The 576,716-nt window shown below is 46.7% G+C and overlaps 1 protein-coding gene across 1 annotated transcript; it reads left to right on the top strand.

Moving 5' to 3' along the window:
* Positions 1 to 195,115: 195,115 nt before the first annotated feature.
* LOC142583337 (uncharacterized) lies at positions 195,116 to 544,055 on the top strand. Its single transcript, XM_075693760.1, has 8 exons — positions 195,116 to 196,601; positions 309,195 to 309,230; positions 374,763 to 374,903; positions 439,047 to 439,181; positions 490,696 to 490,807; positions 494,650 to 494,867; positions 530,148 to 530,524; positions 542,880 to 544,055. The coding sequence occupies exons 1-8, from the start codon at positions 196,370 to 196,372 to the stop codon at positions 542,916 to 542,918; spliced, it is 1,290 nt and encodes a 429-aa protein (XP_075549875.1). The 5' UTR covers positions 195,116 to 196,369; the 3' UTR covers positions 542,919 to 544,055.
* The last annotated feature ends 32,661 nt before the right edge of the window (positions 544,056 to 576,716 follow it).

The raw sequence follows: 576,716 nt of genomic DNA, 5'->3' as shown, positions 1-576,716 counted from the left end.
GTCATGCCGGTGCTTGCCCGTTAGGGGTCTGTAGTACGTGGAGACTGCAACCATTGGCCGGTGGCCGCGTGGACATAGCTTCACTGCCACAATTTCTCTAAAATCATTACACAAATATGGTATTTGCAGTTGGGTTAATTGCGGTGCAGTCATGTCTTACTAAAAGAGCAGCTTGGCCTTCCGCTTTTTGGTTCCCTTTGCCCTGGTGTTGTATCGTAGCGTGCTCAAAGGTTCGGTAACCTAGAATAGTGCATTGTCCCCTTGTCTCCTGTAGAAGCACAACAAGGGGTTTGAATTTTTTAATTTGCTGTCTTAGTGTGGATCAATTCTGCGTAAAACTTCGACAGTTCCATTGGATGCATATAGGCCGTGCCGTCATCTTTCATCTGCTGGCTTACGCCTTTTAGGTTCGTCATGTTGCTTCTAAATATTTCTCTGAATTTCCGTTAATATCGCCTGCCTCTGAGTTTGTATTGCATTCGCTACTGTCTGAAATTCCTCCCGTAGGTTCTTTTCGAGGCTCTGGGTTTCAGTGTGTCTTTCTGCCTTAGGATGCTCAGCATCTGCGCATTCGCCGAGTCTTGGGCTGTTAGTGGTTTTGGCACTGACGGTGCCTGGTTCTGCTGGGTCTGTGCAGGTCCTGTGTGTTGCAGCTTTCTAGAGTTTGCCGTGGTTTTCCGACTAATTGATCGCCCGACCCGACTGTTAGAACGCGTGCGTTATTCTCGGTCTGCCAGCGTCTCTGATTCACGTTGCTGTGGCGTTGGCGGTGGTTGCGTATCTCGTTGCTCTGGTGGTAGTGGTGAGAGTATTTGCTGCAGCATTGCTCTCAACTGCTGATTTTCTTTTCTTAGCTCTTTTATTTGTTCCTCATAGTGAGCGGATAGCGTGGGTTGTGTGGATGTTCCCGCCAGTACTTTTTCAGACCATGTCACTGTCCTCTGACTTTCTTCTATGTTCTGCACGACTTTCTTAATGTATTTTGGTGCACGGCTAGGACATGCTGAGTTTAGCGATATGTGGCCCTGTTTCTGGCATGCGACACAGAATAGCTCGTCATCGTATTCGTTGTCTTCAGGGTGTTTTCTACCACACTGTTTACAAACTTCGTCTGAAGGGCGATAACTGGCAATGTGTCCCAAACCGTGACAATTGTAGCAAGCTGTAACCTTCGGTCTGTACTCATGCACCCTTCTTATTTCATAATTGAACACGAGCCTGTTTGGGGGATATACCGTGTTAAATGTTAGCAGCAGCATGTTTGTCTTCCCGAGCAGACGTGCCTCTAGGATAGTTGCCGTCTCGCATCTCAAGTGATCCTTGATATATTTATTGGTTTGGCCGTGACGCACTTTGATGACCCCCCGACTGTTCCCCACCTTCTGCGTTGGCGTTTTTTCAATTATCACTTCATACGTACGAACGCGACCGCTCATTTCATCAGCCAATCGTGTCAGCGCCGCAAGCCTCCTCGCGTGTTCTTCATCCCTGACAGTAACCTTTATGCAGTTCGCTGCAGGGTCGTAGCGGAAAATTGATAATTCTGCAAGTTCCCAACTTCTTGCCGTCATCTCTAGTGCGGCTGTTACAGCCTGCTTAGGTATGTCATGCACGTGTACCTTGTTAAGTGGCCTGATCGAGAGCGCAAAATGAGGTCGACTTACCCGCTCGAGGCGAAGCTGTTGGGGCTTGACTTTTCTGTTTGGTTTCCGCTTGCTGAAAAAAGACCATCCGTTGTTTTCGTCGCTGCTCTCATCGTTGTCGTCCTCGCTATCATCGTGAATATCCATTTGGTCGTTCACTTGCGACTCCCTCCTTCAGGCCTCTTCCATCGAGGGACGCGCCACGGCGTCTTCGGCTGCAGCTCGGCGTTCACTCGGCGTTTCGACGCTCTCAGCGCGCTTCGCTCGTCGCGTTGTCTGCATTCTGGAGGGGCTATTCTTCAACTTTACGGCGTCCCTAAGCTGAGGTGAGCATGGACTTCCCGCGCTGGGTCCACTTGAGTGCGAATGTTGCTGTGGTGGCGACATGATGCCGTGCTCACGTGGCCGGCATCGCCGAGGCCGTACTTGGGCTAGGCCCACACGTGGTTAGGCTTAGGTCAGCGGGTCGCCGTCGAAACTGTCCTCGCAGTCAGAAAAAACGTCAACTGGAGCCGTGAAAGAGCACACAACACTCACAGAAAGTACTCACAGTGTCGTTGCTCAGTGTTTTACCACGTTGAATGATAGTTCCACACAAGCTTAAAAGAAAACATCGAAGAGCCAAAGTGGGACACGTCTTCACAATCCGGCGATCGCAGCGCCCCCCATTATTAATAAATAATTTAGAATGCTGTGTATTTAGAGAAATAGGAGAATGCGTGTATTTATTCGGTCTCATATATGAGTGGGCGTCCTCAGCACTTTAATACGCAAATAAAATAAATAAACTATCAATTAAAACAGGGGTGCCACAACGGAGCATTAAAGGCCTGTATTATTTTTATACGACATCAATGACATAATCAACAGCGATGGAGATTGTAAATTCGAAATCTATGCTGATGACTGCACATAATTTTTACTGGGAAAAATTTAGGTACTATTGAGGCGCTAGCAGTTAACACGTGTATTAAGCTGCACTATTGGTGCACTAAAGCAATTTAAAGCTAAATGAAACAAAAACAAAATATGTCCTTTTTCGCGCCTTTGGCACACACCCCTACAGTTACCTAAGCAATATTGCCCTAGGCCCACACAAAATTGCAGTAACCAAATCAGTTAGGACCTTTGCAGTAATATTTAATGAACATGCATCCTGGAATCAGCATATAGATTAGATTAGCTTAATGCTGAGACGAGTGGTTGGTGCTTTGAATCCTTGTCGACGCCTTCTGCCTCAGACTATAAAGCGACTTATTTATCAAGCTCTGTTACATGCCCACTTGAATCACTGTGCTTTAATACGGGAAACACTACATTAATCAATTTGAAGATGCTAAAAACATTTCGGAAAACAGCGATTAGGGCAACAGAGGGCATGCGATACGTTGAACACACCAGACGACTCTTTGTTAAGCATCAAATTTTATGGCGAAGGACATGTAGGAATGCAGGTTGCTGCAATCCTACATTCGTGCAAATCGCGGGAAGCTTGACATATTTCTGACAGTTGAAAACCCTGAATATGCCTACAGTATTTACTTCCATCGATGTAAACTACGCTGCAAAACTTTATTATCACTCCCTATTTACGGAATGCAAAGGCTTAGCCACTCTTTGCTAAGCACTGTTAACGCAGATGAACCGCAAGACATAGGAATCGAGAGATTCAACAGCACCATTGTAATTAGATCGTTTTTGTAACTGCGCATTAAAAGAAATTCTAATGCTTTATACTGTCACCTTTTCATTAAGCACGGAACTATGATGCCATGTGTCTTCTCTTGCCATATTATGTAAGAAGGCAATGCTAACGTACTACTGTAATTTTTAATAAAAGTGTCCAATAGTCAATTGTTTTCGCTTGTGTGTTTAATCTGTAAATTTATTTATTCGCTTGTTTTCGTTCTATAATTATTCGCTTGCGCTTCTATATGTACCCTGTCATGGCTGCTACAGGGTGAACAGTGTTTATTCAAGCTGCAGTATCCGCTGCTTTTTAGCCGTCTCCCTTTTATCACCGATGTTTTTGTTTGGCGAAAATAAACACCGACCTACCCAACAACCGACCCAACTACTGACATACCGACCGACTGACCAACCGACCAACTCATGGCGCTTTTAATGACGAGGTCGTTATGTCACCGTCAACTACTGAATTTAGACAGCTGGGCTATGCTTGAGTTGTTTGTAACACCGCATGAGACCCAACTATAGCTTTGATCATGTGAACGGACTGCGGTTTCACGTCTAAAATGGTCCTGCACTTGCAGCACACTTGCAGCACACTTTAAGCTACCCGCATAAAATGCCATGCCATAATTATTTGTGGTGCTGAAGGAATTCAGATACGAAGTCATAATTGTGGGGCTGCCAACGACCAGAAAAAGCCCGAGAGCGGGACACAAAATTCTTGCGCGAGTACTCCCTTAGTGGATTTCTCCAAGTTGCATCGACTGATTTTAGGAGAGAGCTATAATCTTGATACAAAGTCTGTTTTGAACCACCGATGTCTTGTGTTATCGTGTGCAGAACATTAGAAACCACTGAGCATGATAATCCCTTTGTAAGCAGCAGCATGTTTCCCTTGAGTGGCACGAAGTTTCGTTCGCGAGTTCTCATCGACAATCTTTCAGCATGGAAGCCCCGCTTATCGATAGAAGATTCCAACAATATATTCTTGAAAATCAAGGCTTTTCGGTTTGCAGAAATGGTGGGCTTCATAATGAAAATATTCCTCGATGCTGACGTCAAGCTCGCTGTGGTAGGCCAGCCACGCTTCAATTATAATACCAATTTGGAGCTTTTGAAAGCAGCACAAATCATTTTTTTTGTGTATGCATGTGCTGTTAGATTAGCATAATTTTTACAGCCATGATTAAGACAAAATAAGTGTTTTAAAACAATGGATAGTGGGCTGATTTATTCGAGAATGAACTGTGAATGCACATTTGCTGCCTTTGAAGCTTACTATGCTGTCCAAATGTAAGCCTGTCCCTTCTCTGCGCTGTTCGCTTAATTTGAAAATCGAGTAGAGTATATGTAATGATGTTCACAAGAAAACCTAATTGGTCCCTCTACACGTTTTAAAAACGTTTTAAATAGCCATTTCAACAAAGCCAATTTTAATATTTTGCAGCATTGATCATTACGATATATTATTTGTCTGTAAAGAAGTTGCATTTACGAATGACCTACTGTATAAGTCATATTCGTGTCCATCGTACTCAATCTCATTTGTGTTTATGAAATAAACTGCATCTTGTGCTGCTCCCTTAAGCGCCTATGAGCCATCATGGACGCTTGCGGCTGTGTAGAGACAAACGCAAGCCGGGACGTTACCCCTTTACCCCCTTTTCTTATCCTACACCCCTATCCCTCCCTTCTTTTCAACAATATTTGCCTCTTAAAGCGATCGTCGTCGGGACTTTTTGGCCCCGTGCCGGGGTCTGTCTAAGGCCGAGCAGCGAACCCATGAGTGCAGCTTGCAGACCAGCACCCTGTTGTATGCTGCTGTGGATCGGCATTTTCCGCTTATTACAAGTGGACACTGTCGCAATAGTGGGGTCCTCGTCGATACCTACCATATGGTTGCTTCTTATCCCTCTTTCTTTTTACTCTCTCCGAGCTTATTTCGTTAACACACGAGATGCCTCGGAGGAAACCCTGTTCAGCTGCTGGACCTTGCGCGCCCGGCGCGAACTGCTTGCGCATGCCCGAGCGGCGGCCATCTCCGATGGAGTGCCATACTAGCGAGACTATTTAGAAGTCCCCCCACCCCTTCGGGAGTTAACTCTTGTATTTTCCAGAATGAATGTTTTCACCACTACCCGCTGACGGAGTAGAGCGGTCGACACGGAACGCCAGCTGCCGCAGTAGCGCGTGAGGAGCAGCATGAGGGGAGAATGCATCGCCGCGACCCCATGTCGCCTTCGCTGTCGCTCTCGCAATCCTGTGTGATGAGCGCGTACCCTGCCCACGCAATCTCTCACCTGCGTTCCGACTGTGCGTCGGATTGCTGGATGGATGGATGTTATGAGCGTCCCCTTTAGAACGGGGCGGTGGGTTGCGCCGCCAAGCTCTCGCTACTATACTGCCTAAGGTAGTACCTAGGTTAAACAATAAAAAAAAGAAAAATGGACTATGAATTCCCACAACCAAGTTTTCTGACCCCCTATTGCGAAACTTTGCATTGGTACGGCTCCGTTGTTGTTGTTTCCCTACTTTTCTTCCACCAATCCTCTAATCGTCTCTTACTAATGCATATTGCGGACATGTTTACTGTTCCACTGCTCCCACTGAACCCAAGGGCTTCAAGGAGGCCAGTGGTGCCTTAATCGACCGCTGGGAAATGTCTTCACATTCTAATAAGACATGCTCCATAGTTTCCCTAGCTTTACCGCAGCAAGCACATGCTTCTTCTTCCTTCTTATATCTCACTTTATAGGTGCGTGTTCTAAGGCATCCCGATCTCTCTTAGAAAGGTAATGAGCTTCTTTTTGAGTTATCATAAATTGTTTCTTTCCTGATTTCATTTTTTCCTCTTAAGTAGTTATTCATGGCAGGTTTCTTTTCCATTGCCGCCACCCATGAGATTATTTCAGCCTCTCTGACTTTCCGCTTGACCTTATTTGTTGCTGTGTTGCCTACCCTACAGGCCGCATACTTGCTGGTTAACTTGCTAGTTCTTTCTCTCCACTGTGAATCAATGTCTTTCCTGTTCATATATGTGAACACTCTCCCAGCCCATTTACTTTCTTCCATATTCCTCAGCCGTTCTTTATATATATACTCAATTTTACTGCAAGCTTCCCTCACTTCAAAGCTAGTCCAGCCCATATCACCCTGCACAGCTTCATTTGTAGTCTTCCCGGGAGCGCCCAATGCGAGGCAACCCACCGACCTTTGGTTCCCATCGAGTCCGGATTGTACCCCTAATTTAAAGCAAACAACCGCATATCCAAAAGTAAGTCCTGGAACCATTACACCTTTCCACATACCTCGGAGGACCTCGTACCTATTCTATCCCCATAGCGCTCTGTGCTTCATTATGGCTGCATTACTCTTCCCCTTCACTGTTATTGTTTTTCCTACGTTTCTATATATCTATTGCCTTCGTTTATCCACATACCAAAGTATTTATATTCTCTTGCACAAGGTATTTTCTGGCCCTGTATTGCCACTGTCTGTTCACTGTTTTTATTGACTACCATACCACCTGATTTGCGAACACTAAATTTCAAACCTAACTTCTTAAACAAGAAAGGGGCTGACAGATGGAAGAGCACACTGTGGTATAAAGTTTGTAAACAGGGATGAGGTGCCTCAGACAGGCTGGCCAACGTTTCGATAGGAGGACCTATCTTCGAAGATAGGTCCTCCTATCGAAACGTTGGCCAGCCTGTCTGAGGCACCTCATCCCTGTTTACAAACTTTAAACCTAACTTCTTGCCTTCCTGTGCACAGATATTAACAAGACGTTGCAAATCGCTTTGCTTGTTAGCTAGCAACACAATGTCGTCCGCATAAAATAAACATGGAAGCTGCTGCTCTACTACTGTATCCGCCTGTTTGTATGAGAGACTAAACCTGGTGTTACTTCCTTCTAGCGCCCTCTCGATCCTCACCATGTACATCATAAACAGCAGTGGTAAAAAAAGGGCACACCTGCCTGAGTTCCTTGTTCATATCAACTTTCTCCTTGCTCCTCATTCCTTCCCATTTAACGGAAACAGTATTTTCTAAGTAAATCTCTCTCAAAACCTCTAGACAATCGTCACATAAGCCTTCTCCTTCCTGAATATCCCACAAAATGTTGCGGTCTACGTTGTCATATGCTCCTGCAATGTCTACAAAGGCCACATATAATGGTCTCCTTTCTACTCTTGATATTTCAATACACTGAGTAGGAACAAACAATTATCATCCAAACGCCTACCTATTCTGAAGCCATTCTGAAGGTCGCCCAAAATGCCATTATCCTCTGCCCATGCTTGCAGCTTTAATTTGATTTCCTGCATTGCTAGCCTGTATATTGCCGATGTAATGACCAACGGTCTATATGAGTGAATTCTATCTTTCTCCCCCTTACCTTTATAAATGAAATTCATTCTACTTTGCCGCCAAATGTCTGGTATTCGTCTATCTTTTAAAGTTTTTCCCACTGCTTTCACATGAGCTTCCTTAATTTTTGGTCCTTGTTCGTTAATCAGCCTAACGGGAATCTCGTCTAGCCCTGTGGCGGTGGGCTCAGGAATTTTCTCGTTGGCTTTCTTCCAGTTGAAATTTGTCAGCACAAGCTACTTCTCCACCTGGTTCTCTTTCGTACTTTTTTTTATTCTAATACAAGCACGTGATTGCGTTGGAAGGATCCAGATGTTATTTTTCGGATGTAATTTATTGCCGCGTCCCCTTCCAGTCTGTTTTCATCTACGTCTAGGATATGTTGTCGTATTGTTGTTGATTTCCTGCCTAATAATTTTATGTGGCTCCAAAATATTATAGTGCGGCCTTCTTTTTCAGAGGTATTTCTGACAACCAACGTTCATTTTCACCTTTTAATTTTGCTTGCACAAGTATTCGAGCCACATACGTTTTCTCCCGGTATATTTCCCATTTACTGGCTACTTAATCCTGCGGCAACTGCGCTTCTTTTGCCTGCCTGTGCTCTCGGGATGCTTTCTGTCGTTCGGCAATCGCTTCTCGTATCTCCCTGTTCGACCAGCTTTTCGGTTTCTTTTTCCTTTCCAACGAACATGTTCTTTCTCTTTCCATATTTCTATCGTTATTAGACTTAGAAGCTCACTATATTCCCATTCTTTGCTTGGCCATTTGCCAAGTTCTTTCTCGCCTCTAGTGACTATATTTGTTATCTGTTCCGCGTTCAAATTTGGACTGGCCATTTTGCGCTCCTTGCTCTTTTTTCCCGACTACATTAGCCCTTCTCAAAATGATGCGTTTATGGTCACTCTGTATGCTGCTACACCCTTCCTCATCAATGACCATTTCTCTCAACCTATCATGAATTGCTTCTGTCATCAGACAGCAATGAATGGTTGATTGCCCGTTTTCCACACCCCACGTGTTCTGCCCTTCACACTTAGGCCCTGTATTCACGATAACGAGGTTATGTTGCTCACAAAGGTCTAGCATCGACTTCCCGTTGTTGTCGGTATAGCCATCTAAATCCTGTATGTGGGCATTCATGTAACCTGTTAGGTTAATTTCAGCATCATCCCCGAAACCCTTAATATCAGCACTTATGCATTGCACTAACTCTTTATTTTTCTCTCTGCAATTATTTCCGGTCCACAAATACGTAATGCACAGCCAAGTTTTTTTCCCACTCATTGTATCTGCTAACGAACGATGCTCTTGACATCTTGAATTTACTGTTTTCCATATGGCTCTTTCCGACTTCCGAGCATTCCGACTCACCCCCCCCCCTCCCTTTCGGTGAGGCCCAACGAAGCGCGCCAAGCGTCTCTGCGCGGTTGCTTGCTCGCGCGGTGTTCATAACTCGAAATACGCTGAGCAGCGTTGTATTGGACATCGGGCCACCCAATATATCAAGCTGATGCACCCACAAATTTCAGTAGGGCCACCCCCCAAATTCAAGTTGGCCCAACCACAAATCTCACTTATGCCAACCTAAAATATCAAGTAGGCCAACACCGAAGTTAAAGTTGCCCCACCTCAAATATAAGTTAGACCACATTTAAATTTCAATTGGGTCATCACCCACTCCCAAACATCAAGCTGACCAACCCCTAAATTTGAGTTGGCCCACATGGGAACTTCAAGTTGGCCCACCTCAAAATTTCACAGAAAAACTGCATTTCAAGACAGGACACACTCCGTTGTGTCCCGTCTTGAATCGCTGTTCTTTCAGTGATATTAAACCAACTAGCCCCTTAGTTCATTCCAAATATCAGTTCACCCACCCATAACTTAAATTTGGCACACCCCAAATTTAAGCTGGCGGCTCGTAACATTAGGTTGGCCCATCCTCTAATTTCAGTGTGCCCATCCCACATTTCAAGCTGGCCAGCTCACAAATTCCAAGTTGGTTGGCATCCAAATTTCACTTGGCCCATTTCCAACTCCAAATTTCAAGTATACCCAACATCAAACTTCAGTTGCCCCAACCTTACTTAGCTTCCCCGTGTATTTTCTTGGGAGCCCTATATAGATATCTCTATGGGTACTCTCCTGTTAGTTTATTCCTTGTTTTAATTCGTTCTTTATATCCCTAACGCAATCAATGTTCTACATTTACTCTATCATAACGACAAAATGCTTTAACTTTGATAATGACGCGTTTTTTGCAGGTACAGTTCATTACACTTCGCGCGTGACAAGGTTGGGGAGTTCGCCAAAGAATGCTTACGCATTAATAGCACACTAAAAAGCACAGTAGGTGCATAAAATATAATACATTTGACATAAAAATAAATATATTATTATACAGTACTAACAAACAAACAGAACTGTGGGCGAAAGCCCTTGACCCTACCTGCCGACTATTAAGATGTCTAACATTGAAGCAATTCAGCGATCCACCCTGCTGCCTCCGCCGGAGCGCGTTATATATGAGGCGTGTATGGGCATCCAACCTCCTCTCTTATGCTTCCCACTGGACAGGTTGCGCGATCTCGTGACAGCTCAGGATAGTGTTCGTGCCGCGTGCACTTTGTAAGTTTGGCACTTGTTCGATAGCGATCAGCACCGCAAAAATTTCAAGGTAACTTTTTTTGCCATTGAAGAGCTCCGCATACCTACTGGCACATACTTGTTCATCCAAGTACTCATGATCGAGTTTCATTATGCAGTGGTACACACCAGGTGTCACCACCAAGTCGGTAAGACGGTTGCTTTTTTCATTTGGTTCCATCAGCGTAGCCTCCCGCTGCTCCAGCCGTTATCGCTTGGACTAATCAGTGACCGACGATGGTGTGTACAATGTTAAAGACATCTAGCAAAGTATACCACAAAGTGGGTACAGCTACCTAAGCATATTAATCGCAGTAAATCAATTAGGCGTAAGAATATGCAACATATGCGTATGCTTTACGCTACTCTCAGCTTATGTCCTCTACCTCAGCTTACATTCAAATAGTTCGATATTGGTGCTTTTAATATGATTGTAGCTTGGTCATTAAGTTTTTTATTATTATCAAAAAGCAAGAGAAAGCATAAGTTATCGCGCATCTGTGGAACCTGAAAACTACCGCTTTTGCTTTTTCGTAGCATTCCTTCTTGTATTTCTGTTAAACACTGCGTTCTATTTATGTTAAAGTTGTTCTTATAGAGAAAGAGCAAAAGCTTTTACATAGCTATGTGAATTTGTTCACAGAGCTCTGGCGAAGTCAGCAAATATAGCACTCCGTAGAGAATCTCTAGGAAGATATCTCATTAGAATAAATCTGGCTTATCTACCTTTTACTCTCTCCAGTTTTCAATTAACTCGCATTCATAAGGGCCCCAAATGATGGTAACATATTCTAGGGTGGCATGCGGAGTAGTTTACGCGGGAGGGGTAAGCTTTCCTTCTGCTGTTGGATAACGGGAAAGACAAAGAAGGTCGAAAAATACGCATGAGCGAGGTTATGGCGTTGACAGCGCTGGTAACAGAAGGTTTATTGCCGTACCATGCAGATTTTCCGTCCCTCCATCGCTGCGGTGCGCAAGCTACGGACATACACAATGAGGAGGTTGCCCTTCGAACGGCTTATGATGTTTTGTGTTTGTGTGTGTGTATTATGGAGGTGGGATGACTCTAGTAATAGTCTTTTCCGGAGCTTTTTCTCTTTCGGTTGAATTCGGGCTTTCTGAAACAAAATTTTGTGCTCGTGATCTTCTGAATTCTGCGCGATGGTCCCTGCGGGCTCTAGATAAGGTTGCGACGTCGTCATTTTGTTGCCTAATCTTTTCGTTGTCATTTTCTTTTTCGTTTCCCCCAAGTGCGTTGTCACAAAGTCGGTGCAGATTATCTTTTAAACGGTGCCTTGATGACTCTCTCTTGCTAGAATGTCTCTTGCTATCGGAAAAAGGCCACTGAAAGTATTCGCCAGCTCATGGCCGGTGTTGATGGCCGATTAATTCAATAGTTGGCTGATGGCTTCGCTGGCGCAAATACCGTATTGGAAGGATTCTCGTTTTAGGGAGCGGTGGCAGGTTAAGGCTCGAAGCTCTTGATGTTCGGCATTTCGATTGTTTGCTGGTGGGTGTTTATCGGAGAAAGTCATTTGGGTCACCATTCTTTAGGCTTTCGTTGAGAACCATCCTTCTTTGTTTCTTGCTGTCGGATTCCAATGTGCCACAAGTTTCAGCTCTTTTTACTGAAGCATGTACAACGGGCGCTTAGTGAGTGGCTTTCCGGATGATTTGAAATGAAGTGTTTGTAGAGGCTTGTTTGGGTTGGTTTAGGTTAGATTGACAATGTTGGAGAGCCTCCTGTTGGGAGAGACCTGAGAGTATGGGAGAGGATTTTGCCCTGCAGTGGGCGTAACCAGGCTGATGATGATGACGATAATGTTCTGTTTAGTCGCGAATCGAGAAATGAAGAAGAAGAAGAATAAACTTAACTAAAGACAAAAAAGAAATGAGAGAAAATTATTTTCTCGCTATCAAACGTCATCTGTATGTCACATTACATAGAGTTTAAGTGGTTGAGGTTTTCTGCTCTAGAAGTTCTTAGAACACAAAAGCAGTCGTCCACATACCTTAGGAAACCGTTTGCATTAATATCAGATTTGCTGACAAGTGTTTCTTCAGTATTTTCCATAGTAATGTTTGCCGTGGCCAAAGAAATGAAGGCTCCTATCGGTGTGCTTTTTATTTCCCTGTAATAGTCGCCGCTAAAGAAAATATAAATTCTTCATATGCAGAACTCGAGGAGGCGACATGTCTCAGAGGTGTTCTTTCACTGAGTGTGTCACTGAACGCCCCTCTCCGCCTCCCTACGTTTCAAGGCGCACAATAAACAATGATAGGCAAAAAATGGGGAACGTATCCCTTCAGCAATGCTACAAACATGACATTATCCGAGGCAAAATATAGCACAAGACGCGGCGCACATCCTTGCGGGACAGCTGACGTAATGTTCAACGGTTGTGTTTCAATGCGCTAATCTTCTACTTATTGAATTCCGTCCTGGAAATGCGCGGTTGTTGATTTTACTACTCTTTTGGGTAATACCCTTATCAGTCAGCTTTGATCACTTCGATGCGCAGTCTTCTCCGAGGGCCTTCAAAATTACAATACAAAGCATGTGCCTCGATTTGTTATTGTATAATAAGCTCAAGAACATATAATTGCGCAAGAATTCTTGTTGCTTGAAAACAAAAACAAGTTTGTATTTCGAGGCAAGCGCAAATAGACTTAGCTATTACTAAATCTATTAGCTTACAGCGAATGCGCGTATACGATATTGGACTAAAATTTTCAACTTTCTCTCTCTGAAAATTTGTGCACTGGTACGATTTCGCCAGGAGCCAGCAAACAGCGACTGGGCTTTCAGCGAGTGGTGCGTCAGATGTAACAGTTAAGGTAACCGACAACTGCCCTTAACGCCTTTGTATATGTTTGTGGAAATGAAAATGTCATGATTTTTGATATAGAATACAGAGTTACGTTCGTGATTCCAGTAAGACTTACAACTTTAACTTGTCATCGAAAGTCGCAAAAAACAGCACGTAGCGTGCATTGGCAGAGAAACTTTCGCGCTTGACACGCGTGCAATCAGGTTACTGTACGCGATCGGCTATCCTTACGCGCACCAAGCATGTTGTTTTAGATCACTGTCGTCCCACTACAGCGTAGTATGCACTTTATTCTACGCGTAATTACAAGCTAAACACAGTTCATGATAACAAGTGGCATTACCTTCCCGGGAATGACTAGAATGCGGAGCCGTGGTGTCCTTCATTGCATCGCGGAGCATGGTTTTGCACGCATGCGAGTTCGTAAGTGAGTACCCAGAGTTCTGTTGCCTCCAAATGCCGCCCACTAGTGATGCTCTAAATGGTTGCTTAGAATGCCCGAATAGCACTACTAGCACATCCTACCGTTTCCCACGAATAATGGTATGCATTCGCTAACGCTCTGATCTACCTATGTATCCAAAATATTCGAAGCGCATGATTTGGGTTCACGATGCCGACTGCAGAACTGAAATGTCTTACTATAGATTGCCCTCTGCGTTTTCCTCATTACTACTGTGCGACTATGCAGTTGGTCCAGTAAGCTTTGAATCGAGCTACAAAAGCGGGTATCACCAAAATTTGCGGCAGCGTGCAAGCCCTTCCGCATGTTGGCGGATTGTGTTAGGGACATACCGAGGCTAATATGCTGCAACAGAACTGTTTGATGGCCTAGTTGATGCTTGCTAAAAGGCATGTCTTTGGCCGCAAGTTAGAACACATACAAAAGGAAGACACAGGAAGCCGCCCGTGTTGTCTTTATGTGTCTTCCTTTTGTGTGTGTTTTAACTCGCGGCAAAAAACATCTCTTTTCGATGCTCATAAATATGTTATCGGGGCGAAATATTTTTTGTTGGCGTTAAACGTTTTTAAAATCGGTCAGTGGGGTTGACGTCTGATACCGTATCTAATGAAAACACCTGATAGCACAAAAGTTTTTATTTCTTCAACCGTTTTACCCATGCGCTTTGCTTCCGTAGTGCTGTTGTGTGAGACGAAAATACTACTTGTCGATCATGCAGGCGTTGCATGCAGAGGTGGCACCATTGTTGCGCCACGAATAACGCTATCAGAGCTGAATTTAGCCACTTGCTCACAGTTGAGAGAGGCGTAATCTGACAGTACATATGCCCGTCCGACCAGCTCTTGTCGCGATTGAAAGAGCTCATTGAACCATGGTTGGTATAGGTCACCAAACTCAAATCTGGGATAGTTGCCACTTACAAGGCATCCAAGGGTGCATATTTCACGGCTGCTCGGCTATTGTGCCCCCGTGTTCCACACGCAGGGACAAGAAATCGCGTGAAAAGACTCGCACAGAAGCACACAGCCACCAACCACCTTCAGCATCCAACGATCTTCACTACGTGTACTGCTTACTGCTTCATAAGACGTTACTTTTGTCTTGTTAAGTAACCCTGCACTTTTTTTTTGCTTTTTTCGGACTATGGGACTCTAAGACTCCAGCGCTAACAATAAATAAATTCTGAAATTCTCAGCTAAAGGGTAGTGCCTCGCAGCCAGCAACCTGTACCGAAAAGATCTGGTTGATATTTAATATTCATTTCATACCAAACGTTTCTTGTCCTGGGCTGCCGCCTAGTGTTTAAACTCAATTTATACCTTTATTATTTTCGCGACGGTACCCTCGCGCGACTATCCCTTCCGTTGGGTGGCGTATTGAATCTGCAATAATGAAAGAATGGAAAGTAACACATTAACAGTTGCCCTAAACATCTTGGCTAAAGATACTGCAGTGTTACGTAGCTTCAGACGATTTACTCACTTGTTTACAAACATCTATACTGGGAAACTTCGTCGTCAGCCGCACTTAGGCTCGCGCTAGTTCTTTCATAAGGAGGGTCTCCAAAGTTTACAAGCCACTGACTAGGTGTATCATATTTTCTAACTTTTAAGAAAGAGAAATTGTCAGCGCGGCAGCAAAATAATAAATTTTCCTATTGGAGAGATGGCAGAAAGGTTTTTGTCATGCAAATATTTATTATTCTCTTTCTTTCCTTTTTTTATTTTAATGCTAATCGCGCCCCATCGCTCGCGCATAAGAAACATTGTATTCCTTTTTCCCGCAGAAATTTCGATGCCTTCCGATATCAATACGTAGTTCCTTGACGTCTGCACGTAAATACTTTAAACATCAGATGACATATTTTACTTTGTTTCTTTCCTTGAATATATGGGCGTTTTATGCCCGCAGCAAGGCACTGCTCTCTCAAAGAGCCATGCAGGATTTCTAAAACAGCCCGAAAAAAAGTTATCACGAGTGTTCATGCGAGGATCAGAAATATTAGCATTTAGACGCACTTTTTGCAGCACAGGAATACCGTTGGTTGCTGTAAGCTTCAATTTTTATTGGAGATGAAAATGAAGACGTGTTTCTGTAGTTAGGTTTCTGAATAGGGCACGTTTTTTGATGTATCATTTTTGTGATAGGTGATGCCTATAGAGAGAGTTTGGTTTTTACTTACAACTCGGTAACCCAAGTTGCTCCAATGACGTGACCTTTCCTGCGTGCTTACGGATACTGTATTTCCTAATCCGAAAAACACAATGAGTACACTTGTAAATATTCACGCTTTGGATTAGTATGCGGGCGCAGTTTCACTGTTGTTCACTGCAGTTTCGTCAACTCCTCAGCAGGTATACGAGCGAAAAGATCAGAAACACAACATTTTTCAAGATGATTTGCACAAGTATTCTGGAAATTGCCATTGAATGAAATTAAGGAACCCGTAACACAAGTTTTCAACTTGATTTGTTCTATCTTAAGCTCGTTTTCAACCATGTACTTACATTTAAGAGATAAAGGACATATTTGCTGATGTCGAGTTATGATGAGCAGGCAAGATCACTAATAACAAAAGGAAAATGTTCCCGCAATATGTCTTGCGTATTTTAAGTTGTTCTTGACGAACACCGGTACACTGAAGTAATTGCGAGTGCCCTAGTGCATCTATTGCAGAGTGGCGTCAGTATGTTTTCGTAGGAGGCCCTTCGGCTTGAGAAAACCGAGAAAGCTAAGAGTAGCATCCCCTCGGGAGCATGATTATGAGGTATGCAGTCATAACTTGTTAACATCAGGTTGCCGTACTGACTAAAAAGAGATGTTTAGAATGAATGCATGGCACAAGTACTCACGCACGTGGCGGACAATTGGAGATAACAAGCTTCAGAAAGCTAAGAAACGCGCAAAGAATACAATCAGTGTAATGTTAAGAGAATAAAACAAAGCACCATGAATTAGACAGCAAACTGGTACAGTAGAAATGGTACAGTAGAAATTAACTTGCATCAGCCAAGAAAGAAACAAGCAACTGATTGTCCGCTAGAGAAAAGAAATTGATAGCAGGAGGTTAACACGGTCTAGTATGTACATCGTAGGACTAAATGGCCGAACGAACTAAGGAAACTCGAAGCAAGAGAATGGTGTGATCTGGCGCGAGGCAGGGCTGATTGGAGATCGATGCAACAAGCCTTCGTGCTTCTGTTGACGTGAATTCTCTGATTCCAATGTTATCTCGGTACATTTTGAAGATCAGAGACGTTGAGTCAGGCTCTCGGTAAATGCTATACTGAAATCCACGATGTGGAAACAAGCGATTGCAATAAAACGACGGTAATTTTTACCATAACCCTTATTAAAAATGTGGACTTCGGGAACACACGTTAGAGTGACGGTTGGAACCGCCGTTTCGGCTGTGCTTAAAGGTGCCATAATATTTGTCGAGTTTGTAAAGACAAAACATCCTTGTTGTCATATCAGTTTTGAATGAGTTCGTTGAAGCGTCAGCCCATTCGTAACGATATCGGTGCACGGCATCGCTGTTACGTGGAAAATAAGATGTAAAACTAGGCTGAGTTAGTAAAGAGCTCACGGCGGCAAAAATCAACTCAAGCGTTATGGTACCTGGAGCAGAATAACATTGACGGCATTGAAACAACGAAATTTTGCACTTTAAGCTGTTCTGCTTGTTCGATAAAATAAATGCATGAGTGCATCCGTTGTGAATGATGAAAACGTGCTGAAATATCGAGCAAATAATAAATTACTTTGCCTAAATAGAGAAAACGAGTTTGTATACGCTCTGTAAATGTGAGGCATTTTATCAATTGACTGAAAATTATTGAACAAGAGTTATCGCTCCCTGTGTTCGCTGGAGAAGTCATGCTCCGCGCAACAACTACGCATCTCTTGCAGCTGCATTACGCTGAAAGGTCTTGTGTTGCCTCCTTGTAGCCTCTAACTGAAGCTTTGTTATGGATTATATTCTAGCAGAATCAATTATTCCACAATCTTCAATAGTGAATTTTCAGATGCGAATCTAATAACGTTGCATATGTCTTATGTATAAGAAAATTTCATATATTCGCAGAACCATATTACTAATGTATATAGATATACGTACAACTCAGGGCAAACGAACTCAGCCCAAAGCAGTGGCCTACGTGGTATACATTGAAACTGCAATTGCGTGTGATTGGTGCCCTGTTCTGTGCTTTGTTTGTGGTTGTTACTCTTTTCTGTGCATGGCTTTTCGATTTACGAAGCCTGTCTCATCAGCTGGAAGGGTTACGATCTAGTTACGAACTACCGGTGTGTGGAGAAAGCGCGAGCGGTAATTCAAAAGTATATGGGCTCTCCTTGGCACCATTATAATAAAATCGAGCACTCCGTAGGAAGTCGTATCAATTTATATTGTCTTCTTTTTCTCGTCACTGAATTGAAAGCTCGACCTGACCAACGTAAATACAGGGTGCGTTATTATTTTTACCTATTTCTTTTCTACACCAAACATTTAAATATTACTTGTGGGAGACTACTGTGGTATAAAGGTTATGAACAGGGATAACCTACATAAGAAAGGCTGGCCAACGTTTCGATAGGAGGATAATCTAACTTTGTAAAACGTGGCCTCGTCATCCTCGACATGTTAGTTTTAAAGAGTTAGTAAAGTGACGTCACGTGCGCTTGTTGTCGGTGGCAGATTGTTTCAAGGGGAGATGCGTTAAAGAGAATGAGCGCTGTCGCCTGACGTCTGTGAGCGTGGTTCCTAAGACAAGAGTGCAAGAGCAGGAGAGTGGGAAGGTGGGGAGAAAGAAAGAAAGAGCAAGACGATAAAAAAGAAAAAAAAAGAAGGGTATAGGAAAGGTGTTGGGGGACCGAGAGTTTAGGATCCATCAGGGATGTCGTTGGCGTCGCGCTTTTGTGGCGTTAGAGGAGCCGGTCAGCCGGTCAGTGCGGGAAGTAACAAAAAAGACCAAGAAAGACATCAGTTGAAAGGATGAATTGAGTAGCGTAAAAGCAATGCGTCGAGTAATTTTCAAGGAGATAAAATGGCGGCACGGAGTCTGGGGGACAATGGATGGGGTAGCTGGAAGGCAGCGGCATGGTCTTTCAAAGGACGTTAGCCACAGTAGCGCTACGTAGGTGTCATCACGGTGGTATAGAGAAGTGGCGATACCCTGCGTGGCTGAGGGGCCCAAAAAGGTATCCTGGTGTCTGGGACTTTGGGATGTGTTGGTGACGATGTTTAAAAAAATAAAAAAGAGAAAAAAAGGGGGGGCATAGAAATCGGAATAAGAAATAGGAGGGTGACATGAGTAAAAGTGGGTTGGGGCAGGTGTATTGGGGAAAAGGGTCGTACAGCAGATATAAGCATAAAAACGTGGAAGAGGATATTAAGTTGAGTGGTAGAGGAGAGGCAGAGAAAAATTGGAAATGGGGGAAGTTCAGATTTAAGGTTAGCTGGTTGCATATCTTTTTGTGTGCCTTGGTTGATGATATGAGAATTTCAGTATTAAGCTGCAGCTTTTCGCGATTCTAAGTTGCCACGTGCCAAATTAATTCACGTCGGGTGTAGGCATTTAAACTTGTGTATGAGATATAATTTCTTATATTTTCTCTTAGGAGGTGAACAGAAATTTGTAGTATTAGAGCCTGGCTTTTTCGGATATACTGCGCTATGCTTACGCGTCAAATAAATTACTCCTTTATGGTCAATATTTCTACTAGAAATAAAAATGTTTAATTCAAGAAATAATATATATCTACTAAATAGTTATTAATAATTTATTTACGATACATACTTCAATTTATGAACTATAGCTGGTCCGTTCACAAGCTGTATTCAATCAGAAAGACTAATCAGTACAGCGTCGATATTTATTTTCTACGCGTCCGACGCAATGCATTGACGTTCCATTTGCTTTAGTGCTTTGATGCATTGAACAGCATTTTATGGAAGATTAAGAGGAACAAGTGAATTTTTAGCGCAGCTTCGGGTGCGCAAATTTCGAAACCGGTACCATTCTCAAGACTTGCTCTAAATAGATATACCTTGCATAACAACTACCTACAATTAGTACGTTAAAATATGTGCCGTAAATTATTTATTTAAAATGTTACTCAGCGTAATTATGGTCATTATTCAGTGACGCATTTTTATTTCTCGTAGAAGTAATGGCCGCCTCACAGAAGATTTGAGATCAAGCGTTAGAATTGTGCTGTTTCTCACAAGCAATCTTAAAATATTTGGTACACCTAGAAAACACCCTGTAAATGTGACTGAAAATACCTGGTGGTGATTGGCGTAAGAAATGCATGAAACCTATTCCAGTAATTAGAGGCAACTTGATTGATGTGAGCTACTGCTTTGCAAACATGTGTGAAGGATATAAACGATGTCTGAGTGTAGAGGGCGCAGATTCATTATTGCGATAGCAGTTATATGCACAATACAGACGCATTTCTGCCGTCGCCCTGAGGTTCCGTGTAAAGTCCAAGGGCGATAAAATTTTCGCCACGCGCCGTAGGCTGTATGTGCGAGTGAAAAGTTTCGAGGGTGAGCCGGCGAACGCGGCTCCATTCCGCATGTGTGAGCGAGTATAGAGAGTTGGATGGATGGATGCTATGAGTGTCCCCTTTGGAACGGTGGATGAATTGCGCCACCAAGCTGCTGTTATTATATTGCATAATGTTCCACCTATATTAAAAAAAGAAAAGAAATGCACGATAAATTTCCATAACCAAACTTTCCGAACACGTATTATGAACTTTATTTTTGTACCCTTCCATTGTTTGTCATTTCCCTACTTGTCTTGCACCAATTTTCCAATCACCCCTTACTATATAGTCTCTATTGCGGACATGTTTACTTTCGCCTCTGCTCTCGCTAAACCCAAGGACTTGAAGGAAGCTAGAGGTGCCGAATCGACCGCTGGGCAGATATCTTCACGTTTTAATAACACACGCTCCATTGTTCTCCTAGATTTGCAGCCGCAAGCCCGTGCTTCTTCTTCCTTGTATCTCACTTTATAAAATGTTCTAAGGCATCCTGATCTTGCCTCGAAAAGTCAAGAGCTTCCCTTTGAGTTATCGTCAATTGTTTCTTTGCTGATTTCGTTTTTTTCCCTCTTAATTTAGAAGGCGGGCCGGAAGCGCCCCCTTCACCGCCGCTTGCGAGGCACGGGGTGGAGGCGATGCAGCCGGCGCCTTGTTCTCCGGCGCCTGCTGTTTATGGTGTGGCGGTGCGGGCGCCGTAACTTGCAAGCGATCTTAGACGTGGCCAAAGTGCCCGCCCACGTGGGCTTGGAGTTTGCGCCTAATACTGGTAGCTTCCCATATGCCCTCTGCTTCCGACGTTTCATTCGCAATAAAGCGACAGAAGCGCGAAGGTCGAATTGATCGCGGCTGCTGCCGCGATTCCTTACTTCAGTTTTTTTACAGCGAGCTACCGCGCTCATCCAGCGAGATGTGTTCATGTTTAACCATGCGCACGTGACACCATGCTTTTTAATTTAGTTAGAACTCTTTGGCAGGCTAGATGGTTGGAATCCATGGTAGAATGTGCAAGCGCGACCGAATGAGGACGTAGAAAGAAACAGACACACAGAGACGGCTCTGTCTCTGTGTGTCTATTTCTTTCACCGTACTCATTCAGTCGCCCTTACAGATCATATCATGGTTAGTAAACGAACGTTTACGAGTTCATACGGCAGATAAAAGTATTCTTACTCCGTAGAGATATCTACTAGGTTTATATCGCAAACGGTGCTTCGCCTTTCGGGCGAAACTGCGATTTTTTTTTTGCAGCCTATTGCCTACTACAAGAGACATGTTGTGCCCGTATTCCTTAAAGATTTGAAACATTTAAAGCTGAGATATGACATGCAGAAAGTTTTTAATTTTAGTAAAACTTTTACAAGCTTGCTAATGACGCAAAGATCTGACGTCGCACTTTAGAACAAAGGATGATAACCAGAAAAAAACGCTGAAGAAAGCCATCTTTATTGCATTTCCTGAAGTTAGGGCTGTTTGAGTTTCCATGGTAGTGTGTATAAGTGCGACTGGACGAGGACGAAGAAAGAAACAGATACACAGACACAGCGCTTCACTTTCAACTATAGATTTTATTTTTTCACGCATCGATAAATGTATACCGTGCGAGCGGAAACAAACGTAACAGCAAAAAAGAACATTGAGGGGTGCATTTCGTTGAACCGAACACGTGTGCAAGGCAAGGGAAGAAAGCATGTACTACAATGGTCACAAAGATAAATCAAGGAATCGTATCTCCTTTTCTGATAGTGACACTGAAGGCTTGCTTATGCACTTTTGCTCTAATTTTGCTATCTCGTAGGCCTCTACAATCTCCCTCGTCATCCTACTATGAGCCTCATACAAAATGGAAGTACGTCCAAACATGGGCTTGCAGGAACAATCTCGGCAGTGAATACCCAAATGACCCGAGATTACCTTCGAGACGTTATATTGATGTATAATTCAAAGGCCCGTGAAGCCATTTCGTCAACTTTCAGGGTCCACAAGGACATAATAATTAAGAAAGTCCAAAATGAAGCAAAGAAGGTATGCAAAAATTTCAAACTAGATGGTTTATCCCGGTCTATTGAAAAAAGCACAAGAGGTGACCTTGAATTGTTTTTCTCTGCAAAAACGCACAAGCCGGAATGTCCCCTCAGAGTGATAGTGTCAGAGAATGCTACTTGGCAGAAACATGTAGCGACGTACTTACAAAAGCACTTAAAGCTCTTGCCAATGGACGACCCATTTTTGGTAACGAAGTCAGAACAAGTGGTTCAACTCTTTAAAGACTGTCAAGACAGGGATCTTGTCGCTTTTTCCATTGACTTAAAAAAGACCTGTACTATTCTTTCCCACAAAATGATGTGATGAAATGTGTATCTGACTGCATGGACAAGGTTGGAGCGGTTCGTTTTCAAAACGCTTGTGGTTTGACTAGCGACAGATTTTTAGAACTTCTTCGTTTTTATGTTAATTCGACTTACGCGACTTCGGAAGGAAATGTTGTCAAACAAAAAGATGGCATATGCATTGGGTCATGTATTGCTCCCTGCTTAAGTGACTTGTGTCTAGCTAACCGCGACCAGGTTCTTGATGAACGCCTGAAAAATGACACCGATGTCGCGAAAGTGTTCAGATTCGTTGATGATTTTCTAATAATTTTAAGTAACAAATCAGACAATTTTGACTCGCTGGTCTCAAAAACCGTAACCTCATTCACTAAAGTGTTGTCCCCTTTGTCTTTGACACATGAAGTCCCCATAGGCAATTTCATAAGGTGACTTGGGATTGTACTTTTATCCACAAATAACATGCTGGAGTAATCAGCCGAGAGGCAATAAGCCAGTCCTACCATTTCATTCCGCTCATTCAAAACTTGTAAACGCGCAGTAGTGACATCGTGTTTCAACAATTCTCTGACGAAGTCGTGTGACCACACAATGGAAGCCAGTTTCAAAGAGCAGGCCAAGCGCCTGGCAGATTCTGGTTACCCGATACGTATACTAACTTCTGTCGCGGAGGGCTTACGCAAGAAGTGCAAAAACGCGTCGAATGCAAGCAGTACCAATGCTAGAGCAAAGAAAGTTGCTGTGGTACAATACATTCATTGCATTTCACATAATCTCAGAAGAATAGTGGCGAAATCGGGAGTAGACGTGGTTTTCTGTGCCCCTGAGCGTCCACAGAAGCTATGTAAACAGGTTAACACAGAGAATAACAAAAGGCACTCATGTTCTACCCAGCATCGCAAACAATTTGTAACCTGTACTCATAACGTTGTCTATGCCATCCCACTTTCATGCGGAAGAACGTATATTGGTCAAACCGGCAGATGCATCAACAAGAGAATAAAAGAGCATCTATATAACGTCACTAAGGTAATCTCGGGTTATTTGGGTATTCACTGCCGAGATTGTTCCTGCAAGCCCATGTTTGAACGTACTTCCATCTTGTATAAGGCTCATAGCAGGATGACGAGGGAGATTGTAGAGGCCTACGAGATAGCAAAATTAGAGCAAAAGTGCGTAAGCAAGCCTTCGGCTTCACTATCAAAAAAGGAGATACGAATCCTTGGTTTATCTTTGTGACCATTGTAGTACATGTTTTTTTCCATTGATTTGCACACGTGTTCGGTTGAACGAAACGCACCCCTCAATGTTCTTTTTTGCTGTTACGTTTGTTTCCGCTCGCACGGTATATATTTATGGATACGTGCGAAAATAAAATCTATAGTTGAAAGTGAAGCGCTGTGTCTGTGTATCTGTTTCTTTCTTCGTCCTCGTCCAGTCGCGCTTATACGCACTACCATGGATCCTAACCAACTAGCCCGCCAACGTGTTCTAACCATGTCTGAGTTTGTTTGTTTTTCTTTCTTCTTTAAGATGTCTGAGTGTTTTTTCGGTGTCTCATGTAGCAATATTAACAGTTGGTGCGATGAGTCAGTATAGAGATTATTCCACAGGCTTCCCTCAATGAAGTATAGGCATTCATTATCCAGGTTTATTTTGGTATCAGCAGTACTGCAACAGTTACTCCATTCAAGGCAGTTTCTTCATTTGTGTGTGTGTCCAAATATGCTGGTGACATGGCATTCAAGATTATACTTGGAGAAACGCCGTACCATACTTCACTGCTCAAAGTTAGTTTCGTAGAAAGCACAATCCAGGAAGGAAGGAAGAAAAACTGGCTCTTCTGTAATCGTGAGTAGATGTAAGCACGAAATGGCAACCGCCTGAGCAGATTGGTTGGAGATGATACTAGCCACACTCTTAAAATGGGTGTAATGCATATTCGCAATTCGGCACTCCACACTGCATCACGCCATACTGTGCACTGGTCCGTAAGGACGCTGCCAAGCTACAAGAAGAAACCAGCTGAAGGCGGCAAGACAAGCAGCGAAGGATGCTAGGGAGACAGAGCGCACTGCCCAGCTATTAGAAGGGCCTGAAGGAGGCGCGACTAAACGTCACAGTAACAAATCTCGCTTCTTGCTTCCTGATGTAGACGCAAGAGGTCACGTGTTGTGCCGCCACTGAGCAAACGGCTGGCTTCACGGAGCGGTCACTTGCCAAGGCGGGCGGTGTGACGTAATGCTCTTTCGCAACTTTTTCCTTCCTCCGTGAAAGCAAAACCGCGCATCAGACGCTTCCGGCACTACGCCATACCGCAACTCGGCGAGCGTCGAACATAGAAGGCAGAACAGCGCTTCCAGATCCAACCGGCGCCACGTCACACAGCAGCTTGGCGAGCGCAGTAGATGCCCAGAAAATTCAATTTCCCAGAATTGAAGTGTACGGTTCCCTGTGTCTGCCTTTAGAAGGTCGCTATTGGAAATTGCAGATAAAACTTCAGTGTACTAGAAGTTACAGCTTGAGTGATATTGTGAACAAACGTTAGGAAGAACTCGTAAGCAAAATTATTTGAAAATTGTTTGGGAGTAACTAACGCATGTAATACGAGCCTGTACGAAGGGTGCGGGCTTCTCGCTCTGTTGTCGCATCTTGCCCGGATGTTCTCGTTTATGAGTCCGGATAACGGCTCCGGCTTTGGCTCAAGGTCACTTGAAGGTCGCCGACAACAGGAGCTTAAAGTATTTCGTGTTTCAAATCACCGATTTTGGATGTAACGCTTCATCATTCTTTCGCAGTTCTTGTTTCTCATGTCCGATATACATTTCTAGTAGATTACATGAAGTAATTTGAAGTCGTAGTTCGATAATGCTGCTACATTCCTGTAAAATCACTCAAAAGCACGGCAGTGAAGCTTATGCACAAGCCCGATAACCAACTGCTGTTACGCACTCAGCTTCTATTGTGAAGGGCCTTCGCATATATCATACAGGTTATTTTTATTCCAGCAATCGAGGCTCCACATGAGAGCAAGAATATATCAAGCCATATTGTGGCCTTTCACGGGCCGAATAGCCGCGGTAGTTATGCGGGATGGTTAGGTTCCAGGCTAATATTTGACCACATTTAGAGCGTAGGAATGCAGTTGCCCCAGCCTGGAATTGACCATACCACCTCGTGCTAGGAAATACTTCTGAAGGCAAGAGAAAAACATTTTGTTAAGTAAATCATTTTTTTTCGTGGGAAAGTCGCTCATCTTAGTGATAACTCCGTTGCGCAGAGCTTACGAAAATGTTCATTGCCTGGCGTTTGCACCGAACCCTTAGTATACACGGGTTTCACGCCAAATGTGTTAAGGGGACCTCCACGGCATTTTCTTTTCGTTTTTTGTCCGATGGCGGTGAAGGACGGCGACTAGCGGTGGCCGGTTGACTATCAAATGTGAATCAAAGAGACAACAACACATTCTCCTTTTTCATCTAAACGTAAAATGAAGAGTTGTATAGTAAAAGTTAACTTGCGTATATATTACTCGATGAGGCAACTAATTTGCTTATTTGTTTAGCCATGCAATACTTCAAAAGCTTTGTTTCTCCCATCGCATTCTTTTCGGGGTGCGCTTGGACATCTGCAGAAAAGGGCCTAAGCAGACAATTATTTTGCCGGTATTAGGTAGGGGCCTTTAGGCTAAGATTTATATTAGCTTAGGTGGCATACATGGTGCCTCAGCATTCGTTTTCCTGCGTCACCATCGTCGCGTCAGTGTCATATTAGTAGAGACAGGAATTTTATGCCGAATTTTTATTTGTTCCTGACGTCCGTATCTTGCCTATTTAACATACAAGCACGAACCACGCGTGTAGGAACAACATTTCGGCGCTTTTAGTGTGCCTCTAAATACCTACTTCGATTTTGTTACCTATATTGTATGTTCTCGGCCAAACAATGCGAAGCTTCGCACTGTATCCACTCCTAATTTATTTATTATACCATCAGCGCCTACTAGACATCTCGACTAAAGGAAGCGTATTATTGGCACAAACGCTTTGTCGGTGCCAAGTTTGTTATTACTAACGTCTCAGCAAACGAGATCATCGCCTGTGAGAAGGTCTCAAACAGCGTATTACGGGACGATGTACGTAAAGGTGACTTAAAGCCTACTTGTGCGGCCACTTCAGTTTCTTTAACCGGCGTAATGGAGAAGCTTGAATGCTCGTGCGCAACTCTGGCACGGCTCGTTGAGGACATTCAGGAAAGGTTGACAATCAATCCGGATGCTCCTGTTGCGATAGAGTGATATCGAAACTTCAATCTTTCTCGGATAATAATTCCTGGATTTCGGCACTAAAAGACCTGTGGAAGCGTCTCACAGGCGAAAATTGTGCAATTCCAAACGGTCGCAACTATAAATATGCGCCGCCAACTTGGATTGACGTTGAGCGTTGTTCTACAGCATACAAACCACTACTCAGTAAAAACGGACGCAATAGGGAACCATAGGTCTTGTCTGTCACTTGTTTGGAAACTTTCTGGTGGTATCTTGTCATACTGCGGTTACGAAAAATCTTGAAATCTACGCAACTTGCTTATTGCGGCGTTTTATTGAGAAAATGAACTAAATATTACAATGCAGGGGCTTAGTAAGCTGTGTTTCTAGAAAATCATTATTTCCTTCAGGTGCACATCGGAAGTTCTTCATAATTGAGCCTATATATGAGCGCATATTTCCCCCCTCATCTTTTAAGAGATTCAATACATACAAGCATTTGTCTCGCAAACCAGATTTATTTCAAGGGAATTTTTCACGTCTCAATTATTTCTCTCGTCGTATTCGAGTGCTGATTGCCGTGTTATAGTTTGTTAACGAAGCTTCCCCTCAAGTGTATATATTGTAAGGCAGTTTGTCGTGTGCGTATCATGGCCACGCATGCTTATATCGCCTTTCCGTTTCTCTACCACGGTTGCGCCTTAAAACCACGGCGCTGCAAGTTTGCTTTCTTTTCCTTCCCTCTTCTCCGCCCTTAAACTGGCTCTCTTAACTAATACACGCAGAGGCAAGAAACAGCGCGCGCTTTAGATCCTATAGATGAGATGAATATTTACAATTATTATTAGGGTTATAATTATATTCGAGTGCTGATTGCCGTGTTATAGTTTGTTAACGAAACTACCCCTCAAGTCTAAATATTGTAAGGCAGTTTGTCGTGTGCGTATCATGGCCACGCATGCTTATATCGCCTTTCCGTTTCTCTACCACGGTTGCGCTTTAAAACCACGGCGCTGCAAGTTTGCTTTCCTTTCCGTCCCTCTTCTGCGCCCTTAAACTGGCTCTCTTAACTACTACACGCAGAGACAAAGAAACAGCACGCGCATGCGATCGCATAGATGAGATGAATACATATATATAGAAAAGCATCAGTCATAGCTCTCGAAGTATAATATAATATAATATAGAATAGCTCTCGAAGATAGCTATTCCGGCGGCTAGCTTCCCACGCTATGCGTGCCGTCCTCGCACCTGTTAAAGCTTTTCCTAGACGCTAGAACTATACTATTCCTGCGCAACCTTGAGCGATCGGAAAGCGCGTTTTCCACGCCTGGCCGGCGGAGAGGGGAGGCTTCGTTCCGGCCGCGAAGCTCTCCACATCCCCGTAAGGAGCCTGGTGGTGGTCTCGTGCTGACGATGCCCTCTCGGTGAGCGCATATTTCCTCCCTCATCTTTTAAGAGATTCAATACATACAAGCATTTGTCTCGCAAACCAGATTTATTTCAAGGGAATTTTTCACGTCTCAATTATTTCTCTCGTCGTATTCGAGTGCTGATTGCCGTGTTATAGTTTGTTAACGAAGCTTCCCCTCAAGTGTAAATATTGTAAGGCAGTTTGTCGTGTGCGTATCATGGCCACGCATGCTTATATCGCCTTTCCGTTTCTCTACCACGGTTGCGCCTTAAAACCACGGCGCTGCAAGTTTGCTTTCTTTTCCTTCCCTCTTCTCCGCCCTTAAACTGGCTCTCTTAACTACTACACGCAGAGGCAAGAAACAGCGCGCGCTTTAGATCCTATAGATGAGATGAATATTTACAATTATTATTAGGGTTATAATTATATTCGAGTGCTGATTGCCGTGTTATAGTTTGTTAACGAAGCTTCCCCTCAAGTCTAAATATTTTAAGGCAGTTTTCCTAGTCTCTAAAGCCGCTCGAGTTCACGCTGCTCCTCTGGCGGCCATTTTTCCAAGAAATTATGCCTTCCAACCGCTTCCAAATTATGTCTTCCAATCGACTGTCACGGACAACACCAGCCCCTTTCCACATAAGTATGAGGCTCGGAGCAGGAGCTATGGCGCTTGAAAGTAACCGCTGGCTTGACGAACCAACCGACTGAGCTACCTTTCCGGGCAACATTGAAGGATCACGAGTTCAAATCACAAGTTATGTTCCTTTTTTTTCTTTTTTTAATGACTTTTCCTTCATTTTATCACTGTACGGAAACCCTCCTAAAAGAAAAAATTATATATCCTCACTTATGTGTGGCCACACATGTGCAGGTCATAAATACCAGGTTCTCTAGCCGAGTGCCATCCATGCGGTATAACCGAGCTCAGATTGGCCCACCTTGACTGATCAAATTGGGCACCACTGTAGGTTAAATGAGGCGTACAACTCCTGCGGGACCCGCCGTGGTTGCTCAGTGGTCATGGTGTTAGACTGCTGAGCACGAGGTCGCGGGATCGGACCCCGGCCACGGCGGCCGCATTTCGATGGGGGCGAAATGCGAAAACACCCGTGTACTTAGAATTTGGTGCACGTTAAAGAACCCCAGGTGGTCGAAATTTTCGGAGTCCTCCACTAAGGCGTGCATAATCAGAAAGTGGTTTTGTCACGCAAAACCCCATTCTCCAATTTTTAATTTAACTCCTGCGGGGACGGTAGAGTATCCGTCTCCAGTGCAAAAGGACCGTGATTCAAATCCCGGTGCAGCGCAATTCTCCACCGGAAAATACAAAAAAAACGTGTGTTGAGAAAATTGCACAAACAGGCCTGGACTGCGGCCTGATCCCGGTGACCAGAACCGGTAACGCACTCTCTCACCAGAGCAGGATTGGCCACCCTGGTGCAGTACTGGGCCACAACCTCCTATATGAATACAACAATCAAACCCCGGCCCTCAGTCCCCAGCAGCCGCGAAGCAACTGACCACGGCGGCGGTCAGATCTGTGGCGCTGCAGAGGGTGCTAAGAATACCTGGCTCCGGACAGGCCGCCATTGGAATCTGAACCTGGCAACGTTTAACGTTAGAACGCTATCTAGCGACGCGAGTCTAGCAGTGTTATTGGAGGAATTAGAGAGTAGTAAATGGGATATAATAGGGCTCAGTGAGGTTAGGAGGACAAAAGAAGCATATACAGTGCTAAAAAGCGGGCATGTACTGTGTTACCGGGGCTTAGCAGAGAGACGAGAACTAGGAGTCGGATTCCTGATTAATAAGGAAATAGCTGGTAACATACAGGAATTCTATAGCATTAACGAGAGGGTGGCAGGTCTTGTTGTGAAGCTTAATAAGAGGTACAAATTGAAGGTGGTACAAGTCTATGCCCCTACATGCAGTCATGATGACCAGGAAGTCGAAAGCTTTTATGAAGACGTGGAATCGGCGATGGGTAAAGTCAAAACAAAATACACTATACTGATGGGCGACTTCAATGCCAGGGTAGGCAAGAAGCAGGCTGGAGACAAGTCAGTGGGGGAATTTGGCATAGGCTCTAGGAATAGCAGAGGAGAATTATTAGTAGAGTTTGCAGAACAGAATAATATGCGGATAATGAACACCTTTTTCCGAAAGCGGGTTAGTCGAAAGTGGACGTGGAGGAGCCCGAATGGTGAGACTAGAAATGAAATCGACTTCATACTCTGTCGAACCCTGGCATCATACAAGATGTAGACGTGCTCGGCAAGGTACGCTGCAGTGACCATAGAATGGTAAGAACTCGAATTAGCCTAGACTTGAGGAGGGAACGGAAGAAACTGGTACACAAGAAGCCAATCAATGAGTTAGCGGTAAGAGGGAAACTAGAGGAATTCCGGATCAAGCTACAGAACAGGTACTCGGCTTTAACTCAGGAAGAGGACCTTAGTGTTGCAGCAATGCACGACAATCTCATGGGCATCATTAAGGAGTGCGCAATAGAAGTCGGTGGTAACGCCGTTATACAGGAAACCAGTAAGCTATCGCAGGAGACGAAAGATCTGATCAAGAAACACCAATGTATGAAAGCCTCTAACCCTACAGCTAGAATAGAACTGGCAGAACTTTCTAAGTTAATCAACAAGCGTAAGACAGCGGACATCAGAAACTATAATATGGATAGAATTGAACAGGCTCTCAGGAACGGAGGAAGCCTAAAAACAGTGAAGAAGAAACTAGGAATAGGCAAGAATCAGACGTGTGCGTTAAGAGACAAAGCCGGCAATATCGTTACCAATATGGATGAGATAGTTCAAGTGGCTGAGGAGTTCTATAGAGATTTATAGAGTACCAGTGGTACCCACGACGATAGTGGAAGAGAGAATAGCCTAGAGGAATTCGGAATCCCACAGGTAACGCCAGAAGAAGTAAAGAAAGCCTTAGGAGCTATGCAAAGGGGGAAGGCAGCTGGGGAGGATCAGGTAACAGCAGATTTGTTGAAGGATGGTGGTCAGATTGTTCTAGAGAAACTGGCCACCCTGTATACGCAATGCCTCATAACCTCGAGCGTACCGGAATCTTGGAAGAACGCTAACATAATCCTAATCCATAAGAAAGGGGATGCCAAAGACTTGAAAAATTATAGACCGATCAGCTTACTGTCCGTTGCCTACAAAGTATTTACTAAGGTAATCGCAAATAGAATCAGGAACACCTTAGACTTCTGTCAACCAAAGGACCAGGCAGGATTTCGTAAAGGCTACTCAACAATAGACCATATTCACACTGTCAATCAAGTGATAGAGAAATGTGCAGAATATAACCAACCCTTATATATAGCTTTCATTGATTACGAGAAAGCGTTTGATTCAGTCGAAACCTCAGCAGTCATGGAGGCATTACGGAATCAGGGTGTAGATGAGCCATATGTAAAAATACTGGAAGATATCTATAGCGGCTCCACAGCCACCGTAGTCCTCCACAAAGAAAGCAACAAAATTCCTATAAAGAAAGGCGTCAGACAGGGAGATACGATATCTCCAATACTATTCACAGCATGTTTACAGGAGGTATTCAGAGGCCTGGAGTGGGAAGAATTGGGGATAAAAGTTGATGGAGAATACCTTAGCAACTTGCGATTCGCTGATGATATTGCCTTGCTTAGTAACTCAGGAGACCAATTGCAATGCATGCTCACTGACCTGGAGAGGCAAAGCAGAAGGGTGGGTCTGAAAATTAATTTGCAGAAAACTAAAGTATTGTTTAACAGTTCCGGAAGAGAACAGCAGTTTACGATAGGTAGCGAAGCACTGGAAGTGGTAAGGGAATACATCTACTTAGGGCAGGTAGTGACCATGGATCCGGATCATGAGACTGAAATAACCAGAAGAATAAGAATGGGCTGGGGTGCGTTTGGCAGGCATTCTCAAATCATGAACAGCAGGTTGCCACTATCCCTCAAAAGGAAAGTGTATAACAGCTGTGTGTTACCAGTACTCACATATGGGGCAGAAACCTGGAGGCTTACGAAAAGGGTTCTGCTGAAATTGAGGACGACGCAACGAGCTATGGAAAGAAGAATGATGGGTGTAACGCTAAGGGATAAGAAAAGAGCAGATTGGGTGAGGCAACAAACGCGGGTAAACGACATCTGAGTTGAAATCAAGAAAAAGAAATGGGCATGGGCAGGACATGTAATGAGGAGGGAAGATAACCGATGGTCATTAAGGGTTACGGACTGGATTCCAAGGGAAGGGAAGCGTAGCAGGGGGCGGCAGAAAGTTAGGTGGGCGGATGAAATTAAGATGTTTGCAGGGACAACATGGCCACAATTAGTACATGACCGGGGTAGTTGGAGAAGTATGGGAGAGGCCTTTGCCCTGCAGTGGGCGTAACTAGGCTGATGATGATGATGATGATGCTTAAAGGGCAGTATTTGGCGCCTATATATGACGTAACTGGCAGTTTTTGTGCCTATTATAGTCGTCGAAAACAGTTTGTTTTACAGACTAACATTCAGGTTTCTACACTGATCGGCCTCTCGCCGGCGTATTCTTTGGGACCCATGCACCTGCCGGAGATTCCGCTTGCTGCTGATCTAGGGGAACCAGCTTACCTCGCAGAAAACCTACGAGGATGCTCTTTGCCCCGACTCCACCCGAAAAACACTGTTTTCAATTCGAAAAGTGTGCGAACTCTCTTATACAGCTCTGGTTTTCTTGTCGAACGAGTTTCCCGGATTGGCATGCAGCAGAAAGCAAAGAGATCTCTTTCTCTCATTTGGCCATTTTCGTGGGTTGTGGGCGCTAAGGCGGTTCCCGAACTTGGGGGCGATAAAACGAGGAAACGCGCCGATGCATAGGGTACGTGCTCACGGGCAACCGAGTTGAAAAGAGGCCGGGAGCAGCAGTTGGGGGAGAGACATCGCGCGCGAGCTCTAGCGCAACTGAGTAACCGTGCTAAGCGGAGAAAAAAGAGGGGGGGGTGCATTGCTGGCTTGTTAGCTAGCTCGCAAGGTCGCCGTGGAAAGGCAAGGGGAAGGGAATGTGCTCTCGGGAATGCGAGTGGCGCGGAGAGGGCGCAGAGAGGACGAGGAGAAGATGTCACTCGCTCTCTTTGTCTCACCTCTCGCTGGCCACTCAGCGGTGGAAAGCCCATCGTGTACAAAGCGACGGACTACAATCCCTTGCGGACTCTCGTACGCAGCCAGGCGTCCCATCGGAACCTGATATCGTTGACGCTGACGTGCCAGGGAGAGCAAGAAGTGAACATGGCCACTCTACACGCCTGCAACGAAGCAACTGCAGGAAAGCAAGGGGAAATACCGAGGATAAAGAGCACATGCGCTCGAGCAATCGCGCTGGATATCACGCGCGGGAAAGAGGGAGGGTTTGTCACTTGCTCGTTCGTTCATCCGTTCGGCCCATTCGTTTACACTGACAAGCTCCGTCGATTGCTACAGCACATTTTTTTGCTTTCTTTTACATTCCTTGTGCACATATACGCCATTGTCGTAGCTCCAACTCGAATCAACGTGAGGACGTCATCGTCCCTGAACTACTGTGGTGGGTGCAATCAAGGAGGCTTAACAATAATTTTTAAACCTCCTCGGGTACAACAGAACGATGCCCAGAAATGCAGCGTTAGGCGATGACACGATTTTAACGTTAGCACGCATTTCCGCTTTCCGTAGCATTATTCTCTTACAACATTAAGTAAAACATGTTATCGATCACATGCACAATAGAAAAAGAAAGCTAGGCGAGAAACGCTCAACTTTCCAATAGAGATCTCGCTTGGCCCGCGCGCGCGCATTGATCGAAACATCGCATTAGGTAGATGGAGGCAAAAGAGTGCCCGCTAATCTGCGGAAGCGTTTCCTGTCTTCTCGGTACCGGCGCGGAAAACAGATGGGCGTAGAGTTGGGTGGAGGCGACTCGTTTGCAGCAGGGCTGCATGTATGTGTGCGCACGCTGCTGATTCTCTTGGCGTCATTAGGCAAGGCGCATGCAGCGGAAACTGGCAGCAAACGCGCACTGCCACACAGCCCATAATGCTCGATCAAGCCGTCTCTTGGCGACTTCAGCTGTTAGCACCACGCTTTGTTAAACAGGTGGCGCAACTTCTTGTTCCTTTAGATTTACCGCTAAGTTTGAGGACCCCCGATAATAAAAATTAAAGAAAATGCCGGCTCTCCAATTATCGAGAGTAGATGTAAGCATGAGATAGCTACCGGGAAAGGAGATTAGTTACAGATGATATTGGCCACAATCTTAAAATGGAAGTAGTGCATGTTCGCAACGGCGCACCCCACCACTCCACGCCAAACCACGCTAAACTGTGCACTGGTCCAGCTGGACAAAATCGTTTCCTGTCACACACAGGACCTCATTGCAAATCCCGTCTCGGCCAAACATCCATCCGCTATGCACCTGACCCTACAGGTTTGGACGCTGCCGGACGCTACCGGCGCTGCCAGTGCGCCGGACCCACGGCGGACCTCGCGGACCGCTGGCGTTGAAAAGAACAGAGGCAACTCTGTCTCAGTGCCAAAAGATGACAATAAAGTGTAATGGGCCTTTTATCTCTTTTTGAACGCCGCTATTGTAAATGACAATTAAAACTTCAGCATACTCAATGTTACAACTTGAGTGATATTGTGAAGAAAGATTTGGAAGAACTCGGACGCAATATTTTTTGTGACTCTTTGGGGAATAACTAGCCCATGTAATGCGGTCCTGTGCAAAGGGCTTGGGGCCAGCGACCTTATTTTCAGAAGTTTCAGTGGTCGCAATGTTGCCCGTATGTTCTCATTTGAGTGTCCCGATAATGGCTCTGGATTTTGGCTAAAGAAGGTCGCCGGCAACGGGAGCAAAAAGCACTTCAAGCTTACAAATTCAGTGGGGATCTAGCGGCAAATGCGGTAGAAATTCGTTAGCGTTACGTTCCATGTCTGTGTGATCCGGATGCATGATTCATACCTCGTTCACCACACTGTAAGGTGTTCTTCAGGAGACACACATCTTGCCTCTTCAAGCTCCAAAGTGTAACTCACAGTAGTCTGAAGCAGACCACCGTCAGTTGGACTATATATACAGGGTGCCCCAACTATCACGCACCAAGATTTTAAAGTATGCAAATGCCGCCTAACTGGACAGAGCCGAAGTAATTTTGTTTGCCATTGCCTGGAAATGTTCTGATTATTTTTGTATTCCGCCTAATTACGTAATTCGTCCTAATTAATGTATCAACTTCTCAAATATCTTAATTAGAATAAATGTGTCCATGAGAAAATCGCAGTGGAACATGGAAAACTCCTGATACAGCTTTTTCTTGCTGAATACGTGCTGCATGATATGGTCTATCTGAGCGTCAAATGAGCCCGTGAACACACGCAAACTTGTCTCGCTACTGGTCGCTCGAGGCATTTTGCGTGTATTTGCAGGCTTCTTTTTAAAGGTATACAAATGCCACGTAGAAGAAGCAAGGTAATGGTATTGGCCATCGCTTGGAACTCAGATTATTTTTTGCATTCCACCTCATTACATAACTGGTCCTAATTAATTTATCAACCTCTGTAATTATATGAAAAGCGCTGGTACAAAATTGTAGAGCTAACACGAGAAACTACCGATACAGCTTTCTGCTCCTCTATAGGTGCTACAATAAAGTGTTTTTTTTTTGAGCGGGAAAGAAGACGACGAATACACCCAAAATTGCCGTGCGACTGGCCGCTCGAGGTATTTTGCATATATTCACGGGCTACTTTCAGGCTCGGAAATACACTTTTATGTATCACGTATTCAGCAACAGAACGCTGTATCGGAAGTTTTTCGTGTTGCTCTGCAATTTTCTTGTTGACAGCTTATTCTAATATTTGAGCAGCTGATTAATAAATTAAGACTTGCTATAGAATTAGGCGGAATTCAAAAAATTGTGTGAGTATCTCCAAGCTACTGCAAAGAACAGTAGCTTGGTGCTGTCCAGCTACGTGGCATTCTCATATTTTTTTTTAGTTTGACTCAGGGTACGTGGGACAATCAGTATATACATACACGCTCTTCTAAGATCTCCCATCCGTTCTCTGTCTCTGCCATTCACCTGCTTCCTGCGCTCCACACACATACACATTTTGAACTTCCAGACTCTTGTGTCAGCAGCAGCAGAATCAAATCAGAATTACGCAGACGCTCGCATCTACAGGAGGCAGATGCCACTGGCACTTGCCGGCAAGGGTTAGCGTTCGAAGATATTGAACAATTTTGGGGAAGCATCGCACAAGTGGCGCGAAGGCTGGGCAAACAGCGAAGCTGGCAGCCACACCTAGGCTATCCTTCGTTCGGCTAAGTTTATGCGTGGTTATGCTTGGAGACACGGCAAAGTTTTCTTCGTGCTTATGCTTCAAGACTCGGTCAATTATTCTGCGTGGTGTCTTCCTTAGCCCCCCAAAGAGCAATGAAGACTCGGTCATTAAAGTATGTACAATAAGTGTATTTGTTTTTTTTTTCTGTACCAGTAATTTCTTTCCTTGTCGTCGCCCGATCGCGCAACTACACAGGGCAAATCCTCGTCCAGCGCGTCTTCACCCGGGTAAACTTCGACATCCTCTTCATCTGTTTCGAGTGAAACATGTGCGTTGTCAAGGAGTACCTCGGTTGACTTGTGCTCTACCCTGTCTACAAACGTATCACACGAGTCGATCGCACACTCCGTCTTCTTTTTCCAGCTAGGGCTCTTTCCTACCTGAATCAAGACCGCCTTGTAATGGCTGTGGTAGACTGTAAGTGGCACGTCGATCATGTGATCGCTAGCCGAATGGAGCTTACCAAAGAACAAGTCTACACACGCCTGGTAGCACACGCAAGCTTTTGCTTGGTAGCGCGAGCTCATAACTCCGGATCTTCTGCAACTCACTGATGTTTCGCCGCCGCTTCAGCGGCACGATATCCGGGATTGGACCGAAGTCTTCGCATCCATTCTCGAGTAGAATCGCGACGGCTTTCGCGGCGCGCTACTTTTCCTTCGAGGTTGACGATCTTCTTCTGCCGCCCAATCCCTCCAATCGTCGGAGACCAAGTTCTGTTGGCGCGGCGGCAGAGCGGCGCTGCTTTTATACACCCTTGGTAACGTCATGGCTTAGATCCGCATCTGCGCAAGCGCGGCCTCCGTACGGCACGGCAAACCAAAGCTACGGTGATATGGTGCCGGCGTGCGCGATGACGTCATCATCATCAGCCTGGTTGCGCCCACTGCAGGGCAAAGGCCTCTCCCATGCTTCTCCAACAACCCCGGTCATGTACTAATTGTGGCCATGCCGTCCCTGCAAACTTCTTAATCTCATCCACCCACCTAACTTTCTGCCGCCCCCTGCAACGCTTCCCTTCCCTTGGGATCCATTCCGTAACCCTTCGTGACCATAGGTTATCTTCCCTCCTCATTACATGTCCTGCCCATGCCCATTTCTTTTTCTTGATTTCAACTAAGATGTCATTAACTCGCGTTTGTTCCCTCACCCAATCTGCTCTTTTCTTATCCCTTAACGTTACACCTATCATTCTTCTTTCCATAGCTCGTTGTGTCGTCCTCGATTTGAGTAGAACCCTTTTCGTAAGCCTCCAGGTTTCTGCCCCGTAGGTGAGTACTGGTAAGACACAGCTATTCTATACTTTTCTCTTGAGGGATAATGGCAACCTGCTGTTCATGATTTGGGAATGCCTGCCAAACGCACCCCAGCCCATTCTTATTCTTCTGATTATTTCCGTCTCATGATCCGGATCCGCCGTCACTACCTGCCCTAAGTAGATGTATTCCCTTACGACTTCCAGTGCCTCGCTGCCTATTGTAAGTTGCTGTTCTCTCCCGACACTGTTAAGCATTACTTTAGTTTTCTGCAGATTAATTTTTAGACCCACTCTTCTGCTTTGCCTCTCCAGGTCAGTGAGCATGCATTGCAATTGGTCCCCTGAGTTACTAAGCAAGGCAATATCATCAGCGAATCGCAAGTTACTAAGGTATTCTCCATTAACTTTGATCCCCAATTCTTCCCAATCCAGGTCTCTGAATACCTCTTGTAAACACGCTGTGAATAGCATTGGAGATATCGTATCTCCCTGCCTGACGCCTTTCTTTATTGGGATTTTGTTGCTTGCTTTATGGGGGACTACGGTGGCGGTGGAGCCGCTATAGATATCTTCCAGTATTTTTACATATGGCTCATCTACACCCTGATTCCGTAATGCCTCCATGACTGCTGAGGTTTCGACTGAATCAAACGCTTTCTCGTGATCAATGAAAGCTATATATGAGGGTTGGTTATATTCTGCGCATTTCTCTATCACTTGATTGATAGTGTGAATATGGTCTATTGTTGAGTAGCCTTTACGGAATCCTGCCTGGTCCTTTGCTTGACAGAAGTCTAAGGAGTTCCTGATTCTATTTGCAATTACCTTAGTAAATACTTTGTAGGCAACGGACAGTAAGCTGATCGGTCTATAATTTTTCAAGTCTTTGGCGTCCCCTTTCTTATGTATTAGGATTATGTTAGTGTTCTTCCAAGATTCCGGTACGCTCGAGGTCATGAGGCATTGCGTATACAGGGTGGCCAGTTTCTCTAGAACAATCTGTCCAGCATCCTTCAACAAATCTGCTGTTACCTGATCCTCCCCAGCTGCCTTCCCCCTTTGCATATCTCCTAAGGCTTTCTTTACTTCTTCCAGCGTTACCTTCGGGATTTCGAATTCCTCTAGACTATTTTCTCTTCCATTATCGTCGAGGGTGCCACTGGTACTGTATAAATCTCTATAGAACTCCTCAGCCACTTGAACTATCTCATCCATATTAGTAATGATATTGCGGGCTTTGTCTCTTAACGCATACATCTGATTCTTGCCAATTCCTAGTTTCTTCTTCACTGTTTTTAGGCTTCCTCCGTTCCTGAGAGAATGTTCAATTCTATCCATATTATACTTCCTTATGTCAGCTGTCTTACGCTTGTTGATTAACTTCGAAAGTTCTGCAAGTTCTATTCTAGCTGTAGGGTTAGATGCTTTCATACATTGGCGTTTCTTGATCAGATCTTTCGTCTCCTGCGATAGTTTGCTGGTATCCTGCCTAACGGAGTTACCACCGACTTCCACTGCACACTCCTTAATGATGCCCACAAGATTGTCGTTTATTGCTTCAACACTAAGGTCCTCTTCCTGAGTTAAAGCTGAATACCTGTTCTGTAGCTTGATCTGGAATTCCTCTATTTTCCCTCTTACCGCTAACTCATTGATCGGCTTCTTATGTACCAGTTTCATCCGTTCCCTCCTCAGGTCTAGGCTAATTCGAGTTCTTACCATCCTGTGGTCACTGCAGCGCACCTTGCCGAGCACGTCCACATCTTGTATGATGCCACGGTTAGCGCAGAGTAAGAAGTCTATTTCATTTCTAGTCTCGCCGTTCGGGCTCCTCCACGTCCACTTTCGGCTATCCCGCTTGCGGAAGAAGGTATTCATTATCCTCATACTATTCTGTTCCGCAAACTCTACTAATAACTCTCCCCTGCTATTCCTAGTGCCCATGCCATATTGCCCCACTGCCTTGTCTCCAGCCTGCTTCTTGCCTACCTTGGCATTAAAGTCGCCCATTAGTATAGTGTATTTAGTTTTCACTCTACCCATCGCCGAATCCACGTCTTCATAGAAGCTTTCGACTTCCTGGTCATCAGGACTGGATGTAGGGGCGTAGACCTGTACAATCTTCATTTTGTACCTCTTATTAAGTTTCACAACAAGACCTGCCACCCTCTCGTTAATGCTATAGAATTCCTGTATGTTACCAGCTATATTCTTATTAACCAGGAATCCGACTCCTAGTTCTCTTCTCTCCGCTAAGCCCCGGTAGCACAGGACGTGCCCGCTATTTAGCACTGTATATGCTTCTTTTGGCCTCCTAACTTCACTGAGCCCTATTATATCCCATTTACTACCCTCTAATTCCTCCAATCGCCCTGCTAGTCTCGCCTCACTAGATAACGTTCTAGCGTTAAACGTTGCCAGGTTCATATTCCAATGGCGGCCTGTCCGTCATCGCACGGCAAGATTTTGCTGCGCACGTTGGTCGCCCTGACCACAAGCTTAAACAGCATCGCTGTTGAAAACCTACGCCACGAAATTTGTCGCGTCCGTTTGCTCTCTCTCGGAAGGCCGAGACTCCATCGGTCTACGCGGTCGCTCGTCGCCACAGTGTGGTGATCTTGGACGTGATGCTGCCATACGCTCCTGTGGTAGAGACGACCATGAACCAGACTAGCGCTACAGGTATTCTGAGCCAGAACCCTTCCGAGAAACGCGGTGAGCCCTCCTGTTCGCGCCCCCGCCCCCTCCCCATTGCCGTCCGCCTCCCACAGTACTGGAACCAGTATCACTCGCCGGGGTTTGTTCTGGCCGAATCGCAATTGCAAGTGGCTGGAATACGCTCTCAAGACAGAAAGTTTCATTACACCATCGCAGTGCTCTCACGCACATCCGTTGACAAAATCGTAGATTTGTTTAACGCCCCACTGCACACCGTCTCCTATGATCTCAAGGTAGCCCTGCTACATAGCACACCTGCCGGAGAATTCTCTCAGACAAAGAAAGTGGCTATGGGAAACAGGCTACCCTATGCAGGTACTTTTATCAGTGACAGAAAATGCGCTGAAAAAGCTAGCTGAACCGGGTGGTAAGCTCGAGGGCAGCCATGAAAGGAGAAAGAAGGTGGTTGTACCGTATATGCATGGGATATGGCATGGTTTAAAGAAGGCTACTCAAAAAGTGGAAATGGCGTCGTATTTTCAGCTTGGACATGTCTCCATGCATTGGGATGGTTGCAGGTGTAAACCACTGTTTAATGATTGTATAGTCGCGCTTAGAAATTCAGATAAACATACGAGGGAGATTGCAGAAGCAAGCTTGATTGCAAAAGAAAAGGTAAAATGCGTCAGCGCTTTGTCGATTTTTCTGAGCAGAAAGAAATGCCCTATCTGGAAAATGCTGGGTTGCGCGTGCGATGACTTTCACTCGTTTTAGCCGGCATAAATACCGTGCTTTTCTGAAATAAAATTCAGTTGAATATTGGCGCACGCCCTGTGGTCTTTCTTGTCGGTGTCAATCCAGCACAATGACTTCAATGGATGCAACTACCCAATTAGCCCGAAATTCTGAGCTCAAGTGAACTTCGCTGATTGAGGCAGCCGCTCGGTGACAACGTGAGCTGCATCGACGATAGGCTGTTGCATGAATTGTTCTTGCAGTGACTCCCAGCTATTGTGCAGATGGTCATGGCGGCAGCTTCTGCCATGAATCTTACTGGACTTCCAGCGTTTGCCGTGAAAGTCATGGGAGTAGCCTCTTCAACTGTCGCATCCACATCGTCTCCGGGTGACAATACAGCTACTTTGCACACCATTCCCTGATCTTCAGCAGTGCAATATCCGCTCGATTCCTTGTGGGAGCGCCTGGAACGCATCATCTGTGCCGAGGAACATTGCGGCACGTCATCTCGTCATCCACACAGCTGTAGTTCCAACAAATCAAAGGTCACAGGCACCCGTCATGGGACATCCCCTACAACGCCTCGCGTTTGCTGCTACTACCGCCGTTTTGGAAACAGCGCTCGTCACTGGCGGCACCCCTGCGATTGGCAGGAAGACAGGCCGGCCGACCTCTAAAGGCGACGGTAGTCCGGCCCAACATACAAGTTGCCTGTTCTACGCGGCGGAAAGAGCTGCGGGAGCATGGTTCTTAGTCGAAAAATGAGCTCACGTGTTCATTATTCCCGCCCAACGCTCCGACCGAGAAGCGACACCTGTGCCGTTTTTGCAAGCCGTCAACGGCGTCATGATTGCATTTTTTTCTAAACCTGGACCTTTGACGAGCGTTCCGCAAGACTGTCTTGGTTGCAGACGTCCGTCTTGCACTCATCGTAGCAGACCTCTTGCACAACTATGGACTCCTTGTTGAAGTTGAATGACGCCGACACATCGACTCGGTTGCGCAGCTCTCTGTCCCCGGTGTCCCTCCAAGAAGCACTTCACCGTTTGCGTCTATTCCTGCCATGTTGGACGAACGGTTCACCGAGCTCCTGCGCGAGTTTCTCACTTTGACACACCTGCTGGACTGGATGCCACCGGTCGAGCGGGACTTGTGCCATCACATCGTCGCCTCCGACCTACCAGTCTATTTTAGACCCCGGCGTTTGTCCCCGGAGCAACTCAAGATAGCTCGTGCGAACTTCAAATACATGCTGCAACTTGACATCATCCACCCGTCGTCCAGTCATTCGGCATCACCACTTCACATGGTGCCTAAGAAGGCTGGAGACGGGCGCCCATGCGTGGATTACTGGGCGCTAAACAGCAATACAGTGCCTGATCAATACACTCTCCCGAACATTCAGGACTTCACGGTAGCTTTGCACGGTGCCACGATTATTTTTAAGATCGATCTCGTTCGTATCTGTCATCAACTACCGGTCGCTGCAGAAGTCATTCCGAAGACAGCTATCACCACACCGTTCGGTCTTTGTGAATTTCTCCGCTTGCCCTTCGCCCTACAGAACGCTGATCAATGTTTTCAGCATTTCATCGATTCCATCACTAGAGGCCTGCCCTTCGTTTTTCCGTACACTGACGACTTTCTCGTCGCAAGCTCTTCCGCAAAAGAACATCTTCAGCATTTGTGGTTGTTGTTTTCACGGCTTGCCAGTAAAGAAATTGTCCTCGAGGTCGGCAGGACCTCATTCGGCCGAAGAAAGCTCGACTTCCTCGAGCATATCGTCGATGCTAATGGTATTCGACCACGGCCGTCGAAGATTCGTGTCATGGAAGACGGTGCGTGACCGACCCCCCCTACCAAACTTCGCCCAATTTTCGGCTTCGCCAATTTGTATTGCCGCTTAATTCCCGATTGCGCACGACTTGTGGCTCCGCTAGACGCTCTGCTGGGAAAGAAGCGTAGCAAGTGCTTCAATTGACTGAAGAGGCCACCGACGCTTTCACAAGAGCGAAGGCTACCCTCGCCGACGCTCCACTGCTTAGAAACTCAAAGCCAGCCACTGCCATCATGGCAAACGCTTCCTACGCCGCTGTTGGCACCGTTCTGTAGCAATTCAACAACACTGCATGGAAACCACTGAAGGCTGAGTAAGCCCGCTAGAGTGTGTTCGGTTGTCAATTATTCGCCGTTTGCCTGGCTATCAGATATTTTGGTCAGTTCCTCGAAGTCCATGTATTTACTGTCTTGGCAGATCACAAGGCCCTTGTGCACGTAATCGACGTTACAGCCGACGTTCTTAGTCTTAGAACCTTTCATCATCGATGTCGACTTACTTGCCAGTCAACAGCGTGACGACAGCATATTTCGTTCCCTCCGCAATTCGTCCACTTCCCTGAAATTGGAGGACATCGTTTTGGATCCAGATGGTCCATCCATCGTCTGCGACACTTCTACATGCACAACTCGACCATACATTCCGGTATGCCTTCGAAGATGACTGTTCGAAACAGCGCACAACTTGTGCCATCCTGGAGTACGCGCGACACTAAAGCTTTCCTACCGTTCTTTTGGCATCAGCTAAACGCGCAAGTTTGGGAGTGGGTTCGCTGATGTTTGTCCTGTCAACGCTCTAAGATCCAGCGTCAGGCCATTCCACCTGCCAAGTCTTTTTTTTTTCCAATGGATTCCTGTTTTGACACCGTCTACCTTGACCTAGTCGGTCCTCTCGCATCTTCGAAAGGTTACTCCTACGTACTAACATGCATCAACCGTTATACACGGCGGCCAGAAGTTACACCCATACCTTACATCTCAGCGCCCACTGTTGCATCAGCTTTCGAGTCTACAGGCATTGCGAGGTTTGGCTGCCCATCCACAACAGTCACCGATCGCACTCTGCAGTTCGAGTCGGCCCCTTTCAACGTTTTCGCACGACTGGTTACCAGACGCAGTGAAATGACTTGAACGGCTTCACCGGCATCTCAAGTCTTCTCTTATCGCGCATGAATCGCCGGAGAAGTGTATCCTACATTTGCCTTCCTACTTGGCATCAGTGCTGCACTCAAGAGCGACCTAGGTTTCTCCTGTGCTGCGCTACTCTACGGAAGTCATCTACGCCTTCCAAGCAATTCCTTGCCACCGCCACCAAAACACCTATGCCTTCACCTGTTCACAACGTTGCCGAACTGCAAGCTTTCTTCAGCCAGGTACGCCCCGTGCCTGCACGTTCCCAAGAAGCAAGGTCGCCGTGCGTTTCTCCCGCGCTCGTCTCTGCTACCTAGGTTTTCGTGCGTACCTGTGCCGTACGGAAGTCTTTGCAGCCATACAATTCCGCACCATGTTCTTTTCTCGAGCGCCGTGCGACGACTTTTGTTGTGAACTTCAATGGCCGACCAGACACAATTGTGCTAGAACGTCCGAAGCCCGCCTACATTGAAGCACACTCGCCGTAAATAGCAACAGTGCGCGACGCAACACTGCTGCCTCTCTAGACGCCGACTCCGCACGCGACCCCCAAGGCATGCCGCGTCACGTAGACTTTCCAGCGTTCGTCAAACCTTCCTTGTCTCTAGGGGAGTGGGGGGGGAGGTGGGGGGTGGAGGCAGCCCTCTGTAGCAGCAGCAGCATGGGCGTCGCATCAGAATCACGCAAACGTTCACATCTACACAAGGCAGGTGCCGCTGGCAGGTGCCGGCACGGGCTAGCGTTCGAAGATATTTAAAAAAATGCTACGCAAACAGATCGATCGTGTCGGTTTGTTCTCTCTCTCTCTCTCTCCCTCTCTCAGAAGGCCGAGGCACCACCAGTGTAGGCCCGTCGTTCGTCGGCACATTCTATTTTCACGTGTTAAAACGCCTCAGTTCAATGTTTCTCTTCACGCAGTGACTAGTGACCTAATTGGTTGGTTGCACTTGTAGTGCGGCTGCCATGAGTTGCCCTGGAGGACCTATCAGATAATTCACGGGCTCGACGCACGAGTTCACCTTTCTATTAGCGTGAGCTCAAGCTACGGTAACGAGGGTTTTCTGCATCCCAATGCTTGCTCCTCGCGAGGCATTGTGCATATAGCTTGAGCCGTCATACTTGCTCTCGAGGCCATAGGTTCATTTTTGAGATAACTGCAATCAGCAAGCTGGAGTTCTGCCTTGAGACGGCATTTGCGGCGTGTTATTTTTTCGTTATTATTAACATATTTGTAGTAAAACAAGAGGGATCACAGGAAGGCCGGCGCTTGCTTCAAGAAACGATTGGCTGAAAAGGAAAGCGTGAGCTCAGAGTCGTGTGACGTATTGACATTTGGGATTTCTTCAATGATTGGCAATAGTGTCAAATATTAGAAAGTACTAACCAGCCGAACAAATTAAAGTAATCAATAAGAACAACTAGCCACGAAATGTTTGTTCAATTGATGGCTGCGCTTGGCTGCGACAAGGACCACGCGGAAAGGATGCCCCTTCTGCGTTGTCCTTGTCGTGAGCAATAATGTTTAGAGCACCGCGTGCTTTTGCAAATTACGAAAAGAGTAGGGCGGCAGTGGCAAGCTTCTTCCGACTTTACTTGGACGGATGGATGGATGGATAGATGGATGGATGGACGGATGGACGGACGGACAGGCGGACGGATCGATGGATCGATGGATCGATGGTTCGATGGATGGACGGACGGACGGACGGACGGATGGAAGGATGGATGGACGGACGGATGGACGGACGGACGGACGGACGGACGGATCGATGGATCGATGGATGGACGGACGGACGGACGGACGGACGGACGGACGGATGGAAGGATGGATGGACGGACGGATGGACGGACGGACGGACGGATGAACGGACGGACGGACGCACGGATGGAAGGATGGACGGATGGATCAAAAACCACATTCTCTGATACCCTATTGCGAATTTTGCTTTTGTACGTCTTTGTTTTTTGTCGTTTCCCTACTTTTCTTCCACCAATCTTCCAATCGCCTCTTACTAATCTCTATTGCGCACATATTTACTTTTCGACTGATCTCGCTGAACCGAAGGGCTTTAAGGAGGCCAGTGATGCCTAAATGGACCGCTGGGCAGACGTGTTCGCATTCTAATAAATCATGCTCCATCGTTAACCTAGCTTTACGGCAGCAAGCACATGCTTCTTCTTCCATCATATATCTCGCTTTATAAGTGCGTGTTCTAAGGCATCCCGATCTCGCTACGATAAGTAATGAGCTTCCCGTTTAGTTGTCATGAATTGTTTCTTTACTAATTTAGTTTTTTCCTATTAAGTGGTTACTAATGGTAGGTTTCTGTTGCATTGCCACCACCCATGAAATTATTTCAGTTTCTCTGATTTTCCGCTTGACGTTCTTTGTTGCCGTGTTGCCCACCCTACAGGCCGCATACTTGCTGGTAAGCTTCCTAGTTATTTTCCTCCACTGTGCATCAATGTTTTTCCTGTACAGATACCTCAACACTCTCCCAGCCCATCTACTTTCTTCCGTATTCCTAAGCCGTTCTTAATAATCAATTTTACTGCGAGCTTCCCTCACTTCAAAACTAGTGCAGCCCATATCACCCTGCACAGCTTCATTTGTAGTCTTCCTGTGAGTCCTCATTGTACCCCTGACTTAAAGCGGACAACCGCTTTTCCAAACCTAAGTCCTTGAACCATTACACATTTGCACATGCCCAGGAGCACCTAGTACCTATAGTATCCCCATAGCGCTCTGTGCTTTATTATGGCTGCATTTCTTTTCCCCTTCACTGTTACAGTTTTTCTTGTGATTCCATAGATATATATTGCCTTCGTTTATCCATAAACCAAGGCATTTATATTGACACGCATACTTAAATTTATCGGGCGACCACGTTTCGCCGCATAACAAATGTTATCGCAGTGCGCAGGTCGCGCCTGCATGTAAAAGAAGTTTCTGGAATGTTATCGATGTCCGGTGTCTTTCACCGCAACTTGTGTAATCTCATTGCATCTATGCGCGACGGGAATAGTGTAGAACTTTGTGGAAGACACACGGGTCCCAGCAGTTAATCTAAAACATTCGACGACCGATCTATAAAAGCCGACGCGCTTGACCCACTGATCAGATTTTCGGCGATCGCCGACCGTGTTCGCCGCTATCGTTGTGCTATATGTGTAGCCTGTTTTGTCGGCACAAGTTCGCCCAAGAAAAGTTAGTTTTGTCGTTCACAGTATTGCTACTGTGTTCTTCAACGTCACCACCACGTGACATCTGGTGGAGGTGCTTTACGTTCATGTACCGGACGTGCCAGACAAGCCGTAATCCAAGCCCGGACCGCAAAGACGACACCAACGTCGTCGAAGAACACCTTGCAAGCCGCCGGCTACAGCAGCTGCCTCCGGAACACGGTCTTCTAGCAGATACGATCAATAAGGCAGTTCAAGAAGATCGTCCAGAAACGACCAAGAAGACATCGCCAATGGCAGCCACCGCGGCCCCAATAATTCTTCAGCAGCCCAGTGAACTACCGACATTCCGCGGTTCCACATTTGAGGACTCAGAAAGCTGGCTGGAAATGTATGAGAGGGTGGGTACGTTTAACAAGCAACGACAAGCTGCGACTTGTCTATTTTGCATTGGAGGACGCCGCCAGGACGTGGTTCGAGAACCGAGAAGCCACCTTAACGACCTGGGACCTGTTCCAAAGCGCCTTCCTGCAGACATTCGCAAGCGTCATACACCAAGAACGAGCCCAAGCGCTATTAGAAAATCGGGTGCAGCTACCTAATGAGATAACCGCGATCTTCACGGAGGTAATGAGCTCTCTATTCCGCCGCGCCGACCCTGAAATGCCCGAGAAGAAGAAAGTCCGCCTACTCGTGCGTGGTGTGAAGGAGGAACTTTTTGCCGGAACGGTACGAAGCCCACCGAAGACCGTCGACGAATTTCTTCGTGAGGCCACCGGCATCAAGAAATCACTCGAGATGCCGAACCAACTCTACAAACTATGCCACCATTCAATCACTGGCCTCCGTCGACCTGCGCGAGGCTATCAGGGCAGTCGTACGAGAGGAACTTCAGAAGATCTTCCCTTCGTCGCAGCCTCAAGTGGCCTCGATCGCTGACATCGTCAAAGATGAGGTTCAGCGGTCGCTTGGAGTTCCGGAGGTGCAACCTCAATTACCGCAACCCCAGCCAGAAGCGATGACCTACGCCGCCGTCGCACGCCGTCAAGGTACTCCTCCGCGACCGCGCAGGGGCCCTGTAACGCCGTAATTCATTCGATCACCACCGCCGCCGCCGCCAGCAGGCCCACTCGTCGCCCAGCGCAGCTACCCAAGGAAGACAGACGTTTGGCGAGCCCCTGACCACCGGCCGCTCTGCTACCACTGCGGAGAAGCGGGTCACGTCTACCGACGATGTTCATACCACGAGATGGGACTGCGAGGACTGCGCCCGCAGCAAGGTGAACCCCCTCGCGATATCACTGACTACCTCGCCGCTACTCAGTGGAGCTCTCGACGACCGTCGCGTTCGCCATCACCAGGCCACTACCTGTCACTGCAGCGCCGACCATACACTGGCCCAGCCCGGGGCAGGTCAGCGAGCCCATATCCGGAAAGCTAACGTCAGTTCTTCGTCAGTTCGACGAACTGACGAAGATCCTCCGCCGCGGTTGAAGACGACGAAGACGCCGAAGAAACTACCTCGACAACTTAACGAGAAGCCGCCGTCCCGACGAAGTCTGGAAGCAAAGAATCCGACGACGAAAGACGACCTGACGACGTCACATACCAGCAACAGGTCAACGCGACGCAGTCGTGATCCGACGCCAAGACCGAACTGTAATGCAAGACAAAGAGCCATCGACCTCGACGTGCTTCTCGACGGCCACGCAGTCACCGCCTTAGTCGACACAGGGGCTGATTATTCCGTCATTAGTGGACACATCGCCGCCCAATTGAAGAAAGTTAAGACTACGTGGGAAGGCCCTGAAATTCGGACCGCTGGAGGACACCTCATAACGCCGACTGGAATGTGCACGGCAATAATTACCATTCACGAGCGGACTTACCCTGTCACCTTCGTTATCCTGCAACAGTGTTCACGAGACCTCATTCTCGGCATAGACTTCCTCAACCAAAACGGCGCAGTCATCGACCTGAAGTCGAAGTCAATAACGCTGTCGGAAGATCATGCGATACCGCCGAAGAGCCTTCCTAGTCACCGCGCCTTGAGTGTGTTCGAAGATCAAGTGAGCATCCCGCCTCGCTCGAGCATTGTTATTTCGGTCGGCACCCAAACACCCGCTGACGCAGAAGGCGTCATCGAAGGCGACCAACGTCTACTGCTCTACCGTGAAATTTGCGTCGCAAGAGGGTTCGCTCGACTGCACGGTGGAAACACAAAAGTGTTGCTGACAAACTTCAGCCAGGAGTTCAAGCACATCAACAAGGGTACGACGATCGCATACATCGAGGAAATTCTGGAAAACAGCAATGCGTTTGTCCCCTGGGATTCTGCCGCATCTACCCCGACGACCGTGGTGCCCGAGCCAAACTTCGACATAAATCCAAGTCTCCCCATCATTAAGCAACAACAGCTCAGAAGTCTACTTCGACGATTCAAAGAGGCTTTTCGACATCATCAAACATTCAACGAACCCCAGTCGCAAAGCATCGCATAATAACCGAAGAGAGCCCTAGACCTCTCCGCCAGAGCCCATACCGAGTCTCGACGCGAGAACGTGAAGCTATAAGGCACCAAGTCGACGAAATTCTGCGCGAAGATATCATCCAGCAGTCGAAAAGCTCGTGGGAATCTCCTGTTGTACTGGTGAAAAAAAAGGACAGAACCCTACGTTTCTGCGTCTATTATCGTCGTCTGAACAAGATCACGAAGAAGTACGTATACCCCCTCCCACGGATAGACGACGCATTGGATCGGCTCTGCAACGCTAAATACTTCTCGTAAATGGACCTCAAGTCTGGCTATTGGCAAATAGAAGTCGTCGAAAGAGATCGCGAAAAGACGGCCTTCATCACCCCAGACGGCCTCTACGAGTTCAAGGTTATGCCATTCGGACTGTGCTCGGCGCCTGCAAGGTTACAGCGCGTGATGGACACGGTTTTAGCAAGATTGAAGTGGCAGACTTGTCTCGTTTACTTGAATGACGTCGTCCCTTTGCCGAAAATTTCGACGATCACCTCAAGCGGCTTGCGACAGTACTAGAGGCCATCAAGTCGTCAGCGCTTACTCTGAAGCCGGAAAAATGCCGCTCCGCTTACGATGAGCTTCGGTTCCTAGGCCACGTAATCAGCCAGTCTGGTGCCCGCCCAGACCCGCAAAAGACAGCTGCCATCGCACAGTTCCCGCAACCCATCGACAAGAAGGCAGTGCGTAAATTCCTTGGCAGGTGCGCCTACTACAGGCGCTTTGTCAAGGACTTTTCACGCATCGCTGAGCCGTTGACACGTCTAACTAAATGTGATGTTGAGTTGAAGTGGGAAACGCCGCAGGCCGACGCATTTAAGAACTGAAACGACGCATGCAGTCGCCACCGGTACTTGGGCACTTTGACGAGTACGCCGATACAGAAATCCTTACTGACGCCAGTAGCCTAAGCCTCGGTGCCGTTCTAGTCCAGAGGAGAAACGGAGTCGAACACGTGATAGCTTATGCCAGCCGGTCGCTGTCAAAAGCGGAAGGCAACTATTCTACGACCGAAAAGGAATGCCTAGCCATCGTCTCGGCTACAGCTAAATTTCGCCCTTATCTATATGGCCGGCCATTCAAAGTCGTCAGTGACCATCACGCGTTGTGTTGGGTAGCGAATACAAAGGATCCTTCAGGACGACTGGCGCGGTCGAGCCTCAGACTACAAGAATACGACATCACTGTAACCTACAAGTCCGGACGAAAACACTCCGATGCCGATTGCCCATCACGCGCCCCCATTGACCCGCCGCCGCTAAATGACGAGAATGACGACGCATTCCTTGGAATGATAAGCGCGGAAAACTTCTCTGAACAGCAACCGGCAGACCCGGAGCTAAAAGGCCTCGTCGAATATTTGGAAGGGCACATTGACGTTGTCCTCAGGGCATTTAAGCGCGGATTATCTTCCTTCAAGCTTGAAAACAATCTACTTGTAAAGAACTTCTCACCAGTCCGCGCCAACTACCTTCTTGGTTTCCGTCAGCGCTGCGTCCAGAAGTACTGCGCGCCCTACATGACGATCCGACCGCCGGGCACGTCTGATTCTCCCGGACGCTATCGAGGATACAAGAAAGGTATTACTGGCCGCGCCTAACAGCCGACATCGCCCGTTGTGTCAAGACATGCTGAGACAGTCAGCGAAGCAAGACACCACCGACAAGGCCAGCGGGTCTACTACAACCGATCAAGCCTCCTTACCGACCTTTTCAGCAGATCGAGATGAACTTGTTGGGACCGTTTTCGACATCAACTTCCGGAAATAAGTGGATCATCGTGGCGACGGACTATCTCACCCGCTTCGCTGAAACTAAAGCTCTACCGAAAGGCAGCGCAGCCGAAGTGGCGAAATTTTTCGTCGAGAACATCCTGCTTCGACATGGTGCTCCAGAAGTCCTCACCACTGACACAGGAACGGCTTTTACAGCAGAGCTCATGCAAGCCATTCTGCAATACAGCCAGACAAGTCACAGGAGGACAACTGCCTAACATCCAAAGACAAATTGTCTCACGGAGCGCCTGAACAAGACCCTCGCCGCATGCTTGCAATGTACGTCGATGTCTAGCACAAGACGTGGGATGCGGTCCTGCCGTACGTAACATTCGCTTACAACACGGCGATGCAAGAAACAACATAGATCACGCCATTCAAGCTGGTTTACGGCAGGAACCTGACGACGACGCGCGACGCCATGCTGCCGCACGTCACTGACGAGGAAAATATTGACGTCGCTACCTATCTCCAGCGCGGAAGAAGCCCGACAGCTCGCCCGCCTGCGCATCAAGAACCAGCAGAAGACCGACAGCCGACACTACAACCTCCGACAACGCTTCGTTGAGTACCAGCCCGGCGACCGTGTTTGGCTATGGAGCCCTATACGCCGACGAGGACTCAGTGAGAAACTACTCCGACGCTATTTCGGACCCTACAAGGTCGTCCGACGTATTGGCGCTCTGGACTATATATGAAGTCGTGCCAGACGGCATTTCGCATTCACAGCGGTGCTGCGCACGATCTGAAGTTGTCCACGTGGTCCGCCTTAAACCCTTTTACAGACGCTGACGAACTTCCTTATTTTTGTTGTTTTCTTTGCTACGAGTGCTTTTGTTTATTACTTTCCTTTTCTTGCAGCATCGGGTCAATGCTTTTTAACAGGGGGGTAATGACACCTGTACTTAACTTTATCGGGCGACCACGTTTCGCCGCCTAACAAATGTTATCGCGCAGCGCAGGTCGCGCCTGCATGTAAAAGTAGTTTCTGGAATGTTATCGATGGTTCCGTCCGCTGTCTTTCACAGCAACTTGTGTAATATGATTGCATCTATGCGGGACGCGAATTGCGTAGAACTTTGTGGAAGACACGCGGGTTCCAGCAGTTAATCTGAAACATTCGACGACCGATCTATAAAAGCCGACGCGCTTGATCCGCTGATCAGATTTTCGACGATCGCCGACCGCGTTCGCCGCTATCGTTGTGCTATATGTGTAGCCTGTTTTGTGGGCACAGGTTCGCCAAGTAAAAGTTAGTTTTGTCGTTCGCAGTATTGCTACTGTGTTCTTGAACGTCGCCACCACGTGACAATTTTTTCTTACCCAAGGTATTTTCTGGCCCTGTATTGCCACTCTCTGTTCACTGTTTTCATTGAATACCATAACACGTTATTTTCTAACACTAAGTGTTATACATAAATTGTTGCCTTCCTGTCCACAGATATTAGCCAGACGTTGCAAATCACTTTGCTTGCTAGATAGCAACACAATGTCGTCCGCATAAGATAAACCTGTAAGCTGCTGCTCTACTACTGTACCCGCTCATCTCTATAAGAGATTAAACCCGATATTGCTTCCTTCTAGCACCCTCTCCATCTTCTCCATGTACTTCATAAACATAAATGGGGATAAAGGGCACCCCTGCCTCAGTCCCTTGTTAATATGAACTTTCTCCTCGCTTCTCATCTCTTCCTATTCAAAGCAAACTAGATTTTCTAGGTAAATCTCTCGCGAAAGCTGTAGACAATCGTCACCTAAACCTTCCCCTTCCAGGATATGCCACGAAATGTGGCGGTGTACGTTGTCATAGGCTCCTGTAATGTCTAAGAGGCCACATATAGTGATCTGCTTTCTACTTTTGAAATTTCAGTACACTGAATAAGAGCAAATAAGTTATCATCCCGACGTCTACCTATTCTGAAGCCATTCTGAAGTTCTCCGCGTAGGGCAGAGATGCCGCCTATCAACTAAAACTGTTAAGCTTCGACGCTTAATATATAACATGCAGGTGTTGGCTTGAGCGCCATCCCGTTCTTTTAAAAACAGCGCATATGAAACACTTTTTTCTAACTGAACGAACATCATTAACATCAACATGGTCACTGCCTTTATTGGAGCTCTGAGTTACTGCAATTGCCAACCTTATTCCAATCTCGACTGAGAGTGATGAAACGTCTTTGTTAAAAACGTAAATTAAAAAATGAAAGTAAATATATAAACGTAGGCTGGAAAGATATGGGCTATTTCTGACGCCCTTCACTAAGTTATTATTTCGTATACATTGAGATGGGTAATCTCTCTCTCAATGTATACGAAATAAAAACTGGGTAAAACTATACGAAATAATAACTGGGATGGGTAAAAAAATTGCAGCGGTGGCGTAGAGGTAGAACACCCGCCTCGCGTGCAAGAGGTCCGTGGTTCGAATCCCGGTGCCGGCAATTTTCCACCGGATTACAAAAAAAAAAAAATCCGCGTGTTGATAAAATTGCACAAACAGGCCTGGAGTGTGGCCTGATCCCGGTGACCAGAACCGGTAACGCACTCCCTCACCAGAGCAGGATTGGCCACCCTGGTGCAGTACTTGGCCACAACCTCCTATGAACACAACAATCAAACCCCGGCCCTCAGTCCCCAGCAGCTGCGAAGCAACTGACCACGGCGGCGGTCAGACCTGCGACGCAGCAGAAGGTGCTAAGAATCACTGGCTCCGGACAGGCCGCCATTGGAATATGAACCTGGCAACGTTTAACGTTAGAACGTTATCTAGTGAGGCGAGTCTAGCAGTGCTATTGGAGGAATTAGAGGGCAGTAAATGGGATATAATAGGGCTCAGTGAAGTTAGGAGGCCAAAAGAAGCATATACAGTGCTAAATAGCGGGCACGTCCTGTGCTACCGGGGCTTAGCGGAGAGAAGAGAACTAGGAGTCGGATTCCTGGTTAATAAGAATATAGCTGGTAATATACAGGAATTCTATAGCATTAACGAGAGGGTGGCAGGTCTTGTTGTGAAACTTAATAAGAGGTACAAAATGAAGATTGTACAGGTCTACGCCCCTACATCCAGTCATGATGACCAGGAAGTCGAAAGCTTCTATGAAGACGTGGAATCGGCGATGGGCAGAGTGAAAACTAAATACACTATACTAATGGGCGACTTTAATGCCAAGGTAGGCAAGAAGCAGGCTGGAGACAAGGCAGTGGGTGAATATGGCATAGGCACTAGGAATAGCAGGGGGGACTTATTAGTAGAGTTTGCGGAACAGAATAATATGAGGATAATGAATACCTTCTTCCGCAAGCGGGATAGTCGAAAGTGGACGTGGAGGAGCCCGAACGGCGAGACTAGAAATGAAATAGACTTCATACTCTGCGCTAACCCTGGCATCATACAAGATGTGGACGTGCTCGGCAAGGTGCGCTGCAGTGACCACAGGATGGTAAGAACTCGAATTAGCCTAGACCTGAGGAGGGAACGGATGAAACTGGTACATAAGAAGCCGATCAATGAGTTAGCGGTAAGAGGGAAAATAGAGGAATTCCAGATCAAGCTACAGAACAGGTATTCAGCTTTAACTCAGGAAGAGGACCTTAGTGTTGAAGCAATAAACGACAATCTTGTGGGCATCATTAAGGAGTGTGCAGTGGAAGTCGGTGGTAACTCCGTTAGGCAGGATACCAGCAAACTATCGCAGGAGACGAAAGATCTGATCAAGAAACGCCAATGTATGAAAGCATCTAACCCTACAGCTAGAATAGAACTTGCAGAACTTTCGAAGTTAATCAACAAGCGTAAGACAGCTGACATAAGGAAGTATAATATGGATAGGATTGAACATGCTCTCAGGAACGGAGGAAGCCTAAAAACAGTGAAGAAGAAACTAGGAATTGGCAAGAATCAGATGTATGCGTTAAGAGACAAAGCCGGCAATATCATTACTAATATGGATGAGATAGTTCAAGTGGCTGAGGAGTTCTATAGAGATTTATACAGTACCAGTGGCACCCTCGACGATAATGGAAGAGAAAATAGTCTAGAGGAATTCGAAATCCCGAAGGTAACGCTGGAAGAAGTAAAGAAAGCCTTAGGAGATATGCAAAGGGGGAAGGCAGCTGGGGAGGATCAGGTAACAGCAGATTTGTTGAAGGATGCTGGACAGATTGTTCTAGAGAAACTGGCCACCCTGTATACGCAATGCCTCATGACCTCGAGCGTACCGGAATCTTGGAAGAACGCTAACATAATCCTAATACATAAGAAAGGGGACGCCAAAGACTTGAAAAATTATAGACCGATCAGCTTACTGTCCGTTGCCTACAAAGTATTTACTAAGGTAATTGCAAATAGAATCAGGAACACCTTAGACTTCTGTCAACCAAAGGACCAGGCAGGATTCCGTAAAGGCTACTCAACAATAGACCATATTCACACTATCAATCAAGTGATAGAGAAATGTGCAGAATATAACCAACCCTTATATATAGCTTTCATTGATTACGAGAAAGCGTTTGATTCAGTCGAAACCTCAGCTGTCATGGAGGCATTACGGAATCAGGGTGTAGATGAGCCATATGTAAAAATACTGGAAGATATCTATAGCGGCTCCACAGCCACCGTAGTCCTCCATAAAGCAAGCAACAAAATCCCAATAAAGAAAGGCGTCAGGCAGGGAGATACGATATCTCCAATGCTATTCACAGCGTGTTTACGGGAGGTATTCAGAGACCTGGATTGGGAAGAATTGGGGATAAAAGTTAATGGAGAATACCTTAGTAACTTGCGATTCGCTGATGATATTGCCTTGCTTAGTAACTCAGGGGACCAATTGCAATGCTTGCTCACTGACCTGGAGAGGCAAAGCAGAAGAGTGGGTCTAAAAATTAATCTGCAGAAAACTAAAGTAATGCTTAACAGTCTCGGGAGAGAACAGCAATTTACAATAGGCAGCGAGGCACTGGAAGTCGTAAGGGAATACATCTACTTAGGGCAGGTAGTGACGGCGGATCCGGATCATGAGACGGAAATAATCCGAAGAATAAGAATGGGCTGGGGTGCGTTTGGCAGGCATTCCCAAATCATGAACAGCAGGTTGCCATTATCCCTCAAGAGAAAAGTATATAATAGCTGTGTCTTACCAGTACTCACCTACGGGGCAGAAACCTGGAGGCTTACTAAAAGGGTTCTACTCAAATTGAGGACGACACAATGAGCTATGGAAAGAAGAATGATAGGTGTAACGTTAAGGGATAAGAAAAGAGCAGATTGGGTGAGGGAACAAACGCGAGTTAATGACATCTTAGTTGAAATCAAGAAAAAGAAATGGGCATGGGCAGGACATGTAATGAGGAGGGAAGATAACCGATGGTCATTAAGGGTTACGGACTGGATCCCAAGGGAAGGGAAGCGTAGCAGGGGGCGGCAGAAAGTTAGGTGGGCGGATGAGATTAAGAAGTTTGCAGGGACGACATGGCCACAATTAGTACATGACCGGGGTTGTTGGAGAAGTATGGGAGAGGCCTTTGCCCTGCAGTGGGCGTAACCAGGCTGATGATGATGATGATGATGATGATGATGATGATGATGATGATGATGATGATGATGAGATGGGTAAAGGATCCAGCGGACAGATACGTTTGTTCTGACTACTCCTAAAACGCAAGTATTCATCTTTAATATCCCTGTTATCTCTTCCATCGCTCTCCTGGCACCGTAGAACTGCTCAACATTCTTGATTTCACACGTTCTTTTCTCAAGTATCCTGAGATATCCTAACTATTATGCCAGCGCATCGTTTCTTTAGCGTAGATCAGCCTGTTGCTAAGTATCACCTACCTGTCCAATACACTTGAATTCAACCATCTCTTATTGTCATAGCAATTGTACGGGTGTATTTTTAGATCATTCATATTACTTTTAAAGAAAAGTTATGAGTGCAGTGAACGTTGTGTTTTCGCCGACGAGTGTTTAGTCGAGGCGTTCATAAGTTGCCGCTAATGATGTAAGCTTCCGCGGAGTAATTAGAAAAGCATTAACATTTCTATTGATGCATTGGGGGTAGTTATCTCAAAGGCAGATTTGGAGGCAGTCCCATTTCGATGCACAATTATTATTAAAAAATCTTGGAAGCTTCAAATAATTGGAGATATTCATTACGACATTCCAACGCTCAGTTGAGGCAAATATCCATAATGAGCGCATCACGCTGCGCGTCAGACGGCAACGCCACGCAAATAAGGCGGGGTTGAATATGCACAGCCGCCCATGCTGCCATGGCTGGTGTAGACTTTCAGGGCTTTATAACGTAAAACTATTCCAATATGTTTTTATTTCAATGTCCTGACATCAAATTTGCGTAACCACCGACGCAAGCATCAGGCCGTCACCCACAGGGTGACCAACAGACCAATCGAACGCTCTCGTCGTTCATAAGAGGCCACTTTTGTTTGCTTGAAAAACGAATATCATTACCTACACTGAGCGGCTTGTCTTATCCAATTGGCTAATAAGAGGCGAGCACCACGCTCAAGTGGAGAGGGATTCGACGGGGCCCAGCGACTGCACTGAATACCTGGATGAAGAGGGCGGTGCCGACGTCTGTGATTGGTCCAATTTCCCTTACTTAGCATGCGGTGACTTCGACAATCCCGGCGGCATGCAACGGAAGCTCAAACATGACGCGAGAACGGATCACCAGGAAAGAAGAGTTGGCAGTACAAGGTCGTAAACGTGCCGAAAGTGCTCGAAAACGTTACACGGCCACGCAAAAAGTTTTATTACACGCAAATAAACCCATGCTATCCAGCAGGTGCGAGCAGCCAGTGCCTGAGCGATCGGCGGGAGCCGTCTTTTATTCTTTTCGTAACGGGGCAGCCTGCGGCTATTCAGAAGAAAATTCAGTTTTGTTCGCCATATTAATGCATCTTTAACCCGTACTCGTCACTTTGACGCGGTGAATTTTGGCGGTTTTTTGACGTCGCGTGACAGGCAGGTGAAGTGGGTGCAGCCCCAAAACTTTTGACCAATAGCTGAGGCCTAATGAGGAATAGGCGTCGAATCAGAAATAACTGTTCTTCTTTCGTTCGGCTGAATCATGCGTAATCAGTGTGCACACATCATATCAGATGGGGAGCCAGTGCGGTTTTTGTGACGTCGCGTGACACACAGGTGAAGGCGGGGGGGGGGGGGGAGGCGGGTCCAAAATATTTTTCACCAACCGCGGAGGGCTGATTGCAGAATTGGAATAGAAAAGTTTGGAATATTTTTACGTTGTAACGCCCTCAGTTTCAAACTTCCTCGCCTTTGTCGTCCCGGGGCGTTTCGGTCTGATAAAATAGCGGGGCCGCCTTTCCTGCGCTTGCGTCGCCCTCGGTTTTGTTAGTGCGTGGATTTATCGTTGAAAGCGCATTCTAAATAACTCCAATTAGGTGCGATTTTCACGATTGAACAAAAATTAAGGTGCTTTAGAATATGACTGTCTTACAACTGGCCATTTAAACGATTCCACTTAAGGCACTAATGAGGAAAGCTAACTAATATATTGTTCTTATTAGCCTCCAGTGGCTCGCGTTAGCGGCAAAGTATTTCCACCTGGCCTAGGAACTCCTCTACGAAAGCACCCCGTTGTTGCGCTTATAGCTTTCTGTAAGAAAAAGAAAATCTGTATCGTCGACATGAACAGCTTCTATAGATGCTCCAGGCGCATGCTCATCGTCGTCGTCGGCATCGCATGGCATTCGCCCTCGCCGTGATGTTCGTTATCAAGGCCATGTGCGTTACCACCGCGCCCGTGCGCCGTATGCTGTGGGTATACTAGGGCTCACAGTGTACCCAGAGCTAAAATTGTATGTGTACACATTCGACATAACACACACACACACACATATATATATATATATATATATATATATATATATATATATATATATATATATATATATATATATATATATATATATATATATATATGCGGACTACGAGAAAGTCGGAAATCATTTCAATTTAACCTACCAAAAAGAGCCATCATAAACCAGACACTGCTGCGGCAAATACAATTAGCGATGCTTAGTCAGGCTGTAACCGTGGCGAACGACATGCCATTGGTGATCAGCGAGTACCTGAATTCACCCTTGAAAAACAGAACGCTTTCATATAAATCACTTTTATTCCCAACAATATTCAATAATGTTATACCCTGGTGGCTAAACTATAATCCGAAGTTCCCAATAAGGCGTGATTCATAATGAAATTGTAGTTTTGGCACGTAAAACGCAAAAATATATTCATATAACTTTGTCACCTGATATCCTTGTCGCCCATTGTTCGTTGGTGTAATCGCAGGTCTTCGCTTACGCTGATGGACCGGCTACGCGGTGGAACTGCGAACGGACCTGTGAGAGAGGGTATTTTGTAAAGCCACTGTTACAACTTCTAATATTAAATCTTTTCTGCCCTTAGCACCTTGCCTTTTGAAGAGTATGGCTGTTCTCTTGGACCCCGTGAATTTTCGTGTTGATTTCAAAATAAACACAACCTTTTTTTAAGGAATAACTAGCTGTCCATAGAAGATTGACATTCTTGTTCTTCATGCAAGGGTTGCGCAGCTATTTCTAGAATAAAAAAATAAGTAATATAAAGTTTCTGTTAGCCATGCAGGTATTACTTTGTATATCTTACATATTCTACATGCAAATTGAGACAGACCAGCTGACAGCTTACTAGCCGGTGCTTGCAAGAAAAAAAATGTCTGCTCTAAACCATAAATTTAACAATTTCCACTCACCGACTACTTGCAATAATCACCTATAGCCACAAAATTTGAAATTTTGTGGTAATAGCTTAGCGATTTTTGCTGCCGACTGGTTGAAATATGGCAAATTTAATCTTGTTTGTGTTGAAGCTTTAAATTATGGCGTTTTACGCCCGAAAATCATGGTCTAATTATGAGACGCTGTAATGGGCGACTCCTGAAATATGGACCACTTGGGGTTCTTTGACGCGGATCTAAGTCTAAGTTACGGGTCTTTTCGCATTTCGCCTCCATCAAAATACGTCCGCCGTGGCACGAATTCAATCCCGCGACCTCTTGTTTGCAGCCGAACGCCCTCCCAACCACGGCAGGTTGTATTCAAGCTTAAGCCGTTTATATGCAATTATTTCGACAGTTTTTGGAAGTAAGCGTAAGCGCTATCCTCTAAGCACTTGCTTTTCAGTCTGCTAAAAAAAAATATTCGTGCCATGTACGCACATCCCCATATCAGGAGTAGAAGAATTTTCTTCTATAGGAAGTTATTTTAGCTACACCAGATTTTTAAGAATTGCTGTGGAAAATCGCCCAATTCTAACCCGTAAGTTGAGCTAATCAATAAAGCGATCATAAGTTGTGTAAGAAATCGAAACGCTTAAGTGCGGAATTAACATAATTTGGCTAATTATCTTTTTATTTAGTCACTCTGCCGCATATATTTCAAACTATGAACTGCAGCAAGTGAGCTTGCAAGCCATATCCACTTAGACCCAATTCTGCTGATGGTTCCGAGAAATGCACTGTCAAACTTGCGGTAAAAATGCACGGTTGTTCCACTTACTTTGTTACGAAAGCACTATTTTATGCACTTAAGCACGAAAGTATTTGGAACGCAAATACATTTCGTGGGAAACTGAAAATTAATTTCTCGTAACTGTTCCAGTTCTCACAATTCATTCAAACTGAATACGCCTTGCTAACTTGCCAGCTACAATTCGTGGATCAAAATATGTGCCGTACGATAATAATAAAAATAATGAGCGTTAGTGTAAATATGTCATTTATTTAAATAAACAGTTTTATTTCTCGTAGGCGCAATGGCCTAAGTGGTTTAAACTAAAGTAATTTACCTTGAGTCTAAAAATTGGGGTATTCGCCACGGGCAATTTTTTTGAATTTGATGCATCTATCAGAACACCTGGTATCAATTATGTGTTAGGAACAGCCTGGAAGGGATCATAATGGAGCTTTGAGGTATTCTTTGCTTTATCAACATTTTATCCCAGACCAAAAATTATTAACACATACTCATAGAGATATGATATATAGGTGCTGAACAGTTATGAGCAGCTACTTGTACACCGTAGATTTATTGCTTCTTGAGTGAAAAATCCCCTACGGGATACTATAGAATTCCTTTTTAAAGTCTAATTGCAAACCAAGCGTCAGTAATTTGCTACAATTTACCTAACTATTTTATGTTTAATGCTGATAAGTGCTAATTCTACGGATCTGTTTCTCCGAAATCCGTACTGCGCTTCTCTTATCGCTTGCCGAGTTTTAAAGATAGATTCCATCCGGCTAATAATAACAACCGAAAATTTAACAAAAAGGCAATGAACTAAAATTGGCCTGCAAAATTGCTCACAAAGATTTTATCACGAGCATTTTAAGCTGGATTAACATTGACCATCATCTGTTCATCCATAAATGCACCAATTTCAAGCATTTTAATATCTCCATCATTAAGGCACTGATGGTGCCACAAGTGTGCGTAATAGGGAGAGCTTTGATCTTAACATATCCAGCGGAGCCATTTTGCTTGATGATGTGAGCATCTGCGAAACCTCAAAACGCGTACTCTGAACGAGCATTATTAGACTCCGGCAGACAATTTCTGTTCACGCGATTGCTTGTGTAAAGTATTTCCCCTTTGTCTGCATCTACATTTACAAAAGTGGCGATTAATTTAGTTAGTCGTGTCCTTACCGCTGGCCGAAACATTCAATTCAATTTATTTCCAGAATTACAATTGTTCTGGTGGATACCAAGGGCTAAAAGCTGTTGGAAATCAGCTTGACTAGGTCGATGGTCCTTTACAAGGCATACATGGTGGTTGCATCAAAATCGTAACATTGTTATACACTCAGAATAAATTAATTACATTAATGCACGATAACAAGACCGAAAATAATATAGAGACTAAGAGAAAAAACATATTTGATACATCAGAAAAATGGAAGTATGTGTGTGAGGGTTACTAACAAAGCTAATGCAATTCGCTCTGATACATAGACTGGATAATACAGACTAGAAAAATGAAGAAAGATTCGATATACCAGAAGATAGAAATACATGTGTTTGGGTTACAACATCATTAACCAGTACAGTTATCTCTGAAGAACGATAAACCATCACTAATCACATGTTTACAAAATGCATTCGCAATTCCTTGGATGAAGAAGTATATGTAGCTATATGATATTTAAAATATGTGGTATATTATGTTTCAATGACTGTAGGCTATATTTATTACGAAACCACGGAACATAGCACGTATCACTATTTCTTGTATTGGAAGAATTGAATTTTGGTGCCAAATATGCACTAGAGACTAGGAAATTTTTGACGGCAGTATTTGAGAAATAAAATGAATTTAGAAGGCGAAAAATGTAGAAATATTCGATTTTTATAATTTTATGCTTTAAAAACGCTGGCTGCGTTGTCCCCAGATAACCCATGTTGTCAATGTGCCGAATAATTTTCTTTTGCAAAGAAAGGATTGTCATAATATTTGTCTTTCCTGTAGTCGCCCACACTAAGCTACTGTAATATAAATGAAAAAATAAGGCATAATAAATGTTCAGTTTTTCTGTGGTTGAAAGAAGGCGCTGACATCGAGACAGAACGCCTGTGATAGCAGACATTTTTGGGCAGATATTTTCAACATGTTTATCCCAAGTAAGGTACGAAGAAAAAGTGACGCCTAATATTTTATGTTCATCCACAATTTGCAGTTCTTTACCAGCACACACTAAAGTTTGATTACTAGTAAGAGCTTTACTTTTTGCGCCAAATAACATTAGTCTTCATAGGGTTTATTTTTAGGCAATTAGCGACTGACTATTCAGATTGATTAGTGAGTAGATAGTTATATTTTTCTAATAATTATTGTCAATTTGGACCAGAAATGAGAAGATTAGTGTCATCGGCATACACGATAAATTTACAGTTGTATCACTATTAGTAATGCCATTAGTGTAGAGGTTAAAAAGCATAGGACCTAGTACGCTCCCTTGTGGCACACCATTTAGTAAAGGAAGAAAACTTGACTTCTCGTGTTTTATGCATACTGATTGTTTTCGATTAGTAAGGTAGGACTCAAATAATGATAACGGAATACCTCTAAGGCCCTTCTGTGATAATTTCCATACTAAAAATTTATGATTTATGCAATCGAATGCCTTACTGAAATCAATGAATAGTGCCAATGTGAATAGATTTCTTTCTATGTTTTTTAGTACAAGTTCCTTGAGTGTGAGCAAAGCAGTTTCTGTTGACCTGCCTTTACGAAAGCCGAACAGAGCACTAGATAGAATGTTTTGTCTGTCAAAAAAGTTTGATAAGCGAGAAAAAATAATCTTTTCTAATTCTTTGGAAAATACTGGAATAATTGAGATGGGTCTGTAATTTGAGACGTCGTTTATGTTGCCTCCTTTAAAAAGCACAGTTACACTACTCATTTTCATCTTTTCTGGGAACACCGCCGACTGCAAAGCTATAGATTAAAAATATGCGTTAAAGCGGGAGTGATGTATTCTAAAGCATACTTTATAGGTTTTATTTGGATATCATCAATGTCAAGAGCTTTACTATTTTTAAGGTTCATGATACTGCTAAATAGCTCAAATTCACTAGTAGGATTGAAAAATAAGCTGTTAAAAACGGAAAGAAGCGATGACGTGTAAGGCCGAGTTTGCTGTGGCACGGTTATACTTGCAAAGTACTTATTGAAATGGTTTGCGCCTGCTAAACCTGAAATTTCATTGTTATTATAGATTATCTTGTCTGGTGAGGTAGAATGGTTTTCACGCCCAAGAACCTTATTGATAATGCTCCACAAGGTTTAAGGGTGCTACCAGTGGCGTTTACAAACAGATGCTCATGATAAGCATTCTTATCGCGTCTAAGTTCCGTATTTAGTTTGTTTCTCTGCTTTTTAAACAGTGTCATCGTTTCAGGCGAACATGTTGTAAGAAATCTATGGTAAAGTTTATCTTTGCGTTTTATCAATTTAGAAAGTTCCTCTGTAATCCAAGGTTTTCTTATTTTTTTGGATTGCTTAATCTTATTGAAAGGAAAATGTGTGCTGTAGATTTGTACAAACGCTGAAATAAACTTGGAATACGCGACATTTACATCACTTATTTCCTATAGGAAAGACCAGTCATAATTGCAAACTGTGCGTTTAAAAATATCCACATTTCTATCAGTTATATCCTATATAGTAAACAGATTTTACTCTGAACAACTTTTTCTCACATTTACACGGTATGTCATAAACACAGGACAATGATCACTGACGTCCGACGTTACTGTTCCAGTATGCTCTACAACAGTGTCAGTAGTCGTGATAAGAATGTCAAGACATCTAGACGAAGGCAATGTAACACGAGTTGGTGTGCTAATTAGGTTTACAATTCCCACACAGCTAAGTCTATTAGTAAAATCCCGTGCAGCCAGCAGTATTTAAAAAAAATTATTTTATTTTCTCCCCCACAAACAAGTCGAAATTCGCTAGCAGATACATATTACAGTAAATTATCAAATAAGTTTAGAAAGCCAAAGCTATTTACATTTGGTGGGCGATATACGACCGAAATTATGTCGGAGTAATGTTTAATATTTAAAATTTCATAGCCGTTAGTTGTTATAAAAAATTGTGGTACTTCTTCACAGTTCCATCGCGACGAGACATAGATTGCTACACCCTCACCTCGCCTATCAGTTCGATTTAGAACGCAATCAGCATAGCCATCAAGGTACAGCCGACCCGGTTAGCATAATGATATCGAATTTGAAAGAAAACATATTTAAAAAATTACTAATAATTTCTTGTTTGTTGAGTGCAGATCGAGCATTCAAGTGTAGAACGGAAATGCTAGTGTTACATTGCAATTGTAAGTGATGCGGTATGATGAAATCATGATATTCCATGGCAACTTTTAGTGAGCGTTCCCAGTCACGTCAGAAACAGCACACGTAATCCTGCCAAGATCACGTTCTTCCAGTATTTGCACAGCATCAGAGGTATCACTTTCACTTGCATAGATTTTCGCGTTGCTGGTCATTACAGATTTCCCCATTTACGCTCATATTTCCTTTTCACTGCCATTTCAAGCAGCCTCCTTGGCGCTGGGCACAAATATTCGCTCACGTAAACGGGGCATGTAGATTCCAATCGTAGGTCTCTGTTCGTAATTCTTGTCTTCTTTGCTTTTTTCAAGGTGGCGTCACATTTAGCTCTAGATATAAACTGAACTACAATGTTTGTTTTATCCGGGTTGCGGGTTGGAACGCGGTGATAACACTCAACGTCAGATGAACTGATTGGCTCATGAATTGCAGTGCCTATATCACACAAAATAGCAGCAAGGTCCTCATTTTCTTTCTTTACAACGCCCTGTATTCCCAGATTAGCGTCTTGTGAGTACTGCTCCGAACGCGTGAGTAGCCTTTCAAGTTCACCTGCTTTTTTTTCCAGAGCAGCACATTTAGCGCGCAGTTCGTCATTTCCCTTTGCCTGACTTGCATTCTTTGACAGCTCAGAATCAACCTAACTTGTAGTAAGAACAAGCAGTAACCTTTAGCAGAGCGCCAAGCAGTGTGGTCACCACTGCCAAGTGAAAGCACAGGTGGCTGGTAGTGTGCTTTTATAGCAAAGGCGGTATCGCATCATGCCGAGATATTCCCTGGAGTTGATGATAGGCACCCCGCCTCCTGGGGGCAGCCAGTCCAATAGCTACGTCTTCCGGGCTTTCACTGACCGCGGCGCTGCACGTGACGAAGAGCGCTTCTTTTCAAAACGTCGGAATGCAGCTCCAGCAGATACAGCGATCCGTAGTAAGAACAAGCAGCAACCTTTAGGTGAGCGTCAAGCAGCGTGGTCACCACTGCCAAATGAAAGGACAGGTGGCTGGTAGTCTGCTTTTATACCAAAGGCGGTATCGCAACATGCCGACATATTCTCTGGAGTTGATGATAGGCACCACGCCTCCTGGTGGCAGCCAGTCCAAAAGCTACGTCTTCCGGGCTTTCGCTGACCGCGGCGCTGCACGTGACGGAGACCGCTTCTTTTCAAAACGTCGGAATGCAGCTGCAGCAGATACGGTGGTCTGTAGTAAGAACAAGCAGCAACCTTTAGGTGAGCGCCAAGCAGCGTGGTCACCACTGCCAAGTGAAAGGACAGGTGGCTGGTAGTCTGCTTTTATACCAAAGGCGGTATCGCAACATGCCGAGATATTTCCTGGAGTTGATGATAGGCACCACGCCTCCTGGTGGCAGCCAGTCCAATAGCTACGTCTTCCGGGCTTTCGCTGACCGCGGCGCTGCACGTGACAGGGACCGCTTCTTTTCAACACGTCGGAATGCAGCTCCAGCAGATACGGTGGTCTGTAGTAAGAACAAGCAGTAACCTTTAGGTGAGCGCCAAGCAGCGTGGTCACCACTGCCAAATGAAAGGACAGGTGGCTGGTAGTCTGCTTTTATACCAAAGGCGGTATCGCAACATGCCGAGATATTCTCTGGAGTTGATGATAGGCACCACGCCTCCTGGTGGCAGCCAGTCCAAAAGCTACGTCTTCCGGGCTTTCGCTGACCGCGGCGCTGCACGTGACGGAGACCGCTTCTTTTCAAAACGTCGGAATGCAGCTCCAGCAGATACGGTGGTCTGTAGTAAGAACAAGCAGTAACCTTCAGGTGAGCGCCAAGCAGCGTGGTCACCACTGCCAAGTGAAAGGACGAGTGGATGGTAGTCTGATTTTACAGCAAAGGCCGCATCGCAACATGCCGAGATATTTCCTGGAGTTGATGATAGGCACCACGCCTCCTGGTGGCAGCCAGTCCAATAGCTACGTCTTCCGGGCTTTCGCTGACCGCGGCGCTGCACGTGACGGAGACCGCTTCTTTTCAAAACGTCGGAATGCAGCTCCAGCAGATACGGTGGTCTGTAATAAGAACAAGCAGTAACCTTTAGGTGAGCGCCAAGCAGCGTGGTCACCACTGCCAAATGAAAGGACAGGTGGCTGGTAGTCTGCTTTTATACCAAAGGCGGTATCGCAGCATGCCGAGATATTCTCTGGAGTTGATGATAGGCACCACGCCTCCTGGTGGCAGCCATTCGAAAAGCTACGTCTTCCGGGCTTTCGCTGACCGCGGCGCTGCACGTGACGGAGACCGCTTCTTTTCAAAACGTCGGAATGCAGCTCCAGCAGATACGGTGGTCTGTAGTAAGAACAAGCAGTAACCTTTAGGTGAGCGCCAAGCAGCGTGGTCACCACTGCCAAATGAAAGGACAGGTGGCTGGTAGTCAGCTTTTATACCAAAGGCGGTATCGCAACATGCCGAGATATTCTCTGGAGTTGATGATAGGCACCACGCCTCCTGGTGGCAGCCAGTCCAAAAGCTACGTCTTCCGGGCTTTCGCTGACCGCGGCGCTGCACGTGACGGAGACCGCTTCTTTTCAAAACGTCCGAATCCAGCTCCAGCAGATACGGTGGTCTGTAGTAAGAACAAGCAGTAACATTTAGGTGAGCGCCAAGCAGCGTGGTCACCACTGCCAAGTGAAAGGACGAGTGGATGGTAGTCTGCTTTTACAGCAAAGGCCGCATCGCAACATGCCGAGATATTTCCTGGAGTTGATGATAGGCACCCCGCCTCCTGGGGGCAGCCAGTCCAATAGCTACGTCTTCCGGGCTTTCACTGACCGCGGCGTTGCACGTGACGAAGACCGCTTCTTTTCAAAACGTCGGAATGCAGCTCCAGCAGATACGGCGATCCGTAGTAAGAACAAGCAGCAACATTTAGGTGAGCGCCAAGCAGCGTGGTCACCACTGCCAAATGAAAGGACAGGTGGCTGGTAGTCTGCTTTTATACCAAAGGCGGTATCGCAACATGCCGAGATATTCTCTGGAGTTGATGATAGGCACCACGCCTCCTGGTGGCAGCCAGTACAAAAGCTACGTCTTCCGGGCTTTCGCTGACCGCGGCGCTGCACGTGACGGAGACCGCTTCTTTTCAAAACGTCGGAATGCAGCTGCAGCAGATACGGTGGTCTGTAGTAAGAAAAAGCAGCAACCTTTAGGTGAGCGCCAAGCAGCGTGGTCACCACTGCCAAGTGAAAGGACAGGTGGCTGGTAGTCTGCTTTTATACCAAAGACGGTATCGCAACATGCCGAGATATTTCCTGGAGTTCATGATAGGCACCACGCCTCCTGGTGGCAGCCAGTCCAATAGCTACGTCTTCCGGGCTTTCGCTGACCGCGGCGCTGCACGTGACAGAGACCGCTTCTTTTCAACACGTCGGAATGCAGCTCCAGCAGATACGGTGGTCTGTAGTAAGAACAAGCAGTAACCTTTAGGTGAGCGCCAAGCAGCGTGGTCACCACTGCCAAATGAAAGGACAGGTGGCTGGTAGTCTGCTTTTATACCAAAGGCGGTATCGCAACATGCCGAGATATTCTCTGGAGTTGATGATAGGCACCACGCCTCCTGGTGGCAGCCAGTCCAAAAGCTACGTCTTCCGGGCTTTCGCTGACCGCGACGCTGCACGTGACGGAGACCGCTTCTTTTCAAAACGTCGGAATGCCGCTCCAGCAGATACGGTGGTCTGTAGTAAGAACAAGCAGTAACCTTTAGGTGAGCGCCAAGCAGCGTGGTCACCACTGCCAAGTGAAAGGACGAGTGGATGGTAGTCTGCTTTTACAGCAAAGGCCGCATCGCAACATGCCGAGATATTTCCTGGAGTTGATGATAGGCACCACGCCTCCTGGTGGCAGCCAGTCCAATAGCTACGTCTTCCGGGATTTCGCTGACCGCGGCGCTGCACGTGACGGAGACCGCTTCTTTTCAAAACGTCGGAATGCAGCTCCAGCAGATACGGTGGTCTGTAGTAAGAACAAGCAGTAACCTTTAGGTGAGCGCCAAGCAGCGTGGTCACCACTGCCAAATGAAAGGACAGGTGGCTGGTAGTCTGCTTTTATACCAAAGGCGGTATCGCAGCATGCCGAGATATTCTCTGGAGTTGATGATAGGCACCACGCCTCCTGGTGGCAGCCAGCCCAAAATCTACGTCTTCCGGGCTTTCGCTGACCGCGGCGCTGCACGTGACGGAGACCGCTTCTTTTCAAAACGTCGGAATGCAGCTCCAGCAGATACGGTGGTCTCTAGTAAGAACAAGCAGTAACCTTTAGGTGAGCGCCAAGCAGCGTGGCCACCACTGCCAACTGAAAGGACAGGTGGCTGGTAGTCTGCTTTTATACCAAAGGCGGTATCGCAACATGCCGAGATATTCTCTGGAGTTGATGATAGGCACCACGCCTCCTGGTGGCAGCCAGTCCAAAAGCTACGTCTTCCGGGCTTTCGCTGACCGCGGCGCTGCACGTGACGGAGACCGCTTCTTTTCAAAACGTCGGAATGCAGCTGCAGCAGATACGGTGGTCTGTAGTAAGAACAAGCAGCAACCTTTAGGTGAGCGCCAAGCAGCGTGGTCACCACTGCCAAGTGAAAGGACAGGTGGCTGGTAGTCTGCTTTTACAGCAAAGGCCGCATCGCAACATGCCGAGATATTTCCTGGAGTTGATGATAGGCACCAAACCTCCTGGTGGCAGCCAGTCCAATAGCTACGTCTTCCGGGCTTTCGCTGACCGCGGCGCCGCACGTGATGGAGACCGCTTCTTTTCAAAACGTCGGAATGCAGCTCCAGCAGATACGGTGGTCTGTAGTAAGAACAAGCAGTAACCTTTAGGTGAGCGCCAAGCAGCCTGGTCACCACTGCCAAGTGAAAGGACGAGTGGATAGTAGTCTGCTTTTACAGCAAAGGCCGCATCGCAACATGCCGAGATATTTCCTGGAGTTGATGATAGGCACCACGCCTCCTGGTGGCAGCCAGTCCAATAGCTACGTCTTCTGGGCTTTCGCTGACCGCGGCGCTGCACGTGACGGAGACCGCTTCTTTTCAAAACGTCGGAATGCAGCTCCAGCAGATACGGTGGTCTGCAGTAAGAACAAGCAGTAACCTTTAGGTGAGCGCCAAGCAGCGTGGTCACCACTGCCAAATGAAATGACAGGTGGCTGGTAGTCTGCTTTTATACCAAAGGCGGTATCGCAACATGCCGAGATATTCTCTGGAGTTGATGATAGGCACCACGCCTCCTGGTGGCAGCCAGTCCAAAAGCTACGTCTTCCGGGCTTTCGCTGACCGCGGCGCTGCATGTGACGGAGACCGCTTCTTTTCAAAACGTTGGAATGCAGCTCCAGCAGATACGGTGGTCTGTAGTAAGAACAAGCAGTAACCTTTAGGTGAGCGCCAAGCAGCGTGGTCACCACTGCCAAGTGAAAGGACAGGTGGCTGGTAGTCTGCTTTTATACCAAAGGCGGTATCGCAACATGCCGAGATATTCTCTGGAGTTGATGATAGGCACCACGCCTCCTGGTGGCAGCCAGTCCAATAGCTACGTCTTCCGGGCTTTCACTGACCGCGGCGCTGCACGCGACGGAGACCGCTTCTTTTCAAAACGTCGGAATGCAGCTGCAGCAGATACGGTGGTCTGTAGTAAGAAAAAGCAGCAACCTTTAGGTGAGCGCCAAGCAGCGTGGTCACCACTGCCAAGTGAAAGGACAGCTGGCTGGTAGTCTGCTTTTATACCAAAGGCGGTATCGCAACATGCCGAGATATTTCCTGGAGTTCATGATAGGCACCACGCCTGCTGGTGGCAGCCAGTCCAATAGCTACGTCTTCCGGGCTTTCGCTGACCGCGGCGCTGCACGTGACAGAGACCGCTTCTTTTCAACACGTCGGAATGCAGCTCCAGCAGATACGGTGGTCTGTAGTAAGAACAAGCAGTAACCTTTAGGTGAGCGCCTAGCAGCGTGGTCACCACTGCCAAATGAAAGGACAGGTGGTTGGTAGTCTGCTTTTATACCAAAGGCGGTATCGCAACATGCCGAGATATTCTCTGGAGTTGATGATAGGAACCACGCCTCCTGGTGGCAGCCAGTCCAAAAGCTACGTCTTCCGGGCTTTCACTGACCGCGGCGCTGCACGTAACGAAGACCGCTTCTTTTCAAAACGTCGGAATGCAGCTCCAGCAGATACGGTGATCTGTAGTAAGAACAAGCAGTAACATTTAGCAGAGCGCCAAGCAGTGTGGTCACCACTGCCAAGTGAAAGCACAGGTGGCTGGTAGTGTGCTTTTATAGCAAAGGCGGTATCGCATCATGCCGAGATATTCCCTGGAGTTGATGATAGGCACCCCGCCTCCTGGGGGCAGCCAGTCCAATAGCTACGTCTTCCGGGCTTTCACTGACCGCGGCGCTGCACGTGACGAAGAGCGCTTCTTTTCAAAACGTCGGAATGCAGCTCCAGCAGATACAGCGATCTGTAGTAAGAACAAGCAGCAACCTTTAGGTGAGCGCCAAGCAGCGTGGTCACCACTGCCAAGTGAAAGGACAGGTGGCTGGTAGTCTGCTTTTATACCAAAGGCGGTATCGCAACATGCCGAGATATTTCCTGGAGTTGATGATAGGCACCACGCCTCCTGGTGGCAGCCAGTCCAATAGCTACGTCTTCCGGGCTTTCGCTGACCGCGGCGCTGCACGTGGCAGAGACCGCTTCTTTTCAACACGTCGGAATGCAGCTCCAGCAGATACGGTGGTCTGTAGTAAGAACAAGCAGTAACCTTTAGGTGAGCGCCAAGCAGCGTGGTCACCACTGCCAAATGAAAGGACAGGTGGCTGGTAGTCTGCTTTTATACCAAAGGCGCTGCACGTGGCAGAGACCGCTTCTTTTACACGTCGGAATGCAGCTCCAGCAGATACGGTGGTCTGTAGTAAGAACAAGCAGTAACCTTTAGGTGAGCGCCAAGCAGCGTGGTCACCACTGCCAAATGAAAGGACAGGTGGCTGGTAGTCTGCTTTTATACCAAAGGCGGTATCGCAACATGCCGAGATATTCTCTGGAGTTGATGATAGGCACCACGCCTCCTGGTGGCAGCCAGTCCAATAGCTACGTCTTCCGGGCTTTCGCTGACCGCGGCGCTGCACGTGACGGAGACCGCTTCTTTTCAAAACGTCGGAATGCAGCTCCAGCAGATACGGTGGTCTGTAATAAGAACAAGCAGTAACCTTTAGGTGAGCGCCAAGCAGCGTGGTCACCACTGCCAAATGAAAGGACAGGTGGCTGGTAGTCTGCTTTTATACCAAAGGCGGTATCGCAGCATGCCGAGATATTCTCTGGAGTTGATGATAGGCACCACGCCTCCTGGTGGCAGCCATTCGAAAAGCTACGTCTTCCGGGCTTTCGCTGACCGCGGCGCTGCACGTGACGGAGACCGCTTCTTTTCAAAACGTCGGAATGCAGCTCCAGCAGATACGGTGATCTGTAGGAAGAACAAGCAGTAACATTTAGCAGAGCGCCAAGCAGTATGGTCACCACTGCCAAGTGAAAGCACAGGTGGCTGGTAGTGTGCTTTTATAGCAAAGACGGTATCGCATCATGCCGAGATATTCCCTGGAGTTGATGATAGGCACCCCGCCTCCTGGGGGCAGCCAGTCCAATAGCTACGTCTTCCGGGCTTTCACTGACCGCGGCGCTGCACGTGACGAAGAGCGCTTCTTTTCAAAACGTCGGAATGCAGCTCCAGCAGATACAGCGATCTGTAGTAAGAACAAGCAGCAACCTTTAGGTGAGCGCCAAGCAGCGTGGTCACCACTGCCAAGTGAAAGGACAGGTGGCTGGTAGTCTGCTTTTATACCAAAGGCGGTATCGCAACATGCCGAGATATTTCCTGGAGTTGATGATAGGCACCACGCCTCCTGGTGGCAGCCAGTCCAATAGCTACGTCTTCCGGGCTTTCGCTGACCGCGGCGCTGCACGTGACAGAGACCGCTTCTTTTCAACACGTCGGAATGCAGCTCCAGCAGATACGGTGGTCTGTAGTAAGAACAAGCAGTAACCTTTAGGTGAGCGCCAAGCAGCGTGGTCACCACTGCGAAGTGAAAGGACGAGTGGATGGTAGTCTGCTTTTACAGCAAAGGCCGCATCGCGACATGCCGAGATATTTCCTGGAGTTGATGATAGGCACCACGCCTCCTGGTGGCAGCCAGTCCAATAGCTACGTCTTCCGGGCTTTCGCTGACCGCGGCGCTGCACGTGACGGAGACCGCTTCTTTTCAAAACGTCGGAATGCAGCTCCAGCAGATACGGTGGTCTGTAATAAGAACAAGCAGTAACCTTTAGGTGAGCGCCAAGCAGCGTGGTCACCACTGCCAAATGAAAGGACAGGTGGCTGGTAGTCTGCTTTTATACCAAAGGCGGTATCGCAGCATGCCGAGATATTCTCTGGAGTTGATGATAGGCACCACGCCTCCTGGTGGCAGCCATTCGAAAAGCTACGTCTTCCGGGCTTTCGCTGACCGCGGCGCTGCACGTGACGGAGACTGCTTCTTTTCAAAACGTCGGAATGCAGCTCCAGCAGATACGGTGGTCTGTAGTAAGAACAAGCAGTAACCTTTAGGTGAGCGCCAAGCAGCGTGGTCACCACTGCCAAATGAAAGGACAGGTGGCTGGTAGTCTGCTTTTATACCAAAGGCGGTATCGCAACATGCCGAGATATTCTCTGGAGTTGATGATAGGCACCACGCCTCCTGGTGGCAGCCAGTCCAAAAGCTACGTCTTCCGGGCTTTCGCTGACCGCGGCGCTGCACGTGACGGAGACCGCTTCTTTTAAAAACGTCGGAATCCAGCTCCAGCAGATACGGTGGTCTGTAGTAAGAACAAGCAGTAACATTTAGGTGAGCGCCAAGCAGCGTGGTCACCACTGCCAAGTGAAAGGACGAGTGGATCGTAGTCTGCTTTTACAGCAAAGGCCGCATCGTAACATGCCGAGATATTTCCTGGAGTTGATGATAGGCACCCCGCCTCCTGGGGGCAGCCAGTCCAAAAGCTACGTCTTCCGGGCTTTCACTCACCGCGGCGTTGCACGTGACGAAGACCGCTTCTTTTCAAAACGTCGGAATGCAGCTCCAGCAGATACGGCGATCCGTAGTAAGAACAAGCAGCAACATTTAGCAGAGCGCCAAGCAGTGTGGTCACCACTGCCAAGTGAAAGCACAGGTGGCTGGTAGTGTGCTTTTATAGCAAAGGCGGTATCGCATCATGCCGAGATATTCCCTGGAGTTGATGATAGGCACCCCGCCTCCTGGGGGCAGCCAGTCCAATAGCTACGTCTTCCGGGCTTTCACTGACCGCGGCGCTGCACGTGACGAAGAGCGCTTCTTTTCAAAACGTCGGAATGCAGCTCCAGCAGATACAGCGATCTGTAGTAAGAACAAGCAGCAACCTTTAGGTGAGCGCCAAGCAGCGTGGTCACCACTGCCAAGTGAAAGGACAGGTGGCTGGTAGTCTGCTTTTATACCAAAGGCGGTATCGCAACATGCCGAGATATTTCCTGGAGTTGATGATAGGCACCACGCCTCCTGGTGGCAGCCAGTCCAATAGCTACGTCTTCCGGGCTTTCGCTGACCGCGGCGCTGCACGTGGCAGAGACCGCTTCTTTTCAACACGTCGGAATGCAGCTCCAGCAGATACGGTGGTCTGTAGTAAGAACAAGCAGTAACCTTTAGGTGAGCGCCAAGCAGCGTGGTCACCACTGCCAAATGAAAGGACAGGTGGCTGGTAGTCTGCTTTTATACCAAAGGCGGTATCGCAACATGCCGAGATATTCTCTGGAGTTGATGATAGGCACCACGCCTCCTGGTGGCAGCCAGTCCAATAGCTACGTCTTCCGGGCTTTCGCTGACCGCGGCGCTGCACGTGACGGAGACCGCTTCTTTTCAAAACGTCGGAATGCAGCTCCAGCAGATACGGTGGTCTGTAATAAGAACAAGCAGTAACCTTTAGGTGAGCGCCAAGCAGCGTGGTCACCACTGCCAAATGAAAGGACAGGTGGCTGGTAGTCTGCTTTTATACCAAAGGCGGTATCGCAGCATGCCGAGATATTCTCTGGAGTTGATGATAGGCACCACGCCTCCTGGTGGCAGCCATTCGAAAAGCTACGTCTTCCGGGCTTTGGCTGACCGCGGCGCTGCACGTGACGGAGACCGCTTCTTTTCAAAACGTCGGAATGCAGCTCCAGCAGATACGGTGATCTGTAGGAAGAACAAGCAGTAACATTTAGCAGAGCGCCAAGCAGTATGGTCACCACTGCCAAGTGAAAGCACAGGTGGCTGGTAGTGTGCTTTTATAGCAAAGACGGTATCGCATCATGCCGAGATATTCCCTGGAGTTGATGATAGGCACCCCGCCTCCTGGGGGCAGCCAGTCCAATAGCTACGTCTTCCGGGCTTTCACTGACCGCGGCGCTGCACGTGACGAAGAGCGCTTCTTTTCAAAACGTCGGAATGCAGCTCCAGCAGATACAGCGATCTGTAGTAAGAACAAGCAGCAACCTTTAGGTGAGCGCCAAGCAGCGTGGTCACCACTGCCAAGTGAAAGGACAGGTGGCTGGTAGTCTGCTTTTATACCAAAGGCGGTATCGCAACATGCCGAGATATTTCCTGGAGTTGATAGGCACCACGCCTCCTGGTGGCAGCCAGTCCAATAGCTACGTCTTCCGGGCTTTCGCTGACCGCGGCGCTGCACGTGACAGAGACCGCTTCTTTTCAACACGTCGGAATGCAGCTCCAGCAGATACGGTGGTCTGTAGTAAGAACAAGCAGTAACCTTTAGGTGAGCGCCAAGCAGCGTGGTCACCACTGCCAAGTGAAAGGACGAGTGGATGGTAGTCTGCTTTTACAGCAAAGGCCGCATCGCGACATGCCGAGATATTTCCTGGAGTTGATGATAGGCACCACGCCTCCTGGTGGCAGCCAGTCCAATAGCTACGTCTTCCGGGCTTTCGCTGACCGCGGCGCTGCACGTGACGGAGACCGCTTCTTTTCAAAACGTCGGAATGCAGCTCCAGCAGATACGGTGGTCTGTAATAAGAACAAGCAGTAACCTTTAGGTGAGCGCCAAGCAGCGTGGTCACCACTGCCAAATGAAAGGACAGGTGGCTGGTAGTCTGCTTTTATACCAAAGGCGGTATCGCAGCATGCCGAGATATTCTCTGGAGTTGATGATAGGCACCACGCCTCCTGGTGGCAGCCATTCGAAAAGCTACGTCTTCCGGGCTTTCGCTGACCGCGGCGCTGCACGTGACGGAGACCGCTTCTTTTCAAAACGTCGGAATGCAGCTCCAGCAGATACGGTGGTCTGTAGTAAGAACAAGCAGTAACCTTTAGGTGAGCGCCAAGCAGCGTGGTCACCACTGCCAAATGAAAGGACAGGTGGCTGGTAGTCTGCTTTTATACCAAAGGCGGTATCGCAACATGCCGAGATATTCTCTGGAGTTGATGATAGGCACCACGCCTCCTGGTGGCAGCCAGTCCAAAAGCTACGTCTTCCGGGCTTTCGCTGACCGCGGCGCTGCACGTGACGGAGACCGCTTCTTTTCAAAACGTCGGAATCCAGCTCCAGCAGATACGGTGGTCTGTAGTAAGAACAAGCAGTAACATTTAGGTGAGCGCCAAGCAGCGTGGTCACCACTGCCAAGTGAAAGGACGAGTGGATGGTAGTCTGCTTTTACAGCAAAGGCCGCATCGTAACATGCCGAGATATTTCCTGGAGTTGATGATAGGCACCCCGCCTCCTGGGGGCAGCCAGTCCAATAGCTACGTCTTCCGGGCTTTCACTCACCGCGGCGTTGCACGTGACGAAGACCGCTTCTTTTCAAAACGTCGGAATGCAGCTCCAGCAGATACGGCGATCCGTAGTAAGAACAAGCAGCAACATTTAGGTGAGCGCCAAGCAGCGTGGTCACCACTGCCAAATGAAAGGACAGGTGGCTGGTAGTCTGCTTTTATACCAAAGGCGGTATCGCAACATGCCGAGATATTCTCTGGAGTTGATGATAGGCACCACGCCTCCTGGTGGCAGCCAGTCCAAAAGCTACGTCTTCCGGGCTTTCGCTGACCGCGACGCTGCACGTGACGGAGACCGCTTCTTTTCAAAACGTCGGAATGCCGCTCCAGCAGATACGGTGGTCTGTAGTAAGAACAAGCAGTAACCTTTCGGTGAGCGCCAAGCAGCGTGGTCACCACTGCCAAGTGAAAGGACGAGTGGATGGTAGTCTGCTTTTACAGCAAAGGCCGCATCGCAACATGCCGAGATATTTCCTGGAGTTGATAATAGGCACCACGCCTCCTGGTGGCAGCCAGTCCAATAGCTACGTCTTCCGGGATTTCGCTGACCGCGGCGCTGCACGTGACGGAGACCGCTTCTTTTCAAAACGTCGGAATGCAGCTCCAGCAGATACGGTGGTCTGTAGTAAGAACAAGCAGTAACCTTTAGGTGAGCGCCAAGCAGCGTGGTCACCACTGCCAAATGAAAGGACAGGTGGCTGGTAGTCTGCTTTTATACCAAAGGCGGTATCGCAGCATGCCGAGATATTCTCTGGAGTTGATGATAGGCACCACGCCTCCTGGTGGCAGCCAGTCCAAAATCTACGTCTTCCGGGCTTTCGCTGACCGCGGCGCTGCACGTGACGGAGACCGCTTCTTTTCAAAACGTCGGAATGCAGCTCCAGCAGATACGGTGGTCTCTAGTAAGAACAAGCAGTAACCTTTAGGTGAGCGCCAAGCAGCGTGGCCACCACTGCCAAACGAAAGGACAGGTGGCTGGTAGTCTGCTTTTATACCAAAGGCGGTATCGCAACATGCCGAGATATTCTCTGGAGTTGATGATAGGCACCACGCCTCCTGGTGGCAGCCAGTCCAAAAGCTACGTCTTCCGGGCTTTCGCTGACCGCGGCGCTGCACGTGACGGAGACCGCTTCTTTTCAAAACGTCGGAATGCAGCTGCAGCAGATACGGTGGTCTGTAGTAAGAACAAGCAGCAACCTTTAGGTGAGCGCCAAGCAGCGTGGTCACCACTGCCAAGTGAAAGGACAGGTGGCTGGTAGTCTGCTTTTACAGCAAAGGCCGCATCGCAACATGCCGAGATATTTCCTGGAGTTGATGATAGGCACCACGCCTCCTGGTGGCAGCCAGTCCAATAGCTACGTCTTCCGGGCTTTCGCTGACCGCGGCGCTGCACGTGACGGAGACCGCTTCTTTTCAAAACGTCGGAATGCAGCTCCAGCAGATACGGTGGTCTGTAGTAAGAACAAGCAGTAACCTTTAGGTGAGCGCCAAGCAGCGTGGTCACCACTGCCAAGTGAAAGGACGAGTGGATAGTAGTCTGCTTTAACAGCAAAGGCCGCATCGCAACATGCCGAGATATTTCCTGGAGTTGATGATAGGCACCACGCCTCCTGGTGGCAGCCAGTCCAATAGCTACGTCTTCTGGGCTTTCGCTGACCGCGGCGCTGCACGTGACGGAGACCGCTTCTTTTCAAAACGTCGGAATGCAGCTCCAGCAGATACGGTGGTCTGTAGTAAGAACAAGCAGTAACCTTTAGGTGAGCGCCAAGCAGCGTGGTCACCACTGCCAAATGAAAGGACAGGTGGCTGGTAGTCTGCTTTTATACCAAAGGCGGTATCGCAGCATGCCGAGATATTCTCTGGAGTTGATGATAGGCACCACGCCTCCTGGTGGCAGCCAGTCCAAAAGCTACGTCTTCCGGGCTTTCGCTGACCGCGGCGCTGCACGTGATGGAGACCGCTTCTTTTCAAAACGTCGGAATGCAGCTCCAGCAGATACGGTGGTCTGCAGTAAGAACAAGCAGTAACCTTTAGGTGAGCGCCAAGCAGCGTGGTCACCACTGCCAAATGAAAGGACAGGTGGCTGGTAGTCTGCTTTTATACCAAAGGCGGTATCGCAACATGCCGAGATATTCTCTGGAGTTGATGATAGGCACCACGCCTCCTGGTGGCAGCCAGTCCAAAAGCTACGTCTTCCGGGCTCTCGCTGACCGCGGCGCTGCATGTGACGGAGACCGCTTCTTTTCAAAACGTTGGAATGCAGCTCCAGCAGATACGGTGGTCTGTAGTAAGAACAAGCAGTAACATTTAGGTGAGCGCCAAGCAGCGTGGTCACCACTGCCAAGTGAAAGGACAGGTGGCTGGTAGTCTGCTTTTATACCAAAGGCGGTATCGCAACATGCCGAGATATTCTCTGGAGTTGATGATAGGCACCACGCCTCCTGGTGGCAGCCAGTCCAAAAGCTACGTCTTCCGGGCTTTCGCTGACCGCGGCGCTGCACGTGACGGAGACCGCTTCTTTTCAAAACGTCGGATTGCAGCTCCAGCAGATACGGTGGTCTGTAGTAAGAACAAGCAGTAACATTTAGGTGAGCGCCAAGCAGCGTGGTCACCACTGCCAAGTGAAAGGACGAGTGGATGGTAGTCTGCTTTTACAGCAAAGGCCGCATCGCAACATGCCGAGACATTTCCTGGAGTTGATGATAGGCACCCCGCCTCCTGGGGGCAGCCAGTCCAATAGCTACGTCTTCCGGGCTTTCACTGACCGCGGCGTTGCACGTGACGAAGACCGCTTCTTTTCAAAACGTCGGAATGCAGCTCCAGCAGATACGGCGATCCGTAGTAAGAACAAGCAGCAACCTTTAGGTGAGCGCCAAGCAGCGTGGTCACCACTGCCAAATGAAAGGAGAGTTGGCTGGTAGTCTGCTTTTATACCAAAGGCGGTATCGCAACATGCCGAGATATTCTCTGGAGTTGATGATAGGCACCACGCCTCCTGGTGGCAGCCAGTACAAAAGCTACGTCTTCCGGGCTTTCGCTGACCGCGGCGCTGCACGCGACGGAGACCGCTTCTTTTCAAAACGTCGGAATGCAGCTGCAGCAGATACGGTGGTCTGTAGTAAGAAAAAGCAGCAACCTTTAGGTGAGCGCCAAGCAGCGTGGTCACCACTGCCAAGTGAAAGGACAGGTGGCTGGTAGTCTGCTTTTATACCAAAGGCGGTATCGCAACATGCCGAGATATTTCCTGGAGTTCATGATAGGCACCACGCCTGCTGGTGGCAGCCAGTCCAATAGCTACGTCTTCCGGGCTTTCGCTGACCGCGGCGCTGCACGTGACAGAGACCGCTTCTTTTCAACACGTCGGAATGCAGCTCCAGCAGATACGGTGGTCTGTAGTAAGAACAAGCAGTAACCTTTAGGTGAGCGCCAAGCAGCGTGGTCACCACTGCCAAATGAAAGGACAGGTGGTTGGTAGTCTGCTTTTATACCAAAGGCGGTATCGCAACATGCCGAGATATTCTCTGGAGTTGATGATAGGAACCACGCCTCCTGGTGGCAGCCAGTCCAAAAGCTACGTCTTCCGGGCTTTCGCTGACCGCGGCGCTGCACGTGACGGAGACCGCTTCTTTTCAAAACGTTGGAATGCAGCTCCAGCAGATACGGTGGTCTGTAGTAAGAACAAGCAGTAACCTTTAGGTGAGCGCCAAGCAGCGTGGTCACCACTGCCAAGTGAAAGGACAGGTGGCTGGTAGTCTGCTTTTATACCAAAAGCGGTATCGCAACATGCCGAGATATTCTCTGGAGTTGATGATAGGCACCACGCCTCCTGGTGGCAGCCAGTCCAAAAGCTACGTCTTCCGGGCTTTCGCTGACCGCGGCGCTGCACGTGACGGAGACCGCTTCTTTTCAAAACGTCGGAATGCAGCTCCAGCAGATACGGTGGTCTGTAGTAAGAACAAGCTGTAACATTTAGGTGAGCGCCAAGCAGCGTGGTCACCACTGCCAAGTGAAAGGACGAGTGGATGGTAGTCTGCTTTTACAGCAAAGGCCGCATCGCAACATGCCGAGCTATTTCCTGGAGTTGATGATAGGCACCACGCCTCCTGGTGGCAGCCAGTCCAATAGCTACGTCTTCCGGGCTTTCGCTGACCGCGGCGCTGCACGTGACGGAGACCGCTTCTTTTCAAAACGTCGGAATGCAGCTCCAGCAGATACGGTGGTCTGTAGTAAGAACAAGCAGTAACCTTTAGGTGAGCGCCAAGCAGCGTGGTCACCACTGCCAAATGAAAGGACAGGTGGCTGGTAGTCTGCTTTTATACCAAAGGCGGTATCGCAGCATGCCGAGATATTCTCTGTAGTTGATGATAGGCACCACGCCTCCTGGTGGCAGCCAGTCCAAAGGCTACGTCTTCCGGGCTTTCGCTGACCGCGGCGCTGCACGTGACGGAGACCACTTCTTTTAAAAACGTCGGAATGCAGCTCCAGCAGATACGGTGGTCTGTAGTAAGAACAAGCAGTAACCTTTAGGTGAGCGCCAAGCAGCGTGGCCACCACTGCCAAACGAAAGGACAGGTGGCTGGTAGTCTGCTTTTATACCAAAGGCGGTATCGCAACATGCCGAGATATTCTCTGGAGTTGATGATAGGCACCACGCCTCCTGGTGGCAGCCAGTCCAAAAGCTACGTCTTCCGGGCTTTCGCTGACCGCGGCGCTGCACGTGACGGAGACCGCTTCTTTTCAAAACGTCGGAATGCAGCTGCAGCAGATACGGTGGTCTGTAGTAAGAACAAGCAGCAACCTTTAGGTGAGCGCCAAGCAGCGTGGTCACCACTGCCAAGTGAAAGGACAGGTGGCTGGTAGTCTGCTTTTACAGCAAAAGCCGCATCGCAACATGCCGAGATATTTCCTGGAGTTGATGATAGGCACCACGCCTCCTGGTGGCAGCCAGTCCAATAGCTACGTCTTCCGGGCTTTCGCTGACCGCGGCGCTGCACGTGACGGAGACCGCTTCTTTTCAAAACGTCGGAATGCAGCTCCAGCAGATACGGTGGTCTGTAGTAAGAACAAGCAGTAACCTTTAGGTGAGCGCCAAGCAGCGTGGTCACCACTGCCAAGTGAAAGGACGAGTGGATAGTAGCCTGCTTTTACAGCAAAGGCCGCATCGCAACATGCCGAAATATTTCCTGGAGTTGATGATAGGCACCACGCCTCCTGGTGGCAGCCAGTCCAATAGCTACGTCTTCTGGGCTTTCGCTGACCGCGGCGCTGCACGTGACGGAGACCGCTTCTTTTCAAAACGTCGGAATGCAGCTCCAGCAGATACGGTGGTCTGTAGTAAGAACAAGCAGTAACCTTTAGGTGAGCGCCAAGCAGCGTGGTCACCACTGCCAAATGAAAGGACAGGTGGCTGGTAGTCTGCTTTTATACCAAAGGCGGTATCGCAGCATGCCGAGATATTCTCTGGAGTTGATGATAGGCACCACGCCTCCTGGTGGCAGCCAGTCCAAAAGCTACGTCTTCCGGGCTTTCGCTGACCGCGGCGCTGCACGTGATGGAGACCGCTTCTTTTCAAAACGTCGGAATGCAGCTCCAGCAGATACGGTGGTCTGCAGTAAGAACAAGCAGTAACCTTTAGGTGAGCGCCAAGCAGCGTGGTCACCACTGCCAAATGAAAGGACAGGTGGCTGGTAGTCTGCTTTTATACCAAAGGCGGTATCGCAACATGCCGAGATATTCTCTGGAGTTGATGATAGGCACCACGCCTCCTGGTGGCAGCCAGTCCAAAAGCTACGTCTTCCGGGCTCTCGCTGACCGCGGCGCTGCATGTGACGGAGACCGCTTCTTTTCAAAACGTTGGAATGCAGCTCCAGCAGATACGGTGGTCTGTAGTAAGAACAAGCAGTAACATTTAGGTGAGCGCCAAGCAGCGTGGTCACCACTGCCAAGTGAAAGGACAGGTGGCTGGTAGTCTGCTTTTATACCAAAGGCGGTATCGCAACATGCCGAGATATTCTCTGGAGTTGATGATAGGCACCACGCCTCCTGGTGGCAGCCAGTCCAAAAGCTACGTCTTCCGGGCTTTCGCTGACCGCGGCGCTGCACGTGACGGAGACCGCTTCTTTTCAAAACGTCGGATTGCAGCTCCAGCAGATACGGTGGTCTGTTGTAAGAACAAGCAGTAACATTTAGGTGAGCGCCAAGCAGCGTGGTCACCACTGCCAAGTGAAAGGACGAGTGGATGGTAGTCTGCTTTTACAGCAAAGGCCGCATCGCAACATGCCGAGACATTTCCTGGAGTTGATGATAGGCACCCCGCCTCCTGGGGGCAGCCAGTCCAATAGCTACGTCTTCCGGGCTTTCACTGACCGCGGCGTTGCACGTGACGAAGACCGCTTCTTTTCAAAACGTCGGAATGCAGCTCCAGCAGATACGGCGATCCGTAGTAAGAACAAGCAGCAACCTTTAGGTGAGCGCCAAGCAGCGTGGTCACCACTGCCAAATGAAAGGAGAGTTGGCTGGTAGTCTGCTTTTATACCAAAGGCGGTATCGCAACATGCCGAGATATTCTCTGGAGTTGATGATAGGCACCACGCCTCCTGGTGGCAGCCAGTACAAAAGCTACGTCTTCCGGGCTTTCGCTGACCGCGGCGCTGCACGCGACGGAGACCGCTTCTTTTCAAAACGTCGGAATGCAGCTGCAGCAGATACGGTGGTCTGTAGTAAGAAAAAGCAGCAACCTTTAGGTGAGCGCCAAGCAGCGTGGTCACCACTGCCAAGTGAAAGGACAGGTGGCTGGTAGTCTGCTTTTATACCAAAGGCGGTATCGCAACATGCCGAGATATTTCCTGGAGTTCATGATAGGCACCACGCCTGCTGGTGGCAGCCAGTCCAATAGCTACGTCTTCCGGGCTTTCGCTGACCGCGGCGCTGCACGTGACAGAGACCGCTTCTTTTCAACACGTCGGAATGCAGCTCCAGCAGATACGGTGGTCTGTAGTAAGAACAAGCAGTAACCTTTAGGTGAGCGCCAAGCAGCGTGGTCACCACTGCCAAATGAAAGGACAGGTGGTTGGTAGTCTGCTTTTATACCAAAGGCGGTATCGCAACATGCCGAGATATTCTCTGGAGTTGATGATAGGAACCACGCCTCCTGGTGGCAGCCAGTCCAAAAGCTACGTCTTCCGGGCTTTCGCTGACCGCGGCGCTGCACGTGACGGAGACCGCTTCTTTTCAAAACGTTGGAATGCAGCTCCAGCAGATACGGTGGTCTGTAGTAAGAACAAGCAGTAACCTTTAGGTGAGCGCCAAGCAGCGTGGTCACCACTGCCAAGTGAAAGGACAGGTGGCTGGTAGTCTGCTTTTATACCAAAAGCGGTATCGCAACATGCCGAGATATTCTCTGGAGTTGATGATAGGCACCACGCCTCCTGGTGGCAGCCAGTCCAAAAGCTACGTCTTCCGGGCTTTCGCTGACCGCGGCGCTGCACGTGACGGAGACCGCTTCTTTTCAAAACGTCGGAATGCAGCTCCAGCAGATACGGTGGTCTGTAGTAAGAACAAGCTGTAACATTTAGGTGAGCGCCAAGCAGCGTGGTCACCACTGCCAAGTGAAAGGACGAGTGGATGGTAGTCTGCTTTTACAGCAAAGGCCGCATCGCAACATGCCGAGCTATTTCCTGGAGTTGATGATAGGCACCACGCCTCCTGGTGGCAGCCAGTCCAATAGCTACGTCTTCCGGGCTTTCGCTGACCGCGGCGCTGCACGTGACGGAGACCGCTTCTTTTCAAAACGTCGGAATGCAGCTCCAGCAGATACGGTGGTCTGTAGTAAGAACAAGCAGTAACCTTTAGGTGAGCGCCAAGCAGCGTGGTCACCACTGCCAAATGAAAGGACAGGTGGCTGGTAGTCTGCTTTTATACCAAAGGCGGTATCGCAGCATGCCGAGATATTCTCTGTAGTTGATGATAGGCACCACGCCTCCTGGTGGCAGCCAGTCCAAAGGCTACGTCTTCCGGGCTTTCGCTGACCGCGGCGCTGCACGTGACGGAGACCACTTCTTTTAAAAACGTCGGAATGCAGCTCCAGCAGATACGGTGGTCTGTAGTAAGAACAAGCAGTAACCTTTAGGTGAGCGCCAAGCAGCGTGGCCACCACTGCCAAACGAAAGGACAGGTGGCTGGTAGTCTGCTTTTATACCAAAGGCGGTATCGCAACATGCCGAGATATTCTCTGGAGTTGATGATAGGCACCACGCCTCCTGGTGGCAGCCAGTCCAAAAGCTACGTCTTCCGGGCTTTCGCTGACCGCGGCGCTGCACGTGACGGAGACCGCTTCTTTTCAAAACGTCGGAATGCAGCTGCAGCAGATACGGTGGTCTGTAGTAAGAACAAGCAGCAACCTTTAGGTGAGCGCCAAGCAGCGTGGTCACCACTGCCAAGTGAAAGGACAGGTGGCTGGTAGTCTGCTTTTACAGCAAAAGCCGCATCGCAACATGCCGAGATATTTCCTGGAGTTGATGATAGGCACCACGCCTCCTGGTGGCAGCCAGTCCAATAGCTACGTCTTCCGGGCTTTCGCTGACCGCGGCGCTGCACGTGACGGAGACCGCTTCTTTTCAAAACGTCGGAATGCAGCTCCAGCAGATACGGTGGTCTGTAGTAAGAACAAGCAGTAACCTTTAGGTGAGCGCCAAGCAGCGTGGTCACCACTGCCAAGTGAAAGGACGAGTGGATAGTAGCCTGCTTTTACAGCAAAGGCCGCATCGCAACATGCCGAAATATTTCCTGGAGTTGATGATAGGCACCACGCCTCCTGGTGGCAGCCAGTCCAATAGCTACGTCTTCTGGGCTTTCGCTGACCGCGGCGCTGCACGTGACGGAGACCGCTTCTTTTCAAAACGTCGGAATGCAGCTCCAGCAGATACGGTGGTCTGTAGTAAGAACAAGCAGTAACCTTTAGGTGAGCGCCAAGCAGCGTGGTCACCACTGCCAAATGAAAGGACAGGTGGCTGGTAGTCTGCTTTTATACCAAAGGCGGTATCGCAGCATGCCGAGATATTCTCTGGAGTTGATGATAGGCACCACGCCTCCTGGTGGCAGCCAGTCCAAAAGCTACGTCTTCCGGGCTTTCGCTGACCGCGGCGCTGCACGTGATGGAGACCGCTTCTTTTCAAAACGTCGGAATGCAGCTCCAGCAGATACGGTGGTCTGTAGTAAGAACAAGCAGCAACATTTAGGTGAGCGCCAAGCAGCGTGGTCACCACTGCCAAATGAAAGGACAGGTGGCTGGTAGTCTGCTTTTATACCAAAGGCCGCATCGCAACATGCCGAGATATTTCCTGGAGTTGATGATAGGCACCACGCCTCCTGGTGGCAGCCAGTCCAATAGCTACGTCTTCCGGGCTTTCGCTGACCGCGGCGCTGCACGTGACGGAGACCGCTTCTTTTCAAAACGTCGGAATGCAGCTCCAGCAGATACGGTGGTCTGTAGTAAGAACAAGCAGTAACCTTTAGGTGAGCGCCAAGCAGCGTGGTCACCACTGCCAAGTGAAAGGACGAGTGGATAGTAGCCTGCTTTTACAGCAAAGGCCGCATCGCAACATGCCGAGATATTTCCTGGAGTTGATGATAGGCACCACGCCTCCTGGTGGCAGCCAGTCCAATAGCTACGTCTTCTGGGCTTTCGCTGACCGCGGCGCTGCACGTGACGGAGACCGCTTCTTTTCAAAACGTCGGAATGCAGCTCCAGCAGATACGGTGGTCTGTAGTAAGAACAAGCAGTAACCTTTAGGTGAGCGCCAAGCAGCGTGGTCACCACTGCCAAGTGAAAGGACGAGTGGATGGTAGTCTGCTTTTATACCAAACGCCGTATCGCAACATGCCGAGATATTTCCTGGAGTTGATGATAGGCACCCCGCCTCCTGGGGGCAGCCAGTCCAATAGCTACGTCTTCCGGGCTTTCACTCACCGCGGCGTTGCACGTGACGAAGACCGCTTCTTTTCAAAACGTCGGAATGCAGCTCCAGCAGATACGGCGATCCGTAGTAAGAACAAGCAGCAACATTTAGGTGAGCGCCAAGCAGCGTGGTCACCACTGCCAAATGAAAGGACAGGTGGCTGGTAGTCTGCTTTTATACCAAAGGCGGTATCGCAACATGCCGAGATATTCTCTGGAGTTGATGATAGGCACCACGCCTCCTGGTGGCAGCCAGTACAAAAGCTACGTCTTCCGGGCTTTCGCTGACCGCGGCGCTGCACGTGACGGAGACCGCTTCTTTTCAAAACGTCGGAATGCAGCTGCAGCAGATACGGTGGTCTGTAGTAAGAAAAAGCAGCAACCTTTAGGTGAGGGCCAAGCAGCGTGGTCACCACTGCCAAGTGAAAGGACAGGTGGCTGGTAGTCTGCTTTTATACCAAAGACGGTATCGCAACATGCCGAGATATTTCCTGGAGTTCATGATAGGCACCACGCCTCCTGGTGGCAGCCAGTCCAATAGCTACGTCTTCCGGGCTTTCGCTGACCGCGGCGCTGCACGTGACAGAGACCGCTTCTTTTCAACACGTCGGAATGCAGCTCCAGCAGATACGGTGGTCTGTAGTAAGAACAAGCAGTAACCTTTAGGTGAGCGCCAAGCAGCGTGGTCACCACTGCCAAATGAAAGGACAGGTGGCTGGTAGTCTGCTTTTATACCAAAGGCGGTATCGCAACATGCCGAGATATTCTCTGGAGTTGATCATAGGCACCACGCCTCCTGGTGGCAGCCAGTCCAAAAGCTACGTCTTCCGGGCTTTCGCTGACCGCGACGCTGCACGTGACGGAGACCGCTTCTTTTCAAAACGTCGGAATGCCGCTCCAGCAGATACGGTGGTCTGTAGTAAGAACAAGCAGTAACCTTTCGGTGAGCGCCAAGCAGCGTGGTCACCACTGCCAAGTGAAAGGACGAGTGGATGGTAGTCTGCTTTTACAGCAAAGGCCGCATCGCAACATGCCGAGATATTTCCTGGAGTTGATAATAGGCACCACGCCTCCTGGTGGCAGCCAGTCCAATAGCTACGTCTTCCGGGATTTCGCTGACCGCGGCGCTGCACGTGACGGAGACCGCTTCTTTTCAAAACGTCGGAATGCAGCTCCAGCAGATACGGTGGTCTGTAGTAAGAACAAGCAGTAACCTTTAGGTGAGCGCCAAGCAGCGTGGTCACCACTGCCAAATGAAAGGACAGGTGGCTGGTAGTCTGCTTTTATACCAAAGGCGGTATCGCAGCATGCCGAGATATTCTCTGGAGTTGATGATAGGCACCACGCCTCCTGGTGGCAGCCAGTCCAAAATCTACGTCTTCCGGGCTTTCGCTGACCGCGGCGCTGCACGTGACGGAGACCGCTTCTTTTCAAAACGTCGGAATGCAGCTCCAGCAGATACGGTGGTCTCTAGTAAGAACAAGCAGTAACCTTTAGGTGAGCGCCAAGCAGCGTGGCCACCACTGCCAAACGAAAGGACAGGTGGCTGGTAGTCTGCTTTTATACCAAAGGCGGTATCGCAACATGCCGAGATATTCTCTGGAGTTGATGATAGGCACCACGCCTCCTGGTGGCAGCCAGTCCAAAAGCTACGTCTTCCGGGCTTTCGCTGACCGCGGCGCTGCACGTGACGGAGACCGCTTCTTTTCAAAACGTCGGAATGCAGCTGCAGCAGATACGGTGGTCTGTAGTAAGAACAAGCAGCAACCTTTAGGTGAGCGCCAAGCAGCGTGGTCACCACTGCCAAGTGAAAGGACAGGTGGCTGGTAGTCTGCTTTTACAGCAAAGGCCGCATCGCAACATGCCGAGATATTTCCTGGAGTTGATGATAGGCACCACGCCTCCTGGTGGCAGCCAGTCCAATAGCTACGTCTTCCGGGCTTTCGCTGACCGCGGCGCTGCACGTGACGGAGACCGCTTCTTTTCAAAACGTCGGAATGCAGCTCCAGCAGATACGGTGGTCTGTAGTAAGAACAAGCAGTAACCTTTAGGTGAGCGCCAAGCAGCGTGGTCACCACTGCCAAGTGAAAGGACGAGTGGATAGTAGTCTGCTTTTACAGCAAAGGCCGCATCGCAACATGCCGAGATATTTCCTGGAGTTGATGATAGGCACCACGCCTCCTGGTGGCAGCCAGTCCAATAGCTACGTCTTCTGGGCTTTCGCTGACCGCGGCGCTGCACGTGACGGAGACCGCTTCTTTTCAAAACGTCGGAATGCAGCTCCAGCAGATACGGTGGTCTGTAGTAAGAACAAGCAGTAACCTTTAGGTGAGCGCCAAGCAGCGTGGTCACCACTGCCAAATGAAAGGACAGGTGGCTGGTAGTCTGCTTTTATACCAAAGGCGGTGTCGCAGCATGCCGAGATATTCTCTGGAGTTGATGATAGGCACCACGCCTCCTGGTGGCAGCCAGTCCAAAAGCTACGTCTTCCGGGCTTTCGCTGACCGCGGCGCTGCACGTGATGGAGACCGCTTCTTTTCAAAACGTCGGAATGCAGCTCCAGCAGATACGGTGGTCTGCAGTAAGAACAAGCAGTAACCTTTAGGTGAGCGCCAAGCAGCGTGGTCACCACTGCCAAATGAAAGGACAGGTGGCTGGTAGTCTGCTTTTATACCAAAGGCGGTATCGCAACATGCCGAGATATTCTCTGGAGTTGATGATAGGCACCACGCCTCCTGGTGGCAGCCAGTCCAAAAGCTACGTCTTCCGGGCTCTCGCTGACCGCGGCGCTGCATGTGACGGAGACCGCTTCTTTTCAAAACGTTGGAATGCAGCTCCAGCAGATACGGTGGTCTGTAGTAAGAACAAGCAGTAACATTTAGGTGAGCGCCAAGCAGCGTGGTCACCACTGCCAAGTGAAAGGACAGGTGGCTGGTAGTCTGCTTTTATACCAAAGGCGGTATCGCAACATGCCGAGATATTCTCTGGAGTTGATGATAGGCACCACGCCTCCTGGTGGCAGCCAGTCCAAAAGCTACGTCTTCCGGGCTTTCGCTGACCGCGGCGCTGCACGTGACGGAGACCGCTTCTTTTCAAAACGTCGGATTGCAGCTCCAGCAGATACGGTGGTCTGTAGTAAGAACAAGCAGTAACATTTAGGTGAGCGCCAAGCAGCGTGGTCACCACTGCCAAGTGAAAGGACGAGTGGATGGTAGTCTGCTTTTACAGCAAAGGCCGCATCGCAACATGCCGAGATATTTCCTGGAGTTGATGATAGGCACCCCGCCTCCTGGGGGCAGCCAGTCCAATAGCTACGTCTTCCGGGCTTTCACTGACCGCGGCGTTGCACGTGACGAAGACCGCTTCTTTTCAAAACGTCGGAATGCAGCTCCAGCAGATACGGCGATCCGTAGTAAGAACAAGCAGCAACCTTTAGGTGAGCGCCAAGCAGCGTGGTCACCACTGCCAAATAAAAGGAGAGGTGGCTGGTAGTCTGCTTTTATACCAAAGGCGGTATCGCAACATGCCGAGATATTCTCTGGAGTTGATGATAGGCACCACGCCTCCTGGTGGCAGCCAGTACAAAAGCTACGTCTTCCGGGCTTTCGCTGACCGCGGCGCTGCACGCGACGGAGACCGCTTCTTTTCAAAACGTCGGAATGCAGCTGCAGCAGATACGGTGGTCTGTAGTAAGAAAAAGCAGCAACCTTTAGGTGAGCGCCAAGCAGCGTGGTCACCACTGCCAAGTGAAAGGACAGGTGGCTGGTAGTCTGCTTTTATACCAAAGGCGGTATCGCAACATGCCGAGATATTTCCTGGAGTTCATGATAGGCACCACGCCTGCTGGTGGCAGCCAGTCCAATAGCTACGTCTTCCGGGCTTTCGCTGACCGCGGCGCTGCACGTGACAGAGACCGCTTCTTTTCAACACGTCGGAATGCAGCTCCAGCAGATACGGTGGTCTGTAGTAAGAACAAGCAGTAACCTTTAGGTGAGCGCCAAGCAGCGTGGTCACCACTGCCAAATGAAAGGACAGGTGGTCGGTAGTCTGCTTTTATACCAAAGGCGGTATCGCAACATGCCGAGATATTCTCTGGAGTTGATGATAGGAACCACGCCTCCTGGTGGCAGCCAGTCCAAAAGCTACGTCTTCCGGGCTTTCGCTGACCGCGGCGCTGCACGTGACGGAGACCGCTTCTTTTCAAAACGTTGGAATGCAGCTCCAGCAGATACGGTGGTCTGTAGTAAGAACAAGCAGTAACCTTTAGGTGAGCGCCAAGCAGCGTGGTCACCACTGCCAAGTGAAAGGACAGGTGGCTGGTAGTCTGCTTTTATACCAAAAGCGGTATCGCAACATGCCGAGATATTCTCTGGAGTTGATGATAGGCACCACGCCTCCTGGTGGCAGCCAGTCCAAAAGCTACGTCTTCCGGGCTTTCGCTGACCGCGGCGCTGCACGTGACGGAGACCGCTTCTTTTCAAAACGTCGGAATGCAGCTCCAGCAGATACGGTGGTCTGTAGTAAGAACAAGCAGTAACATTTAGGTGAGCGCCAAGCAGCGTGGTCACCACTGCCAAATGAAAGGAGAGGTGGCTGGTAGTCTGCTTTTATACCAAAGGCGGTATCGCAACATGCCGAGATATTCTCTGGAGTTGATGATAGGCACCACGCCTCCTGGTGGCAGCCAGTCCAAAAGCTACGTCTTCCGGGCTTTCGCTGACCGCGGCGCTGCACGTGACGGAGACCACTTCTTTTAAAAACGTCGGAATGCAGCTCCAGCAGATACGGTGGTCTGTAGTAAGAACAAGCAGTAACCTTTAGGTGAGCGCCAAGCAGCGTGGCCACCACTGCCAAACGAAAGGACAGGTGGCTGGTAGTCTGCTTTTATACCAAAGGCGGTATCGCAGCATGCCGAGATATTCTCTGTAGTTGATGATAGGCACCACGCCTCCTGGTGGCAGCCAGTCCAAAAGCTACGTCTTCCGGGCTTTCGCTGACCGCGGCGCTGCACGTGACGGAGACCACTTCTTTTAAAAACGTCGGAATGCAGCTCCAGCAGATACGGTGGTCTGTAGTAAGAACAAGCAGTAACCTTTAGGTGAGCGCCAAGCAGCGTGGCCACCACTGCCAAACGAAAGGACAGGTGGCTGGTAGTCTGCTTTTATACCAAAGGCGGTATCGCAACATGCCGAGATATTCTCTGGAGTTGATGATAGGCACCACGCCTCCTGGTGGCAGCCAGTACAAAAGCTACGTCTTCCGGGCTTTCGCTGACCGCGGCGCTGCACGTGACGGAGACCACTTCTTTTAAAAACGTCGGAATGCAGCTCCAGCAGATACGGTGGTCTGTAGTAAGAACAAGCAGTAACATTTAGGTGAGCGCCAAGCAGCGTGGTCACCACTGCCAAATGAAAGGACAGGTGGCTGGTAGTCTGCTTTTATACCAAAGGCGGTATCGCAGCATGCCGAGATATTCTCTGTAGTTGATGATAGGCACCACGCCTCCTGGTGGCAGCCAGTCCAAAAGCTACGTCTTCCGGGCTTTCGCTGACCGCGGCGCTGCACGTGACGGAGACCACTTCTTTTAAAAACGTCGGAATGCAGCTCCAGCAGATACGGTGGTCTGTAGTAAGAACAAGCAGTAACCTTTAGGTGAGCGCCAAGCAGCGTGGCCACCACTGCCAAACGAAAGGACAGGTGGCTGGTAGTCTGCTTTTATACCAAAGGCGGTATCGCAACATGCCGAGATATTCTCTGGAGTTGATGATAGGCACCACGCCTCCTGGTGGCAGCCAGTCCAAAAGCTACGTCTTCCGGGCTTTCGCTGACCGCGGCGCTGCACGTGACGGAGACCGCTTCTTTTCAAAACGTCGGAATGCAGCTGCAGCAGATACGGTGGTCTGTAGTAAGAACAAGCAGCAACCTTTAGGTGAGCGCCAAGCAGCGTGGTCACCACTGCCAAGTGAAAGGACAGGTGGCTGGTAGTCTGCTTTTACAGCAAAGGCCGCATCGCAACATGCCGAGATATTTCCTGTAGTTGATGATAGGCACCACGCCTCCTGGTGGCAGCCAGTCCAAAAGCTACGTCTTCCGGGCTTTCGCTGACCGCGGCGCTGCACGTGACGGAGACCACTTCTTTTAAAAACGTCGGAATGCAGCTCCAGCAGATACGGTGGTCTGTAGTAAGAACAAGCAGCAACCTTTAGGTGAGCGCCAAGCAGCGTGGTCACCACTGCCAAATGAAAGGAGAGGTGGCTGGTAGTCTGCTTTTATACCAAAGGCGGTATCGCAACATGCCGAGATATTCTCTGGAGTTGATGATAGGCACCACGCCTCCTGGTGGCAGCCAGTACAAAAGCTACGTCTTCCGGGCTTTCGCTGACCGCGGCGCTGCACGCGACGGAGACCGCTTCTTTTCAAAACGTCGGAATGCAGCTGCAGCAGATACGGTGGTCTGTAGTAAGAAAAAGCAGCAACCTTTAGGTGAGCGCCAAGCAGCGTGGTCACCACTGCCAAGTGAAAGGACAGGTGGCTGGTAGTCTGCTTTTATACCAAAGGCGGTATCGCAACATGCCGAGATATTTCCTGGAGTTCATGATAGGCACCACGCCTGCTGGTGGCAGCCAGTCCAATAGCTACGTCTTCCGGGCTTTCGCTGACCGCGGCGCTGCACGTGACAGAGACCGCTTCTTTTCAACACGTCGGAATGCAGCTCCAGCAGATACGGTGGTCTGTAGTAAGAACAAGCAGTAACCTTTAGGTGAGCGCCAAGCAGCGTGGTCACCACTGCCAAATGAAAGGACAGGTGGTTGGTAGTCTGCTTTTATACCAAAGGCGGTATCGCAACATGCCGAGATATTCTCTGGAGTTGATGATAGGAACCACGCCTCCTGGTGGCAGCCAGTCCAAAAGCTACGTCTTCCGGGCTTTCGCTGACCGCGGCGCTGCACGTGACGGAGACCGCTTCTTTTCAAAACGTTGGAATGCAGCTCCAGCAGATACGGTGGTCTGTAGTAAGAACAAGCAGTAACCTTTAGGTGAGCGCCAAGCAGCGTGGTCACCACTGCCAAGTGAAAGGACAGGTGGCTGGTAGTCTGCTTTTATACCAAAAGCGGTATCGCAACATGCCGAGATATTCTCTGGAGTTGATGATAGGCACCACGCCTCCTGGTGGCAGCCAGTCCAAAAGCTACGTCTTCCGGGCTTTCGCTGACCGCGGCGCTGCACGTGACGGAGACCGCTTCTTTTCAAAACGTCGGAATGCAGCTCCAGCAGATACGGTGGTCTGTAGTAAGAACAAGCAGTAACATTTAGGTGAGCGCCAAGCAGCGTGGTCACCACTGCCAAGTGAAAGGACGAGTGGATGGTAGTCTGCTTTTACAGCAAAGGCCGCATCGCAACATGCCGAGCTATTTCCTGGAGTTGATGATAGGCACCACGCCTCCTGGTGGCAGCCAGTCCAATAGCTACGTCTTCCGGGCTTTCGCTGACCGCGGCGCTGCACGTGACGGAGACCGCTTCTTTTCAAAACGTCGGAATGCAGCTCCAGCAGATACGGTGGTCTGTAGTAAGAACAAGCAGTAACCTTTAGGTGAGCGCCAAGCAGCGTGGTCACCACTGCCAAATGAAAGGACAGGTGGCTGGTAGTCTGCTTTTATACCAAAGGCGGTATCGCAGCATGCCGAGATATTCTCTGTAGTTGATGATAGGCACCACGCCTCCTGGTGGCAGCCAGTCCAAAAGCTACGTCTTCCGGGCTTTCGCTGACCGCGGCGCTGCACGTGACGGAGACCACTTCTTTTAAAAACGTCGGAATGCAGCTCCAGCAGATACGGTGGTCTGTAGTAAGAACAAGCAGTAACCTTTAGGTGAGCGCCAAGCAGCGTGGCCACCACTGCCAAACGAAAGGACAGGTGGCTGGTAGTCTGCTTTTATACCAAAGGCGGTATCGCAACATGCCGAGATATTCTCTGGAGTTGATGATAGGCACCACGCCTCCTGGTGGCAGCCAGTCCAAAAGCTACGTCTTCCGGGCTTTCGCTGACCGCGGCGCTGCACGTGACGGAGACCGCTTCTTTTCAAAACGTCGGAATGCAGCTGCAGCAGATACGGTGGTCTGTAGTAAGAACAAGCAGCAACCTTTAGGTGAGCGCCAAGCAGCGTGGTCACCACTGCCAAGTGAAAGGACAGGTGGCTGGTAGTCTGCTTTTACAGCAAAGGCCGCATCGCAACATGCCGAGATATTTCCTGGAGTTGATGATAGGCACCACGCCTCCTGGTGGCAGCCAGTCCAATAGCTACGTCTTCCGGGCTTTCGCTGACCGCGGCGCTGCACGTGACGGAGACCACTTCTTTTAAAAACGTCGGAATGCAGCTCCAGCAGATACGGTGGTCTGTAGTAAGAACAAGCAGTAACATTTAGGTGAGCGCCAAGCAGCGTGGTCACCACTGCCAAGTGAAAGGACGAGTGGATGGTAGTCTGCTTTTACAGCAAAGGCCGCATCGCAACATGCCGAGCTATTTCCTGGAGTTGATGATAGGCACCACGCCTCCTGGTGGCAGCCAGTCCAATAGCTACGTCTTCCGGGCTTTCGCTGACCGCGGCGCTGCACGTGACGGAGACCGCTTCTTTTCAAAACGTCGGAATGCAGCTCCAGCAGATACGGTGGTCTGTAGTAAGAACAAGCAGTAACCTTTAGGTGAGCGCCAAGCAGCGTGGTCACCACTGCCAAATGAAAGGACAGGTGGCTGGTAGTCTGCTTTTATACCAAAGGCGGTATCGCAGCATGCCGAGATATTCTCTGTAGTTGATGATAGGCACCACGCCTCCTGGTGGCAGCCAGTCCAAAAGCTACGTCTTCCGGGCTTTCGCTGACCGCGGCGCTGCACGTGACGGAGACCACTTCTTTTAAAAACGTCGGAATGCAGCTCCAGCAGATACGGTGGTCTGTAGTAAGAACAAGCAGTAACCTTTAGGTGAGCGCCAAGCAGCGTGGCCACCACTGCCAAACGAAAGGACAGGTGGCTGGTAGTCTGCTTTTATACCAAAGGCGGTATCGCAACATGCCGAGATATTCTCTGGAGTTGATGATAGGCACCACGCCTCCTGGTGGCAGCCAGTCCAAAAGCTACGTCTTCCGGGCTTTCGCTGACCGCGGCGCTGCACGTGACGGAGACCGCTTCTTTTCAAAACGTCGGAATGCAGCTGCAGCAGATACGGTGGTCTGTAGTAAGAACAAGCAGCAACCTTTAGGTGAGCGCCAAGCAGCGTGGTCACCACTGCCAAGTGAAAGGACAGGTGGCTGGTAGTCTGCTTTTACAGCAAAGGCCGCATCGCAACATGCCGAGATATTTCCTGGAGTTGATGATAGGCACCACGCCTCCTGGTGGCAGCCAGTCCAATAGCTACGTCTTCCGGGCTTTCGCTGACCGCGGCGCTGCACGTGACGGAGACCGCTTCTTTTCAAAACGTCGGAATGCAGCTCCAGCAGATACGGTGGTCTGTAGTAAGAACAAGCAGTAACCTTTAGGTGAGCGCCAAGCAGCGTGGTCACCACTGCCAAGTGAAAGGACGAGTGGATAGTAGCCTGCTTTTACAGCAAAGGCCGCATCGCAACATGCCGAGATATTTCCTGGAGTTGATGATAGGCACCACGCCTCCTGGTGGCAGCCAGTCCAATAGCTACGTCTTCTGGGCTTTCGCTGACCGCGGCGCTGCACGTGACGGAGACCGCTTCTTTTCAAAACGTCGGAATGCAGCTCCAGCAGATACGGTGGTCTGTAGTAAGAACAAGCAGTAACCTTTAGGTGAGCGCCAAGCAGCGTGGTCACCACTGCCAAATGAAAGGACAGGTGGCTGGTAGTCTGCTTTTATACCAAAGGCGGTATCGCAGCATGCCGAGATATTCTCTGGAGTTGATGATAGGCACCACGCCTCCTGGTGGCAGCCAGTCCAAAAGCTACGTCTTCCGGACTTTCGCTGACCGCGGCGCTGCACGTGATGGAGACCGCTTCTTTTCAAAACGTCGGAATGCAGCTCCAGCAGATACGGTGGTCTGTAGTAAGAACAAGCAGTAACCTTTAGGTGAGCGCCAAGCAGCGTGGTCACCACTGCCAAATGAAAGGACAGGTGGCTGGTAGTCTGCTTTTATACCAAAGGCGGTATCGCAGCATGCCGAGATATTCTCTGGAGTTGATGATAGGCACCACGCCTCCTGGTGGCAGCCAGTCCAAAAGCTACGTCTTCCGGGCTTTCGCTGACCGCGGCGCTGCACGTGATGGAGACCGCTTCTTTTCAAAACGTCGGAATGCAGCTCCAGCAGATACGGTGGTCTGCAGTAAGAACAAGCAGTAACCTTTAGGTGAGCGCCAAGCAGCGTGGTCACCACTGCCAAATGAAAGGACAGGTGGCTGGTAGTCTGCTTTTATACCAAAGGCGGTATCGCAACATGCCGAGATATTCTCTGGAGTTGATGATAGGCACCACGCCTCCTGGTGGCAGCCAGTCCAAAAGCTACGTCTTCCGGGCTTTCGCTGACCGCGGCGCTGCATGTGACGGAGACCGCTTCTTTTCAAAACGTTGGAATGCAGCTCCAGCAGATACGGTGGTCTGTAGTAAGAACAAGCAGTAACCTTTAGGTGAGCGCCAAGCAGCGTGGTCACCACTGCCAAGTGAAAGGACAGGTGGCTGGTAGTCTGCTTTTATACCAAAGGCGGTATCGCAACATGCCGAGATATTCTCTGGAGTTGATGATAGGCACCACGCCTCCTGGTGGCAGCCAGTCCAAAAGCTACGTCTTCCGGGCTTTCGCTGACCGCGGCGCTGCACGTGACGGAGACCGCTTCTTTTCAAAACGTCGGATTGCAGCTCCAGCAGATACGGTGGTCTGTAGTAAGAACAAGCAGTAACATTTAGGTGAGCGCCAAGCAGCGTGGTCACCACTGCCAAGTGAAAGGACGAGTGGATGGTAGTCTGCTTTTACAGCAAAGGCCGCATCGCAACATGCCGAGATATTTCCTGGAGTTGATGATAGGCACCCCGCCTCCTGGGGGCAGCCAGTCCAATAGCTACGTCTTCCGGGCTTTCACTGACCGCGGCGTTGCACGTGACGAAGACCGCTTCTTTTCAAAACGTCGGAATGCAGCTCCAGCAGATACGGCGATCCGTAGTAAGAACAAGCAGCAACCTTTAGGTGAGCGCCAAGCAGCGTGGTCACCACTGCCAAATGAAAGGACAGGTGGCTGGTAGTCTGCTTTTATACCAAAGGCGGTATCGCAACATGCCGAGATATTCTCTGGAGTTGATGATAGGCACCACGCCTCCTGGTGGCAGCCAGTACAAAAGCTACGTCTTCCGGGCTTTCGCTGACCGCGGCGCTGCACGCGACGGAGACCGCTTCTTTTCAAAACGTCGGAATGCAGCTGCAGCAGATACGGTGGTCTGTAGTAAGAAAAAGCAGCAACCTTTAGGTGAGCGCCAAGCAGCGTGGTCACCACTGCCAAGTGAAAGGACAGGTGGCTGGTAGTCTGCTTTTATACCAAAGGCGGTATCGCAACATGCCGAGATATTTCCTGGAGTTCATGATAGGCACCACGCCTGCTGGTGGCAGCCAGTCCAATAGCTACGTCTTCCGGGCTTTCGCTGACCGCGGCGCTGCACGTGACAGAGACCGCTTCTTTTCAACACGTCGGAATGCAGCTCCAGCAGATACGGTGGTCTGTAGTAAGAACAAGCAGTAACCTTTAGGTGAGCGCCAAGCAGCGTGGTCACCACTGCCAAATGAAAGGACAGGTGGTTGGTAGTCTGCTTTTATACCAAAGGCGGTATCGCAACATGCCGAGATATTCTCTGGAGTTGATGATAGGAACCACGCCTCCTGGTGGCAGCCAGTCCAAAAGCTACGTCTTCCGGGCTTTCGCTGACCGCGGCGCTGCACGTGACGGAGACCGCTTCTTTTCAAAACGTTGGAATGCAGCTCCAGCAGATACGGTGGTCTGTAGTAAGAACAAGCAGTAACCTTTAGGTGAGCGCCAAGCAGCGTGGTCACCACTGCCAAGTGAAAGGACAGGTGGCTGGTAGTCTGCTTTTATACCAAGAGCGGTATCGCAACATGCCGAGATATTCTCTGGAGTTGATGATAGGCACCACGCCTCCTGGTGGCAGCCAGTCCAAAAGCTACGTCTTCCGGGCTTTCGCTGACCGCGGCGCTGCACGTGACGGAGACCGCTTCTTTTCAAAACGTCGGAATGCAGCTCCAGCAGATACGGTGGTCTGTAGTAAGAACAAGCAGTAACATTTAGGTGAGCGCCAAGCAGCGTGGTCACCACTGCCAAGTGAAAGGACGAGTGGATGGTAGTCTGCTTTTACAGCAAAGGCCGCATCGCAACATGCCGAGCTATTTCCTGGAGTTGATGATAGGCACCACGCCTCCTGGTGGCAGCCAGTCCAATAGCTACGTCTTCCGGGCTTGCGCTGACCGCGGCGCTGCACGTTACGGAGACCGCTTCTTTTCAAAACGTCGGAATGCAGCTCCAGCAGATACGGTGGTCTGTAGTAAGAACAAGCAGTAACCTTTAGGTGAGCGCCAAGCAGCGTGGTCACCACTGCCAAATGAAAGGACAGGTGGCTGGTAGTCTGCTTTTATACCAAAGGCGGTATCGCAGCATGCCGAGATATTCTCTGTAGTTGATGATAGGCACCACGCCTCCTGGTGGCAGCCAGTCCAAAAGCTACGTCTTCCGGGCTTTCGCTGACCGCGGCGCTGCACGTGACGGAGACCACTTCTTTTAAAAACGTCGGAATGCAGCTCCAGCAGATACGGTGGTCTGTAGTAAGAACAAGCAGTAACCTTTAGGTGAGCGCCAAGCAGCGTGGCCACCACTGCCAAACGAAAGGACAGGTGGCTGGTAGTCTGCTTTTATACCAAAGGCGGTATCGCAACATGCCGAGATATTCTCTGGAGTTGATGATAGGCACCACGCCTCCTGGTGGCAGCCAGTCCAAAAGCTACGTCTTCCGGGCTTTCGCTGACCGCGGCGCTGCACGTGACGGAGACCGCTTCTTTTCAAAACGTCGGAATGCAGCTGCAGCAGATACGGTGGTCTGTAGTAAGAACAAGCAGCAACCTTTAGGTGAGCGCCAAGCAGCGTGGTCACCACTGCCAAGTGAAAGGACAGGTGGCTGGTAGTCTGCTTTTACAGCAAAGGCCGCATCGCAACATGCCGAGATATTTCCTGGAGTTGATGATAGGCACCACGCCTCCTGGTGGCAGCCAGTCCAATAGCTACGTCTTCCGGGCTTTCGCTGACCGCGGCGCTGCACGTGACGGAGACCGCTTCTTTTCAAAACGTCGGAATGCAGCTCCAGCAGATACGGTGGTCTGTAGTAAGAACAAGCAGTAACCTTTAGGTGAGCGCCAAGCAGCGTGGTCACCACTGCCAAGTGAAAGGACGAGTGGATAGTAGCCTGCTTTTACAGCAAAGGCCGCATCGCAACATGCCGAGATATTTCCTGGAGTTGATGATAGGCACCACGCCTCCTGGTGGCAGCCAGTCCAATAGCTACGTCTTCTGGGCTTTCGCTGACCGCGGCGCTGCACGTGACGGAGACCGCTTCTTTTCAAAACGTCGGAATGCAGCTCCAGCAGATACGGTGGTCTGTAGTAAGAACAAGCAGTAACCTTTAGGTGAGCGCCAAGCAGCGTGGTCACCACTGCCAAATGAAAGGACAAGTGGCTGGTAGTCTGCTTTTATACCAAAGGCGGTATCGCAGCATGCCGAGATATTCTCTGGAGTTGATGATAGGCACCACGCCTCCTGGTGGCAGCCAGTCCAAAAGCTACGTCTTCCGGGCTTTCGCTGACCGCGGCGCTGCACGTGATGGAGACCGCTTCTTTTCAAAACGTCGGAATGCAGCTCCAGCAGATACGGTGGTCTGCAGTAAGAACAAGCAGTAACCTTTAGGTGAGCGCCAAGCAGCGTGGTCACCACTGCCAAATGAAAGGACAGGTGGCTGGTAGTCTGCTTTTATACCAAAGGCGGTATCGCAACATGCCGAGATATTCTCTGAAGTTGATGATAGGCACCACGCCTCCTGGTGGCAGCCAGTCCATAAGCTACGTCTTCCGGGCTTTCGCTGACCGCGGCGCTGCATGTGACGGAGACCGCTTCTTTTCAAAACGTTGGAATGCAGCTCCAGCAGATACGGTGGTCTGTAGTAAGAACAAGCAGTAACCTTTAGGTGAGCGCCAAGCAGCGTGGTCACCACTGCCAAGTGAAAGGACAGGTGGCTGGTAGTCTGCTTTTAAACCAAAGGCGGTATCGCAACATGCCGAGATATTCTCTGGAGTTGATGATAGGCACCACGCCTCCTGATGGCAGCCAGTCCAAAAGCTACGTCTTCCGGGCTTTCGCTGACCGCGGCGCTGCACGTGACGGAGACCGCTTCTTTTCAAAACGTCGGAATGCAGCTCCAGCAGATACGGTGGTCTGTAGTAAGAACAAGCAGTAACATTTAGGTGAGCGCCAAGCAGCGTGGTCACCACTGCCAAGTGAAAGGACGAGTGGATGGTAGTCTGCTTTTACAGCAAAGGCCGCATCGCAACATGCCGAGATATTTCCTGGAGTTGATGATAGGCACCCCGCCTCCTGGGGGCAGCCAGTCCAATTGCTACGTCTTCCGGGCTTTCACTGACCGCGGCGTTGCACGTGACGAAGACCGCTTCTTTTCAAAACGTCGGAATGCAGCTCCAGCAGATACGGCGATCCGTAGTAAGAACAAGCAGCAACCTTTAGGTGAGCGCCAAGCAGCGTGGTCACCACTGCCAAATGAAAGGACAGGTGGCTGGTAGTCTGCTTTTATACCAAAGGCGGTATCGCAACATGCCGAGATATTCTCTGGAGTTGATGATAGGCACCACGCCTCCTGGTGGCAGCCAGTACAAAAGCTACGTCTTCCGGGCTTTCGCTGACCGCGGCGCTGCACGCGACGGAGACCGCTTCTTTTCAAAACGTCGGAATGCAGCTGCAGCAGATACGGTGGTCTGTAGTAAGAAAAAGCAGCAACCTTTAGGTGAGCGCCAAGCAGCGTGGTCACCACTGCCAAGTGAAAGGACAGGTGGCTAGTAGTCTGCTTTTATACCAAAGGCGGTATCGCAACATGCCGAGATATTTCCTGGAGTTCATGATAGGCACCACGCCTGCTGGTGGCAGCCAGTCCAATAGCTACGTCTTCCGGGCTTTCGCTGACCGCGGCGCTGCACGTGACAGAGACCGCTTCTTTTCAACACGTCGGAATGCAGCTCCAGCAGATACGGTGGTCTGTAGTAAGAACAAGCAGTAACCTTTAGGTGAGCGCCAAGCAGCGTGGTCACCACTGCCAAATGAAAGGACAGGTGGTTGGTAGTCTGCTTTTATACCAAAGGCGGTATCGCAACATGCCAAGATATTCTCTGGAGTTGATTATAGGAACCACGCCTCCTGGTGGCAGCCAGTCCAAAAGCTACGTCTTCCGGGCTTTCGCTGACCGCGGCGCTGCACGTGACGGAGACCGCTTCTTTTCAAAACGTCGGAATGCAGCTCCAGCAGATACGGTGGTCAGCAGTAAGAACAAGCAGTAACCTTTAGGTGAGCGCCAAGCAGCGTGGTCACCACTGCCAAATGAAAGGACAGGTGGCTGGTAGTCTGCTTTTATACCAAAGGCGGTATCGCAGCATGCCGAGATATTCTCTGTAGTTGATGATAGGCACCACGCCTCCTGGTGGCAGCCAGTCCAAAAGCTACGTCTTCCGGGCTTTCGCTGACCGCGGCGCTGCACGTGACGGAGACCACTTCTTTTAAAAACGTCGGAATGCAGCTCCAGCAGATACGGTGGTCTGTAGTAAGAACAAGCAGTAACCTTTAGGTGAGCGCCAAGCAGCGTGGTCACCACTGCCAAGTGAAAGGACAGGTGGCTGGTAGTCTGCTTTTATACCAAAGGCGGTATCGCAACATGCCGAGATATTCTCTGGAGTTGATGATAGGCACCACGCCTCCTGGTGGCAGCCAGTCCAAAAGCTACGTCTTCCGGGCTTTCGCTGACCGCGGCGCTGCGCGTGACGGAGACCGCTTCTTTTCAAAACGTCGTAATGCAGCTCCAGCAGATACGGTGGTCTGCAGTAAGAACAAGCAGTAACCTTTAGGTGAGCGCCAAGCAGCGTGGTCACCACTGCCAAATGAAAGGACAGGTGGCTGGTAGTCTGCTTCTATACCAAAGGCGGTATCGCAACATGCCGAGATATTCTCTGGAGTTGATGATAGGCACCACGCCTCCTGGTGGCAGCCAGTCCAAAAGCTACGTCTTCCGGGCTTTCGCTGACCGCGGTGCTGCACGTGACGGAGACCGCTTCTTTTCAAAACGTCGGAATGCAGCTCCAGCAGATACGGTGGTCTGTAGTAAGAACAAGCAGTAACCTTTAGGTGAGCGCCAAGCAGCGTGGTCACCACTGCCAAGTGAAAGGACGAGTGGATGGTAGTCTGCTTTTACAGCAAAGGCCGCATCGCAACATGCCGAGATATTTCCTGGAGTTGATGATAGGCACCACGCCTCCTGGTGGCAGCCAGTCCAATAGCTACGTCTTCCGGGCTTTCGCTGACCGCGGCGCTGCACGTGACGGAGACCGCTTCTTTTGAAAACGTCGGAATGCAGGTCCAGCAGATACGGCGATCTGTAGTAAGAACAAGCAGCAACCTTTAGGTGAGCGCCAAGCAGCGTGGTCACCACTGCCAAATGAAAGGACAGGTGGCCGGTAGTCTGCTTTTATACCAAAGGCCGTATCGCAACATGCCGAGATATTTCCTGGAGTTGATGATAGGCACCCGGCCTCCTGGGGGCAGCCAGTCCAATAGCTACGTCTTCCGGGCTTTCGCTGACCGCGGCGCTGCACGTGACGGAGACCGCTTCTTTTCAAAACGTCGGAATGCAGCTCCAGCAGATACGGCGATCCGTAGTAAGAACAAGCAGCAACCTTTAGGTGAGCGCCAAGCAGCGTAGTCACCACTGCCAAATGAAAGGACAGGTGGCTGGTAGTCTGCTTTTATACGAAAGGCGGTATCGCAACATGCCGAGATATTCTCTGTAGTTGATGATAGGCACCACGCCTCCTGGTGGCAGCCAGTACAAAAGCTACGTCTTCCGGGCTTTCGCTGACCGCGGCGCTGCACGTGACGGAGACCGCTTCTTTTCAAAACGTCGGAATGCAGCTGCAGCAGATCCGGTGGTCTGTAGTAAGAAAAAGCAGCAACCTTTAGGTGAGCGCCAAGCAGCGTGGTCACTACTGCCAAGTGAAAGGACAGGTGGCTGGTAGTCTGCTTTTATACCAAAGGCGGTATCGCAACATGCCGAGATATTACCTGGAGTTCATGATAAGCACCACGCCTCCTGGTGGCAGCCAGTCCAATAGCTACGTCTTCCGGGCTTTCGCTGACCGCGGCGCTGCACGTGACAGAGACCGCTTCTTTTCAACACGTCGGAATGCAGCTCCAGCAGATACAGTGGTCTGTAGTAAGAACAAGCAGTAACCTTTAGGTGAGCGCCAAGCAGCGTGGTCACCACTGCCAAGTGAAAGGACAGGTGGCTGGTAGTCTGCTTTTATACCAAAGGCGGTATCGCAACATGCCGAGATATTCTCCGGAGTTGATGATAGGCACCACGCCTCCTGGTGGCAGCCAGTCCAAAAGCTACGTCTTCCGGGCTTTCGCTGACCGCGGCGCTGCACGTGACGGAGACCGCTTCTTTTCAAAACGTCGGAATGCAGCTCCAGCAGATACGGTGGTCTGTAGTAAGAACAAGCAGTAACCTTTAGGTGAGCGCCAAGCAGCGTGGTCACCACTGCCAAGTGAAAGGACAGGTGGCTGGTAGTCTGCTTTTATACCAAAGGCGGTATCGCAACATGCCGAGATATTCTCTGGAGTTGATGATAGGCACCACGCCTCCTGGTGGCAGCCAGTCCAAAAGCTACGTCTTCCGGGCTTTCGCTGACCGCGACGCTGCACGTGACGGAGACCGCTTCTTTTCAAAACGTCGGAATGCAGCTCCAGCAGATACGGTGGTCTGTAGTAAGAACAAGCAGTAACCTTTAGGTGAGCGCCAAGCAGCGTGGTCACCACTGCCAAGTGAAAGGACGAGTGGATGGTAGTCTGCTTTTACAGCAAAGGCCGCATCGCAACATGCCGAGATATTTCCTGGAGTTGATGATAGGCACCACGCCTCCTGGTGGCAGCCAGTCCAATAGCTACGTCTTCCGGGCTTTCGCTGACCGCGGCGCTGCACGTGACGGAGACGGCTTCTTTTCAAAACGTCGGAATGCAGCTCCAGCAGATACGGTGGTCTGTAGTAAGAACAAGCAGTAACCTTTAGGTGAGCGCCAAGCAGCGTGGTCACCACTGCCAAATGAAAGGACAGGTGGCTGGTAGTCTGCTTTTATACCAAAGGCGGTATCGCAGCATGCCGAGATATTCTCTGGAGTTGATGATAGGCACCACGCCTCCTGGTGGCAGCCAGTCCAAAAGCTACGTCTTCCGGGCTTTCGCTGACCGCGGCGCTGCACGTGACGGAGACCACTTCTTTTAAAAACGTCGGAATGCAGCTCCAGCAGATACGGTGGTCTGTAGTAAGAACAAGCAGTAACCTTTAGGTGAGCGCCAAGCAGCGTGGTCACCACTGCCAAGTGAAAGGACAGGTGGCTGGTAGTCTGCTTTTATACCAAAGGCGGTATCGCAACATGCCGAGATATTCTCTGGAGTTGATGATAGGCACCACGCCTCCTGGTGGCAGCCAGTCCAAAAGCTACGTCTTCCGGGCTTTCGCTGACCGCGGCGCTGCACGTGACGGAGACCGCTTCTTTTCAAAACGTCGGAATGCAGCTCCAGCAGATACGGTGGTCTGTACTAAGAACAAGCAGTAACCTTTAGGTGAGCGCCAAGCAGCGCGGTCACCACTGCCAAGTGAAAGGACAGGTGGCTGGTAGTCTGCTTTTATACCAAAGGCGGTATCGCAACATGCCGAGATATTTCCTGGAGTTGATGATAGGCACCACGCCTCCTGGTGGCAGCCAGTCCAATAGCTACGTCTTCCGGGCTTTCGCTTACCGCGGCGCTGCACGTGACGGAGACCGCTTCTTTTCAAAACGTCGGAATGCAGCTCCAGCAGATACGGTGGTCTGTAGTAAGAACAAGCAGTAACCTTTAGGTGAGCGCCAAGCAGCGTGGTCACCACTGCCAAGTGAAAGGACGAGTGGATGGTAGTCTGCTTTTACAGCAAAGGCCGCATCGCAACATGCCGAGATATTTCCTGGAGTTGATGATAGGCACCACGCCTCCTGGTGGCAGCCAGTCCAATAGCTACGTCTTCCGGGCTTTCGTTGACCGCGGCGCTGCACGTGACGGAGACCGCTTCTTTTCAAAACGTCGGAATGCAGCTCCAGCAGATACGGTGATCTGTAGTAAGAACAAGCAGCAACCTTTAGGTGAGCGCCAAGCAGCGTGGTCACCACTGCCAAATGAAAGGACAGGTGGCCGGAAGTCTGCTTTTATACCAAAGGCCGTATCGCAACATGCCGAGATATTTCCTGGAGTTGATGATAGGCACCACGCCTCCTGGTGGCAGCCAGTCCAATAGCTACGTCTTCCGGGCTTTCGCTGACCGCGGCGCTGCACGTGACTGAGACCGCTTCTTTTCAAAACGTTCGAATGCAGCTCCAGCAGATACGGTGGTCTGTAGTAAGAACAAGCAGTAACCTTTAGGTGAGCGCCAAGCAGCGTGGTCACCACTGCCAAGTGAAAGGACAGGTGGCTGGTAGTCTGCTTTTATACCAAAGGCGGTATCGCAACATGCCGAGATATTCTCTGGAGTTGACGATAGGCACCACGCCTCCTGGTGGCAGCCAGTCCAATAGCTACGTCTTCCGGGCTTTCGCTGACCGCGGCGCTGCACGTGACGGAGACCGCTTCTTTTCAAAACGTCGGAATGCAGCTGCAGCAGATACTGTGGTCTGTAGTAAGAACAAGCAGCAACCTTTAGGTGAGCGCCAAGCAGCGTGGTCACCACTGCCAAGTGAAAGGACAGGTGGCTGGTAGTCTGCTTTTACAGCAAAGGCCGCATCGCAACATGCCGAGATATTTCCTGAAGTTGATGATAGGCACCACGCCTCCTGGTGGCAGCCAGTCCAATAGCTACGTCTTCCGGGCTTTCGCTGACCGCGGCGCTGCACGTGACGGAGACCGCTTCTTTTCAAAACGTCGGAATGCAGCTCCAGCAGATACGGCGATCTGTAGTAACAAGAAGCAGCAACCTTTAGGTGAGCCCCAAGCAGCGTGGTCACCACTGCCAAATGAAAGGACAGGTGGCCGGTAGTCTGCTTTTATACCAAAGGCCGTATCGCAACATGCCGAGATATTTCCTGGAGTTCATGATAGGCACCACGCCTGCTGGTGGCAGCCAGTCCAATAGCTACGTCTTCCGGGCTTTCGCTGACCGCGGCGCTGCACGTGACACAGACCGCTTCTTTTCAACACGTCGGAATGCAGCTCCAGCAGATACGGTGGTCTGTAGTAAGAACAAGCAGTAACCTTTAGGTGAGCGCCAAGCAGCGTGGTCACCACTGCCAAATGAAAGGACAGGTGGCTGGTAGTCTGCTTTTATACCAAAGGCCGCATCGCAACATGCCGAGACATTTCCTGGAGTTGATGATAGGCACCACGCCTCCTGGTGGCAGCCAGTCCAATAGCTACGTCTTCCGGGCTTTCGCTGACCGCGGCGCTGCACGTGACGGAGACGGCTTCTTTTCAAAACGTCGGAATGCAGCTCCAGCAGATACGGTGGTCTGTAGTAAGAACAAGCAGTAACCTTTAGGTGAGCGCCAAGCAGCGTGGTCACCACTGCCAAGTGAAAGGACGAGTGGATGGTAGTCTGCTTTTACAGCAAAGGCCGCATCGCAACATGCCGAGATATTTCCTGGAGTTGATGATAGGCACCACGCCTCCTGGTGGCAGCCAGTCCAATAGCTACGTCTTCCGGGCTTTCGCTGACCGCGGCGCTGCACGTGACGGAGACGGCTTCTTTTCAAAACGTCGGAATGCAGCTCCAGCAGATACGGTGGTCTGTAGTAAGAACAAGCAGTAACCTTTAGGTGAGCGCCAAGCAGCGTGGTCACCACTGCCAAATGAAAGGACAGGTGGCTGGTAGTCTGCTTTTATACCAAAGGCGGTATCGCAGCATGCCGAGATATTCTCTGGAGTTGATGATAGGCACCACGCCTCCTGGTGGCAGCCAGTCCAAAAGCTACGTCTTCCGGGCTTTCGCTGACCGCGGCGCTGCACGTGACGGAGACCACTTCTTTTAAAAACGTCGGAATGCAGCTCCAGCAGATACGGTGGTCTGTAGTAAGAACAAGCAGTAACCTTTAGGTGAGCGCCAAGCAGCGTGGTCACCACTGCCAAGTGAAAGGACAGGTGGCTGGTAGTCTGCTTTTATACCAAAGGCGGTATCGCAACATGCCGAGATATTCTCTGGAGTTGATGATAGGCACCACGCCTCCTGGTGGCAGCCAGTCCAAAAGCTACGTCTTCCGGGCTTTCGCTGACCGCGGCGCTGCACGTGACGGAGACCGCTTCTTTTCAAAACGTCGGAATGCAGCTCCAGCAGATACGGTGGTCTGTACTAAGAACAAGCAGTAACCTTTAGGTGAGCGCCAAGCAGCGTGGTCACCACTGCCAAGTGAAAGGACAGGTGGCTGGTAGTCTGCTTTTATACCAAAGGCGGTATCGCAACATGCCGAGATATTTCCTGGAGTTGATGATAGGCACCACGCCTCCTGGTGGCAGCCAGTCCAATAGCTACGTCATCCGGGCTTTCGCTTACCGCGGCGCTGCACGTGACGGAGACCGCTTCTTTTCAAAACGTCGGAATGCAGCTCCAGCAGATACGGTGGTCTGTAGTAAGAACAAGCAGTAACCTTTAGGTGAGCGCCAAGCAGCGTGGTCACCACTGCCAAGTGAAAGGACGAGTGGATGGTAGTCTGCTTTTACAGCAAAGGCCGCATCGCAACATGCCGAGATATTTCCTGGAGTTGATGATAGGCACCACGCCTCCTGGTGGCAGCCAGTCCAATAGCTACGTCTTCCGGGCTTTCGTTGACCGCGGCGCTGCACGTGACGGAGACCGCTTCTTTTCAAAACGTCGGAATGCAGCTCCAGCAGATACGGTGATCTGTAGTAAGAACAAGCAGCAACCTTTAGGTGAGCGCCAAGCAGCGTGGTCACCACTGCCAAATGAAAGGACAGGTGGCCGGAAGTCTGCTTTTATACCAAAGGCCGTATCGCAACATGCCGAGATATTTCCTGGAGTTGATGATAGGCACCACGCCTCCTGGTGGCAGCCAGTCCAATAGCTACGTCTTCCGGGCTTTCGCTGACCGCGGCGCTGCACGTGACTGAGACCGCTTCTTTTCAAAACGTTGGAATGCAGCTCCAGCAGATACGGTGGTCTGTAGTAAGAACAAGCAGTAACCTTTAGGTGAGCGCCAAGCAGCGTGGTCACCACTGCCAAGTGAAAGGACAGGTGGCTGGTAGTCTGCTTTTATACCAAAGGCGGTATCGCAACATGCCGAGATATTCTCTGGAGTTGATGATAGGCACCACGCCTCCTGGTGGCAGCCAGTCCAATAGCTACGTCTTCCGGGCTTTCGCTGACCGCGGCGCTGCACGTGACGGAGACCGCTTCTTTTCAAAACGTCGGAATGCAGCTGCAGCAGATACGGTGGTCTGTAGTAAGAACAAGCAGCAACCTTTAGGTGAGCGCCAAGCAGCGTGGTCACCACTGCCAAGTGAAAGGACAGGTGGCTGGTAGTCTGCTTTCACAGCAAAGGCCGCATCGCAACATGCCGAGATATTTCCTGGAGTTGATGATAGGCACCACGCCTCCTGGTGGCAGCCAGTCCAATAGCTACGTCTTCCGGGCTTTCGCTGACCGCGGCGCTGCACGTGACGGAGACCGCTTCTTTTCAAAACGTCGGAATGCAGCTCCAGCAGATACGGCGATCTGTAGTAACAAGAAGCAGCAACCTTTAGGTGAGCCCCAAGCAGCGTGGTCACCACTGCCAAATGAAAGGACAGGTGGCCGGTAGTCTGCTTTTATACCAAAGGCCGTATCGCAACATGCCGAGACATTTCCTGGAGTTGATGATAGGCACCACGCCTCCTGGTGGCAGCCAGTCCAATAGCTACGTCTTCCGGGCTTTCGCTGACCGCGGCGCTGCACGTGACGGAGACCGCTTCTTTTCAAAACGTCGGAATGCAGCTCCAGCAGATACGGTGGTCTGTAGTAAGAACAAGCAGTAACCTTTAGGTGAGCGCCAAGCAGCGTGGTCACCACTGCCAAGTGAAAGGACGAGTGGATGGTAGTCTGCTTTTATACCAAACGCCGTATCGCAACATGCCGAGATATTTCCTGGAGTTGATGATAGGCACCACGCCTCCTGGTGGCAGCCAGTCCAATAGCTACGTCTCACGGGCTTTCGCTGACCGCGGCGCTGCACGTGACGGAGACCGCTTCTTTTCAAAACATCGGAATGCAGCTCCAGCAGATACAGTGGTCTGTACTAAGAACAAGCAGTAACCTTTAGGTGAGCGCCAAGCAGCGTGGTCACCACTGCCAAGTGAAAGGACAGGTGGCTGGTAGTCTGCTTTTATACCAAAGGCGGTATCGCAACATGCCGAGATATTTCCTGGAGTTGATGATAGGCACCACGCCACCTGGTGGCAGCCAGTCCAATAGCTACGTCTTCCGGGCTTTCGCTGACCGCGGCGCTGCAAGTGACGGAGACCGCTTCTTTTCAAAACGTCGGAATGCAGCTCCAGCAGATACGGTGGTCTGTACTAAGAACAAGCAGTAACCTTTAGGTGAGCGCCAAGCAGCGTGGTCACCACTGCCAAGTGAAAGGACAGGTGGCTGGTAGTCTGCTTTTATACCAAAGGCGGTATCACAACATGCCGAGATATTTCCTGGAGTTGATGATAGGCACCACGCCTCCTGGTGGCAGCCAGTCCAATAGCTACATCTTCCGGGCTTTCGCTGACCGCGGCGCTGCACGTGACGGCGACCGCTTCTTTTCAAAACGTCGGAATGCAGCTCCAGCAGATACGGTGGTCTGTAGTAAGAACAAGCAGTAACCTTTAGGTGAGCGCCAAGCAGCGTCGTCACCACTGCCAAATGAAAGGACGAGTGGATGGTAGTCTGCTTTTACAGCAAAGGCCGCATCGCAACATGCCGAGATATTTCCTGGAGTTGATGATAGGCACCACGCCTCCTGGTGGCAGCCAGTCCAATAGCTACGTCTTCCGGGCTTTCCCTGACCGCGGCGCTGCACGTGACGGAGACCGCTTCTTTTCAAAACGTCGGAATGCAGCTCCAGCAGATACGGCGATCTGTAGTAAGAACAAGCAGCAACCTTTAGGTGAGCGCCAAGCAGCGTGGTCACCACTGCCAAATGAAAGGACAGGTGGCCGGTAGTCTGCTTTTATACCAAAGGCCGTATCGCAACATGCCGAGATATTTCCTGGAGTTGATGACAGGCACCACGCCTCCTGGTGGCAGCCAGTCTAATAGCTACGTCTTCCGGGCTTTCACTGACCGCGGCGCTGCACGTGACGGAGACCGCTTCTTTTCAAAACGTCGGAATGCAGCTCCAGCAGATACGGTGGTCTGTACTAAGAACAAGCAGTAACCTTTAGGTGAGCGCCAAGCAGCGTGGTCACCACTGCCAAGTGAAAGGACAGGTGGCTGGTAGTCTGCTTTTATACCAAAGGCGGTATCGCAACATGCCGAGATATTTCCTGGAGTTGATGATAGGCACCACGCCTCCTGGTGGCAGCCAGTCCAATAGCTACGTCTTCCGGGCTTTCGCTGACCGCGGCGCTGCACGTGACGGAGACCGCTTCTTTTCAAAACGTTGGAATGCAGCTCCAGCAGATACGGTGGTCTGTAGTAAGAACAAGCAGTAACCTTTAGGTGAGCGCCAAGCAGCGTGGTCACCACTGCCAAGTGAAAGGACAGGTGGCTGGTAGTCTGCTTTTATACCAAAGGCGGTATCGCAACATGCCGAGATATTCTCTGGAGTTGATGATAGGCACCACGCCTCCTGGTGGCAGCCAGTCCAATAGCTACGTCTTCCGGGCTTTCGCTGACCGCGGCGCTGCACGTGACGGAGACCGCTTCTTTTCAAAACGTCGGAATGCAGCTCCAGCAGATACGGTGGTCTGTACTAAGAACAAGCAGTAACCTTTAGGTGAGCGCCAAGCAGCGTGGTCACCACTGCCAAGTGAAAGGACGAGTGGATGGTAGTCTGCTTTTACAGCAAAGGCCGCATCGCAACATGCCGAGATATTTCCTGGAGTTGATGATAGGCACCACGCCTCCTGGTGGCAGCCAGTCCAATAGCTACATCTTCCGGGCTTTCGCTGACCGCGGCGCTGCACGTGACGGCGACCGCTTCTTTTCAAAACGTCGGAATGCAGCTCCAGCAGATACGGTGGTCTGTAGTAAGAACAAGCAGTAACCTTTAGGTGAGCGCCAAGCAGCGTGGTCACCACTGCCACGTGAAAGGACGAGTGGATGGTAGTCTGCTTTTACAGCAAAGGCCGCATCGCAACATGCCGAGATATTTCCTGGAGTTGATGATAGGCACCACGCCTCCTGGTGGCAGCCAGTCCAATAGCTACGTCTTCCGGGCTTTCGCTGACCGCGGCGCTGCACGTGACGGAGACCGCTTCTTTTCAAAACGTCGGAATGCAGCTCCAGCAGATACGGCGATCTGTAGTAAGAACAAGCAGCAACCTTTAGGTGAGCGCCAAGCAGCGTGGTCACCACTGCCAAATGAAAGGACAGGTGGCCGGTAGTCTGCTTTTATACCAAAGACCGTATCGCAACATGCCGAGATATTTCCTGGAGTTGATGATAGGCACCACGCCTCCTGGTGGCAGCCAGTCCAATAGCTACGTCTCCGGGCTTTCGCTGACCGCGGCGCTGCACGTGACGGAGACCGCTTCTTTTCAAAACGTCGGAATGCAGCTCCAGCAGATACGGTGGTCTGTACTAAGAACAAGCAGTAACCTTTAGGTGAGCGCCAAGCAGCGTGGTCACCACTGCCAAGTGAAAGGACAGGTGGCTGGTAGTCTGCTTTTATACCAAAGGCGGTATCGCAACATGCCGATATATTTCCTGGAGTTGATGATAGGCACCACGCCTCCTGGTGGCAGCCAGTCCAATAGCTACGTCTTCCGGGCTTTCGCTGACCGCGGCGCTGCACGTGACGGAGACGGCTTCTTTTCAAAACGTCGGAATGCAGCTACAGCAGATACGGTGGTCTGTAGTAAGAACAAGCAGTAACCTTTAGGTGAGCGCCAAGCAGCGTGGTCACCACTGCCAAATGAAAGGACAGGTGGCTGGTAGTCTGCTTTTATACCAAAGGCGGTATCGCAGCATGCCGAGATATTCTCTGGAGTTGATGATAGGCACCGCGCCTCCTGGTGGCAGCCAGTCCAAAAGCTACGTCTTCCCGGCTTTCGCTGACCGCGGCGCTGCACGTGACGGAGACCGCTTCTTTTCAAAACGTCGGAATGCAGCTCCAGCAGATACGGTGGTCTGTAGTAAGAACAAGCAGTAACCTTTAGGTGAGCGCCAAGCAGCGTGGTCACCACTGCCAAGTGAAAGGACAGGTGGCTGGTAGTCTGCTTTTATACCAAAGGCGGTATCGCAACATGCCGAGATATTCTCTGGAGTTGATGATAGGCACCACGCCTCCTGGTGGCAGCCAGTCCAAAAGCTACGTCTTCCGGGCTTTCGCTGACCGCGGCGCTGCACGTGACGGAGACCGCTTCTTTTCAAAACGTCGGAATGCAGCTCCAGCAGATACGGTGGTCTGTAGTAAGAACAAGCAGTAACCTTTAGGTGAGCGCCAAGCAGCGTGGTCACCACTGCCAAATGAAAGGACAGGTGGCTGGTAGTCTGCTTTTATACCAAAGGCGGTATCGCAACATGCCGAGATATTCTCTGGAGTTGATGATAGGCACCACGCCTCCTGGTGGCAGCCAGTCCAAAAGCTACGTCTTCCGGGCTTTCGCTGACCGCGGTGCTGCACGTGACGGAGACCGCTACTTTTCAAAACGTCGGAATGCAGCTCCAGCAGATACGGTGGTCTGTACTAAGAACAAGCAGTAACCTTTAGGTGAGCGCCAAGCAGCGTGGTCACCACTGCCAAGTGAAAGGACAGGTGGCTGGTAGTCTGCTTTTATACCAAAGGCGGTATCGCAACATGCCGAGATATTTCCTGGAGTTGATGATAGGCACTACGCCTCCTGGTGGCAGCCAGTCCAATACCTACGTCTTCCGGGCTTTCGCTGACCGCGGCGCTGCACGTGACGGAGACCGCTTCTTTTCAAAACGTCGGAATGCAGCTCCAGCAGATACGGTGGTCTGTAGTAAGAACAAGCAGTAACCTTTAGGTGATCGCCAAGCAGCGTGGTCACCACTGCCAAGTGAAAGGACAGGTGGCTGGTAGTCTGCTTTTATACCAAAGGCGGTATCGCAACATGCCGAGATATTTCCTGGAGTTAATGATAGGCACCACGCCTCCTGGTGGCAGCCAGTCCAATAGCTACGTCTTCCGGGCTTTCACTGACCGCGGCGCTGCACGTGACGGAGACCGCTTCTTTTCAAAACGTCGGAATGCAGCTACAGCAGATACGGTGGTCTGTAGTAAGAACAAGCAGTAACCTTTAGGTGAGCGCCAAGCAGCGTGGTCACCACTGCCAAGTGAAAGGACAGGTGGCTGGTAGTCTGCTTTTATACCAAAGGCGGTATCGCAACATGCCGAGATATTCTCTGGAGTTGATGATAGGCACCACGCCTCCTGGTGGCAGCCAGTCCAAAAGCTACGTCTTCCGGGCTTTCGCTGACCGCGGCGCTGCACGTGACGGAGACCGCTTCTTTTCAAAACGTCGGAATGCAGCTCCAGCAGATACGGCGATCTGTAGTAAGAACAAGCAGCAACCTTTAGGTGAGCGCCAAGCAGCGTGGTCACCACTGACAAGTCTAATATAGTATAATTGCAGCATAAATACAATACAATTTAATTACAGACAATATAATATATTGTGTAGTATAACTTCTTTGGAATTACGGAGCACACTCTATGATCAAGGGTAACAAGAACGTCCCGCATCTTCACGTGGTTATTTTGTATACGTATAAATTTATTTTATTAGTAGTCCAACTCGGCTTTTCTGAAGTCAGCGCTTCATATCGTTCTCAGTTTCTTGAATTTCGTGAAAAGGTATAGATATAACAAACTTCAATAAACTTCTGAAACATATAACTCTTTTCTCTTAATCTCCTGCTGCAGATCTTCAGTTATCCACGGTTATTTTGTTGCTGCTGTTACTCAAAGATGGTCTGCATTCACGCAAACCATCTGAGTTTTGGTTAAGGTTATTTTTTGTGCTGATGTCGGGCTATTGTCATTGAGCACCTCATCCCGGTTTCCTTCATATTTAAAGCACCGACAGTTCTGTCATGTACGATCTTTTCTTGTTCTGCGCAAGATCTTTTATTTGTGTCCTTTCTTTTCTTTTGTGTACACCTCGTACGTTGTTACTACTCCCAGAACCTTTGAGGCACTACGAAAAAATCACCAGCAAATAACGCTCCCTGGACCATGCTGTTACAGGCAAGCGCATCACTAATTCCGCATAGTGGGTATTATAGACGTTTAACACCCTAAGGCTGCACAACTGCTTTTTTGTGAAGTGCGTTGCACTCTACATTAGCAATACTGTCGTGAACTACCCCGTCACGCACAGGATAGATGGAACTTACAATCGTCCGCGTTAGCGCAACTGCTTCAAGCGCCCATGCCGGCGTTACGCTAACAAGGGCGGACTTCACCTACAAGACCTCTAGGCGGGCTCTTCTCCATTGGAATTTCCCACAACGCAGAAATACACGCAAATAGGCTCGCATTGCATTCGCGAACACCTAAGGTGCATGCTGTGAGTCACCACTGGTGGCGGCAGGAGACCGTTAACTTCTTTCCTAGACGTGAAAACTCCAAGAAGCGCTAGCTTCGTCGGCAGGTAAACCAAAAGATGCGCCTACTCCTGGTAAACAAATATTCACCGCGCGTTGTGCACTTATCGACAGGTAACAGCCTCCTTAGTGTACATTCTTTATCATTTCTTGTCCTGGTTCTTACGTACTCGTAATCCACGGACCCTCTATTCAGATGTCCATGCGTCTCCTAGGCATCTCACAGCAGATATATATTTAAATACTCGTCTTTTGTAAATGTCTCAGTTATAAAGTTACCGTCAAGGGAACATGACTCGAATTTCGTTGAATCTGTGGCAGTTCTCTCGCGTCATACTATCCAACGATTTCTACGATGAAGTCTTGATTATTGTTTTAAACTTCTTCATAATAGACTACCCGTGGCGTTATAGAAACTCCAATGCCTCTTCGAGGCCCGCACATGGTAGGGCCAGTTTGGGTTAGAGCGAATAATATTTATTGAAATATCTTTCTCCGTCTACCTGTTTGCCTGCGGCTGTAGACGCCAAATACCGCCTACGTTGTGGAACTTCTGGCTCTACTCAATTTAGTCATCAACTACTTAGCTTAATTCTAAATTGCAGTGCTCCAACGGGTTCAAATAAAATGCAGTGTAAGGTTCAGTGGCGGCGTTACATGGTATCGCGCATCAAAAGAGCACGCCGTGTCAGCTGTCTCTAAGGCAATTACAAGTATGATAAAGCACAGCAGAGAAGTGACAAGCCACATGTTGGTACACACACCGTGGCAGTCGCGTTTCTGCAGTGTATGCAACAAGCATGGTGGCACCAGTGCATCCCCTCTGCAGAAAGAAAATTTGTTGGGCAAGACATTTCGAGAACCTTGAGACAGACCTACAGCAGATGCACAAATAAATCCGTTAGTGCAATTAGGCATTAGGAATTCCCATTCATTTCCGCATTTTCTCCCAATAATTTGATGTGCAACATTACTGGCATTTGTAATCATACATATATATATATATATATATATATATATATATATATATATATATAATATATATAATATTAAGTGTTTGTCGATAAAATGTCTGTGGCTTCATTGCAAGATATACATATCTTATCATTGCCATTAATAGCATTTCAGTACACTTTCCCCAATATTTTTTTATTACCTTTCTTAAGGATTTTGTTTTGCTGTTGCTGGTTGGTCAAGTACACTTATGGCATATCTGCTAGCCCCATTTTAAGTCTTTAAGTTTATTTCTTTGTTTTACTATTTATCTTGCTCGACCTTTATCGCACACGATTGAATTTACGTCTGCCAAGCTCTCGTAGGTAAGCCCAATGTGGAGTTGGCAAGCCTGTATATTGCATCCTGCATCTTCGAGCAATATGTTATAAAAACGGCACAGCGATTTACCCACCCGCTAATGAATGCCAGCAACTAGACAGGATTCAGAGTGGAATATTAGTGAAATCTGCTGACATGGTACTGACTTTTGCTCTAGACTTGTCCATGTTCAAAACGGTTCCGTAGGTTTTTCTCGCATTCCCCATGCGAAAAAAAGTTAGTCTTGCATGGCGAAAATAAATAGTTTTCAGCATAGCGGCAAGTGCATACTATTACAAAAAGGAAGAACAGGTTCACCTACGGCCATATTTTATACGATTATAGTTTCCCCTTTATAATTTAGCGGTAACTTTTGTTTGTGCCAAGAGGTTCTTGTGCTTTATTTACAGTGCGCAATGAACAACGCCCGAGCTCAATCGAAGGTACCTCCTACCTTCCCACGAAATCTCCAAAATCAAAGGAGCGTTAAAACTGCTTTTGCAAAGTCATCACGACACTAAAACTCTGTAGTTATGCCGAATCAGGCCAATTGGCTGATAATTTAAGGTATTTCACGAGAAGCGAAAAATGCCTGCCCCTCTCTTTGGGCCTACAAGCGCGTCGTGTGAAGCGCTAAGTAGCCGAGTTAATACGCATCTCCGGAAAAGTGCGGCAAATTAAGCACTTCCAAAGATCGTGCAGCTGATAGCCAGTCTAGCCGACGTTGGTCTTCAACTGAAGGAAATAGGGCAGAAAATCATAACACCGTGTTCATTTGTGCTGGTTGATGTATCACGTAAAACACCAGTTTTGAGCAGCTAAATACAGGGAAACTAAAGAGGCAGCTAAAAGAGTTTTTTCTCCCTTCTTTTTCTTCTTGTCCTGTGTTGCGCAGTCCAAGATTCTGCTGTTTGTGTAGATAGATTAAGCGCCTAACAAAGTCTGCAGCAACACTATAGAGTTGTGGAGGATTCCTGATTTGAATCGTTTGCGAAGGGTCACGCCTTTTAGTTGTCGGCGCTGCAGTCCACGCAATTTCGACATAATAGTGGTATAAAGCAATGTCGGATAGCGCCGTTACGAAAAATGCCCCTAATCTGCTCCGAGCACATTGCTTTCGCAAGCGACGTCGCGTAAACTGAAAGCAGAAATAAAAGTAAAGAAACCAGAAGACAACAGACGCTGCAAATTTCGCAGCTTTGTACCCGCCAAGTAAACGCTGCGAAAAGCCGACCGTGCGCACCATAATCGGCCCTATACTAAAAAAATAAATAAAAACAAACAACAACGATAAAGAATAATTTTCCGTTTGTGCAAGAAGCAAGAGCAGGAGAGAGGCGTCACACTTATGACTCGAGCTCGATAATGAGAACAAAGCCTTCTTGCCTTCACCCTTCGTGACCCTCTTTGATGAAAGTGCAGCGCGCGCAAGTGAGTGCGCTCTGCAAAAAAGGTAAAACAAGAACGTTGAACAAGATAACAAAAACGAACGCGTAGTACTAGAAAGAAACACACTACTGAGACAGTGGCGCACCGGCCATCATTGCCTCGCAAAGGCAGTAAACGCAAAATGCCCCGCGCATTTGAGAATTTTTTGCATTTTTTCACTCTCTTTGTTCTGGTGAACTTCTCGCGTCCTTGCCCGGTCGGACAAGAATGTGCTTGTTCTGCCTCTTTCCATTTACCAGCCTACTACGAGCTTAAGGGAGGAACCGAAAAGAGCCACATAATTGGCAGGGGGAAAAAAGAGCGCTTTGTGCTCATCGTGCAACCGCTGTTAACTCGTTTCTCTCCGGCTGCTTTAAGCCCGTCCTCGCACGTTATGGCGGTGCCAGAAGAACGTGACATTAAAGCAAATGAGCTTCCAGCGGGGGTCTCGCGTAGCTGCGGCAATTCGGCTGAGACCGTGCCCTGTCGACTTGCCGTGCAAGCATAACTGCCCAAAACGCGGTCAATATTTCGCAGGCAACGTCTCGAAACATGGGCGAAGATCAACTCGCTAGCAGCGTAAAAGCTTTTGGGTGCGCTGGCTGGTTTATTCATATTTGATTGGTTGATTGATTGATAGCTGCGTCTTAATCGAACGCCAATTATACTTATTTACACAGTTATTTATTTGTCACAGATAGAGGTAGAGAGAGAGAGAGAAGGGAGAAAGGAAAGGCAAGGAGGCTAACCAGACTGAGTCCAGTTCACCATCTTACACGCGGGGAGTGGGATGGAGGAATGGAAGGGAGAGACAGAAAACATATCTATATCGCACTTTCAGTGCACTGGGTTAGGTACAGGATGTCTACAGTCGGGCACTCAAGTCTGTTGCCTTCAGATAGTGAAGAAGCACTCGAATTGCTTTCTGGGCTAATGAACTTTGAGGCCAGGCTGTCAATATCTCCTTCTCGCAGTTTGCACAGCTCCTGTGGGGCATAGACACGCACTAGGGTATTGTCAGCAATAACAAAAGAAGCAGGTAAAGAACAAAACAATAAGTACAAATAATACAATGAACGAATAACCATGAAAAGTTATAAACTGTCAGCCCTTCCACTGGGGTCGAAATGGAAGACGAGCGAAGCTGTACTATGGTGGGAATTAAGCGTTTTATTCATAACGATTAAGGGGACATGGTGCACTTTGTTATTTGAAAGATCAAAGAATTACACATTTATATGACCCAGTTGTTCTCATTTATTTAGTGAAGCAGTGACCATGAACTTTTTATCGCAGTGGCCCACCGCTCTAAGGTATACTGCAACGGCGGCCACGTTTTCTTCAAGACGATATTTATGCATGTCCGATGCCTGGTCGTGGGTAACGTAGCGTCGTTCACACACGTCAGCCCGAAGCGCTCGTGAACCACTTTCGCTCCTGGCGTGCAATTTCAACGTTAAACTCACCCGTCCCTACGATAGACATCTCGTGGGCGCGTATTACCCATCCAAAGACGTCTATTATGAATGATTCAACGTCTCTTTTGGGCGTTGCAAGGAGAACGTACACGATGGCAAGCACCGGGCCGTAGCGCACCTTGACGGCGTCGGCGCAAGCGGAGACGATGGTGTCGTTCGCCACCAGCATCTCGTATCGCCGGACACCACCAAGGAAATAATTTCGTGCGTAGATAGCAACGCCACCGGCGCGGGAGTCGACGGTCTTGTTGCCGGAAAGGCCGGTATTGCCATCCACTCGCAGGAGCACATCCTACCATGTCACCGACAAGCATAGGAATTGAATCCTTCTCAGCAGTGTATCGTGAGTAACGTCGTTGAGGTGCTTGCTCAGGGACTGCACGTTCATCACGGCCAGTGCAAAGTCATGCGTTCTGTTCAACTCGCCCACGCAGTCCGTTTCCCCCGTCTGAAGGTGGTGCGCGTCGAGCCTTCTGTATTCGTCCAACAAATCCCGATCGGCATTCTCCTTGCCATGATGGAACGCAATGTCCTCCTTGAGGTTGGTTAGATACAATCTCTGCAGCTCCGTGCACCTGCTCAAAGCAACGTAGACCAGCTTTCGAGGGTGCTTCTTGTCGTACTTGTATACGACGGAGCAGTACGTCGCACCCTGGAACTTGTGCACGGTGACCGCGCTTGTCTGCACGACGGAGGACTGCTTAAGCCGACACGTCAGCCTGGTCTTGCAGTCCAGTGTCACCATGCACGTTCGGTATTCAATGGGTACCCAATCCGACATGATGCATTCTCCGCACCTACAAACCGGCGCCGATCGCATCGCCGTCGCTGTTCTCATTCCCGTCGTATTTGGTCAAGGGTGGAACGGGTGCTGCTGGCTGCACGTTCCACGGCGTAAGCTCTTTTTCGGGCATTTGGGCGCCAATTCGCGCTTCTGCTCACGCAGTCGCTCTTTGCGTTCGCCATCCGATAAAACGGCAAGCAGCCAGCCCATCGTGAGTCCAGAAGGCAACTGATAAGAGCGCTGGCGCAATTTCGACGTCACGGCACACAAGACACACACGATTGGTAGCTGAGACGATGTTGTTTCCGATGACGGGCCAACCCGATAGTGCACTATTGTCTAGATCGGCCCACCTATGGGGAGTGCTTAACGCCTGCGTCACCTCCGCTGCGAGTTGGCCCAGCATTACACTATTCTGTCTATTTTTTTCTACGCGCGCGCACGCTGGTGGGGAAAGTAGCCCTGACTAGCTTCGCTGAAAAAAAATATTTTATTTAGCGCAATAACAATACATTGTGACCAACAATTTTAATCACGAATCCTTATTTCCAGTAAAAGACCTTGTTTAAATTTTCATCGGATAGGTTTTGGACGTCATGCTTACTGAAGTACCACGACTGGGCTTGTACTTTTTTTATTTGCCACAATAAAAACAATACCTTGTGACAAATGATTTCAGTCATGGATCCCTATGACTGCAGCGAAGGACCTCGTTTAAATTTTCATCGCATGCGTTTTGGACTCCCTGCTTACTTAACTACCTTGATGACCCTGTGATCAACGATTTCAGCCATGGATCCCTACGGCTGTAGCGCAAGACCTCGCTTAAATTTTCATCGCGTGGTATTGGACTCAATGCTTACTGAACTGTCACGATGGGGCTTGGTACTTTATTTATTTGGCACAATAACAACAGTTCCCTGTGACGAAAGATTGCAGTCATGGATCGCTTAGGCTGTAGCGAAAGACCTCGTTTAAATTTTCATCCCATAGGTTTTTGACACCATGCTTACTTTACTACTCCGATGGGGTTTGGTATTTGTGTTATTTGACGCAATAGCAACAATACCTTGTGATGAAAAATTTCAGTCATGGACCCCTACGGCTATAGCGAAAGACCTCGTTTAAGTTTTCACCGCAGGCATGGTAGTGGACTCCATGTTTACTTCATTAGCTCGATGGCACTTGGTATTTGTTTTATTTGACGCAATAACAACAATAACTTGTGGCCAACGATTCGAATCACGGATTCCTATGGCTGTAGTGAAAGACCTTGTTTAAATTTCCATCGCAAGGGTTCTGGACGCCAGGCTTACTGAGCTGTCACGATGGGGCTTGGTACTTTTATACTTAATTTATAATGGCACAATAACAACAATGTCCAGTGACGAAAGATTTCAGTCATGGATCCCTATAGCTGTAGCGCAAGGCCTCATTTAAATTTTCATTGCATGGGTTTGGACGCCGTGCTTTCTGAACTACAACGATGAGGCTTGGTATTTATAGTCAACCCGCCATGTTGGCCCAGGGACGATAATGACCTGTGACTAATAATGAGGTAGCGTCTTCAATACCGGCCAGCAGGATGGGAAGAGCGCATTTCTATGGAAGGGAGATGCAAAAAAGAAGTTATACACATCAGTAGGCTCCAGGAAGGAACTCCAGATGAATAAAAATAATGATCCTGGTTAATATGTGCTAAATCGAGCCTTGTTTCTCTTCTGGATATCAACATCAATCCATCCATCAAATAGTGTTAAAGAGAGTAAGTGACGTGTGCATTCACATACTGATAAGCCAGCGACGGTCGTTTGTGTTGTTTGTCCTGCTGAGTGTTTTATACTTTACCTGACTACTTGACTTGTGAGGGAGTCCTGAGATTGTCGGTGAAGATGAGCAGACTTTCGTGAAACGCGCATAATTATTTCTTGTGCTTTGGCAGTGACTGTATATATATATATATATATATATATATATATGTGTGTGTGTGTGTGTGTGTGTGTGTGTGTGTGTGTGTGTTTTCTGACAACTGGCACTTCAATATGTCCCTGCAATACATTTATTTCCTCGTTTCAGCCGGGGACTTCCTTTATCAAGAATTGATAAGACCCGCAGGCCCCGGCCAAAGCGTCTAAATAAATTTGTTGTGCACATACTGCTGGGATGCACCAAACTGTAATGCTATATGCGGTCAGTATTAAAAATACGTACACCCGTTGGCGCGCAGAAAAGGCCGTCCCGCTATGCAGTGTGCTGTGGCGAAAATTGCAACAATGTTTGAAACTGAGCGTGGTTGCCACCCGCGGCAGAAACTCCTCCAGCGCGTTTGACTTCCAAGCAACTCCCGTGATGTGCCGCATCAGTATTTGTGACCACATCTAACACATTTTTCCATTTCAAACACTTCGTCATGGGGCCTTGCGGGCTGATGTACTAGCGGAACACGCTCCGTTGCAATATTCACTGCATCGGGCAATGAAATCGATTATAAATATCTGAAATTTAAAATGATATTCCGAATTTCAAAATAAGAGGAGAGCGCAGCGTGCATTAAATACTGGTACTTCCAAATTTGCCGTGCGAACAACTGATGGTAAGGCTTGAACATAAATGTTATTACGCAATTTTTTGTGATTATTTTTTCGTACTGGGCAGGAAGGTATCACCGCCTCGCCTAAGAACATCTCTGCAAGTACTCCACGTTCACTACGCTCATCACTTTTTAGAGCGCAGCTCTTTGGCATCCGTTCCTGGGTTTCGCGTCGTCGTCGGCGTTGTCGTCGGCCTCGTAACCAGCTCCGCCCCCCTTTCATCCCCCCAGCGCTAGCAGCGACCGACTGATACCGCTGGATGCCGCTGACGCCGCTAGAGAGTCAAGATAACGTGACTGCATAGAACACCGTCGCCGCCATGCAGAAAGAGGAGGAAGGGGTCCCCCCCCCCCCCCTGTTCTTGTGTGGCGGATAGGGTGCTCTTCAGTTGCCGACGCGCCGGTTATTTCACGTAGGCCCCGGCACGTCGACGAATACGTGACCACCTTCCCACGGCTAGACCTGGTTCTTAGCGCTGCGGAAGCGAGGGTATCATATTGTTTGTGTCGGCATCGGCGGCGTTGTCCCTGAAACCAACTCCGCAGCTGGGGTTGACTCACTATCGGCGTCAGCGGCATCAGTCAGTCGCTGCTATCTCTTCCCTCCTCCCTTTATCGTGTTGTCCGCTTGCTGTGCGCGCTTCTGCCCCCATCGTTTGCCGCTGGGTGTACACGCCGCCCCCCTCCCCCCTCTTCCTGCGAGTCTCCGGTTGTCAAAGCGCCGGCTCGAACTTAATTCCTTTCTTCGCTCCTCCTCCAATGCAACCCCTGTGCGGTGGCAATCAGAGAGCCAGATCGGTGGCGGCGGATCTGTATATGTGCACCGCCCGAGCCGAAATTGCCGCTGCCGTTCGCCCTGTGCGGTGGCAATCAGAGAGCCAGATCGGTGGCGGCTTGACATAAAGACAAACAGCAATTTCCTAACACTTATGCGGGAGAACATCCCGTTCCTCTCGCTCGTAACGCGTCCCACGGCTGTGACAACCTCGCGAGGCACTTGTATAGATCTCGTCTTTGAGAATCAAGCATTGGTGTACCAAGTTGAACATATATCAGTCTATTTCTCCGACCACAAAGCTTCCTTCATGACTGTCAAGAACTGTTAGTGGAGTCTTTGTTAAAGGAATACGTGTGAAAAATAAAAAAAAAATTATGTGATAGCGCATACATGTGTTGCTCGATTTCTTTGCCTCAATCTATCGAAAAGGTGAAACAGCTTAGTTGCTACGCTCAAATTTCGCATTAGGAAGTAACGTAATCGTCGGTAATTTTTTATAACCATATTGTACAGTATAACAAATAACGCCCTGTAATATATCAGCGGGCGAGTTTAGCCTTTATTCGGTGGTGTCTATGAGTGCCTGTGCTAGGCGTTGTCAAATCGCCGCATCGAAACACCGAAGCCCTTAGATTTACGTAATGGTCTTGTTATTATCACGCCGATCACCATCATGAGTTGCAAGCACCCAAATTATAAACAATAAGGAAATGGTCGTTACATTTACAACTTATATTAATAATGTTTTGTTGAATCATGTCATTTCTTACAAATAAATGTCATTCCTGTACTGCAATCGTTGTAGGAAAATATTGATTTTATCTATATATCGTTTTCTGTAGCTCTTCCAATTACGTATAAATATAATTCGTGTGAATAAATTTTGGTATCAGGAAAGTCTATCACAGTATCTGCCTACCATCAATCTAAACATCCCTGTATCAAATGTGAAATGTGCCTGCATGCCGAACGTTGGCAGGAGGAGGAGCCTGCGTCAGGTCACATTGGCTACTGCTCGTGCTCCTCTTTCTTGCTAGGAAAGAATTAAACTGAATTGACATGAACTGCCAAAAAAAAGTAAAAATTAACTTTAGTACCTAGTTGTCGCCTGCTCTGGGGCGTGAACAGTCCACCGAAATTTCGGGAAGAAAATTGGTTGACCACGGCCTACCAGAAAGCGAACTGAAGCAAACGACAGTTGGCCATGCATTCTTTAAGTTCATGCACTGATGGAAAAACACGTAAATATATTGTTACGGTTAATGTTAAACCGGCTTTATTCAAGGGACGAGATGGATGGTAAAGTCAAGATGGCGTCCTGAGGCTGCACCAGCTCACTTCTTCCTCCTCTTCTTCTCGCCCGGCTCATGCCGTAGCAATCCCCGGTTGCCAGACGAAGCCCGCTGGGCAAGTCCAAATCACTCGGAAAGCGTAGGGTGAAACCGCTTGAGACGGGCAACATGTACTAACTGGGTCCGGCTAGACCGACGACCAGTCGACGTCAAGCGTGCCACTACGTACGTCAAGTCACTCAAGCGATCTACGATGACGAATGGGCCCGTGTACTGAGGTAAAAACTTTTCGCATAAGCCACGTTTACGTTGAGGAGTCCACAACCACACAAAGTCTCCTTTGGCGTACGAGACAGACTGGTGTCGGCTGTCATAGCGCTCTTTCGATCGGTCTTGCGATGCCACAGTACGAAGACGAGCGATACGCCGGGCTTCTTCGGCAAGACAAAGCGTCTTGGCAACAGAGTACTCGCTGTGAAAGTCAAACGGTAGTATAGTGTCAATGCAGCTTAGCGGTGAACGTGCGTAAAGGAGATAAAAAGGACTGTAATCGGTCGTCTCATGCTTTGCAGTATTATACGCATAGGTGATGAAGGGGAGTACGTCATCCCAGTCCTTGTGATCGGAAGATACGTACATGGCCAGCATGTTAGTTAGAGTTCTGTTCGTACGTTCTACAAGCCCATTTGTCTGAGGGTGATAAGGCGTTGAATGACGGAATTGCGAACTGCAGAGACGAAGCAGTTCTTCTACGGCATCCGCAACGAACTGACGACCGCGATCGCTAATGATCACACGGGGGGGACCATGTCGAAGAATAATGAATCGAAGCAAAAACGTTGCAACGGACGCAGCTGTTGAAGATGGCACGGCCGCCGTTTCCGCGTAACGGGTCAGATGGTCGACACATACGATCACCCATCGGTTGTCGTTAGATGATCGGGGAAATGGGCCCAGAAGATCGATACCCACTTGTTCAAATGGCAGGCGAGGCGGCGGCAGAGGTTGGAGAAGACCTGGCGGAGCGGTCGTAGGGCGCTTGTAGCGTTGACATTGTTCGCAACTGGCGACGTAGTGCTTGACCGTGTCCCGCATTCTGGGCCAGTAAAAACGCTCCTGTGTCCGGTTCAAAGTTCTTATGAATCCTAGATGGCCAGAGGTCACATCGTTGTGCATGGCTCTCAGTATGTCCGTTCGCAGACTCTGCGGCACCACCAGAAGGAAGCGTGCGCCTTTAACCGAATAATTGGTCTTGTAAAGCAGGCCGTCACGGACACAAAATCGATCGGTGGCTCCAGGACGCGATGCGGCCACAAATAGAGGTTCCAAACCAATATCATTTTCCTGCTCTGCTTTGAAAGTCATCGAGTCTGGGAATGTAGAAGAAATGGGAGCAAAACAGTCATCAAAATTGTCTTCGTCACACTCCGTCGTCGTCAGAGGAAGGCGGGAGAGACAGTCCGCATCTGCGTGGCGACGCCCGGACTTGTAGGAAATAACGAAGTCGTACTCCTGCAGTCGAAGAGCCCAACGTGCCAGTCGTCCACTCGGGTCACGGAGATTCACCAACCAGCACAACGCGTGGTGGTCAGTAATGATAGTGAACGGGCGTCCGTAGATATAAGGTCGAAATTTGTGGACAGCGAAAACAGCTGCCAAGCATTCTTGCTCGGTCACAGTGTAATTGCGTTCCGCCTTAGTCAAAGAGCGACTAGCATAAGCCACAACGTGTTCAGCTCCTTGATGACGTTGCACAAGTACGGCGCCGATGCCGATGCCACTGGCATCAGCGTGCACTTCCGTAGGTGCGCATGCATCGAAGTGACGCAATATGGGCCCTGATGTTAGTAGAAATTTTAGCTGACGGAACGCGTCGTCGCAAGCCGATGTCCAGTTGAAAGGGACGGCTTTTTGGAGAAGACATGTTAGGGGGTACACCACGTCGGCGAATCTTGGGACGAAGCGCCGAAAATACGAGCACAGGCCCAAGAAACTCCTCAACTCCCGCACTGACTTCGGTGCTTCGAAGGAGCTGACTGCCTCAATCTTCCGTGGATCTGGCCTCACACCGTTTTTGTCGACCAGATGCCCAAGTACTAACGTCTCGGTTTCTCCAAAACGACATTTCTTGGAATTTAGGATCAAGCCGGCTTGTTTGACACAATCCAGAACAAGATTGAGACGGCTGTTATGTTCACTCAATGTGCTGCCAAAAATAACCACATCATCGAGGTAGCACAAACAAATTTCCCATTTAAGTCCTCGGAGGATAGTATCCATGAATCGTTCGAATGTTGCTGGCGCGTTACAAAGGCCGAACGGCATAACGTTAAATTCATAAAGACCGTCTGGTGTCACGAAGGCCGTTTTCTCCTTATCGTCTGGGTGCATGGGTATCTGCCAATACCCCGATCGCAAATCCAGTGATGAAAAGTAGGCAGCGGAATGTAGACAGTCGATGACATCATCAATTCTAGGAAGCGGATACACATCCTTTTTGGTGACCGCATTCAGTTTCCTGTAATCAACGCAAAACCGCCACGATCCATCCTTCTTCTTTACTAAGATTACTGGTGCTGCCCACGGACTAGAAGACTCTTGGACAACACTTTTACGCAGCATGTCTTTCACCTGTTCAGCAATAACTGTCCTCTCTGCTGAAGAAACGCGGTAAGGCTTTTGCCGAATGGGGTGCGCAGATCCGGTGTCAATTCTGTGGCGAGCACGAGAACGCGGGAGTGAAGCCTGCTTGTCGCCTTGTGTGAAATCGAACACAGAAAGATGTGCCCACAAAACTTGTGCGAGAGCGCGGCGCTCATGTGAGGGCAGTGCCTTGTTGATCATTCGTAGGATCTGCTCTTCAGAAATGCTTCTTTGGGGATCGCTAGTATGAGACTGCTCCTCCTCGCTTAGAACTGTAATGGAGCTGTAAGTAATCTCGTCAAATTCAGCAAGCTTCATATCACGCGGGAGAACGGCAGGGACGCAAGAACAATTGAAAGCCCATAAATTGGAGGCGCCATTCACTACTCTCACGACAGAGCGTGGTACAAGTACATCTTTCTTTGCGCAGCTCGACGTAAGTGGCTGGACTTGCGCGTCAAACGATGAAAGGTCGGCAGCAGCGAAATTGACAGGGATACGTGACAGCGACCAAGGCGGTAGCAGCAAATCGTTCGAAACAACACAATAGTTTTTCACTGGTAAGGATGTGTCGGCAAGGGTGGCGAGAAGCGCGCTATTCAAAGTAATTTCGCCTGTGCCACAGTTAACGGATGCACCACAATCCTGAAGAAAGTCAATCCCGAGAATCACATCATGAGTGCATCGCGGTAGTACGAGAAATTCTGTTTTAAGATCTTCTCCTCCGAATAAAACACTTGCAACACAAATACCAAGGGGAACTAGGCACTCTCCGCTGACACCACGAAACGTCACACCATCATTCCACGGGAACATAACTTTCCTACCCAGCCTCTCTTTGAAAGTCACACTCATGACGGAAACGGTAGCACCAGTATCCACTAATGCTGTTGCAGGTATACTATCAATTAACACACGCACTTTGTTCTTCACCATCATAATAGGCAGAGGAGTATTTCGCAGATACACAGACTGTCCGGCGACCTTACCTCCATCGGCCGCGCCGGCTAGTTTCCCGACGGCGGTGGAGACGTAGCACGTCGCCGTGGTGACGGTGAACGGCGTTGGCGACTGGTTGGGGGCGTCAGGCTGCGGTCAGAAGCTGGCGAGCCACTCCTTCTACTATACTGACGGAAGGTATTCCGAGGTGGCGCGCCTGTGGTGTTTGCAGGGTCTATCGGCCAACGGTCGTCATAACTATCACGTCCAAAATTAGGCCAAGTTGGTGGTGGGCCATATGTTGTTGTCTGTCGGCGCCGGCGACAAAAACGAGCAATGTGTCCTGAGGCGCCACAGCTGTAACATACAGGAGATGCGCGACCGACGTTGTATGCCTCGGAGTCAACCCTGGGACGCTGCGAATAATAAACGCGATCTTCCGAATTCCGATTCGTGGTGGTAGCTCGACGAGTTCGTTGATCGTGCGTCATGTCGTCGGGAAAGGTACGTCGGTGCTGTCGCAGCTGATCACCTCGACAGTCTGCAACGCCTGGCATGACAGACAGTGCTGACACAGCAGATGCATGTTCTTGAGGTTGGTTGGAAGCGCAACCAAGCTGTTCGACATCCGCCCCTTTGTTGTGTCGTTCAAGTTCTTCGCGGACAATTTGCCTTATAGTTGCCGCAAGGTCAAATTGAAAGCTGTAGTTGTCGTTTTCGTCAACGCTTGCCACCGTTGTGACATTTGCTAGCCTGCCAAACTTTGGCGTGATACGGCGCAGCTTCAAGGCCTCAAATGTGCGGCAATGCTTGATGAGGTCGGCGACCGAGGCGAGACTCTCCTTTCCGATTAAATAATTGTAAACATCCTCGGCTATGCCTTTGAGAAGGTGTCCAACCTTGTCCTCTTCGGACATTCGAGGATTGACAGTCTTGCAAAGCTTCAGGATCGCCTCTATGTACGTAGTACAGGTCTCACCTGGGACTTGAGCGCGCTGAAGCAATGTCTGCTCCGCCCGCTTCCGTTTCGTGGTGGAATCGCCAAAGCACTCTGTGAGGTGAGTAACGAAGCTGTCCCACGTTGTGAACGTATCTTCATGGTTCTCGAACCACACTAGCGCCGTGTCTGTGAGGAACAGAACCACATTGTCGAGCTGAGTCGTGGAGTTCCAGCCGTTGTACTTGCTCACACGCTTGTAGTGGGTGAGCCATTCCTCCACGTCTTCGCCGAATTTTCCAGAGAAAGGGCGGGGCTCCATCTGATGCATCCAGGCGCCGGTTGTTCGCACTGGAGCTGCCAGAGAAGGCTGTTCGTCGCTGCTGTGGGACATCGGGATCTCAAGCGGTGTTGGAGGTAGTCGAGCGAGGCGTCGGCTCCGGCGTGGCACTTGCTGCAGCAGCTCCGTCGTCTTGGTCGAAGTACCCCGCACCTCCACCACAAAACTGTTACGGTTAATGTTAAACCGGCTTTATTCAAGGGACGAGATGGATGGTAAAGTCAAGATGGCGTCCTGAGGCTGCACCAGCTCACTTCTTCCTCCTCTTCTTCTCGCCCGGCTCATGCCGTAGCAATATGTTCAAAATACTATTAACTGAAGCTGAGACCAGGTTACGGAGCCGCCTTGTAGCCAGTGTATGCAAAGTCAGCCCATCCACAACTAAACAGAGCATTTCAGTGTTTTGCCTGTTTTAGAAAATAGGATAGAGAAGTTCCACTGTGCCTAAAGCTACGGGATAGTTTCCGTAGCATTGCTGCTGTCAAGCAGTTTTCCGCCAGTTTTGATATCAAGCGGATGAGTTATGTTTGTGCGTAATTAATTTTTTACGAATATTTTCACTTCTAGTAAAGTATTCTGCTACTTCCTGTGCTTGCGTAACAGTTCCCTTCCCTTCATTTATTATTGTTTCCTTTCTGTCGTTTTCCGGTCGAATGTAGCCAACCGTGTTCTGCCTATTTTCAATCCCTTCTCTCCCTCCTATAGATTATGATTGATCTGAGTTTAGGAGTTTAATAATGTATACGTTCACTGCGGCGACTCACTCAGCATTCTCGGTTTGATCTAATCTGGTGGCAATCCGATGAACGTGTAATACGTGCCAAAAACAACAATTACACTAGTACCGCCAGTTCATGGAGCTGCGCCCACACACTTGCAGTACAAGGAGCATTCGTCACAAACACTTCATTCGCAACTTCCATCAATAATATCCGCTCAGTAATGATAGTAGCCACAAAAGCGAGATCGTACGCTCCACGGTTCCATATTTCCCAAAATGCTGAACAGCGATGAAAAGAGCAAGCCCCGGGCTCACGTCCGCTTCTCATCGGGGTTATCATATCCGGCCTATATATACGACAAAGTGCTGTTCGCGCAAAACACGAAACCTCAGAGACGGGGGACTCGCTGTTGCGGCCGCTAAGCCCTCTCTTTGTACGCCCCTCGGATGTCTGTAGGAAGGACAGCGGCGGCAGGGGGCGGGGGGGTGGGGGCAGGCAGAAATCCGCGATGACACGGAAGTCCCACTGGTTGGTTCTACGTGTCCTACTTGACTCTGCTCTGGAAAGGTGCCTGCCCTGCAGTGCTAGGCAGAATGTGCGCTCTAGGCTTTGCTCCTGCTTCCGCCTTCGCTTGTTTGTCGATCAATGCACCGAACGGGCTTACACTGGGACAAGCGAATTGGTAGCTCGGCGGCGTGTCCTGGAATACTTGTTTGCGCCGCACTATTGGTGATCAGCCCAGACAAAGCCCGCGTGCCTCTATCGCCCTGCCGAGCGGTTCTAGTCTTCACCTACCAGGGTCTGTTAACGCAAACGTTTTATCTGCGCTTTTCTTTGCTCACCTATTGAAAGCCAATAATTTTTCGTTGTTATTGTGCCTTCCTTTTAATGAAAGCTCAACAGATATGAGAAATTCTCCGGCTGATGCTCTTGAAGACAGCAACGAATATATTGGGCCAGCACGGCAATTACGAATCAGCCAGTATTTAGCTGCATTCCTGGAAAGCAAGAAGTTCCACGCAGAAAAAAATAGCGGCAATAATCCAAGTGATTTCTCGCGCTACGTAATGCAAAGAGCCAAGATACGATATGCATTTAAACTAATTTTAGAGCTCGCAGTTGAATTCGAAAAGCAAGTAACGATTCATAAAACACGAGCGCTCTCGTAGGCAACAAAATGCCTATTTAAATGTTAAGCAGGGTAGAGTGCTGTCTCTGGCTCAAAGCAACAGCAGCATACTCTTTATCTCACACCGATGAAAACTATCTTGTTTTTTGGTTGCCTGCTTGTTGTGCCAACTATTGCGTGTACACATCTACAGGCGTAGAATCAAATAGCCAGTGGTTATGTGGTTTCATTTTTTTGGCTCGAGTGGAAGGGGGCGGTTGAATAGTAGTACAATAATTTACGAATTGTTAGAAGCAAAGTGTTCAAATACTATAAAATTTTATTTGCCATTTATGTGGCATAATATAAAAAGAACAATTGTGTATAGAAAATTAGTTGCCACTACCTTCTTCGTGAGATACTCAACTTTTTTATGTATGGGGCAGCAATGTATTTTTTTAAATTGAATATTCATGCTTGAAATTTAGCACTACGTGTTTCCGTGCAGCTGAATCATCATAATCATAATTATCTTCAGCAAATACTTTCTGCAGGTCAATTGAAACACAAGGCAATCGTCGGCTGCCTATGTCTTACGCCAGATGACCACATCCAAAGATTGTAAATTCCCTAAATTTATTCGACCACATAGTCCTCGGTTGTCGTTCACTGCGCTTCCGTACTTTCGGCACCTTTTCTGTAATTGAATAGACCTCCAGTGATCTGCCCTAGGCGCGCTCTACTCTTATCACAGTAACGCTTAAGTTGACCTTTAGTTGCAAGTAACCTGTAACGTCAAGGCTACTAGGTTACTAAAACAACTTGATATTTGTGTTTTTTTTAATCTCCGCCGCAGCTATAGGTTGCATGTGTCGAAGCAGCTATTTTAAAAGTTACTGAAACGCCAAATGTTTCGTAACCTGTACATTGTAACTTATCAAAAAGTAATTCGTGACTCAGGGGACCGATTTATAGGATTGGAAGTTTGTTGATTATTGTGTCGTTTTACTATCCTGCTATTGTTTTCAGCCAGGACTACCACGTAAGATATGGTACGCGACCGCGGGACGGAGGCAGCTTGGACTAAATTAAAAATTTATTGATGACTATCGGAATGTTAGGTTTCGGAATGTAACAAAAACGTACAGATATTGCACGAGCGCATGCTCAAGTCAACGAACAGCAAGTGTGTAGTTAATGATCTATACTGTATACATAACATTATAAGGTAAAAGCAAGCCACAGAAGCAATGAGCATACATAGGAAAATATTGTGGCGAATACTAAACAAGGATCTATAAAAATAAAAATAAAATAAACAATAAAAAAAAACGCGGATCTACATCTACAACCTCCAGGAAGGAGATGCGATCGTCTCAACGATATCGGAGCTATTCAACCTTGTCTAACACGTACTGATGCTTTTCGTTTCTCCTTTTTTCCTGACATGATTGAAATGTGGAACAGATTGCTTAATGCAGTTGTGAGCAACGAGGGCTCTGCCGAATTTTAAAACGGGTTAGATACTTTCTTTTGCGAGGATGCATACTAAATTTTTGCTACGAGCATTTTTGTTGACTTTTCTTTGTATAACTACTGTTCTTTGCTCCTTTTTTTTCTCGGTGTTGCTGTTGACTACCAAGAGCGACAGTGAATTTGTATGTGACAGAGAATGGAAATTATGTATCATGTATTCTTGACACGTCACCCTCACTGTAATGACCCCAAGCACGGGGTTTAGAATATCGAATAAATAAATAAATAAAATTTTGTACATGGTTCCTCCGTCCATCCATAAAACTTCCCTGCAGTGCACTGACGTAACTCCTTGAGCGACGCTCTCAAAAAATGGTATATCGAAAGATCAGCCGAAGTGCAAGAGCTTTCCTTGAGCTACCGTTGAAAGCATACTTTTTTCTGATAACATATGCTTCTACGACACTTAGTTGTAGTTGCCAGTATGTACATTAAATGCATACATATTTAGGAGAGTATCCTACTGACTATGGTAAGTGAAAGTTGTTGAAATGTGGCCTACCTTTCGAAATAGAATTTTTATAAAGTGCTGCTCCGTGAGTTAGGCTAGTGCACTGCGGTGAAGTTTAACGGATGGCCGAAGACTTAGTTGTCATATATTCTTGGGCATGCGCAGATGGACGCGCGGGTAAGGAGTTGTAATACTGTATGTTTATACGATAGGCTGCAATGCAAAAAGACTACGTGCACCTATACAAAAGGTTACTATATACCTTTGAATCTATAGGTGCACGAAATTGTGAGAAGATACCCCTAAAGGTGCGCAAATATTCCCCTTTATTAAAGGTTTCTTCAGGAATGGTTACCATGTAACTTTTATGTATAAGTGTAGAAATTTGTGAGAATATGTTTCCTTATTAAACGTTGCAGTACTAAGAGCGTAGTGTCACCTACAATACAATTTATGCTCGCTTGCTCACTAGTGCAGGTCTATCTTGCTCACAGTGCAGGTCACTAGTGCACGTCTATCTGTTTCCTTAAGCTTAACTGCGCCTATGATTTTTTTTATTCCATTGCTTGTTGTGCCCTAGTGCTTAAGTGCAATAATATCTTAATTGATTAGTTGTATTCAGTTCAGCATATGGGCTTAAAGATTCCTGGTTCAAAGCTGTTTGGCCAGAGGCTTATGGATTGGGCACGGCGAGTGGGCACGGCGAAAGCGCTGCGGGCAAGGTGCTCAAAATGCTACGTCTTTTCCTGGTGCAGGTCCTGCTGCTGTCAAGTACGGATGCATCTTCGCAGACTATCGCCGAGCTTCATCAAGTTTCAATAGAAGAAGTCGTCACCAAAGATAGCACATCTGGCAGCGCCGTCACTGTGGGGACGCCACAGGTACATGGACATCGGACGTCATCGACCGTGACGTCATCAGCCCTTGACCCTATAAATTCGGCACCACACCCGTCCGTCTTCAGTGGGCACGGCGAAAGCGCTGCGGGCAAGGCAAGGTCGATTCAAATAGGTCGCGAAGCTTCGGGCGAAAAGCGGTTCAGTACAGATTGTCACCGACATCAGCATGGGGGGTTATGGGAGCAGCGATTGAAGCGCGACTATGTTTGGAGGGAACAAACATTGGGAAAGAAAAACGCGTTTTTTAATTCAAAAGAGACACAGTTCGATTCATTCAACGAAAATAAAATTCCTAGTCATTTTTATATATTCGTGACGAGTTAAGAAAATACAAGTTTAATTTTATTATTATTAATAAATGCATTTCTTTTCAGCCCCCATCGCTACAGGGGGCGTTGACGCCACTATCACTCGCAATGCAATGCACGTCTTGAAATGGGCAGAAAGGCGCACTCGTAAAGTTCACCTGTTGAAATACGCCCCCCTCACAGTTTGTGCTTTCTTGCTTGTCGAAGTTTGTCTGAATTTGGTGACGCGGGTAGCTTCATCGCTTCTTAATCTGTTCAGTTAAAAGGAGTGGGTTACGACCGCCAGATAATTGTGTAGTTGTTTTCGTGAGACTGCGCTGGCCGACGGGCTTGGCGTCCGACAATAGGATCAGCACTCTACACCTAAAGCTTTCGTCCAAAGAAAGTATGTTCTGTGCAGGGATGTGATTTCGACAACCGTACGGCTGGCCTCTTCCTGCATCGCTTTCCATGCTGAAAGCTCGAAACGCCCATCAAGCCGAATGGCGGGGCATTTGAATATATAGCTCCAAAGGAAGGACAACAAAACAAATTTCGCGCCTTCGAAAACAAAATGACGTCAGTTCTGCTTTTAACGGACATGGCGTCACATTATTTTTTCTTCCGCCGGAAGTGTTCCCACCACATACAGATGGCGCTAAGCCCCATGAACCGCCGATGGACCGCCATGTCTTGAACGTATGGGCTCCTATGGAAGCTTCGCTACCAGGTATATTTACCTTGGGCAAGGTGCTCAAAGTGCTACGTCTTTTCCTGGTACAGGTTAGTTATGTGTGCACCATACGATCTGACGGTAGGTTTCTTGTTCTCCTGCCATGCCCACGCACATGTCTAGGCTGTTCCTATAGCTGTTATTGCTCACGTATGCTGCTTGTTTGTGGAGATATAGAAATGAATCCAAGCCCAACAGTTGATGAAATGTTTCAGACACTCATTGAGGGACCGAAAGACATTAGGTCTCGTTTAGAGGCAACAGAAAGGGCGCTGGGGAACTTTGGTGATCGCTTGAATAACATAGAGGCAAACATAAAAGATCTGCAGATGAAAACAGATGGGATTGACAACATAAGCATATCTTTGAATGGTGTGCAGGATGCACTTACACGGCATCAGGCCAGACTCGAAGATTTAGAAGATAGAAGTCGGAGGTCAATAATTGTTTTTGGCGTAAAGGAAGATCCTATTGAATCAAAGTCCGACTTGCGCAGAAAAGTTATCGATGATCTCTTTTCTGCTAAATTGAGAGTGCAGTGTTCATCTGTAGCTGGAGTCCATAGACTGGGTAAAAGTTCGTCTAATCGCCCTGTCATAATCTACTTTCAGGACTGCAGGGAAAAGGAAGCAGTCTGGAGCAATGTATCTAAACTAAAGAGAAAAAAACATTAGAATCGATAATGACTACTGCGCGGAAACGTAGTGCAAACGAAAGCATATTTGGCAAAGTGCAAAACTTGAAACAAAGGCTGGAAGTAAGGTTTCCTTGGTTTATCGAAGTTGAAGATCGATGGGCTGTACTATAAATGGCATGCCGCTCTAAACTCTAGAACATTGATAGAGCGCAACACCAGATCCTTATCTGAAAGCTAATGGCCAGATACGTCCGATGTGCGGTTAGTTTCCTTCAATGCAAGGAGCATTGTGAACAAAAAGGATAAATTGGAAGATTGTTTGCTCTCTTTGGATCCACACGTGTGTGTCATAACTGAAACCTGGCTACACGACCAAGTCACTGACGATGACATAGCCCCACCAGGTTATCAGTTATATCGGCGGGAACGAGGATCTAGAGGGGGTGGTGTTGCTGTGGTTGTTAAATCCTTTGTCTATGGTGACGTAGAAAGCCAGATTGCTGAGCATGAAAGCCTTTTTTTGAAAATCAAAGTGAAGGAAACGGCGTTTCATTTATGTGCAGTTTATCGTGCTCCAGACGCTGATGAAGTTTTTTGAGTAAATTGTATGATCGCTTGTTGTTGTTGTTACGAAATAAGAATGTGATTGTAACGGGTGACTTTAATTTACCTTTAATAAATTGGAACACTCTGCCTTTTGGATTATTGCATACGAGCGATAGAATTCTTGATGTTATGCTTGCTCTTGGTCTTGACCAAATAGTTACTGAACGTACTCGCGGAACATCAATTCTTGACCTGCTATTCATTAGTGAAGGATTTAGAGAAGCAACTGTTACAACTATTTGCATAACAATTAACTTATGGTCATAGCATATCTGACCATAAGTTAATTTCTTTTTCCTGGAAGGTTAATAAATAAAGAAGAAAACAGATGCGCTTGATGTCGCTACAGTTAAGGAATTTAGTAGAGCTGACGATGTGGCGATTACTGACTATATTGAAGAAAATGTTGGGATTACATGCGATGATGTGGAAAGTTCTGGGTAATTGTTCGCTAATGTGCTTAGGCATTGCATTAAAAAATACGTTCCAAACAGAAAAATACTTAAAAAGCGGGAACATCCATGGATTACTCGTGAAATTATACACATTAGGCGTAGACTTAAGAGATATCGTAACAAGCAGGAGACGTCAACGCCACTGTTTGTAGAAATCAAACGTGACCTATTATCAAAAGTGAGCTGCGCAGGTACTAAATATTTCACACACACATTAGCAGAGTTTCTAAAGACTGATCCGCAGAAATTTTGGCAGCACTTGAGTAAACCCAAAGATGCACTTACTAGAATAAAAGTTAGGGACACGATTATCACTGATGCTGCCGAAATAGCTGAGAATTTTAATCAGTATTTCTACGAGGTGTTTTCAGAATTAGATGAATATGAAATAAAAGCAGTGGCTGCACCAGAGGATGGCATCGAAGTAACTCGTGAGGGTGTCCTGGCGATGCTCTTGAAACTGGACACTAAAAAATCCGCTGGACCCGATGGTCTTCCGAATGTATTTTTGAGGCGTTACGCAGAACAAATATCAGGTTGCCTCGCAGACATCTTTAAACTCTCATTAGCAAATGGAAAAATTCCTTCAGATTGGAAAATAGCACGTGTGGTTCCAGTATACAAAAAAGGTGATCGATGGTCAGTTTCAAATTATCGGCCTGTTTCCATAACATGCAGTTGCTGTAAGATGTTGGAGCATATTGTAGCCGGTTACGTGCGAAAGTTCCTGAGCGATCAGAATCTTTTGCCTGATAATCAGCATGGGTTTAAGCAGGGGTTATCCACAGTTACTCAGACTGTTTTTGTCTGTACATGAATTCGCGTGGGTGCTTGATATGTCCGGGCAAACGGACGTGCTTTTCTTTGATTTTAGCAAGGCCTTCGATAAGGTGCCACACGCAAACTTCTCTATAAGATGGAATGTATGGGTATACCATTTTGATCAATCGATGGATTCAAGCCTACCTTACAGACAGACGGCAATATGCGGAAATTATTAACACCGCTTCTAGTGTTGTTAATGTTCATTCAGGAGTTCCTCAGGGAAGTGTGCTGGGACCAATGTTGTTTTTAATATATGTAAATGATTTAGTTAGGGTTGTTCCTGAAGATGCCTCTGTTAAGTTATTCGCAGACGACTGTGTTGTGTTTAAACAAATCTCATCAGAACATGACCACAGCTCTGTACAAAAAGCAGTTTTTGGCATTGAAGAATGGTGTCTGAAATGGGCTATGGAACTTAATAGTGAGAAAACTGTTCTCTTACGTATAACTAGAAAAAAGTCTCCCAGTTTGCTTCCTTACTTTCTTCGCGGCAACAAGACTTTGGAAGTTGAGAAATATAAATATTTAGGTATAATACTTGACAATTAGTTAAAATGATCGGCTCACATTACTAATATTTCTACAGGTGCATTTCGAAAGCTATGGGTTTTACGAAGAAAGCTAAAAACTGCCCCTACACACATAAAAAAATTGGCTTACGAAACTTGTGTGCGGTCTTTACTTGAATATGCTTCAGTAGTGTGGGACCCATACACGAAAAAACATATAATAATCCTTGAAAAAGTCAATAGGAAAGCGGTTAGGTTTATATACGGAAAATACAAAAGGGAGGACTCTCCCTCGCAGTTATAGATCTCAAATAACATTCATACACTAGAAACCCGCAGTAAGATTAATAGATTGATATTCTTGTTCAATAATTTAACAGAAAAAAATAAGCTCCAGCTTCCAGAGTGCATTAAGGGTCCTCTAGTGAGAAGGACTCGGAGCGTTCATGAGCATTCACTTGCTCCCATCTTCGCCAAAACTAACAGCTTTAAATACAGTTTTTATTCCTAGAACACTTCAAGATTGGAATTCGTTGCCGGCGTCTGTTTTTCCCTCGCAAAATTTTTCTGATGCGTTACATCGCCTACTTACCTGATAATATCTGTGTTTTGTATCTCGTGCTGCTAATATTGTATAAATTTTATTATTTTGGTTTATTCTTTTCGTATCCCCGTGCTGCTAATATTGTACAATATTATTTTTTGTTTGGGCTTTTGATATACGTGTGCTGCTAATATTGTATAAATTTTCTTGGTTATGTAACAATGAAAATTCATCCCTGCTTGGGCCAAGCTATGGCCTGCAGTATTCTGAAATAAATAAATAAATAAATAAGAACTTTTTTTGGAGGAAGCAGAGAGGCTTACGAAATTTTTTGTCGAGGAAGCACGATGTTTTCTTTATTTAAATACTATTTATTTATACAATTTCGTAGAGTTGTGTCTATTTTAAAATTAGACTAGAGCGTCTTACATGTAAAAATCCCAATCTGATCGTGAGGTACACTGTAGTGGAGGACTCCGGAAATTTGGACTACCTGGGGCTCATTAACGTGCTTCTTAATCAATGTACGCGACTGTTTTCACCTTTCTCCCCCATCGAAATGCGGCCGCCATGGCGGGGATTCGATCCCGCAACGTCGTGCTCAGCAGCTGCCCTTATTTTTCTTTCCTTTCTGTGTAGTCTCGGTGACGTCTATTTTAAGTCTGTGCAATAAGCTTCTTGATGTGTTTGTGTTCGATGTTTGATGTTATTTAATGTTTTCATCACTCAGCTGGATGTCGTGCACACAGCTACAGGCCTGACTTAGGGGCAGCGTGAACTTGAAACAACCTTGAAAATAAAGTTTCCTTAAATTATTTTTGAAGCGCAGTTTTACAGTAAGTGAGTGCTTTACTTGCTCGTAATGTAGTCGATTTTAGTCACGGAATCATGGATATCTGAGACTTCATTAGTGATATTGAAGGTGCCGGTCCTAGCTGGGCTCTGTTTAACTAGAAAGCCAAAACGTTTCCACAGGTGACGTCATGAGCAAAATGATACTGTGCTATCTACGAGATATGAGCGGAATGGCTTTACTCTGTACACTTGCATTGCCTATATATGTGGAACTTTGCCGACGTTCATGGTTTAAGTTACTCTACAAAAAGCTTTGCTGCTTTGTGGCAGTGACGTCATTGTCAGAGACGCGTTCAATGTTTATGACGTTGTTTCCCACCAACCTACTTATTCTTGGCGCATCCTCCATTTGAGGACGTGGCCTATGCTTCACGCTCACTTTCATCGTTATTAGGTGCACCTATATTGTGCTGTCGGTGTCGCTTCCATGAGCATGACGACTGTTACGTTTCGCCTCCGACGTGCCGTATAGCCGGCGCGGATGCAACGGACGCCGGGGCTTCGTTCACAGCGGCGGACATTTTGGCCAGTTCAGTGCTGCCCCAACGCTTCCTGCCAAGCGCGTCGAGGCATCTTTCAATGCCACATGTCTTCGTGTGTGTGCGTGTGTGTGCGTGTGTGTGTGTGCGTGTGCGTGTGTGTGTGTGTGTGTGTGCGTGCGTGCGTGCGTGCGTGTGTGTGTGTGTGCGTGTGTGTGTGTGTGCGTGTGTGTGTGTGTGTGTGTGTGTGTGTGTGTGTGTGTGTGTGTGTGTGTGTGTGTGTGTGTGTGTGTGTGTGTGTGTGTGTGTGTGTGTGTGTGTGTGTGTGTGTGTGTGTACACGCTTGTCAAAGCGCGGCAGCCGGGGAGAGGAGCTCCCCAACTGTGAAGCGAGGAGGTCTGACCGGCTCCGGCCCGGCGGATACGTCACTTCTTGTCACAACGTGTCCGGGCGCTGCCGTCACGGGCGCCTCTCGCGAGCCGTTCCTTCTTGCCCTCGCCTTCGAGAGTATAAAAGCAGCTGCCCCCGGACGCCAAGAGAGAGGCTTCGATTTCTTCCGTCGAGTAACGTGGTCTCCCGTTTCTCCACTTCGGTCGACTTGACTGGCCGCTCTTATGCGATGCTAGAATAAACAATTTGTTCTGTAAGCAGTCGACTCATCCTTTTCCAGGACCTTCGAATGCTTCCAGCTGTGCCCCAGGCCGCCAGGCCAACGCTACCCTTGGGGCTTGCGACCCAGATGCAACAACTGGTTGCCAGCGGTGAGATCGCACAACGGAGGCCAGCAGCGAAGATATGCGGTTGACTGTATGCTGAGCAGCACAACGACCATCCGGGAGCAGTGCAACGAGCCCTGTGTTATGACTGGTTGCCTGCAGCGGAACGACTGCGCTGAATTCCTGGCTGCGAGGTTGGGTGAGTGCGGGACTTTCTTCTTGTGAGTTTTGCCAGGCTTTTGTTAGTGTTAGAAACAGAGCTGGTAATTGTGGTTGTCGTTGCTGCCGGGTTAGCTTGCGGCAAGACAATAGTAGGCAGTAGAGAAAGCAGCATTAAGAACAGCCATGGATTGAAAGTTGTTGCGCAAACCGAAATTGCTGGAGCTTGCAAGAGAGTTAGGTCTGGATGTCTCAGACATACTCAGAAAACCAGAACTGCTAATGGCTATTCTTGAGTTAGAAGCTGAGGATGACGAGCTGTCGGAAGGCCTTGAGACCATTGAGGAGAGGGAGACGGCAAAAAGACAGGAGCGCGAACGTAACGAGCAAGAAGAGAAAGACGAGCGCGAATGTAAAGAGCAAAAAGCGAAAGACGAGCGCAAACGTAAAGAGCAAAAAGAGAAAGAAAAAGAGGAGCGCGACCGCCAACACGCTTTGGGAATGAAGCGTCTCGAGGTAGAGATGGAACGCGCTCGTAATGGAAGTCAGGCACACGGTGCAGGAGAACGAGTATTCTTCAAAATGACTGACCTCATGCGGCCGTTTGAGCTTGGAGAGGACATTGGTTTGTTCCTGGTTAACTTTGAGCGAACGTGCCAGAAGCAGGGGTTCTCTCGGGAAACGTGGCCACAGCGCTTGCTCACTTTGTTACCCGGCGAGGCGGCCGACGTAGTCGCTCGCTTGAAGAGAGAGGAGGCAGAGGATTTCGACCAAGCGAAATCGAGTCTGCTAAAAAGTACAGGCTGTCAGCGGAGGCGTTCCGTTGGAAGTTTCGGAAAAATGAGAAAGGCAGAAGTGAGTCATATACAGAGTTTGCCTACAGGTTTATGTCAAACATGCAGGAGTGGCTCAAAGAAGAGAAAGCGTTTGGTGACCACGAGAAAATTCTGCAGTGTTTCGGGCTAGAACAGTTTTATAGTCGGTTACCTGAGAACGTGCGGTACTAGGTATTGGATAGGCCATACGTTAGTACGGTGGCTAAAGCCGCCGAGCTAGCCGAGGAGTTTGTGACGCGTCGGGCTCGCGGAGCTAAGGACGGTCAAAAGGGTGAATTTGGCTCCAAGTTTGAGAGGCCGAAGTTCATGCCCATGAGAGCAAGGGGGACACACGTAGTGCGGATGCGAGTGAAAGCAGTCTGACCGAACGTAAGGAGACGGCGGCAGCCGAAGCCGAACGCCGAAAGCCGTTCGAGAATAGGCAAGCGCGCGTGTGTTATACGTTCCAGAAGCCGGGTCACTTTTCGGCGCAGTGTCCAGAAACAAAAACAAAAGTCGTGTTTTTGTCATTATGTAGCACTGACGAGAACATGAAGCTTCTCAAACCTTACATGCGAGACCTCCTCTTGAACGGGAAAGAGTGCCGAGTGCTTCGTGATTCCGCAGCTACAATGGATGTAGTTCACCCCTCTTACGTAGAACGCGATATGTTCACGGGCGAGTGCGCATGGATCAAGCAAGCCGTGGAAGCTCATAGGGTGTGTCTGCCCGTAGCAAAAGTGCTTATTGAAGGACTTTTCGGAGCACTTGAGACGGAGGCCACAGTGTCATCTATGCTGCCGCCCCAGTACCCGTACCTATTTTCGAACAGGTCCGATCACCTACTGCGCGAGAAGGGGCTTTTGTTTGGTGAGGTTAGCGTTCAGGCCTTGACCAGATCGAGAGTTCGGGAGCTCGCTGCAAAGGTGGTAGTTGCTGGGCCGACGTTGTTGAACAATGAGAAAGGTTCGGAGGCGCAGCAAGCTGATATTCAGAGCACGCCCGAGCTGAATAAAATTAAGCCTGTGGCGTGGAAGGCACCAGATACTGGAGAGGAAATGCCCGACACGGGAAAGTTAGAAAAGCTATCTGCAGATTTGCTCATCGTGCCTACGTCAGATGGACTTAATAGGTTGCTAAAAGTCAGCCGATCAGCTTTGATAGCCGAGCAGAAAAGGGATGGCAGCCTAGAAAACATGCGCTGCAATGTCAAGGAAGGTATCGCCAAGAAAAATGCTCGTTTTGCGGAAAGAAGTAGGGTCCTGTACCGGAAATATCTAGACCGCAGGGGAGTAGAGTTCAATCAGCTGATCGTGCCTCAGTGCTACCGTCAGGTTGTGTTGCGCTTGTCGCATGGAGGTTCGTGGTCCGGACGCCTAGGAGTTAAGAAGACTAACGACCGTCTTTTGCAAGAGTACTATTCCCCAGGGTGTTTTCCTGACGCAGAACACTTTGTGAGGACATGTGACACCTGTCAGCGGGTGGGAAAACCAGGGGACAAATCGAGGGCGCCGTTGAAGATGGTACCTATCATTACGGAGCCTTTTAGACGGCTCGTTATTGATACACTAGGACCTCTGCCGGTAACATCCACGGGGTACAGACACATTTTGATTGTGACCTGCCCAGCGACAAAGTTCCCTGAAGCAGTGCCGCTTAAAGAACTCAGCTCGGTTGAGATAGTCAATGCACTACTGTCCATATTTGCGCGAGTTGGTTTTCCTGCGGAAATCCAGTCAGATCAGGGCACAGTGTTTACTAGCGCTTTGACGACAGCCTTTCTCGAAAGGTGCGGGGTAAAGCTGTTACACAGCTCAGTGTACCACCCACAGTCGAATTCTGTTGAGAAGCTCCACTACGTCATGAAGCGCGTGTTGAGAGCATTGTGTTTTGAACAACAAACTGACTGAGAGCTGTGTCTGCCTGGGGTGATGTTTGCATTAAGGACCGCGCCGCATGCGGCTACAGGGTATTCGCCAGCTGAGCTGGTGTACGGTCGCTCACTGCGGTCTCCGCTTCGCATGCTTCGAGACGGATCACTGCCCTCTCCAATGGCTGCAGACCATCTCTTCCAAAAATGGCCGCCTCTTGCGCTGGAGCCTCGCTTTGCAACAATATTCCTTTGAGGTGCGTTACAAAAAGGGAAGTCTCAACGGTAACGCCGATGGCTTAAGTCGAGGCCCCTAACGTAGGAATCAGCCTCAAAGTTGTTTGTTACTGATGTTTTTCTTCCTGAGGCAAGATTTTTAACATATTGCTTTTGTTTAGTGTTTCAAAGTCAGGACGGGCTTTCTAGTGCAATTTTCCAATTTGTGGACGCGTTCTGAGTGCTGCTAGACTACTGTAAGGAACTAGGCAGTAGTATAAAAGGGAAAAGAGCCTAGCATGGCTTAGTGAGGGTTGTGTCGTGTTTGCTGACTGAGCGGTTGAGTTTCGGCGTAGTTCTAACGCTTGCTGGGAACGAGAAAAAATATGGCAACTCTCCCGAAGTCACTTTGCAGTGTCCTGTGTGAACCTGAACTTGAGAACGAGGCCTTGTCCGTGCGCTGCGCTCAAGAAACGCCGAGGGACGACCGAATTAGGTTACGAGCATCATCGAGCCACATCCCTTCGGACAGCGGATGCAGTCGCCTGACCATCGGGATCTCCTTCTCCTGGCGGGGCGGTCTGTTACGTTTCGCCTCCGACGTGCGGTATAGCCAGCGCGGATGCAGCGGACGCCGGGGCTTCGTTCACAGCGGCGGACATTTTGGCCAGTTCAGCGCTGCCGCAACGCTTCCTGCTAAGCGCGTCCAGGCATGTTTCAATGCCACGTGTCTTCGTGTGTGTGTATGTGGGCGTGTGTGTGTGTGTGTGTGTGTGTGTGCGCGCGCGTGTGTGCGTGTGTGTGCGTGTGTGTGCGCGTGTGTGCGTGTGTGTGCGCGTGTGTGTGTGTGCGTGTGTGTTTGCGTGTGCGTTTGTGTGTGCGTGTGTGTGTGCGTGTGTGTGTGCGTGTGTGTGCGCGTGTGTGTGTGCGTGTGTGTGTGCGCGTGTGCGTGTACGTGCGTGTGCGTGTGCGTGTGTACGTGCGCGTGTGTGTGCGTGTGCGTGTACGTGCGTGCGCGTGTGCGTGTACGTGTACGTGCGTGTGCGCGTGCGTGTGCGTGTGCGTGTACGTGTGCGTGTACGTGTACGTGTGCGTGTGCGTGTGCGTGTACGTGTACGTGCGTGTGCGTGCGCGTGTGCGTGTGCGTGCGTGTGGGCATGTTGGTGCCCACGCTTGTCAAAGCGCGGCAGCCGGGGAGAGGAGCTCCCCAACTGTGCAGCCAGGAGGTCTGACCGGCGCCGGCCCGGCGGATACGTCACTTCTTGTCACAACGTGTCCGGGCGCCGCCATCACGGGCGCCTTTCGCGAGCCGTTCCTTCTTGCCCTCGCCTCCGAGAGTATAAAAGCAGCTGCCCCCGGACGCCAAGAGAGGCTTCGATTTCTTCCGTGAAGTAACGTGGTCTCCCTTCTCTCCACTTCGGTCGACCTGAGCGAGCGCTCTTTTGCGATGCTAGAACAAACAAGTTGTTCTGTTAGCAGTCAACTCATCCTTTGCCAGGACCTTCGAATGCTTCCAGCTGTGCCCCAGGCCGCCAGGCCAACGCTACCCTTGGGTCTGGCGACCCAGATGCAACACGACCTAGAACACATTTTATTTCATTTATGGTACCCTCAGGGCTGAATAGTTACATAGGGGAGTGGTTTCTTCAATGAACACATAAGACAAGATGAATACATTACAACAGGTATGAAATAATGGAAAAATCTGGAAAAAGCTTAAGCTTCACCTTTAATAGTGGGACGCGATAGCTTTCACAGATCCCTGACTGCTTCACACGCTTCCCGGCAACGGCAGCTTATGTAACAGTAATGTTTACCAGGAAACACTGGCGGCGAACTCTGTGCACAAAGGCGAGCTTTCTGATAGAAACGCCGCCTCGGGTTTGGGACGCGATGCACCGGAGGCGAGCACCATCTGGATGTGTTGAAAGGAACTGAGAGAGAGAGAGAGAGAGAAAGAAAGAACTTTATTGAGCCGAGCTCGGCATCTTCTTAGGCGCCGTCGATGGAAGTGGTTCCCTCTTCACGGGACCCATATGCTTCCCTAACCGCCTGGCCCCTGGAGATCAGGACGAGATGGTCTTCCAGGGCGGTGCTTGTTGGCTAGGTCTCCCGTCGCTCGGTAACAGTGGATGAGGGATGGGGTAGGGTAGTGGGGCCGGTAAGAGTTGGGGGGATTGCCGTGATGAAATCGCATACTCCAATGACGTGTTGGAGCGTTCCTAACTGAGTTTTGCAGAAATTACAATCCTTATCGTACCTTTCCGGGTACATCTTGTTTTGAAGATAAAAGTGCGGGAAGGATCCTGCCTGTATGTGCCTGTAGTTCGCTTGCTCTTCTCTGCTAAGCGATTTGTGAGGATCGGGGTAACTGCTCCTCCGTCTTATAATGGTTCGTAATGTCTCTATAACTAATTATTGACTGTGGCTCACCTTCCTATACCCGGTGTTTCATCTCTCGGGTGAACTGGTGGGCAAGTTCGTTGCCCTCCAGCCCAGAGTGAGCCGGTGTCCATGTCAACTCAACTTTCCTTTCAGGTACGTCGCGTTGACTTTTCAGAATATCTAGTGCTGTAAGAGTTGTTATACGCCTTTTGTGAGTCAGTGACAATTCTTCCCACCATGGGCTGCGTGAGTGCTAGCGCTATCGCGGCCTCTTCTCTCACCTCCGGAAAAGACGTCTTGATGGAAGCACAGGTTACGAGCACATCCCGCGTCGTAACTGCCAGCCTGGCTTTCGATGAAAACTTGGGTAACGAAGCGTCTGTGAAGAGAGTGACCCTCTCTTCCTCTTCTACTATTTGGCCCAAAGTCTCCGTCAAGGCCGCTATACGAGCCACACCGCAGCCGTCGTTACGATCCGACCTTATATTTCTAGGCAGTGGCTTACTGCGGATTTTATGCGCCCACAACCTGGGTAATGGCCCCGTTTCCTTTTGCTCTGCCTTATAGCAGCCCAACTTGGCAAGAACGTGACGTCCCGCCGACGTTTGACTGAGTCGAACTATTTGACTATACAGATGAGCTTCTATTAACTCTTCGACAACGTTGTGCTTGGCCATGCCGAGAAACTTGTCGGTCGAAGAATGCTTCGGACTGCCCAGCGCCATCTTGGTTGCCTTGCGTATAATGACGTTCGACTGGTCCCTGTCTTTCTTTAGTAACTTGATGTACGGCGCCATGTAAACGATGCGCGACGTCACGAAAGCCTGGACGAGCGTCAGTGCATCGTGCTCCTTCAATCCCCTTTGTCTGTTTGTGACTCTTTCAATCATGTTCGAAATTTGTGCCCTTGAAACCTTGATTTTGTCGATCGACGCCCCCGCCTTGCCATTGTTGTGGAAGATGACACCCAGGATACGTGCTGGCGTGGTTGGCGTTATGGTCGTCCCGTCGATGGTGATGAGGACGTTCTCTTGGTCTCGTTTCTTTCTTCTTGGCTTGATAACGAGTAACTCTGACTTCTGTGGCGAGCAACTGAGGCCGCACGATTTAGCGAACTCGTGCGCGGTCTTTGCCATTCTCTGAAGGGTCTTCTCCATCCAACTCTCTGACCCTGCCCTCGACGTCCACACAGTGATATCGTTTTCATAGAGAGCGTGATCTAAGCCTTCTATGTCTTGAAGCAAAGCCGGGAGAGGGAGGAGTGCCAGGTTGAAGAGAAGCGGCGAAAGACCCGATCCTTGCGGGGTTCCTCTGTCTCCCAGGGTTATCGGTTTCGACTTCTCCTCTCCAATTTTGATCGTTGCCGTTCTAGTGCTTAAGAAATCCTGCACATATTTGAATGTTCGCTTTCCGCATCCCGTTTGGCGCAGGTTACGGAGAATACTTTCGTGTGTGACGTTATCGAAGGCCACTTCGAAATTGAGCGCCAGGATAGGTATTCGCGTTGGGGTCTTCGCTTGCTTGATAACCAGCTCGTGTAGTTGCACCAAAACGTCTTGCATGCTCAGGTGCCTCCGCAATACGTACACAGTCGGTGGCATCTGATCAGGGACGTCCAAATGTCTCTGTTGTCTCTTGAACACCATAAGCTCGACCACCTTCCCTACACACGACGTAAGGGAGATGGGGCGTAGATTGTCGACGTGGGGTGGTGTCCCCGGCTTGAGAATGAAATGCACCTCCGCTTCTTTCCATTCCTTTGGTAACGAACCCTACTCCCAGGACGCGCTGGCGATGTTTAGCAGTTCAGCTCGGCTTTTGTCGTTCATATTTTTTAGCATCTTGTATGTAACGCCGTCAATTCCCGGTGCGCTGCCTTGATTACTTTCATCAATAGCCGCAACCAGCTCCAGTTCGGTGAAGGCTTCGTCCATCTCGACGTTGCTATCTACTTCATAATAGGGAGTCGGGTTACCGCCCTTCCCGGTCTTGAGGTATTTACTTGTGAGTTCACGAATAAGCTTCTCCACGTCCCCGTCGTAACTGTTGATCGTTCTAGTGAGGTCTCGAGCGCATGCGCTCTTGCTTTTTAACGGATCTATGAGGCGCCGCAACAGCTTCCAAGTCTTCTTCGTAGACAGTGTGCCTTGCAGGTTGTCCCACATCTTCATCCAGTTTTCCCTGCATAGTTGTTCCGCATACTTGGTCACTTGCTTGTTGAGCGCGTGTATACGTCTGCGAAGCTTCTTGTTATGTCTTTGCCTCTTCCACCTTCGAGTAAGACCGTGCCTGGCCGCCCACATGTGACTAAGCCTGCTGTCTACGAAGCGAATTTGCGTGGTCGTAGTAATCTTCTGCCTAAATTTCTTTACAAATTCGCGTTGCTTTTCGGCCCACGACTCATACGTCTTGGTGTCTTGGTCCTCGTCCTCGCGTTCACTCTGGGCTTCAACGTAACCGGACCCAGTGTGTATTGTTGGCTTGACCCAGTTTCACCTTGAAGTCGGTCCCCTGAGGGTTACCCAAATTATATTGTGATCCGAGCCAAGATTTTCCCCCATGTTACGCCAAGTTACGTCGAAGTTTCCCCGAACTCACGTCAGATCAGGAGTGGTGTCTCTGACCGTGCTAGTGCCTGTCCTGGTCGGTACGCCCGGTACGTTAACGACCTCCAAGTCGTGATCCTCTATAGCTTTAACCAATTGGTTTCCTCTTTTGGACGAATATTTGTAATCCCACATCGTGTGGGTGGCGTTGAAATCTAGCATTAAAATCGGTCTTGTTCTTGCTTCTTTAATGCAGTCCAATATGGTGCCCTAAAAGTCAATGACCCTGCTGGATGGTCGGCAATAAGCATTCAGGACGAAAATGTTCTTGTCCCCGCCCCCCCCCCTCACTCTTCTGCTGTGAATTTCGATGAGCGTATGTTCGCAGCCTCGCTGAGCGGTCACGTGCTGTGTGGCCGCCACGTTGCTGCGTACCAAGATCGCAGTACCCTTTTCGCTAGGGTCCGTATACTTAATATATCCCGCGAGCTTGGCGCGGCCGTTGGTCTCTTGCAACGCTATGATATCCGGTTTCTGGTCCAATTTTTCAACGTATAGTTGTAACTCCCGTATCTTGTTTCTAATACTCCTACAGTTCCATTGAAATAACGTCGCAGTCTCTTTCTGCTTTCCTTTAGTATTCGTCATTTTCTACTTTTAGAGCGGTAGATTTGCGCACGGAACCAACTTTTCGCGGCCTGACCCGTAGATTAAGTCGCGATGATTTCATCTTGGCAACGCTAAGATGCTCATTTTTCGCATTCAACGTCATGACTCTAACAGAGAGTTCGCTGCATTTGGCCTCCACATTATCCATTCTTACTTTTAGACTATTCACTTGCGCAGGTATTTGAGAAACTTGGCTGGAGATTTGCGTAAGCATGCTCATGACCGACTCCATTGTCGGAGGAATGGGGGCCTCGGCCTTCTCTTCCTCCATGGCAGCAACTGTCGTTTCTGTCTGTGGAGTTTGCGTCACAGACTGCGTCAACGCCGGTGGCGTGATCAGCGCCGGTGGCATGATCAGCTTCACTGCCGGTGGAGCAGCGCTGGTGGTGTCTCTCTTAGGTACTTTCCTTTTAACTGCACTGACGTCATTATCACTGTTCTTTGTTCTACTGAGCGTCTCGATACGCTCCATAATTGCTTTTATCTGATTGCTTTGGCTCTTGATTCGATTCTTCTGCCTCTCTATCATCTACTTGAGTTCCAAACAGTGTCTACACTCGTTGTCTTTGGAAAGGCGGGAGGAGGGGAGGGAAATTGCTATTGTCAAGAGCGACGGGAGACCCCGCTGCCCAGCCCACCTGTTTCTCGGCGCCGTTGATCCGCCGGGTCTTCGACTTGGACCTCGAACGAGATTCTCGCCTGCGAGCGCCAGCTGCCGATGGTGACCTGATATCGCTCGTGCTTCTCTCTCGCCTTGTCTGGGAGCGGCTGCGACGCCCGCCCGGCGCCTGCCACGCTGTCTGCTGCCACGCTGGCCCCTTCGGCTGCTGCCGCTGCTGCTGCATCTGTTCTCGTTGCTGACGTTCCCAACGCCGTTTACGAATGACGTATTGCGTCTTGAATGTCGCTGTACACTCCTTGTACGCGCTGAAGTGGTTGCCCCCGCAGAGGCTACACGAGGGGTTACTGCAAACGTGGCTTTCTTTGGAATTCTTCATGCCTTAACCACCGCACATCTTGTCTTCGGGGTTAGGACAAACGTCCATCCGGTGGCCGAGGCGACCACGCCGGTAGCACAAATCGATCTGCTTGCGATACAGCGAACGCTCGACCAGCGGGTTGCCGTATCTGATGTAGTTCGGGACTTTGTCGCCATCGAATGCGATGACCACTGTCGTCGTCTTGCCGATGCGGTTGGCTTGCATAGCAGTGGGATTATACTCTCGAACGATGTAGTCGTTGATTTCTTTAATAGTGTCCGTCATCGGGACACCCCTGATGACGGACACTATTAACGGTGCCATTGGGGGCGGTCTCGTAGGCGCTGACTTCGTGTGCCGTGCCGTTGATAGTGAGGCTTCTGACTGCCGAGTAGCGGTCTGCGTTCTCTCGTTTAGGCGTACTGATAATGACAATGTTGTGCTGCTTGTTCGGGCAGACCATATCTTGCGTCACCTCCTCGACACTCACGTTCGCAGCCTCGACGATGGCTCGGCTGATCTCGAATCTAGATACTTCCCCAAGGTTCAGACCTCCCCTGGCACGCATAAGGATCTTGATATTGTTACGTAGAAAGACACCGACGAAAAGCTATTTACACGTATATTTACAAGGCGATACGCCGCAGTTGACCAAGCGGCAACAGCCCGTGCTAGCTTCAATCGTCGACTTCGTCTTCTTCCTGCTCGGCTCTTCGTCATTGGAAATACTACCCCGTAGCACTACCCCCGGCGGCAAAAGCGCCGTTCCGGAGCGACTAAAGGCCGGACGCTGAAGCAGTGTAGTAGCTCTTGAGCCTACTGACGTGCACGACATCACTAGACGCCAGAGTAGATGACGAGGTTGAGCTCACAGGAGCAATTTCGTACGTCACAGGCGTCACCTGGCGCAGCACGCGGTAGAGCCCTGTGTATCGCGAAAGGAGCTTTTCGGAAAGTCCGACGTGACGAGAGGGGGACCACAGGAGCACGAGTGCACCAGGTGAAAACTGTACGTCACGGTGGCGGGCGTTGTACTGATGCTGCTGCGTGGTTTGCGAGTCCGTCAGTCGAGCACGGGCAAGCTGGCGTACATGGTCGGCGAGGGCGATGGCGTCGCGCGCACACTCGGTTGTTGAGGTCGCAGCAGGAGGAAGTACCGTGTCAAGGGGCAAGGTCGGTTCGCGACCGTAGAGTAGATAAAATGGAGAAAATCTGGCGGTGTCGTGCCGGGAAGAATTGTAAGCAAAGGTGACGTAAGGAAGGGCAGCGTCCCAGTCGTGGTGGTCCTTCGAAACGTACTTGGACAGCATGTCGGTCAGAGTACGGTTTAACCGCTCTGTCAGGCCATTGGTTTGAGGATGGTATGAGGTAGTCCGCTTGTGTTGAATAGAGCAGGAACGCACAATGTCGGCGATAACTTTCGAGAGGAAGTTACGACCACGGTCAGTAAGCAGCTGTCGCGGGGCGCCATGCACTAAGATAATTTCACGCAAGAGAAAGTGCGCGACGTCAGTGGCGGAACTGGTAGGTAGAGCGCGCGTGATAGCGTATCGGGTGGCGTAATCAGTTGCGACGGCTACCCATTTGTTCCCAGAGGATGACGTGGCAAAGGGACCAAGGAGGTCTAATCCAACACGAAAAAACGGTTCCACAGGGACGGTGATCGGCTGCAGATGACCGGAAGGTAGCACCTGAGGCGTTTTCCGACGCTGGCAGGGATCACAGGCAGCAATATAGCGTCGGACGGAGCGAGCGAGACCAGGCCAATAGAAGCGGCGGCGGACGCGGTCGTACGTGCGGGTTACCCCAAGATGTCCTGCAGTGGGTGCGTCATGCATCTCAAAGAGCACAGTCTGTCGTAGATGTTTTGGCACGACAAGAAGAAGATCAGGGCCATCAGGGAGGAAGTTCCTTCGGTACAGAATGCCGCCCTGGAGGACATATCGGCGAACGGATGCGTCGGTAGGTGTAGAGCGCAGACGCTCGATGAGGACTCGCAGCGACAGGTCTCGGTACTGCTCATCGGCGATGTTAGCGAAGGCAGACACAGAGAAAATACCGTCGGCGGTACTACTGTCGGCGTCGTCAGGCTCGTCTACCGGGTAGCGAGACAGGCAGTCAGCGTCCTTGTGGAGTCGGCCAGATTTGTAGGTGACAGAGAACGAATATTCTTGGAGGCGTAAGGCCCAGCGACCAAGTCTTCCTGAAGGGTCTTTCAATGAGCATAACCAACAAAGCGCGTGATGGTCTTTGATAACGGAAAAGGGTCGGCCATATAAGTATGGGCGGAACTTCGCAACCGCCCAAACTAGGGCCAGACACTCACGCTCAGTGATGGAATAGTTGCGCTCCGCGGGCGAGAGGAGCCTGCTGGCGTAAGCCATAACACGGTCGTGGCCACGCTGGCGTTGTGCCAGTACTGCGCCAATTCTGTGACCGCTGGCATCAGTACGGACTTCGATAGGCGCAGAAGGATCGAAATGGGCCAGAAGGGGAGGCGTTGTGAGAAGATCGATGAGAAGCGAGAATGCAGAGGCCTCGTTATCGCCCCACTGGAAAGGGGCGTCTTTTTTCAAAAGCTCGGTTAGTGGTCGTGCTATGGCCGCGAAATTTTTGACGAAACGGGGGAAGTACGAGCAAAGGCCGATGAAGCTGCGCACATCCTTGACACACTTCGGAACAGGGAAGTGCGTAACAGCATGAATCTTGCCTGGGTCCGGTTGCACTCCGTTCGCGTCAACGAGATGTCCAAGGACGGTAATCTGGCGACGGCCGAATTGGCACTTCGATGCGTTGAGTTGCATACCGGCTCGCCGAAAAACGTCCAGGACTGCTGAGAGGCGCGCGAGGGGCGTAGCGAATGCTGGGGAGAATACTATAACGTCGTCCAAGTAGCACAGACACGTGGACCATTTGAAACCGTGAAGAAGGGAGTTCATCATGCGTTCAAAAGTGGCAGGAGCGTTACATAGGCCGAACGGCATCACCTTGAATTGATAAAGACCGTAGGGTGTTACAAAGGCAGTCTTCTCGTGGTCGACATCGTCCACGGCAATCTGCCAATAGCCGGAGCGAAGGTCAATAGAGGAGAAATAGCGAGCACCGTGGAGGCAGTCAAGGGCGTCATCAATCCGAGGTAGGGGATACACGTCCTTTTTGGTAACCCTGTTAAGGTGCCGATAATCCACGCAAAAGCGCCATGAGCCATCCTGCTTTTTTACCAGCACAACCGGTGACGCCCATGGACTACATGACGGTTCAATAATGTTCTTGGCAAGCATTTTGCGTACTTCGGTGTGAATAACTTGACGCTCAGCCGGTGATACTCGATACGGGCGGCGATGAATAGGAGGGGCATCTCCGGTATTAATGCGATGTTTAACAGCTGTCGTTTGGGCCAAAGGACGATCGTTAAAGTCAAAAATATCTTGGTAGGAAAGCAGAACGCGGTAGAGCGCACGAGCGTGCTCGGACGGCAGGTCGGGTGCAATCATTTTCTGTAAGTCGGCGATAGTACAAGTTGCCGACTGCGATGGTAGAGGAGGATCGGGAGAAGTGTCGTCTACTGAAATCGATGCTACAGAGTGATCCTCGAATGAGCAAAGTTGGGCCAGAGACATCCCGCGTGGCAGCACTTGTGTCGTCAAGCCAAAATTGACCACTGGCAGGCAGACGCAATTCGCCGTAATAGATAAAACTGTATGAGGTAGCGTGATCCCGTGTGTAAGGAGGACGTCTTGCATAGGAGCCGCGATGTAGTGACCGTCGGGCACTGGTGGGGATGACACGAAGTCAACGCAAGTCAGCGCCGAAGGTGGCAAGCGAACGAAGTCAACCGAACTGAGGCGAGTAAGGTGTTGTTCAGCGGGATCCAGAAAAGGCAGGTCGAGGCGGAGAGTACTGGCGGAGCAATCGATGAGAGCAGAATGTGCGGAGAGGAAGTCGAGGCCGAGGATGATGTCGTGGGGACAGTGGGCGATGACTGTGAATAGCACGGTAGTGGAGCGATCGGCGAAGGAGACGCGGGCGGCAAACATACCAATTACAGGGGCTGTTCCGCCATCGGCGACACGGACAACAGGCGTCGTGGCGGTGGCGGGCGTGATTATTTTCATCAGCCGGTTATGAAAGTCCGCGCTCGTTACCGACAAATGCGCCCCAGTGTCTATGAGAGCTGATACAGGAACACCGTCGACTTGCACGTCAAGAAGGTTCAGATGAGTGGGCAAGGTCAGGAGAGGATTTGGCGGCGTAGGGAGCAATGCAGCGTCACCTCGAGGCGCTGCATCGTCTAGTTTTCCGGCTGGGAACGCCGTCCGAAGGGAGTCAGCGAATAGGAACGACGGGGCTGGGGAGAGCGAGATTGACGTCGTTGGGGCGAAGGCGAACGAGAATAGGGGCGGGTCGGCGCAGGAGAATCGGTGGCGGCATTATCTGATCGGACAGCATAGGGACGAGAAAGGCCACCTGGGGGGCGAGAGTAGGCAGTATATGTAGACTGGTTCAGGGAACTCCAGCGACTGCGACAGTGCCGAGAAATGTGCCCAATTCGATGGCAGTGAAAACAAATGGGCTTGTCGTCTGCAGTGCGCCATTCAGAGGGGTTGCGGAAACGTGGTGGGTAAGAAGGTGCGGGACGGGGAGGAATCGAAGAAGCCGGGTGGCATCAGGGCGATGGGCCGAGCAGATGGTGTGAATACCCATGTTGGCGAACTCCTGGCGGACAACAGCCTGGATCAGGGAAACAGTGACTGCAGGTGCATTGGAGGGGCTGGAGTCGAACGCAGCCGGATAGGCGGCCTCGATCTCACGCCGGACAATCCTGGTAACATCGCCAGTGTTGTTGGGACGAGGAGCGTCGGCACAAGAAGATGTCGCTGGGGTGTTGGGCAGACAGGCGAACTGTTGGTCGATACGTCGGCTTTTAGCGAATTCCAGGCGGCGGCACTCTTTTATAACTGCATCCACCGTCGCGATGTTGTTAAATACGAGCAAGTTGAAGGCGTCATCGGCAATGCCTTTGAGGATGTGGGAGACCTTGTCGGACTCAGTCATGTGTGCGTCAACTTTGCGGCATAGAGCCAAGACGTCCTGAATGTACGTGACGTAGGGCTCCGTTGACGTCTGCACACGTCCGGAAAGCGCCTTCTGCGCGACAAGTTGGTGAACGTAGGGGTTGCCGAACAAGCCTCGAAGCTTTTGCTTAAGCGAATCCCAACTGGTCAGCTCATCTTCGTGCGTCCGATACCAAACTCGAGGTGTGCCACCGAGGTAAAAACGACGTTGGCGAGCATGATAGTAGGGTCCCACCGGTTATTGCGGCTGACGTGTTCGTACAGGCTGATCCAGTCCTCGACGTCTTCCCCATCTTTTGCCGAGAATACGCCAGGATCACGGGGAGCGGAGAGGGTGATGTAGGTCGTCGAAGTGGCAGCAGGTGTCGGAGCCGGCGGAGTCGGGTGGTCGTCGCCGGGAGCCATGAAGGAAGGCTCGACGTACCGTCCACTGCGAAGCTCCGTGACGAGGTACAGGGAACGTCCACCTCCACCAAATATGTTACGTAGGAAGACACCGACGAAAAGCTATTTACACGTATATTTACAAGGCGATACGCCGCAGTTGGCCAAGCGGCAACAGCCCGCGCTAGCTTCCAATCGTCGTCTTCGTCTTCTTCCTGCTCGGCTCTTCGTCATTGGAAATACTACCCCGTAGCAATATCTTGCCTCGGCAACACAGGCATCCTCACTGCATTGAGTAGCTTGCTCTTGAAATTTTTCCGCTGCGGGCGACGATGCTCGGCAGCCGCCGGCCCCCCGTTGGCCGGCGTTGTTAGACTTAGCTTGCTCTCTTGCTCCTGGGTCTTCTCCCCGGCGACGCGCCAGCCAAACTTCTCGGAAACTTCCTCCGGCATTATTTCTTCACGCTCCACTTCTGCACGATTAGGGGACGCCATTTTCTTGAAGCACTTCGCCTCTAGGTCCCCGGCAAGGTCTCTGGCCCCGCCGGAGCACGCGTAAGCATGGCCGCTAGGCCCTGCTTTCTTCAGGCTTAGCTCGCAGCCACACTGTGCTCGTGTCGAAGAAAAATGGTTTCCCACCTCAAATTTTGGCATCCACACGGTCCTTGTAACTTCACGGATGCCGTTGTGTGAGAACTTGCATGAGGTGGGGTGAATTAGCGGGCCTTTTGCCGAAAAATCGAGGAGCACATGGGAGACACATCAGCACATGCCATGGCTCATACCCCTATACAAAGGAACTGGGCGCGCCGTTAGTTTCCGCGTAGCAGAATTGTGTGTTGTGGTTCATTCAAATTAAATCTGACGCGATGATGTCTTCCGATTGCGTGTGTGTTGTGCTTTACGGTTTTTCTGATCCATCTTACTTTGAGAAATGCAATGAGTTCAGTAACTTCTTTGAGGTACCCGGAGTGCCTGCGGGGTTGAATATGCGTGGTCGGAATGATTTTTCCCACAATTATGGTCTACGCTGGGCGACGACACCAGATTTTACGCGAAACGCGGATCTTAACGCTATCGCGTTGAAAGCACCACCACTACGACAATAATATAGATTCAAAAAAGAATACCATACGTGAAAACAAATAAAAGATAGAATAAGAGAGAATTACCGAAGTAAAAATTGCTATAGACAAACTGGGGAGGAGAAAGCAATTCGTAGTGCAGTTAACGATGTTAAAATATGCGATGAAAAAAGCTGAAACCAAAAGTCTAACCGTGAGATGCGAGCGATGGTAGTTGAAGGCTTGATTTCACATCATGCACATTTGCAGCTCGATCAAAGTTAGACATAATGGAACCTGCTGAGGTATTCTGGACTATTTCGAGTGAGTGTATTAGATTGTCGTTAGCAGGACGGACGTGGCATGTTTCTGCTTCCAAGGGATAAGCGCTTTACAAAAGAATATTTTAAGAGTCTCAGGAGTACGCGAAATGTTCCTACGAAGATATCCAAGCATTTTGTTGGCGCTTCCGATTATTGCATGCCCGCACAATTTATTGCTCATTTATCATAATGCCCACAGCGCCATTGTCCGGAATCGCAATGGAAGAGGGGGGTTGGAAATGGAAAGGTACACAAAATACTACCGCCTGCTGATAGCGAGAAAACGAAATAACATGGTGATATCAAAAAACAGAACATTTTTACGCATGAAAACGTCACAGCAAGGAAGAACATGAATCATTTGCTGTTATGGACCTCAGGCAATTTGTTCCAGTTTGGTCAGTCCAGCACTTGTATTCTTTAACTTTAAAGGAATGGTCTCTTCGCACGGACAAGCAATCAGTACTAAATATATGTAGGCCTCGGTCAATTCCAGTTCTTCAACGAAATATGTTATGAATTAATTTTAACTGGAGAACTTCCCTAGGATTTTGAAGTGCGTTCCAGCGCAAAGTGCTTTTCGCACTCGATACACTGAAATGCATGCCACAGTTAATAAAAGCAAGACGAACAGCGACATTTTGAACTCCTAACCTTTGAATGTCAAACACAGATTTTGGGTCCCAGACTGAGCAAGCATGCTCAAGTATGCTTTTAACATTTCATATATAAAACCGTTCTTTGGTCTTTATAGGAGAATATTTGGCGTTACGATGCAGGACGCCCAGAACGTGCCATGCTTTGGCAGCGACAAAATCGATATGGCGGTGCCAGGACATTACAGTCGTTAATATACGCAAAAATATTGAAATTCCAATATTGACAGCAGTTCGTACGGTTAATGTTATACATGAAATCATGAGGAGTCTTTTTCTTTACTGAAGCACATGTGCACCGACTTCCGTGGTTTAATATGCATTTCACTCACACCACTGCGCTAATCTACGCAAGTCCTGTTGTAATACTTCGCAGCCACCTTGATCGTTCACAATTCTAGAGAATACGCAAAAAAGCCGTGGACAGTCGCATGCATGAGGAAATACCCGTGAAAATGCGATTCATTTAAATTTTGAACTCTAAAACATCCAGGGTGGATCCCTGAGGCCCGAATATTCCTACATCCATCTAATAACGCTCTCATTTATGTTGTACCAAGATAATTTTTCTGTTGCTAACGAATGTGATACAACGTCAAATGCTTTTCGAAGGTCATAAAATATGCAGTCAACAGGATGTCCTTTTTCCTGAGCACTTGTAAGCTATGAATTAATTCGGTAAGCTAAATGACACGCGAGTAACCGACGCGACAACTTTGCTGAGGGGTATTTAATAATGAGTATACAAAAAGATGACTCATAATATTAGTATAAAGCACGTGCTCTAAACTTTTGCATATCACACTGGTCAAAGACATTGGTCGATAATTTTAAACAATATTTCGAAGTCTGTATTTATATAGAGGCACAACGTATGGAAGTATATATATTCTTCAGGTAATGATCCGTTGTGTAATGACTTGGGGAAAAGAATCTGCAGGTACTTTGACAGAGAAAAATCGCAAGACGAGACAGGGTCGCGAGCATTCCGTCCAGTCCAGTGGCACTGTTTTGTTTCAAGCGTTCGAAGAGAGACACTGTTCCTTCCTGTTCAAATACAACGTCCGCCACGCGTTCGTCACTGATAAAGTAAGGGTGAAATTCGGCAGGGCTAATGTTATTTCCTGCAGCAGAAAGCAGCGAACTGAAAAACGCGTTAAAGAACTTAGCTTTCACAATATTATTGTGAACGAGCATTCCGTCACGATCGAGTGGTGGAAAGGACAACTCATCCTTTGTCTTTCATTTAATATCCTGCGAAATATATTTACGGCGATTATGGAAGCGCAAGTCGAAGGACTGTACGCAGGCAAATTTGAATTTTTTTTACCGAAACTTTCATATGGTTTGTAACATTTTTTAACTGATTCGTGCTTTCCTGCGGTGGATTTATTTTCAAGCGTGCGTATAGGTGTTGTCTGTTTTTCACCACTGTGTGCACCTCTTTTGCCAAGCATGGCTTGATTTTGCTGCGCCGTTTCGTCATCACCCATGAAGGCGCGCATCGTTCACGCATGTCAAAAAGTTTATCTTTCAGTGTGCTACTCCGTTCATCTACGCTGAGTGATTCAGGCATTGCTTAGCACACATCCATATGGGACTCTAATACACGCGTTATCTCGTGGATACGTGCCTTTCAATGACTGTAAATGCGCCTAATTCCACAATCCTCGAGTTCGACATAGTGAAAGTTCATTTTCGCCAAAACACAACTGTTATCGCCGATACCAGGAAATATAAGGGTAGACTGAACCGCCTAAGGTTGATCAGTCAATAATAAATCATAATAATAATCCCAATTAGCGTCACGCGTTGGCTGCAGCACTAATTAGGATAAGCAGAACGAATATATAAGTTTCACTGCCTAACACAGTAGCGGTTCGAGATTAAATGCTCTCTGAGCACCAGTTTATTTCAGAAATGTGAAAAACGCTTTAATAATAAAGCAGTCAGTTTTAACAGTTTCAATCATTTCAGTTAGATCGTGGAAAACATGAAGCCGTCTTTCAGGTGGACGGTTACGATGGACCATTCTATGTCTAATGTGAGCCCATAAAGCCTCACTTATTACAGCAATTTCGAACTTACGAGAGCTAACCAAGAGGCCTACAAGAATAACGACACCTCTCCCATGACTCTCGCGATAATTTCGATAACTGACGTAGTCTCTGGGAAAAAGTTTCCTATTCATGACGTCACCATCAAACGATGATTCACTTTCGATCACAAGCGACGGTTCCGTTTTGTCGATTACACCGGGCAGCTCCTCTACTTTATTGTTAAGCCTCCAGCAATTTAGAAGCAGAGATGATGAAAGAGAACGTTCCGGTTTCGTCTGGAAGCCTGAACTACCTGGCCCCGAGATTCGTCATATATGTACTTGGCCCTATTCAAACAAAGCAAATCGTTTTTCAGATGTGCTATACCATTGGTGCCCTTGTGAATTTTAGCACAATCCCACTGTACTTTCCCTCTTTTTTCTTACTGGTTCAAAGAAATTGCCCTAAGTGTAAATAGAACTTTCTTTTACCTTTCTCGCATATGACAGAACATCCTCTTTGTCTTTGAACAAACTACATTAGCAATTATTGGCCGAGATCTTTCTGAACTCAGCCATCCGAGATGACGGATCCTTTCGATTTCAGCGTCAATTCTCAGAGTAGACGGACACAATTCTAGTGGAGGCGATCCTGTAATTGAAGATTGCAATACAATGCACGCAATTACATTTTGGTCACTACAGTATTGCCGCGTTGGTGGCTCAAGAATAACCGCACAATCCGAGAGTGTGTCCTTGTCAAAGCTTCCCTCTAATTGGCAACGGCTGTTAGTGCTCGTTTGCCCAAAATTATCGTTTCCGGCTTTCAACAGCGGAATTTTACAGTTACAAGTATCAATCTCAGTAGAGGCTGTTTTGGACATAGTTCATCTTCGAATTATGGCTAATGTAGAGCTGACAAAGCACGACCAAGCTGATGATGACAATATAATAGCGGCGATGACGGCAACAGCGGTCGTCAGCCTAAGTGAATGAGTGGGCAAAGAAAACCTACTGTCGAACATTTCACTGCTGTGGCAGAAACAACAAAAGTGCATGAAAATCCTGCTCTTCTCACGTCACTTACCGACTACTTATTTGTCAAAAGGTACAACCAATCTGACAGAGCTGCGAACTAAGAAGAACTACATTGCTATGCCAACTATATATAGTACCTTCGGTAAATACGGAAAACTGAAGTACAAAAACTGTTAGCGGCAACGACAGTGGTTTTCACGGCACGTTTTCAGTTCGCATTTCGTTAACTCATTGCTTGGCGAAAAGTTTCTAAACACAAGGTTGTGATTCGACGGTAAAACAAATAAGACGAGGTTCCTTACAGCCGGCGTGACCATGTGTGTGTCGTTCACTGTTCAGAAGTGTGTTATCACATGTCCGCCAGTTCAGTGTTGCGTGGATACAGGATTAGAAGTTGCCCTCCTGCATGCGGAAATCCTTTCGTTTGAAGCATGTAGGCAGAGTTTTGTTTTTAACACAAGACACCAAAATAGATCCCCAAATAAGCACTCTCCAACCACCACTCTCTCGGTGTTATCTGCCTAACTGAAAAGAAGATAGCCCAGTGTTGAACGCCGGCACAGATGTATAGGCCGGCCAATGTGCTTATCCATATGCGTATCGTAGGGTGCCTTAAAGTCGGTAAAACCTTTCTGATTTATCCCCTGCACAGGGTCTCATAGCTGAAAATAAAGCCCCCCGAAAATGGAAGGGAATTATGTACTTTGGAAACAATTAGCTGGTTGGTGCTCTGATGGCTTGTGCCCTTTACACCGCTTTTTATTTGCTCAACTGTACCAAATTCTTCATGACAACGAACACCAGTCATGTATTGCACAAGCAGTTGTCTTGCCTTTCTGCTTCTGCAATCAGACGTTATACTGGCTTTGTTTATTGCGCATTATCTGCCTTTATTATCCTAAATTTCCGAGTGAGCTTTACTTTTCCAATGGCAATACTGAAAGCTGTTGATTAAATTGCGATCCGATACGCTTTGCTTTTTAAATATTTGAACACAGCCAGCGATTTTCGACAGAATTCGTGTAGTGTTTCAACTCGTGGGTGCTGTTGAAGCGTGAATCTCGAGCCAGCCTGCGCGAAGGCGATCAGCGCGGGTCAGGTTTTTAGCCTACATAGCGCAGATACAGCATCTACGCTCTTCGTCATTGTCGATGAGAGCAGGTACTTAAATCAGCCGGCTCATTCGAGCGCAAGAGAAAGGATTCTAATGCAGCAGGGCAGGCGTCTTCAACTTCCACTGTAGCCCATCCGAGCACACTTGAAGTTGGCCTTGATAAGCTTTCTCTACGTGTCCGAGCACCAAGTAGCGGGCCTCCCAAGAGGGTACGAATTGCTTCGAGTGTAAACAATGGGTGCCCAAATCAGAAATAAGGCCTTCTAGCAACTAAGGCGGACCAGGGCGAACGCAGGGCTTCGAACAGTGGCTGCCTATAATTCTGAAGCTTCAAGATTCTCTCTGAAATTATGAATTAAGGAGTTCACCAGGCAAATACTGTATATTGCGACGTGCTATTCGAAGAAGACGATGTGGACGTTTTGGATGTTGACTCTAGGCCCTCAGCGGCCTCTGGGCTATCAGAGGACGACGACGTGCCTTGCTTGATCTTCGCTGGCTTCCATGTTGGCCAGTGCTTGGAACCCTTTGTAAGTACACCTTGTGAATAATTTTCCTGCGGTGCTTCCATGTAACACTTCTTTGGTGGAAGTGCTGGGTACTTTGTATGACGGCAGAACTGCGCAGCGGACGCCTCCTCGCATCTCCTGTCATGCCACCAAGTGATGACGCGCTGCCAACAGCCATGCTTGCGACCACTACCCAGCTTATCGCCTTCTCACAGCCCCGCGAACACGGACACTATTCCCACGCAAGCAGCAGTGACGTGGATGAGTGACTCAGCGTGTACAAACGTGTCAGCAAACAGGATGGCTGAGATCCGACTTTAATGCTCGCCTTCACAGACTACGTCACATGCATTGCCCGCCGAGAAGTACAGGCCGCGAATCTGGCCTCTTTTAAACCCAGCTAGATTCCATGTGGGCAAGTGCTTGCAATCCCTTGTAGATACAACTTGTAAACACTTTCCCTGTGGTTTCACGTTTCCTAGGTGACACGGGCCTGGACTCACGCCTGTGATACCAAGTGTGTAACGTGTCCTTCACCTCGTTCCTCCCATTATCATCACCCATTGTAACCTTTTTTCTTCCCGTGTTCCCCTTCCCTTACGTAGAGTAGCAGGCCAGATGCTCCATTATCCGGCCGACATCTCTACACTTTCCAATCATTAAAATACTTCTTCTTGTTCTTCCCTGTGGTGCATCCGTGGAACAATATTATGCAGATTGACTGATATTGAGCAAATTTTGGTGTCGGCAGCTGCTACGAAGCTTCGTCAACCAAGAAAGATTTCATATCGAGTGGCCTATTTTTTTTTTCAGTATTCAGACTCGGCCAATTCAGAAACATTGCTTATAATTTGCTTCAAGTATGCAGTCTCACAATCTCGCCAAAATGTCAGCTATTACAGGTTTATAAGGGTGTTTGGTGCTTACTGGTGTCAAGTTTGAAGGAAATGCGCGATATTTCGAGTTTTCATCTGTCGGGTTATCAAAGAAGAAGCTATTTTGTCCGATTTTAAGTAAGTAGTGAGGACATGTCTGTAAGAACGGCGCACTTCGTGTTGTATCATGCACATATACTCCTTGCAGTATTTCTAAGAAAAATTTTTTCAGTGAACACGTGTGTGCGTCGTCTTCCCAGATCCGGGCGATTCAATTGGCGCTAATACTCTTTTGTCATCTACCCGCGCGCAAAATATGCGCTCCTCAATTCCTGGTTAACCCTTATGGTGCATCGTGCAGCTCACAACTCTGGCCTAGACAAGAGTTTGACAAACCTTCAACTTACACGACCGCTATGCGAGCTTCGACATTCTTCCTTCTTAAACAAGATACCTTTCATACGTTTGCGTTTCTCGCTAAATCTTTCGAACGTGTTTTCAAAACATGCAAAACAACACAAAAAGACACGTTTCATACATCAATTTACCAGACTTCTTGTGACGTTTTGTGATTTGGGAGAAGGCAGACGTCACCCTGACCGAACATAACGCTTGTGGCGTGTCTCCTGAATGGGCTATGGTGTCGAAAACGCTACGTTGAAAGCTTCTCACTTAAGATATGTACCACGTGGATGATACAAAAGCCGAAATATTGAAAAAACCACGACTGCGCTCTGCAATTTCGTTCCTTTATGTTAGAGTGGTTTCAGTATTCTGCTGGTGTGCCGACACTCGACAGCCATGCACAGAGAGATTCCGTGCGGTGACGGCGCTGGGAGTGCTCCGAAATCCCAAGCGCCGTGCACAAAGTGGAGAACGGTGTTTTTATTTTCTCGCACGCGGAAAGTGCATTATGTCGCGAAAAGCTTTCCGAGATGTTACAAGTCTTTCTAATTCAACAGAAAGAAAACGTACACTTTCGCCATCAAGAAAACCGCGCCAGACATGAGTTTACTTCATGCTAGCGTCACAACGGTAAGCAGGAACAGATCAGCGTCGCGAGAACCTGTCCTTTCAAAGGAGACGATCTCATGTTGTTAAGAACTGGATAGTGCTCCAAGCCAGTGCCATTGCAGTATATATACATTTTCTTGCAACACGACGACCGCGCTACTTGAAGTACACATAGGAAAACTTTGTTTTGAGATAGCAAGATCTCCTGAGGAGAAATTTAGCAGGACCATGCACCAATGCGGAACCAGTAAGCGATAAAGCAAAAATGTGTCCCGGTGGCAAGCTCATACATAGTAATACCAATCCTTGATAGGTAACGCTCTGGCTTTGTAATTCTATATTGTGGATATTAAAACCTTATTGTGTGTTAGTACGGAAACTCCCAGCAAAGCCAAGGCTGACCTGTTTCTCCTAATTTACGGGAATTGTTCATCCATAACACTGAACAATTAGAACCGTCACATGCTTCCTCAATGAAAGCGTCCTCACCCGTGTAAGCTCTAGCGTCCGTGCCTTTAACTCCGACAAATAACGGCCGTACACTATTAAGAAATCATAAAAGCTATCACCACCACCTTAAGAAATGCTCGTAAGCACAAATAGCAAAACACACTCAACAGAATAAAATATACGGACAAGCGCCTGTCCGTGTATATCATTCTGTTGTGTGTCTTGGCGTTTGCGCCTAAAACCATTCCTGAAAGTCATGTAGCAACTAGCCAGACAGCGGAAGTTATCACTACCACCAGTCTCTTCAAATATCACAAGATTAATGCTGAGAATCAATGCGTGTCTCGGGTACAAACCTGGTGCTTCTTAAAAAAAAGCTTCGACAGGTTCCTTCAAAAAATAAAGCTCTAGCCTTTGGCGACGTTTCACAGACAATCTACGAATGATTGCAGGAGAGCGCGCTCTGCACATGAGGCGTGTTGTCAGTGCCGCAAACCAGTTTGACCTTCACTGAATATATGGTCTCCTCTACCTGACACTCATAATCTTATCTCACCGCCTGAAAACCGCAGCTGTGAGTCGCCGATTATATGATACTTTTTGAGACTGCTGCGTAATCTCGCTAAAAAGCTGGCGTTATCTCTCTCGCGAAGTTCTGCAGCACTTATTCGCTGCGCTTTGTGAAAATTTCGAAACTATACCGTCACCTGAAGAACACTTAAAACTTGCGAGCGCAGAACGCTTTGGAAAGTAAGTACAGCGCGAGAAGACGGATACCGAGGGAGAAACGAGACAAGACCGCCTACCTTCGTTCTTTGCTGTGTCTCTGTGTTCGGGCGATGAACACACTTACAATGTCAAACAAGCTAGCCCAAAGAAATGTGATAGCAGGAGGCTCCGCCGCAATATGGTTCAACAGACAGCTGTTACCGCGCCGGTGAAGCAGTTCTCAGAACATAAGCTCCCGCAACAGCTAGACAACGCATCTTCTAGAGCGCAGGTGAACACTCTACCCTCACCCTCACGCTTTTCTCTCTCATAAAATTATATCAGAGACAATCCGTCGCTCTGAAATCACTTTGGCGTGCATACCAATTTAAAAATGCGAAGTGCTCCCCCATCGTCCGCTCCCCGCCCACTCACCCTTCCCTCGTTTAACGGTGCGGCTCCACGCAACTTCCCAGTTTCAATAGTAGTGACACCTGGCCATTCACGTCGAGGCAGTACTTCGACGACTCACAGGTCACGAAGCCATGAACTCAGTAGGTCCGTCTTGCGTCAAGCGAGTGATTTACTCTAATCCCTTTTGGACATGTTGGCAACAGTTTTGTGTCCGGATTCTCCATAAACAGTAGATTGTCCGTTACCCACCGTGTTTGTTTAGTGGTTGTAGTATAAGGCTGCTGAGCACGAGGTCGCGGGATCGAAACCCGGCCGCGGCGGCCGCATTTCGATGGGGGCGAAGACACCCATGTACTTAGATTTAGGTGCACGTTAAAGAACCCCAGGTGGAAGAAATTTCCGGCGTCCTCCACTATGGCGTGGCTAATAATCAGAAAGTGGTTTTGGCACGTAAACCCCCATAATTTAATTTTTTTAGACTGTCCATTGAGCATAGGACGATAGCATAAGGTGGTAGGATAAAACAAAAAATCTTGCAATATAACGAATCCCTGAATAGGCTTAAAGAACAGCAGTCTGTATATAAAGAAAAGCGCGCACAAATCATTGTATAACCCGCCTCGATTGCAGTGACAAACCATTAACACACAATGTCATATGAAGTTGTATTAGATAAATATCACTTCCAATAAAAAAAAACTATAATGCATGTGTATTCTTAAACTCCTCTTTCCAATGAGTCGTAACAGCAAAACTCTAAGTGTCTGCCTCTAAACTTTACCGACACCTCTCCGAGTACAAAAATAATGAAATATGATTGATGAGCGATGTGTGTGTGATTCAGGGATGAAGGGCTTGAATTTTAGTCTGGCTACATTATAAAGCAAAAGCAGGCCCCTTGAGGGTGCCCATGAAGCAACTCTGGCACTCAAATTTCCGTTTCCAGACGTTCTGAGTGAATTATTTTTTTATTTAGCTTTGGCTGCATAAATTATCTCGACTTAACCTAGCTTGGAATGCACTTGAGAGAATATAGGACCTCCTATTGGCCCAAAACACCTCCAGTCCTTCATATTCTGCTTTTAGGTTACCAAAGTTAAATGCGGGTCATCACCAAATTTCTTCCTCGCGTAAATTGTGTATGAATGACGTATCGTCATACTTCCTCTAATCCAAAAAATGTTTGATGCCGTTGACTTCTCTCAAATTTTAAATTGAAAAAATATATTGCTCTAAGCCTCTTGGCACGCGAAAAAGTCAGCCAATGTCTTATTGATTGGGCTGTCACAGTGAATCTCAAAGCGCAGAGTTTCACCTTTGTTCAACTGACAGAGTGCATGACATGTGCTGTGTGCGCCCCCCCCCCCTTTGGTCCCCGTGTCAAGCTATTGCGATAAATAGTAGCGAACCTTATGATGGACGTGCAATGCCGTAAAAGAAAGACAAATACCAGCATTGCAAAAGCCGTAATCAAAGCAGTAACAACACGTAAGCAGTTAATAATATCTGCGAAATCCAAAGTTTCTTCTAGAGAAGTCGATTTGATTTATTCACTCTGTTTCTTTTATTCTAAACAAATATTAGCAGCAAAAACATGCAATTTACTTCGACTAGCTCCGCCACGCTGACAGTACGAACATTATTGTATAGCATAGCGATATTTGCGGTGAATAGCGGCTAGTACAAACTAGAACACAAGTATTAACGGGCATAAAAACGTGTAAGGGTGCAGCTGTAACAAACATTTCAAATTTTGATACTTCCACACATCTAGGAGTCTCTGTTATTGCGAAGTATTTGCTCACATAGAGAATTTCCATAAGTATTATTGGATGTTTAATACGGAAGTGTCATGTGGGATCTCGTTTATGGCTAGGTTTATGTACTTGGAGTAAGAAGTACAGTCACTAATTTAACGTCGAAGCACTACAGACTGTGGGCAGTGCCGTATGCATCCTGAAGTAGGACAAGTGCCTGCGGATCTCGAAATCTTGAAGGCCCTTCTGAACGCCCAATAGACAACACATCGCGCAGTGGTATTGTGTCCGAAATTTTGACGTCAAGTACTATTGCCTCTTTTATGAACGCAGGATGCTATGTTGTTACGTCTGCTGGATGTTATTATTGAATCATAACATCCAGCAGACTATACGAAGTCGTCAATAGATGCCAACAATGCTTTGCTTCACTAGGATGCAAAAGTGGGCCGGAATGAGACCGTTGGATATATGGAACAGCCTGCGAATTTTTGTACAGAATATACCCCAGGGAACTGATGATCGATTTCAGAGACGGTGCCGCTATGGCACTGTGTTGCTTAGCAATGCCCCCTTTGGCATGGTGAAAGTACTTAGAGTTACAAGTCAATTTTATTGCGATTGCAATTATGGGGACACTCGAAGCGCATTCTCGGCGTAGGCGCCACTGTCAGGTTCCGTATAAAGTCCAAGGGCGATAACGCCATCGCCACGCGCTCTGCACTGTACGTGTGAGTGAAGGCGTGCAAGGGGATTACAACGAAGGCGCCAAATAAAACAACGGACGAAGGAAGGTGGCACGGTACGACCACGTAGGCACATGCTCAGTGCAAAGGCAGCCAGTAATCGCGGCTCAATCACACCCGCGCAAAAGAGATGAAAGCGGGGCAGAAGCGCGCTGTCTTCCATCCTGTTGCGAGGCACCTAACGTTGCGAAGCACCGGGGTAGGGGTAGGAGGGGGGCGTGGCATTCTACAGCTGCTGCAACTGCGTATGCGGCAGCTGCGTGGTGGTCGTGCTGCCGTAGCTTAAGGGCCCGTACATGGTCAGTCCGCCCGTCCGTTCCGCCCTCGTCCGCCCGCGTGCGGACGCCCAAAATGCGGAAGGTGTCGCAAATTCGATGCACGCTCAATCCGCACGAGCGGAACGCACGCGCACTCCTATTGCGCGACGCGGCCTGTTGACAGCTGGCAACCGTTCGGTGGAGCAAAGGTGTTCAAGGTTGGCAACGACCTTTGACAGCAGACGACACTGGCATAGTTTTGCAGATGTGATTTCAAGTTTTCGCGTTCCGGTGAAAATGCGACTCTAGGCTGCCACATTCTGTTCTGCAGCCATATGTGTTGCATTGGCACCGTCATCCTTCTTCGAAACATTGCACAGTCGTCTGATCTGCGCCACCGTTTACAGATGTATTGCAATCGCGTCACGTCGCAGCACGCGACGTATTCTCAGATGATTACTTTCAGTGCGCGCTGCCTTGGCTGGTTGAACAAAACCTCTCTAATTATCCAACGTGCTGCGTTCTGCGTCACGCGAAACTGATAGTGTCGCCGGATGCGCTGTGGCGCGGTTTCTGTATTGCTAGTGACAGCTTGCAAGAATACGGAACACACGCACATCTGTCGCGGAATGCATTTGCGTAGGTCGCCAAGACGCACCTTTTTACCACTGAGCACGCGTGTGAAGCTCCGAGTACAGCTTGCTGATACGCTTGCTCGTGCTTTTCTTTTCACTCTGCCAAGTTTAAGAGAGTGCTTAAAGCACTTGGATGCATGGAATGCCTTTTACTTAAATGATGTGCTCAGCGATGACAAATTCTCACCGTGTGCAAAAAAAGTTGTGCATAAGTGGTTAACTTCATGCAGCAAGGAATTGAAGGTTAAGCAGTGAGTGTACAATTCATTATGACTGGCTTGAAGCAATATGTATGTATAGCGGTGACCTTATGCAGATATATGCATGCTCATGAGATATGTTTCCAAGGGGAGTACTTATTTGAAAGCATATAATTTACATTGCTGATAAGAAAACTTATTTTGAGTGAAATCAAACAATTGCATTCTTTCATGCCAGCCTGGGTGGCCAATATGTTGCCACCTTACTACTTAACATACCTAATTTAACATTTCAAAAATGTACAAACATTACCAAAGCGCACAAAATTAAGCAGTACCTTGACAGGCATGCTCCCTCTCTCACCCATAGCACCAAACAAGGATGTTCGACTTGAGACTGTTTGATACTGTCGGCATCATACGTGCGTGTTCAATTTTGATGCTCTACATATAAAAATAAGCTCTACTCAGGTTATATGAGTTAGTTGGGCATGGGCTGCATGTTGTTTATGTATTGGTGTAGTAACAACCTTGCTAGCTCATGCACAGCCATATTTTAGGAAAATGAAAAATGCATAGCATAACATAAACAGCTGGCCAGTGCCTGTATTTATTTGAAAGCAAACCGATATTATCAAGTGTAGCTTAGCAGTGAGTTCAGTGACCTCTTGTGGTATGAAAAGGTTGATGTAGTTAGTAGTTTTGTGTTTGTCTTTCTTACTTAGTTGCTGTTTTAACATGCACATCACAGTGAAATGAAGGCACGTAGGGCAGAAGACAAGGCCACATCAAAAGCGAGGAAACATTCATTGCCATTTTTTTTATTTCCATAACAAACCAGCGAATACTTCTTTAGGTTCAGTTTTGTGAATAATGCACAAGGTGTTCTGCGTAAAATTGAATGATTGTAGTGCTCTATTACCTATTCACTATTCGGGTAGCCAAATGAACGATACTCCCATTAGCACTGTGAGAGCACAGAAATTTGCAGTCAAGAGGCAGTAGTGGTTCAGCCTCTGTGCCAAATGTAAAATTGTTCCAAAAGAAAACATGCATACTGGTGAATTGGGTATGCATTCACATCTACTATTCAAATCCACACATCACAAGTAATCTTTCATTCCTTGGCACATTTCTCACCATTGTACCGACTTTGTTTCAGCGCTGTGTGTGTGCAGTAATATAACTTGGTAAATCAAAGCTGTGGTTATTCAGTACACTGAAAGCAACTCTGCATGTGGGTTAGATAATATAATGCTCCTACATAAGGGTCAGCTTAGTATTATCAGCCGCTTTGTTTACTAGTTCACTGTTACGCCTGAACTACACGGTGCCACTGGACAATGCTGTATCCCTGCAGGCACGCTAGAACAGCTTGGTTACGCACAAACAGCCCTTTACATCGCATTTAAATTAGGGTGGTGTAGATTTGCTGTCACAATGTGCTTGTAAGCATAACTGCCGAGCATTCAAAAAAGTGTTTGAAATGTAAGGGTGGATGCTCAGGTTTGCAGGTGTGACATTTTACATTTATTGTGCAAGGACACACCGATGAACAGGAAGGATACCACACAAATCCTCGTGTTGTGACCTCGCAGTCACAATGCAAGTAGTTTTCTGTGGTTTTTAGCTATAAACATGTGAAGCAATCTGTAACTTCAAAACTGTATTAAGTAAACTGAGACACCATGAAAAGCAACATAACACTAAGGTGTACACATTTTTTGTGACATCAGCTCTTTGTGGTGCAGGTCAAATATGTATACACGCTATTTGTAGGAAGTAGGAATCCTATCCAATATAAACAAGAAACTTGCAGGCAAGGTAATCACGACAAACCAGCTGAGACGGTGGTACTATTCTACTTGTTTTCGTTTGTGATAGCACAAGTGTTCCCACTTGTGCTGCTAGATGGTTGTGACTGATATACTCGCGAAGGTTTGGGTCATTCACATTTCAAGGGATGAGTAACTGTTACATACGTGAATCTTCTTCCTCTGCCTATAACAATGACTTAACTGTATGTGGCCGGTTTAGCTGTGTAATTATTGGTGTAGCTGAAGTGATGTATCACACATAGTTTCCGTGCACTACCCAATTGGCGAAAAGCGTGCAGGAATTGGTCTTTGAGCTATTGGTTCAGTGGTGGCTTACCACTAAACTGACTGTTGAAGAGGCAGATTTCACTTCATCGAAAGGCCCATGTGAAAATTAGCCTAGAACTCATGACGCCAAATACTGTCACCATGTGTGACTGAAGAACAACACGTTACAGAACAATGAGCAGTGGAATTAATCTCACTAGTATACAAAGAATTGCAGCTGCATTCAGTATTTCACTGCTGGTATACTAAACACAAACCTTTATATGAGTTGTTTGGATAGCATAATCAACAAGGTCCCTCTAATGAGCTGTGGCAAAAGCTAATTAAAAAGCTGCTACCCCAGGTACTGCATTGGCCTGAAATATGGATTCTCGCATGCAGTGAATACAGTTCTTAAATTGGTTTACATACAGGTATGAAATGTAACTGCACCATGTGATAAAATTTCAATAAGATCATCTGAATACCAGATAGAACATCTTTAATGGGTATAGTTGGTGCAACGTGCCTTGATATTAGAAGTTGTGCTGTTCTATTCACACACAGATGCACATAAATGCAAGGTACACATACATTTGCGTTGTCGCGTTACTGTGTGCATCAAATGAACAGCACCACTTATACTACAAGCCATAAAGATAAATAATTTTTTCATACCAGTCTAATTCCTATTAGCTACACAGTGATTTTTTTCTCACATGCAGCAACTCAACTCCGTGCATAAGTTAAGCCATTGGTGTCATGCCCAGAATATATTAAAATAAAGAAGTGACCATGTGTGCGGGCCTAAAGTTGCTGGTTTGGCAATACCTTGTCTGGCTGGGCAGTGAATTTCTGTCAAAAAAGAACAATTCAGCACACTGACAAAGCAGTGTGGCTAACATAATATAGGGAGCAGACACTCTGCCTGCAGAGTCACTTGAAAATTCTGCCAGCAGTTCGTCTTCGGTCACACAACTAATGCTTACATAACTGTGAAAATTGGTGTTCAGGATAAACTCATAGCAGCCAATAGGCACGTTTTATATTGTGATAGCAGCTGACTTCTCAGGGACAACGCACTGTGGCCATGAACATGCTAAAGAATGACAAGAGGCGAGGTGCCCCTTTCTATAGTCTGGCAGCGCAGCTGAAAACGGTTCAGTTAATGAGTGGAACCGTGGCCTATTCAAAATAAAGATCAGTCAGATAGCTACTTATAGCGTCCATCCCACACCCATGAATGATAGGTAGCAGTAAACTTACTGGCAGATAAAAGTGCACTAGAAAAACATTTAATGGACATACTTTACAGGCCCAAGTCAGTTTAATGCGCATTATTTGCTAATGACTGTTGGCAGAATGAACACGAGAAAAGAAAATAAAGCACTTATCAGGCATATAATGCTGGTACTTGTGCTATTGTTCGCTTTAAACTGAAGGCTCGTGACAAAACAGGCGACACAAACCAGATAATCAAATAGGGTGGATAAACAAAGTAACCACGAGCTTTCGCTTACCCAATTCTGCCTGCATTAGTAACGTTACCATGGCTGGCCAGTGAGGAAGAAAGCACTCTGGGCAAAATTTTTTTCACGCAGTTCTGCTGGCTGCTAGCAGAATATTATATAACACCATACCTGTGACACTTACTTACTTGTTACTACTCGCCCTACGTGTTCATTTTTACGTTCATATTGCTTTTTGTCAGCAAACGTAAAATTTTTAGTTAATAAGAAGGTAGTATCCAGTTTTTACCTATAACATATTCATCTACCATGCCACTTGTGTCTTCACAAAGAGACTCTGTGCTTAGTCACTAGTCAAAAACAAGCAGCTCAGATTTTTGGCCATGTAAGCCGCTTGCATCACAAAATATAAAGCAATTTACTTCATGAAATCTAGAAATTCTTGATCTTCACACTAGTGTCCACATTGTGAAAATCAAGACTGCCAGAAATTTGCATTCATGACATTAGTGCTCCCAGGCGCGTCCACATTTCACGACAGCGCTGAACGTATTGACGTATGCAATTATTATGATGTTCCCTAATTTCCCCCCACCGATACAAGCATCTTTAACCTTGCAGTAACAACTTTTGAAAGAAATGATAGATGTACGAAGCAGAAAAGGCCGGTGTGATAGGGTTTATCTGTAAGGGTACTGAATATGAAAACGTGATCGGCAACACTTCTGCACAGTTCACTTCTGAGCAAACGCACATCGCGTAGAACGAGCACTTCTACACCCAGCAACGCTGCCACACATCGCACATACATATCACGGTTTGTAGCTCGCGAACACACTTCATGACAGCAAGAACACAGCTCGAACGTCGCGGTCACCTCGGTGCGTCGCAGCCGGCAAAACGGCTCACGCGCAGTGCAGCACACGCAGTATGGCAGCGACAACGAGGCGATAAAAACTTATCGCTACTGATAATATCATTACTTCTGAAAGGTTAGAAGGGCTGGCGTTCACCACTTCGCGGCAACGATCCGAATACACAGAAGAGAAACCAATCGCGTTCGCTGGGTGCGCTAATCGGACGCTACTTATTTCGCCACGCACTGTACATGTGTCCTGCTGCTCAGAATGCACGTGTATGTGTTGGACTTCTCGCTTGCGACACGCACGCGAAGCATGGAACAAAAAATCACGAAGTCGACGGCTTCAAATATTTCTTCAGACGCTATCGTAAACACAACACACTTCCTGCGCTCCGTCTGTTTCTTTCGGCGATCGCACGCACTGACGATGCCTGGAAGGGTGCACCGGCTTGCTGCCTTCGGTGACTATCTCCGTGGGTGCCAGATAACTCTAGTAAAAATCATAAGAAGGAGAAAAATAGACTGTTTCTCACGCGGCTGTAGCTTACGCCTCGCGTACCCCGCTTCGCTTCGCTTCGAGCAAGCGCCATGTTTGCTGTGACGACACCCGACACCGTCCGCCCGCCTCGGAGCCTCGGACCAGCCATGCTCCATCCGCACGAGCGGATTGCAGGCGCACTCGTATTAGACGACGCGGTCTGTCGACAGCTGGCAACCATTCGGCGGAGCAAACGTCTTCAAGGTTGGCAACCAATTTTGACAGCGGATGACACTGGCATATTTTGGTGGATGCAAGTTCACGTTTGACGTAATAGTTTGTGTAATTTCCCCCCTTTATTAAGTTCAAGTTCAATATATAATTAATTTCTCTATGCATCTATTTATGTATTTAGTCAACGAAATACGAATAGCCGTGGCTGACACATCAATGCGTGTCTTCTGCTACGAATCCGAACATACACTGCCTAGCTGTACCGAGCATTTGCGCTACAATCCAATGGGACGCGCAACTATGAGGCATAACAGAATCCTGATTTAATCGTGCATAATTAACATCGACCACAAAGCTTTTCCAAGCATGTGTATTTAGGAACGAAATAGCTTTTTTCGAAAGAGTAACAAAACTTCTCCGCAGTCAAGGAACGCCACAGCCCCAAATCGAAAGGTGCTGTCACTATTTCTCCATACGGCTGCTGCATTAATCACTTGCATAGCGCTGCTTGGTTCTTCGCATATTGCGGGCTCCGAAAAATTTTTCGGTCTGCTGTAGGCAGGCTTTGAGCCTGCCGAGCAAATTACGAATTACGTACACTTGCGTAAGTAGCGAAGTTTCTGAAAGGCACCGATTACGAATACCAAATATTTTCTTATTTCGAAGCACATAAATACAAAGTTAAAATCATATGTTTTGGTGTTAAGAAGCCAGTAATTATTTGCAGATAATAAATACCCGTGCTTGCAATGCCAATCACAACTGAAAAGCATTAGAATAAGAAATCAGAGCGTTTTGCATTTAGACATTTCTATTTATTTATTTATTTCCTGAAAGGTCCCTTGTTGAGACATTACATGAGGTAGTGGGTGTTTACTGGCAAACAAAAATAATACAAGTTACGATGGGATGTTTTAGAGGAGCCGCTTGAACTCACCTTATGTTCCCTGTAAATGACAGTAGAATGAAACAAGGTACAGCATGTCACAACATACAATTAGGAGGAGCCAATAATTGTAGTATTGCACCACTAAAATATTGCTTTGATTGTGATGCAGACAGAGTGATCACTCGTAAAATAACTTTCTTTGCTAATTGTGACAACACACTTGCACAACACAACCAAACCCAGGATATTGAGAACCACCACCGCTACTGTGCATGACTTGTGTTTAGGTGGGCCTTATAGTGCATATAAGAGCTCTGTTCTTCTCTGTATGCTAATAAAACATCCCAAGTCCTTTGGACATCAGGCCTTTCTAGATTTTGCATTGCAGGAGGTTTGGAATTACATTATTGAGCTCGCCTAATGCACGTGACATGCTTACCTTTGCAGTGGTAGCACATGTGAACTTTACTTTATTCAGTACGCTACAAAGAACAGCTATTGCACGATTACTTCAAAATGCAGTGTTAAGGCACATTTATAAATTGCTTTCTTGTGGTATGGGCGCAGTAAACTGACATGTTTATGAAACAAAAAGAAAATGCAGACTAAACCACCAATGTACCAATATACTTCCTTCCTGTCAGACACTATAATTTCTTTCTCACAAATAATGAGTGCTCCAAGAAAAAGATTAAATTATGGGGTTTTATGTGCGAAAACCAGGATGCGAATATGAGGTACACCATAGTGGGGGACAGAAAATTGGGGCCACCTGGGGTTTAACATGCCCCCAAATGTAAGTACGCGGGTGTTTTCGCGTTTCGCCCCCATCAAAATGCAGCCGCTGTGGCTGGCAGTCGATCCCGTAGCCTCATGCTTAGCAGCCCAACACCACAACCACTAAGCAATCACAGCGGGTAACTGCTCCTCAGGTTGTGCAATCTGTGTGGTTGTATCGAAGCACCGATGTAACGCATGTTTCAGTGGGGTCTAACTACCGCACAGAAGTGGTGGTGCAGCACTTCCTAATGGCAACATGTGTTGCAGCTGGGATACAAAGAGTTGAGCCTTTGCATCCGATGAGCATGTGGTAAGTGGAAACTTTGTTTCCACATGTAAAAATTTTGGAGTATGTTCTAAATGACATGAGCCAATGTTGTAATGCTATTTTAATTTTTAAAATAGCTGTACACGTTTCTGTACATCAAGTACACCATGAAATAACAGTCATCGGGGTATGCTTGAAAGGCACCTTTAGCATCTGCACTTCAAACCGCAGCCATGTCGTAGCCATTGTAGTTGAAACAGCAGTAGTCAACGCGAAACTGACCGCGTCTTTAGCAGTTTGCATGCAAACACACATTCTTGTGGTGGCATTGTTTATTTTGGTTACCTGGCCCAGGCAGGTAATGGGAATAGGAGAACAATTATCAAACATCATTAGCTTAGTTAGGTCCAAAATACTCAGTCGGGTAACTATTAATAGCAGTAGTCGAGGGCACGCTTGAAAGGCACCATTAGCAGTCTGCACGTCAAAGCGCAGTCAAGTCGTCGCCACTGTTGGTGAAATGGCAGCAGTCAACGCGAAAATGACAGTCACTGTTGGCAGCTTACATGTAAACACACATTCATGTGGTGGCATTGTTTATTTTGGTTACCTGGCCGAGGCAAGTAATGTGAATAAGAGAACAATTATCAAACAACATTAGCTTAGTTAGGTCCAAAATACTCAGTCGGGTAACTATTAATAGCAGTAGTCGAGGGCACGCTTGAAAGGCACCATTAGCAGTCTGCACGTCAAAGCGCAGTCAAGTCGTCGCCACTGTTGGTGAAATGGCAGCAGTCAACGCGAAAATGACAGTCACTGTTGGCAGCTTACATGTAAACACACATTCATGTGGTGGCATTGTTTATTTTGGTTACCTGGCCGAGGCAAGTAATGTGAATAAGAGAACAATTATCAAACAACATTAGCTTAGTGAGGCCCAAAATACTCAGTCGGGTAACTATTAATAGCAGTAGTCGAGGGCACGCTTGAAAGGCTCCATTAGCAGTCTGCAAGTCAAAGCGGAGTCAAGTCGTCGCCACTGTTGGTGAAACGGCAGCAGTCAACGCGAAAATGACAGCCAGTGTTGGCAGCTTGCATGCAAACACACATTCATGTGGTGGCATTGTTTATTTTGGTTACCTGGCCCAGGCAGGTAATGGGAATAGGAGAACAATTATCAAACATCATTAGCTTAGTTAGGTCCAAAATACTCAGTCGGGTAACTATTAATAGCAGTAGTCGAGGGCACGCTTGAAAGGCACCATTAGCAGTCTGCAAGTCAAAGCGCAGTCAAGTCGTCGCCACTGTTGGTGAAATGGCAGCAGTCAACGCGAAAATGACAGTCACTGTTGGCAGCTTGCATGCAAACGCACATTCATGTGGTGGCATTGTTTATTTTGGTTACCTGGCCGAGGCAAGTAATGTGAATAAGAGAACAATTATCAAACAACATTAGCTTAGTGAGGCCCAAAATACTCAGTCGGGTAACTATTAATAGCAGTAGTCGAGGGCACGCTTGAAAGGCACCATTAGCAGTCTGCACGTCAAAGCGCAGTCAAGTCGTCGCCACTGTTGGTGAAACGGCAGCAGTCAACGCGAAAATGACAGCCAGTGTTGGCAGCTTGCATGCAAACACACATTCATGTGGTGGCATTGTTTATTTTGGTTACCTGGCCCAGGCAGGTAATGGGAATAGGAGAACAATTATCAAACATCATTAGCTTAGTTAGGTCCAAAATACTCAGTCGGGTAACTATTAATAGCAGTAGTCGAGGGCACGCTTGAAAGGCTCCATTAGCAGTCTGCAAGTCAAAGCGGAGTCAAGTCGTCGCCACTGTTGGTGAAACGGCAGCAGTCAACGCGAAAATGACAGCCAGTGTTGGCAGCTTGCATGCAAACACACATTCATGTGGTGGCATTGTTTATTTTGGTTACCTGGCCGAGGCAAGTAATGTGAATAAGAGAACAATTATCAAACAACATTAGCTTAGTGAGGCCCAAAATACTCAGTCGGGTAACTATTAATAGCAGTAGTCGAGGGCACGCTTGAAAGGCACCATTAGCAGTCTGCACGTCAAAGCGCAGTCAAGTCGTCGCCACTGTTGGTGAAATGGCAGCAGTCAACGCGAAAATGACAGTCACTGTTGGCAGCTTACATGTAAACACACATTCATGTGGTGGCATTGTTTATTTTGGTTACCTGGCCGAGGCAAGTAATGTGAATAAGAGAACAATTATCAAACAACATTAGCTTAGTGAGGCCCAAAATACTCAGTCGGGTAACTATTAATAGCAGTAGTCGAGGGCACGCTTGAAAGGCACCATTAGCAGTCTGCAAGTCAAAGCGCAGTCAAGTCGTCGCCACTGTTGGTGAAACGGCAGCAGTCAACGCGAAAATGACAGCCACTGTTGGCAGCTTGCATGCAAACGCACATTCATGTGGTGGCATTGTTTATTTTGGTTACCTGGCCGAGGCAAGTAATGTGAATAAGAGAACAATTATCAAACAACATTAGCTTAGTGAGGCCCAAAATACTCAGTCGGGTAACTATTAATAGCAGTAGTCGAGGGCACGCTTGAAAGGCTCCATTAGCAGTCTGCAAGTCAAAGCGGAGTCGAGTCGTCGCCACTGTTGGTGAAACGGCAGCAGTCAACGCGAAAATGACAGCCAGTGTTGGCAGCTTGCATGCAAACACACATTCATATGGTGGCATTGTTTATTTTGGTTACCTGGCCCAGGCAGGTAATGGGAATAGGAGAACAATTATCAAACATCATTAGCTTAGTTAGGTCCAAAATACTCAGTCGGGTAACTATTAATAGCAGTAGTCGAGGGCACGCTTGAAAGGCTCCATTAGCAGTCTGCAAGTCAAAGCGGAGTCAAGTCGTCGCCACTGTTGGTGAAACGGCAGCAGTCAACGCGAAAATGACAGCCAGTGTTGGCAGCTTGCATGCAAACACACATTCATGTGGTGGCATTGTTTATTTTGGTTACCTGGCCGAGGCAAGTAATGTGAATAAGAGAACAATTATCAAACAACATTAGCTTAGTGAGGCCCAAAATACTCAGTCGGGTAACTATTAATAGCAGTAGTCGAGGGCACGCTTGAAAGGCACCATTAGCAGTCTGCACGTCAAAGCGCAGTCAAGTCGTCGCCACTGTTGGTGAAATGGCAGCAGTCAACGCGAAAATGACAGTCACTGTTGGCAGCTTACATGTAAACACACATTCATGTGGTGGCATTGTTTATTTTGGTTACCTGGCCGAGGCAAGTAATGTGAATAAGAGAACAATTATCAAACAACATTAGCTTAGTGAGGCCCAAAATACTCAGTCGGGTAACTATTAATAGCAGTAGTCGAGGGCACGCTTGAAAGGCACCATTAGCAGTCTGCAAGTCAAAGCGCAGTCAAGTCGTCGCCACTGTTGGTGAAACGGCAGCAGTCAACGCGAAAATGACAGCCACTGTTGGCAGCTTGCATGCAAACGCACATTCATGTGGTGGCATTGTTTATTTTGGTTACCTGGCCCAAGCAAGTAATGCGAATAGGAGAACAATTATCAAACGTCATTAGCTTAGTTAGGCCCAAAATACTCAGTCGGGTAACTATTAATAGCAGTAGTCGAGGGCACGCTTGAAAGGCACCATTAGCAGTCTGCACGTCAAAGCGCAGTCAAGTCGTCGCCACTGTTGGTGAAATGGCAGCAGTCAACGCGAAAATGACAGTCACTGTTGGCAGCTTACAAGTAAACACACATTCATGTGGTGGCATTGTTTATTTTGGTTACCTGGCCGAGGCAAGTAATGTGAATAAGAGAACAATTATCAAACAACATTAGCTTAGTGAGGCCCAAAATACTCAGCCGGGTAACTATTAATAGCAGTAGTCGAGGGCACGCTTGAAAGGCACCATTAGCAGTCTGCAAGTCAAAGCGCAGTCAAGTCGTCGCCACTGTTGGTGAAACGGCAGCAGTCAACGCGAAAATGACAGCCACTGTTGGCAGCTTGCATGCAAACGCACATTCATGTGGTGGCATTGTTTATTTTGGTTACCTGGCCCAAGCAAGTAATGCGAATAGGAGAACAATTATCAAACGTCATTAGCTTAGTTAGGCCCAAAATACTCAGTCGGGTGAAAAATACTCAGTCGGGTGAATGCCATTTGTGAAGTAATAAATGGTGAAAGTTGAAAAAGCTATCAGTGCACTGCTTTGCTGGGCTCCATTCACTGAAAAATGTCTTTGCAATGACGAAAGCATCAGACAGGAAATGACACCCCACTGCACAATGTTATTAGTGTTGAAATTTCTTGCCATCATATGTGATCGCCAGCGAAATCATCCGTTTACTAAGACTGATTGCATGAAAAATGCAACAGCATAGGAAGGTGTAGTTTCACAATATGGCACCCTTTCATGTGCACTTCTGGCGAGCGGCCACATGCACTGATGCATAAACATAAACAGAGGTAAGAAGCAAAGTTGCTTTGCGACCCCCCCCTCCCCCCCCCCATGACGCTTTTAAGAAAATCTATCTCTACACCTTTCTGTTTTCATAGGCAATCAAAATCTGTTTTTAGCAAGTTGGTTAATCACATTGCAGCAACAACACAAGAAGCAAGGTCAGAAAACACAGCGAGTAGGCAGATTGAGAAGACGAGGTAGACCAGGGAGAAAGGTTTTAATGAGCTGGAAGAGGCCAGCCCTGCCGTGTACATGAGTTAGTGCTTTGAATGAGATTGGTTAATGAAAATGTGTAATGACTTTGCTCAAAGAAAACTAGCAAAAGCAAATGCTTATATAATATAAAAGGACAGAAATAAGGGTAAGCGCAAACACTCATGGAAGCAGGCACGTATTCACACACAAACGCGAAAACTAAGAAAAACTGCAATATAAAGAAATGTGGGAAAGAAAAAAAATGACAAACGCAAGAAAACATACATTTACAAACAGACGCGGGTAGAGGTATTATAGGAGCGGGTTCACAAGCTGCTGTGCCTACCTTCTCATATGTTTTCTTTCTTAACCGTTCTCTTAACACTGTCTTGGGAATTTTTAATTGCATTCATGACATTAGTGCTCTCAGGCGCGTCCACATTTCACGACAGCGCTGAACGTCTTGACGTATGCAATTAGAATGTTGTTCCCTAATTTCCCCCCACCGATAGAAGCATCTTTAACCGTGCAGTAACAACTTTTTAAACAAACGACAGATGTACGAAGCAGAAAAGGGCGGTGTGATAGGGCTTCTCTATCGCGCTACTACATAAGAAAACGCAATGGGCAACACTTATGCTCAGTTCCCGTCTGAGCACACGAACATTGCGTAGTACGACCACTTCTACACCCAGTAACTCTGCCACACATCGCACATATATATCACGATTTGTAGCTTGCAAACGCACTTCATAACAGCAAGAGCACAGCTCGAACGTCGCGGTCACCACGGCGCATCGCAGCCGGCAAAACGGCTCACACGCAGTATAGCACACGCAGAATGGCAGCGATAACGAGGCGATAAAAACTTATCGCTACTGATCGTATCATTACTTCTGAAAGTTGCAAAGGGCTGGCGTTCACCACTCCGCGGCAACGATCCGCATACAAAGAGCAGAAACCAAACGTGTACGCTGGGTGCGCCAATCGGACGCTACTTATTTCGCCACGCCTTGAACGTGTGTGCTGCTCAGAATGCACGTGTATGTGATGGAGTTCTCGTCTGCGACGCACACGCGAAGCATGGCACAAGAAAATCACGAAGTCGACGGCTTCAAATATTTATTCCGACGCTCTCGTAAACAGAACACACACTTCCGGCGCTCCGTCTGTTTCTGTTGGCGATCGGACGCACTGATGAGGTCTAGAAGGGTACACCGGCTTGCTGCTTTCGATGACTATCTCCGTGGGTGCCAGATAACTCTAGTAAAAATTACAAAAATGAGAAAAAATAGACTGTTTCTGACGCGGCTGTAGCCTTACGTCCCCGCTTCGCTTCGCTTGGAGCACGCGCCATGTTTGCTGTGACGACAGCCGAACCATCCGCCTCGGACCAGCCAATGAGAGACGAGGCGGCGGCGGGCGGGAAAGTTGCGACCGCGCCTCGCTCACCACTAGAGAGCCATCAGCACGCGGGCGGACGAGGGCGGAACGGACGGGCGGACTGACCATGTACGGGCCCTAAGAGGGGTCTTGCGTGGGGGGCAGAGTCTATGTGCGTCGGCGGCTCGTAGCTTTGTGTATGCTGCGTGTTCTCGGCATTCACTTTGCGTTGAGGCGATGGACAGCACGAATATCACTTCGCTCACGGCTCCTGCCGCGTTTCCTCACACCAGCGTTTCGACAGCGAGGGTCCGTGGTAATCGAGTTTGATATGTTCATGCTTGCAGTGCGCGCTCACACCATGCTTGCTAATATAGTTAGTGCACCTACGTTTAAAAGTTCATATGGCCGTTAAAACTAATATACTTACTTTATATAGCTGCCCACTGCTTTGCTAACGCAATCAATCCTTCGCCTTTAGGGCGAAAGTGCCACTTTCTTTTTCACTACCAAAAAGTCAGGTTTATCACCTGGTTACACACCGCGTTTTTGCTCAGGGGCGAGAGTCAAGCGTTTAAACTATAACAACTTTGGAAGCATCTATTACTCTGATTTACGACGCCGCCATCGTTCGAAGCCCAAGTGGCCGTATCTAATTAGTAACGGTTTTCTGGTGGCGCCCGGTTTCAGAAAGAAAATGTAATAACGGTGTTGAGGGAACCGGTTATATCAGCATGGTTCTGCAGGCTGTAAAATTAGAGTACGATGAAAACAAAAACACGTAGAATGTTTATTTATTTAATTGTGGTACCCTGCAGGCCCAAAGGCATTAGATACGGAAGCGGGAAAACGGGTATAATAGGAGTGAAATACGAGAAATAAAGAATGTGGCATATTAGTAATTCCTTATTATACAATACTATGTAATATCTCGCATAATGTTTGTAAGTACGACAGATATTGTAAACAACATAGCATCTTCATAATTCCTGTTAGTTCAATGTTAACCGGTGTCGTCCTTAGTCGTTTGCGAGTACAATAAGTGAACGAACTAACATGTTAAAAATTCCTAATTATGAATGTTAGCTAATGCCTAGCGAAAGAGTTTGTTGTCCACAATAGAGACAATTTCGCAGGGAAGTTGGTTCCACTGCCGTGATGAACTGGGAAAAGAAAATTGAGTGAAAGTGTTAGCGTTATGTGTTTGAAGTCCGACCTTACGGCGATGATCAATGCGGCTCGGCTGTGAAGAGAGGAATGGCAATAACATTTGCGAAACAGTGCGAAACGCGCTATTGTTCCACGAGATGAAAGTGATGGAAGAGATAGATTGTCCTTCATTGATGTTAGGCTAGCTTTACGCTTATAATTTGAAAATATGAATCGGACTCAATAATTTAGGACAAGCTCGAGTGAAGAAATAAAGTTTTCATGGTACAGGTCCCACACATGTGCAGCGTATTCTAATTTAGGACGCACTAACGACTGCTAAAGTAATAATTTTAAGGATGGTAGTGCTTTGGAAAACCGGTGGCGTAAGTAACCGAGCATGCTATTAGCTTTACTTATTTTGTACTCAGTGTCAAGGATCCAGATTAGTTTTGCTGTTATATGAACTCCTAAGTATTTGTACGAGTTAACGGGTTCCAGAGGAACTTTAGGTAGTAAGTAGGGGAAATAGTACTGGAGTTCCTCTGCACGCGCATAACTTTACATTCGCTAACATTAAGTTCCATTAGCCAAGTGTTACACCAACCAACCACATAGTACAAGTCAGACTCAAGAGCATTACTGTCGTCGTTAGTAATTGTTTCGCGATATATCATGCAATCGTCAGCAAAGAAGTGAATGTGTGATGTCAATGAAAACTGTAGGTTATTATTATAAATCAGGAAAATTAGGGGCTCCGGTACTGATCCCTGAGGCACACCAGAAGGAACCTCCGTCAATGATGAATCATAATTATTCGCAGTAACAAATTGATAACGCTTAGTAAGAAAACACTCAATCAATTTCAGCCGGTTACTGTCAAGGTGTCAAAGACTCAACTTGAATAGCAGCGGTTTGATCCAAACTTTGTCGAACGCTTTGCTAATGTCTAAAGATACACACTCGGCACAGGATGCACGATCTAAAATGCAGTGTAATCTATGTGTGAAATATATTAGTCTGGTTTCACATGAGGTTTTCCAAAAACCATGATGAGATGAGGTGAAAAATGAGTTCGGGTCAAGAAAGTTTATGAGAGTAGTAAATATGCCATGTTCATGAAGTTTGCAACAGGTGCTGGTAAGCGAAATCGGGCGGTAATTCAGGGGTGAGCTTTTGTTACCAGACTTATGCAATGGAACCACTTTCCCTATTTTCCATTAAGCAGGGAGAGTACAAGTGTTTATTGATTGTTGGAAAATTTTACAAGTATTACAGAACTGAATGTCGTAGTGCTTTTTAAAAATTTGCCATTAATAGTATCATAACCGGGAGCTGAGTTTAAAGGCAAATCATCAAACAACTTAGCAATACCAAAGAAATCAAGAACTATGGGTTGCGTATTGAGATAGTTGTAGTGCTCTGTGCATGCAGGATGAATGTTTAATGAAGTGTAAACATTATTTGCAAAGGATTTAATGAGAATAATTGCGCAAGCGACCGTTGGAATTACGTCACCTAATTCGTCTTTCGAGGTGGTAGAGATATCAGCAGACGGGTTAATGACGCGCCAAAACTTTCGGACATCTGTAGGAAGCATTTTAGGTATTGTATGGGATGAGTAATAGTTTTTAGCACCTTTAGTGCAGTTTAATACAGTTGATTGCCAGCTTGGTTTCCTAAGTTGTTTTACTTGCAGATGACTTAGCTAAGCAATAGAGACGTTTTTTGTGTGTTGGATAGGCGCTTTAAGTAAGAGTTGCACCAATAGCATTGTGGATTCGAAGTGATGACACGATTAGGAATAAACTTTTCAGTTAATAAGCGTACCTGGTCTACAAATATATCCCAATTTGATGAACAGAACGGTTATCAAAAATCAAAAAAGAAAGTTTGAATAAATTACGATAGTTCATTGTTAATGGCTTCGAAGTTGGCTTTCTTGTAATCACTAATAGCTTTTTTATCTTTTGTCCTTTTGGGATAGCAAACTTTTATACCAAATGTTAGTGAGGAATGGTAACTAATACCAAGTAAGTATGTTATAGAGGAAGGAAGTTCTGCTCGATTCGTTAGGATTAAATCAAGCGTGTTTGCGGTGTTGATTGATGATCTGGTAGGCAGAGTCACAAGTTGGGAAAATGAAAACAGGGAACACAGTTCACAGAAATATTTAGCCTGAACGGAAAAAGGCTTTATGGTGGGTGGATGCGTATTCCATATTAAATCTGGAAGATTAAAATCGCCGAGTAAGAATAACGGTGTTGTGGGAAAACGCGAAAAATTAGACCAATGGTATTGTGTAACTCATAAATGAAAGTGGCAGATGACGAGGGTGAGCTGTAGAAAACGCCAAGGATTTTCTTTGTGTGACTAAGAGTTAGGCAAGCCCACATGGTTTCAAGTTCAGTGTAAATATCTATATGAAATGAGGGAATATCTTGAGAAATTGCGAGAAGAACGCCTCCTCTTCGACCTGGAGATCGGTCACAGGAATAGATTGCGAAATTGCCGGCGCCACAGAAAGTATCATAATCGCGCAGATGTGCAGGAAGCCAAGTTTCCGCCAATGCAATATTTTTTCCATCGCACGTGTGGGTTGCCGAAGATAAAGAATAAAATTTATTTACAAGACTTAATTTATTTGTAAAAAGAATAGGCAAGATAATTAAAGCTTGTTGTGATGTTAGGCCGCTACCCCTTACGCGTCCCTATTTTAACGCACGTAGTGGAGCCGAATGGTTGTGTAATGTGCCAGATGCGCTCTTTCAGGGACGTTGTCGGTAGACGCGTCGCAAATATAGCATTTATTGATCATGAACAATCTATTGCCGCGGAGTTTCAAGCTGGGGAACCGAGGTGACTGGCACCTAACTGAACTTTTTGCGAGCAACGTGGATGGGAACCGAGAAGTCTTCACTAATTGTAAAGTTATTTCGTTTGAATTCATGTGTTATTGAATGTGAAAACTTACAACTAAGGGGCGGCACAAGTTAGGTTCGAAAGAGCCCAGGAAATGCGCGCGATGAAATGTGTCATCTGGAAATGCATCGCAGAATGTTTTAATTGTTGATATTAACTTGATCTTGGTTTCTTGCCATGATTCTTTGGCGTCAGGGATACCGCTAAACATTAGGTTATCACGGCGCGATCTGTCTTCAAAGTGAACGAGGCGTAAGTCAAACGCTTCCAAACGACAAGTCGTATTGTTTACCTTGACATATACGTCTGACGTTTCTTTGATTATGTGGTCGACCTTTTTAAATTTTTCTTCGAGTAAATATTGACACGTGTACTTGTCTTTATCGGGTGACACGTTTCACCGCCCAACAAATGTTATTGCACAACGCAAGATGCGCCTGCATGTATAGGAAGTTTCTGGAATGTTACTGATGGTTCTATCCGCTGTCTGTGACCGAACCTTGTGTTATCTGATTGCATGTGTGCGCGATGTGAATAATGCAGAACTTCGTGGAAGACACGCGGGTCCAATCGATTACTCTGGAACATTCGACGACTGATGTATAAAAGCCGACGCGCTTGACCCGCTCATCAGATTTTCGACGATCGCCGACAGTGTTCGCCGCTATAGTTGTGCTATAAGTGCAGCTTGTCTTTGTGGGCATAGGTTCGCGCAATAAAAGTTAGTTTTGTCTTTCACAGTAATGCTACTGTGTTCTTCAACGTCGCCACCGCATGACAATATAAGCGATTTTGGAAACCAGTAATTTTCGTTTCAATATTTTTCTGGCCATTTTTTATTGACTTTACGTCAGCAGCTAATTGGCATTGTGTTTTAAAATTTTGAAGCATTCGAGCATGAAGATCCTTAAGCAATTTGAACAAAACGTGGATTTGTCCTGAAGGATCAGAAGGAAGCAATTAAATATCAAGCGGAGATTAGGAACATGTGTTAGATCTAGGGTTATTGTCGACATTCCCCGAACGTAAGTAGGATGACAGAAAAACAGTCGTACACTGTGTCAAGTAACACCTGTGGACACAGGAACAGTACCAGGTAGCGATTATGAAATTTTTTAGCATGAAGAGTGGCAATTATGCGCACTTGCATAGTGAAATCAAGACGATTAGGAGTGGTGCCGCAAGCACTGTTCCCGTGTACACTGTTCCCGTATCCGTGTCAACAGCTTAAATCAGCCTCTCCTGGCCATGGCTGTGTGGATGTGGCTGGGAGGCCGAAGGAAACGTCCAACGAAAAGGCCGGTATGATGACTGACGTATCGCTGACATAGGTTTCGTTCATGCTTGAGACTGACACAAATGATTTGAACGGTGCAGGTTCACAAGATAAGCAGGACGACCATCCGAAGCAGATAATAAGCAAGACCTGCATAGTGAACACAAGACGATTAGGAGTGGAGCCTCAAGCATTGTTCCCGTGTCCACTCATTCTTCCCGTGTCCACTCATTGTCGCAATGCTAAAGCCTTGAATATTTCAAAATTAGCTCACAGCCGCATAATTACATAATAACGATGAAAACCTTAATAGTCATGACATTATCGTCGTCATCATCATCAGCCCATTTTTATGCCCACGGCTGGACGAAGGCCTCTCCAAGGGATCTCCAGTTACTCCCTATTGCGCAGGCTGATTCCAATTTGAGCTTGCAAATTTCTTAATTTGATCACTCCAACTAAGCTTCTTCCATCCTAGACTGCGCGCCCCTTCCCTTGGCAACCACCCGTTATCTACCCTACAAACTGCTTGACCTGCACACTTCCATTTCTTGTTCTTTTAGTGTCAGCTAGAACATCGGCTTGCCCCGCCTGCTCTCTGAACCACATCCACATCCACAACGTTAGGCCTCACAATTTTCGTTTCATCTGTCTTTGCGCGTTCCTCGTTCTCGAGCTTCTTTGTTAACCCCCAAGTTCCGGCCCTATATGTTAGCCCGGTAGGAATGCGATGAGTGTACACTTTTCTTTTTCCCAGTTTTCAAGGACAATGGTAGCCCACGAGTCATAATTTGGTAATGCATGCAGTTGTTGTGCTGAAGGCCCAGCTTGCGTGTGCAAGGATTTTCTTGGTTTTCTCTTTCGTGGAATGAAACTTGCAGTCAATCTTTGTTGGCCTGTCAATCACTGTTAGGCGCAGCTTGCTTTAATTTTACCAACTGGTGCTTCCTGAAGTCTCAACGCTCTCAATAGAAAGGGTAGAATGGGACATTTCTTTCTTCACATGAAATTTTTTCTTTCCTTTCGTTTTGTATAGGATATAGAACTGAGCAATAATAATTGCTGTAGACATTGCTGCACCAAATACATACCAAGATATGGTATGTGAAACCTCGTGCACTGTGTTGAATAAAAGGAGTAGTGACAATTTCTCAGTGTACCTTACTGTCCTCTAGTATTAACAGTCAGAACACCTCTTCTTTCACCGGTATTATTGGTGAGTAGTGAGCTGCGTAGAATTGGCCTGACCAGTTTTTTTTTTCTTCAAGCCTGCATTCCAATGCCTCTTCTGAAGGCATGGTGGTAGGAAGAGGAATAAACTTGGTTTATAAAAATTATCCGACGGTTAACCGGTCAAATGTGAGTGGCGTCCCTAGTCCCGCATGCCGTGGTCCTGAGACGACAGCTTGGCCCTGCTCTCTAAACGACGCTGTTTGGCCGCCAGGCCACACATTGACTCCGTGTAGCAAACGGCGATATCGCTAAGAGTATACATTTGTGGATACCTACTTTTGGATCTCCCTGCCTGATCGCCCTGCCTGACGTCAGGCAGGGCGATACGATCTCTCCAATGCTATTCACAGCGTGTTTACAGGAGGTATTCAGAGACCTGAATTGGGAAGAACTGGGGATAAAAGTTAATGGAGAATACCTTAGTAACTTGCGATTCGCTGATGATATTGCTTTGCTTAGTAACTCAGGGGACCAATTGCAATGCATGCTCACTGACCTGGAGAGGCAAAGCAAAAGAGGGGGTCTGAAAATTAATCTGCAGAAAACTAATAATAATATTTGGGGTTTTACGTGCCAAAACCACTTTCTGATTATGAGGCACGCCGTAGTGGAGGACTCCGGAAATTTTGACCACCTGGGGTTCTTTAACGTGCACCTAAATCTAAGTACACGGGTGTTTTCGCATTTCGCCCCCATCGAAATGCGGCCGCCGTGGCCGGGATTCGATCCCGCGACCTCGTGCTCAGCAGCCGAACACCATAGCCACTGAGCAACCACGGCAGGTGAAAAAGAAAACTAAAGTAATGTTTAACAGTCTCGGAAAAGAACAGCAATTTACAATAGGCAGCGAGGCACTGGAAGTCGTAAGGGAATACATCTACTTAGGGCAGGTAGTGCCGGCGGATCCGGATCATGAGACGGAAATAATCAGAAGAATAAGAATGGACTGGGGTGCGTTTGGCAGGCATTCTCAGATCATGAACAGCAGGTTGCCATTATCCCTCAAGAGAAAAGTGTATAATAGCTGTGTCTTACCAGTACTCACCTACGGGGCAGAAACCTGGAGGCTTACGAAGAGGGTTCTACTCAAATTGAGGACGACGCAACGAGCTATGGAAAGAAGAATGATAGGTGTAACGTTAAGGGATAAGAGAAGAGCAGATTGGGTGAGGGAACAAACGCGAGTTAATGACATCTTAGTTGAAATCAAGAAAAAGAAATAGGCATGGACAGGACATGTAATGAGGAGGGAAGATAACCGATGGTCATTAAGGGTTACGTACTGGATCCCAAGAGAAGGGAAGCGTAGCAGGGGGCGGCAGAAAGTTAGGCGGGCGGATTAGATTAAGAAGTTTGCAGGGACGGCATGACCACAATTAGTACATGACCGGGGTTGTTGGAGAAGTATGGGAGAGGCCTTTGCCCTGCAGTGGGCGTAACCAGGCTGATGATTACACACACACACACACACACACACACACACACACATATATATATATATATATATATATATATATATATATATATATATATATATATATATAAACGAGAAGAAAGTGGGTTTACCGAGAGCGCCGATATTTATTAGTCATAGCATGAGAAGCCAACAAACAGCGACACCAAGGACAACATAGGGGAAATTAATTGTGCCTAATAAATGAAATGAATAAACGATAAATTAATGGAAATTAAAGTGGATGAAAAAACAATTTGCCGCAGGTAGGAACCGAACCCACAACCTCCTCATTTCGCGTGCGATGCTCTATCAATTGAGCTACCGCGGCGCTGTTTCCCCATCCACGCCAAGGTCTGTGAGTGGTGGCGCTGGCTAACACTCCCAGGGTTTACTAGTACACATAAATACCCAAGAAAGTGGATGGGGAAACTGCGCCGCGGTAGCTCAATTGGTAGAGCATCGCACGCGAAATGCGGAGGTTGTGGGTTCGGTTCCCACCTGCGCAAGTTGTTTTTTCCTCCACTTTTTTCCATTAATTTATCTTTTCTTCATTTCATTAATTAGGCACAATTATTTTCCCCTATGTTGTCCTTGGTGTCAGTGTTTGTTGGCTTCTCATGATATATATATATATATATATATATATATATATATATATATATATATATATATATATATATATATATATATATTACGGGGCTTCACGTACCAAAACCACGATCCGAATATGAGTCGTGGCTGTCACTGCCGAATAATCGGCTTAGCTTCGTGGGTTCCCTGAAATCGGCATCGAACGAGACAACCTATCAGCTATGAAGTTGACTCAGCTACATATTTTCAAAACCTATAACCAGTTCATTGGGTTTGCCTAAGATATTAGAAAAATGCAGCAAGCTTCAATGGCATCGTATTACTATTTTTGTTTAATATGGAAACATGCAATGCCACTACCTATACCTAATGCGAGGCAAACACATAGAACACTACAAACCAGACGCGACAAGCAACGGTAGCATCCTTGTTCCCTAGCGACGAACCAACTGGCCCTCAAGCACCAATTTTAAGAGGCCCCCGTAAGCGAGCGAAGTCTCCTCGCAGCCTCTTGGGAAGCTATGTCCCCAGCCCCACACACAAAATCAAGAATTCCCTAGTGCGTCCGCGGTTGAACATATAGGTCAGAGCGATTCGTGCTGGCAAAGAACGCTATCCGCTTTGAAAGAAAAAATGATCCTGTTCGTAACGCTAAGTGCATGGCAAACAATCTCACTGTGGTGAAAAAATTAGTTCCTAGCCTTTCTTCGTCCTCCTCTCCCTACCATGTAGTCACTCTCAAGGCCAAAATATACATTTCACAATTCAGTGATCCTATGCGAATTTCGAATTTTCAGCCTTGATGCAATGTTGCAAACATCACTTGGAAACGGCTACAGTAGTGAACGAATTTTCACCTCTCTCTTTCTCCTGAAAAAAAATTAAACAAAGAACATAACAAGGAATAAGAAATAACTTGTGCAGTGTGAGTGCCGCCGTGCCCCATTGTCAGATGACCTTCCAGCAGCGATGCACAGCCTTGAAACAGACTGGGGTGCGCCTGTGAAAACATAAGCAAATACTTTTCCCCTCCCTCAACATATTTCGCCTCCGAGCTCTATATTTAAGTTTCACTTCCTTCTTATTAAAATTACGGCTAAATATATATATCATGATAGCTATTGCAAGCGTCGCATATCTCCAAGTTGTTCGAACGTTTATCAACCCTTTCGAAGCTCCAATTGTGCATCGTACGAAAAAGAAAAATGTTCCACGGTAACCATCAAACCTAGCGAGAACCAACACAAACGTCGTCTTAGTTTTTCTTCCTATTTCTTTATGGGTCCAACATTTTTTATCGTCCTTTTTATTAACGTGAAAGTGGCAACAACCCAACCTTAGAGCTGCTTTGTTTTGCTTCACCTGCCTCTGAACCCAGCAAGTTTCCCCTCAAGAAATGAAATACTAAAGAGAAGGGAAAGCTTTGCCAGGAAAATAATCTTAGGGAGGGTCTTAACTTTTCAACTAGCGTCAGCGAATATGCGAACATACGCAAATCGTATATCAAAACGAACAACACCCCACAACAACGAAGACTACATCACCAAATGAAGCGCAAAAGTTCCGTCATCCCAGTTATCTCTCTCACCGTGTTCTGACTCCCCCTGCACCATTGGACATGTCCGTTCGTTTCCAACTGGTTCGTTCTCCTCAAAGTTAAATGAAATGGAGAAAGTAAAAGAAAACGAGACGTGCTAAAGAAGATGAAACAAAAAATAATGAACAAGCGCCAAATGGAACTCGGAGCAGCTACCGCATACTGCGAGCGGTGAAGTTCTCGCAGCTGCTATCAGATGGCGAAGCGAGCGGTGAGAAAAGCATGCAGGGTGCCCCTCGAGGTGGAGTAGAGATGGGAGCCGGTCCCCTCAGTGCGCATGCTCCGTTTCTCCCTTCGCTATCGCTTCCCTTCACTCATTCTCTCCCCCAGGACCTGGGGTAGGGGAAGATCCCGAAACGCTGCTAGGATGGTGACTCGTCGCAGGCTCGCGGAGGATCGGCCCCTCCCTTCTCTCGCATGACGAGAGCGCTGGCTCCCGGTGCAACATCCTCCCTCATCCGTTTCTGGCTGGAGGAAGAAGAAAGGCGCACGGGAGTCCGGGCGAACAAGACGCGCGGCACGTCGCTCGTTAGCCGGCGCAGTCGCGAGCCACCGTCCACGCGCGCTGCGCTAGCCGGAGGTAGGACGTTCGCTTTCCACTTGGCGCCGAGTGCATCGTTCGACGCACGTCAACGTTTCCGAATCGTTTCGTGCGAGCTGGGCTGCTGCTAAGAGTGCGTGTGCGCGTACGCACAGTGACGGTGCGTCTTCTTAGTTTGACTGTTAGCAGTGCCTTCGCGTTTTGTGCGTACGCGTGCCTTCGGGAAGGCAAACACAATTCAAATCAGTGGGTATGCCTGCGGCGACGCTTCTTCCAACTGAGCCGTCGGTTGCCGTGTTGCTTGCGCAAAAGTTCTAGTGACCAGCCGCTAAGCATCAGTTTGGCCCCTGTTATACTTCCCCCAAACCTGCATTTCTTCTTAGCACGTGGGTCGCATGTATTATCAATATTTTTGTAGATATCTCGTGTGACTTCGCCCCCTGCTCACGTTTTTGTTCGCGTATGTTGAAATGATTCAAGTCGAAACGTATTGTAATTGGCCATATTGTTTCTAAAGTAATGTGAAACGTAGCAATTTATTAATGGAAAGAAACGTATTGGGTAGAGCGGTGAAAGCTTAATGCGTCCACCTGTGGAGCTAGCTACGTAGTCAGTGCCAGTAAGGCGGAACCGGTGTCAAGTTGGACCTGAGCCACTGCATTCCATGTCCGCTGTCCTGCGCTTTGTTCAGACGCTCGCTTTGAAACTCTGTCTGCTGATCCTTGATTTCGATACTGAAAACCGACGTTGGCGTTACACACACTGTAGCCGGACAGCTACATATTCTGCTTGCTATGCAGTCACTACAAATTACGAACGCGTGGTTTATGAATCCTAAGAAATTGCTTTCACTATAGAGGTGCACAGTTCATTCAAGCATCGGCAACAAGGGACTACAACAAGTTACGAGAACGCGTTGTGCGTTGTGATGCGCCGCCTGCGTAGGAACTTCCCTGTGGACAGCGCAGAGAACGACAAAACGACAAGTACCGACCACCCCGTTTATGCCTGAACGGTGGCATCCCTCGACGAAGCATTCTCCGTAGTGTACCTAGTTTCATCCACCGACGCCGACGGGGCGGCGACGTTTCAGCTCCGCTTTTCGTTCTCCTCGGAGAGATGGCACTCGCGTCGGTGGAAGCGCCGGAGAAACCGGGCCACGTGGAGCACGCACCCGTGGCACGCGACGGCTGATGCCGCCGACGGAGTCGTCACGGCAAAGCTGGACGGCGGTCTGTTGCCGAACTCAGGAATACAGGTGTTCGCCGGCACTGCGCAGGACACGACAGTGGTGGGCGCTGGTGGTCGCGACGGCGTCGATGCTGCTGCTGGCACCTTTGCCGCAGCAGCCGGCCACCGCCGCTGGACTGCCGCTGCCCACTGAGCCTCTGTCCACGAGTTGGCTTGCCAGGACCCGTAGGGACGGTGAGTCCGCCTTTCACCAACACTTGCATGGCCAGAGAAAAGTACTGCGGTGATGCGCATCCTTGTTTAGGAGCACAGTAGCCTAGGCGAATTTGCAGCAGTAGCAGCAACGGACCTTTACACATTGCGTGACGCGCGTTGGGGCACGGCCCTCTGTGACAGCTTTGTTATATATGCGCAGCGAGAGCAGCTGACACGGTAAAAGACACAATTCTTACTGGAACAATGCACTAATCTTGAATTAATAATTTACTTGCAGACACCAATTTTTTGTATCAATAGTCCTTCCTATAGAAATAATTATTTCAGAGTTGGCGTCCGATTTACGTCATACTTGTGTCTTTTACCACCGTAGTGTCCCTCGTGCCATATATGGACCGCAGAAAAGCAAAAACCTAAAGCATGATCTCATGCCCTACACGAATTCCAAGTTCGCAAACGTGTGCTATGTATTACATCCAGCGAACAAGCACGAGTATTACTTGGCCACTTCTTATAGAAATAATCATGCCGAGTGCGGGAGGTAAACCATTGATATTCTCCTCTACTTGGGCATCTCTCCACTAAAATATTTTCTTCTGTTGGCTTCCCTGTACATTTTATGCGATTGTTTGTGTGATTACGGAATTTTTTATATGTCCTTACGGTCCCGCTGGCAGATTCTTTATACATGAAGGCAGCCCCTGCTTGGCTTACACAACAAAGGTGCATAAAAGGACGCAAATTAACGCAGAGTAGTGTCACAAATTTTGATTCAGGCTATGCGCATCCGGCGGCAATCATTATGAAAGAGATGTATCACTGATACAATCGTTTCTTGGAGCTCACTGCATGGGCACAATTTCGGGCACAATTCTACCCTAATATTTAGCTGTCCTGCCGGCGAACAGGAATGAGCGAAATTAGAGACCCCTCTATGGTAGGCCCCGATATTTGGCGAGCGTCGAAGTTAGCGTCTGCAGCATTCTACTGTTCGTTCGTTGAATAGCCTATTTATTGCTCACATTTGGAAGCTGAGGCATGCTCTTTATCTTGTAACTTATACATCCGGGATGAGCACATGAAGATCAAAACAATAAAAACGGAAGAAGCGCCCAGTCTTCTTGCTGTTGAGATGTCACGTCGAGAAACATTTACGTTTCTTGATCATATAAACACATTTCTTTAGAACGCGCAAGGCATTTTGTTGTTCGCGAATAAAAGGGATGACACTTCTGAGGTAACTCACAATTTAATGTTATGTACTGCCGCGCCTGCGGCTCTCTTTTATGAGAGGCACTCTGCGACCTGCCGTGGAATCCCGGTGAAAATGCCGCTGAGTTCAACGTCGCGGGTCCAACCCCTGCCGCGGCTGCTGCGTTCATTCATTAAGGACGCAATGCAAAAAAGGCGGTATTTTACAAGCATTGGTGTACATGGTATAGAACTCATGGTAGTCAAGCTTAATCCAGAATGCCCCCTTATTACCTGCTTCGTATTCAGATCGCGGTTTTGGCATGCAAGTGTAAGAACGTATCATATTTGGTTAGTGTAGGTTCATTTTACCCTTTATTCTGATTTTATTATGCGATGGCATTGTACGGATGTGCATGCGGTCGCGCTTTATTTGGACTTGTATGGTATGAAGAACTTTATTGAGGTCCTGAGGGATCAGTCTGGGACTGATGCGGGCCGCTCCCACGTCGGTACAGAGAGGCCGAGCCCCTCTGCCATCACACGGGCCCTCTGGACAGCCCTGAGTTGGTCCGCTAGCACTTCACTGTGCAGCATTCGCTGCCACCACTGTTCACCTCGAGAACCATCACCGGCCAACGCCAAGCAGCGCCACAGCATGTGTTGTAAATCGAGCAAACCCCCACACTTACTACAATAGACTGAAACCCCGCAGTCCGGATTAATTTTATTCATGATGACCGGGTTAGGGTACGTCCGTGTCTGCAGAAGCCTTAATGTAACCGCCTGCGGGCTACTTAATTTAGGATGTGGCAACGGGAATGCCCTGCGCCCTAAGTAATAGTGCTTGGTGATTTCGTTGTAGGTTAACAGTTGGTCCCTGTACTCAGGAGCGGGAGATCCAGCCCCTTCAGGGAGTACACGGCACACTAATCCTCGTGCCTCCCTGTGCGCCACCTCGTTGAGGTTACGCGGGGCTCCCTCCACTGTCCCCATGTGCGCCGGGAACCAAGTAACGGTATGCGAAGTGATATCCCTACCCTGCAGCAGTCTGTTAGCCGGTTCCGCAACAAGTCCTCTCGAGAAGGCTGTAATCGCAGATCGCGAGTCGCTAAACACCAAAACTCTTCTAGAATCAAGTAGTGCTAGAGCAATAGCCACCTGTTCAGCAACCCCCGGGTCTTTGGTATAAATGGAAGCAGCATTTCTAACGCTCCCTTTGCCATCTACTAGCACCACCGAATAAGCATTTTTACCATTAATCCATGCGGCGTCAACAAACGCAGACTCCTCCTCCTGATCCTTTGCCTCTCGCAACAAAGCCCTAGCTCTCGCGACCCGCCTCCCTACATTGTGCACGGGGTGCACATTCCGCGGAAATGGACGAACCATGATATTTGCCCTAAGGTTCACGTTCAACTCGTGTAGAGGCGCCCTATCGTGCGACACAGCCACCGATTCTTCAATTGACTGCAATATATACCTACCCGCTGGTGTACCTAGCAACCGCTCCCTCTGTGCGGTACGTTGAGCCTCAGCAATTTCATCTAAAGTATTATGCAAACCCAGTCGTAACAACATATCGTTTGACGTAGTCATAGGCAGACCAAGCGCAGCCTTGATGGCTTTTCTGATTAATGCTTCCAATTTATTTTTCTCCCCCCTATTCCAATTTAGCATAGCTGCCACATACGAGAAATGACACATAATAAATGCGTGAACTAAGCGCATCGCACCTTCTTCTCCTAAACCCCTATGCCTATTAGAGATCCGTCTTATAAGTCTTATGGCCTCCTCCGTTTTCTTGGTAATACGCTGAATGGTTCTAATGTTCGATCCGTTCGCTTCAAGTACAAAACCCAGGACCCTGATTGCTTCAACTTTGGGTATCACCGACCCTTCCCTAGTATGAATTCTAATGCAAGGCTCAACTTCCGGTACCCAACCCCTCGGCCTACGACCTAGCTTCTTAGATTTGAAGATCAACAACTCCGACTTTTTAGTGGAGCACTTGAGCCCCATGAGACCCAGGTACTCCTCCGTAAGCGTTACCACCTGCTGCAGCCTAGCCTCAAGCTCTCCATCACTACCACCGACACTCCATATAGTAATGTCATCCGCGTAGATAGAATAGCCAATATCCTGGACAGTGTCCAGTCTATTAGCCAACTTCGACATCGCCAGATTGAATAACATAGGCGAGAGTACGGATCCCTGCGGAGTACCACAGCAACCCAATTTAACGACTTCCGATTTTATCTCCCCAAACCTGAGACATGTCTTTCTATCCGTAAGGAAAGCCTTGACAAAATTGAAAAGCCGCTGCCCCATATTCAAGTCCGATAGCACCCGTAGAATGAAAGAATGTCGGATTTTATCGAAAGCTTTTTCCACATCAAGTCCAATTAGTGCCTTAGTATCCCTTGTTCGCCGGTCAAGGATCTGATGCTTAATCCTGATCATAGCATCCTGAGTCGAGAGGCCGGGCCGAAATCCTATCATCGAATGCGGAAAGACCCCATTGCCCTCAACATAACGCGTTAGCCTATTTAAAATGGCATGCTCAGCGACTTTTCCCAAACACGACGTCAGTGAAATAGGTCTGAGATTTTCAAGCCCTATGGCCTTGCCCGGTTTGGGTATCAGAACAGTAGTTGCCAGTTTCCACTCTTCCGGGAAAGAGCCTTCCTTCCATAGGCAATTGATCTGCCGCGTAAGGAACTCAATTGACCCATCGTCTAAATTCCGTAGCATTTTATTCGTAATGCCATCCGGCCCTGATGCCGATCGACCATTAAGATTCTGCAGCGCCATCCTGATATCACTTTCAGTAAATTCCGCGTCCATAGCTGCATTTTCGTCTCCACTATATTCCAAAACCCCATCAGGTGTATCGTGCCAGGTCTCCAAAGGAAGGTATCTCTGAGCCAAATCCTTTAGCAACTCCTGCTCCGTGGAGTCCCGACACGCCTGATGGACCAGCTTACCTATCACAGTCCTCTGATTAGACTTAGTGTTTGTCTCATCTAGTAAATGTCTGAGCAAACTCCATGCGCCTCCCCTCTTAATGCGACCATCAATAGAATTGCACACTTCATCCCATTGCTGCTTGCACAGTACCCGACAATGGTCTTCAATTTCCTGATTAACCACTGCTATACGCTTTCTAAGCCTTCTATTTAATCTCTGACCCTTCCATCTCGCTAACATCGACTGCTTTGCTTCCAACAAATGTGCCAGGCGACTATCCATGTGTTCCGTGTCAATATCGGTCTGAACCTCTTTAGTGGACGCCTCAACGTCACTTTTAAGCTGACTAGTCCACTGTTCCAAGGTCAACTCATTTCCTTCATCATCGATTCTCTGCGCTCTTCTTTTCCTAAATGCATCCCAGTCAACCATCCTGAATGTGCGCTCCTTTTTATTAGCCACTGCCAAAGTAATCATAAGTATGTAATGATCGCTACCAAAATCTTTATTAGAATTTGACCAGGACGAATCCACCACCCCTCGAACAAAAGTGAGATCAGGTGTCGAATCTCTACATGTCGACGTGCCACATCTGGTGGGATACGAGGGGTCTGTAATCAGAGTTAAATTCAAGTCTAGTGCCTGCTGCCATAGTCTCTCCCCCTTAATAGTGCTATAAACATACTTCCACACATGACATGGTGCATTGAAGTCCCCTCCAATAAGCAACGGTGCATCCTTAGCCAGATTGGTTGCCTTGGTCAAGAGAGATTTGAAACTCTGCTTCGTGTCCCGGGGGCTACTGTACAGGTTAAGCAGGTAAACGCTCCTCTGACATGACCTTTGCCGACCTAAGATTACTTCCACCATAATATATTCAATCTTGCAATCTGCCATGTGAAGATCATGTCTAATGTATGCCAACCTCCTATTAATGAGAGTAGCGAGTCCTCTGCCCTGTTCATTATCCTTAACTTCCGCTTTGAAATTCGTTAAGGTCACGTTAGACGTCAGTGTTTCCTGTAACATGATAACTTGAGGCTTGACACCATGCGTTCTAACAAACTGCTGCAGAGACGCCTTCTTATGATTGAACCCCCTACAATTCCACTGCCAAATACTAAATGAACTATTTAATAGAGCCATCTTGACCACGGAAATTTGGTGAACTATTTTTGAGCTCAAGTCCACTGTCTCGTTTAGATATATTTCAATTTTGCCTAATCTCTGATCCGTGATATTTTCCCGTTCTTCTATCCGCTCCAGTCTACTAATGATCTGATTTACACTTTCTTGCAATGTCGCCATCATTGCCTTAAGCTCGGAACCGACTTTACCCTGAATCCGGACGGTCGAGGATAAGGCCCTCTTTTTCGGAGCAGGCGTCTCTTCGTCCGCCATGTTCTGTTCTGCGACCTCCACAGACCTTGGTACCTCAACCGAGTCATCATGTTTCCCAGTCTGTCTTAAGCTATCGTTGTTACCGGAAGGTAAGCCGTTCCTAAGTACAGCCATCTCCTTGATAAGCCCGTCAATGGCTGCTTTTAAACTACGATTCTCTCTCTCCAATTGCGCAATCCTATCCCTATCCTTATTACCATCCACATGCTCCTGGCGCTGCTCGGGCGCTCGGCCGGCGTTGATGCCACCCTTGACCTTGTCAGCCCAGGTGGTCTGGCTCCCAGCTGCGCCGCCGTCGCCACCAGCTGCAGGAAAGCGCACCCGCGCCTCCATAGAAACGGATCGGCTCCTGGTCGTACGAGTCCCAGAAGATGGCCGCTGCCTCGACCTGGAGCGGCTCCTAGAGCGCGAGCGTCCCTTAGAACGTTGGCGGGCGCACACCAGCTGCACCATCTCGGCTGCCTCTTGTTCCGCCGTTAGCTCCGCCCTGGCTCTCTCCTGTCGTCGTACACGCACGACGTAGGGAAGCTGGTATCGTTGTCTGCATTGTTTATCCGCTGTCAGGTGTCGTCCGCCACAAAGCTTGCAACAAGGCACACAGTTGTGATCCTCTTCAGGGTTCCGAGCCCCGCATCCTCGGCATTCAAAACAATCGGGGGCTGGGCAGACGTCCGCCCGATGTCCAAGCTTGCCACACACATAACATACATCCAACTGCTTTCGATACAGGAAGCACCGTACCAGAGTTGGCCCATATCTGACGAAATTGGGCACCTTTAACCCATCGAAAACAATGATGACTGATCCTGTGTTTTTGATGCGTTTGGCCGCCATAGCCAGCGGATTGCGATCATTAACAATGTTCCGCTCAAGTGTCGCGGGGCCATCCATAATGTCTACATTGCGAATGACCCCCTTACACGTAGTGTGTGGGGCCGTCTCGTACGCACTGACCTCAAAATCCTTGTCTGCCACTCTGATTGACCTGAGTCTCACATAACGTTCAGCGTTGCTCCTTTCTGGCGTACTAGCCACCAAGATATTTTGCATAAAGTTCGGGCAAATAACATCTTCCCGAATATGTTCAATACCGAGGCCTGCCGCCTCTACGATTGCCTTGCCCACCGCTGTAGAGCTAACTTTCTCCAAATTCAGTCCACCCCGTGGGCGAATGACTATTTTGATGTGTTCTTGTGGCATCGGTGGCATGCGCGACGGCTTCACAATGCGATTCTTGATTGCCGAGCCTCCGCGCCGTTCACCTGCGCCCCGTCGTTCAGGCATCTCACTTGGCGAACCGCCATCACCTAATGCATGCCTCGTCGTAGTTCTAGATTTTCGGTTGGACACTGTCCGCCATCCCAGGTCTTCAGTAAAGTCCTCCGCCGGGAGCACTTCCCCTTCAACGTGCATTGCTGCCATGCCGCGCTAGGTCTACCAGACGCTAGCTCTCGGCCAGCGTGGCGTGAGCACAAAAGTTCCAATGAAGTCCAAAAAAGGGGTGGCCCACCTCAAAATCAGGTATCCGCTGAATCTTCTCTTCTTCACGGATCCGATGATAACAAATTTACACCACTAGGTGACCAAAAAAGGCTCGGAAGCTTCGAAAAAGACGGACCCATAAAAGCCCACAAGCCTCCTTCGAACTTCGTCGTCGTCTTCTCCATTTGGACTTGTGTTTCTGTTTCAACCTCGGCGTTTCAGTGTCCCAAAACTTCATCCATCATTTCATTCTTTTTGTTTTAATTTGGCATGCTAATCGGTGTTCTTTAGGCTATGTTCATCACTAATGCAGCCATTGGCTTCATATGAATGAATTTCAGTAGCGCAAGCTCCGTTTACAGTCTCTCCACCTGACACCGTAGCTACATTTACGCGTGCTTAGCCACTGAGACCTCTATTCCGTTTAGTGTTTCGATGTGGTTTGTCATGAAAGTTCATTGCTATTTCTTTGTCTGTTAGTCATACCCCCAATTTTATGTAGCATACCGTCTTAAGCCAAGCAAAAGCTATAAACAATGTTTTGTTATGTTCAGCGTGCTAAAGGAAAATAAATTAAAATATGGTGTTTTACTTGCCACAACCACTTTCTCATTATTAGGCACGCCGTAGTGAAGGACTCCGGCAATTTCTACCACCTGGGGTGCACCTAAATCTAAGCACACGGGTGTTTTCACATTTCGCCCCCATCGAAATGCGGAGGTCGTGGCCGGGATTCGATCCCGGGACCTCGTGCTCAGCAGCCCAACACCACAGAAACTGAGCAACCACGGCGGATTCGTTCAACATGCTCCCTGTAACGTTTTGTTTTTGTGCCTTAGTATTATTGAGGCGGCAGAAAGTGTTTCTCACCACGTTAGGGGATGAGAACAATTTATTCGCGTCTCACCACGCTGCTATATTTAGGAAATAATTTGTGAAAACAGGAGTTGTTGGATATTTAAAGCAAATTCATATAAATATACATAAATTCATATAAATTCGCGATGACTCCTGGCTGTATTTCACTACCTGAACCACAGCTTCTGCTAAAGTGCCCAAGCGCTACTATGGTAGCACCATTTACTTATGCCAGTGGGTAAGTGGCGCTTGAAATGTTCTTGTTATCGTAGGCAAAAAGTTGATACGCAAAGTAGAGCGGAGGCAGAGACGACAAAGCATGCAGTAAACTTGAGCGATGGTACGGCAGTTCCACGTGCACGCCCTTTCGTCATTCTGCCCCGTGTGTTGAGTTAGCGCTGTACACATTCCATGCGCCGGACCAACTGGGACTCCAGTCATCGGTTGCATATTTTACTAGCTTTGTAAATTAATGTGTGTGCACCACCACTCGAAAGTCAGTCAGTGGTCGCCACCTCACGTTTTGAAAAGCAGCCTACAGCAAAGTAATCATAATTCCGTGACAACGGCCACACAGTACAAGGAGCGAAAGCGCACAAGCGATTTGAGCGTATTCCTTCGCGCCTCCAACCGGTCCGTTCAGGTGCAATTTTATTAGCGAATTCAAGGAACCGCGCGAAGCTATTTTCCGGCAACGCGGACACTACCCAGTTTCTAGCCAGCTTCTTTCTGAACACTCCGAACACTTTTTCTTAGCTGTGCGCTTATCTAGGCTAGGCAGAGCATAAAGAAATTATTATCATTCGTAAACTCATAAAGACTATCCTCACTGCTCAAGTATGCAGTGTTCCGCTGCAGTTGAATAAAAATTGGACGGAAGACAAGATCTGCATTAGGTTTGAGGAGACCGTCCACGAACTAATTTGGGAATGCATCTACGTTTTGTTTGTGATGTTTCTGCAAGCTTTCATTTCATTATGTAGGCAAACGCTACGTGGAACTTCTTTCGTTGCTGATTTTGGGAGAGCGCGCAGTGGTGATATCTTCAGCATGTCTGGGCGAAGTAGGTATTTTTTTAACACTGACAGACCTCGGCTCCGAAATCGCAACAGTGTGCTAATTCTGCGTCTTATAACATTAATTAGTAATATTGCGCCAAATATCTTATGTAATGCGTATGTAGCCTACTTTACTGCGCCCACTGGTGCCATGAAGGTAGATTACAAGATACTGCTGCGTTATCTCAATTGCCCAATTACGTCTAAACACCAATGTTAGAGCAGCAGTCTGGCGTTTATGCTCGAACATCGGCTGCAGTGAAAGAACCATTGCCAGATGTTATTATTTCAGTGGGTGACCATCCAAGGTGTGCATTTCGCTTTGGCGTAAGAGCGAAGCATCACTTCCACATAAACACTGGCAGCATTCGCGTTGAGAGTTAACCTAGAAAGTTCCCCTGAGAATGTAGAATGGGGTTTTTATAGTAATATACTATTTGAGGTGTGAGAGTAAGCTTAATTTATTGTAATCAAACTTGCACCGTCGTTTGATTAAAGGACGTGCTAACTGCTGGGCTGAAACTGGCATGATAAGACAAAATGAACAGTGGCCGAGCAAAAAATGTCTTAGAAGCCAGCGTTTGCACAAGAGGCGACTTGTCCTCCTCACGGCACCTTTCTGTGAACAACTGTCTTGTTATAATGATGATGATAATGTGACCATTCCCTTCAAAACCGGGTGTTTTCAGGCTCGTTCTTTCACACTTTCTGGTATATTTAAATCTCTGAATGGTTTTATGCGCAGAGCTTCAGTTTTCACACTAGGAAGTTCATTTTATTACTTGCTCCCATCATCCACCCAGCCTTCTTTTACTTGTCCTCACCATTGATTAATTCTTCAAATAACCCTTCAAGCTTAGCGTCTCGCATAGTTACTTCCACATTAAACGTGAGATGGAAACACAGGGATACATCCAGAATCTGCCTAACTGTTTCTACAGCATCTCCACGTGCTACAATTTGCCACATGAGATGCACGTGATAAAACTGACCACTTTCAGAAATGAAACCACTGTTTATCTTCCAATCTACGCCCAGACGCTCGACAAATGCAACATTCGTCGGTGCCGCCTATGGCTGTCTTAAAGTATTACAATTTGTCTTGCAAACTGTCTTACAGTATAATGGGTCTCTAGAACAATAAGCGACAGAAATTGTGTCAGGCTTAACTTCATGTAGGTATAAGCTCCAGACATATTTCCGCAACTACTGAAAATCACACATGACATTATAACGTCAAACCATTCACGTCTTGACGTCAACTTTAGCTAATCAACGACCCAAGCGTCCAGCGGTAACTCACAGCGGTCTTTATAAAGCCCAATCAAACGCACATTCCGTTTATAAGAGATCACTTTTTTGCTTTCAAAACAAATAACATTGCCTCACTGAGCAGTTTTCTTGACTACTTGACTGACAAGAGGTGAGGAGTATGCTCAAGCAGAGAGGGTTTCGATGGGGCATAGTTAGCACAGTGTAAGTAAATAACCTGATGAGGAGGGGTGTGCCGGCGTCTGCGGTTGACTCGCTTGCCCTTACTTAGCTTTCGATGGCCATTCGAAAATCGCGGTGGCGTACAATGGAAGCTTTAAAAAAGCCGCCAGAATGGATCCTAAGCAGAGTTGGCAAAGCAATCTCATACGTGCTGAAATGGTTCGATAGTGTTTTACTGCAACGGAAAATTATTTATTATACGCAAATAAATCAATGCTCTCCGGCATGTCCCTGGTGTGATTGGTGGGCGGCAATCTTCTATTCCTTTGGGAACGGGCCAGTCTCCAGATATTAAGAAAGGAATTTAGTTTTCTTAGGCATGTTAATGCATCCTTAAAGGGACACTAAAGGTTACTATTAAGTCAACGTGGACTGTTGAAATACCATCCCAGAAACCTCGAAACGCTTGTTTGGTGCCAAGGAGAGACTTATTTTAAGAGAAAATGCGTTCTGAAGCGTCCGCGTGCCTCTAGCGCAGTTCAAATCGCCCGCTCTCCGATCGAGGAGTACTGACATCATGGTCTCATAGTGACGTTGCGCCGTCGCTGAGTAAAACGGCGTCCGAAGACGGCGCTACGGCTTTTCTGCTCAAAACGCAAACGCGCGGCCAGAAACAGAGCCAAGACAGAGCCGACAGCAGAGCGAAAGCGCGAGTATGGTGGCTAGCGGAAGGAGAAACGCGCGACCATAAGCTGGTACTCTATTCTATGACGCAAACTTCGACGCTCGTTGCAATGGACCCTGACAACGACAGATTGGCTGGCGATGCTGGGCTCAACTTCAGCGGTTTGAGCACTGACGAGCGCGACCTGCTGCTGAGGGCTCGCGCTGCCGGCGTTGTTGCGTACTACGACGGCGGCCTCGGCACCGGCTCTCCGGAGCGGGAAAGCAAAGAGGGCTTCCCACGACATCACATGGACGTGGAATTCTCGCTGCTTGTTCCAAATGAAAGTTTCGCGAGCCAGCAGAACCCGCACAGCACGACGCGATAACGAAACTACTGAAACTCCAAAGCGTGCGCGGCGCAGAGTCGAGCGAAAACGAAACCTTTCGACCACCCATACTACTGAACGGTAACGTCAAAATGTTATTTTTTCTTAGAATCGAATAGGCGTAGTCAAGTAGCATTTTCTTCCGTCTTATAATCGAATGAAATAATATTTTTAATTCGAGTAGTTGAGTATTAGTAACACAAATGATGAGGAGTGCTTTCGTCATCGGGCTAGTACCGGAATGTTGCTGGGGGGTCTCAAATAGTGTCATGCATTTACCTCAATTTCTCGGTTACTAAAGCTCTGTTCGCGATTATATTGACGCCTTAGACGTTATAGAACATTGCTCTACTACTTTAACTTGACTTTCTGGTAACCTTTAGTGTCCCTTTAACGCGGTCAGGTCACTTTGATGTGGCGAGTTCTCGCGGTTTTGTGACGTCGCGTGACAGACACGTGAAGTGGGCGCAGCCCCAAAACATTTGACCAATAGCAGACGGCTAACGTCGAGAAAGGCATCAGATCAAAAAATCAACGCCCGAGCACTCCGCCCAAATCGTTACCCAGCGAACCTCAAAGGTGCTGCCCCGGCGTTTATCAGTGGGTTAATCATGACGATTCATTAAAGGACGGCACGGAGTTTCTGCTTGCGCTCGTCTGCACGAGCCGGTCCTTGTGCTCGGACCGCAGCATCGCACGGAGTAGACGAGCTCATTTCCGGTGTTGATAGCAGCGTTGCTGACCGAGAGCTGCTTGCTCTTCAAGAGTTTGTATGACGCGTGGCGTACCCATTTCGGAGCCGGAGAGAAACTACTGCGAGCGCGCTCGGCGGAGAGACACAACGTCACAACTTGGGCAGCCAGTTGCAAGCCTCTCTTTCGTTTTGTTTTTCGTGCATGGGCATGGGGTTGCACCAGAGGTGTCCTCGGCGCATAGGCGACAGACAGATCAGCTAGCCATATACAGCTTCGCTGTAATAATTTTTTTCGTTGTGTCTAATCACGCATAATCAATGTGCCCGTTTTGACACGTGTAGTTGTGTATCGTTCTCGGCTGACCGCTTTTCACTGTCTAACAAATGTTATCGCTCAGCGCCGGACGTCCCCCATGTATCGGAAGTTTCTCGAACGTTATCGAAGGTTATACCTTTATCGTGTGATGCCGCAGGCGAGACATGACCAGAGGCTCCAAGCAAGGGGAGCGGAAAACGTCCCTGTTTGTTCAACAGCCGTGTATATATATATATATATATATATATATATATATATATATATATATACCCTATGTGGGCGAGGGTGCGTTCTCACACCACCATGTGTCATGTGCGATACAAATATTGGTCACATCACAGGTGCCGTAGATGCGAATCCAGCGTTGCGCCAGATACGACGCATCCCCTTTTCTTTCAAAGACGAGAAACAAAAAAACAAAGAAAATAACATTAGTACAAACGAACATTTAGAACGCGATTTAGGGAACCTGCACAAAGCTTCGATTATAGGCAAGCCTCTGTTGGGGGCCTTCGTTCTCGCGTTGACCTACTGAGCGCAGGTTCTCGGTCCTATTACAACCCTGCAAGAGCGTTGGATGAGGCAGGAATGCTGCCAGTTGTGGCTGGGGACTCTGCGGCATTGCTGCGGCTGTATGCTGAACATCTTTCGTCAGGTCCTTGGTGCAGGTCCTCCTCGTACTTACAAAGGCTTCTTTATCGAAGAGCTTCTCTTGTAGGCAGCATATGTTGCCGATTGCGTCGCAGGAATGTGCTTTCATCAGTGATTATGTTACACGACCGGGGATATATGTCGTAGCTTGAACTACGTTACCTTTGATGGCGAACACCCTTTTTTGATGCCTACCTTGTCTAGAGGGTAGAACGGTGGTAGTTGTCGGCCGGAGTGGTCGGCCTGACGATGCTTCTGTACGTTGCGACCTGGACATGGCCGCACGTCGGGCAACGTTGTCCGTAGTCGTCTTCCTTTAAGTACTTCGCCAGGTGATGGGCAAGATTACATTGGAGTAGACCTGCAGGCAAGAAGACCAAGCCAAAACTCTTGATTCATTTGACTGCTTTCCTCTAAAATCCTCGTGACTACTTGTGCGCCTTTTTCCGTCAGACCGTTGGAGTGGTGGTACCTAGGGCTAGAAGTGGTGTGGTAGAAGTGGTTCCTTCGCGCAAATGCAGCACAAGCGTGGCTAGAAAACTGTGGATCATTATCCGAACAAACTTCAACTGGTATGCCATCTCTAGCAAAAATCGCACTTGCTGCTTCAATGACTGTCTTCGTGGTAGTATCCTTTAGCAGCTCTACTTCAGGAAAGTTTGATAATGCGTCGTAGGCGCGCAGGTATGGCCGTCCACTATGCTCAAAAATATCGATGCCGACATGATGCCATGGTTTATCAGCTACTGGGCGTAACTTTAACGGCTCGTGTGGCTGTCTGTACGCGTACCTTTCGCATGCAGGACATGCCTGTGCGAAAGCTGTTATTTCACGGTTGATTCCTGGCCAGAAGGCCAGATGCCTGGCCCGTGGCTTGGATTTATTGATTCCAAGATGGCCTCGATGAATGCGTTCCAAACTACCATCGTCATGGTAGCCGGAATTACAACTTTACGCCCTTTTAAGAGGACTCCTTTCACGGGAGAAAGCTCGCCTTGAAAACACTTTCAATGGCCTTGGAGTGCTTTTTCTGGCGCCAGATCCCAAAGATCTTGCTTTAATTCTTCCTCCCGACTAGTTTCCGTAGGCAACCTCTTCCAGGTGTTATCAGTGACAAGTGAGGAGACAACACTTACTGCGTGCACTTCAGTGTCGTCGTTGATGACGTCGTTTTCCGTGATGGGTCGGGTTGTTATACGGGACGGCATGTCAGCGAGAAGCAGTTGCTTCCCTTGTGTGAACTGAAGCTTTAAGTCATAGCGAAGATGGCGGAGGAAAAACCCCTGCAACCTCCGGGGCCTTCTGCGAGACGGCGATCAAGGGGTGGTGATCAGTTTCAAGAATAAACGACCGACCATAGACGAAATGGTTAAACTTTTCGCAGCCATATGCGACCGCCATCGCCTCCTTTTCAATTTGCGAGTAACACTGTTCGCACTGTGTAAGTTCCCGCGAGGCATACGCGACTGGCTTACATGTGGCCTGGTGGCACTGCAAGTGCGCTGCGCCGGTTCCATTTCCCGATGCAGCACATGTCACTTTTGCTGCTTTTGTTTAATCGAACGCAGCTGCTAAAGACTGTCTACTTAAACTTCCCCAAGGCTGCCTCTACTCTTCAGCGTGATTAGGCGTCCAGTCAAGCGCAGTATTCTTCTGTAAGAGATTTCTGAGGAGCGTCATCTTTTGGGCCAGTGACGGCATAAACTTGCTGAAAATATTCACGGTTCCTAGTACCCTCTATACTCCGAGCTTGTCGGTTGGCGGTAGAATTTGTACCATTCATTGTCACCAAGAAACTCGATTTTGCCGACACCAATGAAACACTTGTTCGTAATGAATGTCTGTCCACCGCGTTCTGCTGCTTGCAGTACCGACTACAGGCGCCTGTCATGCGCCTGCCTCGACGACCCCCACACTAGTACAACGTCAACGTATACTCTGACCCCAGGAATACCTTCAACAATTTCATTTAGAGTTGTCTGAAATACCTCAGGCGCCGATGATTTACCAAACGGTAAGCACAGAAATCTGCAGTGTCCGAACGGCGTTGCAAAGGTGCAAATTTGTGAGGTCTTGTTGTCCGACAGAATTTGGTGAAAACCAGAGGTCGCGTCAAGACGGGTGAAAACTGTAGCGCCCCCTAACTCTTACTCTATGTCTTCCCTTCGCGGCATTGTGTAATGTTCTCTTGATGCATTGGTTAAACCTCGTGGGGTCGATACATACTCAAATTTTCCCGTATTTCTTTCTAACAATGACCAATGGGCTTACCCAGTCTGTGGGCTCGGTTACTTTGGTTATGATTCCTGCGCGCTTCACGCGTCCTAGTTCTCGCCAGGATTCCTGTAGAGCCAGCGGTACTCGTCGGGCTTCTTGGACGACTGGTTTGGCGTGGTCACGTAGAACCATTTGATAGACTCTTTCCACGCGACCGGTCTCTGTGAACAAGTGGCGAAAGTTCGTTTCGACTTCATCAGAACTGTTTTAAGATACTGCGTGTATGCGTGACACAAGTCCAAGATTTTCGCTGGCCTGTAAGCCCAGGGTGGCCTCATGCCCCTTGGACACCACGAAGAAGTGGAGGACAGCGCGACGGTGACCTAGTGCTAATTGTGTGCGAATGGCACCATCATGCTTGATAACCCATCCGCCATACGAACGTAGCCTCACGCTGCTTGGTTTCAAGGGCGGCTTGCGGCGAATTTTACGGCAGCATCCGAAAGGTAGTAGGTTTGCTTGCGCTCCTGTATCGACCTTGAATTCAAGTGGTACAATCTCGATTTGGGCGAAATGTTCAGTCGTGTTAGCTTGCTGCGCAGCTTGACACACCAAAATGTCAAAGTTATCTTACCCGCCCTCAAATTCGCCAATATCGACAAATCGTCTGCAGCAGATCCAAAATTGTTAGGGCGTTGCATTTGCGATATGTTTTCCCGAATGCAGGATACCTTGTGGCGGGTGCAGACGTGCGCACTCAGGACACTTGTAATGTCTGAGCAAGACACTTTGTTTACTTGGGGGTTCCTTACCCATCGGGTCAATGTGGCTTTTTACCCGCGCCCGAATATTTGGTTGCGCTGCTGCCGCTACAGCTGTTTTATGAACCTGCTCATCCTTCACTAAAATTCAGCGTAGTGTCGCGCATCAACCATTCCCGAAGTTTCTCGTTGAACCCTTATCATTGCGTCCATTTGGGAGCCACAGTTGCATTATCTTGTCTGGTTCTGTAAGTCTCGCAACAGAGGTTCGAAAAGCTCAGCAGAGGCCTGAACTCGCGTGCGCAAAACGTAGCGCTCATGGGCTTCGTTCCGCTGCACCGCACAGTATGCATCGAATTTCGCAATGGCAGTGGCGTAGTCATTTCTGCTCTCATCTTCACCAAAGCTGAACGTGTTGAAGATCTCGATGGCTTCCTCGCCAGCAACGCTCAGCAGAAGTGCTGTCTTGCATGATTCCGTTCGAGGCATGCTGGTTGGCTGTTCTGTCGCGGCCGGCAAAAATTCAAACCTTTGCTTGAATGCCTGCCAGTTTTCGGCAATTTCGCCAGTCTGGCTCAGTGGGGCTGGTGGCTTCAGGAAGTCCATGGGGCTGGTCTTGTAGTAAAGTCTTCGGTTCACCAAGAGTGCACGTCGGCGTTAATCCCACTTCTGACACAATGTAACGTGTGGTGCCGCAGGCGATACATGACCAGAGGCTCCAAGCCAAGGGAACAGAAAACGTCCCCGTTGATTCAACAGCCGTGTATATATACAATGATTGCGAGAGGGTGTGTTCCCTCACAGCCATGTGTCATGTGCGATACAGGTATCGGTCACGTCATACGTGCCGTAGATGCGAAGCCAGCGCTGCTCCAGATACGATGCATAGATACAATACAATACACGCGGCTTCTTGCCGCCGAACCTTGTCTAAACTGGTTCTATGCGCAACGCGTATTGTGTAGTACCTCCTGGGGGACACTCGCGCGGCAGCGATTACTCTGGAACATTCTATGACTCATGTATGAAAGCCGACGCACTTGACCCGCTGATCACATTTTCGATCATGGGCGAGAAGGTTCACCGCTTTCGTTGTGCTTTCATTGTCACTTGGTTTGAGGGCCCAGGTTCTGCGAAGAAAACGCCAGTTTCGTCATTCACAGTTTTGTTACTTCCTTCGTCGTCACTGCTACATGACGTAGTATATGCCACGTGACAGACAGGCAAATTCGTGGGGGTGGCCCGAAAATTTTGACCTAATGGCTGATTGCAGAATTAGAATAGGAAAGCTTGGAATAGCTTTACGTTACAGCGCCCATGGTTAGCTTTCGGTGACTTTTCTCCCATAACATGCAGTGTGATCTACAACGTGTGGCTTGGCTCTGCCGGAAATCCTAAATGTACAGTCCCCTACAGGAGGGCTTCAGGGTGGAAGAACCACCGCTTGCAGCAATGCAGCTGCACCCAATGCGCGCATAGTTTCCTTCACTTGTAGTTGTGTTATCGAAGAAATTTTCATGGTCGTGCTACCGCGATTTTGACAGCAGAAAATTGTGATGTCTATTGCTCGTTGACTGCGAAGAATGAAATTATCGCACATGAGTTTTTGAACAATAAAAAATAGGTGGGACTGATGTCCGATAGTTAAGTTGCCACAAAAAAAATTAAATTATAGGGCTTTACGTGCCAAAACCACCTTCTGATAATGAGGCACGCCGTAGTGGAGGACTCCGGAAATTCTGACCACCTGGGGTTCTTTAACGTGCACCTAAATCTAAGTGCACGGGTGTTTTCGCCCCCATCGAAATGCGGCCGCCGTAGTCGGGATTCGATCCCGTGACCTCGTGCTCCGCAGCCCAACACCATAGCCACTGAGCAACCACGGCGGGTAAGTTGCCACAAACGCGTGATGTTATGTAGAGGAATAGAAAAAAAACACGTCATATACAATCACCAAAGCGTGCATAATTCTTAAGAATACAAAAAAGAAACCTTATACAAATTCTATAAAATATCACAAAGACTGACGTACCTACAACCACAACAGTCTTGCTACAGCGAAGCGGCGAAACGTGGTTCCACAGCTCCCACAACAAAAATTAGCAATCTTTCATTGCCTTCGTACGTTCAGTTGGTGCAGCGTGATTTTATTACGTGATTACGTATTTAATTACGTCATAACGTGATTTAATTATGATTTGCACAGAGCAAACGTCTTGTCGTCGGGCTGATTTCTTCTTTACGATCCATATGCCGACAGCGAAGTTCGAGATAGCAGTGGAGGGAGTGGGTGAGATGTTTCTTGCGGGATCGTAGCTAACATTCTCTATTCTGTGTTCCCTATGGGTTAATCCGGTGCTCTAATTTGAAATGTTTACCAAATGCCTTGCCATGGGACGCTTGATATTTGTACTCTTAAAATGTCAGTGCAGCTGCTAGCAAACCCGCTAGCACCATATGACGGCAGACAAACGTTCAATACGAGACTCACCGCTTCGTACTACGAGATAAACAATGCATATTTATGCGTCAGAGAGCGTGGCGCGTATCGAACCAAAGTAAAACTAGAGCAGCGTTTATACTGAAGCTAAAACAAAGCGTTAAGAGGCGAAAAGCGCGGTGCAACAAACAAAAACATGAATTTTACTAGTGTGAAATGTCTCAGGACGCACTTTTTCAGACTGAGATTAGGCTTCCTTAATTTGACGCAATACTGAAAGCGTATAGGCCAACAGCTCGACCCTAAAGCTTACGTCAGTGAATTCTTTTTTCTCTATTTGCATAATTCGGATTCTCATTTTATATTGTGCCCCGATACTTGCGCGATGGATAAACGATTATGGTGTAAGTAGACAGGAAGACAAATTATACAAAAGAGCACCACGATGTACAAATTTTTTAACTGCGTTATGGAGATAGAAAAGCTTTAATCTTTAAATACTGCCACCGTCTTGTCATATCGGTTTAGCGTTGCTTAGTGCCTTTCCCAGACGAAGCTGCTAAACGAGAAAGTTGTCATGCTTGCCGGCTGGTGGCGGCACCTAAAACTATTGGAATTGTTTTAGATCGCAGCTTCATAAAAGCATTGTAGAAGCATGAATGCCACGATACTGCCACAAATGTTCGTGGGCACCGTGTTCATTCAGTAGCATCTGTTTCTGCTTCAATTTGCAAATACTCTATTGGGAACTAAGAAGATTTTTGAAAAAGGCACAAAAAATCATACGTATAATTTATTTTTTAAGAGTATCTAATGGTATTTACTAGAACTCTAATCTAGCAAATGTTAGTTTCTTGCAATATCATACTTTCAAGCCAACTTGCAGCAATAAATGTATCATTTCATTAATGCGTAGCGTTATTAATACAAATTTCGCCTCTGTTGCCGACTCTGCCACCGCATGAACTGCCTAAGGGCCGATACAGCTACCTCGCATTCATAAATCCGCTTCAAATCGGTTATGTTTACGCCCTCCATCGTCACTGAATAACGCCCCTCTTGACCAGTATGCAAGAACCCAGACTTCATGGCTTCCCCGCCGAGGCTTTGCTTTAGGACCATCTCTCATCTCTATCGCCAGATCCTGACTGGAAGCTTATCACTACCAATTAAAAGAAAGCTGTACAATCAATGCTTCGTACTGGTGCTAACATGTGCGGCACAAACATGGAGGTTGACAAAGAAGCTCGAGAACAAATTAAAGGCCGCGCAAGAAACGGCGGAACGAAGAATGTTAGGCCTAACATTAAGAAACAGGAAGAAAGTGGTGTGGATCAGAGATCAACCTGCACTAGCGTATAGTCTAGTTGACTAGAAGAGATGTCGCGCAGGAGACTATGTAATGCGTAGGACTGATAACCGGTGGACTATTAGAGTTATAGAATGGGCACCAAGACAAGAGAAGCGCAGTCGATGATGGCAGTGTGGCGACGAGCGACCACGGAGACCGGTAAAGTCTCGGGCTCTCGCAGGAGAGGAAGAGCCGACACTCGATCGCTTAGCGTAGCAATCTTTTTAATAATGTCCTTCGGAATGCTAGCCCGTGCCGGAGCGTGCCAGCCGCTCGTGCTTCGTGTAGACGCGAGCGTCTACGTCATCTCTAGTGCGACGCTGATGCTGCTGCCGCTACATAGGGCTCCCCCCCTAGAGAGGAGGAAAGTTCGACGAACGATGGAAAGTCCACGTGACGCGGCTTGTCTTGGCGTTGGTCTTGGGTGTCACGTTCGCAGGCGGCGGCGAAGGATGCAGCAGGGTCGCGTCGCATACTGGTGGAGCTGATGGCGCGGGTGCTTCGATGTAGGTGGGTTTCAGACGTTCCAGGGCAATCGTGTCTAATCGGCCGTTGACATTCACAAGAAACGTCATCGGACGACGCTCTAGAACACAATATGGCCCGGAGTAGTGTGGTTGCAAGGGCTTCCGCACTGCACTGTTACGCACGAAAACGTGGGTAGCAGAGGTGAGTGCGGGAGAAACGTACGGGGACCTTGCTTCTTGTGAACGTGTAGGCACGGGGCGTATGTGGCGGAAGAAAGCTTGCAGTTCGGCAACGTAGTCGGCAGGTGATGGCATAGGCGTTTTGGGGGTGGCGACAAAGAAATCGCACGGAAGGCGTAGGTGAGTGCCGTAAACTAGCTGAGCACAGGAGCAACCTAGGTCGCTCTTGAGTGCGGCTCTGATGCCAAGTAAGACGAGGGGCGAATGCAGGACCCGCTTCTCCGGCGATTCATGTGCCATAAGAGAGGCCTTGAGATGCCGGTGAAAACGTTCAACTAGTCCATTGGACTGCGGGTGGTAAGCAGTTGTGCGAAAACGTGTCGTTCCGAGTAGTTTGAGTAGCTCAGTGAAGAGTGCTGAGTCAAACTGCCGACCGCGGTCTGTGATTATTGTGGATGGGCAGCCGAACCTTGCGATCCACGTAGACACGAAAGCTGCTGCAACAGTGGGCGCTGAGATGTCAGATATAGGTGTAGCTTCTGGCCACCGTGTATAAAGGTCGATGCACGTCAGTATGTAGCAGTAACCTTTCGAAGGTGGGAGAGGGCCGACGAGGTCCAGGTGCACGGTGTCAAAACGAGCATCAGGTGGAGGAAAAGACTTGGCAGGTGGAATGGGGTGACGCTGGATCTTCGAACGTTGACACGGCAAACAGCAGCGAACCCAATCGCGAACTTGCGCGTTTAGCCGAGGGCAAACGAAACGACTGGAAAGAAGCTTCTGTGTCGCGCGTATGCCAGGGTGCGACAGGTTGTGCACGATTTCGAATAGACGTCTGCGAAGGGATGCCGGAATGTATGGTCTATGTGTGTCGTTAGAAGTGTCGCAGACGGCGGACGTACCATCTGGGGTCACAACGACGTCGTCCAATTTCAGGGATGTTGACGAATTCCGGAGTGTACGAAGTTCAGTGTCGTCACGCTGTTGACTGGCGAGTTAGTCGGCCTCGACGATGAAAGGTTGCGATGTCAACGTGGAAACGACATTGACACGACTCAGAACGTCGGCTGGAACGTTGTCAGTGCCTTTGATGTGGCGAAACGTTGTTGTAAACTCGGAGATGTAGGAAAGGTGTCGAATCTCGCGTGGCGAGTAATAGGACACCGAGCGATTCGTTCCGTGCACAAGGGGCTTGTGGTCAGTGAAGACAGTGAATGCACAGCCTTCGAGGAAATGGCAAAAATGCTTGATAGCCAGGTAAACAGCGAGTAATTCACGGCCGAACACGTTGTAGCGGGACTGCGCAAGCTTCAGTTTCTTGGAGAAAAAATGGCTGTGGCTTAGCTAAGGTTAAGCCCAGGATGCGAAGCATACTAGCCTTTATTTTAGTTGTTGAACCACTGTTTAGCCTGGTGAACTGCTGTTGCTTGGCTATATTTGGTTCGGCTAGACGAAGAAACAACTCATGCGTTAATCTGCTTCGCCTTCAAGACTGGAACGCGACAGCGTTCCCATCGACCCGCCAAGGGGTGTAAGACAATGGGCTACGGCGCAGCGACTACGCGCCCCGCAGTGGACGCGGTGAGCGTCGAGCAACGCAGCGTTCGGCGCGGCAACGAAATGTGCGCCTGAGCAAGCGACGCACGCCTGAGCCTTAGAAACAGCTCGTTTCTAAGGCAACACCGCATTCACTAGAGGCGCTTTTGTACCGCTTTGAAGCATCGTACTCGTGGCTCAGTGGTAGCGTCTCCGTCTCACACTCCGGAGACCCTGGTTCGATTCCCACCCAGCCCATCTTGCAAGAGTTGAGCCAAAGCCACCTAGAAACAAGCGCAGCTGCTTATATACCGCCGCGTCGCCGCGAGCGACGGCGCGAGTTGGAGCCCCGTTTCTCCTCTGTCGTGACGTCACGGTGTCACGTGGTCAGCCTTGAAGGCGACGCCGCGAGCGACGGCGCGAGTTGGAGCCCCGTTTCTCCTCTGTCGTGACGTCACGGTGTCACGTGGTATGGCATGAGGTCATTGAAGGCGACACCGCCGCGCCTGAGGAGCTGGGTTGAGCTCTAGTAATATGCTTCGCATAAAAAGCGAGTGGATGCCATGTACTGTCGATGAATTGCTGCAGAACGGCACCAACGGCGATGTTTGAAGCGTCGGTCATGATGGCAGTGGGTGCGTCTGGCTTCGGGTGTCTAAGCAGCGTGGCGTCGGCGAGGGCAGACTTGACTCTTGTGATAGCGTCGGTGGCCTCTTCAGTCCACTGAAGCACTTCCTTGCGTTTGTTTACCAGGAGAGCGTCTAGCGGAGCCATAAGTCGTGCGCACTCAGGAATGAATCGGCGGTAGAAATTGACGAATCCGAGAAATTGGCGAAGCTTGGTGAGTGTGGTCGGTCGGGGAAGATTTTCGATGACGCGAATCTTGGACGGCAGAGGGCGAATGCCGTTAGCGTCGACGATATGACCGAGGAACTCGAGTTCGGATTGACCGAATTCACTCTTGGCGGCATTGATGACAATTTATTTACTGGCAAGGCGTGAAAACAACAACCGCAAGTGGTGAAGATGTTCTTCTGCCGAAGAGCTTGGGACGAGAAGGTCGTCAATGTATGTAAAAACGAAAGGCCAACCTCGGGTGACGGAATCGATGAAACGCTGAAAGGATTGGCCCGCGTTCCGTAAACCGAAAGGCATGCGGAGAAATTCGAAAAGACCGAAGGGTGTGGAGATGGCGGTCTTGGAAATGTCTTCTTCAGCGACCGGTAGTTGATGGTAGGCGCGAACAAGATCGATCTTAGAAAAGTGACGAGCGTCGTTTCTAAAATGGCAGTGGTAGTAGCAGGCGCCAGGCGTTGCAGTTGAGGTTTCATTTTGGGTGCCCGTGCGTCTTGATCTGCTGGAACTACGGCTGCGTGGGCGACGAGACGCGCGGCGATGTTCCGTTCCACACATGATGCGTTCCAGGTGCTCACACAAGGAGTCGAACGGAGATTTCACTGCGGAAGAGCAGGGAAGAGTTTGCAGAGCGGTTTTATTGTCACCTGGAGACGGTGCCGTGGCTGCGATGGTTGGGGTGGCTACTTCCATGACTTTGTCGGCCAAAGCGGCAAGTCTGGTAAGGTCCATGGTAGAGGTTGTCGCCAGGACCATCTGTACGTTAGCCGGGAGTCGTTGCAAAAACAATTCGACAGCGTGTCGTCGATGGATCTCGCGTTGTTTCCGAGCAGCTGGCTCATTCGGCGAAGAAGTTGACTAGGGCGTCGGTCGCCGAGTTATTCAGCGGACAGAAGCTGCTGGATGCGAGAACGTTGTTAAGCTGCTGTGCGCTGTAGCAGTGCTGCCTTGTGATCGTCATAGGCGGCGGCAGACAATGGGGAGTTCAGCAAATCTGCTACCTCGTCAATGGCGGCGGGTGAGAGCGCTGCGACGGCGTAATGGAACTTCGAGGCTTGAGACCGGATACCAGCGACTTGAAATTGCGCTTCGGCCTGAAGAAACCACGCCGAAGGATGCAGTACTGTGGGAGGCGGACAGCGATGGTGGAACAGGAGGGCTCACCGCGTTCCTCGGAAGGGTTCTGGCCTTGAACTCTCGTAGCGTCGGTCTGGTCCATGGTCGTCTCTACCACAGGAGCGTATGGCAGTATCACGTCTGGAGTCACCAAACTGTGGCGACGAGCGACCACGTAGACCGGTAAAGTCTCGGGCTCTCGCAGGAGAGGAAGAACCGACACTCGATCGCTTTGCGTAGCATTCTTTTTAATAATGTCCTTCGGAACGCTAGCCCGTGCCGGAGCGTGCCAGCCGCTCGTGCCTCGTGTAGACGCGAGCGTCTACGTCATCTCTAGTGCGACGCCGATGCTGCTGCCGCTACAGCAGAAAACTAGTTGGGGTGATGAAAGGAAATTTGCAGTCGCAAGCTGGAATCGCTTGGCCTCTCCCAGAAGATCGCTGGGAGAGGCCTGCGTCCTGCAGTGGCCATAAAATAGGCTGATGATGACATTGCGGTGCTTTGAAGCAGACGATGAAACCGTCAGACTCAAAACATTGTTTTCAGGAATCGTATTGGTGCTTTACCTATGTGCAGTGAGCCCTTAAACCAAGAGGTAGCAATTGGCGGAATTAAGGGCCAACTTCTTCGATCGTTTAGGCACAGTTATCTATACTACGGCCAGTCCTCTTGGGGATTGTGCCAGGAACCTCTGGATTAAGTGCTTAAGCCACTGTAAACAATCATCGACGGATAATTGTCGACACAGCTTATGCGCGAAAGGCACACGATCGAAACAATGGTATTACCATAAATTTGCGCACAGGCGTATAAATTTTGCCGGACGACCGAAACCTCTATGTAAGGGCGAAACTCTTTACATTTTCTTCTTCATGATGGGGCAACCCTCCCTACCCCAATCCCCTCACTCGTGAATTTTCTTGGAGCCTTAATAGCCTATACTGTCTGCTTTAAAAGGCGTCACGGGTGGTGCTAGATGTGATGGGCAAACTCACCTATACTAAAACATGTATAGACAGGACATGTGTCACTACAAGATGTCCTTCAAAATTCGATTAAAAATTATATACGGTAGCTTGAAGTCATCAGCAAAACCGCAATATAGTAGGTAGAACCAGAGAAAACAAGTAGATAAAAGGGGATTAGCTTTTAACACACAAGCTCTCAAAAGGAGCCTTCCGAGCGGTACAAGGAAAAGTACATGTGAATGATGTACCTGTCGCCGTTTTTCTTTATGTACTTGCTTTCAAAAAGCTTTCCCTGCTAACGTGCTCTTACCTTCTGATATAATTTATATGTCCCACAAGCGCGGATCCCATCGGCAGAAGTCAGAATGCGTAGGAGTCAAGTGCCCGTCATTTTTAGAATAACCTGTCAAGGCTTGTTCCCACCCATTCTATGCACATACCTCAACAAGAACTGTTCTATCGTCTCTTGTGATGATGTCACTTCCGGATGGCTAGTTTTGGAGGTCTACGCCGCCATTCCAGTGAGTATACGTGTTAGGGAGCGCGAAGTTCTCATTAACGTCTCTAGAATGATTTCAAATGCTGAGGTTGCTAAAAACAACTGGGAATAAAAACACAAACGCCGCCGTCCTGCTCCTACTAAAGATGCTCGCATTAATCTTATCTCGCTCTTCGCTCAACCTAAACCATGTGATCCTTCGTTTCAAAGAAATTTATTGCTGAATTGAGAATGGGAATAGGAGAAAGGCCCCCGACGCATGAGCTCCGAGAAGAATGCCGATGCACACATAGAGAAGGCGTATCACTCCTGCGATTCTCCGCGCAATGACAGTCACCACCGACACGGAAAGGGCGGAAATCTAAGTGCATCTTTTCTGCTAGCATCCTCAACAACCATCGCAGTCACTGAAATCGGTGGGCTGTACAGTGTCTGGGTGGATTAAATTTAAGAGAACCCGAAGGACTACGACGAGGATAGATGCAGGAATGGTATAAAGAGAACATATATATGCTATACCTCTTCTATAACGTTTTCACGTATTTCCAGTGTTTGCTTGTTTCTCTTTCTTGCCTTTCTTGCTAAGGCGTTCATTCTGACCGCAAGGTTGAAAAGCCGGTGCAAGCAGAACTTCTGTTCTATACTTACGGAAGTGTGTACGATACAAGAGGGGGCTACATTTAGTGCCTTGACATTACAGAAAGTCTCCGTTGGCTGAATGCGCAGTTAAATGAAGCTTACTTCTTACGACGTTTCCTTTGTTAAAGAATGACAGACAGGAGCTAAGTACTACAAAGCCTGCCAGCAGATATTACTTCCTGTGTAATGGAGCCTACATCGCGCATTTCTGTGCATATCACACCACCATTCTCAACATAGATGCAATATAGTAATAATTTATAGATCAGGTACAAAATAACACACGCAAAACAATAAATGATTATTTTATGCAGTGAAAAATGCACATAGTTCCTTAAATACCATATCACCTAAATACAGAAAATTGAAATATGTGCGACCTACATTTATATACATTCAAATACTCATTATTTACGAGGCGTCAGTACAGTTCAGCGGAGCGCTAGTTTACTTAGGCAACATAATTCTGGGAATAATATGACTATATAACGTTAGAGCACTCACTGGCTATTATTACGTAAGACCCATGAATCGTATATATATATATATATATATATATATACAGGGTGTGTCAGCGAACACTTTCAAAGATGTTTACAAGTTGCCTCTGGCAGACATCACTATTCTAGTTCATGAGGTGGTCTACTCGAAGCGGCAGACGATACTCGCACAAAAAATTGAGATGCAAAGTCAACTAATTCATGAAAATTCACTAATTAAGTTTTTAACTAACTAAATTTTGGCTCATAGTGCAATGTACAAATTCTAGCCGTGGGGTTCGCAAGACGGATCGACTTGTAACGAATTTTCAAGATGAGACCAGTTTCGACATATAAATCCTAAATCTTGCGGAGAAATGCGTTGGCGTTCCAGTTAATTTGTTAAAAAGAACGCCGTTTCATGCACTGAAACACACAAATAACTGGAACGCCAATTCATTTCTCCGCAAAGTTCAGAAATTTATGTATCGAAAGTGGTGTCGTCCTCAGAATCCGTTCCAAGTGGATCCGCCTTGCGAAGTTCATTGCTAGAAATTGAAAATGGCAATACGGGTCATGAGATAATTAGCTACAAACTTAATTAGTGATTTCTTCTTAATTAATCAATTGTACATTTCAGTTGTTTGTGCAAGTAGTGTCCGCCGCTTCAAGCAGACCGGCTCATACACTGGAATTGAGTTTTCTGCCATAGGCAATCTTTAAAAATATTTGGAAGTGTTCGCTGAAACAACCTGCATACTATAAGACTGAGAGCAACCAAGCTGCCAAGCGTGCTTTATTCCAAAGAGGAAACGTGCCAGGGGCGCTATAACGTAAAGATATTTCAAATTTTCCTATTCCAATTCTGTAGTCAGCCCTCCAGGATTGGTCAAAAAATTTTCGGGCCACCTCCACGTCCCCAGTCGGTCACGCGCCGTTTCGAAAATGGCGAAAACGCCCCATTTGATATTATATGTTCACACTGATTATGCGTGGTTATACCAAACGAAATAAACACAATTATTTCTGATTCGACTTCTTTTTCGCCATTAGCCTTCTGCTATTGGCCAATAATTTTTTGGGCTGCGCTCGCTTCGCTTGCCTGTGACGCGACGTGATAAAAACGCGAGAACTCACCGGGTCCAAGTGAGTCAAAGGCACATCAATACGCCAAAGAAAACTGATTTTTTTTTTCTCAGTAGCCGGGCAGTGCCCCGTTCCAAAAGGAATTGAAGATGGCTGCCCACCGATTGCTCTGGCCCGGTGAGCCGGAACTGCCGAGGAACATCGCTCTTTATTTCGCATAATAAAGATTTTTGCAGGGCAGTGGAACGCTATCGATACCTATCGGTACGCATACGACATCGCTCTGCCAACTCTACTTTGCCGAGGATCTGTTTTAGTGGCATTTTTAACCTTCATTTGCTCGCCGCTGCGATTTTTGACCAACCACCGCTCGCTAAGTAAGCAGAAACAAACCAATCGCAGACACCTGTACCACCCTTCTCATCCGGTTATCTGCTTCCATGTGCTGGTTCGGCCCAATAGAAACGCTCTGCACTTGAGCGGGCTTCTCGCCTCGTGTCGACTAATTAGATGAGAAAAACTGCTGACTGTAGACAATGTCATTCGCTTTGAAAGCAAAATAAGTGTCCTCCTTTAAACGATGACCGCGTTTAAGTGGCCTTTTCAAACAGTGCGCCTGGTGACCTCTGGTTGCTTGCGTCATCGGTTAACTAAATTTGACGTCAAAAGATTGGAATGAAAACAGATTGGAAAAGTCGTATGTGGTACGGCCCCGGTTCACGCGTGAAGAAATAGAAGGTCAGGGATGATGATGGCTCTGCACATATAATGCTTACACACCTGATGGCTCTGCACACCTTAATAGTGCTTACAATAAAGTTGGCCCGCCATGGAAGCGGCCAGCCTGGCCGCTGCTTAGAGAACACTTAAATAAGGAGTGGAGCGCTTCATCGCCGAGACGCCAACAATTCCTGCATTCCGGCGGCGGTGGTCTGTGACTGAGTGTACTGGGACGACGAGATAGTTGACTGTAGATGTTTGTTGCACAATGGTGTATGGGTCAATGTAGCGTTCAAGTAACTTCTCCCAGAGGCCTGGAGTTCGTACTGGAGTCCAAACTAGGGCTTCGACTCCAGGGTGACAACTGAGGTCATGGCGTCTGTTATCGTAGCTATGTTTCCTTTAGGCCGGGGAAGGAACGGTTTAGGCGAAGAAGGTAATACAAAATGTTCTGTGGAATACGGAGGAAGGACATCGTCCATACACAAGAAAAAAAAACAATGCGGCAGCCAGTATTCCGGTGAATAGCAGTAATATATGCTAATGTCACAAATAAAAATAATTTTGTCCCAATCAGTGTGGTCAGGACGGACGTACGTGGACATCGTGTCAGATAGCGTACGGTGGAAGCGCTCGTAAGGCTGTTAGTTTGCCGATTTTAGGTAGAAGTAGATTTGTGTAGGGTATCACTGGCTGAAGAACTTCGTCGAATATGTAGGAATTAGGTGCTTTGCCATGGTCACTCAGTTAAACGTGAGGAGCCCCTGGCGTAAGACGATAGATTACAAGAAAAGGTCAGCGACGTCAGAAGTGGTACCGGATCGAAGAGGCGCAGTCGTGGCATATTGTGTTAAATGGTCGACCAAAGCGACAGACCGGCAGTGACCGGAGGGTGTTAAAGGCAAGGAACCATATAAATCATTACCTCCAACTTCAAAAGGTGTGTCTGGGAATGGGGGAGGTTGTAGTAAACCGGCAGGAGCAGATGTCGATTGTCGGTGGTGCCGACTTGACCCACAAGAGGCAACGTATTTGGCCACCGTTGTCGATAGGCCAGGCCAGAATCAGTAGGTCTTGGCTAGCTAATACATCGTAGGAAGTGCCTCTAATATTCGAAGGCATTCTTCAGTGAGGTAAGACCGGGGCGCACCGGTTACCTGTAGGGCGGTAAACGTAGCGGTGTAGAACACCATCTGGGAGGCGTAATTGTCAAAGCTGGCGTCGCAAGCGGGTGTTAGGTGTTTCGGCGAACCCACTAATGTGATTCGTTACAGTTTGGCAGTAAGCTTATGCCCGCCGAAGCAAGACGAAATCTGAAAGAATTGAAAGCGCAACCTGTCCAGGGGCGTTAGCAAGAGCTGGTGGATGGCAGGCGTTGTTCTTTTTGCTGTTGTTGTTGCCTATCACCTGTCTGGCTTCTATCCACGATGGGGGATTGGCCAAGAAATGGGTGGATTATTCCAAATTAATATGGAACATAAGCTTCCGAATATCTATGGATTTAGCATTGAATAGCGTAGAAGTATATGTTAAAGTCAGTAAATTCATATCGAAAGAGTAATAATTAATTTAAAAGTAAAAAAAATGCTTGGACAGCGAAGCAAGCATCCCTGTGGCTGAACCCGTAGTGTCGGGACAGCATGGTGAGGAAGACGAAGGCGCATTACCGAGAGAGAGAGAGAGTGCAGCGAGATAATGAGCTGCCTCGTGATGACTTTTGCCAGACTTATGCGTTATTTTAAAGTCACATTCCTGCAAGCGGGGGATCGAGCGTCTTAAGTGTATTGAAAGGTTTTCCGTAGATGACAGCCAACGTAAAGAATGATAGTCGGTGACGATGCTGAAGTGGCGGCCGTAATGGTATGGGTGAAATTTCTTATTCGACCAAATAATGGCCAGACACTCTTAATCTCCAATGGTGTAGTTCCACTCTGCTGGCGAAAGTGTTTGGCTGACGTATATGCTATACCTCGCTCTTTAAAGGCCGCATTCCGTTGCAGAAGGATTGCTCTAATACCTTGTGCGCTTGCGTCAGTATGGCTTTTGGTGGGACCTCTGTCGTCGAAGTGGCGAAGCACTGGTGCGGAAGTAAGGTGTTGCTTAAGTGCTTGAAAATCTGGCTCGTAGTCATCAGTCCATATTAAAGAGGCACCGGTAACCAGCAGCTTGCGTAGCAGGGACCCTGTTGCAGCGATGTTGCGTATAAGGTGGAGAAAAATAGGACGCCAAGCCTGTGAGACAACGTATCTTTTCTGCTACTGTGCACGAGGAAACTGGAGAGCAGCACTAGTTTTTGCGGGATCTGGCTTGATGTCATTCTTATATCATCCAGATAACAGAAACATGTGTTCCATTTTGGTTCACGAAGAACATAGTCTATCATGCGCTCAAATGTGATTGAAGCGTCAAAAGGCTAAAAGGCGCAACGTTAAATTCATAAAGTAAGTCAGGTAATGCGAATGCGGTCTTCTTTTGTTGTTGGTCTGGTTCATCGGAATTTGCCGATATCCTGAGTGAAGGTCAAGGCTTCAGAAATACTCCAGCCCCTGTAGCGCGTCGAAAGCGTCGTCAATTCGAGGTATGGGATATAAGTCATTGCGTGTGATCTTAATTAGTGCTCGATAATCAACGCAAAGGCGAACAAAGCCATCTTTTCTCTTTACCAAAACTACACGAGAAGCCAAAAAGCTGGACGAAGGCTGTATTATCTTTCGCTCAAGCATGTAAGCTACCTGTTGTTCAGTGACCTTCCGTAAGGATGGCTAAACACGATAGGGGCGTCTTTGTATAATAGCAGAACCATTGGTTTCGATTTGGTACGTGGAAAAAGAATTGTAGCTGAACACAGCGGAACAGCTATCTAAATAGGCTCTCTGCTTAGCCAAGGCAGCCAGTAAGGTTTCGGACTAAGCGGCTGTTAGGTCGGAACCGATGACGGCTGGGACCGAGAAAGGAATCATACGAACCTCAGGTTTGTGCTGGCGATGAAGAATGGCAAAGCGACATAAAAGAGACAGGTTTAGGTCAGCGAGAGCTGCTACAGTCATCCCTTTCTGTGACATGAGTGGACCAGGGATATTGTTGCTGGCAGACAGAAGAGCGCGGCCAAGTGAAAATCGGACGGCACAAACGCCGACGAAAATTCCGCGAGAAATTTTGCAGGAAGAAAAAGCGACTATAGTGCCTCCGTCGGCGATCTGACTGCATGTTACGGCTACAACGTCTTCGTGACCAGGACGTAGGGCGTAGCCTACAGTGACAGCCAATTCCAAGCTTGAAGGTGAAGAGTACGTAATGGTGCAAGCGCTGTATCCGTGATATGCAAATCTTTCTCTGTACATGAAATGACAGCCGACGCCGAATGTAGGAGCTCTGAGCCCGCTATAAGCTTGCGTATACACGTGCCAAAGACAATTAACTCAATGTGGTAGGTAACGCAGTCTTTGAAAACGGGATCTGTACACTGTCCCTCGGAGTGAATGAATACAATATTAGCACCGCGCAAAATAGGCCCATGGTAAGGCGTTCTTATTTTCCGGAGCAGGGAGCACAGATCGCTACGAAGAAAAGAAATGGCGGCAAGGGTATCGATGAGAGCTGACATGGTAACACCTTCAATAGTTACATAATGTTGGGCGGGCCAACAGGAGGAAATTGTGATGACCGAGAGGGAGCAGTTTCTCTCCAAAAATTGCACATGTTAATTTTCCATGTGCTCTCAGAACGATGTGGCGTGGGCAAAAGCGGTTTTGTAAAGCGCCGGTATAGGGCGAAGAACGACGTCAGACAGTACGGGTACTAAGACGTGGATTGAAGGCAGCTGGAGGAGACGGAGAACGTTGTTGAGGGGGCGAGTACTGTCCGGGAGAGTCGGCGGGTACGGTCTCTCTCACACTCAGCATATCCTCGTCTCTCATCCTGCTGGCAACGACGGCAGAAACAAGATATATGGCTCCGTATACAACAATACAAACGAACCGGGCGAGCCAGACACCAGTGTGGGTAGGATGGCGCACCAAGCGTCCTGGTGCCCATGGAACCCAAATTGTCATATCTAACCTCAGTAGGCACATAGATAACGGCAGGAGCTGGTAGCGAAGCAACATCCGTGTACGTGGGTGTTGGAGGCGCTACCCGAATAACAGTTGCCGTGGGTGTAGTCATTGCTGTGAACTCTTGCTTTACAGCCTCGCCCCTGTAGAAGGTTGGGATGGAGACGCATGCAACAGGACAATGCATCAGTTCTTGTAGTTTAACCTCTTTGCCGATAATGGTGCGGATGAGAGCACGAAGATCAGAATAAAGGGAAATCTAAGGATCGATGTCGTCCGTTTGAAGACGAAGAGAGTACAGGTCGTCTAGACGCTAACACGTGGAAGTGATGTCTTGGACAGAAACAGGATATTGCACGACTAAAGTATCGAACGTGGCATAGCCAACGCCTTTATTATGTGTTTAAAGCACTCGGCTTCCGTCATGCTGCGGTGGCCCAGTGCCAAGACATCCTCTATGTATGAGGTGTACGACTCTTGCAGAAGTCGGAGGCGACTGTCCAGCTTCTGCTTCGCGACTATGCACGGCCAGAGGAGGAAGCGAAGATGTGCCGCACAGCTAGATGGTAAATGTTCATCAATCTGCAATGTCGGATTCGTGAGTGACGTAGCACAGCTTTGCGACACCGTTCAAATAAAATGCGACGTGCGTCTTATGGGTATCGGTCCAGTGATTGCACAAACTCACGCGGTCGTAGATGTCGAGCCATTCGTCGATGTCATCATGGCGGAGTTCTACAAAAACAGGGAGATGGTGCCGAGGGCTTGTCACAGTCCAAAGGGGCATCGCAGGTGAAGTCCTCGCTGTTGGAGGCATAGAGGCGGCGGAAAAGCCGCGGTTGGAAGTATCCATCATTGTAGAGGTAGCCTCGCGCGTGCAGCGACCGCAACGTAGCTCTAGGGTGGACGGGCCATTCTCGTGCCAAGAGTTAACAATTTCACAGGGAACAGCTGCTGCTACTGTTGTGTTAAGTGTGAGTACACTTGTATTCGCTATATATACATATATATTGTCATATGGCAAGAGAATGTATATGACGAGTTCCCGCAGTCAGGCAACTGACACGTAGACACGTACACGCAATATCTATTCCGCGGGCGCAGCGTTAGCGGATGGAATGTATATGTAGAAGGCTAAGACTAGGTGGTCAACAGCACGCCGGTTGCTGTTGACCGTACGGCGACGAAGTTCGTATTTGCCGGCGCAAACGAGGCGCAGCGATGTCGTGCCGTTGTCAGTCCTTGTCCAAACAAGCGTGCTCCTTCCCATCAGGGTATCCGAATGCTCGGCAGGCAATGTTTTCAGTCGCAGGCCGAAGCAATTACCCCGGGACCAAATCTGAGGCCTCGTTTACGAGGTCACGGTGGTGGCGTGGCACATCCCATTAACGTCGTTAGCGTTCTCAGCGCCGAAGCCCCGGCGCTTGCTCGCTGTAGACTGAATGGAAGCTCGGCACGTGACGTGCTTGCGACTGCTTCAAATCCCGTGCAATTGCTTTCGCACAGCACTACAGCATTATCTCGTCCCTCTCTCTTTCCAACGTGAACCGGTGAACAGTGAGAGTGACGGTATTCGCTTTGGTGTTGCTGCGAAAGAAGTTTTCGAAAACTCGTTCATTGACGAATGCAAAGTTAGCGCTCTTTTACTGCAACACGCAAGGCGGAATACTGTTGTGTTCGTCTGGTCTCGGTTGCTTATCTACTGATCTGACATTTTCTGATACGGGAATCTGAGGACATTAGTTGCTGTTTTTTGTTCGAATTCAGCGAATTTTTATGTGACATAGCAGGATAGCTTCGCACATCAAAATCAGGCTCATATTTTTTCCGTGCATACCTGTATTTTAGCAGGAAAATATTTTAACTGGCACCAGGTGGAAAATGCGGTTTACACAATGACACGGTGTTACGATTTACCGGGTGTTCAAAAATTGCTAACATTTTCTGTGCCTGCATGCTCTTCATACCTACTTTTCACAACATAATCACCGGAAATAAAATAAATTTAATTGTCTGCGCACGCGCACTACAGAAGCAAAAATTTACAACTATGACTCTTGGTCAGAACAAACGCTAAGTGATGGTGCTTCTTTGGCAATTATTTTATATGTCTGTTTAATTCTATGTTTCTTCGACAATCTTACTAAGTATAAATATCTACACGTGAAAGGCACAGAAATGTCGATTTCTTCTTGCTTACATATGGTATTTGATTTAGGCGAAAAAAAATTAAAAAAAAATGGAACAAACACATCAACACTGTATGCAATTCCGCCAATCAAAGGCTTTTCTTTCTCCGGAGGGCCTTGAGACTGACAACACCTGAAGTTGGCCTTCTTGCATTTAACGCAATTGTGCTGCCACTTTTAGATTACGGATCCATAATATGGTATCCTTTCACTAAAAAGATATTAATAAAGTAGAAGGTATTCAAAAGCGGGCCGTTCGTTATATATATAACAGCTTTGGGCGCACGTCGATGACAGCCTTGCTAAGTAGAGCCAATCTGCCAACTCTAACCCAAAGGAATCGTGTTCTCAGATTAAAATTTTTGTTTCAGCTCATTAAAAGATACTACAGCATAGATATTTCTGAGATTATTTCCTTTTCAACAGGTTATGCTACAAGGCAACGGCATGCTCTAACAATTACCCCCTTCACTAGCCGCAAAAATTGCTTTAAATACTCATTTTTTCCTAGGGTCGTAACTGAATGGAATCAGCTGTCCAACGATGTGGTGTTGGAGCCATCCCTGAATTTGTTTATGTCCCATATTGTGTAATTTTCTTATTTTCGCTCTGTTACATTTGCACTTGCAGTAGATGCATTGATTCAGTTGTACTCGAAGCGTATCTTTTATTTCATGATATCTGTATTGTCTTTTTACTAGTCCATGTAATTTTTCTTTTGTTTGCCCTGATAATCATGTCCTAATGATGTATCCCCATCCTACGAAAATCCCGTAACGGGATTGCAGTATTTGTAAATAAATAAATAAAACTTCGCGAAACCGCGAATATTTCACAGTTTTCACCTCTGTTAATAAAGAATATGCATATATATATATATATATATATATATATATATATATACATATATATATATATATATATATGTATATATATATATATATATATATATATATATATATATATATAAAGCCCTTTATCCTGAACTTATTCCGACATGATCTACTGGGATTTGTTATCTGCAATATGCAAAAGCCAATGCATAGTGCAATGCATATATGCAAAACCAATTGCCAGCGGTGTTGGGCATGCCATGGCCTGTCTTCTTAACGCCGAGCTTCGCAAGGTTCAGGTTCAGCGGTGGCTTCAGTTTGTGCCACAAACTCATCAACCTAAATTGGTACAGAGGTAGCGCATGTGCTTGTTATAAGAAATACAAATGCTTAACTAGCTATGAAACGGTCGCTCGGCGGACATGTGGCGTTCGCCTTCCGAACACGATGTCACAGGTTCGACTTCCTGCCGTGGTGACCGTGTTTCAATGTAAACGAGTGCAAGGACAGCCCAGTCTTAGATATGGGTAATCGTAAAGTAGGAAGGGGTTATAGTATATTTTACACGGCCTTTTGCTGTAGCGTTCCACATATTCGCGCTGTTGCTTTGAGGCAATGAAAACGTTATATCTGCGAAACCGTCAACCATACATAACAAAAAAAAATTACAGCTGGGCGTATGTATCTTTCTTTTCTGAATACGAGGCGAGTACCAATAATAAACATAGAATATCGTATCGCACGTTGAATAGCCTGTCGTAGATGCAGACATTTACAGCAAGAATACTGATTTCAAAATAATTAAGTGCCATGCCTCTATTGACTATTGCTAAAGAGAGGGCTAACTATAAGAAACGAAATATCGCTTTTAAGAACAAGATCACCACTTCTCATAAAAAAACTGCATGCAGCCCCTGAACAACATTAGAGCTTGGTTGCAAACAAGCCATGAAAAAAAATGACTCGTGAATCACTAGCATTTAAAAATATTACATAAATGTTTGCCCAAAAAGGGATGATAAAATTGCGGAAAACGCAAAAAAAGGACTTTTGAAGGAATTTTCTAGCGCACACACATGTAATAAGGGCCGTTGTAAAAAAAAGATCACTGCTTTTTGCGTAAAGAATAAAACTTGCACACAGCTAGGCTAACCAAAAACACTGACTAACTGAATGCATGCAAAAATTACAGGCGGCCATGTAGGCTTCTACCGCGAAACTGAGAACAAAACTTGGGTGACCCATGTGATTTCTGCATTTGTACAAAAACTTTTGTCATGGTCACACTTCTCATCATATGCGATCCCTGGTGCGGCGAACGGAGAACAGTAATTACGCCTAAATAGTGTGTTGTCGCGAAATATTTGGTTTATTTTGAGTGTTCGAATATACCAAATATTTTTTTTCGAAAACGAGACGAATATTACGGACCTACTATTTGTATTCCTCTTCGAAACTTCAATTATTCGCCCACCCCTAAGAGAAATCATTTGATTTTTAATATTATGCCGCAATTATAACTGCCTCTTCTATACGTTAGCATGATACAAATGAAATGAAGCATTGAAATCTTGCAAAGAAGCTCGAAGCATAAAAATCAGTCGCCGCAGGGCTGGGGAGGTCGTGAAAGCGCAACAAACGTCTTTGCGTCTCCTGTAGGGTTTCGTGGTATGTGAGCATCTGTGTTTAGATGCCTGCTCCTCAAGGCGTTCGCAAAAAAGTAACTTTCGACGGTGAAACAAAGGCGGAAAACTATTTGGGAATACTTAAATATAGGTATGTGGCTAATATTCGCAAAGCTCTACCTAAGATGTCTAAAAAACGCGTTGGCTGGAGGTGCCTGGAAACCGTGTTGGAACTATTTGGTGGCAGCGACTCATTTTTTCTCATTCCTGCAGCTTATATGGGGTGGCAAATTGCCTAGGACGAAGACGTTTGCACTTACGCATAGGCCAACCTACTTCATTTTGCTGGTAAACACTTTCACAATTACCACGACCTCCCTGAGAACTCTAAAGTATATGAAGGAGCATTTCCTTTCTTGGAGTAACCTAAACTGAAAGCACCACTTTGTTATATATTCCAAATAGTAACATTGTAAAAAGAATATGTTTTTGATGTGACTTCGACATAGGGGTAAATACCGAAGCTTAATGTAGCCTAATGTATGGTATCTAACCAAGCCCTGAAGAACGTATCTTTATCTAATCTTACATTGAAGGACACCACCACAAAAAAGTTGGATAGACCGAAAACTGCCTTATGCAATAGGCAATGAGAGCTATTTGCATTTTTCAGCATTCTAACAGCCTTTTCGACATTACCTTCCACTTGCTGCTTGACCTCTCTTCCAAGCCCTTTCAAATCTTCCACTGCTTCCTCTTTTAGAAACCGACGTTCACCTGCTCACAAGCACTTCACCAAAGCTTAGTCTTACAAAATACAAAGTACTCTCTTCTCTCCTTAAACATTCAAATGAAATTCTCCTAAAGCTGCGGTACACATCGTAGGTCGAACGAATGAAGCCACGACTGCCTTCAGTATAATGCAAGCCGCATTCATTGACGGCTCCCTAAAGCGCATGGTAATGAATATTATTTTACTTTTTTATTTGGCGTAATAATAATTTCTTCTTTACGTTCTGCGTGAATCGTTTATTCATACATGCATCCTTTTTCGGTTGCTAGTCGCTTAATCAATGTGCATGTTACACGTTGAAAATGTGCGCATCCTGAATGTCGGCAAGGGCTCACCAATAAAGGCACATCGATTGCTGCAGTCGCCGAAACCCACTAGCACTACCCTTCATCTGGCAACGCTGGCACCGAGCCAAAGGATCACATTGCCCTGTGGGGAAGCACCCTGCCTAGCGAGAAAAGTGACCTTTCCGATCAGCAAGTCGTGATACGGATCGTCTTTCATTTCTGTTTCGCGGCAGGAGCTGCGTGGAACTTACCCTGGGTCTGGCTACACTGTTTCGCTAAGGTTGTGGAGTATATCCATGAGTGTTGCTGCATGCAACGCTATTCCACTTTCCACTTAAACACACCCACGCAAACGCAAAAACAAGCTTGTCGATCCCATGATGTTATATTTTGTACCAGGCTCCTGTAAATGTGCCTGCCAGGCACAATATGCACGAAACTGCAAACAGTTTTATGTAGTTGGTCATGTATTAGGTGACACTAAACATCGCCTCCATAACGCGCAACAGTGTTGCTAAACAACACAAGGACTCAGTTCACCGCAGGCGACTTAGTGCTAGAATAGTGCTGTCCGTATAAGGATACAAAGTCTACGCAAGCGCAGTGGCATCTTCTAGTAGGTTTCATTTCCGTGAGTGAGAAGGCATGCGGAGTCTGTGCCACTACAATACTTTCCTATTTTATTTCTACTGGATCCCGCTCCCTTTTAAAATTGCAGGATTGGAATGCGGGGGGCAAGTGCGCGTGCGACGTAACACTTTCGTTGTTTTCTATCCACCACTTAAAAAAATCAAAACGGAGCATTGAGCGCTAAGTGTTTTGTAATATATAGACTTCCATCTATCATAGCAATTGATTTGAAGAAAGTATTCAGGAAAATAATACAATTCCTTCAACTATCAGAAAAGCTAAAGTCATAGTGCACCATAACAGAAATGCTTTACGGTGGTGATCCCGCAGCAAAATGGACCGCATGCTTGTTCTGGTGGTTTTCTTTAACAGATGGAGTGTGCACTGAGAGTCCGCTCGGGCCGTGTCTTTATTAGCTTAGCACATAGATAAGGGCTACGCAATGTAGGCCCGCATGCCGCTTGTGGCCCGTGAATAGTTTATGGCCAGCGGTCCTAGGCATCTGGGTCCGCAGAACACTATGATGTCTGTGGTGACAACAGGATGCGTGACATCGCGATGCACTGGCAGCTGAATATTGGAACATTTCATGATGATGTTATCTGTGGCACCGTTCTAGTGGTTCATGCCATAAGCATGAGAATTCCTCGCGTAGACATCCTAGTCATCGTGTCGAAGAGGCGACGAGGGTGGAGGTCAACACTAAGGCTTCGTTCACACTTGCGAAGCGCCAAAGCGAGGGGAAAGCCAAAGCGGGCGGAAAACCTTTTCCACGCGTGTAGAAGATGTTCACATCCGTTTCGCCCCTGCAGTGGAAACCACTGCCGCTTTCGCCCACATCCGTCTAGTTTGCCTAAGTTCGTCCGCGTGGTGGCGCTGTTCAGCACACTATTTCAAGACATACGTTCGTTCATTCATTGACCCATCAGTTATAGAATGCTATCATTTCACGCAACTGCGCGTGTCGTTTTGGGCTTTCATCTACGATGGAAGATAAGGAAGACATAGTTTCGATAGCTTTAGCTAGTTGCTTTTCCTAAATATAGGCAATGAACAACGGAAAATGTTAAATTTTGGGACACAGTGTTTACATGCTAGTGCAGACTCCGGAGAAGCGGAACCGCTTTCCGCTTCGCTTGGCGAAAAATCGGTCCAAGAACGATCGGGCTCGCCGACTGGTTTTCCACCCATTTTTTCGACTAGGCGGGTGGATTTTGTCAGTTTTTTCAGCTTCTGCCTGCTCCGAGACCAAGTGCGAACTTAGCAAGGGGGAATTCGGTCAGAAAATTTGTATCGATCGAATACAGTCATGCGTATATCTGCAACAATGAACACCCAACGCAAAATGCGTCGGAGACCAAAGTCCATAGTAAGCGAACGCTTGCCATATGTGAGGATAAAAAAGCTGTTGGCTGCTTGAAGGGGCATAGGCTTTTTTTTTTTTGACGTGTAGTAAGCTGTGTAAGCTGACGGTGTAGTCGCTCGGCAGGAAGTACGCTGACCTCTGCATCTCAGTCCACGATAAATTGTATGGGAATCCTGTCAGTGACGTAGAACAGGCTGCTTGTGCCGCAAGAGTCACTGTCCGCCCTCAGTGACTATGTGGCATGTTTGCCTGCCAGTTGCAAGGGGAACGGCACTGACGTGCGCTGTCGCTGAATTTGTTGTGATACCAGCAAGACGCGCCGCAATGGAGGTCAGAGCGGGAGCTACCCCGAGAAGGGAATTCTAAAGGACAGTCACGGTTGCACTGACGACGTCGGAGCGATAACCGCAGTCCAGCAATGGTCTCAGCAAATTCGGCAACCAACAAGACGAGACTGCGCATCTTCGAGGTGCGAAAGCGGAACGGTCGCTGTTGCCACAGTTCCTCTTTTGACCACGAGATACTGCGGCAGGCGCTGATGGAACAGTTCTTGCAGCGGTGGGCTGTTTGCGTCCAGCCTACAATCACTGAGGAGCCGCCGCATGAGACGTAGATGCTCTGATGTTCGACGGTCGGTGAGCTCCTCTTCCTTGAGACGCTGCTGGAGGCGCCTGTGCCAAGGCACGGACTTTCGTTGCAGCACCGTCATTTTGAAGTGGTCATAGGGGGTGCACTCGTGGGGTGCGCCCATAATGTCTTGAAACTCCTCGAAGGGAGTGCCAAGACATCGTGGAGGAATCTCGCGCGGTACGATGTAATGCGCGGAAGGTCGAAGATGGCCTCCACCTGAGTTAATCTGGATGAATATTCTTGTGGCCGAAAGCACGGTAGGCGAATCGGCACCGTGGAAAGGCCCTCTGCGCTGGTCGTCAGTTCGTGGGCTGGTCCATGATGGCCGTACAACCATTTCCGGGTCACCACGTTGCGGGTACCGAGGGTAGGTCCACTACAACAATGATTAAGTCGGCGAGCGAAAGACCTGAAAACCGTTCGGACCGACAGCAGGAGCAGAAGATGCTCTCGTTTATTCTTCTTCCCTTTTCTTTCTAATCTCGCATCTCGCAGCACGAGACACGCATGGGAGTGCGCCATATATAGAAGACGGCCGAGGAAGATCACTATAGCTGCTTGATATGGTTTGGCGGCCATCTCCATCCCTGAGCTCAGGCTTTCAACAATTCACCAGCTTCCAGATCATAATGCTTATTACCTGAATATATATTGCTAAACAGCAGCAGGCTCCAAACGGGTCCGAAAGTGCATACAGTCGACCCAGTTGCACAATTAAAGTTCGTGTACACATCGTGCCGATGCCTTTCATATTCATGAAGCTTGGAGTCACAACGCTTGCCTAATCTTTTGTCTTGGGCAGCTAAAGAGAAAGAAAAGTCATAACGAATCTATATTTGCGGTTTTCTTTTGTGTTCAGCATTATGCTGACTACTTCTAGCGTGAGTGGCGTTTCTGTTGAGGACGAACGGTGGTGCATTGCATGATGTAATACTTTTATTTGGCTATTTCAAGTCTGTAACGTGACGTTGATCCTTTCTGTATTAGATTTGTGTGATCGCTGCTATTGTTTTAGCCGTAAAGGTAGCCAATGATCATTCGTCGCTAATGAAAATGTAAACGTGGATGGATCGTAGTAAGGCAGCGTTAGTTTTCTTTGAGTCTCTTCATCGGAGCCAGTATATTCATAAATACATTTAAGTAACTATAACTGAAAGAAAATTGAATTTGGTAACCATTAGTGCATCCGCATTGACATTGCAAAACATGGCAAGCTCGTGCAAACCTAGCCATCCGTGCTGCATTGACTGGAGCATGTGAACCACTAGCTAAGAAAAGCTAACAAAATCCCTAGCTAAAAAGGGCAACGTAGTTCTTTGTATCTGCGATACTTTTCACGCCAGCCCAATGGAATATTTAGTTGAAGTCTGTCCTACTTTGCCCGTTCTGTCTCTGTCTTTAACTTGAGTTCGTGATGTTCATATTCCAACAAAGTTCCTTCTTCGGTAGCACTCCAAGAAATGTACGCAACACAAAGAAGTGAGCCTAACGCGTTAAACACTTCCCTCATCGTTGCCGGACCTGTGCATTCAGTAAACACTGTCCTTCATGTAAGCAAGCATCTTGGCTGCCCTATAGCAATTTACATTTTCTGCTTTACTTCGTTCTGCTAAAAGATTGACCCCGTCGTTCATACACCAGACAATTCAGCGAACCGGCAGCGACGACGACAGCGGCGATGACAACAAAAACAATGACAACGAAAAGAAACAACGACGATGACAACAGTGACCACGATGACAATTACAGCTGCCATTGTGGCGTCCACAATGGCATCAAAAAACGTCAATGACGAGAACAGTGTCGACGATGACGATAACAATAAGTCCACAACAATGACGATGAAGACAACAAAAATGACGACAACAAACACTATCATGACGGCAATAACTTGAGCACTTTTGGATTAATCAGCATTCACAAAGAGTGACGCACATCCTTAAATACGGCAGGATGACAGCTCAGTTGTAGCGCTTCTGTCTTGGAACTGCGTCCTTTACGTAAAGAGCTGCCTGAGAAGAAAACTAGGCGCTAAAGCAAGCTTTGAGCCGGGCTTCATTAGTGTTATATTATGCCGAAAGCCAGCAGTAGGATTGTCAGCACAGAGTACGGAGTATTTTAGCCCGGTTGTCTGCTCTAAATGACCTCAGGAAAGATTAATGCCCTAGGAAAAGAGTGGGTGCTGTGCGGCCTAAGCCGCGGCTGCTTTTACGGTGTAATGAATTCTCTAAATGACTCTAGATAAATCTTTTCCCCGGAGTAAAACCTTCCTGTTTAGAAGAGTCCTCGAGCATTTCCGTGATTCAAAAAATGGCCGTTTTAGCTGGATGAAAAGTCAAAACAAGCAGAGGATCGAGGCATGGGGAAGGAAATGTGCCTAACTGCACAAGTGCGGTGAAAGCAAGGTGGTGGGGAAAACTAGCGAAGGCGCGCTGTCTCATTTTCTCATGCAGATTAACATAGCCTATGTTGCTCTTGGTTCCTCACACCATCTTACACAGCTGAAGAACATGGTTTATATAATCAGTGCGAAACGAAAACAAATGCATTATAAATTATCAAGGCATTATAAGTAAGCCCATTTGTTCAGATTGAAAACACTCACTTGAGAGCGGGCATGGCCGAGTGAAGGATGCTATGGCTGAGTGATATTACTTTTTTTTCTAACTACAATTGTGAAATCATAGGAGAAGGAAAATTAAATAAGGAGCGGTAGATCTATATGCGCCTCGCACGTAAGTAGAAAAGAAAATCTGAGGACACCTAAGCGTTTAGTATGAGTTGTGAACGCGACAACGTCTTTGTCCAGTTGAACTCCGCTGAGCGGTCCTTCGCGTTACGAACTCGTCGCGGGTAAGTGAGCGTGTTGGGACGCTTGGCCTACGCCTCCTAGACAGCGCAAGGCTGGTGCAGTTCGATCCGTGACGCCAAGCTGCCTTGCCCGACTGCCATAGAATATAGTGGGGATGCTCCAGAGTAAGCCAATGTGATTTTAAAGTCGCCGCTTTCCTCACGCCGGGCTTCACGATGAAAATTTTAGCCCAAAGAGCTCGACGCCAAAAAGCAGAGTGCACATGCCTGTGGAGTGGGTACGACGCTCGGCTTCTGAGCTTGGAGCCGTGCATTCAAAATTCGCTACCACTAATCATTTCCCTTCGGAACATACTTGCTTTTTTATACATAATTTTTGTAGCGACTGCCGAAGCGCAGTTATGACGCAGGCGACAATTTGCGCGGATAAAGAACAGGCGGATAAGGCAGGTTCCGGGAGCGCGAGCGAAGTTGACGTGGCATCGCGGTTGTGCCCCTTCCCCTCATGCAACACTTGGCCCACTTGGGGGGCGGCAGGTGTCCCCCTTTGCCCACTTTTCTCAGTCGAGACACGCTTGCGACGTCTCTTCGGAGCCAACGGGAATTTAGCCGCCGTTTTACAGCGAAACTGTATAAGAGTCGTATACCGGGATTTCTTCGTCTCCGTCGGCAGAACAGTTGGCAGAAAACCATTCCACAAATCGGAGCGAGAAGCACCTGCCTCCTATGGAACGCACGCAGGACACACCCCAGTATTTTTTTCATGAAATGAAAGCACGAAACAAGTCCACTTGTCGAAACGTTGCCTTTTTCCTTCTTCTCAATTTACCCATTGTCTTGAATTTCCCTCTTCCGCCTTCCCCATATTTTCCCACGATAGATAAGGCGCATTAGAAAAATGCGAAGTACGTAGCGTTCGCCGCATGGGTTTCCCAGGTAAATATTATGGTTCCATAAGCTGAAGTTGCCGAGAAGCGGCAACTGCAGCATACCAAGCAGGGAATGACGTCACTACACCTTCATATCTAAAAGAACCCGCCTGCCTAGCCAGGCATAGTCAGGGCTTCGTAAGAGCAGCGGGAACACGATGAGTGGCGACGGGAACAGCAATGCCAACATCCACAACGGCGTCGTGCTCAAGCAATGCAGGGCGTTACGGCTCTTGCCCAGTGCAAGCCACGCACAATTAGGACACCTGAAGAGCAGCGCGAATACCATCAGCGACGCAGGGAACAGCAAGGTCAGTATGTACAATAGCGTTGTTCTCAGGCTCGACAGGACCGAGTGGCTCATGTCCAAGGGCTCAGCGAAGGCGCCAAGCATGGCCCGACTGTGCAGAATTTCGTGAAGCGGTAAACACCGGCAATAGGTACAAGTACTATGAAAACAAGGTTGAAAACTTTAACGGGGCAAATGCTGAATGTGAGACAATTTCTCGATCAAGAATTTTGATTTTTTGTTATGCGTGTGATCGCGTAAGGTTTGAAAATGAGCTGACGAATCCATGTCAGCCAACCACCGTGAACAGGTCGTTTATAGATGTAACTTTAGCTAAGTATCTCATCGAAGTAGTAACAAAAAACCAGTGTGTACCGCAGCGATCACAAAGCAGTTATCAGTGTCGTTTCAAAGAAATAAAGTTTTCGTACAGTGCGTTTAATTTCTTCCTGTAAAGTATTTCATGTAGTCCGTTGCCCAATCGTTCAAGGCTAGGTCACATTGGTCTATTGGATCACGTGATACCTCAGCTTCGCCGGTCAACCACCTTCACAGCGTTGACTGGAACCCAATTGGTTTAGCTTGTCTAGGCGACAGAAGCCAGCGTTTTCGCTCAATGGGCCATTCAATACTCACGCATCAAAGTGTGGCAGCTTCGCGCCAAAGGCGAAGCGTTTAAAGCGATAGGAAGGTTTACCGTTGCGCCAGGGCGCTTTCGTTTGGGGCCTCTACTCCGCGTTCAGTATAAGAATGTTTACCCGCGCTATAGGAATATATTATGGAGTCTATCTGCATTGGCTGTCGAATTTAAGTCGGTTCCTTTTTTGTGCTTTTTAATCAATAGAGATTGATTCTTCGTAGAATTATTGCTTATATTTTAGATCGTAATTCCGCCTTCCAACAGCACTTACCCCATAGCAGTTCTTAAAGGGGTGGAGACATGAAAACTTTCCTTCATGCGTTCTTCGATTCAAGCGCTGCGTACTGCTTCAGCAAGCACGATACACACCGCGGTATTCATATATACCCGATAAATAATTTATAATAGCATTACTATACAGGCCAATTTCGGTTTCGGTTTCTGGGCTCCGGGTGATGCTATGACGTCTAGGAGAGGAAACGCAACACGGCTTGGTCACGTAAGTCACAAAAATAGTGACGTAAAACGATGCTGCGTCGTCTGCTCGCGCATACGCGTGCTCTGCCAGCAGAGGTAAACAATTCGCAAATCGAAGTGCATGTCGCGATTATTATAATTATTGCGAAGAGCGGCAACAACGGTACGAAAATATTGCGGCTTGTGAGAGTCGGTGATTCATTCCGAAGAGCCGTAACCTTTAGCTTTGAAGTGAACCGGAAAATGCCTAGCGACGATATCGGCGCCGCCAAACGATCAGCGGCGGTGAGGCTGCCGTCGGTGCCGGAGTGACCACTCCTCGGTCGCTGATTGGCCGCTTCGCTGTACGGCTGCCGAAGAAATGGGTCCCGTTCCCATCCTCTCTACGACAAGGAAATCTCGCCGTTCGCTAGCAAAACCGTCGTCGCCCGGCGGCCCGCAAACGGCAAACGGTGTGCGGCGAGTTTCCGTGCCGGTAACGTGGACAAGCCTTTACACTTTGAGAAACGCCAAGCGAACGAGAGACCGCTCCGAGTTGCCGAACCATGCGACTGGCAGATGCTACGTCAACTGCTCTCCGCGACAGCGCTGTGCATGTCTCGCTTAGCCAGGGGCCAAGGCTAGCTCGGTTACAGTGTTCTAGAAGCCTGTAGCATAGAGAAAGGATTATTAGAATGACAGGAAGCTGAGCTAGTTGTTTAGGATTCATAATGCAAGGGAGGGGCAAGGCGTTCAGACACGGACGCAGGAGGAGAGAAGTGGACAACACGAACGCCGCATATCCTGGTCCCTTTTGGAGCCGACCGGCTAGTGTTACACTCAACGTGTGATGGCCCGTCCACGTTTGCCGTTCGCGGGCCGCTGTGCGGTGTTCGTGTTGTCCACTTCTATCCTCTTGTGTCCGTGTCTGCACGCCTTACCCCTTCTTTGCATTAAGAAATGATTTCTATATGCCTGTAGCTCGTTCATAGTGGAGGCTATGCTCGGTCGCTCGGCTCAGCAGGCTCCGTAATCGGCATTTCATCGCTACTTGTCATACGTCACGTTTTTGTGCTATTCTGCTATGATGTCAATGTTTTCGTTCCTCCGCTGTGATGTCATAGCTGCCGCGCTAGCAATGGAGCTTGACCACGAGAGGGAGCTTTTAATTAATTTTTGTAGCTGAATTAAAATTATTTTGAAATGTTTGCATCGTGAATACCTCGTTGTGGGCTTGCTCGAATACGGAAGCAGCCTAGAACATACTTTTTATAGCCTCAAAATTTGGTGTCTCAACCCCTGTAAAGCGTATTTGTGGGTAAACTTGAAACAATCCGCACCTTTCTTACGTGGCCAATAACAGGGCGCATCCTCTAGTCAGTATGAGCCACGAGTTGGACAGGCAACAACGAAAATCGCAACACAGACTCCTCGAACGCTGTTCAAACTATACGAATGTGTGATCTATTGTCGCGAAGCAGCATGCAAGGCAACTCCTGCTGGGTAGTAGGAAAAACGACTTGGTAGCTAGAAACGTATCTTGCAGGATACTAAGTTTTTAAGATCTTCTATTCCCCCTACTGATACAAGTGCCTGTCGCCAAATGGTTAAAATATCCAGCTTTTGTGCTTAGAGTTGCTTTGTTCGAATCCGACCATCGGATGATTTTATTTTCATTAATTTAGTCAAATTTATGCATATATATATACCCAAGACCATGGTGGTGGCAACTCCGAAGCCGAAAATTTTTCTTAGGTGTCCATATAATTCCTTGCACAATAAAAAAAGTGCTTCAAAAAGTCATCGTCGTTCTGAAGTTGAGATGCCTGTGCCAAAGATGACGGGATACTAGGCTCTTTAGATTGACGCTTGGTCGGTGTTTATTTCCCATCGGTATAATGTGTGCTTTTTATCGACCTGTCTCATTCATTCTATCAATTAAATCAAATGTGAACTCAACGACTGATTGAGATTACGCTATAATAAAAAAAATTCACGCAGAAACTCCGGCGGGAGTTGTCGAAGTTTGCCTAAGCATTGGGCCACTTGCTCATCTGCACGCAGCCTGGGGAGGTAAGAGTCGACCTAGTGGACACGTCCATTTTATCTGCTGTTGAACTTTTGATTGGCTGGGCTGGTCTGCGCGTCCGTAGCAGTGAGGTGCCACAACCAATCAGCACTTCAGCAACAGATGAAATGAACATGTCCACTAGGTGGACTCTTACAGAATAGCTCCCCTGGTGTCATTATAACTGTTATGAAGCTTGAGCGCGCCAGTACAAATGAAAGCGCTGCGGCGACTGGAACTTGTGCGAACACCGGCCCAAGGTGCATTGATAACGTAAGCAAAGTAGTGAAAGTGGCGGCGCCAGGTGCGCTGATGCCGTTTTTTTACGCGCTGTTATCGCTCTTTAGCTTCTTACCTATCGGCGTCGAGCGCTTTTGAGCCGTGATCAAACGCACACCGGCGGCGGCTGCGTATATGGCTCGGACGCGCGCATCGTATATTGAAATCGATCTGCTGTGCGGACAGAGAGGGCCGACTGCTGATAGCTCCGCTCGCTGTGTTTTCGCCGCTTCGCCTTCAAGAAAGACGTGAGGGCCCTTATCTTGAAAGCTATCTGCGAAAGGGAGGAGGCGGGGCAGGGGTGCGGCATGTGCTGAGAGCATTGTGACCGTCGTCTTCTTGCCGCTTCATTCGTGTGGAAGCTACAGGCACCACGAAGGTAAAGTCGCTCGCTGCTGCAGGCCCTATCTTTAAAGCTACCGGCTTATGAGACGACGGACGGATGAACAGGTGGGTGCCTTTCTCCTTTGGGCAACATAAATATGTTTACGCATTTAAAAAGAAATATTCAAAATGGTACAAGCGCGTCTACCATGCACCGTGGTGTCTGTAACGACACTCGAGACTTGGCGATGCTATTCCTCGCTTCCAAAATTTTGGAGGTCTTCTAGCAATCGATTTCTTATTAACATGTTGACCGCGAATCCACGGTCGTTTTGCGGGCTATTGCCATTAAATCACGTTCAATGCTCTCTTCTGCACATTATGAGCATCCACAACCAAGGTGTCAAATTGCGTGGCGAACATATCAGAGCGGCAAATTCCGTGCAGGTAGTCTTGTGCGAAGGTCGTACCAAGCTGCAAACAGTAGCGTAGCTTTTTAATACATCCCCCAAAATTTAATATACGCGGAATATTGAATTATAAGAGTGCCTACGACGTATGGTTATTTCTGAACGCCTAGTTTTATTGCGTGTGCTGGGGTTTTGTTCATGCTCCTTTTTTCCACTTTGGCTTTCCAGTCGCTGCTGCCGCTCCTGGCTGTTGCCTTGCCGAATAGCTCACACACTAGACGACGCTGCTATCTTTCTTCCCCTTACTGTCATCTATCCTCTGTTGTCATGTCGTCATTGGTTCCACTGTCGTCATACCATTGTCCCCATACGAGCGGCTAGAATTTTGAAAGGCGTTTAAAATTCCGCTGAGTGGGCTGAATCGGCACTAAGTGGTCGTCATACCACCTTTGTCATGCCGCCGTGAATTTACAGCCTTCGTCACTGTAGCATCGCCATGCCCATATCGTCATGAGGTTGTCTTCACGCTGTCGTCATCATATCATTACCATTCATGGTGGCTGCTGGTTATAGTGCTGCACAATCGGCTGGTACCAGTGCATAGTGTAAAATAAACACCGGAGTGCTTGCTGCGGCAGGTGATGCACGTAAGCACGATCGCGAGCTCGAGCATAAGCAAGTTGTCGCTTTCGCGGCGACGAAGTCATTTGCACTGCGTTCATGTCATCGCGAACTTTCCTTTGTTGTCATGTCATCGCCATACCTCCGCTACCTTAACTCTGTCACTGCCGCCGCTTTGCCCTCGTGCCGCCGTCTTTCTGCCATCGTCGTCAAACAGTAGTTGATATTATGTCGCCAGCTATAGGCTGTCGTCATGGACGTCATTTTGTCGTAATGACGCGACTGTCGTCATGCAATTGTCGTCATGCCTTCGTCGTGAAGCCGGCGTATAAGGTCACTGACATACTTTTTTATCGGAGCCTCCGCAGGGAGAGAGTGGCGCCAAAAGAGAGTGGTTGTCCTTCCCAAGCGCTACGCCGCACCTATTTCCTGGCAACGTGCGCGTCTCAAAGAGTGATATTATTTGGTCTCCTGCGACCAACGCACCCCGCAACTCTGTCGCGTCAGGGCCCATGGCCTTTGCATCAGCACCTTTATACTGGCGGGGTTTTCCCGACAACCACCGACAACCAGCCACCAAAACAGACCACAGAAGCGAGTTAAACAGTCGAATACTTGAATACGATTTGCTCGTTGGTAAGTTATTCATACTTGATCTGAGGAACTTCAGCGCAATGAAGAAAGCAAAGCTACTGGGAACAAGTAGAAGCAGACAGCGGACAGTGCGAGCGCTAGCAACTGTAGACAGACGACCCCGCACTCGCATTCTCCACTCTCTTCTGTTCTTCTTCCTTCTCAGTCCTCTCTTTCTTATCGCACTAAATGCACTAAAAAGTCAAAGACTGCTTGCTTTAGGACGTCCTGACATGGACGTTCTTTACTCTTTAGTGTGTTTCTTTGAAATGAATACGTTCCGAGTCGCCAAACTCGCTGTAATCGGTATCATGTAAACAGTTCGGAATGGCGCGTGGAGTGCAGCTGCACTTGATTCGAATCGATTTCCACTATCTGTGAATGAAGGGGCCGTCCTTGTGTGGACCTTTCACAGTTTTCGTCGGAATTGTCGTCGTGCTTTTCGTTGTCGTCGCGCTAACCAACGCTTTACGGGGCGACACTCAGGGCTTTGCCTTGAGCGGTCCTCTAGAACATTTTTCAAGTGCATTAATGGCCGCTGCGGTAAAATGTTAAGCAAGAACAACGACAGTCTTCAGTTTTCGCAATTCTGTCACATACCACTACTTTTATTTTTTTTTTCCATGCGCATTGCTAGTTTCCTTGGGATATACAACACTGGACACGATATATCAAAGCATAACAATTTTCCTATTGCCTTTATATCTCGGCTGAGTCATAGTAGCCGCCTCACCGCTGCGTTCTTTCCTCCTGATTACCGCCGCCGCAATACTCCTTGAGCAGCTCACTGTTGGTCTGTTCTCTTTAATGCATGCCATAGTGAAAGCAGTCGCAGCTGGGGCAGCCACGCCTGAGGTCATGTGCTCCGGTATGCGCGCAACGAGACCACTAATGCGAGCTGCTTCGTTTGGACGAAGACGAAGCGCTCCACCGTCGATGCCTGCGGGGCTGGCGTCATCAAGAGCGCACCGCCACCAGGGCCCCGTATTTCGTCCATTATGGTAATGAAGAGGAGGCTTCCATGGAGTAGGCGCGTACGGGCCATGGATGTGCGTGAAAGCAGGCATTCACCTCGTGGCCATGGGTGAAATGAAGTGCAGTAAGCATCATATTCCCGAGTCAGGGTTCATGCATTAGCTTGGAGCACTGGCACGGCTTTCACTCTGCAATCAGTGGCTTGGGACAGCTGTTGAATACTTACTGGCTTTGTAAGTGTGACAGTTGCTCACGCTCTCACTTGAGAAACTCTTCAATAGGATCATTACCTCAAATACACGGCACCTTCTTAGATGGGCTGCGACACCATCGCAGTGGTTAAGAAGCCTATTCATTACATCCATCACATGTTATCATTACATATCATGCCATCGACTGTTTTTAGTTGTCACCTGCGCTTATACATGACGAAGTTTGCTGAATTGGAACCCTGCAGTGCCGACTACTTGTTGGTGGGCCATTTCCTGTATGCCTGTTCACTTGCAAAAGCAAGTGAACAAAGAAGCTGACCGGTAAGAGACCGGATGCTTCTCCCTGCCTGCTCATCCCTTCGAATGAGTTTGCACCTTTCTGGCATGATTCAGTACAGAATGTGAGAAATACTCAGAAATAATTTTTCGCGCATTTTCACGAAAGTATGCTGACAATGTGTGTTCTTACTAGAGACGGAGTGAAATGAATGGGAGGGGTGACAGCAAATGACTTTGCGGCAGTGTACACCAGTGTGCCGCAGACCACAGACTTGTGGTTTTTCCTCTACGCTGCAAAAGTGGCGGTAGGTCATAAATCAGATATGTCGTTATATCTATATCTGGCATGTCATACATCTTTATAAATATCAGAAAAAAATAAAATCGAATAGAAAGCGGTTTATGCAGTATGATGAGATGTTTCTTTTCACCTTTCTCTGGCATGTAATACAAGTGCAGAAACATGAGAAACAATAATATAGAAGGAAGTCATCATTTTGCATGATTCTGCCTGGAAGTTAGTGCAAAAGCTAAAGTGGAGAACTGTCATGAACGGGCATTTCTGAAGATGCGACTGCGAGAGAAATAATAATCTGTTTTCGCATTCAGTCTTGATGGTGCAACCGTGATCTGCGTCCTAATCCCGTCGTTTAAGTGTAAATAAGGCGCCCTAATGAACTACCAGCAAGCGCTAAACGAGGAGCAAGGGCTTCGCAAGTAATTAATTTTTTTTCTGCGCTCTTTTTCTTCTTATATGTCATGCAATATAGTTTTCATCGGCGATATCGATTTCTAATAAATAATGTTAAAGTGTTTGACGGTTTTAATCGTGGAGGTATTAACAAAAAAAAGCAATTACAGGGGACATATGAAGTCGCTCTAGCATAGGAAGTTATAGTGAACGTTCTACACCGTGAGATGTCTTAGGTGCAGTTGACTAATGATGTTATTGCGTTTCTGCACCAGTACTTTGTCAATATTCATAATCTAGGACGTGTACATTATACTAAATACATGGTGTACAACATTGGACAGCTTGTCAAACTCATGTCAATAACTAGATGAAAAACCTCCGAAGCTCAATCAGCCTCTCTATATTACCTTCGTGCGTTTCTAAAAAGGCGTTGTACTTAATTGAGATCTTGGAGAAACTGCCTACTCGAGGGGAAGAGGAAGTTTAAGCTAATATCTTAGGCAGTATCTGGGAAGCTACCCTCAGGGAGTAGCTTCGGCGGTAGCGCAGTGGCCACGGGAACGCGCTGCTCAAACGAGGTCGTGAGTTCGATAGCAACCGTAGTGGCCGCATTTCAATAGCGGCCAAATGCAGAGAGGCTCATGTACTCAAATTAGGTACACATATAGAACCCTAAATGGTTGAAATAACCCTGTGTTCCCGCATAAGGCGTGCCGCGCAGTGAGATCGCAGTTTTGGCAAACTGTACCATTTAATTGCTTTCTTTCTCAGCCATTATAATAATCAAAATGGAAAACGAAAACATATTGGACAAAACACGTAGTCTGCTTTTTCCTATTGATTGTATATTTGTTAGGATTATGTATCACAGCAAATATCACGTCCGTCAGCGACTTATAGATGGATATATATTGTTTAGAAAGTTTGTAGAATACTCGCAATTAATGATCGATAAGAGAAGCGGAGAAGTAACAGCAAGCGATACGATAACTGCGCAGCAAACTAATGTTTGTGAAGCTGTCTAAGGAAAAGATCGTACGATCCGTTCTCCATCTTTCGGAAACGCGAAAGATTGCGTCGAACTAGGGCAGCTAACCATTGCTGATTTGGGCAACAAGAAGGGAATTCGCAAACGAATGAAAATAGGCAAAATAACATTGCACGCCATAACAAATGTACCCATATATACATATATATATATATATATATATATATATATATATATATATATATATATATATATATATATATAGCATATTCTAATTATACCCTAATTTATTATCGTCATACAGCATTCCCTGTTTCAACTGTTTACCACCAAGGAAAGCGACATACGATTATGTTGGATAATGGCTTGGCCAACATGATTAAATTTATTATGATAAACGTTATAATCATCAACGCTCTTTTCGACATCGTTCAAAAGAAAAGTGCATGGTGCATGTATTCTCGCTGTATCAGCACCCTGGCCCAATTTTAAAATAGATGATTCGTTCCTCGTTCTCCACCTAGAGGGCTCAGTAATGACAACGGTCCTGACAGGCCGTAGCAGTTGCTCTTTCCTTCAACTTTTTTATTTTCACTGTTATAGCATTTCTTCCCAGAATATCAGAAACCGCATACTCCTTGAGGTGGATTCGGCATATCAGACAACTTGTTCTTCAAACATTGGAATCAAGCAGCGTTTCTCGTTATTGACATTGTAGCAACAATGACGCACCTAGTCTCGCTAATGAAGCAAGTAAATACCAGCAGACGGTTTTTCAGGTGTCGGCGAGAACACAATCACAATTTCTGTTTAGGAACTGGTATATTGCCCATTTTGTCACCGTCATTCTTCCTGATAGAGCGCTAAACGACTAGCTGCGTCCAGGTTTCCTGTTTTACACGTTTTGGGGATTATTCTAAAGGCAATAAATGCAACAAATATTTTGTGGTTTAAAAGAAACTCTTTACACACGAGGCGTGTTAAGCCAACAGATGAGTAAATAGTCATTATAGCATTTTCTTAGGCCTCACAAGCCAAATTCACAATCTCGCTGCTGGCGACGTTGTAGCAGGTGATTCCTATTCATTATGATTGCATGCGTTCTTTGACGTTTCAAGAAACCTATGCATAGGCAGAAACTTTTGTATGGTGTCCGCATTAAGCGACGGTAGCCACTGCCGGAACAGGAACCTGTAATGTCGTGCTCTGCAGAGCTTGGTAGCCTTTTAGTCCCCGCTTAGGGGGTATATAATTAAGTGTATATGTAAGTGTATGCTCATATCCAGAAGTTAAGTCCGTTTGTAGCAAAGTACCAAAACAAAAGAAAGTTATGCTTAGCAGCCTGTCTATCTCGTTTATTTTTATTTTTCGCCTCACCTTTGTTTCCACAATTGCCCTCCTCATCTATCAGCCGCTTTGGGCCTCAGATGTATAAGTGTGCGCGCCTCTCACGCCTCACCTCTTTCTCGACAGTCACCAATGAAAAGAGAGTGCTTTCTCTTTGATTGACTACGTACGAGTGCACCAGCTCGAATGTCGCGATCGTGCTTGCAAGTGCGGCTCTACATTGACGGCGCAAGGGGACTGCGCAAAGGAAGTCGGCTTTCTGTATCCTTGGGAGCTGGCGTATAATGAAACGACAGTCTCCGTATCTGCCGTTTAATCAGGCCGCCTCCTGGGAACGGCATCTCGTTACTTTCTCTTTGCCGTTGATCCGTTGCCAGGACGTAAACCAATCGAAGGAGCTGGCTTCAGACAGCATTATGTGCTACGTGCCGACCCAATAGCCGTAATGAATTCATTCGGTAGAATGTGTGACATCATTGTGCGCAGCCAGTCGGATAGAAGAAAGGGCTGGCACATTCGGGCAATAGCCGGACCTCACTGCGAAGATTGATTAGGCACATGCCACCAGCCGCCCTTTCGGATTCGCTAGGGCATGCGGCCTCATAAGATGGCATCGCGTAATCTTGATTGCAAGGTTGCGTGCCCTGCTTGCGTACTCTTTTCTATGACACACTCGAGCAGCAACGCTATGAATATTGCTCTACTGCACCTAAGTTACCACTGCCTGAGTTTCAAGGTATCTGTAGTGGCAGCAGAGCGACACGTTTCTTTCTCAGTTTTCGTCGTGTCTGCTTACGTTAAGAGCTTATCCTTAGATGACAAAAGACTGAAAGTAATAAATACACTTGTCGCTAGCATAAACCCGAAAGAGCCAGCGCGAAAATATCTCCATTGCAAAGAAGACCGAATTCTTGCGATGGACGTGCGCCATGCACCTTTGGCCCCACGGGCAATCGTGGCTTATTCCTCGCTCTGTTAACTCCTCCCCTTCACATCGACGATGCCTGCGCCATTGGACAGCCTGGCAAAATGCGTGGAGGTTCTGTGGAGGCCCAGGCAACGTCGCCCATTTCCTGCACGATAGAAGCACCGGCGTGGTCGTCCTAATCAATTTGGCGCCAGGTCTAGACGCCGTTGCTGTGGACACAGTGCCCCGTGGCTCTCCTTATTTATTGCGCACAGTTCCCCTTTCCTTTCAGGACGCCGAGTCGCTGAGCTGACGGGATGACCGAATGGCTTCTCCTTCACCGTTTTCCTTTTTTAGTTTTGCTCCCACCCATGGCTGCAGTCAATGGGCACGAAGGCTCGAGCTGGGGCAGCACAACGGAAAAGGAGCTCGCCTCAGCTTCAATGCCATCTCACTCTCGGCACAAAGGGCCGTTTTCTTGCACTGCACTTTCTGATCTCCCTTTTCTTCCTCCTCCTCCTCCTCCTACGAAAACTTTCTTTCTCACCCGCCTTTACTTCAGTGACATAAAGTCCGTTGCTTGAACCGAACAGCTGCAGGAAAGTGGTTGTGTACATTTATGGGAACGTATGATTGCCATAAAGTAAGGAGTTTACGAGAACAGAAGGCTGGAGTGACGACTTGGTTCACAATAGCGAGCATTATCTAAAGCTGCCTGCGTCGAGCACGTTAGAGGGTCAAGCTGTTCTCTTTTGACATTCTTTCGAGCCATCAGCGTCTGAGTCAAGGAAACCAAGTTGTTTGTTGCGCATTCTAACAGATCGCACCGCGAGTGTGTTTAAAAGCATTATTTGTGGCAATAGAGGTAACTAAATTCTACCTTCTACGAGCTGGAAAGGTTAATCAGGGCCTTCAGGCATTACACGCGCTCTGTCGACGAAAACAATAGATAAGAAGACCTGCGGATGCACTTATAGCAAATGCAGAATTGTTATTCACTGATCTGCTAAATAAGAACACCAGAACTGTATTTGTAGTGTAGAAAGCTAAGAAAAGACCACAGTCACTACGCGCGTCAAGAACGTCTCTCAACTGAAGGCACATATCACGGCGCTGTGCCATCGCAGACACCAATGGTGACTGTGGAGCGATTCAAATCCCAGCACATCAGTACGCTGATGATCACTTCTTTTTCTTTGAAGTTCCCATACTGTTAACGAGAAATACAGAATAACGCGTCCTCTTACTCGATCCTAGGCATCACACACTAGACAATTACTTTATTTCAGGAACTAAAATGTCTTGCTGCAAACAGTGAAAATACGGCAAGAATTCAGAGGTACACAATTGGCTTGAACAGGAGAAAATCAGGAGTTAAGTCCTAAACTTCACGGCATGTGCTGTGTATTGCGCCAGTTATGTTGTATGCACTGGGACGTGACAAAAACCGTTGTCCGGAATGTTTGAAGCTTGTGTCTCTAGCCACAGTGCAGCATCCTAATAAGAGGTTGGGGAATAGGACACTTTTCGCATATGAATTGATACGTATAGTAAGCATCGAATAGTGAAACGCAGATGCATATATTTGTGGCAGGAATACTTATTTATGTGTAATTATGTACCAAGCTTGTATCGACTAATGAATGAAAAACACCGAGCCGATAGTTAGGATAGGTTTTAAACGCTAAATCAGTATTTCACTTCACGAATAGCTTCTCAACATCTATAGAGCCTGGCTTCGAACAAGATTCCTGAGAAAGAATTGCTGCTGTATGACTACCTTTCTAAAAAAGCTAAATAAAGGGTTGTCGAAGAAAGGTCAGAAATTGGTGGGAAAAGAAAAGCTCCTGAATGAATTCTGTGCTTCTGTGCTTGAGACCCGTGAAACTAGCCTGTTCAAAGTAAAACATCGCCTGCTTCAGAGAAAAAGATCAAAACTGCTACATGACGAGACTGCAAGACACATGAAATTAGAGGCTAACAATGGAAGGACATGGTTAACAAGTACACTTCTGACACGAAGCCTAAAACACTGCTTACAAAAGCAATTTTGTTTCTGCATTCCTTCGAAATCGAAAACTTCTGTCTTTGTTTGACTTCTGACAAATAGCAATGCTTTGCTATGCTTAGAGACCGCAGTAACTCGGTTGTTGCGAAATGTTTGGTTAGTTTCGATACTTGAATACACCGAATAGTTCGTTTTTGAATACGAATGCCAACAATTATTGTCTAATATTCGATTTGTATTCGAAACTTCGAACATATGGTCATCCCTAATCACAATGTAACGAATGCAGGATATATAAAATATCAGTTCCGATATATTTCATTGTTTTTAGCGTTTAGTGTTTCCGCCAAATTGCGTGAGTTTTCCGAACAAGGGAAGCAGATAGAAACAACCCCTTTTACTTTAGTCATTACCTGCTCCATTAAACTTCTCTCCTTATCGTGCCCGACTGTATTATGTGTTCCATTAAACGACATGTTGCTCTTTCTCGCTTAGCATTCTCAACTGCATTGTATAACTCAAGATAACGAAAAGTGCCCTGCTTTTCCGCTTTCAACTGGTAAACTTGTTTGTCATGCAGTTCAGTTAGGTTGTAAAATAACCCAATAGTTTCGCATAAAATTTGGTGCATTGGCTTATAGTCGACGGAGTAACTTTGGCCGCAGCAACTAAGTTTGGAGCGACAGGAGTGCTTGCGGAGTCGTCGGAACATCGCAGACTGTAATCGGCGGCTAACCAACGAAGCATTCATTAAATGCTGTGTTAACAAGTTAACGGAAGCAGCTAGTTATATAATGAGTAGAACGCGTTCTTGGGCACGTCGGTGTACCACGTTCATAAATATAGGTTGAAATTTGGGTAGAAAGGGACGAAAACAGAGACCATGGAGTGTTTCCGGCGTTGGTTGCGTGGCTCCCCCCTCGCTTGTGTCCTAATCCATTTACGCTGCTTTATGAATTTCGAGCGGTGGCATGTCGCATACAATGTGCACCCTGAGGTTTTATTTCTTAGTCTATTTTAACCTCGTAACCAATTTTTAATAACTATGTTACTCAAATAATTTTCTAGCACAGTGGCAACGCCGGCAAGCTTGTTTCATTTAGCTAAAGCTGTTAACACGACTCGATATAATGATTTCTAAAACCACTAAAAGAAGTGAAGGACTGAGAAGAGAAACGCAAGAAATGTTATAATAAAAGCAAAGTGAAAACTGATGCAGTTCTTGAAGAATTCCAAAGCTCTTGCTTGCGCTCGATTCGGAAGCGCGCGGTATAAGTCCTCGCCATTGACAAAGCGACGGGCACTTTAGACAGGGTGCCGCATTTAGCCGTTGCGCAGCACCCGGGGCATGGACGGCCACCAATTACTTATCATGGAAAAAATTCGATATGCATGCCGCGTTGAAGAAAAATTAGTTTTCAAATGTCTGGACCGCGAGCCTGAGCGCACGATTCTGGATGGGTAATAGATCGTGTTTTCTATCACAGCTTTTGACTGATCGGATAATTCTCCGTTGGGCCTTCTCCAGGCCAGAGGCCACAACTTTTAGAAATGTTTGATTGTTCTTCTTTTTAGTTATTGCTACGCTGTCTATCTCGATCAGGAAACTCTGTAATCACGGGCTTCTCTTGCATCCGAAGGATAGAAATGGATTGATCGTTTTTTCGTCCCGAAGCAACGCGCGAGCTATGGAAGACGCTTTAATAGAGGCTGGGGATTATTTTGAATAATTGCGATCCTTTAACCTCGGCAACAACCTGAAACGACAATATTACATGAGCTCTACGTCGAAGAACGTCATTGTCACATTTACTTGTTAATTTAAGATATATGTACGGTCATTACAACTTCTTCACCATCGGTCTACTTATTATGCCCACTGCAGGACGAAGGCATATCCCAGTGATCTCCACATTTCTCTCGAGCTGGCTGATTCCGACTTGCGGCTGCAAATTTTCTTATGTCGTCACCTCCACTCATTTTGTGCCGTCCTCGACTATGTTTCCCTTGCCTTGGCACCCATTCGGTATCTCTAATGCTACATCGTCTATCTTCCTTACGCGTTACACGACATACCCAGCTCAATTTTTTCTCCTAATGTGCACTAGAATATCGGCTGTTCCCGTTTGTTCTCTGATCCACACCGCTATTTTCCTGTCACCTATCATTTTTCGTTCTATCCCTATTTGCACGGTCCTCTACTTGTTCTCGAGGTCTCTTGTTAACCGCCAAGTTTCAGCCCTGTATGCTAGCACCGGTAGAATGAATGATAGTACACTTTTATTTTCAACGACAGCGGTACAATTTGGTAATCCCTGCCTCCTGCACTTCAGCCCTTTCTTTTTATTGTGTAAATTTTCTTGTCATGATCAAGGTTCTCGGAGTAATTGAGCTGGGCAAACATATTCCGGCACAGATTCTAGAGGCTTACTGGTGATCAAGAACTCTTGTTTCCTTGCCAGACTATTGAACAATAGCTTTATGTTCGGCATAACGATCTTCAACCCAATCTTACACTATATAGGTTAAGGTCCACAACCATTTGTTGCAATTAATCCCTAGTTTCGCTTAACAGGAAAATTTCATCTGCAAACTGAGCGTTCTTGAGATATTAGCTGTTGATTCTCACACCTAAGCCTTCCCTATGTAATAGCTTGCATGCGTCTTTTAAGCATGCGGTGAATAGCATTGGTGAGACTGTGTCTGCTTCCCTAACCCTTTTCTTGATATATAATTATGTACTTTTCTTATGGAGAAGCAAGATAGCTATGGAATCTTTGTACATATTTACCGCGGCATTAATGTATTCCTCCAGTACTCCATAATTACGCGATACCTCCATGACTTCTGTTATCTATACTGAATCAAACGTCTTTTCATATTCTATGAAATCCATGTAGAGAGCCTAATTGTGCTCCGCAGACTTCTCATTAATCTGATAGATGATATGGACGTCCTCCATTGTAGAATATATCTTTCTAAAGTCAGCCTGTTCTCTCGATTGGGTGAAGTCGTGTTACATTGGTTCAATTGAAAATTATCTTGATGAATATTTTAAACAATACTGAAAGCGAGCTACTGGTTATATAATTATTCAATTATATAACGCCTCAATTGTTATAGACTAGTTTAAGGTTGGCATTCTTCCAGTCTTCGGGTATGCTTCCAGTTGTGAGACAGTGCGTCTAAAGGGCTGCATCATTTCCCGGCACAATATCCACAGCGTCTTTTAAAAACTCGTATGGTATTTCATCTTATTCTGCCAGTTTATCAGGGGAGATATCTTACAAGGCTTTCCTAACTTCATCGCTATTTATTGAATGAGCGTCTTTATCCTGTTCATCACTATTTCCAATGACGGTAGCGTGAGAACAGCCTCAACATGCTGTCACCTAGAACTTGGTCCGCTTCACCATTCGCTAGATTTCACTCTTGGGCGTAAGGTGTTTGCAACCAAAAAACAAACTTATTGCTTGAAAACATGCAAACACACAATACAAAGACAGTGACCGAAGCGAAGGTCATTACACATAGCAAATCATTTACAATCTCCGTGCGTTAAAAGTGCTCGCAGAATATGTCTTCTGACAAGAAGCTCCAAACCTACATGCATAAGAAACGTGCTGTCTCAAACACGATTGACTCTCGAGTTGACTAAGCGTAACATATACACAAGAGTAAAGTCCGCGATTTCCATCGTGGAACGTTCACTCACGCGGCCCGTTACGTACTGGCACTCGGTTCTTGTCTGACCTGGACGAGGTCAGACGGCAATCTGAGCACGGGTCCCTGGTTCTCGCCCGCAGTGCGTCACCGAGCCATGACCTCAGGTGGGGCAACTCGGATGATGTCAGGCACTGAGGAGGTGCCCAGTGCAGCACGCCAATGGCTTGTAGATATTGCTGCGATGCAGCGCAAACGCGTCCGATCCTCATCACCTCTAAACTCCGCCTTTCGAACCGGCAGGAGAAGATAAAATACCATTCGAGTTAATAAAAGACGAAGGATATATTACTCCTGAAAACGATGCAGCCCTTTAAACGCACTCTCTCACCACTGCAAGTATACCAGAAGACTGGAAGAATGCCAACGTTAACCATTCTTCCTGTCTTTTTTTCAAGTGTGCATCATTTAGGCGCCATGATTTTCATCTTCGATTTTGGAGGGATCACATCTGCGGTGTGCTATTTTCAATCTTGACAACACCTACATGCACACCGCAACTAATATCTTTAGCCAATCCAATCGGTACCTCGAGTAGCATTCAGCAACAAAAATCCTAGCAATTTGGAGATGTTCAAGAGTGTTGCGAATTATTAAAAGTATTGATAGTTCCAAAAGTGCTGCTACTGATGGGATTTTTTCTAAGCCGAGATGGCGTCGGTACTGCTGGGCTGCAAGTTCGCAATTGCAACATGAATTTCAAGGACACTAAAAGAAGAGAAATAGTGATCTATTGGTTAGCTTACAAAACATAGCAGTTTTTGTGCAGATATTTACAGCCTGTTCCAGAAATCAACCAGAAAAGTTGGAAGAGCTTTATCGATCACGCCAGGAGATTGCATAAGTCTGTTTCGATATGTATAAAGAGGTACATGTGCCGCAAGGTTATATTTTCACCAATGTTTACATATTTTTTGTACCAGAAAGTTTCATGAGAATCCCATGATCAGTTCTGCCTTATCACATTAGTGCTTTTCTTAACGACTGCGTTTCGACTGCGACTGGAAACTCACCATACGCATGCACCCAGTGACCGAGTGGCTGATTAGCGTTTCTTTGTTGCGTTAATATGGCTACATGTCGTGAAAAATACGTTACACAATATTGTGAAGTCCTCTTTCCTGCACAAAGTCCGAAAAATAGCAGCAATGTCGTGTATGTGTCCAGTTGAGCAAGTGTGCTGGCCAGCTGATATGAAGGCGCACATAGCGCAGATGAACTTGACAAGCCTTTTATGCCTAAGGTACATATCCGTGAAAGGTAGTGCGAGCCTGCCTAACGCAATATCCCAAGACAGAACGGACACCTTGAACAAGTCTGCGCAAATGGATATTGTGACTAGAGTTATGTTGGTGTGAAGAGTTCCACCATAGCAGCGTGCTTCAGAAAAATTTAGACAACCGTGGTACTTTAAGCTGAAGCAAAATCTCATTGCATGGTCCCTTTGCAATACTGATCCATTGGAATGCTTGAGTTCTGCATCTATGTTTACTTCATGGCTAACAGAGCTGCAAATAGTAAACTCTAGGCGGCCGGTCGTATCTTTAAGCAGTTAGTAGTAACCATATGGCGCAAATTGAGCCCTGCAGACCTGCCTCTGATGTAGAAAGTTCACATCACGAAATTTCACGCTACCCCATGTACAAAGTCTAACGGGTGACCAAACCAAGAGCTTTTTTATTTATATATACTACGGTCTCAGAGCGAGGCATTGCAAGGGTGGGTATACAGAAGTTGTTTACATAGGTAAAATCAAACATGACGTAACACACATTACCATGCATACAAAACACAAAACTGCATGAGATTGCAAGCAACAGAAGAGCATGTTCTATATGCGCATAGGCAAGGACAAAACAATATCGCGCCTAAGGGTACGTATTCAAGTGTACAAAAATAATAAAGTGTACAGAAGTAGGTCTTAGAACTAATGAGACATGTGATGATGAATTGCTTTCGCGAATTGTGTGGGAGGTAACTGCCGAGGCAAGTCGTCAAGACCATTCTAGAGTACAACTGTTGTCGGGAAAAATGAAAATTTACAAGTTTTCAAGTTTCATTGGAATGGAACAAGATTAAGTAAGTGAGTCCTTCAAGTTGGACGGGCAGGGACTTCATAAATGAAACCGATGCCGCAATAACCCATTACCCGTGTATGATCTTATGCAGAGTGATAAGGTGCTCACATGCACGTGCGTCTGTGTGCTAGTGTGTCGAGCCATGGCCATGTGTTGAACGTGAAAATCCGCCGTCATATCTGTTTTACATAAATGTTATTGCTCCATTTTGCGGACATTGAAAATTGTCAGCGACACAAGAAGAATAGGGAGAGCAGACAACGGATGCATACTCCGAAATTGGCCTGATTATGCTCTTGTATGCAGCTAGTTTTCAATCCTTAGTAGCGTCCTTTAATTTTCGCTTTAAATACGCTAGTTTGCGAAGTGGATTGAAGTGTATCCACTCAAGGTTTTTCGGCCATTTCATGTTATGAGCAAAAGATATCCCGAGGTATTTGAACTCGTCTACATGTACGATGTTAGACTCGCTGAAACCATGACAAAAACGCGAAGGTGAAGTGTTACTTGTGAAGGTTATCGAGAATGTCTTCGTTAGATTAGGTAGTTGCAGAGAAGCACTCCATGCGCAGAACATAGAAAAACACCATTTAATGATACCTGGTCACTTGCATTCGAGACTTCGGAACACAATGCACAATCGGCTGCTTATAATCGCCGTTTAAATGGCACGTTTAAGTGACCTTCACGACGTCATTATAACAAATTACAAATAAAAGACGACCTAACACAGATCCTTTGGCCACACCGAATATAACTTCGATGGTGTTGGACTTCATTTTTTTTTAAAGCAAACATACTGACTTCTATGATGCAATCAGCAATCCAAATACTTAGTGTATAATTTTTAACTACCTCATGAAGCTTCAGACGAAGTTCTCTATGATAGCATCGAATGCTTTGGCATAGTCTATTATAGCATCTGCTTGGTCTCGACTATTCAGAACCATAGCAATATCATGCAAAAACTCGTTTAGTTGTGTTCCTTTCGCGAAGCCGGACCAAAAAATATGCTGCCACGATGAAATGACGTCATTCTTCGTTAGGTAATTAGTTATGTGTTTGTGAATGTGTTCAAGTAACTTACAAATAGTACATAACAAGGAAATTGGCCTGTAGTCAGAAATTATTTGCCTTTTAACAAATATAAAGACGGGGAACATCTTAGCTGTTTTCCAAATTCGTGGCATGGTAGATGTCTCAAGTGGCTCCCTAAAGATAATTGGTAGGTAACGTGCGTTACATCCAGAGTATCGCTTAAAAAGTGTTAGGAATATCTTCCGGACCACAGCTGAGTAAAATATTAGGAACACGCTCCTTGGTTGTGGTAATATCGTGAAGCGCTGGAACGGCAAGAGGGAGAAAAAGTAAATTAAGGCCATCGTCAGTGACAAAAACGGATTTAAAGAAATTATTGAAAGCCTCTGAAATGCTGAAGGCTCACTAGAGGAGATACCGTCGATAATAACTCAGAAGAAATAAGACTCATTAAGACTCTTAGTTTTCCAAAACCATGAAACATTTTTTTATTTTGAACAGCTGCTAGGGTTACGTTGTAGTAAAAGTGTTTTTCCGCATACATTTTAGCTTTTAGTGTAGTCTTCAACGAACATAGTAGACTGACAGAAGTATTGTCTTGTAATGACGTTTACGAACTCGTTTGACTCGGCGCAACACGTGGATATTTCGTGATTGTACCATGGATGAAGCGGATTGTGCTTTATATTATAGGAACATGACTAGGGATACAGCTGCAAAACATGCTCACTAAAGAGTCAACGTCGAACTGGGCACTACCAAAAAAATTGTCGCACGCAGGAGCAAGCGTATTTACAATGGACGCATCGTCGACTTTGACAAAGTTTGGTACTATTTATACACTGGCTTTTTGGCTTCTTACTTAACGTTCACACTAGCGATCACTGCCTCACGGCCAGATAAGCCTTCAACAGTGTAGCAATGGTGCCCATTCTGTATGAGCTCGTGGTTTACAAAAACAAGGTCTAAAATGTAATTCGTGAGTTTTACAATTAACTAGGTCAAGTCAAATGCAAGGACATGTTGATAACTGATTCACAAAGCAGTTTATCGTGACCACTTGACTTCAACGACTGCCAGTCGGTATGTGTGAGATTTCGAATCGTCTGTGACAACCAATTTCCCATTGTGTAACCTATGCTGTGCAATGTAGTGTTTGAAAAGACCAAAAATATCGCCAGTGGCATCAAAAGTACGGTAAATTGCGCCCAATGCAAAAACCAAGGCTCCAGCCCTGACCTTACACCAGGATGACTCGGTACCAGGAAGGTCAGGCAAGAGGAAGAAATCGCTGCCTTTCTTAACAAATACGCTACGGCTCCTCCTCGGCCATCAACTCTCTCCTTTCTTAGAGCAGCATAACAGGTGGTGATGGGAGGAGGCGTAAATTCTCTGTCCAGTATTCCATCGTGCAGTCAATGTTCCGTAATGCATATTAAAGTCGGATTTTGCGATTCAACGGGGCAGTTAAAATCTGCAGCCTTGTTGACGACGCTTCGCGAATTTGCATTCAAGACTATCAGCTGCTTTTCAGGATGCAGTCAGTCAGCGCACCAAGAGGCTCGTGCTTTTAGAATACAATGTTTCAATTGGTCCTACTCGTAGCGAACGTTATTGATATTCAGGGTATCGAAACGCGGCTGAACTGGTTTCGCACTGTTTTTTAAACCAGACGAGTTGTGACATAGATTTCTGCGCAGCAAGCGGACACGGGTCGGAAAGGCCTCGTTGATAAATATATTAGTGTCCTGAGGTTTTCGTGAATCTTTCAGTATTGCAAGTTCAATCATCTAATCAAGCAGTTTTATCATAACAGGGTGCGTTGCCTGCGAGTAACGATTCTGTGGCTGCACTCTACAACATCGCAGTGAACACCGAGCTTGATTGACAGAGGGTCGGCGACTGAGGCTGCAAGATTTTCCGGGGTCTCACGCGACACCTCTGGCAAGTCATGGATTACTAAGTTATTTCTTCGCGATCTCTTTTCTAAGTCGTCCTCCTTCATGTCTAATTTCGTATTGTGATCTTTAAACTAGTTACGGGCTGCTCGAGATCTTGCCGGTGCTGGACAGCGTCGTTATTACTGGAAGCCATAGACTCGAGTTTGTTCAAAGGATTATCGAATGAGAATACCTTAGCAGTTAGTGCAGCTATCTCTGCCGGTTTATATGTCTTAACCTCATTCCGCTCGCCTCTTTCTGCCAATTCTTTCCCACCAAGTGAATGGTCCAAAACATCCCCCGTCGTTCGTGTAAGCCGTACATTTGCAGGGAGCGCATGCGTTAGAAGGGTAGAAAATCAGCCCTCTGTATTTGCAGGAGAATTGTCCAAGCTCTCTCGCAATCTTCCTTGGGCACGAGCGGTTGACGTTGTTGGCATGGCGTCGAGGACCCAGTGTACGCCTAGGATACCAGCGCGAACGGACGCCTTTATTAAGGACCGAGAGAACCATATGTCAGCCTGAGTAATCGCCGGTCAGTATACGAAAATAGAAGTTTCCTGGCAGGACGAACTATAAGCACCGCGAGCTCTAACGCGAGAGGCGCCCAAGACTGAAGGAGATTAGCAGCACTTGATCAAACTGACTTTCTCATATACGCGCTTTCCAACGTGCGCCAAAAACATGGCACCAATGTGAGGAAATAACCATGAAACTCAGATATGCGCAAGATATAAACGATAAGTGCTAGTCGCCTGAGATCAAATTAGGGGTTGGAACTCCTCTTTGCCAAACTCACAGGCTACCAACGCTTGCTCTATCTATGTGTAGTGGGGCTCAGTTCATGCAATGATACGATTTTCTGCGCAAATTTCTTTGTCCTCAGTGATCCAGCAACTGTTTGAAAGAGTACTTGAATTTTTTTCTGATTACTATCATCTACGTAAATGAAACATCGTTTTCCTGTTGTTCTGTTCTAGTATTGTCAGCACCCTGCCTTATAACTTCCTTTGGATGTGAATAAGCAGGTTAGACGCAGTTAGTGTAGGTATACGTTTGAAGCTATTGTCAACAGCATTGTTTTCTCTGGTTACAAGACAGCCGAGCTCCAAAAATTCTTCCTTTTGTTACGGTGATGATAATTTGCGCTTTAAGTCACTCATCTGTAGTATCTGTACCCATCAAACAGGAAATACTACCGCTCGAGAAAGCCTCCAAGCGTTCTAAATTTTCTAATGCAAAGTTTCGAACAGGTCCACCCGTCTAGTCATAGATTCTTTTTCTTTTTAGCATTCGGGCCCTCACTGCCGTAAATATGTTCTGTAGCAAATACAATCATGGCCAAGAAAATCTTCCAAAACTTGCAATGATTCAGATCGCATTTATTCTCGGTACTTGAGTGCTTAGCTTCCATACTTCCAAATAATTCTCATTTCAGACTTCAAAAAGGTCAACATGCTTCTGTTTCGTAGTCTATATATATCTTTTTTTGAACCCGCCCGTGACGGAGCAGTATTGAGACGATGGGGTAGCAACGACCTAGTTGGGCAGTTTTTCCCTTTTGGTCTATCTGTCGGTTGCTTCCTACTGCCCCTGTGGGAACAACTCTCATGGCCTACTACAGGGATCTTACTTGATCCGCGCACTAGCGGGTAACGGCGTGCTTCCGAGAAGTTGTAAAAGTTGCAATTCACAGGGCGGGCACGACACTTAACGGATTGACTGCCGTTGCTGTAACGGGCGACAAGTCAAAGTGCCTCTTTAAAGTAAAAAAAAAAGCACCGTGTATTCAGATGTGCAGGACAGGCTAAAAGACCGTCTTGGTTCTCTGAAAAAATAAAAGCAAACTTGACTGGAAATCTGCCGACTTTCTCATTTGAAATCTCATGTACGGTTTGTGCCCCCCCGTGCCTGTGATTGGGTATGTGGGAAGCAGTTCTCTGAAATGCCCCACGGTCATGATAGCGGGAACACACAGTCAGATATTAAATGTTTCAGATGACTGGCGTTCGCGGCACATCGCGTCGCACGTGTTTGCGAGAGCACATTTACGCGGAAGCACGTGCACGTAAAAGCACATGCACCAGCCGGCTTCCAATTGGCCAATTGGCCGCGTACGCTGAAACGAAACTGACGAATGGTTAACACGACCACTTCCTTTGTCCTTTTACGTCTCTCGATGTGCAACTTTCTTCGCCATTTAAATGTGATAGCAATTACATGGACATTCTGGGCACATTTTGGCCAGTTACGTCACGGCGTCACGGTGGCCGTGATGTTCCGTACAAAGTCCAAGGGTGATAACATCGTCGCCGCGCGTCGTATGCTGTACGTGCGAGTGAAAGTGCCCGAGGGGAGCCGGAGATCGGCGGCCAGATCTGGTGCAGCCAGGGGAGGAAAGCTGAGAGGAAACGCGCAGTCTTCCGACGCGCGAAAGGCCGTCGGGAATGGGAGGCAGGTAGGCAGGGAGGGAGCGGTGGCGGCGTCGTTCCCCGGCAGCAACTGCGTATTGCGCTGCCGCGTGCTAGCGAAACTAACGATCGCGGCTGTATATCTTGCGCGCAAAGAAACAAAGCGGGGAGGAAGCAAGGTAGCGAGGGAGGGGGGGTGCTTTACTCCGCCAGCAAATGCGTATAATTGCGCAGTCGTGCGCGGTGACGCGCGCCCTACCTTGGAAGTGATTTGCATTCGCCCCATACCTTTGTGCGTGCTGTGTTCTCGCTGCTCGGTTTGCGTTGACGCGATAGACTGGAGCAAGGTCACTTCGCTCCCTGCTGCTGCCGCGCTTACTTGCGACGGCGTTTTGACAGCGAGTGTCTCCAGTTATTTTGTGTGATTTGTTCACCTTTGCCTGCGGGCGCTTACACTATGCGGATTTCATATAGCTTTCTACTAATTTACTGCTAAATACTATGTTACAATATATATATATATATATATATATATATATATATATATATATATATATATATATATATATATATGAAGGCTGCAAGAAGTGCAGGCGTCAGTAGAAAAGCAAAGGCTCCATTTATATTCTACGTTTTGGCCGGCCGGAGTTCGGCCTTCTTCAAGAGTGCGATTGCACGTACCCGGAACTTAAATATTTGGGGCCCTATAACGTCAAACTATTTCAATATGTGACCTCCTATGAATAGTGACCTCCTATGAACGAGGAGATCGTGTGATTCGTCTGTTCAGACAACCCTGCGGATGACCACCCGATGCTTGCGTCAGCGGTTAAGCAAATTTGACGTCAGGAGATTGGAATAAAAACATATTGGAATGGTTTCATGTTACCGGGCTCCATGTTCTCAACCGCACACCCCACGGCACCACATGGTACCACGCCATACTGCGCACTGGATCATATAGAAATAGTTTCCTGTCACAGGCGGAACCTCAATGCAAGTCCCTTCTCCGCCGAACTGTCATCCTCGGCGCGCCGGATGCGTCGCGGAACTCAACGTTGCCTGTGCCCTTGTTTCAGTGCCAAAAGATGACAACCGAGCCCATAGTGCCCTTAATCTGTCTTCTGAACGTCATCCTTAGAAATGAAAACTAAAACTTCAGTGTACTAGGAATATACAGCTTGAGTGGTATTGCGAACAAACATTAGTGAGGACTCGAAAGCAATGTATCTTCTAACTTGTTTAGCAGTAACTAGCGTATGCGCTGCGGTCCTGTACAAAGGGTTGGGGGTAAAAGGCCGCATTTTCTGTTTGTACTGGTTAGCCGGATAATCTCGTTTTGTTCTCGCAACGTTGCCCTTTGTCACCCATATTGTTTGTGCTTGCGATTGACCCGTTGTTAAGGCGGTTTAGCGAGAGCCCGCTCGTAAGAGGTCTTCCTTCCTATGCCGGGAACCGGGTGCAGAAAAGTATCAGCGTATGCGGATGACATCACTTTGTTTTTACGGGATGGGGACAGTCTTGTAGAGGTATTTCGTATTTATAATCAATATGCTTCAATGTCAGGGGGCAAAATAAATATGAGAAAATGTGAAGCATTAAATTTAGGTCGCGGCGAAATAACGCTACCAGGGGACATTAAACAGACCGAGCATATACAAATACTAGGTATCAAATTTTGTACAAGTGGTGTTTGACCTCACACGTGGCGAGACATTGTCAGCTCCATTAAAGAGCAGTCGGAAGCAGTGACTGCGTCGCCACTGCCGCTGGCAGAAAGAGCTTTCTTCATTAAGAACGTATTGTGCAGTAAACTGTGGTTTGCTGCAAGGGTAGCTCTCCCGCCGTCACCAAGAGTACGAGTAGTAAACTCACTTATTTTCTCATGGTTCTGGCTAAACAAGTCGCAATACGTAGCGCAGCAATTTTTGCGTCTGCCAAAATCCAGCGGAGGATGGAGCTTGCCGTGCATAGTTACATTCGGTAGCATGTTGTGCACTAAGAGTACATTTGACCTACTTGATGGTGATCAGTACCATGGTAGGCCACTGCTCCTTTATTGGCTGGGTCATTACCGTCGAACGCTTATGCCGCAGAGTACAGGCAACTTGCTTCCGACGGCGGTAACGCCAGCACCGCAGTATGCGGCGGCTGCGCGCTTGCAAAGCCAGCTTGTACAACTAAGAATTACAAAGTGGCGTGCGACACCAGTTTCCTGGCTTTGTAAAATGTTGTGTGAGACAGCTGTACCTCCACGGACAGCTACTACACAAACATGGACAGCCGTGCTTTCACCTGATTTGCCCTCTCAAGTGAAGGATTTTCATTGGCAACATCAGTGGGGCATTCTACCTACAAGAGACAGGCTTGAACGCTGGCATATGGTAGCGAACGATAAATGCATATATTGCGCACAAACAGAGACCAACGCGCATGTAGTAAAGGACTGCGTTGTAGCGCGCACCTTCTGGAAGCTAGTTGCAAGAATGTTCGGAATATCCATCGCACGGCCACCACAGCGCCGAGATCGGTTTGCGAGTCACGTCTACTACAGCGCTAGCTACGTTTTGTGGTGCTTCCGCAACATCGCAGAACGATCTCGGCAGTCAAATAGAGCAATGTACCCCAGAATGCGGAAACTACGGGTGATAGTATGGGGTCATCTTGAAGAACAGTTGTTCAAACTCGGTGAAGCCGAGTTTCTTCGCCGCTGGTCTACGCGGTACATAACCGTCTCCCGAGGCAAAGTCCTTCTACAGCCAGAATAATGGTCAATTCTGTTACCTGAGTTCAGACTGTATCTGTATGTGCCCCGGGTACCTTTCATAAATTCGAGCCTGACAATAATGCTTGTGCGTGGATGCGGTAATGAGTTTTGTTGTTGTTGTTGTTGTGTGTGGCAAAGCCAGTGTCAAGAAGGCACCATTTATTATTTAATTTGTTAATCTGTTTTGTTTACATCAAGTATGATGTATTACATGTGATGTGCCTTACAGTGTACTTTTCGTTCATATCACAGTTGTAAGCGTGCCTACGGGTGAATAAATTTCCTTGTCAGCAACGATGCCCGGATCTTCTCGGTCTATTCCCGTTTCGAGTGCCCGGATAATGGTTCAGGGTTTTGGCTCAAGATCTCTTGAAGGTCGCCGACAATGGGTGCTACAAGCATTTCATGCTTAAAAGGATGCTTTTATGATACCAACGCGAGTGCATTCAATCAAGCCATAAAAAATTAAGTTTTCCATGAATTATAACACGCGTACTCTGGCGTCTAGACTCTACGCACAGCATTAATTAGACGCTTATCACGAGAGAACCCCCCTCTCCCAATAAACAGCGCCCATCTAGAAGTCAACGCAGCTTTGACGCCTACGGTTGACGGGTCAACAAAAGACCCCTCTATCGGAAAACTTCCACGTGCTTGCTGTCCCTCTCTGCTCTTTTCTGTTTACTTGTGCCCTGGAACGATGTTTCATAGTGTTATTCACAGCCAACTCGCCCATCTTTCCACGCTTACCGCAACCTGATAACTTGAGCTAATGAAGAAAAGAGTCAACATCAAAATATACCGTGCGAAAGGCTTCGACCATGGATTCCCAGATTGCCAAATATGCGGGGGCGAAGGTGCAAAATCAGAGGCGGAGTTCGGCGGTACGGTGCGATATCATGGGTGTGTAAGGAAGAAGAAGTGCGCCGTGCCGAGCTCCGCAGCCGGATCGCCAGCGCTACGGAAGTGGGGCTCGGGCTAGACGCTGTTCCTGGTGTGACTGGCTAAGCCTACGCTGTTGCGTCTTCTTGTCCGCGTCCTTCGTGTCGTCCACAGCCGTGTCGGACTTCTTTGCCATAATTAGTGGAGGTTTGCTGGGTCTCCTGCAATCCTGGAATTGCGCAGCCGGACTCTCCCTGCCATCATGACCACCGAAAGCGCCACGAGCTTACCACCATCTGCTCCCCAGCCTACCGTATGCCCCGGCACGTTCCGCCAGCGGGACCCGCCTATTTTCAGCGGCACTCACGACCACGACGTTGATGACTGGCTCTCATCATACGAACGCGTCAGTCGGAACAACAAATGGGATGACATCATGAAATTGACCACCGTCCCTTTCTACCTCACCGGAATTGCCCACTTGTGGTTTCGGAACCACGAAAGCGAAGTCCCAAGCTGGACGGTGTTCAAGACAAAGTTCAGCGAGGTCTTCGGCCGCGCTGCTGTTCAAAAGCTTCGTGCCGAACAGCGTCTGCAGTCGCGCTCTCGGCAGCCTGGTGAGAACTTTACCAGCTACGTCGAAGATGTCATCGATCTCTGTAAACGCGTCGATGCATCCATGACTGAGGGCAATAAAATCAAGCATATCATGAAAGGTATCGAGGAGGACGCGTTTCAGATGCTCATTTCGAAGAGCCCCTCTACTGTTGCCCAAGTTATTGAACTGTGCCAAAGCTATGACGAGCTCCGCCGTCGTGTTCACCATCCGCAATCGTTGTCCGGCTTGACCTCTCCTTTTCCAGATGCCACCCTCCTCTCGCAAATCAAGGCTTTCGTCCGGGAAGAAGTTGCTCGCCAGCTCTCCCTCATCTCCAACCCATCGGAGTCAAGTTCGTCCCTTAGTCCGACCCTACGACACGTTATAGAAGAACAAGTGTCCGAGGTCCTTCCTCTGGAACGGGCGCCTCAACTCACCGCCCCATTGACTTACGCCGACGCCGTCGCACGACCACGACCACAGACCTTCCGGGCTCCGCCTCCGATGCCTAGCCCTGTTTTTACCCCCACGCCGCCACGACCTCCAGTTCATCGAGTAATTAATCCATGGCGTACAATGGACAATCGTCCCATCTGCTATTCGTGTGATATTCCCGGTCACGTTGCACGCATGTGCCGCCGCTGTCCACTTCATCCACGTGACGACGCACGCACTGCCGCGTACGACCATCCGTTGCCTTACGCTCCTGACCGCGATTTACCCCTTCCCCGCCCAAGCCTTCGTCAAGTTTCTGACCGCCGTTCTCCTTCTCCTTGTCGTCGCTAGCCCTCCCCGATGCGTCGACGTCCCTATCCTGCTGACACGGAAAACTAGGTGGCGCAGTTCCTGAGGCAAGAACTCCGTCATCACCGCAACGCTCAAGCCCTCTTCTTTCGCCGACCAACGTTATTGATGTCGCTGTTGAAGGTGTCTCTGTGCTTGCCCTCATTGACACAGGTGCCGCCATATCTGTAATTTCCGAAAAACTTTGCCGCTCAATACGAAAAGTCACGACGCCTTTCTTCGGTCCTTTACTCCGCATGGCCACAACACAGCACGTCCAGCCGGTGGCTGCGTGCACCGCCAGACTTGAAATTCAAGGAGTGCTCTACGCAGTCGAGTTCGTCGTTCTTCCCCACTGTTCCCACGATATTATTTTAGGTTGGGATTTTCTCTCCCGTCAGCAAGCTGTCATTGATTGCTCCCGTGCAGAAGTCGCCTTCTCTTCGCTTGGCAATGCCATATCTGATGACGTTTCGCTTTCCTGCACCAAGTTGTCCCTCACTGACGACATCCAAATACCTCCACACGCATCCGTTCTGGCACCTGCATCCTGTTCCGTTGCCTCCGACGCTACCGTACTCTTCACACCTTCGACTGCTTTCGTTCATCGCCACCTCTCACCACTCCCAACTGCGCTGCTTGGCCTTCAAGCTGGCGCGACTCACCTTCCTGTATACAATTACTTCCCATCCCCGATTACATTGCTTCGCGGTGAATCTCTCGGCACTGTGGAGCCTTACGACGCCATTACCACGTTGCAACTTCCTACTGGATCGTCAGAGGTCAACACACTCTACTGTTGTCCCGTGACGTCCACATCGCCTGAAGACGTTTTCAACCATGTCATCGACAATGCCTTAAACCCCAAGCAACGCCATGACCTTCTTCGTCTCCTTGAGAAAATTCGCCCTGCTTTTGACAGCCATACCACTTCTCTGGGCCGAACGACGACTGTATGTCACCCTATTGACACCGGTTCTCACTCACCGCTACGGCAGCGACCATTCCGCGTATCGTCGACCGAACGGCGCGTCATTGATGAGCAAGTAGGTGACATGCTAAAGCGTGGTGTCATTGAACCATCTGACAGCCCATGGGCATCGCCAGTAGTTTTAGTTAAAAAGAAAGATAGCTCGATCCGCTTTTGTGTGGATTACCGTCGCCTAAACAAAATAACCCGAAAGGATGTTTATCCATTGCCGCGGATCGACGACGCCCTATACTGCTTACAAGGCGCAGAGTTCTTTTCCTCCCTCGATCTGCGCTCTGGTTATTGGCAGGTGCCTATGGCTGCAGATGATAAGCCTAAAACTGCTTTCATCACACCAGATGGCCTATACGAATTTCGTGTGATGCCATTCGGACTTTGCAACGCGCCCGCGACTTTTGAGCGAATGATGGACACTATTCTCCGAGGCCTCAAATGGAATGCGTGCTTGTGTTATTTGGATGATGTAGTAATGTTTGCACCAGATTTTCCTACTCACCTTCATCGCTTGGAGCAGGTTTCACGCTGTCTCAGTGACGCTGGCCTCCAACTAAACCTGAAAAAATGTCACTTTGGCGCACGCAAGCTGACAATTCTCGGACATGTCGTGTCGAAGGACGGCGTTCTCCTTGATGCCGCTAAGCTCCGTGCTGTGACAGAATTCCCGAGGCCAACATCACTAAAAGACTTGCGCAGTTTCATTGGCCTCAGCTCGTACTTCCGCCGAAGTTGTAAGGAAGAAGAAGTGCGCCGTGCCGAGCTCCGCAGCCGGATCGCCAGCGGTACGGAAGTGGGGCTCGGGCTAGACGCAGTTCCTGGTGTGACTGGCTAAGCCTACGCTGTTGCGTGTTCATGTCCGCGTCCTTCGTGTCGTCCACAGCCGTGTCGGACCTCTTTGCCATAGGTGGTATATTGCGACCGATTGGATGGTTGCGATTGGCCGCAATAAAGCCATCAAATTCCCTAGTCTACTCCCCCAGGGAGGACGACAGTATTAAAAGCAGCGACCTGTGGTGCTGTGGGGCTGAAGTGTCGTGATGTGAATTCAGGCGTTCAATATGCTCCTGTAAGCAGTGGGCTTTAGTATCTGTAGCCAGTGTAAATAATGTAAAACAAACCCTTTTTCCTTTATTTCTACTACCGGACGCAGTCGTCGATGGGTTTGGTCGATTCCTGGCCCGAACGTCCACTTCGAGCCACAAGAATATATTCAGTGGCGTCCACAAGGAAGGCGCGCGAAAATATAAGATTGAATGACGCAGCCAGTAGAATGCAGGGGAGAGGACTCACATGTTAGCATAGATCATGCCAAAAAAGTGTATCTTCTTTCTTTGATTGAGGTCACTGCAACTTTCCTCCGACCACGAAGACAGTAAGTACACCCCAACTTGGTTGTATTACACCCATACTCTGACCTCCAGTAACCTGTTAGTTCCGCGAATTGCTTTCCACTACGTTCGTTTCACCGGGTGATATCTTTTTTTTGATTGCTGATAACGCATTCTTTGCAAAACATAGAATGTGAAACATAAAACAAATTTATTATTTTCTTACTTATCATATACACAGAGATTTGTATGAGTGTTAAGAGTTATAAGCGCAGAAATGAAGCAGTTCATTTACAAAGTCGTATGAATCTGGCCACCACGGACGCTTAACATCACGTGAACCGCTCAGTTCGCCATCAGGTGAGGAATTTCGACTGTGGTCGCGGAGGCAAAGGCTACACGTAGGTAGTTAGCCATGAGTCATGTATTTGGTGCGGTAGCCTCTTTTGAGGAGCGGGGAGAGTTAATCAGCCGAAGCATACTCCGACTAGCACGAAGAAGAAGCTGGCAGAGGTCGACCAGCTGCGTCTGAGGTAGATAGTGTGTACCTCTTACACTGGCCACAATCGGCCACATATAGCTGAGTCGTCGTTTGCAACTGAGAACAGTTAAATTGCCCTTGCAGCAATCGCAGAAACCCTGTTGTCATGCTCAATATAATTAGCGGCTATTATTTACCTACGTTAACCACAGAAGCCGTGTTCATGGCACCCAAGGACATTCGACAGGTGAACGCCATCTATAATGCCGGTGAAGGTTTATTTCGTCCTGCACGAATATGGTTCGTCCCATAAGATACTCGCCAACGACGCTGGGCAGTTTGGTGTCATTGATTGCGTCGGCAAGTTCAATAAAAGATAGCACGCCTCACTGCATGTGGCTCACAGTAATCCAAGACCGAGGTTTTATATTGCCCGCCTAATTTTTTTCCCTGCAGCAGCCCCAGTGCCTTGCCCGTTGCAATCTCACCGCGGTCGTAGAGAAAGAACACTCTTGTAAGCTCAACTGTGCGAGAAATCAGGATGTTTCCGTAGTGGCTACGGTTTTCCTACTTAGTCTACAGTTGCCCCATTAAAGTGTGAATGTCTCGGATGTTCGTAAAAACGAAAACGAAAACCGAAAAAAAGCAGCCGGGCTAATTGAAAAATGGATATACTCGGCGAGCCACACTTGTTTATCTCATTGATATTTCAGCTCACTTATCTCTCGCTAACAAAACGCCGGTTGGAGAGCTGATAAAAGACGTCTCTCCTAATGACACCAAGTGTTGGTATAATATTTCTCATGCTGGCTTTGTGTTTCAAAGGAGCATTTGGCATTCTTCGGAACGGGACGCATTGATCGTACTGGAGTGATTTCGCGGATGCGGTAGAGGCTGGCAAGATAATTTGCCAGAGAACTTTTCACGGAAGCCGAGTAAATTTTTAGCTGTCTCGGACTTGTAGCAGCTCTTTGTATATCATATTTACACTTAGGTTTGCATTCTGTTGCGTGTTCACTTTTGCATCGACGTATAACGTTTTTTTTTCTTCCTATGCATAAGCGCGCTCAACCGCACCGTCAGAAAACTTCATTCTGCGGCCCTGTGCCGAATAAGCTGATCTTTAGATTCTTGCAATATGTATTTTAGCGTATAATGTCGTGTTATCGACTTTTATTTGTTAGTGCAAACATTTTTGGGAAATGATATCTCCGAAGCGAAGGGATACCAGTCAGTTCAAAATATTTGGCCTCTCTGCGGGCCCGATTGGTATTATTACGATATGATCGACCGATGCTGAAGGGACGAGCCGCCGCGAGAACGACGACGAAGTGGGTCTGTGCCCTTGTCGCGGGCGAGTGTCGGCCTGTTGGTCTGGCTCCAGTGTAAATACCCTGTATATAGCCTCTTTTATCTGTGTTTTTCCACACGTAACGTTCTGGTGGAAGTCAGCGATCCCCGTCCTCACCACGGAACTCCGGAGTGGTCGGTACATCGTGCTTGTCACTATGCCTCCCGGTGACGAGACAGCCTCTGTAACGGCTTCGGCTTGTCCGACTGCTTCAATCATCACGGTTGCCCAACATCGCGACCCTGTTGTGTTCTCTGGCCTGGAGGGAGAGGACGTTGACGCATGGATCAAGCTCTATGAACACGCCAGTGCTAATAACAGGTGGGATCAAACGATCATGCTCGCCAATGTCATCGTTTATCCCGGCGGCACCCCACGCATGTGGCACCGATTGCATAACGACGAGATAAACAGTTGGGACAGTTTCAAAGAAAAGTTCAGGGAACTGTTCGGCGACCCCATTGGGCGCAAGGCTGCCGCGAGAAAGGCTCTTGCGTCTCGTGTCCAGATATAAACAGAGCCGTACGTTTCATACATCCTCGACGTCTTGGCTCTCTGCCTGCAAAGCTGACGATACGATGTCGGAAGCAGATAAAGTGTCGCATGTGCTAAAAGGCATCGCCGACGATGCTTTCAATTTGCTGGTTTTTGGTCACGTCTCGACCATTGACGCCATCATCAAAGAATGCCGTCGCCTTGAACAAGCTAAGAGCCGCCGTATCACACATAACATCACGTGGCTACCCAACACTGCTGCTACGTCGACATGTGAGGGTCGACCACGTCAGACCACCCCCTGTGACGATGTAACCAGTATTGTTCGCCGCGAGCTCGAGGCCGCCTGTTTGCCAGCTTTCTCCGCGACGCCTCCCGATCCACCAGCAACCACGATTGCGCTGATTCAAGCCGTCGTCAGACAGGAATTTGAGAACATGGGTCTCAACTCCGTGTGCTCATCGTCTTCACCCATGGTTACCCAGTCTCTAGCAGCCCTACCCGTCCGCGGCAGTCCTTTTCTGCCACATCTCGCCGCAACCCATCCGAATGGCGTATCCTGATGCCAGGCCGATCTGCTTCTACTGCTGTCGCATCGGCCACGTCGCTCGTCACTGCCGCAACCGATGGCCACCACCTCCTCGGATATTCACCGCCGCTCATTCCCGCCCCTTTGCACATTCTGTTCCTTATGCCACCCGCCATGAACGCATTGCCGCGGGCGCTCCTGCCCCGAACCTTCGCTACAGCCGCTCTCCCTCACCCCGATGCCATCAGACTCATTCGCCCCAACCCCGTCGCTTCTCTCCATCGCCTACTGCCTCCCTGATCCACCCTGAAAACTAGGCACTGCAGCTTCTGGAGGTGAAGCTGCGTTGTCCACCCTGCCCTCAAATCCTCTGCCCACGTTAAACACGAACCAAAACCTTCTTGACGTTGACGTTGATGGCTATCCTGTCACGGCGATTATCGATACAGGTACGCGTCTTTCGATTAAGAGTGCTGCCATCCGACGACGACTCAACAAGCTCCTCACCCCAGCGTCAGCACGCATCGTCGGCGTTGCGGATGGCGGTACTGTGCCTATCATCGGCATGTGTACGGCACGTGTCAGCATCGCCGGCCGCCACACTCCTGTCCTCTTCACCGTGATTGCACATTGCCCCCACGACCTCATTCACGGCCTCGATTTTCTCTCCGCGCATTCTGCTCTTATTGACTGCTCTTCCAGTACCCTTCGCCTTGAGTTGCCGATTCTCGCAGAACCTTCTGACACACCCCAGTGCCGCCTACGCCCTACCGGCTTTATTGGCCTGCCGCCAAAATCAAAATCCGATATTGAACTCTTGTCTTCCCCACCAGTCCCTGATGGCAAGTACCTCGTCACTCCTCTACCCGACATTCCACTACAGTATGGCGTTACCGTGCCTCACAGTATACTAACTGTTACTGCGAACCGCACTTTCATGCCTATCTTTAACTTTGGATTCGCAAAGCAAATCTAGGGCAAGGTATTTGCCTTGCCAACGTTGATTGTCTCGGCGACCATCACGTGGCAACTTTGTCGACCGATGTTTCTTGCGAGCTTAGCAGGCCCATCGTGCCAGCCTCGGCCACTGATCCCAAGATACAGAAAATGGTTGCGACGGACCTGTCTTTTGCGCAGGCTGAAGACCTTTACCAAGTATTATCGTCCTACAGAGATATTTTCGACTTCGACGATCGCCCTTTAGGCCAGACGCTCGCGATCAAGCAGCGGATTCTTACTGGCGATGCTACTCCTATTCACCGACGACCGTGTCGAGTTTCTGCGTCGGAACGCCGAGTTTTTCAAAGCGAAGTCAACAAAATGCTAGACAAAAACATCATTGAGCCTTCTTCGAGTCCCGGGGCGTCACCGGTAGTGTTGGTTAAGAAGAAGGATGGCACGTGGCGCTTCTGTGTAGACTACAGCCATGTAAACAACATTACTAAGGACATCTACCCGCTCCCACGTATAGACGACGCCCTTGACTGCCTCCACGGTTCCTGCTATTTCTCTTCTATTGATCTTCGTTCTTGATAATGGCAGATTGCTGTTGACGATATGGACAGAGAAAAAACTACGTTCATCACACCTGATGGCCTGTACCAATTTAAAGTAATGCCGTATGGATTATGTAACACCCTTGCCACCTTTAAGCGTATGATGGACTCCTTGCTCCGTGGTTTCAAATGGTCCACATGTCTCTGCTACCTCGACGACGTCATCGTCTTCTCACCCATGTTCGACACTCACCTTGAGCGTCTAACAGCTATACTCGATGTATTTCGAAAGGCGAAGCTGCAACTTAACTCGTCGAAATGTCGTTTCGGCCGCCGCATAATTACTGTTCTGGGCCACCTCGTTGACGCTTCCGGAGTACACACTGATCGCGACAAAACTCGCGCTGTCCGAGACTTTCCTGTTCCGAAAACAGCCGCAGACGTTCGAAGTTTTGTCGGGCTGTGCTCGTACTTTCGTCGTTTTGTTCCAAGATCTTGCGGAAATTGCTAGACCCCTCACTAATCTTTTGAAGAAAGGCGTACAATTCTCGTGGGGTACTGCAGAAGCCGCCGCCTTCTCTCGTCTCGTGACTCCTCTCTCCTCACCACCCATTCTCGCCCACTTCGACCCTGAGGCCCCTACATAATTGAGTACAGATGTCACCGGTCATGGCGTAGGTGCCGTCTTAGCCCAGCGTCAGCGTGGCCAGGATCGCGTTATTGCTTATGCGAGCCGCCTCCTCACACCTTCGGAACGCAGCTGTTCCATTACGGAACGAGAATGCCTTGCTGTAGTCTGGGCGGTTGCGAAGTTCTGTCCTTACCTCTACGGTCGCCCTTTTTCCGTAGCCACTGACCATCATGCTCTCTGCTGGCTCTCATCCCTAAAAGATCCTACAGGCCGGCTTGGTCGATGGGCTTTGAGACTACAAGAATGTTCGTATTCCGTGGTCTACAAGTCTTGCCGCCTGCAGCAAGCCGCTCACAGCTTGTCGCGTTACCCTGTTGACGACCCTGACTCCTCCAATATTACCAGTGCTGCGTGTGTATTCTCTGTGTCGCAGCTGCTTCATTTCGCCGACGAACAACGTCGTGACGCCTACATCAGAGCACTCATCAACCGTTTTGAACACTCTGCGGCCGACGCCACTCTACGCCTCTTCGTCCTCCGCGACGGTACTATGTACCGTCGTAACCTTCGTCCGGGCGGCTCTGAGTTCCTACTAGTCATACCTAAACACCTCCGCACAACCGTTCTGGAAGAGCTTCACGACGAACCAACGGCAAGACACCTCTCCGTATCTGGAACCTATGACCGTGTACGTCGCCGTTTTTTCTGGCCGGGCCTTGCCCCGTTCCGTACGACGTTACGCCGCCACTTGTGAACTTTGCCAACGACACAAGAAGCCTTCCCAGCTCCCCGCTGGTTACCTGCAGCCGCTCGACATCCCTGCCGAGCCCTTCCATCGTGTCGGCTTCGACCTTCTCGGCCCATTTCCGGAATCTACATCAGGAAACAAGTGGGTTGCCGTCACGGCGGACTACGCGACCCGCTACGCCATAACCCGCGCTCTTCCGACCAGTTGCGCTACTGATCTTGCGGACTTCCTCCTGCATGATATTATATTGATTCATGGTGCTCCGCGTCGATTGCTAACAAACCGTGGCCATTCGTTCTTAGCCAAATTCATTTACGACATCATGCGTGCCTGCTCAATACAGCGAAAGTTTAGCACCTCCTACCACCCTCAAACGAACGGCCACACTGAGCGTTTGAACCGCACCCTAACAGACATGCTATCTAAATAAGTTTCAGATGACCACCGTGACTGGGACCAGGCTCTACCTTACATTACATTTGCGTATAACTCTTCCCGTCTCGAAAGTGCTGGATTTTCGCCTTTTTACCTCTCGTATGGCCGTGAACCGACGCTACCACTGGACACTGTGCTTCCGTCCACCACAGCTTCAACTAGCGCCTATGCCCGTGATGCTATCGCCAATGCTGACCATGCTCGCCAACTTGCACGCACTTGTCTACAAGTCTCTCAAGGCAAACGAAAGCAACGCTACGACCTCCGTCACCGTGATGTCCATTTTGTGCCCGGCACCCTCGTGTTGCTTTGGTCACCATCGCGTAAAGTTGGCCTTTGTGAAAAACTGCTTTCCTGCTACACAGGCCCATATCGCGTGCTCCGCCAAGTTACCGATGTCACCTACGAAACCGCTCTAGCCACGCCCACTACGTCCTCCGCTGTGATAACCAGAAACATTGTCTACCGTCGCCCGTCTCAAACCCTACAACTCTCCACACGCCTTGGATATTTAATAGAACCGTGACGGCACTTTTGCCGCGGGGGGGGGGGGGGGGGGGGGTAGTATTACGATATCATCGAGCGATGCTCAAGGGACGAGCAACCGCGAGAACGACGACGAAGTGGGTCTATGCCCTTGGTGCGGGCGAGTGTCGGCCGGGTGATCTGGCTCCAGTGTAAATACCCTGTATATAGCCTCTTTCATCTGTGTCTTTCCACACGTAACAGTATGAACAAAATACCCGATTCCTGAGTGCGAAGCCAATGCCAGTGGATTAGCCACCACGGAGCAGCGCTGTTCTTTAAATACAGGCCCTTGATAAGCTTGTCACTTCTACGTATAATACCTGTGAAACAAGTGAAGTCATGGAAGTAAACTTCTCCCCATTACAAGTATATTACGAAGAAGGCCGCTTTACCGGCATTTTGCGGCTGCATGGAATACGACCGAAACCGTCGCCAAGTCTCTTAGTTATCCAAGCACTCGTTCATAACTAAGAGGCGTACAAATAAACAAAAGAAAAACCACCCCTAATGTATAAATTGCATTCAATATTGTAACTGATCATGGGACAGCTGCTGCAGTTAGCACCGCCGTGTACAAGAGAGTGTGTTGAACCAGCAATAAAGTGGCGAACAGAGCGGAGTGGAAAACGAAATGTAAAGTGCAGAATAAATGCAATGAAGTGTTGGCTCCCGGTAGAATGCCTGTGAAACTTCGTGATAGCCTCCCTGGACGTTTAAATGTTGGTGTAAACACTAATATGGCATCGCGTCAACGTCCTCCACAGTGGTGGTATGGTATGGTTTGGCTGTATGGAAAAGATTTTGGAAGCTGCGCCACGGCAAGTTGCGCAGATTGGATTGGACAAACTTTAATAAAGGTGCTGCAGGACGCACGTCAGTGCGCACTGGGCGTCTCCAACGCAGAGACTGAGAGGAAGTACCTGGCGGCCGCTGCGCGGGCCAGCTGGACGGCCCATCGCTGGTCTTGAAGGAGCGGGCTTCGTAGGGTCTTCTCCCACTTGTCGGAGGTAGAGTCGGGCGGAGCGTTCTACACTCCCAGAGGACGCGTGCGAGTGTCGCCGTGACCCCGCCCGAGGGGCACGCATCGCCGAGGTAGACGTCCGGTAGATGATGTGTAACGTGACGGCGTTGCGATAGGTATGTGTTTGTAACAAGCGTAGCGTTAGCGCCTGTGGCCTGTTTAGTTTGGGGTGCGAGGGTGGAAAGAGACGTCGTGCCAAGCAAAAGTAGCGGAAAGCTTGGAATTCTTGCTGTTAAACACGCAGTTATGTGCATAAAGCATGATTCTGTGTTACCGCGCACACACGTATTATTTAAAAGCTTCAGGTATCGCGAGCAAGGACAATATCCTACCTTACGTGCTCGAATAGGGTTATCTTTCACTACTTTCTGCTTTAAAGTAAGAAACGCAGCTATATGGGGAACGAACAGAAAACTTCTTTTACAGGAATAAATACAGGCAACAGAGATTCAAATATGAACTAACGGGGTTTATCAAGAAATCAGGCGAATTTTTCGAACACCGTCGGCGCTCTCTGGTAGATAGCAGCGCTTTGTGTAACTTGTTCGTTCATAAAGTGTTTCTTTATCGTGCTTCGTTTTCACACGTTTCTTGTTATAAAATGCTAGGGCTGCATTCACATATTTTTGGATGGGCGGGGGTGCTGGTAACGCTCGATGTGCACTCCTTCCTTTGATTACCTAATGTGTCGTCAACCGTTCTAGTGAGCGCTATTTATCGATTCCTGTTTCTCCTGCTGTAGTGCGCTACTAAGTGCATGGCTCTCTCATGCCAACGTCTGTGTCGGGTTTTCGACCACGTTCATTGTATTATTAATGAAGGCTAATAGGAGGGTTAAATTTGGAACCCTAAAAATAACGCGAAAATCCACCTTGTACCATTGGCGACGATGCATGACTAATGAGATCTGAAGAGGAAAAGCCAACTGTTGCAGGGGATTGTCCTACTAAAAATGACAATTTATATCCTAATAAAAATGATAAAGAAGACTTAACAAAAAATCGAGCAAACATTAACAGAAGTAAGAAATTGTACAACCCCAGATCTGATTCTAGAGCAACACAGGGGCTCTTTATTCCTGGTACAGTCGCCTATCTTGGTCTACCGTCAAAAAAAAGGACATAGAAACTCAATGTGATTGAAACTGGCCGAAACGACAAAACCAAATTGTTTGCTCTCTTTCTCCCAACAAACAATTGCACAGCGCGTGTTCTCTGTCCTCTCGTATTGCGGACGCAGTAACGAACTCAAGTGTCCGACGTGTCGTAATAATTGTATTGTCTTGTTTTGGACGAGAAAATTATACTGAAGGGAAAAATTCAGTGCTCTTCCACTCTGTGAAGAAGGATGACCAGTGAAGCTGTGTATATGGACCCCTTAATTGCGAACTGCGCCTCCACCACGGGTCGGCCTGGCATTGCACTATCCCGGGGATCGGCCCAGGTGTGGGGACTGCTTAACGCCTGCTTCACCTTCGCCGCGGGTTGGTTCGGCTTTACACTATCTTCATCTATTTTCTACACGCGGACACGATATTGCGGAAAATGGCACTTAACAGCTTCCCTGTAAAATATATTTTCCAATGTGCTCTCGGAATCAAGGTAGTAACAAACCTATGATTCCAATGAAAAGCAGTACAAATATTAAGGTTTGTTCCCAGTGTCGTGTATGCAAAAAACACACCTTGACCCATGACGTCGACGTTCAGCACTGGCTGGCGATCGTACAACTTCACTAATGAAATCGACATCTTCATTTTAACACAACCTTAACTTTTTCTTCTCTAGTTAGGCGAGTTGTCGTGCTTCTCATTCAGTTCTTTCGCAATTTTACCCGCTTCGTTGGTTAAGTAGTCTTAGAGCAGTGATTCCGAGCATGAGGGATTGGGCTGGATTCACGGCTGTAGGCGGTAGGATTATAATGGTGGGAAATTGCAATAAACTCCTGCCCACAGGAAAGTCCTACGCCACAGTCTTCACCTATACTTGAAGATGGGCAAAACAATCCACGTAGTATGGGGGCCTAGCCGTAAGTACCACTTAGGTTGCTTATGATATTAATGCGAAGATCATACTTAGGACACTTCACGCATTTTCCATGGCTAGGCTGTCTATGTGTCTATCTATGCCTTTAATGGTACCACCCCCCCAACCTGGGTCGCTGGATTGTCGATGGTCGAAAACGTGGCCCCTAGGGCTGGGGTACTGAGCGAACAGGGTCCGAAATCCACCGTCGGACCAACTTGGGCCACCGGTTATGTGGCAAGGTGTATCAATGTGCCGCGCTGTAACGTAACTCCCACGGGAATTCCAAGCGGCACTGGGCATGTGGCACTAGTCATCCACCGACCCTTCTTTAATGAGCCTGTTTGACTCTGACTTGGAGCACCGCTCGCATAGAATCCACCATGTATCATCGCTCATGATTTATTTATTTATTTATTTATTTATTTATAAATACTGCAGACCTTATAACGTGGTCCTAGCACGACGGGCACTTCTTTAACAAATCACATACCCATACATTGTGTATGTGTATGTGTGTGTGTATGTGAGTGAACGTACGTTGTGTTTTACATCCAGAGAAAAAGAAATAGCAAAAATGAACACAAGGGTAAATGTACACAGTGCTACACGATGGCAAGACTATCACGCTCTGGAATAGAATTCCATTGAGACTCTGTGTGCGGGAAAATGGAAAATTGATAAGCATGTCTTTGCGAAATATGGCGTTAAAAATCTTGGTTGCTGATGTCGTGTATTTCTTCTGGATAGGGGGATAATTACAATGAAGGGTCAATAGCGAATTTCTGGTTAAGGAGAGAATTCAGGAAGCCCAAGCGAAATCCCCTTTTTCTGTACAATAGTTGGGGTATGTTATTGGCTGTCATTAGTTCCGACGGAGAGTTCACACGATGAAATTTAGAAAAGATAAATCGGAATTTCGATAAGTCAAAATCTTTGAATTCTTTCGAGTTTATCAATGTTACGTTTTTTGTAAGGGTCCCATACTATGCTTGCATATTCTAGTTTTGGTCTGATGTATTATTGATAGCATAGAAGTTTTACATTTGCTGGTGAATTACGAAGCTTGTGTCTTAAAAAACACAACTTTTTGAAAGCAGAAGAACAAATGTTGTCAACGTGTGAATTCCAGGAGAGGTTAGCAATGAACGTTACACCTAAATATTTGTAGCTATCGACATGACTAACTGTAGATGAACCTAGGGAGTAAGCATACTGAAAAGGGGTTTTTTTTTAGCTATAGAAATAGAAACGGTTTTTGTGCATTTACGACCGTGCTCCACTTGTTGCACCATTGGTATACGTAATCTATCATTTTTGTTTAATCCCTGTTGATCATGTATGCTGCAAACTTCAAGGAATAAAATACAATCTTCTGCGAACAATCGAATCTGAACTGTTGGATCAATTATATCTACGCTATTATTTATATAGCACAAAAATAGCAAAGTACACTGCCTTGGGGCACACGCGACGTGACTGATAAAAGGCGCGAATTTTGATCCTCGACTGTGACAAAATGCACCCGATTTCACAAATATTCAGCCACCCAAGTGACCAACACCATCAGAAGACCAATTTCGTTTAGTTTATAGATTAGTTTGTCATGAGGAACTTTATCAAAGGCCTTACAGAAATCTAAAAAAAAATTATCTCTATCTGAATATTATTATCAAGTCCTTTGGCAAACTCATGCGTACCAGTGACGAGTTGCGTCACAGTTGAATACTTCTTTCTAAAATTGTGCTGAAAACTTGCTAATATGGAGTGTTAGTCCAGGAATTCTGTAATCTGAGTGGCTACAATATGTTCTAGAAGTTTACAACATGAGGAAGTTAAAGATATCGGTCTGTAATTAGGTTGTAATAATCTTTCGCCTTTCTTGAAGGTAGGGATTACTCGGGCCGTCTTCAAGTCACGCGGCAAGGTTGCTGTTTACAAGGAACTATGAAAATAATAAAAAAGGAACTTGGCAACACATTCAGCATATCGTCGAAGAAACATATTGGGAATATCGTCAGGACTGTAACATTTTTTTGTGTTTAAGTTTAAAAGCATAGAAACCAAACCAGGATATGAAATGAAATTGACTTCGCATGGTTGAAATGACGTACATGGTCCGGATACTGAAAACACGCCGTGAAAATAGGCGTTAAAATGATTTGCTATATCCTCATAATTTGTAATCATGCTGCCGTCAACTGATATCTTCGCAACTGGTTTCTCGCTTTTGCTCAGATAATTCCAGAACTTGGAAGGATCATTCTTTACAAAATTGGTCATTGCAGCTTTAAAGTAGTAATGCTTTGCGTTATGCATCGCTTGTGCATGGATTCGCTTATAACTTTGCACTTTACATGCTGCTTTCTTAGCCGTTTAATTTTTCTTTTCAATTTAATCATTTCTCGAGTCATTCAGGTTGTATGCCTGCGCGTTTGTTTGCGTTTGCTGGGTATGAAATTGTTCATACAGTAATCACACGTCGCAACAAATTTGTAACAAAGAGCGCACGTGTTTGGGCCACCGTCCTCAAAGTCTCCAAGTACGGTTTCCATGTATTCAAGCAGACGAGCACCGTCAGCTCGGGAATAGTTCTTAAAATACCGAATGGGATATTTTTGGTACCTACTGCATTTAAGACGAGGAATTGACACGCTTACAAGTTCATGATCGGAGAGTCTGTGTTCCACTAGAATGGTATGCTCTGAAAAAGCCCTATTTACAAACACCAAATCTAGAACCGAGCTTGCATGTCTTTGTACGTGTGTGGGTTGTTTGATTACTTGAGTTAGGTCGTCAGCGAGTATGATATCAAAAATAATGTTAGCTTTTTTACTGGCCTTGGAACAGGCCAGTCTCTCCCAGTCCACACTTGGCAAATTAAGGACTCCTTAATTTTCTTATTATGATACAGTGACATATGTTCTTTGAGCACAGTTAAGTACTCCGGGCACGCGTCCGAAGGCCTGTAACATGCGTATAAGATGAAACTATGTCCCTAACAGGACAACTGTACGCACAAGCATCCAAGAATGCCAACATCAGTTGTAATCGTAGCTTTTACTTCGGGCTTAACAAGCAAGGCTACTCCCCCGCCTCTGGTAGTTCTGGCTTTTCGATACATGTTGTAACATCGGGGAAATACTCCATCGTCACTAATTTCCTTTCTCAGCCACGTCTCTGTTATCACCGCGATGTGAGAATCACCCGGCATAAGTGTGGTTTCTAACTCATCTATTTTATTAGTGACACTTCGCACGTCTTTGCTACGTAGCCTCAGCTCTTTCCGGTTGGTTACGTCTCCTCCGGCATTTTTGCAGTACCTAGCGATTTTTACATTGGATATGGTTTCTAGACGAGGGATCTGGTCACATTCCTCAGTCGTGTCTGTGGCGGAGGCGCTTGGCTTCGAGTGGTTGGCCGTCGGGTTTCGCTTGCCGCGGAAGCAGTTTTGGTTCCATTTTTTGAACAGGTATTTTATCATTTTTGTTTTCATCCCAAACGTATGCCTTTCTATTGATATATAGCTTATCGTATACCAGAGAGGCTTTCTCGCCGTTTTCTCGATTCATTTTGAAGCTCTGCCATAGTTTTCTTCTGATTTCCCGCCCTCTTACCGAAGAATCCTCGCCAATAGAGTAATTCGTTCCTTTCAGTTTGCTTCCCTGCTTTAGAATAGTAATTTTGTCTCTTGAATCTAGGAGCTTAAGAATAACAGGCCTGACCTCGCCAGGCGATGGCCGCCCCAACCTATGAATAGGTTCTATAGCCACTGGTTGTAGCTCAAGAATACCTTTTATCTCATTGTTCACAGCACTCTCTAGTGATTCAGCCATTACACACCAATCGTAAGAAAGAGTGGTGGTCGCATTACAATCACCCCAAAAGAATATTCCACCGACAAGTTTTCATATTATGAAATGTCGCTTTGTCTCCCTTTATCTCTGGTTGCACGTTACAGACCTCCAGGTTGTCAAAATCAATACGGACCCCTCCACCATGTTGTCGCGCATAACCTACTCTCCAACTACCGGATGTAACAGCCAACAATTTCTTGAAATATTTGCCTGTTTGCAACACGTTGGGAAGGATAAGAAAACAGGCTAATTTAATCGCCGCATTGTGCGTCTACTGTTCATCATTGTCCAACTGCTTTCAACGTAGCATAGTGGTGTGACGAGTGGATTTTTAGATGAGCGTAATGTACCCGTTGCAATAGCTAGGCGTATGAACGAAGCAATTTGCATACAGAACATCTTTCAGTCGATGTGAACTCAATACATGTGGCTGAAACCTTCTTGCACCAAAACATAAGCATAATCTAAAAAGCGATTTGGTACATGCCTCTTTCATTAAAGAGAGCATAAATAAAATACTGTTCTCGCATAAAACGAAAATACGGTGCAGGCATGTTAAATCTCGGGGCTAAAAAGAAGAGTGGTGCGGGAAATTTAGCACATATAAAGTGAATCGCACCTCAGCTTTTTGTAAGAGTAAAATTTCGCGACAACCAAGGAAATATAAAAATTTGCAGTCGGGAACAAGGATTCCCCTCCCAAAGAGCTTGTCTTTCCTTCATATACATGAAAGACGACGCAGTTGAGAGGAACCTTGCCGTAAGGAAGCCCCAGCCACTTGGTTTATATAGAATGTGCGCAGAAGAGCGCCACGAGGAAGCCAAAACACTTGACTGTGATTTTTTCGAGGGAATGCTGCGCAGAACACTCTTTCTTCAATATCCTAGATTGCTAGCACTCGGAAGCTTTTTTTGTTTACTTTCACAGCACAACACTCGTTAGCTTACGTGCTCCAACGACCGCCGTCTCTCTCGTCGACTTTTCTAGAAAATGCCGTGAATAATGCCGCTGTCCTGCGACGTCTTACGTATAGAATCTCAGTGAAGGCGCTTTTGAAAGCGGCTGTGAGAAAATTACATACATAGAAACCTTAACTCCAGCGGTCTCTGAAAAGCCCACTATTGTCTCATAGCACAGGTTTCCCTAAACTTAAGGACTGGGGACTTGTTAAAAAACAGAGTAGCTCGACAGTGTCTGCAAAGAAAGAAGGTGAAAGAGAGGGAAGCGGCGAGAAGCCAAACACAGCATTTTTGCAAATAAGGCAGTGAAGTGATGCACAGTTTTTATCTCGGCAATTATCTTTTTGTTTCATTTTGTTTTTGTTGCGCGCCCCCTCTGTCGGATCACACAATATGTTCTGGCTTCAATGTCATTAGCAGCAGTAGACGAACAACGGATAATGGAACAACGCGTTAGCAATTAAAATGTAGCTGCTTATAGTGCGCATGTTGTGGAAACATTGCTACTCAACAACTTTGAAAGAATCGTAACATACGGAACTGCTGTCGTCTTGATGGGCCGGGTCATGTTTATCTCGCACAAGAACTGTTCACGTTCTATTTTTTTTTAATTTTGGCCGCTCGTAGTCTACGAAATGTTCACATCGAGTGGGTGAGGAGTAAATCCGCACCAATGTTACCTGAAACACAGCATTATTTCGCCATTACAACCTGTGGGCTGCCGCAAACCATGATTTGCTCGCTGGGACCGAGGCAGTAAATAAAGAGAATAGCTTTGTAAAAGGCATTGTCTTCCGCAAAATGCTACCAAACTTCACCAGTGGTCTCCGCCGTTGGTAGCACCTAGTTGTATGCAGATGGCTTCTCTCGATATGCGTTTGAAGTTCCTTTCCAATGGGAAAGAATACAAGTTTATAGACCTCCTTTTCCGTTACTCCTACCACAGAAATGTACATTTGGAAATGAGTCGGTGTATTATGGTCCCGATGGAAGAATGGAAGCCAGCCTTTCGAAGAGCTAATAACATTTCCGGAATTGCAAAGCTCTGACGCTGCAAATATTATAGAGCCTATTGAGTTTCGGCCAATTCCACACAGAAAAGAGATATGAGTCACATCCCTTCTTGCGCCTCCAAGGTGGTCGAGCATCAAGGAGACGCCTTTTTGAAGCCGTGGTCTCACTCGCGTTTCATGTTTTCCCGACGGTGAGACACAAGCATTTGCGTCACCCATGCACGCCTACTTCACTGCTTTTCTGTGTGTTATTGGCCGGAATTCATGACGCTGCAAATTTCAGCAACATCGATTTTACTACTCCTGAAAATATTATGATCTCCTAGGATGACGCGTTTCAGGTCTTCCACTGAGAAATGTCTCGTGGCTTGCTTGGTTAAAAAGTTAACAAGTGTAATTTGCATAGTTGGCGAATTACTACGCCGAGTAATTTACAACTGTGTGCCTCTGTGGTAGAAGCAATCCAAAAGGAATCATTTAAAAACCTCCTTTTTTCCTGGTCAATTTTGTTTTCAATGTCAAACGCGTTTAGGAAAATACCCGGTATATCGGCTTCAGTAAGGAAACAGTTGCCGACGAGCGATTCGACGTTAATTTATACCCGGATGTAAATCTACGCAAAAAGGTTGATTCACTTAAAGAAAGCCTACATTGGCCATGCATTATCACCTCTAAAAAGCATTTCTAGCAATCCGTCTTGTGCGCTTTTCGCTGTGGTGCATTGATTTTTTCGCGCTAGGTAATCAAGCCTGAAGTCTGAAATGAGCAGCAAATATTCCAACTCTCTTCTCTAACAGTGCCATTTCCATAGCATTTCTTACTACGAACAGTGACATCCATGGTATTAGAGACCATAGCCTGTGCCGTCACTTTTTGCATTGTCCAGACGACGAATAAGTAGGCCGCGTAATACTGTAACGTTTGCAATGCTTTGACAATATGGTGCAAAGGCAAAAGGTTTTTTTGTTTATAAGAGCAGAATGCCTGCGTATTGCTTCGTCGCATGCTCATAACAAGTCCTGACTAAGGATCACTCTTCCGTTTGTTTTCCTTCGGTTTTATTCTACGTGTTATGAAAGAGATAGAGAGAGAAGTGATAAGATAATATTTAGTGGCAGTTGCCAGGTTGAGCAAGCTTGGCGACCCTGCGCTGACAAATGGGGCAGTGTATTAAAGGATAAAATGGAGAAAACTTCACACTTTAGAAGCACACACACAGCACGAAAGCCCTGATCGTTCAGTTTGCCCTAAAATGTCAGTAGGCTGGCGGATCTCACAAGACGGAGCAATACTTTTGAGTTTGTATGTCTTGTTTGTCGTGTCTTGTATGTCGTGTAAGAGTTTTGATCTTTCTAATTAGAACAGGAGGTCCCCCTACAGCCTTGAGCTTTGGGACCTTCTTCTGTATATCTTGTTACTGTGATTTTATTTTGTGAGTGAATAAATAAATTCTTCTTCTTGTTCTTCTTCTTCTTCTTCCTTAAGGCGTCTTTAGCGGCTCGTCTGACTTTGTGACTTCACCCTTCGGACAGCTTTAGGGCAAATAAATTACGGGCCCCCATTAAGCAAAAGAAAATCTAGGGTTCGTGTCCTCGTGTGTCTGCAATGCACTACATGCTATGGCTTTGCATTTTGCCAAAGAGTTGCAAGCCGATCGCTGTGCATTGGGTTCAAACTATATCTGTAGCTTTAGTATACTGAAAAGCGTCTGCAATAATTTTGCAGTGCTCAGCCGCCGGAGGCGAAGCAAGAATTGTGCGATCCGGGCCTCCTATATTTCAGGGGCCGAACTCACAAAGCTTCCCGTTCGTAAGTGATGTTTTTCATGGGCTGATCACCTTCACTAATGTTATATCCTACATCACTATTGGCTGGCTCGAAGGCTCTTTAGTGTAAGAACATTTTGTGAATACGGGCCGCGACGTTTGTCGTGAGGCCCTTCAACACGCTAATGTTTCGTAGTGGGAAACAATAGGTGGTGCTATATACATCGCGAAGCTCCGGAGCGGCCCTAATTATTGCTTCTCTGATTACAAGCTGGTGGTACCTTTTGTTTTGTATGAGCCCGCTTCGGGGACGGAGCATTAGCGACGACTTAGTACCATGCCTTGCACATCGATTGGCAGCCAAACTGTAGAAGTTTCGATGCACGCACGTTATGATGGGCACGAGATTTTTTTCCGGCGTTCTTGCTCTTATTATCTGCGCATTCACTGTGATGTTCAAGCACTTTGCATTCAAATGTCGCAAGTATAAGAAGATCAATCGGCGTTCGATCGGCACAGCTCTTGCTTGCTCTACGTGCATATAACACATTTAGGCTACGAGTGATTCTGCTCTTTCAACGGCAGGTCTGTTGTGGCGCCCTGAAAGACGCCAAAATAGAGCGCTCGGAAGAAATTATGGCTCTCTTGTGCTATATGAGGTCATGTAAATCACGGGCACTTTTTGCGCGATCTTAATAACGCGATTACGCTAAGCGCCCCATGTGGCAAGAAAAAAAAAGCCGTTGTCGGCGTCGGACGTCGTTCCGCGAAAATTTATTCCGAACCATAGCCACGCAGTCCCCCCAGGTGGCGCAGAGGCTTTACGGAACTGAATTCCTCAACGTAACACGCGTCAGAAAAATCGTAAAGTACCACATAAACACAACCTACATACATGATGGCCTCAGAGTTTAATTTGAATATACCATAAAACATGATTATATTACGCGGAAACGCACATACATGCCCTTTTTCCAGCGCTTCTACGATTCACAGAGCTGTTGCGGACCGCTCGGCTCCTTGCAGCACCACCATCGCGCTCGCCTCCGCGCTTCTGCAAGAAAGCTGCGTTTCCCGGAAAGCGTGACAGGGAGGAGTCGGGGATCTTTGAGCGCTATCGCGTTCCACTCTTCAAGGCGAAGCTTAATCCTCCTCCAAATTTTTGAAATCCAGCCTGTGTATAAATAGGCCACCGACGACAATGTCTGAGCCACTAAGACAATGCGATAAGTTGCCATGACCTCGTGCTATATGCATAAACATCAATCGCTCTTGAACATTGATGTATCAAATACTGAACACTTCGATCGCATGACACAATTTTATGTCAGGGAAAATTTTTGTCGAACCGACTCGCTCATGCAGTCGCGTTTATAGAACAATAGCCGTTGTCTTCATCATCGTCCTCACAATCATCATCATCGCCGGCGTTTTTGTTGCCATTGTCACCGCCATCGTGATTCTGCACCGTAGTGAGGTGGTCCCTCCAAGCAGCATCTTAATACTTCAGTTTTACGTTGCCAGGCTTTCTAGCCCGAATGGAATGTGTCAAAAGAGGAATTAACTGCTTTGTATTCACAAATACGAATGAAGAACGCGCACTATATACATTGGGCCCTCTGATGTTTCTTAAAGCTATTGCGCTGTGATGAATTCGATATAGCGTACTGTTACGCTCGTTTATCCTATATGTTAGTCTCATTTGTCATTGGTACAACAAAAAGCTCGTGCACTTCAATAATGAAGACACTATAATAAAAGACCTTCGTTGGGCAGGTCTTTCGCTTCGTATTAATCCCTTGTTATTCTTCTTTCCTTATCAGCTGTCTTGCCGAGTGACTGTTCACGACGAAAACGACAAATGCGCGGGCTGAAAGCATATGAACAATAAAGAAGATAAAAGTTAGGAAGAAGAGCCCTTGGTGAGAGCACAAATCTGCGATAAAAATGGTCGCGTTATTTGCATGCGTTAATAAACACTTTGAAAGTCTCGTGTAACGAAGGCGTCGAAAAGCAGCTGTGAGAATGATCTCTTAGTGGGCACCATAGAATTGAAGACACCGGCAAGCATGTCGATTTCTACCGTAAATTAAACATAAACAAAAATCGTGTATGACGGTCGTGCAAAACAACAATGAAGCATTCCGCCTAATTAAATTTCGAGCAGCAAGTTCCATATAATGAGAGATACAGAGTTATTAGGCTCACTCTACATATACATAATACCCCTTCATCCAGTAATACTATTGTGAGATGAGTATCTAGCTCTGCTGTGATAGATCTTTAATTTTATTCAAGAAATAGGTGAAAGAAGTGGTAACGGAAAGACATGTTGGTTAACCAGGCTCAGCCCTGTTGGCTAACCTGCAATGTGAAAGGCACAAAGGGCACTGAAAGATGAAAAGGAGCAGACAAGTTCACGTAATGCACAGACACACACACACACACACAAACACACGTGCACACGTGCACACGCACCCATACGCACGCACACGCACGCACGCTCGCAGGCACACACACACACACACGCACACTCACACACACACACACACACACACACACACAGTGTGAAGAGTTCGCTGTTCCGTTCATAGCAAATGCACACATAAACCGGCTCGTGCATTATATGACACTCAGCAGCAAATTCGTGACTCTGCATATAGTGTACGCACGAAGTAACTGGCTTCAGGGCCTTCTCTTCTGTAAAATGCCTGTCACCTAGTTGCCCTAAAACAGACCGAAAGCCAAGCCTCTCATCTTCGTATGATGAGCAGACGCACAGGGTGTCCTACGCTTTCTTCTATGCAACATGTGTCAGAATTTGCGCTGTCCGCCATCAATATAATAATTAAGAAGGCGTTGGCAACACAGACAACAATTAGTAACACTTCTCTCCTCCGAGTAAAAGCGGGTAAAAGTTGTCAATTCATATGTGGTTCCATGGCGTGTAATCAACTCGGTTTGTGTGAGCTCCAGTGTATTCCATTTCCCTAATCGGATGGTACACGCAAGGCCACTGAGGTGCGGCGCCGCGTTCGTTCTCGACGGTACGAACTTTCTATAAAACACTGCATCCTACAGTGCCGTTGGCAAATTTCGAAACTGGTAGCCAGCACTGGAAACCCACCTATAGAAGAGTCTAAATGTACCGGCTTGTAGAGCTTTGTAAGTGAAACAGCATTTTCTGTACAAAAACTAATAGTATTCCTATAAATATTTATTGTCAAAACAATGCCATGAAACTTGTACGAGCCGTTCTGTTAAGTGTAGTACTTCGAACTTTCAAAAAAAGGCTCCAGCTTGTTCGACTGTCCAAAGCGCGCCTTCGTAACTTGAAGCCGACCTTCCCTACGGTGCAGACACTGCTAGGAGTCTAGATAAGGAAAACCTGAAACCGAAATGCATTTTGTCGCGATGGGATGAGCCAAAGTTAGATAAATGACATGTGCGGTGGCAATGTGGATCCTTTTTGGGCTGTCACTGGGCAATTTCTTACCAAGCGATAATGATTATAGATGAGAACTACGCTGCCGGTGTCAATAACCACACATAGCATGCACTGCTAGAACAATGCAGCGCGCTATATTTTTTCGCGATGACGAAAATATAGGGCAATGAAGGGAGTACTGGAAACGACGTTAATAAGGCGAAATCCGAGGCGCGGGTTGGGAATCGCCGAACGGATTACACCTAACGGCAACATAGAGCTCTCGTTAGCGCTAAAGGATAGTCGGATGGATACCGCAATCTGAAGAAACAGGCACGCACGAGGTAGCAGAAAGACAAACAATAAATAGGATTATTTCGGTGAGTGACAACTTGACGTAAACAAAGAATTAGTTTTCTCATATATGGTTAAAGTTCAAATATTTCTCTGGTTTTCGTTTTGCATGCATTTAGAGTTACAGGTTTTTTGTATAAGCTGAATCATGCTGCTCTTCCGAAACGAAGACCCCGTATGGAAGCGAATCTCCTCCAATTATCGTGAACGAAGTACGGTTAGTGTTATCCTGGAAAACAAACAAGTACTGAAATAATTAAACAAATATATCAATTTCTTAAAAATTATATGAACAACAATCTCAATGGCATTGCTAAAATTGCAAGTTCCGTATGTTCGGACACGTACTCCATAATTCTAGAACGTTCCTCCATTCAGAATTGCACATCTACTCAAGGAAGTTGACGACTGCACCCCCTCGTCACAACGGTAACAACCGTCCTACGACCTGGTATTTGGCTTTCTTCAGAGTTGATAAGCTTGGGAGAGCAACCTGCGCCTTGAAAGCCCGTCGAACGCCTTGTGAGCACAACCTGATTGTTCAATGAGTCGGGGGTCTGGGCTACTCCCATAGTGGCAATTTCCCACGTGACGTCCCAATGCACCTGTTAGGTGGAGACGCCCTCGCGTTCGGTAGATACGCCAATTTCCAAGCGCTGAGGTCCAATAATGGCCAAGCACCTGGCGAAGAGCGTCCGTGTGCCTTTTTTACCGGTTGGTGCCCGGTGGAAGTTCTAATCTGCATCTCACAGCCGTAGGAATGCTCTTCAACAAAGCCGCCTGTGATTCAAAAATGGAAGCCCAGACGCCACGCCTACACTCTAAGGGACCCCTTTCGAGATGCGAACTCTCAAAAGTAGCAGAACAGCGGGCCAGGGGGAGAGGGCATCGCTACGAATAAAGGAACCGGTCCATTTCCGCTGCCACAAGAATTCGAACCCAGCGCCTACCGCATACGAGGCGGGCGCTAAATTTTAAGGCCACGGCTGCGCCGAAACCGAACGCTGGCGGGTCCCATATCGGCTATTTCACAAAACTTGGGTGTCCTTCCTGCCCATGAAATACAAATCGCCAGGCCCAGGGAGCGCGCTTGTAGCATATTTATGCTATAGGCACCCGGCGGGGTCTGCAATGCAGAACATCTCCCCTCACCCAACGAATTCTCTTCTCAAGCCTGTACGTCGTTGGACCCATAATTGGGTGGGGCTTCGCATGTGTTCGTGGTCTATCGGAAGGGAGCGCCGCTTGTACCTATTTTGCTGGTAGCTACCTGGTCTGCGACCCACCATCTCCCACTCGCCACAGCGACGGATGCTTGACTATTTCAGTATTGTTGTGGTCGGACAAAGGGCACTCAGGGACCTTTCACATCTTTACACTGAATGTCCCAACTCTCTGCGCAAATGCCACGTAGCTGGACAGAACCAATGTAGTTTTGTTTGCTGTCGCTTGGAGATCCTCAGATCGTTTTCTCATGCCGCCTACTCACATAATCAGTCTTACATAATTAATCAACTTCTCAAATAATTTATTTAGATGAAAAGTGACAATGAGAAAATTGTAGAGCGGCGTGAAAAATTCCTGATACAGATTTCTCTTCCTAAATACGTGCTGCCTAAAAAGTGTTTTTGCGAACGTGAAAGAAGGCCGCGAATACCCGCAAAATTTCAGTGTGACTGGGCGCTCGAAGCACTTTGCGAGTATTTGTGGGCTTATTTCCCGCTCGGAAATCACTTTTATGTAGCACGTATTGAGCAACAGAAAGCTCTTGTGTCGAGCTGGGGACTTGCCAGGGACGTGGTCAATGTGGAGGCGGCGGAGTAGGCAAATAGAGAGAGTATGTCAATAGTTGGTACGAGTCTAGAGGGTGACTGCAGAGTTAGTGGCAAGGTAAAAACAGGGAAGGCAGAGGAGGCGGAGGAGGCTGCTTTAGCACTGGCACTAGCCTCCGCGGAGGCTAACATCGTAGCAATAGACACCATGAAAGCCGTCAAGAACTATGCAAAAGGAAGAATCACGCCGGAAGCCCTGAAAATTTTAACCAACTTTCGTGAAGATCGAGACGTTCAAATTATATGGGCACCCGTACAATCTCCCTTCCCGGGAACAAACCAGCGCACCACAAGGCTCGAGAACTGCCGAGCCGAGCACGTGACACACAATACTGGGAACGGAGACAGATCGGATGACCAGCTTTAACGAGATCACCAAAAATTAAAAATGGGGAACGTCCCATTTCCCCCCGGCGCACTCCTTCCAACGTAGACGGCAATGGACGGCATGGAGCCTCTAACAAACAGATAGATATTCGAACCCGATGGCCGACCACTCCTACTACCCGGACCTTTGCAGGATAGATGTAGATTCTGTCTAGAAAGGGTGGACGTACGACATATGGTTTCGGCTTGTCCTCAGACACCCACACAGAATAAAATAAACAAGACCAGAGAGCAGTGGGAGACCACGTTGCTCAGCTGCGCACCGGAAGGCCAACTCAAGGCAATACATAGACGCCCATGTCTCCAATCTGCTGTCCACAAATAAACTTCATTCCTCCTCTCCTTAGAACCCCATAGTTGGGACACCCTGCATATATATCCCTTTTCAGATCAGAGCACCTTATGAAAAGGCTGAGCGACAGGCTGAACAACGTCTCATTAAATACCTTTAGAAAAGTGGTGGGTTTCCGCTGGCACTGAGATTTGACCTCCGTACTTCCCGCATGCGAGGCGGACGCCATCACCATTGTTTATCACCAACTTAATAAATGCTGATTAAACAGCGAAGAGGTTAGAAACATATTGTTAAAGAGAACAGTTCTAATCCTTGCCTATGCCTCCGCCCCATTGTCAGACTTTTAGGGACTGACAAGCATATATATATATATATATATATATATATATATATATATATATATATATATATATATATATATATATATATATATATATATATATATATATATCGCGATAACAGAGGGGCATTACGACACGCAACAAGACGACTTTATTGGTTTATATTTCGAGAATTTGTCAAAGCTATGTAAAGAACACAGACAACCTGTGTGAAATGCGCCAAGTGGGATTTCTACATGGGATTTTAGTGTTAACTTCGTCCACAAAACCGAAACTACTTTTCTTGTCTTCCCACTTTGAATATTTTATTTCATTTTTGCAATTGTACATCCATCTCTCGCGGACGAATGTAAAATGAATTCGAATCCATCTAAAAAAAGAAAAAAGAAAAGCAGTCATAATGATGCAAATTTAGGCGCCCGTTTCCTATCCAAAACAAGGCCTGACTTACAGCCAATAAGGAAGCAAAGTTAAACTGCTGCAGCAAATTGTCGGAGGAATCGGTGGCTAAATAAAAGAAAATGCCTAAAAAATAGCACAGGCTGTTCCACAAAGATTGTTACATCTGCAGAAAGAATCGAGCGTGACCGCAAGAACCATGGCGGCCTCCAATGTTTCTTGCCAGACGTTGTTGAAATTCAATTATCGACTGCTTCAAAGGAAGATTGGATGGCAGAGGAAAGAGTTGCGGGGTCGTTAGAGAAAAAAAAATATGCTTTATTTAGTTTCTTTCGCGGTGTTGCCTTTTGAATCGACGATGATACTTTGCTCGTTCTTGATAATATAAACTGGGCTTTTGACATTATGCCTTTGGACCAAATGAGGGACGTATCGCGTTCATGCTTTCATTGTAGATGGTGTAAACGTGGAATGCTTCGCCTATAGCTTGAATAAAGTTTGAGAATGGCATTACTATTTGCAGACGAGAGCATAACGGCGCATCATTGGTGAGCGTTGTTGCGCAGAAAAGAATGACTTTAGAATGCACATAGGTTGTGGAAATTTTTGGTCTAACATTAGAGGCTTTAATAACTCATATCCGAGCAGAAACTGTTTTTAGATAGTAGCCGTGAGTATGGGTTCAACAGCAGAGGCCTAATTCACAAACATTTTTTTCTTACGTGTTCCTTACCATAGGCAAGTCAATTTGGCAAATAGCCTGCCCGACATTACAATTCCATGGAATAGGCTGTGCGAACACTTGCAGCGTAAGCGCCTCTTTTGTTTTTACTATAGACCAAGGTGCTAAATTCCTAAAGCTTTTCATTCACAATTACACTTTGCCCGGCCCCCCATCGCAAAAAGTATGATGAGCACTAGGATCGGCTAGCATTTATTCTTATACGAAGTCAGTCCCGAAAGTGTGTGCAGTAAAGTAAAAAAAATATTAATTTCAGAAACTTGCGGATGTGCTCACCAGTGTGGTCACCTTCAAATACACCGCATTGGACAAAATACGCTCGTCCCACATCTTCTTTTACATCTACGATCCGCCTTGCAGGCACTTTTCTGTTGAGCCCGTCGGCAGTGATTTTGTTTCCTTTGTTAATGGTCGTAAGATCTCCGCAACAATGCCCCCGGAGCACAAGTTTGGATTTGGAAGCCAGAATGCTACCATGGCTCTGGCAGAGCCGATTCACCGGAGTGTCTAAGTGCTTCGCTTTGTCGTTCTTGCAGTAAAACCCACTGTACGCCTCTGGAGCACTGTAACCTTTACCACGCGCGCTACGCATACAATGTCGAGTCCGACGCCGTCGTGCATTGCCGTCGCTTCGGCGGCGGCAGTAGCATGATCGGTCCTCGAGCGTTCTTGTAGCAACTATTGCAATAATATGACATAAGGCGCACAATTAGTACCAAGCTCTCGTCGTAGTTTATTTTTATTGTGTTTCATTACGTGGTACTAAACTGATATTAGCATTGGTGGCAATATTTACCTGTACAAAGAACTACATGTGGCACGTTAAAGGTACAAATGATGAAAGAACCAGCATGCCATTTGTATTGATAAAAATACCGGCATGCCATTTGTGTATACTGCTCATACATGTACAATATTCTAAAAAACTATCTATAAAAAAAGTACCCGATTTCCTAAAGTATTTACATGCAGCACTAAATACTGTAAAAAGAGCATCTGGTTACTCAAAATCCTCAAATGTCTTTCCAACATATAGGGAATTTTACAGACGTTCTGAATCTTTGAAGCGAATTATTTTTCCAAACAAAAGGAAGGGCCGATTTACGAAAAACTTTAGCTCGCCATTGAAAAAGCTGCGTTTCAAAGTTTTTGTTCAATTGCCTGCACCTCTGCTTTTTAAAGATGCGGTGGCCTACGCTCAAAAGCGGCTCTTCGGCACAGCAGCGTTGCCCTAGAGAAAACGCCTTGGAAGGGAGAGGCACTTCAACAGGAATGTCGGATCTTGTTACCCCGTCTGACTCCTGGCAGGTGCTCGGTTGTTCTGCAGATGCACTTTAAGTGCTGCCTTGTTCGCATAATATTGTTACGGGGATGTTGCGAGTACATAAATACTATATTTACAACATATATACAGGATGAGTCAGAACAGCTAAGATGGCTAACTACCAACAACACACAGCAGCCAGTGTCTCCGATCTTCTTCCTCTCTCTTCTGTCAGCCTTCCGTAACAGGACCCCCGGGTGGCGACACGCCGTCTCAGCGCATGGCAGGCGCAGAATTGCGAGCGAAGTTTGGCTTCAGCCGTAAAACGTGCACGACGTCGACAAGCGTCTGACTTGAAAATGCATCAAAGTGTAGCGGCGAAATCTCGTAATTGACGTCGTTAATTTGGCGTATGGCTTTATAAGGCCCTGCATAGCAAGAGACAAGCTTCTGGGAAAGTATAAACCGATGATATGGTCACCAGAGGAGCACCCAAGTATCCGGCGCGAACTTAACATCGCGATGGCAGCGGTGGCAACGTTCTTTCTGTATATGCTGTGAGGTTCTTAAACGAGATTGGGCGACTTGAGGTGCCATGCGAGCGCGATCGATGACTTCACGACCGTACTCGGTTGCAACACATGGAACAGAGTCAAACCGCAGTGTAGGGTCGCGACCATACGAGACAAAAGGGTGAATATCTTGCGGTGTCATGTCGAGACGAGTTATACGCGAATCTCACGTAAGCCAGCGTGGCCTCCCAGTCGCGGTGATCGTTGGAGACGTACATCGACATCATCTCTGTGATTGTTCGGTTGAGACGTTCCGTAAGACCGTTCGTTTGTGGGTGGTAGGCGGCGGACAGCTTGTGCTCAGTGGCACAAGAGCGGAGGAGGTCATTTACAACTCGAGACAAGAACGAGTGGCCGTGGTCTGTAGGTAACTGTCGAGGTGCACCGTACTGCAGAATGACGTTGTGAAGGAGAAAATCGGTGACGTTAGTTGAGCAACTAGTCGGCAACGCCTTTGTTATCGCGTGGCGTCTCGCGTAATCAGTAGCGACGGCGATCCACTGGTTCCCTCTATTCGTCGGAACAGGGCCAAGCAGGTCTTCATCTTCCTGCGCTGACAGAATTCGCAAATTGCGAAATAACCCAAAAGCGTTACATTTTGGGCGAGTTGGTTGTACATGGCTCTTATTAAGCTTTTGGGCGCACAAAGACAAGACGTCGAAAGCAGAAGGGACACACAACATGCGCATGTTGTGTGTCCCTTCTTCGTTCGACGTCTTGTCTTTGTGCGCGCAAAAGTTTAATGAGAACCATGCGACAGAACGACGCACAGAGTGGTAAAGACCCGGCGAGAAGAACCGGCGTCGTACATGGTCGTATGTACGCGAAATTACAAGGTGTCCCGCCGTCGGTGCATCATCGGGTCGCTGATGACGAGGAAGGACAAGCATCAACTCAGGGCCGTTAGGGTTGATATTGCGGCGGTAGAGGATGCCACCATGCAGCACGAACATGCGGCACGTATCGCCGTTGCTGCTAGAACGCACTCCGGCAATGATGGACTGTACGGATGCGTCGCGTTGTTGTTCAGCACGCATGTCGGTCATGTCATCAAAGCCGTCATGCAGGTCACCGGATCATGCACAACAGGATCGGGAGGATCCACGGGGTGACGCGAGAGGCAGTCAGCGTCATCGTGGAGGCGTTCAGTCTTGTAATGGACATTAAATAAAAATTCCTTGAGCCGCATTGCCCCGCGAACAAGCCGTCCAGTCGGGTACCGGAGAGAAGACAGCCAGCAGAGTGCGTGGTGGTCTGTGACGACCGAAACGTGCGGCCGTACAAATATGGTTGGAACTTGACGACAGCCCAAACTAAAGCTAATCACTACCGCTCGGTTATGGAGTAATTTCTATCGGCAGGTGACAGCAGGTGGCTGGCGTAAATTATAACGCACTCGGTACCGTTCAGGTGTTGGGCGAGAACAGCGCCGATGCCATAGCCGCTTGCGTCAGTGTGGACTTTGGTCGGAGCATACGGATGAAAGTGGGCACGTATGGGAGAAGCGGTCAGAAACCCGATGAGAGCGGCAAACGCGTGAACCTGTTCTGCGCCCCATGAGAATGCTGTATTCTCCGTCAGAATATGTCAAAGACCGAACAACGTCAACGAAGTTTTTGACAAAGCGGCGAAAGTAGGAACACAGGTCGACGAAGCAGTGCACGTCAGAGGCTGAACGTGGCACAGGGAAACTGCGTACGGTGCGAACTTTATTCGGATCTGGTGGGACGCCGGATGCGTCATCGAGGTCTCCCAACTTGGTGATCTGATGGCGCCCGAATCGACAATTTGTGGAGTTCAGTTGAAGGCCGGCTTTTCGGAAGCCCGCAAGAATTGCAACGAGTCGGGTAAGGTGGCTTGCGAACGAGGAAGAAAAAACAATAACGTCGTCAAGATAACAAAGACACGTGGTCCATTTGTAGCCCCGTAGAAGAGAGTCCATCATACACTCAAATGTCGCATGAGCATTGCACAGGCCAAAGGGCATGACGTTGAACTGATGTAAGCCATCCGGTGTGATGAAGGCCGTCTTCTCGCGGTTCATTTCACCACCTGAAATCTGCCAGTAGCCGGATCGAAGATCGATGGACGAGAAATATTTAACTTAGTGCAAGCAGTCTAAAGCGTCGTCGATGCGTGGTAGTGGGTAGACGTCTTTTCGCGTGATCTTGTTTAAGTGGCGGAAATCGACACAAAAATGCAAGGCACCATCTTTCTATTTCACGGCCATGACAGACGAAGCCCGAAGGCTGGCTGATGGCTTCATGACCCCTTTGTGGAGCACTTTGTCCACTTCTAATTGGATGACTCGACGTTCAGCATGCGATACACAATAGGGACGCCGAATAATAGGATTAGTATGTCCAGTGTTTATACGGTGGTGAACAACAAATGTTTGGCCTAATGGCCTGTCGCCGAAATCAAAGATGTCACTGTACGATTCAAGCAGGAGTAGTACGTCCGTGGCCTGTGCAGAGGTGAGGTCAGGCGCAATCATTTTCGCAAAGTCATCCGTTAAGGAACCAGAGATGACCGCTACAATTGGCGCTAATAAGACACTCTCGGCATTCAGACTCTCAATGTTAAATTCGCAACCACTAGAAACGCTGGCCAAGAGCATGCCAGCCGGAAGCACTTGGCACAGGCTGAAATTAAAAATTGGTAGAACGACGTCATTATTAGTAACTGTGACCAACGTATGCGGAACAGCAACGTTCCGGTTAAAAAGCACGTTGATGATGGGGTGAAGCACATATTCACCGTCAGGAACCTGTGGCTGGGCGCTCTTAGTGATGTAAGTAACTGCCTCGGTTGACAGACGCACATCTTGAAGCGAGCACAAGCGCGGTGGGGCGCAACTCGGAGCATCGGCGAGTTAAGGCAGTTGTAACTGAAGAACGCCGGACGCGCAGTACATGAGAGCAGAATGAGTGGATAAAAAGTCCAATCCAAGGATAACATCGTGAGGGCAGTTGTCGATCACAGCAACGAGAACAGAAGTAGGGCGGCCGGTCATAATTAAACGCGCAGTACACATGCCAAGAACAGCCAGCACGCCGCCGTCGGCCACATGAAGCACTCGGGTAGCTGCTGGGGTGAGGACTTTAATCGTCTACGTAGGCTAGCACTCATCACAGACATGTGGGCTCCAGTGTCGACAAGTGCTTGGACAGGAACGCCGTCTATTTTGACGTCAATTACACTTCTCCTTCTGGGCGCAGACAGAATTTGCTGAAGTAGTCGGCAATGGAGCACCACCTCCAAGGGCTGCATTTCCTAGTTTTCCAAAAGGGTCCGGCCTAAGGCGACAGGGGACGGAAGGCGACGTGTTTGCGGTGAACGAGACTGGTGTCCGCGCGACGATGGCGAGCGGCTGTACCACGTGTTCCGAGCAGAGTTGGCGGGGCTGTTAGACTCGGTGGTGGGCGAAATATTGCGGGTATTTCCGTCAACACGGCTCAGATTGGTCGGCGGGCGAAGTGTTGAGGGCCACGAGTTCCGACAATATCGGGCGACATGACCACTACGGTGACAGGTGAAAGGGCTGATCTATGTGATTGCTTCGTATTACTTGTATGACCATTCTATGTGTGTTTTTGGATTGATGCTCTTCACGACTTTTTTCAGTAATCTATATGATGTGATATAATATGTATGTACGGTATACATGTGTATATTTTGAATGAATGAAAGAATGTGATGGTTCCTCCGCCCAAATGAGGAATGGTGGACTTGTCAAGTCGCCCAGCCCCCATATGTACCTTACAAGATCTGTACCTTACAAGATGGAAAATAAACTTTCATTTCATATCGGCTGGTGGCCCACAGTTCTCCACTCCCTTGGGTTGCGATAACGCGGAGAGAAGCGTCGGGGTGGAGAAAAAATAGAGGGGCGTTCGTTAGCTCGAGGATTGGCGACACCACACACAGACTGTAAACCGATGTTTTCAAGTTCCTGGCGAACGATGGCTTGTACGCTTGTACGAGGGGAACTGAAAATGTGGTGACATCAGGGTGACGCGAACAGAAAGCTGTGGGCGCCATCACATCCAGTTCACGTCTTACGATACGCACCACGTCCTCTGATGGTGACGCAGGCTGCTGTGCGGGTTGATCTTCACACGTCGACGTTGCGGCAGTATTGGCAAATCTAGCGAATGGTTGAAAGACGGGTCGCCTTTTGGATTACATAAACTAATTTAGAGGAATTTATATCTCACAAGTAATGTCGGAAGAAGTAAATCAAGTCTTGGGAGCTAAGAAAAGGGGGAAGGCAGCTGGGGAGGATCAGGTGACAGCAGATTTGTTGAAGGATGGTGGGCAGATTGTTCTAGAAAAACTGGCCACCCTGTATGCGCAATGCCTTCATGACCTAGAGCGTACCGGAATCTTGGAAGAACGCTAACATAATCCTAATACATAAGAAAGGGGACGCCAAAGACTTGAAAAATTATAGACCGATCAGCTTACTGTCCGTTGCCTACAAAGTATTTACTAAGGTAATTGCAAATAGAATCAGGAACACCTTAGACTTCTGTCAAGCAAAGGACCAGGCAGGATTCCGTAAAGGGTACTCAACAATAGATCATATTCACACTATCAATCAGGTGATAGAGAAATGTGCGGAATATTAACAGAACTTGTGCGGAATATTAACAGAACAGACATTAACAGAACTAAAATTAAAGGGAATAAAGCACTAAATATCGTGATAGATCGTGAAGCACTATGATATTGCCTTGCTTAGTAACTCAGGGGACGAATTGCCATGCATGCTCACTGATTTGGAGAGGCAAAGCAGAAGGGTGGGTCTAAAAATTATTCTGCAGAAAACTAAAGTAATGTTTAACAGTGTCGTTAGAGAACAGCAGCTTACAATTGGTAGCGAGGCACTGGAAGTGGTAAGAGAATACATCTACTTAGGGCAGGTAGTGACCGCGGATCCGGATCATGAGACTGATATTATCAGAAGAATAAGAATGGGCTAGGGTGCGTTTGGTAGGCATTTTCAGATCATGAACAGCAGGTTGCCGTTATCCCTCTAGAGAAAAAGAGAAAAGTGTATAACGAGCTGTGTCTTACCAGTACTCACGTACGGGGCAGAAACCTGGAGATTTACGAAAAGAGTTCTACTTAACTTGAGGACGACGCAACGAGCTATGGAAAGAAGAATGATGGGTATAACGTTAAGGAATAAGAGAAGAGCTGATTGGGTGAGTGAACAAACGCGAGTTAATGACATCTTTGTCGAAATCAAGAAAAAGAAATGGACATGGGCAGGACATGTATTGAGGAGGGAAGATAACGTATGGTCATTAAGGGTTACGGACTGGATTCCAAGGGAAGGGAAGCGTAGCAGGGGGCGGCAGAAAGTTAGGTGGGCGGATGAGATTAGGAAGTTTGCAGGGACAAGATGGCAACTATTGGTACATGACCGAGGTTGTTGGAGAAGTATGGGAGACGCCTTTGCCCTGCAGTGGGCGTAACGAGGATGATGATGATGATGATGATGATGATGATGATGATGATGATGATGATGATGAAACTGTAGAGCAGCACTTGCATGTGAGCAAATTAAACGCGTCATCACCAATGCCCTTAAACACGTGCCCGACCTTCCCAGCTTCTGTCATGCAGTGATCGGCTTGAGGACGAAGTGCCAGTACGTTTTGTATGTGCTAGACTTAGGACTCTGTGCGGGCTTAGGCACTGGAGGACAGTTCCAGCTTTGCGGCAATCTTACGGCCGGCTGGTTTGCCAAACGATTCTGTCAATTTCTCTTTGCATTGGTCCCAGTCGGTTAGCTCCTCTTCGTGGTTCTCGTACCACACCTTTGCCGTGCCTCTTAGGTAGAACAACAGGTTAGCTAGCATAAGCGTAGGGTCCCATCTGTTGATTCCACTCACGCGTTCGTACATGGCCACCCACTCTTCAAGGTCGGCGCCATCGGCCCGCAGAAAGTTCCAGGAACCTTGGGTTGCACAACGACAACCGAAGGTGACCGCGACGTAGCTGGCAATGGTGACGCTGGAGGCGGGAACGACGGTGATCCTTCGTGCTCACCGTCATTCATTGTGCGGACTGTGATGTGACGTCTACTTCGGAGCTCCGTTTCCAGCCGTGGTAACCCGCACCTCTCGCCAATATGTTACGGGGATGTTGCGAGTATATCATCATCATCATCCTCAGCCTGGTTGCGCCCACTGCAGGGCAAAGGCCTCTCCCATGCTTCTCCAACAACCCCGGTCAGCGAGTAAATAAAAACTATATTTACAATATATATACAAGATGAGTAGGAACAGTTAAGATGGATAACTACCAACAACACGCAGCAGCCAGCGTCTCCGATCTTCTTCTTCCTCTCTCTTCTCTCATCCTTCCGATTAGGCATACACGGACTCGCCAAACGAAAAGTGGACGAAGTATACTAAGAAAGCTAATCGCAATATAAGGAGAAAGCGGCCTCTTAAACAAAGAACTGCCTCCACGCTGATTTACTTAATATTTTATTCACTTAGGGAGACGGCCCACCTATACTTGTGTGCAGCAAATTATGCGCGGTAAACACGAACTAAGCTAAGGAAATAGCCAAATGTTGTGAAGTCTGAGGAGGAATTTTCAAAGTTTCATATTTTTTTTTTCTTTCTTGGCAAGCACTTCCATTGAATGGCAGTCCTCACTAATATTATGTCCAAAGTTGCTATTGCCTGGCGCCTTAAATACAAAGACATTTGGCGTAAAAATCACTTTGTGAATACCGGCTTGTTCTTTAGTTTTAGAGAACTGCAAACATTTATGCAGTCACTGCCTCACGTTTTGCGTAATATATATGTTCCAATTATTAAGAGAAAGGCGGTTACTGGCAAGTGTGACGCTCCTGATCATATCTGCAAGAACGCAGTTCCAGGTAAATGGCTGTACGAATCATCGCGAGCATACCACAGTGAAGCACGCGGACTGATCTCACGCAGGATGTCTATTTGCGCACGCATTTTTGGATCTTCAATTTCTAATTCCCCCGTCTTATATCTCTTCCTATGTGTACGCGTATCGTCTTTTTTCACTACGGATTGCTGAAATGCAGTTCTGGTGTTCAGAGTTCTTGTTGTACTCTTTCCGTATGCGCTGTGGGGAAAAGAAAACCGCGATCTCAACCTGATAATTGAAGCAGACAAGCCTGTCTGTTTTAGAGATTGCAATTCTGAGGTTTCACTTGCCAAAACCACAATCCCATTATGATGCATGCAGTAGTGGCGTAATTCTGATTCATTTTGACCAAATGGGATTATTTACCGTGTAACCAATGCACAGTTCACGGGTGTTTTCGCATTGCACCTCGTTCGGGATGCGGACGCCGCAGAAAGGGTCCACCCAAGGACTTAGTGTTCAGCAGCGAAATATCATAGCCACTGAGCTAGCGGGCGGGTTATATCTATGTTTCAATTTTACGAAGTTCCACCACTGCCGCACATTCATGCGCATGACACGACACCAGCACAGATACATACATACATACATACATACATACATACATACATACATACATACATACATACATACATACATACATACATACATACATACATACATACTCACACACATTTCTAATATAGCTTACGCTATCTTATGACACGGTTTTGAAACATTCCAGAAGAAGCGGAGAAACTGAAGAAAATTTATGCGCAACAGCGCGTTGTAGCGCATATGGCTAAGTGATGTGACAAAGCCCAAGAACATTTCATATGTCACAACGGAAGAGCAGAATACGGGATGAACATTTTAGAGTTTTCCGCAATTTTGAAAAATCGCGTGATGCTAAAAGCATACTTCTTGTTCTTGAGTTGAAGCATTTGAAAAGGTGAACAATACTAACACAATGGATCGAAACACATCTTCAATTAATGGACAAGATTCACTAATTAACTTTTGATTATTTACATCATTGCGCATATTGCAATTTACGAATTGTTGCAGGTGAGTTCGCAAGAGCTATCCACGTGAAATGTATTTCCAGGATAACAGAATTTTAGAGATATTAGTTCCTAAAGTGTTGAATGAAATACACGGATGTTCCAGTTAATTTTGCGTTTCACTGCATAAGAGAGCGTTTTGTAAAAAAATGAGTTAAACTGTGCACCTTTCGCGTTTTTATTGGAACATATCTCAAAACTGCTGTCATTTTGGAAATTCCTTCCAAGTGGATAGCGCTTGAAAGTTAACAGGATACAATTCGTTAATTACTATGTGCCACCATCAGGAAGGTAAATAATAATCAGTTTTGAGTTAATACAATATGTGTATCAATTTTTTGTGCGAGTAATATCTGCCTCTCTGGATAACCTAGCTGAAGGAATAAAATTAAGTTGTCTACAAGAGGATTTTTTTTTTATTCCGGAAAGCTTGAAAACAATTACCACGCGTAATTCACGGCCCGGCTACATTACACCAACCGCACATGCGTCTGCATGGCCTCTCGTTTCCTTTCCTCCCCTGTTCTTTCACTCTCTCGCTGCTCGAAAAAAGCTAGGGCGGGTGGGCGCACGCGCCGAATATTTCATTGTTTTTAGACAAATGGAAGCCTCATTCAGCTTTTAGCGATGAACAGCGTACCACACGCACTGTCTTCGGTTCAGGATCGGAAACCTAAGTTGGTGCGTATATGTCTTGGCCCGTATTCACAAAACGTTCCTACCCTGAAAGCGTTCGTGCCAGCCAATGGTGATGTTGGGGCATATTATTGAGGAAGGCGATCAGCGAATGGAAAACAGCACTTACGAACAAAAGCTTTGCGAATTGGGCCCCTTTTCATTTGTGCAGCGCAGCGCAAAAATAAATAAATAAATAAAATAAGTGGGGAAAGGGGAGGTACAGCGCGGAAGGAACTGTTTATTTGCTGCAATCTCTTTTTTCATGTGCCTCTTTTGTTTAAGTGCTGCGCAAATCACAAGTATCTTCGCTGTTGCGACAGTGTCACTACTACCGTGTGCTTGGCAAGCGTGATTGGGAATGCAATACAAGCTGGAACGTCTGGGTTAGCTGTGGGTATCAGACGACATTATGCTATGAGTCACGCTTCATTAAATTCCTGGGTTTATTCTTGCGAAAACTTACATTTGGTCATGAGGTGGGCTGTTTTTGGGCACTCCGGAATAAATATTGCTGCGAGCAGCTGGGGTTCGTTAACGAGAACTTAAAGTACACGAGGGCTTTCGCATTTCACATCTCCGCGAAGTGAGCCCGCCGCCGCCAGTACGGAACCCGGAAGCTCGAACTGTGTAGTACGACCCAATATCCACTACATTACTGCGGCAGACGTTAGTCATGGTAACGCGCCTTCTTTTTTCAGTGTGCAAGCTTGTGTCAGTTTACAAACTTGTTCTGTCAAAGATGTTGTAGTAAAGGGCCACTTCTGATCTGTTCCTTTCTTTTGCAGAGAACGAGGGAATCGAGAACAGACATCGCACCGCGAGTGAGTATTCTTTTTTGCTTTTAATCGAGCATCCTGACCGCTAATATATCATGCGAAAATTTGAAAATATGATATGCATAAGGGGGGGGGGACGGGTTCATTCCGCCACATTTATGTGAAATGCAGATGCGTGTCTCCCTCTCGTGATGACCAGCATGAAAATTCTCAATTTTAGAGACAATATTTGCCCTAGCGAGTTACCCCCGATTTTTCGTATCCTATCTGTGGGTTCCTAGCCTCATTCGTGGGCCGATCCCGAAGGCAGCGCTGCGTTAAAACGACCGGAGACTTACGCCATTCCTTCGACTTTTAAATCATTTACTGCGACAGCAGCATTCTCACCGAGTAAAGACGCGCATCTTATTTGTTTGTTTTATTTTGATCGTGTCCTATCAAGTATTTGTGATTACCCCTACTATACGAAAGTAGGCAGGGACCAAACAGTTAAAATGTCGTTTGTTAAGAGCCAAGGTTGCGCTCGCATAAAAAACTTATAACTTCAAGTAATAAATAAAATTATGCTTATTTTGTTATTTCGGAGTTCTTTAATTGTTTGATAGTACTGAAAGAATAGTGTGAACTACATGAGTCCCTTTGTGATGTTTGCAACTCCCTTTCAGTACGACATAGTCGGGCATATTGTGGAAATGAAACTGCGGATATGAACAGGCTTGAGAACTCTGAAACTCTGTTTGACGAAGCAATGAATTTTATTCATTTAGAACAGGTAGCTTTCTTTAACCTTTAATTCGTGGTTCTTTGGCCTAAGGCTAGGGCTACTCTTCCGTTTCCTTCGCGGTGGTTCAACATTTTATTCTTTCAATACGTAGGATTCAGATTATCTTGGTTAGTCTGCTTGATTTTTTATGTTTGCAAAAAGACACATTTCTTTCGTGGCATCTCTGGGTGTGGTGACGTTCGAGCACATAGCTGCCCTTGTTGTGTCTCTGGTTTCCTGTTGTCGTAGAATAAACTAAACAAGTGTGGGGAAACCAGTTCCTATTGGTATGCAATAGTCGGTTTAAAGCCAATCGAAATAATGAATGAGGGGTTTTTAAAAGTAATCGAAAGCGCTTATTTTTAAGATACGGACGGACGGAAAAAACTTTAATGGAAAAAGGACCTGCGAGGTTGCCAGCCCGGGCTCAGGCCACCCGGGAATTGTGTGCGGTGAGGCATAGCCTTTCCACCGCTGCCCGGGCCCACTGGATAGCCGATAATTGGTCGTGTAGTTCTGAGCTAGTCAGAGCGCTTAGCCATCGCTCCTCGAGAAGGTCCGGTTCTATCTTGTCCTCTACGTATACTGAACTGATCTGTGTGCACTTCCACAAGATGTGTGCCATGTCTGCGTGTTCGTGTTTGCAGAGCTTGCAGCTTGCGTCTGGATATTGTGTTGAATTTATTCTGTTTAAGTGTACTGGATTTCGGAACGTTCTGGTTTGCAATCTTCTCCAATCTGTTTCTTGAGACCTGTTGAGTTGTTTGTGGGGTTGTGGGTATGCTTCTCTTTCTTTCGTGTAGTGTGTCAGTATGCCGTGGTACGTGACCAGTCTGTCCCTGTCATCTTTTATCGCTTCTTCGTCGTCTTTGTCGCCTCCTCCGTCTTCTCCATCGCCTCCGCCGCAGTCCTTCCCCCTTCCCCGGTGGTTGCGGGCTGTTGGGCCGTCACTGTCCGTGCCGCGGTGGGTTAGTTTTCGCGCGACTCGGTGGGCCTTCTCGTTGAGGTTGGGAGGGGCATTCAGGGTAACTTCTCAAATATGTGCCGGGATCCATTTGAGGTATTTGGGCGTAATTGTGCCGTTCTTAAAGTCTTCTGCTCTGTGGTTCAGGATTTTGGCCGCCTCGGTGGAGACCCAGCCCTTTGTGAAATTCCTAATAGCCGTCTTGGAGTCGCTGATTATTGTTCTGTATTGTTGCCGACCGCTGATTATAGCCAATGCGATTGCCGTTTCTTCCGCTGCCTCCGATGATCTAGTCCTTACGGAGCCCGCAGTCACGGTATTTCCTTTCGTGCATACGACCGCCATCGCGAAGAGGGAGTTACATTTGTCAGCGCCGACACCACCATTGTCGTCCCTGTTTCGGGGGTACCGTGCGGCGTCTACGAAGAGCACCCCCTCCCGCGCGCCGGATCCGCGCGCCGTCCCCCTCGAGGTGGATATGGACCCACTCCCGGTCCTGTCCCTGTTCCTGGACATGGACCTCGAGATCGGTCGTCCCCGCGCTCCCAGCCTGGACATGGATCTGGATCTGGACCTGGAGCTGGACTTGGATCTGGGTGCAGGAGATGGTTGTGTGTGGTTGCTTTCCCCGCCGTCAGGGTCTTGTGAGCCGGCTACTCGCAAGAGTTCTTCCTCGTTTGTTCTCGCTGTCCATCTTCTTAGTTTTACCATGTGTTTTACCATGTGTTTTACTCTTGTGTTTAGCCCTGCAAGTCCGGTCCGCCGTGGGGTGAGCTTCTCCGCAGAGCTTGCATTTAGGTGTGCATTCGTGGTCTTTGGCCGGGTTTTTGCTACGTCGCGCCGTGCACAGCTTGTCGTCCGGTCTGGGGCACACATCGGCTCTGTGCCCGAGCCTGCCACACTCTTTGCAAAAGTCTATTTGTTTCCGATAGAGGGATACTCTCATCATCATGCTGTTGAAGTGTGCCCACGCGGAGACCCTGTTGCCCTCGTACAGTAGTATCACGGTGGTCGTGCTGCCCAGTCTCTTGGCCTACGCCAGGGAAGGGATGCTCACGTTCACCAGTGCGTGCACGACCTGGTCTTGTGTGTAACTGAGGGGAATGTTGCGGATTATCCCCTTGGCCATCTCTTCTGGTGCCGAGACGTACGCGTTGGTCGTGTGTTTCCTCCCGTTGATTGATAATTCCTTGATTTTGGCGACTTTAGTCGCCGTTGTCTCGTCAGGCGTGCTTACCACCAAGATGTTTTGCGTGTGGTTAGGGCAGATCGTGATGATTTCGTCGCTGCTCACTCCTGCTTCATTGCTTATCGCCTCGTCTAGGCTGGCGCTGCACGTGTTTCTGATGTGCAGCCCGTCTCTCGGTCTTACGATTATCTTGATGTCGTCTCTAGGTAGCCTGGGCATCTTGCCTGCTCGTAGAATCTTGTTCACTATGCTCTTCCCGCCTTTGCGCGTCGGGCTTCTGCAGCGGGTGCCTTGCTTGTCTGCCTCTTGGGTAGCTTTCGCGCGGCCCTTTCTTTTGTGCGTAACTTCGATCCATCCATCCGCGTCGCCGTCCTCGGCTCGGCTGGCGGGATCATTTCTTTCTTCTCTCGACTTGGTATTTAGGGTTTTCCCTACTTCTGCCTCGTCTACCTCCATTTCGGGAGTGCTTCCGAACCTCTGGCTTACACTGCGACACAGTTTTCCGCCCTACCGGGGGCCGGTAGGCTTCCGCTATAGGCCTAGTCGGCATTAAGCTTAGCTGGGCTTCTCACTTCGAAAAATCTTCGAATATGGTCGCTCACCCCGGGTCTCGGTGTCCCTGGGTTCGTGTCAATTTGCCCTATCCGATGGTGGTCGGTTTTCAGGTATTTGACTCGATAACTCAGCGGAAAACATTCATTAAGGCAGAGCCGTCGCGAACCAATCGGAAAAATAAGAGGTGGGCGTCGTAGGTGCTAGTGTCCTAAGGTTGGTTCAGTGAGGGCAGGAGGTCCTCCTGTAGAGCGTTTATTGACGACGAATTCCAGATATGTGTGTAAAAAGTACAGCGATGTATCAGGATCCGAGTGCCCCAGTTATGGAGGTGGTAGTGGTGCAGTCCTTGGATCCAAGTCGTCCCGCGTTCCAATGGTGCCATGTCCAACAAAGATGTCAGAAACCATCTTCAGCCATGAATCAGATAACATGCGACAATGGCCTCCAGATTGGAATTCCGGTACAAATCGGACGACCGTTGCCTAAATAGAGGGAAGGGCTTCCCAGATTGAATCAGAGCAATTTGGCGTATGCTAAAAGATGACAAATAGAATAAAGCAGACCCACATAGGCAAAGATGGAGGGGGATTGGTACTCGTAGCACCAAAAGATAAAAAAATATATCACAGGTTCAGTTGATTGTGAGCCTGCCCGACATGACCGCAGCGCGGCGTTTCAGTTTGAAGCCTCCAAACATCTTTTTTGCAGCGAAGCTGCATATCACTGAGCTCCGGGGCTTTGTGGCGTCTGCCAGTAGAAATTATCAGCAGCAGCAATGGCGCAAGCGTTCTTGGTCGTCTTCTTTCACTGCTGGTTCCATTGTACATAACACTATCGTTTCGTGTGCAGCTGACGTCACGGCTCGTAGGTGAACGACGCAATTGATCTCAGTTTCGTCCCGCCACTGTAATGGGTGGGCCGCGCGTTGTCGCGACTGCAGAAGAACAGCGCGCGCCTGAAGAACGACGAAGGGAGCACCGATGGAAGAGTGCGGGCGTCGATGGCATGCGGACGCTAATGGGCCGGCCGACGAGCGTGTCTGCGAGACGGCACGTAAGCGACTAGCGAGAACCAATGAATCCGAGAATGACACAAAACGCCTTCGGCGTCAAGGACTCAATGTGGATGAGATTAACGTTGCGAGCGCGAGGTTGCAAAGAGCTTTCCTTGATCGTCCTTTCGGCTCTACATGCAACGTCTGTGAGAGAATGCGGTTCGATAACGAGCCTAGTCGTAATGGGGAGGACGCGTTTACGGGGGTATGAGCCACTCATTATCTCACGTGACGGACACATTTAATTATAGAGGCAATACGCGAATGTTTCTGCTAACCTATATCGTCATGAGGACCACAGATAAGGACAAAAAGTATGCTCGCCCCTTTGCTTAAAATTCTGTCTCACCTTCTCGCAGCGCACTGAAGAGCTTCGTTGGTCATCCACTGTCACAGAGTGTAATGGCTCGTGATCTTTTTCTAAATTAAGTTTTTGTGCCAATAAATATTTAGGCCGCAGGTGAGGAGGTAGTTGCTGGTGTTAAAGCTTTCATGGTTTTAGGACTCTACCACTCATTGTGAATGTCGCTCCTACAAAGAAACTATGAGACCAAAACTTCAACTACAACTGATGACACGAGGCAAATGCCACAGCGTCACCTAAGAGGTTTAAGCGATATCGCTTTCTGTGGGTCATTTAAGTACTAGTATACGTGCAAGGCACTACGAACGCTCGGGGCTACTCTGTAAACTACGTGTCATGCGCCAAATAAAATTTAAGCAGTCCGGCGCTCCTCCTACTTCGCTCACGCGAGAACTGATGCGATAGAGTGCCGCGCGCAATGACTTCGACCCAATCTAACTCTCTACTCGCTCTGGAAAACATCGTCTTTGGTCGCATTCCACTGGAGGTTGAATCACTATCCAAGTTGTTTTTTTCATGCTCACGTTTGTCTCCTTGTTCTGTTTTTCACTTTTTTTTAATTTTCTATCATCTCAGCGCTCGCTCTTATTCCTTTCTGACTATTATTTTATACTCTCTCCTATACTTTATTCAGGTTTCTATGTCCCAACCACCAGAACCTTCTGGTGGTCGTTGGCTTTCGACTGGCCATTCAACATGTGCTTATTGAGAAATTGATGTGGCTGGGTGGTACAATGGTGCATCGTATTTAGGAACTCACTGAACCAGACAAGAAAAGAGAAACTCTTGCTTGACCCATTCCTTGCGCAGTTTCCGTACTCAACAAACAGTGCTTGTGCCTGCAGAGATAGATAGATAGATAGATAGATAGATAGATAGATAGATAGATAGATAGATAGATTGATTGATTGATTGATTGATTGATTGATTGATTGATTGATTGATTGATTGATTGATTGATTGTTGGAGCACCTACGACCAAACTTCATGTTTTGGTACTGGCCTTAGTGAACACAGCAATATATACACAGCTTGCATAGGCGAATAGAGCGAGTACTAACTTCTTGGAGTCTCCGTCACCCAACAATGCCTTCAGCCGTTCAAGGTCACTGCGAGCGCTTGGTGATGAACAGGAACCCCCGTAGCGCGCGCACCTTAATTCAATGCATCTCGACTAGCTGTAGTGTTAACTTAAAAACGCGCATGCGCTATAAGTTATAAAAATTGTCTAGTAAGCATCTCGCGCGGACAGGCGAATACTTTCGTTGCATGTCTAGGGCGAGTGAATGGACCACCGTCGTATGCCGCCTTCATTTCATCGGACGGACGTTTCGAAAACGAACCTTCGTGGTGGACAGGTGGCTATGGCATTGCACTGCTGACCTCGAGATCTCGCGTTCGATCCCGGATGCAACGGGCGCGTTCTTATGTCGGTGATATGAAAAAAGCACTTAGATTTAGGGGCCCGTCAAAAAAGCCCTGTTGGTCGAAATTACTCCCGATATCTCCACTAGGGCCTGCTTCAGAAACAGATCGTTGTCTTGACACGTACAACCTGAGAATTACATTTTTTTTTCAGTGACAAACCATTAAATGACTTTCCAGGTGAGCAGAAGGTTATTCCACGTAATTACTCCTCCTCTCTGCGTTGTTAAGTGCGTGTATCTAGCGACGACGACCTTAAGTTCACGTCACCGCGGGAACAACTGGTTTAGTAGTACGGGCATAAATAAAATAAGGGAAACCGCAGCCTTGCTTTCGAGACTATTCGGCAAGTTTTAGCCGTGAAAAGCAAAAAAAAATTTATTATTTGAACTGAACTTTCTAGGACACGGAAAAAAGAGTAGAATAACCACTTGAGACTCATATGGGTGCGTAGCGTTATGCTAGCGTAGCTTCGTACTTAAGAGTAAACTGCACAAATATGCACGCATTCTAGTAAAATGCAAGAAATACATTTTTTTTCATGTAGACACGGCACACCGTGTACGTTCGTACGATGTATTTAATTTCAGCATAGCAACTGCAATAATTATTCGGGAAGTAAAACCCCACTGCATAATAAACCTTCAGTATAAGAAAATAGATGTTTACCTGAACTAGAAAGCGATTGGATTCGCTGTGAAACTGAGAAAAAAAGCATTCGTGTACATTCTACCAAAGCTAGTTGTTAGTCATTTCTCGTGTATATAATGGTGCGAGTGAAATAATAACCTTATTTCCATCTTCGCTTGCTGAATTCTTAAAACGTGAAGGATTGCTTGAAGTAAATATTTGTTGTTCATGCAGTATTTTACGGGTCTTCTACGTTCACGGCTCCTTAACCAATGCAAGAAAATTATTTAGTAATTCGGAGCAAACGTAAACGAAAATTTCAGCTCAATATTAAAAAGTCTGCTCGCTTCAGTATGCACACAACTTTCGGTTCTTTTCAGGCATCGTATGCATGGCCCAACGAATCTATGCAACGTGATCTATAGCTGGCTGAAAAAGAGCAATATAGTCAGCAGATTAACGGCTGGTGGCATTTGAGTATTTATAGGTAGCCCAAAATAAGTAGAGATGTATTTCCTAATTATATTGGCCATCTAATTGGACAGAAAAAAATATGTTAGACTACTCAGCATTACAATTCGCTTTTCTTAAACATTAAGTCCATGCAGGAATGAATGGGTTATATAATGTGTCCGTTTATCTGCACCAAATTTTTAAAACAAGTCCTGTGACAGATAGCCGAATTATAACCCTAGATCTAGATTACTCGATGTGGCGGTCACTAGATCTACGAGAAATCGAAATGCCTCGCTGCGTATTTAACATAATTATGCTAATTACTTTTTTCATTATTCACTACGCGCATATTTCAGTCTACAAATTATAGCCCCTAAGTTCGCAAAGCTTATCCACTTGGAGCGAATTCTCGGGAATGCACCGCTTTCGACATAATTTTCAAAGTGTCGGATGTAGTGGATTCGCGCTCCAGATACCTTTTTATAGAAAACGCAGTTTTTTGCATTGAAGTACAAAAGTACCTGGAACACCAATGCATTTCGTTGGACACTTTGACAATTAATATCTCGAAATTGGTGCAGTCCTGAGCTGAGAATTCGCTCCAAGTTGATACACCATGAGAACTCACTAGCTACAATGCCTAGATTAAAAACGTACCGTGAAATAATCATTTTAAAAACATAAGTAGCGTAATTGTGTTTATTATTAAAATAATCATTTTTATTTTATGCAGAAGTAATGACCGCCTCGTCTAGCAATTTAAATATATGGTTAGAAACGTCAGGCAATATTTAAAAAAAAGTGGTGCAGCTAAAAAAACCTGTATGATACCTCAGCAATAAGAGCACAAAGGTTATTCTTACAGCACTAGTATGCCCTTTGCGTTACGTTGAGCAGGCCACCTTCACCATCGTCTTAGGGTTAAAAAGAAAATCGAATAAATTCTGGGGTTTTCTGTGACTAAAGCTGCAACCTGATCATGAGACACGCTTTAGTGCGGGACTTGAGGAAAGTTTCCACAACCTGGGGTTCTTCAACGTGCACCTAAATCTAGTTATACTGGCGCTTCCGTAATTCGCCACCTTCGAACTGTGGTCGCCGCGAATGGGATCGAACCCATGACCTCTACCTCAGCAGCGCAACGCAACAGCCACAACAACATTGGGCTGTCGCGGCGAATCAAGAACATAACCAACCGCATTCAAACTCATGTCTTTGCGACGAGTTTATAACGCATAATTTTGTGCTTTATGACTTCCTTTTTCACAATGAAGTTGAAAGTGAAAGCTAGCTTTCGTTCGTTAATTAACCGTTCTTCATCACTATCATAATGCAACTTTCGTGTATTTTTAGTTCCTTGAGTGCCCTTTTGTGGGTATGTGAGCCAATACGCAATCATATGTTGTTAGCTTACAATAGCATATCATGAACGGACTTACTACTAGGCATTCCATATGACGTATACAGGCACTTGCATTGCATGTGAGAATAAATCAAAATTAAATATTGTACGATTGCGGGGGGGGGGGGGCAACGGTAGCGCTAATATCTTCGCTCTCGCAGAACTTTGGGTCATGGTAATTTCATTTTTTTTGGCGTTGCGTGCCACGCAGGCTCTGGTGGGTTTAGGAAAGCCACAGGCAGTACTCTCATTGACAAAGTTCTGTACAACGCAAACTTGCTGTAGATAGGAGTTGAAATGAATGCTGTGGTTTCGCGCGAGAAAACCACGATTTCATTATGAGAAAAGCTGTAGTCGCGAACTCCGGATTAATTCTGACAACCAGGGTTGGCAGTGCCTGCTGTGATGGCCTGCAGCTGTCCCAATGTGTAAATGTGAGAGCCGAAGGAGTCGCTGAAGACGGCTGTCTTTCTTCGTTGGGATAGCGATCATATGGGCACTCTAGACGAATTTCTGCCGTCGTTATCGGTGTCGCCGTCGCCGTGAGGTTCCATGTAAATTCCATGGACGATGAGGACGCGGCCACGCGCCGTATACTGTAGGTGCGAGAGAAAAGACGCGAGGGTGGGCCTAGAAGAATCATGGCTTGGTGGAGCCGCGTATTCTCGCGCGCTGAAGAGTGGTAGCAGGGAGATCTGCACGCACTAGGAGCGGTTGGGGAGGGGGCAGGGTAGCGCGCGTCTCCTCTTCTAATCCGGCCGTGGCTGGGCACCTGGTTCAGTGCAGCCGGGCACGTTCTATCTTGCACGTAATCTGTGGTGGGTTCGAAGGCGAGCCAACCCGAGATAGCTGACGGATTCGTGGGCACTGTGTTCTCGCACGCCTAGTTTGTGTAGATTCAAGAGGCAGCACGACGGTGATATCGCTCGCCGCTTCTCACAGTCTTCATCACGCCAGCAATATGACAACATGTACCCGTGATCTTCGAGTGAGATGTGTTCATGTTCGCCTGTGCGTGGGTGACACGTGTGCTTGTAAATTTAGTTGACGACAGTTTACGGAAGTTTGTAGAGCTGATAAAACTGCTAACCTTACTGCATGTAGCTGCGAAACAATATGTTATCGCAATCAATGCCTTTCTGACGAAACTGCGACTTTTTTCTTTAAATAGCCAATAAGTGCATTAGCATGCACGAGAATAATTAAGATATGCAACACTTATAAAAGGACAGCCACGTATAACGGTAATAAATAATTAGGTCTCACGATCACCTCTGTGGTTCTCGCAGTTACGGCAGCAGAAACTCTGACCTTGCATTCAGAAATATTTCTGAGGCTAATTTCTTTCTCAAAGAAATTTCTCGACACTCCTGATGCTGTACATATTACTAGAAAATGTACCCATAGAATGGCAAAGAGCACCCATGGACGAAAAAGTTCGTGAATTCGGCGCCAGAGTTGTTGCGGTGCTGCAGCAGGAAAGTATCTGTTAGCCTCACTGCAAATGGCCGCGTAAAAGCAAATAAATTCTGAGCGCTGGCGCAGTTTCAATATTCACCGCAAACGACTAAACAGTTACATATAGAGGACAGCGGCCATCTCAAGTCCTTTCTTCGAATTCAGACGGAGCTGCAAGACATACGCCTTCGGAAACACAACATCGAAGACAAAACAATGCAAGTTACTTACTTACTGTAAAGAAAATGGCTGCTTACTAAAGTGTTTCGAAACGTGGCGCGAAGGATGTACTGCCTCACAAAAAAAAGTCTTCCAGTTTTGAGGCCCTAAACGTAGTTTGTGTTTTTCACTAGAAAGCGTAACTGTTTAGTAGTACACAGCGACAAGATATGCTTTTTCTGGATTCCTTGAGTTGACACGAGCTGGCTTCACGACACAGAAATGTCAGACAGAAAATTATGCATATCCCAACCACATTTTGAATCCAAGACGTGAAGATTCCACGAAGCAAGCAAATAAATACCTTGCCACTGGTTATTTTCTTCAAAGAGTTTTGCACCAAAGCCGTTATGTGCCGGCCGGCGAAGACTGACAGAAGCGGATAGGCCTGCCACGTGACCCACGTAACCACTTGCACTCTCTCCGAGATCTGCCTCCTTGGCCGTGACACTGTGTTCCAGGTCCGCTCGCTGTCTAAAGCGGGTCCACCCTTCATATTGCCCAACTCTAAACTATACCCGGCGAAACACGGACCAAGCAGATCCGCCAATGTCCGAATCCCAGGAAAGTAGTCATGGAAAGGTTTGCTTTATTAAATAAATCTTGCTCTTCGTGATGACTGACTGTTGCAATCAGAATATATTCGTACTATTTGTTTTATCGCTCAGTGATTCCGCTGAGAACAAGGCAGCAGCTACTACACCTGTAAAGTAGTAAAGATGGTAATGCTGTCCTGCGAATAAGCTATTCGACAAGACTGCAGCACCCAACCGCGGTCAGGAAAATACGGAAGGGTTCGCAGCGAAAGCTTCGCGTTAATGTAACCACACGAAGTATTTGCAGCAGGACGAGGCACTTTTCTCTTCTGCAGCAATATAGCCCCGAAACAGCTCAGCACAACGTAACGCAATGCTAAGTTATCGACCCAGCTAAACCCGTAGAGAAGTAGCGCCATCCAGTAGCGCTGGTACACAAAGTGGATAGAAACATTAGGTGTGCCAGCTGTCGAGTTAAGCGAAAGATGTTTATAGTATAGGCGAAACAGCAATGTAACTAAGGAGTTGGTACAACTCTAGTCATTACGTGCATACGTAACTAATAAAAGAGAGATAGGCAAATTGCTAGTCTACTATGTATGTATATAATACTTATTTTTTATTAACGATAACTTTATTTAGACTAACGCACTAGATTGTTAGTTCCTAGGGGTGGGCAGCGCACACAGGAACACGTTAATCACCAAGTCGCCCAGCTTGCCGTGGTAATTTAGATTGTTAGGCAATAGCGTATGGATCCTTAGCCAGAGGCTTGTTAGGATTTACGCATTTATATAAAGAGATATGAACGGTTCAGAGGCAGGCATAATGTTCTAATAACTCAAGCGAGCTAGCTGGTTATTTGTCGCCGTTCCATTTCACAAGGGATGCCAATAAAGGATATCGTCATCATCGTCACCTCACAAATACTTTCCATTAGCTGAGCTCGATGCTCTCTTTTTATTAATAAATATAAACCGTCTTCAGTGTTCGCCAGAAATGCAATGCGCCCGCGCAGCCCAGCGTATGAGCAAAGAAACCATGTAGTGCAGCCCGAACAGCCTTGAATCGGGGCCGCTCGATTTCTGATATCGATCCACTGGAAGTGATGGCTGCAGTAGCAGCTTCGGCGCCGCTTTGTGTGGTAGCTCGTGCACCTTACGCGAGGATCAATCTGGAAACCGTCAATCCACTGCATCTCTTCGTTGCCAGGGGTGCCAGTCGGAACAATCAGACTGCCAATTTGTATCGTATAGCAAGTGACAATGTGCCCAGGCAGTGCAGCCGGCTCCTTCATCTGGCCTCGTCGTTTCGACCACGTCTGACTTTCTCGGTCATGCGTGTTGTAACTATTGTTGTTGTTTTTTTTGCCCTAATAAGTGTCTGACCAGTACGCCTACATTTCAAGCACTTAAAAAGTGTGGTGACTGAGAGGCGGGGTCTCGATTTAGCGGAACGAGTCCAAGAGCTACCAGATACGGTTAAAGCCGGCAGGCTCATATCCATCGTTCTAATTTAAGCGCCCCGCCATCTAGTGGCAAAATGAAAGAAAAACACAGGCTAGTTATGTGGCCCTGCACCACATAAGAAGCATGCGTTTAGGCATAAAAATGTTTTTAAAATTTCAATACAGTAAATGTTTTCGATACTATCATGCGTTAAACATTACAGAGAAACAAGCTTGCGTTGAACATGGAATATCTAGTATGTATGTATGTATGTATGTATGTATGTATGTATGTATGTATGTATGTATGTATGTATGTATGTATGTATGTATGTATGTATGTATGTATGTATGTATGTATGTATTATAAGGCGAATTATTTACTAAGTGACAACGATATACAGGCAGGTCTTTTGGTCGAGTCAGCCACCGAGCGCGCCAGCTTAACCCCGAGAGAGGCGTTGAAGTTACGCCCGAAGCACACAGCTATGTTCTTCGCTGCATCTTCGGCCGGAGATGCCAGTGCCTTCATGGCGGCTCTAAAGAGGGAGAGGACGACCGTACCATAGCAAGGTTTTAGTAGCTGCGCATGCACCCTCTAGCGGCCACGGCACCTAAAAACTGCTGAAGGCGTGAGCGACTAGACGAGATAATTGACAGAGGACGACTGTTGAACGACACAGTAGTGACCGTGCTACATGGCGTTGAGTTTGGAGGAAAGACAGCAGGCTAAATAGTCCGGATGATACCCACAGGTAGGTTGGTCGTCACCACAACAACATTTTTAATAGAGCGCGCGAGCTGGGGGTATTTCTTGGTGTATCTGGCAGATTGCTCCTTTCCTGCCCTTCGTAATCGTGTTATATATTTTTCCGCCATTTTTAGGCTCTTCATCTGGGTGCTGCTAACGAGCATGTACTTAGGTGGACCAGGTAAATAAGGAAGATATGCGTTGAGCATGCCGAAAGGTTCACAGCTGTAAACGAGCAAGAATTCGGAAAAGCCCACCATGACCTCTGAGGTGGTGTTGCAGGCGTACAGAGAGAGAGAGAGAGAGAGAGAGAAAGAGGAAAGGAATGGAGGTAAATCAGTTGTAGGTGTAGGTCTCGTGTGGTAAAACTAGGTTCCAATTCATTTGGTTGGACGCAATGCACACAGAAATCAGGTCACCCAGAATTCGATTGAATCGCCCAGTCAAGCCGCCCAGTCAAGCCGTTAGCTAAATGTGTGATGGAGAGTAGCACATGCAAATGAAGACACGTCCTCTGACAGCCAGTAGTTCTCGCGGCGCACTGAGCCGAAATAAGAAGTGTTACAAAAAGGAGAACGCAACATCGCGGGCTGTGGCATTTGGCAAGTCAGCTGTTCCAACATAACGCGCAAAGTGTTTCAGATAGACAATACATCGATTCCAAGCAGGCGTGGAGGGAAGCAACCCATGGATGTTGATACCAACGCAATCAAATGGTCGAAAGGGCCAGGGAATGGGATGCAAAGGACAACAAGAACGGCGAGCAGGAGGCTTGCGGCGTTGGCACGCTGAAAATGAGCCGATGTATTTGTTCGTAAAGTTCTACATCCCACGCCAATAAAAGCGCAAGCGAGGTCTGGCCTTACATATGAACAGGCCAGCCTGGGCCCTTTGTGAGTCTGCATGGAACGCGTACCCGACATCTGCGCGAAGGGAGCCAGGAGCGTCTAACAACCACTTGCGTCGTTGGAAACGTAGTTTCCACAATAGAGCACTCCAACTTGCACCGCGAAACGATAAGCTTCAGAGCGGAGAGCACGTGAAGGATGAACGACTGGGTAGTAAAATGAGCAGTACAAAGAAACCGCAACCACCGAATCTTTGCGCTGATCCACAGCCGTATTGATGAGCGCTGGTGAGGAAAACAAAGACTGAATCGCGGAGAGGCCAGTCGTGTCAGTCGATGTGGCCGAGCGAAAGAGAACATCCGTGTCGGTGTGTGTACGATCACACCGTTAGACAATGTGCATGTCAGAGTCCTGCAACCGGAAGACCCAGTGAGCTAGGTGGCCTGGGGCACTATAACGTAAAGCTATTCCAAACCTTTCTATTACAATTCTCCAATCAGCCCTCCGCGATGGCTCGAAAACTGTTTTGTACCACCCCCACTTCTCCTGTCATTCATAAGATGTCACGAAAATCGCAATAGCTCCCCATCTGTTATGACGTGTACACACTTATTATGAATGATTGGGCCGGACAAAACAAATTGTTATTTCTGATTCGACGCCTTTTATTCATTAGACCTCGGCTATTGGTCAAATGTTTTCGGGCTGCACCTACTTCACCTGATTGTCACGCGGTGACACAAAACCACGAAAACTCATCGCGTCAATGTGACGCGTACGTGTTAAAGGTGCCTTATTATGCCGAACAAAACTGAACTTTTTTCTGATTAGCTGCAGGCTGCCCCGTTACGAAAGGAATAAAATATGGCTGCCGCCGATAGCTCAGGCACTGGCTACTCGCCCCTGCCCGAGAGAATATATTTATTTGCGTACGATAAACCTTCTTGCGCGGCCGTGTAACGTTTTCGAGCACTTCCGGCACGTTTACGACCTCGCTCTGCCAACTCTTCTTTGCTGAGGATTCATTTTAGCCGCATTCTTGACCTTCCGTTACATGCCGTCGCGATTTTCTACCAGCCACCTCAACCTAAGTAAGGGAAAGCGGACCAATCGCAGACGCTTGCACCACCCCCTTCAACCAGTTATTGAGTTTCAGTCCACCGGCTCCGCCCCATCGAATACCTCTCCACTTGAGCTTGCTCCCGGCCTCTGGTCAGCAAATTAGATAAGACAAGCAGCTCAGTGTAGGCAATGTTATTTGTTTCTGAAGAAAACAAAAGGGACCGCCTATAAATGAACAGAGTGTTTGATTGATCTCTTCAGACAACCCTGCGGGTCACCGCCTGATGCTTGCGTCGGCGGTTGCGCAAATTTCACGTCAGGAGATTGGAATAAAAACATATTGAAATAGTCTTACGTTATAGGGCCCTTGCTGTGTCTTCCAACGTCGCCACTCAACGTATTGCGTGATGGTCGGTAACGATATTCATTGTCGGCCGTACAGGCGTGGTCTAAATTTTTCAAGAGCCGTAATGATAGCCATGCGCCCCATTTCTGTGGAGGAAATCCCAAATTAGGAAGAGGACCACTAGGTGGAGTAGACGCTAGGTATAAAAGCTACAAACAGAGATAAGGTGACTCACAAACAATGGCCTGCGTTTCTATAGGCCTTTGTAAGGCACCTTGTCCCTGTTACCATTCTGCGGCGGAGTGATTATATTGAACCATGGTTAGCGTCTGGCTCACTTAGGCTACTATGCCTTCGCCCGTGCCCACTTTTTGATTGAGCAACAAGTCCTACTCAACTGACGTCCTTCTGGACTCCCGTACGAACCGTAGAGTGGAAAAGGCGCCGTACGGGCGATGAGTGAGCAAACGGCTCCATGGGCGCTAAACGTAAAACTATTCCAAACTTTTCTATTCCAATTCCGCTATCAGCCCACCGCGATTGGTCAAATACTTTTTGGACCACTCCCACTTCACCTGTCTGTCACGCGACGTAACGAAAACCGCCATACCTCCCCATGTGATATGATGTCTACAGGCTGATTGTGCATGATTTGACCGAAGAAAGAAAAACAGTTATAGCTTATTCGACTACTTTTCGCCGTTAGCCCCCGGGTATTGGTCAAAAGTTTTCGGGCTGCACCCACGTCACCTGCCTGTGACGCGATGTCACAAAACTTCGATAACTCACCGCGTCAACGTGACGTGCACGCATTAAAGATGCATGACTTTGCCGAAGAAAACTGAATTTTCTTCGGAATAGCCGCAGGGTGCCCCGTTCCAAAAGGAATAAAAGACGGCTGCTGCCGATCGCTGACGCGCTGGCTACTCGCACCTGCCGGACAGCATGGGTTTATTTGCGTGTAGAGAGAGACAGAGAGAGAGAATGGAATAAGGAAAGGCAGGAAGGTTAACCAGACTGAGTCCAGTTTGCTACCCTACACGTGGGGAGGGGAATGGGGAGTGAAAGAGAGAGAGAAAACTTAGGTGTAAGATGTCTATAGTCCGGCGCTCAAGTCTGTTGCCTTCAGGTAGTGAAAAAGCGCTCGAACTGCTTTATGGGCTAGCGAACTGTGAGGCCAGGCTCCCAAAATCTTCGCTTCCGTAAATGGTCTGTCAACCAGTCTATTCAAGGCACACTGGAGAGTCTCACGTAGATTATCGAAGCCCGAACACAATATGACTGATGGGCTCTTCACATTTGCACTTAGCGCACATTGGTAAATCCGCCATTCCAATACGATAGCTGTAATAAAACTTCCTGCGTGCCCATGTAACGTTTCCGAGCACTTTCGGCACGTTTACGACCTCATTCTGCCAACTCTTTGCTGAGGATGCGTTTTAGCGTCATTCTTAAGCTTCTCTTGCATGCCGCCGCGATTTTCCACCAGCCACCGCAAGCTAAGTGAAAGCGGACCAATCGCAGACGCCGGCACCACACTCTTCATCCGGTTATCGATTTTCAGTGCACTGGTTCTGCCCCCTCGAATACCTCTCCACTTCAGCGTTGTCCTCGCCTCTTGTCAGCCATATAGATACGACAAGCCGCTCAGTGTAGGCAATGTAGGCAGTGTAGGCAGCGACGTTTCTTCAGGTTGTGAAAGAGTCCTGCCTTCATTAGACGGTACAAATCCTCCTCGACAAGGCGCAGGTGAGTGGAGAGGTCAGTAGAAAAGACAGCTGCGTCATCAAGGTAACAGGCATTTCTTGGATTTTATCCCGCAGAGAAGACTGTCCATCTTCCGTTCAATATTATCAGGGCCATCGCAAAGGCCAAACGGCATAACGCTAAGTTCTCACAGGTCGTTTGGTCTTAGGAAATGTGTTTTGGGGTAATTAGCCAGGCATTTGTTATTATTCCCAGCGTAAGTATAGTGAGCAAAAGGACGCGGTGCCTTGTAAAGAATTGAAAGCTTGGTGGATGCTTGGCAAAGCATGCACGTCTGTACGTGTTACTCAGTTAAGATGGCGGTAGTCCATGCGTGACTGGATGCAGTCATCTTTTCTTTCTTTACAAGCGCTACAGGAGGTACCCAGAGACTGTTAGACGGTTGTACAACTCCGCGGTGAAAGACCTCGGTCTTTAATAACAAAATGATCCATAGCTGATACGCGATAAAGTCACCGTCGCAGCAGAGAGTGGGTGCCAGTATGGATCTCGTAATACAGCGTCGATATGCGGCCAAAATGTGCTTTTTGAGAATCGAATTTAGAGGAGCACTTGAGAATAAATTAGACTTGCCGAGAACGTTGTGTGGGGCTCAGGAGAGAATCCATGGAGTTCTCGCAGATGTACGGCGTAGACAGCAAGCAAGCAGGGCAACAAACCAATGTGCTGATCTCGGAACAGGTGCCAACAAGAGATGCGTCAAACATGGACGCCGAGTAGATAGGCTCAAGTAATCTAATGCAGTCACCATGACACTAAGTAAAGGGCGCTGTATAACCGTTGGAGACGCGCATATAAGTGAAGCCAATATAAATAGCGGTGACAGCGAAGAAAACAGAAATCGTCGACGAGTGAAAATATGCGACCGTGTAAAAAACGGCACTTGCATCTGCAACACAATGGAAGCAGGCAGTCGCCCTCACAGAGAGAATGGAGTTTATCGTAGTGTCTTTAGAAGAGAGCAGTTTGTCCTCGAATGGTTATCATAATCTAATTGGAAGTTGGGAAGCGGCAGAAATTTGACTTAGGCGCGAGTACACTCAGCAACGGCCTCGTCATCGGAAAGGATGTCCCACCCCATGAGAGTTCAGGGAGGCTTACAATCGAATATTTCTGGTTGCCTACCCTGTACCTGGAGAAGGGGAAAGGGATGCGATAGATGAGAGAAAGATAATACGAAAGAAAAAAAAACACATAAGCGGGCGTACAATACAGAACTGTTTCTTTGGTCGCTGTGGCACCTTCTTCGAACGCGGTACATAGTGTTACACAATGTCAAAGTCCCACTAATACATTCTACGTCACACAGTACAGTCACAACTTCTCACACGTATCGGTTTCCTTAAAATAGGAAAGCAGTGCCTTCATAGTGGCTCGCGCTGACGTTTGTGTAGGCCAGTTTCCAAGAAACTGTTTTCTGTGAGTGGGCGCCTGTGCAGTTGGCCTGGCGTGGCTGAGAGGGCTGCTCTTTGCGGGTTGAAACGAGGGCACTCGCAAAGAAGGCGCACGACCGTTTCACTGCACCGATGGATGTCACAAAATGGGCTAATGGTCATTCTGAGTAGAAAGGAGTACGTATTTGGAAATGCTACTCTTAGCCATATACGGACTGGAAACGCGCAGTCATGTTGTGGAAGGTTGGACGGAATACGGAGCTGTAAAATGGAGCCCAAGGTATGAAAGTGTGCACTTGTGAAATGGGGTGAATTCAACTGAACCAATTTTAGGCTAAACGCAAGCACGGAAAGTTCTTTTCGCTGCGTCGGCTCTCGACAGAGGAATGACAACGCAGTTGATTACCAGATCGGGCAGCTGCGTCCGCTTGACTGTGTCCCTGTATGTCACAGGGACAGGCCTTTGCCCTGCATTGGGCGTAGCCAGGCTGATGATGATCATGATGATGATGATTATTATTATTATTATTATTATTATTATTATTATTATTATTATTATTATTATTATTATTATGTCAGAGGGAGTAGCGAATTACTGATACATTATATCGTGTCCTTCGTGAACTACTCGATGGTGGACTTGTCTGATCTCTGGGACGAGCTGGTCAAGTGTTCCATGACGCAGTGCTCAGAGTAAACTCACACGAAAGCAAACCTAACATCATTTCGCATGGGCAAGAAGAACGACCAACCAACACGTATGTGTATGCGAGTTCTTGAATAGTGCTATGAGCAGTACAAGCAGCAGCATGGATAATGAGCTGTACGCGTGCTGTACGAAGTGACAGTGCAGAAAGAGTGGGACATTGTAGGGTTATTTATTTATTTATTTATTTATTTATTTTTACTGTTAGCCTTAAAGTTGATACAGGAAGGGACAACACAAAGAGCATGATTTATATTGGCAAAGGCGTAATAAACATATTGTTTAGATAAGGCAAATATAAGACCGCAGGAATATTTTGCTTCGTGTCTTCAATTTTTCGGAATTTCTCAAAACGAATCTGTTTCAGCTCGCCAATTTTCAGCTTTCCCAGAAATAATTTTAGCTGTGTGAAAGTTCGGTTTAAGCCTTGGTATCCGAGTTAATATACCCCATATTAGGGCAAAATATTTCGCGATAGTGTCGCAAAGTTAGGTTTATTATACAGTTTTCAAAAAAGACAACGTAGCCCTAACGCAGATAAGTCCCCTTGGTGAAAGGTTGCCTCTAGTGATATCCCTTTTTCGACCACTACTTTATCTCGAGGGCGCGAGGCACCAAAATGAAATGCAATGAAGTAGCCTGCCTATCCTGCGCCTTTGTACCTGCGCCCATTGAATACCAAGCAGCGACACGCTTGGTTTTTGCACTGTAAAGCTAAAAGCAAGAGGAGCGAAGATGTACGACCAACCTTGATCTGTCAAGGACAGGGCATTGTTGCACGAGAAGCACGCATTTCGCTGTTAGAATTTGAACGAATCTAGAGAGTACACGTACCCAATCCTTTTTGGCTCGTCGCACAGAATCGCACTTTTTTTTTTTTTTGAGGATGAAAAGCGAGCAGAATGGAAGTCCTGCTATTGTGCTTGTCGACAAAGATTCAGCGGTAGCTGGCTTTCAGAAGTGCGGTCCTGTCTTCTTTCTTCTTGAAGATTTGTGTTGGCCTGCTCCAAATAAAGTTACTCCGTTTTTCATTGAGTGCGAGCGCGCGCGGCAAGTAAGCGAATAGAAAGTTCGTGTCTTGCTATCGTGCGAGGCCAAAGTAAGCACTGCGGTAGCTAACTGGCTATGGCGTCATGCAGTTGAACTCGAAGTCGCATGTTTGGCCCCATCTGTAGCGGTCGACAACCCCATCGACCATATACATTACATTACATGGTCATGTACATTACATGTAATGTACATTACATTACATGTAATATAATGTAACATTACATTACATGTAATTCCGATGGGGTCGCAATTACAAAAACGCTAGTGTACTTATATTTAGGCTTAAGTTCAAGAACCTCCGGTGATCAAAATAATCAGGAGATGCCTACTACGGCGTTCTTCATAATCATACTGTGCTATCAGCAATTAACACATCAGAATTTAGTGTTAAAGTTCTTCTTTGACCACTGTTGATAACTCCAAGCCTCCCTTCCTGCGAACCTCCTTGTTTAAAAATGTAAATGTCAAATAAAATATAGAATCACATGAACCAATTGACATTTTACTTAAACGCGAACTGCAATTTGGTTCGTGTGAATCAATTTTCTTGAAAATTTTCGGAGAGAGCATACATCCCCACAGAAACAGAACACGTATACAGCCTTGCTTATGACAACTGAGAAGAGAAGAAAAAGAAATATGTAAGACTAATAATCACCGTATGATCCGTCATAGTACTTATAAGCTCTACAGAAATTTAACATGAATAGAGAGACAGTAAAATAAGCCCAACGCGCAAAAACTTGCTCCAGCGTCCACGTGTGGGACTTTACGTAGGCGGTAGAGCATTATGCTTATGTATTTTGTCATTTCTGACCGTAAACTTCTCACCAAAAATGAGTTTCGCTGGTCTGTTGGCCAAGCACAAGGACTCGTCATATAAATATAGGACAATAAGAATTAGCTTGCTTGTAGATTTTTCTCATTATCTACAAGCAAGCTATCGGACTCTCCATCACCACCAGCAACGATAGACTGCTGCAGCTAGGCCTCCACAATACACGGGATGAGCTAATTGAGGCACAGCAAATAGCACTGTACGAACGCCTGTCCAAAACTAAAGTAGGTAGGGAAATATTGGATCGCCTAGGTATAAGGTATCGTACGCAACAAAGTAGATATGTCCAGCCACATCAAAGACTTGATAACCATCTCTCGAATACCCAAGAATATGCATCCTACCCACCATCAAGGTAGACGGGAAAGGAGAGCGCGCAATATACAGAAGAAATTCTGTAAAAGCAGGGACACCACATTTATAAACGCAGCTAGATACCGACACAAGCGTGCCTACACAGCAGTTGTGATAAATTACGAGGGAAAATGCACGACGAGCTCTACAATCACTACGCTACCCACACAAACCGCAGAGGAAATAGCTATTGCGCCAGCCATAGCAGAAACAGAAGCGGGCATAATCATCAGTGATTCCCCGATGGCCATACGAAACTTGGTCAACGGTCGAATCTCCCCAGAGGCACTACAGCTCCTAAAATTTGCTAATAACCGCGACAGAAGTGTAGATCTCATCTGGACACCCGTTCACGCACTACCAGACAGTAGCAATGCGGCGGCGCACCGCATGGCTCGAGAGCTTACGGGTCGAGCCTAGGTTAGCCCCGCCTCACCGACCACCGATGAGTGGGAGTGGGAACATCGAATGACCAGTTTTCACGAAATTACACAACACCATAAATTGCAGAGGCGTACATTCCCGCCGCAAGACATTAAGTTAAGCTAAAACCAGTCTGTCGAATGGCGGCAGTTAAAGACCAAATCCTATCCGAGCGAGTCCAGCTGTTAGGCACCTAATACACCCAGATTTACACACGACGGACAAGTACACACATTGCGACTCCAAAGCCACCCTGGAACATACCCTATGGGACTGTCCGGCAGTAATACAGGATAACGGTGATGCAGCCTCAAACAGAGACAGCCTCCACGCGCGCTGGGAGTCTGCATTGCTCAGCTCGGACCTGCAGCACCAACTCTGGGCCGTCCAGCGAGCCGAGGAAGGCGCCTAGGGCCAACAACCCTTGCCCCAAACCTGGTCGGAGTCCAGGCCCACCCCACCAAATCGCAGGGCACTGAATAAAATTATTTGAATGAATGAATAACAATTAGCAACTGAATAAATATTTTATACATTCTTGGTGCTATTATTGCTTTATTTTTTCCAGGAGGATATTTGCCCGTGTTGGCTATAATTAGTTCAATAAATCAGTTAATACATTCCTCAACATGGGTAGGATTCTTGAAACACTGAATAATTACCGTCATAATAAAGAAGGCCTGTGAGAAATTTTTCGGATACCCTTCCCTACATGCTTCAGAGTCAAATTCTGCTTAACTAATCGTTCCCTATGATTCATGACGTCCCACGAATTCCATTTGTCATGTGGAATCTTTTGTTCTTTCATCCCTAATCACGAGCGATGAAGTTATAAGGTTGTTGTAAGAAATGACCCAGGGAAAAGCCCCTTGGGAAGATGGTATAACAGCGAATTTAATCAAAAATGGTGGAGATATCATGCTTGAAAAGCTTCGGCCCTTTATAGGCAACGTCTCACGACTTGCATTGTACCAGAGAGCTGGAACAATGCCAACATTATAGTAGCTAATCCATCAGAAGCGAGACGTTAAAGAATTGAAGAATTATAGACTCGGTAGCTTCGTTACAGTTTTGTATAAAATATTCATCAATGAAATTTCCAATAGAATCAGAGCAACACTTCAATATAGGTACCAGCAGTTATGGAGACACTGCGTAATAAAGAAATACAGTAGGTATGCGTGAATATTTCGGGAAATATCTGCCAAGATCCCGCAGGTATCTTGGTTCTCCACAAAACGTAGTAAATTACCTATCAAGAAAGGGGTCAGGCAAGAAGACACAATCTGTCGAATGTTATTATTTGCATGCTTAGATGGCGTATTCAAGTTATTAGACTCGGAAGACTTATCAGTAAGGATCAACAGCGAACAACCTTCAGAGAACAGATGACATTGTCGAGTTCATTTGCACGGGAGAGGGATTACAGCGGATGATTGAGGACCTTATCCGAGAAAGGGTAAGAGTGGGGTTGAAGATTAATATGCACAAGACAAATATAATATTCAGTAGACTGGCAAGGCTACAAGAATTCATGGTCACCAATCACCCTCCAGTAGAGTGTTTACAGGACTACGTTTATTAGGTCTATTACCCACAGGAGACCCTGATCATGAGAAATAAATTTACATAAGAATATGTATACGGCATACCTTGCCAAATCCTTACTGCGAGCTTACTGTTAAATTTGAAGGGAAAGGTCCACAATCAGTTAATTCTAATGGTGCTGACTTCTGGGGCCGAAACATACAGAGTGACAGAGAAGCACAAGAACACGTACCGCCCAAAGAGGGATGGAATGAAAAATATTAGGCGTAAGGATAAGAGAAGAATATAGCGGTGTGGATAAGAAAGCAAACGGGGGTAGTCAATATTCTAGTTGACATTAAGAGAAAGAAATGCAGTTAAGCAGCTCATGTAATGCACAGGGTAGATAATTGGGACAGCATACATCATCTTCATCGGCCTAACTTTATGTCCACTGCAGGACGAAGGCCTCTCCCTGCGATATCTAATTACCCCTATCCTGCGCCAACCGATTCCAACTAGCACCCGTGAATTTCTCAACTTCATTGCCCAACAATCTTTTGCTATCCTCGACTGCGCTTCCCTTCTCTCGGTACTCATTCTGTACCCTTAACGGTCCAACGCTTATCTAACCTGCGCGTTACATGACCTGCCCAGCTCCATTTTTTTCTTTTAATGTAATTTAGAAAGTCGTCTATACCCGTTTGCTCGCTGATCGAATCCGCTATCTTTCTGTCTCTTAACGTCATGCATTCTTCGTTCCATTGCTCTTTGTGGGGTCCTTAACTTGTTCTCAAGCTTCTTTGTCGGTTTCCAAGCTTCTGCCCTATATGTCAGCACAGGCAAAATGCACTAATTGCACACCCTCCTTTTCAATGATAATGGTAAGCTTCTAGTCAGGAGCTGACAATATCTGCCGTATGCACTCCAACCTATTTTTATTCTTCTGTGAATTTCGTTTTCAAGGTCAGGGTTCCCTGTGAGTAATTGACCTAGGTAAACCTACTCCTTCACAAACTCTAGAGGCTGACTAGTGATCCTCAACTCTTGTTCTTTTGCCCGGCTATTCATCATTGTCTTTGTCTTCTGCATATTAGTCTTCAACCCCGCTCTTATACTCTCTGTGTTAACGCCCTCAATCATTTGTTGTAACTCGTCCCCAGTGTTGCTGAACAGGACAATGTCATCTGCAAAACGAAGGTTGCTGAGACATTAGCCGTGTATCCTTATTTCAAAGCCTTCGCAGTTTAATAGCTTCAATACTTCTTCCAAGCACGCAGTGAATAGCATTGGAGAGATTGTCTCCTTGTCTGACGCCTTTCTTTATAGGTGTCTCCCTATTTCCTTGTGTAGAATTAAGGTTGGTATGGAATCTCTTTCAATTTTTTCCGATATATTTGCGTAAGCGGCCTGTACTCCTTGATTACCTAATGCATCTATGACTGCTGGTATTTCTACTGAATCAAATGGCTTTTCGTAATCTATGAAAAGCATATCGAGAGGCTTATTGTACTCTGCGGATTTCTCGATAACCTGATTAACGACATGGATGTGATCGATTGTAGAGTATTCCTACCTGAGGCCAGCCTGTTCCCTTGGTTGACTAAATTCCAGTTTTGCCTTTATTGTATTGGAGATTATTTTGGTAAATATTTTGTATAATACTGGGAGTACGCTAATGGGCCTATAATTTTTCAATTATTTACGGTCTCCCTTTTTGTGGATAAGCATTATGTTTGCATTCTTCCAGGTTTCTGGGAGCCTTGCAGTCGATAGACATTTCGTATAAAGAGCTGCAAATTTTCCAAGCATTGTCTCTTCCAGCTTTGATTAAATTTGACTGTTATTCCATCTCCTCCTGCCAGTATTCCTCGTTTCATGCTATGCAAGGTCCTTCTGACCCCATCGCGGGTTATAGGAGGAGTTTCTGTATCATGTTCCTTACTGTTTCTAATGGAGGTATCCTGACTCCTCTGGGTACTCTACAGGTCTGCATAAAATTCTCCTGCTTCTTTTACTTACCTTCGAGGTTGCTGATATTATCCTGCTTATCTTTCAGTGCATACATCTTGGTTTGTCCTATACCAGGTTTGCTTCTCACTGATTTCAGGTTGCGTCCATTTTTTACGGCTTCCTCACTCGTTATCACGTTATAATTTCGAATACACCTTATTTTCGCCTTGTAGAACAGTTTTCACAGTTCCATGAATTCTTATCTCGTTTGAGTTGGACACTTTGAATCTTGGCCGCTTCTTTATTAGTCCTTTGTTACTTGGCAGGCGTGCCTACTGGTTGGCTTGGTGCCTTGCCTCCCACTTCAGTCGCTGCCTCTAAAGCTAGCCTAGTTACGGTGTCATTCATTAACGCTATATCATCTTCATCTCTCTGTTTTAAGGCTGCATATTTGTTGGCAGCTACCAGCCTTAATTTGTCTGCTTGTACACTTACTGCATCTAGATTGGCCTTTTATTCACGACCAATCTTACTCTTTCTCTTTTCAAATTGACGTGAATACTAACCCTCACTAACCTACGACCACTGCACATTACCCTACCTAACACTCCTCCATCCTGCATTATGCTGGGATCGGCAGAAAGTATGAAATCTATTTCGTTTCTTGTTGCACCATTTGGGCTTTACCAGGTCCACTTTCAGTTGCTACGGTTCCTGTAGGTGTTCATTATTGGCAGTTTATTCTTCTTTGCAAATTCTACCAGCATCTGTCCTATAACGTCGTAGTTGCCAATTGCCTGTTCACCAGCCTGCTATTTTCCTACTTTTGCATTGAAATCGCCCATTACTACAGTATACTGGGTTCGCAATTTTCTCATCGCTAATTCAACATCTTCATAAAACCGATATGCTTCATGATCATGACTGGAGGTTGGAGCGTACGCTTGTACTACCTTTAATCTACACATCTTATTAGGTTTGTTACTACTACTGCTGCTCTCTCAATAATGCTGTAGAATTTGTCAATGTTGGCCTCTATGTCTTTATGGAGTAGCAATCCTACCCCGTATTCCTTATTAACGGGGAGACCTCTATAGCACAGGACATGGTGGTTAGTCAGCACTGCATAAGCCTCTTTATTACTTGTAATCTAACTAAGGCCGATTATATACCAACAATTGTGTGATAGTTGCTCAAAGAGCCCTGCTCAGCTAGCCTCATTCGACAGAGTTTGGGTGGTGAAGGTTGAAAGGGTCAGTTTCCATTGGCAGCCTGTGCGGTCCCAGAGATTCTCAGCACCCTCTGCTGCGTTACAGGTCTGACCGCCGCCTTGGTCAGGGGCTTCGCAGAGGCTGATGACTGAGGGCCATGGGTTAATTGTAGGAATCATGAGGGAGGTAGTGGCTGAATACTGCACCTGGGAGACTTATTCCTGTTCTGGTGTGGGAGTGCCTTCGTTGAAGTTTAGTCATCATCATGATCATCAGCCTGGTTACGCCCACTGCAGGGCAAAGGCCTCCCCCATACTTATCCTACTACCATGGTCATGTACTAATCGTGGCCAAGTTGTCTCTGCAAACATCTTAATCTCGTCCGCCCACCTAACTTTCTGCCGCCGCCTGCTACGCTTACCTTCGCTTGGAATCCAGTTCGTAACCCTTAATGACCATCGGTTATCTTCCCTCCTCATTACATGTCCTGCCCATGCCCATTTCTTTTTCTCCATTTAGACTAAGATGTCATTAACTCGCGTTTGTTCCCTCACCCAATCAGCTCTTTTCTTATTCCTTAACGTTATACCCATCATTCTTCTTTCGATAGCTCGTTGCGCCGTCCTCAATTTAAGTAGAACTCTTTTCGTAAGTCTCCAGGTTTCTGCCCCGTACGTGAGTACTGGTGAGACACAGCTGTTATACACTTTTCTCTTTTACTATTTAGGGATAATGGCAAGCTGCTGTTCATGATCTGAGAAAGCCTGCCAAACGCACCCATTCTTCTGATTATTTCATTCTTATGATCCAGATCCGTGGTTACTACCTGCCCTAAGTTGGTGTATTCTCTAACCACTTCCAGTGCCTCGCTACCTATCGGAAACTGCTGTTCTCTTCCGACACTGTTAAACATTACTTTAGTTTTCTGTAGATTAATTTTTAGACCCACCCTTCGGCTTTGCCTCTGCAGAAAAGTCAGCATGCATTGCAATTGGTCACCTGAGTTACTAAGCAAGGCAATATCACCAGCCAATCACAAGTTACGAGGGTATTCTCCATTAACTCTTATCCCCAATTCTTCGCAACCCAGGTGTCTTAATACCTCGTGTAAACACACCTTGAATAGCACTGGAGAGATCGTATCTCCCTTCCGGACGCTTTTCTTTATTGGGATTTTGCTGCTTTCTTTATTGAGGACTACGGTGGCTGTGGAGCCGCTAAAGATATCTTTCAGTATTTTTACATACGGCTCATCTACACCCTGATTCCGTAATGCCTGTATGGCTGCTGACATTTCGACTGAATAAACGCTTTCTCGAAATCAATGAGAGCTATATATAATGGTTGGTTATATTCCGCACATTTCTCTATCACCTGATTGACAGTGTGAACAAATCATATTGTTGAGTAGCCTTTACGGAATCCTGCCTGGTCCTTTGGTTGACAGAAGTCTAAGGTATTCCTGATTCTATTTGCGATTACCTTAGTGAATACTTTGTAGGCAACGGAGAGTAAGCTGATCGGCCTATAATTTTTTAAGTCTTTGGCGTCCCCTTTCTTATGGATTAGGAATATGTTAGCGTTCTTCCAAGATTCCGGTACGCTCGAAATTATGAGGCATTGCGTATACAGTGTGGCCAGTTCTTCTAGAACAATCTACCCACAATCCTTCAACAAATCTGCTGTTACCTAATCCTCCCCAGCTGCCTTCCCCCTTTGCTTGCTCTCAAGGCTTTGTTTACTTCTTTTGGCGTTACTTGTGGGATTTCAAGTTCCTCTAGTGTATTCTCTCTTCCATTATCGTCGTGGATTCCACTGGCACCGTATAAATCTCTATAGAACTCCTCAGCCACTTCATCTATCTCATCCATATAAGTAATTATATTGCTGGCTTTGTCTCTTAACGCATACATCTGATTCTTGCCCATTCCGGCTTTCTTCACTGCTTTTAGGCTTCCTGCGTTCCTGAGAGCATCTTGAATTCTATCCATATTATACTTCCTTATGTCAGCTGTCTTACGCTTGTTGAATAACTTGGAAAGTTCGGCTATTTCTATTCTAGCTGTAGGGTTAGAGGCTTTTATACATTGGCGTTTCTTGCTCAGATCTTTCGGCTCCTGCGATAGCTTACTGGCATCCTGCCTAACGGAGCTACCGCCGACTTGTATTGCACACTGCTTAATGATGCCCATAAGTTTGTCATTGATGTCTTCAACACTAAGGTCCTCTTCCTGACTTAAAGCCGAATACCTGTTCTGTAGCTTAATCCGGAATTCCTCTATTTTCCCATTTTGTTGTAGCTGGATTGGTGTAGTCCTACTCGGTATCGGCATCTTTTACCGTTGTCAGGCATCAATCCAAATCTGAAAATATAGTGCACTGGAGGTAGTGAAAGCAGAGCTCGCCATCCGAGAAGCCCCGACCACTGGAGGACCATTGGAGTTACAAAATGGGTACCAAAGGAAGGGAAGCTCAGTTGAGGACGGCAGAATACTAGGTGGGATAATGAAATTAGGAAATTGGCAAGAAAAAATTGGAATCAGCAAGGGCCAGATATGGGTTATTGGAGATTGCAGGTAGGGACCTGCGTTTGGCAGTGGATATAAAATTCAGCTGTTGAAGACGATCTACTTATCACCCAGACGATATGGGCAATATTTTTAGGCAGTTTGGCCTTCGTTGATCAGTTTCAGATTTTGTGAATTATTAATATTTGAAGCCAACTCCTTGCTTTATACTCTTATTTCACTTCTTTCACTTTCCAGGGTCACTTGCACCACTTCTTGCTGTGACTCTTAGATATATAATGCGAATCGCATTCTTTGCCTACTTTAGCCGTTTTGAATCTATCTATCTATCTATCTATCTATCTATCTATCTATCTATCTATCTATCTATCTATCTATCTATCTATCTATCTATCTATCTATCTATCCTCTTAGGCCGACCCAGCTGCCAAAGTTGACTACCTGCTCGGGCCACTAGGTATGTGTTGCTGGTTCAGATGCCGTCGTGGTCATTGCATTGTCTGCATTCCATGTAGTTGATGTTACTCTCATCGTACCATCGTCATCGAACCTTCAATCCCGACCCAGTGGACTGAGTCATCTAAAAGGCTGGGCCACTAGTTAGTAGCTCGTGGGTTCTGATGGCGTCATGGTCGCTCCACCACCGTCATTCTAGCTTTGTCTTTCCGCGCAGGTCAAGCGGTTGCCGTCACCCCATAGTCTTCATACAGTCATGCATTGGTTGTCACATCGCCATAGCAACGACATCGTGCCCCGTTCAGTCGTCGTCATCCTGCTTGGTGATCCGAAGCTCGTCATGCTGTCCTCGTCACGTCTTCACTTTCGACGTAATGGCCCAAGTTGTCTAATAGCTTTGCCCTCCAGATATGTACTGCGGGACGTAATGCCATGGTGGTCGTCTCCGTGTCGTCATTCTAGCTTTGTCATCACGCTCTCTTCCTGCCGTCTTCATGATGCCATCGTCGTCACACAGTTTATGGCCTTCCGTCGTCATCATGTTGTCGTTTTATCACTGTCATCACTTCAGTAACGTCATTCCATTGTTCGGCCGCCGTCGTAGTCATACCCACTTCGTCGTTCAATCGACTCAATCTTTATTCATGATTGCGTTGTACTCATACTGTCGTCATTCAATCGGGATAATGCAGTCCTTGTCATGCTGTCACTCTCAGATAGTCGCTATCATGCCTCGATTGGCAGACCGTCGTCGTAATGGCCTGATGCTCGCGCATTCATTGTCGATCCAGCTTCGTGATCCCACTCCCGCCGTGCCGTCGTCGTCACACCATCGTCATCATATAGCTTTCGTCACGGTCATTGCCACGCCTTTGTCTTCATGTATTCGTCGCCCTCCCATTGTCCTCATGTTGTTGTCATACCATAGTCGTCATTTCAACGCCATTAGTCATTCGTTTGCATACCGTCGTCGGGATGCAAACGCCCTCATTCCATCGTAATCTTTTCAATTGCAACATCCGGCTCTCGTCATGCTATCGTCGTCACGCTCTCATTTCACCATTGTCATCTTATTGACGTCATGCCATCGTCGTGACGCAAGCTTCGTCGATCTATCGATGTAATTCCTTCTCCTCAATCGATCGTAATCATGATGCCGTCATTCACTAGTGATTATGCCGCCGTTGGGGTGTCATCGTTGTCACTGCATCGTTTTCACGCCCACTCTATTATGCAACCGCTTTTATGCCATCAATATCATGCCATCGTCAACATCCCCGCTTCTTTTTCCGGTTGTTTTCATAAAATCATCGTCGTCATGATGTCTCCATCATACCATCGTCATATTTTAAGAGGCGACATGTGATTGTCTTGATGCCGTCTTCGTAATTCGCATTCGTCACTTCTTCGATATCGTTCCTGCTTCGCCATTCCATCATGACTTAGCATCGTGCAATCGTGGCCATGCATCCATGACTTTGCGCGACCGTGGCAAACGAGTGTCATAGCTAAGTGGGGCAATGTCGGAGTACGTGGCATATACCCGAACCAATCAAAGCCTTAGGACTATGGATATGCGTCTTGAATAAACACCACTTGAGGAACATGATCTGTCGCTACATTTCTCGAGTACTATTGGCATTAACATCTGGATTCCTCGCGAGAGAATTTCTGCCGTAATTTTTTGATAGCCTTCTACGTTGCAGCCCTGAATATGACTAACTGAACAAAAATTACAGGAATTTTGTTTCCTAATGGCAGTCTGTGCACCTTCTTTTCAAACATAAGCACTTAGGGAGTATTATGATGTGGGTTATGCCGATACACGTCATGATAGTGAATTGTTCTGAAAGATACCGATGCCTGTTCTTGCAGTCTCAACTGCGATTCCGCGCCAAGGAAACTGGCTTTTCTTGCGATCTTCACAGGTAAAGCTGCATATGAGAACGAGATGGCGCTTATGTCTATAAAATACCTAATGTCACTTCCCTTAAAGCCTACCACAAATGCCAGAGATGCGAAACGAGGTTAGCAAGCAAAAAATCTGTAGAAAATATAAATTTAGAGATTGGGCTACCTGCACGGCGTACTAATGATCAGAGCATAAAATTTTAACGTCTTTATGCAGCTGTCTCGTTAAAGAACAGGCTGTAGGCGTTAAACTAAAGAAATTGAGGCCAGTCGAACGTGCAGGCGTAGCGAGCGTCCAGCGAGGGGTGGACTTTTATTGAAGAAAAGGAGTTTCTAGTAACACAGTTGCATCGAAGGTTAATAAGTAAATTCCATGTATTGCCCGCCACAATTACTTACAATACGAATATGAGGCACGCCATAGTGGAGGACTCCGAATTTTGGCCGCTTGGGTTTTTTTAACGTTTATCCAATGCAAGGTACACAGCTGTTTTCACATTTGGCCCCACATCTAAATGCGGCCGGTGTGGTCGAGATTCAATACCGCGTCCTCGTGCTTAGCAGCGCAGTCACCGCGGCGGGCGATTCAATGTTACTACGAAAGCGAAAGACGAAGTTCGATATCTTTTGGATGTAGCGTGTGTTTAGAACAGCAAGTGTGTTACCGCAAAACAAGGGATCAGTACATTGGTGTCTTAGGGCTACAAAAAAAAAAACGTTAGGCCAGCCTCTTATCACATGTGGCTCTGCACTAGTGAACGAATCACCGCTACTATTGCACATGGAGCTGCATACAGTAATACCGTTGCTGTTGTAAGCGTGAGTCACCTTAATATGCTTCCTTTTTAGAAGCAATATATAATCGATCTTGCAAGGATTGTATTTGAACGACTTTATTGTCCTACATTCTCAAAAAAAAAAGAAAACATTGCTGATCCTGGATAAAAGCTTTTTTCTATTCTGCATGTAAAGTGAACTACGGAAGAATATTGTGTTTCCTATATATTTTTAATTTAAATAAGCTGTAAACAAAACACAAACAAACCTTTCTTTATTGCATTCATCTTTTTTCTTTCGAACCCGAAATATGCCCCGGCACATTTCTCTATTGTGTGTTCTCGCTGATGACTTCAGAATATTCTTTTCACTAACTTCACTGCTTTCATTATTGTAGGATGTTTAGTATTTTAAAGCATTTCTTGGGTCCAGAATTGTGAACCCACGCCGTGCCAGCCATGCACTGCTTTGCGTGTAATGACGTATAGCACTTGTGCGTGTGTCGGCTCTTACTTTGTACAGACGTCGAGCAAAACCAAGTAAACTGCAAAGATCCCATCAACTTTAAGACAAACTCTATAATAAAAGAAAACGAACTCTTACACGAGAGAATCGTGGACTCCTTATTTGCGGCCCGGCAACTTCGCTGTATCACAGAGCTCGCTTAACCTTCCAGGTTGCTGTAATTTGGATTTTCAGGGACCTGCCCAGCCTTCGTCATAAAGATGTCGAGAAAAAAACTGATCAAACCGGAAAATAAAGCCTCTCTCCTTTGTCGACTGCGACCATTGTAATCCTCGAATGATTTTCTGGATTACAGAAGTTTCCATCAAATGGAACCTCGGTCTGTGCTCCGTTGCTTCGACTGCGACTAAATGTTTGGGTACCATTTCGCCTTTCTTTTCCCTCTGTCTACCACGCTTTACAAGCACCTAAATTGCAATGCCTCCAACAACTATACGTGTACGGAAAGGGCTGGCTCAGTGTTCTTTTTCTGTTAAATCTACCCGTAGTTGTCACTATAATCTGAAACAGATATTTCAGACTGCCCACGCACACCATGCCAGCGTTTGTGTCCACTTTCTCCCGATTTCGGCTTTCGATTTTCGTATGAGGCTAATCCAACATGTGATGTCGCGATTAGAGCGAACCGCGAAGAAGGCTAAACTTTCGAACGCGTCTAAAATCATTTGCGGTTTTCTTAGAAATGGTGAGAACTTAATCGTGTCTTGCACGATGAGAATAAGGTCAAAGTGTTTGATGAAATAATGTAAGAGATCGAGAGAGAATAAAATAAATCGTGGACCTTATTTTGCTGCACGTTTCACTATTTTCGCCCTTAATTATAGGCTGACAAACTTGCATGCCGCCTCCGTAGGCTCAAACAAAGTGCAGCCCCAGCTACTGGCGGGATTGTACAGCAGGAACAAAAAAAAAAAGGTTTTTAACATGTGATGAAGAATACATCAAAGGAATTTGAGAAAATTCTGCTCCAGCGCTAAGAAAAAAAGAAGCCGTATCTAGTAAGACGCTTTCATGCTTTATCATGCAAATTTTCCGGCGTCTTGACCGCAGTATGAGTGTAGAGTTTGAGGATTTGACAAAAGAATCTTCGGCGAATGCCGCGACTAGGGAGGCATGAAAGGATCTTCGACAACAGCGGTTCGGAGGGGTGCCAGAAGGCGCTACAAAAGAAACGTTCACTCTGTGCAGCCAGTGTCCGCTGTTCTTCGTTTGGACTAGGAAAACTGCAGCTTTGAGATTTATACGGCCGGAAGGGCATTAGTGAAAATCGCCATATTGAATTGCCACTAGGAAAAGAAAATACAGGGAAACAAATTCACGCAGAACCTCCTCTGGTAGTCGTCTAAGCGTGCGTAAGCATTGTACCAGCTGCTCATCTTTACGCAACTGAGTGTCATTATCAATGTTATGGAACGTAATCCTGCCAGCATAAACCCTTATAAACCCTCATCGGTTGTTCGCTTATAATGTTCGGTTTTATTAAGATAGAGTTCATTACAGCACTCTAACCCACGACCGTTGAAGTTATTTAAGCCCAAGGTAATTAGTCAGAGTCAATTAAGATATAGTTAATTCAGGCATTGGAACCCTCAAACTTTGGTACGAGTTGAACCAACTACCTTTGTTGCTAATTAAGGCAAATTGGGGTTAATTTACGCAGTTGTTGCAAAAACACGACTACATTTGCTGAGGGGGTATGCAATGGTTTATTTAGAGTTCAGATTCTTGTTTTGCGCTTGTTCTTGATCGAAACCTACGTTGTTCTGAGTGCTGTTTGGAGGATTTCAGCGAATGTATGCACTAGTCGATTCAGTTTGCTGGAAAATGTTTTTCTCTGCCGTACCTGTGTATGAAACATTGCATTTTAAGCTTGCGTAAGGGGATATGAGGCATTCCTTAAAGGGGTGTGAGCCTCGACCCATCACTGATATTGAAATTACCTGCAAATATTTCACGAGGTGACGCAATACTGCAGTTTCGGCTGTGGGTAGCAGTAGCATTGACCAACTCCTACACATCTCATATTGAAATGGTGGCCTCACCGATGTACGCTAAGTGCGCAGAGACCATCAACAATCTTTTGTGCCACTGTTCTCGCCTCGATAATCAACGTAAGGCTCTCCTGTTTGTCTGGAATAGAATGGACGATGGGCCATTTGCAGAATCAAAGGTCTTCGGAGCGTGGCCTCACATTTCATCCCCTCACAAGGTCATTCGAGCACTTCTTCAGTAACGGAAGGCAACTGACTTGAGTGCCCGACTTTAGCAAGGCTGCACCTAGCTTAGTGCGCGTGAAAGTGCGATTTAGACTCCTGTCTTTTCTCTCTTTTTTTTCGCTCCCCCTCCCCCTTCGCCACGGGTAGGGTAGCGAACTGAACTCATTCTGGTTAACATTCCTGCCTTTCATTCTTCCTTTCTCGCTCTCTCTCTCTTATTGGGTAGGCACAGGAATGCTTACGTATTTAAAATTATTCACAGGACACCCTGCCGCTTGCATTTTTAGGGGGTGCTCTGTTCTAAGATATCATGAAAGATGGCTTTTCGAAGCGTGCGTTACAGGCTCTGGCTGAGACTGCGATGTTCCCTTTAAAGAAAGAACAACGTTTTCAACTATGTTATGGGTTACCGACAAAGATGTCGCGAAGTTTAGAAGTCTCATGCGAACGACATCAGCATAGCGGACAAGTGCGCTCATACCAGCAACAAAAGGATAAAGACTAAGTTTTCCACCATATTTCCGCTTACCGTCTCGGTTCAACTTGCTGCAAGTAATAGGGAACTGCTACCGGCACTTCCATACAAGAGCGCAAAATGGAAGTTTTCGCATTCCGCTCGCACGCTCCAACTGCAAAAGATAATAAATAACTAATAAATAAGAAAACATAGATAAGAAATTCTCGTGAAAGCTATAGCCAATTTGTTTGTTTTTTCGAGAGTGTACATCATTACATTCCGTCATTATTTCTATAATTCTTTCACTAAAACATGAGCCATGTCCTTGAATATTGTTGTTCTTTTTTTAAAGGGACCACGAAAGAGGCTTGAAACCCGAGTAGCGCACTGACATGAGTGCGATGCGTTTTAAGGAGAACATTCGAAAGCGGTCTAAGGTGTACGGAGCTGTAAAGATGTGAATGTTTTGTTACCCTATTCCCTCCTTGACTCCTCACAGCCAAGCCGATGCATACAGCAATGCATTGACTGTTGCGTCTTGTACTTGCTACTTTCCGCAGTGCGCCTGTAACAACCTTTCCAAGTTTGCGTCTCGAGAATGTGCCCGAGAGAGTCAAACGTGACGCGAGGGGATGGACGGCTGAAGTTACGAGATGCCCTTCTCAATTATTCAGTATCTTTTGAAGGGTTTCACACGGCTGCGCGAGCTTACCGCATGAATTACTCGTGATCGATGCTTTCCCAGCGCATTAGACACGTCAACCATAAAAGGCACAAGTTCGCCGGGAGAACATCGATTATGCAGCGCCAATTATTGTCCATCGCTCCATGTTGGGGAAATTCAATATCGAAAACAATGGCAAAATGGCTGACGCCTATAAACTATCGTGCGCGCTTTGAAGGTCATAGCCGATGCTTGGAAGGCCGGGAAATTGAGGTGCGTTATAAGTAGCAGGAAGCACCAATAGATCTAATAGGAAATTTAGTAGGATCCCTGCCGCGTGAAGTAGAACAATAGAATGACGGTGAAGGATTAATGTTGAGAATGAGTTTGAAACCAGACTGACAGTTGAACGGCAACTAAATTAGGTGAACAGAGCTGAACGATGCTTTGTGCCGTATAACATATAAATAATGGAAGGATACGTTATGGGTCTCACATCCAATATGAATATACAAATCGTATTGTCTACACGTTTACAGCGTTTTCTTAGCACGATCAATACATGTTATAGTGTCCTTAAGTACAAAGTCTCTGCGATTCACTGAGGTACTTCCGCCACATAGTCAATTTTATTCACGGGAAGTTCTGCTCGGCGAGCATTGTTATATGAGAAAATTTGGTGCTCGTTCTTCTTTCTTAATTCATTACTTAGAAGAGCGGTTTGTGGAGATATGTAAATTGGAGAATGGGAAATTTCTAAATTATTAATTGAAAATTCTGGCAGTCAGTTATGAGCTGGTAAAGCATTTACAAGGAGTATTCACAATCGCAGTAAGAAATGGAAGAATTTTAACTTTTATTAACAGTCTTGTACATACTGTTGTCTCCATTCAACCCTGTGCAACCAAATTCTTCAGGCCTTCAACTGTGCTAGATAATGATAACAATAGTAGCGCACTCTAAATAACCGGGCAAAGCAATATTTTACTGAAGTGAATAAAACACATGGTTACAATGTCGCTACCCGCCACCTAAACAAGTCGAATATTGACACTGCTAATTTTCATTAAAATGAGAACGTCGAATAATAGGTCAGCTTATACAGTCGTCTATATAAAAAATTTGAGCCAAAGGCGGCATTCGCATAAATCATTTGGTTCATTATACCAGAAAATAACAGCAACCAAAGCTAGGCCTTTTTCGTTAGAAGAACTTCAGAACTATAGATCCCACAAGGCATTCTTGATGGACGCAAAAGCAACCAAGTGATATATACTGCATGCCTTGAAGTGTTCCGAACAATCAGCTGTATTAAGTAATGAAAGAACACGAAAATTATAAATACCGCACCAAACTGCAGTTTACTGAGGTCTAACAACGTGGATTAAGAAATAAAATTAAGCTAAAAGAAGTACAGCGTACTGCAAGGCTGGCAGATCAACACACGCACGGACAAAAAAAAAGAGCTCGGCTAGGTATTCTGCTAGAACAGCAACTTGGGATTGTTGGTTTTCCATCGTGGTGTTAACAGCGCAATTACACGGGGGCACGAGACGAGGAAACGGCACCACGAACGCTGACTTTCAACAGCCTTGTTGCTGTTGAAAGTCGGCGCTCGTGATGTCGTCTTCTGTTCTCGTGCCTGTCTAATTGGGCTGTTAAGAGCAAATTAAACATTACGCGACAACGCGAAGAGTACATGCGGTACGTAGAATAAGTAATCAAGAATAAGCTATGTACAAGCTGATGCCTCTATATAAATTCAGATTGTAATAGAACAACCACACCGTGGTTAGCCATCAAACTAGTCCAAGAACCTTGGGGCGCGATGAGAAGGCAATTGAAAAATGCTGCGACCCTAATTACTAGAACGTAACTACGAGAACAAGACAAATACTGGTGGACAAACGCACACACAACTAACACACCTGGCAATAAGTCAGTGAAGTATGTATGTATGTATGTATGTATGTATGTATGTATGTATGTATGTATGTATGTATGTATGTATGTATGTATGTATGTATGTATGTATGTATGTGTGCATGTATGCATGTATGCATGCAGCAGTGCAGCGGTGGCGTAGAGGTAGAGCATCCGCCTCGCATGCAAGAGGACCGTGGTTCGAATTCGGGTGCCGCGTAATTTTACACTGGATTAAAGAAATCCGCGTTTCGATAAAATTGCATAAACAAGCCTGGAGTGCGGCCTGATCCCGTTGACCAGAACCGGTAATGCACTCACTCACCATAGCAGTATTGGCCACCCTAGTGAAACCTGGTGCAACCCTGGTGCAACCACCCTCGTGCAACTTGGCTGCAACCTTCCTATATGAATTCCACAATGAAACCCCGGCCCTCCGTCCACAGCACCTGCGAAGCAGCTGACCACGGCGGCGGTCAGACCTGCGACGCAGCAGAGGGTGCTAAGAATCTCTGGGTCCGGACAGGCCGCCATTGGAATCTGAACATGGCAACGTTTAACGCTAGAACGTCATCTAGTGGGGCGAGTCTAGCAGTGCTATTTGAGGAATTTGAGGGCAGTAAATGGGATATAATACGGCTCAGTGAAGTTAGGAGGCTGAAAGAAGCCTATACAGTGCTAAGAAGCGGGAACGTCCTGTGCTACCGGGGCTTAGCGGAGAGAAGAGAACTTGGAGTCGGATTCCTGATTATTAAGAATATAGCTGGTAACATACAGGAATTGTACAGCGTTAACGACAGGGTGGCAGGTCTTGTTGTGAAACTTAATAAGAGGTACAAAACGAAGATTGTACAGGTCTACGCCCCTACATCCAGTCATGATGACCAGGAAGTCGAAATCTTCTATGAAGACGTGGAATCGGCGATGGGTGGAGTGCAAACTAAATACACTATACTAATGGTCGACTTTAATGCCAAGGTAGGCAGGAAGCAGGCTGGAGACAAGGCAGTGGGGGAATATGGCATAGGCACTAGGAATAGCAGGGCAGAGTTATTAGTAGAGTTTGCGGAACAGTATAGTATGATGATAATGAATACCTTCTTCTGCAAGCAGGACAGCCGAAGGTGGACCTGGAGAAGCCCGAACAGCGAGACTAGAAATGAAATAGACTTCATACTCTGCGCTAACCCTGGCATCATACAAGATGTGGACGTGCTCGGCAAAGTGCGCTGCAGTGACCACAGGATGGTAAGAACTCGAATTAGCCTAGACCTGAGGAGGGAACGGAAGAAACTGGTACATAAGAAGCCGATTAATGAGTTAGCGGTAAGAGGGAAAATAGAGTAATTCCAGATCAAGCTACAGAACAGGTATTCGGCTTTAACTCCGGAAGAGGACCTTAGTGTTGGAGCAATGAACGACAATCTTGTGGGCAACATTAAGTAGTGTGCAATGGAAGTCGGTGGCAACTCCGTTAGGCAGGATACCAGCAAACTATCGCAGGAGACTAAAGATCTGATCAAGAAACGCCAATGTATGAAAGCATCTAACCCTGCAGCTAGAATAGAAATGGCAGAGCTTTCGAAGTTAATCAACAAGCGTAAGACAGCTGACATAAGGAAGTATAATATGGATAGAATTGAACATGCTCTCAGGAACGGAGGAAGCCTAAAAACAGTAAAGAAGAAACTAGGAATTGGCATGAATCAGATGTATGCGTTAAGAGACAAAGCCGGCATATCATTACTAATATGGATGAGATAGTTGAAGTGGCTGAGGATTTCTATAGAGATTTATACAGTACCAGTGGCACCCTCGGCGATAATGGAAGAGAAATTAGTCCAGAGGAATTCGAAATCCTAAAGGTAACGCCGGAAGAAGTAAAGAAAGCCTTGGGAGATATGCAAAGAGGGAAGGCAGCTGGGGAGGATCAGGTAACAACAAATTTGTTGAAGGATGCTGGACAGATTGCTCTAGAGAAACTGGCTACCCTGTATACGCAATGCCTCATGACCTCGAGCGTACCGGAATCTTGGAAGAACGCTAACATAATCCTAATCCATAAGAAAGGGGACGCCAAAGACTTGAAAAATTATAGACCGATCAGCTTACTATTCGTTGCCTACAAACTATTTACTAAGGTAATCGCAAATAGAATCAGGAACACCTTAGACTTCTGTCAAGCAAAGGACCAGGCAGGATTCCGTAAAGGCTACTCAACAGTAGATCATATTCACACTATCAATCAGGTGATAGAGAAATGTGCGGAATATAACCAACCCTTATATATAGCTTTCATTGAATACGAGAAAGCGTTTTGATTCTGTCGAAACCTCAGCAGTCATAGACGCATTAAGGAATCAGGGTGTAGACGAGCCGTATGTAAAAATACTGAAAGACATCTATAGCGGCTTCACAGCCACCGTAGTCCTCCATAAAGCAAGCAACAAAATCCCAATAAAGAAAGGCGTCAGGCAGGGAGATACGATATCTCCAATGCTATTCACAGCGTGTTTACAGGAGGTATTCAGAGACCTGGATTGGGAAGAATTGGGGATAAAAGTTAATGGAGAATACCTTAGTAACTTGCGATTCGGTGATGATATTGCCTTGCTTAGTAACTCAGGGGACCAATTGCAATACATGCTCACTGACCTGGAAAGGCAAAGCAGAAGTGTGGGTCTAAAAATTAACCTGCAGAAAACTAAAGTAATGCTTAACAGTCTCGGAAGAGAACAGCAATTTACAATAGGCAGCGAGGCACTGGAAGTCGTAAGGGAATACATCTACTAGGGCAGGTAGTGACGGCGGATCCGGATCATGAGACGGAAATAATCAGAAGAATAAGAATGGGCTGGGGTGCGTTTGGCAGGCATTCTCAGATCATGAACAGCGGGTTGCCATTATCCCTCAAGAGAAAAGTATATAATAGCTGTGTCTTGCCAGTACTCACCTACGGGGCAGAAACCTGGAGGCTTACGAAAAGGGTTTTACTCAAATTGAGGACGGCGCAACGAGCTATGGAAAGATGAATGATAGGTGTAATGTTAAGGGATAAGAAAAGAGCAGATTGGGTGAGGGAGCAAACGCGAGTTAATGACATCTTAGTTGAAATCAAGAAAAAGAAATGGGCATGGGCAGGACATGTAATGAGGAGGGAAGATAACCGAAGGTCATTAAAGGTTACGGACTAGATCCCAAGGGGAGGGAAGCGTACCAGGGGGCGGCAGAAAGTTAGGTGGGCGGATGAGATTAAGAAGTTTGCAGGCATGGCATGGCCACAATTAGTACATGACCGGGGTTGTTGGAGAAGTATGGGAGAGGCCCTTGCCCTGCAGTGGGCGTAACCAGGCTGCTGATGATATATATATATATATATATATATATATATATATATATATATACATATTGGTCAGGTACAAAAGTGTCAGGAAACATGTACAATTTCCGAACACAAAGAGGCAGCTCCCTTCCATCAGTTTTGTTTATAGTAAGCAGCGAATTCTAGATAATTATCGCATTTCTTTTAAATCGAATCAATTTATGATCACAGAGTAAATAAGGTCCTGTTGAACCTGCGTTCCGCGGACTCCGTATGTGATATTTTTTCTCCTTTCAGTGCTACGCTGTCGTGTGTCGTTTAATTCAGACGCTTCGAATGTAATAGCGCACATTCAGAGTGTTGTAAATGGCTGCACAGGCAGCTCGCATATAGGGCTTGCGCGCTCAAGACACCGGAATAAGAAACCTTACGAGTCAGCATTGTCGAGCTCTTTTCTAACAACGTTCGTTTTTTCGCGTAGAGCGCATAGCTTCAAATTACGGCATGCATACGCGGCTGCCTTCACCATAAAATAACAAAAACATTTACAATGTCGCGAAATGTGCCAAACGGAACACGTACGCTCACTGCCTGGGCTTCTCGTGTTTCAGATGGGCTCCTTCTAGGCCGGGTGTTTCTACGTCTACCTTGCTGAGTGTCTTTGTGACATTCTAAAAAGGGACACCTCGTTGGCCGGCATTCATCATTTTGCCGGCGAGTTAGGAGCATGACCATTCTCCCCATCGTATGCGGTTCGTGTGGGGGTCGCTCTTGCAGTTAATGATAAATATGGTGCCTACTTCTCGCATGACTGGCTTTTATAATATATACTGAGTTCTTTCTTTCCTATTTTGAACGGTGCGTGGCAAAGGCGTGGCACATATATTCTAACGATTATTTGATAAAAGCACCTCCTGTGAAATCGCTGTACAGAATTTGGCTTTCTTGCCATCTTAACTTCTTTCTGTCATTCGGTACCTTTTTCCTTCATGATTTTCTTTATTCTTTTCTTTTCTGCTCTTCCTGCCTCCTTTCGAGTATTTCATTCGTTATTAATATTTATTTATATTTTTTGTTTCTTTCGTTCTTGTCTTCCATGACCTTACTTCTTCGGTTTTTTTTTCTCCTTTGAGCTTACTCTATCTGTTTAATTCCCTTTGTTCTTTCTTTCCTTCCTCACGTTTGTTTTCGCACTGTGTATTTAGAAAGCGGACGCGTTCATTCCAAACTTGCTGCAAGGCATTCTCGCTTTACCCGAGACAGGCTCATGTAACTCAGAATTCAGACCAGTTGCTCTTGCGAAGTAAAATTAAACATGGAAGGAAGGTGAATCGCTGCCCATGCTTTATTTTTGATGGTTTTGCTATGTGAAGATCCTCTCTGCTTTTTTACGAAATACATCATAAAACATTTCAGTGCAGTGGTGAAACGCAAGCAGAAAATGTTACCTCGCCTTTAGATTACCCTCTAGTATATTTTTTGCTTCGAGACTTCACTGCAGCAAGCTAGCGACGAGAATTTAGCCTGGTTTCACATTTCCTGAACGTAGCGTGAACGTAATGAGTGAACTAAGGGTTAAGAACTTCCCACCATTCGAGGGAAGCGGGCTAACTCAGGAAACGTTGGCGGCCTCTCATTACTTACCGTCAATGCAAGACCAGCACTTCAAAGCGATTAGCATTCTTATTCTGTTTTCTTAAAGCCTTTCCTCGGCAAGACCGTAACGTTACATATTTTTTTTTTGTACGAGAAAATCAGTTCTCCGGAATCCCGCAAAGCGCAGGAATGTTCGAAAAAGGAAAAATTGTCACCTACCAGAATGTAGAACGAAGCCAAAAAGCAAGCCCATACAGGTTTCTCAGTTTGAGTTTTTCGTTTCAACTTTTGTACACTTTGTCTATGCCGCTGCGGCGCCAGCAGTAAGACCATCTTGCGTAAGATTTGTGTTTAAATTGTCTTTTTCTTCTTCATGTGCCTGTTCGCGGTTTGGAGAAACCTAAACCACGTTATACTTTATGTTTCGAGAAGGATCCTTTTGCTGCGTTCTGAATAAATCAGTCGTGGTCGTGGATAACGACGAGTTGAGGTCCGCATTTGAGCAACCACGTCTCTCGAAATAGCGTTATTCAAGTGGTGACCTCAAGGAGGTCACCACTTGACAGACCTTCGAATTGAATACCGATGCTTCTCACTATGAACGGGAGCAGTGTTATGTCAGAGAGACTCATCACGATCACCAAACCAACAGCTTCGTGTAGTTGGATACCATATCTACTCATGTAACAAAATTGAATTGAACTATTCTACGACCGAAAAAGAAGCTTTCGCCGTTTTAAACGCCGTCCGCTACTTCTGTTCATATTTGGAAGCTGCAAAGTTCAAGCTATACACAGACGATGAAGCACTGTCGTACATATTGCAGATGGCCGAACTGAAAGGAAAGATAGCCCGTTGCGTGGGTTTACTGCAGCAATTTGATTTTGAAGTAGCTCATCGCCCGGGAGCTTCTGTGAAGGACGCGAAAGTAATGTCGCGATTAGCCATTATGCTTCCAGACAATCTTGGAGAGGCAAATTTTGCAACAATATGAGAAGGAACCGAGTTTTTGCAACGTACTAAGTATGGTCGAGTTGCCGTTCCTACTTCCTTGGTTTCAAAAACATTGGTACTGTATCATGATAGCCCCGAATCAGGAGGCCGTGATGGCTTTCGGAGGCTTTCAATCTACATGAAATCGACAAAAAGGTTCTCATGGCGTCGTATGAAGCAAGAAACAAAAGACTATGTTTTCTCATGTCATAAATTCCATATTAACTAAGTAAAACTTAAACAACCGAAGCTAAAAATGCTTATACTACAATATTCTAACACGCCATTTAAGGTTATTCATCTAGACTTCCTGGAACTACGAAAAAAGTTTGAAGGAGTTCAGAATACGCAAGCCGTCCTCTTGTGCATTGATGAGTGTACCAGGATGATTGCTGCAAGACTTGGTAAAGAAGATGCTAACAGCGTAATTTCATTTTTGAGCAGGAAAATGTTTGACAACGTAAAAGTAATTGTCTCGGACATCGGACCTGCTATCCGAGGTCGTCGGCTACAGGAATGGCCTGAAACGCGTAAAATCAAGTTACGGTTCACTGCGCCCTATCATCTCGCAGCAAATAGGCTAGCTGAAAGGGCTATCCGGGCCATCAAACAATACGTTAGCATGTATCTAGCATTCCCAGGTGGTTGGAAATGTTGTCTAGAAGCGGCAGTAGCCCACCACAACCGCTCGTATACAACTGGTCTGGGATGCACTCCTCTATTTGCTTCAACTGGGAGACCGCCTTATCCGTCTGCGTAATAAGCCTCGGCATTGACAAGAACATAAAGCTCACAGAAGCAGCAAGAACTGAAGATACTAGATCAAAGTATTGTGAAAGAATGAAGAGAAATTTAGGCTAGAGGCAGAATACAACGTTACCAACACTCGACGTCGAAGACTTCGTACTGGTAAAAAGAGGTCTAAGCCAGAACGCGGCCTATAACGCACCATTTCGTGTGATCGAGACGGCAAGTCAACAAGGACAGTTAAAAGCCACATGGTACATTAGTCCCAATGACAACATGGAATCCGCTGCTATTGAGAATATATTCAAATATCTTCCCAAGAGGGATGGAAACAATGCTGGAGGGAATGAAGCAATCCTCTGGCCGCCTGGAAATAGAAGAAGTGGAAACAAGTCAAGGGGCAGGGGCGAGAAGAAAATAAAGAAAAAGTGCGAAAGAACTAATTGTAGTCTGTGTTGTTAGGCTGCTAAGTACAGTTTTATTCCATTCCACATCTATCACTTTTAGTTTTATCTGCGTTAGAAAAGGCACACGAACTAGACAACTAGCAGGGCGCTGAAAAAATAACATCAACACCGAATTTCCCGGCCGCGTTCTTGGTCCCGTGCGAAACATTATGGACTTATGGCATTACCTCAAACTTTAGCCTCACTCTCTTTTCTCATAACTCAACCCCAGTGTCGGTGATATGGTGGCATATGGACTTCAACAGCGAGTCAGCTCCGACCTGGAGTAGGGCCTGCGGAAAACCTGCATTACGGAGACGTTTCACCTGGGAGGCAAAACTAGCGCGGAACGTAAGGTTACATGACTTGGCGAGAGATGACTTCAAGGATGACACCACAATGCCCCTCTTGACCAGCTTAGAGTGACATGAATCGAACGGCAGAAGTGCCTTATTTGAACGAGGCGAGTACCTACAACATAGGTGATGCTTATCATAAAAGAACAGCCTTATGTCTGAAAACTGCAAAGAAGGATTCTCGATCAATTCAAAGGCTAAACTCAACGTGGTGGCTATAGATTCGAAAGACTGAAGCATGTATTTTGCTACCTCTTCAAGGTCGTTGTGAGCGTTATTATCTAACAGGATTAAGAAGTCGACGTATCTCAAGACATGAACTATACGGTCGTCAGTAAGTACCCGCGACAACAAGCAAATTCGGCTAAATATATTGTCACACGCGTGTGACATTTGATTGTTTGAATGAGGCACGTGGGCGCCATAACTCGAGAAAAGAGAAGGAAGAACGAACTGGGCTCGCACGGTGAATCTAACCGGTCAGCGCTGCAACCGCTTTTGTAAATGTAACCTATAAATAGTTGCTCGTCTTACTGACTCGTCCTTCGCGTAACATTGTGGTGGAGGTGCGTGGAGTGCGTACCGGTGCAACACTTGATCCGATACATATACCTCGTCTTTGTACATGAAAGGCATCGTGAAACCTCAGGATAGTTGAGGGAAGGTACACTTCCAACAACTCTATGAATCCCCTACGGGTACACAACACGAATTCTGGAACGCTGCCCCTCCCGAACTTTCAGTGCAATCACAACCCGCCTGAAACACGTCCTCGTGGAGCACCGAGTAGAATAGCCCTTCCATGTCAACCGAGAAGCCCGATTTCTGGCCTGGCAGATCAGCATTGAGTAGTTCCACTAGTTGGTCTGAGTTAGAAATCTTGTATGGTACCTGACGTGCCAGCAACTTCAGCTGTATTTGCAGATACCGACTGATAGTAGCCTGCCATGTTCCGCGCTCCGTAACAATGGCACTGAAGGAATATTCCACCTTGTGGCTCTTTACGCCGAAGAACACAGTGAGTGTCTGAACCTTGTTGTTCTTCACTTCCCTCTTAATGCAGTCGATCTTCAAATCTTCCAGCAAGGCTACATCCTTGCTCTTTACTCTCGTTGGTTTTCAATTCTTGATCCTAAAATTCTTAATAACAGCGGCCTTGGCCTTGTCAATAAGAAGCATTTGGGTCATGACTACATAGCCTCCGCCCTTATCAGCCAACATTCGTGCATACCCGGAGTCTCTTGTGTATCCTGCTACTCTCCGTATTACGCGGGCGCCGTCCTTATTCTTGTAGTTGTTCCGCACAGTGTCGACACTTTCGAGATGGCAACGTTCCTTCTCAGTTTCCTCTTTTTGTTCAATCCTATGCGCTGTGGCCAGAAATTCATAATTACTGACTGGAGCTTCAACCCTCTACTTGGGTTCCCTGCTCAAAACTTGTTCAGGGTCTGGGGGTAAAAGTGTGGCAGCTAGATATGAATTGCCATGTTCGTCTTGCTTGCACATCAGGCACTCATGACGTTCATCGTTTCTGCAGGGCACACCAGCCACGACATATGCGGCCACCTACTTTGGCTGTGAAATCAAATAGCTCTAATTTGCATTGATAGGTATCTAACGAGAAAAAAAAACACCGGCTTCTGTTGTAGTCCCTTTTTAAAAAGCATTGCTGAGCCAGTCAGTTTTCTTTACAACGCACAAAGAAATAAACCCATAAAGCAAAAGAGAGAGAGAAGCGTAGACATAGAACAGAGAATCTAGTACGGAAATTCCCGAGTGAGAGGCACCACTTCGATATCGCTGTTATAAACGATTTGTTACCTTCAGCTTTTCGTTTTATCTTCTTTCTTTATGGCCTGAAGATTGCGAGAGGTTGGCTTGCTGGTTTCCTTTCCCTTCCAAGGAAATTCGCCTAGCTCGGCAAACTGCGCAGTCGCTCCTTTAAATGCTACGTGCAGCGGACCCCGTTGGTACCTTTACATTTTTTTCTTTATATTGACCTTCATAGCGTTATACTTTTCGTTATGACTGCGTTTAAAAAATTGCTTCTGATATTCGACTTTCGTTTGCGGCGAGTCCTTGCGCAATAGGTATTGCAAAACCAAGAGCTGGCTTCGATAAACATTTATTTATATTCTGCTCTTGATATTGTATATGAACTTTTTTTCTATTCTAGCTTACATTGACTATGTGGTAAGTGGTCGGAAATGCTAGAGGTCGACTGCAGTCAATCGCTATCCTGCCAAAAGCTGGGACACTTTGTCACCCTAACGTTGTGCTGCTCTGAAGCATCGCAAAACAGTTAGGTTGCCATCTTGTACTTTGTTTTCTTACGTGCATCGATGCGCAAATGGTTGTTTGAACTCGAGTAGGCAACACGTCTCTCGCATACACGCGGATAGGCATCTTAAAAGGAGTGTAGAGGAAGGGGGACTTGCTTCTGGGTCAACGTTGTTTTTCTCACCGAGTTTGGGAAATCGTTCCGTAATGCATTTTTGATGCACCCCAAACTTTTCCATCAACGCAGGTCGCGCCTCACTGGTGCGGCGGGTTTTTTCAGAATCTGATTATTTCATCATTCGTCCTCGAGGTTGTACCTTCAGGGTTGTAGGTGTAGTCTCTCGGCGAAAAATTATGGTGTGGGCAGCGCTTCAGGGAATGTTTTCTGTACGAACACGGTATTGAATTCGCATATATCTTGAGATGAAGACAGCCTGCTTTTGCGGTTTCTGAGAAGCCGAATCTCGTAGGCCCGAATGTAGCCTGGGGAGCCACATTGTAACGACTTGTTTGTGGAGTCGTCACGCCTAATATTTATTTGCGAGCCATGTGCGTGAAAGAAATGATAACGTTTATGCTTTATTACTTTTATCTTGAGTCCACATATTCTACATATATCGCTCTTTAGATTGCATCAACAGGAGTGTTCTTAGATAACTTTTTGCGATGCTTGAGGACGCGATGCAATCTACAATACAATCTTACGGCAACTACCGCAGCTAGCTGGGCGATTTGGTGATTGAACATATTTCTAGGGGTAGGATGCTCAACATGGACGAAAAACAAAATAAGCATAGGACGCGAGTGAAGCCGAACACCTCGTTTAGTTTTTCAAACAAGTTGTTAAATATACGGAGAATGGGATCATGTGATGAAGTGACATGCGCAAGTGGTGAAAAGGTGTCATTCGAAAACTTTGTTTCTTTATCATGCTGAGAGATAGAAGTCTGCCTGACGCATGTGCCTGAGTTGGCATGTATAACGTAAGCTTAAACACAATGTCGGGGCTGATTTGATTTACATTTTTATAGAATATTTCAGTTTTTTCAAACAAAGGTATTCATTAGCAATTTCTACAATGCGAGGCCAGATTCGCGCCTGTTGAATTCCTGAGAGCACCTTGGTGCTCCCTGAGGCGGGTGTTAAGGCAGCGACCGGCCTGCCCAAAGTACTTTTTGCCGCACAAAAGCGGATGGAACGACCTACACAGTTCCAACTGAGCATGCCACACGCTGACCCGTTTGCTTGTGGCGGCAAATGATCTTGGACGCTTGCGCAGGTCTATTGACATGATTGCATATCTTGTTTAACGAGTATTTAGCAGAAAAGACGACTTGAGCAACATATTTCATGGCTGCTTTTTATAAACCATGCCCTACCTGATTTACTTAAAGGATTATTGTAAAAGGACTTCTTGTTGGGCGAGTTGGTAACTGTTCATTATAAAATATAAGGACGCCAAATAAACGAACACACAAAACGGCTCCTTGTCCCGTTCTCTTCTCTTGTATGTGTCAGTTTATTTGGCGTCTTTATATTTTATAATGTACTTAAAGGATAACTGTATAGTTTTTCCGTTAGGGTGATTCTGGGGTGATTCGCCTTATTTATTTTCTTCACTAGCCCTTTACATATTGATACAAGAACGGAATTTGGAAAACTTGCCTTCTCTAGACGACTAAGCTGTTGCGAAAGCTGAGATTGGTCAAGTAGGGGCATGGCTTTCTATGTGCGCATCCTAAGCAAGTCATACCAAGGCCTCTTTTCACTAGTTGTAAGTGTGCCGATGCGTAGTATAAAACTGCTTTATTTCTGCCTGGGGTATACTGTCAACAAATGTGTTGTGCTGTTAATATTACCTGTAAATCCGGAAATTGCATTTCATTATTAGTTATTAGTAGGCAGATCATGAGTAAATCGGATACCCATAGCTTTGTTGTCAAAGGCAGCTAGATAAGCCAATGTCTTTAGAACTTGTTTGGGAGCGGACAATTATGGAGTAGCCATCAATAAACCCAAAACACTCGGTCAAAATTCCCGTCAAGACCCTCTCGAGCGTCGGGTCAACACTGCCGAGAAAAATCTCGCTGAGAATTGGTTCGACCTGAGAGCCAGTGCAGACCTCCTGCTTTCGAGTCATAAGATCATTGTCCCAGATAATCAACGTAGAGTTTAACTAAACAACCAAGATCTTGAGAAATGACTGAACCGGGATGTCGCTCAAATATGTTCAAGTCGTCTTTTCAGCTGAAAACTCCTTAAACAATATATGTACTCGTGTGAACAGACCTATGCAGGCGTCCATGCCCATATGCCGCATCAAGCACACGGGGAAGCTCGTGGCGTGCTCAGTGGAGTTTGTGGAGGTAATTTCACTTTTGTGCGGCAAAACGCACTTTGGGCAGACCAGAGGCTGCCTTAACATCCGCCTGAGGGAGCACCAAGCTGTTATCAGAAATTCAACAGGCTCGAATTTGGCCACGCGTGGTAGAACTTGTCCATGCAAACCTTTGTTTTAAAAAAAGTGAAATATTGTACAAAAATGGAAAAATAATCATGCGTGATATTGTAGAAGCTTATTTGATGCATGTAAACCCAGGCGCATGCGTCAGCCATACTTCTATCTCTCTACATGATAAGCTAAGTTTTAATGACAAGAAATGGTGACACCCTTTCACCGCTTGCACGCATCACTTTATCATATGATCCCATACTGTGTATATTTATTCACTTGTTTGAAAAAATAAACCAGTTGCTATCAGCACTCGTGTCACCTACAAACTTTTGTCCTTCGTCCTGGTTAAGCTGCCCGCCCCTAGAAATATGGCATTGTTATGATAGAATGTTCAAAGCTTTTGTTTTCTCATCATTCAATAAATTAAAGAAGCCAGTAGGAGAGAAGCTATCATCATTAGTAAAAATGCAACAACTTGCTTAAATACTTTCTTTTTATTTTAGCTCATAAATAAGTTATTTTCATTGTTTTGTTCACATTATCGATAAATATGAAGTCAATCACAATTAACCGCACCTTAACGGCGTGGTAAAGAAACATAACAGGCGTACAACAAAGATCGTACGGGCAGTATGTTTGTCGTATTTTCACGAACAGAAGTAATTCCTCTGTACGTGTTTAACGCCTATGTAGTGTTGTCGCTGATTACACGAGTGATTACCTAGGAAAGTAGTTGGTTGTGTAATCGTTATTACGCTGTCGCAACGAGTGTTCATAATATTCGACACTACTTATTTATTTGTGTAAACAGTTTTGTTTCACGACGTAGCACACTTTGACGAATATTTCAAATATTTTTAAGAAAAAGGCAGAGGGGTCCGCTTGATGTCAATTCCTGTAGTCTGCTGCTCTGCCCCCGTAGAAAGAGAAGGGTACTAAAGATTTAGGGCTGAGAGCAAAGACAGCTAGCCGGATTCACTACGCCAAACGAAATAAAAGGCACTGATTGTATAAGTGCGAGCTGGTCACGTGAGTAGCCAAAGCCCAGAGCTGCTTCTTCTTCTCTATTGCAATTTTAATGTATTACATACAGAAGCCCTCACGCCTGTTTAAATAAAGGAGCAAGAAATGAAAGGAAATGATACCCTGAGCTAAATTTATGAAAATGCTAAAAATAGTTGCAGAAGAACAGGATACACGTACGTTTCAATAACATTCCCGCATGCCGCTTTTATGTCCATTGCAGGACAAAATATATACAAGTGACCTCCACTTACATTCTACTTCATTCAGTTCACCTTATCGTTTTGCATGCAATATCCCCGAGTTCATCACACCACACCTAGTTCTCTGTCATCCGCGACTGCGCTGGCCTTCCCTCGGCAGCCATACTGGAATTCGATTACACCTCTAGTTATTTGCTTTATGTACTACATAGCCTGCCCAACTCGATTTCACGCTCTTAGCGTCAACGAAAATATCGGCTACCCCAGCGTAGTCTCTAACTCACACCGCTGTCTTCCACTCAGAGTTACGCCAGCCGCTTTCCATTTCGCCACTCGTTGCATGGTCCTCAATTTACGAACCTTCTTTCACATCCTTGAACTTTCTTCCCCATAAGTTACCACTATAAACTGAAATGATCTTGCACTTTTTTTCTCAAAGATAGCGGCAAGCTGCTGGTCACAACTTGGAAATGCCCAGCTGTCACATTTGCGCCAAACAACCTTTTCTCTTCTGTAAATTTCATTCTAGTAATACACGCCGTGGTTGCGTAGTGGCAATGTTGTCGGGCTGCTAAGCACGACGTCGCGGGATCACATCCCGGCCATACAGGCCGCATTTAGATGGGCGCAAAATGCGAAAACACCCGTGTACTTCGATTTAGTTTGAAGTTAAAGAACCACAGGTGATATAAATTATTCCAGAGTCCCCCACTATGGCATGCCTCATAATGATATTGTATTTTTGGCACGTAAAACCCATAAAAGTTTTCTTTGCGCTGATGCAGTGATACAGTTCTCCGTGACTAATTGGCTTAGACATATTCATCCACATATACCAGAGGTTGACCACCAATCACGAATTTTGGTTTTCTTGCTATGCTATTGAACGTTATCTCAGTATTCCGCATGTTATTCTACAGTGATATTCTCACACTGTCTCGGCTACGGTCCTCTATGGTTGGTTGCGAATCATCTCCACTGATGCTGAACAAGACCAAGTCGCATGCATAACAAAGACTTTCGAGATGTCGCCATTGAGTTTCACGCCTAATTCTCAGCACTGTGACAGCTTGAGTGCAATGTAATGCACGTTGTGCATAACATTGGAGAGTTGGTATCTCCTTGTCGCATCCTTTTGCTGTTGGGTGCATATCCAATTTTTCTATGAAGATTTATAAGGTAGCTGCGGAATGTTTAGACATATTTAGGTGTTGAGATAATGCTTGTAATTGAGTATTCAGGCAAGCTTTCTGCTCTTCTTCACTACGCAATGCCTCCATTATTGCAAGTATCTTTACAAATCATCAAATGCAGTTTTTTATCTGAGAGTTATCATAAGATGTTTGTTATACTACACAAATTTCTTAATTACCCAATTCATCACACGAACATATTTCATTGTCGCATATTCTCTTTTTGAATGGTTCTACTTTGTAAAGTCAAGCGTCTGGCATATTTATTGAAAATTACCTTCGGAAATATCTTGTGCATGTTCCGAAACTTGGCCAACGGACCCACATTTCCTCCATCCTTTACCTTCTCCGGTATTATGCGTTCATATGATGTAGGCACGTTTTGCAGCCTTCTGTGGAGCTAAATAATTAGGCATTGCGAGTAAAGGGTACAAATCCTTTCGAGCACAATATACCATTTCTGTTAGCAAATCGACTATTACACTCTCTTTTCCTGACAGTTTTCCTCTGACTGTATCTTGCAAATTAAGTGACATGGTGATGTGGTAGGTGATGCAATAATGGATTGCTGCAGTTGGAGGTGTACGAACAGATGTAATGACTAACGCTTGCTTTTCATTACTACATTCAGATACCCGCCATGGTTGCTCATTGGCTATGGTTATGGGCTGCTAAGCACGAGGTCGCGGGATCGAACCCTTGCCACGGCGGCCGCATTTCGATGAGGGCGAAATGCGAAAATACCCGTGTACATAGATTTAGGTGCACGTTAAAGAACCCCAGGTGGTCAAAATTTCCGGTGTCCTCCACTACGGCGCGCCTCATAATCAGAAAGTGGTGTTGGCACGTAAAACCACATAATTTATTTACTAAATTCACATGTAGTTACGTTGCCGTTCGCTGGCTCTGTGCAATTCGATGTAGACTTTCCCTGAGGCGTTACTATATCGACAAAATTGCTAATGATGTCGCCCACCTTTTGTTGCCTTCGCCTTCATTTCAATTCAAAGCTTGCTTAACTCACTCATTTTAGGCTGTCCCTGTCTTTCACGGCATCTTGAACCTTTCAGATGTTATAAATTTGAATATCAACTATTTTATTTTTGCTTCTGTAGTTGGACAATTAAGCCACTACAATACGATCTCTGGATTGAGTTAGACACTTTCACGGTTTGTTGTGTCCTTGATACGTTGCTTGCTACTTGAGAGCGGTTACCTATTTGTTGTCCTAGCGACTTACCTCCAACACCGATTGCACCGCGAGAGAGTATTTTACTTTGCTCATTACATAGTTTTATGCCACTTCTTACCCTCCTGTTCCAAAGATTTATATTTGTTCGTGAGCACCAGCTTGAATTTCGTCCGTTGTTACTATGGCTGTCGCTAGATTTGCTGCTGTCCTTTTGACTAATTTTGGCCTGTGCATCTTCAAATTATTAGCAAGCCTAAGCCTGGCTAACCTATGAATAATGCCATTTACTCTGCCTGATACTTTTATGTTTTGCGTTGCGCTGCCGTTGCACAGAGTAGGAATTGTATTTAATTTCATGGGTCTCCGTTAGAAATTTTCCAAGTCAACTTCCTGGTATCGCTCTTCTGGAAGTAGGTATTCATTATTCATATTCAATTCCTTTTCGCGAACTATACTAGCCTATATTCGCTGTTATTCTAGAGTCGATATTAAAGTTGCCAATTGCTTGTTCCCTAGCCTGCATTTTTTTATCACTGTCGCACTGAAGCCGCCCATGACAACAACATGCTGGCTTTTTATCTTTTTTCAATATTACTTAACGTTTCTCCAAACTCATGCGCGCCATTATTGACTGGTGGTGAGAGTGTGCGTTTTTAATACTTTATTTATGCCTTCATTTAGGTGTATTACGATGACTGCTACTATTTATAGTGCTGTAGAGTCCATTGGGAATTTCCGCTATGAGGTCATGACTTAGAAAACTTACCCCGTATACTCTCTTAGCTGGAAACTTATGTAGCATACGACCTGGCTATTAATTCGCCGTGTGTATGCCTCGCCACTTCTAGCTTAACTAAGCCACATGGAATCTCAACCAGTGCCTCTTAGTTCTTCGAAGAGCCCTTTTAAGGTAGCTTCACTCGCGAGGATTAAATCGTTAAACGTTGCCAGGTTCAGTTTCCATGGCAGCCTCCGCTGATCTGACGATTCTCAGCTCCCTCTACTGCGCCACAGGTTTTATTGCCGTCTAAGTCATGTGCTTCGCGGCCGCTGGAGACTTTCGGGCGAAGCGTTACATGGAAGAGCCACGAGGGAAATATTGACAAAATACTGCGCCAGGTAGGCCAACTATTCTTCTGGCAGCTGAATGGCATTTGTAAGCTCAGTGGATATTTCTCATTTGGCTGCAGCTCGACTAGTACTGCGCCACTGGCTCTCAACAGTGGTGTGGAGCAAAGTGAGAGGGTCGGGTATCTATTCGCGAGGTATCAAAATTCAATCCTCGTCAAGGGCACTGTGTCTTATGCAGGCTTGCAGGGGCACCTAAGTCAGTCAAAAACCGAGAAATAACGCTGCAGTATTGACATTGATTTTAATTGCACACTTTTAAAAGCGACCTCAGGCGTTTAGCGAATCAATGAAGAAGCCTTAGAAAAGTCATTTCGACTTGGTCATGCAAAGTGATATAAACGTTTTTCTGCTTACACGTGCTTTGAGTTACTATTCTATTATTTAGAGGAAGTTTTGCTTTCTCATTTATATCAAGACCTCATACGTAGAAAAGTACTTGCGCTTTTCTTCGTTCTCTTTGTTTTTCACCGAGTGCATTACGCTTCACGTGTCTTGCAACCCTACGTGCTATACGCAGAGCATCGCGGAGAATAATCAGAGAAATAAGATGCAGCATTTTCTAAAAGCTGGCACATCGGCATATACAAGGTGTATCAGTGCGCTGACCCCTCGCTTTAAGGCTTACTGGCTCCGCACTTCCAGGATTGCCTGTGCTTTTCCGTTCTAACCTGCATAACTCTAACCAAATTGTACTTTATCTTGACTGACCAAGGTGCGGTCGCTTAGGAGATTTTCAAAGGACACCATGTGATGAATATTTATCAGGAGGGCCCGTCACGACGTCAGTCAAAGCCCAGCTTTTATGTTGTGGGCATGAAAGTTCCCGTCTCACCCGCTCGCTGAATAAATTGTCAATCAATGGATAAATGAATTAATTCCCACAGAACTCATCGCATAATTAATTTGGACATAAGGCCGTTAGTGTTGAATCAATGGTGTGACACAGCGCATTGCCACCTCATAAACTCCTCTCCCATGAGGCGAGTATGCAGCTGGACACCTCTCTCGCGCTTCCCACAGGACACGCTGTGCCATCTCGCGGCGCCACCGTGAAGTACACGCATGGCTTGTGCGTTAATACATATTCAGACAAGGCAGTTTGAGTATATGTAATGCGGATTTGATTCAGCCAAGATAAATTTTAAATACGTTTTTGCCATTGAAAATGGTACTTGCGCAGAGATACATACCCAGCGAAAGAAATTGCTGATAAAACGCTTAGATATACTGATAAATAACCGTAGGAAACTGCGGAAGCATCCGAAGATAGCTAACCGTAATATTAATCAATAGGATTGTAAAATCCGGCAGAGACACTTAATATTGCTTGCGTGTGGTGGGAGTGCGAAAGCATTGTAGCAGCTTTGGTGCAATGTTATCGCGTAGGACGAGAAGTTCTTCACCTGTTTTTACTCTTTGCGCAGTCGGCCATTTTTGGCACCTTGTTTTCTTCACACCACCTCGAATTTTCGCATAATGCGGCATAAATCGATTTGCCATTAACAACATTTAGGCGGAGGGCTTTGGTTTTATTATGCATTTCATAGTGGCGTTTGTGTTTTCCCGTGACATCTGCGTTGCGGCTGTTTCATACTCCTTGGTTGATGAATTGACTGGTTAACTTGATAGGACATTCCAAATATGTGTGGTACACTTAGAACGCATATGTTCAATTGGTTGCTAGGTTAAATAGGGTGAAATAAGATGGAAGATCCCGAGTTCGCATTTGTATGTATGTGAGCACTGTAGAGCTCCGTGGGCTTACGACGCAAGCACATGCCACACGCCAAGGTGGGCCTTTTTTGTCATATAGTTCGTTCCTTTCTACCAATACCACTACAATGCAGGAAATGTACAATGTTTAGGCACGTGAGCTAGGTGCACACAAACGTGACGGCCTGGCCCCGCTTCTTCGAGTGTCCCAGCCTTGACAGCTGTAATGTAATCGCTCTGAAGTGCCCTAGAAGTGCCGGACCCCGTAATGCCTCTTCCACAGCATGTCCCCTAATTTAGGAAGAAATGGCTGTATATTGGAACAGATAATGAGATACCACTCCTATCATAGACAAGCTGCTGACCCTGTCAGAAAACAATCTCGGCACTCACCAAGGAGATTCGCAGCTTTTTTACGAGCATTCCACGTCTATCATCACCATCTCCTTTGTCACCCAGGCCAAGCACTGTGGACTCAAAGGAGAAGTATAGTAAAGGCAATGATACCATGGAAAAGGAAGCTACGGAACGTGCGGATGCTGATTCATTGCCTACACTTCCCGAGCAACATCCAATATTCTACTTGAAAGGCACAGCGACAGCATGAAACGTACCATCAGCTCCAGAGAAGTTACATGCACCGTCATCTCGTAGCGTCCTACAAGTACTTGACCATCTGAATCCAGGGCTCGTGTGCCTTCAGCATGCTTCATGGCTCTTCCGAGACGAGTATCCTCGGACCATAGCTCTATGCACCAGTGTCACAGAAAGCAACGAAAACACCATTGCAGTATCAAGCCAACATGTCTCTGTTACCATTAATAGACTGTCAGCGCATTTTCACGTGTGCGCGAAATTATGGCTTTGTCTTTTTTTTCGACAATTTATCTCTTTTGACCATTTCAAAGCATAGCAAACCAGACGTGGGTCTGGTTAATATCCGTGCCTTTTCTTCTCCTATCTCTTTGCGCTTAGCAATAAAAAAGTTGTACTAGTTGGTTCCTCCTTATGCTGAACATTGTGGTAATGGAAAGAATGTGCGTCTTGCCATCTCTATTTCTCTAGTTCCTGTCTTGTCGTGATAGCACGAACTTCAATCATCTGTGTTTGCCAACTATTCAAGTTCATGCTTAACCATTTTGGTTCCCATGCGGTCAAAAATAAAGAATTCAAGGTGCCGCCACACGCAGTCCATATGCACCAAATTTTCTGTGGTAGTTTGAGAACCAGAGTACAAAAGAAATGCAACTTGCAACACGTATCTCAGCCAACTTTGCATATAACTTAAAACAAGCGTTCGAATGTTTTCTTTTTGTGGCCGTATGCATACGTACTTCACTGTCTTGTCGCTTTTGCGTTATGCCTCCTGCAAATACCATGTCGATTTGCCGCAGCCTCAACATTAGCATACAAGATGGTTTACTGGCATGCGTACCTTTGGTTAGGCAAACATTACCTTTGCCCAAACAGAAAAAGAACGGATGTGTTAGGGCCAGTGATACCAAAAAGATATGACTTGTTGAAGTCGCTACGACAGCTGAGACGAAAATATTACCTCGGGGAAGTTCTCCTTTATAAAGACAGCACTGCAGAAACACATAGGAAAGGCGATGAAAACAGAAAGCCAAATGACTGTGTATTTCCGGTTGTGTGTTTTGTGTTGCCTGAGCTGCGCTTGCAGCACGAATTTCAAGGAACTTGCAAACCAACCATATCGCTACACAAGGACGTGTCAGTAAATGCAAAGACCTAGTCATTATGAGAAAAGAGAAGTTCCGCATTCATTGTGGTTTTTTAAAGGAAAGGGGACACTGCTTTAACGTATCATCTAATAACGTGTGGCGATGAGGTGGTTTCATTGCTTGAAATGGTGACAATTAAATTCAGACAAAGAAGTCAACATTCAAATAAAATCACTTTGCTTTGCAGCGCTATCCTCCATAATATTGTCACGTGGTAGTAACGGTGAAGAAAGCAGCCAAACTTGGAAAAGAGCAAACTAGCGTTTTATTGGGCGAACTTGTGCCCTCAAAAACAGGCTACACTCAAAGAACGGCTACACCGGCGAAGACACTCGGCGATCGTCTAAAATCTGATCAGCGGATCAAGCGTGTCGGCTTTTGTACATCAGTCGTCGAATGTTCCAGAGTAATCGCTGGGAACCGCGCGTCTTCCACTTTCGATACATGAACGCGCGTCCCGCATTGTGCGATAACATTTGTTTGGCGGTAAAACGTAGTCGCCCGATAAAGACAAACAACTACACGTGTCAATATTGTTGCAGTAAGAAAGTAGGCCCACGAGTGGAAAATAATGTATATTTACAACTGAAGTATATGGCGGTCAGGCAACTGCCAGACTTTGTCTTCTTCTAGTCTAATTCAACGTCTTCCTTCTCTTCACCGTAACATCACCCTCCCGGCGGAGTAGCTCCGTCCCGGTGCAAGTTATAGAGCCTCACTTAATGGGGGGACATAAGGCTTGAGCCTGACGACGTGAAGAACATCGCTGGTGACGTTGGGAGGCACTGAAGGCTGACCAACTGGGGCGATCTCGTATGTCACGTCGGACAGTTGGCGTAAGATCTGGTGCGGACCAGAATAACGGGAAAGTAGTTTTTCCGACAAGCCGACGCGACGTGAAAGCGTCTAGAGAAGGACAAGGGAACCAGGTGAGCAATTGGAGTCTCGGTGCCGAAGGTCGTAGCGTCGCTTTTGAGAAGCTTGCGAGAGTGTGAGGCGATGACGGGCGACTTCTCGGGCCTGGGCGGCTAAGTCAATACCATCGCGAGCGTAACGGGTGGTGGGTGATTGCACTGCGGAAAATAGCAACGTGTCAAAGGGCAAGGTGGGTTCGCGGCCATACAACAGGTAAAATAGTGAAAATCCGGCAGTGTCGTGATGGGACGAGTTGTATGCGAAAGTGGTGTATGGTAAAGCGACGTCCCAGTCGCGGTGATCGTCGGGAACTACACGGCCAGCATTTCAGTTAGCGTGCGGTTGAGTCGCTCGTTGAGGCCGTTCGTTTCAGGGTAGTACGCGGTAGCAATCTGGTGTTTTGTAGAACAGAAGCAGATCATCGACGACCTTCGGTAGAAAGTAGCGGCCGCGATCCGTCAGAAACTGGCGAGGGGTGCCGTGGTGCAGGATGACGTCGTATAGTAAGAAGTCGGTGACATCTGGTAGCGCAGCTGGTTGGTAGCGCTCGTGCGATGGCATATCTCATGGCATAATCTGTTGCTAGGGCAATCCATTTTTTTCCTTTGATGGAAATTGGAAAGGGAACAAAGAGGTCTAGGGCCACACAGAAGAAGGGCTCTGTAGGGATATCAACTGGTTGCAGCAAACCAGCGGGAGGCATAGCAGGCGTCTTCCGGCGCTGATACAGTCAAAAGAAAAGACATGGAGGCACACAGAGCGATAAATGCCAGGTCAGAAGAAGCGGCGCAGCAGGCGGTCGTATGTACGAGTGATACCCAGATAGCCGGCAGTAGGAGCGTCGTAAAGTTGCTGGAGCACGGCATGTCGAAGGTGCTTGGGAACGACTAGGAGGAGCTCCGGGCCGTCAGGACGAACGCTACGGCGGTATAAAGTTCCATCACACAAGGTGAGCATCCGGAGGGACGGGTCATTGGGACAGGAGCTTAGGCGTTTCATAAGTGTTCGAAGAACAGGACCTTTGTGCTGCTCGTCGCCAATATGGAGGAAGCCGGAGAGGCATAGAACACTGATGTCCGAGTCTGCATCGGTATCGTCCGGTTGATCCACGGGATTGCGCGACAGACAGTCAGCGTCTTTATGCAGGCGCCCAAACTTATACATAATAGAAAATGTATATTCTTGGACACGCGATGCCCAACGTGCAAGTCGTCCAGCTGGGTCCTTCAAAGAGGAGAGCTAGCAGAGGGCGTGATCATCAGTTACGACGCAGAAGCTCCGACCGAAAAGGTACGGCCGAAATTTTGCGACCGCCCATACGGGCGCGAGACATTCTCTCTCAGTAATGTAGTAATTTCGCGCGGGCGTGGAAAGAAGGCGGCTAGCGTAAGCTATGGCATGGTCTTGACCCTGTTGATGCTGAGCTAGGAGAGCGCCGATGCCATGACCACTCGCCTCAGTTCGTACTTCAGCGAGCGGAGAAGGGTCAATGTGTGACAGAATTGGGGAAGTTGTAAGCCGCTCAATCAGGGTAGAGAAGGCTTTTTTCCTGCAGTCGTCCCCAAGAGAAAGAGGCGTCTTTCTTAAGAAGGTCAGTTAGAGAGTGAGCGATGTCGGCAAATTTTTTCACAAATCGCCGGAAATAGGAGCATAAGCCCAGAAAACTACGGATATCGTTTGTTGAACAAGGTACAGGAAAATTTCGCACGGCGTCAACTTTCTGTGGGTCAGGTTGGATTCCCGCGGCGTTTACGAGATGGCCGAGCATGTTAATTTCACGGCGACCGAAATGGCACTTGGAGGAGTTTAGCTGAAGGCCAGCCCTGCGAAACACTGAGAGTATGGTGGTGAGGCGCTGCAGGTGGCTCTTAAAGTTTGGCGAAAACACAATGACATCGACGAGGTAACAGAGGCATGTAGACCACTCCAAGCCGCGCAAGAGTGAGTCCATCATGCGCTCGAAGGTAGCTGACGAATTGCATAATCCAAAGGGCATGACTTTAAAATGGTACAGACCGTCCGGTTTGACGAAGGCGGTTTACTCGCGGTCCATCTCATCGACGCTAATCTGCCAATAGCCGGAGCGGAGGTCAATTGATGACAAGTATTGGGATCCGTGAAGGCAGTCAAGAGCGTCATGAATGCGAGGCAGGGGATAAACATCCTTCATTGTTATCCTGTTGAGGTGACCGTAGTCAACGCAGAAGCGCCAAGAGTTGTCTTTTTTCTTTAGTAAGACAACCGGTGATGCCCACGGGCTACTGGAAGTTTCAATGATGTTCTTGTCCATCATCCTGTCTACCTCTTTCTGTATGATGGCCTTTTCTGTTGCGGAGACACGATATGGCCGCCTATGAATGGGGCTGGCGCCACCGGTGTTGGTGCGATGCGTGACAACAGATGTCTGGCCAAGTGGACGGTCGTCCAAATCGAAGATGTCCCGTTAAGATGATAGGAGGGGACGAAGAGCTGCTGTTTGCTCGGAAGGAAGGTCAGGGGCGATCGTCTTAGAAACATGTACGGAGGAGTAGGTGACAAAGGTCCGTTGGTACTGAGGAAGGATTCAGAGGTCAAAGAAACCTCAAATTCTTCCAAAGGGGTGATATGCGCTATGGCGATAACGTGTGGCAGCACATGTGATGAAAATCCAAAATTGAGGATAGGCACGCGATTGTAGTTTAAGCGGATCCGGATTAAGGTGCTCGGCAGGGCAATCTTGCGCGACAAAACCACGTCAGTAAGCGGCAACACGACGTACTCGCCATTAGGTACGGGAGGACAGGGCGTCAGGAGGACATTTGTAGCCGCTTGTGGAAACAGCCTTGCAAACTCAGCAGAGCATAAGCGGTGTGAAGCACAAGTTGTTGCGTCGGCAGGAAGCGGCAGATCCAACTGTAAGACACCTGCGGAGCAGTCAATTTGGGCAGAGTGTTTCGAAAGGAAGTCGGAGGCCGAGAATTAGGTCATGCGGACAATGTTCAAGGACGATAAAGAGAACAACGGTATAATGGCCCCCAATGGTCACACGTGCCGTGCACATTCCAAGGACAGGTGAAGTACTCCCATCGGCGACTTGCACAGTGCCCGGTATGGCGGGTGTCAGAACCTTTTTGAGCCTTCGGCGGAGAGCAGCGCTCATAACTGAAAGATGCACTCCTGTATCAACAAGAGAGCTAATAGGAACGCCGTCAACTTCAATGTCCAGTAGGTTTCCACATGTAAGCAGGGTCAACAGATGATTTGTGGGCCGGGTCGGAGTTGCAGCTTCACCTCCGGGACTGCACCACCTAGTTTCCCGAAGCGAAGCGACCAGTTGCAGAAGGGGACGAAGAGCGGTGAACCAGAGGCGAACGGGACCTACTACCTTGCGGTGACGGGAAACGGCTGGATCTTGGTGGAGCACTGTCGGCGTTGATGTTCTTAGTCGGCGTATAGGGCGGGAAAGTACGATTGTCTAGTACTTGGCGGTACTTGGCGGTCGTCGCCTCCTCGGTGACTCGGAGACGACCACCGAGAAGGCGACGACCAGTGGTTGCGGCAATGACGGGCGATGTGTTCAATACCGGAGCAACTAAAACAGATGGGTTTATCATCCGCTGTTTGCCAGTCAGCTGGGTTGGGACAGAGTAGCGGAAAGCTTTGCGTCTGGGAGCGAGCGGCAGGAGAAATCTGGTAGGTGCTTGTATGGCGGACCGAGCAGGGAGACGGAATGCCCAAACTTGCTATTTCCTCCCGAACGACAGCTTGTACAAGGGAGATAGCGGGCACGCTTTCCCGACAGTCAGAACGAACTGGAGCCGGAGTCATGGCCTCAAGCTCACGGCGAACGATGGCCTGATATCTTCCGGGCCTGTGGGCTCAACGAACCGCGGCGGGTCTTCGCAAGAAGAAGTCGCGACGGTATTGGGCAATAGGTCGAAAGTTTGAGCTACGCGGAGGCCCTTCGCTTGTTCGAAGCGCCGGCACTCCTTTACAATTGCATCCACAGTGGCACAATCGTTACACATCAGTAGATTGAAGGCATCGTCCGCAATACCTTTCAGTATGTGACCAATCTTGTCTGCCTCGGTCATGTTGTTATCAGCCTTGTGACAGAGGGCCAGCACATCCTGTATGTACATGACATAGGATTCTGTGGACGTCTGAGCGCGGCACGCACGTTCTTCTTTTGCTGCCAGCTAAAGAGCGACAGGTCTGCCAAACAGGCCTCGCATTTTTTCTTTGCAGACATCCCAGCACGTTAGGACAGCTTCGTGTTTGTCGTACCATTGCTTCGCAGTTCCTCTTAGATAAAATATCACGTTTCCTAGCATAATTGTTGGATCCCACCTGTTGTTGTCGCACACTCGCTCGTACATCGTAAGCGAGTCCTCGACGTCGGCGTTGTCCGTGCCACAAAATGTCCCTGGGTCCCGCGGATGAGTGAGAATGACCGTCGGCACGGGCTGCTGAGGCGTTGTCGCTTGTGTCGGTTGATTTGCCCTTGTGGCGGCACGTAGATGACGTGCGCTGGGAAGTTCCGTGATTGTACCCCGCACCGTCCACCAAAATTTTGCAGGAAGAAAGCAGGCCCACGAGTGTAAAATAATGTATATTTGCAACTGAGGTATGGCAGTCCGGCAACTGCCAGACTTCGTCTTCCTCTAGTCTAATTCAACTTCTTCCTTCTCTTCACTGTAACAATATACACAGACAAACACCACACACTCAACGTTCACATTACTCTACATTGTCATCAAGAGAGGCGGGGTGCATTAGGTAAAGTAACGCCTGAATTTAGGGCAAATGTCCGCCTGCAAACCCATTTGCCTTCAGGCAACAAGTGGCATCTCGGGCCCTTTAGAGCTGATAGCCTTGAACTCAAGTATACAGATATATAACAGACACCTCTACTAAATGAAGCACTTTTGTATTTATTATCCTATATTAAACCAGCCCTAGCTGCCTATTAACACGAAAGTGTTTTATGCCAGCGTCCACCATCAACTTCTCTTACCGGATATGAAGTCAGCGCGAACACGTAGAGTATGCTATCTCTTGACAGGGACGGCGGCGCCATCTAGGAGCGGTGAAGAACTGCGACATGACAGTAACGAGCGCCGGCAGCGAGCGCGTTTCGGCCGTCTCGACGCAGTGAAGTCTCCAACGCGGTGTAGCCTGGTGTAGGGTGTGTAGGCCTTCTCCTGAGGTGGCGATGCAGTTTGCGGGCATGGTTTGTCTTTCGCGTCCGAATAGCCTGCGACGCCTCGTCGCCTACAGAGTACAGCTTCAACATGCGTCAGCAGTGCTTACACGCCGCCTACTGCTTCGCTTGCGATGACACTAACTAAGAAAACTGCTGCGCTAAGTGGCACAGAAAGTCAACGAGGTCCATGGGAGAATCTCGCTTTGGTCCGACAATACAGGGGCTAGCTTGAAGCAGAACACCTTCACGCGTTCGCGGCGTTCGCGGCGCACGCTGGAAACTCTGCCAGTCCTGAAGCTGAGCGCGTCTTAACAGGCTGCCCAAGACACTGTGACGTCGAACCAAAATATTCGTACCGTCGCCGAAGCGACTCGGCAGCTCCAACTCCACACAAATTTAAAACAGGGTCGCCGGCCCGCAAATCGCGTGCTTTTTCCTGCAGCAAACGTGAGCTCGCGAAGCAAATAAGCAACAGCTTCTGTGAAGAAACGTTTCACTTTCGTGTTCTACCAATTCCTAAGAAAGAGGGATCAACCGTGTAATTTTTACTTAATTAATAACATCAATCAATCAATTAATCAATCAATCAAAAACTTCATCATGTCCTTAAGAAGGTTATCGTAGTGCATTCACACATAAAGTAGTGTCGCCGAGGGCACTGACACCTGGACCGTAAGCGCAATTTCCGGTAAGGTGTTCTAGTAAAAGAAATTTTATTACATTGACCGTTTTATTTACGTCACAGAAACAACACGATTTCTTAGTTTCAGTTGGTTTGCAGTTTCCGTTCACTAAACGAAAAAAAGATGCACCATTTTGCCACTAGTTTGCCAATTTCACTACGGTTGCTCTGCGATAACAGTTTTTCGTGCATCTTTGTGGAACATTTATGATAACCTGGAGCTTCTTCTGTTCTTTTTCTTTCATCATTTGCAGATGTGGGCTTCTACATTGGCGACCCGTGCAACCAGACATGCAGCCGCGTTCTGTACCACGTGTTCTGCAACGTCACCTCCCGACGCTGCGAGTGCAGGCCGGAGTATCCTGTCAACATCGACAACAGACAGTGTGTCAAAGGTACGTTTAACCCGTGCAAACGCTTAACGCCACTGATTGCGTTCTTCGATGTACGGAGTAACGGTGGAGAAGTTACGGTTTGTATAAATGCTGTTCTACAGAAATTGCGAGAATACTGAAATGTGTTCCGTGTAGGATGAACAGCAATTCATTTATTCAGTACTTGTTTTATCCCTACAGGCGTTACAGCGGCGGATTCCCATATTATAAGACTAATCATCCCCAAAGTCAACAGAAAATACTTGCTAAAATTTATCGCTCGACACTATTGATACTATTTCCGGTAGAAGAAAATGCCGCTAAGCGCAAGTTGGCGAAAAGTCCTTAATTGCTTGAATGCCTACAAAGGACACAACTTTCTTACGAGGATTGTAGTAAAGCGTCATTTGAAGAGGTCAGAGTGCGAATGATATCAGCACTTTGCTGAAGAAAGGACGCATGTGGATAGCTGCCAGTTAGGTGGCTTGCAGCTGCATGTCTAGGCTTCGAGCAGAGGGCGAAGATCGTCATCATCATCACGTCATGGTTATGAGATACGATAAAAATATAAGACATCGAAGCAAAATAACAGCCCATATCTTACCTGCACTTCACAAAGGCTTTGTGTCGTCATCTTAAAAATTTGTTTTCGTTATAATCGTCAAAACAATTCACTGTGACTACTACTGGAGCTTAAACCAATGAGTTTGCTTTACCTAACCACGCAAGAATAGCCCCTCTCTTTAACGCGACCACTGAAAGTAGCATTGATCCACTGTACAGATGTTTCGAACCGCTTCACAGTGAGGCGATACTTTAATATGCAACAGTCCCACCTTAAACCAGCGGTGGCGCAATTGAAGGAAATTGTTGAAGAACCAGTGTAGGCTCGAAAGAAAAATTGCAGTGAAGCGTTTCTCCGACAAAGAGCGTCTCTACAATGTCGCGTCAGAACCCTTCTGTATCAATGTAATCACCAATGTGTCAACGTGTCATATAGCTTGATCTGTAAATAGCTTCGGTGAGCGCGCTGATTGCCCTCCCGCCTTCCACATCCGCGTGTGCTCAAGAGGAAATACAAAGTCGATAACAAGAAAAATACCCTGTATTGCCTAAATTCCGGGAAATATTTTAAGGAAACGGCGCTGCACGATAGTCCGTGCATGAGACTTTCAGATTGTGACCCGAAAGAGGAGGTGGAGTGTAGCTTGCGGAAAGCGTACCTAGCCTTATAATACCTTTTGTTGTTCTTTTGCCCGGATGCCACGCAACTAGGATTTACCAACAGGAGCGTTTGTGACGCATTGTTCAATTTTATGCGGAAGAGTAAACAAAACGCACGCGAGAATATTCCTCTTATTGACTTTACTTTTGTAGGCCAAATTTATTTACTGCAATATTCATTTACTTTAGACCTACATAACCTAACTCTTCATTTCAGAATTACCAGTAATCAGTTCTGTCTGAACTTGTTGATTGGTGTTCACCTATTCGTCATCCGGCGTTACAAGGGTTGCGGAAGTAAGCAATCTCGGTGTGCTTTTTGATAGCGCGTTAAGAGGAAGCTTTAGCTCGGGCCCAACTCCGACGCGGCCTATTTAAATACATGTAAAAACGCAAAAAAGTTTTTCTGAGATAACCCCTGGACCGATTTTATTGAAGTTTGTTGCATTTGAGAGGGAATGTCAAATTCTAGTGACTGTTGGTCGCGGAATTTCTATTTAGGTCCTGAATTTTGTTAAAAAGATTTTCAAAAAATCGAAAGTTTGAAAAAAATAGAAGCATGAAGTTTACAAATTCATAACTCTGCATCAAGAGCAGATATCGCGGTTCCGTAGACGAGATCCATCACATCATTGAAAGCGGACAAATTCGATACGTAATTTTATATCTTACGTGAATTTGTTACGTTGTTCACAAGGGTTCTGCAAAACCTATATTTCCATTTTACGATATTTTTTGACATTCATGTGTAACCTATCAATTTTGTCCACTTTAGATATACTATTAGATGCAGTTCACGGAATTGTATTATCAATTTTTGTTGCTGAGTTACAGAGTTGTAAACTTGATAGCTTCGTTTTTCGAAAATTTTCAATTTTTGCCAATTTTTAATAAAAAATGGACGACCTAAATCAAAAATCTGAAACAAACAGTCACTAGATCTTAAGTTTTTCTTTTAAATCTACAAACCTCGTCAAATTTGGCGCAGTGGTTGCCGAGAAAAACGAATTCTGCTTTTACATGTATTTAGATAGGAGCACCCGAGCTAAAGCTTCCCCTTAAGCTTCTCCGCTAACTCTGAGAGCGTATCAACACGAGGCCAGTGCGTGCTCGGTTTCGTCTACAGTAATTTCTGTACTCCTATTATCTTCCCGAGATCGTTCACGTCCACACGTCTTCCATTTTTTTAATCCACCTCACTGCCTCGAAATGGAGCAATAAATTCAAATAGCATCTTCCTGTAGCGTGTGCATAAAGTCAAGCGCACATAGGCATCCCTACGTGGATGAATGCGAAGATACTGCAACGATTTCCCAATGAGGACTCGTTTTACGAAGCGTAATGGTGCTGTTTTCACGTTGTCTTGTAGAATTTCTCACGTGACATGCCTCGGCCTCATTGCCCTACTTGCATGTACGTCCAAAGGAGCCGGGCGCAACCACTTACTTGCAAGTCGAAGCCGAAGGTTCGTCCATCGGAGCTCCGCACGACAGAACTCGCCGAAATCACCGCACCGGCTCTCAGTGCCACGACGCGCTGCGCTATATATAGACCGGCCACCGACGCGGCCTGTCTCTGTGACCAGGTGACTTTTTGTACCGTCGCCGCCCACGCCGCTGAATTTTCCGCTTCATGAGCGGTATATTGCTTTCACATTGAAGAAGTTTACGATTACGTATAAACTTTGTTTTCTGACCTGCCGCACCAACAGCTTTTGAAGTTTGGGTAATGGTTGCAGAATAATGTTGCTTAGCTGCAGACCAGAATATTCTTATTATACAAATTCATTCATGGAATTATTCAATGCAAGTATCTGCTATAACCAACGACAACTTTCTGTGTAAGCGCAGCCAAAGCTATGTGGGCGGAGCTTCAGCACCGGTTTTACTATGCCATAGTGCTGCTGCCGTTTGGGTTTCAGTTTGACCAGCGCGTTCAACACATGTTCGTTTTCTTTTTTAAGTATTTTCATGTGGGTGGAGTCGATGTATCGATACTATCCGGGAGAGAGGGCCAAAATCAATGGGACGTACTTATTGTTTATAATAACCTCACACAAATATTAATTTAATTATTGAATGGCGTATGAAGCACAATATAGTCGAGCTATTGTCCAAAACTCTTGTGAGGTCGCCTCTGATGTTAATCTAAACCACGCACAACTGAACCGGATGTGGAAACACAGGGAACAGGTAAACTTAAATAATGTATACGGAAAGCGGTGCAATACACTGTATTGCGAAGGAGCTTGGGAAACATTTTTATTGAAGTAAACCATTTGACCGCAAAAAACACTGAGCAAGCATAAACAATTAGTTTCATAAATCGCACGCCATGCTGCCTCAACGGCCTCAAATATTAATTTCAGAGGAGCGAGATTTCGTGTGGCGGCCAGCGGATGCGTCAGCGTCTATGCACAGTAGCGCTGCACGCACAGGCTAAACACGCTTACTTTCGCGCAGTAGGAAGAGTGCTGTCATTCCGATAATAGACAGACGCTCATTTGTCGCCATATGCGAAACTTTGCGAGGGTTTTTGTATTCACTAAGTTAATGGTACCATCGCATAATGCCAGGAACCCTCTCGCCGGTAGACGTTGGCGCGCCCGATGCTACACGTAAGGAAACGAGAATGCTGAACCCTGAACCCTGAGAACCCTGTATACCATCGAATTATTAAGATGGTCCGTACCTTTTACTCACGGCTTCTAATTTCGCAGCTGTGCTTTCACACCTGGTAGGCTCGCCGTGCATGGCCAAGCTGGCGGTGTCGAAGCGGCTATCACCTACGTCTACGACCAGCGATGACACACTAGCGCTGGTGGTGTCAGTTTCGCACAATACAGATGCTTTCTTCGTTATTGTTATGCGGGGAACCAGTCCTCCCGCAACAAAACACTCTCTTTACTTCTGACAGGTCAATTCAGATTGCCTGACAAATAGCTAGTCGTAAAATTAAAATTAGCAAGCCATTCTGTGGGTCACTGTTGTCATAGATCTATGGAGTGGACATGCATGCTTATATTTAGTTTTATACTGAAGTTAGGTCACGTGGTTACCCAAACTGGAACAAAAAATGAATTATATTCGCGTATAAACCGAGCGCCGTAATCTTTATTAACAGGACTAGGGAAAGCACAGATGGACCCCGGAAGTCCAGAGTACGAGAAACAGAAAGAAACAGAAAGTATTTTACTGAGCGACTTTTTTATGCTAAAAAATATTAAACAAAAAAATCAAATAATTGATGCGTTTTGTTTTGTACTACATAGCCTGCAGACGTTCACGATCGCCGAATGCATCAATGGACGTAGTCACGAAATGTGCGGTCTTTCTCCACAGATTTGGCTGCGCTGCTAAAGAAATTTGTAGCCCGAGTATATTTCTGTTTCTCGGCGGGTTCCGCAGAACACAACAAGGCAACAAACACCATTCCACGTTCCTGCTTCTATCAGCAGACATTTGCATTCTCAGAATGCGAAGTCTTTACATTTGTTATTTTGTGAATCTTGATATCTTTCAAAATGTGCTTTCTTTTTTCTGTTTCCAGCTTTACCCTTTCTCGTGAGTCTTCTTTCTTGGCGCCCTCCTCTCCTGTGTTGTAATCTTTACTCTCTCCTTTCGTATTTACTCTCTGTCTCGTAGAATACTGCTCATAACGTAGTTGTTTATTCATGTGTGCTCCACTTTTTTTCTCTTTTTCATTGTATTTTCTTTATCCCATACCTTTTGATCTCAGTCTTTATTCCTTTTTTTCATTTCTCTGTGCATCACTATTGCTCACTTGTAGTTATTTTCGGGCCCACGAAGTAAAGAATAGCTCACTAATAAAGTTATTGAATAATAAATAAACGAATATTACAAAACATGTAATATATATTAAATAATTGTCTTCTTATTTCTCAAACTCTTGCACCGACGTCTCCTAGCGGATTTTCCCACAGCTGGTTGCACCATTTGACGGAGGGGCAGCCAACCAAAGATCTTGCAACAGCTGCCTGCAATTTTTCATCCGGAAGCATCTCATCAATGAATTATATACCGCAGAGGGAACGACCACATGAAAGTAGGACACGACACAGAGGCAGCAAACCTAGCGCTTCGTGTGTCGTCCTGTCTTTCTTTTTCTGTTCGCTCCCTCTGCGCTATACAACCCGTTGATAATGACACCAAAATTTGGACCAATCAAGCGCAGAAACGTCTGAAGCGTGGCACATTCAATTTGCGAAAGCAACTCACCTTGATAGCACCATGGGGACATCCTTGACCATATAAAGCCAACATACAATGAATCCGAGGAAAGCATAGGAGAAATCAGCTGTGGTGAAACTTTAAGTGTAGAGAATAATACAATAAATGAAATGAAAGTGCACGAAAAGATGACTTGTCGCTGGTGGGAGCCCAACCCGCAACCTCAGCATTACGCAAGCGCTACCTTAAGAAGTGTGCTACAGCTATCGATCTAGTCACTATTTTAGGTATATATGTTTCCTAGACCTACCCCTTGGAGCTTTAGCTACCGCCGCTCGAGGCTATGATGGGTAGGTACGGAACATCCTTCGTTGCTCGATGGCGTCACGTATCACGTGAACGTAGGAGCGAACGGCACCCGGCTACTGAAGCGAAGACTAAAGGCATGTCAGTAGTTAGACCGGCCCGAAGCGCACTGCGCGCCATTCGGCCTTGCACTCCGCCCTGCTATCCCACAGACAGAAACATGCTCTACCATTCCCACTCCATCTCAGTATCACGGAATAACTTGATGAGGAGCCGTCTCGTCCGGTGTCCTCGCGGTCCCAAAATGTCACTTGTGTGTGTTGAAACTTCTTGCGCTTGATTTAATTTATTAACTTCGTGGACACCAAAGTAGAAGGCAAGTATGCGCCGCGTGAAAAGAGGAAATGCCCTTTGGGATGTTTTTTCGTTCTTGCTTTTTTTATTTCGACAAAACAACAAAAACAGTAAAGAAAGGCAGATACAGTGAGGTTTCTAGTAGAGGAATGTAAAGCATAGTGAGCTTATGATTTTTGTTGTAATATCGGAATTAATTTTTAATGGTGAGACAATGCCAATAGGAAATGTTTATTTTTTATCTAATTGTATATATTGCAATATATTGCAATATATATTGCAGAAACGTCTCTACGAATATGGACGCAACATCGGGCAGAACAGTGGAGGCGACCTTCACACCAAGGGACCTATGGCTTCGTTTAGATACTGTCACGTGGTGGTGACGTTCAAGAACACAGTAGCAATACTGTGAACGGCAAAACTCAAAACTAACTTTTATTTGCGCGAACGTGTGCCCACAAAACAGGATACACTTATGGCACAACGATAGCGGCGAACACGGTCGGCGATCGTCGAAAATCTGATCAGCGGGTCAAGCGCGTCGGCTTTTATACAGCAGTCGTCGAATGTTCCAGACAAATCGATGGGACCCGCGTGCGTTCCACAAAGTTCTACACCATTCGCGGCAGGCGATGAAATCAGATAACATAAGGTTCGGTGATAACATAAAGCGAATAGAAGCATCGATAACTTTCCAGAAACTTCCGATACATGCAGATGCGTCCCGCGCTGTGCGATAACACTTGTTAGGCGGCGAAACGTGGTCGCCCGATAAAGATAAGTACACGTGTCATTACTGAAGGTAGAGTTCTTGTCATATATGAACGAGAGCCGCACATTGCATTTGCTCCATATTACCTACGTGACATCACTGCAGCAGGAGGACTTGCTTTTTATGTTGTTACCTCTTACATCGGCCGGCCTGCTCTGAGCGTGATTTCATAAAAAAAGTGACCAAGTTTCTCTATCCCTTTCCAATGCAACTGCTCTAATAAAACAATTGAAGCTCACTGCTCGTCATGCAGTACTCGAGAAAAAAAATTAAGGCGAAAGCCTTAATTAGAGCGCTATGTTTCAACGTTGCGTTCCGTAGTACAGAAATTTACGGAGGCATAGGGGGGTACGAGCCATTCATTGACTTACGCGACCCACAAATTTTGCGTTCGCTAGCCATATAAATGCTTAGGCATTTAATAACAGACGTGATACGACGGAGGAGGAGGAAAATGTCAGCGGCGGCGCCCGTAGAACGCTCTGGAAATGGCAGCAGCACACTCGCGCGCCTCTTACACATCGCCTCGTAGGCTCAGAGCTTCATTCCACATCAATAGGGGTGACGACGCACCAGGTTCTAGTCGTGGGCGGGGGAAGGCCGAGAAAGTACGCGACGGCGGAATAGGCCGGAGCAGCTCGAAATGCCTCTCGTCGTAACTGCGTCGGGAGGAAGCGGCAATGGATGAAGCTGTGGCAGCGGCCCGACGAGAGCAACATGCTGTCCTAATGCGACTCGGGCATTCTGGGAATGTAGAATTTAGAATGCATAGAGAAAGTTTAACAGAACGTTTAGCAGCAAGTCAACAGAATGTCCAACTACGCTTTCACTTTCACATCTCGTGAACACAATTAAGACACATACGCAGGTTTTCTGAATGAATTTTTAAGCATTAAAGGCTTTGAGCTCACGTTATCAGCCACCTTCAAGTGACAGCAAAAAGCCAAAGCCCTTATCCATGAATTTTTGAAAGAAGTTGATTTCAGTAAAAGACAATACGAACACATATACAAAGTACAAAACATTGTATGCATGCCATGTTTTGAAAGAACTGTCCCAGTCCTCACTCAGTACCATATAACCATACCGAGCCACGGAAGCGCAGTTACACATAAACTAATTGTCACATTGCACAATATGATTTTCAATGTATACAGTGTACACAATCGTTATGCACATTGATGATGTAACTTTACATAGTTTAGTAGCGGTGCTATTTGATGTGCTTAGAAAAAGCTTATTTCAACAAGAGGCGATAAGAACACTCAATCACAATCATGGCACTATTCCACCAGGACGATAACACATACAAAAAACAAAGCATTTCACACCTGGCACGTTTCCAAAGATGTGTCCGAGTCCTCACTCACTAACACACAACCACATAGACCCACGGAAAGGCACAGTTACACATAAATTAATTGTCACGAGTATAAAATGATATTCAATATGTACTGTGCACACAATGGTTATATACAATAATGACGCGACACTGACAATTTAACTAATTTTCTTGTGAGGGTATAAGATGCCTAAATACGAAAATGATCGTGTGTACGAGAGTACGCACACAAAGAAATTCCAGGCACATCATCATCAGCCTGGTTACGCCCACTGTAGCGCAAAGGCCTATCCCATACTTCTCCAACTACCCCGGTCTTGTACTAATTGTGGTCATGTTGTCCCTGAAAACTCCTTAATCTCATCCGCCCACCTAACTTTCTGCCGCCTCCTGCTACGCTTCCCTTCCCTTGGAATCCTTTCCGTAACCCTTAATGAGAATCGGTTATCTTCCCTGCACATTACATGTCCTGCCCATGCCCATTTCTTTCCCTTGATTTCAACTAAGATGTCATTAACTCGCGTTTCTTCCCTCACCCAATCTGCTTTTATCTTATCCCTTAACGTTACACCCATCATTCTTCTTTCCATAGCTCGTTGCGTCGTCCTCAACTCAAGTAGAACCGTTTTCGTAAGCCTCTAGGTTTGGGCCCCGTAGGTGAGTACTGGTAAGACACAGCTTTTATACACTTTTCTCTTGAGTGATAACCGCGACCTTCTGTTCATTATCTGAGAATGCTTGCCAAACACACCCCAGCCCATTCTTATTCTTCTGATTATTTCCTTCTCATGATCCGGATCCGCCGTCACTACGTGCCCTAAGTAGATGTATTCCCTTACGACTTCCAGTGCCTCGCTACCTATTGTAAATTGCTGTTCTCTTCCAAGACTGTTAAACATTACTTTAGTTTCCTGCTGATTAATTTTTAGACCCACTCTTCAGCTTTGCTTCTCCAGGTCAGTGAGCATGCATTGCAGTTGGTCTCCTGAGTTACTAAGCAAGGCAATATCATCAGCGAATCGCAAGTTACTAAGGTATTCTCCATTAACTTTTATCTCCAATTCTTCCCAATCCAGGTCTCTGAATAATTCCTGTAAACACGCTGTGAATAGCATTGGAGAGATCGTATCTCCCTGCCTGACGCCTTTCTTTATTGGGATTTTGTTGCTTTGTTTATGGAGGACTACAGTGGCAGTGGAGCCGCTATAGATATCTTTCAGTATATTTACATACGGCTCGTCTACATCCTGATTTCGTAATGCCTCCATGACTGCTGAGGTTTCGACAGAGTCAAACGCTTTCTCGTAATCAATGAAAGCTATATATAAAGGTTGGTTATATTCCGCACATTTCTGTACCAACGGATTGATAGTGTGAATATGGCCTATTGTTGAGTAACCTTTACGGAATCCTGCCTGGTCCTTTGGTTGACAGAAGCCTAAGGTGTTCTTGATTCTATATGCGATTACCTTAGTAAAGAGTTTGTAGGCAACTGACAGTAAGCTGATCGGTCTATAATTTTTCAAGACTTTGGCTGCCCCTTTCTCATGGATTAGGATTATGTTACCGTTCTTCCAAGATTCGGGTACGCTCGAGGTCATGAGGCCTTGCGTATACAGGGTGGCCAGTTTCTCTAGAACAATCTGCCCACCATCCTTCAGCAAATTTGCTGTTACCTGATCGTCCCCAGCTGCTTTCCCCCTTTGCATAGCTCCCAAGGCTTTCTTCACTTCTTCCGGAGTTACCTGTGGGATTTCAAATTCCTCTAGACTATTCTCTGTTCCATTATCGTCGTGGGTGTCACTGGTACTGTATAAATCTCTATAGAACTCCTCAGCCACTTGAACTATCTGATCCATATTAGTAATGATATTGCGGGCTTTGTCTCTTAACGCATACATCTGATTCTTGCCAATTTCTAGTTTCTTCTTCACTGTTTTTAGGCTTCCTCCATTCCTGAGAGCATGTTCAATTCTATCCATATTATACTTCTTTATGTCAGCTGTCTTACACTTGTTGATTAGCTTCCAAAGTTCTGCCAGTTCTGTTCTAGCTGTAGGGTTAGAGGCTTTCATACATTGGCGTTTCTTGATCAGATCTTTCGTCTCCGGCGATAGCTCACTGGTATCCTGTCTAACGGAGTTACCACCGACTTCTATTGCACACTCCTTAATGATGCTCACAAGATTGTCGTTGACTGCTTCAACACTAAGGTCCTCTTCCTGAGTTTCCGCGGAATACCTGTTCTGCAGCTTGATCCGGAATTCCTCTATTTTCCCTGTTACCGCTAACTCATTGATCGGCTTCTTATGTACCTGTTTCTTCTGTTCCCTCCTCAAGCCTAGGCACCTACATGCATGTATATTCAGTGAATAGTTTTGATGGCCTGGCTACAAGAAGCAGGCTGGTCGAAAATAAGTCATACGCGTCCATGAGTCACTGACGGAAAACGGCATGACCACTCTCGAAGGAACTCCTCTGCCCCCAGGAAGAACAACTGCCCTGAGAGGGACGACAGTAGCTAGCAGTAGAGCCTCCCCCGAAATTAGAAACAGAGCGCGACGACGATGACCCGTCGCAACTTCCTCGCACCGGTTACGCCATGGACAAAAGGCCCCTGCAGCAATTAAATCCCACGAAGCGGCCATGTGGGCGGTGACCAGATGTAATAAAGCGGTTAACTCCAAGGCAACCGAAACCAGTTTGCACGGCCCTCCAAAACACCGTGGCAACGAAGAAATGCAGCAGCACATGTTTATTGTATTTTTGACGGGGGCAATCGGAACACAGCGAAGATGGGACTATGCCCCACCGCCTTAGCCTTTGACGCATTGGAAACACTCGCCATCCTAGACACCACATGAAGTCGTCTAGGTGGCCAGTCAGAAATGACGCCGTCATCGCATCCCATGATACATTATTGCACCGGGCGCGGCGCGCAGGCAAAACTATAGGAAGCACTAAGACCGACATAGCAACCACAACACTGTTTTGAGGACGTCTACAGGACATAGCTGTTGCATGCGGCGCTAAAATGCCACGGCCGTAGACTGAAATGCAGGTGTGTTTAACACTTGTATTGCGCGATTTAAGTGCACGCCCGGTATCTTGTCACGAATTTTTGTTCATGGGAAATAGCAGGCGAGGTCACGCGCAGGACAGTGATCACGCTGTAATATTCGGGGTAGAGAGCAAGGAGCCAGCAGCGTACAAGGATAGACACGGATGGGAGCGCGAACCCACCGTGAGATCGCCGAATCCAAAGCGCCACGCTCTCTAGCTAGTTACTGCTCACACAAGTTACAAGAAATATTAATTCCGAGTTCTTCCTAATATTAGTTCGCATTAGCGCTCGGTCTGTTACTGCTAGTACAGTAAAGTTTTATTAATTTCCAATAGCGACGTACAAGAGGCAGATGCAGGGCACCGTACGCTTCAGTGCCATCTCCTCGCCCTGAGCACTCGTCTTGCGTCGCCTCGAGAGATGGCGCCATGCCACGCTGTCGTGCTTACGCTGTTGCGTTGCAAAGCACAAGGTCGTGGGATCGAATCCCGGCCGCGGCAGCCGCCATGCCTTACATAATTTGGTGCGCCGGGCCAGCGTGTCTCAGTTTCAAATCGTGGCTGTGGACGTAAAACCCCATAATGCAATTTATTCTTCTTCTGCTGGGCAGTGCGCTCTGTTTCCCTGGCGCCTTTCGCTGCGTGGCCTGTGGCATACAGCCAATTGTTTTTTTCTTCTACTTTGGCAGCGTCATTATGGATGGACCAGGGCCGGTATTTTGTAGCGATGCCTTTTCCGATTCTGTGCTTTTTCAGGCTTTTCGCGCTTGGCCAGTGGTCACAGCGACGGTCTGCCCACATTATAAACGGGATCAGGCGGCCGTGTGCGGTGGATGATAAGAATAGCATAGAATAAGGCGTAAGGCATCGCTACAAAATAGCGGCCCGGTACACAGAATTGCCTGGTGCGGTGTGGTGCAGTGGGGTGTGGGCCATTGCTAAGGGGCACTACACACATTTTAAGATAGTGGCGAGTATCATATCCAACCACTCTGCTTGGCCGGTTGGCATTTCATGCTTACATCTACTTTCAATTACGGGATAGCCAGCGTCTATTTTATTCAGAAAATGGCCAAGCAATACAGCTACTCAGCAAGAAAAAAAAATCAGGGGTGTTGTCCGTTGACAACACTTCATCAACCAGACAGGGTCAATATTGCCGGAGGCTGAGGTTATTGTAAGATAGGCGAGGAACTATATGCGGCTTGTATTTCAAATACCATGCTCTGGATGTACGAAAGAAATGCTCAGGTGATCAAAAATATTTGGTACTTCATTAGCACAGTATCTTCGATAGCCAAAGGGTTTTAATCTGCATAATTTGATTTCTACTTTATATGCCTTATGTCTAGTTTATTATTCCGCGTTTTAACGTTTGTAAGCATGCGACGAACAATCAACAGAATTCAAGCGCATTTCAATAAAGCGACCTGTCTTATGCATTATTTAGTGATAGTTGCTACTTAATATGTGTTCCTATTCTATGGGGCATGTTTTGATAAAAATTCCATGGTGGCTCCATATCGACATAAGACTAAAAACAAAAAGCTAACATCAGCTGTCGAATTAGAAAGAGACAAGCAAACACGATTACCGCTATTTCTTTCTTTCATCCCTGTTTTCAATTTTACTAGCACAAGTCATTTAATGGAGCATTTTGAAACTGCCGTCACATCCTCAGTAACTTTCGTAGCATAATAGAATATTTGTTTATCGTGAATTAGGCCTACGGGCGTTTTGAAAGCACTGTCTTTTTCTCTCCAACTCAAGTCCGTGTGGTGTTCTTGGTCCCAGAATTATTAATATGCTACCCTGTGCTAAAGAAATGTAAGCAATAGTGTAGAAGAATAAAGTGGGGGGGGGGGGGGGGGGTAGGCAACGCGCTGTCCTCTGAGTCGAAAAGGAGCCGAGGCTTCTATTTGGTGGAGTGTTTCTAATGGCCCGCAATCTTGGCCCGTCAAAAAAAAAAGAGAAGCAGACATATATGTATATAAGTTGTAAGAACTAAACACACAAAGGTTCACAAGTGCGCGTATTTTGCTTTTCGCTTCGCACTTGCTTCATAGTGTTTCAACGCATGCTTCTGGAGACTACAGTCATATCAAAGAACAGATTGCTACCGTAGAATGAACCAAGTACCGCTACGCAGAAACGCGTTTTGAACGTCAAGGGTGAGGAAGAAAGGCTCTTACCGCTGACAAAGCGACAGTGCGTGCCTCCAGGCGTAGTTTTCTTTTCCCGCGTCGGAATGCAGCCTGGGAGCACCCGTCACTGTGTACTTTAGGGAACAACAGCTACGTGCGTGCCTCGAAGGAAAACCTGCAAGACACGCGAACTGGTCCCGCTGAAATTAAACCAGAAGCATGGCAAAGAATCCCGAGAATTTGAAGAAGCGGGGGCGGAGAGGACGATGGGGGCATTCAGTGCAGGCGACGAGGATGCCTGGCACCTCTGAACCATGTGTGGTTCGCCCGAAGTGTGCGCCTCAGAATTGTTTCACTCCTAGTTTTAAACTGTCCTTGAACATAAGTAAACTCACACATCAAAGAAATAAGCGCGTTCCCAACCAGGCTATAACAGGGCTGCATGAAATTTAATACAATCGAAGAGGTAGCGAAACAAGTGGAAGCAGTAAGAAAGAAAGAAGAAGGTTAAGGGGAGGAAAGGCGTGCAAATTAGCCAGGTTGCTCACAGTTCTCTACCAGTAATAATATTATAGTAATAATGTCACGTACGAGTTTGTGCCGCTGTGGGCAAAAGGACGTTAAGAGGTGAAGAGAAGGTTGAAATGTCTCGACGATCAGTAGATGCTGTTACCCTGACTACTGAGCTACAACCTTGTAAGTGTATATATTGTACATACATATATTTTCTCCCCGTAAAAATATTAATGTTAGTATTAGTATTATGACGACATTTTTAACCAGTACCTTTCTAAATTTGCCTGTATCAAGTCTGCCGAAGTCCAATAGGGCTTGTATTACAGCACCTGACAGGCAGCAGGAGCCATGCTAGGTAAATAAAGGCATGTTGCTTCGATTCAAGCAGCAAAACAAACACGATTTTATTAGCCCTGTCCGAAAGTAGAGAAAACAGTACCACGAAGCACGTAAATAATGCAATCAACGTGAAGCAGAGAGTTAAAATATAGAAATAATCAGTGTAAAATCATAAAATATGCTGTAAGATTCATCTATATCTGTAACATTACCAAACGTTGTAATGCTTCGCGACGAGCAATTACGCAATATCGCCGTGCTACAGCAGTCCTGGATAGCGGCGTAGGCATGAGAAGCTTACGTTTACGCTAAAATACAGGCATAGATAAAAAATGCGCTAACCTCCAGCACGCTGTCAAAAAGGCATAAATACGAACAAAAATCTTTGGAGAACACAAATGTGAAAGTTATGACCTAACGCGAAAGTAGCGCCAAGCCCTCTTAGAAGAAAGGCTACGTATTAAATAGCAAGAGAGAGCGAATAAAATATAAATGAAAGGCAGGAAGGCTAACCGGGACTGCACCTGCTGGCTGCCCTACAGTGGGCGTAGGAAAATGGGGAGGGAAAGATGGGGGGAAGAAGAGAAGTCCACTGTGCATTTCGCCGACGTGGTAACAACTTTCTGCTGTATATCCACTGACGGTCACTCAGTAAGCTTTCAAATATGGCAGCAGCGCTTTTGCAGCCTTTTGTAGCTGCGATATCCGAGGTCATGGTCCCACGGTCTTGCTCACGGTGAATGGTTTTAATTGATGCGAGCTGTGCAGAGGTCCTGTATTTCATTTACAATAGATGGGCAGTAGCACAATAGAATTTCAAATTTTGATAGTCTCCTCGACATCGCCGGCATTGCACTCGCCGCTATGAGCTATTCCAATCAAACACGTATATGCATTGGTGAATGCGACGCCCCAGCGTTAGCGCCACAGCAGTGTTACCTCCTTTTGCGGAAGCCCAGGTAACAGCTGCAGTTGCACAGATGGGGCGAAGGAATGCGATAGATGATGGGCGAATTCAGATGTGTGCCACTTCTCTATTGCCATAAGTTGCACTAGCTTGCTTAAGTTTCGGGCTGCGTCAGTCCTCAATAGACGTACAGAAACAAGGTTTGAATAAAGGGAAAACCAGACATCCACCCGTTCGTAGCAGTTGCTTCAAAGTAAACTCATACGGGTTTCTCGAAAGGAAAGCCTCAAACTTGAAGAAAAATTCGTTCTTGTCCGGGACTCGAGCCCGAGACCACCGCCTTCCCGGGGCAGCCGCTCTACCATCTGAATTAACCAGGCGCCTAACAGATGGCAGGGCGAACTCGAATTTGTCAACAACTCGAAGCAAAGGCAAGGGTGCGAAGTAACAGTTTTGCAGAAGCCCGAAAAGTGGAGAGAACTAAGTAAAGGAAAATTAGACATCCACATAAACGTAGCAATTGCTACAAAGGCATTTTTTCTTCAACTGCGAAGCTTTTCTTTCAAGGAAACCGCGTCGGCTTTCTTTGTAGTAATTGTTACGAATGGGTGGATGTCTGACTTTCCCTTTATTCATTACTTCTCTCTACCTTGCGGATTTCCGCATAACTATTACGTCAGAAACAAGGTTTGCTCCTTCGTGGGCTTTCCTAGCAGCCTCGTCGGCGAAGTCCTTGCCGGACATACCACAATAAATCGGTAGGCCCTGAAACACGACGTCGTGTCCTTTCACGATAATATAAAGGTGCGTTTCTCGTACCTTCTACAGGACTTGTTCACAGGACCCGCGACGAGGAGCTCATAAAAGACATTGCAGGGCCGTCTTCAAGTCGCCGAAAATTGCTCTCGCGTTAGCCGGTTGGTTATTAATAAAATCAACTGCACCGCGGAGGGCAATAAGCTCCTAACTGGTCGATTTTGAGATGTGAGAAATCTATCTGATGCTTATTGATCGTGTTGGTATAAACACTGCGCCGGTGGAGCAGGTCTGAGTGGCAGAGCCATCCGTATACTTGTGGACTCGGTCAAATTAGAAATTGTGCAAACATTCAGAGCTGCTTGCTTCAAGGACAAGTTAGGCAGATCCGCCTTATTTCTTATCCCGCGAACGAAAAGGCGCACATGAGGTTGTTTTAAACATCAGAAAGCTGAGCGTGAAGTTACGGAAAGTCGGAAGCCCGATGTTACGATGGTACGGTGCATATTCGACAACGTTCACATCAAGCCATCCTAGACACACTTTTTACAATAGAACTAGGAAGACAAGTATTTCTGTTAATCGGAAACTACCTGACAAAAAGGTCCTTGTTTGTACCTACGCATGATGGTCCAACTACCGACAGACGTGCAGAGGTTTCCCCAATGTGGTTTTCTAAACCCTATCTTTTTCCACCTCACGCTTCTTGGGCTGGTCCAATCCCTACCTGAAAGAGTGAGTGTCTCAATCTACGCCGACGGCATCTGCATCTGGGCGCCAGCGATCACTCGCCTGCAGGTTCGTGCAAGGCTACAGAAAGCAGCAGCACAGGCATCCTATCTATCTTTGCACACAAAGCTTAACCATCTCGACAGAAAAATTTGCGTTAGTCGCTTTAACTCGAAAAGCGATGTCTGGTTAACCAGTATGCATCATTCGGCAGCCTATTTACTACGAAAGCAATAATAGATTTTTGGGTGTCATTGTTGACTGCGACCTCTCTTGGAGCCCTTAGGTTGCCCACTTGAAGAAGTTGATATCTATTATTCGTGTCTAAAAATTCGCCGTCAGCAAAACAAGGTGACTGTCAGTGGCTCCAAGCTACATTTGTACCAATCACTTTTTTATTAGATTTCTACGCTATAGTTCTCCCGTGCTTGCTAAAACATGCCAGTTAAATCTTCTAGAAGTTCAGAACGTGCAAGCAAACACACTAGGCGTTTGCCTCGGTCTTCCGCGGAGCGCCTCAGCAGCAGGAAGAGTTATAATGTCTCAAGACCATCCGATACGCTTAGTGGCCATATTCCTCACGTTTCACGGATGCAATCAAGGTCTCTTGCCTACCTGCCAGGGCGAGAAAAACAGGCGCCTCTCTCCAACGTGGTAAGCCTCCATCGTGCCTCCCTACGCATTGAATGAACATCCGTCTTTGTTTACGGATGCACAGCGGCAGCACGGCCTTTCCAGTGCTCTTGTTCAAACAACTCAGTTAACCAGGGCCAGTGGAGTATGTTGTCGCCGCAGAATTTTCATATTTTTGCAAAAAATTTTATTTGTGCTTGAGAAAATGAAGGCGACAGTTACGCTTATTGAATGTTACATCTGAACACTAGCGTGGATGATATGAGTATAACGTCACAAATATCTCTACATTTTACATATCTTGCCGTTTCCTTAGAGCAAATTTGACAAGAAAACAGACTAATCAATCACACCGTTTTAAACGAGGTTTCATCCTTCTTTATTTTAAATACCAGAGAACAGGCAATGAACATCGATGACGTTACCGCAGCGATATGCAGGACGTTTGAAGTTGTGCCGCCACACGCATGTAATAATTCCACCTTTGTTTTCTCTTAGGACGTCTTTGCTAGCGTAGCAAAGCGTAGTACGTGCTTTGCTAGAAAGCAAGATAGAAAGGATAAAGGAATGAAGGGAAGTTTAAGCCCATTCGGTTACCCTGCACTACGGAAGGGGAAGAGCAGGCTTAAAGGTGAGTAGAAGGCATCTTGGCAAAGTCATTGTCGGCAGATTTGCTGCATATTTATGAGGGGCGAAATGGCACGGAATCAACAGACACGAGGGAAGCCACAGACAGGTGCTTCCCTACAATTAGTGGCAACCGTGCCTAAAACTCTGCGACTGTATGTTGTCCTTTCTTGTACGTCTTAATTTTGTGCCTGTTCCGAATCTTTCTTTCTTTCTTTCTTTTTTTCTTTATTGATTTATTTAAGACAATGAACAGATTGTCTTAGGGGACACGGCTAAAGGCAAACATTTGCCTGACTAGGCCGTGCCACCCGTACATTGGCAGCAACATGGCAGTGGCAGGCTTTCAGGAGGTCACACATGAAATTATAGTACACATTTTCAACACTTGAGTACACAATTCGCGTAAGAAGAAAGAAAAAATGTTAAAGTTTATACAGTTTTCTAAAAAATTGAAGCACAACAACAACAGGAAAAAAAGAAGCATGTACGAAATTTTCATACCTGTAGCTGGAAGGTTAAAGTTTACACAGTTTTCTAAAAACAACAACAAGAAGCATGTACAAAATTTTCTATACCTGAAGTTGAACATTTCTATTAGTCTTCGGATAGTAACAATTCTTTTACCATTTTCTTAAAGTTTTGCTTTGAAATTCCAGAATTTAGCAGGTCCAATACGAAGGGGTAGTCGTTTAGAAGGTTAGGAAGTTGAACTGCTAGTTTTTGTTCTCCGTATTGTGTTCTGCAACGTGGTTTTCCTATCAGAGTTTTTCTGAGGTTATAGCTTGTCGTTTTGCCATAGTATTTACTTTGGAAGGAACATTTCTCTTCCCAGAATGGCCGTGAAATTTCGAGGAATAATTTGTAAGTGTTAAGTTTTGATACTGTTAATATTTTATATTTGTTATAGTATGGTTTAGTGGTATCAGTACGTTCTAAGTTACCTATCGCGCGCAGTGCGCGGTTTTGGAGTGTTTGAATTGATTTTAGGTTAGTTTGTGTAGTGGTTGACCAAACTAGAAAACAATAAGTTAATCGAGAATGTATAAGCGCGTTGTAAACATTACGCTTCACATTTATCGGTAGCAAATATCGCAACCTATTTAGCACACCGACAGCACGAGCAATATTTTTTCTAAGAACATCTACGTGCGGTGACCAGGACATGTTTTCATGGAATGTAATTCCTAAAAATCTGGCTGTTGGTGCCTGTTCGAGGTTGACCTTCTGAAATTGGAGTGTTAGGTGAGGGTGGATTATTGTTCCTTTTGATTTAAACACTAGATACTTAGTTTTAGTTATGTTTAATTGGAGTTTATTCGCATTTAGCCACAAGCTTAGTTGCTGTAACCAGATGTTAGCTTGCTCAAAAAGATTTCCTATTTCCCTTCCTGAGAAAAACACGTTAGTATCATCCGCGTATAATATAATATTGGAACAGCCTTGAATATTGACAATATCATTAATGTAGAGTAAAAATAATACAGGCCCCAAGACGGATCTTTGCGGCACGCCGTACTTAATGTACTGAATTTCGGAACTAACTCCATTTATTGTTGTGTACTGTGTTCTAGAGGTGAGATAGCTTTTTATTAAGGATAATGCGACATCACGAATTCCATAAAGAGGTAGCTTTTTCAAAAGGACATCATGTTGCACGCAATCGAAGGCCTTCCTAAAATCTAGAAAGATACCTAGAGTTAACATTCGGTTTTCTATGTTGTCAAGGATTTGTTCCTTTATTTCAAGTAAAGCGGTTTCTGAAGATTTAGCCTCACAGAAACCATATTGCTCCTGAGATATTATTTTATACGTGTTTAGAAACTCACAAAGTCTTCTATTAATTACATGTTCAGCAATTTTCGCGAAGACAGAAAGAACGGATATTGGCCTGTAGTTATTCATGTCGTTAACTGGGCCACTTTTATGAATGACAGTCACTCTGGCTAGCTTCATCTTATCTGGAAACACACCGTTAGAAAGAATTAAGTTACAGATATGTGCAAGAGGCGTGCTTACAATTTCACTGACGGCTTTCAACGGCTTCACTTTTATATCATCTTCACCTGAAGCACAACTGTCTTTCAACGATAAGATTATGGTCTGTATCTCGTGCTGCTCAGTAGGCGCCAAGAACACCGTAGAAGAACATCGATTTAATATATATTCCGTGCAAGAGACCGGTGTATCATTTTGTGAGAGCGCACCAGCATCAATAAAATGAGAATTAAAAGTATTTGCAACCTCAATATCTGACAATGCACTATGCTGAAATGCAACTTTTCTTGCGATAGCGCCTTTGTTAATTACTTCATTGATCGCTTTCCACATGAGATTTGAATTTCCCATGATAGCAAAAAACTTGTTCGCGTAATATTCTTGTTTAGAGCGTTTAATATCAGAATTTAATTTGTTACGCTCAGACTTGAAAGACCGAAAGTCATCTTCGCTTATGCTACTCAAAAAAATTTGGAAGAGCTTGTTACGGCATTTTATCCTGTTATAGAGGACACGAGTTATCCAAGGCTTTCTAGCTTTGTTGTGTTTTTTAAACTTCTTAAGTGGAAAACATCTGTTGTATAAGAACGCGAAGGTAGATATAAAAACATCGTAAGCCTTGTTTACATCAGTTTCCGCGGTCACTTCGTCCCACCGATAACCAGAGACTAGTTCAACAAATTTCTGAACACTTTGTTCTGAATAAATTCTTTTTAAGCTTTCAGGGCATATATTGGGTGGCTGTCTATGAGGTAGCAGACAGTATATAGGCAAGTGATCACTAAGATCGCACATCAGGACTCCTGCTCTTACATATTCAGGAGAAAAACTCGTCACACAGAGGTCAAGTGTTGTCTGGCTTGTAGGTGTGATGCGAGTAGGCACGTTGATGACATTTGAACACCCGTATTATTCAAAAGTTTCCTGAAAACGCGTATATTCTAGGTTGTCTTGGCAAGCATCTATATTAAAATCGCCCATTACTATTGTTTCGAGTTTAAGTTCGATGCTGAGTTCTAATAATTTTTCAGTAAATTCTAAAAACTTACACATGGATCCAGATGGCGGGCGGTACACTAGCGAAATCAAAGTGTTCATGCCCTGAAGACCAATGCATTCATAGCATTCGTTAACAATCTTGAGCTCGGGGATTATACTGTACGATAAACCAGAACGGACATAAATAGCAATTCCTCCTCCTCGTTTTTTCGTTCGATAAATAGAGGTACAGTCATATCCAGAAATAGAAGCGCATTCATCCTCTGATGTAAACCACGTTTCACTAAAGCAAAGCAAGTCGAAGCAGTGTTGCAGCTCAGACAGATACAGACTGACTTCATCAAACTTATTTCTCAAACTTCACACATTAAAATGAAATATTGAAAGCGGACATTGGTTCTTTAACGATGCCAGATCCCCAGTAAATTGGAATTTCAGGGTCGCCATTGTGGTTTAGTAAACATAACGCATTTTTTGCTATCACGTGTGCCGCCCTCACTTCGAGGCTGTAAGACTGGCCAGATCCTCCTCGCCGCGTATGACAACAGCTCGGTCGCCGCTCCTTTTTCGCACCAAAACTTTACCGTTTGAGTGCCAGACGTATGCGTATCCTGAGGTCTGGGCCCATTCCTTCGTCTTTGATAAAAGAGCACGTGATAGCCGTGTCATATTTTCACAGAGAAACACGTGCCCATGGTCCTTTAGTTGCTTTTTGTTAGCAAGCCAGGAATCGCGAAGTTCCTGGTGAACAAAACGAATAATGATCGCCCGTGTTTTGCCTGGTTTAGCGGGAAGTCTGTGTATAGCCATAACATCACTCTTGTTCAATAGTGGAAGCTTAATTTGGGTCGCTACTTCGTTTACCTTCATCATTAGGTCTTCGTTCTCGCTTTCAGTAATACCGTGTATTTCAATATTTAACCTGCGGCTACGGCATTCAAGGTTATCCAGATCCCGTTTAATTTGGGACAATTCACTGCTCGAATTCGCATGTTCAAGTTGTTCAACTCTGTTTGATAGTTGCGTGGTAACCTTTCCTGAGCCTGCAGCCTCGTCTGAAATTCATCGAATTTATCAGAAATATGTTGCACTGACGATTCCAGTTCCACCAGTTTGATTGGCAGAACCAAAAGGGTATCTAGCTTGGTTTCGATTGCTAGAAGTCGAACTGCTATGTCTCTCTGCGGCGTTTGCCGCTCAATTTCAGCATCTGCCCCTTGTCCCACCCCCCGACATGTCTAATAATATAATAATGATTAGAAGTAGAAGAGGTCACAGTATTCTTCGTTTAATCTGTCACAAGAAGTTGTGGTGGGCTGGTAGATCGGAAGAAACGCCGTACACCTTTCGTGCCTTTGAACCTCTCAGACGGCCCAGGCTACGTTAAAAGAGCCTTCTCTTGTATAAACCTTCTGTCATCAAAGTTCCATAAAGGTGTTGAAAGAGCAAGCCTCTGGTCTTATAAGAAACAACACTCCCATAACGGCTTTACTTCCCTACTACAGGGTGAACAAACAACAATGCAGACAACAGACATGAAAACTGACAATACGAGTGACGACTAACAGCTCATCACCTCAGGGAAGTGCATCCGTACTAGCTATAGCCCCATTAACATCCTCCCAAGCTCTAACGGGTGATTTACAGTTTCTTCTGATCCGCATCTGCTACAATTAGCACAGTATTCTGTTCTAACATTTATTAAATGGACATTCATAAAAGCAACACCTGTTCGCTTTGAAATAAGAAGGCATCGTCGCCACAGGGTATCTTAAAGCACGATCGGCCAAGCCATTTTAATAAAACCCTTAGTGCCCCTTCAAACGAAGGCTGCAAGGACGAGCAGCTTCTTAGCTCCAACTGGCGTAAGCACCGGTTGTGGATCAGGAGCAATATGGCACACACCCGAGAGAAAGACAAAAACGGAACCCTCCGTAGAAAGCGCGTCGACTCGCAGGGCGTGCTAAGGTGAGCGCCACGACCAATGCGGGTTTTACGGTGATAGCTCACGTCCGGAGTTTAGAGTCGTTTCGGAAGGGGTTAATCACCGCCGCGAGGCCGGTGAAGCGGTGCACGGAGACGGGTGCACTTCACGGTATAATGCCCTTAGAGATCAGGAAAGCGCAGGCTGTGAGTCAAAAAGTGCACAAAGACTGGTGCGAGGGCATGAAAATAATTCAAACAACATGGAAAGAAAGCAAGGAAACAATGGCAGGAAGAAAAGAAAACAATTTACGGCTGAAATGGAGGAGTCGTCGTCAGCGTTTCTGCAAGAGGACCAAACCGTGGCGCCTTCAGCCTTCTGAAGGGTGCTTGTCAAGGTCGATCATTCTAGCTTCTCAGGAAGCATCGTCATTTCCTGCGGCTTGGTGAGTTGGGCGGAACTACTCTCGTCGCTCGCAATGAGACCTGTACGGGTGGCTTCTTCGCATTGGTGCGCTTGTTAGGAGCTTTCCTTGTGTGCCTACGTGGAAGCGGTACAGGCTGATGTGGCTTCGGCTCTAACCTGCTACTTGTTCGCTCTTTATACTTCTTTCAGGCGCGTTTATTAAAAAAATATTTCTCTATTTCATTCAGGACAACTTTGCCTTGGCCTTTGTGTTCAGAAGCAATAACAACAGGGCGAGATGGTGTCCTTATATGAAACTGCGCGAAAGACAGTAACAGCAATTGACAAAACAAAGAGCTGCTTCTTAGCCAAAGTTTATAGACGAAAAGAAACACATATATAAATGTAGCCGCACTGACGAACCTGTTCTTCAGGTAAAGCGACCTTAGTTGAAAGAGAAAAACTATATACAGCAAACTGCTCTCGGAAAATTAGCTCATTCCTTCGTTCTCTGACGTCCATATTGCTGTCAGAGTAATCCTTGGAAAGTATTGTTAAACGTAAGTGACTAAGGCTCTTCAACCTGCTACAACAAGGGCAAGGACCTTAGTCAGCTAGGCCACCTATGCTTAGTAATACTTTCTTGTACAATATTGACAGAACATTAGAGATAGAGTTGTGGTGTTCAGCGAGCAATATTCTTTTATTTCTGAAGATAATCAGTGGTCCTATACAAGGCTCTGAATTAGGTCATTATAGCAACTGAGATTTTATCTCAGAAAAAAATATGCATCGAGAAAGAAACAACGAGGAGACGAGTACACAGAACTGGCTTCTCGTACTAATTTTTGCACTGTTGTTTTTCATCTCAGTTCTGGACGAACGCGCCGAAGGAAAAACTTTCATGGTGCCATGAAACTTAATTTTTTCCTCAATGAAGGCGTTAGGCTGCAGTCTGGGACAGAAAATATTTTCGAACAGAAGCCAGCTTATGTTTCGTAATGCTGTTTCAATTTCATATCGATCCACGCGATGTGCGTTGGCGCTACCAGGCACAATCTTTTAGTCCTTTCCTATCGTTTTCAGGCAAACAATCGTCGTTTCTTGCCGGCATTCTGTTTTTACAGGGCCATGTGTGCGCGCAGTATGAGAATCAGCTTTCAGGTGCAATTATCCAAGCTCTCTACTGCGGGCTACTCGAGCCACTCTAGGCACGAGTAGCCACATTTGAGGCGGGAGAAACAGCAGCCAGAAAGTGCCAGAATGTCGCATTTGAAACATGCCTATTGTAAATTATCACAAATCTTGGAAAAATTTGTATTGTCGCACAATTTCAAGAATATCTGAAGCCGATGCAGCACCGTTACAGTATTTTCTTCGCCAGTTAAGCTCTATTGAAGTGCAATCCGTTAGAAGTAAGCTAAGCGTCTTTAATTGTGGAATGGGCAAGTCTAGCGTTAAGCATGCACACCTACTGATTCCGTGGGAAGTAGCTTTTCTCTACCAGCTACCACTCTCGTGTGGCAAAATGTATGGCAGTCGTGGTGGCATGTGTGGCCTTGTGAAATTAATAGGAATACAACTATGTTTAGACAAGTTCGCCGTGCTCCAACTTGTCACAGCATCGCCGAGAATGTAGCTGTAATAGCCGTTTCTCTAATGCTATCATGATCCCGCTATTGAAATCAACTGAATCTGGAGAAAACTAAATCGTTTGACATTTTGGCCTTGTAATTTTATGGTTTTGGGCATCCATGCGTTGCACTGCATATAACTGATATTCTTACGATACTCAATGTTGGCATGCGACAATCTGAATAAAAGCATACTTCGAACTCTATGTGAATATCTTACGTTGCTTGCGTTTTCCTGGCTTGTTTTTTTTTTCTCGTCATTTTCCCAACTACCACGAGACATGAATGAAGGACAGAGGTTAGGAAAGTTGGATGCTGGAAATCTCTTGTCTCTTTAAAAACATCCATATACTAAGACATTGGGCAAAATAAGAACAAGGCCGTGGGGGCGAAACTCACAGCGCAATTTCACAGCACCGTTCACTGCATCCATCCATCCATCCATCCATCCATCCATCCATCCATCCGTCCGTCCGTCCATCCATCCATCCATTTACCTTGTCTTGAAATATACGTAATCATTGGTTTCGATATAGGAATAGTCAATGTGAATAAAAGTAAGTGGGCGGCGTAAGGGCAGAAATATATGTCCCTCAAAAGCGTAGACAAAGATTGGGGAAAGAGGACAAGGAAGTTTGCAGCCAGGTACAGCGTAATTGAAAACGTAAATAGACAGGCCGGAGTCTTTAAAATGCAATTGATTGAGAGAAACAGAGAAGGTAAATTTGCAGCAAATGGTAGGAACAAAAATTATGCAGATCCCACGCACTCTGGGAATCAATGTAAGCGAAGCTTTCTGTGCTGGTTGCCTTGACGATAAGTAGCGCTGATGTTGACAGCGAAAGCTTAATTTCTTCAACGTTAAAGTCTAACACGAGACTGGTGAGTTGATGTTAAACGTTGCCTTGCGTGCACCACTGCTCTTTGTCTGCATAGTACACAGAACACACATGGAGAGGTGTTTGCGTGAGGCATTGTTGTGCGCCATATTTCATAATCTCTGAGAGTGTTGAGCATTGTCATTGCCTCACATAGCATATCGCATCGTAGTAGAGGTACATCATTTTAAATGTATGATGGGGCTGTGCGTGCCAAACAACATCCCGATTATGAGGCACGCTGTTGTGGTGGAAATCGGAATCATTTTGGCACAGTGATGTTCTTTAACGCCATGGAAAAATCTAAGTGCACGTTCGTTTTCTATTTCGCCCCCTTCGAAATGCAGCGGCCAAGGTCGGGGTCAAATGCGCGACCTCTAGCGATGCCATAGCCTCAGAACTGCCGTGGTGGGCACAGAAGTGTTAACTTGACGGTAGACCGCTTCCGTAGTGTCGCCTGAGCACTGCGGTGCGTTTTAATTAATGCTGCTCTGCTTCTGCACGTCCTGCGTAATTTGACCACTTGACATATTTGCATTGCGTTTATTTTTCAGAAATACCAGAAACGTACTGTACCGTACCTTGAACTTAACCTTATCCAGTTTCCCCGCAGCCGCTGTCGTATAGTAGTAGGCTTTTCTTTCCTTCTCAAGTCACCTCACCCCCTCCCTCTTGTAAGGCCATTGCCTATTTTGTTACTTCCGTTCTACAGTTCTCGCTACGTCCCCTTTGGGCTCGCACGTTGGTAGAGAGGGGTGCGCTGCAGGTTCTGCAATGCTTTGGAGAGGGATCCCGAATAAGTACAGCTGTCAAGAGGCTAATATGGCTAAGCCCAGGGAGTTCCAGAAGGCATCGTGCACATTCGACGTGGCGTGGTCTGAACAAATTTCTCGCGTCGCTTTTCGTCCATGACTCGCTCCTGTCATGTATACACACGCTCTGAACCACCCCCTACGTGGGGCGCCAGAGAACAGCAGCCAAAGCAGCAGCAGGAGCTGCAGCAGCAGTGAGAAAGTCGAAGAAAGAGGCCATGAAAGCTTCACTTTAATAAAGGCAATGGAGATTTACAAAAATAACGAGAGAAATCAGGAGAGAAAATTTTTGTGGTAACCAGATTTTTCCATATTTTAACAAATTTTAGCGATTACAATTAAATTTGGTCCTTCAAAAAATGTCTTTAATTACAGTTACCAATTACTGCTCTAAGAAACAAGTGAGCAATTTTTAAATAAGTAATCGCATTTAAAAATAACCTTGCTTTCTTCTCTACATTTATTAACATTGCACAAATACTGTACAACGAACAAGCTGCCCTGGCTCCCATTGAATGCATCATCTTCCGCTTTTCACACGTTGTCTACTTTCGCCATGCATTGCTTTTAAAGCTTTTATTCCGTAATCTTCCTTTTGCAGTTGGGAAGTCATCGGCAGTTACTCTGTAAAATCGCTCGATGTGCGAAATGGAGGAAAAGGCTTTGTCCTAGCGTTTTCCCGATATCGTGCATGGTTCTGCAGTGCCAAGGCGCTCGGCTCTGGGTCCATTGTGAAGTGCAGCTTATACCTGGCCTATAAGGCCAGGTAAAAACAGAAAGTTCGTTGATAGGTGATTCCCTGTCATCAATTTCCGGAGCGATCATCGCTATCGGGTCAGAGGAGCGCTGTTACAATTTGTCGGCCTACTTCTGATGAAACTCTATCCAGCGCCCTTCTAGCGTTTGTCATTTGGAGTTAAACGGTTAAACGGACGCCAGCGAACGTTCAGGTTCCTTGAAAGGGTGGCTAAATCTGTTACGTAATCTAACATAACGCCCAAATAACAGTGTTTCTGTATTGCAATCGCAAAAGATCGGTGTAGATGAGTTACGTAAAATATAGCAAACAAAAAGAAACACGTACGGTTAACCGCCGCAAACGTCTGCCTATATATTGAAATTCATATACTGCACGAAGCAATGAAGAATTAGGCCCCATCTCTTAAAGCCTGCAAAGGCCGCCTCAAAGCACTTCCAAAAGATCGAGCGACAGAAAATTATCATAAGCCAGAAGCCGGGAGGTTGGGCTTCCGAGAGAGCCGTACAAATCTGCAAGCCTGCCACGTTCGGGCGATCGATTCGCATCGGGTGTATGCCGACTGTGGAAATAGGCTGGCCCACGAGTAGGTTTTGGTCTGTTTGCAAATTGTAGTTCACGCCAAATTTATGCTCTCAAAGCTGCTTCGACTGTTCTAGCTTGTCTCGTCTTAAATGTAACTGGTTGCATGTATTTATTCGCTGCGAAATGGAATGGAATTACAGCGAGCGCTACCTGAGCTGTCAAAGTAATCGTTAAATTGCGAAATTACAAAAACGTAATCGAATACAAGTAATTCGTTTGGTGTAATTCGTTACGTACATTTCTGATGATAACGGAAATGGCGCTGACTTGATTCTTGAGGCCCCGAGGTGGCTGCATGAGGAAAATAATACCCCACCACAACTACTCGCACGATGATGAGGCATGTACCTTCTGCAGCACAAATCTGGGGACACCTCAGCGCGTCCTAATGGAATGCGATAGGATTCACCCAGTGAAACCCCTAGGTATCGTACATCTTCCAGAAGCACTTGTATTTAAAGTAGATGGAAGCATCAACCGGAAAGCAATTGAGAGAAACAAGAGACGTTTAGCTTATTGGGGGGGAAAAGAAGGAAAGGGATGAATACGACCGGATACGTTACTGGCATTCTTACCAGTGTCTGCTAGATATGTAAGTTTTGGGGAAGCGAAGAAAGTTAAAACAGCTGCAGACAAAATGCTATACTGAAAGGCATGTATACCATACCTCGTTAACTAATGCAGCCTAGCTCAGTAATTTTCCTTGCCCTATATCAAAGAGGTACCAAAGAAACCATCATCATCATCCGTATGTGTTTATTTTTTCAATAAACTTTATTTCAACGCGCTCGGTCTTCTCGCTTGCTTCTCTTTGTCTTTCACGTTCTTTCATCATGCTTTTATGTTTTTCTCTGTTTCGTTGTCAGCTGAACTTAAGTGGTTAACTGTAAGGAAAATTGGTTCTCACTTTCGCCTGTTCCTCTCGAAGTAGAAAAATTATGCACTTGCAGTAGTTGCAAAATGTACTCCATACTTGTGAATAAAAGACACATGGAACAGCATCCTACTGGTAGGTAACGAATTACATTAACTAATTACATGAAACCTAAAACATTTTTAGTAAATTCTTTTAGTACAAGTACATCTAGTGGAATGAGCGCGATAGTACATGGCGATTTCGCCTGTGTTTGATTTACAAACCACGGTTTCCTAACTTCAAATGTTACTGAGCGCGCTGAAACACAATCACCCACATAAAATGAATGCAACGCACCCCGGTGTTTTTATACGGGCGCTTTCACTTTAGACGCTTTATGCAACTGTGCAACTCGTAGATTTAGCTTTAGGAATGATAGCTGAGTAGCTTACGTTAAAGGATATAGTTAAGTGGGCGTTATTCTTGTGAAAATAAGGGGCGTTGTATTCTGTGCAAGGAAAATTTATCGATTCTGTGCTTACTGGACTTGGTGCAGGTTTACTGGATATAACGTTAGTCACGCCATCTCGTGGTGGCAGTTGATGCGCGTAAGAGCTAACATAAGCTCCAACACAAACACGCCGTCGTTGCATTGGTATCGTCCTGATTTTATCATCTTGATGCCATTGTCACCATTCTTCGTTGTCATGACAAGTCGCCTTTCCGCCATTTTAACTTTATCACTGTCACTGCGTTTTCATATTGTTGCCATCACTCAACCCTCCTCTACCCATCGTCGCTATACAGTAAGCGTCCTTCAATGTTTATTATTTCGTCGTCGTTATTTTATCGCCTTTATATCTCTTCGTCTTCATTACGTGGTTCTCACAGTCATCGTCAAGCCGTCGAGGTTGGTCCATCATCGTCATTTTTTCATGCTGATTCCAGTCATCACCCCATTGTCGGGATGCCTTTGTCGTCTCGCTATCGTCTTCCCTGCGTCATCATCATTTCACCTCCGTAGTATAATTGTCGTCATTCCATGGTCACTCGATCACCGCCATTTTGCCGTCATCTTTTAGAAGTTATTCTAGGGCTGTCATGCCATCGCCATGTCGTCGTTGTCATTCCATCATCGTGGTTTCTTCATACTCATACAGTTGTCTTCATGCCATCGTGACTATTCCATTGTCCTCCTTCCATTGTCGTCATGCGTAGCATGTGCATGATTGAGCACAACTAGTTTATGCGGAGCTAGGTGCTTCTCAGCGAAAATGTATCCCATTGTGTCCTGCAGTTTCTACTTGTAAAGGGTTATCGAGCGTGAAAAATATTCATCTCACTACAAACTACAATGAAAGCTTCGTTAATGCAGCTCCCACAGCGTGCGCGATCCACATATATTTTCGTTGTTCTTTTCAAGTGTTATTCAATTAAGTATTATCAATACATTGCTGCTTCTGCGGAATGAAAGCACCGTGCTCAGCATACCCTGAGTGTTCATTCTCCACTTGGTCACAGCCGCTGATAGAGTGGGTTTTGGAAAATGTAGGACACTATCATAAGAAAAGAAAGATGTCATTTTTCCTCAACGTGCCATTCGTGGCAACAGAAAGACAAAGAGATGTCTAAAGTTAGAAGCCCTGCAGCACTCTTCCCTGCCTTGTTTATCGGAGTGAGAGCACCCCAAGACACAGACGCAGGCAGATACTATTCTCTGCTGTGACAGCATGGCCGCTGTCCTTCGAAATCGGTTTTTGGTGTTATCGCTTGGCCTCGCATACTTTCGGGCCGGCGCTAGTATACGTGACTGCCACGAACTTCGGGCAGCTGACCGCCAGCAGGGAATCTTAAACTAGCTCACGGATGCTTTGATCCCTGTCAGCGTGCCGAAAATCCCCCGTCAAGACAGAGCCCGTGAACCCCCAAGAGTGAGCATTGCGCCTTTGTTTCCCTTTTTTTCCGATACTCGGCGATTTTCAGGCTTTTGCGATTTCTTCCCTGTACACCCTACTGTTCCCTTTATACATTCTTGCGCGTGATGTCAAACTTAGTTTTTTGGAATTGTTGCATGCGGCGAGAAAAACACCGTCATGAAGACGTGGGATCAAAGAAACAGTCCTGAGTGGCAAGATGAATCCAGGCAAAGATATGGATGACCCGCTACACGTGAGTCCAAAATAGCGCACCGAAGTATTCGTAAGTATACTGGAAAGCAATGTCACAATAACTAAACCCCTTATCCTAAAGCTAAAGAAAGGCCCTTCTTTTGTCTGCGTGAAATGAAGACGCTGATTAAAATATAGACTATCTCGGAAAAAAAATATGATGAAACAGGACAAAGACACTGGCTCCGGTCAGAGCTGTTGCATAAAACTTTGCACTTCCGCCCCAACGCTAGATCCCCTTTCGAACAAATCGCCCACACAACTTTCCTCTTTCTTTGCATATACAAGGTTTTACATATACAGAGTGTTTCAGCGAAAACTTCCGAAAATCTTTAAAAGTTGCCTGTTGCAGATATCAGCATTCTAGTTCATGATCTGGTCTACTCGAAGTGCTGGACAATACTTGCACAAAAGTTAGACCCAAAATCGACAAATTAATATAAAATCACTAATTCAGTTTTTAGCTAATTACAATTGGCCCATATTGGAATTTACAAATTCTAGCAGGGGAGTTCACAAGGCAGCTCCACTAGGAACGTATGTTCAAGATGACACCAGTTACGAGATATGAATTCCCGAACTTTGCGGAGAAATATATTGGCATTCCAGTTAATTTTAAACAAAACGTCGTTTCGTGGACTGAAACGCCCAAGTAACAAGAACGCCAATGCATTTCTCTGCAAAGTTCGGGAAATCATACCTCAAAACTGGTGTCGTTGGGAAAATTCGCTCCAAGTCGATCCGCCTTGTTAAGCCCACTGCTATAATTTGTAAATTGCATTATGGGTCAATAGATAATTAGGTAAAAGTTAATTAGTGAATTCTTGTTAATTCATCGTTATTGCATTTACATTTCTTGTCCAAGTAGTGTGCTCCGTTTCAGTAGGCCGGCTCATAAACTGGAATTGAACTATCTGCCAGAGACAACCTTTAAAAATTTTTGAATATGTTCGCTGAAACACCTTGTATGTATATGTATTCGTTGTACAAGAAATGCGAAAGAGCTTTCATGGGTATGCATTTCGCCGCTGGAATCCTTGCCTAACCGCACTTGTACGTTTTTTTACGTGTTTTCTTTCATGTGAAAGCTTCCAGCGAGATATACAGAAAGAAGGGCTGGGAGAGGGGTTGAATGGACTAAAGACCTGGACGCATAAAACCAGATGTAGCAACACTTCGTTTGTGCGAGTTGCTTCATCTTGACTGTAACTTGAAGCAGCACGAAGGGACAACTCGCGGCGGGTGTTTTGTTGTTCCTGTCCTCGCCCCTTCACGCAGCTTGAATGCATAAAATCCGGTTAAGGCTAGGTAGTACTCCACGCCTTTATGGCGTTTTAGAAAGGAACCGTAAACAGGACATACAGAGGCAAATGTAAATCTAGAACATGCCTGATCTTATAGCCATACCTTTCATCGTAAGGTAAAAGCAGGTAAATGCCGCATTCCGTTTTCTTTTTAACTGTTTATTGGTGCGGCTGCTATCGTTGAATACCTGTTCAGAAACAGGGAAGTGGGCGAAGGGTTGGTGCGTAATAACAAAGAAATGCAGTGGTCCTCTCTTCGCTGTTCCACTGCATCTTTTATTCATATATTTTAAAATTTATTTACTTGTTAATTTACTTATTTATTTATTTATTTATTTTCCTACACCTGTACGTAGCCGATGAGCATTACAGTAAGCGCTAATAAAAATCTTAGACGCAGCAACTCGGCATAAATATGTAATGTTGCCTGACGGTCCCACCCATCATAACGAAATAACCATGCACTTGTTGCCGAAAAGCTAAGTACTAAGCACACTCCAGATGGTCTTCGCGGTAATGTGCGCAAGTAACTAGCTTCCAACTCTTGCATTCAGTGTGTGTCCTTAGCTTTTTCTTATATTCTTGCAGAATAATATTGGGGGCGGTTTCTAATTGAAGGCCTTGCTGGCATTGAAAATTTGTGTTCAATTCTATAGTTAAGGAAGTGACCCTTTCGCGAAGTGTCGCGTGGCAAAAAAAGTGGAGTTTTACATCAGCGCTGGCTGTACTTGGAACGCTCGAATGTCGTGGCTTCGTGTCGGTTCAATTCGAAATTTCTTTCGCAACCACATAATAATGATGCATTAATTTTCTGCAAATTTCACGCAGTTTAATTTCTTGAAGGGGACGGGATTCTTATAACAGGTGTAATACAGTTGTGGTAAAAACAAATCCCCACCTATTTCAATGGCACTGCCAGCACCGCCCTTAAACGTACGTGCATGCTCCAGACAGGTGAGGTTGGAAAGACTGGCATGTTCACGAGGGTAAACGTTGCTTCTCGTCGTTTTGAACGCCCTTCCTATGTTCAGCTCTCCACCCTCACCTGCCAAAACATTACGGATAGAGAGCGTGTCAATACGACAGTCTTTCTTTTCTTTTTCCTTTGGGTTTGTGTCAGTGAAACCTGCTCAAATAATAAAGTTTATTCTCTCTATTTCAGCAACAAGATTCAGATATGCTTTTACCATTGCGTCAGTTCCAAATATACAGGCTTGTTCTTTCTTTTATTCCTGGAGCTTCTATGAAAGCTGTGGGGACTATTCTTTTGGTCTTTCATGTGGGCGCACTTCTGGCGCCTACTTTCATGTTTGTCAGTCGTTAAGAACTCACTCAGCTTTCTGTCGTTTCCGATGCCCCATTTTCATTTAATCAAGCCATATTTCTATTCGCAAGGTAATTGGAGACCTCATTCGGTGCTAGCCTCAATAAACTGCAATGATTGCAATATAAAGCAGTTACATTTCGCATATAGCCATTTTCCAAGTACCTTAACTAGTTGTCACCCATATAGCTAATTTTGCGACAGAGCTGCTTTCAAAACGAATTCTGCAACTAGAAACTCCAGCGAGATATTCCTTTCTTTTTCCCCTCGACCTTTAATATAAAGGGGTCGCTATTAGAACAGAACTTCAGGTCGCGGGATCAAATCCCCGCCATGGCAACCGCATTGCGATGGGAGGGGGGGGGGCGTATTCGAAAACACCCGTGTACTTAGATTTAGGTGCACGTTACAGAACCTCAGGTGGTCAAAATTTCCAGAATTCACAACTACAGCGTGCCTCATAGTCACACCGGGTTTCGGCACATAAAACCCCATAATTTCAAATTTTACAAGAGCACTTCCCACCCAACACGGGCATTGAAGTTTGTCCGCTTCTTTCTACGTCGTGTATCTTTCAATCACGGCGCTTCTTGTGAAATATCCTCTCATTGCTTCTTAACTTTTATACAAAAAAATGGCCGCAACGGTGAGGCTTCGATTAAGACTAGATGTATACCACTCAGAGATCGTGCAATGACAGGGCTTCGTGTATACAAGCGCGCGAAGAAAGCACGAGTACCGAGATCAGGGGCCCTATAATGTAAAACTATTCCAATATGTTTCTATTCCAATTTCCTGACGTCAAATTTGCGTAACCACCGACGCAAGCACCGGCGGTCACCCGCAGGGTTGTCTGAACAGACCAATCAAACGCTCTCCTCGTTCATAGGAGGTAACTTTTGCTCTAATTGGCTGACAAGAGGTGAGGAGAACGCTCAAGTGGAGAGGGATCCGCTGGGGCAGAGCCAGTGCACTGAAAATCGATAACCGGATGAAGAGGGTGGTGCCGACGTCTGCGATTGGTCGGCTTTCCCTTACTTAGCTTGTGGTGGCTGGTAGAAAATCGCGGCGGCATCCAACGGAAGCTTAAGAATGACGCTAAAACTGACCCTCAGCAAAGAAGAGTTGGCAGAATGAGGTAGTAAACGTGCCGAAAGTGCTTGAAAACGTTACACGGTCACGCAAGATGTTTTATTATACGCAAATACACCCATGCTGTCCGGCAGGTGCGAGTAGCCAGCGTCTCAGCGATCGGCGGCAGCCATCTTTTATTCCTTTCGGAACAGGGCAGCCTGCGGCTATTCCGAAAAAAAATTCAGCGTTGTTCGGCATATTAATGCATCTTTATCGCGTACACGTCACTTTGACGCGGTGAGTTTGTGTGGTTTTGTGACGTCGTGTGACAGGCAGGTGAAGTGGGTGCAGCCCGAAAACTTTTTACCAATAGCCGAGGGCTAATGGCGAAAACGGGTCGAATCAGAAATAACTGTTCTGATTTTTTTCTGTCGAATCATGCATAATCAGTGTGTACTCATCATATCAGATGGGGAGGCATTGCGGTTTTCGCGACGTCGCGTGACAGACAGGTGAAGTGGGGGGTGATCGAAAAAAGTTTTTGACCAATCGCGGAGGACTCATAGCAGAATTGGAATAGAAAAGTTTGGAATAGTTTTGCGTTATAGCCCCCCAGCATAGGCATAGGAAGCACCTGTTCATTTTTGCCTTCTTAGAAGGCTGCCCTCTGTAGTGAGATTTAGCTGACGAACTTATGCACTCGTGCCAGACTGCATTAGGTTAAGATAGTGTGCTACTTTCGAATCCGCGGACTTGCTGAACGCAAATAGCATGCCAAGAACTACAGCTTTCTACACACTCCTTTTTTTAATTAGCAGAATTCTTAGATATTAACTGTTGAATGTAGCACTAAAGAACTGCTTGATCTGGTTTACATAAAGAGGCTGATATTACGTGCAGCAGAGATCAAATCCGTGATTGACTAAATGGCCAATTTTACTAACCATATTTTCTAATAGTTAGGGCGCGTATTGAAATTTAAGAATTGACGCCAGTAACTCTTTGGGATGCATCCACTTTGAACGAGTTTCTAAACTAGCGCCAACATTAAGGTGAGCGCATTAAAACCTGCGGTGAAAACGCTCTGCTGTAGCTTGCGCTAGTTTAACAAACCACATTTCTCTGCATGAAAGCGCAAAATTCACTGGATTGTCATTGTATTTCGCCAATCGCGCAGAGCAAAACTGTCTCAACAAACAGAACGAATAATTTATTTTAGAGACAACTCTAGGCCTTTTGGGGGAAGTGGGTAAATCGAGCTGAGTGTGGTTCGCTGTAGAAGCTTATCACGTGAAACTCCATAGTATGTATAGTGTCTGGAAACTGGTGTTCCTCTAAGATTTTCTGCTAAGGAGATAAGGCTTGCGAAGTGACCAGCTATAGTTCCTAAATTGCCATATGTGCCTTAAAACATTTAGTGTTTAGGACAATTAGCAAAGTATTTGATAAACATTCAAATATTCATTTTGATTTGCCATGCGAATAATACCCGCCTTTTCCAGTAATTGAGCACAAGAAGTAGGACTGTGCTACACACGACGGGAGGCTTATCTTGTAGATCCTGTTAATACTCAAAACTCTGCGCATTCCGAACGCTGTGGGAATCGACGTTATGCGAAACATATTGCACGTCACTAGCAATCCAGCATTGTTTGAGGTTCTTCAAAGTGTTACCACAGGTTACAACGTGTTTGTGTAAAGAAAGCAATTGAGTCTGTGATGCGAGCATGTGTGTTACGTCATAAGCAAAACAGCGGCGATTGTAGGACGGCAACGTCATGAAGACAGCTTTTGTTCTACTGCGGTGAAGAAATGTTGCAACTAGAGCTGCAAATGTGGGGCCTAGTTGGTTATACATTTCCTTGGAAAGACTCACTGTCATGCACAGATGTAGAACTAGAGCACACATCACACAGACCGCTCTTCGTGTTGTATGTACCGTCCAGTTCTTTCCCTGCGCCATTCCAATCGTTTCTTTCCAAGAAAATGCCACAGCCTCTTCTTTTACGACCTGGTCCGATCCAATAGACGGTACAGTGTCGCACCAACGTCGATCGAAATAGGTCGCGAAGCTTCGGGCGCAAAGTTTTCAGAACAAATTGTCACCTACCTCAGCAAGGGTGGTTATAGGAGCAGCGATTGAAGCGCGAATAGGTTTAGGGGGATCAGACATTGGTGAGAAAACGGCGTTTCTTTTAATTAAAACGAGACACAGTTAGAGTCATTCAACGAAAATAATATTCCTAATCAATTTTATATATGCGTAAGAAGTAAAGAAAGCGAGAACTTTGTTTTGTTTTAATATTATCAAGATATACTTTTTTTCAGTGGCCATCGTAAGAACGAACATTGACGTCGTTATCACTTGCAATGCAATGCAGCTCTTGAAGTGTGCAGAAGGACGCGTTCGTAAAGTTCACCTGTTATATGACGCTTCCAGCCCCTCCTCCTTAGACATTGCGCTGCTTGGTTGTGGACGTTTGTCTGAATTTGTTCATCGTTTCTTTACCTGTTCAGTCAAGAGTAGTGACATACGACCGCTAGATAATTGTTTAGTTCTTTTCGTGCGACTACACTGGCTGATGGCCTTGGCGTCCGACGAAAGGAGCATCACCCTACACCTAAAGCATTCGTAGGCCTCCAAAAAAAGAATATTCTGTGCAGGAGTGCAATTTCGACACCCGTAGGGCTAGCCTTTCCCGGCGTCGATTTCCGCACTGAAACCGAAACGCCCACCAAGTCGAATCGCGGGGCATTTGAATATACAGCTATAATGGCAAGCCACCAAAAGAAAGTTTGCGCCTGCGAGAACAAGATGACGTCACTACTGCTTTTAACAGATATGGCGTCGCATTATTTTTTGTTCTACCGGAAGTATTAACTCGTCACACAGATGGCGCTAAGCCCCATGAACCGCCGATGAACTTTCATGTTTAGAACGCATAGGTTTCTATTAAGCTTCACTACCAGGTACATTTACCTTGCTAGCACGTCTTCTGCCTACCGTTATCTGCTAGCAGAAACAAAGTCGGAGTTGTAGACCAATCTCTAAAGCGGGTGCAGTCTAACGCAGCGTTGTCAAAACTTCAGCGGGCACAAGACATGAATGGAAAAAAACTGGCACACGAGCTCTCGCGCACGTGACCCTCGCTCCTGCTATCTCACGTAATGCACCGGCCAGTCGTCTCAATGAGCTGGTTGGAGTTGGCGCGAAAGAAACGCGCCTGTGATCGTGGCCTAATAAAACGAAAGAGATGATCGTGGCCTCACAATTAAAGTATCGGGATGCTGGGCTGAGAGTGTCTTAGACAGAGCATCAGACATTTGAATATTCATTTTATTTAGTACGTCCTAAGCGTGCCGAGACAGGTACATTCCTAACTATTTTGGGGAAAGTGGCTGTGATTAGATAAAGAATGCTTCAGAAACTTATCTATGCTTTGAACGACCGATGTGTCTGGAATGCTACTAGAAACGTATTTGATACTGTCTTTAAACACATTTCATGTTTCGAATGCGAACTCAGTGACCCCACGCTCCTGATGCCGCACTCCAAGGTTTCAAGCTACAAGGTTACCTTCCGCTTTCCTGCACCGCAGGCTCTAACACAGCCCCTATGCACCTATCGTAACGGACAGGCTACTTTCCTCCGGATATTCTCGTATTTCTCTGGCTCCCGTCTTAAAGAGTTGCAAGGTGCCCGTAGTTCCTCTATCTTTGCTGCAGCGCTTATCTAGTCCCCCTTAAACATCAATAGCTCGCAACGTTGCCATTCTATGCGATAGCGCTGTGCGGCCTCCAGCCTCCTTGCTGGTAAAAAACCTCGCGGAATATTAATATAGGTAGATCCTTTGAATTACTTCCCTTCGGACTTTTCATCATGCAGATGACACTTTGAAATTAAATTCGGTTTGTAGCGCCCTACACCAAACCTGAAGCTAAAGAAGAATTCATATTGGAGGGATCGGATTGGAAAAACTTTACAAATTGAAGTGGTCCACATTGGAGGTTGACGGCTAGGACCGGGAATTGAACCCGTGACCTTGTGCTCTATAGAGGAAGAGGTGAAGGACTGTTGGGCCTCATGGTGCAAGCAGTTCGTTTCTGTACTGGGATTAGAAGTAGATAAGCTGAAAGCACGCTTGGTGAGCAACCTTCTCGCTCGGAACGGCACTGCAAATAGTTTGGGTTGAGAAATATATTCATGCGGTGGAATGGAAACGAGCCTAGCATAAGTAGACTCTTACATGAGAATCACAAAAAGCCTATTTTTCTTAGCTTGTATATCAAGTCTCTCAATGAACGAAAGGCAACGCATAGGAATGTTGTTTGCATAACATAACAGTCTGAGAGATGGAAAAGTGGAGGAGTCACGGGTGTCGAGGAAGAGTGAGCAATTTGATCCACAAGGTCATTGTTGTGGCCATGACCATGTGCCTGCGCCCAGTGGACCGTAACGTTAACACGTGTAAAACAGTTAAGTTTTTGTATCTGCTCACAAATACTCAATCTTTTCATTACTTGTTTGAGAGGCTTAACTGTGCCGAGGCTGCCAATATCGATGTGGGCTTTGTTTATGTTAGCCAAGTTTACAAGGGTTTCTATAGCATCTTGTATAGGCAGCAGCTAAAATAATAATGGGCCCAAAAATTCCGTTGCGAAGCTACGAGTAGCTTGGATCTCAGGGTGTGTTGCACTTGAGGAGGCTGTTTGTCCTCCCTTTCAGGCACCCGCCGCGTCCATGTAAATGAAGCGCGTCCAGTAGGCACGGCGCCCTCAGTTGCAATCGGTTGAACAAGTCAGCGGAGCTTTGTCGTCTTGTTATTGGTTAGGGATGTTAGGGTTACAGGGTTAGGGTTCGGATTAGCGGGGAGAATGCCCAAGTTCGTAGTGACGGCCCAATTGTCCTATAAATAGGAACGGAGCGACGCAGCTGTTGGTATATGGCATCTTTTCAGCTTTCTTGCTTGTTATCGCTGCTCAAGGATCTTCAGAATTGATGTTATCCCGTGCGTGTACTGGTAGTGTTGGTATGAGTGGTAGACGAGGGAGGCGCCATAGTTGCTCTCATTGCGCTTCTGCTTAAAACATCAAGCTTATTCCACTGTTGAGCAGTCAGTCATTGCATCTGCGCTTGGTATATAAAGCGAGGCTGCTGGACGGAGCGCACGAGGCAACGGGCCGCGAGCTCGACCACTCCGTGGCTCTAATTCTGTGCATCAGTGAACTGTTTCCGCTAATGAGTTGCTGCTCTTCTTAATCCATATTACGCTAGACACCGGCTAGTGAACTTCAAGGCCAAGAACCCGCTGCTCTTAACTCCCAAGGATCAGCGATGAGCTAATCTTGTGATGGAAGTCACCATCGCAAACTGACTTTCTGCCCAATTTGTTGGCAACGTATACGAAGCTAGATTTCAATGTCGATATGTGAAGCACAGCGGACTGCACGTACTCATGTAGCACATCAAGACCTTTCTGCAATTGTTTACATTCTATCTTCAGGTCTTTGTGAGTGGGCCACAATGTGATGTCGTCGGCATGGATAAGAAGTTTTATGTTACCTACGTTCTGTAACTTATACGCAAGGGGCATGAAGGCAATACTAAATAATAACGGTTCCAGAACTGACCATTGTGGTACCCCACGGTTTGATATAAAAGAACCAAATTCCTCCCCTTCTGCACGTATAGAAAATCTTCGGCGGGTTTAGAACAAGTACACCAATTTCTTCACCTGAAGCTGGAAGCCGAGTGTGTCCATGTTGCGCGCTAACATAGCACTGGCATTTTACGGTCAGGGGCGGAGGCCCAACCAACCTAACGAACCCCTCCCTCTCCTTCCGGGATATATATATATATATATATATATATATATATATATATTACGTGCGAGAAAACACAGACGAAAGAGGCTACGTACATCGGAGCCAGATAGCCAGGCCGACCCTCGCTCGCGCTAAGGGCAGCGACCAACTTATCATCGTTCTTGCGGCGGCGCGTCTCTTGAGCGTCGCTCGATAATATCGTAATACTAACCCCCCCCCTCCCCACCTTAGGCAGAAGCGCCGTCAGGGTGCTGTTAAATATCCAAGGCGCGTGGAGAGTTGTAGGGCTTGAGTCGGGCGACGTGGACAATGTCACTTGCTGACACAGCGGAGGACGCAGTGGGCGTGGCTAGAGTGATTTCATAGCTGACATCGGTCACTTGGCGGAGCACGCGATAGGGGCCTGTGTAACAGGAAAGCAGTTTTTCACAAAGGCCAACTTTACGCGGTGGTGACCAAAGCAACGCGAGGTTGCGGGGCACAAAATGGACGTCATGGTGGCGGAGGTCGTAGCGTTGCTTTTGTTTGCCTTGAGACACTTGAAGACGAGCGCGCGCAAGTTGGCGAGCATGGTCAGCATGGGCGATTGCATCACGGTCATAATCGCTAATTGAAGCAGTGGCGGACGGAAGCACAGTGTCCAGTGGTAGCGTCGGTTCTCTGCCAAAGAAGAAGCAAAACGGGGAAAAGCCAGCAGTTTCATGAAGGGAAGAGTTGTACGCAAAGGCAATGTAAGGTAAAGCGAGCTCCCAGTCACGGTGGTCGTCGCAAACGTATTTGGATAACATGTCTATAAGGGTGTGGTTGAAATGCTAAGAGAGGCTGTTCGTTTGGGGGTGGTAGGAGGTGGTATATTTATGCTGTATTGAGCAGGCACGCATGATGTCGTCAATGACTTTGACTAAAAACGTACGGCCACGGTCTGTTAGCAATTGACGCGGAGCACCATGCACCAAAATTATATCATGTAGCAGAAAGTCCGCAACATCAGTTGCGCAACTGGTCGGAAGACCGTGGGTTACGGCGTAGCAGGTCGCGTAGTGCGCGGCGACTGCAACCCCCTTGTTTCCTGATGTAGATTCCGGAAATGGGCCGAGAAGGTCTAAGCCGACAGACGGAAGGGGTCATCAGGGATGTTGAGCGGCTGCAGGTAACCAGCAATACGGCTTCTTGCGTCGTTGCCAAAGTTCACAAGCGGCGACGTAACGTTGTACGGAACGGGCAGGGCCCGGCCAGAAAAAACGGCGACGTACACGGTCATAGGTTCAAGATACGCCGAGGTGTCATGCCGTTGGTTCGTCGTGAAGCTCTTCTAGAACGGTGGAGTGGAAGTGTTTAGGTTTAGGAACTGAGCGCCGTATGGGATGAAGGTTACGACGGTACAGGGTACCGTCGTGGAGGACGAAGAGGCGTAGAGCAGCATCAGCCGAAGAGTGTTCAAAACTGTCGATGAGTGCTCTAATGTAGGCGTCACGACGTTGCTCGTCGACGAAATGAAGCAGCTGTGGTAGAGAGAATACGCAAGAAACACTGGCAATATTGCAGGAGTCAGAGTCGTCAACAGGGTACCGCGACAAGCTGCCAGCGTCTTGGTGCAGGCGGCCAGTCTTGTACACCACGGAATATGAAAATTCTTGTAGCCTCAAAGCCCATCGACCAAGCCGGTCTGCAGAGTCTTTTAGTGATGAGAGCAAACAGAGAGCATGATGATCGGTGAATACGGAAAAAGGGTGACCGTAAAGGTAAGGACAGAACTTCGTAACCGCGCAGACAACAGCAAGGCATTCTCGCTCCGTATTGCAATAGTTGCGCTCCGATGGTGCCAGGAGGCAGCTCGCATAAGCAATAACGCGATCCTGCCCACGCTGACGCTTGGCTAAGACGGCACCTACGGCATGACCGCTGGCATCTGTACAGAATTCTGTAGGGGCATCAGGATCGAAGTGAGCGAGAATGGGTGGTGAGGTTAGAAGAGGTACGAGACGAGAGAAGGTGGCGGCTTCTGCAGTACCCGACGAGGTCTGTACGCCTTTCTTCAAAAGATTAGTGAGGGGTCTAGCAATTACTGCAAAATCTTGAAAAAAATGAAGAAAGTACGAGCATAGCCCTACAAAAGTTCGAACGTCTGCGGCTGTCTTCGGAACCGTAAAGTCTCAGACAGCACGAGTTTTGTCGGGTTCAGGCTGTACTCCGGAAGCGTCAACGAGGTGGCTGAGAAAAGTAATTTGGCGGTGGCCAAAACGTCATTTCGATGAGTTAAGTTGTAGCTTCGCCTTTCGAAATATATCAATTATAGCTGTTAGACGCTCAAGGTGAGTGTCGAACGTTGGCGAGAAGACGATGACGTTAACGAGGTAGCAGAGGCATGTGGACCATTTGAAACCTTGGAGCAAGCAGTCCATCATACGCTCAAAGGCGGCAGGGGCGTTGCATTATCCCAACGGCATTATTTTAAGTTGGTATAGGCCATGTGGTGTGGTGAACGCGGTCTTCTCTGTGTCCATATCGTCAACATCAACCTGCCAGGATCCAGAACAAAGATCAATAGGAGAGAAATAGCTGGAACCGTGCAGGCAGTCATGGGCGTCGTCTATACTTGGGATTGGGTAGACGTCCTTCTTAGTAATGCTGTTCAGATGACGGCAGTCTACACAGAAGCGGCACGTGCCGGCCTTCTTAACCAACACCACAGGTGACGCCCAGGGACTCGAACAACGCTCAATGGCGCCGATTGTCGAGGTGTTACCGAAAACATGCAAATTGAAAGTGTCGTCGGCGATGCCTTTTAGCACATGTGACACTTTATGTGGTTTGGATATATTTTCGTCAGCTTTGCGGCATTGAGCCAAGACGTCGAGGATGAAATGTACGGCTCTGTAGATGACTGAACACGAGACGCAAGTGACTTTCTCGCGGCAACCTTGCGCCCAAAGGGTTCGCTGAACAGTTCCAGTAGCTTTTCTTTGAAACTGTCCCAACTGGCTATCTCGTCTTCATGCGTTTGTTGCCACACGCGTGGGGTGCCGCCGAGATAAAACATGACATTGTCGAGCATAATCGTTGGGTCCCACCTGTTATTAGCACTGGCGTGTTCATGCAGCCTTATCCATTCGTCAATGTCCTGTCCCTCCAGGCCAAAGAACACATCAGGGTCGCGATGTGGGGCAACCATGATTATTGGAGGAGTGGGACAAGCCGAAGCCGTTGCAGAGGCGGGCTCGTCACCTGGAGGCATGATGACAAGCTAGATGTGACGACCAATTCGCAGTTCCGTGTGGAGGACGGAGATCGCTAACCTCCAACAGAATGGTACATGTGAAAAGAAACCGACGAAAGAGGCTGTTTACACTGGAGCCAGACAGCAAGGCTGACCCTCGCTAGCGCTAAGGGCTGCAACTTCATCGTTGTTCGCGCGGCGGGCCGTCTCTTGAGTATCGCTCGAAAATAGCGTAATAATATATATATATATATATATATATATATATATATATATATATATATATATATAGTCTTATTAACAGTTGCACTTGAAGAAAATTCTTGTCACCTCGAAAAATTGCTCACTGAAGGGACAGCCTGGTATCAGTAATTTACGAGACCTCATAGTAGGAGATACTGAAATTTCACACCTTTAGTGCTCTAGCGCTACGAATAATCTGGCATTTATAGGTGTTGTAATCTGCCTTCCTGTAACTGGCGTATGTTTTACTATCATTAATACTGCTTCGCCTTTCGGGTGATACTGTAACCTCTGTTTTATTGCTGTATTTTTGTTTTACTGAGAGTCCGAGTATAAGCACTGATGCTCATGACTGCTATGTATTCTGATTTGGAGGGAATCTGACTTGGCCTCATTTCAGTCACTGAGTGAATTATCTATATTTATGACTTCTGCATGCTATGGCGTTATTTCCATCCCAAATAAGTGTCGTAAATTATTAGTTTTATTTCATGAGTCGTTAGCATCGCTTATTGCAAAGATAATCAATGCTGAGACACATATAATTCACGTGCATATCACATGCCGTTCATAACAGAGTCTTCTGAAGGGGTCCCTGAAGTCCACAGGTTTTTTTTTCCGGCTCAATAAACCAGTGAAGGCAATTTGAAGCGAAGTGAACATATACCAACGTATTGATTCTCTAAGCAAAGCTTATGCATATCAATACAAATAATTGTTAGTTGGCTGTCCCCTTCTCTTTAAAAGATATCTAAACTTTGTCCTGCGTATATATTTAAACAAATTGTGTGTGTGCAAAGTTTTTACAATGGAAAATAATAATGTGGAAGTGAGAAACTAGTGATGGAATAGCCGCTTGTGCTTTTGATGCACTTGTCCTCCTATATTGACAGGATTTTCAGGAAATGAAGCGAAAATATTAATTAAAGAACGTGCACATCGGCGGCCCCAATCATGCAATAAGGCTTTGAGCCAGAAGAAAGTTTTAAGTGAAAAGGCGGAAGCAACTCAAAAGAAACCTCAAATCATATGGGTCACAGAACTCTGGTAATCGCAGTGTAAGGTGGCGGCTTCGGCATTGCCTGGGGGGGGGGTCCTGCTCCCCCTCCCGGGACATCATGAAGGGGGCTCCCCCCCCTCCCGTAGTCGGCGCCAATGTTCCGTAGAATGGTCTCGTGGTACGCTTTGGCTATGTCAGTAGTGTCCACAGTGCGCAGCAAAGGACTGTAAGGGGAGATGTGCTGGAGTGCAGGAGTGCAGGACTTCATCTCCCAGTATAGCTAGACCATCTTCTGTACAAGTCCGACCTGAATCTGATCTGAGCTTTATATTTATGGTTTTGTTGCAGCCACTACTAAAGCTGAGTAGCCAGTTTGGGTTCAATTTCGAGATGATTGGTGCCAAATAAGTATGCCAAGGAACGTCAAAGTTTGTTGGTGGCTTTCGTGGTTTAGGTACGGGCACTACTATGGAATCTTTCTACTTAGATAGGAGAGAGTCATCGATCCATAGGCTATTCATAGCCTGAAGTGTCAATAGCCTCAGTTTCCAAGTTCCTAAAAAGCTCATATGGGAGGCGCTGATATGCAAGAGTTGCTTGTGTCTTCAGCTGCAGCGAGCGCCTCGCTTTTGTGAAAGGCGTCGTAATGTGCAAAGTGTCATCAGCATAAAAAAGAGCATTTGCCGGTTGTTGCGGGTTATTAGAAAAACAAATCTTTCAACTGCTAGCTTGGCAAAATCTTCCGGCGTAAGTTTCAGAGCCAGTCGTATTCCTGACGAAGGCTCTGCTTAATAGCCACCGTGCTTCATGACCCGTAAAGTGCGGTATAATTTCGTTTTCTGCTCAGGAGCCTAGGCGCTGACGCCAATTCCGCCAGCAGTTTCGTAACAGTTGCTCTTCGAAGCACCGAGCACGCGCAGTGATGCGGCTATAGCCAAAACGGGGACTGCGTTTTGCAAAGGATTACGATTAGCCACGTGTACCGCCTTGCGGCGCTGCTCCCATAGGTTGAAAAGGTTTCGGAGAGGGGTCGGTTCCTCGTTGTGTACAGTCGCAGATATCGTTCAGTCACGTCAGATTGTTTGCACGTTAGGGATGTCCTTGCTCTGTCATCGTCGCGGTGCTGGTCCCAATCGATTACTCGTATTTTGCGACAAAGTTTCTTCATGTGTTTAGTTTGTGTGCAAATCAATATGGGTGAGTGGTAACTTCCCCATACGTCGGGCTCAGCCGCCCAATAAGAGATGCAAGACCAACCCACCAACTGAGGTCCGGGGCTTCAGATCAAGTCGCCGGGATGGCAGGTACGACTGTATGATTCAGAAGATGGAAGTTTGAATTCGTAGACCAGCTTGCCTCGCAAAAAAATTCTGAAATTTTTGATGCGTGCGTCACGTGCGAGTTCCTCGCCTCTTTTCCTTATGACAGCTCGCCCTTGAAGACTGCATGGTCTCCGAGGATAGCCTGCATTGCCCATTGCTTCCTTCGTAGCAGCCAATGATAGAAATGGTGGAACGCTAGAGCGCGGGAACCGACCGACACATAGGAGGCACACAAAGTACACAGACACTGTGCTGTCTCTCTTTTGTCGCCGTCGGTTACCGCGTGGTAGCCTTCCACTATGTTTAACCAACAGGCCCAGTTAGTTACTCCGCTAGAAATGGGCGACGCTGTACCACCTTCATGATCGGGCGGGGTGGAACATTACGTTGTGGGGTTTTACATGCCAAAACTACAATCTCATTATGAGACACGCCATAGCGAGGGACGATGGAATAGTTTCGACCACCCGACGTTCTTTAACGTGCGCCTAAACTTAAGTACGCGAGTGTTTTCGCATTTCGCCGCCATCGAAATGCAGCCGACGTGGTCGGGATCTGATTCCGCGACCTCGTGCTTCGCAGCCCAACCCCATATACAATAAACAACCTCGCTGGATGGCCGGGTGGAACGTATCTTAAGATTTAATTATCCAGGAGCAAATGGCATGGTCATCTTAACAATAACTACGTGACATAGCTATAAACACGTATGACTGTGTAACACCTAGTCAGTAAGGACATCACAACACGTGCGTTCTCGATGGCACTCGTCCAACACCTACGTAGAACCCAACAATCGGCATGTCGTAAGCTCGCATTGAACGGCTGCAGTAGAAATCATGCCATCGTCATTACACGACCGCCATCGCTGTCGTCTTGCAGCTGTTGTAACACGCACGCTCACATTAGACACAGTTGTTTGTCTTACATAAACGTTTTGGTCCACTTCGTAACGCTCTGCGCAATTCCAAACCATACTGGCTAGCCAGCTACCAGCAAAAGCCTTCGCATAACATTGATTCACACAGTGTGCTCGATCTGGTTCAATTTTAATTCGAACAGCATTATTTACATACTTGACCTGTTTTGAGCCTATCTATCTATCTATCTATCTATCTATCTATCTATCTATCTATCTATCTATCTATCTATCTATCTATCTATCTATCTATCTATCTATCTATCTATCTATCTATCTATCTGTCTGTCTGTCTGTCTGTCTGTCTGTCTGTCTGTCTGTCTATCTATCTATCTATCTATCTATCTATCTATCTATCTATCTATCTATCTATCTATCTATCTATGCTGCCGCACTGGAAAAAGTTGTCTACCTTCTTGGTCCACTAGGTACGTGTTGTTGGTCGTGATGCTGTCGTGGTCGTTCCATTGTCTTCATTCCAGCATACTGCCACCTTTATTTCGTATTTCTCTCGTTTTCACGCCTTCTATCCCGACTCAGTAGCCAAATTTGTTTAACAGCTTGGGCTGCTAGGTATATATATGCTCGTGGTCGTGATAATATTTGGGGTTTTACGTGCCAAAACCACTTTCTGATTATGAGGCACGCCGTAGTGGGGGACTCCGGAAATTTTTGACCACCTGGGGTTTCTTAACGTGCACCTAAATCTAAGCACACGGGTGTTTTCGCATTTCGCCCCCATCGAAATGCGGCCGCCATGACCGGGATTTGATCCCGCGACCTCGTGCTCAGCAGCCCTACACCATAGCCACTGAGCAACCACGGCGGGTATCGTGGTCGTGATGTCATCGTGGTCGTTGCGTCCCCTTTATTAGAGCTTTATCATTCGAAACTCATCAACCCTTCATCGTAACACCATCGCCGTTATACAGCGGTCGTGCATTCGTTGTCAGAACGCCATAGTAATGCCATGATGGCCGCTAAATTGTCATTCCAGCTTCGTGATCAGGCTCTCGTCATGCTGTCGTCATCACGCCTTCTACTCCGACCCAGCAGTCCAATTAGCTTGGCTCACTAGGTATGTGTTCGAAGTGTTGATGCCGTCGTAGTCGTTGCATGGCTGTCATTCCAAATTTGTCATTCGACTCTCATCATGGCGTCGTCACACAATCGTCGCTATGTCATCGTGGTGGCACTGCCATTTTCATCATCATCATCATAATCATCATCATCATCAGCCTGGTTACGCCCACTGCAGGGCAAAGGCCTCTCCCATACTTCAACCCCGGTCATGTAGTAATTGTAGCCATGTCACGCCTGCAAACTTCTTAATCTCATCCGCCCACCTAACTTTCTGCCGCCCTCTGCTATGCTTCCCTTCCCTTGGAATCCAGTTCGTAACCCTTAATGACCATCGGTTATCTTCCCTCCTCATTACATGTCCTGCCCATGCTCATTTCTTTTTCTCCATTTAGACTAAGATGTCATTAACTCGCGTTTGTTCCCTCACCCAATCAGCTCTTTTCTTATTCCTTAACGTTATACCCATCATTCTTCTTTCCATAGCTCGTTGCGTCGTCCTCAATTTGAGTAGAATCCTTTCCGTAAGCCTCCAGGTTTCTGCCCCGTAGGTGAGTACTGGTAAGACACAGCTGTTATATACTTTTCTCTTGAGGGATAATGGCAACCTGCTGTTCATGATCTGAGAATGCCTGCCAAACGCACCCCAGCCCATTTTTATTCTTCTGATTATTTCCGTCTCATGATCCGGATCCGCCGTCACTACCTGCCCTTAGTAGATGTATTACCTTACCACTTCCAGTGCCTCGCTACCTATTGTAAATTGCTGTTCTCTTCCGAGGCTGTTAAACATGACTTTAGTTTTCTGCAGATTAATTTTTAGACCCACTCTTCTGCTTTGCCTCTCCAGGTCAGTGAGCATGCATTGCAATTGGTTCCCTGAGCTACTAAGCACGGCAATATCATCAGCGAATCGCAAGTTACTAAAGTATTCTCCATTAACTTTATCCCCAATTCTTCCCAATTCCCTGAATACATCCTGTAAACACGCTGTTAATAGCATTGGAGACATCGTATCTCCCTGCCTGACGCCTTTCTTTATTGGGATTTTGTTGCTTTCTTTATGGAGGACTACGGTGGCTGTGGAGCCGCTATAGATATCTTTCAGTATTTTTACATATCCGTCTACACCCTGGTTCCGTAATGCCTCCATGACTGCTGAGGTTTCGACAGAATCAATCGCTTTCTCGTAATCAATGAAAGCTATATATAAGGGTTGGTTATATTCCGCACATTTCTCTATCACCTGATTCATAGTGTGAATGTGGTCTATTGTTGAGTAGCCTTTACGGAATCCTGCCTGGTTCTTTGGTTGACAGAAGTCTATGGTGTTCCCGATTCTATTTGCGATTACCTCAGTAAATACTTTGTAGGCAACGGACAGTAAGCTGATCGGTCTATAATTTTTCAAGTCTTTGGCGTCATTTTATCAGTGTCATAACTTCAACAACGTCATGCCATTACGTCATGCCGTCGTCGTGATCCCTTTTTCGTTGTTCCGCCGACCTCAATCTTTCTACATCAGTGTATTGAAGTCATACAATCGTCATTCAATAGCGACTTTTACCGCCGTTATCATGCCGTAATTAGCATACAGTAACTATAAGAGGGAGAGGGAGAGGGAGACTCCTTATTAGAAAATCAGAACATTTTGCGGGCGTGTTTATAACCGCTGGCATGCTACTCTGTATAGGGATGGGGAATGGGATTAAAAGAGATTAAAAATATATATGAAATGTCCAAATGGACCTGATACTAATATTTACAGGCGACATGGCGGGTAAATTTATGCGTTTGTATATGAAGTGTGCAATATTTAAAGCTTTCTTATTAGACCAATTACTGACAGGTATTTGAACAATAAATCGAAACCCGCCCCTGTTTTGAAGGGCTGGGCATTGGACCTACAAGAAGGGGCCCAGACGCTGTTCTCACGGGTCCTGGAAGCCAGCAACAGAGAGCCACATTACGTCATTCACCAGTAAGTGCTTCCAGTACCGCAGGTAGACACTATAAGGGTCCTATGAATGTTTATCTTGTCGAACGGGACCATTGGAGCCGCCCTCAAACGCATTTGTTCCAAATCCGAAAGCGCCCTCGGCATCATCCGAAGAATCGCCAACGGGTACCGCGGAATCAGGGAGGACAATCTTATCCGGATTTTCCACGCCTTCGTTCTATGCCACCTCTTTTATTCAGGGGCTATGCACAACTGGCTCATGTCGGAGCGCAACAAGATCGATGCCCTAATCAGAAGAGTCTTCAAGCTTGCCCTCGGACTTCGCATCCAAACGCACACAAAAGACCTCCTCAATTTGGGAATTCACAACACGTTCGAAGAAATCTTTGTAGGCCAAGAATTTTCCCAGTTTGTCAGACTCTCCGGTATCCCGGCGGGCCAAGCCATACTTGGCAAGCTGCGACGTAACCCCACGGTCGTTAGTCCCGACGCTGCGAAGCTGCCCAAAGGTGTAAGATCCAAAATTTACATACACCGAATGCCACGCAATATGTATCCAACCTACAACGAAGGACAAAGACGAGCCATGGGTTAAGCTCTGCTCACCAGTCCCCACTTGAACAAGGACCGAACAGGCTTCGTAGACGCTGCTTCGTAAGAAGAAGCCTTCTCATCCGTGGTCATCGATTGTGATTCTAAAGTCCTTAGCTGCGCTACCATCCACGCTTATAGTTCGAGCATTGAATAGCAGGTTGCTATTGCTCCTGCATTGATTGCATTGCACTGCATTCTTCCGAGGCTGCTGTCAGGGCCTTTCAGATGGGAATGATGGCTCCCCAAGCCCTACGTATCATCCAAAGTGCTAAAGACATCAAACACAAGTCCTTGGCCTGGTTCCTTGCGTAATATGTGCTCCATTGTCTCAAAGTTGCCACAGTTATCGGAGCACGGGTAAGCCCTATGTGGTACAGATATTTGTTCATGCATGCCGCGTTCAGTTGAACACGATGGTACAATGTCTCTAAGTGTCGAGGAAGTGGTCGTGGAATTTTTGGTCTCATTTCTGGGTGAATGTAAGCAGGATGTTATCTTGGTGAAGCGGCAGATTCCAGATGCGGTCTTTTTTTTTGATAGGCATATTTTGTTGCCAGGTTTGAAGCGTCGGCTTTTGTAAAAAATGTTCTCTTGAAATTTCTGTATTGGAGTCCGTTTCTGGCAGCTTCATCCGCTCTTTCATTTCCCGAATTGCCGGCATGGCCAGGTATCCACTGGATCTTGATGCAATGCCCAGCAGTCTTAGCCTCGTGGTGAAGATAATCAATGTCGAATGCTGCAGGTTGATTATTGCAACGCTTGTGCATGTTCCACGTATTTTGTAGGGCTGTTTTTGAATCCGTGAAAATCACCCATGTCTTTGGCGGCCGCTGTCGAAGTACATACACAGGGGCCTCCTTAATGCCATATAGCTCTGTTGAAGTAGATGATGTCGCTCGCTCAAGACGAAACGAGAATCGCCCTGTAGGGGGAACAAAAAGTCCCACGGTGAGTGATGTGGAGTTGTAGAGCCATCTATGAAAACGTGTGTTGCGGCTGCGTATTCTTTGTGCATATATTCCAAAGCTATCTGATAAGTCGCTGCTTGAGGCATTTTCTTTTTCCCACTGATTCCAGGAATATATGGCACAATTTCCAGTGGGGACAGTGTCCATGGCGAAATGTTTCGCGGCATAATTTGTGGCGCCTGAGCAGCAGGAATCGAAATAGATATGCTTCCGAAGGCCTGCCCAAAGCTATACGTAGCACAGGTTCTAGAAATATCCTTTAAAAAGTGAGTCTTCGTATGAATGACGTGGCGGAGGTGAATCCGAAGTGTCTCCTGCAAAGATATCACTTCAAGAGGCAGGCATCCAGCTTATGCTACAGTTCCTGAGACGGACGACCCCTTCGGAAGGCCAAGACATGCGCGAAGGCAGTTGTTCCGTGCTGCCTCAATTTTTCTCTTACTTGTGGGAGACATTTTGTGCAGGATCGGAAGGTAATATTGTGGTGTTCCGTCAACGTATGCCTTATGGAGGAGCACCATTGATCGACAGTTGTTGCCCCACAGTGATCCGGCTAAAGATTGGGATGGTGAATGGCAACGCCGAGGAAATCCTCACGCTCAATTATTTTTTCACTTGAGGCGACTATGTGAGGTTCCTAGTGATCGTCACTCCAAGAAACGTTTACGTCTTGACGTATGGAAAGGTACGACCACCCAACACTATTGGGTATTTTCCACACATCTTTGCGTGAAAGCCATGGCAACGCTTTGTCGGGGGACAATATCAGACCCCTTGGCTTTAGGTAGGCCGATATATTTGCTAGCGCTCTCTGGAGACATTGTTGGTTGCTACTGCAGGAACGAGCCGCGCTCCAAATGCAGATGTCGTCCGCATACAGTGGGATTTTTACACCACGGGGCAAGTTTTTTCTCAGATGGATAACGACTAAATTAAGTAATGCGCGGCTTAACACACTTCCTTGTGGCTCCCTTCTCAACGGCATAAAATGCCTTGGGGCCATCTGGGCTACACATGACACTATCAGACATTCGTTGTCTGACCGTCGCCATAGAGCTGTCCTAGGCGTGTCAACATCGTCATCCGACTCTCTTAATGCCGTCGACATTACGTCATCTTCGTCATGCAGGTATCGTCATATTGCCATCGTCACGCCATTGTCATCATACCCTTGTTGTCATCCCATTGTCCTCACGCCATTGTCGTCACTGCATCGCCCTCATGCAGTCGTCGTCATGCATTCGTCGTCATACCATTGCTGTCGTTTCACCATCCTAATCACTTCAGCATCGTCATCCCATTGTGTTCATACCATGGTCCTCGCACCATTTTCGCCAATACATCGAAATCATTCCTTGTCCATAATTCTATGATATTCATGATGTAGTCATTCAATGTTTATTACGCCATCGTTGTCATGCCATCGTCGTCATTGCGTCGTCACACAGACGCTATCATGCATACGTTGTCCTACCGTGGTTGTCATGCCGTCTTGGTCCTGCGATCATCGTCATTCTCGATTCATCCGATTGTCCTCATACCGTTTTCACCATGCCATCATTGTCATACAGTCGCCGTCATCTCACTGTCATCATGTTGTCGTCGTTCTACCATCGTCATAATTTAAGAATGAACATCTGATTATCATCACGCCGTTATCGTTATACACCTTTGTCGTTCGGCCGACATTATTCCCTCTTTGTCATTTCATCGTTACTACGTCAGCGTCATACAGTCGTCGTCATACCTCCATGCTCATGGGCGGCATTGGCAAGCGCGTAGCATATGAATGTGGGATGACATTCCAGTATATGGCATGCCTGCATAGCCGAAGCAGCGAATGTCTCAGAACCACCCCTAGACCTCTCAAATAAATGTGACTTCAGGAATGTGGTGTATCGCCAAATTGCTGGATTTCTGTTCTCATTGCCATCAACAGTTAGCACAACATCCTGAGCCGTCAATTTTTCCCTTGCTTTGGCGAACCGAAGACTTCTTCAAAGTATTTGACGAAAAACATTCATAGTATCTGTGCGTTTTTCTTACTTTATTTTATTTTTGCCTTTGGTGGCGCAATACAATGTTGCAAGGCCTACAATACACACTAAAGGAGGAGTAAAAAAATATTATTTTGCACTTAGAGCTCTCCTCTTTGAGGAGACGTGTAGCGCAACGCCTTTAGCACTCCTTGAGAGCCAATAAAAACTCAATAAAACAATACATAAAACAAAGAAACACGGCGCATGAATTTCATACATCGTACACACTAAGTACAGTTCAAAGCCGGGACCTTAAACTGAAGACTATGAGAACATTTGTTTCAGCGTGCGGGTAGAATCACGGACACATTTCTCGTCGAGTCGACTTTAATAGCTGAATCACCATAGGAGCTGAAGCATAATATGAGATTCAAATCCATAAACAAAAAGAGGATGACGTAAAAGCACGTTTAATGCATGAAGTTCGAACACCAGCAGCCACAAGTCGTTAGAAGTTTTGGAGCCATGTTCATAAAGAGAGCATTTAGTTATAGAACACACATCTGGACACGGGTGCAGATGGCACTCACAGGTGACGAGCATTTAATAAGACGTTATTAAATCTGCATTTGTCATGGGCAAAACCTAGAATCCTTTTTCTTCTTCGCCGCCTTGGCCTCTTGACGCATTGTTCTTGAGACCAAACTTTTTTTTTGTGCACAAAACTTAAAAACACAAAAGGAATAAGGCAGAAGCACAGGCGCTACCCTATAGCGTAGAGCCAGTGCTTTGTCGTTATCTTTTTTTTTTCGTCATGAAACGCCGAGTAACTCGACCGCTCACATGGTTCTTACGAGATCTCAGGTCGATGGCGAAAAGAAATAAAAATTCCGAAAGTAAGAGAAATAATAATGGAAAGCACTATAAAATCTAGAAATCTGGGCTCTTCTGCGGCCCCAGCCCTGCCAGTACGAGTAAAGTGTGTGCCGCCAATAATGCATAAATGAAAAGAGCAGTGTTCCAAGTCGTTTCTGAGACTAACATGAGAGAGAAGAGAAACAGCGAATATGGCATTGGGAGCACCACAAAGGTCTGGCGCAATTTCACACTGATGTTTCCGAAGCATGCGACCAGCGCTGTATTCTGGTTTTGCATGTCATCGTTCAATGGCGAAGGACGACACTAACAGACCACGGGTCCTTTCTGAAACTCTATCACATAGGCACCGTGTGACGAGGCTAGAAACCTTGGCACATTGTTGCATTGGTATACCTAGCAGCTTTCACTTATTTTACAATTCATCACTGCGTGATATTTTAGTGAATGTTTAAAATCATAGCTGCTCTGGATTTGGTCAAAAACACATATGCGCCACCAACATACGTGCGCATAACCTTCGTTGACTTCCTCTGACCTAAGCTTTGTCCATCAGGGCCTGGCTTGCTTATTTCATATCTCGTATTCTCGCCCATACATTGCTTTGAGTTTGCATGCGATTATCACTTTTCACCAACCCCAGGCGCTTTGAGCGTACTATCTATCTATCTATCTATCTATCTATCTATCTATCTATCTATCTATCTATCTATCTATCTATCTATCTATCTATCTATCTATCTATCTATCTATCTATCTATCTATCTATCTATCTATCTATCTATCTATCTATCTATCTATCTATCTATCTATTACAACGACCCAGTGGCCCAAGTTGTCCACCAGCTTGGGCCATTCCAGCGTGGTCATTTCACTGTCATCATTTCAGCTCCGTCACCTGAATTTCGTCATGGCGTCGTCGTAACACCGAGTTGTCTAATAGTTTGGGCCACGATGTTTGCCGTGGTGATGTGGTCGTGGTCGTTACGGTGTGGTTATTCCAGATTCTGTAATGGCACCTCCTCATGCCGCCGTCATTGTCCATTAAGCGTGTTCATTCCATTGTCGTCAGAGTTTTTATGATACAGTCGTCCTTACGGCGTGGCCGTCATACACTAATCCTCCTCTGGTTGTCTTCATATCGTTGTCATGTCATCGTCCTAATTGTATAAAGGTCATACAGCTATCATTATAACTTTGTCATCCGACTCTCTTTATGCCGCCATCACCACGCCATCGTCGTCAGACAGTCGTAGTCACGCTGTAAATTTACTGTGGTCATCACTTCAATCTAGTTGTAGCGTTCCTAGTTGAAGGACACAATAGACGGAAAGTATTGCTATGGAACAGGCGTCCAACTTGTCTACCATTTCATTCTAACTTCCTTTTTCTCTTCTCCAGAACCCAGGGTCCTCCGCTTCTTCATCTTCTATTCGAAGGCTCATACCACTTCACCCTTCCAGGTTTCTTTTGCTAACATCTCCAGCGGTAGTACTTGAAAACGTTTCCAATCGAACCACATTCAACTGAGCCACGTTCGCCAATGTACCACACAGTCTTCAACATTCATTTTTGAGTGGCTGTCTTTGTCACAGAGTGAGGACCATAAAATTTGGCACCGGATTCTCTTACTCCTTTCCTAACTAGAATGAGGTCGGTGACTTGAATGTCTGGGATATCTGAGCAATGTCTCTTGTCAAATTTTTTTTTCATTCGTTTACGGTAACTCTCCTCCTGCGATTTCTGTTTCCTCTTCTGGACAATCTTGAGATTTTCTAGCAGCCTCAGTTCTCGGTCCGCCTGAAGAATAGGGGTTTCTCCTGAAGAAGCGAACTGCGGGCTGCATCCCAAGCCACTGGTGTAGGAGCGATTGTCATGTCTAACAGCTGCTTCTAAAGAGCATTTCCATCCGCCAGGGAAATTATCGTACATCCTGATGTATTGTTTCACATCTGGTATAGCACACTCTGCAAGTCCATTTGCGGCGGGATGGTATAGCGCACAGAATTTGATTGATATCTTGTGGTCTCGAGCCCATCTTGCTAGTTTTTCACTCTTGAACGCTGGACCGTTGTCACATACAATTGTCCTGGTTTTCCTAAACATATCCTGTTCGAGAAGGGCAATGACACTATTCGCATCTTCTTTTCCTGCCCGTGCCGCGACCATCCTGGTGCATTCAACTATGGCCAGAAGAAAAGCTTGCGTTTTTCGGACTCCTCGTTTCTTATTTAGCTCGGCGAAGTCCAGCTGTATAACTCAAAAAGCACGTTCGAGTGGAAAGGTATTATCATGGCGTGCGTAGGCTGCTTATATTTCACTTTGTTGACTTGACAAATGTGGCATGAATGAACGTATCGATTGACGGCTTCTTTCATGTGAGGCCACGTAAATCTCTTGACTAGCTTGTCGTGGGTGCGCCAAAATCCGTCGTGTCCTCCAGATTCTGGGTTATCGTGGCACAAATAAAGCACCCTGGAAACCAGCGTTGGCGGGACTTGATAGCGACCTTCCATAAAAAACAATTGTTCAGTGCCTTCCCACAATTTTACTTCATTGATTTCTTCCGATTGTTCTTTGTTGGTCTGTATCATCAGTCTAGACAATCCATCTGCATCAGTCAATAGGGGTCCAGGTCTGTGGGAGATGGTGAAATCAAACTGGTGCAAGTAGTTCACCCATCTGGCGATACGTCCCTTAGGTTGGGTCATATTCAAGAGATGAGTGAATGCCTGGTGATCCGTGAACAATGTAAACTTCGCACCTTCTAGGTACGTACGGAAGTACTGAATTGCGTTAAGGACTGCAAGAGCTTCCTTTTCAGTAGTGGTGTAGTTGACTTCAGGTGGCTTGAAGGTGTAGCTGTAGTAACCTACTACGTGTCGCTTTTCTCGGCCGAATGCTTCTGGACATTTCTGGTACAAGACTGCACCTGTCCCATAGTGTGAGGCATCGCTATTCAGTTCAAAGGGTAAATTGAAATGTGGCATGCGTAGAATAGGGTCAGCCGAGATTCGGTGCACCAGATCACAGTAGACTCTCTCACATTCCTCATCCTACTCAAGTGGAACTTCTTTCTACGTTAGGCATCATGTTTTTATGGCAAAGTCTTTTATGAAAGGTCTGAAATGTCCTACTAATCCCAAAAACACACGCAACGAGTAGATGTCATATGGTTTTCCCAGTTGGGATATCCTCTAGACGGACTCTTGCTTCGTGCTTTTGGTAGTCTCATCAAAGACTCTTCCAAGAAACACAACTGTTCTTTGAAAGAACACACTTTTTCTTAAAATTAACTTTGAGGTGTGCCAAGCTCAAGGCATTTAATGCCTGGGACAGGTGTTCCTGATGCTCCGCCTCTGTTTTGGAGAAGACAATAATATCGTCTATGTACACGTAACCAAAGACACCTAGGAAAGGCTTCAGGACTTCGTTCATAATCTTCTGGAAGCATGCTGGCGAGTTTTTCCAGCCGAAAGGAAGCCGGATACTCGTACAGGTCGAAGGGCATGATAAAAGCAGTGTACATTTTTGTTTCTTTTGTTAGCGGGATCTGCCCGAAACTTAGGCACAAGTCAATACGTGAAAAACTTCGGCAACCCCCTGTCTCATCTATAATCGTGTCTATCTTCGGCATGGGAAATGGTAAAGTTTTGTATGTCGATTGAGAACCCTGTAACCATTGCGCAGTCTGAAATTTCCATCTTCTTTCGGCGCAATAGTTATGGGAGAGGCGAAGGGTGACACCGAAGGCTGGATTATATCGGCATCTAGCATCTCCTGCAATTCCTTCTTCAACCATATTTTGCGCTCTCTTGACATGTTATAAAGTGATTTTCGGATGACGGTCTTGTCAGTTAGTTCGAAAGGCACCTTGTGTGACGTCATCGCTTGTGCATAGCTTCCTATGCATACCAGTTCAGGATAGGTCGTCGCAATATCCTCCGCGCACTTGACAACTCGCAGGTTATCTTTTCTATCCGGCTGTGCCTCTTGCCTTGATAGTCCTTCCACTAAAACCGCATCGTCCCAGTATACGTTGATATTTAGTTTCTTTATATCTGGTCTGGATAGCACAAAGTCGTACAGTCGCGATCAATTTGAAGGTGATCGCTCGAGCAGCGACCAAAACTAGGAGCAGTGCCTAGTTACGCCATCAACGTAGGTCGAGAGCGAAACATCAGATAGCTCCCCTCTCTCTCTTTTGGTGTTCCCTGAAAAGCTGTCACTCCCGTCACCGCTCACGGCATAACCTGCGAATTCATTTCGATTGCGTTATGAGGTTTTGCACAGCGGCGTCATTGTCAGCCAAGATATGCATGAGGAAGTGACGCACGCAGATGATTGCCATGAAGGAAACAAACATAAAAATGTGGCGAGTAGGTCTTGGGGGTGACGGTTAGAGCCTGAAAGAGCATAATAGGGGAAGAAGGCAGTGCAATTTTTATCTGCGCAGTTCCGAAATCGGCCGCTATGCTGCTTCGAAGGCCCGCCGGTCGATGCTCGCGCGATCACCTTCAAATTGATCGCGACTGTACGTCATCCCTCTATCACCAGTACTTCCCTCTCTATTTCATGACCTTGGAACGCGATGTTTACTGAGGCCCACTGATTATGCATTGTCACTTTTCCATCGTAACCTTGCACACGTAGTACTCTTCCACTATGCAGGTGACTTGATCGACCAGCTTGGCATTTATTATAGACACAGAAGCACTGCTGTCAACCAAAGCCACCATAAGTCTGTTTCCCACTTTGACAGGAATGTGAAGTAGGCTAGAGCAAGTTAAATAAACAGTCTCAGTTGTGGTCATCGGGTCGGACTGATCACCCTTGTTTATCAGTTTTTTGCCGCCGGAGACTCTTCAGGGTCCGAAAGTAGGGGACAGGGTCGCTGTCGACGTTATTCACCCGACCTCTGGGAACGCGCCAACCCAAGTTCTCTCTGCCGCCTGCAAGGCGGCGCGGTTCTCGCTGATTACGGCTTGACCAATCCGCGCCGGACCGTGTGAAGTGACTGCTTGAGCTAGCGCTTATATTTTCTTCTGGAGTAGATGGTATGTCGTGAAGGCACTCCAGGAGCCCATCCATAGTTTTAGGGGATCGTATTTGCACTTGCTTCAGGACTTGCGCGTGCAGTCCGTGCATTATTAGTGCTACTACGGCAGCAGGAGGAAACATAGGCTCGGTGAGCTTTAGAAGGCGGCGTTTGTCAAAGAAATACTCGACGAGGGAGCCCTGCTTGAATTTGAAATTAAGCCCGGTGTCCCATCTTTGCACTGGCTTGCTTCGGAATGTCGTGAAGAAGTTTTCTTTCCACTGATTCCAAGAGGTGCCAGCCTCATCAATAATGTGCAAATCATACCACTTCCGTGCAACACCGCTTAAGTAACTACGCATGTTAGTAATCTTATCCTCATTAGAGTGCCAGTTGTTCTTCCCAGCAGCATATTCATAGAATTCAAGCCAACCTTCTGGACTTGAAGGCATGCCGTCGAACGCATCGGGTTCTACAAGTTTAGTCACCGGCATCTCAGCGTTTAAAGAGCTTACAAGCGATGTCACAAGTTGGTTTTGTTGCGAAATCTGTTCTTGGTGTAGCCGAAGAGCTTTCATAACGAGGCTCACCTCTTCCGTCGACGACTGTGATCCAGAGTCCTTTCGACGCATCGGTTGAAGAACTAATTCGTCGAAGATCACCAGGCGCAAGTTCACTTTCACAGCACCCTTCCGACGTAGTTCAGCAGTGTCCATGGAAGCCTTCTCTAAAACCAGGTTCACGAGTTCTGCCGAGTTGAGTTCGCGACGTAGTTCCACCGCTGGTTCATCTTCAGCTTGGCATCTCGAAAAGATTATCTTCTCTGCGGAGGCCTCCTCAAGGAAAAATGTCACCCACATGTTGCAGTCCGTTGTCGAGTGCGCCAAAATAATGTAGCGTTCCTAGTTAAAGGACACAATATATGGAAAGTACTGCTATGGAACTGGCGTCAATCTTTTCTACCATTTCATTCTAACTTCATTTTTCTCTTCTCCTGAACCCAGGTTCCTCGGCTTCTTCATCTTCTATTCGAAGGCTCGTACCGCTTCAGTAGTATCCCATTATTCTCATTCCGCTTTCAACGTTCTACCGTCCTGAATCCTTCTTTGTCATTCTATCCTAATATGCTTTCTTCATTCAATCGTGATTACGCTGCCGTGGTGAGCCGTCGTCTTCATTGGTTTGTTAACAGACAGTCGACATCATGCAGCTATTGTCACACCATCGTCATCATGTGGTCGGGGTCGTGCAATGTTCGTCACTCCAGCCTAATTATCGGGCTATTGTTATGCCGTCGTCGTCACGCCAGTGTATTCAGTCATGCAGTTGTTCTCATTCATAGTCCTAATGTTGTTGTCGTGCCTTCGTCGTGGTCCTCATGTCGGCGTAGCTCGGCTGTCGTCACTTTACCTTCAGTATTATTTAATAATGGTCCTCTAAATGTCACCATGAGGTTGATGGCATTCAGCTTTTGCCGCTGCATTGACATCTTTACTTCTTCGCAATACCACAGTCGCCAGTGTGTCGGCATCATACAGTCGTCATCATGCGCCATGCTCATGGGCAACATTGCAAGCGGTATCCTCCCATGAAAACATGGGAGGGTGCCAGATTATGCCACATATAGCCCAAGCAACTGAAGATCGATTATGCCACATATAGCCGAAGCATTAAGATCGACAACTTACAGCTGTCGATCTTAATGAAACTTGACTTCAGAAAAACGGCGGGTCGCTACACTGCGCTAGATTGCTAATTGCATTAGCATCGACAATCGTAGTGAGATGAGTTCTGCCGTGATTATTTTTCCAGTGGTCGCTAATTTGTTCATTCTGTTGTTAGTGTTATACGGTTATCGTCGCGACAATGATTCTCCCGTTACGCGATGGTCAATAAAAGACGACACGTTTACAAATCCTAAAAGCTTTTTGCAAACGAGTCCCAATTTATGGCCGGTATGTTAGTATATACATAGAGGAGGTTGTGGCTAAGTACTGCACCAGGGTGGCCAATCCTGCTCTGGTGAGGGAGTGCGTTACCGGTTCTGGTCACCGGGATCAGGCCACACTCCAGGCCTGTTTATGCAATTTTATAAAGACGCGGATGTTTAAAAAAAACCGGTAGAAAATTGCGCGGCACCGAGATTCGAACCACGGACCCCTTGCACGCGAGGCGGGTGTTCTACCTCCACGCCACCGCTGCACCAGGGATAAGGAAAGGGCAGATTGTGTGAGGAAACAAACACGAGTTAATGATATCTTAGTTTAAATCAAGAAAAAGAAATGGGGGTGGGGCATGGGCAAGACACGTAATGCTGAGGGAAGATAACCGATGGTCATTAATAGTTACGGAATAGATTCCAAGGGAAAGGAAGCGTAGCAGAGGGCGGCAGAAAGTTAGGTAGGCGGATGAGATTAAGAAGTTTGCGGGGACAACATGGCCACAATTAGTACATGACCGGGGTAGTTGGAGAAGTATGGGAGAGGCCTTTGCCCTGCTGTGGGCGTAACAAGGCTGCTGCTGCTGATGATGAGGATGTTAGTATATACAGGGTCGTTCACCCTTAGATGATGACCATGATTATGCGATGGCATTGATGCAATCAGCCGACATATGCTGTTTGGTTATTAGAGAAAACGTTTATTAGTGGTCGAGCCGTAGTGTCTACATCATGTTTTCTTATATATAATGCGTGCGCTATATGACGCGGAATTCATAAACTTAAAGGACGAGGCTTTAACTCGGGGTCAACTCTAATTTCTGCATACACATACCTGCAAAACGCAGATAATATGCCCTCCCTAAAGAGTCGCTTAACCGATATGCAATAAATTTGTTGCACATAAGAGAGGAAGGAGAACGCTATCGATTTTAGCAAGCAATATTTTGATTTACTGTGTCAACTTCTTTACAGATATTTCCGGAAATGCATAAGCTCAAGGAAACATGAAATACAAAGCTTAAGATTCCCCAACTCCAGTCCGAAACTAGGTGTTTCAGTTACGAAAACTGCGTCTCTTAAAGCGTCCGAAGCGGACAAATTAGATGAGCATGTTTATAAGGTACGTAAATGAGCAAGTTTATAAGATACGTAAAACTGTTCAAATGCTTACAAGAGTTTAGCAAAGGTTCTGGTAAGAAAATAGGAGTGTAATTCCGAGAAATACATCAATTTTGTTGCTCTATACATATCAATTTGTGCAGCTTAAGCAAAAAGTAATAATGTATTTTATTGCCGAGTTTAACGTATTCCAGAACTTCTGAAAAAAAGTTGGTGGCCCAAGTAAAAACTTGCATTGTTAAAGGGATAAATTTGAACTTTTTCGTTTAAACGCACGAAACTTCCACAAAATAATTCACGCAATACAATCACTCTTTCCCAAACCCTCTAAGAAGTGCTGAGGTAACGCGTCCTCTTAAAGCAAGGTTGGTCTACACGATTTCATATCTAAAGTGAACCTTGAATACAAGCACATGATTACTAATTTACGTGGTTCCCATAACTGTGCACCACCCTGTGCGGTTGCATGCAGCACATCTAGAGGGAAATTATTCCTCTAACGCACATTTTTTGTGTATAATGCGGCCTTAATTATAGGTTTGTGACTGGTGCATGTAGTCTGTACTTGTGCACTTGTTGAGGACTCTGCACATGTGCAACACCGGAATACGCACGGTTATATCACTGCACTTTGTCATTAATTTATTCCTTGTTTTTGAATTGCTTTCCTAGCCAATCACTTGCACATTTAACCCGCTGTGTACAAAATTGGCGGTAGGCACCTTTTGACGGCAAACTGCATATGCCGTTCCTCTGGATAAACCTTCTTTTTTACCCGCCGTGGTTGCTCAGTGGCTATGGTGTTGGGCTGCTGAGCACGAGGTCGCGGGATCGAATCCCGGCCACGGCGGCCTCATTTCGATGGGGGCGAAATGCGAAAACACCCGTGTGCTTAGATTTAGGTGCATGTTAAAGAACCCCAGGTGGTCAAAATTTCCGGAGTCCTCCACTACGGCGTGCCTCATAATCAGAAAGTGGTTTTGGCACGTAAAACCCCAAATATTATTATTAAACCTTCTTTTACTCGTTCAAAAAATGATAAATACTGAAGAAGAAACACAGCACGTGTCGTGAGCTCACACTTATACACTCATGACTAAATTGAGAGCGCGAACTACTCGGACACAAGCTAAGGCGCGTAAAAAGACAGGACACGGCGCTTTCCTTGTGCGTTACCTTGTGTCCCGGTAATTCAGGATCTGAATTTAGCCATGCTTCCATACCAACTTGCCCATTCTCACTTTTGATCAACTATGCACTGCTCGTAAATTTTGACAAATGCATACATGGGATCTGTCCCATTTTCATCATACTGCTTTTTTGCAGTGTTTCCCAGTTTTAATACGAAATGCTGAGCCAAAGAGTCGCTTCGCGAGGCTGTTTTTATTTCATGCCGCGTTGTAAGTGAAGCCTCAAATCTCAATATAGTGACGTCTACTTTCTTTATTTGTCGCGCAGCTTCGTCGCTGGGCGGCCACTGCGACCACGACGAGGCGTGTGCCTTCTCGGTGACTCACTCGTCCTGCCAGAGCAACGAGTGCCGCTGCCTCGACGGACACGAGCCCGACGCACACGCCACAAAGTGCACGCCCAGTGAGTATACATAGTGTGCCATAGCCAGAACACGCGCTATACTTTTACGCGTCAGCGTATATGTCCTCACTTTGAAGATTCACGATGCGGTGGTATGAAGCTCGGCGATAAAATTTGGCATAGCGCCAAGAATGGGGTCAGCTGCTCAGCTGTAACGACACATGATGGATGACCTAGATGAGAATGGGCGAGGGGCGTTGTGGATGAGGTCGTCGGCGCAGCTGGCGCTGTGCAAACTCGCACAGGCATTAGCCCCGCGAACGAACTACAGAAACGCTGCGAGCGCCGCTCGCGTGACGTCAGGGCACGGACTCGCGCCTGTCGTCTGCTACAGTTCGGGCGGTGTCCGGGCGCTTTCTGCGGTGTTTTCGTTTGTTCGCCATCGTTCTCTCTGCTTTTATAATTATGGCGGTCGTCTCAAACATATTTTTACCACGTCTTCATTCGCGAAAATTCATTTAAAAGCTCATTTCTTAGACGACAATGCAGCTCTCAAATGCAATGCTACAGTGCCAGCCGAAGGAGCGCAGACCAGCTCATTGCGGGTTTTTTCATGCGTGTATCGACAACCGCAAAAACGTAGCATATAAGAATTCAGTTATGATAGCATACCTGCTCCGGTGCAACAAGTATGTCAGAAACGCTGCCTACATATGACTTCTACAACAGTTACCTTGATTTTATTCCTCTAAAACAGGTTTTCTCACGACGAGTGCTTCATGGTATAATATCAAATTTTTCAATTTCTTCAGAGAAGCGCTCAGCAGTAACACGAGGACTTGACTAACACTGCAGTTTAGATTCTACAAGCAGCACTTGCTTCTTTATCTGCTTCTCAAAATTAGGCGTTTCTTCACATGTTTATTTTAAGTGGCGGTAATTTGAAGTAAGGTTAATGAAGGCTTACAGATATTTGCAGAATACGAAAAGGAATGTACGATTGTATATTCGCTTTTACGCGCAACACGTTCAACTCGATCACTTGAGAAATTTACTGGGCTTGTTGCTTGAGGAATATACATGACGAATCTGTTTGGCAAACTGGCACAGTCTGCGCAGCCCAAATTTTTTTAGTGACATATGCCCTTTGGACCGTATGGTTGCAGAAAGAAAGAAGTCGAAGCGTCAATAATGTGTAGTATGGGAGATATTGAAAATTTGATTCCCCGGTGGAGGCTCAAAATTCAAGTGAAATATGTAAGGCTTGTGGTGTTTTCTTTATGAAGGTTTGCGAGGTTTTCTTTTAGGTACCAACGAAGCGAATAGTTCTCCGTTTGCATAATTAAAGAACGCTGGACCGAAACATGGTAAGGCAGAAGGTGCTTGAATTTTCATTTTCTAGGCACTCTAAGTTGCGCTGTAGTACCTCGAGAATACTTTAGGCATTCCAATTGGCGCTGTAACTGCTTTATGATTTCAATTTGAAGTTGTAGTCAACTGATGGCTTTCGCGAACAACGAGTGCCTCGCCATACCGACAATTGGGTACTACCGTTGCGTGAGGGGTGTGCCATACTGTCGAGAAAGGCTACTGAAGGCCACCGTGAAGCATTTCGTCGCTTGCAATTGTTTGGTTCTCGATCTTAACCACGAAACTTTTCTCTCAAGTGATAGCTACTATGGTATTTGTGAAATAACTATGTAAATACTCTACATTACGCGCCGTCGTGTGAGCAGCCATGAGCAATTCGTTTTTTGGAGGCCTGTTTCAGAGAGGGTTCGTGAAAGTAGCAGCAAACTATTTCATAAGAAATAGTCAAGTATGGTCATTTATTAATGCGTAAAAGAAAGAGTTAGGCGCGTTAATGCGCGCCTAACTTACTTCTACGCATTTAGTAAATGGCCATACTTGACTAGAACGACTCACCAGAGCAATAAGAATCATAATGACAGCTTCGCTGGGCAGTGTCTTTATAACACGGATAACATGTTGACGCCAATTACGAAGTTTTTTTTTTCCATGTAAAATGCAATGTCTCTCATAGCTAAATACTAAGGGAGTGTTAAGCGTTTAGCGAAGCATCATGCACAACTTCGCGTGTTGAATTTGCAGATATTCTTTTTGCTCAAAATTTACGAACATGCACGGCGCATATATGCATTGTAAAACCAGTGGACCCCTTCAACGCTACGTAGCGTGCCATATCCAAGCCGTAACTTTTCTCGACTCACGCGCTTTTAAGAAGAAACTGCGGTTCATACTTGGCAGCAGAAAGAATACCCTTCACTAAGCACGGCTCGAGCCACCCATACCCCAGGCATACACGGAGGGAACGAGCGCGCGCGGCAGCCGAGCCAGACGGAGCGAGCGGCGTCCTGGCCGTGACGTCACTCGCGAGGGGGCGCCACTCCAAATTCTCACCGCTAATAGCAGCATAGCGCAGTGCACTGCGGATGGCATCATCATGACCCGAAGTAGGTCGGCACTCGGGGAGGCTTACATTCAGGTCTGCATCGGCGCTCGGAATCCACAGTCAGCGCTTCGTCGCCTTAAAGTAGCGTGAACGGAGCCGATCCTTCTATTTATCTTGCAAAAAAACATTACCAAAAACAATTAGACAAATAATAACTGAATAATAAGATAAACAATGACGGCAGAAATGAGAGAAAGTATGCTCATGCAAAATACGGGTTCGTATTATATATAACACGATGTGGAAGCTGCAGAAAGGCAATTCCCGTCTTCCGAAGTTCACTGTATAAATGAGCAGTGGCATGTCTCTGCACGGCGTGTGCTAATACAGAATTTATTGTTATGATCTATGCGTGGAGTAGTATGACATAGATGGAAATTTACATGAAGCGTAACTGTGGAATATGGTGACAGACTTTTCAAAAAATTTTGCAAGGTTTGCGGCAAGACGCAAGCCAGTGAGGACAGTTCAAGGGCAGTTATCATAGATGTTACACCAGTTTTGTGGTTATAGCTGTTAGTAATAAATGTGGGGCCGGTATTAAGGCCATGATCAATTGTAGGAACGAGTTCCTTGCGCTTTGTTACAATTTGTTCAAATAACAAACAAGGGTAATATAAAAAATTTCGAAACGTGATTCCTACACGCTGATGTTGTATTATAGAATTCACGCTTGAGGAATCGCTATGAAAGGAAAATTAAGTATATAAATGACGCTCTAGTCAGTACTTTGCCTCGCCTTTGCATCAGTTATTATAGCGTAAATGGATAATGTGACTTAGCTGTACCACAGGCTTCGCATACAGCTGGTGTGCTTGCCTTTTACCTATACGAGAGCGATATGCATTCCTAAGGATTGCAATTCCTTGAAGCATGTTACGGGGACAAGCTTGCCGTGAGCCACAATTTGCTCCTCCTCGCAACTGCTGTGACATTGCAGGCCACCGCGAACCAGGGTTCTGTGGGTTTTAATTAGCGAGGGTGCTGCAGTGATGGGTAGCTGCCGTTGCAATGCCCCGAGCGGCTCGTTTTATGGTATGCATACCGCGAAGCCCATGAATAGCCTCCATGGCCCGCTGCTTTCAGGCCACAAGGGGGCTAAGCACGTTAAAAAGAGCTACACAACCAAAATGTCCCTGCAAGTTAATGTGTTCTTTTCTATCGTACGCTAAAACATTACATTGATGTTGTGGTTATAAGGTGAGGAATTGAAATTTATGCTAATTAAGCAATACTAATAAATGTATTATTAGAAACACACCGACAAAAACGAAAAAAGAAAGCTGGATGCTTTTAGACGAGGTTGCAGCTGCATACAATTCGTCTCGTTCTCATATACATATTTACTTTATTATTAGTAGTTTTGTAAACCGGCTTCAAAGACATGGACACCCTTTTCACAGTATTTTGCTGATCTTTACCTAAAAGAAATGCCGAATACTGAACGTATGTCACAAATTTCATCGCTAATATTACGCGAGTCATCAATGTATGCTGCGTGAAGACGAAATAAACATTGGACCGACAGGCAACAGCGGAGAGAAGGCGTAGGGGCAGGGTTATAAAGGCGATTTTTAAGAGGAAAGCAATAGCCACGCAACGTAATGCCACAAGAAATTGCAGCTTAACATTACAACACAAAAAGGCAGCAGCACGGAGAGTAGGGATGATATTTAACAGTGTTAAAATTCCACCGACATGATTAATATACGTTGAGATGAGCGGGCAGTGTACTGCGTAGAAAAGACAACTGGTGGCCTACTGGTGCGGAAAAATTATTCATGGAGTCACAGGTGGTTACTTAGGATGCCTACATTCGGGAGTCTGAATGCGTACGATAGGTTAAACTGATGCAGTGCTCAGTTCTTGTATGAAAGATCTCAGCGAAAGGAGTACGAAGATGATTATTTATTTATTTATATATTTATTTATTTATTTATTTATTTATTTATTTATTTATTTATTTATATTCGGAAGGTTGACGACTTCTGTAAGCAGCCCCTTCTGAACGCTTCATTAGCGAAGCAATAGACAAAATTGGTGGCAGTTTCCCGATGCAAGTATTGAGTACGTTAGCAAGTTTTCACTTGGCGCTTGGACTTCCTCGGGCAGTGCTCTAACTACACGAAGGCCCGGCTAAAGTTCCTAGAGATTTCTGACAAATTTTTGTGTCTCAAAAAAAACAACAACAGGAAACTCTCAAGTGACTTTGTGTCCGACTAACGCCGGCGCAACATACGCCGGTGCGCCATAATTTCAGGCACCGTTAAGCGCTTTAACCCGCTGTGTAGGGTGCCACCACAATCGCCGCCTGTGTAGAACCGTTGCTGAAAAATCACTCTGTTTTCAGTCTTCTGTCACTAGTTTTTTTGTGCACTTCAGTATTCCATAATGTGAGAAAATTTGAGCGAAAGGCAGTATGGTGTGAATGTCATGTTTCATGAAATTTGTTTGCAGGTTGCCATTCTCGAAAATTTGGGTAATAATTTATTCGGGCACGTAAGACCTGATTTCTACAGTACAGCATTCACACACAACATAACGGCATTCGTATTGTATTGCACGGCATTCATATACATTAGCACACATCTACCTAAATATATGCGAAGCTCCACAGCAATGGCAAGAACAACGGCGAAAATTTGCCTGGAGTTGTCATACAATTACTATCGCAATAATATCGCAACAGTATTGCAATAATATAGGCAGGAACATAAAAGAACATGCACGCACGCACGCTCACACACGATGACGAGCATTTAACGTGTACACCCGTGTGCTTAGATTTAGGTGCGCGTTAAAGATCCCCAGGTGGTCGAAATTTCCGGAGAGCTCTACTACGGCGTGCCTCATGATCAAAAAGTGGATTTGGCGCGCATAACCCCATAATTTAATTTGATTTAATTTAGCGTGTACGCGCTTGTTACCGGTCACCAATGTGGTGACAAGAAAGGACATTTAGTAAAATAGTCGCATAAGTGCATAGAAGCCACGGAACTATGAAAAAAAAAAGAAATGTTGATGTGCGCGAAAAGAATCAGTCCGGGACACAAGCATATTTTTGGTGTAGGCATTGGACACGCAGTAGATTCAATTCATAAGCAGAGAGTGGTTTGTGAGAACCTATTGTTTTCATTAAAGTATTAATGAAGAAAAACTTCAAGTGTGAGAATTTATCCTTTCAAAGCACTATTTTCGTTAGTTTCGCAATATTTTGTTGACTATTAGGAGAACCGAAGATCAAATTCTCTGTTCCTTTTTTTCTTCAACTCCGCTCCGAAACTGAAGCGTCGGTACGTTAGTGTGACGCCTGGGATTTCAAATATTTTGTCGTATTTTGGCCGTTGTCGCAGAGTAAGGTATCCTGAAACTTGCCAAATTCCCTCTTGAGTTTCTTCAAAAAAGGATGTTGTCCATCTTTAGCGATAAGCCTAAGCGCGAGTGGACGCCGTTCCACTGCATCTCACCACGGCAAGCCGATGTGGGAACACCAAGATGGCGCTGCATCTTTTCTTTAGTTACTGCCTTTTTTCTAGCCTAGCAGCCCTCTTCTGGCGGTAAGAGTGTTTTTTTTTTTCGGTAGTGCAGAATGAAAATGAACGAGAACAGCAGAAAATATTTTTTTCGTTATTGCCCCTGTAATAAATCATACATGAATTCACAGTCTTAATCACGCTCTGCAGGCGGCTACTTCCAATCTGCTTCGAGGAAAATTTTCTTCCTATAATTTATCTTCTATCGAGTCTGCTTCTTTCTTGTTTTTATTTGATCCCGCTAATTAGCGCAGTTCTCGCGCCAATTGTAAGGCCAATTTTTCGAAGCACAGTGTACTTCCAAAAAGCCAAAGTGCATATTATGAATAAACTGCACATGTGTGCATGTGCGCCTCAGGCGGAAGTAGCGATCAAATACGGATGAACAAATAGCCTAACCACTACAAAAAGAAAAGGGGGTGCGGAGCTACCAAGAAGTTGGCGTTCGCAAGCGATTAGCTCCGTGTGCAAATAGGCCAATCTTCGGGAAAGTGCTCAAAAAGAAGCTTGATTAAACAGAACATGGTGAAGGAGACAAACAACAGCGAATCCCCCTGGACGAAATGACTTGTCGAAGGTGTACACCGGTCTACCGAGATAACAAGTAAAGAAAGAAACACTAATCGCGGTAGGCGAACCATGATTGAATCTCAGACTCTATGCGACAGAAAACTAATTAGCGATTTCCATTCACAAAGTGCGAGACATTCAGTCGCAAGTTAAACAAAAAAGAAAGTCTACCGGGTTCTGGCTTTACTTATTTTGCCAGATCCCCGGGGTTGCGCTACTGTGCCGCTGTCTTTCCCGTTTGGCCTTAAATAACCCGTAGCTGCATACTTATTCACCTTCAATTTCCACTGCGGGTTGCGCGCTCTGCAATCAAGTAAAGTGGGGTCTTCTGGAACGCCAAATTGCAGTAGACGAGCGCATACAAGCCGTCTTTTGTGGGTACTGCATACTCGGTGTCTCTATATTCGTGCGGTTGTATGAATCCCATTATATTATCATCTGTGCGATGTTGCTTGGCTGTGGAGGCTAAGACCAAGCTTTACATACATCTACGTAAATACGTGTAAATGGGAAATTCGTTTTTCTTAGCAACCACTGCACCAAATTTCAAGAAGTTTGTTGCGCTTAAAAAAAAACTCGCAGATCTAGTGACTGTTGGCTTCGAATTTTTGAATCAGGTTGTCAATTTTTTATTAAAAATTCGCCAAATTCGCTCATTTTCTGAAAATGAAACTATCACGTTTACAACTCCGTAACTCAGCAGTGAAAACGAATATCACAACTCTGTGCATTGCATCCAATAGCACATCTAAAGCGGACAAAATTGATATGTTAGACGTAATGCTCAAGAATTTTACTATTGTTGAAATACAGCTTATGCAGAATCCTTGTACACAAAGTAATAAATTCAAATAAGATATAAAATGACACATCCAATTTGTGAACTTTGAATGATCTAATGGCTACCGTTTAAAGAACCGCGATATCTATTCTTGATACAGAGCAATTGATGTGTAAACTTCGTGCTTCTACATTTTTACGAACTTTCGAATTTTTAAAACTTGTTCGACAAAATTCTGGCCATAAATCGAAATTCGCTTCCATCGGTCATTAGCATTTACCTTCTCTCCAAAATGTAACAATTTTCATTAAGATCGGTCCCGCGGTTACCTCAGAAAAAACTTTTTCTTTGCGTTTTATACGTATTTCAATAGTCTGGGTTGGAGTTGGGCCCGAGCTAAAGCTTGCTCTCAATGCAGGTACTGGAACGTTCCGTGATATCTTTTATTTTGTTGCTGCATTATTTGGCCTTTTTTACTGCGTGAAAACAGTTTATGCGTACAGAAGCGTCTTACGTGAGCACGTGCTAGTTTTTTACGTATAGAAATTGGAATCTAGAGCCTAAATATGCATAGTGAAACATCAGTCGCCACTTGCGCCTAAGGAAAATTTAGTAAGAGTGATAATCCTGCGAATAACGTTCCCTGGGAAGAATTAGGCAAGGTGTGCGTGGCATTATGGCACACATAAAGTTCCTAACTCATTCCTACTTAGCGAAGTCACCGAACCAAGAAAAAAGACTTCACTGAAAATAAAGCTATTTTTTCAGTATAAAGAGGTGGTACATTGTGAATCGCAGGAGGCGAAAGATCTCATTAGGAAACGCCAATGTATGAAAGCCTCTAACCCTACAGCTAGAATAGAACTGGCAGAACTTTCGAAGTTAATCAACAAGCGTAAGACAGCTGACATACGGAAGTATAATATGGATAGAATTGAACATGCTCTCAGGAACGGAGGAAGCCTAGAAGCAGTGAAGCAGAAACTAGGAATTGGCAAGAATCAGATGTATGCGTTAAGAGACAAAGCCGGCAATAGCATTACTAATATGCATGAGGTAGTTCAAGTGGCTGAGGAGTTCTATAGAGATTTATACAGTACCAATGGCACACAGGACGATAATGGAAGAGAGAATAGTCTAGAGGAATTCAAAATCCCACAGGTAACGCCGGAAGAAGTAAAGAAAGCCTTGGGAGCTATGCAAAGGCGGAAGGCAGCTGGGGAGGATCCGGTAACAGCAGATTTGCTGAAGGATGGTGGGCAGATTGTTCTAGAAAAACTGGCCACCCTGTATACGCAATGCCTCATGATTTCGAGCGTACCGGAATCTTGGAACAACGCTAGCATAATCCTAATCCATAAGAAAGGAAACGCCAAGGACTTGAAAAATTATAGACCGATCAGCTTACTGTCAGTTGCCTACAAACTATTTACTAAGGTAATCGCAAATAGAATCAGGAACACCTTAGACTTCTGTCAAGCAAAGGACTAGGCAGGATTCCGTAAAGGCTACTCAACAATAGACCATATTCATACTATCAATCAGGTGATAGAGAAATGTGTGGAATATAACCAACCCTTATATATAGCTTTCATTGAATACGAGAAAGCGCTTGATTCAGTCGAAACATCTGCAGTCATGGAGGCATTACGGAATCAGGGTGTAGTGGAGCCGTATGCAAAGATGCTGAAAGATATCTATAGCGGCTTCACAGCCAATGTAGTCCTACATAAAAGAAGCAACAAAATCCCAAAAAAGAAAGGCGTCACGCTGGGAGATACGATCTCTCCAATGCTATTCACAGCGTGTTTACGGGAGGCATTTAGAGACCTGGATTGGGAACAATTGGGGATAAGCGTTAATGGAGAATACCTTAGTAACTTGCGATTCGCTGATGATATTGCCTTGCTTAGTAACTCAGGGCGCCAATTGAAAAGCATGCTCACTGACCTGGAGAGGCAAAGCAGCAGGGTGGGTCTAAAAATTAATCTGCAGCAAACTGAAGTAGTTTTTAACAGTCTCGGAAGAGAGCAGCAGTTTACGATAAGTAGCGAGGCACTGGAAGTGGTAAGGGAATACATCTACTTTGGTCAGGTAGTAACCGCAGATCCCGATCATGAGACTGAAATAATCAGAAGAATAAGAATGGGCTGGGGTGCTTTTGGCAGGCATTCTCACATCATGAACAGCAGTTTGCCATTATCCCTCAAGAGAAAAGTGTATAACAGCTGGGTCTTAACAGTACTCACGTACGGGGCAGAAACATGGAGGCTTACGAAAAGGATTCTACTTAACTTGAGGACGACGCAACGAGTTATGGAAAGAAGAATGATGGGTGTAACGTTAAAGGGGGATAAGAAGAGAGCAGATTGTGTGAGGGAACAAACGCGAGCTAATGACATCTTGGTTGAAATGAAAAAAAAGAAATGGGCATGGGCAGGACATGAAATGAGGAGGGAAGATAACCGATGGTCAATAAGGGCTACGGACTGGATTCCAAGGGAAGGGAAGCGTAGCACGGGACGGCAGAAAGTTAGGTGGGCGGATGAGATTAAGAAGTTTGCAGGGACAACATGGCCACAATTACTACTTGACCGTGGTACTTGGAGAAGTATGGGAGAGGCCTTTGCTCTGGAGTGGGCGTAACCTGGCTGATGAGCATGATATTGGTAAAACTGAGCTAGAGCAGCCAGGGATGCCTGCTGAATCCATCAACGCGGTGGTATCTCGCACAACACGACAGTGTTGATGTGGCACCACTTTACTTTGTAATTAGGAAATCTTAAAAAATTTCTATTTGCTCCAGCTGCCGGAAGTTTGTTTTCCCTTCTTTGTGCACTTTATCAGAGCCAACTTGGGGTCAGTGTGATGAAATTTATACTGAAGCAAAGTAAGAAGGGTGCGCGTCAGCGAGATGATGGGTAGGTCCAATGTCCCACCATGGGTATGCGCCACAAGCATTCGGGAGAACGACAACAAAAACAAGATCTGCTGAGGTGCTCTGTCTGCCAAGATATGCTCTTCATCTTCGCCGCTCAAGGGCACGTTGATGCGAACTATATTCAGGGCAGCAGAAGCAAACAGCAGCACCCGCGCGTACAGCACCCGCTTTGGGACCGAAAGCGTTTTGCGAAGTTTTATCTAATGTGAAGATGAAAGTCACAATAAGAAAGATACATTCATAGCCGAAGGAAAAAATGCGTATCACTCGAAACCACCTTCTGGGACTTTGACAACAACATTATGTAGCAGAACTGCGAGTCGGCCTAGTTGGAACAGATTCATCTTAAAACTGTTTGTGCGCAATCAAACAGGGACAAAGAATAGAAGAAACACAAGGACGAGCGCTTTCTAACAGCTGGTTTTATTTTTGAACTATGCCTCAAACCATTCCAGGCTTGTGAAGAATGGCATAGTCATTCCGTGTTTCCGGTCAGCGTGGTTGAATTCATGTCACCACACTGTAAAGATTGCATTTTTTGAGCAAGTTGATAGGTTGAGAAAGGCTGTGGACCCGCTTCGCTGTGATGCTGGCGTCGTGTGCTAGACTAATGAAAAAACTTAAGCAGGATAAAGGACAATGCAAAAAGAATCAAAGGCAGAAGGATGTAGCTTCCAAGATTTCATAGATTCCGTATGTGCACGGCGTTTCACACAGACTTAAAAAGGTGGCGGGTAGTAACACAGTTGAAGTGGTATTTTGGGGAAAAAACGAAATAGGTAGCGTGTGCTCTAAGGTTAAAAATAAGTTCGAAAGAAAGGATGACGTGAAGAAAGAATGTAGTGTGAAACATCCGCGCAAGAACCAATTTGTTGATTGCGCGAAGAACGTTGTTTATGAGATCCCTATGACGTGCGGTCATGTGTACGTAGGGCAGACTGCGAGATGCATTAACACGAGGTTAATGGAACACTTGTCCAGTCTGAAAGGTCGCCCCAGTACGCATTTGCCAATGCATTGTCAAGAACATGATTGCTCACCTTGTCCTAGTAGCACCGACATTTTGTCTAGGCATACGAATCAAACTGCGAGGAAAATTGTGAAAGCACACTGGATTGAAAAACAAAAAGAAAAATGCGTCAGCCATCCTTCTGTTTCATTGTTGGATAAAGAAAATTTGATTCTATTGTCACATCTTTAACGCATTTTATCGTAAGTGGTTGTTTCATGCACCTTGCGGTTTTTATGTTGACCGGATGGCTTTGGTCCCCGTCTTTTTATCACAAGTGTTATATGTACTATAGACGTGCTCTCTTGACTTGATCGCACAGATCTGTGTGTATTATATGAGCTATAGGCGTGCTCTGTTGACTAGATCGCGCTGATCTGTGGGTATTTAAGCAGTTGGTTCCTCAAAAATAAAACCAGTTGCTAGAAAGCGCTCGTCCTTGTGTTGCTTCTATTCTTTATCCCTGCTTGATTGCGCACAAAAAGTTTTAAGATGAACATTGTGTACACACTTGTACAGGACGCCACATCTTGCGTACTTCATCTGCCTAGTCTGAGCCACAAGGGCGTCAGGATGCAACATGAGCGCAACAGTTACCTTTCCTCCCCGAATAAACCTGCCGCCCATAAACGGCTGCCTGAGCGTATGTTTAGCATCACACGATGCAGCTGCAGTTCGGTAAAGCTGCCGCCAGATGGTGGAGCGGACTTCGCAGCGCTCTTTTGTCACTCCAGGTTGATGCGTAGTAAAGTAAATGTAACTATTAAAGCGCTATGCATTGTAACCTGCATGTTCGTTTAACAGCTCACTGCATCGTGTACATTAGAGAACCCTTGAGCTGAATACAGCGGGAAAGGGAGTAGCTCAAGCTGTCCTACTTCGGATGGGAGAATCTGGATTTGTGATCATTTGCCTAGAGCATGTGCCTACACGTTCACTGCATTTTAACGTTGTTGTCCTAGCTCTTTTGATTTTAAATGCGTAACTACCACGTTGGGTCACTGCCCAACTGTCGAGCTTGTTAGTCTTTTATTCTCATTTCTTTATTGATTTGTAACTTCATTTTGAATACCCTAAGGTAACATACAGGAGGTTGAATAAAACATTGTTTTGCTATTTTACGTAGCAATGCCAGTATTATGAGTCACACATGATTACACATTGCTTATTGGCATGCAACACTACTTCAAAAACAACAAATCAAGATCCGGTGCAGACTGCGTCACTGTGCTGGCAAGCGATAAATAAACACAAAACGATAATCTCCAGTGCATGCTACAACGGATCATATTAGAAACAAATCATTACATAATTAAGATATATTAGGTAGATAAAAGGTTATAGCACAGAAATAATAATTTAGCTCTAGTAGAAAGCGGGTGGGAAACTAATGAGCCGCATCAACGAAGTAGGGCGATGAGAAAGAAAATCAGTGAAGACATTTCTGAAAGACGGTGGATCATTTATTGAGACGTGAATTCATCAATGCCATTTGATCGCCCTATTTTATCTCAATTCCAGGATGATGCACTCTGTCATCGATCTCTAACTACCAGGCACGTACCCAGGATTTTTTTTTTTGGGGGGGGGGGTGCGCCCAACCCTCTTCTCTCTCCCTTAGCAGATCGCTTAATTTCTAAATTCCTTGTGACTCTTGTTTTCAGCTGCCAATTTTGCACGACGGGTGCTATACAATTAGGTAAAAACCAGAAAAGGTAACGGATTACATTCATGCGTTTTACGGTCATCGCAGGGTTTGATTATGGACGCTGTTTCGCATTATTTTATTTTCCATCTTATCTCACCCATGTCGCGGGTATATGGTTCCGAGGATCTGTCAGCGTTACGGCGAACCGTCACTCGAGGAAATAATGAAGCAAAAGGAAACGTTAAACCCCACTGGCGTTTTCTCCGGCCGCAGCACGTTCTCCGAGAATACAGACCAGATAGCTACGAACCGAATCCCTTTCCTGGTGCCTGGATTAGCCATATCAAAGAAGGTTGAATTAACGAAGTCACAGCGATGCGCGCGACCGTTGAATAAATGGTGACGACTGAACGCTTCCCGATTTAATCGCGCGGGCCCCGAATCGATGAGAAATCTTGCCTTCACACCCCAGGAAATGCCAATAACTACCGCCATCTAAAAGGAGCGAAAAAGGCAGCAAAATCTTCACCGTCGAATAGCTTTCAAGTCTCACGTTTCATTTGGCGGCGCTTGACGAATGTCTGTGAGTAGTGGTGGCGTGGGCGGGGAAAAGGGGACCTGTCGATTAAATTCGAAGGGGGGGGGGAGGTGCTGTCTGGGTACGTGCCTGCTAACAACCGTTGTATTCCAATAACTGACAACCTGAACGGTAAATTTCCTCATTTCATAGTATCACCTAGGGACCTGTCATCGTTGACTGCAGTTCCATTCCGTCGGCCCAAATTCTGTAACTGTTATAGATCGTCGGGTATATGACCGGCTAAATGGCTGACGATGTTCAGATAATGATTACATGCCGTGTGCTACTCTAATTCTTCAGCTTAATTGACACGAATTCTTAACCCGCAACACAATAGCGAAATGTTGACAGGGCGATCTGATTAAGCCCCGAAGCGAATGCGAACTGTCTGACACAAATTTTACAAATCAAGACACTCATTTCTTCGTACGAAGAGCAACTGTCCAAAAAAAAAAAACATCTCAGCGGCTTTACTTGAAGTAACTGGGCTTGAGTGCAAATTCGTTCAGTTTCAGTGCAATCATCACATTTTGTCGAGGTAGCGATTTCTATAATTGATGACCTGGAAATTCACCCTCGCAGTGTTCACAGTTTTACAGCCTAACATTAACTCCCTCATTAATTGTTTTTGGGTGAGTTGGTTCATATTGAAACACGCGGGAAATAGCGCAAACAGATGACTACAAGATAGCGTGCACAAGACACGTACACCAGCGCGTACGTGTCTCCCTTCTTGTGGTCGTCTGTTTGCGCTGCTACTCGTATGTTTTAAGATTAACTCGTTCCACGGGTACTTCGTATCATCCACCGTCTTTTCTTTTTAAATGCAATCTAATGTATTTCAGCCTGTGCTGTCTACAGCTGTCTCTTGATGAAAATAGCCGTCCGCCGCTCTATATATAAACGGGAGCGCTAGAATAAAATAATCGTACAGAACATCACTTCTTCACGGCCTTTCGCATTAACGACGTGTTGCACCCGCAACGCTAAACTCTTTAATGGGTAAGCCGCGCTCGGACCATGACCGCTACAACATTGCCACGGCACAGCCCCAAGGACAGCCTCGTAAACAACGCTGCCCGCTTCCCTCTGGATTGCATTATTCAAGGAAGCCGGCGCCCGGTCTACGGTTTTCCGACTTCAGTGAGAATGCTATAGGCAACTTTCGGGGCTGCCGAAATATCCGAGTCACTCATCCTCGAGTTTCCCCCCTTCCACCATCACGCGTCATCCTTGAGGAATAGCAGTGCACTTGCTGGATTGCCATTAGTGAGGCGCTAGTGGCCGCCTTCGCTGGTGCGCCTAGATGCCTGCCAACATTGTGTTCTTATGGATGGGTAATGCGACTTACCAAAGAAGCCTCCTAAACCCTTGGCGGACTTGCATTAAACTATGTATGCAATTAAGGCTTGTCGAACGACGCGGCCTGGCAAGGGCTAATCCAGGGCCGTGTTTTCTGGGTTCTGCAGAACAATTAACACGCTAGCGAAATTAGTGTTCCGTGGGTTCGGGCCTCCGCTGGCATCCCAAAACTTTCTCGGCCGCGAAATTGAATAAAGCCTCATTTCGCGGTAGGCTAACAGTGTTATGTTCGTTTAATGCTCTGAAGTCCGTTCTGTGGCAGCGGTAAACGCGGTATAATATAGATGAATCAAGGGTGTTTCTCAGGCAACATTCTTGGAAGCGCAGAGGTGAGGATGAAAAGGGAGGGAGAGAAAGAGAAAGGAAATGAACGGAAGAGAGGTTAACCAGGTTGCACCAGGTTTGCTGGCCTACACTGGCGCATAGGAAATTGGGTAGAAAAAAAAGAAGAGAAGGGAGCAGGAAAGGGAGAATAACTCAAACGCCGGAATGTTCACAGCCCTGCGAGAGGCGGTCGGAGTGTTCAGTCGTCTCCGAAAAGGACGACATTGCTCATGTGGCCCACATAACGGAGGATGCTCGAGGTCATGGTCCCGGTATTTTTTTCCTATAGGAGCGGTCTGTAGTCCATTCGACTGAAAGCGGCGCGCGATGCTTGTCTCGCAGTGTAAAATGAAGAACAGTGTAATAGGATATGTTATGTAGTAATGTCACAATTACAGACGCTGCACAAGGCCCTATCCAAGTCGATACGGAAATAGTATGTGTTCTTATAGGCGATGCCCAAATACAAGCGACAAAGTAAAATTGGGTCACATGGAGATGGACCAGGCGGTAGTCGAAGCGGCAAAAAAGTGGTAAAAAAGCGCACTCCTGAGTTGGCACACTCGGACATGTTCCAATCTTCTAAAGCACGGCGACGAGCAAGTAGGCGAAGTGGCCACGCTTCACCAGGTCTTGACAATGACACAGGCACAAGCTGGATTAACAAATCCAGCTTGTGTTCTGCCCACTAACAAGTGGGCGGAACGCGCTGCTTGGTCAACTATTTCATTGCTGACGACGCCCCAGTCACCGGACAGCCGCTGAAATTTGATTACGCGTCAGTTTTTAACAGTATGGTGGTGAGAGTCTCAGAATTTGGATGCCGGCTGTTCACGAATCGAGAAATAAAATTGGCTGCATTGCTTGGAGGACCGTCTTTCAATCGCTGAATATGGCCAACCGGTTAAGTGTCTGCTTATGTACCTAGTGAACAGCGGCTCTAAGAGCCGCAAATACTAATCCCGGTTATGTTGTGGCATGGGGGAACTTGATTCTGAGTGATGCCAATCTTGATGGGATGACCAGCGTACAGGAGAAGCGATTTGTGGTAATCGAAGAATCTACATATGCATGCACACAATTAGAGTAGGTCTGATGTGAGTGCTGTAAGTTCAGGAGAGAATGGAAGTTGACTTGCGCAGAAACTGCCGGAATATTCGTTCAAAAAAACCAGAATATGATAACTGGAGAGCCCGTTGCCCTGCAGGCATCAAGCCGAGAAACGTCGAGCCCACAGGCAAGACACCTTTTTTTTTTTATCGTGACAGCAGTTATGTGGACACACTAGGCGCATTTGTGCAGTCATCGTCAACGTCGGCGTCACCGTCGCCCTGATGTTCCGTATAAAGTCCAAGCACGATAACATCTCCACCGCGTGGTGTATTCTGTATGTGTGAGGGTCACCCGACAATCGCGCCTTAATCTGGCGCGCGAAAGGGATGAAAGCGGGGAGGAAACGCGCCGTATTACATCGCGCCCGAATCGCCGGATTGATTGGGGGAGGGGGGAGGCCGTTCTACTTTGGTGGCTACTGCGTACGGCGAGGCCACGCACGCGCCGTATCGTGAAAGTGATCACTGATGTGGACAAACTGCGCCAAGTGCTGGTAGATTCGTATGCGCTGTGCTTTCGGCGCTTCATTCGCTTCTAAGCCACACGCAGCTCGCTGCTTTTGCCGCGCTTCCTCAATCCAGCGTTTTGACAGCGGGTTTCCACGGTCATCAAGTGAGATCTGCTCATGTTTACCGGCGCACACGTGACACTGTCCTTGCTAATTTAGTTAGTAAGCGAATGTTTCCATGTTTATATCGCTTGTAATACTGCTATCTTTACTTGGTATAGCTGTCTACTAATTTTTTATTCCAATCGATGCTTGGTCTCTCAGGCGAAACTGCGAGCTTTTTCTGCATTGTTTAGTCATAAGTGCTCATTTTACTCGCCAAGTTTCCCACTCCCTCACTAATAATTAAACAGCAAGCAACATATTACAGAACACTGGTATCGCAAAAGAATTTCCACTTGCTTTTTTGTAATCATGGATGCTTCCCCCTAGAAGCCACGGGAAGCATTCGTTGTGGTTTAGACTGCAATAGGGCAGTGGTGCAGACGCCCTTTTATGACTCGTGTGTGACAGTAATTCTCAAAAATTATTTATCGAAAATTGCTAAAGGATAGTAGGTTCCCGACTCTCTCAAACATGGTCTGTCTTTAGTGGCGTCCTTTACTGGGCTGTACCAACAGATTTTGCCAGGTTCTCTTGAGCACCATAAGCGGTCGCCTGCGCAAGCCGTTCGGCCGTTAGTGCGGGAGGGTTACAGATGAATAGATAAGGGTTACAGAAAGTCAGTCCATAGTGTCCTGGCTGCCGGTTTTTTTTTTTATCTGCATCCCGTCGAGGCAGCCTCACCGGCATGCTCGCGCGTGCAAACGCCGCTGGCGGCCAGCGCAGCAGAGAGGGAACGGCCGGAGTGATGAAATTTGGAGAACGCACTATTTGCGTGGCTTACACAGCGTTGCACCTGATGTATGAAACGGAGTATACGAGGCCGGCTCCAGGAGCCCGTCAAACCTGCGTCTCCGCACCTCTGCAGACTTCCTCGACACGTCGTGCCCGGTAGACACCGGGCCATCGGGGAAGCTTCGGTGCGGCTGGGTGAAGTCCTTGCGGCTGGGGTCATTGTGACTTCACGATCGTACACCTCCGCACCCGAGGCCGTCTTCCGCCGAATCCCATCTGCCTACATGTCTTTTTCGTTCTCCTCATCTTGTTCTTTTCTCTCTAGTCAACTGTGGAGTTCTGTTATTGAATGCTCATTTTCTATTTTGTTTTTTCTTGCAGCGCTCGGCGCAGTCACGCAGAAGCCTCATGGCACGTCGTCCCCGTTGTCGTCGTCACGCACAAAGATCGCGCAGCACCGTGAAATAGAAAGTCATTTATGATGTGTGCATGACCACTTAGCGCACATCGAGACACAGGGTTATGCGACAAAGGGGAGGCAGGTGAAAGAGAGAAAGGTGAACTGTTGCTTTGGCTGAGTTCAAGCAGTCGAGATATTAATCCAGAAGGCTTCTACGAAGCCATGTCACCTTTCTGCCTGTCTGTCCCCCCCCCCCCCCAAAAAAAAAATTTGGCGAATATTTCATATAATACTTCGAGTAAGCTGATGGGCCTATAATTTTTCAATTCTTTAACGTCTTATTTTTTATAGATCAGTATAATTTTTCATTTTCCCAGTTTTCTGGAAGCAAAGACAAGAGTTTGACGTCAAACTCTTTATGGCAAGAGAAGAGTTTGACGTCAAACTCATGCCTTTGCTTCGAGTTGTTGATAAATTCGATTTCTCCCTGCCATCTGCTAGCCGCCTGGTTAGCTCAGATCGTAGAGCAACTGACCCGGAAAAGCGGTGGTCCCGGGTTCGAGTCCAGCACCAAGAGGAATTTTTCTTTAATTGCGAGGCTTCTCTTACGAGGAACCCGTATGGGTTTTACTTGTAGCAATGGCTACGTTTGCGTGGATGTTTCATTTCACCTTCATTAATTCCTTCTCTCCACCTTGCGGATTTCCGCAGAACTATTACATAAACAGGGATCTCATTGAATCAGGGGCCCAAGGCTTTGGATATAAATACACAGTTGATTGAATCATTCAGATAATAATTCGACAGGTTGGAAAATGATTAAGCTGTTCACTGCACCCCTCTCATTTCGCTTTTAATAGCTCGGGTAGAAAAGTTCTGCTGCACTTCTTAAATGAAAATTGGGTTGAATATGGTTTTTTGAACCTTGAAAAGGTGCTGTCTCTCATTTCACACTATGTCTTAAAGAGCGGCCTAAGATTTGTATAACGAAGAAACGTCAGTTTAATGGCAGTGCATGAGGTCTCGTAAGAGCTTAGAAAACTTGCCAACGCTTGTCCCTGTGCTTCAATAGTTTCGTTGACGCCAGTGAAAACATTGCTCATGAAGGCATTGCTCATTTGACTGCTTGCAGATATTGAATTCATGGCCAACAGGCCATGAATTCAATATTTGCCTATCCTAAAGAGCGGACACACTCATTTCAGTGTAACTGTGCCTGTATGATGGAATTACTAAGCTGTTTTCGCGTACTTGCATATGTCCACTGATGCTTGTCCATTTACCTCGGCTGATGTTTGGCCAGACCTCCGGCGCTGGCTGTCGCGCCACACGTTAACTAGGGTAAATATTGATGACCTCGTCCCACATTCACCTTCACGCGGTCTGTAGAAATGTTATCGCTATCAATCAAACAAAGCGGCGTTCCTGTATAAGTATAGAGGGTACAATTCCAGCCAGCTGGTAGGTCTACCGGACATTACATTTATTTTTTCACGTAACAATCATGCTGTTCCACTTTGCTTCGTTTAGATAAAAAAAAAGTTTAACCATTCTTTCTCCTTAGAAGGCACAAATCAAGGAATGTATATTCTATAAAATTGACTACCAAATTTACTTCCAAGAACTCCGACTTTATAGTGTCAGGGGGAAGTGCATGTACGCCGGTTCGTCAGAACAAAAAAAAACATTTTTGTGGCACGAGTGGTTGCCTAAACTTCGTTATTGTGGCTTTAAACGGCTTTGGTGCTTTGCAAGTTGACCATCTTCAACAAGATGTTGCAATATAAACGCAACACTTGGCAGTGCGCATGAGAACTTATTGCCTTATTCTGTTTGCAACACTAAGAATCTGGAAATTTGGAAAAAAAGGCGTTTGGGGTAACGCCGCAAATAGCTTTGAAGCAACAAGCAAGAATATTTTACATGTTTATGCGCTGCCCATCGTTTCCATGGGAAGTGAACTCTCGCATAGACAGAATTGCCTTTATTGATTTTTTTTTGTTGGGAAGGTTATGGTATCTCACTCATGTGCCGCAATTACATGCAGTAGAGAATGCGGGAATGTGTATACACATGCCTGGCTACGCCGTTGGCGTATTGTACATATTGAGCTAAATGCCTACGGACGCATGGGCCTTGTTAACTGAACATGCCTGACAAAGAGGGAATCCGAACACGATCACAGACACGTAAGAAAAAGTGCTTATCACATGTTGATACACCACGCGATAGATACGTAAATTCCCAGTAGAAAAGAAGCCCTCACCCTCACTCCGGCTGTGTTGGTCCATACTACTAACACGAGATTTGTATTCCAGGAACAAACCTTACAGGACTTTCTGAGCACCGTCCAGGGGGCGGCTTTCACAGTCCATAGCTGTTACCATGTTAAAGGGACACTAAAGGTTACTATTAAGTCAACGTGGACTGTTGAAATACCATCACAGAAACCTCGAAACGCTTGTTTCTTGCCAAGGAGAGACTTATTTTAAGAGAAAATGCGTTCTAAAGCGTCCGCGTACCTCTAGCGCAGTTCAAATCGCCCGCCCTCCGATCGAGGAGTACTGACATCATGGTCTTATAGTGACGTTGCGCCATCGGTGAGTAGAACGGCGTCCGCAGACGGCGCTACGGCTTTTCTGCCCAAAACGCGAACGCGCGGCCAGAAACAGAGCCAAGACAAAGCCGACAGCAGAGCGAAAGCAGCAGAGCGTATGGTGGCTAGCGGAAGGAGAAACGAATTACATCCCACGGCACACGGAGAGTCCGTTTTCGTTAAACTATAGGCTGCGGCGAGCTCGCAGCGTGGTCGGCGTGGTCTATGAGAAGCGACGAGCCTTTTCGCACTCGCAACAGGGCATAAAAATGTGCGAATCGACGCAAAACTCGGCCTAGAAACGTGCTTCGCCACAGCCAGGGCTCAATACGACTCAAGCTGGCACGACCCAGATGTCGTTTCCCGCACCGCCACCAGGCGCCGCTACTATACCTCAAACTCCAGCGCAAGACGCCCATAAGCTGGTACTTCATTCTATGACGCTAACTTCGACGCTCGTCGCAATGGACCCTGACACCGACAGATTGGCTCGCGATGGTGGGCTCAACTTCAGCGATTTGAGCACCGACGAGCGCGACCTGCTGCTGAGGGCTCGCACTGCCGGCGTCGTTGCGTACTACGACGGCGGCCTCGACACCGGCTCTCCGGAGCGGGAAAGCAACGAGGGCTTCCCCCGACATCACATGGACGTGACATTCTTGCTGCTTGTTCCAAATGAAAGTTTCGCGAGCCATCAGAACCCTCACAGCACGACGCGATAACGAAACTACTGAAACTCCAAAGCGTGCGCGGCGCAGAGTCGAGCGCGCAGAGTCGAGCGAAAACGAAACCTTTCGAACACCCATATTACTGAAGGGTAACGTCAAAATGTTATTTTTTCTTAGAATCGAATAGACGTAGACAAGTAGCATTTTTTTCCGTCTTATAATCGAATGAAATGATATTTTTAATACTAGTAGTTGAGTATTAGTAACACAAATTATGAGGAGACCTTTCGTCATCGGGCTAGTACCGGAATGTCGCTGGGGGGTCTCAAATCGTGTCATGCATTTACCTCAATTTCTCGGTTACTGAAGCTCTGTTCGCGATTATATTGACACCTTAGACGTTCTAGAACATTGCTCTACCACTTTAACTTGAGTTTCTGGTAACCTTTAGTGTCCCTTTAACATTTTCACCTGTTTGTTCGAGGAAGCAAACCTGGCACGGGAAGCAACTTCCGAAAGTGCAAGACCCCCTGTAATGCAAGTGCTTCTAGAACTTCATTGCGAAAATTGGTCCTTACTTCATATTTAAGCAGCGTACTTTGAAATGGCATGTCAGTTACCGTCCAAATTATTTTTTGGTGGTGAGTGCCTTATACTATTTTCGTTCCTATGAATCATGCAGCCGCGCGAGAAATGGATCGTACACTCGACGCTGGGAGCGGGATTTTTTTTTTGTCGCACGGCTTCACAAGAAGCACAGAAGAAGGCGTTCCCGTGGGAGGAGGGGGGGGGGGTGGCGCTATTGACGGGACGCATCGGCAATTTATCACAGTTTGCGCGCAAGTAGGGTAGAGTGGAGATCAGAGTGAATTCTCGTGTTCGGCTCCCGGCATGAACGGCAAGAGGGCCTGCATTTCTTCTACTTTACGTTCGTCTCACCGATGTTGTGGAACGAGGTATAAATCACGTATTTCAAAGGTGCTATGAAAAAAAGAGTGTGCGCCTCGATCGTATCCCACCAGACCGAGAGCCTTCAAGAGGGCTTCGTTCAACGGAAACTGCAAAGGCTTGCAACGTGGTCTGCAAAGGTTATAAAGTTGCACGTAGTATGAGTCGTTGTAGCGGGTAAACGCCTGACGCACCAACACTAGACAGTGCACCGTGACAACAATCTCGGTGGAAGCGATAAATTAGCCCTGTAGAAAGACAGCGCTGGTTGCTCTTCATTAACCTAAAGCATTTGTACTGAATGTAGGACATCATAGATTTCTTCCCATTTGACATAATCTTCCTGTTCTGTACCCATCGGTTCCTTTTCCCGCTTCCTTAAATTTGGAATAGCAGGTCGGAAGCACGTCCTTCATGCTGATGCCTCCGCCTTCCCAAGATTAAAACTCTTTATCTCTCCGGAATAAATAATCTCCATCTGCTTCTATACAACAGCACTGAATTAGTTAGTTCGGCTGAAATTTTTATAGAACGGATTTGCGTTTAGCTTATGAAGTCGAGTGTCTGAGCGCTATCTCGTGTGGCTGGCAAGAATGACGGCGAAACAGAATAGACATGTATTATGAATAATTACTGGAAAACGACGTCTCCGCTTTCCTCATGGGAGCCGTGTTCACTCCATGAAAGAGAATAGGTTATTATAGGCTATTCTTCTGCAAACATAATAGATGACGAGCAATTACGCTACAAAAAATTAAAAGAAGTTCTTTGTTATCAAACAAACGGGGAGATACAAACGTTGTATGAAACACTCTAACGCATGTGCCATCAGCTATGCCTCACTCGTCTGAGAAGCCACTCGAAACCCAAGCGTATCCGCAAGGCAGTGCCATTTCAGTTAGGCAAACACTATCTGCAGTATTTACTAGTTAATATTAACTGGACTACCAAAAATACAGATGTCGCTTCCCGCGCACGGCCGAAGCCACGCGATCTAAGGAATTTGATTACTAATGCTCGCATTCTTTACTTGACTTCAGTCATCCGACGGAACAGACTGCCTTTAGAACCGCATATTCAGTAATGGATCACATGCATTTCAGTACTGAGGCAGAGAAATCTCCGGTACATAACGAGCTACTTTAGGTGGTATTCTCATGAAGACGTTACCAGATACCAGAGATCGTGGAGACAACGTACACTCAAGTCCTAGAAAAAGCATACGGGAATTATATTTTGACCATTGCGCACCAATTAAATGCACATCATGCTTAAAAGTGACAAGACACTCGCCTAACATAGTGGCCACCAAGAAGAAAAAACGTCAGCTGTATTATTGCCTGCGTATCTGCAGGAAAGTAATCAACGTCCTAGGTCTAAATTGCAAATAATTAGGTGCAGATATTTATTTTCACAAGTCAATATTCTCATCGGGGGTACAAAAGAATAAATTACAGAAGAAGGATTAAGGGTCGTATCCGATATGTCTTCAGACCGTCGATGTGCTAGCACGTAGCATGGCTAACTCCGCAGCGGAATGTCACCGGGGCCTTTGAGTTCCCTAGGAACCACCTCCCAATAAGGAATCCGGAGGATGCATTGAATGACCTAATCGAAAACAAGGACTACGCATAGCCTCTCTAAGTGGTATTATTAAATATTCGAAGGTCATTCCGCCCTGCGAAGCTGCATGATCAGCGGAGCTGTAAACATCCTTGTAAGAAAACTTGTGGTAAACACTTTATCACCTCACTCATTGTCACTTAATAACGACGGTCGCAATGCCTTTATGGTCACTATGATGTACACTGATCGGCATACTCGTCACTGCAAACACATTTTTTTTTGATAATGTCAAATTGATGCACGTACACCGCTTGGTTCTCGGTTGGGCCAGATTGGTGTGGCATCGTTAGCTATACGCCTGCGAGACAAAGCGCCTAAACGGCTTCATTTTCAGTCCCGACCCATCTACATTGAAATCACCGGCAGGGACAGCAGGAGTAGTGTCATCGCAGCTAATTCACGCAAATTGGTTAGCCAGGAGTAGTACAGGACCATGAGTCATTGTATTTTTTGCTTTCTTACGGCGGTACGAGCCATTGCTTTGGAGATGCTGTTCTGTGTGTTCTATGCTTGATAAGAAAGAATTAAACCGCTGTTTGCTTCATTTTGATGAGTGCTTGTAGCCTCTGCCGAACGGGGCTACGAGCCATTACATATTTTACTTGCTTACGGCGCTATGAGTGCTTGCGCGGGTATGAGTCATTGATCATTGTAGTTACTGTGTGGGCGCACGAAAATTGTATGATACCTTCGCCATATACAGCTAGGCTGTAAAACTAAATTCTACCTTATTATGTGCGAAAAAAACGTGTCATGATTGTGAGGCACGTGGTAGTGGGGGGTAGGGTATGGTATGGTAAAACTTTAATGAAGTCCTGCAGATCGTCAGTCTTCACTAAGAGGGTCGCTCCCACGTGGGAACCGGAAGGCTGAGCCTCTCGGCCGCATCGTTGGCCTGCTGTGCAGCCCATAGTTGGTCACATAGAAGAGGGCTGCGGAGAACCGCCTCCCATCTGGACCAGCTGTTATCGATGATAGAGCATGACCGGGCACACCGCCAGAAGATGTGATCTAACGTGGCTATTTCTCCACGACCGCGGCAGGTAGCATTGGTGTATGTATCCGGATAGGTTTTATGTAAGAGCGACGGATTGGGATAGGTATTCGTTTGTAGTAGACGGAGCATCAATGCTTGAGCTCTGTTGAGCTGCGGATGAGGAACAAAGTAGGTTCTACGGCTGAGATAGTAGTGTTTAGTAATGTCGCTGTAGGTGGAGGGCGTGTCCCTCCACCTACAGTGATTTAATGGTTCAATACAATTCCGCACCCTCGGCCTTAGCAGCGCCTCGCCAAAAGGACTGCGCCACAACGGCAGCTTCGATGGTATTATGCTGAGCGAAGCATTCGCCAACACCTTCGAGGACTTATCCCTATGTCACCGGGAGAAACAAACAGGAAGAAACAAACAAACAAAGATGGAATGCACGTGTCGCATACACGCTTAGGTAAACGCATGCCAGAAAAACAAGGTAGTAGTGTTCTTGCCTAGTAACAAAGCAAGCCTGTCGTGTTCTGTTTTATTATTGCTTGTTCAACTCTATTTCGCCCTACACCTTTCTTCCTTAGGCTTAAGGCGCCACACGAGTCCGCTACAGCCGCGGCTGTATTGAATTAGGAAAGCGCCGGGCGGAGCTCGTCGATCTGTTTTTGTTTTGCCGCCGCCAGCTGCACGGGAAATGAGGCGTTCCTGGAAAAGGCGTCTCGCACAGGAAGAGGATCGAGTCTCGTTATTTTCGGTTACGGCCGCGGTTGCCAGTCGCTCCCACCGGCGTCGGCGCAGCCAGCCTCGAGAGCGGCGACCGAACGGCGTCGCCTGCGAGCACGATTGCTTTTTTGCAGGAAGCGCACTTGTCTGCCGACTCGAAGTGGCTGGTCCAAGCGTTTGAGACATGAAGCAGCTGTATACAACGAGACGAGTAGAATGCCATGAAGTCGGCAAAAATAATGATTATTACTACTAAATAAACAAGAAAAAAAAGAAAGCATAGCAGGGGCAACGAGTGCGAGTGGAAGCGAAATTGGTCCGATCTGGGCGACTTTGGATATTGCGAAATTATTACGACATTAATGGTCTCAATCGAGTTGCCTAGGTGAATTTCGCTTAGAATAATATGTTTGGAGGAATACCACGGAAACTTACGCGAGTTTGTAAGACTGCGTTGTTGCTATACTTCGTTTCTTTGTTCTTTCCTTTGTTTCATTTTGTGACTGGTGTGCAACTTGGAAAATGAGCATAAATTTTGATAAAACTGTTATGTCTTTTACTAGCGGACACATGCCCCTATGTTATGATTATATATGCAACGGTGTACCACTAACACGAGTTTTTCAATACAAATATTTAGGCGTCATTTTTACACCCTCCTTGTCTTGGTCTAAACATATAGATTACATTTGTAGTAAAGCGTTAAAAAAACTTGGTTACATCCGCCGGGCGTTGTCTCCTGCTCCGAGGGACACTAAATTAGTAGCATACAAAACACTGATTCGCCCAATTTTAGAATATGCTTCCTCCATATGGAACCGATATAAACAATGTGAAATTAATTGTATTGAGTCGGTCCACAGGTAGGCTATTCGTTTTGTTTACCGTCGCGTCGACCGAGACTTTTCACCGTCAGTTGCTCTTACGGAATTAAACATCCAGTTTCTTTCTAGGCGTCGGCACATAGAATCTCTGAAGATTTTCTATTCTTATAAGAACTCTCTTTGTCACCTATCAGATCCATCCCTTTTAATGCCTGCTTGCCCGACTTTAACTAGAGCTTATCATGCCTCTAATATTAGACCACTCCATCCACGCACTAACACTTTCAAATACAGTTTCTTTCCCCGCATGATTGAACAGTGGAATTTGTTACCTGCCGAAGTTCGTTCGTTACCCATTTCGCAATTTTTAAATGCTATTGCTGATGTATAGTTCCTTCACATTTTAATATTTCTATGTTCTTGTTTCTGCATATCATAATCAGTTTTCCTCGCATGTACACCCACTTCTGCCATAGCCCTAACGGGCTGCAGTAGGTATGAATAAATAAATGAAATAAATAAAAACGGGCAGAACACTGACAATAGGAAGGAAAATTCTAATCTACCCAATTGTAACATGAGCTACAAAGAAAAGCCCTGTTGGTTTGTGAGTTGAGAAAAATTTATCCTATCTGGCATTCGAACACGGGAGCGACACTATTGCAGGGTGGTTGCTCTACCATCTCAGCTAACCAGGAAGTTAGCAGGTTCTAGCGCGGGGGCGAATTATTCGACAACTCAAAGCACAGGGAAGGCGAATATGGCAAATTAGTTCTGCCGAATGTGGCCAGGTGGAATAGGTTTTGTGAACAGAAAAATTGTAGAGGCAAGGTAAAGGCCAAACGAGCGCTGCCTTCAAAGTTAAATTTATTGCAGACGAGAATAAACAACTACGATAAACAAAACGAAAAGAAATTGCGGCAAAACCCATCTCTGGTTGGCAGTCGACGGTAATGCGTCCTACATACATCCTACAAACATCCTACAAACTTTTCGAAACGTTGGCTCCTGCATTCGCCTTGTTCACGTTTTGCTCATCGTCTTGAACTTCCATCTCCCGCATTCCCCCTCTTTTCTCTGGTTTCCTCAATGTACGCATACAAAGTCTCGAACCACCCCCTCTTGTCGCATTATTGCAATTTGCCTTTCCAGGGCACATTGCCGCCGTTTACGTGGATGAAATGCACTACCGTCGCGTTAATCGCGGCTAACGTACGACAGCTGTCAAATTCACAGGTTACATACCGCCTTCATTTCGCACCTTCAATGGGAAGGATTGTTTCAATGCGAAATTAATTTTTTATATGTTATCGTGTTCGTGGGCAGATCCCGGGACAGTGCAGTCTATCTCGACGTTTTCGTCGGCTGATCCCAGCGATAATGCAGTCTAAAATTATGGGTCACAGGTGCGACTAGTTATGTACACTGAGCCAATAGGTATGCGTCAATGGGTTGTAGTTTTGTTTTCAATCTTGTATCTCTCAATTACAAAAATTCTCGCTCAGTTGCTTTAAGTATAACGACTACAGCGTTCAATCTCCTCATAATCGTTCGCTGCACAACGGTCACATTATTCATACAACCGTTCTCTACTAATCAAGAATGTTTTGCATTGCGTAGACGTCAACTTCAGTTCAGTCTTCATTCATTTTGTTATGTTTAGTATTACCGCGCTTGATGTGCAGCGAAATATGCCCTTATTGTAAAAGTAAATATTCCATTCTAAACCTTATTTAATCGACTTTTCTGGATTACGCACTTGTTCTAGCACACTAATGATGTTTGCTCCTTGTTATTCTACGATAATTTTAAAAATGATTTTACTTGTGGCTTCTGGTTAATGTAGCTGCACGAGTCGCATAAAATTGAAGCTTTTGAGCAGTCGATGCTTAATTTAAAGACGGTGTTTAACTTTAAATTATGAGATTTAACCTGCCGAAACCAGGACACGATATGAATATGTGGCACGACGTAGTGGGGAACGGCGTATTAATTTTGGCCACCTCAGGATCTCTAATGTGACTCCAATGCGCGGTACGGGGGCATGTTTGCATTTCGCCCCATCGAAATGCTGCCACCGCCGCTGAAACTTGACCCCACGACCTCGCGGTTAGGACCGCAACACCGAAAACACTGAGCAACCACATGGCAGTTTGTAGGCTGTTTAAGGGAACCAATGTTGCTGCGCGTGATCATCCACTCCTGTAAGGTATCTTGAAATAATGCGTAGTTTATTTGCAAGCGCGTAAAATCAAAACGGCTGCAGCTATCCTCGCCGAAAAAAAAAAAACATTGCGCCTATGCATTTCAATAGCCTCTACAGCTGCTTTTCAGAATTCGTGTTTAAAGAACGATTTGTGTATGTGAGCGGTCGCGTTTGAAACAGAGAAAAATCGTGGTATCGAGACATTGGCCTGCCTCCCTATGTTATTACAAAATTGGTTTCTCCTGCGTAGGAAGGTCTCCAAACCACAGTAATTTTCAAATAATATTTTATTTATAACATAATTTGTTTAGTATGGATGTCGCTGGTCATTTGCCTGGATGTTTCGCTCTTCCTTAATAAATACACTCATCCATAAAAACCTTCATTCAGTTATATTCTGTGCTTGACGACCGGAAGTCCAGCCTGGCACTTCAACCAAGGCAGAATCTTACACGCAGCAATCACTACGTGATTAATTATAGGAACGTGAATTAGGTAACAAATTTATCATACAGCAAAATTATGCTAGTGCTATATTAACGTCGATGTGCGTGAACGCGACAATATTTGAACTTTCTCACCTAGCTTGCACATACAGGCGTAAAGATAAATTGCTGTATATATGAGCATGTTCCGCGCAATGAGGATAGTGATAGACGCCAGTTCGCAAACTAACAGCAAAGAACGACAGTGTTTCGCGGCACTAGTAATTGCCGAAACAATATTTATTACCCGAAACTTGGGCCAGTCCACTAGGTATAAGAAGTTTGTCCCGAAAGTTCGTGCAGTACGTTAAACAACTATTTAGTTTTCGAAAATGCACCAATACTTTTGTGGTCAAATTCAAGATACTCTTCATTGGGCATAGAGGAGAAGAAGAAGAGGCCGAGGAGTGCGGATGTTTTCATGTCGGCTCCGGCTTTCTCAAATGTTTTCACAGATTTCTCTGTGATTAGCGACCTAAAGTTTTCACCAAACGATTCTTGAAGTTCTCCGGACACCTCGCTTTAAGGTAGGACTTTCCATTTTCCTGGGAACCTCACCTTTTGTCCACCCGCCACGTCGCCGCCGCGCTAAGCCTAGCTCGCCGGTCGTTAAGCCTCCCACTGCACCGGCTGCGTCTCGGCGGCGTGTCACGCCTCAGCGCGCGGCGTTTACATCTCCCACCAGAGTGATCCCGCACCTCTGTCTTCGCTATAGAGATCCAGGTCGCCGGCCAGGATATTTCGCCGGAAGAAGTGACCGCCCATTCTGGCTGGTTCACTGTACGATTACGCCTCTCATCTCCAGCCCCAAGTAGCCGGCCCCGCTCTCGGGCGAGGCAGCCCGTTAAAGCTCAAGTTTTAAAGGCGGCATGCCGCCGCTTCCGACGGAGGGTATCAAGAATGTCATACGCCCCAAGGGCACCCTTCATATAGCCAAGATCGGCAGTCCCGTGGTAACCGCCGTCATTCTCCAAGCAGCCAACCTCACGGACGAAGAAAGTTCAGAAGACATTGTCTGCCCGAATACGCAACAAAACATCGCTGTCGTCAGCACACCTCACCCGGACCATGCAGACTGGTACGCTCGCATCCGCTCTATCCAAGTGAAGGTGTCAACCACGAGGTGAATGCCTACGAAACCGCAGCTGAGCACACGACGAAGGGGGTCATCCGCGGGATACTACTCACGTTATCTAGTGAGGCGAGTCTAGCAGTGCTATTGGAGGAATTAGAGGGCAGTAAATGGGATATAATAGGGCTCAGTGAAGTTAGGAGGCCGAAAGAAGCCTATACAGTGCTAAAAAGCGGGCACGTCCTGTGCTACCGGGGCTTAGCGGAGAGAACTAGGAGTCGGATTCCTGATTAATAACAATATAGCTGGTAACATACAGGAATTCTATAGTATTAATGAGAGGGTGGCAGGTCTTGTTGTGAACCTAATAAGAGATACAAAATGAAGATTGTAGAGGTCTACGCCCCTACATCCAGTCATGATGACCATGAAGTCGAAAGCTTCTATGAAGACGTGGAATCGGCAATGGGCAGAGTGAAAACTAAATACACTATATTTATGGGCGACTTTAATGCCAAGGTAGGCAAGAAGCAGGCTGGAGACAAGGCAGTGGTGGAATATGGCATAGGTACTAGGAATAGCAGGGGAGAGTTATTAGTAGAGTTTGCGGAACATAATAATACGAGGATAATGAATACCTTCTTCCGCAAGCGGGACAGCCGAAAGTGGACCTGGAGGAGCCCGAACGGCGAGACTAGAAATGAAATAGACTTCATACTCTGCGCTAACCCTGGCGTCATACAAGAAGTGGACGTGCTCGGCAAGGTGCGCTGAAGTGACCACAGGATGGTAAGAACTCGAATTAGCCTAGACCTGAGGATGGAACGGAAGAAACTGGTACATAAGAAGCCGATTAATGAGTTAGCGGTAAGAGGGAAAATAGAGGAAATCCAGATCAAGCTACAGAACAGGTATTCGGCTTTAACTCCGGAAGAGGACCTTAGTGTTGAAGCAATGAACGACAATCTTGTGGGCATCATTAAGGAGCGTGCAATAGAAGTCGGTGGTAACTCCGTTAGACAGGATACCAGTAAGCTATCGCAGGAGACGAAAGATCTGATCAAGAAACGCCAATGTATGAAAGCCTCTAACCCTACCGCTAGAATAGAACTGGCAGAACTTTCGAAGTTAATCAACAAGCGTAAGACAGCTGACATAAAGAAGTATAATATGGATAGAATTGAACATGCTCTCAGGAACGGAGGAAGCCTAAAAACAGTGAAGAAGAAACAAGGAATTGGCAAGAATCAGATGTATGCGTTAAGAGACAAAGCCCGCAATATCATTACTAATATGGATGATATAGTTCAAGTGGCTGAGGATTTCTATGGAGATTTATACAGTACCAGTGGCACCCTCGACGATAATGGAAGAGAAATTAGTCCAGAGGAATTCAAAATCCCACAGGTAACGCCGGAAGAAGTAAAGAAAGCCTTGGGAGATATGCAAAGGGGGAAGGCAGCTGGGGAGGATCAGATAACAACAGATTTGGTGAAGGATGGTGGACCGATTGTTCTAGAGAAACTGGCCACCCTGTATACGCAATGCCTCATGACCTCGAGGGTACCGGAATCTTGGAAGGACGCTAACATAATCGTAATCCATAAGAAAGGGGACGCCAAAGACTTGAAAAATTATAGACCGATCAGCTTACTGTCCGTTGCCTACAAACTATTTACTAAGGTAATCGCAAATAGAATCAGCAACACCTTAGACTTCTGTCAAGCAAAGGACCAGGCAGGATTCCGTAAAGGCTACTCAACAATAGATCATATTCACACTAATAATCAGGTGATAGACAAATGTGTGGAATATAACCAACCCTTATATATAGCTTTCATTAATTAAGAGAAAGCGTTTGATTCTGTCGAAACCTCAGCAGTCATAGAGGCATTACGGAATCAGGGTGTAGACGAGCCGTATGTAAAAATACTGAAAGATATCTATAGCGGCTCCACAGCCACCGTAGTCCTCCATAAAGCAAGCAACAAAATCTCAATTAAGAAAGGCGTCAGGCAGGGAGATACGATATCTCCAATGCTATTCACAGCGTGTTTACAGGAGGTATTCAGAGACCTGTATTGGGAAGAATTGGGGATAAAAGTTAATGAAGAATACCTTAGTAACTTGCGATTCGCTGATGATATTGCCTTGCTTAGTAACTCAGGGGACCAATTGCAATGCATGCTCACTGACCTGGAGAGGCAAAGCAGACGAGTAGGTCTAAAAATTAATCTGCAGAAAACTAACGTAATGCTTTACAGTCTCGGAAGAGAACAGCAATTTATAATAGGCAGCGAGGCACTGGAATTCGTAAGGGAATACATCTACTTAGGGCAGGTAGTGACGCCGGATCCGGATCATGAGACCGAAATAATCAGAAGAATAAGAATGGGCTGGGGTGCGTTTGGCGGGCATTCTCAGATCATGAACAGCAGGTTGCCATTATCCCTCAAGAGAAAAGTATATAATAGCTGTGTCTTACCAGTACTCACCTACGGGCAGAAACCTGGAGGCATACGAAAAGGGTTCTACTCAAATTGAGGACGACGCAACGAGCTATGAAAAGATGAATGATAGGTGTAACGTTAAGGGATAAGAAAAGAGCAAATTGGGTGAGGGAACAAACGCGAGTTAATGACATCTTAGTTGAAATCAAGAAAAAGAAATGGGCATGGGCAGGACATGTAATGAGGAGGGAAGATAACCGATGGTCATTAAGGGTTACGGACTGGATTGCAAGCAAGGGAAGGGAAGCGTAGCAGGGGGCGGCAGAAAGTTAGGTGGGCGGGAGAGATTAAGAAGTTTGCAGGTATGGCATGGCCACAATTATTACATGACCGGGGTTGTTGGAGAAGTATGGGAGAGGCCTTTGCCCTGCAGTGGGCGTAACCAGGCTGATGATGATGATGATGACTACTCACGGAGACTCGCCAGCATATCCACAACAAAATTGTCAGTGCCCGAAACACGACAGCCTTGGCAGCCAAGCGCATCGCTTCACTACACAGGGATCATCGCTTTTCAGGGACTGGATGTGCCTTATCAAGTACGCTACAGCTCAAAGTTACTTCCATGCTCGCTATATCGCAAGCAAATTGACGTTTGTTACCAGTGTGGCGGCGTCGGACACCATATGGACGTTTGTCCCTACCTAAATAACAAGATATTCCGGGGCTGCTGTGTCCGCAATCCCGCCACCGACCATAACTGTAACCCTAAGTGCTCGCTCTCTGGTGGTCGGCATCTCACCGCGGACAAAAGCTGTGCCGCCCCGTTATAAAACCCCGTACGTCATCCGCAAGCGTATCGGTGAACGACGAACAACCAGCCAAGCCACCTATAAAGAAGCCGCCCCACCACCCTCAACACCAGAACCAGGCTACGCTACCGCACACCGTCAAGGGGGAGCCGTTCCCGCTCCAGAACTCCATCTCGATCCAGGCAACATCGCTCAAGATCCCGGTCTGCATCGGCTTCACGCATCACATCTACCAACAACAACAAGGCGAGCTTCGCAGAGGCTCTCATGGGCACCTCGCAAGAGGGTCGTAAGATCACCAGCACGCAAGTCACCTATCCTCCTCTTTCACCAGATAACCCAGAAATAGCTCAGATTAAGCGCGAGAACGCCATCCTACGCGATCTCCTAACTAAACTCACGCAGGAGGTTAGAGACCTCAAACAATCCCAAACACGAGCCACTACACCTATCGCAAAGAACGTTCCTGCCCCTAGTCAATAGGCTCCCTCGGCTCCCGCCCCCAAGAAGACAGCCCGGCAAGATGGAGCCACGGGATAGGTCCGCTCTGAAGTTAAAGACATCCTCATCTCACTTTAAACGACTATTAACACTTTCCAACATGCACTGGATTCCATCCAGCAAGCCTTCATTGGTATTGTCCAACGAGTGACCAACCTGGAAACTCATATTCTCACACCTCCTAGTCATGCCGCCACCGTCTGCGACCCTTCCGGGACGCCGATGGTAACATCCACCATCTCCCATCATGACTCACACTAATCAAGACGCCATCATTTGGCAGTGGAACTGCGAGGCTTTTACCAGAAACAACCGGTACTCAATCAATACCTACGCCATCATACCCGCCGTCCGGATGTTATCCTACTTCAAGAAACCAATAACGCACCGACCACGCTCCCCGGTTATCAAACCTTCCATACCACCCACCCTCTTCAACGGGTCTCCACCCTAGTATGGCGTCATACCCCTGTTATTGAACATGATCTCAATAGTGCTCACATCGAACATCTATTTCTCGAATTAATTCCCAATCGTAAGCTGAAAGAATCCATCTTCCTTCTGAACATTTACAATGGCCCCAAGGACAAAGCAAGGTGTCGCTTCCTCAAGCTCTTTAAGAAGGCTCTTCGCGTAGCTGGAACGCTCCCCCTGCTCATCGGCGGCGATTTCAACCTCGCCCATACATGCTGGGGCTACGTTCGCACGGAAGCTGCAGCTCGCAACCTCTGGCAAGATTACCACGACTTAGGCCTTACGCTCATCACGGATCCCTCCTTTCGCACACGCCTCGGTACCTCTACTACCCGGGACTCTACCCCCGACCTCACCTTCATCACACATATCAACCATGCACACTGGACCAATACCCAGCAAGACCTGGGCAGCGACCATCATACTCTTGCTCTCTCTTTACCCCAACTCGCTGCTGCCCCTGCCCCCACTAAAAAAAATTCACCATTACCGACATGGATGTTTTTCGAAAGATACGCATAGGTTCTACCTCAGCAGGAGGCATTGCCGACATTAACACCTGGATGCAAACGCTACGCACTGATGTTCAAACGGCCACTCGGGTGGTAACTACAGATGCCTCAGTTTGACGCATGGGTAGCCACCTCGCCCATCTTCTGGAGGCTAAGGCCTCCATCCTAGCTCGATGGAAGGGGCAGCGCCTAAACCGTTGCCTCAGAAGTAAGATCTAGAAAGTCAACACAGCCATCGAGGAGCATTGTCAAACCCTCAGCCGGTAACAATGGGCTGAGCTGTGTAACACGGTGGAAGCAACTTGATCGCCCTTCCTCGTGGAAACTCCTGAAACATCTGCTTGATAATACCCCCCCCCCCCACCACCACCCAACAGGATCGGCTGCAGAAGCTCCTTTATACGGATACCCTTAAGCAAGGTCCACAACAGGTGCTTGACTACCTCTGCACCAGATATATCTCCAGGGGAGAAGTCAGTCCACACAGCAATTACATCGGTAATTCCAACCCTACACTAGACGCCGATTTCAGCGTATCTGAAATACATGCTGCTCTTCGCAAGCTTAGCGGTCGTTCTGCTCCAGGGCCAGACGCGGTCACTAACAAAACCCTCCGCAATCTCGATGACGAGTCTGTGTCCCATCTTACTGACTACATCAACGATTGCTGGCGCAGTGGCGCCATCCCAGCTGCCTGGAAGACTGCCAACGTTATGCTAATCCGAAAGCCTGGCAAATCATCTAGTCCCAATAACTTTAGCCCCATCTCCCTCACTTCATGCGTAGGCAAGGTGATGGAACACGCCTTCTTAGCACGCATCAACAGTCAACTCGAAGACAACTCTCTCTATCCCCACACCATCATTGGATTTCGCCCTCACCTTTCTACTCAAGACGCTATGTTGCAGATCAAACATCAGTTCCTAAACGATCGTTCCCGTAACATGAAATTCATCCTCGGACTCGACCTCACTGAAGCCTTTGATAACATTTCCCATGCAGCTATCCTTGACCAGGTCTCCAATCTCCACCTGGGAGAGCGAGCCTACAATTACATTAGTGACTTTCTCTACAATCGCACGGCTACCTTCTCGGCCGGGGACTTATGATTAGACCAGCTTCCCCTTCGCAGCAAAGGCACCCCGCAATCTTCAGTTATCTCTCCCGTGCTCTTTAACTTAGTCATGATTGGCCTTGCCCTGCAACTACAACGAGTCGACAATATCAGCCATACCATCTACGCCGACATCACCATCTGGTCCTACCGAGGCAGTGATTGTCAATTGGAGTTAGCTCTCCAAACGGTGATTGACACGGTTGAAGCCCATCTCCAAGAGACCGGACTGCGCTGTTCGCCGGCTAAATCGGAGTTTCTGCTCTACAAGCCCATTCAGCGGGGTTGCCCTCCCAAACACCAGTCTGATCACCGACCCTGTGACGCCATCCCACTACGCCTTCAAGATGGCAGTCCTATCCCACACGTCCCTAGTATGCGGGTTCTCGGTCGCACCATCTCTACCAACGGCTCCAACGCCTTGGCTCTCAACAAGATCTGTGCCCAATCTCAAAACACCCTACCCCTTCTTAAACGTATCTCTAACTGACGAGGGGGACTTAAAGAAGAAAGCCTTTTCCGCCTCGTCCAATCCACTGTCATATGTCACATTACCTACGATGCTGCGTACCTCAACTGACACCGGGCTGAGCAAAACAAGCTCGACTTCAAGCACGACAAGCACTGAACTCTTCAACCAACTGGGAGTTCACAACAACCTTTCCGAACTCATTGAAGCCCAGCAATGCTCTCAGCTTGAACGGCTCACCCTTACTGAAGTGGGATGCTTTATTCTATCCACCCTTGGCTTCACCTGCCATCAGAAACAGGGCCCCAAACAACCGATCCCGACCGACATCCGTAGCTGGATCTACACAGACCCTATCCCTAGAAACATGAACCCTGAATATAACAGGTACCGGCGCCAAGCTCGGGCCGGCGCTATCATAAAAGCCCTTGCTCACGTACATGGAGTCGCATTTGTTGATGCAGCGCAATATTCCCATGGCACACGATTTGTGGCCGTCGCCACACGCGATGAAGTCCTACAGCATGCCTCCAGCGTCACTACCCCCACTGCCGAGATGGCTGAAGCAGTGGCCATCGCCCTTGCCACTTTAGATCCCACCTGTCACACCATCGTGTGTGACTCTCGGTCAAACGTCACTAACTTCAGCAAAGGCCGTATTTCTCCCCAAGCTCTTCGCATCCTCTGCCAGGCACCACACTCTAAAGACAGCATAATCTCCCTAACCGGGATCCCGGCCCATGCGGGCCCTGTCCACCCACACCTCCCCAATCTCAACGAGGTCACCCACTTCCTTGGGCGAGGCCTAGTCAAGCTCGCCGGAGTCACAGGAGATGAGTTGGACACCAGGGACAATCTGACAACTTATAACAATCTCGTTAAGGCCTTTTAATTCAGTCGTCGACCTTCTCCCCGCCTCACCCAAAGTTCAGCCGGGCGCAGGCTAGCACCCTGCGTCTGCTACAAATAAACACGTACCCTTCACCCGCCCGCCTCCACCTTATATATCCAGACGTCTATACTACCCCCAACTGCCGGTAATGTGGCATTCACCCGGCTACGCTTCCGCATATGCTGTTGGAGTGCCCAGCACAGTACACACAGACTAACACCACGACTCTCTCGTCGAAGTTGCATGAGGCTCTGCGGAGCTCCACCCTCGACGACCAAACCTGGGCTACCCAGCACGCCCGCAAGGCGGCGGCGAGGCAAGTCCTCGGCGTCCCTTCGTGGGAGACTTAGGCCCTGCCATCATAAAGTGCTAGTTGTCCAATAAATGGTTATTCCTCCTCCTCATTTGGCATAGTAGGAAATAGCAGACGGGGAATAGTAGACGGGGTCTACTATTCCCGTAGCTGGTAGCACTGCTGAATGTTTCCCTTCTAGAAGGTAAGCGCCTCGAAAGTGGTGCCATTTCATTCGGTATTGTTGTTACATTCGCAAAATGCTATCCGTAGAGCACTACTTTGCATTTGAGAAACGAAAGAAAGCAAGTTGAAGGTAGTTAAATAAAGAGAGTGAGGAAACTGGTCAGCGATTAGAATTGCGGGCCAAGAAATCATGCGCAATCCACGCACCGGAAGCAGAGCTATTATCGTGGGGCAGAATTCAGAGCCATACTTTCGGCTAACTTGCACGCACATGGCACATACGATCTTTCAGGCGCTTCAGGACCTTCACGTAAACAGCAGCATTGAGAGTTTCACTTACGGGCACAAATTTGTTCTGCACGAAGATGTGGCAGAGAAACAAAAGAACACGATCAAGATGTCCGACATTTGCGTTTTTCTTCGGGGCTTTTCTTTTGCGTTGGGTCACCTTTTTTTTCACTCCTTGCTTATGACCTCAGCTCAATTTCCTCATCAGTGATGACTTTGTGACGCCGGAATGTTTCCACAGCGCAAAAGACGAGGACTGAAGAAAGAACAAAACATAGGCGCTGACTTCAACTGAGCGAAATCTCCAGAACTAGATATATGAGTAAAAGTAATGAAAAAAACAAATTTTGCATTATGCCACACATGAACCCCTAATACATCATAGCCAGATACTTGATTTCGTTTTTTGTGAGGGCATTAGAGGACATGCTGATGCAAAGGTCGCCAGCCGCTGTATTTTGTCAGCCTCCATGATTTCACGTGTAAACTGTTCTCGATGTTTAGAAATTACGCCGCAGTTTTGAGATTCAGGGTCACAATGGCGGTCTATGCAGTGAATGCCAAGATGACCTTGCACGGCATATAAACGTTGTGAAAATGCTCTTTCAATCGCTCATATAAACATCTTCCTGTTTGGGCAACGTATTTCTGCCCACAAGTCAACACAAACATGTAAACCACACCCAGGGCGCGTGATCCAAACCGCTTCCTGTGGTTACTATTGCAAAGATTTCGTCGTGTGGCATGAACATTCACGCGCATACAGAGCACTGATAATTTTTCTGAGGCATAAAAAACAACTTTAACGTCTACTTTGCTGCCTATCTTCTTCAAGCTGTGCGATATCTTGCGCAAGTAAGGGAGCACCGCGACTGGCTTATTGTTTGTGGCAGCGCTGTGAGCTGGTGCTTTGTCGATCAGCTTGATTTTCTTTAATGTCTTTTGTGCGACTGAAACGAACAAAAGCTCTGGGTACCCAGCATATCTTATGCGCGAGGCCTGGGCTTGTAGCCTACGCATTAAAGAGTGGAAGCGAGACTTGTTAAAGGCATTTGTGAAGCAAAAATTTACAATGCCCTCTGTAACCAGCTTAGAATGGACCGACACATAAGACCAAAGTGGCTTGTCCCTCTGGGCTCGTACATCCGGCACAAGTGATCTTTAGAGATACTAAGTCGGAAATCAAAACGCCTTAAGAGTCATTTACCGGTAGTTCATGCGTCAAGAGAAGTGGCGACAAAAAGTCGTTGACTAGGCAAAGTGGATCTGAAACAGCAGGCTAAATACCTTGACCTTCACACGCAAAATGTAACTAGAAGTCATCCACAAAACAGAAAACTTTTTTTACGAAGGTGTTATCAAGATGGCTAGCAATACGTCGGTCATGGTAAGCGAGAAAAATGTCGCTTAAAATTGGTGCTATGCATGAACGAATGCAGAAACCACTGTTTTGAATGTAATTGTGTTCATGCCATGATGCAAACGCTAACCTTAAATATAGTCCAAATAGCTCAAAGAAGCCGCTTACCGAAACAGCAGAAGCATTCCGGAACGCAACTGAGCCGTAGTTGTCAATACAAGTCTCTACTCTCTGCTGTAGCAATGTATCATGCGGTAAAGAGTAGTACAGATCTTTGATGTCGATGGAGCAGGCGTTGAGGCCTTTGTAATTACTTGACATATGCGCAATGATGTCATAAGAGTCTGTTACCAAAAAAAGGGTCGTCAATGGTTAGCAGGTTAAATTTCTCCAGTAAAAACAAAGCAACCGCTTTCTGACAAGTCCCCTTCTGGGAGATAATGACTCGTAGCGGCCAGTCAATCTTGTGTGATTTGACAGTGAAAAACAAATCCAAGCTAGGCCTTTTGATTTTTTCAATAGAACTGGCTAATCGAGTTAGACTCAGTGCTTGACAAAGTTTTTCGCTTCCGTTCTTACCTTTAGAAGCGATATGTCGTCACGGCATTTGAACACGAAACGAATAGCCCCGTGGTCTTTTGAGCCAAAGACGTCATTTGGTAAAACAACAAAACCTCCTTCCTTGTCATCAGTTAGCAACAAAAGGGAATGCTCTCTAAAGAACTGCACGACGCTTTTTACAGGCAAGTTTTTGCGAAGGGCATTAGACTGCGGCAAAACATGTACGCCTTCCGAAACAGAACGTTCAGTCTCAGCCTGAGGGGCTTTCATGGCTACTTGCGGAACCAGAGTGAGAAGTTACGGTGGTAACATTTGAGGTTCCACTGCTAACTTCGGACCCAAGCTTAACACCCGTTGCACTCTCTTCCGGAACAGAAACATCGCATGCTGTGTGAACTGGGTTGCTAGGCGTAGGGTACTTCTTGGGGGTAATGGCCCGAAGCTAGGAGCTTTCAGAGGAAAAATTATCACTGCTTTGTAGGCGTGTGACTCCTCATGCCACACGACGAAATATTTGGAATACTAACCATAGGAAGCGGTTTGGACCACGTGCCCTGGGTGTGGCTTACATGATTCCCTTGACTTGCGGAAAGAAATACGTTGGCCAAATAGACAGATGTTGAAATGCTCAATTGAAAGAGCATTTTTACAACGTTTATACCGCCGTGCAAGGTCATCTTTGCATTCTCTGCAGAGACTGCCACTGTGACCCTGAATTTGAAAACTGCGTCGTAATTTCCAAACACCGAGAACAGCTTACACGTGCAATAATAGAGGCTGACAAGATACACCGCCTGGGCGACATTTGCATTAACATACCCTCTACTGCCCTCACAAAAAAACGAAATCAAGTATCTGGCTGTGATGCAATAGGGGTTCATGCGTCACAGGATGCAAAAGCTGTTTTTTCATTACTTTTGCTCATGTATATAGTTCTGGCAATTTCGCGAAATAAAGATCAGTAGAGGTCAGCGCCTGTGTTGTGTTCTTCCTTCAGTCCTCGTCTTTTGCGCTGTGAAAACATGTCGATATTGAATCACTAACTCGCCCAAGCTTCCACTTTATCGACTTGGCACAGAATTCACCACTGTGGTGAATTCACCACCACAGAATTCACAACAAGTTTTCCAATGAACGCAAAGTCCTTTACGCTGTAAGTTTTGCTTAGAATTAAGCATGTGCCATCATCTTGACGCAAGCCTTTTTCAATTCCAATTTTTTGATCAAAATCAGTGGACCGCATGCGTTTCCCAAATGAAATATCTCTAATATCATTCTAGCAGTCATTCAACAGTGACTGATCACATGAGAAGGTAAACGAATGATGTTTTCATTTTAGCACTACATGGAGAGGCTTGATCTTGCACGGTTATTGGGGTCTTCACGGCCTTCCCGAAAACGCTGGTACCGAAAACGTAGACTTGCATAGGGCTTTTGCAACTTTTGGTAAATTTCTGCCTCACTCTAGCCAAATTTCACCAGAAATATAGTATTGATCCTTTATTCTGTCTCCTTGATCTCCATTTCTAGAGAATAAATATAGATTTCACAAAATGTGAAAGCATGAAATTATTCCTTTGTCAAGCGAGAATTCGGCTAGTCCTAGATATCAATTGGGTCTTTTCAAGTGGAGAAAACGAGGTATTGAAGCCGCTACACCCTTTCCCACTTTTCTTGCTTACTGACTGCTTGGTCTTTTGGGGCAGACTTTGTGTAATTATTAATAAGGCTACTTTCCCGGGTGCACGCCTATTTTGATTGCCTTGAAATATCGATATTTATTTTCTGGTATTGTTTGCCTTTGCATTTCTACGCTTCCCCAATGCCGAAATTTTGCAAAAGTGTATTTCTTGTAAAAGAAGATCCCTGCCATGGTCGCAGGCGTGAAGAACACCAAAGAAGAAAGACAAGCGCTCTTCAGTTGCGGCTGAGAGACTTAATATGTACCACACAGTACAGCTCCAAACTACAGCCTAAATCAATCTTTGAATGCGTTATAAAACCAGAAATGTAAGGATACAAGTGCATACAGGAATGTTGTTAACCTACTATTGGAAAGGTTTATCTATTGCTCAGAAAATGTAAACAACGAAATGCTGACACCACTTTCTGCATTTTTCAAGATATGAGAGGTTTCTGTCGCTTGCGTTCAGTTACTAATCTGCAGGAACAAGATGCCTGTGTTGTGGAACAACGGCGAGTATCCGCAGATCACAATTTGACCAGTCAAGACTCCACAACCCAAATTAGCGATGGCGAAATAAATCGAATTACCAATTACCAACTAACAACCGGAATTTGTAAGAGTGTGATTGCCGAGAAAAACGTTTAGTTATTGCTTTACTATTTTTCGATAGAATTCAAGCATATTAAGCTAATACAAAATGTTCGTGACATCCACGGTGCAAGTTTACCCAGATTGCGTGGTCTTTTGCAGTTATGTGATATGCTGTATAATTGTGACTCGCAAATCAACGAAAATTTTAAATGCGTGTTTTAAGTTACTTCTACTGTTTTCATTCTTTAAAAGTGCGCGCTATTTACATGTTCTGTCGATGTTTGCGTGTGTTCCTGAACCGTGGCCCTTTGAACCAGAGACAATTTTTATACGTTTAGGGGATTTCAATTTTTTGCCACCACAACAGGAGTAGTCAGCCCCTCCTAAAGGCATCAACCTCTCTTAAAATATGTTATTAGAATAAAAAAAACGAACTCCATTTCCTGAGTAAGTTTCTGTCATTTGTTGCGTTCTGCACTTTCTGTCTTTAGCCTAACCATTGTAGGGACTAAGCGGCTGTCATGTTACCGAGATAAGCCAAATATAGTTCCGGGCTTAAGGTTCGTGTATTGGATTTCGGAGTGCTGAAAAGTAAGTCATGTGTTCATTGCCTCAACACGCTGACAGAATTCAGTCTGGAACCGAATTCACAAATAAGTCTATAGCAGGTGCACAATAAAAAACAATCCGAAACGAAGACTAATACGTACGGGTGCCGTCACTAGGGTATCTATCATTGCTAACCCGTAGCGTTTGGCCCTAAATCCTACCAGTTAATAAATTAATTTCTCATTCCTTACTTCTGTACAATTTTGCTATCTAATCGTAAATCTACGTAAGCTAGCCAAGATTTGTACCTTGCTCTATTAGGAAGCGTCCAAGCTACCCTGTTTGTCAATGGCACCCATATATTGTGTCGTTATATCCTTTTCCATTGACATATTCCCCACAAATGAGAACCCTGTTGAACTCATTACCGCAGTGATATTTGCGGATTAAGATGACCTATTACTTACAAAGTAGACGTTCGATTGAATGCGACGTTTGCATTACAAGACGTTCAATTTACATTTGTTTTTTCATCTTTATGCTTTTTAGATATAATAAGCGAGAAACTAAAGTTGCACGCCCACGCCTAGTCGTTTCCCACTTATCATAGAAAATAGATACCGCGATGTGCACCCAACACTCGCAAATGTAAATGCAACGTCTTCGGCAACAAATGACAACCCAGTGACATCTACTTGTTTGGTGATTTCAATTTTCCGCAAATAGATTGGGCTAATTTGTCTTCACGTAGTCATGCGGCAAGCGTATTCATCAACGTAACTCTAGATTTCTACCTGTTTCAAGTGAATAGCCGGAATACGCGTGGTTCTAACATTCTAGATTTAGTTCTAATCATCATTCCCGAAACCATAGGGCAAGTTATGTATCTTGACGGATTTAGCGATCATAAGCTGCTGCAATTTGATATTCTGGTTTCTTGTTTGTTTGGAGGTAAATCAACTAAAAAGATTAAAGACTATAGCAAGGCAAAATATGCTGAAATTAACGCTGAGCTTACCACATTTTTCAATGTGGTATTTTTCCTACTATCAAAGCAATGATCTAACGTAGAAAACTGGTTGCTTTTCAAGCACAAGCTGTCTGCATTAATAGAGAAGAAGGTTCAACTAATTACAATAACATAAAACTAATCCATGGTTCAACAAGGCCCTACAACGATTACGGAATAAAAAGAAGCGCCTCTACAGAACAGCTTAATCTGCTTCCTCCCGGCCTCGGTTGCATTAGTATAAACAGTGTCTCAAAACATACTGCTCTGCTATTACCACTGCGAAAAACAAATATTTTACTCGCGAACTTGCGTCGCTATTGCAAACTAATCGAAGGAAGCTTTGGCAAGTTTTGGCACGTTTTCGTAAATAAACAAGACCCCGTATCTCTATACAATACTGAGACTTGCCACTATTTGACACTGAATGTCCATCTACGTTTAACAACTCTTCTTCCATTGTTTTTTTCAACGGAAGATCATCCAGTACGCCAGTTTTTCCTCATTGCGACTACCCATTCATGTAGCCCATCAGTATTAGTTCCGAGGGTGTTGCATCTCTAATCAGCAACCTGAAGTTATCCTCATCTGCCGCAGTGGACAACATAGGTTCGAAAATTCTTAAAAACACCATTTCAATTTGCAGCCAGATGTTGCGTCATATCTTTGAGCAATCATTGTCAAACGGAGAGCTGCTTTCAGAGGGGACGATAGCAAAGGTCATTCCTGTCTTGGAAATGGGTAACGAAAACTCGTCTGATATCTATCGCCCTATTTTTAAAGATGCATATGCTGTAAATTACTTCAATATATTGTTACGAATGATGTTTATTTACATGGTGAAACGAGGTCCGAGAGGGAAGCTACAGGTCAGGCCCAGCCGGCGCAGAGTTCCCCGAGATCGCGCGTGCACACTCTACTTCTTCTTGCTCTGCCTCAGTCGCGCAGTGCTGCGACATTTTCCCCGGGGGCAGACGCAGCTCGCTGAGAGAGTTAAAGGGGACATTTGATGGTACTGCTTGAGTCTGGCCACGTGACCAACTTGCGTCGCATGTGAACGCCGATTACTTGCGGTCACTTTGGCGACGACATAGTTCACATCACTCAAGCGGCTGAGTATAACGAATGATCCGGTGTAAGTGGCGAGAAACTTGCAGCACAAACCCTTCTTGTGAACAGGTGTCCACAACCAAACATGATCATCGGGAGTAAAGCTGACGGGGATATGCCGGGCATCATAGCGAATCTTGATGTTGCATTGTGAGGACAACGTCCTAAGAAGCGCCAGTCGACGTGCTTTCTCAGCACGACACAGAGTTTGGGCGATGGAAGGATGTTCGTGGCACGATAAAGGTAGAATAGCGTTTATAAAGCTCTGGGGAGCGCGTGCGCACAGCAAAAAGAACGGCGCATATCCAGTAACTACGTGCTTGGCACTATTGTACGCGTACGTTATAAAAGGTAAGACGGCGTCCCAATTCTTGTAGTAAGTAGCGACATATATTGATAACACGTTGGTAAGGGTTCGATTCGTCCGCTCCGTAAGGCCGTTGGTTTGCGGGTTGTAAGGAATGGAATGACGATTTGCAGAACCACAAATCCGTGGAAGTTCTACAACGACGTCGGCGGTGAATTGCCGTCCACGGTCACTGATGACAACACGGGGAACGCCGTGAGGGAGTATGACGTGTTGCAACAAAAATGAAGAGACATCTGCGGCAGTGGCAGATGGAAGTGCCGCCGTTTCCATATAGCGAGGAAGGTATTCTACGCATACTATAGTCCAGCGGTAGCCAGCTGACGTCTTTGGCAGCGGGCCAAGCAAGTCGATGCCGACATTTTCAAAGGGTAACACCAGTGGCCTAACTGGTTATAAATAGCCTGCTTGGGCCGTCGTCATTTGCTTGTGGCGCTGGCAAACAGTACAGCTGGCGACATACTGTTTCGCTGTTTTCCAGAGCTTGGGCCAGAAAAATCTCTGTTTAAGTCGGTGTAGTGTGCGTGCAAAGCCTAGGTGCCGTGATACTGCATGACGCCTCTGCATGACGTGATACCGTCATGCAGAGAAAGAAGGACACCAGGGCGCAGGTTTTCGGGCACAACTAGAAGCAGTGGGGGTCTATCAGCCAAGTAATTTTTTTTGCAGCAGACCATTACGAAAAGTAAGCAGTGTTGTTCCTGCTGGCTCACGTGCAGTTGCCCGTAGGGATTTCAAGGTAGGGTCGCGACGTTTCTCGCTCTCGAAGGTACGCAGGTCTGGAAAGTCGGAAGAGATGGAAATTAGGTAGTCATCGAAATCATCATCCTCAGCTTTAGTGTGCGGCGAAAAGAGACGAGATAGATAATCAGCATCCGTGTGACAGCGTCCGCTCTTGTAGTTAACGGAAAAGCTGTACTTTTGAAGGCGCAAAGCCCAGCGAACCAACCGGCAAGACGGGTCACGCAGCCCAACTAGCCAACAGAGTCAATGATGGTCAGTCACTATCGTGAATGCGCGGCCATGTAGATGCGGACGGAACTTCTGAATGGCGAAGATGACTGTTAGGCACTCGAGTTCAGTAACGGTGTAGTTTGTCTCCGCTTTTGTAAGTGTCCGACTAGCGTAGGCAATGACATGCTCACGGCCACCGCAGAGCTGAACAAGCACAGCGCCAACACCCGCACCGCAGGCGTCAGTATGCAGCTCAGTTGACGCCTCCGGATCAAAATGCCGCAGTACCGATCCAGATATCAACAAAAATTTCCGCTGTTGAAACGCCGACTCGCAGTAAGCAGTCCAAAAGTATGGGGTGACCTTGTGAAGAATAGACGTGAGGGGAGAGGCAAGCTGTGCGAAATTCTTGGTAAAGCGCCGGAAATATGAGCAAAGGCCCAAAAAGCTTCGCAGGTCTTCCACTGTTTGTGCTGTTGGAAGTCGCGAACTGGTGCTATCGTTCCAGGGTCTGGTCGTATGTCGTCTTTGTCGACCAGAAAGCCTAGTACGAGGGCTTGACGCTCACCAAAATGAGATTTCTTCGAGTTTAAAATAAGGCCAGCTTGCTGCATACAGTCAAAAACGATCGACAGGTGCCGATTGTGCTCGTGAAATGTCCGGCCTTACATAATGACGTCGTCTAAATAGCACATACAAATTTCCCATTTTAGTCCGTGGAGCACGGTATCCATAAATCGCTCGAATGTCGCTAGAGCGTTACGTAAGCCAGATGGCATAACGTCAAACTCAAAGAGACCGTCAGGTGTCACGAAGGCTGTCTTCTCCTTGTCTGAGGGGTGCTTGGGAATTTGCCAATATCCTGACCGTAAATCTACAGAAGAGAATACGACGCGGATTGGAGGCAGTCGACGGCGTCATCCATTCGTGGTAGGGGTACACGTCTTTCTTTGTGACGGTGTTTAGGCGGCGATAGTCGACACAGAATATACATGAGTTGGCTTTTTTCCTGACTAGGATCACAGGAGCAGCCCAAGGGCTACATGATTCCTGGATCACTCCTTTCTGTAACATGTCTTCGACCCGCTGGGCGATGACTTTTCTCTCTGAAGGTGAAACGTGGTAGGGCTTCTGGCGAATTGGCGTTGCTTGCCCTGTATGAATCTGGTGCTGCATAGGAGACGCCGGTGGTGTATGGGACGCTCGTTGGCCTTGAGCGAAATCAAACACTGTGGCGTAACGAGCGAGCACAGCTTCCGGCAGACACTGCTCGCTAGAAGGCAGCGACTTTTTATCATGCGCTTAAAGTCAGCAGAATTTTCATGGTTGGAATCGGGGTTGGATTTTTTTCGGCAGATCACATTTCGACCGTTCCGAAGCTGACAATGGCTTGTTCATCAAAACTTGCCAGTTTAAGTCATCGCGGCAATGTTATGAATTGGGTTGAAACGTTCACTGTCCACAAACAAGTACAACCATCAGGGGTGACAACGAACGAGCGAGAGACTATTACATCTTTCTTGAGCGCATTGTTATAATCGAGCTAGGCTAAACCACAACAAGAACCTGTACGAGGGCGACAAGTATTGACAGGTACCAACATTGCAGTCTGAGGGGGCAAACACACATCTTGTGACACGGAGAGAACGTCGGTGGCATCACTGCTATCTGTCATTGAAGTTCGCGCGTCGCGGCGAAGAGAAATCGCGCCACTTCCCCAATCCAAAGTTGTCCCCCACTCACGCAAGAAATCAATTCCTAAAATAATGTCATGCATTGTATGTGCATGCACAGTAAATTCATTTCGAAATGTCTGGTCCCCTATCGTAACTGCAACAGAACAGACCCCATGAGCGTAACATTACCCCGCCAACTCCACGAAAGGTAGCGTTCCGATCCCAGGAAAACATAACTTTTTGTCCAAGACGATTTTTAAAGACACGCTCATGATGGAAACTGCCGCCCCGGCGTCAAAGCAACAGCACTCACATTGTCAACTAAAACACACACTTTCTTTTTAAACAATTTTACACAAGGGGGTCTTGATGAAGACGAACATATTGCTGCCTCACCCCCGTCAGTTTCCCAACGGCGGAGGTGATCACGAGCGACGGCGAGGTGATGGAGAGCGTCGTTGTCGTGTTGGTGGTGGTGTGAGACTGCGATCGAAAATGGAGGAGTCACTGCGGTTCGCGCGTCCCTGCTGCAGCCACTGGAAGGAACTGGGATACGGCCAGGGCTCGTCAGTGGGCATGTGGGGTGTGTAGGAATTAAACCGTGGAGCACGCTGCTGGCGGTGGTGGCAATATCTAGCAATGTGTCCAGGAACACCGCAGCTGTAGCAAATGCGGGTGTCGCGGCTTGTCGCGGGTGACACCGGTGACATGGGTGTCATGGGTAGAAACGTACTCTTAGTCTGGTTGTAGGAGGGAAGAGCCCGCGGGACCAATCGTTGTGGTGCATCTTGTCGGTGTCCCAGACTTGTCGGTTGCGGTGGCAAGTTGCTGCTCTCCGTACGATCAGCATAGGTCCTGCGAGGTTCTCGGTAACTCTGAGGTGCCCAGGCGGCCGGTGCATGAGAGCGATGATCAAATGCACACTGATGGCACACATGAGCGTCGTCAACAACTTTAAGGCGTTCAAGCTCTTCTTTAACCACTTGCCGAATGACCAAGGAGAAGTCGTCGTGGGTTGGTATGGACACACTTGCTATAGTAGTACATTGTCCAAGCGTCGAAACTTTGGCCCAATCCTTCTCATTTTCAGCGCTTCAACCGCCTGGCAGTGTTTCTTTAGATCAGACGGAATACTAAGATCTTCCTTCGTTATAAGAGACTTATAAACATCTTCAGCGATTCCTTTAAGCAGATGTCCTACTTTGTCTTCGTCTGTCATGGTAGCGCTGACGATTCCGCATAATGTCAGAACAGCCTCTATGTACGTTGTACACGTTTCGCCAGGTAATTGAGCTCGTCGGGAAAGCGTCTGCTCAGCCTTCTTTTTCTTAGAGATCGGGTCCCCGAAGCACTTGGTGAATTCTTCTACAAAATTATCCCAGCTTGTCAGAACGTTCGCGTGGTTTTCAAACCAGAGGAGCGCGGTTCTAGCGAGAAAGAAAACCACGTTATCGAGCTGCTTCGTAGTGCTCCAGTGGTTGTGGCGACTCACCCTGTTGTAGTGTTTAAGCCAGTCGTCAACGTCTTCGTCCGCCTTCCCCGAAAAGGTGGGTGGCTCTCGCAGCGGTGTCCAGTAGCCAGCCTGACCTTCGGGATTGCTGTCGGGTCAGCCGCAGGTGGGGTCGTCATTGCCTTCTCCGGAATCGGCTATGTCCGCTGCTTGTGGTCGTAAACCGGCCAAGCACCTACTCCGTCGGGCAGTTGGTAGAGCTGGGTCGTCCAGGATCGTCCACAAGATTTACCCCGCACGTCCACCAAAGATGTTTCGAATGATGTTAATTTACAGGGTGAAACGAGGTCCGAGAGGTTAGCTACAGGCCAGGCCCAGCCGGCGCAGAGTACCCCGAGATCACGCACGCACACTCTACTTCTTCTTTCTCTGCCTCAGTCACGCAGTGCTGCGACAATATTATCGCTTCTCACCTCTACGACGATCTGGAAGGAAATAACTTTTTTCTTTTTAAATCAGCATGGCTTTAGGAAAGGCTACTCGTGTGATTCTCAGCTATTTGAATTTACTGCTGACCTGCATATTAACAGCGATGAAAACCAGCAAACAGATTGTATTTCTTTAGATTTCTATAAAGAATTTGACAGAGTTGCTCATCACCGGCTTTTTACTAAATTATGTCTTGATTCTTTGTCTTGATTCTCTCACAATATATTGGCGTCGTAACTTTCTGTGATTTCGTCAACAATTCACAGTTGTCAACGTGTTTTCCTCTCTACCATCTGTCGTAATTTCTGATGTACCACAGGGAAGTGTGCTTCGACCCTTAATTTTTCTGCTTTATATTAAGGACCTTCCCAATAACATTTCGTCCCGTCTACGTCTTTTCGCAGACGATTGTGTTAGTTACCGTAAGACCACCGCAGATACTGACCCCCTGACCCTTCGAAATGATCTCGAGACTATTGTTGGTTAGCATAAAAACTGGCACAAGATTCTAAGCCCTACTAAATGTAACTATATGACTTTTAGCCGCAAGCATGTTATTTATAATTTTCATTACTCTATCAATAACTCCTTCCTGTCCAAAGCTAGGTCGTACAAATATCTCGGAAAACAGTTCATACCAAATCTTTCATGGTCTTGTCACATTTCAACCATCTGCAGTAAAGCAATGAAAACATAGGGTTTCTTACGCCGAAACCTGCGAAACTCGCGTAGCTCCGTTCGAAAATGAGCATATCTAGCCTTTATTAGTCCATAGTTAGAATTCGCCTCATCTATTTGGTGTCCCCATCAAAAACACCTCATTGAAATGCTTGAGTGCATTCACAACACAGCGGACCGGTTGATTTCTAACAATTATAGTCCCCTCGCCAGTGTCTCCTTGTTAGAGAACCTTAATGATATGCAGATACTCGAACATCGTCGTTCTATTTCACTTGGGTGTTTATTCCATAAATATGTACACACCCGCATTTCATTTTTGCCTCTGGAGTCGTCTCTGCGATCTTCACGGTGCCTACATAATCATCTCTGCTTTAACCGCATATATGGGAAAACTCAATCATTCAATTCATCTGCATTACCTAAAGCAATTAAGCTCTGGAATGATCTTCCTGGCAACTTAATCTCTTTTTCTCACCCTGGAGAGTTAAAAAAACACCTCTGCCAGCGTTAATCGCTTTAGTATTGCCCTAATTCCGGTTTTCTGCTGTAATACTTCTTTAGTTGCTTTAAATGCTGCTTTATTTTTGTACTGCTGTTTCACTTGTACTTGTTTATCCGTTCTTGCCATTTTCGCATTTGCTTTCTTTTTTAATCTCCGTGCTTATATGGTATTCCTACGCGCTTTTTAAGTCAACTTTGTGTTTCTTTTGTGTTTTGTGCTTTGTTCCGCGTCTCTTGTACCGTTACTCTGGTTCATTATTTTGTATTGTATTTCTGTTGATATGCCCCCTCACGCAATGCTCTTCGGGGCATGTAAGGAATAAATAAATAAGATAACATAACAAAAATAAAGCGTTGGCGACACAGACCTGGTCTTTTTTGCTACTGCAGCTCGCGGTGTGGCCATCCTGGAAAGTGCCGAGCTGACGACCATGGTGAGCGTCATCGTGGCCTTGATGGTGTTCACGGCGCTCTTCTGCCTCGTCCTTAGGCTCTTCAGCAAGTGAGTGGGGTTTTGCTGCTGTGTCAAGTCTTTCGACTGTGGCATGCTGCACTACTTACGCTATTTTTTTTACTAATGTGGGTTAGAGAGCTGTTATTTGGAACAACACCCAGCACACGATGTGTTTATGTTTTTGTGAACAGATTGTGAAAAAAGCTTCTCTTGTCTACCGCAAGCTCAAATACAATGTATTCTAAGCTTACATGTTTTTTGGTACCCATATATATTGATGCGTACAGACACTGACTTATCTTCTGATTAGCACAATTATTTGACTGGCTTTCATCTACACGTGCTAGCCGCGCAGCTAGGTAATCACACTGCTCCCCTCGAGGTGGTAGGTTCGACACCGGTTTACGCGGCCGCATTTCAATGCATGCGAAGTGCGAAAACCTTCGTGCACTTAGATTGAAACGCCTGTCAGAGACCCCAGGTGCTCAGCATTATACCGGCCTCCCCCCTACGGCACACCTCATGAGAGATCGGGGTTTCGGCACGGTACACAAACACCTGCGTCGTCAAGCCATGTTTTGAGTGTGGTGTTGCCTTGTAAAGAAAGCTAATTTCGGACTAATATTTGATTTCTCAACTAAATACTCCTAGGTCAGAAGCTAAGAATACAATTTAATTTCTGCGCTGTTTTATTAAAAGAACATTTGCATAGATGCGCCACTTAATTAGGTTCGCTCATTTCCGAGACATCATGTGATTTCTCGTAATATAAACGCCTGTTTTCTCCTTACCGATAGGTCTGAAGCTTTAGGACGTAATGTGAACTTCTTAGAAAATGTTATGGGTAATCCTGGTATCACTGCTTAGCCAAAAGTTAGCATGAAACAACGAGTTTTCGTTTTCCAGTTTGCGTAGAACTTACATTAGCAGGGCGAAGTAAATAAGCTGTAACCAGGCTCCAGCTGGCTCGGCGCTCTTTCAAAAGTGAACCTTCTCGGCGGCGGAACAACGGCGCGTCCTGCCTTCTGCTCCAGTGATAAGCGTCGAGTACAGTATAATGACGCTAACGTTCCAGCTGAACTGCAGTGTGTTTACTCAGGCTTGAGCAGTGAACGTTAAGCGATAGCTATGCGATATTTCAGCGGGAGCTGACTGATTTACATTGTTTCTTGTGAGTCTCACCTCGTGCCGCGTCAAGGTCCGACGCCTGTAAGGCCACTGGCGGCGCTCATGACGGCAGCTTACTTAGACGCCTGGGAACTGCTAGGACGCTGTTCCTTCTGCCCAATAAGCATTGGCTTGCATACATCTCGCGCCGGCACGCAGTTACTGCTTCGTTCGAGGAGTTCAAGCACAGTGCTATACATTGCTATCGCTGTCCCTGCTTCGCTCTTGGTATCGTTGTCTCTGCTTCGCTCTTCAGGCGGAGCTGCCAGTAATGTATTATTTGTATCAAGGGTGAAGTTGAGCAACCGTCTCAAAGAAATAGTTTTCACTTTACAGACAGCTCTCGATGTTTATTCCTTGCATAGTAGTCGATCGTTCACAACGCTGGTCACAACGGCCCATTTCCAACTTATTTTGGAGTAGCCCGCTTTACCATCCTCCTACAGTACTTCAAACTCATCTTAGCGCCGGCAGGCTGAGGCAAAGTAATACGGGAAAACGATGGTGTACTAACTTCAAAAGTTTATTTTCTGGAAATTGACGCGCTCACGTACGAAGTGTTGATTCGCCTACCACTCCAGCCAGAAACGTCACAGCGCACTTTTAAAGTGACATTTTCATTTATAACAGAGCAGGAAAACGCTGTTCTAGCAGACATTTCGCCACGGATTCATAAGCTTCTTTTTATTTTATTTCACTGGAACCTTTCTCTAGCGCCTCTCTCTCTCCCTAAGCATGCAGCCTTTGAGCCAATGCGCACAGCCGCACTCCTCACAGTAAACAGAGATTACCGTCTCGCGAATCCTTGCGTAAGCATGGTGGCGACACACGACTCCCTCTAGACGCTCATAACATTGTCCACATTGAGGTTACGTGAGTTCGCCGTAACTTGAACAGCTGTTTCAGTATTTTTTCAAGATGACTGAAGTTAGGCTGGCGGGAGGCCGATCTTTCAGCAATTATGTCTTCACATTGTCACAGGCGGCGTTCCCGTGGTTGCTGCTTGGACGTAGACGACGGTGTAGCCACCTGGTGTGCACGCCCTAACCCTACCGCTGCGGCAGCGCTGTGCTCATTGCCTTGCGAATATACCCTCTGTGCATATGTTCTCAACGTAACATCTTTGGTGGAAGTGCGGGTCAGCTCGCTACAATACCGGGAAGCGGAACTTCCCAGCGGGCGGCACGTTGCTCTAATAGCGGTGAACTCGGAGCTATGTTTTTAGCCAACAATTCAGTTAGATAGGTGAAGCCTCACGCTGACATGCCGTCTCAAACTTTAGCTATCCAAGAAACCGGGAAATATATATATAATAGGAGATAAATTAACAGTTTTTTCGGGCCGAAATAACCATCTTATTATGACGGACGTAGCACTGTCCCGGACTGCCGAATAATACTGGTCACCTGGGTTCTTTTAACGTGTGCTGCTAATGCACGGTACACGAGCGTTCGTGGACTGCGATCTCATCGCAGCACCGCGGTGGCGATCAAACCCGCCACCTCGAGCTCAGCAGCGCAGTCCAATAGCCACTTACTTACAATGTCTGACGGAATACCCGAAGCTTCATTAGAACGCCTACGCAGAATTATATTGCTCTATTCCCATTTTACTTCCACAGCCATAAAGAAATCTAAGAGGGCTTTTTTATACGCGTGGCCTTATTTAGATCATCCATCAAAAAAGGCAGTTTAAGCGAGTTCGGCTATTTTTCTCTGGTGCGGCTCCATCATTTGTATAGCAAGAGCTTTTTTTATTTTCATAATGATAATGCTCGGGTGTTTATGCAGTTTGTGCGCCAGAACCACCAAATTGTCTCAAGTTTGGAAAGTTTGACATTTCCTGCTTTGCTGCGCATCGAATTGCCGGAGGGATGGAGTGTGAGATTAATGAAGCGTCCATTTTTCAGATTCACGGTGACCACGTCAAAAGGCAACGCCCCGGGTACTATGCTACCAACAATTAGGGAATATTTATCGCCATTGTTTCGCGGAGTATAATATGCGATAACAGAAAATTAGTAATAAATTGCTCTTAGAAGTTATTTGTCAGAATGTATTGCTTAATACTATAATAATGCTTACTTTTGTCTATCCGAAATCTGGTATTACGGTGAGTTCACAGTTATACTTCTTTAGGAGCAATGTCACTTATTTTGTCTAAGTATAAAATTGTTTGTCGCAATATACTATAATGTCACTCACATTGCCATTCGCATTTAAATGAGCGTATAAAATCCCCTTAACATTGCCCTACTATTTTTAATTTTCTCAGCTTTTTTTTCTATATTGTTCGTTGGCCCAATGTTCTTATCTTTTTCTTTGCATTTTCTCGCTCTCTTACCCAAACCTCAGTGAAAGTTCCCTTGCAGGCCTTGGACCATGCTACCATAGTCTCTAGAATATTTGTCTATCTGATTTTGCGCATATTTTTATAACAGCGTCCACATAAATTGAAACGCGAAAGGAACATACCTCATCATAAATACTGTTAGGCTCATTACGTTGAAGTGCTACGTGTAGTCGCTTTGTGGCAGGTCGATAGAGATTGAGCAGACCGAAATGTTCGTTTGGTGTCTGGACGAATGGAGGTGAACCAGGGAATGGAACAGCGCATCGGTGTAGTTTTGGAATTTCTCGCGTCTCAGTTTACGGTGCCGTTGATGCTGATATATTGCAGAAGGTGACAGTGTGCCTTCGCCTGCTTGCGTGTTGTTCCCGCAGAGCCCGTTTCGGCACGTCCGGGCGTGATCGCATGGGTGACGCTGCCTCGCCGCCCCCGGGACCCGCCGTGCTCAGCTCCGTGGACGGGTCCCTCGCTCAGGCGCCGGGCACCAAGGGAGGAGGGCCCGGGTCGCGGCGCACCTCCCGCAACTCGGTGGACTACGCGGCGTCGCGTCGGGCCAGTTGCGGCATGCTCGCGCCGCCCGCGGACTCGCAGAGTAAGCGCCCCTGGTTCCAACCGTGCATTCTAGACCTGCTGTGCGATGCTATGGCATGTTATGTCGTGATACATGATACGCTGTTTGGATACGTCAAAGAAGAAGTTCATAGATTGGAAAAGGCAGAGAGGTCTGCCGGAATGTTGTGTTATCTGACCTCCTACTCTGCGCAACGGAAGTGGAAGTGGCGAAGAGGGTCTCAGTGGAGGTCAAAATGTTGTTTTAAATAGGCGAAGCTTAACGTGTAGTCTATGGTAGCGTCGTTGTCGTACCGGACAGAGATTTAGCCGCTAACAGTTGAGCAAACTAATCAGACCACTAATTAGTTGTTTACTTTGCCAATTAGATATTTAGTTTGCTAACAAAGTACCGCTTCGTGGGTTTATTTTCTTTTTTTTTGTACAAATGTCTTTTGGCTCAGGTTTAGAAGTAACATTGTCTCAGCTTTCCTGGAAGGGGAATCTGTATTTGTCGTTAGTTATAAGGTTATTGTTATAATACTGATAATTGAAGTGGAGTGTTACGAGCCAGAGCCATGATCTGACTTGGAGGCACGCTGTAGTGCGGGGATGCGGATTCATTTCGACTTCATAGAGTTCTTCAACTTTCACTCAATGCACGGTAAATGGGTGCTGTTGCATTTAAAACCAAGGAAATGCAGCCGCCGAGGCCGGGATTTGATCCCGTGACCGCGTGCTTGGCAGCGCCACAGCCACCAAGCCACAATGGCGGGCAAGATAAATAGGTAGCGGTATGCAAGCTCAGCTGCGGTGCATTGTCCGCTAGCGGAAAGCACTCGCTCCCCTTTTTTGAATTTGAAACACTCGAGTACCCACAATAGCAAGCGTAGCTGCACAACCGCGCATAGACGTACTGGGGCATTTCTCACGTCAGAAGAGCTTTTATCTTCGGCAGCCCGGAGCGACCACGGTTTTAAATGCGCGGAGAAACCCTATCAGGTGTTCTGCACCTATAACCGATCATATCATGTGCTTTGATGAATTGTTTGCTGAACTACAGGTTCTTTGGTGCATAAAGCGTAACATCACCATGAAAAGTTCGCCATTTCGCCCGAAAGGCGAAGCATCGATTGCAATAGCAAATTGGCGGGCGGCTTCACGAATTAAGGATAGTCGTTTATTAGGCTGCGTAAACTCGGGAACATATGCATGCTAAATAAATAACAAGCATGGTGTCACGTCGCACCAGCAAACATGAAAACATCTAATTCGATGAGCGGAAAGAATAGTTGTCAAAACGCTGGAGTGTGCAAGCACGGCACTAGCAGCGAGCGAATTGACCTTTGTGGTGCGCCTCGCATCAATGTTAACTAAGCCGAAAAAAAACAGCGCGCGGCAGACTCTGTCACCGTCAGAGACGCTTTCAATATACAGTGGCCTGGGCGCGCATCCGCGGCCTCCGGAGTACAACAGTACAACATATCCTTCCTTACGCGAACGAGAAGACGGCACACTTCCTTCCTGCTTGCATCCCTTGCGTGCGCGAGATTGAGCCATGATCGCCGACCCACCCTCGCCCGGTTTCACTCACACATGCAGCATACAGCGTGCGGCGATGATTTTATCAGCCTTGGACCTCATACGGAACCCCACGGTCATGGCGAAGGCAAAAACGCAACTGGAGTGTCCGTGTAGTTGCTATAGGAATAAAATGACTTCTCACATATTTGACTGAGAGACAGATTCCCTTTTGAGCCCCACTTTCGCTTTCCTTGCCCTTACAAAAATGACTTTAGACTGTCTATAGAAAGTCTATAGACTTTTCATAGACGACCTTTCCTTTCTATAGAATTGTACTTTTGTTGATATAAAGTCTATAGACTGTCTATAGACGAAAGTCGATAAAGTTTCTATTTCTTTTTGTCTATTTGCAGTCTATAGACGGTCTATAGAAAAAAAGTAGATAAGGTGTTTGTTTCCTTTTTGTCTGCTTCCCCTCTATAGAATACCTACAGACGAAAGTCGACACAGTCTCTATCTATTTTTGTCCATACTTTGTCTATAGACTTTCTATAGACGAAAGTCGATAGGGTTTCTATTTCTTTGTGTCTACTCGCAGTCTATAGATGGTCTATAGAAAAAAGTCGATAAGGTGTTTGTTTCTTCTTTGTCTCCTTCCCCTCTATAGAATACCTACAGACGAAAGTCGACACAGTCTCTATCTATTTTTGTCCATACTTTGTCTATAGACTTTCTATAGACGAAAGTCGATAGGGTTTCTATTTATTTTTGTCTATTCGCAGTCTATAGACGGTCTATAGAAAAAAGTCGATAAGGTGTTTGTTTCCTTTTTATCTGCTTCCCCTCTATAGAATACCTACAGACGAAAGTGGATACAGTCTCTATCTATTTTTGTCCATACTTTGTCTATAGACTTTCTATAGACCAAAGTCGATAGGGTTTCTATTTCTTTTTGTCTACTCGCAGTCTATAGACGGTCTATAGAAAAAAGTCGATAAGGTGTTTGTGTCTTCTTTGTCTACTTCCCCTCTATATGGACTACCTGTAGACGAAAGCCGATACAGTTTCTATTTATTTTTGTCCATACTTTGTCTGTTGACTCTCTATATTATGGACAATAGTCGACAAGGTTTCTATTTTTTTCTCTACTCCTGGTGTATTGAATGTCTATAGAAGAAAGTCAATAATATGTCATTCCGAGTTCCCATACCCCCCGCCCTCTGCGAACGCGATGATATGGCACTGGTTCATGCACGACGGCACCGCAACCCCGGCGCGGCGGGCAAACCCGCCGCGCCGGTTGGTGGTGAATTCACCACCTCTGAGTTGTCGTGGTCTTGCATGTCTATAGATTAACAATAGACAAACATCGTTAATCTGGGCCCAACCCGTGTACGCTGTAACCGATTGCGCAGGTACCGGTGGATAATACATAGCTGCATTTGATATAAGCCACTAAAGTTGTATACTGCTGAGATTGCTGTAGAGCCTATTTGTAGACTTTAGTATACACATAGTGTATACCTCCGCATTTGTTGACCACATATGATCTACGTAGTCGCATCGGCAATCCCAAGACAGTCTTCACAGTTGTCGCATCACTTTTGCGGCAGTAGAATAACGGAAGCAAAACGCCGATCCAATTGTTAAAATATATGTTATGAACGCCAGCTTCAGATACAAGTGGATTCGTAACAGGCATCAAGCTAACATCAAAGACACTCGTAATGTTTGTAGCTGACAACGCGGACTTTGTGAATGTGCCATGAACCGATGTCGCGCATGTGGTGTTCGCGTTGTGTGTCGTCCGATTCTCGGATACTTTTCACATTGTCTTCATATCTCGGCTGCGTCACTAACATAGGGCGACTTTTGTTGCCTAATATCCTGCACTATAAACTCATCAAAGTTTCTCATTCACTTAAAATAGGTGCCAAATTCTCTGAGCCCACCCAGTATTTCGCCGGCGGTATGCCTGCTCAGCCACGCATATGAGTACCTCAATGCTGTACTGATTACTTTCACCTATCATCAGAACAGAAAATTAGCACTAACATACGTGCGGGCATCACATTTGGCGGTACGCTGGAAGATATGCTACAAATACGCTGTATTACTCATCGACGCTGGCAATAATGCTTCTAAAACGTCTGAAGGGCCCCGTAACGGCTTTTACAAACAGCGCATTTATGTTGGCGTTCCAGTCTCATACGATAGCCCACAGCGTTTGTCATACAACCTGCCAGCGCATATCCTTCGTCCACGAAAAAAAATGCATAATGGAAAAGAAAAGCCACCCGTTCCGGCGCGCATGGCGCGCAGAGAGAGAGAAAGACACAAAGAAAAAAATGAAGGAGGAAAAGGCGCTCACACTCCTCCGAGCGCGCACGCCCTCCCGCGCGGAGCTCCTGCGCATGCTCGGAGCTCTTGCGCATGCGCGGCGGTGCGCCGTCTCAACGAGTGTGCCAGGCACCTAAACGGTTGTGCCGGTGTGCGGTGTCTGCCTGAACGTTGGTGTCTGTGTATGCGTGTCTTCTTTGTGGCATCACACGTCAACTACACTGAATGGTAAGCTTTATCAAAGACGTTTTGCGTCAATACCTCATGATTATGTGAGCGCATTTCGTAGCGCGAACCGGCTGCATGTAGCGCAGGCGACTCGGGTATAGTGTCGGTTTGTCGTTGACATGGTTTGATAACGCGCTCTTGTTCTCGCTCCTACTATACGGAATGTTTTACGGCGAGCGATCGCTCGTGCTTGTTGATTTTATCATTATAGCTTAGGTGCGTAAAAAAGGAAGTACAGGCGCCCAAATCTTTAACTGGCGTGCGCGAGCGGCGACTTTTCCCTGCGTCAGCGCCGTATGACGGGGCGAGGCTGGAAACAGCTTAGCAGACGATGGGCCCAGCTGAGCGCGCTTTGTCCGTATGCACTTAGCCTCAGACTCTTTGCAGCCGCGCCCCGTCATACGGCGCTGACGCACGGAAAAGTCGACGCTCGCGCGCCAGTTAAAAATTTGGGCGCCTATACACCATGTTTTAACTTGATACTGAGCTACCACTAAGCGGATTGTGTGTGTTGGGCAGCCAGTGTGGTAGATCTCATTTAGTGGCGCTTGATCCGGCCGCGATGAATGCTGCACCGTATGTGTAGTGAAATTCTCGTGACACGCTTTACGTATATATCTCGAAATTGTGTTAGCATCAAGAATTTTCAAAGAGACAGGCATAGTTGAATAACTGCGAGCGTACTCGGATGAAAGGCCGTGTTTGCGGGGCATGCATCAGCAGTGTGTGCGCTGCCGTTTTCGCATAGTTTAAAAGTAGCAGTATTTTTAAGGTTCCTGGCAACCAATCTAAATAATTTTGTGAAGTTACAGCAAGCAAAACACGAGACTTGAAGAAATATCTAGTAGAAATCTCTAGATTCACCCAATCTATTTATATGCAACCACAAACGCTTTTGGAGCATGAAACCCGCGATAAGCTCAGTCACTTGCAGCTTCGCAACTTAGCCGAAAAAATTAGAGAACAATAAATTAGTCGCTCCGGGAACACCTTTACACGTTTCAAACTGAAGGGATTGCGTTTGACGGTAGTTGGAAGATTTCTTTTTTGTCTCTTTTTTAAACAATTTAGCAGCAGAAGTTATCTTTCGAGCTATATGAAAAGCGTTAAGCGGCTTCCGAAGCTTCGGCATTCTACAGTTTACGTGCTCTTAATCACAAGGCAGCTGCTGGCGCAGATTCGCATTGTGCTAATCGTGCATGGTATGAAGCCATTGTCGTGCGTAATAAGTGTTCCGGTTTTCATTACTGTTGCATGTAGTGCCGTCGTCTTGGACAGACTGCATACAATATGCGGTGTACAAAAGAAAAAAGAGCCAGATTATCAATTTGGTGGTCTTTTCTAAGTAGATAACGCACAGATTATTCAAATAATTCAGTGGGCATTGCATTTGTTCTACCCTTATCAACACACCTAAGAGATCGTAACATGTTTTAGTTGATAAGTAACCTGATCAGTACGCCCCCATTCATGTGCATTCTATTAAAAGTGTGGCAAATGTATTCATCTCGAAGTATGAGAAAAGAGACATTGCAGACTGTTCTACGCGGAAATAAATTGCAAATCTTAACGTGATTGTTCGAAACTGCAGTCAGTATGCTGAGCATGTTCGTTCGGCACGGGCATATTGCATTAACACCTGAAAAATGTGCACAGTCCAGCCGGGTATCTTTGTTTCAACAAGTATTATTATAGGAATCGTTTGGGATTCTCGCATTTCTTTTATTTTTATAAGTACACTGTGTGTCACATGAACCTGTCTTAAAACGAAACGTACCGTTGCTGGCACCGGCGACCATTACAGTTGTCTAACTGCTTATCATACTGTAGTATAACGAAACATCATAATGGTACTGATTAATATTGCCATGTAGTCTTTAGTGAGAGGCAAACAAAGTTAACTAGAGGCATAAGTGATGAGAGCAAATTATATTGAAAACTACTATTGAACCGTAAAAATAACTAATTGTATAACTCATTGTATAGTTTTTCCTCACATTGTTGCATTTGCTTTACGTGTGTCTCTGTGTCTTCCGTGCTGTACTCGTGTGGCCATCAATTACGAACTTGCCGAAGCCCTTGTCAGCTTTATTAATCAAGGGATTCAAGTCAGTTGAATCTAATACTGCATGTCAAGTGACTGACGTGTTATTCGTTTTATCTAAATATTATGGACTGGCAGTACTTGGCAAGCATTAAACCACAATATTTTTTTTTATTACACTTAAGCTGCAGGCGTCATAGATTGCCAGAAAATTTTCATGAAAACAGCCAGGGAAGGCTTGGAAAGAGATCGGGAAATTTTAAAATGGCCACATAGGTATGCTGCCTTGTTATATGTCATACAAAGTTTCCAGAGAATCTCTGAGTTAAATATATTTTTAAAACGTTTCACCTGATAAAAATTGAAGGAAATTGGTTCAATTTATTGAAAAATAAAAGAAAGTCAAGCTTACTGACACGGCATTTCTTACTCAATATGTGTTTTTTTTTGCGTTAACTAAACGTCCTGAACCTCGATAGCCTAGAAAAAATTTTCATCTTTCAAAGCACCTTAAATAATTTACTGTAATAGAATTCATTCGAACTATACTATCAGTTCTGTTTCCTAGGAGGTGCATATCTGTCGTGCCATGACACAAAGTGCTCGTGTGGTATTTCGGGTGCTCATGTGGTATACCTAACTTGGAAACCTGTTAGCACGCCCAAGAGGCCTCATTACCTGTAACAAATTAAGTGACCATATCGATACAATCAGCCCATCTGCCTTCCGTTGAAGATATGGCCAATCACCCATTCATTTAAAATTATGAGAAAGACATTTAAATGTGTATTAAGCAAAATGAATTACAATCTTAGGCATGATACTGTGAATATTCCAGTCACGTCTTCTGAAAATATCCCTCTGCACGGGCATACTTAACTACCAGCCAAAAAAAAATGTACAGACAGCCCAACTGGGTAGCGTTTCAGCAATAAATATAGAGACCATTTGGGATAAGTACAATAATGCATCATATATGAACTTGTCATAAAAGGGAACATACTGTTGCTGGCACGAGCAGCAGTTGTGACTGTTTAATTGTTCACCATACCATGCAATAAAACATTGTATAAAGGTGCTGATTTGTATTGACAAGCAGCCATTAGTCATAGTTAAACCGCATTAAGTATTGACTTAGATAGTTTGAGCAAATATATTAAGCTGCTTAATGAACACACAAAGAATATACACTTGTTATTTTTGCCTCATATTGCTGCATCTACTTATTTGCAGCATACACCTGCAGCACCTTTGGGACTAATGACACAAAGGTCAAGGCCAGCCTGGCGACCATGCTTGCCAAGGAGTAGTGTAAATATTTAATCTGTTTCCATAATAGCATACGACATGAATTTAAGGAATTCGTCTATTATATCGAGCAATAAAAACGGTGAATGCATTGCTGGTGCATTTGTTTTATTTTTCGCACTGCATGATTCAGCACTATATAAATTCTTTCTGTTTATGCAACATATATGAAAGTACAGCTGGTTCAGAAGCATTATTAATCTACTAACGGTAATGCATAAGTGCAGAAGAAAAGGAACAGGTGCACATGCATAAATACATTCAAAACTTTTTGCTACCGCATGTAAACAAACATGTAAACTAATTGTAGATAGCCGCTATGGAGTTATGGCCTTATACACTCTTTGTAGACTTGTCTATAAGATGTCTGTGTATATAGAGTTCCTATAGATTTAAAAAAATTCATATTTGTTAACAAATGTCTGCAGAATGTCATAGAAAAAAAGTGTATCGGACTATAAAGTTCTGTTTTTGTAGACTGAAGTCTATAGAATGTCTATAGACTATCTATGTACATTTGTATATAGACATTCCATAGACTTCAGTCTACAAAAGTAGAACTGTATATATAGTTCTACTTTTGTAGACTAAGGTGTATAAAATGTCTACGGACAAATCTCATCTGTAGACATTCTATAGACTTCAGTCTACAAAAGTAGAACTGTAAGCCTATACACTTGTCCGTAGACAGTCTATAGACAATCTATAGACTCAGACTTTTTATAGACTAGTCTATAAAAAGTATGGCCATAAGTCTATAGGCTGTCTATAGACAGTGTATAGGCAGTCTATAGACTCAGACTTTTATAGACTAGTCTATAAAAAGTGTATGGCCATTAGTCTATAGACTGTCTATAGACTAGTCTAAAGAAATGTCTATAGACAGTCTATAGACTTCATAGACAAATGTCTATAGACTGTCTATGGACTTTCTATAAAAATTTTTGTAAGGGTGGTTTCGTGACCAGAGCAAATCGCCAAACGCCGAGCGTTACGGTCATTACAGTTGTCTGAACCAGATTCCCCGTAGCATTAAACGACCACTAGCATAATATTTTCGACACTTTATTTGTTGCGTTAACTGAAAATATTGCAGGTCCTGCGTGGTATGTGAATCAGTGTAAGCGAAGCTTTCATTGCTGTTTGTGATGAACGCTGTTCTTCTTGAGCGACCATTGATAAGCATAGATCACATGACGGATTCGAACACTTGAACATGCAAATCCCACGCATGACGTCGAAGAAATGCAACGATGGAATGATTACGATGTACTAATTGCAGCACGACCACGATGGTCGTGCTGCAATTTCATGACTACACTGGGAAGACGATGATTAAACTTGCCTGGCTGGATGGCGGCGACCTATTACGACGATGGCATGACAAAGGCAACACGGCGGCACGGCGAGGACTTCGACAGCATAGCGACCACTGAACAAAAATTGTATGACTACATTTTGTATGACGATGCAATGGAGATAATGCAATGACACTGAGGGAACGACGATGACGCTAGACCGACGACGACATGGTAACAATATATTAATGATTTTTGAATAATGACGGTGGTATTACAACGACGGTGTGAAGATGACGGCATGATGAAAATCAGATGGCGACGACTGTGTGACGAGTAAAGCTTGACGACGACAGCACGGCGACAACAGTTTGGCAAAACTGGAGTGGTGATGATGGAAAAAAAACGAAGACATCGCGGCGACGATATGCTGCATTGCGGCGATAGAGTCGTCGTCATGAATGCATGACGACGACTGTATGCGGATGACGCAATGACGACAACGGAATGGCGATGGTGACATGACGACGCTGCAACGTCTAGGACAGAATGACAATTGCAGACCAGGACGATATGACGAAAAGACTATGACGGTATGAAGACGAATTAATGATGACGACAAAATGACAATGATTGGATGGCATAGAAGAGTCGACAACGATAGAATGACGAAGGTGGTGTGACGACGATTGCATGATGACCATAAGATGATGATTCTGAAGTGACGACGACTGTATTAGGGCGACGACATAATCGAGGCCACATGGCCCAGCTAGAATGACGAGTATAGAACGGCCACTGTGGCATTCCGAGGTCATTATGACCACGAATTCGTGCCGACGACTGCATGAAAACAACGGCATGAAAACGGAGAAATGATCACAATGGAATGACCCCAGCATTATTCGGTGGCGAGATAACGGCGGTAAGATGACATTGGAATGAGGAAGAAACAAAGATGGCGAATTAATGATGGTACCACGTACATAACATGCCGCTCCGCGTACGCACACTTTGCACAGTGCCCAGCACTGGACAATTGGGGAAGGCCGCCTCGCCTCACCCGCACCTTCTTAATATATCCATACACTAATCTGTCGTGTTAAGAAGTCACCTAGCAAGACAGCAGCCATGCGATGCCCGCGAGGGCATGCAAATAGAGCTTGGCTTTGACATTCCGAGAAAAATAAGCCGTAGTAAATATGTTGGCGTATCTCAGAGCGCCTTAAATATATTAAGTAATAGTTGATCTGAGCCAGTTTGGTTTTCCTTCCCAGCAGTTAACTGTGTCCTGATGTCATGACAGAGAAGGTTAACTCGTGGGTTAACTCGTGGGAGCAGGACATGGTGACGTCGCGGCACTCACTCTGGCTTGCTAAGTCTTTGTAGTGTATGCTTTATACAAAAAACACGGAAACTCTCGACATACTATTGAGATAAATATTTGCTCGCGCATCGCGAATGTGAAGAGTTCTCGCACTTTCTTTCCTCCGATCGGTTGGCTGTCGGTCACTGTACTCTTCTCAAGATGAAGAGCTTCCGCGCAAAGTGCCCGCAGGCGCACTTTGCCGCAAAGCGCCTGATTTCTGTATCCATCATTTTAGCGAAGTACCATCAACTCGCGGTTCTTCTCGCGGGTTTTTCCTCGCCAAATATTTGTATACTAGCTCAATCAAGAACTGTACATGCTTGATTGTAAACACTTGTTTTTCAGAGCTAGTTTCATTTGCCGCCTTAGTCGCGTGCCACAAGTCGTCGCCTTCACATCACATCCTGCCTTTTGTTGTACGCACAAATTTCTTAATGAACTGAATGAAGCGCATGACGGGCTAGACACAGGCTCATACGCTGACCCGCGTCTAAAAAAAGTTGATATGCCGAAAGGAAATACATTAGGCTTTGTAGATTTCATCTTTGCGTGGTGACCAATCTAACCAATGACAGTATGGATCTTTCGATCCCTTCGCGGTGCTTATTATTGAAGCGAATCAGGAATTATAAACAAAAGCGTCAAAAAGCCTAAAACTGACAGCTTTCAAGCACAGTATGACGAACCTATTCTACTCCATCCACTCGACCTCAAGAGCAACCACCTCGATGGCCCGAATAAATGTTTTCTCTCTCTCTCTCTCTACTCGTTCATTCTCTAAGAACGTAAGCAAGACTGAGATTATTCTAGTTTAAAGTTATCACTAGTAATGCTTAATACAAGAAACTTTTATGCTGATGTTTCGTCTTGTATCGATAGCTTCAACAAAACAGCAGTCTTTTCATGATTTTAATGCATAATCATGAATGCTTACTGCAATGCTCTGTAGCAGGTGAGAACTTTGGTTCAGGCTGACCTCTCAGCTATTTGAACATAATAGATGCGTCAATCTCTAAATTTCCAGGCACTTGATCCACTGTAGTGCCACCATTCTTTTATATCTAATTGCGCTGAGCGCTAACCTTGAAAAGAACGGAGTACAGCATGGGCTTGCGTTCGCACTTAAAATTAGATCAGTGCTAACCCAGGGCATTTGTAACGCATTCCCGTGTAAAGTTTTTCATGGTCGGAACTAAAATGTCGAAAGTGTTTAGTGTGCGGTTGCCTACATTGGTGCAATGGAGGTCGCTTTTTGCCTTAATGTACTACTGCAATTTTGACTGCCTGCGAGGCTAGTGGATAAGTTCGAAACTCCAATGTAAGATTAAAGTAATATCCCTATGAAATAGTCTATAGTCACTGTAAACTTTTAGAGACTTGACTGAGCGGTCCTGTTCGACATCTTCATAAAACATTCGTTCTACTACAGGCGCATTTGGTTGATATTTTACAACCCGGCTGCTTTAGATATGCCTCACATCCTTATCTACACTGCTGAAAAATTTCAGAGCTATCTCCTTCTGCATTACCTTACATGTGTTCGCTTTGCCTGGCTTGTGTGCGACAACCCACCATACCGCCGACGTGCCTGCGTCCGCTAGAGCGACCAGCTCCGCATGCAATTGCGCGCGGCAGTAAGTGTTTACTATTAGGGGGTTTAAGCTTCCTAAGCGATATATGCGGTAATATAGCCAGCTTAGTTGTGAATATTTAATAGGGAGAGGCGGGCTAGTTGGTGGTCAATATTGGAATGCATTATGTAACCGCACAAACGACAACGGACGAAGAATGAAACACACAGGACAAGCGCGGATCCGCGCTTGTCCTGTGTGTTTCCTTTTTTGCTCTTTGTCGTTTGCGCGGTTACGTAATGCATACCAATTAGTTGTGAATTCCGGATTATTTTCGTATACCGGCGTTCTATAATGGCAACCTAAATATAAGTACAGGAGCATTTTTGCATTCCATCTCGATTGGAATCCGGTTTCCGAGGTCAAAAGCCGCACCCGTGATCGCATGCATAGCGGGAGAACGCTAGTATATCTATCTATCTATCTATCTATCTATCTATCTATCTATCTATCTATCTATCTATCTATCTATCTATCTATCTATCTATCTATCTATCTATCTATCTATCTATCTATCTATCTATCTATCTATCTATCTATCTATCTATCTATCTGTTGGCGTACATCATAGGCAATCAGCAAAACTTATGTGAGATCGGAGTGGCCTTATTTATAATTGTTACCTATTCAACGTTATACAATAGCAAGCACTAACATGTGTCATAAGAACAATAATACTCGTAGTTCCATCAATAATTGCTACGGGACTTGCCCCTTCCAATCTTCCAGTCCAAGTTTTCTTTGTAGCGATGTTCAGTGTCTCACTAGGCGCTATGCAAACATATTCGCCCTTTTCCCGCTCTGTATTCGTATGACTTTGTTATCCCAAACATTCCTGTCTCAAACAAGTCCTGGTTAAACAGCCCTTCTATGTGCATATTGTAATCCAAACGCGCTATTACGACTTTATCAAAGCGATGGGCAGCTGTCAACTCCGGACGGAGCGTGGGGCGCCAGACTCGACCGAGGGCAACGCACTGCGGTCTGGCGCGTCGCATGGTTCGGTGGCGCTCGGCAGTCGCGACAAGAGGAGGCCCCCACGGGCGCTCCGTCCCGGCCGCGCATGGGCTGGCGCTGCTGTTTATATCCGCCCGAGATTGGCGGCTCGATCGATGACTTCCCAAGAATAGACCTCCAGCCCGCGCTGCTCGCGGACAAAAAACGTGCAGTCGACACTTGGCTCAGAGTTTTCCACACGATGCACTCGGTTAAGCGGAACCATAGGAAGAAACCCTCGAAAAAGATCGATCAGGACTCGGATGCGTCTCCCTAGCTTTCTTCGGGTTTTCAAGTCTAAAAGAACACGTCTAGTGAAATGAGGGAAATCGCAGAGGAGAGTGTAGCGTCAAGCGGGTTCGTATACTTTCGTATGAAAGGCGCATGGTTAAGATCACGCTACGCAGCCTGTGCCCTTGTGCCGGAGCTCTTAATGAAAAAATTAAAACGAGGACAGTCGGAGCGGTTCTCACCCCGTGGTCTTTTTGATGACGACGTCGCGTATTTTTCTCTTTGGCATGCGTACCAAGATGAAAGACAGAGGTTGAGTTCAGACGAGCTTTTACACAGGGCGCTTCATCTTACACTGTCATATACGGTGCCAGGCGCGTGCTCTGTTCCGTTTCTTTGACTTTCAGGTTGTTCAGAGTTGAGGCTGGCAAGAAGACGAGGAAAAAAGAGAACTGCGTGTACACGTCGAGCCTGATTATTGGCTTTTCATTTGGCGCTGAATTTATTTATTTATTTATTTTATACTTGGGTCCTTGAGCATTTGAAGGCCGCAGTTAAGCTTAAAAGCTGGTTACAACTGCGTAGGGAAGTTTTCTTTTTCACCATGTATTTCAATGTGAAACAAGTTTCTTGCGACACGTGTTCTGGAAGCGACAATTGTCATACGCCCGTAACAGCACCTTTCTACAAATGTAAATTGCGGAGGATTATCAGAAGCTTCGCAGTGGAAAAAAATTTGTTCGCATCTGGGGTCAAAACAAGCAGCCCTTTCGTTCCCTATATTTGCGCTACAATATAAGCTAACCAGCTGGCTAATAAATGATAAAGTCATTTTTGAATTAATCAACAACGTGAAACGCGAAAACAAGGAATTAGCGATAAAGCAGCCCTTCGTAATTCCGCATGTTGGAATGGGATTCATAATCGAACTGTCAGTCATTCACACCAGCACAATGCTAGTGTTGCAGTTACTGAAATTGTCGCTTTTTCTGAGGAATAATTCCTTGCCATCAAGCACTCAACTTTATAGAAAAGGATGTCCAAGGGTCTATGAGCTGCAGTACTGGTCAAGTTAAAAAAAAATCTTCTTGACAAGTGTGTGTACCAGATTGCTTCTGTATTGATGAGAACAAAGAGTAAAGCCTTGCCGACACCAGAAGCAACCGAACACGTTTAGAGCTTCAATTTATGAGATGAAGTGGCGTGATATAGACGACTGGCGGGAACTTCGATTTATTGAGCACAGGAGTGTTCCATGACTCCCCTGTAACGACTCGACGAATGGTATCGCTAACAGCTCGCATACAGCGTCCCTGCGTGTTCAGGTGGTGCTGAGCCATGCCTTCTTTCGTCCATGCAATCCGTCTCGCTGTGCGCTGAAACCGAGATTCACTGCGCGGGACGGATCGTACGTTTAGTCCGCGGACGAGCGTGACGTGATTCAGTTTCGCCGAATCACGCCGCACAAAAGCAAGCCACTGACGAGATTTGTTGAAGCTGAGCTTCGTCACCCTCGACTTCAGACTGATTGGGTGGTCCGACCGGTCCTGTGAATCGTGCTTAAGCAGCAAGTAAAATGCATATCAGAGCTACTTCATGTTTGATGCTGCGAAGAGAAGCGCCGTTGCGTCAACGTCCACTATAGCAGAATGGAAACACGTGGGCCATGATTTTGTACTTTATTTTTTGGCGCATGGAGGAGCACTGAATTGCATATATTGCGCTGACGTTTCAGCAAAAGTACGTAAGTTGAAATACTAGGCATGCGATCATTGCCTCGAAGTAAATAAATCATCGTCTTTGTCGTAAAGTGAGACAAAATAGCGTCCTGCCTAAAAACGTAGTCGTTCTTTTACGGCTAGACAGCAACACCCGTCATGTGAATAGCCTTCCATTTTTTGGTGCGTGAGAAAGAACATCACGAGAGAACATGGTTGCGCGTCGCTCGAAGAGGATTCTCTCTGGTTATATTTTGTAATGTCAATCGCTACTGTCCTGAGCATTACAGGGAATAGCGGGCCCCTCCCCAGCGTGCGCTTACAAAACGGCCAGCTTGGCGAATATACACTGCCGGTTATGTTAGATACCCTGAGGTATTTACGTATACTATGCGAGCGGCGTCAGTGAGCCTAGCCCGGACGCTTTTGCTTCGTTGTGGAGACACCATGCACGACAGTTTAGTGTGAGAACACCTGTGATTAATTCAGTTTCGCTGAGGAGCTTCTTACTTGCTAGGGGCGTAAATTTATAATGGAAACTCGAAAAGAGCCGCCTTTCATTGTAAACTTACTTTCTTTGTATTTCCGCAAGGAACAGATTTCATCATGTTTTCTCCACACTTTGGCCGTCATCGTGACTAATTTCATAATCGGAGGCGGGAATCACAGGGCAAGAACACACCACGAAGTGACGCTGCTCCTTCTCTTTCATTTTTCTCCAGACAAGAGCGAGAGCCATATTGTAATAAACAACATTCTGTCTTCAAAGTTGGCGCATTATGGCACGAGCAGCATCTTACCGAGGCACGTCCTCGCGCAAGCATTCCTGTCTCGGAAGGCGAAATTAGCCGCATTGGAGGACAAATGATAGGATTGATTTTTTGGAATGCAAGCGCTGTAGAAGAATTAGGAAAGACAGAGTTTTCTTTTTAGATGACTATTTTCGACTTTCATGTGTATACAAAATGCAATATAAATGCAAAGTTTTGGAATGTTAAACTGGCACATTTGTTAATTTCCGGTTGTACACGTTCCGAATATAGCTTGCAAATTATAATTTGTCTACCCGTGAGGCCTAAATCATCTCGGTAGGCCATATTTTGGTAGCTTGCAGAGCGTCTGAAGTGAAATTAATGAGAACAAAATATTGAAGATACGGTACACACAAACAGTAACAGGCGGGAAATTATAAACACAGCTAGTAAGAGAGAGGCCTAAATACACTGCTTCCGGCACCTTACAATGATCTCATGGTCACGTTTAGTTGGTCTATGTGAGTGCATATGTCAGTAATTGCAAGCTACAGCAAACACTTCAGGGTACAGTAAAAAAAAAAGGCCACCGATGGTTACAGTACTCCCTAATGCGAAATGTGAGCGCAGCTCTGTGTTTTAGTTTCACTTGTCAATATTTAGTGTTGTGATTCTATAGTTGCACTGTTTATATTTGGAAGAGAACTCTGTGAGTAGTGTCACTGGCGCAGGCAATCTGTCTCGTGCAGCGCATTGCAAACGGCGTGAACTGTGGCGTGACTGCCGCGCTAATCGGGAGATGGTGGGAGGCAGCGCCTGGGTGAGGCATGGCCGCGATTCACAGCAGCCGCCATGCAGCGCAAGCAGCGCTTTGTTTCCATGGAGACGAAACACGCTACTCTGGAGTAATATCGTGGTCATGGTCGTCGCCAAGGCCGTGTTGCGCGGCACTACGCCTTTCTTGGCACGCTTTCGTTCCACCAACGACTAAAGTGGCCTTTCGTCGCGGAGAAATTGTGCCACCAGTGTCAGCGACGACAACATCCTAGGGATCGTCAAGTCGAGCCTAACTGGTAGCTGCGCGCCATCGCCCCTTGCCGGAGCAGTGATACCCGTCACACACGCTGGTGTCGTGGACGAGCGTAGGCGTCCAGAGCTCAGGCCACCCTCGGAAGCACCGACGAGATCGCCCACGCGGCTGCAGATGTCACCCTAGCCGTGGTGGCAACTGAGCGCACGCGTAGTTCGTCTTCCCTCCACTTTCCTCATCGCGCACTGTTCTTTCATCTAACGCTGCGCTCCTCATTCGCTCGGTTACGAGGTATTGGGGGCGAGCTCCACGACTGGAAAAGCTGTCACCGCCATCGGCGTGGCGCGGTATGATGAATCACGTGGGCACTGTGGCCGCGTCAGCTGCTTTGGAAGCGCCAAGCAGGCTGAAAACGGAAGTTTACAGTCCCACCTTCGCTGCGGTTCTCATAAGGCGGCGGTGGCTTTTCCTCTTAGAGTGCCTGCATGAGAATACTTGAAGGCACTATAATACGTAATGGCTGCCTTCGAAGGGGTCCAACCTGGTAAGCAACAGCTCGGTGCCACAGTGCCGGACTTACGCAACGGAGCCCGGTGTCAGCCTTCATACGTGTCCGCGCGACAAGAAGCTGCGTGAAGCTTAGGTCGTGAAACCGAGAACTGGCAAGCAGCCATCGGCAGCAACTTTGGTGTGCAGCAAGCAATCGCGCGAGGAAGATTTCTGCTACAGCGTTGTGGCTGCGATGTTCAGCGAGTAGCAAGAAGCGCGCACTGGGACACTCACCCGCGCGTGCTGCCTGGCTATTGTAATGGAGCTTTGATCAATGAACTTGTTGGCGCAAGATACTGGCAAGTTCACTGGAAGGAAAGGGGAAGTTGGAGAAGCACATTAACGAAAGGCATTGCATATGCTCATGTTTGTGTTAACACCAAATAATAAATTTACCGGATTAAGAAAAAAGGACCATCAGGAAATTGCTCGGTGAGAAGACTCTCTGTGAGATTTGCTCGGTGAGAAGACAAATAGCTCTTCGAGCTATTGGTAATAAACTATACGATTTCCCTTCAGCTTATTTCTTTCATAAACTTAAGACACCGAAAGTACAGACCCTTTTAAGGTATCGTTTAGTGCTTGCGTATAAAAATGAACAGAAAAAAAAGCATTAACTACATTACTTTTATGGCTAACTTGAACCTACACGAAACTCCATAGGGTACAAAAAAGCCTCACTACTGGCACGTGCCAAAATCGCGGACAAACAACGGATCACAAAGGCTGCGCTCCAGGCTGCCTCGGTTATTAAATGATCTTATTGTTAATAAAATTGATATTGCCATTTGTTCTCCTACTGATATTCTTGATTTTTTCTCTCATATGTGAGTTGTACAATGTCTATATGCTTATCAAGTGCAGTGAGATTTTGTGCATTTTTTTGCCCGCTTGTTCCCATCTTGCTTTTGTTGTCTTTTTCTTTTCTTTTTTCTTCCTCGCCTGGTTTGCAATGCGTATGCATGATATGTTGTAGTGCTTGAATTTGCAAGTACTTGTGAAAACTGTATTTCCGCTCTGCTTCTCCTTCTTCTATTTTGTTTTAAGGGTATTTAGGGCTGGTCCAGCTGCTACGAACAGCTTTCTTCCCAACTTTACGTCCGCAAGGCTGTATTTAGTTTTTGTGGAAATAAAACATACATACATACATACGTACATACATACATACATACATACATACATACATACATACATACATACATACATACATACATACATACATACATACATACATACATACATACATACATACATACATACATACATACATACATACATACATACATACATACATACAAACAAACAAACAAACAAACAAACAAACCAACAAATCGTCGCGACGGCACATAACAAGCAGCCGTAGGCGTGGAAGTCTCTACATGTAACGAAGTTATTTTCGGACAGGTTTACTAGCGTCCACGAAACAATGGTTGCTTGTTTACTGTCAAATGTTCATATGCTGTGACGTGAAGCTCACAGCAGGGTACAGAAACGTGCTCGCAGCTAAAGCGAAATATTGTGCGTGGACATGCATGTCGACGCGCAGTCGGTCGCTGCAAGCCCATGCGATCGCTTCACCGAGGCTTCATTATATTATGCTACATTTGATTATACAGACAGCCCACTACAAAACATATTTCCTATAGTTTGCTCTCATCGATTGCCTACCTTTTACGCTAGACTGGTTCCAGGTACTCCATCACGGCGACCACGCGCCGTGAGGGTTCACTCTATAGACCCTTTGACGGTCTACAAACATGGGCCATCGGCGGCGTCCGGTTTGGCTTTAATTTTCATTTCATTTTTATTTATTTCTTGTGTGGGACATGCAGCTATCTCAGGCACAGCAGCAAAAGGCAGTATTCTTGCCTGACAACGGCTGCAGCACCTACAGCATGCTGGGTGTTGCAGCCTGGGTGCTTTAGCGGGCTACGACAGTAGCCCGCTGAACGTAGTGAGCAATGAAGGCATTACCCGCCGTGGTTGCTCAGTAGCTATGGTGTTGGGCTGCTGAGCACGAGGTCGCGGGATCGAATCCCGGCCATGCCGGCCGCATTTTGATGGGGTCTAAATGCGAAGACACCCGTGTACTTAGGTTTAGGTGCACGTTAAAGAACCCCGGGTGGCAGAAATTTCCAGAGTCCCTCACTACAGCGTGCCTCATAATCAGAAAGTGGCTTGGGCACGCAAAACCGCATAATTTTAAAGGAAGGCATTGGCGGTAATATCGAGTAGCAGGAGTGTGTCAAAATCGAAGCCAGCAGATCTTCATCACTTTTCCTGTGCACATAACAACTTTACTAGCCAAGAGGCCCTATAACGTAAAGCTATTCTAATATGTTTTATTCCAATCTCCTGACGTGAAAGTTGCGTAACCGCTGAAGCAAGCATCGGGCGGTCACCCGGAGCGTTGTCTGAACTCACCAATCAAACGCTCTCCTAGTTTATAGGAAGTCACATTTCTTTGCTTTCAATATGAATAACGTTGCCCACATTGAGTGGTGTTTCGCTTGCAATAGGCTGCCTGGAGGCAAGGACCACAATCAAGTGGAGAGGGCTTCGATGCGTCCGAGCCAGCGTACTGAAAATAGACAACGAAGAGGGGGGTGCCGCCGTCTGCCATTGGTCCGCTTTCTTTTACTTAGCTTGCAGTGGCTGGTCGAAAATTGCGGCGGCGTGCAACGGAAGGCTAAGAATACTTCTAAAACGTATGCTCAGCAAATAAAAGTTGGCAGAACGAAGTCGTAAGCGTGCCGAAAGTGTTCGAAAATGTTACATGGCCACGCAAAAAGTTTTATTATAGGCAAATAAACCCATCGCCTCCGGCCCGTGCGAATAGCCACTGCCTGAGCAAACGGCGGCCGCCATTTTGATTCCTTTTGGAAAGAGGCATCATGTGCCTATTCTTAAGAAACTTCAGTTTTCTTCGGCATATTAATGCATCTTTAACGCTCACCCGTCACTTTGACGCAATGAGTTTTCACAGTTTTTGACGTCGCGTGACTCGCCGGTGAAGTGGGTGCCGCCTTAAACTTTTGACCAATAGCGGAGAGCTAATGGCGAATAGGCATCAAATCAGAAACAACTATTTTTGTTTTGTTCGGTCTAATCATGCATAATCAATGTGTTTATGTCATATCAGATTGGGAGGTATAGCGGTTTTCGTTGTGGGGGTGGTCCAAAAAAGGTTTTGACCAATCGCGGGGGGCTGATTGCAGAATTGGAGTAGAGAAGTTTGGAATAGCTTTAAGTTATAGCACCCAAATTTTTTTCCCTATGCGAAAAAAAATTATGTATTAGTCTTGAGGTGTAATGCGCATGTCTTGTATCTCATAACCTAAAGATAGACTTTCGGGAATGTAAAACCACTCGAAAACGCACTTTGTATTGCGGTGAAATAGGCTTATAACGCCCGTGACCGGAAGTTTCTTGGGACCGCGTTCTCGCTGTTGTTATCGTGCGAGTGAAATTGTCTATACGCATTTGGTAAAGACAGCGTCTGTAAACCATTGCCTGATTTCTGTTTGCCCAAAATTACTGTTTTGACAATGAAGAGCTCCTGTCGTCTCGAGAACACTTACAGAAATGTCAAGGAATGCTCCGGCGTGACATTTTTATTGAGCGCTGACAGCAAGTCGAAGAGCAGCGCGCCGCGTTATCACTCATACTACGCAAGCGAGGCGCTTCCGACAGACGGCGACTTCGTAAGTCCTCTCCGCCAATAGCACAGCCAACGCTCAGTGCACGATAAAGCGCAGTGCATACACGCACGCATTCGTGCAAATTTGTAGTGGCGCTCGTGTTGTCTCGTGAAGTCTAACACATCGGTGTGTGTTACTGGAGGCCCGTCTTCTAATGCACATGTTTAGCCCCATAACGAAACACTTCTGCGTGCACTGCAACACCGCTGTAAATATACGTCGCTGGGTTTCTCATAAAGTGAGAAGATGAAGTACAAGTACATCACGTGATGTGCAAAGAGCCCGGTTCGTGGCATCCCTGACGCGGTGGGCTGCTGCAGCACTGGGTCTACCATCGAGCAAGACATCGGATGATTTTTCATGAAGCAACCTGACGCCTACGCTGTCATTGCATTTGTGCTTGCCACCTAAAGAAATCTGGACAAGAAATTACAGTGAAAAAGTGTAAACAAGAAATGCAGACTTCGACTTCTTTGTGTTGCAGGTTCGCAATCTTATTTTTCAAGATATCGCGACAGTCTTCCTCAAAACTGGGTTAAAATGGGTCCTAGAAAGATACTTTCAATTTTCTATAGGGGTCTAAGCGCTAAATTTTTACGCGCTTAAAATCACTGTACAAAGGTGGTTATGCTCTGTGCAGCCGTCTGATGGAGGTCGCCCAAATAGGAATCAAACTCGCTACCTTCTTTTCAAAAGACAAACGCCGTAGGAATGAACCACGATGATGGATCGCAGCGCACCTAACACACCTATTATGCAATTTTTTTTTCAGATACCTTAGGGTAACGCGACATAGAATTAAGTTTTAGTGCACATGCGCACACGGACCACACGTATGACTCATATCGTATTTACATAGCGTTCACATTGCCCCAGTCTTAAGAAAAGTGCAGCATTTTCGACGCGCTTTTGCGAATGAACGCACATACAACAGTGGTCTTAATAAAATAGGGCAAGTGCGCTTTGTTATTAATTCCGTCTTGAAGTCGTCTGGCACAATTCTTTAAATGTGTAAGCATTTCTATGATTACCCAACAAGGAAAGCGTACCTCCGTCGGTCCGTCTGTCGGTCATGTAAAACGACCGCGTTCAATAGAGTGGGCTCCGCAGCGATCGAATTGAGCTTCGTGCGGCCTCTCGCTATAACGCCAAGGAAGTGGCCAGAACAAAGCGCTCATGGACCTCTCAGCCCACGCCGCAGTCAGCCATTTTCACAGTCCTCTTTCAACACGCGGGCCTGCGTATCTCTCTCCGACGCTAAGTAAGCGGCGAGAACACAGCGCGCGAAGCTATCAGCAGTCATGCACACTTTGTGGGGATCGCAAGCGGAGTTTTCTCCGTTTCATATTGGTTTTAGGCAGATGCATAAGGTGCTGAAGAGCAATAAAAGGTTTATAATCATCGGAACCTCATCAGCACACCTGGCCCCAGCTCCACTACTTTGCTTGCGTCATCAATGCACCTTGCGCTGCCGTCGCCACAACGCTGTCGTTTGCACTGGCCCGCTCAAGTTTCATAACGTTGATAATGACACTGGGCTGCGTGGAGAAGAATAAGTGGCACAATGCTTACAGATACGTATGCAAGTCGTGCAGAGGTTACTGGATGAATTTTTTTTTTCACCCTTGCAGATGCAGAGGGTTTTGGACTAACAATGCACCTGTACCGCATGCGTTATGTTGGAGCAAGCAACAAAGGATCACAGGAAGATCGAAAGATGATCGACAATGGTCTAGAAAGTGCAGCCTCAGCCCGAAGCCAACAATCCGAAATGCGGACCTGTCTCGGTTATGATGAAAACAACTCCCGATGGCGTAATGTCGGAGTAATGGCTCCCGAACGAGACAGCCTTTGTCAGCAACCTTTACCTTGATCATTGCGCGACATTTGCTGCTCGCCCTCTCACCGCTTGTTGCTTGGCCTCTGAATTTCTCGGTCTTCGGTAGCATTATGCTGCAACATTATCGACGACTCTACAGCCGTACCCGAACTCTTCAGGAGGAAGCTGAGAGTAATTAAATTTGCTTTTTTTATGCGAATTCGTATGAAGCGCAGAGATGCTCTGTTCAGTCAACCATTTAAGTCGGATATATGGTGAGTCACCAAACATTGGAGGTTCAAACAAAAGCTCGACAATATGTTTAGAAATCCGCAATTTAGCACTGAAAAGAGAAACGGCATTTTTTGAATTCCATCTGTTAGACCACCTATAATAGACAGATGCAATATTTAAGTTTACAGCTTACGTCAAAATCTTGCAATACTTAAGAGGTTATTGCGAAACTGCAACTTACAAAGTAGCGGTATACATTAAAGCGATGTCTGGTTCATTGATATTTACTGCTTAGGAGGTTTCAATACGCTTCGTTAACAGAAATGTGACATCGACGCTGCTGGTCACGCAGTTGCAGACTTTATTGATGACTTTTTAATGAAGTTTGTCGATTTTAAGCAACTTAAAAAAGCGCTTGTCTAAAATCAAGATTGGCTTCCAGCAGACAGGAAATCTTAACATATGTGCTTATATCTAAGTAACCTCTTCAGTGTCGCTGCATTGGCCACCGAGAAAAGATATTTGATAATTAACGAATGGCTGATGATATCAAAGAGTCTGAAGTTATTCTTTAACCAGTTTCGTTTACATTGAATTTAAATCTTAACGTAAAACCCGAGCTCTGTTTTGTCTAGGGTTGGCATTTTTCTTTTGTTTTTTCACATGTCTACAAATTTTGTTTTGGAGTGTGCTCTTTTGATTTTACATTACGCCCATCTACTTGGCCAGCAATATCTTAAATATAGGTCCATATTCTCCTTTCCCATGTGATTAGCTTTTGAGTCAAAGTTTTAGCTATTATTTAGGCACTTTAAAACACCATAAGCATTGTCTTTTATTTACGGGCCTTTTTCTCACTTGCCCTCTTTCTAGCCAGCTTGTCCTATGTTCTTATTTCGATGTCGCCGTACGTATGCGGATGCGAGCTTACAAGCAGAATACATCAATATATAAGCGTTCTATATAAGTTGTTCACGGTGATATTGAGAAGAAATGTTTTTTCCTCGTAAACCGTACTCTCCAAAATAGTTCTGAAAACTGCTAGCGTCATTGAACTAAATTGTCTATTTTATTCACAACTTGCCTTTTCTGCATGGCCTAATCCTAATCGTGGCCTAATCGTGGGGTATCCTAGTAAGCGCTTTGGAAAACACCTTATTTCAGAATGAAATGATTCTTTTACAGCACACTCTATGGCGACTCGGCTATCATGCGCTCTCTGAAAAGTTATATTTTGGCTGCTGAATTTTGGTTGGCATCGATATTGTTCTTCCGCTGAAAACCATAATTTTAAGCAACTTTTTTCCGCATATTTTCCCCTAATCTGCAAACATGCTTAAGCTTTTGCTGAATGTTATGATGGCCTGGCTTATTGATATGAGCTTAGTTATTAGAACTTACGGTCCCGTATTTGTTGTTTACATTAGCATCAGTATAAGCACAAATTTGCATTATTCTGACTATGCCAAGGCTTTGCTCTTCAAATAAAAGCAGTTATTTGGCTAGAAAGTGTAGCTCGTTAAAAGTTGCGAACTCATTAATTAGGCTTTCAAGATAATCCTGTTGAAAGTTTTCTGTGATGCGCAAAGAGATTAGAAGGTGGTGTAGCAATTAGTGCCAGGTAATGAAGAGTGATTGCTTCGACGTCCCCTGCTGAAAGTACGATATTGTTCGCTTCACGCTGAATTATTCATTGGAATTTCCGCTGTTCATTTCTTGTTCATTAATATTTGTCGGTTCTTTACGCAAAGGAAAGCTTTCACACAGTAAAGGCTGTTTTTTTTTTTTGCATTGCATAAACATCCTTACACGGGAACTAAAAAAATACGTTTTGACATTCAGCTTATACGTGAAGCTCATTCTTTTGATTGTGAATCTTTCCACAATGCTTACCAAATACGACGAAAAAATACATTAACGGTGTCGCTTTTTAATTATTGAAGGTCATTAAAAATTTGAAAAAGTTGAGTATCTTAGAAGACTAGTTAAACATTTTCAGTCCAGTTTAGTTTAAAAGCATATTATCACCGTCATAACTGTCGTCAGTAATCTAGGTGAAGCTTATGGTTGAATAATAATTGCTAACGTTTTCATTAGCCACCAACAGTGGTAATCAATGGCGCGCCAGAAAAATATGGACAGCTTTGCAGTTTTCTACTGTGAGGACAAACTTGATGGCACTTCATAGTACAACATGCAGCAAAATGAAGCCTAGAGGAGATGACGAAGCTTGCAGGGCACATATGACCTACTGATATCTCCCATGTTGAACGCAAATATTTTGCGTAAATGAGTGGAGCTCGTTTATAAAAACTCTCGTTGTATTCAAGATGCAAGATGTATGTTTTGGTTGAATGTTCAAGTGACAGCTACGCTTGTCTCCTTCCTTATTTAGATTCTGGCTTTTGTTTCAATCCCCATGCATGAACGCCCAACTGGGTGATGCATGAAGATAGTGGGGAAAAGACGAGGGATAATTGGGAAGAACTCGGACGCCTTTTGGAACGTGTTCGTTTGCTATGCATATTAAAGTGAGAAAACTAAGCAGAACCCTTCTCGCGATGACTATCGAAGGTAATGCGTTGAGCATTGAATAAATATAGTGACACAACGTGTGAACGAGTTATGCATGCGGCGTATGTTGCAGCCGGATCCCTCTTTCGCGCTTCGCTGAGAACACTCGGCGCCATCTAGCACCACCGCCGCGAAGCCTGCGCGTGGCCTCCAAAATTCACAGAGCGCCGGTGCGCAGCGAGCGCTGAGAAACGCGTCATGCGCCAACCAGGCTACTCGCTAGCGCCTATTTCTAGACACGCTGCGCCATTCAGCGGCGCTGCCGATAAGTCCGCGCGTGGCCTCCTAGACGAGAAGCGTGGCTCGCCGGTGGCTGCGAACGCGGAGGATGATTCCCTCGAGTTCCCTACACTCAGTGGCACATACATAGCAACCCAAGCTGGCGAGAGGTTTGTTGAGGAATGGCACATGCCCACTGCATTTATGGCGCAACATTGCTTAAGTGTTGGCGTAAAAAACTTTCATTGAAAAGCTGCACGCAGCCAGTACATCTGCGGCACAGCCGCCGAATGTATTGGGTTGCTGTCCTTGAGGTACCCTGATGACGTTGCTTTGAGTCGTCTTGGCATCTAAAAAATTGAAGGAATCATTTTAGTCGTTGCAGAAGGGCGCATTCCCCGTGGCACATGCCTAGTGACTCAAGTTGGCATCAATGATGCTCGTTAGAGACCAGCACAGGCAGAGTTGCACATTCTCATTACTTCAAATCGGCGTCTGAAATTCCAGCCCAGCATCTACAGTGACCAATGTGGGCCTGAAAGAAATTCATCAACGATCACACTTATGTACACACTGCCACGTGCTTAGTGACCAAAGTTAGTCCCATTATTGGTTTCGAACCGTTACCTCAGCACAGTAGCCCTATGCGCTACTCACTTGACCACGGACTTCACAGAGGCCAAAGTAGGCGGAAAAGCAATTAGCTAAAGGCAAAGATAGGTACAAACATCCATGGACAGTAGGAACCTGGAAAGTTTTTGAAGTACCCTATCAATGCTAAAGCAATAAAGCGTTCATTCAATGCATAGAAAAGACAACAATTTTTTATAAACGCATCAAGTGCAGATGAACCTTTTCAGGGCACCACCTTATACACAGAGACACACAGTTTGCCACATGAAAGACCTGTTAAAGTAGACGCCACTTGGTTGTCCTTTAAGCTTATTTATCTTTACAGACAAATCATCTCAGCAACACTATTCACCAACGAAAAGCGTAAAAATATAATTACCTTCATAAAACGTTAGCTTAGAGCTCTGAACATGAACTTGAACGCCGTTTCGTATTCCTTTCAGCTGGCGATGATCTCGGTTTATAGGGAGCCGGACGAGTGGAATAGCGAAAGAAACAGGCTAAATAGCTGCACAAATGCATGTAGTCAGAACTAAGCAGAAGGCGGTGATAGAGGTTTTAGAGAGGAGCTCTTAGGCGTACGTTGCTGTGTTGAGAGTCTACGTGCCTCGGTATCTCTCGCTCTCCCAAGGCGTACCCTAGCGAACGAGCACAGCGAAGAATGAAAGAGCGAACGCAGAGCACAGCGGGTGATGAAAGAGGTAGGTTACGAAGAGAGAGCGTGGAGACAAGCGGAGGAGCAGGTTACAGTGAAAGTATGAGGCGTCAAGCGGAGGAGGAAAGTGTGGCGAGAGGTTGAGGAGCAAAGCGTAGTGCCGCGCATGACAGGCTCCGCGGCGACGACCCCTACGATATGGCGCCAAAGTAGCGCGCGCCGTGTGTTCACCGATAGCTTGTTGCGAGCGCGTCGACTGATACCAAATATGAAAACAAAGCGCTGCATGAGCGAATCTCTGTCTGCCGCGGCTGCTGCTAATCGCGATCACGCGTCTTCCACGCGCTGCCTCTCGCGATCTCCCGATCAACGAGGCAGTCGCGCCGCTCTTTGCTCTTTTAGCAGTGTGCCGCACAAGACAGATTTTCCGCACCATTTAATATATCGCGATGTGAAAACACGTACAGAGCTGCGTTCAAGTTGCACATTAGGAAGTATGGTAATCATCGGTGATACTTTTGTCTATTAACGTGTATAATGTATCATTGACTCAAACCTCTTTCAGCAGGATACCATGCGGATTGTTCACGTGTCATGATACGCTCCTCGGGATTTCGCAGTTTATCAGTTTCACCAGTGATTCCAAATATTCAGGTTCGATATAAATGGTTTCGACTGCATTCCTATCTAATAAAGGGTAAAAGTTTGCAAGAACGACTTTTCAGACCAGTGTAAAAGTCAATACGCTATTTGCTTGAGTGGTTTCGGTGATTCTGCGGAACCCTTGACAGATAGCAGGAAATATCGCATTATAAAGTTAAAACGCACCTTTACAATATATATGTTTAAGCCCTTCGCAAAGACACAATGAGGGATTGTTCCTGCACTTGTGGCGGCTCTGATGTCCAAGCTGAACCAATCCACACCAGGTTCGTCTTTTCTGCAACTCGAGAACGGCATTTTCTCTATGGAAATGGCTATGATGCGCATGGAAAACTCGGTGCGTGGTTCTGAATTTCTAATCTAAATACAGCCGAATGGCTCAATATGCTAAGTGCACCTATCATAGAGTGCGTAAAAAAGCCTTGCCTGAATAATCACAATGCCTGGCTGTTGTTTTACTTACGTACCATAGACGTAAGCGAAAACTGGGAACTTTGCAAAGCTGGGTGCAAAAAAGAAAAAAAAATAGACTAAGGGTGAGCAAAGTTTGCAGTAGTTATAGGAATAGGACACCAATCACACCGTCACAAAAAGTGCAAAAACCTAATAGACGCTGGAAAGCAGATCGTAAATACAGAGACGCGGCGGGTAGTTGTAGCTATGAAGAGCTGGCAACAGCTGTGGAGGTGTCCTTTGAGTGGCGGCAGCTATGAGAGTGTGCGCGCAAAAATATATACGGACCGTCAACGAAAGAACCAGATGGGACTCGCAAGAGATCAGCTCTACAATGCGCTCTAATGACTCGATGTCGAGGTTGCGTAGGTCGTCTTCAACAGTGGGCGTGGATGCCTGCCTTACTACCTTGCATCCACAGTACAATCTATGCTGAGACTGTTGCCTCGAGTCAGCCGGTCTGTGTTTCCCCGTCAAAGCCGAGCTGACAACCAGTTCCATGACACTTGTGGCCGCACTATAACGATTTTACCAGGTTTAGGTTTCAGCGTGCCTTGCTCCACCGCGATGCAGGGACAAAGAAAAGAAAACTATACAATCACACCGGCAGCAATCCCCTTATTCAATGTGTGCAGTACGAGGTGACGGGTAAAGGATAGAGCTCAACTTGTTGATGCCACTGTTGAGAATGTCAGTTTGTTCATTGTGTCCTGCATCCGGAATCTCTTGGTTTTTCGTCCTCTTTCCGTCATGATCATTGCTTCGTCGATATGAAAGGGGGCAATAACATTTTTAATGCGAAATGTACGTTCCTATCACCTTCCCCATCTGGCCTTCATTCGCATTTTCATGAACTTAATTCTCTAGCCTGGACGCTGAAGCAACATAAGTTTATTTGTGTATGAGATGGCCTATCAAGTTCACCTTCGTTGCCAACCCAAAATATGTACGAAACGCAATAGCTAATGCGACATCATTTTAAATGCGATGGAATTTCCTTGCGTGTCTCACGCAATTCTTGAATTCCGCTAGCTATCTGCCGTCAAATTTGTTGTATCGCAAAATAAGGAAAAGAAAGAACATGGCTGCCATAAGTGGGCCTTCACGTTACTCATACTGCAAATTCCGCCAAAAGATTTGTTGCAACCTTACTCTCCTGATTCTTAGCACAGACATAACAATCCACATTCAAGGTAGCACCCGAAAATCTGAAATACGTTCTTTTAAGGTGTAGCTGATGGGACTGATGTAGCAGATAATTCGTAAGATCTCAAACTCGCTAGAACTCAAGACAAAATGTCAAATTGGTTCATAGCCAATTTGGCACCTAGTCTGATGGCATTCAGGGTCCTGTACTCGTTGTGATAGATGTTAATTATCATCGGAACATCATAATCATGCTTAGCGTCCAACACCTGGTGACAATAAACATAAAGAAACATTAATAGTTTCACATGGCCATGTCACGCTGAAATGCTTTCTTATTTTCATAGCAATCTGAGATAAGCTCGGCGTCAATTTTGTGTGCTGCTGAAATCGCTATGCTAACATCCATTGTCAATCTGCAATAGAAAATTGGTAATAATTAAGCTGAAATGAAGATACTGGGGTTTGCATAGAGTACGGGCAATATATGTGAAATGGTTGCATTTTTAACATCTGTCTTACTTTTTCTACACGCCTTCTGGGTGTTAAACCGATTTCCTCGCATGCTCGCTACAAAACCAATCTACTGTTGCAATCAAACTGAACACTAATCAGACTTCAATTACGCGCAAGCGCCATACATCTATTAACCTTTTTCACTTGGCAAAGGCATAGAAAGTCGTGCTGAACATCCGGCAAGTGAACGCTGTCTTTGAGAAAACTTGGCAACAAAATCACGTCTGCGTACCTCTAAAGCAGTGTGCTTAAGTGTTACACATTTCTTGTTCTCTCTCATCCGCGTTCTATTACCGTGAATTACTACCTCAGGCTTCGAGCGCCGTGCAGCGTGTCCGAGTGCCAGGTTAAAAGTATTGCTCAGCTCCGCCCACAGCGCTGACGGCGACCCGTTTGCGCGACAGGCACATTCTGCAGTTACAATCACCCCGGGCCGCCGCGACTACGCATATCGCCGGGAGCGAAACCCATTGACTTCGGGAATTAGCAAGTGCGTGCGTTCGCTTCATGGCGTCGAAAGATGGGCTTCTCAGTGAACGCCCAACGACACGGCCTTTGTGGCCGTAGTCATTGCCTGCAGCCTTCCAGCCCGACCATTACAGCCGAAAATCTAATTACCGATGGCGCCATAATCAATCTAAACAAGTCTAGGCTGGTACATGCACAGCGCATATCGATTGAACAGCCTTTTTCTTCCAGGTTCTAATGGATTTTTTGTTTTGTTTTGTTTATCCTTCGACTTTCTTGCTTTTCTTATTATATGGCAAATTCCCGTTAAACAAAGGTAAATTTGACTGTACAAGGAAGTGACTGTGCAACTACAGTTATTATTTCCTGCGTTTATTTCGCAATTCACTCGTTGTTTTAGACACTTTAGGAAAGATCAAATATTTGGAATTGTGTTTTGAGATCTGCTACTACTTCAGTATCTCACCTCAAAGTCTTTGTTCAAGCAATATGAACCGTAGCAGTCTTCCCTCGACCTTCAAAGCAGATGTGTTCTGACCAGCCACTTGACTGAAAGAGTCCGAAGAAAGCCTTCAGAATTGCTTTTGTAATTATTACGATTGCTTAACCTCGCGACTGCATTTACTTTGCTTTTGTAGTTGTTACTTTTGAACGTGGAATAAGGAATGGCGAATATTTCAGCAGAAAGAAGAAAAAGTGCTCGGCAGGAAAAATGCTGTCAATTATTGAAGCAAAATTAATGAACAGGCACTATAATATTTTGACGGAATATATTCCCTAATTTCAGAATGAGACCACATGGGTGCACATACAGGGTGTTTCAGCAAACACTTTCAATATTTTTTATTGGTTGCCTGTGGCACATAGTTCAATTCTAGTTTGTGAGCCGGTCTAGTCGAAGCGGCGGGCACTACTTGCACAAAAAATTGAAATGCAAAATTAACTAATTTACACCAATTCACTAATTAACTTTCTAGCTAATTATGACGCATATTGCAATTTGCAAACTCTAGCAGTGGCCTTCCCAAGGCGGATCCACTTGGAACGAATTCTCAGGACGACAGTAGTTTGCAGATATAAATTTTCGAACTTTGCGGAGAAATGCATTGGCGTTCTACTTACTTGGCTGCTACAGTGCATGAAACGTGCGTTTTCTTAACAAATTAACTGGAACGCTAGTGCATTTCTCCGCAAAGTTCCGAAATTTCTATCTAGACACGGGTGCCATCTTGAAAATTTATTCCAAATGGATCCGCCTTGCGAACTCCATGGCTGTAATTTGTAAATTGCCATATGGACCATATTATAATTCGCTAACAACTTAATTAGTGAATTCTTTAATTAGTTGATTTTGCATCTCGATTTCTTGTGCAAGTGTTGTCCGCCGCTTCGAGTAGACCAGCTCATTAACTATAATTGTGATATCTGCCACAGGCAACATTTAACGATTTGTGAGTGTTCCCTGAAACACCCTGTATAAATGATGCTAAAAAAGAGGTGGATACGGTAAAATATCAAAACAAAATAAATTTTGCGCTACAATAAAAGTCACAGGAATAAGCAACGAATTATTAAAGTAAGCATTTTTGTGGTTCAAACAGGCTTACCAGAGCAGCAAGTACGTCGGAATATACTGCTAAAAGCTAGAACCGAGGTGACATAAAGATAACGACCGAGGAGACCTAGTCGATGTCCAATGCAGCGCAGGGAAGTTTCAAGAAGCAATTTTTCGTTGAAATAAAAATCGACAACAGAAGAAAAAGAAACTGGCAATAGAGTGTATATCCCTACGGAAATGGCAAAGAGGACAGATCACCACTGCCGTCCTTATATGCGCAAAATTTGACTACATGTTGTGATGCGGCATACAGTGTTGGCGCGAACGGTGAAAGATTTTGGCAATTCTGTCCTCCTCCGTGCACACAAAGTGCCCTAAGGACATCGCACCACACATTTTCGCTTTCCTGATACTTCAGACTTTGACGACCTCTTTTTTTTTCTTTTTTGACAATCTCATCAGCAAGGATGAAGCCGGCGGCTAACTCAGCCTTTATTCTTGTTTAAGCGTAATTTATTCTGCTTTCCAGCACAGCACGACTTCCACATTATTTCGGTGAACCAGGCAGTTACGTTTCAAGTTTCTCCTTCGCACTTTTCGCTTTTGTTGTTAGAGATAAATGGAATAAGGCCAAAGCGTTTCGCCGTCTCATTACGACACGCCTTGAGGGAAAGTTTATTAGGGACGAAAGTAATTTACAAACAGAAATTAAGCGAGCGAGGCTTCCTCATTGTCCAGGACGAGAGCATTGCTCTTCCAAGCTTGTTCGTTTAACGAGAAAAGACTGCAACTAACGAACCCGACAACAGCACCACACTGTTCACAGCTGCTCCTGTTATTAGTGCTTGTAGCGTTTTGGTCGTTCTGCTTTACTTGCTGCCTTTGACTTGCGCACGTGAATATACTGAGAACTAAATAAAAGTAAAAGGAGACGCATTTTACGAGAACAACTCGATTTGAGTATTCAGGCAGTCATTAAGGCAAAATGTTTTACTGAAATTAGCATGTGCGCTTGGCACTTGCATAGCTGTCTGGAAGCTATATTATTGGGTTGCAGAAAAAATGCCTGTTCCAATTTTTAATGTTTATTTGAATGAGGGTTACTATACAGGGATCACGGCTGCGTAGACGTAGCTTTCTCTGGTGGTGCAACATTTTTCCTCATTGAATAAATGTATTGAATAAACTTCACAAAACTAGACGAAACTAAAACTTGTTGCTTGCTGCACTAATTATAACGCTACCTGATGTAACGTCATGATTTATTGCCACATATTTTGAACCTATAGCCCTCATAACAATGTATACGTTCTAACATCGAGGAAATTAATGCATCATTTATAGTGAGAAATCATAAGGAGGGATTATCGAATATATCATTAGTTTCATTAATGATATTAAAACTAATGATATCATTAGTTTTGCTGCAGAATTATGCCCCAGGAGATTTCGCATGCCGCGAAAATAAATTACCGGCGATCGTGATTCCTTCCCGAATTACACTTTCAGGAAGTCAAACTGCATGCCATTTTCTACGCGAATTTGAGGGGAGGTAATTTATGGAATTTCTAGCTGCTGCAAATTTTGAGCCGATATGTACTGGAGCAATAGTTCCTTAGAGCAGCACATTAAGAAATCGACTGTGGTAAGCTAGCATACTTGCAGTAAAGCTTGTGTGCTGGTGTGCCTGATCTTGTTGGGCAAAATAAAATTTTTATTTATTTATTTCATACTGCAGACGAAGAATTAGTACAAGCAGGACAGGTACATTAAGCAAGATAAAAGCACGAACATAGAAGCTAACATAAGAAAACATTACGCAAAATTGAAACATAATAACAATTAACAGTACGTATTAAGGCTATAAGTCACAGAAAATCGGCTAAGATCAATTAGATGGTTCCATTCTAATACAGTTCGCAGAAAAAATGAAAACTGAAAATGATTAGTTTTAGCAAAATAGAGGGTTAAAGAACGTGCATGATGATGTGGTGTATGTCTATTGGACAGAAGAGATAAATATGCATGCGCGCCAAGGGGTAACTTATGATTAAGAAGTAGGTAAAGAAAGTTGAGGCGGATCTTTTTCGTCACAGTTCAAGTTTTTAATTATTGTTAGCTGCTATGAGTTCAGATGGTGAGCCTGTATATTTAAAATTAAATTAAACAAACATCAAAGCCTTACTTTGTACTGCGTTTTTACATTAACTAAGATTTGTGATACAGGCCTCTCGGAGCCGCTTAGGAAGTTCCAGAACTTAATAGAATCATTTTTAAAAAGTTTGGTAGGGTTGTTTTGAAGTAAAAATCCTTTGATTTGTGTAAAGCGCGTACCAAATTTATTTGAAGTTCATGAATAGCAACGGATCGTGGATTACTCCATTTCAATCGTTTTATTTGCGTTTTAAATTGATAACTTTACGGGTAATCAAAGGTGTGCGTTTAAATATATTTTTACATTTTCTCGGTATGAAAGTGTTTACGCAGTGATGGCCCATTTCAGTAAATCGCTTCCGTAGCGCATCCACATCGCCCTCATTATCAATAATGTCGGTGTAGCAACTTCCCATATATTCTACAGTAGAGGAATCGTTAGATCTTGACTAATCCTTGAGGCTCCGTACGGTTGTGCGCTTGCGAGTCACACAGTTTGTTAGAAGAATAGCTGCACTTACAAGATAGTGATCAGGCAGGCGTTCCAGGCACTTTGGCGTAGAACGATGATTAAGTCATTTCCACAGCAAACAGCTGAACTGCTGAAGCACGTGCCGAGGTAATTCATCGAAAGGAAGCGCACTGGTAGCAGCCACGAGCGGCTCCTAGCAACTTGACACTGGATCTTGCAGAAGGCTAAGGGTCTGCACAATGAAAGGAAACGGGCTTTGAGCGGACCGGATGTTTCCAATGCCGCTCGTGTATTTAGTGGGTAAATTGTTGATCGAGACTCCGCATTTTGGAGGGATTGGCTTCCTTCAACTTTATTTCTTTATTTTCATCCGTCGAGGCAAGTAAGCTGTTCCCGCGATGACAGAGAAGTGGCACCATGTGAACCAATGTAAAAACTCGTTATAGCGGTAGGGTAGCTACGATGGAAAAGGTGTGAAAATATGTTGAGTACGCTTAATTTTATCTATCGGTATTTTTTATTCTTTTATTTGTTTGAGCCCACTGCAGTCAAGAACGGTCATTGCAGGAGTGGGCAAAATGTAGAGGATGGCAGGGTAAACCATTAAGTAGACGTGAAAAAATAAAGTAGACATGTTACAGTCGCCAAGTTCACACATGGTCGCGGAGTGAGGTACTCAGGGGCCAAAAACTCTGATTCAGAGCACGCGAACCCAGGATGTTTATATTTAAATCACGCGCTAGCGACTTCATTTTCCTCGGTACGTGTTCTTTAAATGCTGATAACAGGGGGAAGGCGGGAGATGGAAATTGAAGACGATGAGCAAAACGAGATCAAGGTGAAAGCGGGAGCCGACGTGTCTACAAGTGGCCTTGAAGAAGACGTGGGAACTTGTGGAAATGTTGGCTCCTGCTTTCACCTTGTTCTCGTTTCGCTCATCGTCGCAAATAGTGACAGTATGTTTTCACCGTCATCGTCCGTGTCGCGCTGCCGACACGGCATTACATATATCTCTCTAATGGACCGCTGCGAACTCGCAGGCTGTTCCCGCCGCGCAAGCGGCTCCTCGGTCAGGTCGCAGACCTCGCAGCGGTCGGCGGCGTCCAACAGGAGCGGCTCGCTGTCCAGGGTCGGCTCCAGGCAGACCCGGGCAGCGGTGAAAGGCGCCGAGGGCTCGGCCGCCGGCGCCGCGGCCGCTGCTGCGCCCACCGAGGTGTCGGGCATCGGGGACGAAGACGAACGGGTCCCGCCGGCGCCGCCGCCGGCCACCGTCGGGGGCCAGCAGAGGAAGCCGCCGCACGAGCCCGCGCGCGGGTCCGCCTCGTCGCCGATGGACGCGGCGCGCGCGGACCCCGCGGCCGAACAGCCGATCACGCGACCGCTCCGGTCGCCACTCTCGCACGACGTACGCGACAAGGTGCGTGGAATGGACGCGGTGCACCCTTGAGTGTACCCTTAGGTCACGTAGCCGAACGGAGCGCGAACAGCGCAGGAACATAAGGAAATGAAGTCGACATGAGCGCTTACCAGCGGCTATTTTATACTGATATAGATTCGGAGGTTGGAAGGCACAGTTTTAAAGCTTAAAGTGTTTGGTCGTCTGACATCTGGTGACCTAACCACGAAGGTCTTATAATTGTAGCAAGCACCTTGTTCTTGAATTTTTTTCTTTGAACAGCTAGGCTAATTAACAATAACGCTGGCACATGGTATACAATTCTGACAAATCCAAAGAACAGAAAAAAAGAGAGGAGCCATTCCGCTCGGTGAAGGTCGATGATCAGAAAAGCTGTAGCACATCGTACAGTGTTAGACAAGGGTACAAGTATTTGTTTTCATAATTTAGTTATGGTAGTGACAATAGCTTAGTGATTGATGTGACATACACTGAATGGTTTGGTTACAACCACAGAAAGATTCCTGGCCAAAGTAAAACCAAAGTGAGTAGTTGGGTGACTTGGATAGGTGTGGCACGAAAACCAAACTCTCCTAGCCCAAACTGAGCCAACCATTTCTAGCCTGGTTTTGGAATGCCCGCATTCAAATCTCCTACAGTGATCACAGGGGTAGTGTCATCACGGCTAACCCAGGCAAAGTGAGTTGTCGTGAACTTCTAGATATCACACTCGGGCGTATCTGAAGATATATAGAGAGCGGATATCACAATTCCACCTTTCGTTTGTGCGGCATAGACATTCCCACAGTCGTTGGCATTGTCCTTTTGTGAGTCAAGGCTTTATGACTGTACATACACTTTATCTTTTGCGTATTTGGCAATGCCTCTTGCTCGTGAGTCCAGATGCTGTTCACTAATGATCACACTATGTCCATTGACTTGAAACAATGCGTGTTTCTTTATTTATTTGATTTATTATTATTTATTATTACTATTATTAGTGGCGGAGTGCTTGAAGCTCGCTTCACCTCCACCGGGGGTCGACCCGGTCTTTTTCTATCGCCGGGATTGGCCCATGCACCCCTTTTTTTTTTATTTTTACTGCTGAGGCACTGACAGAAAAAATTTGAAAAAAAGAACCCCTATAGCCATATGAAGTTTCGCTTGAGAAATCACAGTTTGGCATTGAGGGCAAAACATAAAATAATGAATCCTGGTATTTTACGGGCCAAAACTGCTTTGATTATGAGACACGCCGTAGTGGGGGACTCCTCAATAATTTTTACTATCAGGAGATCTCTTACGTGCCCCCAATTCACGGAGCACGCGTATTTTTGCATTTCGCCCCCATGAAAATCCGGCCGCCACGGCCTGGATTTGATCCCGCGACTTAGTGCTTTGCAGCGAAACCCTGTAACCGCTAAGCCACCGCGGCAGGTTTAAGGGCGGAGCAGCGAATGCAACATGAATATGTTAAAATATTACATGAAGTGTAAGGCTTGTAGCTGTACTCGCCGTACTAATTGCAATAAGGGTAAGCTGACTAAGTAAACACGCGTCGTCTGGCGTGTGTGCACACGTCAATAGAGAAAAACTCCTTGACTGCGGGCAACATCGCTTAGAATTACAGGGTGTTGTCGGCATTGTCGTGTTTTGTTGACACCGGGTATTATCTACAGGTTTTTATAGACATTTTTGCTCAGCCTTGACCTCTCGATCCCACAGCGCTAGGTCTGGCCATCACCCGCATCGAGTTGCAGCTGATATAGGCATCGCTCCTTGGATACTGCTCCGGGGAAAACGATGACACAAGCCGGCAGGGTCTGCGTGGTCTGCATAGCCTGCATAGGCTGTTTCACAATTCGTTACAGCAACCAAGGTTGTTTAACTGTTTAACGTGAGGACTTAAAGCACAGCTTCTTCGGTGAATCAGTCCCTGCTATTCGAACACGAATACTCCTAGACATCTTTCGCAACCTGACGTTCAAATTCTGACGCAATGTGAAATTGTGCAGCTGCTGTGAGTAATGTTCAGCTAAACACATACTATAACTACTCATAACTTTATTTTTATATGTAATTTTCGACGGAAAGAAAGCCCGCGTATATGTTTATAAAACGCACCGAGTGTCTCAACGCACCCAGGCTTGCAGGCGGAAAATTTTTAAGCGTGTTCTATTCCATCGTCATTGCAGCTCCGTGATCTGACTCTCACCACGCTGTTGCCGTCATGCTTTTACTCCGACAAAGTAGTGCAAGTTCTCTAATCGTATGGGTGATTAGGTGGTGATCGTGGTACTTGCAACTTCGTCATACCGGCTTTGCCATTGAGCACAAGGTCGTGGGATCGAATCCTGGCAACGGAGGCCCCATTTCGATGGGGGCGAAATGCGAAAACGCCCGTGTACTTAGATTTACGTGCAAGTTAAAGAACACCAGGTGGTCAAAATTTCCGGAGTCCTCCACTACGGGCGTGCCTCATAATCAGAAAGTGGTTTTGGCACGTATAATCCCATAGTTTAATTTTTTTTCGTCACGCCATCTGCATCATACCGCCTTCATCGTTCCATAGACGTCAACATTTCTTCTTCACTCTATCGTAATAGCAATGTCGTCATAAAATCGGGATTATGCCGGCATTATCATGCCGTCATCATCAGAATATCGCTATCGTGCATCCGTTATGAAACTTTCGTCGCTTGCTGTATTGGGCAGGCCGTCGCCGTCACACAAACTTCCCCATCGGCCTTTCCTCATGCCGTCGTCATCGCGCCAACGTCGGCACACAAATTTTATGATACCGTCATGGTTGCGCCATTGCCATCATACAATCGGCATCATCGCATTTTCCACGTGCCGCTGTCACGCCGTCGTCGTCATACACACGCTGTCATGCATTCGTTGTCCACCGTCGTTGTGATGCCGTCGTGGTCGTGACATCGTCGTCACTGTAACTTTCACATCAAACCCATGTCATGCAGTCGTCATGAGCCAGCGTCGTCACACAGCATTCGTAATATCTCTATCATCATGCCATCTGCTTCACGCTGTCGTTTCACCATCGTCATCACTTCGGTAACGTCATCCCATGATCATCATACGGTCAGCGTCACACCATCTTCCTTGATCCATCGACGTCATGCTGTCATCATTCAATCCTAATTATGTCGCCGTTGTCATGCCGTCGTCATTGTACAGCCATGATCACGGATAACCTTGGCAAGCGAGTGCAATAACTAAGCGGGACGATATATATATATATATATATATATATATATATATATATATATATATATATATATATATATGTATATATATATATATATATATATACACCACAGCGATATACCACAGCATCCAGCCGTCATCGTTTCTGGTCCCTTGTGCAAGCGTGATCCTGCCGTCTTTACCGGCAATGATAATTATGACGTGGAGGATTGCTTGTCATCGTAGGAAAGGGTGAGCGGACACTAGTGGGATGGCGCCACCAAGTTGCACAGCGTGCTCTTGTGCTTAGCCGGTGCCGCGGACCTCTGGTTCCAAAGCATGAACACGATTTCACTCCATGGAGCGCATTCAATACAATTTTGCAATGTGTTTGGACGACCCGCTATGCACAAGCTTCGCGCTGCAGAACGCAGATGTGAGCGCACGCAACATCAGGGTGAACGTTTCACAAGTTACATCGAAGATGTCATTGACCTGTGTAACCGCGTGAATTTGTCAATGGCAAAACTGGACAAGATAAAACACATGAAAGGCATTGATTAGTTCGCCATTCAAATGTTAACGATGGATCCGCGTACCGTGGCCGAAGTTGTCCATTCGTGCAGATGTATTGACGAGCTGCAGGAACAACGCATCTTAGCTTGGCGCCCACCACCCATGAAGATTCGCTAGCAGCCAACTAGACAACATTGCTGACACAGATAAAAGAATTTATTCGCGAGAAGGTGGCGCGACAGCTCTCTCTCCATTTTGCCGACCACGGAAAAGCCTTATCACAATTTGTCTCCATCGATCCGACAGATGACTCGAGAGCAATTGACCGAAGCTCTTCCTTCTCCGTCTCATCTGGCTGCCTTGGTTCCCTCCTCCGCCTTCAGGCCCTCGCTTGCCGGTGTTCTCTCCTCCGCCTTCTCCTCGGCAGCCACAGCTACAGGGTACGAATGTAGCGCTCTTCTGCCGCCGGAACTCCCCGGTCTTCAAAAGCACCGCGCAAGCCCCCGGCTACGGCTTCCGATGATTACCTATGCCAGAACAGTCGCCATCGAAAGTCTACGCTACTGATGACATACCAGCTCTGGAGCCACAGCCCTTTGGTACTCGTCACTCGCTTGCCCCTCGTCGCCGCTCACTCTTACCCAAGCTTTGTGGGCCTAGTGCCAGTACTACTGGGGCAGAAAACTTATTTCCGCAATTCCTGAGGCACGAACTGCGTCGTCGTTAGAACATCAAGGTCCTCTCTTTTCCTCCGCTAACGTTATTGAAGTGTCATTTGCTGGCATCGAATCGCTTGCGCTCGTCGATACAGATGCTGCTGTATCCGTGAATGATGAAGAGCTCTGTTGCTCTTTACGGAAAATGGACATGACGCCTTCGGCACAATCGCTTAAAACAGTCAGTGCGCAACAATTTCAGCCGGTCACTATGTGCGCACTGCCAAGGTACTTACTCGAGACGTTTTGTGCTCGAGTGAATTCTTTGTGCTAAATTGTTGCTCGCACGATGTGCTTCTCGGCTGGGATTTTCTGTCGTGCCACCATGCCATCATTTACTGTGCACGTGCTGAGTGAGGAATGGTTCTGCGTTAATTTCAATTTCCCATTTCAGGACTTTCAAGTTCATGACGTTAGCAGGATCTCTGTAGCTTCAGATACTGACTTTCCTCTTCGCAATGTAATATGTGTCCCTCTTTCCTGCGTATCGCTTACCGTTGCGACGGTCATGTTTACACCAGCAGCCGTCTTCATTCGCCGCCAGCCTATATTCTTGCCTTTCGTCCTCCTCATGGTTCACCATGGTTCTGCAGAAATACTGGTTTCTAACCTAAATTCGTAAACCTTGGGTTTGCACTGAGGCGAGGCTATTGGCACCATCCAGACTTTGGATGCTTACGTTATTATACATTTCTATGTTGTCTACGATGTGGCTACTGCTAACATAACAGCAATGACGCACCATGTGCCATCTGACCGGATGTCCCCAGATAATTTTTATCGCTCTATCACCGATGGCCTGGGTCCAGCACAGCGTCAGCAGCTGCTTACCCTTTTGAATGATTCCCCCCCTCTTATTACTTGAGCCAAGCGTTACTGAACCGCGCAAGTACCGTCTCACCGCATTGAAACGGGATATCACGCATCATTACTCCAGCGTCTGTACCTCGTGCCATCCACGGAGCATAGTGTCATCACGGGGCAAGTTGAGGACATGACTGAACGTTGTATTGTCAGACCATCCTGCAGTCATTGGTGGACTCCCGTAGTGCTGGGCAAAGGGACACTAAAGGCAAATATTAAGTCAACGTGGAATGTTTAAATATTATTGCAGAAATCTCTAAACGCTTCTTCCGTGCCATGAAAACACTTAGCTGACGGGAAAATCTGAACGGACCGAATAATTTTTCGAATTTCAATTCTCCCGCCACCTAACCGGGGGAGTGGTGACATTGCGCGATCACGAACCTTTGCTGCTGTCGGTAAGTAAAACGGCGCCCGACAGACGGCAGTACTGCGCCAAGACACAGCTGTGGATTGGCCGCTGCAGCTACTTTTTGGTTAAGTGGCGTAGACCATTCGGTCCTACTGCGACATCACATGGAAGTTGAATGGTCTGCTACTTGCCGTTTGTGCGACTTTCAATGGCCAGCTAAACCAGCAAGCACTACGTGATAACGAAACACCTGAAATGCGAAAGCGTGGGAGGCGCGGAGCAGAGCGAAAACCAAACCTTTCGACCGCCCGCGTCGTTTTCAACGGTAATTTCAATCAGTTCTTTTTGCTAAAAATGAAATAGAACTACACAAGCAGGATTTTATGTCATTATATAATACAAGGATGTTTTTTGCATCGAGTGCTTCAGCACTAGTGACAGAGTTTAACTGAGGAGAGCTTTCGTCATCGGGCAAGTACTTGAGTGTCCCGGGGGAGTCTGTAATGATGACCTGCATTTACCACAATTTCGCGGTTATTGTGGCTCTGTTCGCGATAATACTGATGCCGTAGAGGTTCTCGAGCACTATTCTATCACATTACCTAGACTTCATATTTCCCTATAGTGCCCCTTCCAGAAAAAAAAAATGGCTCAGTTGCTTTCTGTGTGGGCTATCGTCGCCTCAACAAGATTGCACGAAAAGATGTGTGCTCTCTACCGCGCATAGGCGACTCCCTGGATTGGGAACATGCTGCCGAACTCTTTCCTTCTTTGTACTTGCGACTGGGCTATCGGCGAGTCACGATGAATGAGTCCGTCCACTCGAAGGAAGCTTTCATTAAATTTACGGTGATGTCACTCGGCCTAGGCAATGCACCCGCGACATTCGAAAGGACGATGAAAAATATTTTGCGGGGCCTCAAATGGAAGACGTGTTTTGTTATTCAGACGACGTGGTAGTTATCTGCCCTGAGTTCACGACTCACCTCACTCGTCTACACGAAGTTCTTACTTGCCTTGCCAACGGTGGCCTTCAACTTGATTTGAAAGCAGTGCGGCATCGGAGCCCAAGAGCTGCCATATTTGGCCACGTCTTTTCTAAAGACGAAGTCGTTCCCGACCTTGACAAGCTTTGCGCTGTCGCAGAATTTCCACGGCCAACTACAGTGTAAGAGCTCCGAAGTTTTGTCGGCTTCTGCTCTTACTTTCGTCAAAGCTCCTCGCTGGCCCTGGTGACCTTCGTGATTGGACACCAACGTGTTATGAAGCCTTCACTACATTGCGTCGTCTGCTTACGTCACCACCCGGTCTACGTAACTACGACCCGAGTGCTTCGACCGAAGCCATACTGATTCAGCGGCGTTGACCTTGGAGCCATCTTTGCGCAGCAAAAACATGGCTTCGTGGAAAATGTGGTTGCCTTTGCGAGTCTTGCCCTCAATAAGGCAGAAACCAATTATTCTGTCACAGAAAGAGTGCTTAGCTATAGTTTGCACTTGAGGAAAATTTCTCCAATAAATATATGACCACGCCTTCGACGTTGTACCACACCACCACGCGGGGCGCTCCCTCGCATCACTGAACGACCCGTCGAGGCGTCTTAGGTGTTGGGCTCTTCAACTCCAAGATTTTGACATTTGCGTTATCAATCGCTCCTGGCGTCCATTGTCCGACGCAGATGCGCTCTCCCGGTCACCCATTCGATCCGATGAAACGCCACCTTCATTCAACTATTAGCCGGTTTATACACTTACTGTTGCTGAAATCATCATCAGCATCATTATTTTTATTTTCACCACTGGATACACAAGGTGAAAAAAGTGGCCCGGAAAAAAAGACGAAATTTCTTCGGCTTGACAAAGCTCCGGTCTCCCAGACAGGCACGGTAGCGGCTGGTGTATCAATACAATTATGCATAAAGTGTGGATATGAGAGTATTTTAAACACATGTACATATAATACTTTCATGTTATTACATAGGAACTAGTTTTGATACAGTTGCGTAAAATAACTCCCAGTATAGAATTACAATCTGTTATCTTGCATATTATTACCATCAGGAAACGTTCATTTTTGGATTGCATCTCTGGTATAAATTCTCATGAGTTCTTCAATGGCTACATGCCTACGAGCCCTTCGTCGTCAAACGACTCATTTGCTACAACGGGACACCTTCTTGTGCCACCGAAGCTATTAGCTAGACGGTCACAAGTGACTGCTAGTCATCCCTCGCCATTCGCGCTTTAACCTATGCTTTATCTCCACGCCGACTCCCAACAAGCTCATGCTGGCGTCCTGAAAACTTACGAGCGCCTCCCCCAACGGTACTACTGGTGTGACATGTATGCTTACGTCCGTAAATACCTTCGGCCTTGTGCACCTTGTAAGCGACGCAAGACATGCAACAGGCACACTGCAACCTTTATCGAGTCCTGCACGTACTTTTCCCCGAGTCGGAATTGACTTTCGGGGCCCCTTCCACGCACTGCTCACGGAAATCGTTGGATATTTATCGCAGTAGACCATGTAACGAGATACGACGAAGTCGCTGCACAGAGTTCATCACTCTAGGTTGCCAGGGTGGCTCCTTTTTGCGGCGGGGACAAATGTAGTGGACAATATGTATGTAGCGCTGTGGGCCACTGCCATCGCTTCGGCACAAGACCCCAGCTCAAGCTGCTGATGCCAAGAGCTAGGACCTTTCATACAGAGCTTTCATCATACATACATACATACATACATACATACATACATACATACATACATACATACATACATACATACATACATACATACATACATACATACATACATACATACATACATACATACATACATACATACATACATACATACATACATACATACATACATACATACATACATACATACATACATACATACATACCATTCATACATACAGAGCAGGGCTGCAGCTTCTGGGGGCGTTGAGGCGGAAGGAGCACCAAGCGCGACCTCTGCGCGTGTGTTCAAACCTACATTCAGCCACCGAGATCTGTTGTGTAGCCCTCAAAATTCGTTTCACAAATCCCGGCAAACTGCTGCAGCATTCTCACTGTAATTCTAAGCTCTGGCTTCGCAGCAATGAGTGGTATACATACTGCCATCCTAGCAGTGTGGGTAGCGTTCTGATTCGGAATAAGTTATTGAGTGGTTTACTTTGACATGCGTTCAAACTGTTATTTGTAAATACCGTGCACGACTACCTCATTCGTAGGACGAGGTTACCGCCAGCGAAAAAAAAGTTTTAGTTATTAATAACTGCATGCTATAGGCAGTGAATCAGTCTTGTTCTGTGGCCTAAGGACTGGCTCCCTACTGTGCGAGTATCCGAGAAAACACCTCCTTTCTGATTTCTTTTTATTCGAATGAAGAAGAATAAATTGAATTTTTCTGTTTTCTTTTTCAGACTTGTTCACCCCGTTCCCTACGTCACATTTTCCCACTTTATGGAAATTGCGTTTACACAAACAGCCGTCTCATTCATCTTATGCGATACCTGTCGCGTACTATGCTTCAAAGGGCAAAAAGGTAGTGACGGAGCTTGAGGCTTATATATATCATAATGTTTAACCAACCGCAGTGACCGCTGTGTTGAGAAAAACCATCGGCCTCATACAGGAGGCTAACGCAAACATTGTGTAATGATTTCATGTCTACTAGACTTAATATGTGTGAGAACGATACCGGTGGTTGACGCTAATGTTTCGTAACGATTGGCGCTCTCATGTTCCGGGGTTCCATCTGGTTGACCGTACACGAGCACGCTAGTATTTTAGTCCCCACGCCAAGTGATAACGCAATGATAATTTCGAATTGGCTTTGTAATTCACAGACGACAGTTCTTTTTGTCGAGTGAAAAACGACGATACAGCAGGAATAGTGTGCAACACATACACACACCGCAGCCGATGTTGCGCCTCGCATTCATGTGAAGCCAAGATAATTTCCTCTTACTGTAGCTAGTGATGCACCTAAACTCTATACAAAGCCTGTTCGACTTCCTCGTATCAACTGGCATCACGCAAATTACACGGCGAAAGAGGTAAAATATCTCCAAATTGTTCCGCGGAACGTACCGGCCACACATCCAAGCAGCGCCCCGCCGGCTCGAACAAGCCAGAGAGCATGAAGGGCTTTCATCCTCGCCCGATAAATATGTCTGCTGATAAGCGAGAAATGCCAAAAGAAGTTAAGACGGCCTTGAAATTCGAGCGCCTACTCGTCGTGGCGTCATGAGATATGTACCACGCTATTCGGAATCCTCAGTTAGCTATTAGCAAAGATGACACTTTATATAAAATTTTGAACCGAATGAGCTATAGGACATGTATGCCAAAAAAGGGAGAAAAACAGTGTAACCATTTGAAAACACTTGGAAGCCCATGATATATTTATCCTGTACCGCTGCTTCTGTATGAGCATAAAATTGAAAAGAAAGGCTGTTCCCTTGTTCCCTACATTTGCCACCCCCCCCCCTGATCGCAATGTTTCTGCCAAAGAAATGCAAAAGCGGAGTTGAAGAAATATTTCGCCAGGCTAAGCGAAGTTAGTGCTCCTATTTAGTTGCAGTTTAAGTTGTTTGGTCAAAGCCGTAGAGAAAATAATCCTAGCTTGGCATTGCTCTACGTTGGGCATTGAGCTCACTCGTAGCTTTTCTTAAAGAGGGAGCACTTAATCTTCTCTATTGAAGATTTACTTGGCCAATCCGAAAAACGCATTGAAATAGCATAAATAATGAATGTCAAACACAGAAAAGTAATTACGCCATCCGGGCAAGTTGGTGGTAGAAACATTGGCATGCGTAAAACAAAAAGACATGCAAGAATATTGTTTCAAAATTTCGCCAGAAGGCAGGGGACGCCTCTCAGCAAAGTGAAGTGCACTCCTTGTGGCTGGTGCGTCGATTTATATTGTCAGGTAGCTTGAAATGATGATTCAATAAGGGTCCTAAATAAAGATGCTGAGATAACTCTAAGAGAGAGTTAACTGCTAAGGGAATTGCCGCGCTGTCTTTGCCAACGCGAGGAGGCTGCGTTACAAGGCATACATGTTGGTGTTGCATTGACGACAACTGCAACCTGTCTATGGGCTCCGGATCGTAGGCCTGCCTCCGCTGCGAACTGTCCGTTTTGCCCACACCCAGCTAGCCTGAACGGCCTGTCGCACTTCCTGTGACGTTGTGTCGGAGTGGAATCATTCAGGTGCCACTTCCCGGCAAAAAGAGGGACTATGCCCAAGGCGTCCCCCTGATTATCGTCGGTACATCTACGTTCCGCACCATAGACCCTCTTCAGGTTCTATTGGACAAAGCCAAATATCCACGTATATATACCTTGCAAGCACCGAGCGTTCTATGCCACAGGGCAAACTTTCGGATAATAAGTAAAATATGCTAAGATGTCCTCAGGAGGCACGAGATCTGTGCTCACAAGGCTACGGTTACATTTGGATCTTACAGCATATATAGGGAGGCGTGGCTTAATTATGTGTGTCAGGCGAGAAATAAGTTGTACTATAGTCTGGTGACGATAGGGCTGACTGAGAAAGCGAAGTGGAAGCTTGACATAGAAGAATAAATGAAATGAAATCACAGGCATTAGAGGTCCTATCAGGTGGGAACTCCTTTACTGCGGGATGATGGTTGATTTCACTGTTCAGGCATCTTTGTGGAAACTGTTTTGTTCAAGCAAACACATTCGTTTCCCCCAATTTATCACGTTGTGGTCACTGAACGGTTTATAGTTTGTGGATGTGCCAGTGAGCAAATATAATGGCCAACATTTTCAACTATCTTGTTATACGGGGGTTAGTGCGCTATGAACACGCGTACAACAGAAGTAAAAGTGGACAAGATGCACGCAGGAGCGCTGCACACATCTTGTCCATTTCTACTTCTGTTGTCCGTGTGTTTATAGCACAGTAACCCTCGTACTACAAGATGAACTTCCACCAACTAGCCAAACTTGCCGCTCCACTGCGATGCATTTTCCACTATACCCACAAGAACTTATTCATTCACAAAGCCTACACGAACATTGTGATTGCTAATTTGAAGTATTTGTTCCCCGAAAACGCTCCTTTTTTGGTTTACCCGTTGGTATTGCCTTGTTATTGTAGGGTTAAGTGTATGCTTTGTCTATCCTCACCTATTCAGACAGGTGCACCTCTTCTGTCCATGATGAATGTGTGGTCCGACTGCAGGACAAGAGAATAACTTGGCCTAGTTCGTGAATGTTTCTACTTGACAAAGCCGCTCTATAGCAGACGAACACGAAGACAAGTACTAGGTCATGTGTCTACCTAACTTCCTTCCTACTCCTGCATGTTCGCGCTGTTGCACCAAGTAAGAAAAAGAGACTAAATATCAATATGTTTCCACACTTAAGCCGGATGCAAATCAATCGGGCAGTTAGTCTCAACGTTGTCGATGGTTCAATTACCCGAGATAAACTGAGCGGTATATTACGTCCCTGTTCGTGACATCGTGCAAATAATATAGCTTTACCGGTGGACAAAAGTGAACGCAAGCACAGGCACCCTTCATTGCCAACAAAAGGCATTTATGCAGTGCGTTTTGACATGTGGCGCACTCAGGGGCCAGAAATAATGCTTTTTTATTTTGGTATCCGATGTTACTGTACGTGATCTGGCCTTGCTTCATGCGCTTACCACCTGTTCACTTTGTTCCCTATCGCAGGAAGTCACCGGCTACGCAACGGCTCCATGTTTTGAGTAACCGGCAGCACACAACGTTTGGGGCACCGTAGCGTGGATGCGTAGCCAGTTACGTCGGAAGAGGGTGACGTCAACAAGTGGCGCAAGTGTGATGGACTGGGCCGCCGACGTCACGAACATTGCGAGCACACGCGCATGGGGTGCTGAAACCATGCGAGAGTTCGTCCACGTAGGGACTGTATATAGAACCGGCACAATATAGAACGGTAGCGTGCCAGCGTAATAGGAGTCGCAAGACGTGAAGGTGAAGTTGTCGACGGCGTCACGAATCACGTGATCGACAGAACGCGCGAGAACCAGTGAAAGTGAGAGGGAGACGCTGCTTTGCTTACGCTGACCGCGCGTGTGCGAGAGGGAATTCCGACTTATTTTGAGGACTGAAAGGAAACGCGTTGATTGCCGCTAACATTTAGTAGCTGCGGCACGCTGTTAGTTCTCTAGCGAAGAATGTAATAGTGGGTGCCGTAGTAATGACAAAGCACACACGGCGATAAATAACAGCAGCCGAGCTGAGTGAAATTGTTGATGAAGGGTTCTTTTGACGTATTTTGCGCCAGTCGAAAAAATTCAGAAGTGGCACGTAGCTCCGGGTTTGACGGTGATGCGCAGTAGTTTCCAGCCACAGAAGAATGAAAGAGCGATCAAAACCTTGTGCCAGTGCATGAAATCACCACCCTTCTTGGGGGAAGTATACAGTGAGGTGTCACGAGGGAATTCATTCAGTAGCCATCTTTGCGACTATTGACACATACGTTAGCACTCGCGATGAAGCAATGACCAGTTGATCTTAGAATTGCCACCCCTATACATAACGTACAGCGGTGTGATGATACAGAAGTGCCCGTGCCCCAAGCTCTACATCATGAGAGGCCACCATTCCTAAATTAAGCGATATCACGGGAAATAAGTCAAAAGCGTTTCTCGGAAAATGTGTTTTGAGCTACATTATATGCGCATCTGTGAACCAGAGCGCCTTGCAAGAAGTTGTTCTTAGTGCTATAATTTCAAGAAGCAAGTATTCTATAAGCTTTCTGCCTCGCAGGATTTTTAATACTATGCACACCTCCTGCTATTCCTTGCATTTATTTCAGTGTTCCATGAATTCTTCAATAAGACAAAACAGATGCAGAAATTGTTAGAAACAATTGCGAGTTGGTCTCACATGGCAGAATTTTTCAAGAAATGCACTGATTGTGAACAGAGGTCTGGTCTGAGAGCCGAAACATATTTTTATTAACTTGGTAATTTCTATCTTGTTTAATTCACGATTTTTCCCTGCTAGACGAGATTTCCTCAGACTCTTGGTTTTATCGGATGCTTTGCGCAGTTTATTATTATTTCATACCCTACTTGTTCAACCAGCTGGTCTGTATTCCCCCAAGTTCCTTCTGTGATTTGAAGAAGTAAAATCTTTAATAAATATTGTCCAGAACACTGCTATAGATACCGAATATAGTGCGCACATTGCAGGCTGCACGCTTTGTGGCGTATTTCGCCAGTCGGTCAATCGATGGAGGGTCAACAGGTCAACCCCTGGTACGCACGAAGAGCACCAAGGTCGGTGGACAGATATTATAGGATTTCAAGCGCGGATGGAGGGGCTTTTCCTCACAGGGATAGCAGTTGGTTTCCACGGTCTGCCCCGTAAAAGGTCTAAACGAGGTGCGTTGTTCTCATATATATATATATATATATATATATATATATATATATATATATATATATATATATATATATATATATATATATATATATATATATATATATATATATATATATATATATATTTGGCGAAGAAACGGACATGATATGGTTCATCTGCAGAGGAAGTTTGTCATTTGTGTTTTAATTTTTAATTATGACCTTTGTCTTAGTCAAAGATTCCGTATGGAAGCGCCCTGCAGAATTGTGAGTATGTTTTACGAATGTCACTGAATTTAGCTCACTGTCATAAGAAAACTATAGGAGCCACTGAAGCCTAGTTTATTCGTGAGGTATTGGTTATGCACCATGTGTTAGTTCAACGTTCAAAGTGTATGGGTGATTAGACAGTTTGCCATAAATTACGCACACAAGCGATACGGAGCGCGATTTTTTTTTAGAATGCACCGAATTTAGGCCGCTGTCCTGGAATAAACTTAATTGTACAAAGGGCAAATTTTTGAAGAAAGAACTCGGGAAAATACTATTTTTTATAGACATACAAATAGTAAGGTGTGTGGAGTAATATGGCCTTTTCTAAAAACTTCTTGACCAACTTCAAAAAATGTTATATGCAGTCAGTGAATTAAAGTATGTGGTTTATTCACAGGCAACTGATATTCTTAATAGAACAGATCACAAAAAAATTTATTTGCTCGAAACTGAGTTGCCACTCGGCGAAGTAACGCAAGCCTGTGGTCTTCTTTTTTTCTTTTTCTCTTGTTTCCCGCTATAGTAAACGCTAAAATGTCGCAAATATTATCGCAACATTTGCAAACAGTGTTCAGTATCTGCTTCAACAACACAAAAGTGGAAATGGTGGCAAACTTTGTTGGGCTTCATAAAACCGCTGGCCTAAGTTTTTTTCCCGCGCCATGTTATTTTGCCCGGACCAAATGCCATTTCCCTCTCACCTTCCTCACCAGGTGGTTGCCACCAAGAGGAGACATCAAACACTTCTATTACATGCGACACATTTTTTTAACAACTACTTGGCTCCGTAACACGCGTGTTGAAACTCTGCCGCTTAAGCTTTTCTTTTATTGCCACATAGTGTTGTTCGCGAGCATAGTCCATGAAGTGGTAGCAGCCATTACACGGTCGACAATGTATTTCTTTCGCCACAAAAAAGTATCTGGTGTGGCTGGTCAAGGTATTGGCAGCGCAGTCCTGCAATAAAGTAAGGTTGTATAACTGCGCTGCCTGTCCCGTATGAAGCAGAAAAAACAGAATTACACACACATGACATTGTCACTTTTCTATGCTGTCGTGAGCTGTAGAGTAATGCATTTACACAAGGGATCGCACCCTATTTCGAGTTTATCTGCTACAGTAATTCTATATATAGTGACGCACTCCTGGCACTGAGTGCGGGCGCATTCCTGGAACTGTGCTGCACTCCTGGCATGTATGTCAGTCTTGGCTTCATTTTGGAACGTCACCACTGCAGAAAAGATCGTTTTGTGGATAATCTCGGCTGCCAATGACGCAATATGGAAATGACATGTCCGTTTTCTGCAATCCTTGGCCGCCAAAGAACAGGTGAGTCATCCTTCCTTGGAGGGAGGGCAGAGAAGACCACTTAAACCGCAGAACACTGCCTGGAGAATAACAAGAGAGACAGAGAAAGAAAGGAATAGGAACAACAGGGAGGGTAACTAGGTTGCACTTGGTTTGCTAGCCTATACTGGAGGAGGGGGAAGCCGACAGAAAAGGGGAAAGGAAAGGGGCCCGACTACCTGAGTCGGCAGAGGAACAGACTGAAAGGTCCCTTTGTAGCTAAACAGTCAAAATGCTAAACCTGCTTAGCAGACTGCAAAAAGAGGGCAGTTACACTGACGTATTATCACGGAAATTAGCAGATATCCTGAAGAGAATAAATTAGCAGTCCATATAAGGATAAATGAGACAAAAAATAGTACGGTTGTGTGTGTGTGTGTGTGTGTGTGTGTGTGTGTGTGGGTGTGTGTGTGGGTGTGTGTGTGTGTGTGTGTGTGTGTGTGTGTGTGTGTGTGTGTGTGTGTGTGTGTGTGTGTGTGTGTGTGTGTGAACTCTGAAGACACCCAGAAGCAGTGGATTTCTGATAAGAAGACACTGCTGAGTTTATCCATTGCGATAAGCTAGACAAACGAGCGCAAATGTTTGCAGTATGCCATAAAAGATAGGACAGCCACGCCTCCTTATTTTCTAGACGCAGAAAAGCGGCCACTATACATGCGTTTGAATTGGAAGATGTAAGATGAACTCAACTCAGTTTTCTGTAACTGGTATCTGGCTTATTTCGCGAAAAGCTAGAAGGCACGGTAAGTGCGGCTGACGTCAGTTTCTCCGGTAGCTGCAAGATGTAATCTGGATTTCGTATAAGGAGTCATTGTCCAGGAATTGACTATGTCCGTAGGCTGAAATAAGGGTATCCATTCCAGCATAGAAAACAATTTACACATGTCGTAAAAAAAACGAAAGCTAAGCTTGTAATATTTCGAGGGTGGGCTAGGGCGGGCTCTGCTCTTTATTATCCCAAAACGCCCCAGCGCTTGCGTGCGTTCCTGCGTATCTACTAGGGGAATATATATATATATATATATATATATATATATATATATATATATATATATATATATATATATATATATGTATATATATATTATTATCATCATCAGCCTATTTATGTGCACGGCAGGATGAACACCAATTCACCTGCGATCACCAATTACCCCTGTCCTCCGCCAACCGACTCCAAATAGCACCAGCAAATTTCCTAATTTCGTCACTCCATCTAGTCTTCTGCCGTCCTCTGCTGCGCTTCCCTTCTCTTGGTACCCATTCTGTTACCCTAATGGTCCAACGGTTATCTATTCTGCGCATTACATGACCTGCCCTGCGCCGTTTTTTTTTTCTTGATGTCGATTAGAATATCGTCTATGCCTGTTTGCTCTCTGATCCAAACTGCTCTGTTTCTGTCCCTCAAAGTTATGCCTAGCATTCTTCGTTCCATCGCTCTTTGCACGGTCCTAACTTGTTCTCAAGCTTCTTTGTCAGCCTCCAAGTCTCTGTGCCGTATGTCAGCACCGGTAAGATGCGCTGTTTATATACTTTTCAATGATAACGGTAAGCGCCCATTCAGGAGCTCACGATGTCTGCCGTATGCGATACAACCCATTTTTATTCTGTGAATTTTCTGCTCATGGTCCGGGTTCCCTGTGATTAGTTGGCCTAGGTAAACGTACTCCTTCACATACTCTAGAGGCTGACTTGCGATCTTGAATTCTGGATCCCTTGCGCGGTTATTTATCATTATCTTTGACTTGTTCATATTAATCTTCAACCCCACTCTTACACTCTCCCTGTCAAGGTCCTCAATCACTTGTTCTAACTTGTCCCCAGCGTTCCTGGATAGAACAATGTCATCGGCAAACCGAAGGTTGCTGAGGAATTCGCCGTCGATCCTTACTCCTAAACCTTTCCAGTTTAATAGCTTAACTACATCTTCCAAGCACGTAGTGAATAGCATTGGAGAGATTGTGTCTCCTTGTTTGACTCCTTTCTTTATAGGTATCTTCCTACTTTTGTTGTGTAGAATTAAGATGACTGTGGAATCTCTGTGATATTTTCTAGGGTATTTACGTAAGCGGTCACTACTACTTGATTACGCAGTGCCTTTATGACTGCTAGTATCTCTACTGAATCAAATGCTTCTTCGTAATCTATGAAAGCCATGTAGAAAGGTTTGTTGTACTCTGCGGATTTCTCGGTAATCTGGTTAATGACATGGATGTGATCCATTGTAGAGTAACCTTTCCTGAAGCCAGCCTGCTCCCTTGGTTGACTAAATTCCACTGTTGTCCTTATTCTGTTGGAGATTATTTTGGTAAATATTTTGTATAATACTGGGAGTAAGCTAATGGGCCTATAATTTTGTTAATTCTTTAACGTCACGCTTTTTGTGGACTAGTATAATGTTTGCATTTTTCCAGTTTTCTGGGACCCTTGTAGACGATAGTCACTTCTTACAGAGAGCCGTCAGTTTTCCTAGCATTATGTCTCCTCCATCTTTGATTAAATCGACTGTTATTCCATCCTCTCCTGCCGATTTCCCCCGTTTCATGCTTTGCAAGGCCTTTCTGAACTAATCTCTAGATATAGGAGGAGTTTCTGTATACTGTTCATTATTGTTTTGAATAGAGCGCTCCTGAGTCATCTGGGTACTGTAAAGGTCAGCATAGAATTCTTCCGTGGCTTTTACTATATCTTCCACATTGGTGATGATATTACCCTGCTTATATTTTAGTGCATACATCTTCGTTTGTCCTGTGCCAAGTTTCCTTCTCATTGATTTCAGGCTGCGTCCATTCTTCACGGCTTCTTCAGTCTTTCTCACGTTATCGTTTCGAATATCACTTATTTTCGTCTTGTTGATCAGTTTTTAGAATTCCGCGAATTCTATCTTATCTCTTGACCTGGACACTTTCATTCTTTCTCGTTTCTTTATTAGGTCCTTTGTTACTTGGGACAGCTTGCCTAGTGGTTGCCTTGGTGCCTTGCTTCCCACTTCAATTGCTGCCTCTGAAGGCAGCCTCGTTGCGGTTTCATTCATTACCTCTATGTCATCATTTTCATCATCTCTCTGTTCCAAAGCTGCATATTTGTTTGCAAGTACAAGCCTAAATTTCTCTGCTTTTACCCTTACTGCCTCTATGTTGACCTGTTTTTTTTTGGCCAATTTTACTCTTTCTCTGCTGAAATTCAGCTTCCACACACACACACACACACACACACACACACACACACACACACACACACACACACACACATATATATATACACATATATATATATATATATATATATATATATATATATATATATATATATATATGTGTGTGTGTGTGTGTGTGTGTGTGTGTGTGTGTGTGGAAGCTGAATTTCAGCAGAGAAAGAGTAAAATTGGCCAAAAAAAACAGGTCAACATAGAGGCAGTAAGGGTAAAAGCAGAGAAATTTATATATATATATATATATATATATATATATATATATATATATATATATATATATATATATTCTAAGGAACCGATTTTCTCCAGCCGAGCTCGTGCTGCTACGACGAGGATCAAGCTGTGCAGCTGTTGATGATATGTACAGATGCAGATGTACAATGGATGATAATATGTGAAGATGATAAATTTGAAAGTCAGGCAAGTGTTGCGCTCGCTGGCACTGTGAAAGCGGCCGTCTGGCCACGTGCAAGTATTATGAAATATGTCGAGGATATTGTTTTAAACGAGAGTCACAATGGCTGTCCAATGTCAATGTCCAATGTCAGCACAATGGCTGTCCCTCGGCAACAGTGATCGGAAGGCGTTCTAAGGGGCGAGACGCGGTAATCGACAGGTGACGTCTGTTCAATGACCGTGTAAGGTCCATTAATGCGCGTAAGAAATTTTTTGCACAAGACGAGAACGCGTACAGGAGTCCAAAGTACTTCGTCGCCAGGAGAAAAACACACACCACGGTAAGTCAAGTCGTAACGAGATTTGCGAGTGTCCGGGAAAACGCCGGTGTTAAGGCGGACGAGGTGACGGCAGTCTGCGAGGCGAGACAGTAGCTGTTCTGAGAAAGTAGGTGCTGGGGATTCAGGAGTGGAAAGGAACGATACATCAAGAACAAACTTTGTGAACGGCCCTAGACAAGGAAAAAAGGTGAAAAGCCGGTGGTACGTTGCGTAGCCAAGTTATAGGCGAATGTGATAAACGGCAGGATTGCATCCCAGTTCGTGTAGTCGGGGCGTATGTGCATCGCAATCATGTCGGAGAGGCTACGATAAAAACGCTCCGTCAAGCCTTTGGTCTGTGGATGGTAACTGGAAGTCACCTTGTGAATTGTGAATTGTGTTTGAGGCGCACAGAACTTCGGTAAGGATAGACGAGAGGAAGACTTTGCTACGATCGCTGAGGAGAACGTGCGGAGCTCCATGGCGTAAGAATATGTTGCGTAGAAAGAAATTGGCGACTTCAGCAGCAGTCACCGATGGTGGAGAGGCTGTCTCTGCATAGCGTGTTAGATGGTCTATGGCCATTACAATCCAACGCCTGCCATGTGAGGTCGTGGGAAGAGGACCGTACAAGTCTATTCCAACTGATTCGTAACGCGAAGTGGGGCAAGGCAGAAGCTGTAAAGAGCCAGAAGAAGTTGTGGTCGATCGTTTGCGGTTTTGACAATGAACGCAGGATGCAGCGTATTTCGCGACGGCTGAAGATAGGCTAGGCCAGGATCAGCGACTTCGTATTTTATCGTGTCTTGTAAGTCTTCCGGTAGCCTAGATGACCGGCCGTCGTATGATCGTGAAAGGCTTCAAGCACCTCACGTTGCAGAGAACGCAGTATGACCGGGACTGATTTCTTGCCATCGAGAGGATAAATGTAGCGAAGTAAAGCTCCAATGTGCAGCTTGAATTGATTAAGTTGTCGACGAAGCCGGGCGTTCGGAGGTGGCGAAGAACCTCCCATGCGTTGAAGAATAGTTCCGCAGTATGGGTCGGCACGTCCGTGGCAAACAAGGACAGATGGCTGTCGGGTCTTAGCCAATCGCGGGTTGCGATGGGTAAAGTCGGTTAAGAGGACTCGGGACGTACGCTAGTCCGGAGAGGTGATGGTGAATCGTCATGGTTAGTCAGAGGGTAGAGCGATAGAGCATCCACGTCTTGATGCTTCTTTCCAGCCCTGTAGGGGACATCGAAATCGTATTCATGTGGGCGCAGCACCCAGCGACCAAGGTGACCCGCTAAATTCTTTAGCGATGAAAACCAGCACAGTGTGTTATGGTCGGTAACGACTGTAAAATGGCGACCGTGAAGACACGGGTGAAATTTTTTGCACTGCCTAAGGAACAGCAAGGCACTCCTTCTCGGTTATGGTGTAAATCTTCGTTTGAGTGGTTAGTGTACGACAAGCGTAAGCAATTCCTCGTTCGCGGGAAATCTTGTCACGTTGCAGTAGAATGGCACCGAGACCATGACTGCTAGAATCAGTGTGAGGGATGGTGGGCACGGTCGGATCGAAGTGGCACAGAACTAGTTCCCACATCAGGGCATTCGTCAGACCAAACAAAGAGCGCATCACTGGGGAAGATTTGACGGAGCGGGGCGCAAGCGCAGCGAAGTTGTGCATGAAGCTCCGGAAGTAAGAAGCAAGTCCGAGAAAACTGCGCAGGTCCTTTTGACGCAGCGGATGGGGAAAGACGAGGACGGCAGCAAGCTTCTCAAGGTCCGGTATAATACGTTCTCTGCTGACTAAGTGCTCCAGGACTGTGATGGTCTTGCTGGCGAAACTTGCATTTTTTTTATTGAGCTGCAGGCCAGTGTTTTCGAGACAAGCGAGGACTTCATCAAGACGCTGTAAATGTTGTGAGAACGTGGTTGAAAACACTATAATGACATTGAGATGGTACAGACAAGTTTTCCAGTTCAATCACACAAGAGATTGTCGATCATGCGTTCGAAGGTAGCAGAAGCATTGCATAGTGTGAAACTCGTAGAGCCCATCAGGAGTGACAAACGCCGTTTTTTTTACAAATTCGGACATCAGTATTTGCCAGTACCCTGATCTAGGCTCAAGGGAAGAAAAATATTCGGCGCTGAGGAGTGATTCTAGTGCATGGTCGATCCGTGGAAGAGGGCAAACATTCTTACGCGGGATTTTGTTCAGCGCATGGTATTCGACGCAAAGCAGCACTGAGACGTCTGTCTTCTGCACTAGAACAACAGGGACTCGAGGAAGGATATATGAGATTGCGTCTAAATATGACTGGTACGTTTTCCTCGATGATTTTGCGCTCTTTAAGAGACATGCGGTATGGGCACCGCTGAACGATGCGGGAGCCATCAGTCTGAATGCGGTGAGTAGCGACGGTAGCCATACCGAGGACGGGCGAATTGACGTCGAACAAGCAACGGTGTTTGTTCAATAGGGCGAGGAGATCTTGACTCAGGGCAGGCATTAGGTGAGGGCTCATGGTTGCCCATGACTGTGTGGAAGAGGCATTCCTTGGCGGAGATCTTGCCTAGGGTGGCTCTGTCCAAAGGGCGACAATCGCAACGGGTTGAATGTTAACTGGGCAAGTGACAGTTGATCCACGAGGTAACAGTTGGGGTTGGAGAGTTTTATTTAAGGCGGTGAGCAATGCAGAACCCTCAGAGGAGGGAATAAGACCAAGGGTAATCAGAATCCCACGAGATGTGGTATGGCCATAGGGTAGAATGAGTACGTCGCCATCCACAACGTTGCAGGAGTTGACACTAATAATGTCTTCTCTACATGGCCAGAGAACGTAATACGAGGAGCTGACGAGACGAATGCGTTCTTCGTTGTTAGGAAGAGAATTTCAAATGGCATCCAGTTGTATGGGGCGCATGCAAGAAGAGATAGAATTGGATGCATGAGATAAGAAGTCCCCACCCCAAGATGAGGTCGTGGGTACACTCACGAAATACAGCAAAATAACTATGGTGACGAATTCCGTCTAAGGACATATGAACTGCGCGATTGGAAGAATAATGGCGTTGGTCGCTGCACGAAGAGAAGAGGCAGAGTAAGGCGTGGTAACTTTTCGGAGGCGGGAACAAAAGTCAGCACGAATAATTGCTATGCAGCGCCCGTATCAACGAGAGCTCCGGCGTATATACCTTCTACAAACACTGTGAGAACAATTTGGACGGCTCCTCGGGAGGAATGTTAGGCTGTCCAGTGGATGCACTTTCCCCTCCTAAAACGGGATCGAGGAGTTTTTCGAGAGGACGTTTGCGACATGGGAAGCGGGTCGGAGAGGCGACACCGAATAACGACTTCGAGAAGGCGGCCTGCGGTGAGATTCACGAGAATTCAGATGCCTGTCAGTAGCGTAGGAAGAAAAAGGTGACCGGTGATAAAAGGAGCGGTAGGACGCGCGCTGATTGCCATTGGTGGATGCAAGCTTGCACGTTCCTCTGGAGCGCAGCCACATTGCTCATCCTGTTAATGCCTTCGACAAAATTGGGAGATGTGCCCCGATAGCCACAGTAGAAGCAAACGGGCCTGACAGGACGCGGAGCGTAGTACTACGGCTGTACATGCAATGGAGGTAACAACGAAGCCACTGGAGGGTGGTCTCCTAGCGTAGGCTGAGGGCCGGTAATGGCTGGAGAGAGCGCCGCACCGTCTACATATGTTGGTACCGCATAAGTGCAGGGGCCGTCGGACCACAGTGCATGCGATGCACACGTGATCTCTAGCCGAATAATGTCGCGCAAGCTGGTCGGTGGAGAAATAACGGTACTTTGCCGACCGCAGGAAAAGCGCCACCCCTGAAACTCTTCACGGACGATGTCGCGGATCAGCATGAGCAAGGTAATGGTCGAAGGGAGACGAATGTCTGAGTATCGGTGCATAGGCGAAGGGACTGGAGCTCCTCAAGTCACTTGCAAATAGTTACCACCTCCTGTACGGTAGCAGGATTTTGCGCAGAAAGGGCATTGAAGGCGACAGTGTTTATGCATCTCATTATGCAGCGTATTCGGTTGCTCTGGGACATGGTGGCGTTCACACGCTTGCGCAATGCAAGTATACCCTCAATGTATGAGGTGTACGATTTTCCAGCGTATTGGATATGCTCACCGAGTTTCTTCCTCGCGGCCTCAGAATGAACAGCTGGGGCACCGAAAATCTGCAGACGTTGTTGCGTGAACGCCACCCAGTCAGGAAGATCTGTCTCGTGGTTCCAAGAACAGGTTGTCGCGATATCGAACTGGTAGAACGGGATGTTCCATAATTTCTGTCGCTTACGAGGCCATAGTTTTAGAGCCAGTCCTCCACGTCATTGCGGCGTTGACCAGCGAAGAATTGAGCGCCATGCTAGTGGCTGTTGATGGTCGCGACGAAAGGCGAAGGCTGCAGTAGAGCAACGAGATCGGATGTGCCTGGATTCGCTGAAGCGAGCATGGCCGGTGGTATTATGCGGCGACCTTAGTGGAGCTCCAGTGAGAACGTGCGAGAGATTGTGGGAAACCAAAAGCACCGTCCATCACTTGTTAGGAACCGCTTTATTCCACCCGAGCTGGTGCTGCTACCATGAGGATCAAGGTGTGCAGCTGTTGATGATATGTACAGATGAAGGTGTACAATGGATGATGACATGTGGAGATGTTGAAGTTGAAACTCAGGCAAGTGTTGAACTCACAATATATATATATATATGAAAATTCGCGAGATTCACACATCGCGTGAGAAGTAACGGTTCATTTCTTAAGTCTAGTGTGATTTCTAACAACCATTCTCTGCGAAACCAACCATATTTCGCGTTAGGTACATGGCGGCTGTAGTTGTGCGTGCTTAAATTTTAGGCTACTGTACTTAAATATGTACTCGAGTTCCCAAACATTGACAAGCTCGCCACCGACACGCAAAGCATCGGCTGAATGCGCTGAAAGCGACGCATAGAAATGAGCCGTAATCTAATGATGTGAAATTAGTTTTTAATAAAATCATAAAATAAAAAAAAATCATTTGCCATCCCGGCTCTGGGAAAGTAGATATCGAGCGAATCTGCTTGAAACCACTGCTACGACTGATGAGGAGGGTAAGCGATGCTTTATTTCTTTAGAGTAAGGTCAGTAATGGTAATTTAGACAGCACGCTGCCGCCCATCACGGTGTTGCAACAACACTGAATGGGAAACATAGCGCAAAAATTTTGCCACAGGGACAAGCAGAACACAGGATGAGCGCTCGTCCTGTGTTCTGCTTGTCCCAGTGTCAAAAATTTTTGCGCTATGTTTCCCAGTCTGAATGTATCCCACCAACACGCCCAAACTTCTTCCCTGCTAACAACACTGAAATCAGTTGCTAGGCTGGTACTTTTATACACGAAAGGCTAGGGATGTCACTCCTCACGTCGGAAGCTGCCGTCATAGCGGCATCTTGCGTAACAGTAATCCTGGTTTGCCGGGAAAAGTATGCGGAGAGCGCAACGTGCTTCGCATTGTTATCAGGAGTGCGTTATCATTAATTATGTGGTTGAGATGGCTCTTTCGTGCTTCTTCTTTGCTGAAAAATTTGCTGTTCTGTAGGCTGTATGCGTGATTCCGAAGAATATATGAACTGTTCGCTTCACTTTGCCGACAGCTTGGACCCTGTGCCTTATGGGGGTAAGAGCCACTGCTCCTGGTCTTGCACTGCCACTGGGATATCATCGCACATTTTCGTTGAAGGACGGGGACAGGAAACATGACGACCAACCAGAGGCTAACAGCTTCGCTGTAAAAACGAGCCTCCCCAAAGGCGACATTGAAGTGATTAAATGACTTCTAACAACGCGAGAAAAGTGACCGAAGTAAATCAAGTGTTTGAATAGGCGAACGTAACTAGATGTCCCCAATTGCTAGGTAACTTAGGCACTCATTTAAGAAAGCAATGCCGTTTTTCTTTCTTGCAACACCTTGAACAGAGACATACCGCCCCTACTGAAACATCAGAGCCATTTAGGGCACTGGTTATCCGTAAAAGCGTGTGACATTGATTTAAATGAACTCATGGTGCAGTAACATGGTATTGCTCAACGATGACACAACTAATCGTTTATGTTCTTCGCAACTACAAATTTTCAGTTGGAGAAGTTCCTGCCAGTGCTGAAAATCATCTACTTGTAAGCTTTTCATTGACCTGAAATATCTCAGCAGTTTTCCTGCTGGCAAGGAAGCTCATAGACTTTACTTCAAAGACAATTTTTTTCAGTTTTTTTGCTTTTATATTTTCGTTTATTTCTGTATTATCCTTTTCTATCTTCTACGTAACGCGTTCCAGCTAGACACGTTTCCTCGTCATTCATTGACTTATGTTTACGAACTTTAGGCCTTGATACTCCATTTTTCTTTCGCTAAGCATCCCGTCTGATTGGGGTTTCCGTACTTTACAAAGCTAGCAATAGATGCTACTTACAATCCGTGGCATATACTAGTGCCGTATTCTTACCTGGTGAGCGCATGCGGCCTGCTACTCGCACCTGCCTCTCCGCATCCGCATGTTCTGAAATGTGCTTGGTGTGCCATCTTATGGAGATTCTTTATTTGTGACATTCGCGTGCCTAGGTACGGGATTGATCTATTTGCTCCCATCTGGAACGCCTCATAGCGCAATTCCCGCACTCACTGACGCTTGTTGTAAGCTTTTCACGCGTTTTACTATCAGAGCGACTAATCCACCTCTCTTCCTCAGAGTGTCATTGAAACCTCAGGCTACACATATGAAGTGGCGCCTATTCCTGTAATCTACAAGCTCAATCAAGGCTTCCTGAATTACCGCGTCAATCTTACATTCAGGCTGTGCCATCCCCTCCGCTCAATGCGTCCAGCTTTTCCCTTTTTTGCTACTGTGTTCCCTGTGTTCGTTTGAGTATCCTACTAAGATAACACTGTCCTGTTCTTTCTTCTCCCGTGTGCCTCGCCGGCACTTCCTGTTCTACACACGTGTCCAAGACATTCTCTTCTTTCTTATAATGCACCTTTAGCTTACCGTCGAGCGGTTTTGGTTTTGTACCATGCCACTGTTGAGAATTCTCCTAGTCGGTTCCCACGCGTGCATCATTTTCGTTCACAAAGGTGGCCCCTCGTTCATTTTTCCTTCACTGTTATTGGCTTTCCGCAACTGGCCTCATGATGCTCTTTGAGGCAACAGCTGTTTCTTAACCGTTTGATGCTCTACGCAAGTTCAGTGCGCGCACCAACCAATTCGGTTACCTTCAGTCTTGCATCTCATTAAGCTTTACGAAGTAGACATCATCGGCCTTGTCTTCTTTAGTTTCTTTTTTATTCTTCTAGCTTCTTACTTTGAATCTCTTTTGAACCAGTGTTCAACTCTCTCGTCTACTTTTAGCTCAAAGCATCATTTAGAAAAAAAGAACTGTCATACATGCGATTACACGTGGTGGGCAAAAGGAGGGCACAACAATACGACGCGATAAAGAAAGACAACGAAGCGTTATAGTAACGGAAAACGGCTGCAATTTTAATAAAGGCTAGAAATTACTAGAACACAAGCTTAAAGAACGAAATAAATGTATTGTCTTGCTTCAATGGAGCCCACAAACACACGTGCGTCTTCCACTATAGCTTAGACAAAAAAAGAAAATAAAAAACAACTACAATCAAACCAAAAGTAAGAAAATGGTGCCGGCAATAACAAAACAAGCGCCCAAAAGATGCTTTTCGCGAACTTCTAATAACAAGGTCGGCACATTCGTGAAGTCGCTTCTGCGAGTTATGTTCCTAACCACTTCTTTAGGAAGGAAATGAATGAATGAATCAATGAATTAATTAATTAATAAGCAGAAAAATTGAATTCAATTGAGGCAATGGATTGTTGTATAGCCTTCACAATGCCTAAACGATGCTGTATCTCTTGACGGAAGTGTCTGCGAAAACTACAGGAACATTGCTCCGTTGGAATATATATATATATATATATATATATATATATATATATATATATATTGCCGAGTTCAGCACAGAAGACGGCAATTTGCAAAGAACAGTGTGTGTTTCACCTTAAGGGGCCCTGAAGCACTTGTTATCCGAAAGAAGAAATGCGTTTGTATTTAAAATAGGTTATTTCTGAAATACCTTGCCAAAAATTTGCTTCAGTGCGTTCAGCAGAAGCCGAACTAAGCGGCAATCAAACACCCTCTTCCCTGTGTTCCGGTTCCTTCTTCAATGCATTGCACGCCGACGGCTACGGTGGTGCGGGGTGTGCGCACAACGCTTCGCCTTCTGACTGTCACCGTGTCGCGCAGTTCGAATTTGCTTTTGAATGTCAACGTAGACGCTACGACTTCCGCCTTTGGTACCCACAACGCGCCAATCGTAAGTCAAACACGGTTGTACTCAACGAGCCGCAGTGCCCTTGGCGAGTGGACTCGTGGCGGCACACCGCGTTGGCCGCTGTACCTACACTACGTAGAATACCGCAGCTACGTGCAACTGTAGCGCGCGTGGGCAGCGCTTGCTGTGTGCACGAGTGAGCCTGAGTGCATTCTCGCGCTCATACGACGCGATGTCATAACGCTACGTGGTGCAAAGCGGCGTTGTCCTTCACCAGCTTGACGGACGTATGGGCGTCACATCCAACTTTTTGAAGCGCTCTCCATTAGTCTGCAAAGGCGTCTAACGAGGAGCGGCGAGGAGCGAGCGCGCTCTGGTTAGCGTGCGTACGGCCTAACCGTAACTTTTGAGTGGTTCGAGGCTAGTCGACCGTTCAAAACAACTCGAAATTATCGAAACCGCCGGCTAAGGCGCCGATAAGCAGGTTGGCCAAAGCTTGATTCCTACGCGGGCTGCCACGGGCGGCCGCGGCCGAGCGTACGTGAGCAAAGGATAGTCGTCTTATTCCGGAAGTACGTAATTACAGAAATTCGAAAGCACATTCTCGATTAACTCTGCCTGTTTATTCAACTTCATCAGTAAAGATATGCAGCAACAGTAGGAAGAAGCGCACTGATCCGAACACCCTTATTGATGACGTCAGGCATTGGCCAATAGCAACCGCGTATGGGAGTTGGATTTATTAGAAAATAAAGCGTGAAGAAGAGAATTAGGAGCAGGCTTCTGTTGAAAGGAGAGCGCTGGAGAGAATGGTGACTTCGCGCTCCGCTTGCGAGCTCCTCGCGCCACGTACGACAGCACAACTTCGCTGAGATGTTCATAGCGGCGTGTGGTATCCGCAGAATATGGAATTTTCAGGAAGCCCGAGGGGTGGTTCAGGACCCCTTTAAGTAGTAGCTATACAGTGGGCATCAGTTAAGACGAACATGGTTTAGGCAACATTTCGTGTATCAGGAACAATATTCGGAGGCCGCCATTGAGAATAGGCACTCCTCTCAGTGAGAAGCACACATCGGTAAAACACAGTACAATTACCTTTCTGTATAAGTAAGCCACTACAGCAACTTCGGTGATTGCATGGTAACCTATAAGCTGACACCATAAAATGAATAACTGAATCAGTAACAGTGTTTCTAAAGAATATCCAAAGAGGTTTTCGGGGACGCTGTAGCTTATAATTGCGGCACATGAGCCGCCAAAACCTCCGGTGCAATTCATAACACCCTGAATTCCTTGTCCGATGCATTCATCATCCTACGAACACTGAAGAATTTCTGAACGGGCTAGCTGAATGAAAGGCGTCCATTTGCGATAGCACAGATGCTTGTAGGGCGCCAGAACAACACATCTTTAGATAGCGTAAACGGATTGATGTTTTTTTTTGCGCACAGTATTTCGCTCTATCAGAAAACATATTTAGAGCTTTGCTAACCGGTCCTGTTTACGCAAAATCCTTACACTATTAACATATTATTCCTTTCTCCGCGGCTTCTTCCTAAAGGGACCGCGACTGCGTATACCTTGGGGACTGCTTTTTTAATGGGAAGGCATTAAATGGCTCATGAGACAGTAAATCCCGCGTTGTGAGCGTGACCACACGATGGTCCTAAAGGCTACGAACCCTCGACCTTTGCTGGGAGTGGAACCCACGAGCTTTGGTGGCACTTGAACGCACGATCATTGGTGGGTTTCGAATCCGCGACCTTTGCGCTAATTAAGGCGAGGCTATTTAAGGCACAGGTAATTAAGATATATTTAAGACACTCGAACCCAAGACCTTTGCAAGAAGTCAAACCCTCGGCCGTTAGTGCGTGCCGAACACACGACGTTGCGTTGTGCGCACCATGTGACGAACACCGTTAGTCAGGTAACGTTGCGGCGCTTCTGCTGACGTGGCCCCTCGAGTCATTAACGTCATTCCTTGAGTGGCACCAGCGGACGTCGCCGCGCTTCTGCTCGCGCGGCCTCAATGCTTTCCTGTTCATCTGCGTAGGGATTACCAAGTGTCGCTTGATTTTTTCCCATTGTTTTCGAGTAGCCTTTGTTCCATCGTATACATCTGCCATGGCTGCTAAGTGGCTTTGGTGTTGCGCTGCTAAGCACGAGATCGCGGGAACTGGCCGCAAGGGGGCCAACTCAGCGGACTTGTTCCACATGAGCTCCCTATTCAACCTGAACTTCCTGCGTATTGTACGTGGAAGCGCCAGACTGTCTGCATTATTCTGCACAGTTCGAGCAGCGGCCTTCAGAGAGACCATTCGCAGGCCGTGAGTTCATTTTTCAGACATTTACGCACTTTGACAACAGCAAGGCGGCGGCCGCCCAGCCCAGCCTACAGACATTGCTTCCTACAGCCTACAAACATTGCTTCCCGAGGCCACGCGCCGCGCGCCTCGGCCACGCGCCTCCTGCCCATTCCCGAACTTTGTGACTGAGCTTCTCGCCTGGAAAGCCACCTGGGCCGCTATTTTGTAGAGATGCCTTATGCCTTATTCTATGCTATTCTTATCATCCACCACACACGGCCGCCTGATCCCGTTGATAATGTGGGACGACCGTCGCTCTGACCACTGGCCAAGCGCGAAAAGCCTGAAATAGCATAGAATATAGCATAGAATACCGGCCCTGCCCGCCGCGTACCGGCCCTTTGAAGGCGAGGTACGCTTAATTTTTTTACTCAAGATGGAGTATCAAGTGGAGGCGGAGGATATCTCCCCGGAAGAGGTCACTCAACATAAAGGTTCGCTGTCCGCGGGGCCAGAAGAGTTGGCGCCAAAACGCGCACGGCTGACACTAATGTGCTATCGCAGCAGCCGGGAGCGCACCGCGGCAAATAAGGCGGTGCTGTGCTAAACTCCAAGGTGCTACGAGTAGGAAGGATGCCCTCACTTCCTCGAGATGGTATGAAGGTCGTGATCAGGCCCCGAGGTGGACTCAATATCTCCAAGATTAGGGCTGTTACAGTGGCTGACGCAATACTCGCCGCCGCTGGCATCAGTAAGGAAGAAATATGCCAGATACTCTATGCCTAAATCTACAGCAAATTATTATGCTCGCCTGTACTCCCAAGCACGTGAATGCTAACCGCTATGTCCGGATGAGGCAGATACTCATCTCGGGCAACGTAAATTAGCTCAGTGCCTATGAGACGGCCCCGCACTTCACGTGCAATGGGGTGATCCGCAAGATCCCCCTTCAAGGCCTTCATCTCCCTGACGTCATCGATGCCAAGGCTGTCAACGCCAATAACCCACTCGCCTTAGCAACGAAGAGAATAGCACAAACCGGCATGGTCATTGTCGTGTTCGGCGGGCATCGTGTACCGAACTTTGTCAGGTATGGACCTTTACTCATGCATTGCTCGCTCTACCGTAAGCAACTCTACGTGTGCTATAGGTGCGGCCACCAAAGCCATTTCGCCGACGTGTACCCCAATCCCGGTGACGCGATTTGCCTTCGCTGTGGTGCCCCTAGTTCCGATGAGCAGCATCAGTGTACCCCCAAGTGTTTACTCTGTGGTGGCCAGAATTTGGCGGCTAATAAGGACTGTGCTCAAAGGTTCAAGGTCCCATACATCGTGCGTCGCAATGAGCGCGCCAAGATGACCGGTGCCGCGTCACCGTCCCTCAGCGGTGCTCCGACACCGCGGGCGAGTTCCAGGATTCCTCCAACCCGAGTGCTGAGCGCAGAGGACGCTCCCGTTCCTGGGGCCAGGGCCACTCTGCCTCCAGGGAACGGAGGGTGGGCCTGTTCCCGAGGACTATCGGGTTCTCGGCCTCAATCCAGCTCCAGGCCGGGGCACAACACGTCGGGGGGGGGGGCGGGGCAGGTTCTGCTCCGGTACACCCACCCCCCTTAGAAGCAAGAAAAATTGGACGCTCGCCTGGGCCGACAAGGCCCGAGGGGGATGATAGGCCCCAAAAAGTGACGACCTGACTCGCCATTCGCATCACGAAACGAGCTCGAGGAGTTGCGACGAGTTAACGAGCATTTGACGAAAGAAAACGCGCAGGTTAAGCAAAAAATGAGCAGGCTACCTGCGGAGATGGCTTGCGCTGTCAACCTCCTTCCCGCAACCAGCCTTGGTACCGATAGCCATAGGTACGTCCGAGACATCCAACGGGTCTCGTGGGCCCAAGCGTCGAGCGGTAGAGAACAGACAGGAAGACGAGGCTATACAATTACTATCAGAAGTCACGAATGCCTTCGCCAGCATGCAGGCTGTTCAGTAAAGGTCCAGGAAGCTATAGCGCACCCAAAAATAGGCCCAGGTGCACTCAGTGAATGCATAAGCAAATTGGAGGAGGTCGATGCCAGGGGGGAGCACAGCCCGGCTCCTTCGCAGGTCGCAGCACGACGTCATGTACTAGCACCACCGACGGAGGACGCGATTATCAGGGCGACTCAACCCTCCTCTCAGCCTAGACATGGATAGGGTGGACGAGAACTTTAGTATCTGGGAATGGAACTGTGGAGGGTTTCCCAACAAGAAGCCGCTACTGCAGCAATATTTCAGAACCCTCGCACCTAAGCCCTAAATCATCGCTATTCAGGAAGTCGCAACTAGTACCCCTATCAAACTCGCGCGTTATTTGATAATATTGCTACGGAACAGTGTTTACAATGACGAAGAGGCGAGCAGTGACAAGACAACGACGACGATTGGAGGCTAGCGCGGGCTGGTGCCTCTTGGCCAAGTGCGGCGTATTCCCTTGTAAATATACTTGTACATAGCTTTTCTTCTGCGTCTTCCTACGTAACATATCTGGTGGAGGTGGACGCTCCCTGTACCTCGTCACGGAGCTTCGCAGTGGACGGTACTTCGAGCCTTCCTTCATGGCTCCCGGCGACGACAACTTGAGTCCACCGGCTCCGACTCCTGCTGCCACTTCCACGACCTACATCACTCTCTCCGCTCCCCGTGATCCTGGCGTATTCTCGGGCAAAGATGGGGAAGACGTCGATTACTGAATCAGCCTGTACAAACACGTCAGTCGCAATCACTGGTGGGACTCTACTATCATGCTCGACAACGCAATCTTTTACCTCGGTGGCACACCTCGAGTCTGGTTTCGGACGCACGAAGAGGAGCTCACCAGTTGGAATTCGCTTAACCGAAAGCACCGAGACTTGTTAGGCAACCCATACGGTCACCAACTTGACGCGCAGAAGGCTTCATCCGGCCGTGTGCAGACGTCAGTGGAGCCCTATGTCACGTACATTCAGGCAGTCTTAGCTCTGTGCCGCAAAGTTGACGCACACGTGACTGAGTCCGACAAGGTCTCCCACATCCTCAAATGCATTGCCCATGACGCCTTCAACTTGCTCGTTTTCAACAACGTGGCGACTGTGGATGCAGTTTAAAAGAGTGCCGCCGCCTGGAACTCGCTAAAAGCCGACGTATCGACGAGCAGTTTGCCCATCTGATCAACACCTCCACGACATCTTCCCGTGCCGACCCTCCTCGTCCTAACAACACTGGCGATGTTACCCGGATCGTCCGGCGTGAAATCGAGGCCGCCTATCCGGCTGCCTTCAACTCCAGCCCCTCCAACGCACCTGCAGTCACGGTTTCCCTGATCCAGGCAGTTGTACGCCAAGAATTCGCAAACATGGTTTTTCACACCATCTGCTCGGCCCATCGCCCTGATAACCCCCCAGCTTAATCGATTCCACCCCGTCCCGCATCTTGTTACCCCCCATGTTTCCGCAACCCATCTTAATGGCGTACTGCTGACGACAAGCCCATTTGTTTTTACTGCCGTCGAATCGCGCACATTTCTCGGCACTTTTGAAGTCGCTGGAGTTCCCCGACCCAGTCTACTTATACTGACTACTCTCGCCCCTCAGGTGGCCCTTCTCGTCCCTATGTCACACGCTCCGATAATGCTGCCACTGATTCTCCTGAGCCGAAATACCCCTATGCTCGTTCGCCTTCGCCCCAACGAAGACAATCTCGCTCTCCTCAGCCACGTCGCTCCTTTTCGCCGACTCCCTTCGGATGCCGCTCCCAGCCGGAAAACTAGACAATGCAGCGCCTCGAGGTGATGCTGCATTGCTCCCCACGCCGCCAAATCCTCCGCTGACGTTGCCCACTCATGTGAACCTTCTTGACGTGCAGGTCGACGGTGTTTCTTTATCTGCTGTTATAGACACTGGGGCACATTTGTCGGTAATGAGCGGTGACCTTCGCAACCGCCTGAAGAAAATAATTACACCCGCGATGACGCCTGTTGTCCATGTCGTTGATGGCGGAACAGTCCCCGTAATTTGTATGTGTGCCGCCCGTGTCTCCTTCGCCGATCGCTTCACTATCGTGCTATTTACAATCATCGCCCACTGTCGCCACGACATCTTCCTCTGCTTAGGCTTCCTCTCCGCACATTCTGCGCTCATCAATAGTTCCACCAGTACTCTCCGCCTTGACCTGCCCATTCTGGATCCCGCTGAACCACACCCCAGTCACCTCACTTCAGCCGACTTCGTTCGCTTGCCACCTTCGGCACTGACTTTCGTTGGCTTAGTGTAATCCCACCAGTGCCCGACGGTCACTACATCGCGGCTCCTATGCCAGACGTCCTCCTTACACGGGGGATCACAGTACCTCATATAGTTTTATCTATTACGGCGAATTGCGTCGGCCTGCCAGTGGTCAATTTTGGCTTGACGACACAAGTGCTGCCACGCGGGATGTCTCTGGCCCAGCTTTGCTCATTCGAGGATCACTCAGTAGCATCTATTGCAGTAGACGACAATTCAACCTATCCTCCTCTACCATCGCAGTCGGCAACTTGTACCATCGTCCCCTTACAGAAAATGGTTGCGCCCGACATGCCGCAGGAGCACGCTCGTGAGCTCTACCGCGTTCTGTTTTCCTACCACGATATTTTTGAGTTTAACGATCGTCCTATTGCCCAAACTACAGCTGTTAAACCTTGCATTAATACCGGCGGTGCCCCTCGTATTCATCGCCGCCCGTATCGATTGTCACCGGCTGAGCGTCAAGTTATTCACGCAGAAGTTCGCAAAATGCTGGCCAAGAACAATATTTAACCGTTATGTAGTCCATGGGCGTCACCTGTTGTACTGGTAAAAAAGAAGGATGGCTCATGGCGCTTTTGCGTGGATTATCGCCACCTTAACAGGGTTACCGTTCGGTCTATGTAACGCCCCTGCCACTTTTGAACGCATGATGGACTTCCTTCTTTATGGTTTCAAATGGTCCACGTGCCTGTGGTACTTGGACGACGTTATTGTTTTCTCCTCAGCATTCGCTACGTAACTAGAGCGCCTCTCAGCAGTCCTGGACGTTTTTTGTCGAGTCGGTCTGCAACTCAACGCATCGAAGTTGGAATTCGGCTATCGCCAGATTGCCGTCCTTGGGCATCTCGTTGAGGTGAACGGAGTGCAACCGGACCCATGCAAGATCCATGCTGTTACGCACTTCCGTGTTGCGAAGTGTGTCAAGGGTGTGCGCAGATTCATCGGCCTTTGTTGGTAGTTCCGCTATTTCGCGAAAAATTTCGCGGCCAAAGCACGACCACTAACCGAGCTTTTGAAGAAAGACGCCCCTTTCCAGTGGCGCGATAACGAGGCCTCTGCATTCTCGCATCTAATCGACCTTCTCACAACGCCTCCCGTTCTGGTCCATTTCGATCCTTCTGCACCTACCAAAGTCCGTACTGATGCCAGCGGTCACGGAATTGGCGCAGTACTGGCCCAACCCCAGCGTGGTAATGACCGTGTTATCGCTTACGCCAGCAGGCTCCTGTCACCCTCGGAGCGCAACTATTCCATCACTGAGCGTGAGTGTCTGGCCCTGGTTTAGGCGGTTGCGAATTTTCGCCCATACTTATATGGCCGACCCTTTTCAGTTGTGACAGATTATCACGCGCTTTGCTGGTTATGCTCACTGAAAGATCCTGCAGGAAGACTTGGTCGCTGGGCCTTACGCCTCGAAGAATATTCTTGTACTGTCACTTAAAAATCTTGCCGATTACACAAGGACGCTGACTGCCTGTCTCGCTATCCGGTAGACGAGCCTGACGACGCCGATAGTAATACCGCCAACGGCATTTTCTCTGTATCTGCCTTCGCTAAGATCGCTGATGAGCAGTACCGAGACCTACCACTGCGAGCACTCATCAAGCGTCTGCGCTCTACGCCTACCGACGCATCCGTTCGCCAATATGTCCTTCAGGGCGGCATTCTGTACCGAAGGAACTTCCTCCCTGACGGATCTGATCTTCTTCTTGTCTTGCGAAAGCATATACAACAGACTGTGCTCTTCGAGATGCATGACGCGTCAGCTGAAGGACGTATTGGGGTAACCCACACGCACGACCGCGTCCGCCGCCGCCTCTATTGGCCTGGTTTCGCTCGCTCCGTCCGACGCTAGGTTGCTGCCTGTGATCCCTGCCAGCGCCGGAAAACACCTCAGGTGCTACCTACCGGTCATCTTCAGCCGTTCACCATCCCTGTGGAACCGTTCTTTCGTGTCGTATTAGACCTCCTCGGTCCCTTTCCCACGTCATTCTCTGGGAACAAATGGGTAGCCGTCGCAACTGATTACGCCATCCGATATGCTAGAACGCGGTCTCTCCCTACCAGTCGCAACACTGACGTCGCGGACTTTCTCTTGCTTGACATTATCTTACTTCATGGCGCCCCGCGACAGCTCCTTACTGACCGTGGTCGTAAATTCCTCTCGAAAGTTATCGCCAACATTGTACGTTCCTACTCAACTCAACACAAGCTGACTACCTCATACCATCCTCAAACCAATGACCTGACAGAGCGGTTAAACAGTACTCTTACCATTATGCTCGCCAAGTACGCTTCCAAGGACCACCACGACTGGGAGATTGCCCTTCCTTACGTCCCATTTGCGTACAATTGTTCCCGGCAAGACACCGCCGGATTTTCTCCATTTTACCTATTGTACGGTCGCGAAACGACCTTGCCCCTTGACACGTCACTTCCTCCTGCTGCGATCTCAACAAGCGAGTATGCACGCGACGTCATCGCCCTCGCCGACCATGCACGCCAGCTTGCCCGTGCTCGACTGACGGCCTCGCAAACCACTCAGCAGCGTCAGTACAACGCCCGCCACCATGACGTACAGTTTTCGCCTGGTGCGCTCGTGCTTCTGTGGTCGCCCTCTCGTCACGTCGGAGTTTCAGAAAAGCTCCTTTCGGCATATACAGGGCCCTACCGCGTGTTGCGCCAGGTGACGCCTGTGACGTACGAAATTGCTCCTGTGTGTTCAACCTCGTCCTCACTCTGGCATCTAGTGATGTCGTGCAGGTCAGTAGGCTCAAGGCCTACTACAGAGCTTCCGAGTCCGGCCTTTAGTCGCTCCGGGACGGCGCTTTTGCCGCCGGGGGTAGCGCTACGGAAAAGTGTTTACAATTACGAAGAGGTGAGCAGTGAGAAGACGACGACGACAATTGGAGGCTAGGGCGGGCTGTTGCCTCTTGGCGAAGTGAGGCGTATTCCCTTGTATATACTTGTGCATAGCTTTTTGTCTGCGTCTTTCTACGTAACAATATCATCACATTCAGCAGGTAGGGGAGCAGGGGAGTTGCTACCGTCGTCAACAAAAGGTAGAGTTGCCTCTTCGCCACCTCGGCTCATTTTGTAATAGCAATGAGTACGTCATGACCGAAATCCTCATGAACCCACCCAGAATGGGCCTCAGAAGAAACAGTCTCTTTATCCTCAACGCTTACTGCCACTCCAGCTATTGCATGGAGGGTGAGGGTGAACTCTCTCCTCAAGAGGGCCGTCGGCGTGACCGGTGGGTACCCCCTTGTCGTCGTCTGGGATTTCAACGCCCCACATAAAGTGTGGGGGGTACACCCATGACACGCCCAAGGGACGCGAGCTGGAATTGGACTTGACCCTTATCACCGATAAGGATTCCCCATTAGGAGAGACAACTCGACATGCCGGGACACTACCCTAGACCTCTCTTTTGTCAAGAACGTAGGGGAGGTCAAGCGGGTGAACACGGCTGTAGACCTCGGAAGGAACCACTGCGTCAACGAAGTCACCCTCACGATTGCCCGCTATAGGACGAGGAAATTTATGCTGATGGACAGGTATGTTTTCCGCAAGATCAGAGCCGAGCGCGTACCGACGGCCTTGACAGATCTTGAAGGTTGGTGCAAAGGGATCAGGGAAGACGTCGCGGCGGCAACGAAGGAGCTAGTCACTGAACTCGGCGTTGACAAGGTGCACAGCAGGTTGGCGTACCAGCTGGAAGCCAAGCAGCGCTCCTCACGAGATGGAATGGGCAGAAGCATAGCATGTAAGGAGTTGAGGAGGGCGTCGGGATGTGAATTTGGGAGGTTTATTTACATTATTTACAGTGAGAGTCAATTAACAGTCTTAAAGTCATTTCGGGCCGCCAGCAGCTCGGACGCTGCGGCCCGCGGCAAGAACTCGAAAGAGATGTGAATCTAGGGAACGCTCTATGAATGCTCTTCTGCTGCTCCCGGTCTGCGTCTTTTAAGCCCTTCGGTGTCACGTTCGGCGAATGGGAGAGCCCGCTCAGGTGGCGCCATTTTTGGCCAATCGGTGAGCCCGCTCGGGTGTGGTCATTTTCGGCCAATGGTAGGCGCCCGTGCGATGGAGTCACACTTGGCGAAGAGAGTCGCTCCTTGGTCCCCCTGTGGTCTTGCCTGGCTGACTTGCAATGCGCCGTCACATAGAGGGAAGGGGGCGACGCCGCCAGGTTGTCACGGCGCATTACAGCCGTCAGGTTGTGACGGCGCATTACAGCCGTCCGGTTGTCACGGCGCATTGCAGCCGTCTTGCTTCGGGACCCACTTTACCCGCCACAGTGCCAGGCTCTCGCTTTACTTTCGGGAAGAGCCAAGCAGTGAACAGCTCCACCGGCTGCACAGGAAGTGGGGTCCGCCAACTTGTTTGCACGTGCCATACCTCAGGAATGTGGCATCCGTGTTTCTGCGGTCCCTAATTAGCTGTGGTGCGATTCAGTGTGGTCTGGGGAAATCGAAGTAGGCTCAGGAAATGGTCCCGTATCTAACAGCTCGTCCTCGCCCCGGAAGTTCGGAATGGCCGGTGAACTCAATTCTCTGGCCATGAGGAACGCTGAAAGAACCTGCAGGGTACTGGTGTCGAGTCTCGTTTGACGAACTTCGGGATCCTGGGCCCTGGAGAACATACGTCAAACAAACAAAACAACACAGCGCTGCACCACGTGTAAGCGCAGGCTCTTCACCCCTGACTCGCCAGGCTATTACTGAGTCAAAATGAACCCTCGTCTTTTATGTCCCCAATTTTGACAAAGCTGTTCCAACCACCTTTCCAAACCGCTATCCATTTCTCCCCGAATGCCGACAGGACTAGAGTGTCATTGTTGTCGCAAAACAATGGGTCGTTGCCGTTGCAAATGAACAATGAAAACAGCCGAACGTAAATTAAGTGGCCTATCTACTCGAACAGCATGTTTCCAACCTATCGCAGTGGCGTACTTATCGCACGTATTGGTGCCACTGAACAGTCTGGTCAACTTCACAAGCACGTAATGACAAGCGCGCTAGCCTTGTGGTCACTAATCAGAACGCGTACTTGCGTCGTAGGCGAACTGTTTATTACGCTTACTCGCGTTTCTTCCTTTAGTCTCTACAGGACACGTAACTTAAACGAGAACTTAATTTGCGTAACTTACGCACACCGCAAAACCCTTTTAAAGAATATGCGTCTCCTAATTACTAGTTCTACGCACGCTCACGAAAGGAGTCAGAATACGGCTGCCCTCAACACACACGAGCAACCCAGTCATAAATCTGCTTCCTTCCGTCCACACAGGACATGCGCTGAAAGAACTAAGAAGGCTTCTCAGTGTAAATCATGCACTCACTGAAAACCTACGCGGTTAACCTTAGAAAATAAAAAAGACGCTTATATAAAAAAATGAAGGTTAACTAAAACACACTCGCGTTACGATGGGCCTCTCACCGATAACCTTGACACTCAGGTTACTCACACACAAAAAAAGAAAGCCTATCTACTTATTAATGAACACATCGGGAAACTACATGTTTACATAAAACACGTCTTTCAAATCTCGAGCTTCTCAAACAAAACATAAACAGAGCTCATACCTTACATATTGAAAGAAACTTAAATCGCGAAAATTATCCAAGTGCTCAAAAAATAAAACAAAACACTTCATTTCTACGGAAGCGCTCTCGGCCTCCTTTTCCAAACGCTTACGTCTGACTCATACTTTGAGCCCTACCGAGGTGGTCGCGGTCCGAAAGCTACTCTGGCTACCGAGGCACAACAAAAGGGCTGACTCACTATCAGCTCCCCCAAGACGTTACAGTCCCCTGCCAATTTGCGTCCTGGCGCCCCTCTTTCGTCACGATCTCGATTGACCGCGTCGCTACTCCCCACCAGGTCTCGTCTTGCCACCTTGCGCTTCTTTGTACTACACGCTGAGCTTCGAAGAGAACGACGGAACGACGACGAATTTAACTGCCGCGTGCCCTTTGTCCGCGTCCGTGCAGAACATGCTTCGTGGTCCCCCTTTGACCGGTGGCTCAAACGTGTTTGATGCGTCAACATCCTCAGTGACGACCGCACCTTTCTTTTCCCCGCGCCCTGCCCTTTTGGGTCTCTTACCGTCTTTGGCGGCACTACATTAGTCACCGCATTCCTATCTTTAGGGCGCTTCTTTTTGCGGCGCTTTTTCTGTGAATTCTCTTTCATGTCACTCTCTCGCGCCTCGTGCTGGCCGTTACACATTTCGTAGGCCCGGATCGGTCTCTTACCCGCACAGTCTGAGTGATTTACATTCAAATCTACTCTCACTTTACCTCGACTGGCGGACAGCTCAACCGACTCTTGAACAATGCAGCATGCTTTAATCGAGTTATGCAACTCGCACTCTTGCTAACTGCCCTCTACTGCATCGCCCAGCTCACGCTGTGCATCGGCACACAGCCCGTCGGTATCGAGCGCTGTCTCACGCGCACAATCCGAATGATTAATAACTGAATCATCCCTATCTAGGCTATCTAGACTGGCGGAGAGCTGCACTGATCCCTGAACAATGCAGTTGTCTTCTCGTGAGCTACGGAGCTCGCCACCCCGGGAACTACTCTCAACTGCATCGCTCAGCTGGCACTTCACTTCGGCACGCAGATCTGACTTGACATGGGTGCTCGTGTCTGTCGGGTCTGCTGTACTCTCTACTTCGCTAGCAACCCCGCTAACGTTACAAGCGACGCACACGCGCGGTAACTATGCCAATTTGTTTGCAGCTGACCTAGCTGTCTCTACAGTTATCTGTTTGCACAGCACCTCGTCGCTATCACTGCGGTCTTTAACGGCCTCTGTTGCCACTAAGGCATCGTTAGCGGCTAGCTTTTTCTCTTCACGTATGTATGTGCAGCCAATCTCACAGGCACTACTCTTCTCGCCGGCTTTTGGCGAAAATCTGCTAGACACTTCCTCATTCTTGTGCTCTGTACTGCCTACAGAATTTTCAGACAGGCGTTGCCTTTGTTCCTTTAACTGCTGAAAATATTGTATCTGCTTTTCCAATGCGGCTATCTCTTTCTCGTGCTTTTGCTTACGTTCGTGATACTTACGTTCACGTTCATTCTCGCGTTCTTGACGCTTACGCTCACTCCTACGTTCACGACGCTCACGATCACGTTCACGACGCTCACGCTCCCGTGGTTCTTGTATCACCTCCCAAGCAAGCTCAATGCTTTCATCATCATTGTCACTATCTTCAATCGCCTTTATGATAGCTGGTGTTTTCATCTGTTCGTTCGCCTCAACTCCCAAATCGTCGCACACCGACAAGTCTAACCTCGTCAACCTTCTAAGAATCCGCCGTGGTTGCTCAGTGGCTATGGTGTTGGGCTGCTGAGCACGAGATCGCGGGATCGAATCCCGGCCACGGCGGCCGCATTTCTATGGGGGCGGAATGCGAGAACACCCGTGTACTTAGATTTAGGTGCACGTTAAAGAACCCCAGGTGGTCGAAATTTCCGGAGCCCCCCACTACGGCGTGCCTCATAATCAGAAAAGAGTTTTGGCACGTAAAACCCCATAATTTCAACCTTCTAAGATCCATGGCAGCTGCCCCGGCTGGTGATTAGAACTGTTTTCCTTAATTAATTTGTGCAAACACACAATGCAACAAATTCCCGATTCCCAGAACTATCAAAATGAGCACACAACATTTGAGTCTGGTGAATCAAAGAAAAAAAACCACGCGCTCACTTACGGTTGCAGCACCCTGCCATCCGGTTCATTGGTCCGCTGTTCCCGGTTCCTCAGGACTCCCTGGGTCGAAGGCTCGCTCTTCTTCGCTACTCCCAGTTCCTTAGGACCTCTTTCGACGAATTCTCTCTCTTCTTCGCTCTTCCCGGTTCCTCGCGACTCCTTTGGACGAAGGCTCTTTTTCGCTGTTCCGGGTTCCTCAGGATATCTCTCGACGAAGGTTGATCCGTAGCGCTGCCACCAGTTTCTGCATTTGGTGGCGATCCCATCGCTGCCACCAGTTGTAAGGAGTTGAGGAGGGCGTCGGGATGTGAACTTGGGAGGTTTATTTACATTATTTACAGTGAGAGTCAATTAACAGTCTTAAAGTCATTACGGGCCGCCAGCAGCTCGGACGCTGCGGCCCGCGGCAAGAACTCGAAAGAGATGTGAATCCAGGGAACGCTCTATGAATGCTCTTCTGCTGCTCCCGGTCTGCGTCTTTTAAGCCCTTCGGTGTCACGTTCGGCCAATGGGAGAGCTCGCTCAGGTGGCGCCATTTTTGGCCAATCGGCGAGCCCGCTCGGGTGTGGTCATTTTCGGCCAATGGTAGGCGCCCGTGCGATGGAGTCACACTTGGCGAAGAGAGTCGCTCCTTGGTCCCCCTGCGGTCTTGCCTTGCTGACTTGCAATGCGCCGTCACCATAGAGGGAAGGGGGCGACGCCGCCAGGTTGTCACGGCGCATTACAGCCGTCAGGTTGTCACGGCGCATTACAGCCGTCCGGTTGTCACGGCGCATTACAGCCGTCTTGCTTCGGAAACCACTTTACCCGCCACTGTGCCAGGCTCTCGCCTTACATTCGGGAAGAGCCAAACAGTGAATAGCTCCACCGGCTGCACACGAAGTGGGGTCCGCCAACTTGTTTGCACGTGCGGTGCCTCAGGAATGTGTCATCCGTGTTTCTGCGCTCCTTAATTAGATGTGGTGCGATTCGATATGGTCTGGGAAACTCGAAGTAGGCTCAGGAAATGGTCCCGTATCTAACAAGTAGGAGGCTCCGCAAGAAGGTTTCCGAGGCTAAGAGGGAGATCGAACAGCTCTGCAAGAGCCTGTGCAAAAAACAATGGCAGGAGCTCTGCGAATCCGTCGAGGGTAAGCTCAGATCAGGCAATAGCTAAGAGCTGGAGTCTGCTCAAACACCTTCTCGATGAGGGAAGCACCAGATCCAGCCACAGACGATCCCTCGCGCGAGCCACGCACCTTGCTACGGACTCTACCCCTGACGAGTTGATTGTCAACAGGCTAATTGACAAGTGCCTGCCAGTCGCGGATAGCTCTGCCCCTATCCAGTTCCCGGACTACGTGGGGTGTGCGGTGCCGGAGTCGGACCAAGACTTTACTGCGGCCGAGATCCAAGATGTCATCTCCCTCAACGCCAAATGCGCCCGTGGCCCGGATAGCATCTGTAACAGGAAGCTAAGTAATCTCGATGATGAGTCGACCGACTTCCTCACGGAAAGGATTAATTAAGTCTGGCGCAGTGGACAGGTCCCCACACAATGGAAGATGGCCTGCACGCTACTCGACCCCAAAAATGGTAAAGCGCCATGAATCGACAATCAAAGACCAATTTCCCTGACGTCCTGTGTCGGTATGGTTGCAGAGCATGCTCTGCTTAAACATCTCAAGGTATACATCGAGACCAATTACATGTACACCCACGATATGATTGGTTTCAGAGCCGGCCTCTCGACAATGGATGTCATGAAGCTTATGAAGCAACGGACCATTGGCCGCAGCACCGGAGATACCAGAGCCATCCTTCGATGAGACCTCCAGAAGGCCTTGGACTCCCACCAATTCATTCTCCACTCTATTGCCGGCCTCGGGTCCGGGAAGATGGCCTACGACTTCGTCCGATCCCTGCTCAGTCAGAGAACTGCCAAAATCAACATCAAAGGACACCTCTCGCAAGAGATTACCTTCGGTTCACGCGCCATGCCTCAGGGCTCAGTCATCTCGCCAACATTGCTCAGCATCGCAATGATCGGGCTTTCCAAGGAGCTATTGTGGATTCAAGGACTCAATAATACCATCTACGCAGATGACATCTACATATGGTGTGCCGGCGGGAGCAACGGCCATGTTGAGGCCGCCATGCAGAGCGCCATCGATGCGACCGGGCATTTCCTCCGCCCCACTGGGCTCAGATGTTCTCCATCCAAGTCTTAACTACTTCTCTAGAAGAAAAGACCCAGAGTAGGCGGCCATCGTTACTGAAAACCGGCGCTCAAAGCGAAATACGGCTTTTCACTGGTGACGGGTCCCCGGTGCCCAGAGTGGACTCGCTCCGAATATTGGGGACGTGTATCGAGTCTAATGGTGCAAATGGAACCGCACTCAGAAAGATCCTAGCCAAGGCGTAGAGTGCTCTCGGCTTCATCGGGAGGATCGCCAACAGGCACCGGAAAATCAAGGAAGACAATCTCATCCGCATTATACATGCTCCTGTGCTCTGCCACCTTTCATATGCGGATGTCATGCATGAATGGCATGTTGCAGAGAGGAACGAGCTCCATTCCTTCATTATGAAGGTACTTAAGCGGGCCCTCGGCTTATCTGTAAGCACTCACACCGAAACCTGCACAAGCTCGGAGTCCCCTACTCCCACCTACTCAGCGCTCCCACCTACTCAGGCTATCCAGTCCCAGCTCGATACTCGATGACATGGGCCTCATCCCTGTCGACCAGTGCACTGCGGATTCCCAGCGACATCAGGTCTCAACTGCACATCGCGCCCGTTCCCCTCAATATGCACCCCGCAAACAACATCGGCAGACGTCGGGCCAAAGGTACAGCTGTACTCGAGCATGTCCGCAACAACCACATTGAGGCAAGTTTCGTGGATGCCGCGGCATATGTCCAACAACAGGCATTCGCCGTCTCCATCGTCGACTCCAATCCCACGCTCACTTGCTGCGCTACGGTACGCACTTCGAGGCCCGTGGTAGCCGAATAGGTTACAATCGCGCTGGCTGTGCTCGCTGGTCGCAGAGAAGGAATATATGGTGATTTCAAGGCAACCATAAAGGCCTACCTCACCGGGATGGTGTCCCCTCGGGTCCACCGCATTCTCCAAAGCGCCAAAAGTATCTCTCGGCATTCTGCCACTTGGTTTCCCGCTCAGTTGAGGTCTACTGAGGGCTCTGCCTCTAACCCTAACGAGGGTGCGCATGAGGCCGCCCGAGGACTGAGTGATCGCGCCGCCTCCGCAGTCACCCAGCCCCGCGGAGAATCCTTGCTCACGTTCAATGAGGTTACCACACACTACTATCTGTGGAGACGGGTATTCCCCCTTCCGTGCCACGCCTCATGCAGCGCGCGGGCGCTGACCCTTCGACTTTTACAAAACCGTGCGTATCCTAACCTTGCGGTTCTTGATGCAATATACCCTGAAAGGTATTCCAGTGCGGACTGCCATTCCTGTGGAATAAAGGCAACATTGGATCATGAGTTTTGGGAGTGTGAGTCCTGCGGCTCCACCTTCATCGAGGATAGGTGGTCTGCGCTCTTGGCAGCCCCGAACTCAACGACCAAACCTTGGCCATCCAGAGTGCCCGCAATCGGGCCGTTAGCTCGACTTGGCGGTCCCTACGTGGGACTGGACGGGTGACGCGGGGTCTCCCCTGTGTCTTTTCTGGACCTAATAAAGTTATTTCGCTCATGAGATCGCGGGATCAAATGCCGGCCACAGTGGCCGCATTTTGGTGGGGGCGACAGGTAAAAACACCCCTCCACTTATATTTAGGTGCCCGTTAAAGAACCCCAAGTGGTCAAACGTCTTGCCGCATAATCAGATGGGGTTCTTGGCGCGTAAAATCACATACTTTTCCCAGCGAGCATTTTTTTCCGACATATTATTTGCAAACATTAGCCAACAAATCT

The sequence above is a fragment of the Dermacentor variabilis genome, chromosome 5 (genome assembly GCF_050947875.1).
Source record: "Dermacentor variabilis isolate Ectoservices chromosome 5, ASM5094787v1, whole genome shotgun sequence".
Taxonomy (NCBI): Eukaryota; Metazoa; Arthropoda; class Arachnida; order Ixodida; family Ixodidae; genus Dermacentor; species Dermacentor variabilis.
Note: the sequence above shows the minus strand (reverse complement) of the source record. Positions and strands in the feature narration are given on the sequence as shown.

Coding starts and splice junctions, on each gene's coding strand:
- LOC142583337 (XM_075693760.1), top strand. CDS start 196,370: ATGCCGCCGACGGAGTCGTCACGGCAAAGCTGGACGGCGGTCTGTTGC. Junction 490,808..494,649: donor GTCCTTAGGCTCTTCAGCAA/GTGAGTGGGGTT, acceptor TTGTTCCCGCAG/AGCCCGTTTCGGCACGTCCG. Junction 494,868..530,147: donor GCCGCCCGCGGACTCGCAGA/GTAAGCGCCCCT, acceptor GCGAACTCGCAG/GCTGTTCCCGCCGCGCAAGC.